The sequence below is a fragment of the Rutidosis leptorrhynchoides genome, chromosome 9, assembly GCF_046630445.1.
Source record: "Rutidosis leptorrhynchoides isolate AG116_Rl617_1_P2 chromosome 9, CSIRO_AGI_Rlap_v1, whole genome shotgun sequence".
NCBI lineage: Eukaryota > Viridiplantae > Streptophyta > Magnoliopsida > Asterales > Asteraceae > Rutidosis > Rutidosis leptorrhynchoides.
Genome location: NC_092341.1, coordinates 126372569 through 126949284, shown reverse-complemented (window position 1 = coordinate 126949284; position 576716 = coordinate 126372569). Strand labels below are relative to the sequence as shown.

General features: G+C 33.5%; 1 protein-coding gene and 1 long non-coding RNA gene across 2 annotated transcripts; both read right to left on the bottom strand.

Moving 5' to 3' along the window:
• Positions 1-330544: 330544 nt before the first annotated feature.
• Positions 330545-332028, bottom strand: LOC139867081 (uncharacterized). Its single transcript, XM_071855409.1, has 2 exons — positions 330672-332028; positions 330545-330564 (listed from the first exon to the last, which is right to left on the bottom strand). The coding sequence occupies exon 1, from the start codon at positions 331928-331930 to the stop codon at positions 330680-330682; it is 1251 nt and encodes a 416-aa protein (XP_071711510.1). The 5' UTR covers positions 331931-332028; the 3' UTR covers positions 330545-330564; positions 330672-330679.
• Positions 332029-361306: 29278 nt separating this feature from the next.
• On the bottom strand, positions 361307-364454 carry LOC139867141 (uncharacterized). The gene is made up of 4 exons (XR_011765762.1): positions 364117-364454; positions 362874-363074; positions 362545-362610; positions 361307-362400 (listed from the first exon to the last, which is right to left on the bottom strand). It is a non-coding gene; the product is annotated as an uncharacterized lncRNA (long non-coding RNA).
• Between the last annotated feature and the right edge of the window lie 212262 nt (positions 364455-576716).

The window sequence follows — 576716 nt, the reverse complement described above, 5'->3', positions numbered from 1 at the left end:
AATCCTAAAGATAGATCTATTGGGCCCAACAAGCCCCATCCAAAGTACCGGATGCTTTAGTACTTCGAAATTTATATCATATCCGAAGGGTGTCCCGGAATGATGGGGATATTCTTATATATGCATCTTGTTAATGTCGGTTACCAGGTGTTCACCATATGAATGATTTTTATCTCTATGTATGGGATGTGTATTGAAATATGAAATCTTGTGGTCTATTGTTACGATTTGATATATATAGGTTAAACCTATAACTCACCAACATTTTTGTTGACGTTTAATGCATGTTTATTCTCAGGTGAATATTAAGAGCTTCCGCTGTTGCATACTAAAATAAGGACAAGATTTGGAGTCCATATTTGTATGATATTGTGTAAAAACTGCATTCAAGAAACTGATTTCGATGTAACATATTTGTATTGTAAACCATTATGTAATGGTCGTGTGTAAACAGGATATTTTAGATTATCATTATTTGATAATCTACGTAAAACTTTTTAAACCTTTATTTATGAAATAAAGGTTATGGTTTGTTTTAAAAATGAATGCAGTCTTTGAAAAACGTCTCATATAGAGGTCAAAACCTCGCAACGAAATCAATTAATATGGAACGTTTTTAATCAATAAGAACGGGACATTTCAGTTGGTATCAGAGCGTTGGTCTTAGAGAACCAGAAAATTTGCATTAGTGTGTCTTATCGAGTTTGTTAGGATGCATTAGTGAGTCTGGACTTCGACCGTGTTTTCTTTAAAAATGATTGCTTAACATTTTTGTTGGAAACTATATATTTTTAACATATGAATATTATGTGATATATTAATCTCTTAACGTGTTTGATATTATGTGATAGATGTCTACCTCTAGAACAAGTCCCATTGACTCACCTAATAATAATGAAGAGTCAAATGTAAATTGGAATGATTTGTGGACTGATTCACAAGTTCCCGAAGAGGAACCGGAAGAAGAGTCGGAACCGGAAGAAGAATCGGAACCGGAAGAAGAATCGGAACCGGATGAAGAAATAGAACCGGTGGGGGAAATAATAAAACGGTTAAGTAAAAGAAAATCCTCAACCAACCGACCAAAGTTAATTATGGTCAATGGTGTTTCCGCCAAGGAAGCAAAATATTGGGAGGATTACCAATTCTCCGATGAATCGGATTCCGACGAGAATTCCGATGATGTTATAGAAATTACCCCAACTGAATTTAAAAAGGCAAAAGAAAATAATAAGGGAAAAGGCATAAAAATAGAGAAATCTAATTCCAACCCCGATGAACTTTATATGTATCGTCAACCCCCGAAGTCCTTAAGTTGTAACAATGACCCGGGAACCTCTAAACCACCAGGTTTTTCTAAACCAATGTGGACAACGACGGCTCGTATTAGGGGAACATCATATATCCCTAGAAACTTGGCAAAACGAACCAAAACCGAAGAAGAAGAAACGAGCGAGTCGGAATAAGATAGTTGTATTCGTGTGGTGTAATATATGTAATATAGTGTTCTTATGCTTTATGATATATGTAAAAATTACTTGTATTAATAAGTATTTTTTTATGAATCTAACTCTTGTCTATTTTACAGTTTAAAAACACAAAATGGATAGACAAACCAATATTTTAAGAGACCTACCCGGAGACATGATTGATGAAATCTTGTCTAGAGTCGGCCAGAATTCTTCGGCACAACTATTTAAGGCGAGATCAGTTTGTAAGACATTCGAAGAACGTTCCAAGAATGTCTTGGTTTATAAGAGACTTTCGTTTGAAAGATTGGGGATATCACATTGGGAAACCCATAAGTTACGATGTGTTTACTTTGACGCATATATTGCGGGGAACCCAAATGCTATTTTACGCAACGGGTTAAGAAATTATTTTGACTCAATATATCCGAATATTGGACTTCGTGATTTAGAAAAAGCGGCTAACATGCAACATAAAGAAGCATGTTATGCTTACGGATTAGTAATGTTCGCTTCTCACCAAAGTGAGAACAAGAACATCGGGCTACAACTATTAAACAAAACGTTTTCACAAGTGACGGAGTCGGTAATTGGGGTAATAAATGAGGGTTTTAGATTATTACGGGACTGTTGGACATTACGTAACCCTCGTCCCTTTGATGACGTTACAACACGCTGTCTTATCAACGGCCATAACGGTTATGTTGCACAAGACCAAGGATGGGAAGTAGTCCTAGTAAAACCAGAATGCATAACTTGTTTCTGGACGTATGAATTACGTGTCTTTATTGCCTTTGCTGAACGACTTGTGTACTAGCTAGAATTGTCTTCACAACTATCTTGTATCAAAGTTATTGTGTGCTATATTTCATGCTTTATGTAAAATAAGCGGTATTATAAGTTTATAAAATATTGTATAAAAGTTTGAACGCGAAATATTATTATAATCAGTTTTTCATATAGAATTGTAGTAGTTGAATTGTATATTAGCTACTAAGTATGAACTTAACGGGTAGGTACTACCCGAATTTAAACTTATAAAACGCTAATATGAAGAAAAAGCTTTTATAAATGAGTTCATATTATGCTACGAAATACTATTAACTACTCTTAATATTCTGTATGATTAACTTGTTCCATTTAACTATTTTGAAGGAAATGGCACCGACTACTCGACACACCGTGAATATGAATGAAGAGGAATTCCGTACTTTTCTAGCTTCAAACATAGCCGCAGTACAGGCTGCGCTACATACCAACAATAACCTTGGATCTAGCAGTACAGGAAATCGTGTAGGATGCACCTACAAAGAATTCACTGCCTGCAAACCTTTGGAATTTGATGGAACCGAAGGACCGATCGGATTGAAACGGTGGACCGAGAAGGTCGAATCGGTGTTTGCCATAAGTAAGTGTACTGAAGAGGACAAAGTAAAGTACGCTACGCATACCTTCACAGGTTCTGCGTTAACATGGTGGAATACCTATCTAGAGCAAGTGGGACAAGACGATGCGTACGCACTACCGTGGTCAGCATTCAAGCACTTGATGAACGAGAAGTACCGTCCCAGAACCGAGGTCAATAAGCTCAAGACAGAACTTAGAGGGTTACGAACCCAAGGATTTGATATTACCACGTACGAAAGACGATTCACAGAATTGTGCCTATTGTGTCCGGGAGCATTCGAAGATGAGGAAGAGAAGATCGACGCATTTGTGAAAGGATTACCGGAAAGAATCCAAGAAGATATAAGTTCACACGAGCCCGCCTCTATACAACAGGCATGTAGAATGGCTCACAAACTCGTGAACCAGATTGAAGAAAGAATTAAAGAACAGACTGCTGAAGAGGCCAATGTGAAGCAAGTCAAAAGAAAGTGGGAGGAAAACGGTGATAAGAATCACCAATACAACAACAACATCAATTACAACAATAATCGCAACAATTATCCCAACAATCGCAACATCAATCGCAACTACAACAAACGGCCCAACAACAACAACAACAACAACAACAGCAACTACAACAATCATCCCAACAACAATAATAACCGCAACAACAACAACAACAATCAGAAGCAGCTATGCCAAAGGTGTGAAAAGAATCACTCGGGGTTCTGCACCAAATTTTGCAACAAGTGTAAAAGAAATGGTCATAGCGCGGCGAAGTGTGAGGTCTACGGACCAGGGGTTAATAGAACAAAAGGAACAAATGGTGTCGGAACAAGTAATGGCGGAGCAAGTAGTGTCGGAGCAAGTTATGCCAATGTAGTTTGTTATAAATGTGGAAAACCAGCCCACATTATTAGAAATTGCCCGAACCAGGAGAACACGAATGGACAAGTCCGTGGAAGAGTTTTCAATATTAATGCGGTAGAGGCACAGGAAGACCCGGAGCTTGTTACGGGTACGTTTCTTATTGACAATAAATCTGCTTACGTTTTATTTGATTCGGGTGCGGATAGAAGCTATATGAGTAGAGATTTTTGTGCTAAATTAAGTTGTCCATTGACGCCTTTGGATAGTAAATTTTTACTCGAATTAGCAAATGGTAAATTAATTTCAGCAGATAATATATGTCGAAATCGAGAAATTAAACTGGTTAGCGAAACATTTAAGATTGATTTGATACCAGTAGAGTTAGGGAGTTTTGATGTGATAATCGGTATGGACTGGTTGAAAGAAGTGAAAGCAGAGATCGTCTGTTACAAAAATGCAATTCGCATTATACGAGAAAAAGGAAAACCCTTAATGGTGTACGGAGAAAAGGGCAACACGAAGCTACATCTTATTAGTAATTTGAAGGCACAAAAACTAATAAGAAAAGGTTGCTATGCTGTTCTAGCACACGTCGAGAAAGTACAAACTGAAGAAAAGAGCATCAATGATGTTCCCGTCGCAAAAGAATTTCCTGATGTATTTCCGAAAGAATTACCGGGATTACCCCCACATCGATCCGTTGAATTTCAAATAGATCTTGTACCAGGAGCTGCACCAATAGCTCGTGCTCCTTACAGACTCGCACCCAGCGAGACGAAAGAACTGCAAAGCCAATTACAAGAACTTTTAGAGCGTGGTTTCATTCGACCAAGCACATCACCGTGGGGAGCTCCTGTTTTGTTTGTCAAGAAGAAAGATGGTACATTCAGGTTGTGTATCGACTACCGAGAGTTGAACAAACTTACCATCAAGAACCGCTACCCACTACCGAGAATCGATGACTTATTTGATCAACTACAAGGCTCGTCTGTTTATTCAAAGATTGACTTACGTTCCGGGTATCATCAAATGCGGGTGAAAGAAGATGATATTCCAAAGACTGCTTTCAGAACACGTTACGGTCATTACGAGTTTATGGTCATGCCGTTTGGTTTAACTAATGCACCAGCTGTGTTCATGGACCTTATGAACCGAGTGTGTGGACCATACCTTGACAAGTTTGTCATTGTTTTCATTGATGACATACTTATTTACTCAAAGAATGACCAAGAACACGGTGAACATTTGTGAAAGGTGTTAGAAGTATTGAGGAAGGAAGAATTGTACGCTAAGTTTTCAAAGTGTGCATTTTGGTTGGAAGAAGTTCAATTCCTCGGTCACATAGTGAACAAAGAAGGTATTAAGGTGGATCCGGCAAAGATAGAAACTGTTGAAAAGTGGGAAACCCCGAAAACTCCGAAACACATACGCCAGTTTTTAGGACTAGCTGGTTACTACAGAAGGTTCATCCAAGACTTTTCCAGAATAGCAAAACCCTTGACTGCATTAACGCATAAAGGGAAGAAATTTGAATGGAATGATGAACAAGAGAAAGCGTTTTAGTTATTGAAGAAAAAGCTAACTACGGCACCTATATTGTCATTGCCTGAAGGGAATGATGATTTTGTGATTTATTGTGATGCATCAAAGCAAGGTCTCGGTTGTGTATTAATGCAACGAACGAAGGTGATTGCTTATGCGTCTAGACAATTGAAGATTCACGAACAAAATTATACGACGCATGATTTGGAATTAGGCGCGGTTGTTTTTGCATTAAAGACTTGGAGGCACTACTTATATGAGGTCAAAAGTATTATATATACCGACCACAAAAGTCTTCAACACATATTTAATCAGAAACAACTGAATATGAGGCAGCGTAGGTGGATTGAATTATTGAATGATTACGACTTTGAGATTCGTTACCACCCGGGGAAGGCAAATGTGGTAGCCGATGCCTTGAGCAGGAAGGACAGAGAACCCATTCGAGTAAAATCTATGAATATAATGATTCATAATAACATTACTACTCAAATAAAGGAGGCGCAACAAGGAGTTTTAAAAGAGGGAAATTTAAAGGATGAAATACCCAAAGGATCGGAGAAGCATCTTAATATTCGGGAAGACGGAACCCGGTATAGGGCTGAAAGGATTTGGGTACCAAAATTTGGAGATATGAGAGAAATGGTACTTAGAGAAGCTCATAAAACCAGATACTCAATACATCCTGGAACGGGGAAGATGTACAAGGATCTCAAGAAACATTTTTGGTGGCTGGGTATGAAAGCCGATGTTGCTAAATACGTAGGAGAATGTTTGACGTGTTCTAAGGTCAAAGCTAAGCATCAGAAACCATCAGGTCTACTTCAACAACCCGAAATCCCGGAATGGAAATGGGAAAACATTACCATGGATTTCATCACTAAATTGCCAAGGACTGCAAGTGGTTTTGATACTATTTGGGTAATAGTTGACCGTCTCACCAAATCAGCACACTTCTTGCCAATAAGAGAAGATGACAAGATGGAGAAGTTAGCACGACTGTATTTGAAGGAAGTCATCTCCAGACATGGAATACCAATCTCTATTATCTCTGATAGGGATGGCAGATTTATTTCAAGATTCTGGCAGACATTATAGCAAGCATTAGGAACTCGTCTAGACATGAGTACTGCCTATCATCCACAAACTGATGGGCAGAGCGAAAGGACGATACAAACGCTTGAAGACATGCTACGAGCATGTGTTATTGATTTCGGAAACAGTTGGGATCGACATCTACCGTTAGCAGAATTTTCCTACAACAACAGCTACCATTCAAGCATTGAGATGGCGCCGTTTGAAGCACTTTATGGTAGAAAGTGCAGGTCTCCGATTTGTTGGAGTGAAGTGGGGGATAGACAGATTACGGGTCCGGAGATTATACAAGAAACTACCGAGAAGATCATCCAAATTCAACAACGGTTGAAAACCGCCCAAAGTCGACAAAAGAGCTACGCTGACATTAAAAGAAAAGATATAGAATTTGAAATTGGAGAGATGGTCATGCTTAAAGTTGCACCTTGGAAAGGCGTTGTTCGATTTGGTAAACGAGGGAAATTAAATCCAAGATATATTGGACCATTCAAGATTATTGATCGTGTCGGACCAGTAGCTTACCGACTAGAGTTACCTCAACAACTCGCGGCTGTACATAACACTTTCCACGTCTCGAATTTAAAGAAATGTTTTGCTAAAGAAGATCTCACTATTCCGTTAGATGAAATGCAAATCAACGAAAAACTTCAATTCATCGAAGAACCCGTCGAAATAATGGATCGTGAGGTTAAAAGACTTAAGCAAAACAAGATACCAATTGTTAAGGTTCAATGGAATGCTCTTAGAGGACCCGAGTTCACCTGGGAGTGTGAAGATCAGATGAAGAAGAAATACCCGCATCTATTTCCAGAAGATTCGTCAACACCTTCAACAGCTTAAAATTTCGGGACGAAATTTATTTAACGGGTAGGTACTGTAGTGACCCGAACTTTTCCATGTTTATATATATTAATTGAGATTGATATTTACATGATTAAATGTTTCCAACATGTTAAGCAATCAAACTTGTTAAGACTTGATTAATTGAAATATGTTTCATATAGACAATTGACCACCCAAGTTGATCGGTGATTCACGAACGTTAAAACTTGTAAAAACTATATGATGACATATATATGGATATATATATAGTTAACATGATACTATGATAAGAAAACATATCATAAAGTATATTAACAATGAACTACATATGTAAAAACAAGACTACTAACTTAATGATTTTTAAACGAGACATATATGTAACGATTATCGTTGTAAAGACATTTAATGTATATATATCATATTAAGAGATATTCATAAATGATAATATCATGATAATATAATAATTTAAAATCTCATTTGATATTATAAACATTGGTTAACAACATTTAACAAGATCGTTAACCTAAAGGTTTCAAAACAACACTTACATGTAACGACTAACGATGACTTAACGACTCAGTTAAAATGTATATACATGTAGTGTTTTAATATGTATTTATACACTTTTGAAAGACTTCAATACACTTATCAAAATACTTCTACTTAACAAAAATGCTTACAATTACATCCTCGTTCAGTTTCATCAACAATTCTACTCGTATGCACCCGTATTCGTACTCGTACAATACACAGCTTTTAGATGTATGTACTATTGGTATATACACTCCAATGATCAGCTCTTAGCAGCCCATGTGAGTCACCTAACACATGTGGGAACCATCATTTGGCAACTAGCATGAAATATCTCATAAAATTACAAAAATATGAGTAATCATTCATGACTTATTTACATGAAAACAAAATTACATATCCTTTATATCTAATCCATACACCAACGACCAAAAACACCTACAAACACTTTCATTCTTCAATTTTCTTCATCTAATTGATCTCTCTCAAGTTCTATCTTCAAGTTCTAAGTGTTCTTCATAAATTCCATAAGTTCTAGTTTCATAAAATCAAGAATACTTTCAAGTTTGCTAGCTCACTTCCAATCTTGTAAGGTGATCATCCAACCTCAAGAAATCTTTGTTTCTTACAGTAGGTTATCATTCTAATACAAGGTAATAATCATATTCAAACTTTGGTTCAATTTCTATAACTATAACAATCTTATTTCAAGTGATGATCATACTTGAACTTGTTTTCGTGTCATGATTCTGCTTCAAGAACTTCCAGCCATCCAAGGATCCATTGAAGCTAGATCCATTTTTCTATTTTCCAGTAGGTTTATCCAAGGAAATTAAGGTAGTAATGATGTTCATAACATCATTCGATTCATACATATAAAGCTATCTTATTCGAAGGTTTAAACTTGTAATCACTAGAACATAGTTTAGTTAATTCTAAACTTGTTCGCAAATAAAAGTTAATCCTTCTAACTTGACTTTTAAAATCAACTAAACACATGTTCTATATCTATATGATATGCTAACTTGATGATTTAAAACCTGGAAACACGAAAAACACCGTAAAACCGGATTTACGCCGTCGTAGTAACACCGCGGGCTGTTTTGGGTTAGTTAATTAAAAACTATGATAAACTTTGATTTAAAAGTTGTTATTCTGAGAAAATGATTTTTATTATGAACATGAAACTATATCCAAAAATTATGATTAAACTCAAAGTGGAAGTATGTTTTCTAAAATGGTCATCTAGACGTCGTTCTTTCGACTGAAATGACTACCTTTACAAAAACGACTTGTAACTTATTTTTCCGACTATAAACCTATACTTTTCTGTTTAGATTCATAAAATAGAGTTCAATATGAAACCATAGCAATTTGATTCACTCAAAACGGATTTAAAATGAAGAAGTTATGGGTAAAACAAGATTGGATAATTTTTCTCATTTTAGCTACGTGAAAATTGGTAACAAATCTATTCCAACCATAACTTAATCAACTTGTATTATATATTATGTAATCTTGAGATACCATAGACACGTATACAATGTTTCGACCTATCATGTCGACACATCTATATATATTTCGGAACAACCATAGACACTCTATATGTGAATGTTGGAGTTAGCTATACAGGGTTGAGGTTGATTCCAAAATATATATAGTTTGAGTTGTGATCAATACTGAGATACGTATACACTGGGTCGTGGATTGATTCAAGATAATATTTATCGATTTATTTCTGTACATCTAACTGTGGACAACTAGTTGTAGGTTACTAACGAGGACAGCTGACTTAATAAACTTAAAACATCAAAATATATTAAAAGTGTTGTAAATATATTTTGAACATACTTTGATATATATGTATATATTGTTATAGGTTCGTGAATCAACCAGTGGCCAAGTCTTACTTCCCGACGAAGTAAAGATCTGTGAAAGTGAGTTATAGTCCCACTTTTAAAATCTAATACTTTTGGGATGAGAATACATGCAGGTTTTATAAATGATTTACAAAATAGACACAAGTACGTGAAACTACATTCTATGGTTGAATTATCGAAATCGAATATGCCCCTTTTTATTAAGTCTGGTAATCTAAGAATTAGGGAACAGACACCCTAATTGACGCGAATCCTAAAGATAGATCTATTGGGCCCAACAAGCCCCATCCAAAGTACCGGATGCTTTAGTACTTCGAAATTTATATCATATCCGAAGGGTGTCCCGGAATGATGGGGATATTCTTATATATGCATCTTGTTAATGTCGGTTACCAGGTGTTCACCATATGAATGATTTTTATCTCTATGTATGGGATGTGTATTGAAATATGAAATCTTGTGGTCTATTGTTACGATTTGATATATATAGGTTAAACCTATAACTCACCAACATTTTTGTTGACGTTTAAAGCATGTTTATTCTCAGGTGAATATTAAGAGCTTCCGCTGTTGCATACTAAAATAAGGACAAGATTTGGAGTCCATATTTGTATGATATTGTGTAAAAACTGCATTCAAGAAACTGATTTCGATGTAACATATTTGTATTGTAAACCATTATGTAATGGTCGTGTGTAAACAGGATATTTTAGATTATCATTATTTGATAATCTACGTAAAGCTTTTTAAACCTTTATTTATGAAATAAAGGTTATGGTTTGTTTTAAAAATGAATGCAGTCTTTGAAAAACGTCTCATATAGAGGTCAAAACCTCGCAACGAAATCAATTAATATGGAACGTTTTTAATCAATAAGAACGGGACATTTCACCAGCTGTGTTTATGGACCTCATGAACCGAGTGTGTGGGCCATATCTTGACAAGTTTGTCATTGTTTTCATCGATGACATACTTATTTACTCTAAGAATGATCAAGAGCACAAAGAACATTCGAGAAAAGTTCTAGAGTTGTTAAGGAAAGAAAAACTATATGCTAAGTTTTCTAAGTGTGCATTTTGGTTTGAAGAAGTTCAATTCCTCGGTCATATAGTGAAAAAGCAGGTATTCAGGTGGATCCAGCAAAGATTGAAACTATTGAAAAGTGGGAGACCCCAAAAACTCCGAAACATATACGCCAATTTTTAGGACTAGCTGGTTACTACAGAAGATTCATCCAAGATTTTTCCATAATAGCAAAACCCTTCACTGCATTAACGTATAAAGGGAAGAAATTTGAATGGAAAGATGAACAAGAGAAAGCGTTTCAATTTTTGAAGAAAAAGTTAACTATGGCACCTATATTGTCATTACCTGAAGGGAATGATGATTTTGTAATATATTGTGACGCCTCAAAGCAAGGTCTCGGTTGTGTATTATGCGTCTAGACAATTGAAGATTCACGAGCAGAATTATACGAAGCATGATTTGGAATTAGGCGCGGTTGTTTTTTCATTAAAGACTTGGAGGCACTACTTATATGGGGTCAAAAGTATTATATATACCGACCACAAAAGTCTTTAACACATATTTAATCAAAAACAACTGAACATGAGGCAGCGCAGGTGGATTGAATTACTGAATGATTACGACTTTGAGATTCGTTACCACCCGAGGACGGCAAATGTGGTAGCCGGTGCCTTAAGCAGAAAGGACAGAGAACCTATTCGAGTAAAAGCTATGAATATAATGATTCGCACTAACCTTACTACTCAAATAAATGAGGTGCAACAAGGAGTTTTAAAAGAGAGAAATTTAAAGGATGAAATACCCAAAGGATCGGAGAAGCATCTTAATATTCGGGAAGACGGAACCCGGTATAGGGCTGAAAGGATTTGGGTACCAAAATTTGGAGATATGAGAGAAATGGTACTTAGAGAAGCTCATAAAACCAGAAACTCAATACATCCTGGAACGGGGAAGATGTACAAGGATCTCAAGAAACATTTTTGGTGGCCGGGTATGAAAGCCGATGTTGCTTAATATGTAGGAGAATGTTTGACATGTTCTAAGGTCAAAGCGGAGCATCAGAAACCATCAGGTCTACTTCAACAACCCGAAATCCCGGAATGGAAATGAGAAAACATTACCATGGATTTCATCACTAAATTGCCAAGGACTGCAAGTGGTTTTGATACTATTTGGGTAATAGTTGATCGTCTCACCAAATCAGCACACTTCCTGCCAATAAGAGAAGATGACAAGATGGAGAAGTTAGCACGACTATATTTGAAGGAAGTCGATTCCAGACATGGAATACCAATCTCTATTATCTCTGATAGGGATGGCAGATTTATTTCAAGATTCTGGCAAACATTACAGCAAGCATTAGGAACTCGTCTAGACATGAGTACTGTCTATCATCCACAAACTAATGGGCAGAGCGAAAGGACGATACAAACGCTTGAAGACATGCTACGAGCATGTGTTATTGATTTCGAAAACAGTTAGGATCGACACCTTCCGTTAGCAGAATTTTCCTACAACAACAACTACCATTCAAGCATTGAGATGGCGCCCTTTGAAGCACTTTATGGTAGAAAGTGCAGGTCTCCGATTTGTTGGAGTGAAGTGGGGGATAGACAGATTAAGGGTGCGAAGATAATACAAGAAACTACCGAGAAGATCATCCAAATTCAACAACGGTTGAAAACCTCCCATAGTCGACAAAAGAGCTACGCTGACATTAAAAGAAAAGATATAGAATTTGAAATTGGAGAGATGGTCATGCTTAAAGTTGCACCTTGGAAAGGTGTTGTTCGATTTGGTAAACGAGGGAAATTAAATCCAAGGTATATTGGACCATTCAAGATTATTGATCATGTCAGACAAGTAGCTTACTGACTTGAGTTACCTCAACAACTCACGGCTGTACATAACACTTTCCACGTCTCGAATTTGAAGAAATGTTTTGCTAAAGGAGATCTCACTATTCCGTTAGACGAAATCCAAATCAACGAAAAACTTCAATTCATCGAAGAACCCATCGAAATAATGGATCGTGAGGTTAAAAGACTTAAGAAAAACAAGATACCAATTGTTAAGGTTCGATGGAATACTCGTAGAGGACCCGAGTTCACCTGGGAACGAGAAGATCAGATAAAGAAGAAATACCCGCACTTCTTTCCAGAAGATACGTCAACACTTCCTACTACTTAAAATTTCGGGACGAAATTTTTTTAACGGGTTGGAACTATAGTGACCCGAACTTTTCCACGTTTATTTATATTAAATGAAATTGAAATTTACATGATTAAGTGTTTCCAACATGTTAAGCAATCAAACTTGTTAAGACTTGATTAATTGAAATAGGTTTCGTATAGATAATTGACCACCCAAGTTGACCGGCGATTCTCGAACGTTATCATAATATAATGTTAACGATATATATATATATATATATATATATATATATATATATATATATATATATATATATATATATATATATATATATATATATATATATATAGTTAACATGATATTATGATAAGTATGTATCTCATTAAGTATATTAACAATGAACTACATATGTAAAAACAAGACTACTAACTTAAGGATTTCAAAACGAGACATACATGTAACGATTATCGTTGTAACAACATTTAAATGTATATATGTATCATATTAAGATATATTAATACATCATAATATCATGATAATGTAATAATTTAACATCTCATTAGATATAATAAACAATGGGTTAACAACATTTAACAAGATCGCTAACTTAAAGGTTTCAAAACAACATTTACATGTAACGACTAACGATGACTTAACGACTCAGTTAAAATGTATATACCTGTAGTGTTTTAATATGTATTCATACACTTTTGAAAAACTTCAAGACACTTATCAAAGTACTTCTACTTAACAAAAATGCTTACAATTACATACTCGTTCATTTTCATCAACAATTCTACTCGTATGCACCCGTATTCGTACTCGTACAATACCCAGCTTCTAAATGTATTTACTATTGGTATATACACTTCAATGATCAGCTCTTAGCAGCCCTTGTGAGTCACCTAACACATGTGGGAACCATCATTTAACATCTAGCAAGAAATATCTAACAAAACAACAAACTAATGGAGCCTATATAGGATGCTTAAGTTCACGTGAAGATGAGAGCTCACAAACACATTCACTTTGCAATTTTCTTGAATCAAATTACTCTCTCTCAATTACTCTCTTAGTGTTCTAAGTGTTCTTCATCATCTTCAACAAAATCTAGCTCAATCTAGTTCATAAATCCATACATAAACCAAGTTATAAAACAACTACTCAAGAACACACCAACAACACTTCTAGGTTTGCTAGCTTACTTCCAATCTTGCAAATTCGCTTTGAGTGATCATCCAACCTCAATAAAATTTTCTTATTTACAGTAAGATATCTTTATAATATAAGGTAAAAATCATATTCAAACTTTGATTCAAATTCTATAACTTTAACAATCTTATTTCGGGAGGAAATCTTACTTGAACTTGTTTTCGTGTCATGATTTTGCTTCAAGAACTTTCAAACCATCCAAGGATCCTTTGAAGCTAGATCCATTTTTCTCATTTCTAGTAGGTTTATCCACAAAACCTTAGGTAGTAATGATGTTCATAACATCATTCGATTCATATATATATAAAACTACCTTATTCGAAGGTTTAAACTTGTAATCACTAGAACATAGTTTAGTTAATTCTAAACTTGTTCGCAAACAAAAGTTAATACTTCTAAGTTGAGTATTAAAATCAACTAAACACATGTTCTATATCTATATGATATGCTAACTTAATGATTTAAAACCTGAAAACACGAAAAACACCGTAAAACCGGATATACGCCGTCGTAGTAACACCGCGGGCTGTTTTGGGTTAGTTAATTAAAAACTATGATAAACTTTGATTTAAAATTTGTTCTTCTGGGAAAATTATTTTTCTTATGAACTTGAAACTATATCTAAAAATCATGGTTAAACTCAAAGTGGAAGTATGTTTTCCAAAATGGTCATCTAGACGTCGTTCTTTCGACTGAAATGACTACCTTTACAAAAATGACTTGTAACCTGCATTTCCGACTATAAACTTAAATGTTTTATGTATAGATTCATAAACTTAAGTTCAATATGAAACCATAGCAACTTGAATCACTCAAAACGGATTTAAAACGAAGAAGTTATGGGTAAAACAAGATTGGATAATTTTGCTTGTTGTAGTTACGTGAAAATTGGTAACAAATCTATATTAATCATATCCTAGCTAACTCATATTGTATTATACATGTATTCTAATATATTATGTAATCTTGGGATACCATAGACACGTATGCAAATGTTTTGACATATCATATCTACCCATGTATATATATTATTTGGAACAACCATAGACACTCTATATGCAGTAATGTTTGAGTTAGCTATACAGGGTTGAGGTTGATTCCAAAAATATATATACTTTGAGTTGTGATCTAGCCTGAGACGTGTATACACTGGATCGTGGATTGATTCAAGATAATATATATCGATTTATTTCTGTACATCTAACTGTGGACAACTATTTGTAGGTTACTAACGAGGAAGTGTGACTTAATAAACTTAAAATAGTAAAACGTATTAAAAATGTTGTAAATATATTTTGAACATCATTTGATATATATGTACATATTTGTTATAGGTTCGTGAATCGACCAGTGGCCAAGTCTTACTTCCCGACGCAGTAAAAATCTGTGAAAGTGAGTTATAGTCCCACTTTTAAAATCTAATATTTTGGGATGAGAATACATGCAGTTTTATAAATGTTTTACGAAATAGACACAAGTTAATGAAACTACATTATATGGGTGAATGATCGAAGCCGAATATGCCCCCTTTTGCTTGGTAACCTAAGAATTAGTAAACCGATCTACTAATTGACGTGAATCCTAAAGATAGATCTATTGGGTCTAACGAACCCCATCCAAAGTACCAGATGCTTTAGTACTTTGAATTCGTTTTTATCATGTTTGAAGGATTTCTCGTAATGATAGGGGATATTCTTATATGCATCTTGTTAATGTCGGTTACCAGGTGTTCACCATATGAATGATTTTTATCTCTATGTATGGAATGTATATTGAAATATGAAATCTTGTGGTCTATTATTACAATTTGATAAATATATAGGTTAAACCTATAACTCACCAACATTTTTGTTGACGTTTAAAGCATGTTTATTCTCAGGTGATTATTTAGTGTTTCCACTGTTGCATGCTAAAATATGGACAAGATTTGGTGTCAGCATGCTTGTATAATATTGTTTAAAACTGCATTCGAGATTTACTTTGTTGTAACATATTAATATTGTAAACCAATATGTATTGGTAGTGTGTAAGTGTGATATTTTTAGATTATCATTTCTGGATAATCTAGGTGGTGTCCTTTTAACCTTGTCGATAAAATAAAGGTTATGGTTTGTTTTAAAAACCATAAAGCAGTCTGTCGATAAAATAAAGGTTATGGTTTGTTTTAAAAACGAATGCAGTCTTTGAAAAATGTCTCATATAGAGGTCAAAACCTCGCAACAAAATCAATTAATATGGAACGTTTATAATCTATTTGAACGGGACATTTCACCCTAAGTGGAGGATTAGCTGGCCCGGGTGGTTGTACTACAGGTTCTTCTACAACCTCTGGGGCTGGAACCGCGGCGGGTTCAACTTGTACTTGTTATACCGGGTTCGGAAGAGGTATTTTTACAGCCTCAAAATATGAACGCATACGAGCGTCTTGGGGTTCAGCTAGCCTCAATAGCCAATTTGGAATCGGCGCAGTGAATTGATTGTCAGAAATCATCGGGGTATTCATCTTCAACTCCCTAAATCTCTTCATTTGTAATCCATGTGTACCTGGTACAAAAATATTTGCATTTCTGCAAGTATTTATAGCATCATGGATAAAGATACAAAAAAACCTTTCACAAGGGATGTAGGAACCCCTTGGTATATCAACTTGAGCCTGAACCAGATCCCAAAGAAATTCTACATAATCTGGTGTTTCCACTCTTGTGAAAGAGTAGAACAATCTCAGCATTGGCACAGTAAGGCTATCAGTGTGACGACCCGGAAATTTCCGACCATATTTAAACTTTATTCTTATATGATTTCGACACAATAAGCAATGTCTGTAATGTTGGGTCTCAAAATTTGTGAACTGTTTTAATATATTCATTTACCCTGTGACTATTTACGACGATTCACGAACCTTTAAATTGTAAATAGAAAATGTATATATAAATAATTATGTAATTATATATATAATAAATTAAATATATTAATGAACTATTATGTGTTTAAGATAACTTAAAATAACTAAAACTTGTTATTTTAAATATATAGAGTATATTGAATGTAAATGATTTCAAACATAAATTGTAAACATTAACAAAGTATTAAATGTATAATGTTATACTTTAAGTTTAATTATTTTAATATATATAATTAATACCTTCATCTAATTAATAAAACTTGATAAATAAAACATAATTATAGATATAGTAATTTGATAATATATGTATATATATATGATTTCTATACCTAATTAATATGATATGTAGATTGTAATATATATAAAATATATAAAAATTAAATAACAATATATGTTATTATATATATTAGCTAAGCATTATATATTACATAGTTAATAATAGGTAATATCAACATGTTAAACTTACTTACAAATTGAAAAATATAATTATTACTTTTATTAAAATAAATATTAATAGTAATATCAATATTAATGATATTAGTATATATAACATATAGATATGAAATTTGATATATTATTATTATTAATATTATTATTATTATCATTAATAATATTAATATTATTATAAGTAGTGTTATTATTAGTATTATTAATAATATTATTGTTATTATTTTTATTATTAATTATTATTGAATTTATTAAAATTTTTATTTTTATTATTATTAATATCATCATATTATTATTTTTATCATTATTTTTAAATGTATTATTATTATTATATTATAATTACTTTAGTACATATAAATATATATATCTTTATACATATGCATTATCAATCAATGACTAAACCATCTTCCACCCGACACCCTACATCATCGCAATATGATTTTTGGCTACTAGTAAACATTCTGTTATATATCCCTTTCTATATATCTCAATATCTAATCACTATCTCCTTTATCTTTGTATTTTTCTTTGCTTCTTCAAACCCATGACTTGATTCATCGACCATCTCTTGGCTATAAAACAACAATTGATCAATTCATCTAGGATTACTATTATTTTCTACTTTCTTTCCTTATCATTCACAATCACCACCATGTGATCATGTCTCTTTTCTTGTTTCTTTCACAATCTCAATATATATATATATATATATATATATATATATATATATATATATATATATATATATATATATATATATATATATATATATATATATATATATATATATATACACACACACACACACACATGATACATATGCATGGGAACCACCACCATCGAATCACAACCACTCTCACCACCTTGAAACTTTAAAACCGTTTTCATCGAGCACTACTACCACCATCTCCGTTATGAAACACCATCCCTAATCACTATACAAATACAACCTTCGATCATTGTTATTGATATGATTTTCAAAAACCCATTTGTAGTTATTATTGCTCGCTGTTACTCTTCAACCTCCATAACTGACATTCAAAAATCACCTGCAACTTCTATTATTTTATGTTTATTTTCGCTGTAAAACAAAACCCAAGAACGCACCCAACAACACTCTTTAGCTTCCTGTGTTGCCGTTCAAAATAAAACCCACAAATCACAACCACTAATCCCTCCTGTAAACTTCAAACAAACACTGCAACTACCCCAATAAATTTTCTGATTCGATCACTTGATATAACTGCTACTGTTGCTATGCTTAATTTTTTCTGTTTCAGTTATATACATGATATCATTATTATTACTGCTTCACTGCTGTTCGCTACTTTCTTTCCCTTTTTAGCTTATTTTGAAGACCATCAAAAACCTGTAAAAGGTTATTGTTTCCATTCGATTACCGTTGTTTCCTGTTCTGCAGCTGCTACTGCAAAAGTATATATTTCGGTTTCTGGTTTACAATTAAAAGAATAAAAGATGATGATAATTGATATGAAGTATAATGATTGTAATTTAATAAGGTTGAGGTGCACGTTCCCTTCTTTTTCTATTTTGTGGCCGACATTCTTTAAACCAAGGTAACTCATATACATGTCACATGCTCTACTAATTTGACTAAACACATTCCTTAAATCTTGGTCTAGTATACTATCAATCTTAAACTAATTAAAAGTGAATCACACATCTAGTGGAAGGTTGCTGTCGTGAGAAAAGAAAAAGAGGAGTGGAGACTTTAGGACTTGCTTGGGTCACGACACCACCATTAAATTGTAATTGTTGACTAATTAATAAATATGGTGATGATATATGACATAGGATAAAGATGATGATTATAATAATGATACGTGATTAAGATAGTATTAAATGATGATGATGATGATATGCATATCACGATGGTTATGACTACAATGATGCAATCGAGTTAGTTTAAGTGAATATGAATCGAAATTAGACCTGAGCCATCAAGTTAGATAAACGAGTAGGCTTACCTCTTTTTATCACTTGGGCTGTGAATATGTGTGGGCCGAGAACAAAGTATTTTTTTTGTTGTTTGGCCGGGTTATCAAGCAAATAATCATAAGGAGACCGGTTATTGTGGCCATATTGCTGTTTCCATTTCTTTCGATGATCATGACATGATATAGATGATACATATATAAAGATGATAATGATCTTGAAAAGATGATGATGATGAAGTGATAAGATGATCACGATGATGGGGTTGGCATTAAGATAATTATGATGATATTATGATTATAATCATGATGATTTAGATGATGATGGAAATAGTTAATGTCGATGAAGCACGATGATGATTATGATCTACGGTTTAATGATGATGGTGATGCTAAGTAATGGGGAAAATGATAAATGTATTAGTACGTATTAAGTAAATAAACACGCGGGTTAATACAAGGATGTAACAAGCAGAGAACTGGTATGGAGTGTGTTTATTAAACGAGAGGTCGTGGGTTCGAGACTAGGCAATGGCGATTTATTTTTAGGAGCTTTTTTCTTCAAATGTTGTATTCTATAATTATTTTTATTATTATTATTATTATTATTATTATTATTATTATTATTATTATCATTATTATTATTATTATTTTGACAACAGTACTGTTATTTTTATATTATTATTGTTATTATTAATACTAGTACCAATATTATTATCATAATAACTACTATTATTATAATTGTAAAATAAAACAACTTTTTATTTATTATTATTATCAATATTATTTTATCAAATAACCATTAGTTATACAAAACCATATTTACTATATATAACATAACTATAGTAATAATTTTATAATAAATATTAATAAATGTAAATAATTAGGTTATTAATGAAACACATAATTAAAATAACAATTAAATCACTAATAATATATAAATTCATTCGATCACCATTATATGTATTAATATATATAAATGATATAGGTTCGTGAATCCGAGGCCAATCTGCATTGTTCAGTATCGTCGTATGCATATTTTTACTACAAAATATCGTAATGTGAGTTCATTTGCTCCATTTTACTCTTTATATTTTTGGGACTGAGAATACATGCGCTGTTTTTATAACTGCTTTATTAAATGCTTTTGAATATATTTTGAACTGCGAATACATGAAATGCTTTTATAAATGTTTGACGAGATAGACACAAGCAAAACATTCCTCGAATGAATTATTATGCAGACAGAAGTTCTGTGGATTATTATTGAATTAGTTGGACGTGATAATTGCCACTAATTGTTGTGAATATTTCCCCCTGATTATTATTGCTTGGTAACCTAAGAATTAGAAACGGGTATGGCCCTAATTCACGCGAATCCTAAAGGTAGCTACCGGGTTTAACACTCCCACCCAGAATGTTCACTAGACGGAAGAGGTAGTGGGCATGGTGTTTAGTACTTCGAAGTTTAAATATTATACAGACGAGATGTTCTGTTTTGGGGATTTTATTGATGCGCATTATATGTTAAGATCAGTTACCAAGCCAAGCAATGAATGTAAAGTGAATGTTATGTATCGAGAGAATGATTTTATACACAGGTTATGTGTATGTTATTATTGTGCACGAGATATGTGTACGGTTATTAAAAATCGCGAGGCAACTGACGGGGGAGAAAAGGATACGAACCTACTCTGCCAGGCATTATGAAAAATGGTTTCGTACACGAGATATGTGTACTGTATTTAAATCTTGTGGTCTATCAAAATGATGAATTTTATTGTTTATGATAAACCTATGAACTCACCAACCTTTTGGTTGACACTTGAAAGCATGTTTATTCTCAGGTATGAAAGAAATCTTCCGCTGTGCATTTGCTCATTTTAGAGATATTACTTGGAGTCATTCATGATATATTTCAAAAGAAGTTGCATTCGAGTCGTTGAATTCATCAAGAATATTATTAAGTCATTTATAGTTTTGATATTATGAAATTGTATGCATGCCGTCAACTTTCGATGTGATGAAAGTTTGTCTTTTAAAAACGAATGCAATGTTTGTAAAATGCATCATTTAGAGGTCAAATACCTCGTAATGAAATCAATTATTATGTAACGTTTATAATCGATATGAACGGGGCATTTCAGTCAGATCCACTCCTTGTCATCAGCAAGCATCTGTTATTGATCGAGAAGATCACGTACCACTCGAGTGTATATATTTCTTCTGAAACTTAGCTGGTGCAACGTTAGTAGCTCTAACATATCCAAGCTGGAAGATTAAACTCATCATCTGCTAAGTTGCAGGTAAAGCAGGAGCATTCTGAACAATAGGAAGGTGAAAGATCCTCCTGAAGTCAGCCTTTGTGATACTCCTCATTCCTTGTACCCCTCTTAGCTCAAATTCAAATTTGGGTAGTTCTCCCTATGGATTGACAGCAGTAGGTTGTGTAGCTTCCACAAACCTAATTGTTCTATTCAGAAGCTCCAGATCTGTTACAGCCACACTGGCAGTAGAGCTTAGAGCAGGCCATAACGTTTGCCTCTCTAGTATTGCAATCCAATAGTTTCAGGGAATATTGGTTTCAGAGTTGATGAAGTGATTGTTCGCCATTTAGCTGTATAAATAAGAAATAGAAGACCACAAGATATTATCATAAAGCACATATCTCTATTCTTATTTCCTTTGAAATCCTTTGTATTTTTCATATTTTATAATTGTTATGAATTTTTTCTAAGTTATAAAAATCATTTATTCCAAATATGAACAAGCAATTAACAAACGTGACATTCATATGATATTCATCCCATTACACAATCATCATGTAAAGTCAATTATATAACACAAAGAATCAGAATAACACTTAGTCAAGTTTGAGCACAATTCAAGCAGATTCGGTATTCTTGAAAAACTTCAGATTCGGTAACCAAATAAGGTTGAGTTTTCAATTCAAAGACTTAGATAAAACATGTTAAGTGTTTCAATTAAAAAATCGCATAATTTCAAAGTACCAAATAATAGACTGAGTAGTAAGTCAAGAACAGATTCGGTATCTTCAAAACTCAAAGATAATCACTCAAACATGCATATTTAGTCTCATATCATGTAAAAACATAATCATAACCAATTAACAACTCAATCAAATCAGGAAAACATGTTAATCATTTAAACAGACTCGGTACTGTAGCAAGAAAACATTCGGTATATACAGAATCCATTAAATAATCAATTAAACATGTAATCAGACTCGGTCAATTGATTGATTAACAATGTAACGTAGATTTGACAAGATTTCATGTTAATTATCGTAATCATATGAGTTTAATCTAAGATTCAAGATATTCGACTCATATTCGGTATAATCAACACTTTTTTAAAATTCAGTGTCACAATCTTGTTATTTGCAATCTTTTCTGGTTTATAATCATTCAATTATCTCAGATCTACAATATATGCATTTTAGATTTAATGAAAATAAAGAAATACCAAGAATTTGAAGATACAGAAGACCGGACTCGGTAGATTAGGAAGACTCGGTAATTTAAGTCAGATTCGGTATGCAATTAACTCAAAGTAAGAGAAAGTTTGACTTTGACCCTCCTATTTATAGATACCGAATAATTTTGAAAACATGGGCCTTACCGAATGGGCCTATTTTATCGAATGTAGTCCATTTTCAAATTTAAACAAATTAACTTCAAATTTTGACAAATATTTTATCAAAAATCATTCAAGATTATCACATTTTCAATGAAAAACATTTCTGAGACAATTTTTTAAAATTTCGAATTTACCAAATCTGCACTGTTGGTTGTCAGATTCGGTAAAATGCTAAAAGTAGCATTTATTCAGTAAAATTCAAATCTTTTTGGATTTTATCTTTTCCAATTTTTATGAATTTTTCCAAAACAAGATTTGTACTTAGAAAAACTTTGAATTATGTACAAAGAACAAATCTTCAGTGATACCAATTGTTAAAACGGGTTGCATACTGAGATGTATACAAGCCTTAGTGAATTATTTCAGATATAAAACTAATATTTTAATAAATTCACTTTTGAAAATCAATTTTCTTTTCATTTTCTCTCTTCCCCCCCCCCCCCCCCCCCCCCCCCCTCAAAATGTGATATACAAGAAAGTAAATCAACATTTTGATATGTTTCCAAGAAAATCAATTAACTCCCCCTTGAAATATGATATCAATGAGTTACTTCCCCCTTTCGTAAACATTGAAAAATAAACCCAGGAAGTTAACATAAATATAAAGGCTCCCCCTTGAAAGATAATATCTAAAGCAGAAGAAATCAGTTGCTCCCTCTAGAAAGTATTTACTCCCCCTAAACATAAGATCCCAAGTATAAGTCCCAATAGAACTAAGGAAAATTAATAACTATACTCTACAATGCCAATCTCTTTGATCAAGAACTTTAGCCTAAGTTCATCTAAGGGTTTAGTGAACATGTCAGCTAATTGCCATTTGGTAGGAACAAAGTATAACTCTACATCTCCTTTTTCTACATGGTCCATAATGAAATGATAATGAATATCTATGTGTTTAGTCTTAGAATGATGGACGGGTTGCTTGTAATTGCTATAGCACTTTGAGAATTACAGTAAATTGGGGTCTTAGAAATCTTAAAGCCAAAAGTCAAAAGTTGAGTTTGCATCCACAAAACTTGTGAACAACAGTGAGCTGCAGCAATATACTCAGACTCAGCTGTTGATAAAGACACACAGTTCTGCTTTTTGGATGACCAACCAACTAGCCTATTCCCCAACATCTGAATTGATCCAGATGTGCTTTTTCTATCAACATGACAACCACCATGATCTGTATCAATATAAGCAGTGAGATTGAAATCGAATCCATGAGGATACCAGATTCCAAGGTTAGATGTACCTTTAACGTACTGGAAAATCCTAATAACCGCTTTGGAGTGGAATTTCTTAGGGTTTGACTAAAAGCGGGCACAGACAGTTACAGCAATTGTAATATCTGGTCTACTTGCAGTCAGATACATTAAAAATCCAACCATGCTTCGATAAAGCGTAACGTCAAAGGGTTCCCCATTAGCATCATCATCCAGTAAAGTCCTCATTGGGGTTGTCATTGGTTTTAAAGCAGTCATTTTAAAATGTTTTAGCATATCATTGATATACTTTGTTTGACTGATAAAAAACCTGTTTGGTAATTATTTTACTTGTAACCCCAAGAAGAAATTAAGCTAGTCAAGCATGCTCATTTCGAATTTGTTGGCCATAAGGTCACCAAATTCTTTGCATAAAGCCGGGGACGTGGAACCAAAAATAATGTCATCAACGTAAATTTGAACCAAGATAATGTGACTGTAGTTTTTACGGATGAATAGCGTTGTATTAATCAATCCACGAGAGAAGCCATTATCCAGCAAATACTTCATCAAGGTCTCGTACCATGCACTCGGTACTTGCTTCAGACTATACAAAGCTTTCTCCAAGTAGTAGACGTGGTTTGGATGAATGGGATCGACAAAGCCTTCTGGTTGATCAACATAAACTTCCTCTTGAAGATGACCGTTCAAAAAAGCAGTTTTGACATCCATTTGAAACACTGTGAACTTCATATGAGAAGTAAATGCAAGAAAAAGATGAATAGCCTCAATCCTAGAAACCAGAGCAAACGTTTCGTCATAATCAATACCCTCTTATTGTCGATATCCCTTGGCCACAAGACGTGCCTTTTTTCGAACCACAATTCCATCAGAATCCTTCTTGTTCTTAAAAATCCACTTAACCCCTATTGGTCGATGACCCGTTGGTCTTGGAACTAATCGCCATACTTTCAAATGATCAAACTGTTTGATCTATTCTTGCATTGCTACCACCCAGTTCGGATCTAGTAAAGCTTGAGTAACCGTTGTTGGTTCAATCTTACTAAGAAAGGTAGTGTATAAACACATATTCTGAGTAGCCCTTCGAGTTGAGACTGGAGCAGATGCATCACCAATAATAAGATCAATTGGATGACTTTTAGTCCATCGGCTGTTATGTGGAAGAGGTTTTACATCAGTGGTATCTATTGAAATATCAACCGTTGTTGACGTTGAGCCTTGATCTGTCAAAAGTGTGTGCCGTAGTGCTTTATCTTTTATTTCAACTTTTAATTTATAAAACCTTTATTAATACACTTTAACACCCTAACGAGCAACAAGACCCGGTCAGATGTAGTATTTTAGGTTATCATCCCAAGAGAGCGTGGACGCAGATAAGAGTTTTTTATTGTATAGCTTAGCTCTTATTAAAGAATTAAAGATAGATTTTTATGTGTTTTTAAGGTTGTTGGTTTTTATCTCTTAGGAAAGAGATGATTTAATATAAACAAAATAATAAAATATAAAGCAATAAATAAAGATTTAAAATAAACAATTATAAAAGAGAAGTGATTACAAGGACGTGTGAATCATAAGGGAAATATATTAATTATTTCATAACTTATATTAACAAATAGCAAGATAACAATCATAGACCAATCATTATCCCTAAAAGGTTTAGCTAAATGTCGCATATCATTCATAAGGTAGGACCTAAAGCATACATTAAGTAAATGATGTTCATAGCTAATATCTTCATTTATGGCATTCAAATAATCACATGGTAAATATTACTTAAACCTGATGTGGATCCAAGGCAACATTTAATTAGACTGACAAATTATATAAGCTAATAAAATTAATCAGATCAACTCAAGTTACTAGCTGAAAATTGATCTTAATCATGTTCTCATGCAATTGACAATTAAACACACATAAACAAAAGTTCTTCGATTAAGCCTAACAATAATGAACTCTATTATATAAGTGTGATTCAAATTCAACTAGTTGTATAACTACTTATGATGTCTACCTAATTTGCATGCAATCCAAACACTTTATTTGATGGACTAGATCTAAACAAGTGATATGAATCAAATATAAGATCATAGAATCAATGACTAGTTAATCCTAGATTCATAATATTTAATCATTAAGCATGGCAAACAAGTTATTGAATCATGCCAGACATAAACAGTTTAAATAATCATCACAGAAACATGAACATACAGATCTGGAAAAGAACCAGAAAATGTACGAACTGAAGCACGAAGCGGCGGCTTGGACTGAGGAAGTCGGCGGCTTGGACTGAGGAAGCCGGCGGCTTCATGTGTTTTCCCAGATGTTCACAGTTTTCGTCCAAGCAACCACTATGAATGTTTAGTTCATAGTTGGAGACAAAGAGAAACAAATAACAGTAAATAAAGACATAATTAAAAAGATGTGATAAAGTAAATATGATTTTAACTTACAAAGTAATAAAGAGGAATAAGAAAAACTGCATTAATCTAGAATTTAAACTTGAATCCAACGCAAGGTAGTGACTTTACATTGAAAATAAAACCTAAACTAACCCTAAACTACAGAATTTAAAAAGTTGAGAGTGAAATAATGAAAAGGTACATTGAATATTGTAGGATTCGTCAAGTATTTATAGACCTCGAAAATCGTGCCAAGCCGGCGGCTTCGTACTAAGCCCCCCGGCTTCCCATGGCGGTGACTTTTTCCTCAATCAAAACTTGATCGTTACGCCCCAGAAAACACGTTTTAGGTCCAAGTCGGCGGCTTCAGATGTCAAGCCGGCGGCTTCACTTCATATTTGAGCTTAGAGGCCAAGAAAAACTTGCACGACAAAAATGTTGACTTTTTGACTAAAGCCGGCGGCTTCCCCTTAACAAGGTCGGCAGCTTCCTTTATTTTATTGTAGAATTTTCTGTTACGGTCATTTTGACAGGTGACTCGTCAAAAACGGAGTTCGGATGCTCAAGATATGGCCAAAACGGTGACAGCACGCAGATTTTCAGCATTGCTTCAACACTTACTTCCTTTTTCCTATTTTTAGTCCTGTTTTAACACATTTCTCAAACAAATCATTAAAATACCTTTTTCTTGTTTTTACCCATTTTTGTGTGTTTTAGTATCAAAATGACTTTAAAATACCAAAATAACTCCTCAAAATGTATTCAAAATCATGTATAATTTAGGAGTTATCAAATCCCCCACACTTAAATTTTTGCTTGTTCTCAAGCAATTAATGATAAAACATTTAAAAGTATACTCCCTTAGGCATTTTTGTGAAACATAGTATTTAATGAGATGTTTTGATAATACTTTGGTTAATCTTGTGTTTTCAACCAGAAATTATCTTCAAAAATCTTTTGAAAGATTAACACTTATTTATGAATTTCACCAAGGTAATTGATGTGGCAGCAGAGGCGTTCGAAACACTATTATAGTTTAATACAAAATACGGTACCAATTACACAAGTTTTAATTTATTTTTTTACAAATGGGATATACCTAAACTCTGCTACAACACTATAGGCAGTGTACCTAATCGTAGAGTAGTATAGTTTTTAGTAAGTTCGGTTCGTTTCATAGGGAGACGACTTATTTTACACGATCGTTTAAACAACTAAATTTGTACAAAATATATATATTACAATTATTATTATTATAAAAGGCGGTTTTACCATTTAATGACTGGTTTGTCGATTTTATATTTTAAGCATAAAGATAAATGACGATAATTAAAGTGCGTAAAGTAAATAACGATATTTAAAGGATGATAATCAAAATTGCGATAATAAATAAAATAAAATAATTATACTTATTTAAACTTTCGTAATCATGATGTTTGACGTTTTGATTTTAATTTATTACACTGGGTTAATTGTCCTTTGTCCTGGATTATTTTCATCGGTCATAATTATAAAGTGCGAGTGTCCCCGTCCTATTACCCATATACCCGAAGTCAAATATTCTAACTAATTAGGGATTTAAACTGTAACAAGGTTTTAATACTTTGTTAATAATTACACCAGGTTATCGACTGCGTGTAATCCAAGGTTTTAATACTTTGTTAACAATTACACCAATTACCCTTGTATGTAATCCACCCCTATATTAATGATTCCATTGACTATTAATCCATTCCCGTCTCCGATCAAATGAACAATTATTAGTATTTATAAATATCCCGCTCACCGTACCCGATCAAGCGTATGTGGCTATTTATAAATACGTCAAATTGTAAATCTCTATATTAATCAAATATAAAGTCCATTAATAACCTATAGTCCAATTTCCACAAGTGTCGGTCTTTTGTCCAAACTCTAATTATGGTCCAAAGTCCGATAACCCCGTCTTAATATTTAGTCCAACATCACGATTACTTCAGCTCAAATAAGCATAATAATTACTTAGTTACGAGACATTAATTTAAAAAGGAGAACATAACTTACAATGATTATTTATCGCGTAGTGTTACACGGACAGAACTTTGACTTCAAAACCCGTAAAATAACCTTTACATTACCTAAACTAACCTAATATAAAACTGATACATATATATATATATATATATACATATATATATATATATATATATATATATATACATATATATATATATATATATATATACATATATATATATATATATATATATATATATACACATATACATATATATATATATATACATATACATATATATATATATATATATATATATATATATATATATATATATATATATATATATATATATATATATCAGGGGGAGTAGAGAGATATTGATATGGTATGTGTACTCGGATGAATTCATTTGCTATTTATAGAACTTAGCCAGCCTTTTGGGCTCATGCGATCACATGGGATTTCTTCTTCCTGGCCATGTGATCGCATGGCCGCCTGGGACAGCTCACATTGCTTTGTTTGCTAGCTTGTCGACGTTATTGTTTATTAATTATATTTATTTTATTTTTTATTATATATATATATATATATATATATATATATATATATATATATATATATATATATATATATATATATATAAGATATATATACATATGCTTCATAGGCTTGTAACTTGTGTTGCATCACTTGTACACTCTTCGTTCTTTTAACCTTTATGCTTCGCTGAATTGTGTCTTTCGGAGTGTAACTTGTACCTTGACATGTCTTCTTTGTAGATTTAAAGTCTTGTACTTTTCACTTCTTCACTTGTATTGATTTCAAATGGGCAGAGCCTCGAAATACAATATCCGTTCACGCTATTTATTGCCACACTTACAAAAATTAAAACTAACCTAAACTAAACTAAAAACTAGAATTAAAATTACATAGTAAAATGGTACAGAGTTCGTCCTCTGTATGTGTTTATGACGGATATATATATTTGATTCCTTGCTTCCATGTTACTCGTAATATTTAAAACACCAAAAAGTGGGAAACATACTGACTCACGTTATTATTGTTTATATAAAGTTGATAAGAGCATGGAGCCAAGTTGTCTCTTCCATTTGCTTTATACACAAAAGGTGTAAAAATTGATGACCCATTTTTATAGTTTAAAAATCAAAGTGGCGGTGGTGTTGAAGCCGTTTGATGTTTCTGCCGACATGCTCTACATGCTTCTAGAACTTGTACTCCATGCTCTATTGCTTGGACCTCTCGTGTTTTAACGTTTTCTTGATTAAATCTTCATTTTTGCACTCCGTCTTCACTTTTATTTATTTATACGATTACAAGTAGAAAATTATACAAAACATATAAAAACTTATTATTTTTTGACTGAAATTGCGACTAAATATATGTTCATTTGGAGCACTATCAAATATCCCCACACTTAAACGTTGCTTGTCCTCAAGCAATACAGAACTTGAAATAAAATCACACTTCACTCGAATCACTTTTTTATTCTCACACTTTATACATCATTGATTTTGATACGGCGGAATAAACAAGGATAGTAACAATGTGGTTTACAGTCTCACATGACTATGAAAATTTTGATCCTTTAAGGAAATTGGATCTTTTTGAAAACATTTGATCTTTTGAAAATTCAAGCTAGATTTTACCCTAGACAAGTTTTTCGGAATAACCCTTCACCGGTGTTTGCAAAATATTTTTTGTGGGTTTTGTGGGTTTCTGATTTTAAAATTTTAGCTTAAAACTGGCGGTTTTGTGTCACCCACTTGCTAAACTTGTATTAGGAAAGCACACGTCCAGTTTACTTGTCCCGTATATTACCTTTCGGTAAACTGCCGTCCGATTTTAAAGGAAAGCATTGAACAAGCAATTGTTAAGGCGATGTCTAATGACATGTAGATTATCATGGTCCACAACGTGTCGGATGCAATTACTATACTTTGTAGGAGAAATAGTAAAGATCACCCTAAAATTTGTAGGTCTGGCACATGGTCCTGTCTTCGACCATGCTATGAAACCACCGTTCTTACGGTTGACACCTGATTTAGTTCAGGCGACCTAATGAATTCCGGTGAATTTTCAGGATTTTACGTTCAACAGTAATGAACGAATTGAAAATAAGTTTTCAGAAAACAAATCGGTTTTAATTTTGATCAAAATATTTTCTCGTTCAAACTCGAGTTTAGATATCATCGAATTCCATGAGTTTGTAATTCTCAATCTTTTAGGTCAATCTCAAGGATTGAGTAATACCAGTCTTAAAAGCTGATTTTTAATCTTTAAGGAGATTATCCTTTCTGGGGGTCTGATTCATTAGTCTTATCAAGCTAATATGCACGAAGCCCTCTCCATTTTTCGAGACAGATCCTCTCATGGTTAGGATAAGTCTGACCACATGGTGACCCTGTTTGATGCTGAGGTCCGTGGATTTCCAGCTGATTTTTGAGAAAACTTTTCATGGTTTTTCGTAGACTCTACAACTGGTCTAGATGACAACTTCTTGACCTAAATCAAGAAGCGCATTTCTTTTTTTGAAGACTTTACTTCATTTTAATGATGGAATTGATTCATCGTATAGATCCATCTTTTCTTTCAAATGTATTACAATAAACCGGGTAAAACAGTTAATTTAGTCCAAAACAAAAGCACCTGCAATAACTTTACAGAAACATGTAATAGATAGTTTTTAATTGAATAACTTGGTACATTCTCCCCACACTTGGCTTTTTTCATGCATCTTTTAGTTTCTAATAAATAAATTCAAGCGTTTTAGTTGTTTCTCAATTTATATCCTTTTTTTAGGGTAACAATAATTTCGGTATTAACACCTAGTTTTATCGTTCATAAATATGTATAAACATAATTTTGAATTCAATTAGTTGAAAATTTTTCAAATTTTCATAAAATTTAGAAAATAAGCCAAGTATAAACCCGAGAGAATTTATAATCCTTCTCCACACTTGAGATCATGCAATGCCCTCATTTGCATGAAATCAGACTATAATTATAAATTCATGAGGGTGATTAGTGTAGAAAAGTGATTAAAAATACCCAGTTTGTAAGTACCAAGCTCGTCGAATGATAGATGGTGCGCCTCATCGTTCATTCCTTTTGTTGTTTTATCACACATGTTTTTCTTCAAAAATGGTTGCTTTTCTGAACTGTTTGCTAATCTTTGAAAATGTATCTTTTACCCTAATTTATCATGCATTTTTAATAAAGAGTTATGCAATAACCCGAACCCCGAATTTAACGTTAAGTGGGGTTAGACTTCCCCACACTTATATGATGAGATGTGAAGTCGGTAGAATAAGGTCCACGAATTAGAATAGTGAGCCAGTTGTTTACATCTCGGGTGGTGTATAATATATCAATGGGTTTAAAGTTTAGACCCACCGGATCCTCACTACTTAATTCTTTTTTAAGTGTAGCTTTTAGTAAATGGATATGTCTCTTTTCTGGTTCTTGGTCTAATGGATCATTATACACCGACATACATATTTCTTTAGGGTGGATAATTCCTAACATTTCCTTCCGTTCATTCTAGGGATCAAAGTTTTCACCTCTATTACCCAATTGGGTGAAATCTGAGGTGTCAATATCTATTACAGCTCGTAGTTCATCTTCGGTAGATGACTCGTCTATTGAGAATATTGGGTTGAAAGGTTGTGGAATGGTGAATTTCGGGATCAAAGAAAATTCTTCTTCATTAACGGTCGTTATTGGTCCCACCACTTTGGTCTCGGGGGTAAAGTTTTCATCGTCATCGTCTTCCCAAGAGTACCAATTTGTCACCCTTACTTCTTCTTCATTCATTGATGGATCGATGATTTCGTCGGTAGAGGCTAATGTGTCGATATGTTGTGAAATTGGTAAGACTGAATAAAAAGTATCATCGGGATAATTGGTGATTTCGGAGCTCTCGAATTCAACAAAACTCGATGATATGAGATTTTCTTGTACATGACTCCTTAGATCAACAGGTGTATAGTCTGATAGAGTTTCAGCCTACCAATTTGCAAACTCTCTCATCTGTTCATTTTGAGCGTCAAATTCTTCGAGTTTGATTTTCATATAATCTAAAAAAATTTCAGATACATAATTATCCTCGTCCTCTGGTTGTTGAGTTTGAATATATTCTTGGGAATAATCCCAATTTGAATTGTATTCTTTATAATCATTCCATTTAGGTTCCATGGGTGCATAATTTTCCATAGGAACGTAATAATAACATTCCCATGCTGAATGATAATCTCCACAGATTTCACAATCAGTTATTGTTTCATCATTCGTGATCCAAGATTGACCGAACGAATTGTCATCATCACCCGTTTGAGAGTATTGATTTAATTGATTTTTGATTTCAAAAAGAGTTTTCAAGGCCTTGTTTTCAAAATTTTCCATTTTATTGTTATGGCCAAATTTTAGCTACAATGTGGTGCATTTACTAGTTATCCTATTAGTTATAAAACATAAAGATTATTATACAATTTATATAAGTTATCAAATTAATACTTTCGGAGTGTAACTTGTACCTTGACATGTCTTCTTTGTAGCTTTAAAGTCTTGTACTTTTCACTTCTTCACTTGTATTGACTTCAAATGGGCAGAGCCTCGAAATACAATATCCGTTCATGCTATTTATTGCCACACTTACAAAAATTAAAACGCCCCTGTAGTCAGACTGCACGGGCGTCGGGGGTAAGGGACGTTGCTGCCTATTCAGAATCTTCAAGCCTAACGCAGTACCCAGTGACATGTCTTATGACAGGGGCGTTTATGACCAGGGTAATGAATACAAGGCCTCTGCCTATTCATGAGCCAGCATTCCATAATCTCGGCAGAATAACTGATGAAGTCATAGTATGCACTCACTTTAACCTTATCTGAATTACGAATTTTATTGCATTTACTTTATCTATCTTATAAATTAGAAAATCCCAAAATAAATAACCACTACTCAGTAACTATCTTAGGCTTAAATATAGGTTCGATTCTACTGATATCTCAAAAATACGACTCTAGGTCATACTTCCCTTACTTATAAGGAGTAGTAAGATTTAGGCCCCGCTAAAATAAATTTAAAACAGTATCCTCTCCCAAGAGTGGCTGATCTTGGCGAACCGCGGCCCGACGACACCGCGCAAATAAAAACCGTCCGTTTCGGCCATATCAAATTGATTCATCCTTTAAATGCAAACATGCACTCACATAAAACACTAGAAAACACTACACCAACCATCCAGGCACCTGCAAAATTCACTAGAAATAGTGATAACAACTGCTCAATAACAACGATTATAACTTGGGTTTTAAATGAGTCAAAATTTTTAAAAATCCTCCAATTTTTTCAAAAATAAGACACAAAGCCAAGAGTAATACACCCGCGAGAATTTATATCTCTCCCCCCCCCCCCCACACTTAAGATCATGTAATGCCCTCATTACATGAAATCGGATAAAATCAAATATAAATTCGAGAGGGCAATAGAGTGTAGAAAATATAAAACCCCGATGTAGAGCATAATATCGGGAAACATAGTGAAAGACGGATCTGCATTGACGGTCCTTCCTCAATTTTCATCATTTAACATTCACCTCAAATGGTACCTGCAATGATTAAACGAAAATACAAAACACAAAAGGGAAAATATTTTTGGGTTTTTAAAAAAATTTCAAATTTTTAGGGTTTTTAAGTTTTCAAAACATAATATTCAACTATATAAGGATACATGTGCAAGTTTATTAACGAGTCATGCACTAGACTCGACTCTATATATTATTACTTATTGGGGTTATCCTCCCCCACACTTATTGGACAATATATGAAATCAGTGGAAAAAGCTCCACGAATAAGTAGCGTGAGCCAGTCATTAACTCCTCGGGTAGTACAAAAATGTTTAATAGAATATTTTTCATTTTATATGAATAAGAGTAGACCAACTCGAGAATCAATAACTGACTCTCCTCCAAGTGTGGTTCGCAGCAACAAGTTAACTTTCTTTGGTGGATCATGTCAGAATGGATCATCTTTCACCGTATCCCATTTGCTAATCTCGTGAGGATATATGTATTCTACATGAGAAAATGACTCCTCAAGTAGTTCCACTATATTAAACACCTCATCCTCGATTATCTTTGATGACAACACTACTTCACCCTCGAGATTTAAAACCTTATCACTATCATAGTTATACTAAACCGACTCATTATTCACCGAAGAGATCTCAAGCATAACATCATCATCCTTATCACTATCATAACCAAGAGTATAAACTAGATAACACTCGGGTGTCTGTAAAACCATCTTATCCTCATTATCACTATCCTAGGAGTACCAATCTGTCACCTGAACTGAGGTGGTAGGTGGAAGAGTAGTTACAGGCTCACATTCAACTCTTGGTGGGTCCGTTGGGATTTCCTCTAATATAAACATGGGTATGTCGTTAAAAATTCCCTGTCAAATAGTATCTCTCCAACAGATACATAAGAATGTGATTAATATCTTTGACCAAACGACCTCCACCAACATCTCTCAGATCAACCTCTACGTTTAAAACTGATTTTGTCTCTTGGTTCGTGATAGAATTACTCTGCATTTGAAACATAGAGATGTTACATCTACAATATACTCGTTCACTACACCAACGATAATTTATGCAAGTATCACTCAACGGGGTCGAACTCATAAAATACTCTGAGTGATCCATACTTTTGTAACCTAGCTTCAAACACAACACAGTAAACAAAAACAAAAACAAACAAAACAAAAAACAAGTAACTTTCGCGAAAATAAATTCCACGAAAGGATCGAATAACTAAAAGTTAATTAAAATCTTAAGCAAAACCGCTCCCCGAAACGGCGCCAAAAATTTGATATGTGAAATTATACCTTAAATAACTAGCTAAAAACTTAAAAAGTATCAAACAATGTCAGTCAACTAAAACCCAACCATGCAGTAACTAGTAAGTAAATTGACCAGTTCATTCCACAGAGAACAGTGTTTAAAATTTAAACAACAAATAATTATTCTAAGAATTGGGGGTTTTGATTTGAATCTAAGTAATTTAAAACAGTAGCAAAGTAATTAAACGAATTAACCGGATAAGGAGAAGTAGTGTCCACTTTAATGCTCCACAAATGACTAATATTGTTCTTTAATTAAAACCGTTATTAAAGATCTAGGTAATTGGTTCATATCGGTCTCACAAAATCAATGCACCAAATGCATAATGAGTTCAATTTACTGATATAAATTATCATTCAGAGGTCCAAATCACCGTGTAAAATTAATCTAGACTTTCTCTTGGTTAAACTCACATAAAACCTAGGCTAATAGGATCACTCAGAAAATCCTACACGATTGTGTTATCATAGTATCAATTAATCACCAATTGCACTCACATATAATTGTCTAAATCTAAAAGATGAAATACAAGCTATGAATATTTGATAAATTCACATAAACCAAATTCAATAACTTGTATAACTAAATAAACGATATATAGATAAACACAACAATGGATCTTGCGAGAAAGCATGAATAGTTTGACATAAATCCATAATAAATCACAAGATAGAAAAATCCCAAATCATAAGTTTTACATCAAAGTGAACACAATTAAAGTTTATCCTAACATAGCAAAAGAAAAAACAAAATAATAATTGGAACAAATAGTATTCATCATAAAATTACTAAAATAATGAAGAACTAGGGTACCATTTGTTATTGAATGATCCAATCTTCAACTTTGATATTAGTATCTTTGAAATTGATGAAGAATGGCTTGGAGACCTTCAAAAACAACCTTCCTGACCTCAAAATTCGTCAAACATTCGATACCCTAAAGTTGGGATTAAATGGGGTACTTATAAGGCTGAAATTTGGACCCCTGACCGACCTTGCGTCGCGACCGCGATACAGACATCGCGACCACGACTACGCTGTAACTGGATGAATCGCACCGGGATGCGTCAATCGTGACTGGGATGCTTTGCTGGTTGAAAACTCCAATATTATGTTGACTAGTTACGACTGAGATGCATCAATCGCGACTGCGATATGCATAACATCTGAATAGTAGATATGATTCTTGATTATCGTAGCTCTGAGTTACGGATGTCTGGGCTTTGGATTTACCTTTTTTCGAGTCTGTATGCTCATGTTATGACCAAAACCGTGGAGACGCGCAAAACCAGAATTTGAACCTTTTTCAACAATCACTGTTTTAGCTCCAAAACTCTCGTAAACCACCAAGAATACTTCCAAAAAATCACTTGAACCAAAAGGCGATAAACGTCATAAAAACCTCATAATATCTTTAAAATATCACGAAATGAATACGAACCTAACCCGATATCGTAATATTAAATATGTATAAATGTGGCGATATCAAGGATCTACCCACTAAGATATGTTCACCCTCTGCTACCCGAAGACATCTATCAGAGGGACATGTTTACACCCCCATGGTAAATAAGGCTACGGTCAGCAAATGACCTTAAATGAAAGCACTTCTTGGGAGGCAACATGTGCAATAAAGTAGAATAGAAGATAATAAGTGATGACAAATGAGAGAAAGAATAAAGGACGGAACTTATGAGGTTGCCAAAACCACCTTTCTCTTTCAGCCGACAAGTTTCTTCAACTGCATACTCGTCATTTCGTAGGGAAGTATTCGTTTCTTTTTACTCGTTTTTAGCTCTAAACTTATGTATTATATAAACCGCATCATTGCTTATTACTAAGTGTGGGATTCCAGCCCAATAGACACTAGACAATATTCCTCAAAATACAATCTTTACTAAAAATCCAAGGTGTGGGATACCACAATAGGAACATTAAGGACAATGTTCGTGTAAGTGTGGAATAGTGGTGTAAACACCTTTAACACCTTTTTATGTCATATCGTAATAAGCCCTTGATAATGCTAAAAACGAACATATATTTCATAGCATTATCCTTCAAGAAAGACAAGCTTTTAGTTGCAATTGTTCTATTTACAAGTGATATTCGTTTAAATAATAAAAGGTGAAGACAAAAGACAGATTCAACGAATTGAAGATGCAAACGACCAAAAAGCTAAAAAGTACAAAGTACAATCAAAATGGTTCAAATTATTGATGAGAAACGTCTAAAAATTACAAGAGTACGAGCCGCAAAACGCAAAGTACAAGATATTAAATAGTACGAAAAGACGTTCGAAAATTCGGAACCGGGACATGAACCAACCATCAACGCGCGATGTAACGGAGCTAAAATTACAAATTAACTATGCACATGAATATAATATAATATATATACAATTATATAAAATTATATATATATTATATATATTAAATAAATATGTCAACAAGCTAGGAGCCAAAAAGTATGTGACCAGGAAATGTCAACAAGTTATTATTATTCTTATTTAAATTGAAGTAATCGTGATGTTGGGCTAAAATATTAAAGACGGGGTAATTGGGCTTTGGACCATAATTGGGGTTTGGATAAAAGAACGACACTTGTGGAAATTAGACTATGGCTATTAATGGGCTTTATATTAACTAAATGATACCTCGTTAATTTAATATATAGACTTATAATTTGACGTATTTATATATAACCACATACGCTTGACTGGGTACGGTGGGCGGGATATCTATAAATACCAATAATTATTCATTTGACCGGATACGGGGATGGATTAATAATCAATAGACTTGTTGAAATAGGGGTTAATTACATACAAGGGTAATTGGTGTAATTGTTAACAAAGTAATAAAACCTTGGATTACACGCAGTTGATAACCTGGTGTATTCATTAAACAAAGTATTAAGACCTTGTTACAATTCGAATCCCCAATTAGTTGGAATATTTGACTTCGGGTATAAGGATAATTTCACGAAGACTTTTGCACTTTATATTTATGACTGATGGATTATTATGGACAAAACCGTATGGACATATCGAATAATCCAGGACAAAGGACAATTAACCCATGGTAATAAACTAAAATCAACACGTCAAACATCATGATTATGAAAGTTTAAATAAGCATAATTCCTTTATTTCATATTTCATCGCACTTTTATTTACTGTCATTTTATTTATTGCACTTTTAATTATCGTACTTTTTAATTATCACAATTTTATTTATCGCACTTTAATTTATCGCACTTTAATTATTGTCATTTACTTTACGCTTTAAATTAAGTTATATTTATTTTTAATATTTTACATTAGGTTTTAACTGCGACTTAAATACTACTTATATATATATATATATATATATATATATATATATATATATATATATATATATATATATATATATATATATATATATATATATATATATATATATATATATATATATATATATATATATATTTATATACAAATATAGTTTTAAAAATATAGCGTTAAACTTGGCTAGTTGCCTGTGGACGAACCAGACTTACTAAAAACTACACTACTGTACGATTAGGTACACTGCGTATAAGTATTGTAGCAAGGTTTAGGTATATCCACTCTATAAATAAATAAATAATTTGTGTAAAATTGTATCGTATTTAATAGTATTTCGTAGCAAAAATATAGCTATTTCGTATACACCTCTACGCACATAAAGTATTTTTGGCGCCGCTGCCGGGGATAAACAACGACGAAAGCGAAACGCTATATATAAAAAAAAAAAAGATTTTTATCAAGTCTTAATTTCTTTCTGTAAAAATACGTTTTAAATATTAAAATACAAAAATATAAAAAGAAAAACAAAATATATATATTTTTAAGAGTTGTTCAAAATATATAAAATTATAAAGTAATTTTATTTCTATTTTAAGTTTTTAAATATAAGTTTTATTTAATTTATATAAATATTTTATATAAATATAAAAACAGAAAAAAAGTAAAAAAGTATTCGGGCTACACTGTAGCAGCCCAACATTTGATCTGGAATTCGAGCCCATGCGACCGCATGAACCAGGCAACTATATCTCGTGCGATCGCATGAGACTATCTGACACGCAAGGATGGAACCTGGTACTGCATTAATTACGGTTATTATTAAGTATTATTATTATTAAACCCTAATTAGGGTTTATATTTTATATTAATTAGTTTTAGTTTATTTATTTTTTTTATTTTTAAGTTCAATTAGTTTTAATAAATATATAGATTAATACTTTTATAAAATAATAATATAAAAATAATATTTTTATAAAAATAAGTAATTTTATTATTTTTTATATCTTTTTATAAATTGTTTATTTTAATCGTTTAATTCGTAATTTATATATTTATCGTTCGTAACTAATTTTAAACTTAGTATTTTGCCATAGTAGCTCTAGATTTTTAAGCTTTGCTGTAAAATCCCTTAAGTACTTTTTCTTTAGACTAAGATATAGGTGCTTTAGAATTTTGCGACGTCGCTTTAAGATTTTAGTACTTTTTAAGTTATTGCCGTTTTGGATATAGAATTCCTTTTAAGCTTTAATACCTTTAGACGTAAGTTTTAAATTTTAGTTTTTAGAATTTTATTTTTCGACGCTTATTTTTCGACCATTTATTTTTCGACGTTTTTCGACGCGCTCTTTTTCTTTCTTATTTCTTTCTTATTTCTCTACGCTCTAGTTTTTAGGACATAGAATTTTCTATTTCTTCTCTAAAATTTCTTTAAATTTCAACGAAAAATTATTTTAAGTAGTTAAATTGATAGACATCCAAAATTTTCTGGTTCGTAGTAATAGTTGGATTTATTATTGGCGAGTTGTGGGCTTCCGATTTAAAGGGTCCTGGCTACCTGCTGCATCTTTTGGCTATTCGAAACGTGGGCAAAATCAGAAAAGTCTATTAATTTGATAGCTTATATAATTTTTATTATTATAACTGATAGGATATTCAGTGAATGCACCGAGCAAAACGTTCACCACCTTTCATACGTTCACCACCTGTAACTCGATCAAGACATCTAGCCAATATTGTCGCCATTGATTTTTCTTTAGAATCGTCATCTAGTCGACCAAGTACTCCAATTCAAATTTCCGATAATCAATTTTTTGAACCCGACCTCACAATTGAGAATCCGGAGGATATTCAGGGACAATTCAAAGATCCTGAACCACTAATCATTCCTCCTAAACCACAAATTACTCATCCATAGATTGTCGAGGAAGAAGCTAATAAATCAGAATCCTTTAGTGATTCAGATTCAACAAATTCAATCATGGAAAATCTGGAACCTCTAAGTATGGAAGACTGAATGAGGGCTAAACGCACTGGCCAAGGTCACGCAATTACTCAACCAGACATTAATGCGCCAGATTATGAAATCAAAGGACAAATCCTACATATGGTAACTAATCAATGCCAATTTAGTGGTGCGCCGAAGGAAGATCCAAACGAACATCTTCGAACCTTTAATAGGATCTGTACTTTATTTAAAATAAGAGAAGTGGAGGATGAACAGATATATCTCATGTTATTTCCCTGGACTTTAAAGGGAGAAGCCAAAGATTGGTTAGAATCGTTACCTGAAGGGGCGATTGATACATGGGATGTTTTAGTTGAAAATTTTCTTAAACAATTCTTTCTGGCATCTAAAGCCGTTAGACTTCAAGGAGAAATTGTTACGTTCACACAAAAGCTAAATGAAACTCTATATGAGGCGTGTACAAGATTTGGAAAGTTATTGAGAGGATTTCCGCGACATGGTTTAGACACTTATCAAATAGTACAAATATTCTACCAAGGTTGCAACATCACTACTAGAAAAGACATCGATATAGCAGCTGGTGGTTCCATTATGAAGAAAACCCCAACTGGAGCTTACAAAATTATTGATAACACTGCTTCCCACTCACATGAGTGGCATCAAGAAAAAGGTATCGTTAGATCATCTAAAGCGGCTAGAGCCGATTCTAGCCATGACTTTGATTTCATTTCCGCAAAGATAGATGCTGTCGAGAGACGAATGGAAAAGATGACTAAAGATATTCACTCAATAATAATTAGTTGTGAGCAGTGTGGAGGACCACATTTGACAAAAGATTGTCTCAGTATTGAACAAACAATGGAACAAAGAGAGAATGTTTCATACATTAACCAAAGGCCTGGAAATAATTATCAAAATAATTATCAACTGCCAAGACCAATCTACAATCAAAACTAGAATTATAACCGAAATGTTCCATACAACAACCAACAAGGTCCTAGCAATCAACAAGTATCTAACAATACTTACAATCAGCAAAGACCTATTTTTCAAAACAAACCACCACAAACAGATGATAAAAAGCCAAATTTAGAAGATATGATGTCGAAGCTACTTGAATCTCAAAGGCGGTTTTTCACATCTCAGAAACAAACAAATGAACAAAATGCTCAAGCATTTAGAAATCAACAAGCTTTTATTCAAAATTTGGAACAAGAAGTAAGTAACCTAGCAAGGTTGATAGGTGAAAGAAAATCGGAAAGTCTACCTAGCGATACAAATGCTAACCCCCGGAATGAAACAGCTAAAGCCATTACCACAAGAAGTGGTATTACACTTAAACCACATGAAATACCTGTAATTTCTGATAACGATATTCCTACTTCACAAGAACCACAACCTGAGCAAGATAAGGAAACAGAACCGGTAGTTGAAAAGGTTAATGAAGATAACACAGTTAAAGCTAAACCTTATGTTAAACCATATCAACCACCACTTCCTTACCCAAGATAAGGAAAGACTTGAAGCCGAGCAATCTAAATTCTTGGATATGTTTAAACAAATAAATGTAAATCTTCCTTTCATTGATGTGATTTCGGGAATGCCTAGATATGCTAAATTCTTGAATGATCTAATCATAAATAGAAAGAAAATGGAAGAACTCTCGGCTGTTACTATGAATGCTAATTGTTCTGCAGTGTTGTTGAATAAGATACCAGAAAAATTATCTGATCCAGGAAGTTTCACAATTCCATATTTTCTGGTTAGTCTTAGTTCAATAGAAGCATTGGCAGACTTAGGTGCTAGTATAAATTTAATGCCGTATTCACTATACGCTAAACTAGACCTCGGAGAATTGAAACCAAGAAGAATAAGCATATAACTAGCCGATCGATCAGTAAAATATCCTAGAGGGATAATGGAGAACATGCTAGTTAAAGTTGGTACTTTTATATTTCCAGTAGATTTTGTTATTCTAGACATGGAAGAAGATTCTCGAGTTTCTCTCATATTAGGAAGACCATTCTTAAACACGGCTAAAGCAATAATAGACGTGTTCGGTAAGAAACTAACCTTAAGTATAGAGGATGAGAGTGTTACCTTTTCTGTTGATAGAAGCATGCAACAACCGCAATCTGCAGATGATACATGTTATTATATTCAAACTATAGATTCACATGCAAAATTGTTACAAGAATATCCAGAATTACATGGATTTCCAGAATTACATGGAATAGGAGAATGTTCTTTATGAGAAGGAACTGAACCAATTGATGAAGCTGAAATGTTAGCTACACTTATGCCTAATGGATATGAACCAACAATAGAAGAAATTCAAATGCTAAAAGGAGAAGACAGATATCGATAGTCCATGGGTAAGCCCAGTTCAATGCGTACCTAAGAAGGGTGGCATGATTGTCATCACAAATGAGAAAAATGAGCTTATTCCTACTAGGACTGTAGCAGGATGGCATGTTTGTATTAATTATAGAAAATTAAATGACGCTACCAGAAAAGATCACTTTCCCTTACCTTTCATTGATCAAATGTTGAAAAGATTAGCCGGAAATAGTTACTATTGTTTTCTTGACGGTTTTTTCGGATATTTTCAAATTCCAATAGCACCTGAGGATCAAGAGAAAACCACGTTCATGTGCCCTTATGGTACTTTTGCTTACAAACACATGTCATTTGGACTTTGCAACGCCCCTCCAACCTTTCAAAGGTGCATGATGACGATTTTTCACGACATGATAGAAGAATGCATGGAAGTTTTCATGGATGACTTTTCAGTCTTCGGTGATACTTTTGAAACATGTCTAGTCAATCTTGAAAGAATGCTTATTAGATGAGAACAATCAAATCTAGTACTTAATTGGGAGAAATGCCATTTCATGGTTAAAGAAGGCATCGTTCTTGGTCATAAAATTTTAAAGGAAGGAATTGAAGTGGATAGAGCTAAAGTAAATGTAATTGCTAAACTTCCACATCCCACCAATGTTAGAGGAGTTAGGAATTTTCTAGGGCATGCCGGTTTTTACCGACGTTTCATAAAAGATTTTTCTAAAATTGCCACTCCTATGAATAAACTCCTAGAAAAGGATGAATGCATCAAATCTTTTAATATCCTTAAAGAAAAACTTACTAATGCGCCGATCATGATAACGCCAAATTGGAATCTACCATTTGAACTCATGTGCGATGCAAGTGATTTTGCAATGGGAGCCATTTTAGGTCAAAGAATTGAAAAACGATTTTAACCTATTTATTACGCTAGTAAGACGTTACAAGGAGCATAAACGAATTACACAACTACTGAAAAAGAACTCCTTGCTATTGTCTTTGCTTTTGACAAATTTCGTTCATATCTCGTTTTAGCTAAAACGGTGGTCTATACCGACCATTCTGCTCTTAGATACCTATTTTCGAAACAAGATGCCAAACCACAATTAATCCGTTGGATCTTACTTTTACAAGAGTTCAATATTGAAATCCGAGATAAAAAGGGAGCAGAAAATCTCGCAGGTGATCATCTTTCTCGTCTTGAAAATCCTGAATTAGAAGTTCTAAATGAATCGGCCATACAAGATAACTTTCCTGATGAATATCTATTGAAGATAGATTATAATGAAATTCCATGGTTCGCAGACTATGCAAACTATTTAGTATGTGGATTCCTTGAAAAAGGATTGTCGTACCAAAAACGAAAGAAATTCTTTAGTGATATAAAACACTATTTTTGGGAAGATTCACATTTGTTTAAAAGTTGTCCCGATGGAATAATACGCCGATGCGTATTCGGAAATGAAGCTAGTCAAATCTTAAACCATTATCACACAGGATCAACAGGAGGACATTATGGGCCTCAACTCACATCAAGAAAAGTTTACGATGCTGGATTCTATTGGCCTACAATTTTTAAAGACGCACACCTTCTTTGTAAATCCTGTGATGCATGTCAAAGGGCCGGAAAAATAAGTCAGCGTGATGAAATGCCACAAAATGTCATTCAAGTATGTGAAGTATTTGACGTTTGGGGTATTGACTTTATGGGTCCATTTTCAAAATCTCATAATAATCTCTACATTCTCGTTGCCATTGATTATGGATCTAAATGGGTGGAAGCACAAGCTCTCCCAACTAACGATGCACGAGTTGTAGTCAACTTCTTAAAACGTCTTTTTGCTAGATTCGGAACACCAAAAGCTTTAATAAGTGATCTTGGTACTCATTTCTGTAATAATCAACTTGAGAAAGTTCTCAAAAGATATGGAGTAACTCATAAAATCTCAACCGCTTATCATACACAAACAAGTGGAAAAGTTAAAAATACAAACCGAGCTTTAAAACGTATTCTAGAGAAAACTGTAGGATCAAATCCGAATGAATGGTCCATAAAATTGGAGGATGCACTCTGGGCTTTTAGAACAGCCTACAAAACCCCAATTAGAACCACACCTTTTAAAGTCGTTTACGGAAAAGCATGTCATCTTCCAGTAGAAATTGAGCACAAAGCATTTTGATCTTTGAAGACATGTAATCTTGATTTACATGAAGCTGAACGTTTACGATTAAGTCAACTAAAAGAATTAGAAGAATTAAGACATGAAGCATACGAAAATTCATTAATCTTTAAAGAAAGAACGAAGAAATGGCATGATAAAAGAATCAGAAGTTCAAAAGAATTTAAAGAAGGAGACAGAGTTCTTCTTTTCAATTCACGATTCAACCTATTTCCTGGAAAATTGAAATCAAGATGGTCTGGACCATTCATAGTCAAAAGAGTTTTCCCATATGGAACAATAGAGTTAATAAATTCAAATGAGATTGAATTTAAAGTTAATGGTCACAGAGTTAAACATTACATATATGGTCCGATGAAAGTTGACAATGAAGTCAATCATAATTTCACAACCCAAGAAAACCCTAAGAATGAAAACATAAATATGTTATCAACAACATATGAAAAACCAAAATTGGAAGACGGGGAAGCTTCAAATTGGAGAGATGAAGAAGAATTCCTATACAAACCTCCCATTCCAAGAAACGAAGAAAAACGTGAACAAGAAGTTCAAGTAGAAGTGAAAGAACCAAGAAAAGATCACTTGGAAAAGGTTAACAAACCAACTCTACTTACTAAAGTAGGAGACCCAGGTGAATTTATCATTTCTTGCTTGATTAACGATGGTGCTATGTATAATGAACTCGTAGATTTAGGAGCAAGTGCAAATGTTATGCCTCTTTCCTTATACAAAAGATTAGGTGTGGGTAAATTAAGACCAACCAGAATATGTGTTCAATTATTTGATCAAACCATTAAACACCCGGTTGGAATAGCAAACAATTTACTTGTTAAAGTGGGAAGTTTGACCTTTGTTGCAAATTTCATAGTTATTAATATGGAGGAAGACCTTGATATTCCTCTAATTTTAGGTCGCCCATTTTTAGCAACCACCGAGGCATTCATTGATGTAAGAGAAGGTAGAATGACACTTAGGGATGGTGACAAATCGGTCACCTTTGTGAACCAAAAGTTTAGATCTCCACCAACCAAAACTATTGAACCAATAAAAATGCCTAAGTGTGGGGAAGATGAAGCAACAACTAAAGATGACCTGATAACAAAGAACCCCGTTGTTGATATAAAATTAGATGAACCCATTTTTTAAAGTTCAACGAAGAAACTTTATAAACGGATTCAAGATGCTAGGATTAAGGGGAACTTTAAGTTATGTAACCGATTAGTATCCAATTTGTCGCCTAAAGAAAAGGCAATGTTAGTTGAATTTGTGAAAGTTACAGAGAAAATCAACAATTGGCTTGAAGTAAAAGTTAGAGATATACAAGTTGTTGATAGTCCAATTAAAAACGAAGTTAATCACAATTTCGACACCACAGCTAACTAAGTGTGGGGAGAATCAAGTCTTTTAAGGATAATATATGTTTCTGTTAGAGTTAGGTATTCTGTTTTCGTGTAGTTTCCGAGAATGGAATCCGAATGGTCTTTCCCTAGCAGACCCTAAAGAACTAGTCTTCTCCCCCCATTCTGAATTTTTATTTTTTTTAGGTTTTACGAGATGAAGAATTCCTTTGATTTGAACCATGGTCTAATGCTACACGCTTTGATTACTAAACGTAATAATGACACACTCCCGAGTGACCTGGTGTCAGTAATAAGAGGCAGATGTGACGAAGTAAGGAAAGAACTAAGGAAAGATCATCATAAGACACATTTTGGTAAAGGAAAATCAAAATCCGCAACAAAAAGAAGAGCACGACCCCTTGAAAGATGTCATAAATGCGGAAAATGGTCACACGAAGGTAAATGTTCAAACAATCAAACATATTCAAATACCGAATTTGTTACTCTATGCAGAGAAGGATCGTTCATATGTTTAGAAGAAAAGATATTGAAGAATCGAGGTTATGCTTATGTTGCTATGGAAAACCAAATCACACGACTCTCCTATGAGTCAGCTAAAGCAGGTCTCTGAGAATTCTTTCTCATAGGTAAGTTTGTACAGTTTTTATTTTTATTTATTGCTTTTAACCTTTTGATAATAAACGCTGAATCGTTCGCTATAAAGTATTAAATTGGTATTCAATAAAATTAGGTATGCGAAACCGAAATTATTGATATCATACAAAAATATATTACATCACTGCAAAATTTACCGTTTATTCTTAAGGTATAAATATCTTTAATCAATCAATCTAAAATATTTCAGAAATTCGTCAGGAGTAAAACTAGGTAATTTAGCCGAAATTACTTTACCGAAAAGAGGAGCGTATATTTTTTATAATATTCGATTGATTAAAGTAGGATAAAAGACTAAAAAGATTTTTAATTTTAATTTTTACCATGTTTTTAAAATTAATATTGTAAATTTATAGAACCAATATATTTAAGTTTTTTTAAATATTTTAAAAATTAATATTTTTAATATAATTTTGTAAAATTAATGTATAAAAATATTAATAATATTAATATGAATTTTAATATTATGCATTTTAAATTTAAGTTTGGTGTGATTTTAAAAACAAAAATTTACTTTATTTCACTAAGCTAAAAATATGATTTTTAAAATTCGTCGTGATTTGAAGACTAGGTCATTAAACCGAAATTGCTTTACCCGAGGGCGGGACGAGAAATATTATTATCATTATTTTTAATCTTATTGATCTAAAGTATGCCAAAAAAACGTCAATATGTTTGGAAACTTTGCTAAAATTTAATCATTTTTCTACGCTACTCACCCTCAATAATTTAAATTGCTACTGATTTCTTGCAAATGAGGGCATTGCAAGATCTTAAGTGTGGGAAGGGGTTAAATTCTTTCGGATTTTTAAAAATTTTAATTTAAGCACTTGGTTACCATTAAAAATACTAGTAACGCAGTAGTTGTATTAGAATCTAGTGCTCTCTAATAATAAAGAACAGCCCTAGTCTTATATACTGACTACTCAATTCTAGTAAAAAAATTTAAAATTTTCAAATAAATGAATTCAAAATCATGTTTATACATATTTATGAACGATAAAACTAGGTGTTAACACCGAAATTATTGTTACCTCGGAAAGGACATAAATTGAGAAACAACCTAAAATGTTAGAATTCATTTAAAATGGAATAGAAGAAAATAAAAAGGCAAAGAAAGGAAAATAAAAGCCAAGTGTGGGAAAAATTTACCAAATTATTTAGAACATATATCACATATTTTTGTACAAATAATTGAAGATACTTTTGTTTTAGACAATTTTATCAGTTTTACCCAATTTCTTATAATATATTTGAAAGAAAGATAGATCTACACGATGAATCAATTCCATCATTAAAATGAAGTAAAGTCTTCTGAAAAAGACACGCGCTTCTTGATTTAGGTCAGGAAGTTGTCGTCCAGACCAGTTGTAGAGTCTACGAAAAACCTTGAAAAGTTTTCTCGAAAATCAGCTGGAAATCCATGGACCTCAGCATCAAACAGGGTCACCAAGTGGTCAGACTTATCCTAACTATGAGAGGATATGTCTCGTACAATGGGGGGCACCGTGCAAATTAGATTATAAGACTAATGAATTAGATCCCCATAAAGGATAATCTCCTTAAAGATCAAAAATCAGCTTTTAAGACTGATATTACTCAATCCTTGAGATTGATCTTAAAGATTGAGAATTCAAACTCATTGAATTCGATGATATCTAAACTCGAGCTTGAACGAGAAAATATTTTGATCAAAATTACAAACCGATTTGTTTTCTGAAAACCCATTTTTAATGTGTTCATTACCATTGAATGTAAAATCCTAGGAATTCACCCGGAATTCATTAGGTCACCTGAACCAAATCGGGTGTCAACCGTAAGAACGGTGGTTTCATAGCATGGTCAAAGACAGGACCTTGTGCCAGACCGAAAAACTATAGGGTGATATTTACTATTACTCCTACAAAGGATAGTAATTGCATCCGACACGTTATAGACCATAATCAAAAGCATGTCACGGGACATTGCCTTAACAGTTGCTTGTTCAACGCTTTCCTTTACAACCGGACGGTAGTTTACCTAAAGGTAATATACGGAGCAAGTATACTGGACATGTTGCTTTCCCAATACAATTTAGCAAGTGGGTGACACAAAACCGCAAATTGTAAGCTAAAATTTTCAAATTTTGGAACCTACAAAAGCTAGATTGAATTTTAAAAAGATCATATGTTTTTATAAAGATCCAATTTCGTAAAGGATCTAAATTTTTATAGTCATGTGGGACTGTAAACCACGTCGTTACTACCATTGTTTATACCGCCGTATTAAAATCACTGATGTACAAAGTGTGAAGAATAAAGAAGTGATTCTAGTAAAGTTATATTCAAGTTCTATATTGCTTGAGGACAAGCAACGCTCAAGTGTGGGAATATTTGATAATGATAAAAATGAACATATATTTCATAGAATTATCCTTCAAGAAAGACAAGCTTTTAGTTGCAATTGTTCTATTTACAAGTGATATTCGTTTAAATAATAAAAGGTGAAGACAAAAGACAGATTCGACGAATTGAAGACGCAAATGACCAAAAAGCTAAAAAGTACAAAGTACAATCAAAATGGTTCAAATTATTGATGAGAAACGTCTAAAAATTACAAGAGTACGAGCGGCAAAACGCAAAGTACAAGATATTAAATAGTACGAAAGGACGTTCGAAAATCCGGAACCGGGACATGAACCAACTATCAACGTGCGACGCAACAGAGCTAAAATTACAAATCAACTATGCACATGAATAAAATATAATATATATATATATATAATTATATAAAATTATATATATTATATATATTAAATAAATATGTCGACAAGCTAGGAGCCAAAAAGTATGTGACCAGGAAATGACGGCCATGCGATCGCATGGCTAGAAGGCACAAAACTCATGCGACCGCATGAGTTACTGTAGCAGGCCACATTCTTTAAATACAACAAATTCTGGCCGAATTTTTAAATATAATTATTCAATCTCTCTCTCACAGATATATATATATATATATATATATATATATATATATATATATATATATATATATATATATATATATATATATATATATATATATATATACATATATATATATATATATATATATATATATAATTTTAATTTTAATTTAAGATTAATAATAATAAGGGTATGTTAGCGAATGTTGTAAGTGTGTAAGTCGAAATTTTGTCCGTGTAAAGCTACGCTATTATTAATCATTGTAAGTTATGTTCAACCTTTTTAAATTAATGTCTCGTAGCTAAGTTATTATTATTCTTATTTAAATTGAAGTAATCGTGATGTTGGGCTAAAATATTAAAGACGGGGTAATTGGGCTTTAGACCATTATTGGGGTTTGGATAAAAGAATGACACTTGTGGAAATTAGACTATGGGCTATTAATGGGCTTTATATTAACTAAATGATACCTCGTTAATTTAATATATAGACTTATAATTTGACGTATTTATATATAACCACATACGCTTGACTGGGTACGGTGGGCGGGATATCTATAAATACCAATAATTATTCATTTGACCGGACACGGGGATGGATTAATAATCAATAGACTTGTTGAAACAGGGGTGAATTACATACAAGGGTAATTGGTGTACTTGTTAACAAAGTAATAAAACCTTGGATTACACGCAGTCGATAACCTGGTGTATTTATTAAACAAAGTATTAAGACCTTGTTACAATTCGAATCCCCAATTAGTTGGAATATTTGACTTCGGGTATAAGGATAATTTGACGAAGACTTTCGCACTTTATATTTATGACTGATGGATTATTATCGACAAAATCGTATGGACATATCGAATAATCCAGGACAAAGGACAATTAACCCATGGTAATAAACTAAAATCAACACGTCAAACATCATGATTATGAAAGTTTAAAGAAACATAATTCTTTTATTTCATATTTCATCTCACTTTTATTTACTGTCATTTTATTTATTGCACTTTTAATTATCGTACTTTTTAATTATCGCAATTTTATTTATCGCACTTTAATTATTGTCATTTACTTTACGCTTTAAATTAAGTTATATTTATTTTTAATATTTTACATTAGGTTTTAACTGTGACTTAAGACATAAAATCGACAAACCGGTCATTAAACGGTACAACCCCCCTTTTTATAATAATAATAATAATAATACTACTTATATATATATATATATATATATATATATATATATATATATATATATATATATATATATATTTATATACAAATATAGTTTTTAAAAATATAGCGTTAAACTTGGCTAGTTCCCTGTAGACGAACCGGACTTACTAAAAACTACACTACTGTACGATTAGGTACACTGCCTATAAGTGTTGTAGCAAGGTTTAGGTATATCCACTCTATAAATAAATAAATAACTTGTGTAAAATTGTATCGTATTTAATAGTATTTCGTAACAAAAATATAACTATTTCGTATACACCTCTATGCACATCACCCGTTACATAGACTCACTATCCTTGAGCCAAACTTTCAAAATTTTAACAATAGAAAGCCTTTACAAATAATTACTTTCGAAAACCTAAAACTTCTGTAAATAAAATTAAGGCTTATTTAAGACAGAAATCTTGTTAGGACGAACCGATACTCTAAAAGAGCATTGCATGACTTGCATATTCAACCTAATTTGATTATGGTGAGGCCCCTTAATAAGACCATGAAAAACATTCATCTTTAATGCTTCACTATTTTCCATTGAGTGCGCCGATGTCTATGCTCAAAATCAAAACTTGCTCTAGATCTGCCTTTTCGAGTAGCAAAATGTGACAAAGGTGAAACCGGAAGAGCGGGCCATTTGGAACCCTCTTTCCCTACGTTATCACCCATTCACCACCATCACCATCGTTTATTCATTCTCCTCATGATCATCCACCTGAAATAACATTCCAATAATCCTAAATTCACCATAAAACCTCAGAAAACGAGATCACCTCAAAAGAAGATTCTCAAAGATTGTACCTGCAAAAATTGTGACAGAAACTTGGAAGTCTACCAAAGCGAAAATTCCTAGAGATGATAAAAAAAGATCAAAGACTCTAGATGATATCAAGATACATCTCTTCAAACTTCTAAGCAAAGGAGTGGAACTTATAAAGTCAAAAAACCGAAGACCGCTAGGAGACCGAGAAACCACAAAAAGGACCCTTGTTCGTCAAAGAAGAAAAATTCCGGAAGAAAGTTTATCAAAATCCTACGAGTGCTTCACAAAAATATTAGCACTCCTATCTATCCCTTTCCAATTACCAAATAAGTATTTAGAAAAACTATTTTACCCTTATATACCTTAAACAACTTCACCACTCCAAAAATCCCTTTTTAATTTGACAAATGTCCTAGAAGCTATGGTTTTCACCATTGTCGTATTAGCAATAAGAATTTGAGCCTTTATCAAGCCTATGACGAAGAGTACAACATGAATGGCTATGAAAGAATTCATTTCTTAGATATATAGGGAATCCCAAACACTTTTGTGAATTGAGTGATCCGTGAGAGGTAGCCTAAGTCATGTAACCTTCCTGCATGCTTGCAGAGATAGTTTCTAATCCTAAAACAGATGAGTCAACTTATTTATGCTCTTATAATAAAATGTAAACCGTTTAGGCATATAGAACGGAAACTTCGAATGATTTCCTAAAGTTAACAACAAGAAGTTTGCTTGAGGACAAGAAAAGTCTAAGGTGTTATTTGTTTTCCTGTCTGCAGACCTTATTATGTCTTATGCATGCGCACTCACAGATGTTTTTACTGCAGACAGTTTGTTTTTTTAAGACATAAGATAAAATTATGTCTTATTATGTCTGCAGCCTCGCAGACTTAGAAATGTGCTTCTAAATGCTGTAGACGAAATTAAATTGTATTGCATACCTAAAACAAACAGTCTTCAATATTCAGCATACAGACCTTTAGATCATATCTTCTTCACAGACATGGTTCGCAGATCTTCAGACAAAAACATCTTAAAAAACAAACAACACCCAAGTGTGGGATATTTGATATAGGCAAAAAAGGCCACGTTTTTACCCCGGATATTAAGTCCCAAATCAATAAAGATGTAAAATTTATCGCAAATTTAAGCGTTTATTTGTTTTTATTTTGTAGATTAAGTGATTACAAAGATAATGCAAGAAAAATCGAAGAAATCGGACTTAAAACGAAGAATCTAGAGGGAAAACAATGAAGACCAAGTCATGACCTCGGAAATCAGAATTACGATCCAGGAAAATGACCTGACTAGGCTAGCCCATGGCCTTCCACAAGCCACACGTCTTTCTAGTGACAGCAGTCTACTCCCAAGACATACGGGTCATCAACAGTCAACAACCATGCCCCACGGCCTGCCACACTCCAGCCCATGGCCTGCTAGGCCAGATTTTGGTATATTTAAAGGCCATTTGTCATGCCATTTTTTCACACACTTCACACTTCATGATAACACCATTTTCATACATATATTTTGGGCGTTATCTTGGTCCATTTGTTGATATTTTAAAAGACTTTGATGGAGATATCGAGTTATTTGAGCTTAATATGAAGAAAGTGTCAAGTTATGGTTCGTTGGCTCATTAACGATGATTTTTATTGAAGATATAGCCAAAATGGAGTTAGAGTTGAAGATAAACGAGTCTCGGGTGAAAAAGTCAGTTTCCATCGCTTCAGGATGATGATTATCGCGTTTTGGTCATCGTGATACGTGACAAAGTGCATCAGAACACGACATGGAAAAAAGGGTGTTCTGACCATTCTATCACGTTTAAATCACTACTGTCGCGTCCTGGTTATCGCGTTACGCGATGATGTTGTCGCGGATCACGATGGTGTGTCGCGGAACGCGACCTGAGTCGGTTTCAGCTGTTTTTCCAGATTCTATAAATAGACGAATTTTACCCCAATTTAGGGTATGCAGTTTTATTTACGAATTTTCTTCCACAGCAACATTAGTTACGAATTTCTTTGTCTTTCTTCATTATTTACAAGGGTTTAAGCTACAATATCATTCTTGGTTAGTTTAATCTTTGTATTAACTTCTATTACTTTTATTAATTTGTTCTTCATTCAATTCAATGATTATGTTTAATTGTTCTTCTTATTTATTTGTTCTTTGCTTTACCATGAGTAGCTAAATATTTAGTATTCACTTAGATGCATGAACCTAGGTGATGGATTGCGATCTTTTGGTTAATAACAATTAATTAAAATTACACAAGTTTATGTCTAGCTAAGATCCACCGTTATTAAAGCTTATTGATTGTTAGATCACGGAAGTTATTGATTAACTAACGACAGTTAAATTGATTAATAGCTTTTACTAGATTATTGAACGTGAATAATTTAGGAATACGTGAGATTTTATGAGGGATACCGATAATAAAATTAATCGTATAGTGGTTGAACTTGAAATTAGTTGCAATAATTGTGAGGTTGTAAGGGACACCAAACCAACCTAAGTTAGATTATAATCTTGAGTAATATCATTGTGAATTGGTTAGTAACTCTAGGTTAACGACAGTTATACTTAGGTTATTAGTCTTAAACTGTAGGAATCGACAGATAAATACAGTGTCACATCATTGTAATTGTTTACTTAACGAGTTTAAACGAGCAATCCTAGCCTAGGGAATTGTAGCTAAGTGGATACCTTTGCATCTTGTTGAATTAAGTTTAATTTACTTTCGCGTTTAATCAGTTTTACAACAAAACCCCCCTTTAAATCTTAGAATAATTAATAGTTCAAGTTTTCAATTACCTGCTCTCTGTGGAACGAATTGGTCAAATACTTATTTAATTACTACACGAACTGGTTATAGTTGCCTGTATTGTGTGATAATCGATAGGTATTTAGCTAATAATTTAGAGTACGAAATTACACATCAACTTTTTGGCGCCGCTGCCGGGGAGCAGTGTAATTATTGGAAATTTGGTTAAGCTTTTGATTATTCGATCCTTTTGTGAGAAGCAATTCTTGCAAAAGTTCCTTTTCTGTTATTTTTGTTTGATTTTACGCTCGGTTTTGTTGTGGTGTGATCGCAGGTTAGGTACAAATAACTTCGGAACCGTCTAGAGTTTACTACACACGTAGCAAAGCGAAAGAAGAATAGGAAATCGCCGAGGATTTCGCTGAGTTACCTTTTTATATTCCGGATTTTGAGTATATTAAGGAAGAAGTTAACATGGCTGAAGGAGCAGCAGGACAGACTATGGAAGCTTTGATGAAAGCCACAAGGGCTGGTAACGGACACGCTATCAGGCAACCACCAGTCACTACAGACTTTGAAGTCAAGGGACAGATTCTTAATATGATAACTCATCAATGTCAGTTCAGGGGTACACCGAAAGAGGATGCATTCGAGCATCTTCGGAACTTTAAAAGCATTTGCAACTTGTTCAAGATTACAAATATCGCCGAAACAGTTATCTATTTGAGGGTTTTTCCTTGGTCTTTGAAAGATGACGCCAAGGATTGGTTAGACTCATTGCCTGAAGGTGAAATTGATAGTTGGGCTACAATGGAAGATAAATTTTTGCAACGTTTCTTCCCAGCTGCAAAGGCCGCTCAACTGCAGAGCGAAATTAATCACTTTCTTCAGAAGCCACATGAGACACTTTATGATGCTTGGACACGATTCGGAAAAATGTTACGTAATTGTCCTCAACACGGGTTGAACAACTTCAATAAGGTCCAAATTTTCTACAAAGGTGTTAATGTGCCCACAAGGAAAGAACTTGATATTGCTGCAGGTGGTTCTTTGATGAAAAAGACTCCGGATGACGCTTACGAAATCATCTCAGATACTGCCACGCATTCGTATGATTGGCATCAAGAATTAGATATTTCTCGCACTTCTCATGTCGCTAGTACCGAAACTAGTGATGAGCTCGCATCGGTTAGAGCACAATTAGCAACTATTAAAAGACAAATGGAATCGATGACAAAAGAGATGCATGCTATGAAGGTGGGATGTGAATTATGCCAAGGACCGCATCTTACCAAAGATTGTGATCAAGCATCAATGGAGGAACAGGCTAATTATCTGGGTTATGTTAAGAAGGGTGATTTTGCCCTTAATGAATTTCCGGGTGGAAGACGGTTTTTCAATCAGGCGAGCAATATGGGTGGTAACAATTATCAGAGTGGTAATCAAGTTTATCAAGGTAATCAAGGTTATCAGGGCAATCAGAAGGTATATCCGTACAGGCCACCTGGGTTTAATAATAGAAATCCAAAAGCACTACCTAGGAATTTCTAGCAGCCTATGCCACCAGTTCAGCAACCAGAAAATAAGATGCCTCCGTTGGAAGAATTGCTAAGGGGTTTTATCATGAAAACAGATGAGAGTATCACTGCTTAGAGGCAAGATGGGGAATCTACAAAACAGCAAGTTAGAAATCAGCAGGCTTCTATTCAGAACTTGGAAAGGGATGTGGGACGTATTGCTCAATCGTTATCGGAGAGACCACCGGATGCTCTCCCAGCTAATACGCAATCTAATCCCAACAACAAGGTGCCGGCTAGGAATGAGCACGTGAATGCTATAACCACTCGAAGTGGTTTGGTTACTAACAAGGAGACTCCGAAGTCTTCTCCTATTGTTTCTTCTAATGTTTTGCAGGTACCTATTAATGAGGAGCAAAAGGAGGAAGAGCCCGAGTTAGAAAAGTCGCTTGACGAAGAGAAAAAGGAAGATGATCCGCCGGAGATCATAACTAAATCACCGCCGTTGAAGGAATACAAAGCACCAATTCCTTACCCGAAAGCGTTGAAAAAGGATAAGCTCGCTAGTCAATATCAGAAATTTGCAAACATGATTAAGCAGATTAGCGTGAACATGCCACTCGCGGAAGTGCTTCAAGGGATGCCTAACTATGCGAAGTTTCTCAAAGATCTTATCTCCAAGAAAGGTAAGTACCATGAGGTATCCGCCGCATTCCTCCATAAGGAATGTTCGGCCATCTTGAAAAAGAGCAAGATGCCTCCAAAATTGGGAGACCCGGGTAGTTTTCTTATCCCTTGTGCTATGGGTAATTCGGAAGTGTATGATGCACTCGCCGACTTGGGTGTTAGTGTTAACCTTATGCCATATTCGTTATTTCTTAAACTCGGCCTAGGTGACTTGAAACCTACGAGGATGGGGATTCACTTAGCGAACCACTCTTTTGATACCCCCATTGGAATAGCCGAGGACATATTGGTAAAGGTTGAGTCACTTGTATTTCCAGTTGATTTCGTGATCTTAGAGATGAGAGAGGACACTAAGGTGCCCATTATTCTAGGTCGACCATTCCTTAACACCGCGGATGCTATTATCCACGTTCAAAAAGAACAACTTAGCTTAGGTGTTGGGAATGAGAGGGTGATTTGTCACATTAATAAAGCCATGAGACACCCTATTTCAACCGATGATGAATGTTTTGCTATTGATGTTATTGACGATTGTGTTGAGCATGATTTGCAGGAATTATTAAGTGTAGACACGTCGGATGTAATCATGATGGGTGAAGTCAACGGTGACTTCGACCCGGAAGTTGAGTTGGAGGAATTGCTTAAAGAGGATGAGCTTAAAGAATCGGAATCATTTGAAACTATCCGGTTGAAAAATGAATTCCGTATCAAAACATCTCTCGAAGAACCGCCCACCTTGGAGCTTAAGGAGCTACCACCTCACATGGAATATGCTTATCTTCAAGGTACGTCCCAATTGCCGGTTATTATTTCTTCGACACTTACCGGCGACAAAAAGGGTCGGTTGGTTTCCGTTCTCAAATCCCACAAAAGGGCAATAGCTTGGAAAACCTCGGACATACCGGGCATCAATCCGGCCTTTTGTACTCATCGAATCCTAATGGAAGATGATTTTAAACCCGTGGTACAAAGGTAACGTCGTCTAAACCCAAATATGAAAGAGGTCGTTAAAAAAGAGGTGGTTAAATTGCTCGATGTCTGGTTAATTTATCCCATCTCGGACAGCCCGTGGGTAAGCCCTGTTCAAGTTGTGCCCAAAAAGGGAGGCACGACTGTTGTTCTCAACGAGAAGGACGAACTTGTTCCTACTCATACCGTCACGGGATGGAGAGTTTGTATAGATTATCGTTGTTTGAACGACGCCACTAGGAAGGACCACTTCCCGCTTCCATTTATTGATCAAATGCTTGAGCGTTTAGCGGGAAGGGAGTTCTATTGTTTCCTAGATGGATTTTCAGGCTACTTCCAAATCCCCATTGATCCGAAGGACCAAGATAAAACCACATTTACTTGTCCTTTCGGTACCTTTGCTTATCGACGAATGCCATTCGGGCTATGCAATGCCCCGAGCACCTTTCAAAGGTGTATGGTCACCATCTTTCATGACATGATCGAGGACTTCATGGAAGTTTTCATGGACGATTTTTCTGTCTTTGGAGACTCTTTCGATTCGTGTCTTGCTAATCTTGAAAAAGTGCTCAAAAGGTGCGAGGAATCAAACCTTGTTCTTAACTGGGAAAAATGCCACTTCATGGTGAAGGAAGGCATTGTCTTAGGGCACAAAATCTCTCGTGCAGGTATTGAGGTTGATAAGGCCAAAATTGATGTTATTTCGGGCCTTCCCAAACCTACAAACGTTAAAGCCATTCGTAGTTTTCTTGGTCATGCGGGATTCTATAGACGGTTCATTAAGGACTTCTCTAAGATTGCCCGACCATTGACCAAACTCCTTGAGAAGGACATTCCTTTCGACTTTAATATCGAATGTGAGAACGCTTTCAACTTCTTAAAAGAGAAGCTCACACACACTCCTATCATGTGTGATGCTAGTGATTTCGCGCTAGGCGCGGTTTTAGGTCAATGCCATGTTAATCACTTTAAACCTATTTACTACGCGAGTAAGACACTTACAGGGGCTCAATTGAATTATACCACCACGGAAAAGGAGCTCCTTGCGGTCGTCTTTGCGTTGGATAAATTTAGGTCATATTTGGTGTTTTCTAAAACGATCGTCTACCCCGATCATTCGGCCCTTAAGTACTTGTTCTCTAAACAAGATGCTAAGCCTAGACTCATTCGTTGGATTCTTCTTCTCCAAGAATTTGACATTGAGATCAAGGATAAAAAGGGTGCCGAAAATTTAGCCGCAGATCATTTATCTCGTCTTAAAACCCAAACCTAGAGGAACTCAATGAATCAGACATTCATGATACATTCCCCAATGAGTCCCTTATGGGTATCGAAATTGAATCCGAAACTCCTTGGTTCGCCGAAATTGATAATTATTTAGCCGCGGGCATTCTTTCCAAAGGTTTACCTTACCAACAAAAGAAGAAATTCTTTGCGGATATTAAGTTCTACTTTTGGGATGCCCCACATCTTTTTTGAATTGGGGCGGATCAAGTGATTCGTCGTTGTGTTTATGGGAAGGAAGCTCAACAAATTTTAGAGCATTGTCACCAGGGACCCACAGGTGGGTATCTTGGAGCTAATTATACGGCTAAGAAAATCTTCGATTCAGGATTCTATTGGCCTACCATTTTCAAAGATGCTAGTACCTTTATCAAAACTTGTGATGCTTGCCAAAGGGCTGGAAACATCTCCAAAAGAGATGAGATGCCCCAAACGAGTATTCAAGTTTGTGAGATATTTGACATTTGGGGGATAGACTTCATGGGACCCTTTCCCGCATCCAACAAATGCAAATACATCCTTGTGGCAGTTGACTACGTGTCAAAGTGGGCCGAGGCCAAAGCTTTGCCTACTAATGACGCAAGAGTCGTCGTTGACTTCCTTAAAAATCTCTTTTCGCGTTTCGGGCTTCCAAAAGCCTTGATTAGTGATCGCGGTATGCACTTTGCAAATCAACTACTCGAGAAGGTGCTTAAGAAATATGGAGTAACCCACCGTTTCTCCACGGCTTACCACCCTCAAACGAGTGGCCAAGTTGAGAATACTAACCGCGCACTAAAACGCATTCTTGAAAGAACGGTGAAAAACAATCCTAAGATTTGGAACCGGAAGTTGAATGATGCGTTATGGGTATTTCGAACTGCGTATAAAACGCCCATTGGTACTACACCATTCTGTCTCATTTATGGAAAAGCGTGTCATTTGCCGGTTGAAGTGGAGCATAAGGCGTATTGGGCACTTAAACAGTGTAATACGGACCTTACGGAAGCGGGAGAACATCGGTTTTTGCAAATTCATGAACTCGAGGAATTGCGAAACCATGCTTATGAGAATTCGCGCATTTATAAGGAGAAGATGAAGTTATGGCATGATGCGCGTTTGAAGATGAGAAAAGAATTTGAACCGACCGATAAAGTTTTGTTATTCCAATCTAAGTTCAAATTCTTCGCCGGAAAGCTTAGGTCACGATGGTCCGGTCCATTCGTGGTAAAGAAAGCTTTTCCGGCCGGGCACGTGGAATTGTTAGATAACGAGGGTAGAAGTTTTAAGGTGAATGGTCATCGGTTAAAATTGTATCACGAGGCATTCGATAACACCGAGAGGGAGGACCTCACCCTCTACCCGAAAGACACATGAGCATGGGGATGAGTCGAGAAAACGACTCTTTAAAAAATCAAATCGTGTAGAGTTTTGTATTGTTGTTAGGTAATTTGTGTGTATTTTTAGAAAACCTTGAAAAATCCAAAAACATTATAAAATCTGAAGAAGAAAAAATAAATAAAAAAATAAAAAAAAAGTCACCAAAACACGACCAACCCCATCAAAACACGACAGAGTGGTCAGAACGGACCCCATAGGTTGTCGCGTTTAGGTCTACTCTGTCGCGTTTGAATCCACTTTGTCACGTAACGCGACAGCCTGTCGCGAAACGCGACACGTTCAGCAGGTCGCGGTATTTTAATTGTTTCCAGCCTGATTCATCACTACCACTCTTATATTTTTTATCTATCTCGACTTTTCTGCTCTCAATACACTAAAACCCATCAATTGAATCTTCAATTTGCTCACGAATCTTCATCTAATCAACACTAACATCATGGCTAGGGTATGATTTAACATCTTCTTGCTTGTTTTCATCTTTTTCTCATGATTAATTTCGAATTTCATTAATGGTTTAAGGGAAAAACAAGTGTGGGGGTGTATTTATGTGTTATTGTTCGATTTATATTGAAGATTATGTATGTTTAACATGTTATTACTTCGATTTTCATGCCCATTGTTCTATAATTTCATTCTTTGATTTCTAGGGTTCTTAGGTATGCTTAATTGGGGGTTTTGAATTTGTGAGTTAAATTGATATGTTTTGAATGTTGTCAGATTGTTAGTTGAGTATGATTACCATGAATTCATGTTTAAATTGTCTAGATTTTGATTTTGAATTCTAGGGTTCATGTGTAATTGGGGATTTTGACTTGGTTGACTGGGTTTGACTGAGTTTGACTTTTGGAATGTGTTTAACATGTGCTGATGATATGTATGCTTTGATTACGTGTTTTGATTGTTGATTTACTTCGTTAAAGTTGCATATCTTGTTGAGAGGATGACGTTATTGCATTAATGTATGTTGACTTGATTTGACGTCCATGTGTTAAAATTGCTTACATGGTTTTGTATGTATGAAAGATGAGAAATTGGTTCTAAATGCATGATAGTTGTTGGAGTCTTATATGATTATTGCTTTTGGCATGTTTTTAAGTGACCATTGACATTGTGTGCCTTAAGTGTATTTTTGAAAGAATGCAGGTTATAGCTAACGCTGACATGTCCTTTGGGATATATCTTTTTGGTTTGTCATTGTGTTTGTTTTTCAGACAGGAGGACGTGCTAGTGCTAGGGGTACTTCAAGTTCCGGTACTGCGGCCGGTGCAGCTCAGGAGGTTGAACTGCAACCTCCAATTCCTAAAACAGAGTTACATGTGAATTTAAGGTTTAATGGTCGATTGGGGGTTATTAAGCAAAGAAAGGCGGATGTTCAAGAATTGATTCGGAAAGACTTTGAACCGCATCGGGTGGTTGACTGGAATGTTTTGCAAAGAGGTTGTTTACATGCTACGGTTATGGAGTATTTGCAGTTGGAATGACGTGGTAATGTGTATAATGATTGGGTTGCTTTCTTTGGTATCCATGAAATAGTTTACCGGGAGTTGGTTATTGAATTTTACGCTACATATGTGATGAATCTTCACCCTGAAAACGTTGATGATCCAATGTTTATGACTTTTCGATTGGGTGGGGTTAACCGCTCTATGTCATTATTTCAATTGGCTATTTGTTTGGGAATTTATACTGATGAAGAACGCACACGAGTTAGCTTTCGAGATTATCTTTGGGGTGCTGAAAGGGTTATTGATATGATTGATTCTCGTGAGTTTGATGCAGCTAGAGTTTGGGGGGAGATTGATTCTGAGTCTGAATGGAGCCCGAGTAACTATCCTTGTGTTAACATCATGGATCTCGCTCTTCGTGCAATTCAACAAATGGTTGCGCATGTAGTGACCCGAACTTTTCCATGTTTATATATATTAATTGAGATTGATATTTACATGATTAAATGTTTCTAACATGTTAAGCAATCAAACTTGTTAAGACTTGATTAATTGAAATATGTTTCATATAGACAATTGACCACCCAAGTTGACCGGTGATTCACGAACGTTAAAACTTGTAAAAACTATATGATGACATATATATGGATATATATATAGTTAACATGATACTATGATAAGTAAACATATCATTAAGTATATTAACAATGAACTACATATGTAAAAACAAGACTACTAACTTAATGATTTTTAAACGAGACATATATGTAACGATTATCGTTGTAAAGACATTTAATGTATATATATCATATTAAGAGATATTCATACATGATAATATCATGATAATATAATAATTTAAAATCTCATTTGATATTATAAACATTGTGTTAACAACATTTAACAAGATCGTTAACCTAAAGGTTTCAAAACAACACTTACATGTAACGACTAACGATGACTTAACGACTCAGTTAAAATGTATATACATGTAGTGTTTTAATATGTATTTATACACTTTTGAAAGACTTCAATACACTTATCAAAATACTTCTACTTAACAAAAATGCTTACAATTACATCCTCGTTCAGTTTCATCAACAATTCTACTCGTATGCACCCGTATTTGTACTCGTACAATACACAGCTTTTAGATGTATGTACTATTGGTATATACACTCCAATGATCAGCTCTTAGCAGCCCATGTGAGTCACCTAACATATGTGGGAACCATCATTTGGCAACTAGCATGAAATATCTCATAAAAGTACAAAAATATGAGTAATCATTCATGACTTATTTACATGAAAACAAAATTACATATCCTTTATATCTAATCCATACACCAACGACCAAAAACACCTACAAACACTTTCATTCTTCAATTTTCTTCATCTAATTGATCTCTCTCAAGTTCTATCTTCAAGTTCTAAGTATTCTTCATAAATTCTACAAGTTCTAGTTACATAAAATCAAGAATACTTTCAAGTTTGCTAGCTCACTTCCAATCTTGTAAGGTGATCATCCAACCTCAAGAAATATTTGTTTCTTACAGTAGGTTATCATTCTAATACAAGGTAATAATCATATTCAAACTTTGGTTCAATTTCTATAACTATAACAATCTTATTTCAAGTGATTATCTTACTTGAACTTGTTTTCGTGTCATGATTCTGCTTCAAGAACTTCGAGCCATCCAAGGATCCGTTGAAGCTAGATCCATTTTTCTCTTTTCCAGTAGGTTTATCCAAGGAACTTAAGGTAGTAATGATGTTCATAACATCATTCAATTCATACATATAAAGCTATCTTATTCGAAGGTTTAAACTTGTAATCACTAGAACATAGTTTAGTTAATTCTAAACTTGTTCGCAAACAAAAGTTAATCCTTCTAACTTGACTTTTAAAATCAACAAAACACATGTTCTATATCTATATGATATGCTAACTTAATGATTTAAAACCTGGAAACACGAAAAACACCGTAAAACCGGATTTACGCCGTCGTAGTAACACCGCGGGCTGTTTTGGGTTAGTTAATTAAAAACTATGATAAACTTTGATTTAAAAGTTGTTATTCTGAGAAAATGATTTTTATTATGAACATGAAACTATATCCAAAAATTATGGTTAAACTCAAAGTGGAAGTATGTTTTCTAAAATGGTCATCTAGGCGTCGTTCTTTCGACTGAAATGACTACCTTTACAAAAATGACTTGTAACTTATTTTTCCGACTATAAACCTATTCTTTTTCTGTTTAGATTCATAAAATAGAGTTCAATATGAAACCATAGCAATTTGATTCACTCAAAACGGATTTAAAATGAAGAAGTTATGGGTAAAACAAGATTGGATAATTTTTCTCATTTTAGCTACGTGAAAATTGGTAACAAATCTATTCCAACCATAACTTAATCAACTTGTATTGTATATTATGTAATCTTGAGATACCATAGACACGTATACAATGTTTTGACCTATCATGTCGACACATCTATATATATTTCGGAACAACCATAGACACTCTATATGTGAATGTTGGAGTTAGCTATACAGGGTTGAGGTTGATTCCAAAATATATATAGTTTGAGTTGTGATCAATACTGAGATACGTATACACTGGGTCGTCGATTGATTCAAGATAATATTTATCGATTTATTTTTGTACATCTAACTGTGGACAACTAGTTGTAGGTTACTAACGAGGACAGCTGACTTAATAAACTTAAAACATCAAAATATATTAAAAGTGTTGTAAATATATTTTGAACATACTTTGATATATATGTATATATTGTTATAGGTTCGTGAATCAACCAGTGGCCAAGTCTTACTTCCCGACGAAGTAAAAATCTGTGAAAGTGAGTTATAGTCCCACTTTTAAAATCTAATATTTTTGGGATGAGAATACATGCAAGTTTTATAAATGATTTACAAAATAGACACAAGTACGTGAAACTACATTCTATGGTTGAATTATCGAAATCGAATATGCCCCTTTTTATTAAGTCTGGTAATCTAAGAATTAGGGAACAGATACCCTAATTGACGCGAATCCTAAAGATAGATCTATTGGGCTTAACAAACCCCATCCAAAGTACCGGATGCTTTAGTACTTCGAAATTTGTATCATATCCGAAGGGTGTCCCGGAATGATGGGGATATTCTTATATATGCATCTTGTTAATGTCGGTTACCAGGTGTTCACCATATGAATGATTTTTATCTCTATGTATGGGATGTGTATTGAAATATGAAATCTTGTGGTCTATTATTATGATTTGATATATATAGGTTAAACCTATAACTCACCAACATTTTTGTTGACGTTTTAAGCATGTTTATTCTCAGGTGATTATTAAGAGCTTCCGCTGTCGCATACTTAAATAAGGACGAGATTTGGAGTCCATGCTTGTATGATATTGTGTAAAAACTGCATTCAAGAAACTTATTTTGTTGTAACATATTTGTATTGTAAACCATTATGTAATGGTAGTGTGTAAACAGGATATTTTAGATTATCATTATTTGATAATCTACGTAAAGCTTTTTAAACCTTTATTGATGAAATAAAGGTTATGGTTTGTTTTAAAAATGAATGCAGTCTTTGAAAAACGTCTCATATAGAGGTCAAAACCTCGCAACGAAATCAATTAATATGGAACGTTTTTAATCAATAAGAACGGGACATTTCAGTTGGTATCCGAGCGTTGGTCTTAGAGAACCAGAATTTTGCATTAGTGTGTCTTATCGAGTTTGTTAGGATGCATTAGTGAGTCTGGACTTCGACCGTGTTTACTTGAAAAATGATTGCTTAACAAATTTTGTTGGAAACTATATATTTTTAACATGTGAATATTATGTGATATATTAATCTTTTAACGCGTTTGATATTATGTGATAGATGTCTACTTCTAGAACAAGTCCCATTGACTCACCTAATAATAATGAAGAGTCAAATGTAAATTGGAATGATTCGTGGACTGATTCACAAGTTCCCGAAGAGGAACCGGAAGAAGAGTCAGAACCAGAAGAAGAATCGGAACCGGAAGAAGAATCGGAACCGGATGAAGAAATAGAACCGGTGGGGGAAATAATAAAACGGTTAAGTAAAAGAAAATCCTCAACCAACCGACCAAGGTTAATTATGGTCAATGGTGTTTCCGCTAAGGAAGCAAAATATTGGGAGGATTACCAATTCTCCGATGAATCGGATTCTGACGAGAATTCCGATGATGTTATAGAAATTACCCCAACTGAATTTAAAAAGGCAAAAGAAAATAATAAGGGAAAGGGCATAAAAATAGAGAAATCTAATTCCAACCCCGATGAACTTTATATGTATCGTCAACCCCCAAAGTCCTTAAGTTGTAACAATGACCCGGGAACCTCTAAACCACCAGGTTTTTCTAAACCAATGTGGATAACGACGGCTCGTATTGGGGGAACATCATATATCCCTAGAAACTTGGCAAAACGAACCAAAACCGAAGAAGAAGAAACAAGCGAGTCGGAATAAGATAGTTGTATTCGTGTGGTGTAATATAAGTAATATAGTGTGCTTATGCTTTATGATATATGTAAAAAAATTGCCTGTATTAATAAGTATTTTTTTATGAATCTAACTCTTGTCTATTTTACAGTATAAAAACACAAAATGGATAGACAACCCAATATTTTAAGAGACCTACCCGGAGACATGATTGATGAAATCTTGTCTAGAGTCGGTCAGAATTCTTCGGCACAACTATTTAAGGCGAGATCAGTTTGTAAGACATTCGAAGAACGTTCCAAAAATGCCTTGGTTTATAAAAGGCTTTCATTCGAAAGATGGGGGATATCACATTGGGAAATCCATAAGTTACGATGTGTTTACTTTGACGCATATATTGCGGGGAACCCAAATGCTATTTTATGCAATGGGTTAAGAAATTATTTTGACTCAATATATCTGAATATTGGACTTCGTGATTTAGAAAAAGCGGCTAACATGCAACATAAAGAAGCATGTTATGCTTACGGATTAGTAATGTTCGCTTCTCACCAAAGAGAGAACAAGAACATCGGACTACAACTATTAAACAAAACGTTCCCACAAGTGACGGAGTTGGTACTTGGGTAAGAAATGAGGTTTTTAGATTGTTACGGGACTGTTGGACATTACGTAACCCTCGTCCCTTTGACGACGTTACAACACGCTGTCTTATCAACGGCCATAACGGTTATGTTCCACAAGACCAAGGATGGGAAGTAGTCCTAGTAAAACCAGAATGCATGACTTGTTTCTGGACGTATGAATTACGTGTGTTTATTGCATTTGCTGAACGACTTGTGTACTAGCTAGAATTATCTTCACAACTATCTTGTATCAAAGTTATTGTGTGCTATATTTCATGCTTTATGTAAAATAAGCGGTATTGTAAGTTGTAAAATATTGTATAAAAGTTTGGACGCGAAATATTATTATAATCAGTTTTTCATATAGAATTGTAGTAGTTGAATTGTATATTAGCTACTAAGTATGAACTTAACGGGTAGGTACTACCCGAATTTAAACTTATAAAACGCTAATATGAAGAAAAAGCTTTTATAAATGAGTTCATATTATGCTACGAAATACTATTAACTACTCTTAATATTCTGTATGATTAACTTGTTCCATTTGACTATTTTGAAGGAAATGGCACCGACTACTCGACACACCGTGAATATGAATGAAGAGGAATTCCGTACATTTCTAGCTTCAAACATAGCCGCAGTACAGGCTGCGCTACATACCAATAATAACCTTGGATCTAGCAGTACAGGAAATCGTGTAGGATGCACCTACAAAGAATTCACTGCTTGCAAACCTTTGGAATTTGATGGAACCGAAGGACCGATCGGATTGAAACGGTGGACCGAGAAGATCGAATCGGTGTTTGCCATAAGTAAGTGTACTGAAGAGGACAAAGTAAAGTACGCTACGCATACCTTCACAGGTTCTGCGTTAACATGGTGGAATACCTATCTAGAGCAAGTGGGACAAGACGATGCGTACGCACTACCGTGGTCAGCATTCAAGCACTTGATGAACGAGAAGTACCGTCCCAGAACCGAGGTCAATAAGCTCAAGACAGAACTTAGAGGGTTACGAACCTAAGGATTTGATATTACCACGTACGAAAGACAATTCACAGAATTGTGCCTATTGTGTCCGGGAGCATTCGAAGATGAGGAAGAGAAGATCGACGCGTTTGTGAAAGGATTACCGGAAAGAATCCAAGAAGATATAAGTTCACACGAGCCCGCCTCCATACAACAGGCATGTATAATGGCTCACAAACTAGTGAACCAGATTGAAGAAAGAATTAAAGAACAGAATGCTGAAGAGGCCAATGTGAAGCAAGTCAAAAGAAAGTGGGAGTAAAACGGTGATAAGAATCATCAATACAACAACAACAGCAATTACAACAATAATCGCAACAATTATCCCAACAATCGCAACGTCAATCGCAACTACAACAAACGGCCCAACAACAACAACAACAACAACAACAACAACAACAACTACTACAACAATCATCCCAACAACAATAATAACCGCAACAACAATAACAATCAGAAGCAGCTATGCCAAAGGTGTGAAAAGTATCACTCGGGGTTCTGCACCAAATTTTGCAACAAGTGTAAAAGAAATGGTCATAGCGCGGTGAAGTGTGAGGTCTACGGACCAGGGGTTAATAGAACGAAAGGAACAAATGGTGTCGGAACGAGTAATGGCGGAGCAAGTAGTGTCGGAGCAAGTTATGCCAATGTAGTTTGTTATAAATGTGGAAAACAGGGCCACATTATTAGAAATTGCCCGAACCAGGATAACACGAATGGACAAGGCCGCGGAAGAGTTTTCAATATTAATACGGCAGAGGCACAGGAAGACCCGGAGCTTGTTACGGGTACGTTTCTTATTGACAATAAATCTGCTTACGTTTTATTTGATTCGGGTGCGGATAGAAGCTATATTGTAGTGACCCGAACTTTTCCATGTTTATATATATTAATTGAGAGTGATATTTAAATGATTAAATGTTTCCAACATGTTAAGCAATCAAACTTGTTAAGACTTGATTAATTGAAATAGGTTTCATATAGACAATTGACCACCCAAGTTGACCGGTGATTCACGAACGTTAAAACTTGTAAAAAAACTATATGATGACATATATATGGTTATATATATAGTTAACATTATATTATGATAATTAAATATATCATTAAGTATATTAACAATGAACTACATATGTAAAAACAAGACTACTAACTTAATGATTTTGAAACGAGACATATATGTAACGATTATCGTTGTAACGACATTTAATGTATATATATCATATTAAGAGATATTCGTACATCATAATATCATGATAATATAATAATTTAAAATCTCTTTTGATATTATAAACATTGGGTTAACAACATTTAACAAGATCGTTAACCTAAAGGTTTCAAAACAACATTTACATGTAACGACTAACGATGACTTAACGACTCAATTAAAATGTATATACATGTAATGTTTTAATATGTATTTATACACTTTTGAAAGACTTCAATACACTTATCAAAATACTTCTACTTAACAAAAATGCTTACAATTACATCCTCGTTCAGTTTCATCAACAATTCTACTCGTATGCACCCGTATTCGTACTCGTACAATACACAGCTTTTAGATGTATGTACTATTGGTATATACACTCCAATGATCATCTCTTAGCAGCCCATGTGAGTCACCTAACACATGTAGGAACCATCATTTGGCAACTAGCATGAAATATCTCATAAAATTACAAAAATATGAGTAATCATTCATGACTTATTTACATGAAAACAAAATTACATATCCTTTATATCTAATCCATACACCAACGACCAAAAACACCTACAAAAACTTTCATTCTTCAATTTTATTCATCTAATTGATCTCTCTCAAGTTCTATCTTCAAGTTCTAAGTGTTCTTCATATATTCTACAAGTTCTAGTTACATAAAATCAAGAATACTTTCAAGTTTGCTAGCTCACTTCCAATCTTGTAAGGTGATCATTCAACCTCAAGAAATCTTTGTTTCTTACAGTAGGTTATCATTCTAATACAAGGTAATAGTCATATTCAAACTTTGGTTCAATTTCTATAACTATAACAATCTTATTTCAAGTGATGATCTTACTTGAACTTGTTTTCGTGTCATGATTCTGCTTCAAGAACTTTGAGCCATCCAAGGATCCGTTGAAGCTAGATCCATTTTTCACTTTTCCAGTAGGTTTATCCAAGGAACTTAAGGTAGTAATGATGTTCATAACATCATTCGATTCATACATATAAAGCTATCTTATTCGAAGGTTTAAACTTGTAATCACTAGAACATAGTTTAGTTAATTCTAAACTTGTTCGCAAACAAAAGTTAATCCTTCTAACTTGACTTTTAAAATCAACTAAACACATGATCTATATCTATATGATATGCTAACTTAATGATTTAAAACCTGGAAACATGAAAAACACCGTAAAACCGGATTTACGCCGTCGTAGTAACACCGCGGGCTGTTTTGGGTTAGTTAATTAAAAACTATGATAAACTTTTATTTAAAAGTTGTTATTCTGAGAAAATGATTCTTATTATGAACATGAAACTATATTCAAAAATTATGGTTAAACTCAAAGTGGAATTATGTTTTCTAAAATGGTCATCTAGAAGTCGTTCTTTCGACTGAAATGACTACCTTTACAAAAACGACTTGTAACTTATTTTTCCGACTATAAACCTTTACTTTTTCTGTTTAGATTCATAAAATAGAGTTCAATATTAAACCATAGCAATTTGATTCACTCAAAACGGATTTAAAATGAAGAAGTTATGGGTAAAACAAGATTGGATAATTTTTCTCATTTTAGCTACGTGAAAATTGGTAACAAATCTATTCCAACCATAACTTAATCAACTTGTATTGTATATTATGTAATCTTGAGATACCATAGACACGTATACAATGTTTCGACCTATCATGTCGACACATCTATATATATTTCGGAACAACCATAGACTCTCTATATGTGAATGTTGGAGTTAGCTATACAGGGTTGAGGTTGATTCCAAAATATGTATAGTTTGAGTTGTGATCAATACTGAGATACGTATACACTGGGTCGTGGATTGATTCAAGATAATATTTATAGATTTATTTCTGTATATCTAACTGTGGACAACTAGTTGTAGGTTACTAATGAGGACAGCTGACTTAATAAACTTAAAACATCAAAATATATTAAAAGTGTCGTAAATATATTTTGAACATACTTTGATATATATGTATATATTGTTATTGGTTCGTGAATCAACCAGTGGCCAAGTCTTACTTCCCGACGAAGTAAAAATCTGTGAAGGTGAGTTATAGTCCCACTTTTAAAATCTAATATTTTTGGGATGAGAATACATGCAGGTTTTATAAATGATTTACAAAATAGACACAAGTACGTGAAACTACATTCTATGGTTGAATTATCGAAATCAAATATGCCCCTTTTTATTAAGTCTGGTAATCTAAGAATTAGGGAACAGACACCCTAATTGACGTGAATCCTAAAGATAGATCTATTGGGCCTAACAAACCCCATCCAAAGTACCGGATGCTTTAGTACTTCGAAATTTATATCATATCCGAAGGGTGTCCCGGAATGATGGGGATATTCTTATATATGCATCTTGTTAATGTCGGTTACCAGGTGTTCACCATATGAATGATTTTTATCTCTATGTATGGGATGTGTATTGAAATATGAAATCTTGTGGTCTATTGTTACGATTTGATATATATAGGTTAAACCTATAACTCACCAACATTTTTGTTGACGTTTTAAGCATGTTTATTCTCAGGTGATTATTAAGAGCTTCCGCTGTCGCATACTTAAATAAGGACGAGATTTGGAGTCCATGCTTGTATGATATTGTGTAAAAACTGCATTCTAGAAACTTATTTTGTTGTAACATATTTGTATTGTAAACCATTATGTAATGGTCGTGTGTAAACAGGATATTTTAGATTATCATTATTTGATAATCTACGTAAAGTTTTTTAAACCTTTATTGATGAAATAAAGGTTATGGTTTATTTTAAAATGAATGCAGTCTTTGAAAAACGTCTCATATAGAGGTCAAAACCTCGCAACGAAATCAATTAATATGGAACGTTTTTAATCAATAAGAACGGGACATTTCAGTTGGTATCAGAGCGTTGGTCTTAGAGAACCAGAATTTTGCATTAGTGTGTCTTATCGAGTTTGTTAGGATGCATTAGTGAGTCTGGACTTTGACCGTGTTTTCTTGAAAAATGATTGCTTAACAAATTTTGTTGGAAACTATATATTTTTAACATGTGAATATTATGTGATATATTAATCTCTTAACGCGTTTGATATTATGTGATAGATGTCTACCTCTAGAACAAGTCCCATTGACTCACCTAATAATAATGAAGAGTCAAATGTAAATTGGAATGATTCGTGGACTGATTCACAAGTTCCCGAAGAGGAACCGGAAGAAGAGTCGGAACCGGAAGAAGAATCGGAACCGGAAGAAGAATCGAAACAGGATGAAGAAATAGAACCGGTGGGGGAAATAATAAAACGGTTAAGTAAAAGAAAATCCTCAACCAACCGACCAAGGTTAATTATGGTCAATGGTGTTTCCGCCAAGGAAGCAAAATATTGGGAGGATTATCAATTCTCCGATGAATCGGATTCGGACGAGAATTCCGATGATGTTATAGAAATTACCCCAACTGAATTTAAAAAGGCAAAAGAAAATAATAAGGGAAAGGGCATAAAAATAGAGAAATCTAATTCCAACCCCGATGAACTTTATATGTATCGTCAACCCCCGAAGTCTTTAAGTTGTAACAATGACCCGGGAACCTCTAAACCACCAGGTTTTTCTAAACCAATGTGGATAACGACGGCTCGTATTAGGGGAACATCATATATCCCTAGAAATTTGGCAAAACGAACCAAAATCGAAGAAGAAGAAACAAACGAGTCGGAATAAGATAGTTGTATTCGTGTGGTGTAATATATGTAATATAGTGTGCTTATGCTTTATGATATATGTAAAAATTGCTTGTATTAATAAGTATTTTTTTTATGAATCTAACTCTTGTCTATTTTACAGTATAAAAACACAAAATGGATAGACAACCCAATATTTTAAGAGACCTACCCGGAGACATGATTGATGAAATCTTGTCTAGAGTCGGCCAGAATTCCTCGGCACAACTATTTAAGGCGAGATCAGTTTGTAAGACATTCGAAGAACGTTCCAAGAATGTCTTGGTTTATAAGAGACTTTCGTTTGAAAGATGGGGGATATCACATTGGGAAACCCATAAGTTACGATGTGTTTACTTTGACGCATATATTGCGGGGAACCCAAATGCTATTTTACGCAACGGGTTAAGAAATTATTTTGACTCAATATATCCGAATATTGGACTTCGTGATTTAGAAAAAGCGGCTAACATGCAACATAAAGAAGCATGTTATGCTTAGGGATTAGTAATGTTCGCTTCTCACCAAAGTGAGAACAAGAACATCGGGCTACAACTATTAAACAAAACGTTTCCACAAGTGACGGAGTCGGTAATTGGGGTAAGAAATGAGGTTTTTAGATTATTACGGGACTGTTGGACATTACGTAACCCTCGTCCCTTTGACGACGTTACAACACGCTGTCTTATCAACGGCCATAACGGTTATGTTCCACAAGACCAAGGATGGGAAGTAGTCCTAGTAAAACCAGAATGCATGACTTGTTTCTGGACATATGAATTACGTGTCTTTATTGCCTTTGCTGAACGACTTGTGTACTAGCTAGAATTATCTTCACAACTATCTTGTATCAAAGTTATTGTGTGCTATATTTCATGCTTTATGTAAAATAAGCGGTATTGTAAGTTTGTAAAATATTGTATAAAAGTTTGAACGCGAAATATTATTATAATCAGTTTTTCATATAGAATTGTAGTAGTTGAATTGTATATTAGCTACTAAGTATGAACTTAACGGGTAGGTACTACCCGAATTTAAACTTATAAAACGCTAATATGAAGAAAAAGCTTTTATAAATGAGTTCATATTATGCTACGAAATACTATTAACTACTCTTAATATTCTGTATGATTAACTTGTTCCATTTGACTATTTTGAAGGAAATGGCACCGACTACTCGACACACCGTGAATATGAATGAAGAGGAATTCCGTACTTTTCTAGCTTCAAACATAGCCGCAGTACAGGCTGCGCTACATACCAACAATAACCTTGGATCTAGCAGTACAGGAAATCGTGTAGGATGCACCTACAAAGAATTCACTGCCTGCAAACCTTTAGAATTTGATGGAACCGAAGGACCGATCGGATTGAAACGGTGGACCGAGAAGGTCGAATCGGTGTTTGCCATAAGTAAGTGTACTGAAGAGGACAAAGTGAAGTACGCTACGCATACCTTCACAGGTTCTGCGTTAACATGGTGGAATACCTATCTAGAGCAAGTGGGACAAGACGATGCGTACGCACTACCGTGGTCAGTTGGTATCCGAGCGTTGGTCTTAGAGAACCAGAATTTTGCATTAGTGTGTCTTATCGAGTTTGTTAGGATGCATTAGTGAGTCTGGACTTCGACCGTGTTTACTTGAAAAATGATTGCTTAACAAATTTTGTTGGAAACTATATATTTTTAACCTGTGAATATTATGTGATATATTAATCTTTTAACGCGTTTGATATTATGTGATAGATGTCTACTTCTAGAACAAGTCCCATTGACTCACCTAATAATAATGAAGAGTCAAATGTAAATTGGAATGATTCGTGGACTGATTCACAAGTTCCCGAAGAGGAACCGGAAGAAGAGTCAGAACCAGAAGAAGAATCGGAACCGGAAGAAGAATCGGAACCGGATGAAGAAATAGAACCGGTGGGGGAAATAATAAAACGGTTAAGTAAAAGAAAATCCTCAACCAACCGACCAAGGTTAATTATGGTCAATGGTGTTTCCGCTAAGGAAGCAAAATATTGGGAGGATTACCAATTCTCCGATGAATCGGATTCTGACGAGAATTCCGATGATGTTATAGAAATTACCCCAACTGAATTTAAAAAGGCAAAAGAAAATAATAAGGGAAAGGGCATAAAAATAGAGAAATCTAATTCCAACCCCGATGAACTTTATATGTATCGTCAACCCCCGAAGTCCTTAAGTTGTAACAATGACCCGGGAACCTCTAAACCACCAGGTTTTTCTAAACCAATGTGGATAACGACGGCTCGTATTGGGGGAACATCATATATCCCTAGAAACTTGGCAAAACGAACCAAAACCGAAGAAGAAGAAACAAGCGAGTCGGAATAAGATAGTTGTATTCGTATGGTGTAATATAAGTAATATAGTGTGCTTATGCTTTATGATATATGTAAAAAAATTGCCTGTATTAATAAGTATTTTTTTATGAATCTAACTCTTGTCTATTTTACAGTATAAAAACACAAAATGGATAGACAACCCAATATTTTAAGAGACCTACCCGGAGACATGATTGATGAAATCTTGTCTAGAGTCGGTCAGAATTCTTCGGCACAACTATTTAAGGCGAGATCAGTTTGTAAGACATTCGAAGAACGTTCCAAAAATGCCTTGGTTTATAAAAGGCTTTCATTCGAAAGATGGGGGATATCACATTGGGAAATCCATAAGTTACGATGTGTTTACTTTGACGCATATATTGCGGGGAACCCAAATGCTATTTTACGCAATGGGTTAAGAAATTATTTTGACTCAATATATCCGAATATTGGACTTCGTGATTTAGAAAAAGCGGCTAACATGCAACATAAAGAAGCATGTTATGCTTACGGATTAGTAATGTTCGCTTCTCACCAAAGAGAGAACAAGAACATCGGACTACAATTATTAAACAAAACGTTCCCACAAGTGACGGAGTTGGTACTTGGGTAAGAAATGAGGTTTTTAGATTGTTACGGGACTGTTGGACATTACGTAACCCTCGTCCCTTTGACGACGTTACAACACGCTGTCTTATCAACAGCCATAACGGTTATGTTCCACAAGACCAAGGATGGGAAGTAGTCCTAGTAAAACCAGAATGCATGACTTGTTTCTGGACGTATGAATTACGTGTGTTTATTGCATTTGCTGAACGACTTGTGTACTAGCTAGAATTATCTTCACAACTATCTTGTATCAAAGTTATTGTGTGCTATATTTCATGCTTTATGTAAAATAATCGGTATTGTAAGTTGTAAAATATTGTATAAAAGTTTGGACGCGAAATATTATTATAATCAGTTTTTCATATAGAATTGTAGTAGTTGAATTGTATATTAGCTACTAAGTATGAACTTAACGGGTAGGTACTACCCGAATTTAAACTTATAAAACGCTAATATGAAGAAAAAGCTTTTATAAATGAGTTCATATTATGCTACAAAATACTATTAACTACTCTTAATATTCTGTATGATTAACTTGTTCCATTTGACTATTTTGAAGGAAATGGCACCGACTACTCGACACACCATGAATATGAATGAAGAGGAATTCCGTACATTTCTAGCTTCAAACATAGCCGCAGTACAGGCTGCGCTACATACCAATAATAACCTTGGATCTAGCAGTACAGGAAATCGTGTAGGATGCACCTACAAAGAATTCACTGCTTGCAAACCTTTGGAAATTGATGGAACCGAAGGACCGATCGGATTGAAACGGTGGACCGAGAAGGTCGAATCGGTGTTTGCCATAAATAAGTGTACTGAAGAGGACAAAGTAAAGTACGCTACGCATACCTTCACAGGTTCTGCGTTAACATGGTGGAATACCTATCTAGAGCAAGTGGGACAAGACGATGCGTACGCACTACCGTGGTCAGCATTCAAGCACTTGATGAACGAGAAGTACCGTCCCAGAACCGAGGTCAATAAGCTCAAGACAGAACTTAGAGGGTTACGAACCTAAGGATTTGATATTACCACGTACGAAAGACGATTCACAGAATTGTGCCTATTGTGTCCGGGAGCATTCGAAGATGAGGAAGAGAAGATCGACGCGTTTGTGAAAGGATTACCGGAAAGAATCCAAGAAGATATAAGTTCACACGAGCCCGCCTCCATACAACAGGCATGTATAATGGCTCACAAACTAGTGAACCAGATTGAAGAAAGAATTAAAGAACAGAATGCTGAAGAGGCCAATGTGAAGCAAGTCAAAAGAAAGTGGGAGTAAAACGGTGATAAGAATCATCAATACAACAACAACAGCAATTACAACAATAATCGCAACAATTATCCCAACAATCGCAACGTCAATCGCAACTACAACAAACGGCCCAACAACAACAACAACAACAACAACAACAACAACTACAACAATCATCCCAACAACAATAATAACCGCAACAACAATAACAATCAGAAGCAGCTATGCCAAAGGTGTGAAAAGTATCACTCGGGGTTCTGCACCAAATTTTGCAACAAGTGTAAAAGAAATGGTCATAGCGCGGTGAAGTGTGAGGTCTACGGACCAGGGGTTAATAGAACAAAAGGAACAAATGGTGTCGGAACGAGTAATGGCGGAGCAAGTAGTGTCGGAGCAAGTTATGCCAATGTAGTTTGTTATAAATGTGGAAAACAGGGCCACATTATTAGAAATTGCCCGAACCAGGATAACACGAATGGACAAGGCCGCGGAAGAGTTTTCAATATTAATACGGCAGAGGCACAGGAAGACCCGGAGCTTGTTACGGGTACGTTTCTTATTGACAATAAATCTGCTTACGTTTTATTTGATTCGGGTGCGGATAGAAGCTATATTGTAGTGACCCGAACTTTTCCATGTTTATATATATTAATTGAGAGTGATATTTAAATGATTAAATGTTTCCAACATGTTAAGCAATCAAACTTGTTAAGACTTGATTAATTGAAATAGGTTTCATATAGACAATTGACCACCCAAGTTGACCGGTGATTCACGAACGTTAAAACTTGTAAAAAAACTATATGATGACATATATATGGTTATATATATAGTTAACATTATATTATGATAATTAAATATATCATTAAGTATATTAACAATGAACTACATATGTAAAAACAAGACTACTAACTTAATGATTTTGAAACGAGACATATATGTAACGATTATCGTTGTAACGACATTTAATGTATATATATCATATTAAGAGATATTCGTACATCATAATATCATGATAATATAATAATTTAAAATCTCTTTTGATATTATAAACATTGGGTTAACAACATTTAACAAGATCGTTAACCTAAAGGTTTCAAAACAACATTTACATGTAACGACTAACGATGACTTAACGACTCAATTAAAATGTATATACATGTAATGTTTTAATATGTATTTATACACTTTTGAAAGACTTCAATACACTTATCAAAATACTTCTACTTAACAAAAATGCTTACAATTACATCCTCGTTCAGTTTCATCAACAATTCTACTCGTATGCACCCGTATTCGTACTCGTACAATACACAGCTTTTAGATGTATGTACTATTGGTATATATACACTCCAATGATCATCTCTTAGCAGCCCATTTGAGTCACCTAACACATGTAGGAACCATCATTTGGCAACTAGCATGAAATATCTCATAAAATTACAAAAATATGAGTAATCATTCATGACTTATTTACATGAAAACAAAATTACATATCCTTTATATCTAATCCATACACCAACGACCAAAAACACCTAAAAAAACTTTCATTCTTCAATTTTCTTCATCTAATTGATCTCTCTCAAGTTCTATCTTCAAGTTCTAAGTGTTCTTCATATATTCTACAAGTTCTAGTTACATAAAATCAAGAATACTTTCAAGTTTGCTAGCTCACTTCCAATCTTGTAAGGTGATCATCCAACCTCAAGAAATCTTTGTTTCTTACAGTAGGTTATCATTCTAATACAAGGTAATAATCATATTCAAACTTTGGTTCAATTTCTATAACTATAACAATCTTATTTCAAGTGATGATCTTACTTGAACTTGTTTTCGTGTCATGATTCTGCTTCAAGAACTTTGAGCCATCCAAGGATCCGTTGAAGCTAGATCCATTTTTCACTTTTCCAGTAGGTTTATCCAAGGAACTTAAGGTAGTAATGATGTTCATAACATCATTCGATTCATACATATAAAGCTATCTTATTCGAAGGTTTAAACTTGTAATCACTAGAACATAGTTTAGTTAATTCTAAACTTGTTCGCAAACAAAAGTTAATCCTTCTAACTTTACTTTTAAAATCAACTAAACACATGATCTATATCTATATGATATGCTAACTTAATGATTTAAAACCTGGAAACATGAAAAACACCGTAAAACCGGATTTACGCCGTCGTAGTAACACCGCGGGCTGTTTTGGGTTAGTTAATTAAAAACTATGATAAACTTTTATTTAAAAGTTGTTATTCTGAGAAAATGATTCTTATTATGAACATGAAACTATATTCAAAAATTATGGTTAAACTCAAAGTGGAATTATGTTTTCTAAAATGGTCATCTAGACGTCGTTCTTTCGACTGAAATGACTACCTTTACAAAAACGACTTGTAACTTATTTTTCCGACTATAAACCTTTACTTTTTCTGTTTAGATTCATAAAATAGAGTTCAATATTAAACCATAGCAATTTGATTCACTCAAAACGGATTTAAAATGAAGAAGTTATGGGTAAAACAAGATTGGATAATTTTTCTCATTTTAGCTACGTGAAAATTGGTAACAAATCTATTCCAACCATAACTTAATCAACTTGTATTGTATATTATGTAATCTTGAGATACCATAGACACGTATACAATGTTTCGACCTATCATGTCGACACATCTATATATATTTCGGAACAACCATAGACTCTCTATATGTGAATGTTGGAGTTAGCTATACAGGGTTGAGGTTGATTCCAAAATATGTATAGTTTGAGTTGTGATCAATACTGAGATACGTATACACTGGGTCGTGGATTGATTCAAGATAATATTTATAGATTTATTTCTGTATATCTAACTGTGGACAACTAGTTGTAGGTTACTAATGAGGACAGCTGACTTAATAAACTTAAAACATCAAAATATATTAAAAGTGTCGTAAATATATTTTGAACATACTTTGATATATATGTATATATTGTTATAGGTTCGTGAATCAACCAGTGGCCAAGTCTTACTTCCCGACGAAGTAAAAATCTGTGAAGGTGAGTTATAGTCCCACTTTTAAAATCTAATATTTTTGGGATGAGAATACATGCAGGTTTTATAAATGATTTACAAAATAGACACAAGTACGTGAAACTACATTCTATGGTTGAATTATCGAAATCAAATATGCCCCTTTTTATTAAGTCTGGTAATCTAAGAATTAGGGAACAGACACCCTAATTGACGTGAATCCTAAAGATAGATCTATTGGGCCTAACAAACCCCATCCAAAGTACCGGATGCTTTAGTACTTCGAAATTTATATCATATTCGAAGGGTGTCCCGGAATGATGGGGATATTCTTATATATGCATCTTGTTAATGTCGGTTACCAGGTGTTCACCATATGAATGATTTTTATCTCTATGTATGGGATGTGTATTGAAATATGAAATCTTGTGGTCTATTGTTACGATTTGATATATATAGGTTAAACCTATAACTCACCAACATTTTTGTTGACGTTTTAAGCATGTTTATTCTCAGGTGATTATTAAGAGCTTCCGCTGTCGCATACTTAAATAAGGACGAGATTTGGAGTCCATGCTTGTATGATATTGTGTAAAAACTGCATTCTAGAAACTTATTTTGTTGTAACATATTTGTATTGTAAACCATTATGTAATGGTCGTGTGTAAACAGGATATTTTAGATTATCATTATTTGATAATCTACGTAAAGTTTTTTAAACCTTTATTGATGAAATAAAGGTTATGGTTTATTTTAAAATGAATGCAGTCTTTGAAAAACGTCTCATATAGAGGTCAAAACCTCGCAACGAAATCAATTAATATGGAACGTTTTTAATCAATAAGAACGGGACATTTCAGTTGGTATCAGAGCGTTGGTCTTAGAGAACCAGAATTATGCATTAGTGTGTCTTATCGAGTTTGTTAGGATGCATTAGTGAGTCTGGACTTTGACCGTGTTTTCTTGAAAAATGATTGCTTAACAAATTTTGTTGGAAACTATATATTTTTAACATGTGAATATTATGTGATATATTAATCTCTTAACGCGTTTGATATTATGTGATAGATGTCTACCTCTAGAACAAGTCCCATTGACTCACCTAATAATAATGAAGAGTCAAATGTAAATTGGAATGATTCGTGGACTGATTCACAAGTTCCCGAAGAGGAACCGGAAGAAGAGTCGGAACCGGAAGAAGAATCGGAACCGGAAGAAGAATCGAAACAGGATGAAGAAATAGAACCGGTGGGGGAAATAATAAAACGGTTAAGTAAAAGAAAATCCTCAACCAACCGACCAAGGTTAATTATGGTCAATGGTGTTTCCGCCAAGGAAGCAAAATATTGGGAGGATTATCAATTCTCCGATGAATCGGATTCCGACGAGAATTCCGATGATGTTATAGAAATTACCCCAACTGAATTTAAAAAGGCAAAAGAAAATAATAAGGGAAAGGGCATAAAAATAGAGAAATCTAATTCCAACCCCGATGAACTTTATATGTATCGTCAACCCCCGAAGTCTTTAAGTTGTAACAATGACCCGGGAACCTCTAAACCACCAGGTTTTTCTAAACCAATGTGGATAACGACGGCTCGTATTAGGGGAACATCATATATCCCTAGAAATTTGGCAAAACAAACCAAAATCGAAGAAGAAGAAACAAACGAGTCGGAATAAGATAGTTGTATTCGTGTGGTGTAATATATGTAATATAGTGTGCTTATGCTTTATGATATATGTAAAAATTGCTTGTATTAATAAGTATTTTTTTTATGAATCTAACTCTTGTCTATTTTACAGTATAAAAACACAAAATGGATAGACAACCCAATATTTTAAGAGACCTACCCGGAGACATGATTGATGAAATCTTGTCTAGAGTCGGCCAGAATTCCTCGGCACAACTATTTAAGGCGAGATCAGTTTGTAAGACATTCGAAGAACGTTCCAAGAATGTCTTGGTTTATAAGAGACTTTCGTTTGAAAGATGGGGGATATCACATTGGGAAACCCATAAGTTACGATGTGTTTACTTTGACGCATATATTGCGGGGAACCCAAATGCTATTTTACGCAACGGGTTAAGAAATTATTTTGACTCAATATATCCGAATATTGGACTTCGTGATTTAGAAAAAGCGGCTAACATGCAACATAAAGAAGCATGTTATGCTTACGGATTAGTAATGTTCGCTTCTCACCAAAGTGAGAACAAGAACATCGGGCTACAACTATTAAACAAAACGTTTCCACAAGTGACGGAGTCGGTAATTGGGGTAAGAAATGAGGTTTTTAGATTATTACGGGACTGTTGGACATTACGTAACCCTCGTCCCTTTGACGACGTTACAACACGCTGTCTTATCAACGGCCATAACGGTTATGTTCCACAAGACCAAGGATGGGAAGTAGTCCTAGTAAAACCAGAATGCATGACTTGTTTCTGGACATATGAATTACGTGTCTTTATTGCCTTTGCTGAACGACTTGTGTACTAGCTAGAATTATCTTCACAACTATCTTGTATCAAAGTTATTGTGTGCTATATTTCATGCTTTATGTAAAATAAGCGGTATTGTAAGTTTGTAAAATATTGTATAAAAGTTTGAACGCGAAATATTATTATAATCAGTTTTTCATATAGAATTGTAGTAGTTGAATTGTATATTAGCTACTAAGTATGAACTTAACGGGTAGGTACTACCCGAATTTAAACTTATAAAACGCTAATATGAAGAAAAAGCTTTTATAAATGAGTTCATATTATGCTACGAAATACTATTAACTACTCTTAATATTCTGTATGATTAACTTGTTCCATTTGACTATTTTGAAGGAAATGGCACCGACTACTCGACACACCGTGAATATGAATGAAGAGGAATTCCGTACTTTTCTAGCTTCAAACATAGCCGCAGTACAGGCTGCGCTACATACCAACAATAACCTTGGATCTAGCAGTACAGGAAATCGTGTAGGATGCACCTACAAAGAATTCACTGCCTGCAAACCTTTAGAATTTGATGGAACCGAAGGACCGATCGGATTGAAACGGTGGACCGAGAAGGTCGAATCGGTGTTTGCCATAAGTAAGTGTACTGAAGAGGACAAAGTGAAGTACGCTACGCATACCTTCACAGGTTCTGCGTTAACATGGTGGAATACCTATCTAGAGCAAGTGGGATAAGACGATGCGTACGCACTACCGTGGTCAGCATTCAAGCACTTGATGAACGAGAAGTACCGTCCCAGAACCGAGGTCAATAAGCTCAAGACAGAACTTAGAGGGTTACGAACCCAAGGATTTGATATTACCACGTACGAAAGACGATTCACAGAATTGTGCCTATTGTGTCCGGGAGCATTCGAAGATGAGGAAGAGAAGATCGACGCATTTGTGAAAGGATTACCGGAAAGAATCCAAGAAGATATAAGTTCACACGAGCCCGCCTCTATACAACAGGCATGTAGAATGGCTCACAAACTAGTGAACCAGATTGAAGAAAGAATTAAAGAACAGACTGCTGAAGAGGCCAATGTGAAGCAAGTCAAAAGAAAGTGGGAGGAAAACGGTGATAAGAATCACCAATACAACAACAGCAATTACAACAATAATCGCAACAATTATCCCAACAATCGCAACATCAATCGCAACTACAACAAACGGCCCAACAACAACAACAACAACAGCAACAGCAACTACAACAATCATCCCAACAACAATAATAACCGCAACAACAACAACAATCAGAAGCAGCTATGCCAAAGGTGTGAAAAGTATCACTCGGGATTCTGCACCAAATTTTGCAACAAGTGTAAAAGAAATGGTCATAGCGCGGCGAAGTGTGAGGTCTACGGACCAGGGGTTAATAGAACGAAAGGAACAAATGGTGTCGGAACGAGTAATGGCGGAGCAAGTAGTGTCGGAGCAAGTTATGCCAATGTAGTATGTTATAAATGTGGAAAACCGGGCCACATTATTAGAAATTGCCCGAACCAGGAGAACACGAATGGACAAGTCCGCGGAAGAGTTTTCAATATTAATGCGGCAGAGGCACAGGAAGACCCGGAGCTTGTTACGGGTACGTTTCTTATTGACAATAAATCTTCTTACGTTTTATTTGATTCGGGTGCGGATAGAAGCTATATGAGTAGAGATTTTTGTGCTAAATTAAGTTGTCCATTGACGCCTTTGGATAGTAAATTTTTACTCGAATTAGCAAATGGTAAATTAATTTCAGCAGATAATATATGTCGGAATCGAGAAATTAAACTGGTTAGCGAAACATTTAAGATTGATTTGATACCAGTAGAGTTAGGGAGTTTTGATGTGATAATCGGTATGGACTGGTTGAAAGAAGTGAAAGCAGAGATCGTCTGTTACAAAAATGCAATTCGCATTATACGAGAAAAAGGAAAACCCTTAATGGTGTACGGAGAAAAGGGCAACACGAAGCTACATCTTATTAGTAATTTGAAGGCACAAAAACTAATAAGAAAAGGTTGCTATGCTGTTCTAGCACACGTCGAGAAAGTACAAACTGAAGAAAAGAGCATCAATGATGTTCCCATTGCAAAAGAATTTCCCGATGTATTTCCGAAAGAATTACCGGGATTACCCCCACATCGATCCGTTGAATTTCAAATAGATCTTGTACCAGGAGCTACACCAATAGCTCGTGCTCCTTACAGACTCGCACCCAGCGAGATGAAAGAACTGCAAAGCCAATTACAAGAACTTTTAGAGCGTGGTTTCATTCGACCAAGCACATCACCGTGGGGAGCTCCTGTTTTGTTTGTCAAGAAGAAGGATGGTACATTTAGGTTGTGTATTGACTATCGAGAGTTGAACAAACTTACCATCAAGAACCGCTACCCACTACCGAGAATCGATGACTTATTTGATCAACTACAAGGCTCGTCTGTTTATTCAAAGATTGACTTACGTTCCGGGTATCATCAAATGCGGGTGAAAGAAGATGATATTCCAAAGACTGCTTTCAGAACACGTTACAGTCATTACGAGTTTATGGTCATGCCGTTTGGTTTAACTAATGCACCAGCTGTGTTCATGGACCTTATGAACCGAGTGTGTGGACCATACCTTGACAAGTTTGTCATTGTTTTCATTGATGACATACTTATTTACTCAAAGAATGACCAAGAACACGGTGAACATTTGAGAAAGGTGTTAGAAGTATTGAGGAAGGAAGAATTGTACGCTAAGTTTTCAAAGTGTGCATTTTGGTTGGAAGAAGTTCAATTCCTCGGTCACATAGTGAACAAAGAAGGTATTAAGGTGGATCCGGCAAAGATAGAAACTGTTGAAAAGTGGGAAACCCCGAAAACTCCGAAACACATACGCCAGTTTTTAGGACTAGCCGGTTACTACAGAAGGTTCGTCCAAGACTTTTCCAGATTAGCAAAACCCTTGACTGCATTAACGCATAAAGGGAAGAAATTTGAATGGAATGATGAACAAGAGAAAGCGTTTCAGTTATTGAAGAAAAAGCTAACTACGGCACCTATATTGTCATTGCCTGAAGGGAATGATGATTTTGTGATTTATTGTGACGCATCAAAGCAAGGTCTCGGTTGTGTATTAATGCAACGAACGAAGGTGATTGCTTATGCGTCTAGACAATTGAAGATTCACGAACAAAATTATACGACGCATGATTTGGAATTAGGCGCGGTTGTTTTTGCATTAAAGACTTGGAGGCACTACTTATATGGGGTCAAAAGTATTATATATACCGACCACAAAAGTCTTCAACACATATTTAATCAGAAACAACTGAATATGAGGCAGCGTAGGTGGATTGAATTATTGAATGATTACGACTTTGAGATTCGTTACCACCCGGGGAAGGCAAATGTGGTAGCCGATGCCTTGAGCAGGAAGGACAGAGAACCCATTCGAGTAAAATCTATGAATATAATGATTCATAATAACCTTACTACTCAAATAAAGGAGGCGCAACAAGGAGTTTTAAAAGAGGGAAATTTAAAGGATGAAATACCCAAAGGATCGGAGAAGCATCTTAATATTCGGGAAGACGGAACCCGGTATAGGGCTGAAAGGATTTAGGTACCAAAATTTGGAGATATGAGAGAAATGGTACTTAGAGAAGCTCATAAAACCAGATACTCAATACATCCAGGAACGGGGAAGATGTACAAGGATCTCAAGAAACATTTTTGGTGGCCGGGTATGAAAGCCGATGTTGCTAAATACGTAGGAGAATGTTTGACGTGTTCTAAGGTCAAAGCTGAGCATCAGAAACCATCAGGTCTACTTCAACAACCCGAAATCCCGGAGTGGAAATGGGAAAACATTACCATAGATTTCATCACTAAATTGCCAAGGACTGCAAGTGGTTTTGATACTATTTGGGTAATAGTTGATCGTCTCACCAAATCAGCACACTTCCTGCCAATAAGAGAAGATGACAAGATGGAGAAGTTAGCACGACTGTATTTGAAGGAAGTCGTCTCCAGACATGGGATACCAATCTCTATTATCTCTGATAGGGATGGCAGATTTATTTCAAGATTCTGGCAGACATTACAGCAAGCATTAGGAACTCGTCTAGACATGAGTACTGCCTATCATCCACAAACTGATGGGCAGAGCGAAAAGACGATACAAACGCTTGAAGACATGCTACGAGCATGTGTTATTGATTTCGAAAACAGTTGGGATCGACATCTACCGTTAGCAGAATTTTCCTACAACAACAGCTACCATTCAAGCATTGAGATGGCGCCGTTTGAAGCACTTTATGGTAGAAAGTGCAGGTCTCCGATTTTTTGGAGTGAAGTGGGGGATAGACAGATTACGGGTCCAGAGATTATACAAGAAACTACCGAGAAGATCATTCAAATTCAACAACGGTTGAAAACCGCCCAAAGTCGACAAAAGAGCTACGCTGACATTAAAAGAAAAGATATAGAATTTGAAATTGGAGAGATGGTCATGCTTAAAGTTGCACCTTGGAAAGGCGTTGTTCGATTTGGTAAACGAGGGAAATTAAATCCAAGGTATATTGGACCATTCAAGATTATTGATCGTGTCGGACCAGTAGCTTACCGACTTGAGTTACCTCAACAACTCGCGGCTGTACATTACACTTTCCACGTCTCGAATTTGAAGAAATGTTTTGCTAAAGAAGATCTCACTATTCCGTTAGATGAAATCCAAATCAACGAAAAACTTCAATTCATCGAAGAACCCGTCGAAATAATGGATCGTGAGGTTAAAAGACTTAAGCAAAACAAGATACCAATTGTTAAGGTTCGATGGAATGCTCGTAGAGGACCCGAGTTCACCTGGGAGCGTGAAGATCAGATGAAGAAGAAATACCCGCATCTATTTCCAGAAGATTCGTCAACACCTTCAACAGCTTAAAATTTCGGGACGAAATTTATTTAACGGGTAGGTACTGTAGTGACCCGAACTTTTCCATGTTTATATATATTAATTGAGAGTGATATTTAAATGATTAAATGTTTCCAACATGTTAAGAAATCAAACTTGTTAAGACTTGATTAATTGAAATAGGTTTCATATAGACAATTGACCACCCAAGTTGACCGGTGATTCACGAACGTTAAAACTTGTAAAAAAACTATATGATGACATATATATGGTTATATATATAGTTAACATTATATTATGATAATTAAATATATCATTAAGTATATTAACAATGAACTACATATGTAAAAACAAGACTACTAACTTAATGATTTTGAAACGAGACATATATGTAACGATTATCGTTGTAACGACATTTAATGTATATATATCATATTAAGAGATATTCGTACATCATAATATCATGATAATATAATAATTTAAAATCTCTTTTGATATTATAAACATTGGGTTAACAACATTTAACAAGATCGTTAACCTAAAGGTTTCAAAACAACATTTACATGTAACGACTAACGATGACTTAACGACTCAGTTAAAATGTATATACATGTAGTGTTTTAATATGTATTTATACACTTTTGAAAGACTTAAATACACTTATCAAAATACTTCTACTTAACAAAAATGCTTACAATTACATCCTCGTTCAGTTTCATCAACAATTCTACTCGTATGCACCCGTATTCGTACTCGTACAATACACAGCTTTTAGATGTATGTACTATTGGTATATACACTCCAATGATCAGCTCTTAGCAGCCCATGTGAGTCACCTAACACATGTGGGAACCATCATTTGGCAACTAGCATGAAATATCTCATAAAATTACAAAAATATGAGTAATCATTCATGACTTATTTACATGAAAACAAAATTACATATCCTTTATATCTAATCCATACACCAACGACCAAAAACACCTACAAACACTTTTATTCTTCAATTTTCTTCATCTAATTGATCTCTCTCAAGTTCTATCTTCAAGTTCTAAGTGTTCTTCATATATTCTACAAGTTCTAGTTACATAAAATCAAGAATACTTTCAAGTTTGCTAGCTCACTTCCAATCTTGTAAGGTGATCATCCAACCTCAAGAAATCTTTGTTTCTTACAGTAGGTTATCATTCTAATACAAGGTAATAATCATATTCAAACTTTGGTTCAATTTCTATAACTATAACAATCTTATTTCAAGTGATGATCTTACTTGAACTTGTTTTCGTGTCATGATTCTGCTTCAAGAACTTCGAGCCATCCAAGGATCCGTTGAAGCTAGATCCATTTTTCACTTTTCCAGTAGGTTTATCCAAGGAACTTAAGGTAGTAATGATGTTCATAACATCATTCGATTCATACATATAAAGCTATCTTATTCGAAGGTTTAAACTTGTAATCACTAGAACATAGTTTAGTTAATTCTAAACTTGTTCGCAAACAAAAGTTAATCCTTCTAACTTGACTTTTAAAATCAACTAAACACATGTTCTATATCTATATGATATGCTAACTTAATGATTTAAAACCTGGAAACACGAAAAACACCGTAAAACCGGATTTACGCCGTCGTAGTAACACCGCGGGCTGTTTTGGGTTAGTTAATTAAAAACTATGATAAACTTTGATTTAAAAGTTGTTATTCTGAGAAAATGATTCTTATTATGAACATGAAACTATATCCAAAAATTATGGTTAAACTCAAAGTGGAATTATGTTTTCTAAAATGGTCATCTAGACGTCGTTCTTTCGACTGAAATGACTACCTTTACAAAAACGACTTGTAACTTATTTTTTCGACAATAAACCTATACTTTTTATGTTTAGATTCATAAAATAGAGTTCAATATGAAACCATAGCAATTTGATTCACTCAAAACGAATTTAAAATGAAGAAGTTATGGGTAAAACAAGATTGGATAATTTTTCTCATTTTAGCTACGTGAAAATTGGTAACAAATCTATTCCAACCATAACTTAATCAACTTGTATTGTATATTATGTAATCTTGAGATACCATAGACACGTATACAATGTTTCGACCTATCATGTCGACACATCTATATATATTTCGGAACAACCATAGACACTCTATATGTGAATGTTGGAGTTAGCTATACAGGGTTGAGGTTGATTCCAAAATATGTATAGTTTGAGTTGTGATCAATACTGAGATACGTATACACTGGGTCATGGATTGATTCAAGATAATATTTATAGATTTATTTCTGTATATCTAATTGTGGACAACTAGTTGTAGGTTACTAATGAGGACAGCTGACTTAATAAACTTAAAACATCAAAATATATTAAAAGTGTTGTAAATATATTTTGAACATACTTTGATATATATGTATATATTGTTATAGGTTCGTGAATCAACCAGTGGCCAAGTCTTACTTCCCGACGAAGTAAAAATCTGTGAAGGTGAGTTATAGTCCTACTTTTAAAATCTGATATTTTTGGGATGAGAATACATGCAGGGTTTATAAATGATTTACAAAATAGACACAAGTACGTGAAACTACATTCTATGGTTGAATTATCGAAATCAAATATGCCCCTTTTTATTAAGTCTGGTAATCTAAGAATTAGGGAACAGACACCCTAATTGACGCGAATCCTAAAGATAGATCTATTGGGCCTAACAAACCCCATCCAAAGTACCGGATGCTTTAGTACTTCGAAATTTATATCATATCCGAAGGGTGTCCCGGAATGATGGGGATATTCTTATATATGCATCTTGTTAATGTCGGTTACCAGGTGTTCACCATATGAATGATTTTTATCTCTATGTATGGGATGTGTATTGAAATATGAAATCTTGTGGTCTATTGTTACGATTTGATATATATATAGGTTAAACCTATAACTCACCAACATTTTTGTTGACGTTTTAAGAATGTTTATTCTCAGGTGATTATTAAGAGCTTCCGCTGTCGCATACTTAAATAAGGACGAGATTTGGAGTCCATGCTTGTATGATATTGTGTAAAAACTGCATTCAAGAAACTTATTTTGTTGTAACATATTTGTATTGTAAACCATTATGTAATGGTCGTGTGTAAACAGGATATTTTAGATTATCATTATTTGATAATCTACGTAAAGTTTTTTAAACCTTTATTGATGAAATAAAGGTTATGGTTTATTTTAAAATGAATGCAGTCTTTGAAAAACGTCTCATATAGAGGTCAAAACCTCGCAACGAAATCAATTAATATGGAACGTTTTTAATCAATAAGAACGGGACATTTCAGTTATGAGTAGAGATTTTTGTGCTAAATTAAGTTGTCCATTGACGCCTTTGGATAGTAAATTTTTACTCGAATTAGCAAATGGTAAATTAATTTCAGCAGATAATATATGTCGGAATCGAGAAATTAAACTGGTTAGCGAAACATTTAAGATTGATTTGATACCAGTAGAGTTAGGGAGTTTTGATGTGATAATCGGTATGGACTGGTTGAAAGAAGTGAAAGCAGAGATCGTTTGTTACAAAAATGCAATTCGCATTATACGAGAAAAAGGAAAACCCTTAATGGTGTACGGAGAAAAGGGCAACACGAAGCTACATCTTATTAGTAATTTGAAGGCACAAAAACTAATAAGAAAAGATTGCTATGCTGTTCTAGCACACGTCGAGAAAGTACAAACTGAAGAAAAGAGCATCAATGATGTTCCCATTGCAAAAGAATTTCCCGATGTATTTCCGAAAGAATTACCGGGATTACCCCCACATCGATCCGTTGAATTTCAAATAGATCTTGTACCAGGAGCTGCACCAATAGCTCGTGCTCCATACAGACTCGCACCCAGCGAGATGAAAGAACTGCAAAGCCAATTACAAGAACTTTTAGAGCGAGGTTTCATTCGACCAAGCACATCACCGTGGGGAGCTCCTGTTTTGTTTGTCAAGAAGAAAGATGGTACATTCAGGTTGTGTATCGACTACTGAGAGTTGAACAAACTTACCATCAAGAACCGCTACCCACTACCGAGAATCGACGACTTATTTGATCAACTACAAGGCTCGTCTGTTTATTCAAAGATTGACTTACGTTCCGGGTATCATCAAATGCGGGTGAAAGAAGATGATATTCCAAAGACTGCTTTCAGAACACGTTACGGTCATTACGAGTTTATGGTCATGCCATTTGGTTTAACTAATGCACCAGCTGTGTTCATGGACCTTATGAACCGAGTGTGTGGACCATACCTTGACAAGTTTGTCATTGTTTTCATTGATGACATACTTATTTACTAAAAGAATGACCAAGAACACGGTGAACATTTGAGAAAGGTGTTAGAAGTATTGAGGAAGGAAGAATTGTACGCTAAGTTTTCAAAGTGTGCATTTTGGTTGGAAGAAGTTCAATTCCTCGGTCACATAGTGAACAAAGAAGGTATTAAGGTGGATCCGGCAAAGATAGAAACTGTTGAAAAGTGGGAAACCCCGAAAACTCCGAAACACATACGCCAGTTTTTAGGACTAGCTGGTTACTACAGAAGGTTCATCCAAGACTTTTCCAGAATAGCAAAACCCTTGACTGCATTAACGCATAAAGGGAAGAAATTTGAATGGAATGATGAACAAGAGAAAGCGTTTCAGTTATTGAAGAAAAAGCTAACTACGGCACCTATATTGAAGGGAATGATGATTTTGTGATTTATTGTGACGCATCAAAGCAAGGTCTCGGTTGTGTATTAATGCAACGAACGAAGGTGATTGCTTATGCGTCTAGACAATTGAAGATTCACGAACAAAATTATACGACGCATGATTTGGAATTAGGCGCGGTTGTTTTTGCATTAAAGACTTGGAGGCACTACTTATATGGGGTAAAAAGTATTATATATACCGACCACAAAAGTCTTCAACACATATTTAATCAGAAACAACTGAATATGAGGCAGCGTAGGTGGATTGAATTGTTGAATGTGAAATGTCCCGTTCTTATTGATTAAAAACGTTCCATATTAATTGATTTCGTTGCGAGGTTTTGACCTCTATATGAGACGTTTTTCAAAGACTGCATTCATTTTTAAAACAAACCATAACCTTTATTTCATAGATAAATGTTTTAAAAAGCTTTACGTAGATTATCAAATAATGATAATCTAAAGTATCCTGTTTACACACGACCATTACATAATGGTTTACAATACAAATATGTTACAACAAAATAAGTTTCTTGAATGCAGTTTTTACACAATATCATACAAGCATGGACTCCAAATCTCGTCCTTATTTAAGTATGCGACAGCGGAAGCTCTTAATAATCACCTGAGAATAAACATGCTTAAAACGTCAACAAAAATGTTGGTGAGTTATAGGTTTAACCTATATATATCAAATCATAATAATAGACCACAAGATTTCATATTTCAATACACATCCCATACATAGAGATAAAAATCATTCATATGGTGAACACCTGGTAACCGACATTAACAAGATGCATATATAAGAATATCCCCATCATTCCGGGACACCCTTCGGATATGATATAAATTTCGAAGTACTAAAGCATCCGGTACTTTGGATGGGGTTTGTTAAGCCCAATAGATCTATCTTTAGGATTCGCGTCTATTAGGGTGTCTGTTCCCAAATTCTTAGATTACCAGACTTAATAAAAAGGGGCATATTCGATTTCGATAATTCAACCAAAGAATGTAGTTTCACGTACTTGTGTCTATTTTGTAAATCATTTATAAAACCTGCATGTATTCTCATCCCAAAAATATTAGATTTTAAAAGTGGGACTATAACTCACTTTCACAGATTTTTACTTCTTCGGGAAGTAAGACTTGGCCACTGGTTGATTCACGAACCTATAACAATATATACATGTATATCAAAGTATGTTCAAAATATATTTACAACACTTTTAATATATTTTGATGTTTTAAGTTTATTAAGTCAGGTGTCCTCGTTAATAACCTACAACTAGTTGTCCACAGTTAGATGTACAGAAATAAATCGATAAATATTATCTTGAATCAATCCACGACCCAGTGTATACGTATCTCAGTATTGATCACAACTCAAACTATATATATTTTGGAATCAACCTCAACCCTGTATAGCTAACTCCAACATTCACATATAGAGTGTCTATGGTTGTTCTGAAATATATATAGATGTGTCGACATGATAGGTCGAAACATTGTATACGTGTCTATGGTATCTCAAGATTACATAATATACAATACAAGTTGATTAAGTTATGGTTGGAATAGATTTGTTACCAATTTTCACATAGCTAAAATGAGAAAAAATTATCCAATCTTGTTTTACCCATAACTTCTTCATTTTAAATCTGTTTTGAGTGAATCAAATTGCTATAGTTTCATATTGAACTCTATTTTATGAATCTAAACAGAAAAAGTATAGGTTTATATTCGGAAAAATAAGTTACAAGTCGTTTTTGTAAAGGTAGTCATTTTAGTCGAAAGAACGACGTCTAGATGACCATTTTAGAAAACATACTTCCACTTTGAGTTTAACCATAATTTTTGGATATAGTTTCATGTTCATAATAAAAATAATTTTCTCAGAATAAAAACTTTTAAATCAAAGTTTATCATAGTTTTTAATTAACTAACCCAAAACAGCCCGCGGTGTTACTACGACGGCGTAAATCCGGTTTTACGGTGTTTTTCGTGTTTCCAGGTTTTAAATCATTAAGTTAGCATATCATATAGATATAGAACATGTGTTTAGTTGATTTTAAAAGTCAAGTTAGAAGGATTAACTTTTGTTTGCGAACAAGTTTAGAATTAACTAAACTATGTTCTAGTGATTACAAGTTTAAACCTTCGAATAAGATAGCTTTATATGTATGAATCGAATGATGTTATGAACATCATTACTACCTTAAGTTCCTTGGATAAACCTACTGGAAAAGAGAAAAATGGATCTAGCTTCAATGGATCCTTGGATGGCTCGAAGTTCTTGAAGCAGAATCATGACACGAAAACAAGTTCAAGTAAGATCATCACTTGAAATAAGATTGTTAAAGTTATAGAAATTGAACCAAAGTTTGAATATGATTATTACCTTGTATTAGAATGATAACCTACTGTAATAAACAAAGATTTCTTGAGGTTGGATGATCACCTTACAAGATTGGAAGTGAGCTAGCAAACTTGAAAGTATTCTTGATTTTATGTAACTAGAACTTGTAGAATATATGAAGAACACTTAGAACTTGAAGATAGAACTTGAGAGAGATCAATTAGATGAAGAAAATTGAAGAATGAAAATGTTTGTAGGTGTTTTTCGTCGTTGGTGTATGGATTAGATATAAAGGATATGTAATTTTGTTTTCATGTAAATAAGTCATGAATGATTACTCATATTTTTGTAATTTTATGAGATATTTCATGCTAGTTGCCAAATGATGGTTCCCACATGTGTTAGGTGACTCACATGGGCAGCTAAGAGCTGATCATTGGAGTGTATATACCAATAGTACATACATCTAAAAGATGTGTATTGTACGAGTACGAATACGGGTGCATACGAGTAGAATTGTTGATGAAACTGAACGAGGATATAATTGTAAGCATTTTTGTTAAGTAGAAGTATTTTGATAAGTGTATTGAAGTCTTTCAAAAGTGTAAAATACATATTAAAACACTACATGTATATACATTTTAACTGAGTCGTTAAGTCATCGTTAGTCGTTACATGTAAGTGTTGTTTTGAAACCTTTAGGTTAACGATCTTGTTAAATGTTGTTAACCCAATGTTTATAATATCAAATGAGATTTTAAATTATTATATTATCATGATATTATCATGTATGAATATCTCTTAATATGATATTTATACATTAAATGTCTTTACAACGATAATCGTTACATATATGTCTCGTTTAAAAATCATTAAGTTAGTAGTCTTGTTTTTACATATGTAGTTCATTGTTAATATACCTAATGATATATTTACTTATCATAGTATCATGTTAACTATATATATATATCCATATATATGTCATCATATAGTTTTTACAAGTTTTAACGTTCGTGAATCACCGGTCAACTTGGGTGGTCAATTGTCTATATGAAATATATTTCAATTAATCAAGTCTTAACAAGTTTGATTGCTTAACATGTTGGAAACATTTAATCATGTAAATATCAATCTCAATTAATATATATAAACATGGAAAAGTTCGGGTCACTACAGTACCTACCCGTTAAATAAATTTCGTCCCGAAATTTTAAGCTGTTGAAGGTGTTGACGAATCTTCTGGAAATAGATGCGGGTATTTCTTCTTCATCTGATCTTCACGCTCCCAGGTGAACTCGGGTCCTCTACGAGCATTCCATCGAACCTTAACAATTGGTATCTTGTTTTGCTTAAGTCTTTTAACCTCACGATCCATTATTTCGACGGGTTCTTCGATGAATTGAAGTTTTTCGTTGATTTGGATTTCATCTAATGGAATAGTGAGATCTTATTTAGCAAAACATTTCTTCAAGTTCGATACGTGGAAAGTGTTATGTACAGCCGCGAGTTGTTGAGGTAACTCTAGTCGGTAAGCTACTGGTCCGACACGATCAATAATCTTGAATGGTCCAATATACCTTGGATTTAATTTCCCTCGTTTACCAAATCGAACAACGCCTTTCCAAGGTGCAACTTTAAGCATGACCATCTCTCCAATTTCAAATTCTATATCTTTTCTTTTAATGTCAGCGTAGCTCTTTTGTTGACTTTGGGCGGTTTTCAACCGTTGTTGAATTTGGATGATCTTCTCGGTAGTTTCTTGTATAATCTCCGGACCCGTAATCTGTCTATCCCCCACTTCACTCCAACAAATCGGAGACCTGCACTTTCTACCATAAAGTGCTTCAAACGGCGCCATCTCAATGCTTGAATGGTAGCTGTTGTTGTAGGAAAATTCTGCTAACGGTAGATGTCGATCCCAACTGTTTCCGAAATCAATAACACATGCTCGTAGCATGTCTTCAAGCGTTTGTATCGTCCTTTCGCTCTGCCCATCAGTTTGTGGATGATAGGCAGTACTCATGTCTAGACGAGTTCCTAATGCTTGCTGTAATGTCTGCCAGAATCTTGAAATAAATCTGCCATCCCTATCAGAGATAATAGAGATTGGTATTCCATGTCTGGAGACGACTTCCTTCAAATACAGTCGTGCTAACTTCTCCATCTTGTCATCTTCTCTTATTGGTAGGAAGTGTGCGGATTTGGTGAGACGATCAACTATTACCCAAATAGTATCAAAACCACTTGCAGTCCTTGGCAATTTAGTGATAAAATCCATGGTAATGTTTTCCCATTTCCATTCCGGGATTTCGGGTTGTTGAAGTAGAACTGATGGTTTCTGATGCTCAGCTTTGACCTTAGAACACGTCAAACATTCTCCTACGTATTTAGCAACATCGGCTTTCATACCCGGCCACCAAAAATGTTTCTTGAGATCCTTGTACATCTTCCCCGTTCCAGGATGTATTGAGTATCTGGTTTTATGAGCTTCTCTAAGTACCATTTCTCTCATATCTCCAAATTTTGGTACCCAAATCCTTTCAGCCCTATACCGGGTTCCGTCTTCCCGAATATTAAGATGCTTCTCCGATCCTTTGGGTATTTCATCCTTTAAATTTCCCTCTTTTAAAACTCTTTGTTGCGCCTCCTTTATTTGAGTAGTAAGGTTATTATGAATCATTATATTCATAGATTTTACTCGAATGGGTTCTCTGTCCTTCCTGCTCAAGGCATCGGCTACCACATTTTCCTTCCCCGGGTGGTAACGAATCTCAAAGTCGTAATCATTCAACAATTCAATCCACCTACGCTGCCTCATATTCAGTTGTTTCTGATTAAATATGTGTTGAAGACTTTTGTGGTCGGTATATATAATACTTTTGACCCCATATAAGTAGTGCCTCCAAGTCTTTAATGCAAAAACAATCGCGCCTAATTCCAAATCATGCGTCGTATAATTTTGCTCGTGAATCTTGAATTGTCTAGACGCATAAGCAATCACCTTCGTTCGTTGCATTAATACACAACCGTGACCTTGTTTTGATGCATCACAATAAATCACAAAATCATCATTCCCTTCAGGCAATGACAATATAGGTGCCGTAGTTAGCTTTTTCTTCAATAACTGAAACGCTTTCTCTTGTTCATCCTTCCATTCAAATTTCTTCCCTTTATGCGTTAATGCAGTCAAGGGTTTTGCTATTCTGGAAAAGTCTTGGATGAACCTTCTGTAGTAACCAGCTAGTCCGAAAAACTGGCGTATGTGTTTCGGAGTTTTCGGGGTTTCCCACTTTTCAACAGTTTCTATCTTTGCCGGATCCACCTTAATACCTTCTTTGTTCACTATGTGACCGAGGAATTGAACTTCTTCCAACCAAAATGCACACTTTGAAAACTTAGCGTACAATTCTTCCTTCCTCAATACTTCTAACACCTTTCTCAAATGTTCACCGTGTTCTTGGTCATTCTTTGAGTAAATAAGTATGTCATCAATGAAAACAATGACAAACTTGTCAAGGTATGGTCCACACACTCGGTTCATAAGGTCCATGAACGCAGCTGGTGCATTAGTTAAACCAAACGGCATGACCATAAACTCGTAATGATCGTAACGTGTTCTGAAAGTAGTCTTTGGAATATCATCTTCTTTTACCCGCATTTGATGATACCCGGAACGTAAGTCAATCTTTGAATAAACAGACGAGCCTTGTAGTTGATCAAATAAGTCATCGATTCTCGATAGTGGGTAGCGGTTCTTGATGGTAAGTTTGTTCAACTCTCGGTAGTCGATACACAACCTGAATGTACCATCTTTCTTCTTGACAAACAAAATAGGAGCTCCCCACGGTGATGTGCTTGGTCGAATGAAACCACGCTCTAAAAGTTCTTGTAATTGGCTTTGTAGTTCTTTCATCTCGCTGGGTGCGAGTCTGTAAGGAGCACGAGCTATTGGTGCAGCTCCTGGTACAAGATCTATTTGAAATTCAACGGATCGATGTCGGGGTAATCCCGGTAATTCTTTCGAAAATACATCGGGAAATTTTTTTGCAATGGGAACATCATTGATGCTCTTTTCTTCAGTTTGTACTTTCTCGACGTTTGCTAGAACAGCATAGCAACCTTTTCTTATTAGTTTTTGTGCCTTCAAATTACTAATAAGATGTAGCTTCGTGTTGCCCTTTTCTCCGTACACCATTAAGGGTTTTCCTTTTTCTCGTATAATGCGAATTGCATTTTTGTAACAAACGATCTCTGCTTTCACTTCTTTTAACCAGTCCATACCGATTATCACATCAAAACTCCCTAACTCTACTGGTATCAAATCAATCTTAAATGTTTCGCTAACCAGTTTAATTTCTCGATTCCGACATATATTATCTGCTGAAATTAATTTACCATTTGCTAATTCGAGTAAAAATTTACTATCCAAAGGTGTCAATGGACAACTTAATTTAGCACAAAAATCTCTACTCATATAGCTTCTATCCGCACCCGAATCAAATAAAACGTAAGCAGATTTATTGTCAATAAGAAACGTACCCGTAACAAGCTCCGGGTCTTCCTATGCCTCTGCCGCATTAATATTGAAAACTCTTCCGCGGCCTTGTCCATTCGTGTTCTCCTGGTTCGGGAAATTTCTAATAATGTGGCCCAGTTTTCCACATTTATAACAAACTACATTGGCATAACTTGCTCTGACACTACTTGCTCCGCCATTACTCGTTCCGACACCATTTGTTCCTTTCGTTCTGTTAACCTCTGGTCCGTAGACATCACACTTCGCCGTGCTATGACCATTTCTTTTACACTTGTTGCAAAATTTGGTGCAGAACCCCGAGTGATACTTTTCACACCTTTGGCATAGCTGCTTCTGATTGTTGTTGTTGTTGCGGTTATTATTGTTGTTAAGATCATTGTTGTGGTTGCTGTTGTTGTTATTGTTGTTGTTGTTGTTGTTGTTGGGCCGTTTGTTGTAGTTGCGATTGATGTTGCGATTGTTAGGATAGTTGTTGCGATTATTGTTATAATTGTTGTTGTTGTTGTATTGGTGATTCTTATCACCGTTTTCCTCCCACTTTCTTTTGACTTGCTTCACATTGGCCTCTTCAGCAGTCTGTTCTTTAATTCTTTCTTCAATCTGGTACACTAGTTTGTGAGCCATTCTACATGCCTGTTGTATGGAGGCGGGCTCGTGTGAACTTATATCTTCTTAGTTTCTTTCCGGTAATCCTTTCACAAACGCGTCGATCTTCTCTTCCTCATCTTCGAATGCTCCCAGACACAATAGGCACAATTCTGTGAATCGTCTTTCGTACGTGGTAATATCAAATCCTTGGGTTCGTAACCCTCTAAGTTCTGTCTTGAGCTTATTGACCTCGGTTCTGGGACGGTACTTCTCGTTCATCAAGTGCTTGAATGCTGACCACGGTAGTGCGTACGCATCGTCTTGTCCCACTTGCTCTAGATAGGTATTCCACCATGTTAACGCAGAACCTGTGAAGGTATGCGTAGCGTACTTCACTTTGTCCTCTTCAGTACACTTACTTATGGCAAACACCGATTCGACCTTCTCGGTCCACCATTTCAATCCGATCGGTCCTTCGGTTCCATCAAATTCCAAAGGTTTGCAGGCAGTGAATTCTTTGTAGGTGCATCCTACACGATTTCCTGTACTGCTAGATCCAAGGTTATTGTTGGTATGTAGTGCAGCCTGTACTGCGGCTATGTTTGAAGCTAGAAAAGTACGGAATTCCTCTTCATTCATATTCACGGTGTGTCGAGTAGTCGGTGCCATTTCCTTCAAAATAGTCAAATGGAACAAGTTAATCATACAGAATATTAAGAGTAGTTAATAGTATTTCGTAGCATAATATGAACTCATTTATAAAAGCTTTTTCTTCATATTAGCGTTTTATAAGTTTAAATTCGGGTAGTACCTACCCGTTAAGTTCATACTTAGTAGCTAATATACAATTCAACTACTACAATTCTATATGAAAAACTGATTGTAATAATATTTCGCGTTCAAACTTTTATACAATATTTTACAAACTTACAATACCGCTTATTTTACATAAAGCATGAAATATAGCACACAATAACTTTGATACAAGATAGTTGTGAAGATAATTCTAGCTAGTACACAAGTCGTTCAGCAAAGGCAATAAAGACACGTAATTCATACGTCCAGAAACAAGTCATGCATTCTGGTTTTACTAGGACTACTTCCCATCCTTGGTCTTGTGGAACATAACCGTTATGGCCGTTGATAAGACAGTGTGTTGTAACGTCGTCAAAGGGACGAGGGTTACGTAATGTCCAACAGTCCCGTAACAATCTAAAAACCTCATTTCTTACCCCAATTACCGACTCCGTCACTTGTGGGAACGTTTTGTTTAATAGTTGTAGCCCGATGTTCTTGTTCTCACTTTGGTGAGAAGCGAACATTACTAATCCGTAAGCATAACATGCTTCTTTATGTTGCATGTTAGACGCTTTTTCTAAATCACGAAGTCCAATATTCGGATATATTGAGTCAAAATAATTTCTTAACCCATTGCGTAAAATAGCATTTGGGTTCCCCGCAATATATGCGTCAAAGTAAACACATCGTAACTTATGGATTTCCCAATGTGATATCCTCCATCTTTCGAACGAAAGCCTTTTATAAACCAAGGCATTCTTGGAACGTTCTTCGAATGTCTTACAAACTGATCTCGCCTTAAATAGTTGTGCCGAAGAATTCTGACCGACTCTAGACAAGATTTCATCAATCATGTCTCCGGGTAGGTCTCTTAAAATATTGGGTTGTCTATCCATTTTGTGTTTTTATACTGTAAAATAGACAAGAGTTAGATTCATAAGAAAAATACTTATTAATACAAGCAATTTTTACATATATCATACAGCATAAGCACACTATATTACATATATTACACCACACGAATACAACTATCTTATTCCGACTCGCTTGTTTCTTCTTCTTCGGTTTTGGTTCGTTTTGCCAAGTTTCTAGGGATATATGATGTTCCCCTAATACGAGCCGTCGTGATCCACATTGGTTTAGAAAAACCTGGTGGTTTAGAGGTTCCCGGGTCATTGTTACAACTTAAGGACTTCGGGGGTTGACGATACATATAAAGTTCATCGGGGTTGGAATTAGATTTCTCTATTTTTATGCCCTTTCCCTTATTATTTTCTTTTGCCTTTTTAAATTCAGTTGGGGTAATTTCTATAACATCATCGGAATTCTCGTCGGAATCCGATTCATCGGAGAATTGGTAATCCTCCTAATATTTTGCTTCCTTGGCAGAAACACCATTGACCATAATTAACCTTGGTCGGTTGGTTGAGGATTTTCTTTTACTTAACCGTTTTATTATTTCCCCCACCGGTTCTATTTCTTCATCCGGTTCCGATTCTTCTTCCGGTTCCGATTCTTCTTCCGGTTCCGACTCTTCTTCCGGTTCCTCTTCGGGAACTTGTGAATCAGTCCACGAATCATTCCAATTTACATTTGACTCTTCATTATTATTAGGTGAGTCAATGGGACTTGTTCTAGAGGTAGACATCTATCACATAATATCAACCGCGTTAAGAGATTAATATATCACATAATATTCACATGTTAAAAATATATAGTTTCCAACAAAATTTGTTAAGCAATCATTTTTCAAGTAAACACGATCGAAGTCCAGACTCACTAATGCATCCTAACAAACTCGATAAGACACACTAATGCAAAATTCTGGTTCTCTAAGACCAACGCTCTGATACCAACTGAAATGTCCCGTTCTTATTGATTAAAAACGTTCCATATTAATTGATTTCGTTGCGAGGTTTTGACCTCTATATGAGACGTTTTTCAAAGACTGCATTCATTTTTAAAACAAACCATAACCTTTATTTCATAGATAAATGTTTTAAAAAGCTTTACGTAGATTATCAAATAATGATAATCTAAAATATCCTGTTTACACACGACCATTACATAATGGTTTACAATACAAATATGTTACAACAAAATAAGTTTCTTGAATGCAGTTTTTACACAATATCAAACAAGCATGGACTCCAAATCTCGTCCTTATTTAAGTATGCGACAGCGGAAGCTCTTAATAATCACCTGAGAATAAACATGCGTAAAACGTCAACAAAAATGTTGGTGAGTTATAGGTTTAACCTATATATATCAAATCATAATAATAGACCACAAGATTTCATATTTCAATACACATCCCATACATAGAGATAAAAATCATTCATATGGTGAACACCTGGTAACCGACATTAACAAGATGCATATATAAGAATATCCCCATCATTCCGGGACACCCTTCGGATATGATATAAATTTCGAAGTACTAAAGCATCCGGTACTTTGGATGGGGTTTGTTAAGCCCAATAGATCTATCTTTAGGATTCGCGTCAATTAGGGTGTCTGTTCCCAAATTCTTAGATTACCAGACTTAATAAAAAGGGGCATATTCGATTTCGATAATTCAACCATAGAATGTAGTTTCACGTACTTGTGTCTATTTTGTAAATCATTTATAAAACCTGCATGTATTCTCATCCCAAAAATATTAGATTTTAAAAGTGGGACTATAACTCACTTTCACAGATTTTTACTTCGTCGGGAAGTAAGACTTGGCCACTGGTTGATTCACGAACCTATAACAATATATACATTTATATCAAAGTATGTTCAAAATATATTTACAACACTTTTAATATATTTTGATGTTTTAAGTTTATTAAGTCAGCTGTCCTCGTTAATAACCTACAACTAGTTGTCCACAGTTAGATGTACAGAAATAAATCGATAAATATTATCTTGAATCAATCCACGACCCAGTGTATACGTATCTCAGTATTGATCACAACTCAAACTATATATATTTTGGAATCAACCTCAACCCTGTATAGCTAACTCCAACATTCACATATAGAGTGTCTATGGTTGTTCCGAAATATATATAGATGTGTCGACATGATAGGTCGAAACATTGTATACGTGTCTATGGTATCTCAAGATTACATAATATACAATACAAGTTGATTAAGTTATGGTTGGAATAGATTTGTTACCAATTTTCACATAGCTAAAATGAGAAAAAATTATCCAATCTTGTTTTACCCATAACTTCTTCATTTTAAATCTGTTTTGAGTGAATCAAATTGCTATAGTTTCATATTGAACTCTATTTTATGAATCTAAATAGAAAAAGTATAGGTTTATAGTCGGAAAAATAAGTTACAAGTCATTTTTGTAAAGGTAGTCATTTCAGTCGAAAGAACGACGTCTAGATGACCATTTTAGAAAACATACTTCCACTTTGAGTTTAACCATAATTTTTGGATATAGTTTCATGTTAATAATAAAAATCATTTTCTCAGAATAACAACTTTTAAATCAAAGTTTATCATAGTTTTTAATTAACTAACCCAAAACAGCCCGCGGTGTTACTACGACGGCGTAAATCCGGTTTTAAGGTGTTTTTCGTGTTTCCAGGTTTTAAATCATTAAGTTAGCATATCATATAGATATAGAACATGTGTTTAGTTGATTTTAAAAGTCAAGTTAGAAGGATTAACTTTTGTTTGCGAACAAGTTTAGAATTAACTAAACTATGTTCTAGTGATTACAAGTTTAAACCTTCGAATAAGATAGCTTTATATGTATGAATCGAATGATGTTATGAACATCATTACTACCTTAAGTTCCTTGGATAAACCTACTGGAAAATAGAAAAATGGATCTAGCTTCAATGGATCCTTGGATGGCTCGAAGTTCTTGAAGCAGAATCATGACACGAAAACAAGTTCAAGTAAGATCATCACTTGAAATAAGATTGTTAAAGTTATAGAAATTGAACCAAAGTTTGAATATGATTATTACCTTGTATTAGAATGATAACCTACTGTAAGAAACAAAGATTTCTTGAGGTTGGATGATCACCTTACAAGATTGGAAGTGAGCTAGCAAACTTGAAAGTATTCTTGATTTTATGTAACTAGAACTTGTAGAATATATGAAGAACACTTAGAACTTGAAGATAGAACTTGAGAGAGATCAATTAGATGAAGAAAATTGAAGAATGAAAGTGTTTGTAGGTGTTTTTCATCGTTGGTGTATGGATTAGATATAAAGGATATGTAATTTTGTTTTCATGTAAATAAGTCATGAATGATTACTCATATTTTTGTAATTTTATGAGATATTTCATGCTAGTTGCCAAATGATGGTTCCCACATGTGTTAGGTGACTCACATGGGCTGCTAAGAGCTGATCATTGGAGTGTATATACCAATAGTACATACATCTAAAAGATGTGTATTGTACGAGTACGAATACGGGTGCATACGAGTAGAATTGTTGATGAAACTGAACGAGGATATAATTGTAAGCATTTTTGTTAAGTAGAAGTATTTTGATAAGTGTATTGAAGTCTTTCAAAAGTGTATAAATACATATTAAAACAATACATGTATATACATTTTAACTGAGTCGTTAAGTCATCGTTAGTCGTTACATGTAAGTGTTGTTTTGAAACCTTTAGGTTAACGATCTTGTTAAATGTTGTTAACCCAATGTTTATAATATCAAATGAGATTTTAAATTATTATATTATCATGATATTATCATATATTAATATCTCTTAATATGATATTTATACATTAAATGTCTTTACAACGATAATCGTTACATATATGTCTCGTTTAAAAATCATTAAGTTAGTAGTCTTGTTTTTACATATGTAGTTCATTGTTAATATACTTAATGATATATTTACTTATCATAGTATCATGTTAACTATATATATATATCCATATATATGTCATCATATAGTTTTTACAAGTTTTAACGTTCGTGAATCACCGGTCAACTTGGGTGGTCAATTGTCTATATGAAACATATTTCAATTAATCAAGTCTTAACAAGTTTGATTGCTTAACATGTTGGAAACATTTAATCATGTAAATATCAATCTCAATTAATATATATAAACATGGAAAAGTTCGGGTCACTACAGAATGATTACGACTTTGAGATTCGTTACCACCCGGGGAAGGCAAATATGGTAGCCGATGCCTTGAGCAGGAAGGACAGAGAACCCATTCGAGTAAAATCTATGAATATAATGATTCATAATAACCTTACTACTCAAATAAAGGAAGCGCAACAAGGAGTTTTAAAAGAAATAAATTTAAAGGATGAAATACCCAAAGGATCGGAGCAGCATCTTAATATTTGGGAAGACGGAACCCGGTATAGGGCTGAAAGGATTTGGGTACCAAAATTTGGAGATATGAGAGAAATGGTACTTAGAGAAGCTCATAAAACCAGATACTCAATACATCCTGGAACGGGGAAGATGTACAAGGATCTCAAGAAACATTTTTGGTGGCCGGGTATGAAAGCCGATGTTGCTAAATATGTAGGAGAATGTTTGACGTGTTCTAAGGTCAAAGCTGAGCATCAGAAACCATCAGGTCTACTTCAATAACCCGAAATCCCGGAATGGAAATGGGAAAACATTACCATGGATTTCATCACTAAATTGCCAAGGACTGCAAGTGGTTTTGATACTATTTGGGTAATAGTTGATCGTCTCACCAAATCAGCACACTTCCTGCCAATAAGAGAAGATGACAAGATGGAGAAGTTAGCACGACTGTATTTGAAGGAAGTCGTCTCCAGACATGGAATACCAATCTCTATTATCTCTGATAGGGATGGCAGATTTATTTCAAGATTCTGGCAGACATTACAGCAAGCATTAGGAACTCGTCTAGACATGAGTACTGCCTATCATCCACAAACTGATGGACAGAGCGAAAGGACGATACAAACGCTTGAAGACATGCTACGAGCATGTGTTATTGATTTCGGAAACAGTTGGGATCGACATCTACCGTTAGCAGAATTTTCCTACAACAACAGCTACCATTCAAGCATTGAGATGGCGCCGTTTGAAGCACTTTATGGTAGAAAGTGCAGGTCTCCGATTTTTTGGAGTGAAGTGGGGGATAGACAGATTACGGGTCCGGAGATTATACAAGAAACTACCGAGAAGATCATCCAAATTCAACAACGGTTGAAAACCGCCCAAAGTCGACAAAAGAGCTACGCTGACATTAAAAGAAAAGATATAGAATTTGAAATTGGAGAGATGGTCATGCTTAAAGTTGCACCTTGGAAAGGCGTTGTTCGATTCGGTAAACGAGGGAAATTAAATCCAAGGTATATTGGACCATTCAAGATTATTGATCGTGTCGGACTAGTAGCTTACCGACTTAAGTTACCTCAACAACTCGCGGCTGTACATAACACTTTCCACGTCTCGAATTTGAAGAAATGTTTTGCTAAAGAAGATCTCACTATTCCGTTAAATGAAATCCAAATCAACGAAAAACTTCAATTCATCGAAGAACCCGTCGAAATAATGGATCGTGAGGTTAAAAGAATTAAGCAAAACAAGATACCAATTGTTAAGGTTCGATGGAATGCTCGTAGAGGACCCGAGTTCACCTGGGAGCGTGAAGATCAGATGAAAAAGAAATACCCGCATCTATTTCCAGAAGATTTGTCAACACCTTCAACAGCTTAAAATTTCGGGACGAAATTTATTTAACGGGTAGGTACTGTAGTGACCCGAACTTTTCCATGTTTATATATATTAATTGAGATTGATATTTACATGATTAAATGTTTCCAACATGTTAAGCAATCAAACTTGTTAAGACTTGATTAATTGAAATATGTTTCATATAGACAATTGACCACCCAAGTTGACCGGTGATTCACGAACGTTAAAACTTGTAAAAAAACTATATGATGACATATATATGGATATATATATATTTAACATGATACTATGATAAGTAAACATATCATTAAGTATATTAACAATGAACTACATATGTAAAAACAAGACTACTAACTTAATGATTTTTAAACGAGACATATATGTAACGATTATCGTTGTAAAGACATTTAATGTATATATATCATATTAAGAGATATTCATACATGATAATATCATGATAATATAATAATTTAAAATCTCATTTGATATTATAAACATTGTGTTAACAACATTTAACAAGATCGTTAACCTAAAGGTTTCAAAACAACACTTACATGTAACGACTAACGATGACTTAACGACTCAGTTAAAATGTATATACATGTAGTGTTTTAATATGTATTTATACACTTTTGAAAGACTTCAATACACTTATCAAAATACTTCTACTTAACAAAAATGCTTACAATTACATCCTCGTTCAGTTTCATCAACAATTCTACTCGTATGCACCCATATTTGTACTCGTACAATACACAGCTTTTAGATGTATGTACTATTGGTATATACACTCCAATGATTAGCTCTTAGCAGCCCATGTGAGTCACCTAACACATGTGGGAACCATCATTTGGCAACTAGCATGAAATATCTCATAAAATTACAAAAATATGAGTAATCATTCATGACTTATTTACATGAAAACAAAATTACATATCCTTTATATCTAATCCATAAACCAACGACCAAAAACACCTACAAACACTTTCATTCTTCAATTTTCTTCATCTAATTGATCTCTCTCAAGTTCTATCTTCAAGTTCTAAGTGTTCTTCATAAATTCTACAAGTTCTAGTTACATAAAATCAAGAATACTTTCAAGTTTGCTAGCTCACTTCCAATCTTGTAAGGTGATCATCCAACTTCAAGAAATCTTTGTTTCTTACAGTAGGTTATCATTCTAATACAAGGTAATAATCATATTCAAACTTTGGTTCAATTTCTATAACTATAACAATCTTATTTCAAGTGATGATCTTACTTGAACTTGTTTTCGTGTCATGATTCTGCTTCAAGAACTTCGAGCCATCCAAGGATCCGTTGAAGCTAGATCCATTTTTCTATTTTCCAGTAGGTTTATCCAAGGAACTTAAGGTAGTAATGATGTTCATAACATCATTCGATTCATACATATAAAGCTATCTTATTCGAAGGTTTAAACTTGTAATCACTAAAACATAGTTTAGTTAATTCTAAACTTGTTCGCAAACAAAAGTTAATCCTTCTAACTTGACTTTTAAAATCAACTAAACACATGTTCTATATCTATATGATATGCTAACTTAATGATTTAAACCTGGAAACACGAAAAACACCGTAAAACCGGATTTACGCCGTCGTAGTAACACCGCGGGCTGTTTTAGGTTAGTTAACTAAAAACTATGATAAACTTTGATTTAAAAGTTGTTATTCTGAGAAAATGATTTTTATTATGAACATGAAACTATATCCAAAAATTATGGTTAAACTCAAAATGGAAGTATGTTTTCTAAAATGGTCATCTAGACGTCGTTCTTTCGACTGAAATGACTACCTTTACAAAAATGACTTGTAACTTACTTTTCTGACTATAAACCTATACTTTTTCTGTTTATATTCATAAAATAGAGTTCAATATGAAACTATAGCAATTTGATTCACTCAAAACGGATTTAAAATGAAGAAGTTATGGGTAAAACAAGATTGGATAATTTTTCTCATTTTAGCTACGTGAAAATTTGTAACAAATCTATTCCAACCATAACTTAATCAACTTGTATTGTATATTATGTAATCTTGAGATACCATAGACACGTATACAATGTTTCAACCTATCATGTCGACACATCTATATATATTTCGGAACAACCATAGACACTCTATATGTGAATGTTGGAGTTAGCTATACAGGGTTGAGGTTGATTCCAAAATATATATATAGTTTGAGTTGTGATCAATACTGAGATACGTATACACTGGGTCGTGGATTGATTCAAGATAATATTTATCGATATATTTCTGTACATCTAACTGTGGACAACTAGTTGTAGGTTACTAACGAGGACAGCTGACTTAATAAACTTAAAACATCAAAATGTATTAAAAGTTTTGTAAATATATTTTGAACATACTTTGATATATATGTATATATTGTTATAGGTTCGTGAATCAACCAGTGGCTAAGTCTTACTTCCCGACGAAGTAAAAATCTGTGAAAGTGAGTTATAGTCCCACTTTTAAAATCTAATATTTTTGGGATGAGAATACATGCAGGTTTTATAAATGATTTACAAAATAGACACAAGTACGTGAAACTACATTCTATGGTTGAATTATCGAAATCGAATATGCCCCTTTTTATTAAGTCTGGTAATCTAAGAATTAGGGAACAGACACCCTAATTGACGTGAATCCTAAAGATAGATCTATTGGGCCTAACAAACCCCATCCAAAGTACCGGATGCTTTAGTACTTCGAAATTTATATCATATCCGAAGGGTGTCCCGGAATGATGGGGATATTCTTATATATGCATCTTGTTAATGTCGGTTACCAGGTGTTCACCATATGAATGATTTTTATCTCTATGTATGGGATGTGTATTGAAATATGAAATCTTGTGGTCTATTATTATGATTTGATATATATAGGTTAAACCTATAACTCACCAACATTTTTGTTGACGTTTTAAGCATGTTTATTCTCAGGTGATTATTAAGAGCTTCCGCTGTCGCATACTTAAATAAGGACGAGATTTGGAGTCCATGCTTGTATGATATTGTGTAAAAACTGCATTCAAGAAACTTATTTTGTTGTAACATATTTGTATTGTAAACCATTATGTAATGGTCGTGTGTAAACAGGATATTTTAGATTATCATTATTTGATAATCTACGTAAAGCTTTTTAAACCTTTATTGATGAAATAAAGGTTATGGTTTGTTTTAAAATGAATGCAGTCTTTGAAAAACGTCTCATATAGAGGTCAAAACCTCGCAACGAAATCAATTAATATGGAACGTTTTTAATCAATAAGAACGGGACATTTCATCATAGTCCTACTTTTACTCTTTTGAACTTACATTTGGGATGAGAAAACATAAACGTTTCTTTTTACCAAGTGAACACAAGTACAGGAAAACAAACATTCTACATACGAGTTTGAACAAAAATCCTCAATTCGATTATCATTAGTGTAAGAGAGAACTTATGTTATATGGCCATATGGGTTTGACAAACCCTCATTCAAACGGTTCGCTACCGTTTACGAATGAAATATATTTTCGAGAAACAGTGTATGTTCTAACACTATTGTGATGGGGTTCTATGGAAGGAATGTTAAGCATTGATAATTGGGTTCTCGTGAAACAAACTTTTGGAATGTATTACTATTATATCATTGTTGCAAATCTTGTGGTTCACTTGTACTTACTTACTCAAACCTATGATTTCACCAACGTTTTCGTTGACAGATTTCTATGTTTTTCTCAGGTCCTTGAACATTCTTGTGATACATGCTTCCGCTCATTACTTTTGATACTTGCTTGGATGTCGAGTAAACATGCATACGTGGAGCGTCTTTTGGATACTTTCATTTGTGTCGCATATGTTTAAATTGTACTTTAAACTTTGTTATGTAACTAGTTGTCAAACTACCTTGTAAACCTTGAAACATCTTTACTTTTGAAATGAATGCGACATACTTTTGGTCAAACGTTGTTTTAAAGACTTATGACCACATAACGGGACCTAAGTAGACGGCGCCGTCAACGACGATTTTGTCAGGTCGCTACAATAACCGCTTTTTAATACCGCTTACTATGTCGCGGTTGGTTACTTCGCATAAACCATTAGCCTGTGGATGCGCCACTGATGTAAACTATTGTATTATATTTAAATCAGTACACCATGTCTTAAAAGGATCTTTCGCTATTTGTGCACCATTATCGCTGACCAACTCTTGCGGAATGCCAAATCTGCAGACAATGCATTCCCACACAAAATTTCGCACTTGCACCCCAGTGATAGTGCGAACCGCCTTAGCTTCAACCCATTTAGTAAAATAATCAACTGCCACAATCAAGAACTTAACATTGCCAGGCCCTACAGGAAATGGCCCCACAATATCAATAGCCCATTTGTGAAATGGCCATGGCGAATTAACAGGAATCATATCATGCCTTGGCATTCGATTATGCGGAGCATGCCTTTGGCAACTTTTACAGCGTTTAACAATTTTCGCCACATCGCGGTATAGGGATGGCCAAAAGTAACCCATCCGCATAATTTTCGCTGCACTAGTTTTGTAGCCTAAATGTAGTGCGCAAGTGCCGTTATGCACTTCTTCCACTATCATTTCTGCTTCAATTGGTCCAACACATCGCATCATTGGCCCGCAGTACGATTTGCGGTATAGAATATCATTTTGAATGATATACATTGGTGCCCGCTCTCTTACTAAACGAGCTTCGCGGCTATCACTTGGCAAAGTATCATTACGGTTATACTGCAGGATTGGCTCCATCCAATTTGGCTGTTCCTCTTCAACAGATGCGACCAATAAGTCATTATCTATTGACTTGCTTGGCAATTCCTCAACCCACACTTGTTTTTGAAAGTGCGAAAACGTCAGAGCGGCAAACTTACTCAAAGCATCCGCCTTCTTATTTTGACTTCTTGGCACTTGCGAAAGTTCAAAATGTTCAAACCGCTCTGTCGATTCTCATAACAACTGCAAGTATTTCTGCATAGAAGAATCATGTGCATCAAAAGAACCATTAAACTGATTTGCTACTAACTGCGAGTATGAAAATGCTCGAAACTTAGTAATATTCATTTTTCGCGCAATATTTTAACCAGCAAGTATTGCTTCATACTCTGCTTCATTATTTGTCACATCAAAATTAAAACGCAACGCGTATGTATGCTCTTCACCACTTGGGCTTGCCAAAACTAAACCCGCACCTGCACCTTCCGCGCATGAAGCACCGTCAATAAACAAATCCCAAGTTTCACCAAGTACAGGTTTTAACGCGGTTCGCTCATTGATCACCTCCAACTCTCCAGACATTTCAGCGAGGTAATCCGACATAACCTGACCTTTTACAGCACTACGCGGAAGGTAAGATATTTGATAAGCACCTAACTCTACTGCCCACAATGCGAGTCTACCAGATATCTCTGGTTTTGTTAAGACTTGCTTGATCGGCAAATTAGTTAATACATGCACTGGATGCCCTTGAAGATATCTTCTTAACCTTCGCGATGTTAAAATAAGCGCGTACACAAACTTTTCAATTGGCGCATAGTTTATTTCACTTCCTGCAAGAGCTTTACTAACAAAATACACCGGCTTTTGTATTTTATTCCTTTTCGCGATCAAAACTGAACCAAAGTTTCATTTACCACTGATATATAAAGATAAAGAATTTCGCCATCAACTGGCGCTATTAGCGTAGGCAAAGTTTTCAACAACTTTTTCATCTCTTGAAACGCGGTTTATGCTTCGCTGGTCCAAACAAAACTTTTTTGATTCAAGCAACCTTTTAGAGTTTTGAAAAACGGCAACTGCCTTTCAGCAGCTTTAGACAAAAAACGCGTTAACGCGGCCAGTTTTTCCGTCAAACTTTGCACCTCTTTGACCGTTCTTGGCGCGGTCATGTTTTCTATAGCCGCGATCTTTTTTGGATTAGCTTGAATACCTTGTTCTGTAACAAGATATCCCAAAAATTTTCCTTCAGTTTCGCCAAAACTGCATTTTAGCGGATTAAGCTTCATGTTTATTCTTCGCAGTGTGTCAAATGTTTCGCGCATATCGTCAATAATTCGCTCTTGCATTGTGCTTTTGATCACTGAATCATCTACATAAGCCTCAAGATTACGCCCTATTTATTTTTCAAACGCAGTATCGATCAAACGTTGATATGTCGCACCCGCATTGATTAAACCAAAAGACATCATTATATAGGAATATATGCCTTTTCCGGTATGAAATGCGGTTTTATATGCGTCCTCTTGAGCCATTGGAATCTAATGATAACCTCTTGCCGTATCCAAAAAACATTTATATGGAAAAGCATGCAAAGATTCCACCTTTAAATCAATTTCTGGAAGCGGGTAGTTATCCTTAGGGCACACTTTATTCAAATCTTTTTAATCAATACACATTCTCCAAGAACCATCAGGTTTTTTCACCAAAACTGGATTCGGAATCCATGATTGGTATTGAACTTCGCGTAAAATTCCAGCTCGCACCAATTTTGTTACCTCTTCGCACAACCATTTTACGCGATCTGGGGCCATACCCCTTCGCTTTTGTACTACAGGTTTTAGAGCTGGATTTACATTAAGCCTGTGCTCCGCAATATGACGCGGAACACCAGTCATATCAGTTTCGCACCAAGCGAAAACATCCATGTACTGAACAAGCAGTTGCACAATTTGTTTCCTAGTATCCGCACTAACATTGCGTCCTACTTTAATTTTCTGCTCGGGATATGCAGTATTAATCATTTCCATATTATCCGCATCAGCAGCAGTTTTTTGTCCTGCGGTTTTTATGTTAACAGTCGCACAAATAGGCATGATGCTCGTTGAACATATTGTGGCGACCCCTTTATATGTTGGAAACTTAATCATGCCATGAATTGTAGACGGGATAATTCCAAATCTACTTATAGCGGTTCTTCCCAGCAGCATGTTATAGCGAGATGAGGCTCGCATAACATAAAAATCTAACCGTGCTTGTCGCGCCAAAGCGTCTACATTTACATCAGCTAGCTCAATGTTTAATGGCAAAACGCTTATAGGCAATGAAGATTCTCCTGCAAAACCAGTTAGCGAAACCGCATTTATTTGCTGGTTTTCTTTAATACTCTCTGGCAGTTGATCGAAACATTGTTCGTAAATAATATCAACACTACTGCGATTATCAATATGAACTTTCATGACTGTAATTCCAGTTTCTGCGATTTTGCACGATACTACTATCGGCATTTCAGAGAAATCATCGCTCTGCATTTTCGGGAAACTAATTGGTGTGAGTTGCCAACTTTGATACATTTTAGCTGACTTTCGCTTTTTTCCTCTTTTTTGGACATTCGCTCGCACAGCGACCACTATATCGCTATCATTTACGATATTGCTCATTATTCTAAATAATCAAGCAATTTACCGCCAATTTCAAACATATTCGCCTGCAAATCATCACAACAAAAACACGATTGAAATTAAACCAAAGAATTAATTGTTTGATAGCACGAAACAAAAAAATTTCAGTTTAATTTGTAAAACGTGTCCCACGGATGGCGCCAATTGATCGATCCTTAGTTAAGTTATTACTTAATTAAGGATCGAGTGCAATAATAAGATGGAGGATGGGATGTTTGATGATTATTTTGGGCCCCGATGATCGTCTTTCACTTTAGCAATCAAGTGATCAACCACCCCGACCCGGTCTTGATTGTCAATTAGCATGATTCACCTTAGCGCGATGTAAAAATTTCTTGGGCAAGATCACAAGTGGAAATCACAAAGTCTCGGGCTAATGGCAGAGAATCAACAACCTATAAATGAGAGGCGATGCTCTCTATTTATAGTATTCGAAATATCCGCGGTTTGCGGATTGCCTAACTATCCGCGGAAACATAGCGGATTAAACTGCCGTCTTTTGTCAATGCGAAAACATAACTGCTGTGCTTATTTTCAGCGGATATTGCATAACTTTGGATTATAATTCGCGTAATTCTGCTTTTAGCCTTTAGCAAATAAATAATACATATACAATGCTATGTATATGATCAGATTAAACCACTATATATATATATATATATATATATATATATATATATATATATATATATATATATATATTTATTTATTTATTTATTTATTTATTTATTTTAGTATAATTATTCAGTTGTAAAATATAACCGTTAACTAGTAAAACTTCTCAATTATCGTCACTTGCTATTTCCAATCACTCGTATTTTTAGATTACTCGGTCAAACTTACTCGATATAAAATTGACATATATTACAAATATTTTAAATCCAATAATTTTTATTGTAATTTCTTTACTTTTCTTTTTTTGAGACGGGAAGGATTATTTAAAATTTATTACCGAGTATTTTTTTCCAACGGTTAGTCAAAATCCCTGATTAATATAATTGTATTTTGTTTCATAAAATAAGAAGACAACAATTAAATAATCCGTACCAATTTTTTTTTTTGAAAAGCAACAATATTATTAAAACCTCAAGAATCAGATACAGAAGGCATGGTTGCAAAGTGGGCAACCATTTACACTACAAGAACAGAAGCTCCAAACTATACTATAAGAACAAGCACAATACACAACACTATGAAACAACTATAGATAAAATACAAGGTATAATCCGTACCAATTGAGTGATCCGATACCTATATAAGCATTGCGAATCATTTTTAAAATATAATGGTCAGCGGTCCGTTTATGTTTTAGATATATAAAAAGTAAATAAATATAAATATAAATATAAATAAATATTAAATATATGATATATAACATGAGACATTTTTATGGAGCACGATAATTGGTAAAAGATGTGGGTTGAAATGATTATATGTAGTACACTAGTATCGATCATGAGTTTCAAAACGGCGACAAACTTAAATTTTAAGCCCAGTACTACTCTCTATCAATGTTAAAAAAAACATTTTTAATAGTCAAATTAACATCGTAGCAACATTAAAACACTATAACTAACTCATAATTAAATATTACACGTAGGGATGACAATTGATGTTTCATCCATGGACATCCACTCGATCCGATCCATTTATAATGGATATGGATAATGTAAATAGACGATTAACGCATATGGATATTGATATGGATGATCTAAATAATTCGTGGATCAGATATGGATAACAATTTTTCATCCACGGATATATCCATTATCACCTGAAATATATCTATATATACGTATATACGTACTAAAATATATGCATATGCATCTACATATCAATATACATATACATATAACCTACAAATTCTTAAATTATTAACGAAAATAAGGGTTGTGATAGTCACAATTATTAAATCGTTACTAACAATATTCAAAGTTAAATATTTAGATTAGTTTAAACGTATATTTACTTATATTATAACGTAAATTGCTCATTTAAAATCACAATCGACGACAAATTACAATCAAAATATATGTAACAAATCAAAAACACAAAGTCAAAATATTTACATTTGTTATAATCTATATTAAATTTATAAAATTGTCATTAGATTAACATTTCATTCGATATCCAGCGGATATCCATTAACCCGCTTAATCCATTGGATATGAATATGGACGGATGAATTGAAATTAAATGGATATGAATATGGATATGGATATTGATGAACAAAATTAAATGGATATGGATGTGAATATGACATCATTCGATCCATATCCGATTCATTGTCATCCCTAATTACACATCTTAAGTGACTCTCTATCTTCCGTGAAACAAATGGTTATTGACGCGTAAGTTTTTACGTGGGTAAGCAGGGTGATGCGGAAATGAGTGCTCTTAAATTCCTTGAGTGAGATAAAGAGAGTTTGGCGGATAGAGGTGGGACTACGTTTTATTTTTTCTTGTATATTATGTTTTGTTTGTGGTACATTTTATATTGTAAATTATATTTGTGAGTATGTTTAGCAAAAAGAATATAGAGGATTACGTGAAACGGAATTAGAAGAATTTGTTGGTGATATGGCATCTCTCGTGAACCCGACGGAGGAGAATTAAAACCATCTTTTTTAAACTCCTTGAAAAAATAGCCTATTTCTAACGGTCTTCCCGATCCCGAATCCACGCAAGACTACTTGCAAGACCCATCCATTTGAGTAACTTTAGCTGAGTTTTGGATTGCACCCTCATCTTCATCACTGCTATGTAAATAACGAATTACTTGACCGAATCTTCCTTTTAACCTTATCCTTCGCCTCACCTTTAGGACCGAATTTCTTCACTCCGGGCCCACGAAATTTCCTCGAACGCGCAAACCCACTCCGGCAAAAAAACTTTGCACGCCTCATTCGCACGAATACAAAACCTCCCACCCACATTATTACCCGTAGCTACGTTTGCCAAATTATCTAACATACAAGCAACCTTGGAGACCGCTCTCCCCAATCCATCAACTTCAATATTCGAAGCTTTAGACACCCTTGACTCCAAATCCCCATCGACTCATATTTTTTTATTTTTTTTTATTTTGTTGTACTTTTTGTTCCAAACCCTGAGTTGTAATCCCTTGAATCCAATAATTTGCTTGAAATCCAACGGACCAATCAGAGCGCGACATGTTGCGCAACAATCAAATGTGATTGAAAAAAAAAATTATTTTATTTTAAAAATTTAAAACAAAAAAAAAATTTTGAAAAAAATTTTAATTTTTTTTTAAATTTAGCATCTCAAATCCAATCACATGTGATTGTAAAACGCAATCACATGTAATTTTGCATGTCAAATCCAATCACGTGTGATTGAAAAAAAATTCAAATTTGTTAGCGTTTCGTGATCATATCTTCAAAATTTCAGACTTTAATTCGGTGATTTGATTAAGTTTTGATCAAAAACTGTGTTTAAAGGTTTTAGCATAAACTTACTGAAATTCGTCATTTTACTAAAAAAAAAATTTCAATCACATGTGATTGGATTTGACATTCAGAATCACATGTGATTGAGTTTTACAAGGCATGTAGAATTACATGTGATTTACTGCATGTTAAATTCAATCACATGTAATTATAAAAAATAAAAAATAAAAACTTTTCGAAAAAAAAATTCGGAAAAAAATTTAAAAAAACAAAAATATTTTTTTCGAAAAAACAAATTTTTTTTTGAATTTTTTTTTTCAATCACATGTAATTATCGCGCCACGTGTCACACTCTGATTGATCCCTTGAATCTCAACTTAAAAATTTGTTTCATTTGAATATTCTTCTCCAAACCCTTCAACTTATGCTATTGAAATATAAGTCCGTCCACAATTTAAGTAATTCATGATTTAAAGAGTACTCCGTATAAAGTTAAAAGTGGGTTGTGAATTGTTTGAGTTGTAGAAATAAGCAAATAATATAATAAGTGCCATCTTCTAAATTTCATAAGTTTTTCCGTTTCAACTTTAACTTTAAATAAGTTTGTTTGTGTATACTTGATGAAAGTTATATTAATGAAAAATATATGTAAACCTTAATTCATTCATATAGTTTTTTCCAAGTAATATATAATACAAATAAAAAATTTAAAATCAAAATTATTAAAAAGACTTTCAAAAGTGAAAATATGACACTTATTATGGGGAGCGAAGAGAGTAGAAGAGAGTATTTCATATTACATGTTGTATGCGAGTATGAGCCATAATCTGATACAGCGGCATTTCTTATAGTCTAAGATAAAGAATCAGAAATTGTTGTAGTTTCAGGGGCATAGCAACTCATCTCTAGTCTCTAGCTTAAGAAAGAAACTCCTAGTAACACCTCGACTAACACGAATGTAAACTATATAATTCATTTCTTACAAATCTATTAATCTCAGACAAAAAATTCATGATCTAAGAAAATATTTAGTAAAGAAACATAATATACTGCTAACAAAATAAGCAAAATATATTGTGCATAGTGAATCGGCTTCGTTTTGAGCCTTTTATGGATGGGTATGAAGACGCTGACCTATCTCCACGTAAGAAGTAAAGTTGTTTCTTATGGCTTTTCTTGTTTAGTTTTGTTCAAATTTTTTAGTCCATTGTTGTGTTTGTTTCGGTTTTTTTATTGTTTGGCTTTGTAGGTTTCGTAGTTTAGTTTAGGTTGTTTTTCGGGTGTTGTGGATTTTGTTTAGTGCTATTTGTATCTTTCCGTTACTTTCGTTTTTGACAAAATTTCATTCATCGTCCCTGAACTTTATATCGACTTTGACTCCCGGTCATTTTTCTTTTTTTTGTGCATTCCGAGTCCCTAAACTATGAAAAGAGTACATCCCTCGTCCCTCCGTCTAGTTTCTGTCAATTTCAGCCGTTTGTTCAGTCATGTGCAAATCATAAGAGGGTAAAAAGGTCATTTTGTCTTAAATGTATTTAATTATTAAAGATTCACCTATTTTGACTTATTTTGACTTGTATGGAAAAAGAGGGACAAGGAGAATAAATTGTGGGATCCACCTGCCAAACTTCACAAATATTACACTCAATCCACCCGTAACTACTGGTGTTGTTGTTTCTTCTTCATATATATATATATATATATATATATATATATATATATATATATATATATATGTGTGTGTGTGTGTGTGTGTGTGTGTGTGTGTGTGTATATATATATATATATATATATATATATATATATATATATATATTTATGTTTTTGAACATCAACATCATAAGTTTTCGAACACCATGAACAGAGTGTGGCCGAATATGGGTTGTTAGCGGCGGTTGGTGGTGGTGTTAATGGAAAACACCTCAAAACTCCATGAAACTTCATGAAAAGTTGCAAATAGCTGCAGTATCAACCCTTAAACACATCTTCATTCTTAGATTTTGCAGAAACATAACCAAAATCGATGAACAATTCGATTTTAGTTTCAATTTTTTTTCAAAATAAAATATACAGATCTCAGTGATGACAACGAATTAGCTTCTGGTATTTTGAACACACCTTCACGAAAGGATTACCAAGCTTTCCATTCAAACACAATTTCCAATTTTGTTCTCGATTTTCAAAACCCAAAAGTCAACTAAAAAGTCAAACTTTCAAAAAACAAAAATTGGTTTTTCAGCAGTTGAGATGTTGTTTTTGGATTATATATATATGAACCTTCATGTTTGACTCGAGTGAATCCGGATTTTGGTGGTGGTGATTGTAAATGTGATGAGATTGAAGAAGATGAAGAATTGAAGTGGGTTCATTTGGGATTTTGATTTTTTTTTCTTCTAAAGAATGAGTGGGTGATAAATGGGATTTAATAAAAGATGATAACTTTGTTATGTGAAGAAGAAGACATAATTACGCTCCTCATCCTGTAGTTTAATGACTTTTTTACCCTCACATGCTCTGCACGTGATAGGAGGGTAACGGAAATATAGACAGAAAATAGACGGGAGGATGAGGGATGTAGATTTATGATACATTAGGGACTCGGAATGCACAAAAAAAAGAAAAAGGATCGGGAGTCAAAGTCGATGTAAAGTTCAGAAACGAGGAATGAAATTTTGTCTTCGTTTTTAATTGAAAGTTATCCTCTTATATTTAAATTTTAATTTTTCGAAAGAAAAAAAACCATCCTCTCATTAACACAATAGGTCCCATGGTCACGTGAGGGATGTTGATGCCCATGATTCATCATAGGGACCATGCAACTGCATTTTAATGAATGGCAGGTCCTGCTATTGTTTCCCTTCCCCATTCCCGCACTCGATCCCCGTGGGCCTCGATACACCTGAATCCGAACCCGTTGCATATTGACGTATGTGATGTTTATCTTTTAAGATGTACTATCTTCGTCCCAACTTAATAGTCGTATTTTGACTTTTCAAAGTCCTGTTTCCCCATCTTTAACTTTAAATATCTTTTTTTTGTTATATAATTTTTGATGAAAATTATATGAATAGATTAGGTTTTAGATATACTTCTTATTTGTAAAACTTTCATCAAATAATATATAGCGTAAATAAAGATATTTAAGGTCAAAGTTGGAAAAAGAAGACTTTTAAAAGTCACAACATGACTATTAAATTGGGACGGAGGGAGTATTTGTTTGAAGATATGCGGACACGTCTGTAAAGAAGATGTTACTTGAAGGTCTGTATGCTGAATATTAAAGACTGTTTGTTTTTATATCTGCAAAATAACTTAATTATGCATGCAACAGTTTGAAGCACATTTCTAAGTCTACGAGGTTGCAGACAGAATAAGACATTATTTTATCTTATGTCTTAAATAAAAAACAAACAGTCTGCAGTAAAAATGTCTATGAGCGTGCAGACATAAGACATAATAAGATCTGCGGGCTGAAAAACAAACGACACCTTAATTGATACTCTGTATATGCCTACTACAATTTACACAACTTACACTCGATTCCAAAGTTTTCTTTTAATATGAAAATAAAATAATTGAAAAGAAATTAAATCAATTTTGGTTTTTTAAAACTTTTCTTAAACAGAAAAAAAAAAAAAAATTATTGTACAATACAACTAGTTGAAGTACTTTTATAAATAAGTTACGAGCTCTCCTAATAATAATGTTTATTTCTTTGAACGGCTCTAGTTATTGAGTCGACAGAAATCGTCGATATATTGGCGACTAATTGACGACTTGACTGACTCTTAGAGCCTAAGTAAATTTCAGGCAGAATTTAAAACCAATGAAAATTTGATTGTACCATTTTCATGACGTCTCAATTTTATTTTTAATTTATTTTTTATTAAAATGTTTCCTACTTTTTGGCCGGAGGTCCACTCGGAAGCAATCTCTCTATCCGTCGAATAGAGAGAGATGACTTTCTCTACTTTTGAGAGTATTTTAACTCTGAGTGGAGAAATGACTTTCCTTTATTCTCGGATATGGGAAGGATTGTCTACATCTCACCTCCCCTATACACCACTTATGTGGTAATGGGTTTTGTTGTTGTTGTTGTTGTTTTTTTTTTTTGTTTTTTTTTGAAAGCAAAATAGTGTATATATATATATATATATATATATATATATATATATATATATATATATATATATATATATATACGGAGAATACACGAACATCCACAATGGACGAAAACACGAAGGGGCATTGTGGTACGTAATGTATAGTTTGCTAGTTATACTTGGATGCGGTATGTGTTTATTATTTGTGTTGGTGATACGTATTCATTTTATGCATATGTATGTATATAGTATGCTTATCCTCACTAAGCTTTATAGCTTACCCTCTCGTTGATATTATTTTTATAGGTTCGCAAGGTGGCAGCTCGGGTAAGCATGGGAACTAGTGGACGTTTTTACGTTGCTTTAGAAGACGTGCTTTAGGATTGATTTAGGATTGGGTAGTGTGTCCCCAATCGCCATGCTCGGTATTTTGTTGTGTTTAAACGAAACGGGTCGAAATGGTCACGTTTTTGTATTAATGGATCGTTGGAGTCCCAAGGGTCGTATTGTACTTTTGTCGTTTAAAAACCCGGTTATTTAATGTTTGAAAAGTGATGGAATTGATTTGGGGTTAACGGAACTCGGTTTGGGTAAAAAGGGTTTGTCATGTATTTAAAATGGGCTGAATACGTTTTCCAGTTATAAAGCACGCAATGCTTTCTATTGTTCATCGTGCAATTGGTCAACCACATGTATCCAGTGCCGAGTACAAGTTCTGACTTTGATCGGCGCTTTAGCGCGAGCCGCGCATCCAAATGCGCACCGCGCGTTTGGTCTGGCCAAAATGATTATGTTTGTTTAAAAAAAAAGAATCGTGTATTCTCGTAAAGAGTTTTTGGGTCGTTACAAGTGGTATCAAAGCATGGTCCAAGGGATTTAGGCGACTTGAGATAGGTGCCTAGACTTAGACTTTTCTGTGTGCTAAATTGTTGCGGGACTTTTAGGAGTACGGGTCGGACGGGGATATGGTTAGTGCCTTAGCGTGTAGGTGAACTAACTAGGATTGTGTCTTGTATCGTGATGTTATTATTGCGTGTATTTCTATCACGTAGAGTTTGTGTTTGTGTTTGTGTATATCATCGAGCAAGATAGTCGTTTTACTAATGAGTTGAGACGGCGTGTGCAAGTAATAATGACTAGCTACCATTATTACGAGTGCAAATCGTGTCTAATAAGTGATGTACGACGGTTGTTAAGCAAGATGGGGCGGTGTTGTGTGTATGGTTTGTTTGCGTTTGGTTGTTTAATCGGTTGTATTCTTTAGAATGACGACGAGAAGCGGGACTTCAAATGGAGAACGAAATGACGATGATGAGATGACGGCTAGGATTGAAGTCGCGGTTATGGAGCTAATGAGTGCGATTCGAGAAGAGTTTGAAAGGGGGTTTCTCAAACCTCGAGGTGATGGCGAAAAGGAGTTTAGTTACAAGAACTTTAGAGTGACTAAACCTCCCATGTACTACGGAGATCCCGATCCGTTAGTTAGTACCTGTTGGATCTCGGATGTCGAAGGGTGTTTTCGTACAAGTGAATGTCCTTCGGACAAGAAAACGAGACTCGCAACGAGTTTGTTGCGGGGTAATGCGAAGAATTGGTTGGATGGTAAGATTGATATTGTTGGTGAAGAACCTGTTGGTTGAATGTTGGTTAATGGACTAACCGAAAGAATATGATGCTTAACCAAAAGAATATGTGATGATCGAAATCTTAACATAAAACATGCAAGTTCACTAATCCATACTTGATTTTGCAAATGACCAAGTCAAACAAAACTTAAAGAATGAAAATAAAGATCATTAAAATACACGGTCAAAGTACGGTCAACCGTACACTTAGCCGTAGAAGCCCAGACTGAATCTGCAACGCAGTTATGTAAAAACAAGTTGCACGGCTGCCACCACGGTCAACCGTAGTGCGACCGCAGAATCTTCTGTCACCATTTTTGATAAAATTTAATTTGACAACTTCCCGACATCTATAATTCATGAAACCATTTTCAACAAGCTTAGAATAGATGTCCTTTCCATACTCAATTAAGTCTTGGTCATAACTAATCTTGGTTAATTACGCTTAATTACATCTTAATGACAAATTAACCATAATTAGGCATAACACGCAAGTGTTAATCAATAACTTATGATCTTGAAACTTGTCTACATATTCTTAGTATGATCATCAAGTACCAACACATATAAGCTAATGTCACTAGAACACTAATTACAATTAAAGATTACTTAGTGACAAATTAAGGCTAAATGAAGAACAACACCTTTGAGTAAAGACTTGTAATCCTAAATTACACTTAGATACAATTAGGATGGTCACCAAGTCCCAAATAGAGATTTCTCTTCCCTTGTACATGTGTTGGACATTAATGTGTGCTTACACATTAATCATGCAATATGTTATATTGCAAGTAAGCTTTCTAAAGCTTAAACCATAGTGTTGTGCAAATATCTATATGATTGATTTTAGAATAAATATCTCTTGCTATGTGTGAGTATTACTTGCTACTTGCTAATATGTTTAATACTCATCCATTTTCTAACTTGATTACTATGCTTGCTATGTGTTTACTAGTTAGAATACTAGAATTCAGTTAACTAGTTTACTCCAATAAATTAAGTGTAAAATGGTTCACAAAGGAATAATGGTTAATTATCTATTTGGTCTTGTCTAAGTAACACATTGTTTTACTTGTCTAAATATGACTTAGCATTGATGTCTTTACATACTTAATACTTATTTTAGAAAGACCTCATTCAGTTAACTCTACTTAATCTTATAATAAACATGACTTGTGATTAATTGAAACTAGGAAGTTAATGACATGTTGACTAGTCTTTAGGATTAAACCAAATGCATTAATGTGGCTAACTAAGTCTAGAACAAACTGAGATTACCCAAAATATCAATCAAGACACTTCTCTAAGAATGTTGGGTTTACTACTTTTGGAGTGTTATGTCATTTTCACTCAATAAGACCAAACTCCCACACACTTAATGCATATAGTACTTGTATAGGATGTTGGGTTTCTTTTGCAGGTGCTAGATGGAGTAAAGGTTCCAAAATGTGATGTTCAAATCTGAGTCCAACGGCTATACAACGGATACATAATTTTGGACTGGAGCACGCACGGTCGAACCACGGTCGACCGTGTCTGCAACCGTGTGACAACGACTAGTTTTTGAATCTCACTATAATAGGCAAGCATTCAAGAGTATTTAAAGCTGACCCTCTTGAATATTTCAAAGGCTTATTTCCAGAGATCACAAGTGCTTTAATTACTACTCAAATGTGATCAAGCAAGAGAAGATTCTATGATCTTATAGATATAGAATTTGGTTGTTGTAAACTTACTAATCAAAATCGTTTATCTTGTGAGTTTACTTAGTGTAATGTATGTCATAGTATTGTCTTAGGATCATGATTGCAAAGGGTATGAGTCTTGTAACTTCAATTAGTAGAAGCTTAGGCTAGCTTAGTGATCTACTTCCTTAAAGGGACTTAGGAAGTTGATTAATCTTATTTGAAGATTAATACTTGTCCAAGGTGAAGACAAGTTGATCTAAGTTGGAGTTGGTATTTCAAAGGGATAGAAAATATTAGGTTTGTTGTCTACGAAAGAAGTTGAAGACTTGTAAATCGGATCTCCATCGGGTTTGGAGAAAAGTGCTTAGTGAAGCAAGAAATCCAGATTAGTGTAATCGGGGAGTGGATTAAGGTGGATTAGTTAACATCCACCCGAACCACTATAAATCCTTGTGTCTATGTTCTTTACATTACTTTACTTATCATCTTGAACATACACACCACACACATCAAAGTTTGAGTTGAATTGGTTGATCATAGTTAATCAAATTTGGTGATCAATCGAAAAAGTGTAAAAAATGTAACAAGTAATTATTCACCCCCCTCTAGTTACTTACAATTGGTATCAGAGCGGTTGCTCAAATCATTGCTCTATAAACGTTTTTGAAAGTGTCAAAATTCGTTTTGTGCAAAAACTTGAGTCAACGATTCTTGGATCAACTCAAACTATGAAATACTTGGAAGAATTGGTTAAAGAAGTACCAATTTTTGATAAAGAAGATATTGATGTGTGGAAATCAAGATTTGAAGATTATCTCAAATCTAAAGATTACTACTTGTGGAGGATAATCAAAGTAGGAGACTTTGTTCCACAAGCTAGTTCAAGACTAGTGAAGTCAACATTTCAAAACAATGAAGTTTTGAAACAATTTGATGCTATTTCACTACTTCATGAAGTTCTTCCTAGTGAAGAAAGAATGAAGTTAATTTCATGTGAAAGTGCAAAGGAATGTTGAGATTCACTATGCTCTCAAGAAAAAGAAACCTCGAGGAGTTTAAAGGGTAAAAGGGTAAGAGAGAATTTGAAGAAGCTTGGAGATTTTGATTTTCAAGAAAAGGGTTTGGATGGAGATGAAAATTTTTGCCTCATGGGTTCTTGGAATGATTTAAATCAAGATGGTCAAATTGAAGAAGATGTTAAATCTCCCTACAAAGAAGACGATGTCTCAAGCATGGATTGCAATGAGGTACATGTATTCTATCCATCTAATTATGAAGAATTGCTAGATGATTACAAAACTATTAAATTTGTATATGATAGTAGTCGTGACAAAGTAAAACTTTTAGAAAAAGAATTACACAAAGTTATTCAACTTAACAAAGTTCTAATTGATGAAAATAACACTTTGAAAAGAAAGCTTGAAAAGACGACTATTTACTATTCATCGAAAGATAAACTTGAAATGAATTTGTGTCACGACTCTAGCAAATACAAATCATGTAATCAAAGTCCATTGTCTATTATTAGGAGAATTGAGAACATGAGAAAAATGGGCCAAACTAGCAATTCAATGAAAGGGATAAGTCAATAATTGGGTAACCTTAAAATCAATCAAAACCAATGATCAAAATTCTAATGAGAATAACTTTTTCAAAAGACTTTGAATTACTGAAAGGTTTTTCATACAAATGCAAAATTGTTTTGAAAATGATTTTAAAAGGATTGTTGAAGGAAGTCTACTTGTATTAGGATTGTGTGTTTGAATGAAGCTATTAATTGCATGCTAAATACAAGTTAATGTGTTTTGTGTATACTATGTGTATAATTGAATATATATACATATAAATATAGTATATTACGTGTCATTGATGATGAAACATTGAGAGGATGTGATCATTCAATGTTAGGAAAAGAAAACTTTTCCTCAAGTATTCTATAGAACCTAAGAATCGTCAAAACGCGCTCAAGAGAAGAAGAAGTGAAGAGATTCGTCATCAGGAGATCCACTGCTGCATCACCGCTGACCGCAGACTCGACTGTAGAAGCCTGTTTCAAACATCTGGAAGTTTCTCCCACGGCCAACATCACGGTCGACCGTGCTTCGATCGTGCATGGTCTAACTCTGTTTTAAATCTAATAAAACCCTCACTTTTCATTTCATTCAAACTCACTTCAAAACAAATACTCTATGCACAGCTGAGGAGATCGACCGCACAAAGAAGAACATGAATTTCCTCCATCTCGATTCCTACTTTCGTATGTTTAATACTTGCTTTCCTAGCATTCAATTGTGTTTGTATGATGAACTAGTGTTGTGAAGAAACCCTAACTAGAATGTACCAAAACTCAAATTAATGCAAATAATCAAATTTTTCAAGAGAACAACTTAGAAACGATTGTAACGATACCTATATAGGGTTCATTATACATCTAGGTTAGATTTTCATAGAATCATTATTCATATGATATAAACTACATTGTTGCAAATTGAGTGTGATAATGTTAGATGTCAAAACATGTGTTAATGATGATCTCAAAAGTCTTTAACACATATGAACTTTGTGAAAATCATAATCTAGTTGCAAACTCATTGACACTAATGAAGAGTGAAAATGTGAAGAACATTAACATCAATACATCTAAGTATTGATGATAATTAAAGTTTGCAAAACTTGTTGCCTACAATTGAATTATACATACACCTTGAATTAATTTGAAATATCATCGTGTAGAAAATGGCAAGAACTAAAGATGCTCAATCAAGAGGTGGTGAAGAAAGATATAATCCACCTGCTGATGCAAGAAAACGTACACTCTACAACAAGAAGTGGCTCAAAACGAGAACAATTGCAGAAGGAAGAGTTGTGAACATTGAAGCATTTCCTGAAATAGTTGACAAATTATTCCAAAGAAATCTAGCATCATTCGTGCTAATCAACGGACCCGTATATCCGGAACTAATAAGAGATTTCTATGCTAACTTCCGAAAAAAGGTTGTGAAGTTTCATCTCAACAAAAAATGGTGGGAATACCCCCTCGAAACCTTTGGTGAAATTCTGGGTTTACCTACCCGGGGAAGGGAGTTCTATAGCAGAAGACACAAGCTAGAACATCTACCTAAATTCATTCAAGCCACTGATGTATTAACCTTACTCTGCAAACCTGAAGTCACTCACTCCAAAATTCTATCTAAAGGACTAACAGGAAAGGATCTTCGTCCAGATCTTGATATTCTAAACAAAATCATTGAATGTTGGTTAATGGACTAACCGAAAGAATATGATGCTTAACCAAAATAATATGTTTTGATGATGACACATACATACGATTAAGTGATGATCGACATCTTAACATAAAACACACAAGTTCACTAATCCATACTTGATCTTGCAAATGACCAAGTCAAACAAAACTTGAAGAATGAAAATAAAGATCATTAAAATACACGGTCAAAGTACGGTCAGCCGTACACTTAGCCGTAGAAGCCCAGACTGAATCTGCAATGCAGTTTTGTGAAAACAAGTTGCACGGCTGCCACCACAGTCAACCGTAGTGCGACTGCAGAATCTTATGTCATCATTTTTGATTAAATTTAGTTTGACCACTTCCCGATATCTATAATTCATGAAACCTTTTTCAACACACTTAGAATAGATGTCCTTTCCATACTCAATTGAGTCTTGGTCATAAAAACACTAATCTTGGTTAATTACGCTTAATTACATCTTAATGACAAATTGACCATAATTAGGCATAACACGTAAGTGTTAATCAATAACTTGTGATCTTGAAACTTGTCTACATATTCTTAGTATGATCATCAAGTACCAACACACATAAGCTAATGTCACTAGAACACTAATTACAATTAAAGATTACTTAGTGACAAATTAAGACTAAATGAAGAACAATACCTTTGAGTAAAGACTTGTAATCATAAAATATACTTAGATACATTTAGGATGGTCACCAATGTGATGACCCGGAAATTTCCGACCAAATTTAAACTTAATCTTTGAATGTTTCCGACACGATAAGCAAAGTCTGTAATGTTGAATCTCAAAATTTTTGAACTGTTTCCTTACATTCATTAAACCCCGACTACTCACAACGATTCACGAACCAATATTTGTAATTAAATACATATATATTGGGTATATGAATATATAATAATAATTTGAAATATAAATTAGAAATATATATTTGTTATTTAAGTTATTATTTGTAATATTATTATTAATTATTATTTGTATTATTATTATTATTAAAATGATACAATTCATTATTTCTATCATTAATAATATTAGTATTTAATATTATTATCATTAATAATATTATTTTTTACAAATCTTCTAGTTATTATTATTATCAATAATATTATTATTTTTATTATAAATGGTTATTATTATTAATTATAACGTTAAGAGCATTAATATTAAAGTTATATTTATAAATTAATAAGATTAGTTATATTAAAAAAAATATATACATTTAGCTATATAAGTACAGATAGATACTAATATATATATATATATATATATATATATATATATATATATATATATATATATATATATATATATATATATATATATATATATATATATATATATATATATATATATATATATATATATATATATATATACACACAGGTACGTATTATATACTGATTCAATATACAAATCAGTATGTTTGATATAATAATATCATCAGTAAATTCATAATAATTATGGATTTAAAACAGAATTACAATGACAAATAAATTACGCGTATAGTTTGTTACAAATCATTGTCTATCACTATCTGATGGTAAATGAATTTGTTTGTGTCTCAAATTTGTTACACATTGCTATCCTACTCGTACGAACCAGGAATCAAACACTAACATAATCCAAAATCTGTTGAGAGTCTCTATCTGCTTTCCATTTTTATTGTCTTCTTCCTGGAATGATTCCATCTGTCGATCATCTCAATTCCATTTATTAGATATGAACACTTAAGGATATAATCAAATGACTCTTACCTTCTTTGATAACACCCATTTCATTTTCTTTCTTTTTGATTTCATTAACAATCATCCCAAGAACACTACCATTTATAATCACTAATTTTCGCTACTACTTTTGCTCCTTTGAGTACATCTCGAACAAGAACCATCACCACCTTTTCGTATGTTTTTCTGTTGTCGAGCTCACCATCCATAAACCACCACCACAACCCATATACTACCACTCTTGCTTGCTCTTTTTCTGTATTCTATTTACTTCAAACCAAACCACCATGAATCCTCACCACTCGCCACCTTAACTTACTATCTTCCTGTTTTTCTGTTTCAATATCGAGTACCACCTTTACCACCGTTTTTCTTCTATTTTTCTGTCCAAATACCCACTCACAACTTGCTGCTACGTTTCTGTTTATTTTTCTATTTTGAAACCACAACAACCAACTGCTATATTTGATCGTAGAAATCTTCTTCTGTGCTACAGCTCCTGTATATTTCTGTTCAGTTGATCCAAACCAAAAACCCTAATGCCCACCGAAAACTATAAACTTCTACTGCAATTTGTTTTAACTATGAACCAAAAAGAAAATATAGGATGCACTGAGTACTGAACAATGCAGTACATATAAGAGTACACTTTATTGATAGTGCATGCTTTTCCTTAAGGGCCAATCAAGGGAATTAGAAAAAGGAACGTGCCATCTTTTATTAGGTAAAGCTTATGTTGATTGGTCCCTTTATTTGAAATTAATCGACGCATATATTTGTTGGACCACCATATACACGTTTTTCTTTTGAGCTGTGGAGCATATGGGCCACGTTTTCCAAAGCCTTCGTTTTCCTTTCTAAATAAACAAGTGGGATATTCAAACAGAGAACGTGCTATTCTTTCTTTCTAGTTTATGAGATATCGAACCCCACTTTCTATTTTTTAGTTACCGTTCAAACAATAAGGAATCCAAGGAAAAACTAATTTGTTATTTTGCTTAGCAAATGGGTCACCTTGTTAAGCGGTTCCTTTTATATAATGATGAAATATATAGTGGAGATAATAAGTGGCAACATGGAGGTTAAAGGTATTATGTTTCTGTTTCCCATATCCATGAAAACTGAACCCCACATGAAAGTTAAGTTTACATCTATAGGCTGCAACCTGTTGGGCCGAGAAGTATTGGAATTGGGCCGTAGTTTAAACAGTTTCCTGTTATCTGCATGAGCTAAGTGCTGCTATTGCAGCTGGCTTTGCATCAATGATATATAGTGACCAGGGGTGAGGGATAGGATGATGAATGGTGAACATGATAGTAAATGATGATGATATCAGAAGTTGAGTCATTTACGATAATGAAGGATAATTATGATTATGATTATGATAATGAGGGTATTATAATTAGGGTTATAGTTTAAGATGATGGTAAACGGGTACAATAATGATAATGATTGAAGATGATATGATCAATGGCGATTATGATACACGATATGATAATGGTGATGAGGAAATTAGGATGAAGATGATAAACAGTGCTTGATAAATGATTAAACGCGTGAATTATTACAAGGAAATAATTAATGGTTCAGTGGTTGTAACGGTGTTTGTTAAACATGAGGTCGTGTGTTCAATTCCCAACTGCTGCACTCATTTTTTTAGAAAATTTAACTGTTGGGCCGTGAGCCAACTCCTATATCTCTGTTAGGCCTTAATTTAACTTGGGCCGTTTATGGTTTGGCGGGGAACAATAAAACCCGGTTAATGATGATGATAGGATAATGGAAGATGATGATAGGTGATGTTAAGTGAAGAAGGAAGACAGATAAATAAGTTAAATAAACTTAACCTGTGAATTTAATCAGAAAAAGATACAAAAGAAGAATGGTTTAGGGTTGTGGTTGCTAAGCAAGAGGTCATAGGTTCCAGTCCGGGCGGTGACATTATTTATCTTTTTGAGCCTATTCCTTTGAGGTAGTCATTTGTTTATTTATTATTATTATTATTATTATTATTATTATTATTATTATTATTATTATTATTATTATTATTATTATTATTATTATTATTATTATTATTATTATTATTATTATTATTATTATTATTATTATTATTATTTTCAGTATTATTATTATTATTATTATTATTATTATTGTCATTAAAATTATCATTATTATTAAAATTATCATTTATTATTAAAGTTAGTGTTATTATTAAAATTATCATTTTTATCATTATCATTATTATTAGAATTATCATTATTTTTGTCATTAGTATTATTTTTATCATTACTATAATTAGTATTATTAATTATTAATATATCAAATAAAGACTTTCTATATAAAAATATATTTATGACATAAACATAACTATAATAATATTTTTGTAATAAATATTAGTTATCTATTTAAAGTATATAAAAATAAATATAGCTAATTAAGTTATTAATATATAAATTAATAAAATAACAATTAAATAATAATATATATATTTGTTCGATTACAAGTATATGTTTTAATAAATATATGAATAATATAGGTTCGTGAATCCGAGGCCAACCTTATACTTGTTCAATGTCGTTATATGTATTTTTACTACAAAATACAGTATGGTGAGTTTCATTTTATTCCTTTTTTTTTACTCTTTACATTTTTGGGACTGAGAATACATGCGCTTTTATAAATGTTTGACGCAATAGACACAAGTACCTTAACTGCATTCTATGATAGAATTATCTGGGATTGGGGTTGATTATTATGACGCGCATTAGCCCCCAGTTTCAGTTAGAGCGTATGAGCTCCCGAGCCGGGTGGATGGTTTATTATTTATGACATTTCGGCACCAATTGTCCTATATTTTATAAACATGTGTTCAGCCGTGGGGTGTAAAGACCGGCACAGAGGTTCTATGTTTTGAAGGCACATGTATTCAGCCATGGGTGAAAGATCTGCACAGATGGTTACAATTATATTTTGAATCCTCACCAGCTGTTCTTCATATGAAAGATATTTTTTTTGTGCAGTTGTAATGCGACTTCTGCACATTTTATAATATTTAAAATCTTGTGGTCTATTAAAATGATGAAAATGAAATGATTACTATAAACTAATGAACTCACCAACCTTTTGGTTGACACTTGAAAGCATGTTTATTCTCAGGTATGAAAGAAATCTTCCGCTGTGCATTTGCTCATATTACATGGAGTCGTTCATGGCATTTAGACGTCAGTTCGCCGCGATGGTACCATGTGTTATTGTATTCGTTCGGAAGATTTTGGAGGGGTATGACAACCAAGTCCCAACTAGAGTTTGCTCTTTCCTTGTGCATGTGTTGGACATTAATGTGTGCTTACACATTAATCATGCAACATGTTATATTGCAAGTAAGCTTGCTAAAGCTTAAACCATAGTGTTGTGCAAATATCTATATGATTGATTTTAGAATAACTATCTCTTGCTATGTGTGAGTATTACTTGCTACTTGCTAATATGTTTAATACTCAACAATTTGCCAACTTGATTACTATGTTTGCTATGTGTTTACTAGTTAGAATACCAGGATTCAAGTAACTAGTTTACTCCAATAAATTAAGTGTAAAATGGTTCACAAAGGAATAATGGTCAATTATCTATTTGGTCTTGTCTAAGTAACACATTGCGTTTACTTGTCCAAATATGACTTAACATTGATGTCTTTACATACTTAATGCTTATTTTAGAAAGACATCATTCAATTAATCTCTCCTTAATCTTAAAATGAACATGACTTGTGATTAATTGAAACTAGGAAGTTAATGACATGTTGACTAGTCTTTAGGATTGAACCAAATGCATTAATGTGGCTAACTAAGTCTTGACCAAACTGAGATTACCCAAAATATCAATCAAGACACTTCTCCAAGAATGTTGGGTTTACCACTTTTGGAGTGTTATGTCATTTTCACTCAATAAGACCAAATCCTACACACTTAATACATATAGTACTTGTATAGGATGTCGAGTTTCTTTTGTAGGTGCTAGATGGAGTAAAGGCTCTAAAATGTGATGTTCAAATCTGAGTCCAACGGCTATACAACGCATACATAATTATGGACTGGAGCATGCACGGTCGAACTACGGTCGACTGTGTCTGCAACCATGTGACAACGGCTAGTTTTGAATCTCACTATAAAAGGAAAGCAATGAAGAACATTTGAAACTGACCCTCTTGCATATTTTAAAGTCTTATTTCTAGAGATCACAAGTGTTAAGACCCTGAAGTTGTATAGTGTTAATGTGAAATAAGCTTAAATGATGGTTCCTTAGAAGAGGGCTATATAAGGAACCTAAGTAGTCCTAATTAGATAGCCATTGCATTATAACTGAGTTCTAGAAGCTGTGGAATGTAAATCTTATTGATTCTCTCTCATACCGAGTCTCCTTCACACTTTCCAAATCTCATTCTAACTTGTCTTTTCTTCTAATCTCAACATGATCTAACCTATCATTTGGTATCAGAGCTTCCAGGGAGTGATATTACATCACTAGATCGATCCAGAGATTGAAGATTACAGAATCTGAGCACTCTCGGTATATTGAATCAGATTCGGTATAATCGAATCTGATAATCTAACGTTCAGATTCTTGTGATAAGTTTAGCGAATGTGTATTAGGTTGATTAAAAAGAGTTTCAATCATCATTACAGCTTTTTAACATCAATTATGAAGAATCAAGTTGATTTTTAGAGTTCGTGGCTAAAACTCTCGGTATTCATCATTTCCAGCTTGATTCTGTAGTTTAGTAAAGGTTGGAGGTTTCAGTTGTGATCGTGAGGTGTTTAATCACATTTCTGACGGTTTAATTTCACCAATTCTTCAAGTTTTGAAGATTTGATCTACATTCGGTATCATAACTGCCATACCGAATCTGCTTCAAAGCTATTAATTCTCAATCAGTGTTGCAGATTGTGGTGTGTTTGTGATTCTCTCACATTTGGTTGGTCATACACAGCTAATTGGTGTGATTTGAGAAAGGATTCGTTTGAATTTTAAGTTTTCATACTTAGAATCGGTATTGTCAACTGCTACAGTTGACATTCGGTATCTTATACATTCGGTATCTTTGATATTTTGTGTTATACTAACTTGTTTCCTTGTGCAGCAAGGTTGCAGAATCTAATTCAAAGGAATTGAATTGCGTTTGAATTCAAATTCATACAGAATCTGACTACCGAGTCAGGGTCGGTATCAGAATCTCGGTATCACTTAATTCATCGGTTTTAAGTGTTCTCAGGTTACAAATCTTGTGGTTACTGAATCTGGGTGTGTTACTTGTATTTCTGATCAGTTTCTGATACAGAATCTGGTTTATCGAATTTGCTACAGTACAGAATCTGTACCGAATCTACTACAATACCGAATCAGATACCGAATCTGACATTTTTATTAGATTGTTGTGATTTTTCATCCTAGATTTGTGTAATACCGAATCTTTACTGAATCTACCTCATTTTCAAGATGTCTACTCAAGATACTTTGATCATTGGATCAGATTCCCGTCCTTCAGTGTTGTTTGATGGCAAGTACACTCAGTGGCTTCACCGAATCACTCAATATATAGACTATAAGGGTGAGAAAGCAAAGTACATATGGGCTTCTCTAATAGATGGTCTAGTTGTAGATTATCATCCGGATACTGGTATGCCAATTCCAGTCTATGAACTTTCTGGTGATAAACGTGAGAGAGCTCAGGGTGACATAGAGGCAAAGAACATTATTATGCAAGCTATCCCATATGAGTTGTTTGAAAATGTTGATAGTAACATCACTGCAAAAGATATATGGGATGAGATCAAACGACAGCAAGATGGTTATGACATGTCAGATGTTACTAAACTGAATAAGGCTCTGGGATTTTATGAAGATTTCAAGCAGGAACCTGATGAACCACTCGAGGATACCTACCGTCATTTCAATGGTGTTCTCAATGAGTTGAAAAGGTGCAAGATCATAAAAGTAAATGCTGAAGTCAACATGAAATTTCTCAAAAAGCTCAATGTTGATTAGCTTCCTTATGGAACCATTGTTCGATCTACCAAAGAGATTGACAAGTTGACTATTCATGAGCTTGTTGGAGTTCTTATGCATTACCAACCTGAAGTGTCTAAACTTCAAGAAGGAAGGAAAGAGTCATCTCCAAGTGATCCTCTTGCTGTCATTGCCAAAAAGAAGAGCAAATCATTTATGACTTCCAAAAGTTTGTCCAAGAAAGTGCTTGTTGAAGAATCAACTGATTCTGAAGAGTTGAATCTTTCTGATGTTGATGATTCTCACCTTGAATTAGTCAAAAATGGTAGCCATGTTCACAAAAGCCTTGAACAAACACAAGTTCAAAGGCAAATCAAGCAATCAACGCAAGAACTCATCGTCTTCCTCGTACTACAAGAAAGCTGATAACTCAAAACAACAACAACGTACTGATGATTCCAAGAAGGATGAATCAATCTGTTTCAATTGTGGCAAAGCTGGTCATTACTCTCGTGAGTGTAAGATGCCTAAGAAGAAGGATGCAACTTACTACAAAAATAAAATGTTGATGACTAAGATTGTAGAAAGTAGGGGAGAGCTGAAACCGGTTGATGATACTTGGTTTAACTGGACTGACGATTCAAATTCAGAGGTGGAACATGCAAATGTTTGCAAGGTGACTAAGATCATCAAAGCTAAGGAAGCAATGGAGAATTCTGACTCAGCATCTGATGATGATGAGGTACAATCATCTGAAATTCCACCTGATTTTATAAAAGTGCCAAATAACATGATGAAGAATTTAGTCTCAATGTCAAAACAAGTCAAAGGTTTAAAATCTGAAAACAAGGTTTTAAAAGATAAAATCAAACTTTCTGAGACCAAACCATCTTCATCTACATTACAATCGGAATTGCAAAGATTGACTGTCCAACTCAGCTCCACGGAAACTGAGTTGGAAGATCTTAAAAAATCAATTCATCCGATTAAGGTCGAAAGGACAGATTATCGCCTAAATCGGAACGACTTGCAGAAAAAGTTCAATTTTTAGAAAAAGATCTTTCTGATTTGAAAACTCAACATGAACTCACACTTTCAAAGCTAAACAAGAAAATTATTCAATTGGAAAACATCATAATTGAAAAGAACTCTGAAATTTCTTCATTGTCAAAGGAGTCTTTTCAAATGAAAGCACAATTTGCTCGATATGAGGAAAAACTTTATCGAACAGATCAATCCAAAGCTATCATGAATATGGAACTTTCTATAACAACCCTCACTTTTCCATTCTAAATTTACTAATTTACCCTTAGGATTTCGTTTTCTTATTCCGTGCCTCATTAGGGTTGTTATCAAGACATATTAAATGCTTTATAAATAATGCTCGTAATTAAAAAAAAAAAAAACCTGAAACCCAAAACCTAATAGTAATTAATAATCTAAACTCTAACCCTAAAGGTTTATTAATATTATAAGACCTAACCCTAACATTAAATTAATAATATAAACCTTAACCCTAGTGTTAATTAAATTATATGAATTATTAACATTATGAACATATATGTAAATTATATTACTTTTGTTAATAGTTAAAGTAATATATAATATATAATTAACTTTATAACAAATACAATTATATATATTAAAACTAAATAGAAGTAAATGTAAATTAATAAAGTTAGGGTCTAATAAATAAATAAAATGTAATTAAATAAATGTAACCTTAATAATAATAATAATAATAATAATAATAATAATAATAATAATAATAATAATAATAATAATAATAATAATAATAATAATAATAATTAAATATATATAAAATACATAATTAAATAAAAAAACTGTCGAATATAAAAAAATAAAATAAATATGTATAAGTATAATAAATCGGCTAGATGGCAAAAAAAATAGGAAATTACAAACTTAATCACTAAGCTTTCTCAAATCCTAGTTTAATTCTAATTAGCTTCCTTGTTCTTCAAGTAAATTTAGTATAATTAGGATTCAAACTAATCTATAAAAGGACCTCATGATATCCCATATTTCTCACCACAAACTAAACCTTCAATCTGCTAATATAGTCGACACTTTCCAAGTTCCTTTCCCTCTATATTTTTTGACTAAACAAGCTACCATCCAGCCTCCTTTTGTCGACCAACAACCCTCAAAAATCCCACCTGCAATCGACTAAAGCAACCCTCAAAAACCTGCTGCTGAATTCGCCTTTAACCTCCACCAAACAACCTTCTGTCCAGCCTTTTTTTTTGCCTGTTTCTTACTGCTATTCCTGCTATGATTGACGAGCCAAAAACAGATCCAAGAAGCTCCTTGATTGATTGAATTTTACTGCTGCTGTCTTGCTATTTCTATCGAACCAGGTCAGACCCAAGAAGACCTTTTGGGTCATTACTGCTGCTGTTGTAATCTGTTTCTGTTTTCGCAACACCATCACCATCTACTCTTGATCTTAATCCTTCTAAGGTAGCTCTAAAAACCCTTGTTCAATCATGCATTTAATTCAATTACTTTTAATGTTATATATAAGTAATATGTTAAGTATTAAGATTAAGTAATGAATGAGTTATGATTGTTGTAAGGATAATTATAATGAATAATGTTAATGGTTATGATCAAAGTAAAAGTATAATTATAAGATTATGATAATGATAAAAGATGTATGGTTATGGTTATTTGAATAATAAACTAGCTAATATAATAAAGAGTTATGAATTATGAATTGAACATGAAGAATTAAAGTTAAGGTTAAAGATTATGATTTTATGTTAAAAGTAATAAAGTTAAGTAGGGTTGACATATTAATAATTTGTAGTAAGGATGATGATTAGAATAGATTATGAATGAGAATGGGTTATGAAAGATTAGGGTTATTGATTGAAAAGCTAGTTAATAACAATAGTTGTATGGTTTGTAAAGTAATTATGATCATGGTGTACATGCATGCATGCATGCATGCATACGTACGTATGTGCATGTATACATTGTAGGTATATATGTGTGTGTATATGTAAATATATACATACGTGTATATGTATGTGTATATATGTATGTTTATGTACGTGTGAATGTATGTATGAATGTGTATTATGTAAGTTATATAAGGTTAGTAAATATAATAATAAAAGTAATAAGTGTATATATATATATATATATATATATATATATATATATATATATATATATATATATATATATATATATATATATATATGTATGTATCATCTTATACTTAAGTATATATAACACTTGCATATAATATATACATATAACACATAGCTATAAACATATATATGTATGAAAATAAATAAAGAATATAAATGTATGTATCATATAGGTTTATTCATACATGTAACATAATAGTTGATTATTAAAGTAAATAATAATACTATTATTAGTACAACTTATACACCTAACTATATAGTAACACTTAATTACACTAAATATATTATCTCTTTTATATATATATATATATATATATATATATATAACTAATAAATATTACTAATAAGTACATTAATAACTTGTTAAGTGTATACACTATTAACGTGAAGGTTATAATTAAAGATAGCGTACAAAGACTACAAACATCACCGCTACTTGTGGCCTAGGGTGATCCTTGGTACCATTATTGGACGCTTGTGGATCTTGAATGCCAAGACTTAGATTCTGGTCAAGAGATCCTGGGCCGCTCGGTAACAATAGATCATTCGAGTGACTTGCATATTAGCAACGAAGTTTGGGCGAGATTGTACAACATCTTTGTTTAAAAATTATAATCTGAACTTCTAAAACTAGAAGCTTACTATAAGTGGAAGCTTTCCATAAATAGTAGGTTTCCAAAAATAGAAACTTTTGGGAAATAGGAACTTTTTTTCGAAATTCATCACTGTTAATATAGTTTACTATATTAATAAACAAACTTTAAGACTCTTAGATATTAACTAAGCAAAGGTTATATCTCTAGGTTGAGATCTCCGTTTACACACCCCGTTCTTACATCTTGCGTGGAATTACTTACTTGCTACCAAGGTGAACTTCATAGCCCCTCTTTCTACTATTTCTTAACTGTTTTATAAACTTTGGGGTGAGACACATGCTTGCTTTTGAAATGATTTACAATTTAGACACAAGTACCTAAACTATTTGATATGAAATTTCGTGAGACCTTTGTTAAACATGTATTTATTGTTACATGCAAATCCCCGCCATAATATCGTTAATTGCTGGAATTGAAATTTTGCAAGCTTAATTATTGTGAGTAGGCCTATTGAGAGTGACGTCTCTACCCATTGGCGTAATCCTCAAGGGGGTACATAATAATGATTGCCGACACCCGTACAGTGTCAGGGGTTAATGTTTAGTTCGATATTATAACTCATGACATATTGAATATTTTAATATTTTGAATTAAATCTTGTGGTCTGAAACTTATTATAATTGTTAAACCTTTGATGTTCACTCAACCTTTGTGTTGACACTTTAAGTATGTTTGTCTCAGGTGAAGATTAGCTTGTGTGCTGCCCTATGATGCTTAGTTAGCTGTTGCATTGGAGTCCACATATTAGACTTATCATTTAAATTTCATTATGCAAAACATTATTATGTTTCCGCTCAAATCAAACTTTATTTTATTAAAACGTCTCATATAGAGTCGTTCTCATTTATACATACTTGTGTTGTGATATTGTGAAGTCATATTTCCCAGACCCTATTTGGGGGTATGACCAAGTGGTATCAGAGCCAGGTTGTTATAGAGAACCAAAATTGCATATTATGTGTGCCTTATGTGTTAGTTAGGTGCCTTAGCAATATATAGGATTATAACATTTACTGCCTTAGTTTGAAGTGTTATCCTCATATTTATGATTGCCTTACTATGCCCCCTTATATTTTTGCTGTCATACCGTGCTACTCCTTCTCTAGGATATCTAGTCATCACCCAATCATCGTTTTGGATACCGAAGGATTCGACACTGAAGGATCTATCCGCACACCCAAATACTCACTTGCTTCTACATCATTATCACTAACTAACTCATATTACCTTTTTTTATCCATTGGTGTTGCTACCTAGTGCACCATAACTCTCCAACTAATACTGTCTTTGTGTATTAAAGATCAATGGCAACTCGTGGTGTTAACGCTCTTCCCAATGTTACTTTGACTCCCGCACAATTTCAACAACTGCTTGCTGCCGCTCAAGGCAACAATAATCAAGGAAACAACCAAGGAAACCCACCTACATCATGCACCTACAAGGAGTTTATGAACTGTAAGCCTCCATCCTTCAATGGAAATGAGGAAGCAGTCGAGTTAACTCGTTGGTTCGAAAAGCTCGAATCAATCTTTCGCATCTGTAACTGCGCGGAGGTCGACCGAGTGAAGTATGCCACTCATACATTAAGTGGTCTTGCTTTGACTTTGTGGAACGCTAATGCCCAAACTGTAGGGCTAGATGCTGCTAATGCTATTCCATGGGCCGTTGTGAAAAGAATGATGACGGATAAGTTTTGCCCAAGGAACCAAATTCAAAAGCTAGAGGTTGAGTTTTGGGAATTGAAGGTCAATGGTACCAATATTGAAGCTTATACCAACAAGTTTATAGAGTTGGTTTCATTGTACCCGGACATGGTGCCCACTGAACAAAAGAAGATCGAGTGATACATAGAAGGTCTTCCTGACGAAATTCAAGGAAATGTTATTGCTGCTAGTAAAGAGACCTTAGATGCAGTGATACTTATGGCTTAAAACTTGATGATGACTAAGAGGAGAAAGGCCATGGCTAATAAACAAGTCAAGGATAAGACTAGTGAAGGCAAAAGGAAATTTGAGCCTACTCAGGAATCAAACCAAGGTTCAAGTAAGAAAGTTGTCGAAAATTCAGGAGAAGGTTATTCTGGGAAACGACCTTATTGTAAGCATTGTGAGAGACACCATTCTGGGTGGTGCAAGGCTGAGTTCACCAAGTGCAAGAAGATTGGTCATATAGCCAAGACTTGTAGGGTTGCAGTTCCTTCAACTGGTACGCCTACAACAAAAGCCAACGCAAATCGTTCCTACATGTTATGGCTGTGGAGAAAAAGGGCATTTTCGCAACCAGTGTCCAAAGAAAAAGGTTAACACGGGAAATGCTAAAGGCCAAGCGTTTGTGATGACTACCGAGGAAGCTCGGGATAATGAGAAAGAAGAGGAAGAGGCAAAATGACGAGTTTTTGGAAACCACTAGAGTCATTTAAATTTCTCATTTTCATAGTGTTCTTTATGTTATCATTTAGTACTTCTATATTTTGGAAGATTTCGTTAAGTTCTTGTAATACTCTGGTTATTTTCTTTAAAATGAATGAGTGATGTTATTTTTTTATCTTTCATTTTCCATTGAATCATTCAACTCGAAGAAGATGAATATTGACTAGATGACATAGTAGTAACCTTATAGAGTGATAAAAGTATGATTTACTATAATATAATGGCGCCTGATCAACGTAGTTATATTATGATAAGTCATGCAGAAATTCTAATGGATCATGATGGAAATAAGATCTGATCAACCTTAGGACCATTGTGTACCATTACCTACTCCTTATCTCTATATTGTCAACTAAAAATATCAACCCTAAATATTAAATTATCCTTCACTTGTTATTTATCCACGCCCGGTGCAGCACCTACTGCATAGGTACCATACCGATTAGCTCCACTCGAAATGAAGGAATTATCCAACCAACTCCAAGAACTTTTGCAGAAAGGTTTCATTCATCTTAGCTTGCCTCCGAGAGGAGCACCCGTTCTATTTGTCAAGAAGAAAGATGGCACGTTGAGAATGTGTATTGATTACCGAGAACTCAACAAGCTAACCATCAAGAATCGTTATCCATTCCCGCTTATTGATTACCTTTTTGACCAAATGCAAGGATCAAGTCTCTATTCGAAGATTGATCTTAGGTCGGGTTATCATCAATTGAGAGTCAAGGAAACTGATGTTTCTAAGACTACTTTCCGAACTCATTATAGACATTATGAGTTCCTTGTCATGCCTTTTGCTTTAACCAATACTTCTGCTGTATTCATGGATATTATAACCGTGATTGCAACCCTTATTTTGATAAATTCGTGATCGATTCTATTGATGACATCTTAATCTATTCCAAGAGCGAGAAAGAACATGAGCAACATCTGCGATTGATTCTAGAGCTCTTAAAGAAGGAACAACTGAATGCCAAGTTTTTCAAGTGTGAACTTTGGCTGCGAACCGTACAATTTCTTGGACATGTAGTTGATAATGAAGGAATACATGTCGATACTATAAAAATCACCGCTATTCAGAAATTTTTTGAGAACTAGTCATGGATGAAGTCCATAAGACTAGATATTCTAATCACCCAGGCTCTTTTAGCTGAAATTTCATACAATATCAGCTATCACTCAAGTAGATTCCCACTGTAATTAAGTGTAAACTTTGCTTTAACAAAACGTTGATCGAATGTAAAATTTTAGTCAACACTTCCTGTTAATTAAAGTTCATATATTTCACATCTCGAATCTTAAAAAGTGTCTTGTTGATGACTTACTCGTTATTCCCTTGGATGATTTTCGCATTATTGATAAATTGCACTTCACCGAAAAACCTATAGAAGTTATGGATCGTACGGTTAAAGGCTTGAAATAAAGCTCAATTCCTATTGTTAATATCCGATGGAATTTATGAAGAGGCCCCGAGTATAACTGGGAACGCGAAGACCAAATGAGACAAAAACATCCACATCTCTCCTCAACCGTTGATGCATCCGAGAAGTCTACCTGAAACTTTTGGACGAAGTTTAAATTAACGGGGAGGTACTATAACAACCCTCACTTTTCCATTTTGAATTTACTAATTTACCCTTAGGATTTCGTTTTCTTATTCTGTGCCTCATTAGGGTTGTTATCAAGACATATTAAATGCTTTATAAATAATGCTCGTAATTAAAAAAAAAAAAAACCTGAAACCCTAAACCTAATAGTAATTAATAATCTAAACTCTAACCCTAAAGGTTTGTTAATATTATAAGTCTTAACCCTAACATTAAATTAATAATATAAACCTTAACCCTAGTGTTAATTAAATTATATGAATTATTAACATTATGAACATATATGTAAATTATATTACTTTTGTTAATAGTTAAAGTAATATATAATATATAATTAACTTTATAATAAATACAATTATATATATTAAAACTAAATAGAAGTAAATGTAAATTAATAAAGTTAGGGTATAATAAATAAATAAAATGTAATTAAATAAATGTAACCTTAATAATAATAATAATAATAATAATAATTAAATATATATATATATATATATATATATATATATATATATATATATATATATATATATATATATATATAATACATAGTTAAATAAAAAAAATTGCCGAATATAAAAAAATTAAAATAAATATTTATAAGTATAATAAATTGGCTAGATGGGAAATAAAATAGGAAATTACAAACTTAATCACTAAGCTTTCTCAAATCCTAGTTTAATTCTAATTAGCGACCTTGTTCTTCAAGTAAATTGAATATAATTATGAATCAAACTAATCTATAAAAGGACCTCATGATATCCCATATTTATCACCACAAACTAAACCTTCAATCTGCTAATATAGTTGACACTTTCCAACTTCCTTTCCCTCTATATTTGTCGACTGAACAAGCTACCATCCAGCCTCCTTTTGTCGACCAACAACCCTCAAAAAATCCCACCTGCAATCGACTAAAGCAACCCTCAAAAACCTGCTGCTGCAGTCGCCTTTAACCTCCACCAAACAACCTTCTGTCCAGCCTTTTTTTTGCCTGTTTCTTGCTGCTATTCCAGCTGTGATTAACAAGCCAAAAATAGATCCAAGAAGCTCCTTGATTGTTCGAATTTTGTTGTTGCTATCTTGCTGTTTCCGTTGAACCAGGTCAGACCCAAGAAGACCTTTTGGGTCGTTACTGCTGCTGTTGTAATCTGTTTCGGTTTTCGCAACACCATCACCATCTACTCTTGATCTTAATCCTTCCAAGGTAGCTCTAAAAACCCTAGTTCAATCATGCATTTAATTCAATTACTTTTAATGTTATATATAAGTAATATGTTAAGTATTAAGATTAAGTAATGAATGAGTTATGATTGTTGTAAGGATAATTATAATGAATAATGTTAATGGTTATGATCAAAGAAAAAGTATACTTGTAAGATTATGATAATGATAAAAGATGTATGGTTATAGTTATTTGAATAATAAACTAGTTAATATAATAAAGAGTTATGAATTATGAATTGAACTTGAAGAATTAAGGTTAAGGTTAAAGATTATGATTTTATTTTAAAAGTAATAAGGTTAATTAGGGTTGACATATTAATAATTTGTAGTAAGGATGATGAGTAGAATAGATTATGAATGAGAATGGGTTATGAAAGATTAGGGTTATTGATTAAAAAGCTAGTTAATAACAATAGTTGTATGGTTTGTAAAGTAACTATGATCATGGTGTACATGCATGCATGCATGCATACGTACGTATGTTCATGTATACATTGTAGGTATATATGTGTGTGTATATGTAAATATATACATACGTGTATATGTCTGTGTATATATGTATGTATATGTACGTGTGAATGTATGTATGAATGTGTATTATGTAAGTTATATAAGGTTAGTAAATATAATAATAATAGTAATAAGTGTATATACATATGTATCATCTTATACTTAAGTATATGTAACACTTGCATATAATATATACATATAACACATAGCTATAAACATATATATGTATGAAAATAAATAAAGAATATATATATATATATATATATATATATATATATATATATGTATGTATGTATGTATGTATGTATGTATGTATGTATCATATAGGTATATTCATACATGTAACATAATAGTTGATTATTAAAGTAAATAATAATACTATTATTAGTACAACTTATACACCTAACTATATAGTAACACTTAATTACACTAAATACATTATCACTTATATATATATATATATATATATATATATATATATATATATATATATATATATATATATATATATATATATATATATATATGTATCATATAGGTATATTCATACATGTAACATAATAGTCGATTATTAAAGTAAATAATAATACTATTATTAGTACAACTTATACACCTAACTATATAGTAACACTTAATTACACTAAATACATTATCACTTATATATATATATATATATATATATATATATAAGTGATAATGTATTTAGTGTAATTAAGTGTTACTATATAGTTAGGTGTATAAGTTGTACTAATAATAGTATTATTATTGAACTAATAAGTACATTAATAACTTGTTAAGTGTATACACTATTAACGTGAAGGTTATAATTAAAGATAGCGTACAAAGACTACAAACATCACTGCTACTTGTGGCCTAGGGTGATCCTTTGTACCATTATGGGACGCTTGTAGATCTCGAATTCTAAGACTTAGATTCTGGTCAAGAGATCCTGGGTCGCTCGGTAACAATAGATCATTCGAGTGACTTGCATGTTAGCAACGAAGTTTGGGCGAGATTGTACAACATCTTTGTTTAAAAATTATAACCCTAACTTCTAAAACTAGAAGCTTACTATAAGTTGAAGCTTTCCATAAGTTGTAGGTTTCCAAAAATAGAAACTTTTGGGAAATAGGAACTTATCTCGAAAATCGTCACTGTTAATATAGTTTACTATATTAATAAACAAACTTTAAGACTATTAGATATTAACTAATCAAAGGTTATATCTCTAGGTTGAGATCTCCGTTTACACACTCCGTTCTTACATCTTGCGTGGAATTACTTACTTGCTACTAAGGTGAAATTTATAGCCCCTCTTTCTACTATTTCTTAAATGTTTTATAAACTTTGGGGTGAGACACATGCTTGCTTTTGAAATGATTTACAATTTAGACACAAGTACCTAAACTATTTGATATGAAATTTCGTGAGACCTTTGTTAAACATGTATTTATTGTTACATGTAAATCCCCACCATAATATCGTTAATTGCTGGATTTGGAATTTTGCAAGCTTAATTATTGTGAGTAGGCCTATTGAGAGTGACGTCTCTACCTATTGGCGTAATCGTCAAGGGGGTACATAATAATGATTGCCGACACCCGTACAGTGTCAGGGGTTAATGTTTATTTCGATATTATAACTCATGGCATATTGAATATTTTGATATTTTGAATTAAATCTTGTGGTCTAAAACTTATTATAATTGTTAAACCTATGATGTTCACTCAACCTTTGTGTTGACACTTTAAGCATGTTTGTCTCAGGTGAAGATTAGCTTGTGTGCTGCCCTATGATACTTAGTTAGCTGTTGCATTGGAGTCCACATAATAGACTTATCATTTGAATTTCATTATGTAAAATATTATTATGTTTCCGCTCAAATCAAACTTTGTTTTATTAAAACGTCTCATATAGAGTCGTTCTCGTTTATACATACTTGTGTTGTGATATTGTGAAGTCATATTTCCCCGGCCCTATTTGGGGGTATGACACTTTCAAAACAAACGATTTTCATGAATAGACCAAAGACAATTCATGGTGAAAAGTGGGGGTTGGGTTATGAAGATCCTAAGATCTTAGATAATGCTTCCAAAAAGATTCCAGGATTATATCATTCTGATTACTTTCAAGCTGGTTTACCATCTCATTTTGTGCATGCTTCTGATGCGGATTTTGATGATATTATTGTTAATCGCAAATCTAGGAAATACCATCAAATTAGCTTAATGTATGAGAAAATCAATACTAAAATGGGTAAATCAAATCCTGATTTCTTGAAGGAACTTGTTGAAACTGAGAAGAATATGCAACATGAAAACTATGTACCTAAGCGTATATTGGTTTATATCCCAACACTCATGCTAGAGAAATAAATTTTAATGCTTAAGAATGAAGTGTTTAACAAACCTAGTTCTAGCATTACTACCATAGATGAGGTGTTTGATGAACCAACTTTTGATGTGAAACCAATTCTACCGGCCTTACCTGCGTGTTCTGATAATGTTTTATGTGAAGACCTAGTACATGAACTAACTGTCTTCTTTGAGACAGAATCCCTAGGTCAAACTGATTTAGATGTAAAGGTAGAACCTCGAGATGAACCAACTGTTGAAAACTTGATAGACTTTGACACAACAATTAATCCTTTGAATGAATTTTACGCAAACATACCTGTTGTACGAAACTTGAAACATATATTAGGTATAGTTGAACAGGAAAATGTTGATTTGCAACTTAAGTGTCAATCATTAGAACAAATATTTGCTTTGTGTGATAAGTTGCCTCCACTTCCTAAGAAAGAATGTACTTATGATTTTAAGGAAGGTGAAGTGCTAGTTTCTGCAGAGGAATTATGTTTTGAGATTAAGAGCTTAAAATAAAAAATAATCCAACTGAAACAGGCTAACACACTTAAGCAATCATCTATTGTTGAAACCAATGTGCCTGAATGTGACGACCCGAAAATTTCCGACCAAATTTAAACTCAATCTTTTAATGATTTTGACACGATAAACAAAGTTTGTAATGCCAGTCTCAAAAATTTTGAAACTGTTTTCATGGATTCAATTAACCTTTGACTATTCCCGGCGATTCACGAACAATTGGGTGTAACTAAATATGTTATATATATATATATATATATATATATATATATATATATATATATATATATATATGACTTTCATATATAATTAATATTATATGTATATTGTAATAAATATGAAATATATATATTAACAATTCAAATACGATATAGGTATTACATAATTAATAATATAAAAGATTAATATATAAAATGTAATCATAAGTTAAAATATAGTTTTAATATTAATACTTTCATTATTATTATTAATACTAATATCAGTATTATTGATATTATTATATACATATAATATATATATATATATATATATATATATATATATATATATATATATATATATATATATATATATATATATATATATATATATATATATAAAATGGGATACATTTAATTGTTATTATTATTATTATTAGGATAATTAGAAGTAAAAGTATGATTTTTATTTTTTTAGGATTACTATTATCATTATGTTTATAATTACCATTATCATTAAAATCATTATTTATATTATAAAAATAATACAATACATTATAATTATCATTAATAATATCATTTTTTTATTTTTTATTAATAATTATTATCATTGTTGTTAATATTATTATTAATTATTATGGTTATTAATATTTATGTAATTATTATTATTATTAGTATTATTATTATTAATATTATTTATATAAAAAAAAGAATTCAATCCAGTTTCATGTAACTGTCGTGCTGTAGCTGATTTATTCTCCTGTCTATAGGATCGTACAAATTAAAGTTTCCATCATAAGAACAATCCAAATTCTGTTATGGATCGTTTTCCATTTTATTTTATTTTATTTATTTATTTATTTTTTTCTTTATCTGATTAAACTGGTCGACACATTATTCAGCTATAAATCAAACAAGTTGTTCAATGATATTGAAAAAGTCATTCAGTTCTTTTAACCTCATTATCAATTATCACCTTCATTTATTCGATTGATTTTTTACAGAAAAATTGAAATAAAAAGCTCGACATGCCCTGTTCTTGATAATTTTCACTATAAATCGATTTTGAACGAATTTCCAAAAAGTAATAATACAGAGTTGTTAGGAATCTTCTTCTAAACCTTCCTGTAAAGTTACAGCCTTCAATTTCAATTATTCAATTCGAATTTTCGAGTCAAAGCTTAAACTTCAAAGAGTCAAAATGTTGTTCTTCACAAAAATTTAAATTCGTATTTAAGTTTCTGGTTCAATTAATGATTTGGGAAGTTTCTAGTAGTGATTTACAATGTATTTCATGTTGAAGGTATAGTCTAAAACAGCCTTAAATTCGTAATCAAAGTTTGAATTTATAAAATTTTCTTCGCGTCATATTTTTTTCATCTGTCACTGCTATTGATTCGATTTTTTTTTCTATAATGATAATTCAACTGAATCCAAGCCTTATTCTGTTTGTTTACAAGTCTCAATCGAAATTATAAATTCATTACTTTAGCTCCTATCGAATTGATATAAGGAAGAAGAAGGGGAACTGTTTAATATGGGTTATAAAAATTAAAGTTGGTTTTAAATCAGAAAAATGAAAACAGACGGCTGGTTAGAGGTGTTGTCGAGGAACGAGAGGTCGTGGGTTCGAGCCCGGCCAAGGCAATTTTTTTAAAAACCCTTTTCTTTTGAGGTATAACTTCTATTATTATTATTATTATTATTATTATTATTATTATTATTATTATTATTATTATTATTATTATTATTATTATTATTATTTTTATTATTATTATTATTATTATTATTATTATTATTATTATTATTATTATTATTATTATTATTATTATTATAATTATTATTATTATTATTATTATTATTATTGTTATTGTTATTATTATTATTATTGTTATTATTAGTACTATAATTATTATTTCTACTAATGTTATTAGTATTGTTATCATTAGTTATTATTATTATTACAAGTATTATTATTATTGATGCTAAAGTAAGTGTTAGTTATTACTATTATGACTATAATTACAATTATAAATAATATTAATATTATTATCATTTTGTTACCAAGCAACATCATTAAATATTATTAGTGTTACTATTATTGGTATTATTAATATTGATACAAGTATTATTATGATTAGGATATTATTATTATTATTATTATTATCATTATTATGAACATAATACAATTTATCATTATAAATATTATTATTAGTATCATTTTATAAATTGTTAGTATTATTATTGTTATTATCAACAAAAGTATTAGTAATAAAATCATTACTGACATTATCATTATTATTATAAGTATTATAATTGTTATTATTATTATTATTATTATTATTATCATAATTGTAAGTATTATATATACTATTATTATTATTATGAGTATTAGCTATGATATTATTATTAATTTTAAAACTTTAATATTATTATCATTATGATGAAAAGGTTTATTATTAGTATCATTATGAAAATAATACAATTTTTTTTTGTAAGCATTAGTATTAGTATCCTTTTACAAATAATGCAATTGTTAATATTAACATAAGTATTATTAATTATATTCACGAGTATTATTATTATGTAATTACTAAAATCAACATCATAACTATCATAAACAGTAAAATTAATATTTTTACAAGTATTATTATTAATATCATTGTTATTATCACTAATAGAGTTATTATAAACATAAGTATATTATTAATGTTATTATCATTATTTTTACTAATATTAACTTAGTATAATTAGAACTACTGTTTTGATAAACAAATGAAATATATAAATATATATATTTAACACATATAACATAACAAAATATTTTATTATATAAAAGGAATATATGAAATATAAATATATTATTAATATAAAAATAATATCATTAATAGGTTATATATAAACTTATTCGATTACGATTTTGTGTAATAATATATATATATACAAATGATATAGGTTCGTGAATCCAAGGCCAACCCTACAATTGTTCAATGTCGTCATATGTATTTTTACTACAAAATACAGTATTGTGAGTTTCATTTGCTCCCTTTTTAAATGCTTTTGCAATATATATATTTTTGGGACTGAGAATACATGCGCTGCTTTTATAAATGTTTTACGAAATAGACACAAGTAATCGAAACTACATTCTATGGTTGGATTATCGAAATCGAATATGCCCCTTTTTAGCTTGGTAGCCTAAGAATTAGGGAAATGGCCCCTAATTGACGCGAATCCTAAAGATAGATATATGGACCTTGACACGTCCCATTCGGGTTACGAATGCTTTAGTACTTTGATTATCATGTCCGATGAGAGTCCCGGAATGATGGGGATATTCTATATGCATCATGTTTGTTCGGTTATCAAGCGTTCACCATATGAATGATTTTTATCTCTATGCCGTGCGAAATGCCTGATATGAGATTATGTTTATGAGAAATGGAAATGAAAATCTTGTGGTCTATTATATAATTGGAAATGATTGATTATGATAAACTAATAAATTCACCAACCTTTTGGTTGACACTTTAAAGCATGTTTATTCTCAGGTATTAAGGAAATCTTCCGCTGTGCATTTGCTCATTTTAAAGATATTACTTGGAGTCATTCATGGCATATTTCAAAAGATGTTGCATTCGAGTTGTTGAGTTCATCAAGATTGATAATAAGTCATTCATAGTTTGGATATATTATGAGATAGTATGCATGTATGACAACTTTCGTTGAAATGAAAGTTTATCTTTTAATAATGAATGCAATGTTTGTAAAATGTATCATATAGAGGTCAAAACCTCACAATGTAACCATATGTTATTGTATTCGTTCTTTTGGATTGGGACGGGTCGCTTCATTTAATGTGTTGGTGGGATTACTAAAAATGGGAAGGGAACAACAACATCTACGGATGCAAAACTGTAACAGACTGAAACAGGGGTTAGAAGTAAGATTACTTAATTTCCCTTAGGTTTATAATTGTGTTTAAAATATGCTTTTATTTTAATAATATGTTTATTATTAATTGATTATGTGGTTAAGACCAGTTTGTGACAAGGGTCACATAAATGGTTCGTTTGTTGAATTTGGACTCTGTTAGGGTTGCCAAATTAAGTATGAAAGATATTAGATGACTGATAAATACCCGTGTGTTGTGGGGTATGGGTTTTAATACCCACTTAAGAGTGTAATCAGCTTCTATCTTCTCATTTTCTAGATATTTCTCAAACTAGTCCCGTACCTAACATTTATCACTCTTAAACCCTAATCAAATCCAATTAAGAAATTGAATCAAGAGGCTTAAGGAACTAAATCATATCATCTTTGTGATCATTTATCCATGTTTGATTGATTGAATTCGTGCTTTAATTCTTGAGAATTGGGTTTTGGGTGTAAAGTGGGTTTTTGATAAATATGAGTTTGGATCTTTATGTTTTGTGTTTGTATGCTTATTTTATATTAGAAATAGTTGTTATATGGTTTACATGATGTTTTTCAAGTGGTTTTGAGGTTAGAACTTGCAAAAATCGAGTTTTTGGGCCAAAAATGCGAAAATCAGCGTGCAGGAGCTGTTCTTCAGCTCCCATACGAGTGAAAGGTCCCTCGTACGAGTGACAGGTCACTTGTTTGAGTGACCACAATTTTGAGGGTCAACCACGCGTGTGAGGGTTCACTCGCACGAGTGAGGCCTCAGTCACACGTGTGAGCACAGGGTCAGATTTGTGGAAACTTGTTTTGGTCATAACTTTCAAACCGTAACTCCGTTTTTGATGAATCAAGTATCGTTGGAATCATAATGAAAAATCCTTTCCAATGGTAAAGTTTTTAGAAGCTATATCAGAATATATTTGGGTCAGAAATAGAGATATTAGCGTGTGTGTCTAGTGTGCATGCTTTAATATGTTATTATGGGTTGAATTCTTGATATAGGCTTATGAATGATTGAATATATGATGAATATAGGTTGGAAAATGTTATTACATATTGTTATTGATGTTCCTTGTCACTCGCATAAGTGCGTCTTCACTCGTACGAGTGAGCTTTCACTCGTACGATTGAGGCTGTCAACCGCATGGTGAACCGCACGAGTGAGTGACTACTTGAACTAGTATATTTGAAAGTTGGATCGTACGGTTGAGATGTGACTCGTACGAGTCATATGTCACTCGTGTAGTCAACCGTACGGATCTACTGTTGTCTAATTAGATATTTGTCCAAGGACTAAACGTACGAGTGAGGTGTCAACCGCACGGTTAAGGTTCCTCAAACGTGCGGGTGAGTGTCACTCGTACGGTTGACTGGTCAGGTGGTTAAGTGTTCAAGTATTTATATATTGATGCTATTGTCTTGGTGCTGGGATTATATCAAGACATGATTACTGACTTGGTTATGTTTATTCTCAGGTGGAAAGGATAAAGAGAAAGCTCAGTAGTTAGAATCTGAGCCGTTGCGGGTAATTGGTGAGTGGGTCTATCTTCGGATAGAGTTTAAGTAGCAAATCATGCTACTGTGGATTACTCTGATTACCTTGTGTAGTGTAGTGATTGCCATGCTAGATAGATAGTTGCATGCTGTAATACCCCGTCATAATCCACTAACGGAATATTAACTCCTGGTCCCACAGTTTAGCTGTCACGCCCTCTATATGAGACGTTTCCAAAATGTATTCGCATTAATCATGAAAACAAAGTCATTTATTAAAGAAAATGTAACTGGAAACATTTGACATCAATGACCATAGTTTATGAACCCAAAACATCAGAGAAAACTATTTAAATGCGAATATTTGTTCTTGAAATAAAAATAGAAATCATGCTGGACGCCGTCCAGTTCTAGCAGCAAACAGCACATAACTTCAAATAAAGCGGAAGCACTAGCTCTATGTACCTGAGATGAAACATGCAAAACGTCAACGAAAACGTTGAGTGAAACTACAGGTTTAGTAAATCATTTCATAAGTAAGGCCACAAGATTTTCTTAGAAAACATCACTGGAAAAGTATACATTATCATGAGCACTTGATTATAAAGCTTTAACCTTTGCGTGAGCCGAGCACACGTCTTTAGTTTACCCTATACTGGCGATACACCGATCAAGTGTACGTGTTACAACTACATAAGTACCTGTTTAACGTTGCGGTGAGGTTTGTCAAACCAAACGGTACCGTCCCTATAAGTCGAGCTTACAAAGTAACTAATATAATCAAGCTAAGGGATTTTTGATCTGAACTCATATGTATATTCTTTAGTAAGTTACTTGTGCCAAACACGTAAAACATTTGTAAAAAGCATGCATCTCATCCCTGTAAAAACGTAGTAGGGACTGTAGACTCACCTTAGCAAAAGCACTCGTAAAGATCTTAGCAAATCGTACTGTTGTCGAAACTTTCGAATTGAATAACGCAACCTAATAAAGTAAATCATCTTAAGTATACACTAATAGGTCAAATTTAGTCAACCCATAGTGTACGTAAAGTTCTAGTGCTCAGACTGACTCAGCAAACAAGTAAAAGTCAACTAATCCAAGAAAAGCAACCAAAGTCAAACCAAAAGTCAACTCGATCAAATAGGTCAACTAAAGTCAAACTTCTCAGTAAGCCATGAAAACATAGTCAACGAATCATACTTAAGTCATATAACATGTTATCGCTCGTAATTTAGTAAATCGCATTTCCCGCATCTTAAAGTAAACCTTTGAAAATCACATGTCATGAAGAAATACACTCATAGCACATAGCACATAATTCATAAAATTATGAACAACTCCAGATCATAACTAGACTTAAAATGGATTCCAAAAAGTCCAGCAAAAGCCTCATACGATAATTAAAAGTCCAATATCAGAAAGGCTCAAGTTCAGGTTCATTGTAGAAAATTCTGCTCGCGCGTCAGTTTTAAAACATTTTTCATAAAATATAGAAAATAGATATTAACGAACGGCCAATTGGTGTCATCTCAAGACATCTCAAAATTTAGGTGATAAAGTAATCAGAAACATTACTTTAGCCAATTCGTACAGATTTTCAAAACACTACAGACTCATCAGTTTCTAAACATCAATCGGACATATCATTTAGATGAACATATATCTCATGGAAATTTACGTTCTCGCAAGTTCTCAAACAAATGAAACATGTCAATTAACATATAATCTAACATATTCCAGAAGTTCAAAGTCTAAATCAATACCAAGTTCATTCTAGAAATTTTTATGTAAACTTAAAAACAGATTCAGCATTCTTTACGAACCAAAACTTCGTTCGATCATATCGGAAGCTTCATACAACCTTTTAACGCAAATATTTAGTCTAAATTGCATACATTTTTACAAGGAATACAGTAGCATAACTTTCATAAGCTAAAACACAAAGCATGCAACTCAGAAAATTCGGATTTCATGCAAAACCTAACGAAAACTTCGATTAAGCATATCTTGATCATACGATAACGAAATCACGCAAAATCGGAGTCTAAAATTAATAACTTTTTGATATCTTTCTAATTAAACATATTACAAAGTCAGATCTCATGTCAACTTAATCAGATCATCAATAAATAAATTCGTTTTTCAATCAAACAACGTTAATTACGCAATCAATCAACAATCAACAACACTAGACACCATTAATTGAGCACTAGACTCTAATACACTATGTAATTGATCAAAAAACTGATTTATAGAGATTAGGGTTTACAATTATACCTTTCTAACACAATCAATCAGCAATACTAGATGTAGAACGATGTAACGAGCAACTTTGATCTTCAAAACTTGTCCTAATTTTGAGTGGTGATGATGGTATGGTGGTGGTGATGGACGACGGCCTTAAGGGGGAGGGAGGAGAGCAAATTGTTGATCAAAAAAGAATGGGGGAATGAGGGTTTCCATTCACTTGCTAATTATTTATATTTAGGGCCCTAATCAAGACTCATCTAATGACCCACTAGCCAAAACAAGTCCAATATGGTGTCCATGGGGGGGGGGGGGGGGGGGGGGGGTCGGCCGAATGGCCTTCTCATGGGGTCTCGGGCTCGGTTTTCGTTAACTCTTGGTACGCGCGTGGTTCGTTTCGAGTGCCGTTAACCGTACCGGGTCTCCGGAACGTTAACTAGTCGTTGAAACGCAATCACCGAGTTTAATTCATTAAACTATTAATAAATTAAAAATAATAATTTCCTTAAAGTCGATAATTATCGAAAATAATTATTGTGTCGTTTTTTTGAGTTCCGTAAACTGAAAAGTCTTCTAGGCGATTAACCTTATCGTAACGTTTTCTAGTTCTTTCGCTAACCGAAATAAATCTTAAATTAATATAACATATTAATTCAAACATTCTTCTATTAGGTATGTATTTAATTTAATTAAATACACAAAGTTTAAATAATCACCGTTAAATACTTAACGGACAAGTAACGATAGTAAACGGAAAAAGTCGGGTTGTTACATTACCCACCTGTTATGAAAAATTTCGTCCCGAAATTTTAGTGTTCATCCACCGTAGTCGTCTCTTTGGGAAACAGTTGCGGATACTTAAGTCTCATCTGATCTTCACGCTCCCACGTGAATTCCGGTCCTCTTCGGGCATTCCATCTAACCTTAACCAATGGAATTCTGCTTTGCTTTAGTTGCTTAATCTCGCGATCCATAATCTCAGCAGGTTCTTCAATGAAATTAAGCTTAGGATCTACTTGCACTTCATCTAAAGGAATCACCAAACTTTCATCTGATAAACACCTCTTCAAATTGGAAACATGAAAAGTATCGTGAATCTCGCTAAGTTCTTGTGGTAGATTCAATCTATACGCTACCGGTCCAATTCGTTCGGTAATCTCAAACGGTCCAATATACCTCGGACTTAACTTTCCTCTCTTTCTAAAGCGCACTACACCCTTCCAGGGTGACACTTTGAGCATAACCTTGTCTCCAATCTGAAATTCCAAATCTTTCCTTTTAAGATCTGCATAGCTCTTTTGTCGATCTCGTGCTATTTTCATTCTTTCTCGAATCTGCACGATTTTCTCAGCCGTCTCATGTACAATCTCCGGACCAGTTAACTGACTATCTCCTAACTCAGTCCAACATAAAGGTGATCGGCACTTTCTGCCATACAGTGCTTCAAAAGGCGCTGCCTTTATACTTGCGTGATAACTATTATTGTAGGAAAACTCTACTAACGGTAGATGTCTATCCCATCCAATTCCGAAATTAATCACACACGCTCTTAACATGTCTTCTAATGTCTGAATTGTCCTCTCACTTTGTCCATCAGTATGCGGATGATAGGCTGTACTCATGTCTAAACGAGTTCCCATGGCATCTTGCAAAGCTTGCCAAAATCTAGATGTAAATCTACTGTCTCTGTCAGAAATAATAGATAGTGGCACTCCATGTCGAGAAACTACTTCCTTTAAGTAAATCTGTGCCAACCTCTCCATCTTATCCATTTCCTTAATCGGTAGAAAATGGGCAGATTTCGTAAGACGATCCACGATAACCCATATCGTGTCATAACCTCCTACCATTCTAGGCAACTTAGTAATAAAGTCCATCATAATATTCTCCCACTTCCATTGGGGAATCTCTGGTTGTGTCAGCAAACCTGACGGCTTCTGATGCTCTGCCTTAACTTTAGCACAAGTTAAGCATTTACCAACATAGGTAGCGATTTCAGCCTTCATATTTGGCCACCAATACAGTGTCTTAAGATCTTGATACACCTTGTCGAATCCAGGATGAATGGAATACCTTGTCTTATGTGCCTCTTCTAGCATTAGTTCCCTTAATCCGCCAAAATTTGGTACCCATATTCTGTCGATAAAATACCGGGTTCCATCGTCTCGAATGACAAACTTCTTATCAATTCCTCGAAGTGATTCGGTAGCAACGTTCTTTTCTTTCAACGCCTCTACATGTGCATCACGTATCTGAGAAGTAAGGTTCCTTTGAATAGTCAAGTTTAATGCTCTAACTCGAATAGCCTTAACTCTCTCTTACCTACTCAAAGCATCTGCCACTACATTAGCTTTACCGGGATGATAGCTAATGTCACAATCGTAATCGTTTAACAATTCGATCCAACGTCTCTATCTCATATTAAGCTGTTTCTGATCGAAATTGTGCTGCAGACTCTTGTGATCAGTGAATACAGTGAACTTCGTACCATACAGATAATGTCTCCACATCTTCAGTGCGAAAACTACAGCACCAAGTTCTAGATCGTGAGTCGTATAGTTTAACTCGTGTATCTTCAATTGTCGGGATGCGTAAGTAATCACTTTCGTACGTTGCATCAACACGCAACCATAACCTTGTCGTGAAGCATCGCAGTAAACTACAAAATCCTCGGTTCCTTCGGGTAAAGATAGAATAGGCGCAGTCGTTAACTTCTCCTTTAACAACTGGAATGCAGCTTCATGCAACTTTGTCCATTCATACTTCTTACCCTTGTGAGTCAATGCTGTTAGCGGTCGGGCAATAGTAGAAAATCCCTCAATGAATTTCCTATAATAACCCGCAAGACCTAAAAATTGTCGTATCTGTGTTGGCGATTTAGGAGTCTCCCATTGCTTCACTGTCTCTATCTTCGCAGGATCAACTTGGATACCATTGACTCCTACGATATGACCCAAAAATTGCACTTCTCGTAACCAAAGTCACATTTCGAAAATTTTGCGTATAACTGCTCCTTCCTGAGCATCTCTAGTAACAAACGGAGATGTTGTTCATGTTCTTCCTCACTCTTGGAATACACCAGAATATCATCGATGAACACAATAACAAACTTGTCTAGATATGGCTTACACACACGGTTCATGAGATCCATGAACACAGCCGGTGCGTTCGTCAATCCAAACGGCATTACGGTAAATTCATGATGACCATAGCGTGTCCTAAACGCTGTCTTTGGTATGTCCGCTTCCTTCACTCTCATCTGGTGATAACCTGACCTTAGATCGATCTTTGAATAACATGCTGATCCTTGCAATTGATCAAACAAGTCATCAATCCTCAGCAACGGATATCTATTCTTGATAGTCAACTTATTTAACTCTCTATAATCGATACAGAGTCTCATAGATCCATCATTCTTCTTCACAAACAGTACTGGAGCTCCCCATGGTGATGAGCTCGGTTGAATGAATCCTTTATCTAAAAGCTCTTGCAGTTGACTAGATAACTCTTGCAGTTCGGGTGGTGCAAGTCTATACGGTGCATGCGCTACAGGTGCCGCTCTGGGAACTAAATCAATCTAGAATTCTACATCTCTAGGCGGAGGTAATCTGGGTAACTCATCTGGGAAAACATCGGGAAATTCTCTAACAATGGGCACATCTTCAAGTCTCTTACCTTCCAATTCAGTTTTGCTTACGTGAACCAGCATAGCAAGACAACCTTTTCTCATGTGTTTTTGCACCTCCAAACAATTAATGAAATGTAACGGCATATTGTTTCGCTCTCCATACACCATTAAAGGTTCACCTTTAGCAACAGGAATGCGAATCGTTTTCTGATGACAAACAATGTCGGCTTTGTTCTTGGTTAACCAGTCCATTCCAACCACAAGGTTGAAACTTCCTAGCTTAATTGGTATAACATCTATCTTAAATGACATTCCATCCAAAGTCAAAATACAATCATGGTAAACCTTATCAGCAGTCATTAGATTACCATTTCCTAGCTCTATAGAATATAAGTTCTCTAAGGACGAAACAGTATACTTAAGATTATGGCAAAAATCTCTAGACACAAAGCTTCTATCAGCTCCAGAATCGAAAAGTACATAAACATGTTGATTATCGAGAAGAAACATACCTGTGACTAGCTTAGGATCATCACGAGCTTCACTGGAGTTAATGTTGAAAGCTCTTCCTCTTGCAGGTTCATTAGCCTTACTAGCAGTTGGGCAATCCTTCCGGAAATGACCTTATTTTCTGCACCCATAACACATATTCGTACCAGTTTTACACTCGGTAGCCAAGTGTCCATTCCTCTTGCACTTATCACACTTTTTCAAACAATCTCCCGGATGATGTCTGTTACACTTAGCACATAACAGATACTTTCCCTTATAACCAGAATTAAAATTCGAGGTTGCAGCATTACTCTTAGCAGTATCTTGTTTCTTAAAGGGCTGTTGATTGTAATTCTTCCCGGAATTATTTTTATTGTTCCATTTCCTCTTATTATCATGAGTTTTAGTCTCATTTGAGGTAGGAGTCTTCCCTCGCTGTTCAACTTGATCAATTAACTCACTAGCCATCTCGACAGCTTCTTGTATAGTTCTCAGCTTCGAAGTAGTCACACCACTTTGAATTTTCTCGGTCAACCCGTTTGCATAAAGAGTGATCTTGCGACGTTCGGGAGTAACCATATGTGGACACATGAGAGCAAGCTCAAAGAATCTCTTATTGTAACTAGTCAAATCATTACCCACTAACTTCAGGTTCTGGAGTTCTCGCTCCATCTTAATGGTTTCAGTGTAGGGATAATACTCTGCGATCATTCGTCGTTTCAAATCCTCCCATGGAGTCTTAAAAGCCTGATCCATACCTACTGAATTTGCATAGGTATTCCACCACGTCAAGGCGCCATCTGATAACTTAGAAGTTGCGAACTTCATTCTATCCGCATCTCTACAACCACTGAAACGGAAGACTGACTCGAGCTTCTCAAACCAACGAGTCAAACCAACTGGACCTTCGGTACCATTAAAGGAGCTTGGTTCACAATTTGAGAAGGTCTTGTACGTACACCTTGCTTGTCCATTGTTCTGAGTATTGGTCGTATCCTGGTTTCGCTGATTCGTAGTGTTCACATTGTTGCTGTTGGTTCCATTACGGAGTTCTGCTACGGCCTCGGTCAATCCTTCGGTAATCCACCGACGAACATCAGCTTGGGAAACTGGCTTGGGCGGCATTATCTTTCTGGTCAAGATAATACATTTGGTTAGTTTCAATGAAATCGATATATAAAATATACTAGCAACGGAATGATGCATAGTAACTAATATTAAATCATAGCGATTTTAGTAACATTTAGTGGTATGTAGTAGTGATACATAGTGTTTAGTAGTAGCAGTAGTATAAACAATGTACACTAGTAACCTTATCACTAATTAGTAATAATATTAGCAACACCAAACATAAATTTCCATTAGTAAACCAACACTTAAAGAAATAAACTTTTTGTTCCGAAATTCATGCATAACCAATAAAAGTAATATAATCCTCATGTCATAAGTAAAACCACATAAGTAAAACCACAACTAATAATGTATGTGCGAGCATCTTAAAATAAACAATAATAATCAAATAATGTTCAATAGCGTGGAACAAATTTAGTCGAGCGGTCTCTATTTGCGTTTCTGGAGTTCCTTCAACAAATACTCTACCATTCTCTCCAAATTTTTGACTCGCAATGTGAGGTCACTAGGGTTGTTGTCATTAGCAGCAGCAGTAGAGGTACTAGGTTTAGAAGTAGATGTAGAAGCGTCATAGGGATGGTAACGTCGACACATCTTAAGTGACTGGTTATCGTAACGAATACTCTTACAAAAGGGATTGTTGCCTCGAGCAGGTCCTTTCGGTATCCTACGGTGGCCTCTCGGTCCGTAGGGGTTAACATGGTCGGGTTTAACAAAAGGTGGCTGGGTTGAATCGGGTATATCAGGTTCGGATTCGGATTCGGGCTCCGTTTCTTCCTCGAAATCCTCTGCAGGTTCTTTTCCTTTAGGCTCATTCTCACGCTCGGGTTCCATCTCGGGTTCCGATTCGGTATCATCCACAAATTTCAGTATCGTATTTCCTTGTGCTTGCACGGTTTCCTCGGATCCCGTGTCAGAGTCGGTAAGAATGATAGGATTGGAAGTAGTCATCTAGCACTCAAACAAAGCACAAAGTTAGTAACTTAATAATCATATCATATTAGATACCAAGTAATCATAGCAATTTCATCTATTAGGGTTCATGCAACCTAACGAGTCTACGGTTACAGTCTAGACGCACTAGTTGTCCTAACGTTCGACTCTCTAATGCAGCCTAGTCCTAGGTAACCAATCTGCTCTGATACCAAATGTAATACCCCGTCATAATTCACTAACGGAATATTAACTCCTGGTCCCACAGTTTAGCGGTCACGCCCTCTATATGAGACGTTTCCAAAATGTATTCATATTAATCATGAAAACAAAGTCATTTATTAAAGAAAATGTAACTGGAAACATTTGACATCAATGACCATAGTTTATGAACCCAAAACATCAGAGAAAACTGTTTAAATGCGAATATTTGTTCTTGAAATAAAAATAGAAATCATGCTGAACGCCGTCCAGTTCTAGCAGCAAACAGCACATAACTTCAAATAAAGCGGAAGCACTAGCTCTATGTACCTGAGATGAAACATGCAAAACGTCAACGAAAACGTTGAGTGAAACTACAGGTTTAGTAAATCATTTCATAAGTAAGGCCACAAGATTTTATTAGAAAACATCACTGGAAAAGTATACATTTTAGTTTACCCTATACTGGCGATACACCGATCTAGTGTACATGTTACAACTACATAAGTACCTGTTTAATGTTGCGGTGAGGTTTGTCAAACCTAACGGTACCGTCCCTATAAGTCGAGCTTACAAAGTAACTAATATAATCAAGCTAAGGGATTTTTGATCTGAACTCATATGTATATTCTTTAGTAAGTTACTTGTGCCAAACACGTAAAACATTTGTAAAAAGCATGCATCTCATCCCTGTAAAAACGTAGTAGGGACTGTAGACTCACCTTAGCAAAAGCACTCGTAAAGATCTTAGCAAATCGTACTGTTGTCGAAACTTTCGACTTGAATAACGCAACCTAATAAAGTAAATCATCTTAAGTATACACTAATAGGTCAAATTTAGTCAACCCATAGTGTACGTAAAGTTCTAGTGCTCAGACTGACTCAACAAACAAGTAAAAGTCAACTAATCCAAGCAAGTCAACCAAAGTCAAACCAAAAGTCAACTCGATCAAATAGGTCAACTAAAGTCAAACATCTCAGTAAGTCATGCAAAAATAGTCAACGAATCATACTTAAGTCATATAACATGTTATCGCTCGTAATTTAGTAAATCGCATTTCTCGCATCTTAAAGTAAACCTTCGAAAATCACATGTCATGAAGATATACACTCATAGCACATAGCACATAATTCATAAAATTATGATCAAATCCAGATCAAAACTAGACTTAAAATTGATTCCAAAAAGTCCAGCAAAAGCCTCATACAATAATTAAAAGTCCAATATCAGAAAGGCTCAAGTTCAGGTTCATTGCAGAAAATTCTGCTCGCGCATCAGTTTTAAAACATTTTTCATAAAATATAGAAAATAGATATTAACGAACGGCCAATTGGTGTCATCTCAAGACATCTCAAAATTTAGGTGATAAAGTAATCAGAAACATTACTTTAGCCAATTCGTACAGATTTTCAAAACACTACAGACTCATCAGTTTCTAAACAACAATCGGACATATCATTTAGATGAACATATATCTCATGGAAATTTACGTTCTCGCAAGTTCTCAAACAAATGAAACATGTCAATTAACATATAATCTAACATATTCCAGAAGTTCAAAGTCTAAATCAATACCAAGTTCATTCTAGAAATTTTTATGTAAACTTAAAAACAGATTCAGCATTCTTTACGAACCAAAACTTCGTTCGATCATATCGGAAGCTTCATACAACCTTTTAACGCAAATCTTTAGTCTAAATTGCATAACTTTTTACAAGGAATACAGTAGCATAACTTTCATAAGCTAAAACACAAAGCATGCAACTCAGAAAATTCGGATTTCATGCAAAACCTAACGAAAACTTCGATTAAGCATATCTTGATCATACAATAACGAAATCACTCAAAATCGGAGTCTAAAATTAATAACTTTTCGATATATTTATAATTAAACATATTAAAAAGTCAGATCTCATGTCAACTTAATCAGATCATCAATAAATAAATTCATTTTTCAATCAAACAACGTTAATTACGCAATCAATCAACAATCAAAAACACTAGACACCATTAATTGAGCACTAGACTCTAATACACTATGTAATCGATCAAAAAACTGATTTATAGAGATTAGGGTTTACAATTATACCTTTCTAACACAATCAATCAACAATACTAGATGTAGAACGATGTAACGAGCAACTTTGATCTTCAAAACTTGTCCTAATTTTGAGTGGTGATGATGGTATGGTGGTGGTGATGGCCGTCGGCCTCAAGGGGGAGGGAGGAGAGCAAATTGTTGATCAAAAAAGAATGGGGGAATGAGGGTTTCCATTCACTTGCTAATTATTTATATTTAGGGCCCTAATCAAGACCCATCTAATGACCCACTAGCCAAAACAAGTCCAATATGGTGTCCATGGGGGGGGGGGGGGGGGGTTGGGGTCGGCCGAATGGCCTTCTCATGGGGTCTCGGGCTCGGTTTTCGTTAACTCTTGGTACGCGCGTGGTTCGTTTCGAGTGCCGTTAACCGTACCGGGTCTTCGGAACGTTAACTAGTCGTTGAAACGCAATCACCGAGTTTAATTCATTAAACTATTAATAAATTAAAAATAATAATTTCCTTAAAGTCGATAATTATCGAAAATAATTATTGTGTCATTTTTCTGAGTTCCGTAAACTGAAAAGTCTTCTAGGCGATTAACCTTATCGTAACGTTTACTAGTTCTTTCGCTAACCGAAATAAATCGTAAATTAATATAACATATTAATTCAAACATTCTTCTGTTAGGTATGTATTTAATTTAATTAAATACACAAAGTTTAAATAATCACCGTTAAATACTTAACGGACAAGTAACGATAGTAAACGGAAAAAGTCGGGTTGTTACACATGCTATGTGATCTATATATATATATATATATATATATATATATATATATATATATATATATATATATATATATATATATATATATTGTATATGTGCACTGTGTTTGACACCAGCCATGCCTAGGGCGGTTGGGGGCTTTCAACCATGCCTAGGGCGGTTGAAGTTCGTGTGAGGTCAACCACTCCAAGGGAGGTTGAGTCCAAGTCCTACAGTCTGTTAGTATAGCATAGAAGAATGCATGTGTTGCGTTTGGATAGTTATGCATGTGTTGCGTTTGGATAGTTATGTAGAGACTCTAGTTCAATCGGCTAGGAGTCGTGTGCCCGTACAAGCCACTGAGCCTCATATTGTCGTTGTTTGTATGCTTGATGGTTGTAAGCATGTTAGTTGACTGTCCTATGAGGGATTGCTTAAGCTTAATCTGTAGATAGATTCCATTCACTTAGCGGTGCGCTAATCCCCCACATTCCTCCCCCTGCAGGTTTAGGTACTGTTGATGGGATCGGAACTTGATGTAGAAGACATGTTTGACTAGCAACTCTGATGTGGACATTTGTAACCGTGTTTGTAATAAAGTAACACCGTTTGTGAAAGTTACTTAAGCTTTTGTACTAATGTAATTAATGTGGTATTTTATTAACTAAGACTTCCGCTGTGTTATAAAAAAAATGGTCGGTGTTACAAGTTGGTATCAGAGCATAGGTTTGACAGCAAGTACATGCGTGTATCTTGTTCTCAAACCTTGAGTGGAGTTAAACATGTTCGTGGGTGGGGCTAAGTGAATGCAAGGATACATGTACGTTAGTTGTGTTAAGCTAACCCGTTATCCACTAAGTTTTTGTGTGAGTTGTTTTGTAGCACAAGTATGGCTAACAGAGATGCAAACGCTACTGGCCCGAAAAACCCCGGAACATACAGAGCACCAGAGGAGGGTGTTGAGACCGATGATGATGATCAATAGAGTTATATTTACGAGTTAGAAAGTAATCTGAAAGAAGCTCAGGATAAAATTATTGAGCTTGAGTTGGTAAATCCTGCGGGAAATGATGATACGCCACATGGATTTCTGACAGCCCAATCTCAAAGCGTACCCAACATGAACCAGACTCAATTCCAATACCCATTACAAAATCAACCACCTCAACAGTACTACATGCCACCACAAAATACTTTCCCATTTCAAAATCCAATGTTAATGAACCCGAACCAAACACAGATGTTCCAACAACCCTTTGTTCAGCCCCATAAGAAATGTACTTATAAACAGTTCTTAGATTGCAAACCCCCAGAGTATTCGGGAAGTTCTGACTCGACAGAAACTATGAATTGGTTAATGGAGGTTGAAAGGGCTTTAGAAGCCTGTCAATGTGAACCGGAGTTGTGGGTTATGTATGCTTGTAGATTGTTAAAGGGTAGAGCAATGGTTTGGTGGAATGCATTGACGTCCAGTATCCCGAAGGAGTATGTTAATCAGAGTATGTTAATCAGATTACTTGGGAACAGTTCTAAGGGAAAGTTTGTGAACAATATTGTTCTTCGTTTGATCTTAACCGATTGAAGACTGAGTTTTTAGAAATGAGAATGACGCCTCAGATGTCAATTGATGAAGTGATTGGTCAGTTTATTGATAAGTTGAGATTTGTATCTCAGTGGGTACCAGATGAAGCATCAAGAATTCAACATTTTGTTAATGTGATCTTGCCAGAATACAGAATGTCAGTGAGAATGGCAGCTAGTTTGTCTCAGGCCTTTCTTATAGCCAGAATGGTGGAAAGTGATTTGAAAGCGGCAAGAAGAATGATGACAGGGAGTATGATGACTCCAAGTGGTCAAACGGGTGGTCAATCCATTGGCAAGTCAAAGAAATCATTTGGGTTTAGACAGAAAGGTAAGAGTCAGAGTGATTCTGGGTCTGGATCAGGTAGAGGGAATTGGTGCCACACTTGTAAGTCTACACAAAGTGGTCAATGTTCAGAAGCAACAAGACGGTGTTTGAGGTGTGGTGTTACCGGGCATGAGTCCCAAGCGTGCTCATTTCCAGGAAATGTGTGTTGGAGTTGTCATCAACCAGGGCATCGTGCTGTAAGTTGTTCGTCCATGAGTGTGAATTTTGGGGTAGGGTCAGGTGTGCATTCGCCATCAGTTGGAGGGTCTACTGCCTCAAGCGGGCAGAAGAGGAAGAACCCTCCCACAGCAGAGGCCAGAGCTTTTCAGATGTCAGTTGAGAAGGCTACAAAAACCGACTAAGTGATCACCGGTATGTTTTTAATCAACTCAATACCTGCTCGTGTATTGTTTGATTGTGGTGCGAATAAGTATTTTATGTCATTAGACTTTTGTGCTAAGTTGAATTTACCTGCTACTGTGTTGCCTGAACCGGTTAGAGTAGAGGTAGGTGATGGAAAGATCACACCCGTCACAACATTTGTAATTGGGGTTAGTATTGATATTGAAGGAAAGTCATTTCCCATGACTTGTTTAGTGTTACCCATTCCTAGTTTTGATGTAGTGTTAGGAATGGATTGGCTGAGCCTACTTAGAGCTAGTATTAAGTGCGATAGGAAAATGATTTCCTTTCGTTTAGCTGATGGAACCCGTGTTATAGCCCGAGGGGAACATGGTGGGTATAATTTTCCGTTGATATCAATGATGAAAGCCAGGAAATCGTTATCCAAAGGGTGTGAGTCATTCCTAGCTTATGTAGTAAATGGTAATAAAGAAAAGAAAGTGATAGCCGATATTTTGATAGTTTCATAGTTTTCGGAAGTGTTTCCAGACGAGTTACCAGGGTTACTACCGGTAAGAGAAGTAGAGTATAAGATTGAATTGGTGCCAGGAGCCACTCCAGTTGCCAAAGCCCCGTATCGTTTAGCGCCGTCAGAAATTCGTGAGATGATGTCACAAATTCAGGAGGTATTGGATAGTGGGTTTATTAGACCGAGTTATTCTCCTTGGGGTGCACCGGTATTATTTGTTAAAAAGAAAGACGGTACCATGCGTATGTGTATAGATTATCGGGAGTTGAATAAGAGAACTGTAAAGAATAAGTACCCGCTGCCTAGAATAGATGATTTATTCGATCAATTACAGGGTGCTTCATACTTCTCCAAGATAGATTTACGATCTGGGTATCATCAGGTTAGAGTTGCAGAATCTGACATCCCGAAGACAGCATTTAGAACTAGGTATGGTCATTATGAGTTCTTGGTCATGCCATTTGGGCTAACCAACGCGCCAGCAGTCTTCATGGATCTGATGAATAGGGTGTGTCGTCCATTTCTAAATAAATTCATGATTGTGTTTATAGATGACATATTAGTGTATTCAAAGACAGAGGCCGAACATGTTGAACATTTAAGACATGTGTTGAATGTGTTGAAACATGAGCAGTTATTTGCAAAATTTTCTAAGTGTGAGTTCTGGTTAAGAGAAGTGCAGTTTTTGGGTCATGTAATTTGTGCCGAGGGTATAAAAGTTGATCCATCTAAGATTGATGCGGTTATGAATTGGAAACCGCCAAGGAATCTGACAGAAATTAAGATTTTTATGGGATTAGCTGGTTATTACCGAAGGTTCATAAAAGATTTCTCGAAATAGCGGGTCAGTTGACTAAGTTGACTCGAAAAGACATAGCCTTTCGATGGGGTGATGATCAAGAAAAGGCTTTTCAGACTTTGAAACAGTTATTATGTCATGCTCCAGTGTTAGCATTACCAGAAGGTTTAGATGACTTCGTGGTCTATTGTGATGCGTCTTTCGTCGGGTTGGGTTGTGTATTGATGTAGAGAGATAAAGTGATCTAGTACACCTACAGACAGTTGAAAGTTCATGAAAGAAATTATCCTTTACATGATTTAGAAATGGCTGGCGTAGTGTTTGCCCTGAAGCTATGGAGACATTATTTGTATGGGACACATTGTGTAATATGTACAGATCACAAGAGTCTGCAATATATTTTCTCTCAGAAAGAATTGAATATGCATCAGAGACGGTGGCAAGAGCTGATTAAAGAATACGATTGTGAAATCAGGTACCATCCGGGTAAATCAAATGTCATAGCAGATGCACTAAGTCGTAAAAAGTCTGATGAGAATGTGAAATTTCTGCGTTTGAGTATAACTTCAGATTTGATCGATCAATTACGAATTGTTCAATCCTGTGCTTTGGAGGATGAACATATTAAATCTGAACTTATGACTAAACGAAAATTTGACCTAATTGATGATTCTCGTGGACTTAAGACTTTAAATAACCGTATTTGGGTGCCTATGCTTGGAGACTTGAGGGATATGATCATGACTGAAGCTCATAAATCCAGATTGACAGTACATCCAGGCAGTAATAAGATGTATCATGATTTAAAATCAGTATATTGGTGGCCGACTATGAAAACACATATCACTCATTTTGTTGAAAAGTGCCATGTTTGTGCTCAAGTGAAGGCAGAACACCAGAAACCGTATGGTTCGTTGCGTCAGTTACAGATTCTAGAGTGGAAATGGGAGCATATCACGATGGATTTTGTGACAAAATTACCTAGAACTCAGAGAAAACACGATATGATTTGGGTAATAGTTGATCGTTTAACCAAGAGTGCTTATTTTCTTGCTACTCGTGAGACAGCATCATTAAGTGAACTTGCTGATTTATAAGTGAAAGAGATAATTAGTCATCATGGTGTGCCATTATCGATTGTGTTAGACAGGGATTCTAGATTTGTATCGAACTTCTGGAACAGTCTACAACAGAATCTGGGTACACGTGTGAATTTAAGTACATCTTATCATCCTCAGACAGATGGTCAGAGTGAACGAACGATACAGACACTAGTGGATATGTTGAGAGCATTTGTATTAGAATATGGTGGTTCGTGGGATACACATTTGCCGTTAGTTAAATTCGCGTATAACAATTCTTATAATTCGAGCATAGGAATGCCGCCTTACGAAATGTTGTATGGTCGTCATTGCAGAACTCTGACTTGTTGGTTAAAAGCTGGAGAGAAACAGTTTTTTGGTCCCGAAATTGTTCAAATAAAAGTCGAAAAAGTTGCAATTGCACGAGAAAAGTTGAAAGCTGCCAGAGATAGACAAAAGATGTATGCCGATCCACGTAGACATCCGATAACTTTTAATGTGGGTGATCGTGTGTATCTTAAGGTTTCACCGTGGAAAGGGGTTATCAGATTTGGTAAACGTGGTAAGCTTGCACCAAGGTATATTGGACCGTTTCCAATTAGTGAGATTCTGAATGATCAAACAGTGGTACTGGATCTTCTGCTAGAGTTAGCTGGTATTCATAATTGTTGGAATTCAATATAACAACTTGTTCTAAATGTTAACATAATTACTAAACCAATTTAGTGAGATATATAGCAAGCGGAAGCATGATTTATTAAGAAAACAAGTGTATATATTACCATTTATTTGAATTCCAAGTGGATATCAAGTCTTGAAATATACTTGCAAATAAGATTAAGGAAGAAGTAGTACCTCCTCAAGTAAATTGAGGGTAGTTTACAAGGTTGCAAGATGATGAAACAATGCACCAATACACCCTTGAGATAGTTAGGCTTTAGAACCTTAATGAGCTAGCAAACCAAGCTTGGAACCCACTCCTTTCTCACCCTAAAAACTGGACAACAGCTGTCTCCAAAGATGATGTCGAATGGAGCCTCAAAACGATGAAACCTCAAGAGATAATACCCCAAACTTTTACCCAACACCTAATACTATGGTTAGGATTTATTGACACTTGAATTTTACTTGAAAATTAGCTACAATAACCCTCTTATTGCAGCCAAAACTCACGGCCTGAATAGGGTAGAAGAGAGCAGAATTTTCAAGGTAATTTTATGTGTGTTACTTACAAGCAAATGAGTCAATGCCTTAGTATACTTATTAAGCATGAACCTAGGAGTTGTGGCCTCAAAAGTACCAAAAGAATAAGCATGTGAGGGCATTTCTTGGGGCTCCAAAATCTGCCCACATGTATCCATTATTTTATACAAGATGTAAATTTTATAAAACTTGTATTAAATTTTATAAAACTTGTATAAAATAAACATGTATTTGTTACTTGCAATAATTTTATAAACCATTTTATAAAATATAACACAACATAATTATTTAAACCTATAAATAATTACATATAAATTATCCAAATAATTTATCTCAAGTGATGATATTTTAGAAAGCCGATTTTCTAAATTTCAAGTGTCGCATATTTATTTAACGATCCAACTGTTAAGATTAAATACTTATAAGGTGCCGGTAAGTTTGTTATTGGGTATGACCCGACTTGGATCATAACATATTAGCCACATTAATTTAATGTGTCTCTCGGGCATATGAAATACCTTTAATAATACCTTCAATGTGTGTTATTTGCGTAAGTGTAAAGTCGATTACGAGACACAGATCGTACCACTAGTAGATTTGAAAGTTGATTTGAGTAACAAGTTGGTTGAGGAACCAATTTGAGTGGTCGACAGAAAGGTTACTAAGTTAAGAAAGAAAGAGATCTCGATGGTTTTAGTAGAATGGAAACACAACTTAGTGTCTAACTTGACATGGGAGATAGAAGAGTTGATGAAGACCCGTTACCCTCATCTGTTTGACCAAGACTAGATTCCGAGGACGGAATCTCTTTAAGGGAGGTGGATTTGTAACAGACTGAAACCGGGGTTAGAAGTAAGATTACTTAATTGCCCTTAGGTTTATAATTGTGTTTAAAATATTCTTTTATTTTAATAATATGTTTATTATTAATTGATTATGTGGTTAAGACCAGTTTGTGACAAGGGTCACAGAAATAGTTTGTTTGTTGAATTTGAACTCTGTTAGGGTTGCTAAATTAAGTACGAAAGATATTAGATAACTGATAAATACCCGTGTGTTGTGGGGTATGGGTTTTAATACCCACTTAAGAGTGTAATCAACTTGTATCTTCTCATTTTCTAGATATTTCTCAAACTAGTCCCATACCTAACATTTCTCACTCTCAAACCCTAATCAAATCCAAGTAAGAAATTGAATCAAGAGGCTTAAGGAACTGAATTATATCATCTCTGTGATCATTTATCCAGGTTTGATTGATTGAATTCGTGCTTTAATTCTTGAGAATTGGGTTTAGGGTGTAAAGTGGGTTTTTGATAAATATGAGCTTAGATCTTTATGTTTTGTGTTTGTTATGCTTATTTGATATTAGAAATAGTTGTTATATGGTTTACATGATGTTTTTCAAGTGGTTTTGAGGTTAGAACTTGCAAAAATTGAGTTTTTGGGCCAAAAATGTGAAAATCAGCGTGTAGGAGCTGTTCGTCAGCTCCTACACGAGTGACAGGTCACTCGTATGAGTGACAGGTCACTAGTATGAGTGGCCACACTTTTGAGGGTCAACCACGCGTGTGAGGGCTCACTCGCACGAGTGAGGCCTCAGTCACACGTGTGAGCACAGGGTTAGATTTGTGGAAACTTGTTTTGGTCATAACTTTCAAACCGTAACTCCGTTTTTGATGAATCAAGTATCGTTGGAATAGTAATGAAAAATCCTTTCCAATGGTAAACTTTTTAGAAGCTATATCAGAATATATTTGGGTCAGAAATAGAGATATTAGCGTGTGTGTCTAGTGTGCATGCGTTAATATGTTATTATGGGTTGAATTCTTGATATAGACTTATGAATGATTGAATATATGATGAATATAGGTTGGAAAATGTTATTACATGTTGTTATTGATGTTCCTTATCACTCGTATAAGTGAGCCTTCACTCGTACGAGTGAGCTTTCACTTGTACGGTTGAGGCGGTCAACCACATGGTGAACCGCACGAGTGAGTGACTACTTGAACTAGTATATTTGAAAGTTGGATCGTACGGTTGAGATGTGACTCATACGAGTCATATGTCACTCATGTAGTCAACCGTACGGATCTACTGTTGTCTAATTAGATATTTATCTAAGGACTAAACGTACGAGTGAGGTGTTAACCGCACGGTTGAGGTTCCTCAAACGTGCGGGTGAGTGTCACTCGTACGGTTGACTGGTCAGGTGGTTAAGTGTTCAAGTGTTTATATATTGATGCTATTGTCTTGTTGCTGGGATTATATCAAGACATGATTACTAACTTGGTTATGTTTATTCTCAGGTGGAAAGGATAAAGAGAAATCTCAGTAGTTAGAATCTGAGCAGTTGCTGGTAATTGGTGAGTGGGTCTATCTTCGGATAGAGTTTAAGTAGCAAATCATGCTACTGTGGATTACTCTGATTACCTTGTATAGTGTAGTGATTACCATGCTAGATAGATAGTTGCATGCTATGTGATCTATATATATTGTATATGTGCATTGTGTTTGACACCAGCCATGCCTAGGGCGGTTGGGGGCTTTCAACCATGCCTAGGGCGGTTGAAGTTTGTGTGAGGTCAACCATTCCAAGAGAGGTTGAGTCCAATTCCTACAGTCTGTTAGTATAGAATAGAAGAACGCATGTGTTGCGTTTGGATAGTTATGAAGAGACTTGGTACGAAGGACTATCGGTAGACTCTATTTTGATCGGCTAGGAGTCGTGTGCCCATACAAGCCACTGAGCATCATATTGTCATTCTTTTTATGCTTGATGGTTGTAAGCATGTTAGTTGACTTTGGTATGAGGGATTGCTTAAGCTTAATCTGTAGATAGATTACATTCACTTAGCGGTGCGCTAATCCCCCACATTCCTCCCCCTGTAGGTTTAGGTACTGTTGATGGGATCAGAACTTGATGTAGAAGACATGTTTGACTAGCAACTCTGATGTGGACATTTGTAACCGTGTTTGTAATAAAGTAACACCGTTTGTGAAAGTTAAACTTAAACTTTTGTACTAATGTAATTAATGTGGTGTTTTATTAACTAAGACTTCCGCTGTGTTATAAAAATAAAATAAAAAATGGCCGGTGTTACAAAATGCCATTACTATTCTTCAAAACCCACTACGTTCTCAATTTGGTAAACGTGTTTCAAAAGTTGCACCTTCAACCCAATTTACTGTCAAGAGAGTTCATTCTCAAAAAGGTTCTGTGTTAACTGAAAAGATTCATATGATTCCAATGTCAAATCAATCAAAGGAAAGTCTTTTAACGAAATCAGTCAAGTCAACACAACACACTAGTCCAAAACCTGATTTGAATGAGTATGATGCAAAGGAACGTAAAATCAAATTGGAAATTTTGCAAAATCAATCATCTCATGTGTCAACTGAAAAGTTTGGACATCTAACTAACAGAGGTGTTTTTCGTGTCACAGGTCATAATCCAAATTTGACTTACAAGTCTGTATGGGTTCCTAAGTCCACGACTAATAAAGTAGCAACCAAACCAAAGCAATCTGCTAGTCGACCTAGGAAATCATCTCATGTCTTTCAATTTTCGTCTGTGAATAAAACATCTGCTTGGAATAAGTTGTGTGTTAACACTTCTGATAATGATGTAAAACTTGATATTGCGTACGATGCTTCATGTAATGTGGTTTTAAATGATGCTTTATTGTCTAAATTTCATGATGCTTTACGTGATTATCTCATTGTTGATCTAAAGTTTATTGTTGGTACTAACCGTAGAGGACCCAAGAAACTTTGGGTACCTAAACTCTAGGAAATTACCGTTTTCAGGGTTTCAATGTCTGTCTTTGGTATATCGATTCCGGTTGCTCTCGACACATGACGGGCGATAATTCCTTGCTTGTCAATTTCGTTGACAAATTCCTAGGAACGGTTACTTTTGGAAACGATGAGATTGCAGCAATAACGGGTTATGGAGATTTTGTGAAAAATGGCATAACGATCAAACGAGTCTCATATGTTGAGGGTTTGGGGTGCAGTTTATTTAGTGTCAGCCAATTTTGTGATGGAGATCTCAAGGTTTTGTTTGAACGTCGTCAATGCTTGGTGCAATCCACCGATGGAAACGATCTCCTTGTTGGTAAACGTTGTGATTCACTTTATACTATTGACCTCAACGATGCACCCTCACATGCAACCATGTGTTTGGTTACTCGTTCAACAAAGGAAAAATCATGGTTATGGCATCACCGGATGTCACACCTGAATTACAAGGGTATTAATCGATTGGTCTCTAAAGACTTAATTGATGGTATTCTATGCTTTCAATATGATAAGCATCATGTGTATCCATCATGTGCTATGGGTAAGCTGAAACGGACTAATCATCCACTTAAGCAAAACCCCAGTACTTCATCGTCCTTGCAATTATTGCATATGGACTTATGTTGTGACGACCAGAAATTTTCAACCAAATTTAAACTTAATCTTTAACTGATTTCGACACGATAAGCAAAGCCTATAACGTTGAGTCTAAAAATTTTGAACTGTTTCATATATGCATTATTACCTTTGACTGTTCCCTACGATTCACGAACGGTTCTGTATAAATAAATAAATATGTATATATATAAATATAAATATAAATGTATATATAATAGTTTGAATTAATAAAGTAGACTTAATCAATTGGAATTAAAAATGTAAGATAATAAATAGAATATTTAAATTACTAATATATGAATATATAAAGGTATATATAGGATATGATTATGAATCTATATATATATGATTTTTATAAATAAATTATTATTATATTATAAAATATAAATATTCAGTACTCAATATACGTTATTATATATGTATAAAATGTTACATGATTAATAACCTATAATATTAATATATTTAACTACAAGTTAAAATAAATATTTTATTAATATTTTTACTTTCATTATTAATATTGATATTTGTATTATTAATTTAATATATAATACATAAATATGAGATTGATAAGCATAATTTGTTATATCAATATTAATAGTATTACTCTTATTATTATTAATAGTATAGTATTGATATCTGTATTGTTAATAATAATATATAGATATAAAATTGTTATATGTAACTTGTTATTACTAGTAACATTATTATGTTTTGTCATTAAGAACCATTATTATTAATATCATTATTTTTATTATTGTTATAAAAACAATACAATTAAAAATATCATTATTATGATAAATATTATTATTATTAGGATAATTATTATTAATTGTATTATTATTATGTTATTATTATTCATAATATTTAGTATTATTATTATTTATTATTAAGAGAATTATTATTAATATACTTATTAACACTAATTATATATATAATATAAGTACTGATATATATCACATATATTAGGAATTCTATTTCGCGTATCCATCACCCTTTTTCTAGTTCGATTCTTGTCTCCAATCCTGTAATAAGATTCGAATTCTAACACAGAAACATCCAAATTCAGTTACCCATCTCATTTGTTTTATTATTTTTATTTATTTATTCATATTCTATCCTGATTGAAATTCTTGTCGACAATCATCTAATATAAAATCAATTGATTCATTTGTGATTATTCAATCAACCTTCTAAATATCAAACGTCAAGTTCTAACAGCTCCAATTCGTTTACTTCTGTGAATTCAAACAAAATTTTATAAAAAAAAGAACAAGTTCACCTCTGTTTTGTTATCCTATATACAAAAGCTCGATTTTGTATACTTTTTCAAAAACTAAAAATGCAGTCTTGTTAGGATCATTTTTCTCAAACTATCTGGAAAATCTCAATTGCCAATTTTCAGTATCGAGTGAGAATTTCGAAGTCAAACTTTTGGTTTTCAAAAGTCAAACATTTTTCTTCAAATGAATTCAGGTAATCTGTTACGATTAAGGTTCAATAAACGATTCTAGTGTATTCCAATAATCATAAGTAAGATATTTCATGAAGACATCGGGGTCTCAAAACGATTCCAAAATAAAAATCGAATTTTTTTTTCTTTTGTTCTTCGTGAACTGCAGTACAGCAGTTTCTTTTTCTTTATTTTTTTTTGTCTAAATGATCCATAACAACAACTACTATTAGTTGTTTTTGATTTATTTATACATCCAAACTAAAACCAAAAACTCACAGATATGAATTGATTTGTCTTTGGTCGATTAGTTATTAAGGAAGAAGGAGAAGAAGATATAGAAATAGAAACAGACAGTTGGATTAAATGTATATAGGGTGAGAATAAACCAGATAAAACAGAAATGGCGTTTTGGTTATGAGAGGTTGCGGGTGAGCGGGAGGTCGCGGGTTCGAGCCCGGCTTGGGGCAGTTTTTCTTTTTAAAGGGTTTCTTAAGGTAGTTTTCATTTCTAATTTTTATTTTTTTGTTGTTGTTGTTGTTGTTATTATTATTATTATTATTATTATTATTATTATTATTATTATTATTATTATTATTATTATTATTATTATTGTTTTTATTATTATTATTATTCATTTATTATAAATATTACAAGTATTATTATTATTATTATTATTAAGGTTACTGATATTAGGAATATTACTATCATTCTAAAATTTGTAAAATCATTGTTATTATTAAAAGTAATGTAAGTGTTATTATTGTTACTACTAAAATTATTATCATTAGTATTAAAATGATTGATAAAAGTATTGTTATTATTATTACTAACATTAATATTGGAATTAACATTATTATTTTTCATTAATGTTAGTATTAGTATCATTGCTATAATCATTAGGATTATTATTATTATTATTATTATTAATATAAGTATTATTATTAACAATATCATTATTATTTATAAGATTATCATTATTAATAAAGTTATTATTATTATCATTAGTAAATCATTAAAAATCAAAACTATCATTTTTTTACAAATAAATATTTTGTACATAAAAACACACTTATTACATATACTATAATTATATTGATATTCCATATAACTATATATAAAACATACTAACACTACTTATATAAATACTTACATATAACAAATTATGTATTTTTAATATAATACTAAATATATATAGATATTAATATAATTATACTAATCACTTTAGATATATATACAAAATAAATATATATAACATACAATTTAAGATATAAAATAAAGTATATGTTTCCAAATGGAATTTAGTATAATTCTTATATAACTACAAAATATATAAATAATATATATTAATAAATGAAATTATGACATTTCTATTATATGTTATAATAGAAATACAAATGATATAGGTTCATGAATCCGAGGCCAACCATACGCTTGTTCAATGACGTCATATGTATTTTTACTACAAAATACAGTATTGTGAGTTTCATTTGTCTTTTTACCCTTTACATTTTTGGGCTGAGAATACATGCAAATGCTTTATTAACTGTTTTACAATATTTATATGCGTGAGTTTTATTACTCCCCTTTTAAATGCTTTTGCAATATATATTTTTGGGACTGAGAATGCATGCGCTTTTATAAATGTTTTACGAAATAGACACAAGTAATCGAAACTGCATTATATGGTTGAATGATCGAAATCGAATATGCCCCTTTTTATTAAGTCTGGTAATCTAAGAATTAGGGAACAGACACCCTAATTGACGCGAACTCTAAAGATAGATCTATCGGGCCCAACAAGCCTCATCCAAAGTACTGGATGCTTAAGTACTTCGAAATTTATATCATGTCCGAAGGAGGATCCCGGAATGATGGGGATATTCTTATATGCATATTGTGAATGTCGGTTACCAGGTGTTCAATCCATATGAATGATATTTTTGTCTCTATGCATGGGACGTATGTTTATAAGAAATGGAAATATGAAATCTTGTGGTCTATTAAAATTATGAAATGATTATTTATGTTAAACTAATGAACTCACCAACCTTTTGATTGACACTTGAAAGCATGTTTATTCTCAGGTATTAAAGAAATCTTCCGCTGTGCATTTGCTCATTTTAGAGATACTACTTGGAGTCATTCATGACATATTTCAAAAGACGTTGCATTCGAGTCGTCGCGTTCATCAAGATTATTATTAAGTCAATTATAGTTAGATATATTATGCAATGGTATGCCTGCCGTCAACTTTTAATGAAATGAAAGATTGTCTTTTCAAAAACGAATGCAATGTTTGTAAAATGTATCATATAGAGGTCAAGTACCTCGCGATGTAATCAACTGTTGTGAATCGTTTATAATCGATATGGACTTCGTCCGGATGGATTTGGACGGGTCTTCACATATGTGGACCCATGCGTATTTCTAGCCTTGGTGGCCGGAAACATGTGCTTGTCATTGTAGATGACTATACCCGATTTACATGGATTTTCCTTCTAAGGACTAAGTCAGAAACCCCCGCCATTATCATTGAGTTCATTAAAAAGACTTAACGCTCTTTTAACAAACATGTTAAGAGTATTCGAACTGATAATGGGACGGAATTTAAGAATGACCTGCTTGATAGTTATTTGAAAGACCAAGGCATTGAATATCAGTTCTCTACTGCACAAACCCCTCAACAGAATGGAGTAGTCGAACGACGTAATTGTACGTTGTGCGAAGCAGCTCGAACGATGCTTGCTTACTCCAAACTACCTCCGAAAATGTGGGGGGAGGCCATTTCCACTGCATGTTATAGCCAAAATCGCTGTATCATTAATAAACATTTCGATAAAACTCCTTATGAGTTAGTATATGGTAGACGTCCGAATGTCAAATATTTACGTGTCTTTGGTTGTATATGCTATGTGCTTAACGGATTTTGACAGCCTCAGAAAGTTTGATCCTCATGGCAATTAGGCCATATTTATCGGTTATTCTTCGAACAAAGTGGCATAGCGTGTCTATCACAAACGGACAAAGACGATCAAGGAAAGCATTAATGTAAGGTTCGATGAGTTATCGGGAATGGCTTTTGAACAACTCAGTTTAAAACCCGATCCTAACCTGACTACTTCTTCTTTCGTGCAAAATTCAATTTTCTTGAAGAAGGGTGTTCCTATGGTAACAACAGAGGAACTGGATATCTTGTTTGATTGTCTTTATGCTCCTCAACGGAATTCAAATGTTCAAGCCGTACCGGTTACACCATCACAGTCAACTACTGTGGAGACTCAACCAAGTCTTTTTGATGAAGATACAACACCAACTGATTCACCCGTTGCTTCTTCATCCTCCCTCCTACCTCCTGATGATAATCTTGAACCACTTCAAGATACATCTGTTAATACAACTCCAGTTGTTTCTTCAGATACTCAACTAAATCCATTGGAAAGTATTACATCAGATCAAGCGGATCAAGGATCAATGTCAATAATTGTTGATGTTTCAATGGATACCACTGATGTACAACCTCTTCCACATAACAATCGATGGACTAAAAGTCATCCAATTGATCTTATCATTGGTGATGCATCTGCTCCAGTCTTAACTCGAAGGGCAACTCGGAATATGTGTCTATACACTGCCTTACTTAGTAAGACTGAACCAACAATGGTTGCTCAAGCTTTACTAGATCCGAACTGGGTGGTAGCAATGCAAGAAGAGATCAATCAATTTGATCGTTTGAAAGTATGCCGATTAGTTCCAAGACCAACGGGTCAACGACCAATAGGAGTTAAGTGGATTTTTAAGAACAAGAAGGATTCTGATGGAATTGTGGTTTGAAATAAGGCACGTCTTGTAGCCAAGGAATATCGACAACAAGAGGGTATTGATTATGATTATTGTTTGCTCCGGTTGCTAGGATTGAGGCTATTCATCTTTTCCTTGCATTTGCTTCTCATATGAAGTTCACGGTGTTTCAAATGGATGTTAAAACTGCTTTTCTGAACGGTCATCTTCAAGAGGAAGTTTATGTTGATCAACCAGAAGGCTTTGTCGATCCCATTCATCCAAACCACGTCTATTACTTGAAGAAAGCTTTGTATGGTCTGAAGCAAGCACCGCGTGCATGGTACGAGACCTTAACAAAGTATTTGCTGGACAATGGCTTCTCTCATGGAATGATTGATACAACGCTATTCATCCGTAAAAACCACGGTCACATTCTCTTGGTTCAAATTTACGTTGATGACATTATTTTTGGTTCCACGTCCCCGGCCTTATGCAAAGAATTTGGTGACCTTATGGCTAACAAATTCGTAATGGGCATGCTTGACCAGTTAAATTTCTTCTTGGGGTTACAAGTAAAACAATTACCAAATGGGATTTTTATCAGTCAAACAAAGTATATCAATGATATGCTAAAACATTTTAAAATGACTGCTTTAAAACTAATGACAACCCCAATGAGGACTTTACTGGATGCTGATGCTAATGGGGAACCCTTTGACATTATGCTTTATCGAAGCATGGTTGGTTCTTTAATTTATCTGACTGCAAGTAGACCAGACATTACACTTGCTGTATATAGATCCCCGTCCTAATCCATCCGAACGAAGTCCATATCGATTATAAATGATTCATAACAGTTGATTACATTGCGAGGTACTTGACCTCTATATGATACATTTTACAAACATTGCATTCGTTTTTTTAAAGAAAATCTTTCATTACATCGGATGTTGACGTCATGCATACTATTTCATAATATATCTAACTATAATTGACTTAATAATAATCTTGATGAACTCAACGACTCGAATGCTAGGTCTTTTGAAATATGCCATTAATGACTCCAAGTAATATCCCTAAAATGTGCAAATGCACAGCGGGAGACTTCTTTCGTACCTGAGAATAAACATGCTTTAAAGTGTCAACCAAAAGGTTGGTGAGTTCATTAGTTTAACATAAATAATCATTTCCATCATTTTAATAGACCACAAGATTTTCATTTCTCATAAATACGTCCCATGCATAGATACAAAAATTATTCATATGGATTGAACACCTGGTAACCGACGTTAACTTTAATGCATAGAATATCCCCAAACAGAATCTCTCATCTGTTTAATAATAATCTCGAAGTACTAAAGCATTCGTACCCCGAATGGGACTTGTCAAGGTCCATAGATCTATCTTTAGGATTCGCGTCAATCAGGGGCCATTTCCCTAAATTCTTAGGTTACCAGACTTGAAGGGCGATATTCGGTTAATAATCCAACCATATAATGTAGTTTTGATTACTTGTGTCTATTCCGTAAAACATTTATAAAAGCAGCGCATGTATTCTCAGTCCCAAAAATATATATTGCAAAAGCATTTAAAAAGGGAATAATGAAACTCACCTAATGTATTTTGTAGTAAAAATACATATGACTATATTGAACAATGCAGGGTTGGCCTCGGATTCACGAACCTATATCATTTGTATATTTATTAATATACATAATCGTAATCGAATAATATATATATAAATTTATTAGTTATATACTTTTTATATTAATAATATATATGTTTCATATATTTATTTTGTTATATAAAATATTACTTTTCATTATGTTATATGTATTAAATGTATTTTTATATATGTATATATCATTTGTTTGTTAAAAATAGTAATTTTAGTAATACTACGATAAAAATGATAATAATCATAAGACTTAATATTAGTAAATAAGGTATTATTGTTAATAATTATATTAATGATATTAATAATGATATTTATAATAATAACTGTAAAAATATTAATTTTTTGGTTAATGATACTTATAATAATGATTTTTAGTAATTACATATTAGTAATACTCATTATAATATAAATAATCCTATTTATAATGATGATAATAATAATAATAATTATGATACTTATAAGGATATTTATAATATTGATAATAATTATAATACTAATAATAATAATAATACTTAGATTAGTAATAATCTGATAAAATTAATAATAATGATAATAACAATATTAATAATACTTAATGGTAATACAAATAATAATAACTATGATAATGATAATATTACTTATATTAATGATAATAGTATTCATAATATTAATGGTAGTAATAACAATAATTAGCATAACAACCACAACAATAATTACTAATAATAATAATATCAACAATAATAATAATAATCATAATCATAATTAATAACTAATAATAATAATAGAAGTAATAAAGAGGGCTACCTCATAAAAGGGAGCTTTTTTTTAAAAAATCCCCTAGCCCAGAATCGAACCCGAGACCTCTCGCTTAAACCAATACTCCTTAACCATTCGTCCAAGTTTATATTTCTGACTTGTATTACATCCTAAACATACTTATCCATCATTTTCTGTTTCCCTTTCTTCTTCCATGATACTGACCGAACAGACATCAATCAAGTTCACAACGTTTTACATAATGAATTTCAGGACTAACATTTGATACAGAAACAAATTAGAGATTGTATAATTTAATCAAAACAGAAAACAAAATAAAAATTAAAGAAATAAAAGTTGAAATAGAAGGAAGAACACGTTTAAGAACTCATAGATCGATTTTAAAATCAAGTACGTTTTAGATAGTGATTTCAACATGAAAAAGGTATTAAATCATGATTAGAAACTTTCTGTCACCTTAATTGAACTTAAAACATAAAAATCAAATCGAATTTCTACCAAGAACAAAAGGTTGACTTTTTATTTTTTAAACTTTGACTCCTAAATTCATACTTGATATCAAGAATTGGAACTTCAATTTTTGAATAAAGACTTAGTAATAGATTCCTAACATAACTACGTTTATACAATTTGAAATTTTATATGAAATCGAGCTTTTGAATAATTGCTAGCAAGAACAGAGGTACGACTTGTATTTCCTTAAATTTGTTTCTGACTTCACTCTCGTTTGAAGTAGATAATTCGTATAATGTGATGGAGTACCAGCTATAACATCTAAAATCGTTTATTAAAGTATGAGATCGACCTGTAACAACCTGGAGACAGGAAGTACAAGCACTATGTATAAAAAAAACTTAAAATTAAAGCAGATAGCAGCTCTTACTGACTTTGTTTGGATTTGTGTTGTGATTGACATAAGGAATCAACTAAAAGATATACAAACAAAATTAAAGAAAAAATTGATTGAGACAGGTAACTGATTAGTACGATTTTTATGACTTATTATTTATTTTTAATTAATTATTAAGTAATAAATATATATATATATGGATAATTTTATACAAAATAAAAATACTAATAATAATAATAAATATGATAATAATAGTTATTCATAGTCTTAACAATATTGATAATAAAGATAATTATTAATGACACACTTAAATATGATATTATTAATGTCAAAAATAATAATTTGCATTATCTTTATAATAGTATTTATAATGTTAATTATGATAATAATAATAATAATAATAATGGTAATAATAATCATGATAATAAATAAAAGTATAATTTTTACTACAAATTATAATGATAATAATAATATTATTAATGATGATACAAATAATAATTATTAATGATAATATCTAATGATAATACAAATAATATTTAAGATATACCAAGTTATATATATCAAGTTTCATATCTACATAATGTCTATAATATAACTAATACTAATATTAGTTATTAATATTAGTATTTATAAAAATGAAGTAATAATATTACCCTAACAATTATAATTTAACTTATTGTTAATCTTATTATATTAGATATTAATATTACATATTGATAATTATATGATATAAAATATCATACATTGAATATTTAATAGTCAAACATTATAATATAGGAATTCATATTTTAGTAACAACTTAATAATTTTATGTATTACATTAAATATTCAATTAAATTTAAATGATTAAATTGCATTTTATTACCTCAAATTATTATATATATATACTATTATTTATATTTACTTATATATGTATATACATATTTATTTACAACAATTTTTCGTGAATCTTCGGGAGTAGTCAAAGGTATGAATTCATGTAAGCTGTTTCCACAAATTTTGAGACTTAAATAAATAAACTTTGCTTATCATGTCAAAATCAAATAAGATGAAGTTTAAATTTAGTCGAAAATTTCCGGGTCATCACAGTACCTACCCGTTAAAGAAATTTCTTCCCGAAATTTGAGTGAGGTGGTCATGGCTCACAATAAAAATATTTTCATGACCAATATGAGTTGTTAATTAGAGGTTAATCATCATTGAATAATAATGATAAAATAATTCGATTATTCTAAGAATACGAATGAAGCTATCGTAAAAGAGTGAATTGAAGAAAATAAAATTTTCCTTAGCTTTTGGCGTAAACAGGGTTGAATTTAGAAAATAAGGTGCGTATTAACTTTTGACGTTGTCTTGGTTGAATTCCGGAATTCAAGGGGTTTAAAGAAAATCTTCGAAATCTTAAAAGATCTGATTCTTTGGTGAGTAAGGAAATTAAGATCTCTATAATTAAATAAGGTGATCTGCCTCGATTACTCTGTCTGATATTTCCATTATAAATTAAACTTTTTCCGTTCCATTATTCTCACCATTTCTATACTTTCTTTCTTAGTTCATACATCCAAAAGATTGTGAAAATGCTTAATCCAGTTCAAATCCTTGATATTTTCCTAATTATCATTTCTATCATCCTTCTTTTCAATCTTCCATCAGAAAAATCTGTTTACTTCTACTATTACCTTGGGGTGATACTATTCTTAATTCTATCGTGTATTTATATTTCTATTTGTATTAATATCCATGGTTTGTAACCTCCGTGTTGTTACTGGGCTTTATATTTTCTCTTACATCTTGGAGCTCTTTGCCTTTTTATTATCTTCTCGACCTCTAGTAAAGCGAGTAACGGTCCAGAATTCGTAAGTATGGAATTTCGAATGAACTTAATGTTCTAAACAAGAAAGAATGTAATAGCACGATATGATTTGTCAAATCACCAGAATCACTGAGAATAGAACTATCAAGAATATACTTTCTTGATATGTTCAGAAGTTAAGCAGAATAAGAGAGTTATGTAACATGGCACATGATGACGTTATGATTTGTGAATCATCACGTTCCATTAGAAACTCAGCATGACTTACTGTAATATAATCATGTTGATCAAGTGTCATTATATTATACTAACTCATGCATCAGTTCCCAACATTACTTCAATAACATTCATATTTTAAGCTCGAAAGTTTATAGAATATAGAAACTAACAGTTTCTATATGATGTAACACTAATAGCACGAAGAGATTAATGAGTTCAGATAAGAATAGTTATAAAAATATCTTCAGAAATATGGAGGATATTTATAATGAAAGATACGATTATATCTTGGAATTTCTAATATCGAAGGATGGTGAAGAAAATTTGTCCGCAAGAGTTTGGAGTCAGAAGCAAGGTATTCGCTAAAGATTTCTTCAGAAACAGAATCATCAGGATTCTTAATGTACAAGTTTAGTCCTTGTGATTTGTTCAGAGACTCCTTCGTGATTTGCTCAATCAGTTTTTTAGTTTCAAACTTTTTCTGAGCTTTGCCAACATACAATCATTTATCATCAACTTATGGCTGTTGAGGTCGTTTATAGTTTTTGTTGCTTCATTAAACTTTTCAAAATTCAGAGTATTAATTCGTAGACTGGGTGCTTTTCAGAATTTCAGAATGGAAGATCATAATTCTAAGAGATATATGTTATATGTATACATATAACTGTTGATCTAGACATGCTGCGAGATTTCAAAATACTGATTGCTGATATCCGGTAATTGGTATGGCAATTCTCGTTATCAGATGCGAATAAGTACATGATAGAGTTTAACGAACAAATATAATGGTTCTTCGGAGTGACTTAGGCCAATGAGTAATGAAGTTACTGGTATGTTTACTGCTAATGTGGTGGAACATAAACGGTTCCCTGATGACGATGTCGAAAGGCAAACTTATATATCGAGGTTATAATAAGGCTAATTCGAATGAAAAGTCGAAGTTGATTTGTTGGAGCTGTGACAAAGTTGGCTAATTTGAAAAAGAATTGCAATGTTATTTTCGGTAATAACAATGCCAAGGAAGCTAGCACAGATACGTGTTAAACGTTTACTCAGGTTTCGAGTGTTTTTAGGTGCATAACTATCTGCATCAATCTTTTCTTCCGTAGATGAAGTGCGGTTGGTTCATTTTCTCGATTGAGGTGTTTTCAAGAATCAGGAAAGGTTTGAACGCAGATTGTAATCGTCAAGATACAAATGAGGTTTAAGATGAAATCAAGTGGCAAACTTGAAGAATTTTTTTAGTTTCATATATTATAATCAATATTTTAATTCATTTTAATTGTCCATTGTTATTAGTCCACAGTCGATAGTCCACAGTTGACAGTCTAATAATTCTTATATAGTTTAATATATAATATTCGAATTAATTAATACGTATCGTGGCCCGTGTACATGTCTCAGACTCGATCACAACTCAACGTATATATATTATTATAGAATCAACCTCAGCCCTGTATAGAGAACTCGATCATTACTGCATATAGAGTGTCTGTGGTTATTCCAAATAATATATATATATATATATATATATATATATATATATATATATATATATATATATATATATATATATATATATATATATATATATATATATATATATGCGTCGATATGATATGTCAAAACCTTGTATACGTGTCCCGATATTTAAAGTGCGTAAAATAAATACAGAAATTAAATGACGATAAATAAGGTGCGTAAAGTAAATAACAGAAATTAAATGACGATAAATAAAATTATGATAATTAAATTGCGATAAACAAACTGCGATAAATAAAATGTAATCAGTTAGCTAGGAACAGTTAGCTGGAACAGTTAGCGTAGGTTCTTAACAAAATTTTTCATAGTTAATTTGTTTGTTTCTATCAAATTTTTATTTCGTCAAATATGTTCTTCATTATGCCACTTGTTGGATTCTGATAGATCAAAATTCAAATATGAAATTGAATGAAAAGGTTTATTCTGCGGTGAGCAGATACGTATAACGGTAGATGTAAGTAGGATAGTAAACGACTGTTGAATCAACTTCAAAAAATGTACAGTGTAACTTATTAATGTGAAATCTGAATATTCCTCGGGTATTACCTAGCCGTTAAAATATTTTTACAATTAACACTTTGTACGAAAGAATTTTTAATTACAATCTTTATGAAAACATATATACATATATATATATTTTTTTTAGATGTAATCATGGATTCATTGAGTTAATATGATATTAAACTCATTTGGTTTACCGTTAGAACTAGAATACATAATCTCTAAAACATTTAGAGATTACTTAATCACCATGAAGAACGAAGATAATTGATGTAGAACGATACATAGAACGATGATTATGCTCGAGGTACAGATCGTGATGTTGAGGCGTGTGTGGTTGACGGTACAGGTGTTGTTGCTGGTGATTCTGTTGATGTCAGTGATGTTGCTGAATCTGGTAAGATTTGCACAATATTTTCTAAGGCTACAACTCGGGCGCGAAGCTCGTTGACTTCTTCTATTACACCGGGATGATTATCGGTTTGGATGAGTGGATGAATAAGATCTAGAATTGTGGATATAATATAATCGTGTCGAGCTACTCTAGAAGTGAGGCTGAAACTGGTGTTTCGGATAGGTTCGCCGGTAAGTGCTTCAGGTTCTTCACCAAGAGGTGAATTTGATTGGTGGAAGGGATCGCCTTCTTCGCGTCTCCATTGATTAAGTAAGCTACGAACCCATCAGATGAATTGGGGATGACTGATTGGTTGATTCATTTCATTTACACTGCTTTCAGAGCTTAGGTGAATATCCGTGTCAGAATAGCCGTCGGAATAACTATCGGAATAGCTATCGAAATCTGAGGAATTCGAACTGGTTGAGGGATTCATCTCGTACGATCAGATGAAGGATTTTCGATAAGAAATAGATTATAGGATGTAGATTAGTAGCCTGCAATACATAATTTACATATGCATATATAATACTAAAATCCCATATGTTACGGAGGAATCTACGGAATTTGTCAGGCAAAGGTAACAATAACAGATACGCTAAGATATGAATTTATCTATACACTGTCTATGCAATAGAGGCAGTAAGACGTGTCTAGACTTTAAGGATGATAAGCAAATAATTTTTGACACTAATGATAAGCAAAACTTTTGACATGCAGACACGGTCGAAGTCCAGACTCACTAATGCATCCTAATGACTTATCAGGTATACACACTAATGCAGACCTGGTTCGCTAAGACCATCGCTCTGATACCAACTGTAGATCCCCGTCCTAATCCATCCGGATGAAGTCCATATTGATTATAAACGATTCACAACAGTTGATTACATTGCGAGGTACTTGACCTCTATATGATACATTTTACAAACATTGCATTCGTTTTTGAAAAGACAATCTTTCATTACATCGGATGTTGACGTCATGCATACCATTTCATAATATATCTAACTATAATTGACTTAATAATAATCTTGATGAACTCAACGACTCGAATGCAACGTCTTTTGAAATATACCATTAATGACTCCAAGTAATATCCCTAAAATGAGCAAATGCACAGCGGAAGACTTCTTTCGTACCTGAGAATAAAAATGCTTTAAAGTGTCAACCAAAAGGTTGGTGAGTTCATTAGTTTAACATAAATAATCATTTCCATCATTTTAATAGACCACAAGATTTTCATTTCTCATAAATACGTCCCATGCATAGAGACAAAAATTATTCATATGGATTGAACACCTGGTAACTGACGTTAACTTTAATGCATAGAATATCCCCAAACAGAACCTCTCGTCTGTTTAATAATAATCTCGAAGTACTAAAGCATTCGTACCCCGAATGGGACTTGTCAAGGTACATAGATCTATCTTTAGGATTCGTGTCATTCGGGGGCCATTTCCCTAAATTCTTAGGTTACCAGACTTGAAGGGCGATATTCGGTTAATAATCCAACCTTATAATGTAGTTTTGATTACTTGTGTCTATTCCGTAAAACATTTATAAAAGCAGCGCATGTATTCTCAGTCCCAAAAATATATATTGCAAAAGCATTTAAAAAGGGAATAATGAAACTCACCTAATGTATTTTGTAGTAAAAATACATATGACTATATTGAACAATGCAGGGTTGGCCTCGGATTCACGAACCTATATCATTTGTATATTTATTAATATACATAATCGTAATCGAATAATATATATATAAATTTATTAGTTATATACTTTTTATATTAATAATATATATGTTTCATATATTTGTTTTGTTATATAAAATATTACTTTTCATTATGTTATATGTATTAAATGTATTTTTATATATGTATATATCATTTGTTTGTTAAAAATAGTAATTTTAGTAATACTACGATAAAAATGATAATAATCATAAGACTTAATATTAGTAAATAAGGTATTATTGTTAATAATTATATTGTAAGACCCGAATATTCGTAGTGTACATAGGTGTATATGAGTTACTCAAGTTTGGGGTTTTTGTTACACATAATTAAAAAGACAAAAGATGCTGAACTGGGAGGGTCGCGCGCCGCACGGCTAGGTGGCGCGCCGCGCCGCGCCATCTGTCTGCGACAGATTCCCCTTTTCTTTTTAATTAGATATTTTGAGGGCATTTTGGTAAAATCACCTTAGGGTCCGAATTTAATGCCTTAGGATCAGTTTGGTGAGCTCATTACTCCATTTCTCAACCACCAAACATCATCCATTCATTCTAGAGAGAGAGGGGGTGGTTAAGTGTGAAAAAGCTTAAATCGGGGAAGAAGAAGCTCATTTCGGGTTAGAACTCGCGAGTTAAAGTTGTTCATCTCCTCCTTAGCTACGTTTTGATTGTTGTGGTAAGCCCTAAACTTGATTACCTTAGTTTAATGTGTTTAAAGGTTAGGGTTTGGGTTAGTGATGCACACAAAACCCACTTGCTAGTAATTTGGAGGTTTTGGGTGAATTTGGGTCATGTAGACTCAAAGGTAACTAATTAGGGTTTCAAAGTGTTAATTTATGTTTATGAACCAAATTAGTTAGTGAAAGTACTAGAACACTTCAATGATATGTAAATGGGTGTTAATTGGGCATGGATGACCCAAATGGGTGTGTTGACCTTGAAATGGGTCAAATGGGTCTTTAATGACCTAAGTGGCCTAGCAATTATGAAAACGAGTTAGCCTTGTGAACTAAATGTGTGTTAAACCCATCTTGACGAATGATTAGGGTTTTGGTGTGTGTTGACCCAATTTAGGGTTAAGGGTGCAAATGGGTTGAAATTGCACCTTGGGTCAAAATGGCTTAGAATGGTGAAAGGGATGGTTGACCGACTTGAGTTTGCGTTTGATAATATGTATAATGTGATAGGTACGTTACTTTGAGGTTTTGCAAGCTCGGGTATCTTTTCACAAGACTTTGAGGTGAGTGGAATAATTATATGCGTATGTATATAATGTATCTATTTGTTGTAGCGTGAAAGGTGTAGTGTCGAGGTGTTAAGACACCACGTTTCACGTGAAGAGTGTAGCATCGAGGTGTTAAGATGCCACTCGGGTGTAGCATCGAGGTGTTAAGATGCCACCTAGGAGTGTAGTGTCGAGGTGTTAAGACACCACTCCGTAAAATAATGAGTGATGCATCGAGGTGTTAAGATGCCACTCGGGGTGATGTGCCGAGGTGTTAAGGTGCCACCCTAGGGGTTAGTGGTGCGAGGTGTTAAGTGCCCTAACGGATGTTATGAACACCGATGGCGTTTTCGCGAGCGCCGTTCCCTTATACTATTGGTCGACCATGGTTATTTGTGTTGTAAGCATATTATATTATTCGAGTTATATTCATATGCGGTTGTTATGCTAGCTTGTGGTATTAGAGATTTATAGGTTGTTATTGTGATGATAAGCTAAATGTGCATGCTAGCGTGTTTGCGGTTGTGTAAGTGTATGCAAGTAGGTATAATTATATATGTATTCGTATAATTATTGCATTCACTAAGCTTTGCTTACCCTCTCGTTGTTTACCATTTTATAGGTTCAGTTTTGGACAAGGGTAAGGGCATCGTTTTGGACTAGAGATCCCGCTTGATGCTAAGGGACGCTTTTGGCTTTAGTAGCTCTTGGAGTTTGACCGATAGTTGGTTAGTTTAATCCCAAACGCCATGCTCATTGTGTAGTTTGGAACTTAAACTTTTTGGTGGTCGAAACTCGTAAATAGTATTAAACTCGTAAAACGGCCGATGTGGGCCCCGCCTGTAAAACATTGATTTTATATTTGAAACAAGTTAGTTTTACATATTTGAATGTATGGTAAAAAGCGTTTCGTCTAAAAGTGTCGGGAACTAGTCAATCTTTTTCGCATTTTGAGACTTTCCGGACAGTCCACTTTGGCGCGCCGCGCCCTTACCTGGCGCGCCGCGCGGGTATGCTGCACAGGAAATTTTTTTTTATTTTGTATTTTTGCGTGGTTTGGTCAAGGGTTGGTTTGGGTTGTTACAAGTGGTATCAGAGCATGGTCTAAGGGATTTAGGTGACTTGAGATAGGCGCCTAGACTTAGACTTTTTGTGTGCACGTTTATGCGGGACTTGTAGGACTTTGGGTCGGATCGGGATTGGTTTGTGCATAGGTTTATGTAAACTAATCATGTGCTATTTATTATGTATGTTTAGCGAGCATCGAGCGAGATGGACGTTGTACTAGCAAGTTAATGCGACGTGCTCGCGTAACAATGATTAGCTACCATTGTTACAGGTGCAAATCGTGTCAAACAAGTAATGTACGACGATTGTTGAGCGAGATGGAGTAGTGTGGCGTATATGTATGTATATATGTAATCTGTCCTTCCGTTTTGTGGTTTAACCTAATTCGTTTTATAGAATGAAGAAGAGAAACGGTCCCGATCATGATAACGGAAGTACAAGTGAGGACGCCGAGTTTTCGGCCAAGGTTGAGGCCGTCTTTAAAAAGTTAAAAGCGGATTTTCTTACGGACGTCCGAAAGGTCTTCCAAGATTCGGTCGATGGGCAAGTGACCGATTTGATAAATGAACGAATGAAGGCCACTATCGAAGAGGCCCTTGATGCTAGAAACATTTATCCTCGTGGTGAAGGAGGTGAAGGAAGGCAGGACTTCCACTACAAGAATTTCAAGGACGCTCAACCCCCGATGTTTAATGGGGTACGAGATCCTTTAAAAAGTACATGTTGGATCTCCGACATCGAGGGAGCTTTCCGTACCTCGGAATGTCCTCCCGAGAAGAAGGCGAGGTATGGCTCTAGCATGCTACGAGAAGAGGCTAAGTTATGGTGGGATGATAAAATCAACTTGTATGGTGATGAACAATGTATGGGCTTGACGTGGGAAGAGTTTAAGAAGGAGTTTTTCAAGGAATACCGAACTTCTTCCGACCTCGATAGAATCCGGGACGAGTTGCACCATTTGCAACAAGGCTCAATGGACTTAGTTACTCTTAAGTCTACATTCTTGGCAAAGACTCGTTTTTGCCCGGAGTATGTTGGTGATGATCATAAGCTCATGAAGGATTTCTACCGTACTTTGAATGATGAGTACAAGGGGAAGATTAGTCGGGGTATGGCTAAGTCTTTTGATGAATTGTTCGAGTTGGCTCGGGGTTTTGAGCCGGAGGTTCCAAGAAAGAGTGATTTCATGTTTTCCAAAAGAAAATTTGAAGGTTTTAGTTACTCTAACGCCTCAAGCAAGAAGAGCAAGAGCAAGAAGGGGGCCGAAAGTGTCAATAGTGCAAAGAAGGGCACTACCGGCGGGTTTTCTTATACGTGCTACAATTGTGGGTAACCGGGTCATATGGCTCGTGAGTGTCCGAAACCACGTTCCGGGAACAAAGTCACTTGTTTTAATTGCGGCAAAGAAGGGCATAAGAAGCCGGAGTGTCCCGATTTGCGAAATGATAATGTGAAGCAGTTAGAGAAGGCGGCGGGTACGGCTAGGGGTCGCAACTATTTGATGACCAATGATGAAGCCAAACAATCGCACGAAGTTGTCTCAGGTACTTACATGGTTAATTCTAATCCGGCAAGGATTCTTTTCGATAGCGGTGCAAATTTGTCGTTTGTGTCTCCTAAATTTGTGCCTAAACTTAATAGACCGTTAGCTAAGTTAAGTCGTCCGATAGAAGTCGAAATAGCGGACGGCAAGACGGTGCTAGTGGTTGATGTGTGTGAAAATTTTGATGTTGTTTTTGGTGTCGAAACCTTTAAAATTGATCTTATTCCAATGACCTTGGGCGACTTTAATATTGTCATTGGTATGGATTGGCTCGATCGTTATAGAGCCGATATTGCATGCCATGATAAGTTTATTCGTGTGAAGACCCTAATTGGGGGAGAGTTAATTATTCATGGTGATAAGCGAAGGAGACCGGTGCCGATATGCACTTTTGCACGGGCACGTCGTTTTGTTGTTACCGGTGGCATGGCTTTCCTTGCTCATGTTGTTGATACTCGCAATGAGCCACCACCTATTCGTGAAATTCCGGTTGTTAGTGAATTCGAAGACGTTTTTCCTGATGAATTACCGGGTGTTCCGGCGGAAAGACAAGTTTAGTTTCGTATTGAGTTGGTTACGGGAGCTACTCCCATTGCTAAAACTCCTTATCGTTTAGCACCAACGGAAATGCAGGAGTTGTTAAATCAAACCCAAGAGTTGCTCGAGAAGGGTTTTATTCGACCGAGTGCTTCGCCATGGGGCGCTCCGGTGTTATTTGTGAAGAAGAAAGATGGTAGTATGCGTATGTGCATTGATTACCGTGAGTTGAATAAAGTGACGATCAAGAATCCTTATCCATTACCTAGGATTTACGATTTATTTGATCAACTTCAAGGTGCAACGTATTTCTCTAAGATCGACCTACGGTCCGGCTATCACCAAATGCGGGTCCGTGAGGAAGACATAGAGAAAACGGCTTTTCGAACGCGTTACGGGCATTATGAGTTTGTAGTTATGCCCTTTGGTCTTACGAATGCACCGGCGGCATTCATGGATCTTATGAACTGAGTGTGCCAACCTATGTTGGACAAGTCGGTAATAGTGTTCATTGACGACATACTAGTCTACTCGAAAGGTATGAACGAACATGAACATCAATTGCGTGAAGTATTGAAGACGCTACGAAAGGAGAAGTTGTATGCAAAGTTCTCCAAATGTGAATTTTGGCTAAGGGAAGTTCAATTCCTTGGTCATATCGTGAACGAAAACGGTATTCAAGTAGATCCGGGGAAGATCGAAACGGTGAAGAGTTGGGGACGACCGACTACGCCTACGGAAATCCGAAGTTTTCTCGGATTGGCCGGTTATTATCGTCGGTTTATCCAAGACTTTTCCAAGATTGCTTCTCCATTAACGAAGTTGACGAGAAAGAATGCTAAGTTTAATTGGGAGAACGAGCAAGAAATTGCTTTTCAATTGTTAAAAGAGAAGTTGTGTCAAGCTCCGGTGTTAGTATTACCGGAAGGTGTCGAAGATATGACGGTTTATTGTGATGCTTCCTTAAATGGTCTCGGGTGTGTTCTAATGCAAAGAGGTAAGGTTATCGCTTATGCCTCTCGACAATTAAAGGAACATGAAACGAGGTATCCGACTCATGATCTTGAGTTGGCGGCGGTAGTGCATGCGTTGAAAATTTGGCGCCATTACTTGTATGGTGTCAAGTGTACGATTTATTCGGATCATAAGAGTTTGAAACATCTCTTTAATCAACGAGATTTGAATTATCGCCAACGTAGGTGGATGGATGTGGTGAAAGACTACGATTGTGAAATACTTTATCATCCGGGTAAGGCGAATGTGGTCGCGGATGCGTTGAGTCGAAAGAGTCAACATCCGGCGATAAAAGTGGGGTCGTTACGTTTGATTATTACCAATGATTTTCTTGAAAAGCTTGGTGAGATCCAAATAGAGGCTTATGTTCACAACAAGCATACGGAGCGAATCGTGGGCCAATCGGAGTTTATTACTATGGGTCCGCGTGGGTTGTTGTCCTTTCAAGGAAGGGTGTGGGTGCCTAAGATGGGTGATTACCGACGAGTGCTACTTGATGAAGCACATAAGTCAAAATACTCCATTCATCCGGGCGCGACGAAAATGTACCTTGACTTGAAGAAAGATTATTGGTGGCCGGGCATGAAACGTGAGGTTGTGAAGTATGTTGAGCAATGTGTCACGTGTTTACAAGTAAAAGCCGAACATCAAAAGCCGTATGGTAAGTTGCAACCATTAGAAATCACGAAATGGAAATGGGAGCACATTACCATGGATTTCATTACAAAGTTACCTAAAACGGCGAGAACCCAATTCGATTCGATTTGGGTTATAGTTGACCGATTGACAAAAAGCGCTTTGTTTCTTCCCATTAAAGAAGCGATATCGTCGGAGACCTTGGCTAAGTTTTTTATCAAGGAAGTGGTCTCGCGACATGGGGTTCCTATATCTATTATTTCGGATCGAGATACCCGTTTTACATCTCGGTTTTGGGAAAAGTTTCATGAAGATATGGGTACGCAATTGAAGTTGAGCACGGCGTATCATCCTCAAACGGACGGTCAAACCGAACGTACGAATCAAACTTTGGAAGATATGCTACGAGCGTGCATCATTGACTTCGATGGTAGTTGGGATGAGCATTTGCCTTTGGTGGAATTCTCGTACAATAATAGTTATCATACTAGTATTGGGATGCCACCTTACGAAATGCTTTATGGCCGTAGGTGTCGAACTCCCGTTTGTTGGGGAGAAGTGGGTCAAAGAGAGATCGGGAGTACCGATTTGGTTTTAGAGACCAATAGCAAGATCGATTTGATTCGGGAACATTTGAAGAAGGCTCAAGATAGGCAAAAGTCGTATGCCGATAGACGTAGGCGATCGATTGAGTTCCAAGAAAGCGATATGGTGATGCTTAAGGTTTCGCCATGGAAGGGTATTATCCGATTTCGAAAATGGGGAAAGTTAGCTCCTCGGTTTATTGGGCCTTTCAAGGTTTTAGCTCGTGTTGGTGAAGTTGCATATCGATTGGAATTACCCGAAGAGCTTGCGGGGATCCATAATACATTTCATGTTTCCCACCTCCGTAAGTGTCTTGCAGATGATTCCTCATGGATGCCTTTAGACGAGATCGAGCTAAACAACAAGTTAGAATATGTCGAGGAACCAATTGCTATCCTTGACGAGAAGGTGAAATTGTTGAGAAATAAAGAGGTGAGAACTTTCAAGGTTCAATGGCGACGAAGTAAAGGTTCCGAGTTCACTTGGGAACCCGAAGAGTTCGTGTTGGTTTATCTTCCCTCGTGTCATGCGGCTTGGATTGCGAGGACGCAATCCGAATAAGTGGGGGAGAGTTGTAAGACCCGAATATTCGTAGTGTACATAGGTGTATATGAGTTACTCAAGTTTGGGGTTTTTGTTGCACAAAATTAAAAAGACAAAAGATGCTGAACTGGGAGGGTCGCGCGCCGCGCGGCTAGGTGGCGCGCCGCGCCATCTGTCTGCGACAGATTCCCCTTTTCTTTTTAATTAGATATTTTGAGGGCATTTTGGTAAAATCACCTTAGGGTCCGAATTTAATGCCTTAGGATCAGTTTGGTGAGCTCATTACTCCATTTCTCAACCACCAAACATCATCCATTCATTCTAGAGAGAGAGGGGGTGGTTAAGTGTGAGAAAGCTTAAATCGGGGAAGAAGAAGCTCATTTCCGGTTAGAACTCGGGAGTTAAAGTTGTTCATCTCCTCCTTAGCTACGTTTTGATTGTTGTGGTAAGCCCTAAACTTGATTACCTTAGTTTAATGTGTTTAAGGGTTAGGGTTTGGGTTAGTGATGCACACAAAACCCACTTGCTAGTAATTTGGAGGTTTTGGGTGAATTTGGGTCATGTAGACTCAAAGGTAACTAATTAGGGTTTCAAAGTGTTAATTTATGTTTATGAACCTAATTAGTTAGTGAAAGTACTAGAACACTTCAATGATATGTAAATGGGTGTTAATTGGGCATGGATGACCCAAATGGGTGTGTTGACCTTGAAATGGGCCAAATGGGTCTTTAATGACCTAAGTGGCCTAGCAATTATGAAAACGAGTTAGCCTTGTGACCTAAATGTGTGTTAAACCCATCTTGACGAATGATTAGGGTTTTGGTGTGTGTTGACCCAATTTAGGGTTAAGGGTGCAAATGGGTTGAAATTGCACCTTGGGTCAAAATGGCTTAGAATGGTGAAAGGGATGGTTGACCGACTTGAGTTTGCGTTTGATAATATGTATAATGTGATAGGTACGTTACTTTGAGGTTTTGCAAGCTCGGGTATCTTTTCACAAGACTTTGAGGTGAGTGGAATAATTATATGCGTATGTATATAATGTATCTATTTGTTGTAGCGTGAAAGGTGTAGTGTCGAGGTGTTAAGACACAACGTTTCACGTGAAGAGTGTAGCATCGAGGTGTTAAGATGCCACTCGGGTGTAGCATCGAGGTGTTAAGATGCCACCTAGGAGTGTAGTGTCGAGGTGTTAAGACACCACTCCGTAAAATAATGAGTGATGCATCGAGGTGTTAAGATGCCACTCGGGGTGATGTGCCGAGGTGTTAAGGTGCCACCCTAGGGGTTAGTGGTGCGAGGTGTTAAGTGCCCTAACGGATGTTATGAACACCGATGGCGTTTTCGCGAGCGCCGTTCCCTTATACTATTGGTCGACCATGGTTATTTGTGTTGTAAGCATATTATATTATTTGAGTTATATTCATATGCGGTTGTTATGCTAGCTTGTGGTATTAGAGATTTATAGCTTGTTATTGTGATGATAAGCTAAATGTGCATGCTAGCGTGTTTGCAGTTGTGTAAGTGTATGCAAGTAGGTATAATTATATATGTATTCCTATAATTATTGCATTCACTAAGCTTTGCTTACCCTCTCGTTGTTTACCATTTTATAGGTTCGGTTTTGGACAAGGGTAAGGGCATCGTTTTGGACTAGAGATCCCGCTTGATGCTAAGGGACGCTTTTGGCTTTAGTAGCTCTTGGAGTTTGACCGATAGTTGGGTAGTTTAATCCCAAACGCCATTCTCATTGTGTAGTTTGGAACTTAAACTTTTTGGTGGTCGAAACTCGTAAATAGTATTAAACTCGTAAAACGGCCGATGTGGGCCCCGCCTGTAAAACATTGATTTTATATTTGAAACAAGTTAGTTTTACATATTTGAATGTATGGTAAAAAGCGTTTCGTCTAAAAGTGTCGGGAACTAGTCAATCTTTTTCGTATTTTGAGACTTTCCGGACAGTCCACTTTGGCGCGCCGCGCCCTTACCTGGCGCGCCGCGCGGGTATGCTGCACAGGAAATTTTTTTTTATTTTGTATTTTCGCGTGGTTTGGTTGAGGGTTGGTTTGGGTTGTTACATATATTAATGATATTAAGAATGATATTTATAATAATAACTGTAAAAATATTAATTTTTCGGTTAATGATACTTATAATAATGATTTTTAGTAATTACATATTAGTAATACTCATTATAATATAAATAATCCTATTTATAATGATGATAATAATAATAATAATTATGATACTTATAAGGATATTTATAATACTGATAATAATTATAATACTAATAATAATAATAATACTTAGATTAGTAATAATCTGATAAAATTAATAATAATGATAATAACAATAGTAATAATACTTAATGGTAATACAAATAATAATAACTATGATAATAATAATATTACTTATATTAATGATAATAGTATTCATAATATTAATGGTAGTAATAACAATAATTAGCATAACAACCACAACAATAATTACTAATAATAACAATATCAACAATAATAATAATAATCAAAATATTAATTATAATAATAATAATAATATTGATTATTAGATAATAATAATAGTTTTAATCAAATAGTTTTAATCAAAATATTAATTATAATAATAATAATAATATTGATTATTAGATAATAATAATAATGACGATAATAACGATGATAACGATAACGATAACGATAATGATAACGATAACGATAACGATAACGATAATGATAACGATAATGATAACGATAACGATAACGATAATAATCATTTTAACAAAAATTCATCGAATTATATATAGTTCAATTGACGATATCTTTTAATCCGTTCATCGAAATCATACGCTTTCTAAATGAAAAGTTATTAATTTTTCGCCAGCTTTCTAACGACATGCATATCATATACCTTATCTCAGTCGCATATGTATCAAATTCGTAAATCATTAAAACTATCTAACGATGAAATTTTAACATAAAAGCATGCATAAACATATATACTCGAGCACTAGTCAGGGATACACTATTAATATATAAAAGGTAGGATATGAGTGCTCACGTATCAATATTGAAATTCAATATTGCAGAAGAGTACGCAGACGCAACGGAGATGATAAACACTAGATTGACCTCACGAGCATACCCCCGAACATTACCCATAACCTCCATAGCTATAACCCATAATTTCCTTAGCTCTATCCCACTTGAAAAACCATTTTTGAAATCATTTAGACAGCACTCCGTCGTAATATTTTATGTATAATACTACTAATAACACTTCCTAATAATATTAATATCAATAATAATAAGATTAATAATAATAATCTTAATATTAATAATAATAATTAATAATATAAATATATGTATGTAGTTATGCGGAGTGCAAAATGAAAGAAGAATGAATGAATAAATTCGATTTCACTCGACTTATAAGGACCTGCCCTCACCCAAGTCACCATGCCATCGCATGGCCTATGAATCCAGCTCACATCCCATTAAATGGCTGCCGACACTCGTTTATTATTATTTAATATATATTTATTTAATTAATATAATTATATATATATTATATTATATTCACGTGCACAGATGTCTTGTAAAATTAGTTCCGATAAATTGTACGTTGAAGCTCGACTTATGTCCCGGTTCCGGTTTCTCGAACGCATTTTCGTACGCTTAGAAAACTGATACTTTATGTTACGCGACGTGTACCTTTATCAAAAATTAGACTTAATTATCGATAACTTAAATTATAAGAAATGTTACTTGATCGTTCGAGTGTTTTGGTCAATTGCTTATATAAATCAAAATCTCGTTATTTAGCAAGGTATGTTTAATAATATTATTTTAAATCCAAAATGTTTTATGACCAAGTTAATATTATATTTCATCACTTCGTAAAATATAAATATATTTTCATTTAGAAATATAAACTTATATATTTTAGAAATATTTATTTACTAATATAATATTTAGTTTTTCAAAACTAATTATATTTCAAAGTTTTAATATATATAAATTAAAATCGTTTAAACAATAGATATTATTATATCATCTAACGTTTACGCTCTAAAACTTAATTTAATATAATTCATTTATGCGTCAATGTTTATTTTAACTCCTCAAACGTTTTAACTAACATATCTAAAAATCAAACGAATCAAATAAACAAGTGTTATTACTATCTACTTAAGTAATTTGAAATTATATATATATTCAATAATTATAAGCACGTTTTAAATACACGTTGCAAGTTATTTATATATTCAATAACTAATATTCTAATTCATGTTATTTACACAAGGACATTTTAATAATCAAGTTCCATTATATCGAAAAACGTTTTTGTACACTTGTAACCAAATTAATTGATTATTATGAAATTTAGTCTTCCACTAACTTTTGTCTAATTTTCGTTATTTGACACTTTGTTCTTACTTGTAAGTTACTTTACAATTTATTCCGAATACCGTTAAAAAGAATAGATTTCTTAAATCATAGTCGACCTCATAATAGAGACTCGTAATCATAATTCAATGTATCTGATAATTCAATCATTTGGAATTACCTTTTAACTTCGTAAGTAAATATATCCAATAGGTATTTAAACCAAAATGTTAAATGTATGGTGACATATACCCTAAACATTTATTAACGTTCTCTAGTTATAATATACATATATATGTATATATATATATATATATATATATATATATATATATATATATATATATATATATATATATATATATATATATATATATATATATATACCTTTATTCACAAAACAAATCGTAGGGTTTCGGTCGAGGTTAATGAATGTATGAACATAGTTTAAAATTTTTTGAGATTCAACTTAACAAACTTTGCTTATCGTGTCGGAATAATATAAAGATGAAGTTTAAATTTGGTCGAAAATTTCCGGGTTGTCACAAAAATGTCCCTCATCACTTGTATGTTTATCATCATCAAAAAGGGGGAGAATTTTGGTTGAATGTTGGTTAATGAACTAAACGACAAACTTAAGTATGATTAACCAAAGAATATATTTTAATGATAACACATACATATTCATAAGTGATGATCGACATCTTAACATAAAACACGCAAGGTCACTAATCCATACTTTATCTTGCAAATGACCAAGTCAAACATAGCTCAAGAATAGAATTAAAAATTTATCAACATACACGGTCAAAGGCACGGTCGACCGTATATCCAGCCATGAAACCCCAAACTGAATTGCAACGCAGTTTTATGAAAACAAGTTGCACGGTCACCACCACGGTCAACCGCAGTTTTCTCTGTTACCATTTTTGACCAAATAAAGTTTGACTAGTTCCCGAAATCTATAATTCATGAAACCTTTCTCAACATTCTTAGAATAGATGCCTTCTCCATACTCAATTGAGTTTTGGTCATAAAAACACTAATTGTGGTTAATTACGCCTAATGACATCTTAATGACAAATTAACCAAGATTAGGCTTAACACATTGTGATCTTAAATATTATCTAGACATCCTTAGTATGATCATAGAGTACCAACACACTTAAGCCAATATCACTTGAACAATAATTGTTATTAAAAATGACTTAGTGATTAATTAAGGCTAAATAAGGAACAATGCTCTCAAGTGTAACTAGTAAAGAATTGTAATCCTAAAATACACTTAGATACATTTGGGATGGTCACCAAGTCCCAACTAGAGATTGCTCTTACCTTGTGCATGTGTTGGACATTAATGTGTGCTTACACATTAATCAAGCAATATGTTATATTGCAATTAAACTTGTTAAAAGCTTGAATTATAAGTTGTGCAAATATCTATATCCTAGAATAACTATCTCTTGCTATGTGTGAATATTACTTGCTACTTGCCAATATGCTTAATACTCATAAATTTATCAACTTGATTAATATGTTTGCTATGAGCTTACTAGTTAGGATTCAAGTAACTAACATACTCCAATAGATTAAGTGTAAAATGGTTCACAATGAAATTATAGTCAATTGTCTATTTGGCCTAGTCTAAGTAATTAAGTGTGATTACTTATTCAAGTATGACTTAACTTTGATGTCTCTACATACCTAATGATTATCTTAGAAAGACATCATTCAATTAATCACTACCTAAACTCAAATGGAACATGACTTGTGATTAATTAAAACTAGGAAGTTAATGACATAGTGACTAGTCTTTAGAATTGAACCAAAGGCATTAATGTGACTAACTGAGTCTTGACCAAACTGAGATTTCCCTAAATATCAATCAAGACACTCTTCAAAGAATGTTGGGTTTACCACTTTTGGAATGTATGTTAAGTCACTTTCACACAATAAGACCAAATCTCACACACTTAATGCATATAGTACTTGCATAGGATGTTTGGTTTCTTTTGCAGGTGCTAGAAGGAGTAAAGGTGCCAAAATGTGGTGTTCAAATTTGAGTCAAACGGCTATACAACGGATTCTAAATTTGGACTGGAGCACGCACGGTCGAACCACGGTCGACCGTGATGGCAACCGTGTATCAACGGCTACTTTTTGAATCCCACTATAAAAGGCAAACATTAAAGAGCATTTGAAGCTGACCCTCTTGCATATTTCAAAGGCTTATTTTCAGAGATCACAAGGGCTCTAACTACTACTCAAATATGATCAAGCAAGAGAAGATTCTATGATCTTAACATATAGAATTTGGTTGTTGTAAACTTACTAATCAAAATCATTAATCTTATGAGTTTACTTAGGGTAATGTATGTCCTAGTATTGTCATAGGATCATCATTACAAAGTGTATAAGTTTTGTAACTTCAATTAGTAGAAGCATAGGCTAGCTTAGTGATCTACTTCCTTAATGGGACTTAGGGAGTTGATTAATCTTATATAGAGATTAATACTTGTCCAAGGTGAAGACAAGTTGATCTAGGTTGGAATTGATCTTTCAAAGGGATATAAAGATTAGGTTTGTTGTCTACCAAAGAAGTTGAAGACTTGTAAATCGGATCTCCGCCGGGTTTGGAGAAAAGTGCTTAGTGAAGCAAAAAATCCCGATTAGTGTAATCGGGGAGTGGATTAAGGTGGATGTAACGACCCAAACCTCGTTCTACCAAAAATACGACCCAAAAAATAAAATTAGACAGTACCTCTGGACGGCGTCCAGCACTGAAGGCCAGGATGGCGTCCAGTCATTTGGGACGGCGTCTCAATGAACTGCCAGATTCTGATCTAGCGGTCCAACTTACGCGAGCGGAAACCCACTTCCCGACATTTTTAAACGAAACCCTTTTCACAACATAAAAATATAAGTAAAACTAAGAGATTTCCACCATAAGATCGAGTTTACAACATCGGGCCCACATCGGCCGTTTTACGAATTTCGTTCAAAAATACAAGTTTCGACCACAAGAGTTTAAATTCCAAACGACACCTAGAGCATGGTGTTTGGGGTTAAACTACCCACATCTTGGTCGAACTTCCAAAAGCTAAACCCCCGTGAGCCACTACTAATCCAAACGGATACCTTTGCCCTTATCCACGCCGGAGCCTAAAAAGGTAAACAATGAGAGGGTAAGCAAAATGCTTAGTAAATGCAATAATTATACACATACATATATAATATACCTACTTGCAAACACTTACACATATACCGAATACATGCTAGCAACACAATTAGCTTATCATCTCAAATACAAAGCTATTAACCTCCGATACCACAAGCTAGCACAACAATAGCATATATATAACTCGAACAATGTAATATGCTTACGCTACAACACAATAACCATGGTTAACCAATCGTACAAAGAAATGGCACTCGCCAAAGGCCATCGGTGTTCATAACATCCGTTAGTATACTTAACACCTCGTATCACTAAACCCTCGGGTGGCATCTTAACACCTCGACGCTTCACCCTTTACCTTACGGAGCGGTGCCTTAACACCTCGGCACTTCGCTCCTAGGTGGCATCTTAACACCTCGATGCTTCACCCTGAGTGGCATCTTAATACCTCGACGCTTCACTCGTCACGTGAAATGTGGTGTCTTAACACTTCGACACTTCACATCTCACGCTACAACAATTAAATACATTATATACCTACGCATATAATTATTCCACTCACCTTAAAGTCTTTTGTGCAAGATAACCGAGCTTGCAACCTTCAATGTAACCTACCTATTACATTATGCATATAATCAATCAAGTTGGTCAACCAACTCACTTATCATCCTAGTGTCATTTTGACCCTTAGTGCAATTTCGACCCATTTGTACTTTTAACACTAATTTTGGGTCAACTTCGTCAAAAACCCTAACACTAGCCAAATATGGTATTTGTACACTTTTAACACACGTTTATCGTATTTTCACACTCATAAGACAACTTGGGCCATCAAAGACTCCCTTGACCCATTTCAAAGTTTATACACCCATTTGGGTCACCACATACCCAATTAACACCCACTTACATAACATCTAGGTGTGCTAGTAGTTAACTAACCAATTTAAGACCCACAAACACATTTAACATTTCAAAACCCTAGGTTAATCATCTTTGAGTCCTCATGACCCAAACTTACCCAAAACCCCCCAAATTACAAGCAAATGGGTTTTAAGTTCATCACCTACCCAAACCCTAAGCCTTAAACAATTAAAGTAAGGAATTCAAGGTTAAGACTTACCACTACAATCAAAACGTAGCTAGGGAGTAGATGAACAACTTTAAAACACGCACTTTGACCCGAAACAAGCTTCTTCCTCCTTGTTTGAGCTCTCTCTCACACTTAAAAGTGTTTCTCTCTCTAGTATTGAAGTGGAAAAGATGAGATTGGTGATAATGGAGTTATGACATCCCACTAACTGATCTTGTGGCCTTAAACTCGTCTCAAGTGTGAATTTACCAAAAAGCCCTTTTGAAAGACTTAAAATAAAACAGCTGGTCTGCCAGTTCATCTGGACGGCGTCCAATATGCTGGACGGCGTCCAGTCCTTGACAGTTGGACGGTGTCCTCTATCCTGGATGGCGTCCCACTTAGTTGGATAAACAGGATCTTACAACTCTCCCCCACTTGAACCGGATTGCGTCCTCACAATCCAAGCCGCATGACAAGAGGGAAAATACACCAACACAAACTCTTCGGGCTCTCAAGTAAACTCTGAACCTTTACTATGACGCCATTGAACCTTATAAGTTCTCACCTCTTTATTCCTCAACCTTTTAACCTTCTCATCGAGTATCGCAATCGACTCCTCAACATACTCTAACTTGTTTTTTAGTTCAATTTCATCTAATGCCATCCATGAAGAATCATCTGCAAGACACTTACGGAGATGGGAAACATGAAATGTGTTATGGATCCCCGCAAGCTCTTCGGGTAATTCCAAATGATACGCAACTTCACCAACACGAGCTAAAATCTTAAATGGCCCAACAAACCGAGGAACTAACTTCCCCGTTTTCGAAAATGAATAATACCTTTCCATGGCAAAACCTTAAGCATCACCATGTCACCCTCTTGGAACTCAATCAATCGCCTACGTTTGTTGGCATACAACTTTTGTCTATCTTGAGCCGCATTCAAATGAGTCCGTATCATCTCAATCTTGCTATTCGTCTCCAAAACCAAATTGGTACTCCCGATTTCCTTTTGTCCCACTTCACCCCAACAAATCGGAGTTCGACACCTCCGCCCATAAAGCATCTCATAAGGTGGCATCCCGATACTAGTATGATAACTATTATTGTACGAGAACTCCACTAGTGGTAAGTGCTCATCCCAACTACCCCCGAAATCAATAATACACGCTCGTAACATATCCTCCAATGTTTGATTCGTACGTTGTGTTTGATCGTCCGTTTGAGGATGGTATGCCGTGCTCATTCTCAATTGTGTACCCATATCTTCATGAAACTTATTCCAAAATCGAGATGTGAAACGGGTATCCCTATCTGAAATAATAGATATAGGAACCCCATGTCTCGATATCACCTCCTTGATAAACAACTTTGATAAAGCCTCTGACGATATCGTTTCCCGAATGGGAAGAAACAAAGCACTCTTCGTCAACCGATCAACTATCACCCAAATCAAATAAAATTGGATTATCGCCATCTTTGGTAACTTTGTAATGAAGTCCATGGTGATGTGCTCCCATTTCTATTTCGGGACTTCCAACGGTTGTAATTTACCATACGACTTTTGGTGTTCGGCCTTAACTTGCAAACACGTGACACATTGTTCAACATACTTTACAACATCACGTTTCATGCCCGGCCACCAATACTCTTTCTTCAAATCAAGATAAATTTTGTCTCGCCCGGATGAATGGAATACTTTGACTTTATGCGCTTCATCAAGTAGCACTCGTCGAAAATCTCCCATTCTCGGCACCCACACTCGTCCTTGAAAGGACAACAAACCATGCGGGCCCAAGGTAATAGACTCCGTTTGGCCCACAATTCGTTCCTCATGCTTATTGTTAACAAAAGCTTAATTTGAATCTCACCGAGCTTTACAAGAAAATCGTTAGTAATAATCATGCGTTACGATCCTACTCGTATCGCCGGATGTTGACTCTTCCGAATTAACGCATCCGCGACCACATTCTCCTTACCCGGATGATAAAGTATTTCACAATAGTAATCTTTTACCACATCCATCCATCTACGATGACGATAATTCAAATCTCGTTGGTTAAAAAGATGTTTTAAGCTCTTGTGGTCCGAATATATCGTACATTTGACACCGTACAAATAATGGCGCCAAATTTTCAACGCATGAACAACCGCCGCCAACTCAAGATCATGAGTCAGATATCTCATTTCGTGTTCCTTTAGTTGTCGAGAGACGTAAGTGATGACTTTACCTCTTTGCATCAGAACACACCCGAGCCCATTTAAAGACGCATCACAATAAACCGTCATGTCTTCTACCCCTTCCGGCAATACTAACACCGGAACTTGACATAACTTCTCTTTTAACGATTGAAAAGCAATTTCTTGCTCGTTCTCCCAATTAAATCTCGCGTTCTTTCTCGTCAACTTCGTCAAAGGAGAAGCGATTTTAGAAAAGTCTTGGATAAACCAACGATAATAACCGGCCAATCCGAGATAACTTCGGATTTCCCAAGGCTTAGTCGGTCGTCCACAACTTTTTACCGTCTCAATCTTCCCCGAATCTACTTGAATACCATCCTTGTTCACAATATGGCCAAGGAATTGAACTTCCCTTAGCCAAAATTCACATTTGGAGAATTTTGCATACAATTTCTCCTTCCGCAACGTCTTCAACATACCACGCAAATGATGTTCATGTTCCTTCATACTCTTTGAATAGACAAGTATGTCGTCAATGAACATAATCACCGACTTGTCCAACATAGGTTGGCACACTCGGTTCATAAGATCCATGAATGCCGCCGGTGCATTCGTAAGGCCAAAAGGCATAACTACAAACTCAAAATGCCCATAGCGCGTTCGAAAGGCCGTTTTCTCAACATCTTCTTCACGGACCCGCATTTGGTGATAGCCAGACCGTAAGTCAATTTTGGAAAAATAAGTTGCGCCTTGAAGTTGATCAAACAAATCTTCAATCCGAGGCAATGGATAGCGATTCTTGATCGTCACTTTATTCAACTCCCGATAATCGATGCACATCCGCATACTACCATCTTTCTTCTTCACGAATAACACCGGAGCGCCCCATGGCGAAGCACTCGGTCGAATGAAACCCTTTTCAAGCAACTCTTGGGTTTGATTTAACAATTCTTGCATTTCCATTGGTGCTAAACGATAAGGTGTTTTAGCAATGGGAGTAGCACCCGGAACCAACTCAATGCGAAATTCAACTTGTCTTTTCGCCGGAACACCCGGTAATTCATCCGAAAAAACGTCTTCGAATTCACTAACCACTGGAATTTAAAGAATGGATGGTGGCTCTTCACGAGTATCAACTACATGAGCAAGAAAATCCATGCCACCACTAACAAGAAAACGAAGTGCTCGTGCATAAGTGCATAGTGGCACAAGTCTTCTCCGTCTCTCGCCATGAATAATTAACTCTCCCCCATTTGGGGTCTTAACACGAATAGATTTTTCATGGCATGCAATATCGGCTCTATAATGATCGAGCCAATCCATACCAATGACGATATCAAATTCACCCAGGGTCATCGGGATAAGATCAATTTTAAACGTTTCGGAACCAAACACAATATCACAATCGTTACAAACATCAACCCCTAGCACCGTCTTACCATCCGCTATTTCAACTTCTACCGGATGACTTAACTTAGCTAGCGGTTTACCAAGCTTAGACACAAAACGCGAAGACACAAACAACAAATTTGCACCGCTATCAAATAGTATCCTTGCTGGATTAGAGTTAACCATGAAAGTACCTGAGACAACTTCATTGGATTGCTTGGCTTCATCATTCGTCATCAAATAATTTCGTCCTTTAGCCGTACCCGCCGCCTTTTCTAACCGTTTAACATGATCGGTGTTTAAATCGGGACACTCCGAATTTCGGTGTCCTTGCCTTTGGCAATCGAAACATGTGAGTTTGTTTTTGGAAGATGGGTTCGGGCAATCACGAGCCATATGACCCATTTGTCCACCATTGTAACATGTATAAGAAAAACCCCCGGAAGCACCCTTCTTCACGCTATTGACACTTTCAGAACCCTTCTTGCTCTTGCTCTTTTTGCTTGAAAAGCTCGAATTACTCGAACCTTCAAATTTTCTCTTAGAAAAAGAGAAATCACTTCTTTTTGGAACCTCCGGCTCGAAACCCCGGGCAAACTCAAACAATTCATCAAAAGACTTAGCCATTCCCCAATTAATCTTACGCTTCAACTCATCGCTTAGTGTACGATAAAAATCTAGCATCAACATTCGGTCATCACCTACATACTTCAGAAAAAAATGAGTCTTTGACAAGAAGGTAGACTTGAGAGTAACCAAGTCCATCGAACCTTGTCGCAAATCGTGCAACTCATCTCGGATTTTGTTAAGGTCGGATGGAGTCCGATACTCATCAAAGAACTCCTTTTTAAACTCATCTCACGTTAAGCTCATACATTGTTCTTCACCATACAACTTAATCTTATCGTCCCACCACAACTTAGCCTCTTCACGCAACATACTAGAACCGTATCTCGTTTTCTTCTCGGGAGGACATTCAGCGGTACGGAAAGCCCCCTCAATGTCGGAGATCCAACATGTGCTTTTCAACTGATCTCTCACCCCATTGAACATAGGAGGTTGAGCATCCTTGAAATTTTTGTAATGGATGTCCCGCCTTCCATGTACCCCATTACCATCACCCCCTTCGCCACGAGGATGGATGTTTCTAGTATTGAGTGCCTCTTCGATTGCGGTATTCATTCGCTCGTTTATTAACTCGGTTACTTGCCCATCAACCGATTCTTGGAAAACCTTTCGGACATCCTCAAGAAATTCCGCTCTTTGCTTTTTAATGATGGCCTCAACCTTGGCCGTGAACTCAACATCTTCACTCGTGCCCCCTTCATTGTTCTCGGGTCCGTTTCTCGTCTTCATACTATAAAACGGAAATGGGTTTAACAATGAAACGAAAGGACATAACATAAAAGCATATATGTACATCTCGCACCGCCCCATCTTGCTCAACAATTGTCGTACATCGCTTGTTTGATACGATTTGAACCCGTAACAATGGTAGCTAATCATTGTTACGCGAGCACGTCGCATTAACTTGCTAGTACGTCGTCTATCTCGCTTGATGATTGCAAATACAACGCAAAACAATTAGCGCATAGCTAGTTCACCTAAACCTAGGCACTAACAAATTCCCGATCCGACCCATCTCCTACAAGTCCCGCATAAGGCACGTTTACAATAAAGTCTAAGTCTAGGCACATATCTCAAGTCGCCTAAATCCCTTACACCATGCTCTGATACCACTTGTAACAACCCAAACCTCGTTATACCAAAAATACGACCAAAAAAAAAATTTAGACAATACCTCTGGACGGCGTCCAGTACTGAAGGCCAGGATGGTGTCCAGTCATTTGGGACGGCGTCCCAATGAACTGCCAGATTCTGATCTAGCGGTCCAACTTACGCGAGTGAAAAACCCACTTCCCGACATTTTTAAACGAAACCCTTTTCACAACATAACAATATAAGTAAAACTAAGAGATTTCCACCATAAGATCGAGTTTACAACATCGAGCCCACATGCAGTTTTACGAATTTCGTTCAAAAATAAAAGTTTCGGCCACAAGAGTTTAAATTCCAAACAACACCTAGAGCATGGTGTTTGGGGTTAAACTACCCACATCTTGGTCGAACTTCCAAAAGCTAAACCCCTGTGAGGCACTACTAATCCAAACGGATACCTTTGCCCTTATCCACGCCAGAGCCTAAAAAGGTAAACAACGAGAAGGTAAGCAAAACGCTTAGTGAATGCAATAATTATACACATACATATATAATATACCTACTTGCAAACACTTACACATATACTGCATACATGCTAGCAACACAATTAGCTTATCATCTCAAATACAAAGCTATTAACCTCCGATACCACAAGCTAGCACAACAATAGCATATATATAACTCGAAAAATGTAATATGCTTACGCTACAACACAATAACCATGGTTAACCAATCGTGCAAGGGAATGGCACTCGCGAAAGGCCATCGGTGTTCATAACATCCGTTAGTGTACTTAACACCTCGTATCACTAAATCATCGGGTGGCATCTTAACACCTCGAAGCTTCACCCTTTACCTTATGGATCAGTGCCTTAACACCTCGGCACTTCGCTCCTAGGTGGCATCTTAACACCTCGATGCTTCACCCCGAGTGGCATCTTAACACCTCGACGCCTCACTCGTCTCGTGAAACGTGGTGTCTTAACACTTCGACACTTCACATCTTACGCTACAATAAATAAATAAATTATATACCTACGCATATAATTATTCCACTCACCATAAAGTCTTTTGTGCAAGATAACTAAGCTTGTAACCTTTAATGTAACATACCTATTACATTATGCATATAATCAATCACAAACTCAAGTTGGTCAACCAACTCACTTACCATCCTAGTGTCATTTTGACCCTTAGTGCAATTTTAACCCATTTGCACTTATAACCCTAATTTTGGGTCAACTTCGCCAAAAAACCCTAACACTAGCAAAATATGGTCTTAGTACACTTTTAACACACGTTTATCGCATTTTCACACTTATAAAACAACTTGGGCCAGCAAAGACACCCTTGACCCATTTCAAAGTTTACACACCCATTTGGGTCACCACATACCCAATTAACACCCACTTACATAACATCTAGGTGTGCTAGTAGTTAACTAACCAATTTAAGACCTACAAACACATTTTGTAAAGACCCGTCCTAATCCATAAGAACGAATACAATAACATATGATTACATCGCGAGGTATTTGACCTCTATATGATACATTTTACAAGCATTGCATTCGTTTTTAAAAAGACAAACTCTCATTACATCGGAAGCTGATGGCATGCATACCATTTCATAATATATCCAACTATAGTTGACTTAGTAATAATCTTGATGAACTCAAAGACTCGAATGTAACGTCTTTTGAAATATTTCATGAATGACTCCAAGTAATATCTCTAAAATGAGCAAATGTACAGCGAAAGATTTCTTTAATACCTGAGAATAAACATGCTTTAAAGTGTCAACCAAAAGGTTGGTGATTTCATTAGTTTATCATAATCGATTATTTTCATCATTTTAATAGACCACAAGATTTTCATTTCCATTTCTCATAAATATACGTCTCATGCATAGAGATAAAAATAATTCATATGGATTGAACACCTGGTAACCGACATTAACAAGATGCATATAAGAATATCCCCTATCATTCCGGGAAATTCATCGGACATGATAAAAAATGAATTCGAAGTACTAAAGCATCCAGTACTTTGGATGGGGTTCGTTAGGCCCAATAGATCTATCTTTAGGATTCGCGTCAATTAGGCGTGCACTAATTCTCAAAATTAGTCAAGTTCCCTAATTCTTAGGCAACCAAGCAAAAAGAGGCATATTCGGCTTCGATCATTCAACCATATAATGTAGTTTCGATTACTTGTAGTAAAAATATTCATACGACGATACTGAACAATGCAGAGTTGGCCTCGAATTCACGAACCTATAACATTTATATATATTAAAAAATATAATAATATTCAAACAAGTTTATGTATTACTATTTATTAATAAATAACTTAATTATATCTATTTATATATTTTAAATAAATCCTTAATATTTATATATTAGATTCATATTAAAGTGTTTTAATTTAAAATATATATAATGTATTAAAATTTATATATATGATCATATTAAAATATATTTATATATTATATGTAACTTAAGTAAGAATAACAGCTTAGTATGTATATATATATATATATATACATATTTATAAAAATATCAAATGTTTGTTAAAATAATAATTATAATAATACTAAAATAATGATATTAATAATAATAATTAGATTTAGTAATGATATTGAAACTAATAATTTTGTTAATAATGTTAGTCATTTTATTTGTAGTAATAGTAATAATGTTAATAATAATAATAATGTTATAAATAATCATAAAAGTAATGTTAATACTACTAATAATAATGATAACAATATTTCTAATAATGATATTCATAATAATAATAATAAGGATATTACTAATACTAACAATAATGATAATTATATTAATTGTATGAATGATACTAATATTTATATTTTTAATATTTGTACTAATCTAATAACACTAATAATTAATAATAACAATAGTAATAATAATATTAAGTAATAAGTAAACTACCTCAAGAAGTTGTCATAAAAAAATTGCCCAAGTCCGGGTTTGAACCCGCGACCTCCCGCTAACCCTATAACACCATTAACCATCCGTCTATTTCTGTTTTTCTGATTAAAATCACACCTTAATTATATTAAACCCGCCTTTTCTGTTTCTCATTCTTCTTCTTCAAAAAGGTTTCTTTTTAATCATTCAATATCTCATCTTATCATCGTCATTACCAACATCATAATAATACCAAATATCATTTATCATTATTTTTGATTCACTTCATCACCACTTAATGACTCATATATACCGTATACCATCGTCATCGAATACCATCATGGCCATCATCACTCCTATCGTGACCATTCATTTCCATATTGCTCGAATAGTAGCAGAAATGGTTCGAAAGGCAAGAACAGAAAACAGACACGTACAGTGGTAGTTTAATCATCTTCATTTTCGAATTAAGCGAATCGCGTAGAATGTTACATGAACCGCGTATTGTTTTTGGAAAATTACACGAATCATGTAATCTTTAATCACGTTACTGTATCATTGTATCATTTTGTGGTTTTAATGTTTTCTTGAATAAAACAAAAGTAGTAATAATGAGAAAATAAGTGATAGTGTAGCAGTGATAAGAGGGTGTTTGGTTTGGTTATGTATCAAAACAGAAACACGAATGGGTTTTGTGCCATCTCAACAATTGTTGTAGCATTCGGTTGATAGAAGAAAAAAAATGGTTTGATATGCTAACTGGGCTGCAGCAGCCCACCAGGAAACTGAATCATTTCAGCCAAACAGAAAAGAAAAGAACTTGGATCTCGGCCCAATGTCAACTCACGGCCCAACATAAGATTAAATAAACGGCCCAAATAACTAGAACATGTCCAGGTTGCCTCGTAAGTTCAATTAGCGATGGATGACCAAATTGTAATTTTAATAAGTCAAATAAAAAAGAAAAAGGTTGTTGGTTCTCCTCAAGAAGCTCGACAGGAATAAAGGGAGTGGGGTATTTGGTGATTTAAATAGAACATAACTTTATTAATCATCAATTATTTCCTTTGTTCATATTAGAAAGTGTACAGCAACTTTGTTGCTGGCTGACAATTTGTATACAGCATAAAGATACTATGCGACTAGCAAAGTCTAGAAGTTTAATGATGGTGATTATGGTTCAAGATCAAAAATCATAGAGAGAAGAGATAATTAGAGAGAGAGCGAGGTTGCAGTTAGAAGAAAAATAGAAAAAGAAAATCCGTAACCTTAGTGGCTAGCAAACAGCCTATTGTTCGAATCATTCCTTAACTGAACATGAAAAATATTGAAGGTGGTTTGGGGTGTTTACGACACTTAAACAGAAAAAGAAAAGAAGGAAGAAAGGTGGTGCCTAGTTGTTGTTCGGTTAGTGGGAAAACAGAAGGTAACATCGTAGTAGCAGCTGTAGCAGTCGACTTTGGTGGTTTATAGCAGTAAAAGGATGCAGTTTGGTGGTTGTCGTGAAAGTTTGGTGGGGTGGTGGTTAGAGGCTGCAACCGTAGTAACAATTATCATCAAGGTGTTTGTGTGGTGATGTATATGTGTTTGTTTGTGGTAGGTTTATGGTAGTGTTGTGGAAGATCTTCAAATATGAAGGTGGTAACTCATGGTGGTTCAAACAATGGATGGTGTTTATGGCGATTGAAGGGAGATGGTACGTGGTGGATAGGTGATTAGTTCAACGGAGAAGAAAAATTGGTTTTTGTGTTTCATGAGTATAGGTTGTATCTATATATAAACAGATTTACAAAGATCGATAGATTATGATTGATATAGATAGGTAACAGAAAAAGGAGTAAGAAATGGATGCATATGGTCGATTATTTCAATTATGGGGTTATGTATATACATATGAGAATTGAGATTGAAATAGATGTGTAACAAACATCAATTTAATCATTTACTACACCTTTCCAGCTCACATATTCACTTCTTCATTGTACAAGAACACAGGAAAACGAATTCAGATGGATAGTGATGTATAACAAATACATGTGATTATATAACGATTACATTTGTTATAAATATAAATACAATTAATAATAATAATATTAATAATAATTATTGATAAATAATCTAATTATAATAATGATAAATATACTACTTGTTAATGATAATAAAATTTATAATTTTAAGAATAGGTATAATAATAATAATAAAGTAATATTGATAATAACAATAATGATAACAATAATCATAATAATACTAATAATAATATAACAAATTTTACATATCAAATTTTACAAATAATAATAATAATAATGAAAGTATTGATAATATAACAATTACATTCCAACTTGTAATTAAATTTTAATATAATACAATTTAGTAATTATATTATAAGATATTGAAACTTTAATATTTATTAATTACAATATATATATAATAATAATACTTATGTATTGAATACATATATATAGATTCATTTTAACTTACAAATTTATTATCTTATATATTATTTTTCATATTTAATTCTAATGATTAAATTATAATTTATAATTTCAAATCATTACATGTATTTACATTATATATATATATATATATATATATATATATATATATATATATATATATATATATATATATATATATATATATATATATATATATATATATATTATATATATATATGTACACATTTATTTACGAGCAATTGTTCGTGAATCGTCAGGAATAGCCAAAGGTTATTAATTACATGAATATAGTTTTCTAAAACTTTTGAGACTCCTCATTACAGACTTTAGTTATGTAGTGACCCGAACTTTTCCATGTTTATATATATTAATTGAGATTGATATTTACATGATTAAATGTTTCCAACATGTTAAGCAATCAAACTTGTTAAGACTTGATTAATTGAAATATGTTTCATATAGACAATTGACCACCCAAGTTGACCGGTGATTCACGAACGTTAAAACTTGTAAAAACTATATGATGACATATATATGGATATATATATATATATATATATATATATATATATATATATATATATATATATATATATATATATATATATATATATATATATATATATATATATATATATATATATATAGTTAACATGATACTATGATATGTAAACATATCATTAAGTATATTAACAATGAACTACATATGTAAAAACAAGACTACTAACTTAATGATTTTTAAACGAGACATATATGTAACGATTATCATTGTAAAGACATTTAATGTATATATATCATATTAAGAGATATTCATACATGATAATATTATGATAATATAATAATTTAAAATCTCATTTGATATTATAAACATTGGGTTAACAACATTTAACAAGATCGTTAACCTAAAGGTTTCAAAACAACACTTACATGTAACGACTAACGATGACTTAACGACTCAGTTAAAATGTATATACATGTAGTGTTTTAATATGTATTTATACACTTTTGAAAGACTTCAATACACTTATCAAAATACTTCTACTTAACAAAAATGCTTACAATTACATCCTCGTTCAGTTTCATCAACAATTCTACTCGTATGCACCCGTATTCGAACTCGTACAATACACAGCTTTTAGATGTATGTACTATTGGTATATACACTCCAATGATCAGCTCTTAGCAGCCCATGTGAGTCACCTAACACATGTGGGAACCATCATTTTGGCAACTAGCATGAAATATCTCATAAAATTACAAAAATATGAGTAATCATTCATGACTTATTTACATGAAAACAAAATTACATATCCTTTATATCTAATCCATACACCAACGACCAAAAACACCTACAAACACTTTCATTCTTCAATTTTCTTCATCTAATTGATCTCTCTCAAGTTCTATCTTCAAGTTCTAAGTGTTCTTCATATATTCTACAAGTTCTAGTTACATAAAATCAAGAATACTTTCAAGTTTGCTAGCTCACTTCCAATCTTGTAAGGTGATCATCCAACCTCAAGAAATCTTTGTTTCTTATAGTAGGTTATCATTCTAATACAAGGTAATAATCATATTCAAACTTTGGTTCAATTTCTATAACTATAACAATCTTATTTCAAGTGATGATCTTACTTGAACTTGTTTTCGTGTCATGATTCTGCTTCAAGAACTTCGAGCCATCCAAGGATCTGTTGAAGCTAGATCCATATTTCTCTTTTCCAGTAGGTTTATCCAAAGAACTTAAGGTAGTAATGATGTTCATAACATCATTCGATTCATACATATAAAGCTATCTTATTCGAAGGTTTAAACTTGTAATCACTAGAACATAGTTTAGTTAATTCTAAACTTGTTCGCAAACAAAAGTTAATCCTTCTAACTTGACTTTTAAAATCAACTAAATACATGTTCTATATCTATACGATATGCTAACTTAATGAATTAAAACCTGGAAACACGAAAAACACCGTAAAACCGGATTTACGCCGTCGTAGTAACACCGCGGGCTGTTTTGGGTTAGTTAATTAAAAACTATGATAAACTTTAATTTAAAAGTTGTTATTCTGAGAAAATGATTTTTATTATGAACATGAAACTATATCCAAAAATTATGGTTAAACTCAAAGTGGAAGTATGTTTTCTAAAATGGTCATCTAGACGTCGTTCTTTCGACTGAAATGACTACCTTTACAAAAATGACTTGTAACTTATTTTTCCGACTATAAACCTATACTTTTTCTGTTTAGATTCATAAAATAGAGTTCAATATGAAACCATAGCAATTTGATTCACTCAAAACGGATTTAAAATGAAGAAGTTATGGGTAAAACAAGATTGGATAATTTTTCTCATTTTAGCTACGTGAAAATTGGTAACAAATCTATTCCAACCATAACTTAATCAACTTGTATTGTATATTATGCAATCTTGAGATACCATAGACACGTATACAATGTTTCGACCTATCATGTCGACACATCTATATATATTTCGGAACAACCATAGACACTCTATATGTGAATGTTGGAGTTAGCTATACAGGGTTGAGGTTGATTCCAAAATATATATAGTTTGAGTTGTGATCAATACTGAGATACGTATACACTGGGTCGTGGATTGATTCAAGATAATATTTATCGATTTATTTCTGTACATCTAACTGTGGACAACTAGTTGTAGGTTACTAACGAGGACAGCTGACTTAATAAACTTAAAACATCAAAATATATTAAAAGTGTTGTAAATATATTTTGAACATACTTTGATATATATGTATATATTGTTATAGGTTCGTGAATCAACCAGTGGCCAAGTCTTACTTCCCGACGAAGTAAAAATCTGTGAAAGTGAGTTATAGTCCCACTTTTAAAATCTAATATTTTTGGGATGAGAATACATGCAGGTTTTATAAATGATTTACAAAATAGACACAAGTACGTGAAACTACATTCTATGGTTGAATTATCGAAATCGAATATGCCCCTTTTTATTAAGTCTGGTAATCTAAGAATTAGGGAACAGACACCCTAATTGACGCGAATCCTAAAGATAGATCTATTGGGCCTAACAAACCCCATCCAAAGTACCGGATGCTTTAGTACTTCGAAATTTATATCATATCCGAAGGGTGTCCCGGAATGATGGGGATATTCTTATATATGCATCTTATTAATGTCGGTTACCAGGTGTTCACCATATGAATGATTTTTATCTCTATGTATGGGATGTGTATTGAAATATGAAATATTGTGGTCTATTATTATGATTTGATATATATAGGTTAAACCTATAACTCACCAACATTTTTGTTGACGTTTTAAGCATGTTTATTCTCAGGTGATTATTAAGTACTTCCGCTGTCGCATACTTAAATAAGGACGAGATTTGGAGTCCATGTTTGTATGATATTGTGTAAAAACTGCATTCAAGAAACTTATTTTGTTGAAACATATTTGTATTGTAAACCATTATGTAATGGTCGTGTGTAAACAGGATATTTTAGATTATCATTATTTGATAATCTACGTAAAGCTTTTTAAACCTTTATTGATGAAATAAAGGTTATGGTTTGTTTTAAAATGAATGCAGTCTTTGAAAAACATCTCATATAGAGGTCAAAACCTCGCAACGAAATCAATTAATATGGAACGTTTTTAATCAATAAGAACGGGACATTTCAGTTGGTATCAGAGCGTTGGTCTTAGAGAACCAGAATTTTGCATTAGTGTGTCTTATCGAGTTTGTTAGGATGCATTAGTGAGTCTGGACTTCGACCGTGTTTACTTGAAAAATGATTGCTTAACAAATTTTGTTGGAAACTATATATTTTTAAGATGTGAATATTATGTGATATATTAATCTCTTAACGCGTTTGATATTATGTGATAGATGTCTACCTCTAGAACAATTCCCATTGACTCACCTAATAATAATGAAGAGTCAAATGTAAATTGGAATGATTCGTGGACTGATTCACAAGTTCCCGAAGAGGAACTGGAAGAAGAGTCGGAACTGGAAGAAGAATCGGAACCGGAAGAAGAATCGGAACCGGATGAAGAAATAGAACCGGTGGGGGAAATAATAAAACGGTTAAGTAAAAGAAAATCCTCAACCAACCGACCAAGGTTAATTATGGTCAATGGTGTTTCCGCCAAGGAAGCAAAATATTGGGAGGATTACCAATTCTCCGATGAATCGGATTCCGACGAGAATTCCGATGATGTTATAGAAATTACCCCAACTGAATTTAAAAAGGCAAAAGAAAATAATAAGGGAAAGGGCATAAAAATAGAGAAATCTAATTCCAACCCCGATGAACTTTATATGTATCGTCAACCCCCGAAGTCCTTAAGTTGTAACAATGACCCGGGAACCTCTAAACCACCAGGTTTTTCTAAACCAATGTGGAAAACGACGGCTCATATTAGGGGAACATCATATATCCCTAGAAACTTGGCAAAACGAACCAAAACCGAAGAAGAAGAAACAAGCGAGTCGGAATAAGATAGTTGTATTCGTGTGGTGTAATATATGTAATATAGTGTGCTTATGCTTTATGATATATGTAAAAATTGCTTGTATTAATAAGTATTTTTTTTTATGAATCTAACTCTTGTCTATTTTACAGTATAAAACACAAAATGGATAGACAACCCAATATTTTAAGAGACCTACCCGGAGACATGATTGATGAAATCTTGTCTAGAGTCAGTCAGAATTCTTCGGCACAACTATTTAAGGCGAGATCAGTTTGTAAGACATTCGAAGAACGTTCCAAGAATGCCTTGGTTTATAAAAGGCTTTTGTTCGAAAGATGGGGAATATCACATTGGGAAATCCATAAGTTACGATGTGTTTACTTTGACGCATATATTGCGGGGAACCCAAATGCTATTTTACGCAATGGGTTAAGAAATTATTTTGACTCAATATATCCGAATATTGGACTTCGTGATTTAGAAAAAGCGGCTAACATGCAACATAAAGAAGCATGTTATGCTTACGGATTAGTAATGTTCGCTTCTCACCAAAGTGAGAACAAGAACATCGGGCTACAACTATTAAACAAAACGTTTCCACAAGTGACGGAGTCGGTAATTGGGGTAAGAAATGAGGTTTTTAGATTGTTACGGGACTGTTAGACATTACGTAACCCTCGTCCCTTTGACGACGTTACAACACGTTGTCTTATTAACGGCCATAACGGTTATGTTCCACAAGACCAAGGATGGGAAGTAATCCTAGTAAAACCAGAATGCATGACTTGTTTCTGGATGTATGAATTACGTGTCTTTATTGCCTTTGCTGAACGACTTTTGTACTAGCTAGAATTATCTTCACAACCATCTTGTATCAAATTTATTGTGTGCTATATTTCATGCTATATGTAAAATAAGCGGTATTGTAAGTTTGTAAAATATTGTGTAAAAGTTTGAACGCGAAATATTATTATAATCAGTTTTTCATATAGAATTGTAGTAGTTGAATTGTATATTAGCTACTAAGTATGAACTTAACGGGTAGGTACTACCCGAATTTAAACTTATAAAACGCTAATATGAAGAAAAATCTTTTATAAATGAGTTCATATTATGCTACGAAATACTATTAACTACTCTTAATATTCTGTATGATTAACTTGTTCCATTTGACTATTTTGAAGGAAATGGCACCGACTACTCGACACACCGTGAATATGAATGAAGAGGAATTCCGTACTTTTCTAGCTTCAAACATAGCCGCAGTACAGGCTGCGCTACAAACCAACAATAACCTTGGATCTAGCAGTACAGGAAATCGTGTAGGATGCACCTACAAAGAATTCACTGCCTGCAAACCTTTGGAATTTGATGGAACCGAAGGACCGATCGAATTGAAACGCTAGACTGAGAAGGTCGAATCGGTGTTTGCCATAAGTAAGTGTACTGAAGAGGACAAAGTGAAGTACGCTACGCATACCTTCACAGGTTCTGCGTTAACATGGTGGAATACCTATCTAGAGCAAGTGGGACAAGACAATGCGTACGCACTACCGTGGTCAGCATTCAAGCACTTGATGAACGAGAAGTACCGTCCCAGAACCGAGCTTAATAAGCTCAAGACAGAACTTAGAGGGTTACGAACCCAAGGATTTGATATTACCACGTACGAAAGACGATTCACAGAATTGTGCCTATTGTGTCCGGGAGCATTCGAAGATGAGGAAGAGAAGATCGACGCGTTTGTGAAAGGATTACCGGAAAGAATCCAAGAAGATATAAGTTCACACGAGCCCGCCTCCATACAACAGGCATGTAGAATATCTCACAAACTAGTGAACCAGATTGAAGAAAGAATTAAAGAACAGACTGCTGAAGAGGCCAATGTGAAGCAAGTCAAAAGAAAGTGGGAGGAAAACGGTGATAAGAATCACCAATACAACAACAACAGCAATTACAACAATAATCGCAACAATTATCCCAACAATCGCAACATCAATCGCAACTACAACAAAAGGCCCAACAACAACAACAACAACAATAACAACAGCAACTACAACAATCATCCCAACAACAATAATAACCGCAACAACAACAACAACAATCAGAAGCAGCTATGCCAAAGGTGTGAAAAGTATCACTCGGGGTTCTGCACCAAATTTTGCAACAAGTGTAAAATAAATGGTCATAGCGCGGCGAAGTGTGAGGTCTACGGACCAGGGGTTAATAGAACGAAAGGAACAAATGGTGTCGGAACGAGTAATGGCGGAGCAAGTAGTGTCGGAGCAAGTTATGCCAATGTAGTTTGTTATAAATGTGGAAAACCGGGCCACATTATTAGAAATTGCCCGAACCAGGAGAACACGAATGGAAAAGGCCGCGGAAGAGTTTTCAATATTAATGCGGTAGAGGCACAGGAAGACCCAGAGCTTGTTACGGGTACGTTTCTTATTGACAATAAATCTTCTTACGTTTTATTTGATTCGGGTGCGGATAGAAGCTATATGAGTAGAGATTTTTGTGCTAAATTAAGTTGTCCATTGATGCCTTTGGATAGTAAATTTTTACTCGAATTAGCAAATGGTAAATTAATTTCATCAGATAATATATGTCGGAATCAAGAAATTAAACTGGTTAGCGAAAAATTTAAGATTGATTTGATACCAGTAGAGTTAGGGAGTTTTGATGTGATAATCGGTATGGACTGGTTGAAAGAAGTGAAAGCAGAGATCGTTTGTTACAAAAATGCAATTCGCATTATACGAGAAAAAGAAAAACCCTTAATGGTGTACGGAGAAAAGGGCAACACGAAGCTACATCTTATTAGTAATTTGAAGGCACAAAAACTAATAAGAAAAGGTTGCTATGCTGTTCTAGCACATGTCGAGAAAGTACAAACTGAAGAAAAGAGCATCAATGATGTTCCCATTGCAAAAGAATTTCCCGATGTATTTCCAAAAGAATTACCGGGATTACCACCACATCGATCCGTTGAATTTCAAATAGATCTTGTACCAGGAGCTGCACCAATAGCTCGTGATCCCTACAGACTCGCACCCAGCGAGATGAAAGAACTGCAAAGCCAATTACAAGAACTTTTAGAGCGTGGTTTCATTCGACCAAGCACATCACCGTGGGGAGCTCCTGTTTTGTTTGTCAAGAAGAAAGATGGTACATTCAGGTTGTGTATCGACTACCGAGAGTTGAACAAACTTACCATCAAGAACCGCTACCCACTACCGAGAATTGACGACTTATTTGATCAACTACAAGGCTCGTCTGTTTATTCAAAGATTGACTTACGTTCCGGGTATCATCAAATGCGGGTAAAAGAAGATGATATTCCAAAGACTGCTTTCAGAACACGTTACGGTCATTACGAGTTTATGGTCATGCCGTTTGGTTTAACTAATGCACCAGCTATGTTCATGGACCTTATGAACCGAGTGTGTGGACCATACCTTGACAAGTTTGTCATTGTTTTCATTGATGACATACTTATTTACTCAAAGAATGACCAAGAACACGGTGAGCATTTAAGAAAGGTGTTAGAAGTATTGAGAAAGGAAGAATTGTACGCTAAGTTTTCAAAGTGTGCATTTTGGTTGGAAGAAGTTCAATTCCTCGGTCACATAGTGAACAAAGAAGGTATTAAGGTGGATCCGGCAAAGATAGAAACTGTTGAAAAGTGGGAAACCCCGAAAACTCCGAAACACATACGCTAGTTTTTAGGACTAGCTGGTTACTACAGAAGGTTCATCCAAGACTTTTCCAGAATAGCAAAACCCTTGACTGCATTAACGCATAAAGGGAAGAAATTTGAATGGAATGATGAACAAGAGAAAGCGTTTCAGTTATTGAAGAAAAAGCTAACTACGGCACCTATATTGTCATTGCCTGAAGGGAATGATGATTTTGTGATTTATTGTGACGCATCAAAGCAAGGTCTCGGTTGTGTATTAATGCAACGAACGAAGGTGATTGCTTATGCGTCTAGACAATTGAAGATTCACGAACAAAATTATACGACGCATGATTTGGAATTAGGCGCGGTTGTTTTTGCATTAAAGACTTGGAGGCACTACTTATATGGGGTCAAAAGTATTATATATACTGACCACAAAAGTCTTCAACACATATTTAATCAGAAACAACTGAATATGAGGCAGCGTAGGTGGATTGAATTATTGAATGATTACGACTTTTAGATTCGTTACCACCCGGGGAAGGCAAATGTGGTAGCCGATGCCTTAAGCAGGAAGGACAGAGAACCCATTCGAGTAAAATCTATGAATATAATGATTCATAATAACCTTACTACTCAAATAAAGGAGGCGCAACAAGGAGTTTTAAAAGAGGGAAATTTAAAGGATGAAATACCCAATGGATCGGAGAAGCATCTTAATATTCGGGAAGACGGAACCCGGTATAAGGCTGAAAGGATTTGGGTACCAAAATTTGGAGATATGAGAGAAATGGTACTTAGAGAAACTCATAAAACCAGATACTCAATACATCCTGGAACGGGGAAGATGTACAAGGATCTCAAGAAACATTTTTGGTGACCGGGTATGAAAGCCGATGTTGCTAAATACGTAGGAGAATGTTTGACGTGTTCTAAGGTCAAAGCTGAGCATCAGAAACCATCAGGTCTACTTCAACAACCCGAAATCCCAGAATGGAAATGGGAAAACATTACCATGGATTTCATCACTAAATTGCCAAGGACTGCAAGTGGTTTTGATACTATTTGGGTAATAGTTGATCGTCTCACCAAATCAGCACACTTCCTGCCAATAAGAGAAGATGACAAGATGGAGAAGTTAGCACGACTGTATTTGAAGGAAGTCGTCTCCAGACATGGAATACCAATCTCTATTATCTCTGATAGGGATGGCAGATTTATTTCAAGATTCTGGCAGACATTACAGCAAGCATTAGGAACTCGTCTAGACATGAGTACTGCCTATCATCCACAAACTGATGGGCAGAGTGAAAGGACAATACAAACGCTTGAAGACATGCTACGAGCATGTGTTATTGATTTCAAAAACAGTTGGGATCGACATCTACCGTTAGCAGAATTTTCCTACAACAACAGCTACCATTCAAGCATTGAGATGGCGCCATTTGAAGCACTTTATGGTAGAAAGTGCAGGTCTCCGATTTGTTGGAGTGAAGTGGGGGATAGACAGATTACGGGTCCGGAGATTATATAAGAAACTACCGAGAAGATCATCCAAATTCAACAACGGTTTAAAACCGCCCAAAGTCGACAAAAGAGCTACGCTGACATTAAAAGAAAAGATATAGAATTTAAAATTGGAGAGATGGTCATGCTTAAAGTTGCACCTTGGAAAGGCGTTGTTCGATTTGGTAAACGAGAAAAATTAAATCCAAGGTATATTGGACCATTCAAGATTATTGATCGTGTCGGACCAGTAGCTTACCGACTTGAGTTACCTCAACAACTCGCAGCTGTACATAACACTTTCCACGTCTCGAATTTGAAGAAATGTTTTGCTAAAGAAGATCTCACTATTCCGTTAGATGAAATCCAAATCAACGAAAAACTTCAATTCATCGAAGAACCCGTCGAAATAATGGATCGTGAGGTTAAAAGACTTAAGCAAAACAAGATACCAATTGTTAAGGTTTGATGGAATGCTCGTAGAGGACCCAAGTTCACCTGGGAGCATGAAGATCAGATGAAGAAGAAATACCCGCATCTATTTCCAGAAGATTCATCAACACCTTCAGCAGCTTAAAATTTCGGGACGAAATTTATTTAACGGGTAGGTACGGTAGTGACCCGAACTTTTCCATGTTTATATATATTAATTGAGATTGATATTTACATGATTAAATGTTTCCAACATGTTAAGCAATCAAACTTGTTAAGACTTGATTAATTGAAATATGTTTCATATAGACAATTGACCACCCAAGTTGACCGGTGATTCACGAACGTTAAAACTTGTAAAAACTATATGATGACATATATATGGATATATATATATATATATATATATAGTTAACATGATACTATGATAAGTAAACATATCATTAAGTATATTAACAATGAACTACATATGTAAAAACAAGACTACTAACTTAATGATTTTTAAACGAGACATATATGTAACGATTATCGTTGTAAAGACATTTAATGTATATATATCATATTAAGAGATATTCATACATGATAATATCATGATAATATAATAATTTAAAATCTCATTTGACATTATAAACATTGGGTTAACAACATTTAACAAGATCGTTAACCTAAAGGTTTCAAAACAACACTTACATGTAACGACTAACGATGACTTAACGACTCAGTTAAAATGTATATACATGTAGTGTTTTAATATGTATTTATACACTTTTGAAAGACTTAAATACACTTATCAAAATACTTCTACTTAACAAAAATGCTTACAATTACATCCTCGTTCAGTTTCATCAACAATTCTACTCGTATGCACCCGTATTCGAACTCGTACAATACACAGCTTTTAGATGTATGTACTATTGGTATATACACTCCAATGATCAGCTATTAGCAGCCCATGTGAGTCACCTAACACATGTGGGAACCATCATTTGGCAACTAGCATGAAATATCTCATAAAATTACAAAAATATGAGTAATCATTCATGACTTATTTACATGAAAACAAAATTACATATCCTTTATATCTAATCCATACACCAACGACCAAAAACACCTATAAACACTTTCATTCTTCAATTTTCTTCATCTAATTGATCTCTCTCAAGTTCTATCTTCAAGTTCTAAGTGTTCTTCATATATTCTACAAGTTCTAGTTACATAAAATCAAGAATACTTTCAAGTTTGCTAGCTCACTTCCAATCTTGTAATGTGATCATCCAACCTCAAGAAATCTTTATTTCTTATAGTAGGTTATCATTCTAATACAAGGTAATAATCATATTCAAACTTTGGTTCAATTTCTATAACTATAACAATCTTATTTCAAGTGATGATCTTACTTGAACTTGTTTTCGTGTCATGATTCTGCTTCAAGAACTTCGAGCCATCCAAGGATCTGTTGAAGCTAGATCCATTTTTCTCTTTTCCAGTAGGTTTATCCAAGGAACTTAAGGTAGTAATGATGTTCATAACATCATTCGATTCATACATATAAAGCTATCTTATTCGAAGGTTTAAACTTGTAATCACTAGAACATAGTTTAGTTAATTCGAAACTTGTTCGCAAACAAAAGTTAATCCTTCTAACTTGACTTTTAAAATCAACTAAATACATGTTCTATATCTATATGATATGCTAACTTAATGATTTAAAACCTGGAAACACGAAAAACACCGTAAAACCGGATTTACGCCGTCGTAGTAACACCGCGGGCTGTTTTGGGTTAGTTAATTAAAAACTATGACAAACTTTGATTTAAAAGTTGTTATTCTGAGAAAATGATTTTTATTATGAACATGAAACTATATCCAAAAATTATGGTTAAACTCAAAGTGGAAGTATGTTTTCTAAAATGGTCATCTAGACGTCGTTCTTTCGACTGAAATGACTACCTTTACAAAAACGACTTGTAACTTATTTTTATGACTATAAACCTATACTTTTTCTGTTTAGATTCATAAAATAGAGTTCAATATGAAACCATAGCAATTTGATTCACTCAAAACGGATTTAAAATGAAGAAGTTATGGGTAAAACAAGATTGGATAATTTTTCTCATTTTAGCTACGTGAAAATTGGTAACAAATCTATTCCAACCATAACTTAATCAACTTGTATTGTATATTATGTAATCTTGAGATACCATAGACACGTATACAATGTTTCGACCTATCATGTCGACACATCTATATATATTTCGGAACAACCATAGACACTCTATATGTGAATGTTGGAGTTAGCTATACAGGGTTGAGGTTGATTCCAAAATATATATAGTTTGAGTTGTGATCAATACTGAGATACGTATACACTGGGTCGTGGATTGATTCAAGATAATATTTATCGATTTATTTATGTACATCTAACTGTGGACAACTAGTTGTAGGTTACTAACGAGGACAGCTGACTTAATAAACTTAAAACATCAAAATATATTAAAAGTGTTGTAAATATATTTTGAACATACTTTGATATATATGTATATATTGTTATAGGTTCGTGAATCAACCAGTGGCCAAGTCTTACTTCCCGACGAAGTAAAAATCTGTGAAAGTGAGTTATAGTCCCACTTTTAAAATCTAATATTTTTGGGATGAGAATACATGCAGGTTTTATAAATGATTTACAAAATAGACACAAGTACGTGAAACTACATTCTATGGTTGAATTATCGAAATCGAATATGCCCCTTTTTATTAAGTCTGGTAATCTAAGAATTAGGGAACAGACACCCTAATTGACGCGAATCCTAAAGATAGATCTATTGGGCCTAACAAACCCCATCCAAAGTACCGGATGCTTTAGTACTTCGAAATTTATATCATATCCGAAGGGTGTCCCGGAATGATGGGGATATTCTTATATATGCATCTTGTTAATGTCGGTTACCAGGTGTTCACCATATGAATGATTTTTATCTCTATGTATGGGATGTGTATTGAAATATGAAATATTGTGGTCTATTATTATGATTTGATATATATAGGTTAAACCTATAACTCACCAACATTTTTGTTGACGTTTTAAGCATGTTTATTCTCAGGTGATTATTAAGTGCTTCCGCTGTCGCATACTTAAATAAGGACGAGATTTGGAGTCCATGTTTGTATGATATTGTGTAAAAACTGCATTCAAGAAACTTATTTTGTTGAAACATATTTGTATTGTAAACCATTATGTAATGGTCGTGTGTAAACAGGATATTTTAGATTATCATTCTACGTAAAGCTTTTTAAACCTTTATTGATGAAATAAAGGTTATGGTTTGTTTTAAAATGAATGCAGTCTTTGAAAAACCTCTCATATAGAGGTCAAAACCTCGCAACGAAATCAATTAATATGGAACGTTTTTAATCAATAAGAACGGGACATTTCAAGTTATCGTGTCGGGAATATATAAAGATTAAAGTTTAAATTTGTTCGAAAATTTCCGGGTCATCACAGTACCTACCCGTTAAAGAAATTTCATCCCCGAAATTTGATAGAGGTCGTCATGGCTAACAATGAGAATGTTATTATGATGAATGTAAGTTGATACATAGAGTTTTATCATGATTAAGAAATATGAATAAAATAATTCGATTACTCGAAGCGTATGAGGGAAATTATTGTAAATGAATGAAATAAGATTATAGTGATTCGTCATATCTTTTGACATCATCACGATTGATTTTTGAATTTAAAGGAAATCTTTGTAATCCATATTGGATTTGATTCTTCAGTGATTAAGGAAATTATAATCCTCTTCGAATTAATGCGATAATCCATCTTGATTTCTCTGTCGGATATTTCACTATAAATCCACCTCCTTCATTTTCTTACAACTCACACCTTCTATTCTTTCTCTCTCAACTCATATTTTAAAGTCTTCGTTAATATGCTTCATCCAGTGCTGCTTCTCGATATACTTCTAACTTTCATATCTGTCATTCTTCTTTTTCACCTGCCGCCGGAAGAATCTATTTACTTCTACTATACTCTTGGTTTTATAGTTTTTTTAGTTCTCCCGTGTCTTTATATTACTATATGCATCGATATATACGGATTGAAATTTCCAGGCTGTTGTTGGGCTTTATATCTCCCCTTATATTTCAAATTCCCTGCTTCTGTCTTCTATAATCATCATCATCTCGAGTTAATGCTCCCTTCTATTTGCTTCGATTTATACTCCAACTTCCATTTCAGAGCATTATGCTTTTGTCTCCTCTTCCCGACTTCAAGTCAAGCGATTAATGGTCTAAAATTCGTAGGTATGAATTTCGGAATGAACATGGTTAATGTTCTAAGAAGAAAATTGTAATAGCACGATCTTGATTGGTTAACTTGTAGTGACCCAGAAATTTTCGACCAAATTTAAAATTAATCTTTATATGATCTCGACACGATAAGCAAAGTCTATAAAGTTGAGTCTTAAAATTTTTGAACTATTTGTTGCATTCGTTTGACCTTTCACTATTCCCGACGATTCACGAACAATTACTTGTAAATAAATATGTATTTATATTTAAATATATATATATATAAATAATAATTTGAATTATAATACAATTTAATTATTATAACTAAATATGTAAAAATAATATATGTAATCTATAAGATATTGTAGATATAAATTTATAGTAATTAATTCCATGTAAATAAGTATGTGTTAATAGTAATTTGATATATTAATATTATTATTGTTATTATCATTAATATTATTATTAATATTGAGTGTATTATTATCATTAATATATCTATATCTATGTATTATTAATATGAAATATAAAATAAATAAATAAATAAATAAATACATGAAAGTCATTCTGATAGATATATCAATTAATTGTTAAAAACTCTCTGATCACCCGTGAAAATGTGTCGACACATATATAATAAAATAGGAAAAGTTTTCTTGTCTATATCAAATCCGTGTTTACTTTATGATGGTTTGTTACACATCTTCTTTCAACTTTAATTTTCTTGTTTACTCTATGAATTAGTCATCAACCGAATCTTCATCTACATATCACTACCTTCTATCAACTATCATATATATACATATCTATATAGCTTATACAAACATTTATGAAGATCATTACAAATTAACACACCACTTTTCAACACTCACTGATATTTCTTATTAATGTTTTATGTTTCTCCTAAAACTACTATACTTGATCGATCACCAAGAACCATGACTACCATCGAAACCCAACCTACCTTGTCTTCAAACCATTCGTCAACCATCAAGAACCACCTTCATGATCAACGGCAATCACACCCATCTTGTCTCCCTCGTGACCCATCAATACAAACACCACCACCGGTTAACTTCCACCACCACAAGGTTTCTGTTTTTTCGAATCAGATTAATCATCACCAACTCGTCAACAGGTTTGATGCAACTATTTTCTGTTTCAACTCAATATCGAGACCCAAACAAACACCACCTTCATTCAAGCTTTGAGATATCATCGACACACCACCATCATCATAAAACCACCTTCAAACCGAAAACAATCACCTTATATCTTACTGTTTCTGTGGCTCAACATGCTATTTCTACCTTTTCTTTCTTGACCGACACTTGCCAAATAATTAGTTCCACTTATTAAAGTTATGGAGTTGTTGGTTACACGTTCACGTTCTAGTAAACTTTATTCAACATCACCGAAATTTTTAAATTATATTATTGATCCCCACTTGCAACTCACTTTCTAGCCATTTCTGTTTGACAACCAACAACCATGACAATAACCATTAGATTATATATATTCTTGTTACTTGTAGGGCCAAACCCTAATAACCACTTATTACTATATTACTTTTGATTCCTATCTGTTTCTATCTAGAAAGCGAACCCCACTTCTCACTGGTTACCACGTTCCAAACTCTGTTGATATCCAAACCCCACATCTAAATTAGACAACGAATTAAGTAAACTGTTTTGGGCCGTGATTCCTACTTTTGTTGTTGGACAATTAACGCAGCCTGGGCCAAGGGATACAAGTTAGACTGTTATCTGTTGTTGGGCCGAGGTAACTATGTTTTCCTGTTAGGCTGTCATAGCCTGTTGGGTCGAAGTAAAACTGAACCAGACTGCTATTAAAATTTTTGTTATTCCCGTTCCTGATTACAGCGAGTCGTTGCTCGAAGAATTCTGTTCCCATTGTTTCTATCGAGCCACAAGCCTAACCAAAAACCGAATACCTTTGCTATTTTTTTTCCTCTCTTTCTTCTCTTTCTGTCGTTAATGATATATGGTTGTCTATGGGAAGGGTGTTACACGATGAAGAAGATGATAGCGATACATGTTGATATATGATGATGATAATGATGATGTTTTTGAAAGTGTGAGGATGATGACTAGAAAAGATGGTGGTGATGACGACTTAGGTTATGAAGTGCTCATGATTTATTGAAATGCTTGACAATGATATCGTGACATTATGTTGATAATAGTCATGACGACTTCAAATATGAACGAATGATGATGGAGTGAGGAAGATAGTTCAATGGTAATGATAAAGTGTCGATGATGAAAGGAAATGATTAAGGTGAATGATGATGGAAATTGTTTCCTGGTAATTCGAATCTGAGGGAAAGAAGAAAGGAATTAGGGACGGGTTTTATATTTATTTAAGGGGGTTAAAATCAGAAATGATTAAATTGGTTGCATGGTTAAGAGTGTTTGCGTTGAGCGAGAGGTTGCGGGTTCGAGTCCCGTTTAGTGTGTCTTGGTGCATTTCTTTTTAAAGAGGGTTTTTAAGGTAGTATACTTTTATTATTATTGTTGTTATTATTATTATTATTATTATATTATTATTATTATTATTATTATTATTATTATTATTATTATTATTATTATTATTATTATTATTATTATTATTATTGTTGATGCTAAGATTATTATTGTTAAAAGTAACTGAATTATAAGTATTATTATTATTGTTATTATTATTAGTATAAGAATCATTTATAAATTGTTATTATTATTGATAATACTAATATTATTATCTTAAAATAAAATCGTATCATTTTATTACTAAGTATAAATATTATTATCATTATTACGATTATGATTATTATTATCATTATTTGTATGAAAATAATATAATTTATTATTATTTTCATTAATAATAGCATTAGTATTAATTTATGATTATTAATAACAATATTAATATCAATATAAGTATTACTATTTTTAACATAAGTATTAACACTATCCTTATTATTATAAACGTTAATAATAGTATTGTTATTGAAGATCATTATAACTATTATTAAAAATATTATTATTTAGTTATCATTTTAATTAAAATTATTATTATTAGTATTATCATTAATTTAATAAACAAAAGATGGTTATATAAAAATATGTTTAAAACAAAACTTATCTATATTAATATTGTTACTATTTAAAATATATATTATTAACATAAAAATGATATAACTAGTATATTATTAATAAAAATAACATAGAAATTGTTCGATTACAATTATGTATATTAATAAGTACACAAATGATATAGGTTCGTGAATCCAAGGCCAACCCTGCATTGTTCAGCTGTTCAATATTGTTATATGTATTTTTACTACAAAATACTGTATGGTGAGTTTCATTTGCCATTTTACCCTTTATATTTTTGGGCTGAGAATACATGCGCAACTTTTATAAATGTTTTTACGAAATAGACACAAGTAATCAAAACTACATTATATGGTTGAATGATCGAAATCGAATATGCCCCTTTTTATTAAGTCTGGTAATCTAAGAATTAGGGAACAGACACCCTAATTGACGCGAATCCTAAAGATAGATCTATTGGGCCTAACAAACCCCATCCAAAATACCGGATGCTTTAGTACTTCAAAATTTATATCATGTCCAAAGGAGGATCCCGGAATGATGGGGATATTCTTATATGTATATTGTGAATGTCGGTTACCAGGTGTTCAATCCATATGCATGATATTTTTGTCTCTATGCATGGGACGTATGTTTATGAGAAATGGAAATATGAAATCTTGTGGTCTATTAAAATTATGAAATGATTATTTATGTTAAACTAATGAACTCACCAATCTTTTGGTTGACACTTGAAAGCATATTTATTCTCAGGTACGAAAGAAATCTTCCGCTGTGCTTTTGCTCATTTTAGAAATATTACTTGAAGTCATTCATGGCATATTTCAAAAGACGTTGCATTCGAGTCGTCGAGTTCATCAAGATTATTATTAAGTCAATTATAGTTGGATATATTCTGAAATGGTATGCATGTCGTCAATTTTCGTTGTAAAGAAAGATTGTCTTTTAAAATTGAATGCAATGTTTGTAAAATGTATCATATAGAGGTCAAATACCTCGCGATGTAATCAACTGTTGTGAATCGTTTATAATCGATATGGACTTCGTCCGGATGGATTAGGACGGGCCGTCACAGTTGGTATCAGAGCGGTGGTCGTAGCGAACCAGGTCTTACATTAGTGTGTCTAACTATGAGTTTTTAGGATACATAAGTGAGTCTGGACTTCGACTTAATAGTTGTTAGGTTACTTTAAGGAGTCTGGACTTGAACCTGGTCTGCATGTCAAAAGTTTTTCTTATCATTTCGTGTCGAAAAATTTTCTTCTTATCATTTTTAGAGAATCACTTGCTTATCATTCTTAGTCTATACACGTTTTACTGCATTGACTGCATGAATAGTGTAAAGACAAAGTTCATATCTTAGCGTATCCGCTACTTCATATCTTAGCGTATCTGTTACTATAACTTTGTCTGACATATTCCGTAAATTCCTCCGTAACTTATGGGATTTTAGTATTATATATGTATATGTAAATTATGTATTGCAGGGTACTAATTTACATCCTATAATCTATTTCTTATCGAAAATCCTTCATCTGATCGTACGAGATGAATCACTCAACCAGTTCGAATTCCTCGAATTTCGACAGCTATTCCGATATAGAGTTTCACTCAAGCTCCAAAAGCAGCGTCACCAAAATGAATCAATCAATCAACCATCCCCAATTCATCTGATGGGTTCATAGTCAACTTTATCAATGGAGCCGCGAATAAGGCGATCCCTTTCACCAACCGAATTAACCTCTTGACAATGAACCTGAAGCGTTTACCAGCGAACCTGTTTGAGACACCATTTCCAGTCTTATTTCTAGAGTAACTCGACAAGATTATATTCTATCCACAATTCTGAACCTTATTCATCTGCTTGTTCCGACTGACAATCATCTTGGAATAATAGGAGAAGTCAACGAACTTCGCGCTCGAGTAATCAAACTGGAGAATATGGTACAAAATGTACCAGCTTCAGCAACATCATCGGCACCAACAGTACCATCAGTAACAGCACCAGTACCATCAATAATCCATGCCTCAACATCTCATTATGTACCTCGAGTATAATCATCGTTCTACGTATCGTTCTACATCGATTATCTTCTTTCTTCATGACGATTAAGTAATCTCTAAATGTTCTAGAGATTATGTATTCTAGTTCTAACGGTAAACCAAATGAGTTTAATATCATATTAACTCAATGAATCCACGATTACATCTGAAGAAAATATATATGTATATATGTTTTCATAAAGATTGTAATTAAAAATTCTTTCGTACAAAGTGTTAATTGTGAAAATATTTTAACGGGTAGGTAATACCCGAGGAATATTCAGATTTCACATTAATAAGTTACAATGTACATTATTCGGAGCTGATTTAACAGTCGTTTACTATCCTATTTACAACCACAAAAGTACGAATCCGTTCCTCACCGAATAACTATTTTCATTCAAATTCAATTTCATATTTGGATTTTGACCTATCAGAATCCAACAAGTAGCATAATGAAGAAAACACTGGACAAAATAAAATTTGTTAGGAACAAACGAATTAACTATGAGAAATTTTATTAAGAATCCACGCTAACAAAAATCCTAGCTAACTGTTCCTAGCTAACTGTTAATTCCGTATTACATTTTATTTATCGCAGTTTATTTATCGCAATTTAATTATAGCAATTTTAATTATTGTCATTTAATTTCTGTTATTTACTTTACGCACTTTATTTATCGTCATTTAATTTCTATTATTTATATTACGCTCTTTAAATGTCGGGACACGTACACAAAGTTTTGACATATCATATCGACGCATCTATATATATTATTTGGAATAACCATAGACACTCTATATGCAGTAATGATCGAGTTCTCTATACAGGGTTGAGGTTGATTCTACAATAATATATATACTTTGAGTTGTGATCGAGTCTGAGACGTATACGGGTCACGACACGTATTAATTAATTTGAATATTATATATTAAACTATACATAAATTATTGAATTTCTAATTTTGGACTATCAACTGTGGACTACCAACATTGGACAATTAAAATGAATTAAAATATTGACTATAACATATGAAACTAAACAATTCTTCAAGTTTGCCACTTGATTTCATCTTAACCTCATTTGTATCTTGACGAATACAATCTACGCTCAAACCTTTCATAATTCTTGAAACACCTCAATCGAGAGAAGGAACCAATCGCACTTCATCTACGGAAGAAAAGATCTAGGCATACAGTCATGCATCTGAAAACTCTCAGAATCTGAGTAAACGTCTAACACGTAGTTGTGCTAATTCCTTAGTGTTATTATTACCCAAAATAACTTGATAATCCCTTTTCAAAGTAGCAAATTTTGTCGCAGCTCCAACAAGACAACCTCGACTTTTCGTTCGAAACAACCTTATTATAACCTTGATATATATGTGTGCTCTTTTATTGTTACCGGGGAACCTTTCATATTCTACCACATTACCAGCAGACGTACCATCAACCTCGTTGCTTCTTGGTTTAAATCTCTCCGATAAATCATTATATTTATTCATTGAAACCCTATCATATACTCATCCACATCTTGTAACGAGAACTGCCATACCAATTATCAGGAATCAGCAATCGGTACTTTGAAAACACACAGCATTTCTACATCAACAGTTATATGTATACATATAACATTTACCTCTTAGAATTATGATCTTTCATTATGAAATTCTGAAAAACAACCAGTCTACGAATCAATACTCGGAATGTTGAAGAAGCTCAAAGATTTTGATACTGAAAAATGAATTGAGCAAATCATGAAGGAGACTCAGAACAAATTACAAGGACTAAACTTGTACATAAAGGATTCAGATGATTCTGTTTCTGATGAAATCTTTAGCAAATATCTTGCTCCTTAATCGCTCTAAATCATGGTGAATAAATTTCTTCATCACAACTTGATTCTAAAATTCTAAGATATTACCGTATCATTCATCGTAAATATCCTCAATATTTTTGAAGATATCTTCATAAATATTCTCGTTCGATATTAATTATCTCTCTCTGCGCTATCTGTATTATATCATAAAAGGAAATTGTTTTAGTTTCTATATTTTGTTAACCTTCGAGTTTAAATTATGAATGTTTTTGAAGTATTGTTGGGAACTGATGCATGAGTTAGTATAATATAATGACACTTGATCAACGTGATTATATTACAGTAATTTATGCTGAGTTTCTAATGAAACGTGATGATTCTCAGTACCATCATCATGTGCCATTTACACGACTCTTGCATTCTACTTAATCTCTAAACATATTATGAACATATCTTCTTGATAGTTTTATCTTTCGGGATATTCTGGTAATTTGACAAATCAAGATCGTGCCATTACGATTTCTTTCTTAGAACATTAACTATGTTCGTTTCAAAATCCTTACCTACGAATTTCGGACCATTATTCGCTTGACTTGAAGTCGGGAAGAGGAGTCAAAAGTATGTTGTGACAACCCGGAAATTTCCAACCAAATTTAAACTTTAATCTTTATATGTTTCCGACACAATAAGCAATATTTGTTAAGTTAAATTTCAAGAATTTTAAACTATGTTCATACATTCATTCAACCTCGACCAAGTTCCAACGATTCACGAACCATTAAACGAATATGATTATATATGTATATGTGTATATATATTATAACTTGAAACGTAAACAAAATATTAGATTAAATACTTTATATGATTGTATCTGTTTCAAAATGTTTATCAATGGAATTAGAAGGTAAGATCAAATGATTGAATTATCAGATATATTAAATTATGATTACAAGTCTCTGTTGAAAGGCCCACGTTGATTTGAGAAATCTTTCCATTTTAACAATATTCGGAAAATGGTAAAGTAATTTATAAATAAGAACAAATTGTCAATCATTGAGAACTAGACAAAGGATAGTGGAAGATTGAATCTCATAAAGACTCGATTGATCTATTTAGTTTCAAACGTACAAAAACGTTTTCAGTTTAAAAAGAACTTTATTATTAAAACGTATATAACTTTTATAAATATCTAGAACCACTTTTGACAACTCATTACTTAACTAGTATGATAAAGATAACGATATTTATATTTTATTTTATTAAATATATATAACGATTTAAATTAATATTATATATATTTATACGCGTATAATACGTACATAGTTTTATACTTTTACTATACTTAAACTTTACCTTTACTTTATTTTTACTTTACTTTAACTTTAATAATTCACTTTAATAATTCATACTTTAATAATTTATACTTTAATAATTCACTTTAATAATTCATACTTTAATAATTCACTTTAATAATTCATACTTTAATAATTCACTTTAATAATTCATACTTTAATAATTCACTTTAATAATTCAAAAATCTATTATAAATAAAATTCAATAGGTTTCATTATTTCATAGAAACTTGAAAATATTTTTCTCTAAACTCTCTCAATCGATTTACATACATATATTTACTCCGTATTATTTCAAGATATTATTAGTATACATAAAATATTACGACGGAGTGCTGTCCGAGTGATTTCGAAATTGTTTTTTGAGTAGGATAGGATTAAGGAAATTATGGGTTATAGCTATGGAGGTGATTGAGTATGGTTCATGGGTATGCTCGTGAGGTCAATATAGTGTTTATCATTTCCGTTGCGTCTACGTACCTTTCCTGCAATATTGAATCTCAATATTGATACGTGAGTACTCATAATTTAACTTTTACATACTAATAGTGTATCCCTGACTAGTGCTCGAGTATTTAGGATTATGCATGCTTGTACTTTTGATATTGCCCTTAGACAGGTTAGGTTGAATCTTGAATTAGTTATATATGCGACTGAGATAAGGTATAAGATATGCATGTCGTTGGAAAGCTAGCGAAAAATTAAGAACTTTTCATTTAGATATCGAATGATTTCGATGAACGGATTTGAAGTTATAGTCCATCGAATTTTTGTATTATTATTAAAAATGATTATTATTATCGCCGTTATTATCGTCGTTCTAGTTTTTTCTTATTATTATTATTATTATCTTTATTAATAAAAGGATTTATCATTAAAAATTGTTATTTTTTTTTATTATTACTATCGTTATTATCGTTAAAGTTATAATTAGTATTATTATTATTATCCAATTATTATTATTATTATTATTATTATTATTATTATTATTATTATTATTATTATTATTATTATTATTGGTATTATTATTATTATTATCATTATTAATATATATATCATTATTTAAAAATGGTTATTGTTATTGTTATTATTATTATTACTATATTATCATTAAGATAATTATTAGTATTATCGTTAATAATGTTATAGTAACTATCATTATTAATATTAGTGTAATTAAAACAAATATTTGTAACACCTAATTATTTTGATTACTATTATTATCATTATTACGAACACGATATAAAAGACGATTAAAAGCTATTAAACGAAACGATTAGGAAATAATGGGTAAGAGTATCATGATGAAATTAAAATATTATAAGATATTGATTTAGATAAAATTATCGTTCTTATTATTTTTATCATTACAATTATTATTAAAATTATCATTAGTATTAAAACTATCATTTTAACAAAAATTATCATTTTAATAGAAATGTCATTGTTACTATAAAATATCATTATTATTATTATTATTTTAAATAGAATTATTATTTTAAAGATAATATTAAAAATTATCGTAAATATTAAAGTTATCATAATTAGAATTATCGTTTTATCATAATGTCATCTTAGTAATTATAAATATTGATATTTTTTATTACAAAATAATACAACTTTTACTTACTATCATTATAGATATTATTTTATCAAATAAATATTTGATACAAACATATTTTACTACGTGTAATAACTTACTTTAATAATACGTATCATATTATCCTTATAATATTAAATGAACCCTATAAATTTTATTACTTAATATATATAAAAGTATATTTTATTATATAAATATAATATAAAATTTTATTTATTAATAAATAAATTATATTATTTACTCTAATAAATCTTTTAAAAATATTTAAAAATATAAAACGACGATATTTAAACTATATATTAATCATGTATAAATTTTTGGAAATTATTTTGAGTCAAATTTACTTTTGTTGACTTTTGCATATTAGTCTCGAGCATTAGGATTGTGGTACACTATGACTTGACCTAATTTGTTAGACAAATATTGACCAACACATAAATATATATAATTAATTTAGGTTCGTGAATCCGAGGCCAACCTTGCACTTGTTCAATGACGTTATATGTATTTTTACTACGAAATACAATATGGTGAGTTTCATTTGCCTTTTTACCCTTTATATTTTTGGGCTGAGAATACATGCGCAATTTTTATAAATGTTTTTCGAAATAGACACAAGTAATCGAAACTACATTATATGGTTGAATTATCGAAATCGAATATGCCCCTTTTTATTAAGTCTGGTAATCTAAGAATTAGGGAACAGACACCCTAATTGACGCGAATCCTAAAGATAGATCTATTGGGCCTAACAAACCCCATCCAAAGTACCGGATGCTTTAGTACTTCGAAATTATATCATGTCCGAAGGAGGATCCCGGAATGATAGGGGATATTCTTATATGTATCTAGTTAATGTCGGTTACCAGGTGTTCACCATATGAATGATTATTTTTTGTCTCTATGCATGGGACGTATATTTATGAGAACTGGAAATGAAATTCTTGTGGTCTATTAAAATGATGAAAATAAATGATTATGATAAACTAATGAACTCACCAACCTTTTGGTTGACACTTTAAAGCATGTTTATTCTCAGGTGTTAAAGAAATCTTCCGCTGTGCATTTGCTCATTTTAAAGATATTACTTGGAGTCTTTCATAGCATATTTCGAAGAACGTTGCATTCGAGTCATTGAGTTCATCAAAGATTATTATTAAATCAATTTATAGTTGGATAGTGGATATTATGAAATGGTATGCAAGCCTGTCAATTTTTGATGTAAAGAAAGATTGTCTTTTAAAAACGAATGCAATGTTTGTAAAATATATCATATATAGGTCAAATACCTCGCAATGTAATCAACTATTGTGAATCGTTTATAATGTATATGAACGGGTCCTTTCAGTTGGTATCAGAGCGGTGGTCTTAGCGAACCAGGTCTGCATTAGTGTGTCTAACTGATAAGTCGTTAGGATGCATTAGTGAGTCTGGACTTCGACCGTGTCTGCATGTCAAAAGTTTTGCTTATCATTTCTAGTCAGAAATCATCTGCTTATCATCCATAGGAAATTAACTGCTTATCATTATTAGTCTAGACACGTCTTGCTACATTAATTGCATGAGTAGTGTATAGACAAACTTCATATCTTAGCGTATCTGCTAAATCATATCTTATCGTATCTGTTACTTTAAACTTTACCTGACATACCCCGCAAATTCCTCCGTAATCTATGAAATCTTTTGATCTCTATATATAGATATACTATGTAAATAAAATACCACCCGATAGCCGAAAAATCATTTTTATATCGAAAATCCTTTATCCAATCGTACGAAATGGAATTTGTCATCAGTTCAAGTCACTCGGATTCCGAAATGAAATCTCACTCAAGCTCCGAAAGCAGTGTGACCGGAATGGATCAACCAATCAGTCATCACCTATTCTGGATGAATTGGGGATGGGTTCGTAGCCTCCTCAATCATTGGAAATAAGAAGAAGACGATCCTTTCCATCCACCACATTTCCCTCTTGGCGAAGAACCGGAAGCACTTACTGTGATGACCCGGAGATTTCCGAACAAATTTAAACTTTAACCTTTATATATATCCGACACGATAAGCAAATCTGTAATGATTGAGTCTCGAAAGTTTTGAAATTATATTCATTTAATTAAATACCCTTTGACCATGTCAAACGATTCACGAACATTTACGTGTAAATATATATATATATATATATATATATATATACATGTGTGCTTATTAGATTGACACATATTATAAAACATTGAACGGATTAGTTGATATGAATATAAGCTTTGAGATCTATCTAATGAGGTTGGAAATGTTATCAAGGTATTGAATGGATAATACTTTATACGAACGTATTTGTTCGATGTAAGTTTATCGACGAGATTAAAAGATAATATCAAATGATTGAATTATCGGATACATTGAATTATGATCACGAGTCTCCGTCGTAAGGTCTACTATGATTTAAGAGACTATTACATTTTTAACGGTATTCGGAAATTTAGTAAAATGATACGCATGCAAGAACGACAGTGTTCTTATCGAGGATTAGTCAAAGGTTGGTGGAGGATGGAATTTCATAACACTTGGTTGATAACTTGCAACGTATATAGAACGTGATTATGTATATTAGATATATTAGTTAGGTAAAAGATAGTAATCCTTGTTCATTGATTCGATTTATAATTAGATATTTTAACTAGAGCCTTTGAGAAATTAAAGTAAAGGTTGACGCATAAATAAGTTATATCAGATTAAGTTTTTGAGCATAACCGTTAGGTGATATAACAATATCTAGTATTCACACGATTTTAATGTTATATTGGTATTTGAAATATAATTAATTTTGAAAAGTAAAATATTATATTATTAGATAAATATTTCAAACATATGTATTATGTATAAGTTTATAAATTTTAAATGTACATATATTTTATTTTAATCATAAAACGTTTTGATTCAAACTAATAAGATTAAATATATATTTTTATATAACGAGACGTCGAATTATAAAAGGAAATGACCAAAACACTCAAAAGATTAAGTTACACTTTGAGTGGATTAGTTTTTAATTAATTTAAGTCTAGTTAATAATAAAGGTACATGTCACAAAACGTTTAATTTAAAATAAAATATTTTGATAAACAACGAGTCACTGATTTATAAAAGTAAATGATCACAACGCTCAACTTTATAAGTCATATTTTTATAAAAGTAATTCATTGCTATGTAAGCTTAATTTTTGTAAAAGGTACACGTCACGTAACATAAAGGGCTAGTTTTCTAAACGTACGAAAGTGCGCCCGGAAAACGGAAAGTGGTACATGAGTCGAATGACAACGTACAAGTCATTTGAACAAAAATTACATTTTTACTACGCATGTAAATATAATATAATATTTAATTAATTCTAAAGATTAAATATAATATATATTAAATAAATTATAAATCTATATATCAATGTAAGGATTCGGTGTCGGCAGCCCATGTTTTTTTTTTATTTTTTTTTTTATTTTTTTTTTTATTTTTAAGACTTTGTGAGCTAGAATTGGACACACTTCAATTGTGGCAGTTGAAGACTACAATCCTCCGCAAATTACGGAAAGATGAAAATTATATATGCCTATAAAGATCAACCATTCCATTCTATGTGATTTAATTCACATGTCTCTCCACCAACATAGATATTACGTATATTATTTTAATTAATTATATTATTATTAGTATTATTCAAATTAATATTATTTAGGAGTAATATTATTATTTATACATAAAATATTACGACGAGGTTCTGCCCAAATGTTTTCAAGACAAGTTTTATGAGTAGGATAGGGCTATGGAAATTATGGGTTATAGCGATGGAGGATATGGGTATGGTTCGGGGGTCTTGCTCGTGAGTCAATTTAGCGTTTATCATCTCCGTCGTGTCTACGTGCCTTTCCTACAATATTGAACCTCAATATTGATACGTGAGTACTCGTAAATTAATTTTTACACATTAATAGTGTATCCCTAACTAGTGCTCGAGAAAATAGGATTATGCTTATTTGTACATTTGATATTGCCCTTAGATAGGTTATGTTGAATCTTAAAGGTTGTTATACTAGGGATGAAATAAGGTATAAGATATGCATGTCATTAGAAAGCTAGCGAAAAATTAAGAACTTTTCATTTAGATATCGAATGAATTCGATGAACGGTTAGAAAGTTATGAATTTAACAATTAATTTCGTAATTAAGATTGCTAATGATAATTAGTGAACTAATTTTCTGGGTAATAAAAAGTGGTTATTTAGATTCTACTCGTCGAGTAGATGAATTTTCATATAAAGCACGTCTCGTTTCGTTGAACGGTTGTCAAGTTATGGACAAAAGAAGTTTTGCAAATTTTGAAAAAATGTCGAAAAGGGAACTGAAATTCTCGCTGATCTGCGTTGTTTCAGATTTAAGAAAAAATACCACTGAATTCTTTGCTGTAAGATCTAGCAAACGACTCTGGCCGGTTGTCAATTTGAGTCTCGACGATTTTTCTAAAAATCGTCAAAGTTGACTGTTTGGTCACATTTTAAAATTCTGAAAAGAGCTGAAACTTTTTATTAAAAATGTCAGTGTTGTATCAGTTGTCATGGTCGGTCTGATGTGTGTTTACTTTTGCCAAAAATCATGTTATATCTTTGTGGTAACTAGAATTTGCAGGCTTTGTCCGTTTGTCAATCCGAGTTTCGAGGAATTTTCTAAAAATCTCCAAAGTAGGCTACTCGGTCACTTTTGTAAATTTATTAAAACTGAAAAATTAACTTTGAAACGCCGAAACCGCGTTGGCAACTACGAGTTGTCTAGGTTTAGTTTACTTCTATAAAATTTATGCTTAATCTTTTTGGTAATGTGTAACTTTTATCTTTGGCCGTTTATCAATCAGAGCTCCGATAATTTTTCTAAAGGCCGTTTAGGCATGTTTGACCGAAAATTCATTTTTTGTATAAGTTATTGTATTTTTGCATGCGACCTCTTTTTTACTTTAACCTTTGACTTTTGACCTTGAATTTTGACTTTTCCGTTAACTTTTCAGTTAATATTTTTGTATTGACTTTCTATAAAAACTAAAATACTATTTTATGATTATGAAACCAATTGTGATACGTTGTTTCACACGTCACCTTTTACTAGAATTTTAACTGAGCATGGGTAATATAACATGTTACTATACTGTTGAGTCAGCTCGAGCATTAGGATTGTGGTACACTATGACTTGGCCTAAATTGTTAGACAAATATTGACCGTCATATAAATATATATAATTAATATAGGTTCGTGAATCCAAGGCCAACCCTACACTTGTTCAATGATGTTATATGTATTTTTACTACAAAATACAGTATGGTGAGTTTCATTTGCCTTTTTACCCTTTATATTTTTGGGACTGATGAAAGGATCCGAAACTAATCATCCGGACGATGTCCATATTGATTACAAACGAATTACAACAGTTGATAACATCGCGAGGTACTTGACCTCTATATGATACATTTTACAAACGTTGCATTTATTCTTAAAAGACAATCTATCTTTACATAAAAAATTAATAAACTCGTCAAACATTTCTCGATATCCAAATGACCTAAACTGTCATTTACTTAATAAATGTCTTTAATGATCTTCAATGACTCGAATGCAACGTTCTTGTATCATGGCTTAAATGGTCCCAACTAGTATCCTTAATATGAGCTAACGCACAGCGGAAGTCTTAATTCATACCTGAGAATAACATGCTTTAAAACGTCAACATAAAGTTGGTGAGATATATAGGTTTGATGCTAGCAGCGATATAACGATGGAACACAAGATTTCATATATAAACATTTTAATAAAAATATTCTAAGTGGTTGAGCACTTGGTAACCATACTTAACATTTAATCACGTCGCATATTCCCTTTATTATGAAATCTTACTACACCGTACCAAGGTGTAGTCACGAAACGAAGTACTGTGCAACCGTTGAATACTGGTCGTCCAGTCCGGTTGGGGTTGTCAGGCCCGATAGATCTATCAACAGGATTCGCGTTTACAATACCGCTGTAAATAACAGTTACCAAGCTACAGGGAAGTATGCCAGTGGTACAACTCAACGTAGAATATATTTTTCAGTTACTTGTGTCCATAACGTAAAACATAAAATACATGTGTTCTCATCCCGAAATATTTAGAGTTTAAAAGTGGGACTATATACTCACTTTCGTCTTGAAGATATATATATAATTTGACTTGGTCTCCGGTTGATATCACGAACCTATCCATATATAATATATCAATACCTTTTCTTTTTTAAACAAACGTCACATATATATATTTGTTATACTTTTAATACTTTGAATAATTCCTTAGTCCGTAGTTAGCAGTTCGTTGTTAGTAATTCAATTTTAATGGTTCATATTTAGATGTTTAATAAACCCCCAATGAAATAAATAAAACCCTCATCGTATATGTATTGGTCGAGATTAATCTTGACCCACGGTACCGGTGTTGTCAAATGACGTGTTGCGTACATAAAGTACCGGTGTTGTCAAATGACGTGTTGCGTACAATCATGGGATCTTATGATTTATCTTCTCGTATTGTTTACGGGTGATCCTGAACCATATAAAATTGAATTATGAGTACATATATATAAAATATCATGTTATTTTAGAAAGATGTGATTTTATTTAATTTTTCCCAATTAATCCCGAAGTTAAACAAGTCTTGGATAACCAATTTTGTTTCGGTCATAGTTTCTTCGTTACAAATCCGTTTTCGTTGATTCAACTTGCCATCTCCTTGGATCGAGTCCCTCTTTAAGACTATGAACTGAAAATACCTTGGTTTGTATTCAAAATCACACAGCATAGGTGAAACTTTAGTGAAACTTATGAAGTTAAACATTTTCCTTTATTTAAACAACCTTAAATGATTATTTTTCTAAAAATACTTATACTTTGAATTAAATCATGAAATTTTTATGTGTTATCATATTCATAGTAAAAATCATTTTTCCAGAACATAAACCTCCAACTCAAAGTTTAAGATAGTTTTTAATTATCCAACCCAAAACAGTCCCCGGTGGCACTCCGACGTCGTAAAAACAGTTTTTAAGATATTCTTTGAAAAACTAAATTATACCTTGTTAAATTAGCATATATTTAAGTTATATTACAGGTCTTGAAGTATTTTAAAAGTTAAGTTAGAAGGATCTATTTAGTTTGCAAACAAGTTTGAAAACATTCAAACTATGTTCTTGTTGTTAAACTTTTATACCACAAAATAAGATAGCTATATATATATGAATCGAATAAGGTTATGAACATAGATACTACCTCAAGTTCCTTGGACAAGGTTGTTGTAAAAGAGGAGTAAGAAGCTAGAATCAAAAGGGTGATGGAAGTGGATGAAAGATTGGAAGTAAGTTTGTGTTCTTGGAAGGATTTCTTGAAGTGTTTTTGTATGGTTTTCTTATGGTGTTTAAGTAAGGTTTTTGAAGCTAGATCTTCATGGAACTTTGCTGAATGTTTATGGAGTTTAATGTTCTTGAGAGTGTGGGTGTTTTTAGCTAGAGAATGGAAGTAAAAATGAAACAAAATGAGGATACATATATACTCCTAAAAAAATGTTTATGTAGTAGACATGGACAAATTTTTAGTTTGTATTTTTGTAATTAGTCTTACAATCATTCAAAAGTAATTACCTTATACATAAGGCATGAACAAGGGCTGGTTAGGTGGTGATTTGATGTGTATATACCAATAGTAAATACGTATAGAAGCTAGGTATGATACGAGTACAAATACTCTAGATATACGTATAGAAATTTTGTGAAAAATGGAATGAGGATTCAAATATAGCTATCTTTTGTGAATACACTTATATGATTTTATGTATTTAAGTCTTTAAAAGTGATTAAATACATTACTTATATGATATATGTATAAACATTATAAGTCTTAAGTATTTATGTCAAATAACGTTACGTATAGTTATCGTTTTGAAAACTTAAGTTAGTAGTTTCAAAATATACTTATAACTTATTGTTATTAATACAAAATGAGATATTAAAACATTCATTAATCATGTTAAATATGTATATATACATATATATACACAAACGTATAATTATCATATATTGTATAGTTCGTGATATCATCGGTCAAACTAGACGGTCAAACGTTGTGTAAAACTCTTTTCGGAAACATAAATCTCAACAATTTGGATTGCTTATCATGTTGGTAAGGTTTAATTTATGTAAATATTAATCTTATAAGTATAGAATGATCGAAAAAGTGCGGGTCAACTTTAGGGTTTTTGCTTATCGTGTCGGAACCATATAGAGATTAGAGTTTAAATTTGGTCGGAAATTTCCGGGTCGTTACAGTACCCATCCGTTAAAGAAATTTCGTTCTCGAAATTTGGTAGAGGTTGTCATAAACAACAATAGGAATGTTTTCATGACGAATATGAGGTAATAATGAAATTTTATCATTATTGAAAGATTTAGATAAAACGATTTGGTTATGTGAGACGCACGAGCGAAGCTATCACAAAAGAGTGAAATGAGTAAATATAGAATTGTTGTGACCGATGACGTGATTATGATCGATTTCCGGGATTTAAGGGTTTTAAAGAAAATCTTATGTAATAAGATTTAGTTTTGCGGCGATCAGGATCTTCTTTGATTTAACGCGGCAATCTGTTTTGATTTCTTTGTCGAATATTTCACTATAAATTTACCTCCTTCCCTTTCTTTCTTCCCACATCTTCTATTCTTTCTCTTTAGTTCCTACTTTAAGACATTCGCTAATATGCTCCATCCCATTCTAACCCTTGTTATATTTCTAACTTTCATATCTTTCATTCTTCTTTTTCATCTATCACCAGAAGAATCTATTCTCTTTTATCCTTTCCTTGGAATTATAATGTTTTTAATTCTCCCGTGCCTTTACGTTGCAATACGTATTGATATGCACGGTTTGTAGTTTCGGGGTTGTTGTTAGGTTTTATACCTTCCCTTATATTTCGATGTTCCTACTCCCGTCGCTTAAAATCATTGTCATCCACAGTTAATGCTCTCTCTTATTTGCTGTGGTTTATGTTCCTATATCTATTCTGAAGTTTTGTCCCTTCATTTCTTCTTCCCGTCCTCGAGCCAAGTGAACAATGGTCCGAAATTCGTAGGTAGGAAATTTGGAATGAACCTTGCTATTGGTTTTAGAATGAAATTGTAATGGCACGATCTTGATTCGTTAAATTACTCGAATATTCCGAAAAAAAAATAGAACTATCAAGGTGATACGTTCTAATATGTTTGAAGACTTGATAGAATGTAAGAGCCGTGTAACATGGCACATGATGACGGTACTGTGAATCATCACATTCCATTAGAAACTTAACATGACTTACTGTAATATAATGAAGTTGATCAAGTTTCATTATATTATACTAATTCATGTATCAGTTCCCAACACTACTTCAAAACATTCATATTTTTAAACTTAGAGATTTCAGAATTTAGAAACTAACACAGTTTCTTTTATATTGTAGCGCAGATGTTACGGAGAGTTAAATGATCGCAGATAGGAATAGTTGTAAAAATATCTCCAGAAATATGAAAAATATGTATAACGAATGAAGATATCTTATAATATCTAAGATAAAATGATGGTGAAGAATATCATCTTGAAAAGTTTAGAATAAGGAGCAGTGTTCTTACTAACGGTTTCAGCAGGCACTGGATCATTTGGATCCTTTGAAGGCAGGTTCTGTTTTCATGATTTGTTCACGGCCTCCTTCATACTTTGTTCAATCCGTTTTCCAGTTCCAAACCTTCTCTTTTTCTCAGCTTTACCACCATACCATTCTTTATCATCAATCTTTTGATTGTTAAAGTCGTTTACAGTTTTTGCTGCTTCATCAGCATTTCAAGAGCTACTTCATAGTTCAGGGTGTTTTCAGAAATCATGAAAGGATTTGAATGCGAATTGTAATCGTCAAGTTACGAATGAGGTTTAAGATAAAATCAAGTGGCAAACTTGAAGAATTGTTTAGTTTCATATGTTACAATCAACATTTTAATTCATTTTAATTGTCCAATGTTTTCTTCTTTATGCCACTTGTTGGATTCTGGTAGGTCAAAATCCGAATATGAAATTTGATTGAAAATGGTTATTCTGGGGTGAGCGGATACGAATATCGGTGGTTGTAAGTAAGATAATAGATAACCGTTGAATCAGATTCAAGAATGTACAATATAACTTATTAATGTGAATTCTAAATATTCCTCGGGTACTACCCACCCGTTAAAATATTTTCATCATTAATAGTTTGTACGAAGGAATTTTTAATTACTATCTTTATGAAAATATACTTGCATATATATTTTCTTCAGAGATAATCATAGATTTAATGAGTCAATAAGATATTAAACTCATTTGATTTATCGTTAATTCTAGATTACATAATCTCTAAGACTTTAGAAATTACATAATCGTCATACGATACGTAAAGCGAAGATAATCGATGTAGAACGATATATAGAACGAAGATCATACTCGAAGTACAGATATTGAGTCGTGTGATGTTGATATTTGAGATACAGATTGTGATGTTGAGATTGTTATTGGGGTGATAAAGGTACTGTCGGCGTTGACGATGGTAGTACGGATTATGCTGCTGGTGCTGCTGTTGGTGTTTGTAACCTTCGCACCATATTCTCCAAAACCACTACCCGAGCACGGAGTTCGTTGACTTCTTCTATTATACCGGGATGATTGACGGTTGGAACGAGCGAATGAACAAGATTTGAAATATGGGATAGTATGTAATCATGACGAGATACTCTAGAAATGAGCGAGAAAATGGTGTTTCGAATGGGTTCGCCGGTAAGTGCTTCAGGTTCATCGTTAAGAGGGCAATTTGGTGGATGAAATGGATCACCTTCTTCTTGCCTCCAGAAATTTAGTATATTACGAACCCATCCCCAGTTCATCCAGAATAGATGATGGGAAATTGGTTGATCCATTCCGGTGACGCTGTTTTCGGAGCTCGAATGGAAATCCATGTCGGCGTAGCTATCGAAGTCGGAGGAATTCGAACTGGATGAAGAATTCATCTTGTATAGTTGGAGAAATGAATTTTTTTGGTTTGGAATAGATTATAGGAGTTGGGTTTGGTACTCTTCAATACATAATTTTCATATGTATATATAATACCGAAATCCCGTGAATTACGGAGAATCTTTGAAATTCGTCGGGCAATGTTTATAGTAATAGATACGCTAGGATATGAATTTTGTTTATACACTATCGATGCACTAGATGCAGTAAGACGTGTCTAGACTAAAGAATGATAAGCAGGCAACTCCCTAAGGATGATAAGCAGATGGTTTCCGACTAGAAATGATAAGCAAAACTTTTTAGCAGGTAGATACGGTCAAAGTCCAGACTCACTAATGTATCCTAACAACTACCAGTTAGACACACTAATGCAAGGCCTGGTTCGCTAAGACCAACGCTCTGATACCAACTGAAAGGATCCGAAACTAATCATCCGGACGATGTCCATATTGATTACAAACGAATTACAACAGTTGATAACATCGCGAGGTACTTGACCTCTATATGATACATTTTACAAACGTTGCATTTATTCTTAAAAGACAATCTATCTTTACATAAAAAATTAATAAACTCGTCAAACATTTCTCGATATCCAAATGACCTAAACTGTCATTTACTTAATAAATGTCTTTAATGATCTTCAATGACTCGAATGCAACGTTCTTGTATCATGGCTTAAATGGTCCCAACTAGTATCCTTAATATGAGCTAACGCACAGCGGAAGTCTTAATTCATACCTGAGAATAACATGCTTTAAAACGTCAACATAAAGTTGGTGAGATATATAGGTTTGATGCTAGCAGCGATATAACGATGGAACACAAGATTTCATATATAAACATTTTAATAAAAATATTCTAAGTGGTTGAGCACTTGGTAACCATACTTAACATTTAATCACGTCGCATATTCCCTTTATTATGAAATCTTACTACACCGTACCAAGGTGTAGTCACGAAACGAAGTACTGTGCAACCGTTGAATACTGGTCGTCCAGTCCGGTTGGGGTTGTCAGGCCCGATAGATCTATCAACAGGATTCGCGTTTACAATACCGCTGTAAATAACAGTTACCAAGCTACAGGGAAGTATGCCAGTGGTACAACTCAACGTAGAATATATTTTTCAGTTACTTGTGTCCATAACGTAAAACATAAAATACATGTGTTCTCATCCCGAAATATTTAGAGTTTAAAAGTGGGACTATATACTCACTTTCGTCTTGAAGATATATATATAATTTGACTTGGTCTCCGGTTGATATCACGAACCTATCCATATATAATATATCAATACCTTTTCTTTTTTAAACAAACGTCACATATATATACGTGTTATACTTTTAATACTTTGAATAATTCCTTAGTCCGTAGTTAGCAGTTCGTTGTTAGTAATTCAATTTTAATGGTTCATATTTAGATGTTTAATAAACCCCCAATGAAATAAATAAAACCCTCATCGTATATGTATTGGTCGAGATTAATCTTGACCCACGGTACCGGTGTTGTCAAATGACGTGTTGCGTACATAAAGTACCGGTGTTGTCAAATGACGTGTTGCGTACAATCATGGGATCTTATGATTTATCTTCTCGTATTGTTTACGGGTGATCCTGAACCATATAAAATTGAATTATGAGTACATATATATAAAATATCATGTTATTTTAGAAAGATGTGATTTTATTTAATTTTTCCCAATTAATCCCGAAGTTAAACAAGTCTTGGATAACCAATTTTGTTTCGGTCATAGTTTCTTCGTTACAAATCCGTTTTCGTTGATTCAACTTGCCATCTCCTTGGATCGAGTCCCTCTTTAAGACTATGAACTGAAAATACCTTGGTTTGTATTCAAAATCACACAGCATAGGTGAAACTTTAGTGAAACTTATGAAGTTAAACATTTTCCTTTATTTAAACAACCTTAAATGATTATTTTTCTAAAAATACTTATACTTTGAATTAAATCATGAAATTTTTATGTGTTATCATATTCATAGTAAAAATCATTTTTCCAGAACATAAACCTCCAACTCAAAGTTTAAGATAGTTTTTAATTATCCAACCCAAAACAGTCCCCGGTGGCACTCCGACGTCGTAAAAACAGTTTTTAAGATATTCTTTGAAAAACTAAATTATACCTTATTAAATTAGCATATATTTAAGTTATATTACAGGTCTTGAAGTATTTTAAAAGTTAAGTTAGAAGGATCTATTTAGTTTGCAAACAAGTTTGAAAACATTCAAACTATGTTCTTGTTGTTAAACTTTTATACCACAAAATAAGATAGCTATATATATATGAATCGAATAAGGTTATGAACATAGATACTACCTCAAGTTCCTTGGACAAGGTTGCTGTAAAAGAGGAGTAAGAAGCTAGAATCAAAAGGGTGATGGAAGTGGATGAAAGATTGGAAGTAAGTTTGTGTTCTTGGAAGGATTTCTTGAAGTGTTTTTGTATGGTTTTCTTATGGTGTTTAAGTAAGGTTTTTGAAGCTAGATCTTCATGGAACTTTGCTGAATGTTTATGGAGTTTAATGTTCTTGAGAGTGTGGGTGTTTTTAGCTAGAGAATGGAAGTAAAAATGAAACAAAATGAGGATACATATATACTCCTAAAAAAATGTTTATGTAGTAGACATGGACAAATTTTTAGTTTGTATTTTTGTAATTAGTCTTACAATCATTCAAAAGTAATTACCTTATACATAAGGCATGAACAAGGGCTGGTTAGGTGGTGATTTGATGTGTATATACCAATAGTAAATACGTATAGAAGCTAGGTATGATACGAGTACAAATACTCTAGATATACGTATAGAAATTTTGTGAAAAATGGAATGAGGATTCAAATATAGCTATCTTTTGTGAATACACTTATATGATTTTATGTATTTAAGTCTTTAAAAGTGATTAAATACATTACTTATATGATATATGTATAAACATTATAAGTCTTAAGTATTTATGTCAAATAACGTTACGTATAGTTATCGTTTTGAAAACTTAAGTTAGTAGTTTCAAAATATACTTATAACTTATTGTTATTAATACAAAATGAGATATTAAAACATTCATTAATCATGTTAAATATGTATATATACATATATATACACAAACGTATAATTATCATATATTGTATAGTTCGTGATATCATCGGTCAAACTAGACGGTCAAACGTTGTGTAAAACTCTTTTCGGAAACATAAATCTCAACAATTTGGATTGCTTATCATGTTGGTAAGGTTTAATTTATGTAAATATTAATCTTATAAGTATAGAATGATCGAAAAAGTGCGGGTCAACTTTAGGGTTTTTGCTTATCGTGTCGGAACCATATAGAGATTAGAGTTTAAATTTGGTCGGAAATTTCCGGGTCGTTACAACTGAGAATACATGCGCTTTTATAAATGTTTGACAAAATAGACACAAGTAATTGAAACTACATTCTATGGTTGAATTATCGAAATCGAATATGCCCCTTTTTATTAAAGTCTGGTAATCTAAGAATTAGGGAACAGACACCCTAATTGACGCGAATCCTAAAGATAGATCTATTGGGCCTAACAAACCCCATCCAAAGTACCGGATGCTTTAGTACTTCAAAATTTATATCATGTCCGAAGGAGGATCCCGGAATGATAAGGGATATTCTTATATGTATCTTGTTAATGTCGGTTACCAGGTATTCACCATATGAATGATTATTTTTGTCTCTATGCATGGGACGTATATTTATGAGAACTGGAAATGAAATTCTTGTGGTCTATTAAAATGATAGAAATAAATGATTATGATAAACTAATGAACTCACCAACCTTTTGGTTGACACTTTAAAGCATGTTTATTCTCAGGTGTTAAAGAAATCTTCCGCTGTGCATTAGCTCATTTTAAGGACATTACTTGGAGTCATTCATGACATATTTTCAAAGACGTTGCATTCGAGTCGTTGAAGTTCATTAGAGATTATTATTAAATAAATGACAGATTAGGTCATTTATAGTTTGGATATTATGAAATGGTATGCATGCCTGTTAATTTTCTATGTAAATGAAAGTTTGTCTTTTGAAAAGAATGCAATGTTTGTAAAATGTATCATTTAGAGGTCAAGTACCTCGCGATGTAATCATATGTTGTTGTATTCGTCCCTATGGATTGGGTCGGGTCATCTCATGTGGTATCAGAGCGGTGGTCTTAGCGAACCAGGTCTGCATTAGTGTGTCTAACTGATAAGTCGGTAGGATGCATTAGTGAGTCTGGACTTCGACCGTGTCTGCATGTCAAAAGTTTTCCTTATCATTTTGTGTCGAAAATCATCTACTTATCATCTATAGGAAATTACCTGCTTATCATTCTTAAGTCTAGACGCATTTTCTTGCATTTATTGCATAATAGCGTATAGACAAAATCTTATCCTGGCATATCTGTTACTGTGAACTTTGACTGACATTTTTCAAAGATTCCTCCGTAATTTATGGGATTTTGGTAATATATATACATATGTAAATTATGTATTGAAAAATACTAAATTTAATTCCTATAATCTATTTCATATCAAAAAAATTCATTCCCTTGATCATACGAGATGGATCCCTCAACCAGTTCGAACTCCTCTGATTACGACAGCTATTCCGATATGGAGTTTCATTCGAGCTCTGACAACAGTGTGACCGGAATGGATCAACCAATCAGCCATCATCTATTCTGGATGAAATGGGGATGGGTTCGTAGTCTCCTCAATCATTGGCGACAAGAAGAAGGTGATCCCTTCCATCCACCAAATTGCCCTCTTGGCAGTGAACCTGAAGCACTTACCGGCAAACCTATTCGAGAAACTATTTTCTCTCTCATTTCCAGAGTATCTCGCCACGATTATATACTACACCAAATTCTAGATTATATTTATCTGCTCGTCCGAACCGACTATCACCCCGATGTGATAGAAGAAGTCAACGAGCTTCGTGCTCGGGTGGTGGCTTTGGAAAATACGGTGCGGAGGTTACAAACATCATCAGCAGCACCAGCAGCATAACCGGTACCACCAGTAACATCCACATCGCAAGCCTCAAAACCATAAGCTCCAGCAGCATCACCGACATCAACAGCACCACCATCAACAACAGGATCATTACCACCACCAACAATCACATCCGCATCACACACCTCAATATCCCAATCTATATATCGGATATCAACGTCACACGCACCAAAGATACCAAGGAGTACCAACAACAACAAATGATGAAGTATTGATTCATAACTTCATCGAAGAAACATTCTGTGGTGATTATGTAATCTCTAAAGTTTTAGAGATTATCTATCTCAGCCTTAATCAAAAACTAGATGAGTGGACAGAGATGATAGAGAGAAGAACCGAAACCCTAACAAGACTAGTACGTAAGGTACAAGCTAGACTTGTTTTACCAACAACATCAGTAGTACCAATAGCCTCATCAACACAGTCAAATGCTGTCAACATTGTGAGAATCGTCAACACCTCCAACCTCACAAGCTTCGCCAGTTCAAGAATCACTGTGGAAATCATTACGAATTAATTACGAGTATATTGTATCAACGAGTTATGAAGTATTAACTCAGTTCCTCCAAAGAATTTATATGTATATCCTATATATATATATATATATATATATAAAATAAAATATAAAAAAAAAATTTAACCATAATAAATCTTTCTGTACTAAGCTATTATGTATGGAACTTAACTATCCAGTTAATTCATATTACTAATATGCTATGATGTACATTCTTCGTTAACAATTTAATCATTGTTAACCACAATCTCTGCTTCAATTCAATGAATTCCGTCTCATAATAAGTCAAGTGTATCATTCAATAACATGTTTGATTTTACACTTTCATCTTCGATGCACTCGAAACTTACTGGAAAACAACATTCGTACCTTGCGAAGTTAGCAAGAGTTCTATGAGCATCAGCAAGATTCACTAAGGAAATACCTATAAATATTGAAGTATTGACTACATTAGTGAAATACTCCGCAAAGATTATGAAATCTCTAATGTATTAGAGAAAATTCATTTCTAATTCAAGCCGAAAAATCAAATGAGCTTAATATGATATTAACTCATTAAATCTATATTACAAATAAAGAAAATATACTTATATTTTCATAAAGGTTGTAATAAAATTCTCTGGTACAAAACATTACTCGTGAATTTTTTTAACGGGTAGGTAATACCCGAGAGATATTTAAATTCACAATTATTATGTTACGTTTTTCAATTCTGATTCAACAATCATCAACAATATCAATATACATTCTTCTATAGAAATCAAAACAACCATACTCATTCGAATCTAATTACATATTCTAATTTTGGGAATTTCAGAATTCAACTCGAGATACAACCGAAATCATCACTATTAGATCCTTACATTTTTCAAAGCTATACTTTGACTTCAAAACGGTGATAGAACATCACTTTTATTCGTAACACTCAGAAGTATATGAAAATCATTCGAGATTCATGAAGATTTCATCATTTGGATATTGACTATGATAATTTTTATTTAAAACCCTTCGAAATTCCGGAAGACACTTCAAATAATGAACAATCAAGATGATGATCCAACCATACATTACACGAAGTCTTGTACCTGAAAAACTCTCGAAACCAAAGTCATAATCTAACATGTACCCGCGTCGAATTCTTTATCAGCAAAAACAACATTTCGATTCCTTTTCAAAGTAGCCAATTTTGTCACAGCTCCAGCAAGTCAACTTCGATTTTTCAGTCGGACCAGTCTTATTATAACCTTGATAGATACGTTGCCCTTTCGTCATTATTACTGGGGAATCTTTCATATTCCACTCTATTACCACCAGTGTTTAATCATCTAAAACACGATTCTTCTGAACCCACCTCAGATTGCTAACCAAAGATTCAGATATTAGCATTAAATGCAGAGGAAACATAAAAATTGTAGATGGTTTAAACGGTCAAAAGTTTGATGATAAAAGATAGTGAGATGGTAAAGCTCAGAAAAAGAAAGGATTTGGTACTGAAAAACGGATTGAGCAAAGTATGAAGGAAGCCGTGGACAAATCACAGAGACTGAATCTGCCTTCAAAGGATCCAAATGATTCAGTGCCTGCTGAACTCGTTAGCAAACACCTTACTTCTTATTCTAAACCTTCACAGACAGATATTCTTCATCATCATCATATCTTAAATGTTATAAGATATCTTCGTATCTTCCATTATACATATTCTCCATATCTTTGGAGATATTTTCACAACTATTCTTATCAAGTATCATTTATCTCTCCGTAATATCTGCAACATAAAAGAAACCGTGTTAGTTTCTAAATTCTGAAAAATTCGAATATGAATGTTTTTGAAGTAGTGTTGGGAACTGATGCATGAGTTAGTATAATATAATGACACTTGATCAACGTCATTATATTACAGTAATTCATACTGAGTTTCTAATGGATGTGATGATTCACAGGACATACCGTCATCATGTACCATTTACACGACTCTTACATTCTATCTAATCTCTAAATATATCAAGAAAATATTTCTTGATGATTCGGTCCTTTTTAGGGTATTCTGGTAATTTAACAAATCAGGATTTACCATTACCCTATCCTTCTTAGAACAATTACTGTGTTCATTCTGAAATCCATACCTACGAATTCTGGACCATTACAAGAGCTATTTAATCGCAAGAAGAAGAAACGAAAGGACAAAGCTCCGAAATAGAAATTTAGAGTATGAACCGCAGTAAATAGAAGAGAGCATTAACTGGGGATGACGATGACTATAGAAGACAGAAGCAGGGACATCGAAATATAAGGGAAGATATAAAACCCAACAACCACCCAGAAGCTACAAACCGTGCATATCAATACGTATTGCCACGTAAAGGCACGGGAAAATTAATAACACTATAACCCCAAGATAATAGTAGAAGTAAATAAAATCTTCCGGTGGTAGATGAAAGAGAAGGATGACAGATGTAAAAATTAAGAGTATATCAAGGATCAGAATGGGATGGAGCATATTGACGAATGTTTTAAAGTATGAACTGAGGAGAAAGAATAGAAGGTGTGAGTTGTAAGGAAACAACGGGGGTAGATTTATAGAAAAATATCCGACAGAGCAATCGGAACAGATTATTGCATTTACTCAAAGAAGATCCTGATTTCCTAAATCGCCGAAGAATCAAATCTTAATATGAAGATTTCTTCTAAATTCCTTAAATTCCGGAAATCAATCTTGACTACGTCACCGGTTAAGTCAAACTTACTTTTATTCATTTTCACTCTTAAGTGATAGCTTCATTCGTGCTCTTCACAAAAACAAATCATTTTATCTATATTAATCAATGATGATAAAACCCTAATTATCAGTTCATATACGTCATGAAAACACTCTTACTGTTAGCCATGACAACCTCTATCAAATTTCGGGACGAAATTTCTTTTAACGGGTAGGTACTGTGATGACCCGGAGATTTCCGAACAAATTTAAACTTTAACCTTTATATATATCCGACACGATAAGCAAATCTGTAATGATTGAGTCTCGAAAGTTTTGAAATTATATTCATTTAATTAAATACCCTTTGACCATGTCAAACGATTCACGAACATTTACGTGTAAATATATATATATATATATATATATATATATATATATATATATATATATATATATATATATATAAATATATATATATATATATATATATATATATATATATATATATACATGTGTGCTTATTAGATTGACACATATTATAAAACATTGAACGGATTAGTTGATATGAATATAAGCTTTGAGATCTATCTAATGAGGTTGGAAATGTTATCAAGGTATTGAATGGATAATACTTTATACGAACGTATTTGTTCGATGTAAGTTTATCGACGAGATTAAAAGATAATATCAAATGATTGAATTATCGGATACATTGAATTATGATCACGAGTCTCCGTCGTAAGGTCTACTATGATTTAAGAGACTATTACATTTTTAACGGTATTCGGAAATTTAGTAAAATGATACGCATGCAAGAACGACAGTGTTCTTATCGAGGATTAGTCAAAGGTTGGTGGAGGATGGAATTTCATAACACTTGGTTGATAACTTGCAACGTATATAGAACGTGATTATGTATATTAGATATATTAGTTAGGTAAAAGATAGTAATCCTTGTTCATTGATTCGATTTATAATTAGATATTTTAACTAGAGCCTTTGAGAAATTAAAGTAAAGGTTGACGCATAAATAAGTTATATCAGATTAAGTTTTTGAGCATAACCGTTAGGTGATATAACAATATCTAGTATTCACACGATTTTAATGTTATATTGGTATTTGAAATATAATTAATTTTGAAAAGTAAAATATTATATTAATAGATAAATATTTCAAACATATGTATTATGTATAAGTTTATAAATTTTAAATGTACAGATATTTTATTTTAATCATAAAACGTTTTGATTCAAACTAATAAGATTAAATATATATTTTTATATAACGAGACGTCGAATTATAAAAGGAAATGACCAAAACACTCAAAAGATTAAGTTACACTTTGAGTGGATTAGTTTTTAATTAATTTAAGTCTAGTTAATAATAAAGGTACATGTCACAAAACGTTTAATTTAAAATAAAATATTTTGATAAACAACGAGTCACTGATTTATAAAAGTAAATGATCACAACGCTCAACTTTATAAGTCATATTTTTATAAAAGTAATTCATTGCTATGTAAGCTTAATTTTTGTAAAAGGTACACATCACGTAACATAAAGGGCTAGTTTTCTAAACGTACGAAAGTGCGCCCGGAAAACGGAAAGTGGTACATGAGTCGAATGACAACGTACAAGTCATTTGAACAAAAATTACATTTTTACTACGCATGTAAATATAATATAATATTTAATTAATTCTAAAGATTAAATATAATATATATTAAATAAATTATAAATCTATATATCAATGTAAGGATTCGGTGTCGGCAGCCCATGTTTTTTTTTTTATTTTTTTTTTTATTTTTTTTTTTATTTTTAAGACTTTGTGAGCTAGAATTGGACACACTTCAATTGTGGCAGTTGAAGACTACAATCCTCCGCAAATTACGGAAAGATGAAAATTATATATGCCTATAAAGATCAACCATTCCATTCTATGTGATTTAATTCACATGTCTCTCCACCAACATAGATATTACGTATATTATTTTAATTAATTATATTATTATTAGTATTATTCAAATTAATATTATTTAGGAGTAATATTATTATTTATACATAAAATATTACGACGAGGTTCTGCCCAAATGTTTTCAAGACAAGTTTTATGAGTAGGATAGGGCTATGGAAATTATGGGTTATAGCGATGGAGGATATGGGTATGGTTCGGGGGTCTTGCTCGTGAGTCAATTTAGCGTTTATCATCTCCGTCGTGTCTACGTGCCTTTCCTACAATATTGAACCTCAATATTGATACGTGAGTACTCGTAAATTAATTTTTACACATTAATAGTGTATCCCTAACTAGTGCTCGAGAAAATAGGATTATGCTTATTTGTACATTTGATATTGCCCTTAGATAGGTTATGTTGAATCTTAAAGGTTGTTATACTAGGGATGAAATAAGGTATAAGATATGCATGTCATTAGAAAGCTAGCGAAAAATTAAGAACTTTTCATTTAGATATCGAATGAATTCGATGAACGGTTAGAAAGTTATGAATTTAACAATTAATTTCGTAATTAAGATTGCTAATGATAATTAGTGAACTAATTTTCTGGGTAATAAAAAGTGGTTATTTAGATTCTACTCGTCGAGTAGATGAATTTTCATATAAAGCACGTCTCGTTTCGTTGAACGGTTGTCAAGTTATGGACAAAAGAAGTTTTGCAAATTTTGAAAAAATGTCGAAAAGGGAACTGAAATTCTCGCTGATCTGTGTTGTTTCAGATTTAAGAAAAAATACCACTGAATTCTTTGCTGTAAGGTCTAGCAAACGACTCTGGCCGGTTGTCAATTTGAGTCTCGACGATTTTTCTAAAAATCGTCAAAGTTGACTGTTTGGTCACATTTTAAAATTCTGAAAAGAGCTGAAACTTTTTATTAAAAATGTCAGTGTTGTATCAGTTGTCATGGTCGGCCTGATGTGTGTTTACTTTTGCCAAAAATCATGTTATATCTTTGTGGTAACTAGAATTTGCAGGCTTTGTCCGTTTGTCAATCCGAGTTTCGAGGAATTTTCTAAAAATCTCCAAAGTAGGCTACTCGGTCACTTTTGTAAATTTATTAAAGCTGAAAAATTAACTTTGAAACGCCGAAACCGCGTTGGCAACTACGAGTTGTCTAGGTTTAGTTTACTTCTATAAAATTTATGCTTAATCTTTTTGGTAATGTGTAACTTTTATCTTTGGCCGTTTATCAATCAGAGCTCCGATAATTTTTCTAAAGGCCGTTTAGGCATGTTTGACCGAAAATTCATTTTTTGTATAAGTTATTGTATTTTTGCATGCGACCTCGTTTTTACTTTAACCTTTGACTTTTGACCTTGAATTTTGACTTTTCCGTTAACTTTTCAGTTAATATTTTTGTATTGACTTTCTATAAAAACTAAAATACTATTTTATGATTATGAAACCAATTGTGATACGTTGTTTCACACGTCACCTTTTACTAGAATTTTAACTGAGCATGGGTAATATAACATGTTACTATACTGTTGAGTCAGACTCGAGCATTAGGATTGTGGTACACTATGACTTGGCCTAAATTGTTAGACAAATATTGACCGTCGTATAAATATATATAATTAATATAGGTTCGTGAATCCAAGGCCAACCCTACACTTGTTCAATGATGTTATATGTATTTTTACTACAAAATACAGTATGGTGAGTTTCATTTGCCTTTTTACCCTTTATATTTTTGGGACTGAGAATACATGCGCTTTTATAAATGTTTGACAAAATAGACACAAGTAATTGAAACTACATTCTATGGTTGAATTATCGAAATCGAATATGCCCCTTTTTATTAAAGTCTGGTAATCTAAGAATTAGGGAACAGACACCCTAATTGACGCGAATCCTAAAGATAGATCTATTGGGCCTAACAAACCCCATCCAAAGTACCGGATGCTTTAGTACTTCGAAATTTATATCATGTCCGAAGGAGGATCCCGGAATGATAAGGGATATTCTTATATGTATCTTGTTAATGTCGGTTACCAGGTATTCACCATATGAATGATTATTTTTGTCTCTATGCATGGGACGTATATTTATGAGAACTGGAAATGAAATTCTTGTGGTCTATTAAAATGATGGAAATAAATGATTATGATAAACTAATGAACTCACCAACCTTTTGGTTGACACTTTAAAGCATGTTTATTCTCAGGTGTTAAAGAAATCTTCCGCTGTGCATTAGCTCATTTTAAGGACATTACTTGGAGTCATTCATGACATATTTTCAAAGACGTTGCATTCGAGTCGTTGAAGTTCATTAGAGATTATTATTAAATAAATGACAGATTAGGTCATTTATAGTTTGGATATTATGAAATGGTATGCATGCCTGTTAATTTTCGATGTAAATGAAAGTTTGTCTTTTGAAAAGAATGCAATGTTTGTAAAATGTATCATTTAGAGGTCAAGTACCTCGCGATGTAATCATATGTTGTTGTGTTCGTCCCTATGGATTGGGTCGGGTCATCTCACTTACCGGCGAACCTGTTCGAGACACCATTTTCTCTCTCATTTCCAGGGTATCTCGTCACGATTATATACTACATCAAATTCTAGATTTTATTTATCCGCTCGTTCCGACCGACAATCATCCTGGAATAATAGAAGAAGTCAACGAACTTCGCGCTCGGGTAGTGGCTTTGGAGAATTTGGTGCAGAGATTACAAACACCAGCAGCATAACCAGTACCACCATCATCAACACCAACAGTACCATTACCACCTCCAACCACAACCGCGTTGTAAACCTCAACTTCACAATCTGTCCCACGAGCATCAACGTCATACGCACCATAGATACCAAGGAATACCAACAACAATAACTGACGAAGTATTAATTCATAACTTCATTGGAGAAACATTCCGCGGCGATTATATAATCTCTAAAGTCTTAGAGATTATCTAATCTAGCCCTAACCATAAATCAGTTAAGCGAACCAAAATGATAGAAAGAAGAGTAGAAACCCTGAAAAAAATGGTGTGTGATTAACAAGTTAAACTTGTTTTACCAACAGCATCAACAGTACCGTCAACGTCACCAGCATCGTCAGTACAGTCAACATCAGAATCAACAACACCTATAACATCACAAACTCCGTCAGTTCAAGAATCATTGTGGACATCATTACGAATCAATAACGTGTATATTGTATCAACAAGTTATGAAGAATTAACTCATTCCCTCTGAAGAAATTATATATATATTATATATATATATATATATATATATATATATATATATATATATATATATATATATATATATATATATATATATATTTTTTTTTTTTTTTTGAAATAAAAAACAAATCTTTCCGTGCTAAGCTATTGTGTGTGAATCTAACTACTCAGTTAATTCATATTACAAATATGAAATAATGTACGTCCCTCACCCGCGACTTAACCATCGTTAACTACAATCTCTGTCTCAATTCAACAAATTCCAATTCCTAATAAATCAAGTATATATTTGATTTTACACTTCATCATTGATGTAACCGAAACTTTTCAGATAACATCATTCGTACTTTGCGAAGTTCACAAGAATTTAACGAAAACCAACATCACTTCTCAACAAATAACGAAGTATTGATTCATAATTTCAATATTATTGAAGAAATACTTATGTAACCACTAAACCTTCAAGGAATTATTCAATTATAGTTCCAACCGTAAATCGAATGAGTTTAATTTAGTATTAACTCATTAAAATCTATGTTACATCTGAGGAGAATATATACATATATATTTTCATAAAGACTGTAATAAAGTTCTTATGTACAAAATATTAATTGTGAAAATTTTTTAACGGGTAGGTAATACCCGAGAGATATATATAAATTCACAATTAATATGTTACATTCTTCGAATCAGATTAAGCAAATTATCAATTATACTTCCTACTTTCACAATAATATACATTCTTTCATAGAAATCAAAACAACCATACTCATTCAAACCCAATTACGTATTCTGATTTTAAAATCTCAGAATTCAATTCGAGATATAACCAGTACCATTACTTTTAGATTCCTACATCTTTCAAAGCTATACTTTGACTTCAAAAGTGTGTTAGAACATCAAATGTATACAAACGATTACAATCTATGTTCAAACCCTTCGAAAATCTCCGAAGACACTTCAAATAATGAGCAATCGAGATGATGATCCAACCACATATTACCCACAGTTATGTACTTAAAAAGCTCTCGAAACCAAAGTCATAATTCAACACATATCTGTGTCAGATCTTTTGGCATTTATTAGCAAAAATAACCTTGCAATTCCTTTGCAAAGTAGCAAATTATATCACAGCTCCAGCAAGACAACTTCGATTTTTTCATTCGGAGTAGCCTTATCATAATTTTGATATATGTGATTACCCTTTTGTTACCGGAGAACCTTTCATATTCCACCACATTAGCAATAAACTTACCAACAACTTCACTGATCTTGGGCATTCCGAAGAATCTTTATATTTATCGAAACCTCATCATTTACTCATCTGCCTCTTGTAACGAGAATTGTCATACGAATCATTGGGAGTTAGCAATCAGTATTTTGAATCTCACAGCATGTTGACGCCAATAGTTATACATAACGTCTATTTCCAAGGCTTACATACTTCGAATGTGAAGTTTCTGAAAAACACTCTGAACCGCGAACTAGTTCTCGAAATGCTGATGAAGCAACAAAAACTGTAAACGACCTTAGCAGTAAAAAGTTTGATGATAAAGATTAGTGTATTAACAAAGCTCAGAAATAGAGAAGTTTTGGAACTGGAAAACGGATTGAGCAAAGTAGGAAGGAGGCTGTGGACAAATTACAAAGACTGAACCTGACTTTAAAGGATCCAAATGATTCAGTACCTGCTGAAGTCATTAACGAATACCTTGCTCCTGACTCTAAACCCCTGCGGACAATATTCTTCATCATCCTCTGATATTAGAAATTCTAAAATATCATCATATCTTTCATTATAAATATCCTCCATATTTCTGAAGATATTTTCTTAATTTTTCTTATTTGAAATCATTTACCTCTTCGCGCTATCTGTATTACATCATAAAAGAAACTATTTTAGTTTCTAAATTCTGAAAGATTCAAGTTTAAAATAGGAATATTTTGAAGTAGTGTTGAGAACTGAAGCATGAATTAGTATAATATAATGACACTTGATCAACGTGATTATATTACAGTAAGTCATGCTGAGTTTCTAAATGGAACGTGATGATTCACAGATCATAACATCATCATGTACCATGTTATATGACTCTTGTATTCTATTTAACCTCTAAAATATCAAGAAAATATTTCTTGATGATTCGGCCTTTTCCAAGGTATTCTAGTAATTTGACAAGTCAAGATCGTGCCATCACAATTTCCTTCCTAGAACATTAACAATGTTCATTCCGAAATTCATATCTGTGAATTCTGGACCATTACAAGCGGTGCTTAATCGCAAGAAGAAGAAACGAAAGGACAAAACTCCGAAATAGAAATTGGGGTATAAATTGCAGCAAATAAAAGAGAGCATTAACTGTGAATGATAATGATTATAGAAGACAGAAGCAGAGACTTTGAAATATAAGGGAACATATAAAGCCCAACGACAAACCAGAAATTATAAACCATATATCGATGCATATAGCAATATAAAGACACGGGAGAACTAGAAACACTATAAACCCAAGAGTATAGTAGAAGTAAATAGATTCTTCCAGCGGTAGATGAAAAAGAAGAATGACCGATATGAAAGTTAGAAGTATATCGAGAATCAGAGCTGGATGGAGCATATTGATGAATACTTTAAAATATGAGTTGAGGGGGAAAGAATAGAAGGTGATGAAACATGACTAGGAACTTAGAAATTAACAGATTTAACTCACACAATGGCAGAATAAGTGAATCAAACCCTCTAGTGAATAGGTTAAGTTTTTTTTTTGATTAATTTAGTCAAACCACAACTAAATCAAGTGTGATTAGATCAACACCTAGAGCTATTATTCACCACATGGGTGATTTGGACTGAGAGAGAATCGGAGGAGCTCACTAGATCTGAGTGTGTGTAACAAATAATAGGCTTAACCTAAAATGAAGAACATAAGACTTTATATACCCCTGCTGTTGACTCACCCATACGATTCATTCATCACACGTACGAGTTGGCTTCATCAGCCGTACGGGTGATCACTCACTCGTGTCTTCTCATTTAGGTTGTAATTGTGACTTAGCTCAGCATCAACCGTGCGTATGAGCCTGTCAGCCATACTAGTGAGGCTTCACTCGTACGTCTGACTAAGTCTAACATAGTCAAACATCTAAATCTCGTTCCTGCAGTTCCTGTAACCACATACAAACACAGGATAATAATGAGCAATCATGGTGGCCTGTAAACTGTTGTACCTGCAATGGACGTGGGTAGATGTCTAGGGACTTTCATAAAATGCATCAACAGAAGGTGTGTATTGTAAGGAAACGAAGGAGGTGAATTTATAAGAAAATCTCCGACAGAATAATTAAAATGGACGATCGCATTTAAAGCAGATCCTAATTTCCTTGATTACCGGAGAGTCAAATCTTATTAAGAAGATTTTCTTCAAATCCCTTGAAATCTGGGAATCAATCATATCTACGTCAAATGATGAGATGAATCTACACTTACTCATTTCACTCTTCTATGTTAGCTTCATTCGTACTCTTCATATAAATGGATTGTTTATCCAAATTATTCGCTGATGATAAAACTCTAATTTACAGCCCGTATGTATCATGAAAACATACTTATTATCATTCATGACCTTTCCACTTAAATTTCGGGACGAAATTTCTTTAACGGGTAGGTACTGTGACAACCCGGAAATTTCCAACCAAATTTAAACTTTAATCTTTATATGTTTCCGACACAATAAGCAATATTTGTTAAGTTAAATTTCAAGAATTTTAAACTATGTTCATACATTCATTCAACCTCGACCAAGTTCCAACGATTCACGAACCATTAAACGAATATGATTATATATGTATATGTGTATATATATTATAACTTGAAACGTAAACAAAATATTAGATTAAATACTTTATATGATTGTATCTGTTTTAAAATGTTTATCAATGGAATTAGAAGATAAGATCAAATGATTGAATTATCAGATATATTAAATTATGATTACAAGTCTCTGTTGAAAGGCCCACGTTGATTTGAGAAATCTTTCCATTTTAACAATATTCGGAAAATGGTAAAGTAATTTATAAATAAGAACAAATTGTCAATCATTGAGAACTAGACAAAGGATAGTGGAAGATTGAATCTCATAAAGACTCGATTGATCTATTTAGTTTCAAACGTACAAAAACGTTTTCAGTTTAAAAAGAACTTTATTATTAAAACGTATATAACATTTATAAATATCTAGAACCACTTTTGACAACTCATTACTTAACTAGTATGATAAAGATAACGATATTTATATTTTATTTTATTAAATATATATAACGATTTAAATTAATATTATATATATTTATACGCGTATAATACGTACATAGTTTTATACTTTTACTATACTTAAACTTTACCTTTACTTTATTTTTACTTTACTTTAACTTTAATAATTCACTTTAATAATTCATACTTTAATAATTTATACTTTAATAATTCACTTTAATAATTCATACTTTAATAATTCACTTTAATAATTCATACTTTAATAATTCACTTTAATAATTCATACTTTAATAATTCACTTTAATAATTCAAAAATCTATTATAAATAAAATTCAATAGGTTTCATTATTTCATAGAAACTTGAAAATATTTTTCTCTAAACTCTCTCAATCGATTTACATACATATATTTACTCCGTATTATTTCAAGATATTATTAGTATACATAAAATATTACGACGGAGTGCTGTCCGAGTGATTTTGAAATTGTTTTTCGAGTAGGATAGGATTAAGGAAATTATGGGTTATAGCTATGGAGGTGATTGAGTATGGTTCATGGGTATGCTCGTAAGGTCAATATAGTGTTTATCATTTCCGTTGCGTCTACGTACCTTTCCTGCAATATTGAATCTCAATATTGATACGTGAGTACTCATAATTTAACTTTTACATACTAATAGTGTATCCCTGACTAGTGCTCGAGTATTTAGGATTATGCATGCTTGTACTTTTGATATTGCCCTTAGACAGGTTAGGTTGAATCTTGAATTAGTTATATATTCGACTGAGATAAGGTATAAGATATGCATGTCATTGGAAAGCTAGCGAAAAATTAAGAACTTTTCATTTAGATATCGAATGATTTCGATGAACGGATTTGAAGTTATAGTCCATCGAATTTTTGTATTATTATTAAAAATGATTATTATTATCGCCGTTATTATCGTCGTTCTAGTTTTTTCTTATTATTATTATTATTATCTTTATTAATAAAAGGATTTATCATTAAAAATTGTTATTTTTTTTTATTATTACTATCGTTATTATCGTTAAAGTTATAATTAGTATTATTATTATTATCCAATTATTATTATTATTATTATTATTATTATTATTATTATTATTGGTATTATTATTATTATTATTATCATTATTAATATATATATCATTATTTAAAAATGGTTATTGTTATTGTTATTATTATTATTACTATATTATCATTAAGATAATTATTAGTATTATCGTTAATAATGTTATAGTAACTATCATTATTAATATTAGTGTAATTAAAACAAATATTTGTAACACCTAATTATTTTGATTACTATTATTATCATTATTACGAACACGATATAAAAGACGATTAAAAGCTATTAAACGAAACGATTAGGAAATAATGGGTAAGAGTATCATGATGAAATTAAAATATTATAAGATATTGATTTAGATAAAATTATCGTTCTTATTATTTTTATCATTACTATTATTATTAAAATTATCGTTAGTATTAAAACTATCATTTTAACAAAAATTATCATTTTAATAGAAATGTCATTGTTACTATAAAATATCATTATTATTATTATTATTTTAAATAGAATTATTATTTTAAAGATAATATTAAAAATTATCGTAAATATTAAAGTTATCATAATTAGAATTATCGTTTTATCATAATGTCATCTTAGTAATTATAAATATTGATATTTTTTATTACAAAATAATACAACTTTTACTTACTATCATTATAGATATTATTTTATCAAATAAATATTTGATACAAACATATTTTACTACGTGTAATAACTTACTTTAATAATACGTATCATATTATCTTTATAATATTAAATGAACCCTATAAATTTTATTACTTAATATATATAAAAGTATATTTTATTATATAAATATAATATAAAATTTTATTTATTAATAAATAAATTATATTATTTACTCTAATAAATCTTTTAAAAATATTTAAAAATATAAAACGACAATATTTAAACTATATATTAATCATGTATAAATTTTTGGAAATTATTTTGAGTCAAATTTACTTTTGTTGACTTTTGCATATTAGTCTTGAGCATTAGGATTGTGGTACACTATGACTTGACCTAATTTGTTAGACAAATATTGACCAACACATAAATATATATAATTAATTTAGGTTCGTGAATCCGAGGCCAACCTTGCACTTGTTCAATGACGTTATATGTATTTTTACTACGAAATACAATATGGTGAGTTTCATTTGCCTTTTTACCCTTTATATTTTTGGGCTGAGAATACATGCGCAATTTTTATAAATGTTTTTCGAAATAGACACAAGTAATCGAAACTACATTATATGGTTGAATTATCGAAATCGAATATGCCCCTTTTTATTAAGTCTGGTAATCTAAGAATTAGGGAACAGACACCCTAATTGACGCGAATCCTAAAGATAGATCTATTGGGCCTAACAAACCCCATCCAAAGTACCGGATGCTTTAGTACTTCGAAATTATATCATGTCCGAAGGAGGATCCCGGAATGATAGGGGATATTCTTATATGTATCTAGTTAATGTCGGTTACCAGGTGTTCACCATATGAATGATTATTTTTTGTCTCTATGCATGGGACGTATATTTATGAGAACTGGAAATGAAATTCTTGTGGTCTATTAAAATGATGAAAATAAATGATTATGATAAACTAATGAACTCACCAACTTTTTGGTTGACACTTTAAAGCATGTTTATTCTCAGGTGTTAAAGAAATCTTCCGCTGTGCATTTGCTCATTTTAAAGATATTACTTGGAGTCTTTCATAGCATATTTCGAAGAACGTTGCATTCGAGTCATTGAGTTCATCAAAGATTATTATTAAATCAATTTATAGTTGGATAGTGTATATTATGAAATGGTATGCAAGCCTGTCAATTTTTGATGTAAAGAAAGATTGTCTTTTAAAAACGAATGCAATGTTTGTAAAATATATCATATATAGGTCAAATACCTCGCAATGTAATCAACTATTGTGAATCGTTTATAATGTATATGAACGGGTCCTTTCATATGTAACTCTTGAATATAAAAGAAAATATAAAGTTCGACAACAACACATAAACTATAAACCATGCATATCAATACGTATTGCCACGTAAAGGCACGAGAAAATTAAAAACATTATAACCCCAAGGTAATAGTAGAAGTGAATAAAATCATCCGGTGGTAGATGAAAGAGAAGAATGACATATATGAAAGTTTAGAGTATATCAAGGATCAGGACGGGATGGAGCATAATGACGAATGTTTTAAAGTATGAATTGAGGAGAAATAATAGAAGGTGTGAGTTGTAGGGAAACAACGGGAGTGGATTTATAGTAAAATATCCAACAGAGCAATCAAAACAGATGATCGCATTTAAAGCGGATCCAAATTTCCTTGATTACCGATGAATCAAATCTTATTACGAAGATTTTCTCCAAATCTCTTGAACTTGGAAATCAATCCTATCTATGTCAAAAGATATGACGAATCTACACCTACTCATTTCACTCATTGGTATTAGCTTCACTCGTACTCTTCACAAAATCAAATGGTTTTATCCATATTACTCAATGATGATAAAACCCTATGTATCAACTCATATTCGACATGAAAACATTTTTTTTTTTATTATTATTGTTAGCCATGACAACCTCACTCAAATTTCGGGACAAAATTTCTTTAACGGGTAGGTACTGTAGAGACCCGGAAATTTTTGACCAAATTTAAAATTAATCTTTATATGATCTCGACACGATAAGCAAAGTCTATAAAGTTGAGTCTTAAAATTTTTGAACTATTGGTTGCATTCGTTTGACCTTTGACTATTCCCGACGATTCATGAACAATTACTTGTAAATAAATATGTATTTATATTTAAATATATATATATATATATATAAATAATAATTTGAATTATAATATAATTTAATTATTATAACTAAATATGTAAAAATAATATATGTAATCTATAAGATATTGTACATATAAATTTATAGTAATTAATTCCATGTAAATACGTATGTGTTAATAGTAATTTGCTATATTAATATTATTATTGTTATTATCATTAATATTATTATTAATATTGAGTGCATTATTATCATTAATATATCTATATCTATGTATTATTAATATGAAATGTAAAATAAATAAATAAATACATGAAAGTCATTCTGATAGATATATCAATTAATTGTTAAAAACTCTCTGATCACCCGTGAAAATGTGTCGACACATATATAATAAAATAGGAAAAGTTTTCTTATCTATATCATATCCGTGTTTACTTTATGATGGTTTGTTACACATCTTCTTTCAACTTTAATTTTCTTGTTTACTCTATGAATTAGTCATCAACCGAATCTTCATCTACCTATCACTACCTTCTATCAACTATCATATATATACATATCTATATAGCTTATACAAACATTTATGAAGATCATTACAAATTAACACACCACTTTTCAACACTCACTAATATTTCTTATTAATGTTTTATGTTTCTCCTAAAACTACTATACTTGATCGATCACCAAGAACCATGACTACCATCGAAACCCAACCTACCTTGTCTTCAAACCATTCGTCAACCATCAAGAACCACCTTCATGATCAACGGCAATCACACCTATCTTGTCTCCCTCGTGACCCATCAATACAAACACCACCACCGGTTAACTTCCACCACCACAAGGTTTCTGTTTTTTCGAATCAGATTAATCATCACCAACTCGTCAACAGGTTTGATGCAACTATTTTCTGTTTCAACTCAATATCGAGACCCAAACAAACACCACCTTCATTCAAGCTTTGAGATATCATCGACCCACCACCATCATCATAAAACTACCTTCAAACCGAAAACAATCACCTTATATCTTACTGTTTCTGTGGCTCAACATGCTATTTCTACCTTTTCTTTCTTGATCGACACTTGCCAAATAATTAGTTCCACTTATTAAAGTTATTGAGTTGTTGGTTACACGTTCACGTTCGAGTAAACTTTATTCAACATCACCGAAATTTTTAAATTATATTATTGATCCCCACTTGCAACTCACTTTCTAGCCATTTCTGTTTGACAACCAACAACCATGACAATAACCATTAGATTATATATATTCTTGTTACTTGTAGGGCCAAGCCCTAATAACCACTTATTACTATATTACTTTTGATTCCTATCTGTTTCTATCTAGAAAGCGAACCCCACTTCTCACTGGTTACCACGTTCCAAACTCTATTGATATCCAAACCCCACAACTAAATTAGACAATGAATTAAGTAAACTGTTTTGGGCCGTGATTCCAACTTTTGTTGTTGGACAATTAACGCAGCCTGGGCCAAGGGATACAAGTTAGACTGTTATCTGTTGTTGGGCCGAGGTAACTATGTTTTCATGTTGGGCTGTCATAGCCTGTTAGGCCGAAGTAAAACTGAACCAGACTGCTATTAAAATTTTTGTTATTCCCGTTCCTGATTACAGCGAGTCGCTGCTCGAAGAATTCTGTTCCCATTGTTTCTATCGAGCCACAAGCCTAACCAAAAACCGAATACCTTTGCTATTTTTTTTTCCTCTCTTTCTTCTCTTTCTGTCGTTAATGATATATGGTTGTCTATGGGAAGGGTGTTACACGATGAAGAAGATGATAGCGATACATGTTGATATATGAGGATGATAATGATGATGTTTTAGAAAGTGTGAGGATGATGACTAGAAATGATGGTGGTGATGACGACTTAGGTTATGAAGTGCTCATGATTTATTGAAATGCTTGACAATGATATCGTGACATTATGTTGATAATAGTCATGACGACTTCAAATATGAACGAATGATGATGGAGTGAGGAAGATAGTTCAATGGTAATGATAAAGTGTCGATGATGAAAGGAAATGATTAAGGTGAATGATGATGGAAATTGTTTCCTGGTAATTCGAATCTGAGGGAAAGAAGAAAGGAATTAGGGACGGGTTTTATATTTATTTAAGGGGGTTAAAATCAGAAATGATTAAATTGGTTGCATGGTTAAGAGTGTTTGCGTTGAGCGAGAGGTTGCGGGTTCGAGTCCCGTTTAGTGTGTCTTGGTGCATTTCTTTTTAAAGAGGGTTTTTAAGGTAGTATACTTTTATTATTATTGTTATTATTATTATTATTATTATTATTATTATTATTATTATTATTATTATTATTATTATTATTATTATTATTATTATTATTGTTGTTGATGCTAAGATTATTATTGTTAAAAGTAATTGAATTATAAGTATTATTATTATTGTTATTATTATTAGTATAAGAATCATTTATAAATTGTTATTATTATTGATAATACTAATATTATTATCTTAAAATAAAATCGTATCATTTTATTACTAAGTATAAATATTATTATCATTATTATGATTATGATTATTATTATCATTATTTGTATGAAAATAATATAATTTATTATTATTTTCATTAATAATAGCATTAGTATTAATTTATGATTATTAATAACAATATTAATATCAATATAAGTATTACTATTTTTAACATAAGTATTAACACTATCCTTATTATTATAAACGTTAATAATAGTATTGTTATTGAAGATCATTATAACTATTATTAAAAATATTATTATTTAGTTATCATTTTAATTAAAATTATTATTGTTAGAATTATCATTAATTTAATAAACAAAAGATGGTTATATAAAAATATGTTTAAAACAAAACTTATCTATATTAATATTGTTACTATTTAAAATATATATTATTAACATAAAAATGATATAACTAGTATATTATTAATAAAAATAACATAGAAATTGTTCGATTACAATTATTTATATTAATAAGTACACAAATGATATAGGCTCGTGAATCCAAGGCCAACCCTGCATTGTTCAGCTGTTCAATATTGTTATATGTATTTTTACTACAAAATACTGTATGGTGAGTTTCATTTGCCTTTTTACCCTTTATATTTTTGGGCTGAGAATACATGCGCAACTTTTATAAATGTTTTTATGAAATAGACACAAGTAATCAAAACTATATTATATGGTTGAATGATCGAAATCGAATATGCCCCTTTTTATTAAGTCTGTTAATCTAAGAATTAGGGAACAGACACCCTAATTGACGTGAATCCTAAAGATAGATCTATTGGGCCTAACAAACCCCATCCAAAATACCGGATGCTTTAGTACTTCGAAATTTATATGATGTCCGAAGGAGGATCCCGAAATAATGGGGATATTCTTATATGTATATTGTGAATGTCGGTTACCAGGTGTTCAATCCATATGAATGATATTTTTGTCTCTATGCATGGGACGTATGTTTATGAGAAATGGAAATATGAAATCTTGTGGTCTATTAAAATAATGAAATGATTGTTTATGTTAAACTAATGAACTCACCAACCTTTTGGTTGACACTTGAAAACATGTTTATTCTCAGGTACGAAAGAAATATTCCGCTGTGCTTTTGCTCATTTTAGAAACATTACTTGAAGTCATTCATGGCATATTTCAAAAGACGTTGCATTCGAGTCGTCGAGTTCATCAAGATTATTATTAAGTCAATTATAGTTGGATATATTCTAAAATGGTATGCATGTCGTCAATTTTCGTTGTAAAGAAAGATTGTCTTTTAAAATTGAATGCAATGTTTGTAAAATGTATCATATAGAGGTCAAATACCTCGCGATGTAATCAACTGTTGTGAATCGTTTATAATCGATATGGACTTCGTCCGGATGGATTAGGACGGGCCGTCACATAACTTACCATAATTCAAGAGAAAAGATAAAACTATTAGGATATTATGTTCTTGATATGTTTATAGATTTTGATAGAATGTAAGAGTCGTGTAACATGGCACATGATGACATTAGGGTCTGTAAATCATCACGTTCCATTAGAAACTCAGCATGACCTACTGTAATATAATCACGTTGATCAAGTGTCATTATATTATACTAACTCATGCTTCAATTCCCAACACTACTTCAAAAACATTCAAATTTTAAATTCGAATCTTTTAGAATTTAGAAACTAAAACAGTTTTCTTTCTGATGTAACACTGATATCGCGAAGAGATATATGATTTCAGATAAGAATAGTTATGAAAATATCTTCAGAAATATCGAGGATATTTATAATGAAAGATACGATGATATCTTAGAATTTCTAATATCGATGGATGTTAAAGAAGATTTGTCCGTAAAGATTTAGAATCAGGAGCAAGGTATTCGTTAATGACTTTAGCAGATACTGAATCATTTGGATTCTTTGAAGGCAGGTTTAGTCTTTGTGATTTGTCCACAGCCTCCTTCATGGTTTGTTCAATCCGTTTTTCAGTTCCAACACTTCTGAGCTTTGCCAACACACTATTCTTTATCGTCAAATCTTCGACTGTTAAAGTTGTTTACAGTTTTTACTGCTTCATTCAGCTTTTTCAACATTCAGAGTATTGATTTGTAGACTGAGTGCTTTTCAGAATTTCAGAATGGAAGTTCATGATTCTAAGAGATAAATGTTATATGTATACATATATCGGTTAATGTAGAAACGTTGCGAGATTCAAAATACTGATTGCTGATTTCTAGTAATTGGTATGGCAATTCTCGTTACATGGTGCGGATGAGTTTATGATAAGACTTCAATAGATAAATATAGTGATTTGTCGGAGAGATTTAAGCCAAGGAGCAACGAGGTTGCTGGTACGTCTGCTGGTAATATGGTGGAATATAAAAGGTTCTCTGGTAACAATGACGAAATGATAACGTATATATCGAGGTTATAATAAGGCTAGTTTGACTGAAAAGTTGAAGTTGTCTTGTTAGAGCTGTGACAAAATTGGCTAATTTGAAAAAGAATTGCAAAGTTATTTTCGGTAATAACAATGCCAAAGGAGCTAGCACAGATACGTGTTAAACATTTACTCAGGTTCCAAGTGTTTTCAGGTGCATAACTATATGCATCAATCTTTTCTTCCGTAGATGAAGTGCGGTTGGATCATCCTCTCGATTGAGGTGTTTTCAAGAATCATGAAATCTTTGAACGTAGATTGTAATCGTCAAGATACAAATGAGGTTTAAGATGAAATCAAGTGGCAAACTTGAAGAATTGTTTAGTTTCATATGTTATAATCAGTATTTTAATTCATTTTAAATTGTCCAATGTTAGTAGTCCACAGTTGATAGTCCACAGTTAACAGTCCAATAATTCATATATAACTTAATATATAATATTCGAATTAATTAATACGTATCGTGACCCGTGTACATGTCTCAGACTCGATCACAACTCAAAGTATATATATTATTGTAGAATCAATCTCAACCCTGTATAGAGAACTCGATCATTACTGCATATAGAGTGTTTATGGTTATTACAAATAATATATATAGATGCGTCGATATGATATGTCAAAACTTTGTATACGTGTCCCGATATTTAAAGTGCGTAAAATAACAGTAATTAAATGACGATAAATAAAGTGCGTAAAATAAATAACAGAAATTAAATGACGATAAATAAAATTGCGAGAATTAAAATTGCGAAAAATAAATTGCGATAATTAAATGTAATAAGGAATCAACAGTTAGCTAGGAACAGTTAGCTAGGATTTTGTTAGCGCGGATTCTTAACAAAATTTCTCATAATTAATTTGTTTGTTTTTTAACAAATTTTATTTTGTCCAATGTTTTCTTCATTATGCCACTTGTTGAATTCTGATAGTTCAATATTCAATTATGAAATTGAATGAAAATGATTATTCTGCGGTGAACGGATACGTATATCTGTGGATGTAAGTAGGATAGTAAATGACTGTTGAATCAGATTGGAAGAATGTACAGTGTAATTTATTAATGTGAAATCTAAATATTCCTCGAGTATTACCTACCCGTTAAAATATTTTCACCATTAACAGTTTGTACAAAAGAATTTTTAATTACAATCTTTATGAAACAATATATACATATATATTTTCTTCAGATGTAATCATGAATTTAATGAGTCAATATGATATTAAACTCATTTGATTTACCGTTAGAACGAGAATATATAATCTCTAAAACATTAAGGATTATATAATCGCCATGTCGAACGAAGATAAATGATGTAGAGCGATACATAGAACGATGATTATACTCGAAGTACAGAATGAGATGTTGAGGCATGGATTGTTGATGGTACTGGTGCTGTTTATTGATGGTACTGTTGGTGTCGATGATGTTGCTGTAGCTGGTAAATTTTGCACCATATTCTCCAAATTGATTATTCGAGCGTGAAGTTCGTTGACTTCTTATATTATTTCGGGATGATTGTCGGTCGGAACGAGTGAATGAATAAAGTTTAGAATTTTAGATAGAATATAATCATGATGAGATATTCTAGAAATGAGTGTGAAAATGGTGTTTCGAATGGGTTCGTTGGTAAGTGCTTTAGGTTCCTTGCCAAGAGGTGAATTCGATTGGTAGAAGGAATCTCCTTTTTCTTGTCTCCATTGATTAAGTAGACTACGAACCCATCAGATGAATTGGGGTGGCTGATTGGTTGATTCATTCTGGTTACACTGTCTTCGGAGTTCGAGTGAAAATCCATATCGGAATCCGAGGGACTTGAACTAGTGACGAGTTTCATTTTCGTACGATTGAATTAAGGATTTTTTGATATGAAATGATTTTCGGCTATCGGAGGGTATTCTAATTACATACAATATCTATTTATATAGAACAAAAGATTTCGTAGAATACGGAGGAATTTACGGAATATGTCAGGCAAAGTTTACAGTAACAGATACGCTAAGATATGAATATTGTCTATATACTATTCATGCAATCAATGCAGTAAGATGTGTCTAGACTAAGAATGATAAGCAAATGATTCTCTAAGAATGATAAGCAGGTAATTTTTGACACTAAATGATACGCAAAACTTTTGACACGCAGACACGGTCGAAGACCAGACCCACTAATGCATCTAAACAACTATCAGTTAGACACACTAATGCAAGGCCTGGTTCGCTAAGACCACCGCTCTGATACCACATGTAAAGACCCATCCTAATCCATAAGAACGAATACAATAACATATGATTACATCGCGAGGTATTTGACCTCTATATGATACATTTTACAAACATTGCATTCGTTTTTAAAAAGACAAACTTTCATTACATCGGAAGCTGACGACATGCATACGATTTCATAATATATCCAACTATAGTTGACTTAGTAATAATCTTGATGAACTCAACGACTCGAATGCAACGTCTTTTGAAATATGTCATGAATGACTCCAAGTAATATCTCTAAAATGAGCAAATGCACAACGGAAGATTTCCTTAATACCTGAGAATAAACATGCTTTAAAGTGTCAACCAAAAGATTGGTGAGTTCATTAGTTTATCATAATCGATCATTTTCATCATTTTAATAGACCATAAGATTTTTATTTCTATTTCTCATAAATATACGTCCCATGCATACAGACAAAAATCATTCATATGGAATGAACACCTGGTAACCGACATTAACAAGATGCATATAAGAATATCCCCTATCATTCCGAAAAATCCATCAGACATGATAAAAAAACTAATTCGAAGTACTAAAGCATCTGGTACTTTGGATGGGGTTCGTTAGGCCCAATAGATCTATCTTTAGGATTCGTGTCAATTAGGCGTGCACTAATTCTCAAAATTAGTGATGTTCCCTAATTCTTAGGCTACCAAGCAAAAAGGGGCATATTCGACTTCGATCATTCAACCATATAATGTAGTTTCGATTACTTGTGTCTATTTCGTAAAACATTCATAAAAGCGCATGTATTCTCAGTCTCAAAAATATATATTGCAAAAGCATTTAAAAGGGGAGTAATGAAACTCACTCTACAATATTTTGTAGTAAAAATATTCATACGACGATACTGAACAATGCAGAGTTGGCCTCGGATTCACGAACCTATATCATTTATATATATTAAAACATATAATAATATTCAAACAAGTTTATGTATTACTATTTATTAATAAATAACTTAATTATATCTATTTATATATTTTAAATAAATCCTTAATATTTACATATTATATTCATATTAAAGTGTTTTAATTTAAAATATATATAATGTATTAAAATTTAAATATATGATCATATTAAAATATATTTATATATTATATGTAACTTAAGTAAGAATAACAGCTTAGTATGTAGTATGATATATATATATATATATATATATATATATATATATATATATATATATATAATAATTATATTTTTATAAAAATATTGAATGTTTGTTAAAATAATAATTATAATAATACTAAAATAATGATATTAATAATAATAATAATAATTAGATTTAGTAATGATAATGAAAGTAATAATTTTGTTAATAACGTTAGTCATTTTATTTGTAGTAATAGTAATAATGTTAATAATAATAATAATGTTATAAATAATCATAAAAGTAATGTTAATACTACTAATAATAATGATAACAATATTTCTAATAATGATATTCATAATAATAATAAGGATATTACTAATACTAACAATAATGATAATTATATTAATTGTATGAATGATACTAATAATTATATTTTTAATATTTGTACTAATCTAATAACACTAATAATTAATAATAACAATATTAATAATAATATTAAGTAATAAGTAAACTACCTCAAGAAGTAGTCATAAAAAAATTGCACAAGTCCGTGTTTGAACCCGCGACCTCCCGCTAATCCTATAACACCATTAACCTTCCATCTATTTCTATTTTTCTGATTAAAATCACACCTTAATTATATTAAACCCGCCTTTTCTGTTTCTCATTCTTCTTCTACAAAAAGGTTTCTTTTTAATCATTCAATATCTCATCTTATCATCGTCATTACCAACATCATAATAATACCGAATATCATTTATCATTATTTTCGATTCACTTCATCACCACTTAATGACTCATATACACTGTATACCATCGTCATCGAATACCATCATAGCCATCATCACTCCTATCGTGACCATCCATTTCCATATTGCTCGAACAGTAGCAGAAATGGTTCGAAAGGCAAGAACAGAAAACAGACACGTACAGTGGTAGTTTAATCATCTTCATTTTCGAATTAAGCAAATCGCGTAGAATGTTACATGAACCACGTATTGTTTTTGGAAAATTACACGAATCGTGTAATCTTTAATCACGTTACTGTATCATTGTATCATTTTGTGGTTTTAATGTTTTCTTGAATAAAACAAAAGTAGTAATAATCAGAAAATAAGTGGTAGTGTAGCAGTGATAAGAGGGTGTTCGGTTTGGTTATGTATCAAAACAGAAACAATAATGGGTTATGTGCTATCTCAACAATTGTTGCAGCATTCGGTTGATAGAAAAAAAAATGGTTTGATATGCTAACTGGGCTGCAGCAGCCCACCAGGAAACTGAATCATTTCAGCCCAACAGAAAAGAAAAGAACTTGGATCTCGACCCAATGTCAACTCACGGCCCAACATAAGATTAAATACACGGCCCAAATAACTAGAACATGTCCAGGTTGCCTCGTAAGTTCAATTAGCGATGGATGACCAAATTGTAATTTTAATAAGTCAAATAAAAAAGAAAAAGGTTGTTGGTTCTCCTCAAGAAGCTCGACAGGAATAAAAGGAGTGGGGTATTTGGTGATTTAAATAGAAAATAACTTTATTAATCATCAATTATTTCCTTTGTTCATATTAGAAAGTGTACAGCAACTTTGGCGCTGGCCGACAATTTGTATACAGCATAAAGATACTATGCGATTAGCAAAGTCTAGAAGTTTAATGATGGTGATTTTGGTTCAAGATCAAAAATCATAGAGAGAAGAGATAATTATAGAGAGTGAGGTTGCAGTTAGAAGGAAAAATAGAAAAAGAAAATCCGTAACCTTAGTGGCTAGTAAACAGCCTGTTGTTCGAATCATTCCTTAACCGAACATGAAAAATCTTGAGGGTGGTTTGGGGTGTTTACGACACTTAAACAGAAAAAGAAAAAAGGAAGAAAGGTGGTGCCTGGTTGTTGTTTGGTTAGTAGGAAAACAGAAGGTAACAGCGTAGTAGCAGCTGTAGCAGTCGACTTTGGTGGTTTACAGTAGTAAAAAGGATGCAGTTTGGTAGTTGTCGTGAAAGTTTGGTGGGGTGGTGGTTGGAGGCTGCAACCTTAGTAACAATTATCATCAAGGTGTTTGTGTGGTGATGTATATGTGTTTGTTTCTGGTGGGTTTATGGTAGTGTTGTCGAAGATCTTCAAATACGAAGGTGGTAACTCATGGTGGTTCAAACAATGGATGGTGTTCATAGCGATTGAAGGGAGATGGTACGTGGTGGATAGGTGATTAGTTCAACGGAGAAGAAAAATTGGTTTTTGTGTTTCATGAGTATAGGTTGTATCTATATATAAAAAGATTTACAAAGATCGATAGATTATGATTGATATAGATAGGTAACAGAAAAAGGAGTAAGAAATGGATGCATATGGTCGATTATTTCAATTGTGGGGTTACGTATATACATATGAGAATTGAGATTGAAATAGATGTGTAACAAACATCAATTTAATCATTTACTACACTTTCCAGCTCACATATTCACTTCTTCTTTGTACAAGAACACAGGAAAACGAATTCAGATGGATAGTGATGTATAACAAATACATGTGATTATATAACGATTACATTTGTTATAAATATAAATACAATTAATAATAATAATATTAATAATAATTATTGATAAATAATCTAATTATAATAATGATAAATATACTACTTGTTAATGATAATAAAATTTAAAATTTTAAGAATAGGTATAATAATAATTATATGGTAATATTGATAATAACAATAATGATAACAATAATTATAATAATACTAATAATAATATAACAAATTTTACATATCAAATTTTACAAATAATAATAATAATAATAATGAAAGTATTGATAATATAACAATTACATTCCAACTTGTAATTAAATTTTAATATAATACAATTTAGTAATTATATTATAACATATTGAAACTTTAATATTTATTAATTACAATATATATATATATATATATATATATATATATATATATATATATATATATATATATAATAATACTTATGTATTGAATACATATATATAGATTCATTTTAACTTACAAATTTATTATCTTATATATTATTCTTCATATTTAATTCTAATGATTAAATTATAACTTATAATTTCAAATCATTATATGTATTTACATTTATATATATATATATATATATATATATATATATATATATATATATATATATATATATATATATATATATATATATATATATATATATATATATATATATATGTACATATTTATTTACAAGCAATTGTTTGTGAATCGTCAGGAATAGCTAAAGGTTATTAATTACATGAATATAGTTTTCTAAAACTTTTGAGACTCCTCATTACAGACTTTGCTTATCGTGTCGGGAATATATAAAGATTAAAGTTTAAATTTGTTCGGAAATTTTCGGGTCGTCACACATTTAACATTTCAAAACCCTAAGTTAATCATCTTTGAGTCCTCATGACCCAAACTTACCCAAAAACCCCCAAATTACAAGCAAATGGGTTTTAAGTTCATCACCTACCCAAACCCTAACCCTTAAACAATTAACGTAAGGAATTCAAGGTTAAGACTTACCACTACAATCAAAACGTAGCTAGGGAGTAGATGAACAACTTTAAAACACGCACTTTGACCCGAAACAAGCTTCTTCCTCCTTGTTTGAGCTCTCTCTCACACTTAAAAGTGTTTCTCTCTCTAGTATTGAAGTGGAAAAGATGAGGTTGGTGATAATGGAATTATGACTTCCCACTAACTAATCTTGTGGCCTTAAACTCATCCCAAGTGTGAATTTACCAAAAAGCCCTTTTGAAAGACTTAAAATAAAATAGCTGGTCTGCCAGTTCATCTGGACGGCGTCCAATATGCTGGACGACGTCCAGTCCTTCACTGTTGGATAGCGTCCTCTGTCCTGGACAGCGTCCCACTTAGCTGAAAAAACAGGATCTTACAGTGGATTAGTTAACATCCACCCGAACCACTATAAATCCTTGTGTCTATGTTCTTTACATTACTTCATTTATCATTTTGAACATATACAACACACACATCAAGTTTGAGTTGAATTGGTTGATCAAAGTTAATCGAATTTGGTGATCAATCGAAAAAATGTTAAAAACGTATTAAGTAATTATTCACCCCCCTCCCTCTAGTTACTTACAATATGTATTTTATATTTTTTGAATATATATATATATACATATACATACATATATATATATATTGTATATGTATTACTATATTATCGGCTATATATATATATATATATATATATATATATATATATATATATATATATATATATATATATATATATTACATAAATACAAAAATAACTAAAACTATTAATATATATTTATTATATTAATGAAACAATAATTAAACACGTATAATAATACTTACAACTATACGAACAATTAATATATAATATATAATGTGGACTTATATTATATACAAGTAACGTTTATTCGTGTTGTATTCCTATTCACACAATACATATTATGTATGAACTAGTGAAAACTATAATCACAACAAGATAACATATAACTTATATAAATTTCACCGCTACTTACGGTCACGTTTGGATGGTATCTAGGTTGCCATTTGGGATATGGTTGTGGTTTACGAAAGGTTGTGAATTATAGTCAAACTAAAAGATTATAGTCAAACTAAAAGAATCCTGGCCCCCGGTAACATATGACCATCCCTTGACTTGCTTGATAGCACCGAGGTTTGTTACAAGTTGTTTAACACTTAACCCTGATTATAGTGGACACACAAACATCAATAAATCAACTCATAAGTTAAGTTATGAACTTTTAATGTCGGTTGGAGGACAACTAATGACGAAACTTTATATCTCTAGGGTAAGATCCCGGTCTGCTATACTTTGTTCTTATTACTTTTGCGTAATAACTCTTCGCTGTGCTATTTTAATGTGCATTTTATAGCCGCTTTTTCTTTATTAAATTTTATTAACTTGGGGTGAGACACATGCTACGTTTTCAACTGTTTTACACTTTAGATACAAGTACTCAAACTATATGTAACCTACATGAGTATTCTTATTACATGTTTTTACACATGCTAAATCCCCACCATAATATCGTCAATTGCTAATATTATTATTATGCAAGCTTAGTTATTGTGAATAGGCCTATTGAAAGCGACGTCTCTATCCGTTGATCTATGGTCAATTGGTTACATGATAATGATTACCGACACGAATTCTAAGTGTCACGGGGTAACTTGTTTAGCTTCGATATTATACGCTCATGACATCTTTATTTGATATGTTTATATCAACATTTTTTTACTAAATCTTGTGGTCTAAAAACTTGGTTATTATTTATAAACCTATGAGATTCACTCAACCTTTGTATTGACATTTTAAGCATGTTTTGTCTCTGGTAACTAGCTGTTTGCTACATGATGATTGCTTGCTGTCTGCTTGGAGTCTGCATTCATTATTTCTTTTAATAAACATCACATTTACATTTATTTTATATTGATGTAAACAATGATTTATTTTTTCGCTGCAAAACTCATTTAATGTTATTTTAAAATGCCTCATTTAGAGTTGTTCTCGTATTTACTCTTATGTTATGATATGATGAGTCACAATTACCCCTGGTCCCTTTTTGGGGGTGCGACATCAGAAGAGGAGGAAATGGTGTAACACGTCCTTCTACTTTGTTCACGGTCTTTCAACGTTTAATCGATTACATATTCATATATTTAAATTTAGAACTTTGCTAACGATAGCCTTTAAGACCGTCATTAACGTGCATTATATTATTGTACAATTTGATAATCGTCAGTTAAAAAGTGATTGATAGCCGTCATGTACAATCATATAATGTTTGTTAACGACAGTTCTAAATACTGTCGCTAGCAAAATCCATAAATTTTATTCCAGATTTTAGGGGAAAAAAGGGTATGGAGTATTAATTTAACAAAAAGTACAAATTTCGTTTTTTACCCATATGGATAATCACTATTGTAAAAAACCCGTTTAATATCCGATTAATTTCCAATTAATCATTTTTAAGAGCAGTCCTTTTCGATTCTTCAAAATCTATTTAATTAATCGGTCAACGTCGATTGATTAGTTAAAATTGAATTTAGTAATCAAAGTCGGCCAAAGTTAAAATTGGTCAACATTTTAACATTAATTTAAACTAGAATTTTAGAGTTATTGAACAAAATGAATACTTTTAGACAATTATGTTACAGTTTATGTTATTTTTATGGTTTTCTTATATATTTACACCTATAATTTTTGAAATTTAATATTTAAATATAAATGTATAAAGTACTATCTGATTAATCCTCGATTAATCTCCGAATTTTCAGTTACTCCTTCCAAAGTCCCCACCGATTAATCCCCGAATAGAAAAATTTGCAACCTTGTGTATAATTATTCGTTATAGGTTTCTAGCTCAAGTTGTCAATTAGCGAAAAGCACAAATTTCACAATAAGTTTCAATTTTCACCCATATATACATATATAACTAGATGGAGGTCGGGTAGCCCATTTTATTAAGCCAGAATACTAGGCCGAAAGAACAAAATTTATTTGAAAGAAAAAACGCTAAATGACAAAATAGCTGATGTCATGCTAACGTCTGCATGCCGTCAACAAAACACTGTTCCCACCGACCTATTTACTTTAGCTACTATATATATTAGAAATTTTTATGTCATAGGTTTCTAGCTCAAGTTGTTAATTAGCTTTACCAATTACCAAATATAATGTGCTAGTATAAGTTTTAGCTCTACTTATTAGTTAGTTTTACCAAATACCCATTATGTAAAATTATTGAAATTTTATAAACTTACGACGCACAAAATGTCGTAACTACTAGTGACAAGGCTGATTGAAAATGAGTAACAAATTATCATAAATGAGAATATCTAATCCATTAAAATGATCGATCGGTAAAACGTAATCGAACACAAAACGACCCACTATGGACAACTAGGGATGGCGCCCGAGGGCGATGGGCGCGGATCCTATATATCTGCGACCTGCCCATCAGGTTATTTTTTGTCTCATTGAGACCCATTACCCGACCGCGAGTAAAAAGGTTTCACCCATGGCCGTAACCCACGGATACCTGCGACCCGCGGGTAATAAAAATATACAACTTAGATAAAACAAAAAACCAAATAATTTTGTTAATTATAAATCACATGTACAAGCTACATATAAAAGGACGTGAAAATTAAGTTTTTTACTTATATGTAATATTATATATTTAATCATTGTATTACATTACAAGTAAAAGTTACTTTAAAATTTTTTTATTGTATTTGTAAACTCGCGGGTAATTTAAAAAAAAGTCTCATGGATTAGCGGATAGGGTTTTACACGTGACGAGTAGTATATATCCGCGACCCGTCGACGGGTATACTTATTTATTCGTGCTTGTGTTCACGGATAAGATTTAATGATTTTATTAGCCCATCGCCGATCGGGTACCCGCAAGTCACGAGTTTTTTCTCGCCTATCGCCATCCCTATAGGCAACGAATCTCAAAACTATGGGTGAAGAATCACACATACATTTATAAGTATATACAACAAAGTAGGGAAGGCCCGGAGGGGAAACAAAGTGATCAACCATTCAATGCCCTGGATTTTCGGGGGCCCAATTTTTTTTTTATATATACAGCCATAATTGGAGATTTGAGAATTAGGGGAACTAGGAAAACGCCTGAAGCAGCGAAGTCAAAGCACAATATGTCTAAAGACAACAATTAAATGCCCAAAAAGTAAAAGAAATCAATGTTCACTAGGATTCTAGCAAAACCGAAAAAGTTTTTTTTTTAAATAGTTTATATTATTTGTAGGGTATAAGAACTCTTTTTTTCACCTCATTCGGAGTCCTTAAATTTTGGGGACCGGCTCTCAAAAAATGCAAGTTGAACTCACTTTAAGGCAAGTAAGTAATCATAACCGGTTTCAATGCACAATACAAGTACCTCCTTTGGTGCAATCTAGCTTTTAATAAAAACTAGTTAAAGACCCGCGATTTCACGGGTTTTATGAGATGGTGAAATTTCAAGACAATCTCCAACCATAATAACCCAAAAAGACATTATCATATATACCCCTATTAATATTTAAAATTGCAAATATACCCACCTAAATTACATAATATCAAATACACCCAATATAAGTAACAAAACTCTCATTTTTACCCATTTTATAATCCTTAAAGCTAAACTCAGCCCTAAACCTTAAACTCTAAAGTCTAACCCCTAAACCCTAAAGGTGAACCTCGAACTCTAAACCTTAAACCCTAAAGCGAAAGCTAAACCTCAAACTCTAAACCCTAAAGTTAACCGAAACCCTAAACTCAAAACCATAAAGCTAAACCTAAATCCTAAACCCTAAATTCTAACCCTAAAGATAAACCTAAACCCTAAAGCTAAACCCAAACCCTAATGCTAACCTTAAAGCTAAACCTAAACCCTAATGCTAACCCTAAACCCTAAACACTAAACACTAAAACTAAACCTAAACCCGAAACTCCAAAGCTAAACCTAAACCTAAACCCTGAACTCTAAACCTTAAAGCTACCTAAACTCTTAACCCGAAAGCTAAATCTAAACCCTACATAATAGAAATCGTTCAATGAAATGTTATTATTTTGCTTAGTTAGATATATATGGTACTTTTAAAGGTTGATTGGGATATATTTGATATAAGATGTGTGTATATATGTTATTTTATAGGTTAATAGGGGTATATACGATATTCTCCCTAACACGAAAAAACAATAATTTTTTCAAATGTTTAAATGTTTAAAAATACAAATATCGCAGGTTTTGTAAGAAATTTTAAAATAATGTAATGATACATTGAATATTTTGTAAATAATTGTATTATAATGGAGTGACACATTCAAGTGATATTATTGTATGAGTATGAAGTTGCTCATTGATTAAAATCACAAGAGACCGATAATTAAGACAAATAGACGCTACATACTACTTGTAAAATCCAAAGCTTAAATCTTTAATTTTCTAATTCACCCAGTTTGGACTATAGACCAAATCAATTTAGATTCTTAAAATCAGTTTAACCAAAATGGATTAACAGTTCTGTTAAAATTATTGTTTCAAGCTTAGTCTAATGATCGAAATCACCGAACAACATGTTAAATAATATTTTTTATATTCTTTCTAACTCAAAATTGGAAATATTTTAACAATTGCATATAACTTATTCTAAACTCTTACATATATATGTTCATCCATTATGACTTACCTCTCTTATTTAAAGTAAAATTTGGTGTCATACTATGAATTGATGCCTTTACTAATACCCGAATTCCTTCATTGAATGAGAATTTATAGTGACGATATCATATTATGGAATGATCCCTGCACAAACATTAATTTTGGAACATTAATGAGCATAAGGTTATAAAAATGATACCTTTCAATTTAAAACATCTAATTCATCAACAAACATTAGCTATCAGCCTATCACTAATGAAAAACATTAGGGTTATCACTCAGATGTTTCTTTCCGCACTTAGAACAAGTGGGATACTCCTTTTTGACTGTCTTGATTTTTGAGGTGACGGAACCCCTATTTTTGCTTTCTTAAGTAGAGAACCTTAGCCCGAAACCAGATGAGTTTCATTCTTCCGCTTACCTACTTCCCGAGTTTTAAGCTCTTGCTCTCTTTCTAGAGCATCATTTGATTTAAAAACTAAATCTAAACCTTAACCCTAAACCCTAGGCTCTAAAATCTAAACACTAGAATCTAAACCCTAAACCCTAACCTAAACCCTAAAACTTAAATCTAAACCCAAAACCCTAGCCTTAAAATCTAAACCATAAGCCCTAAACCCTAAATCTAAACCCAAAACCCTAACCCTAAACTCTAAATCATAAACCCTAAATCTAAACCCTAAACCTAAACTCTAAACCCTAAAAAATCTAAACCCTACCCTAAACCCTAAAATATAAACCCTAGAATCTAAACCCTAAACCCTAATTCTAAACCCAAAACCTCACACCTAAACTCTAAACCCTAAAATCTAAACCCTAAATCTAAACCCTAAACCCTAAACGTAAACTCTATATCCTAAATCTAAACCCTAATCCCTAAACGTAAACTCTAAAATATTTTGAAAATTAAATAGAAAGCATTCTTGGTAAACCCAAGCCATGGTGCAAAATATTTCCCAATTCTACCTATACACATTTTCACTAGTTGGGAATCTTCAAGTCCAATTAGGAATCTTTTGCTCAGCTTATTCTCGAAATGTAAATGTTGCAACAACTGTGCTTACGGAACAACAAAAGGATTAGCAATATTGGCAACGGTAACAAACTTTACAATTCAGATAAAAAAAATACATGGCAATCAACTCAGTGTTCAATTGTGTTCATCATTTGCAGCTCTTATAATATAGTACGTCTTTCTTACTCAACTCGAGATGTAAGAAACTTTGGGAAAAAGCGAGCATGCTTGATCATATTTGCAATACCTTGCTCATTATCTTCCTCATCAATTGACCCTACATGAACCTCCATATGGACTTCAAATCTTCATAAATGCAATGTTCATAGTACAAAACAATAACAAAAAGAGTAAGAAACATATTAAAACTATATCATTCATGTACTGAAATAGCAGTAGAATCAAAATATACCAATTTTGTGCAAATAAAGAGCAAACATTTTAACAGAGATTGGGTACTGTACCACTGATAATGTAAAATCCAACAGGTACACAATTATAAATGGCTACATGTTTTATGACAGATAGAGTTGCCTCCAAAGTAATACACAGTATACATATTTAAGTAAACAATTCTAAAACGTAATAAATCAATACACAATTCAATTATATAAATCATAAGTAATCGATTGTGTCAACGGAGATGGCGGCAACTGTGACGATAGAAGCCACAACTGTTATGGCGGCGGTTGGTGTTTTAACACCACAAACATTAACCTTTACCCCATATCAACAATCGATTTTGCAAAAGGTGGAACCATTAACGGATTGAAAAGGGTCGAAACAATTGCAGGAAGCACGCACAAATCACTCGAAGCAAAAAATAGCCCAATCAATCGCTGTCAATTTCTCGTCCATAGTTGATTATTTAGGTTGGTAGACATATATTCAGTTGTAGGGAGAAAGAAAAAAGATGTAGGAAGTGATGCGTGATATTTTTTGGGTTTTTTCATCAAACGTTCCTGAATAGTTTGAAGCGTAACGTATGATCTGCGAGGATAATTTTGTTTAGTTAATAACCACATACCGCAATGTAACCACGGTGGATATTACAATTAGATTTAAGCCTCTATTTTTAGCATAAAAAGATTGCAAATTACAAACCAAAATTCAAACAAAAATAATGTATAAAAACACTCTTAATTAACGAAACTCATACACAACTAATGCATCAGAATAGCAATAACAATCTCAAAATAATAAAGAAGATTTGAGATATGGTAATATATATATATACTCATCTGAAATTGTTAAAATGAAGGTAATTGCTCGTAGCCCCTCTGAAAATGAGATTAGTTGCTCCTATGAAGTTGCGTGTGTACCCTGTATAAGATATTCGATATTCGGTACCTCAATATCCAAACACCACCACTTGATTTTGTCATTATTAATGTATTGCATTTTTTTGGCGAAAATATTAATATATATATATATATATATATATATATATATATATATATAAGATCGTAAAGATCCAGTGGTAAACACGGACGACAAATATCGAAAGGTGTCGCTTTGATCGTCTTACAAACATTGGACGATAGCATTGAAAGAGAGCGAGCACATTGAAATTGTAAAAGACAGTACACTCGTACAAACCACCAAACCTAAATCTAAAACATACATAAAACCGATCTCGCATCTAACACCGCAGTCACCACTACTCAAAAGCCGCACAACTAAAATGAACGCCGGGCACTCCAGCAGCACCTGACTCGAGGCCTGCAAACCAAAGTAACCTCCCATACCCGAAAAACAATAGCTCGTCGAATGAGATTAAATCTCCGTTCGAGCGAAAAAAGGGACCCCGAGAGAAACACTCCAGTAAACATCAATTTAGTATTACATATACTGAAATGCCCCGTTCATATTAATTATAAACGTTTCATATTAATTGGTTTCTTTGCGAGGTTTTGACCTCTATATGAGACGTTTTTCAAATCTTGCATTCGTTTTTAAAAACAACCATAACCTTTATTATTGAATAAAGTCTTAATGACATAATTTAGATTGTCTATCAAAGACAATCTCCTCAAATAATTTAGTTTTTACACAACCCAATACAATATGATCAGATATATTACAACAAATACTCCGAATGCAAGTTTAAACAATATAAATAATTATGCCGACTCCAAATCTTGACCTTGGGTTGGCATACGACAGCGGAAGCGTTTTTAATATTCACCTGAGAATAAACATGCTTAAAATGTCAACAAAAATGTTGGTGAGTCATAGGTTTAATTTCTATATAATAATCATAACATTTAATAAGCCACAAGATTTCATTTAATTAAATGCGCAGGATCATTACAACTGCAAAAATCATTCATACGATGAGTCGCCTGGTAACCGACCTTAACATAGAACGCTTAAGATATCTGGCATCATACATTCCACTATTCAAATGTATGACAAGAACCCTTTGAAGTACTAAAGCATTTTCACTATTCGAAAATGGGGGTGGTTGGTGCCCGTAGATCTACCTTTAGGATTCGCGTCAATTAGTGTTTTTCACTAATTCTTAGGTTACCAAGCATAATAATAATAAGTACAGATATCCGGTAAAACAAAACAATCGTAGAATGTAGTTCCATGAACTTGTGCTTATTTTGTAAAACATTTATAAATTTTGCATGTATTCTCATCTCAAAATAATTTAGATAGTAAAAATGGGACTATAACTCACTTGTGATGATTTCCGAATAGATGGTGATAAGACTTGGCCTTTTAATAAATTCACGAACCTAATAATAATATTCTTGTGTCAAGATATATATATATATATATATATATAATTAATATTCTATACTTATGATACTTGTGATAATTTTAATTGTCCATTGTTAGTAGTCCAACGTTCGTAGTCCAATAGTCCAATAGTCCAACAGTATAAATATATATATAAATATAAATGCATATATTGTGTTAGAATTCACTAACACTATAATATATTGTCTTAATATAATAAGACACATAATATGTATATTGTCTGAAGCAATCCGCGACCCATTATATATATAACTCTTTGTTAATATATTTAATGAGATACTTAAATATCATTTTAACATGTCATAAATATACATATCCAAATATATATTCCTTTAATTAATTATTACGATATATGACGTTCGTGAATCGTCAGACAGACTAGGTGGCCAAACGTTTGTATAAAATTCATTCCAAATAACCAAGTCTTAATAAATTTGATTGCCTTACATGTTGGAAACCTTAATTATGTAAATATTAATCTTCTATATATTAGCGAAAAAATCCGGGTCGTTACATTACACACCCGTTAAATTAAATTTCGTCCCGAAATTTAGAATAGTACCTAGTTAACGTGCGATATTGGAAAAAAAATGTGGGTACTTCAGCTTCATTTGGTCTTCTCGTTCCCAAGTGAATTCAGGTCCTCTACGAGCATTCCACCGAACCTTAATGATTGGTATCTTACTTTGTTTGAGTCGTTTGACCTCACGATCCATAATTTCGACGGGTTCTTCGACGAAATTTAGTTTCTCGTCAATCTTAATTTCGTCTAAAGGGATAATGAGATCTTCGGTAGCTAGGAATTTCTTCAGATTCGAAACATGAAAGGTGCTGTGAATCTTTTCTAATTGTGGAGGTAGTTCAAGTCGATAGGCCACAGGCCCAATGCGTTTTTCGATCTTGAATGGCCCAATGTATCTTGGGCTCAATTTCTCTCGCTTTCCAAAATGAATAACACCTTTCCAAGGTGATACCTTAAGCATAACCATATCACCCTCCTCAAACTCTAAAGGTTTCCTTCTAACATCCGCGTAGCTCTTTTGCCGACTCCGGGCTGTTTTCAATCGTTGCTGAATCTGAATGACCTTGTCGGTAGTTTCCTGGATAATTTCCGGACCTGTAATCTATTTTTCGCCCACATCACTCCAACAAATTGAAGACCTGCACTTCCTCCCATAAAGTGCCTCGAGTGGTGCCGCCTCAATGCTAGAATGATAGCCGTTGTTGTAGGAAAACTCAGCTAACGGTAGATGTCGATCCCAACTGCTTCCAAAATCAATAACACATGCTCGTAGCATGTCTTCGAGTGTCTGAATTGTCCTTTCACTTTGCCCATCAGTTTGTGGATGATAGGCAGTACTTAAATCTAGACGAGTTCCCAACGCTTCGTGTAATGCCTGCCAGAATCTGGAAGTAAATCTGCTATCACGATCAGAGATAATAGAGATTGGTATACCATGTCTAGAAACAACTTCTTTCAGGTATAATCGTGCTAATTTATCTATACCATCCTCTTCTTTTATTGGCAGAAAGTGTGCTGACTTAGTAAGACGGTCGACTATTACCCAAATCATATCATAACCACCTGTGGTTCTCAGTAACTTAGTAATGAAATCCATGGTAATGTTTTCCCATTTTCATTCTGGGATTTCAGGTTGTTGGAGTAGACCCGATGGTTTCTGATACTCAGCTTTGACTTTAGAACAAGTCAAACATGCTCCTACATATATGGCTATATCTGCCTTCATTCCTGGCCACCAAAAGTTTCTCTTGAGGTCTTGGTACATTTTCCCCGCTCCGGGATGTATTGAATATCTGGTTTTATGTGCTTCATCTAGTACCACTTTCCTCAAATCCCCATTCTTTAGTACCCAAATTCTTTCAACTAAATACCTGGTTCCGTCTTCCCGAATATTAAGCTGTTTTTCTAATCCTTTGGGTATTTCCCTTCCAAAAATTCCTTCCTTCAAAACCTCCTGTTGTGCCTCTTTTATTCGAGTAGTAAGATTAGCTTGAATAATCATGTTCATAGCTTTTACTCGAATAGGTTCTCTTTCCTTTCGACTCAAGGCATCGGCTACCACATTTGCTTTCCCCGGGTGGTAACGGATTTCACAATCATAATCATTTAGCAGCTCAACCCACCTACGCTGCCTCATATTTAGTTACTTTTGATTTAAAGTGCGTAAAATAAATAACAGAAATTAAATGACGATAAATAAAATTGCGAGAATTAAAATTGCGAAAAATAAATTGCGATAATTAAATGTAATAAGGAATCAACAGTTAGCTAGGAACAGTTAGCTAGGATTTTGTTAGCGCGGATTCTTAACAAAATTTCTCAAAATTAATTTGTTTGTTTTTTAACAAATTTTATTTTGTCCAATGTTTTCTTCATTATGCCACTTGTTGGATTCTGATAGGTCAATATTCAATTATGAAATTGAATGAAAATGATTATTCTGCGGTGAACGGATACGTATATCTGTGGATGTAAGTAGGATAGTAAATGACTATTGAATCAGATTGGAAGAATGTACAGTGTAATTTATTAATGTGAAATCTAAATATTCCTCGGGTATTACCTACCCGTTAAAATATTTTCACCATTAACAGTTTGTACAAAAGAATTTTTAATTACAATCTTTATGAAACAATATATACATATATATTTTCTTTAGATGTAATCATGAATTTAATGAGTCAATATGATATTAAACTCATTTGATTTACCGTTAGAACGAGAATATATAATCTCTAAAACATTAAGGATTATATAATCGCCATGTCGAACGAAGATAAATGATGTAGAGCGATACATAGAACGATGATTATACTCGAAGTACAGAATGAGATGTTGAGGCATGGATTGTTGATGGTACTGGTGCTGTTTATTGATGGTACTGTTGGTGTCGATGATGTTGCTGTAGCTGGTAAATTTTGCACCATATTCTCCAAATTGATTATTCGAGCGCGAAGTTCGTTGACTTCTTATATTATTCCGGGATGATTGTCGGTCGGAACGAGTGAATGAATAAAGTTTAGAATTTTAGATAGAATATAATCATGATGAGATATTCTAGAAATGAGTGTGAAAATGGTGTTTCGAATGGGTTCGTCGGTAAGTGCTTTAGGTTCCTTGCCAAGAGGTGAATTCGATTGGTAGAAGGAATCTCCTTTTTCTTGTCTCCATTGATTAAGTAGACTACGAACCCATCAGATGAATTGGGGTGGCTGATTGGTTGATTCATTCTGGTTACACTGTCTTCGGAGTTCGAGTGAAAATCCATATCGGAATCCGAGGGACTTGAACTAGTGACGAGTTTCATTTTCGTACGATTGAATTAAGGATTTTTTGATATGAAATGATTTTCGGCTATCGGAGGGTATTCTAATTACATACAATATCTATTTATATAGAACAAAAGATTTCGTAGAATACGGAGGAATTTACGGAATATGTCAGGCAAAGTTTACAGTAACAGATACGCTAAGATATGAATATTGTCTATATACTATTCATGCAATCAATGCAGTAAGATGTGTCTAGACTAAGAATGATAAGCAAATGATTCTCTAAGAATGATAAGCAGGTAATTTTTGACACTAAATGATACGCAAAACTTTTGACACGCAGACACGGTCGAAGACCAGACTCACTAATGCATCTAAACAACTATCAGTTAGACACACTAATGCAAGGCCTGGTTCGCTAAGACCACCGCTCTGATACCACATGTAAAGACCCATCCTAATCCATAAGAACGAATACAATAACATATGATTACATCGCGAGGTATTTGACCTCTATATGATACATTTTACAAACATTGCATTCGTTTTTAAAAAGACAAACTTTCATTACATCGGAAGCTGACGACATGCATACGATTTCATAATATATCCAACTATAGTTGACTTAGTAATAATCTTGATGAACTCAACGACTCGAATGCAACGTCTTTTGAAATATGTCATGAATGACTCCAAGTAATATCTCTGAAATGAGCAAATGCACAACGGAAGATTTCCTTAATACCTGAGAATAAACATGCTTTAAAGTGTCAACCAAAAGATTGGTGAGTTCATTAGTTTATCATAATCGATCATTTTCATCATTTTAATAGACCATAAGATTTTCATTTCTATTTCTCATAAATATACGTCCCATGCATACAGACAAAATTCATTCATATGGAATGAACACCTGGTAACCGACATTAACAAGATGCATATAAGAATATCCCCTATCATTCCGAAAAATCCATCAGACATGATAAAAAAACTAATTCGAAGTACTAAAGCATCCGGTACTTTGGATGGGGTTCGTTAGGCCCAATAGATCTATCTTTAGGATTCACGTCAATTAGGCGTGCACTAATTCTCAAAATTAGTGATGTTCCCTAATTCTTAGGCTACCAAGCAAAAAGGGGCATATTCGGCTTCGATCATTCAACCATATAATGTAGTTTCGATTACTTGTGTCTATTTCGTAAAACATTCATAAAAGCGCATGTATTCTCAGTCTCAAAAATATATATTGCAAAAGCATTTAAAAGGGGAGTAATAAAACTCACTCTACAATATTTTGTAGTAAAAATATTCATACGACGATACTGAACAATGCAGAGTTGGCCTCGGATTCACGAACCTATATCATTTATATATATTAAAACATATAATAATATTCAAACAAGTTTATGTATTACTATTTATTAATAAATAACTTAATTATATCTATTTATATATTTTAAATAAATCCTTAATATTTACATATTATATTCATATTAAAGTGTTTTAATTTAAAATATATATAATGTATTAAAATTTAAATATATGATCATATTAAAATATATTTATATATTATATGTAACTTAAGTAAGAATAACATCTTAGTATGTAGTATGATATATATATATATATATATATATATATATATATATATATATATATATATATATATATATATATATATATATATATATATATATATATATATAATAATTATATTTTTATAAAAATATTGAATGTTTGTTAAAATAATAATTATAATAATACTAAAATAATGATATTAATAATAATAATAATAATTAGATTTAGTAATGATAATGAAAGTAATAATTTTGTTAATAACGTTAGTCATTTTATTTGTAGTAATAGTAATAATGTTAATAATAATAATAATGTTATAAATAATCATAAAAGTAATGTTAATACTACTAATAATAATGATAACAATATTTCTAATAATGATATTCATAATAATAATAAGGATATTACTAATACTAACAATAATGATAATTATATTAATTGTATGAATGATACTAATAATTATATTTTTAATATTTGTACTAATCTAATAACACTAATAATTAATAATAACAATATTAATAATAATATTAAGTAATAAGTAAACTACCTCAAGAAGTAGTCATAAAAAAATTGCACAAGTCCGTGTTTGAACCCGCGACCTCCCGCTAACCCTATAACACCATTAACCTTCCATCTATTTCTATTTTTCTGATTAAAATCACACCTTAATTATATTAAACCCGCCTTTTCTGTTTCTCATTCTTCTTCTACAAAAAGGTTTCTTTTTAATCATTCAATATCTCATCTTATCATCGTCATTACCAACATCATAATAATACCGAATATCATTTATCATTATTTTCGATTCACTTCATCACCACTTAATGACTCATATACACTGTATACCATCGTCATCGAATACCATCATAGCCATCATCACTCCTATCGTGACCATCCATTTCCATATTGCTCGAACAGTAGCAGAAATGGTTCGAAAGGTAAGAACAGAAAACAGACACGTACAGTGGTAGTTTAATCATCTTCATTTTCGAATTAAGCAAATCGCGTAGAATGTTACATGAACCGCGTATTGTTTTTGGAAAATTACACGAATCGTGTAATCTTTAATCACGTTACTGTATCATTGTATCATTTTGTGGTTTTAATGTTTTCTTGAATAAAACAAAAGTAGTAATAATCAGAAAATAAGTGGTAGTGTAGCAGTGATAAGAGGGTGTTTGGTTTGGTTATGTATCAAAACAGAAACAATAATGGGTTATGGGCTATCTCAACAATTGTTGCAGCATTCGGTTGATAGAAAAAAAAATGGTTTGATATGCTAACTGGGCTGCAGCAGCCCACCAGGAAACTGAATCATTTCAGCCCAACAGAAAAGAAAAGAACTTGGATCTCGACCCAATGTCAACTCACGGCCCAACATAAGATTAAATACACGGCCCAAATAACTAGAACATGTCCAGGTTGCCTCGTAAGTTCAATTAGCGATGGATGACCAAATTGTAATTTTAATAAGTCAAATAAAAAAGAAAAAGGTTGTTGGTTCTCCTCAAGAAGCTCGACAGGAATAAAAGGAGTGGGGTATTTGGTGATTTAAATAGAACATAACTTTATTAATCATCAATTATTTCCTTTGTTCATATTAGAAAGTGTACAGCAACTTTGGCGCTGGCCGACAATTTGTATACAGCATAAAGATACTATGCGATTAGCAAAGTCTAGAAGTTTAATGATGGTGATTTTGGTTCAAGATCAAAAATCATAGAGAGAAGAGATAATTATAGAGAGTGAGGTTGCAGTTAGAAGGAAAAACAGAAAAAGAAAATCCGTAACCTTAGTGGCTAGTAAACAGCCTGTTGTTCGAATCATTCCTTAACCGAACATGAAAAATCTTGAGGGTGGTTTGGGGTGTTTACGACACTTAAACAGAAAAAGAAAAAAGGAAGAAAGGTGGTGCCTGGTTGTTGTTTGGTTAGTAGGAAAACAGAAGGTAACAGCGTAGTAGCAGCTGTAGCAGTCGACTTTGGTGGTTTACAGCAGTAAAAAGGATGCAGTTTGGTAGTTGTCGTGAAAGTTTGGTGGGGTGGTGGTTGGAGGCTGCAACCGTAGTAACAATTATCATCAAGGTGTTTGTGTGGTGATGTATATGTGTTTGTTTCTGGTGGGTTTATGGTAGTGTTGTCGAAGATCTTTAAATACGAAGGTGGTAACTCATGGTGGTTCAAACAATGGATGGTGTTCATAGCGATTGAAGGGAGATGGTACGTGGTGGATAGGTGATTAGTTCAACGGAGAAGAAAAATTGGTTTTTGTGTTTCATGAGTATAGGTTGTATCTATATATAAAAAGATTTACAAAGATCGATAGATTATGATTGATATAGATAGGTAACAGAAAAAGGAGTAAGAAATGGATGCATATGGTCGATTATTTCAATTGTGGGGTTACGTATATACATATGAGAATTGAGATTGAAATAGATGTGTAACAAACATCAATTTAATCATTTACTACACTTTCCAGCTCACATATTCACTTCTTCTTTGTACAAGAACACAGGAAAACGAATTCAGATGGATAGTGATGTATAACAAATACATGTGATTATATAACGATTACATTTGTTATAAATATAAATACAATTAATAATAATAATATTAATAATAATTATTGATAAATAATCTAATTATAATAATGATAAATATACTACTTGTTAATGATAATAAAATTTAAAATTTTAAGAATAGGTATAATAATAATTATATGGTAATATTGATAATAACAATAATGATAACAATAATTATAATAATACTAATAATAATATAACAAATTTTACATATCAAATTTTATAAATAATAATAATAATAATAATAATGAAAGTATTGATAATATAACAATTACATTCCAACTTGTAATTAAATTTTAATATAATACAATTTAGTAATTATATTATAACATATTGAAACTTTAATATTTATTAATTACAATATATATATATATATATATATATATATATAATAATAATACTTATGTATTGAATACATATATATAGATTCATTTTAACTTACAAATTTATTATCTTATATATTATTCTTCATATTTAATTCTAATGATTAAATTATAACTTATAATTTCAAATCATTATATGTATTTACATTTATATATATATATATATATATATATATATATATATATATATATATATATATATATATATATATATATATATATATATATATATATATATATATATATATATGTACATATTTATTTACAAGCAATTGTTCGTGAATCGTCAGGAATAGCTAAAGGTTATTAATTACATGAATATAGTTTTCTAAAACTTTTGAGACTCCTCATTACAGACTTTGCTTATCGTGTCGAGAATATATAAAGATTAAAGTTTAAATTTGTTCGGAAATTTTCGGGTCGTCACACATTTAACATTTCAAAACCCTAAGTTAATCATCTTTGAGTCCTCATGACCCAAACTTACCCAAAACCCCCAAATTACAAGCAAATGGGTTTTAAGTTCATCACCTACCCAAACCCTAACCCTTAAACAATTAACGTAAGGAATTCAAGGTTAAGACTTACCACTACAATCAAAACGTAGCTAGGGAGTAGATGAACAACTTTAAAACACGCACTTTGACCCGAAACAAGCTTCTTCCTCCTTGTTTGAGCTCTCTCTCACACTTAAAAGTGTTTCTCTCTCTAGTATTGAAGTGGAAAAGATGAGGTTGGTGATAATGGAATTATGACTTCCCACTAACTAATCTTGTGGCCTTAAACTCATCCCAAGTGTGAATTTACCAAAAAGCCCTTTTGAAAGACTTAAAATAAAATAGCTGGTCTGCCAGTTCATCTGGACGGCGTCCAATATGCTGGACGACGTCCAGTCCTTCACTGTTGGATAGCGTCCTCTGTCCTGGACAGCGTCCCACTTAGCTGAAAAAACAGGATCTTACAGTGGATTAGTTAACATCCACCCGAACCACTATAAATCCTTGTGTCTATGTTCTTTACATTACTTCATTTATCATTTTGAACATATACACCACACACATCAAGTTTGAGTTGAATTGGTTGATCAAAGTTAATCGAATTTGGTGATCAATCGAAAAAATGTTAAAAACGTATTAAGTAATTATTCACCCCCCTCCCTCTAGTTACTTACAATATGTATTTTATATTTTTTGAATATATATATATATATATATATATATATATATATATATATATATATATATACATATACATATATATATATATATATATATTACATAAATACAAAAATAACTAAAACAATTAATATATATTTATTATATTAATGAAACAATAATTAAACACGTATAATAATACTTACAACTATACGAACAATTAATATATAATATATAATGTGGACTTATATTATATACAAGTAACGTTTATTCGTGTTGTATTCCTATTCACACAATACATATTATGTATGAACTAGTGAAAACTATAATCACAACAAGATAACATATAACTTATATAAATTTCACCGCTACTTACGGTCACGTTTGGATGGTATCTAGGTTGCCATTTGGGATATGGTTGTGGTTTACGAAAGGTTGTGAATTATAGTCAAACTAAAAGATTATAGTCAAACTAAAAGAATCCTGGCCCCCGGTAACATATGACCATCCCTTGACTTGCTTGATAGCACCGAGGTTTGTTACAAGTTGTTTAACACTTAACCCTGATTATAGTGGACACACAAACATCAATAAATCAACTCATAAGTTAAGTTATGAACTTTTAATGTCGGTTGGAGGACAACTAATGACGAAACTTTATATCTCTAGGGTAAGATCCCGGTCTGCTATACTTTGCTCTTATTACTTTTGCGTAATAACTCTTCGCTGTGCTATTTTAATGTGCATTTTATAGCCGCTTTTTCTTTATTAAATTTTATTAACTTGGGGTGAGACACATGCTACGTTTTCAACTGTTTTACACTTTAGATACAAGTACTCAAACTATATGCAACCTACATGAGTATTCTTATTACATGTTTTTACACATGCTAAATCCCCACCATAATATCGTCAATTGCTATTATTATTATTATGCAAGCTTAGTTATTGTGAATAGGCCTATTGAAAGCGACGTCTCTATCCGTTGATCTATGGTCAATTGGTTACATGATAATGATTACCGACATGAATTCTAAGTGTCACGGGGTAACTTGTTTAGCTTCGATATTATACGCTCATGACATCTTTATTTGATATGTTTATATCAACATTTTTTTACTAAATCTTGTGGTCTAAAAACTTGGTTATTATTTATAAACCTATGAGATTCACTCAACCTTTGTATTGACATTTTAAGCATGTTTTGTCTCTGGTAACTAGCTGTTTGCTACATGATGATTGCTTGCTGTCTGCTTGGAGTCTGCATTCATTATTTCTTTTAATAAACATCACATTTACATTTATTTTATATTGATGTAAACAATGATTTATTTTTTCGCTGCAAAACTCATTTAATGTTATTTTAAAATGCCTCATTTAGAGTTGTTCTCGTATTTACTCTTATGTTATGATATGATGAGTCACAATTACCCCTGGTCCCTTTTTGGGGGTGCGACATCAGAAGAGGAGGAAATGGTGTAACACGTCCTTCTACTTTGTTCACGGTCTTTCAACGTTTAATCGATTACATATTCATATATTTAAATTTAGAACTTTGCTAACGATAGCCTTTAAGACCGTCATTAACGTGCATTATATTATTGTACAATTTGATAATCGTCAGTTAAAAAGTGATTGATAGCCGTCATGTACAATCATATAATGTTTGTTAACGACAGTTGTAAATACTGTCGCTAGCAAAATCCATAAATTTAATTCCAGATTTTAGGGGAAAAAAGGGTATGGAGTATTAATTTAACAAAAAGTACAAATTTCGTTTTTTACCCATATGGATAATCACTATTGTAAAAAACCCATTTAATATCCGATTAATTTCCAATTAATCATTTTTAAGAGCAGTCCTTTTCGATTCTTCAAAATCTATTTAATTAATCGGTCAACGTCGATTGATTAGTTAAAATTGAATTTAGTAATCAAAGTCGGCCAAAGTTAAAATTGGTCAACATTTTAACATTAATTTAAACTAGAATTTTAGAGTTATTGAACAAAATGAATACTTTTAGACAATTATGTTACAGTTTATGTTATTTTTATGGTTTTCTTATATATTTACACCTATAATTTTTGAAATTTAATATTTAAATATAAATGTATAAAGTACTATCTGATTAATCCTCGATTAATCTCCGAATTTTCAGTTACTCCTTCCAAAGTCCCCACCGATTAATCCCCGAATAGAAAAATTTGCAACCTTGTGTATAATTATTCGTTATATGTTTCTAGCTCAAGTTGTCAATTAGCGAAAAGCACAAATTTCACAATAAGTTTCAATTTTCACCCATATATACATATATAACTAGATGGAGGTCGGGTAGCCCATTTTATTAAGCCAGAATACTAGGCCGAAAGAACAAAATTTATTTGAAAGAAAAAATGCTAAATGACAAAATAGCTGACGTCATGCTAACGTCTGCATGCCGTCAACAAAACACTGTTCCCACCGACCTATTTACTTTAGCTGCTATATATATTAGAAATTTTTATGTCATAGGTTTCTAGCTCAAGTTGTTAATTAGCTTTACCAATTACCAAATATAATGTGCTAGTATAAGTTTTAGCTCTACTTATTAGTTAGTTTTACCAAATACCCATTATGTAAAATTATTGAAATTTTATAAACTTACGACGCACAAAATGTCGTAACTACTAGTGACAAGGCTGATTGAAAATGAGTAACAAATTATCATAAATGAGAATATCTAATCCATTAAAATGATCGATCGGTAAAACGTAATCGAACACAAAACGACCCACTATGGACAACTAGGGATGGCGCCCGAGGGCGATGGGCGCGGATCCTATATATCTGCGACCTGCCCATCAGGTTATTTTTTGTCTCATTGAGACCCATTACCCGACCGCGAGTAAAAAGGTTTCACCCATGGCCGTAACCCACGGATACCTGCGACCCGCGGGTAATAAAAATATACAACTTAGATAAAACAAAAAACCAAATAATTTTGTTAATTATAAATCACATGTACAAGCTACATATAAAAGGACGTGAAAATTAAGTTTTTTACTTATATGTAATATTATATATTTAATCATTGTATTACATTACAAGTAAAAGTTACTTTAAAATTTTTTTATTGTATTTGTAAACTCGCGGGTAATTTAAAAAAAAAAGTCTCATGGATTAGCGGATAGGGTTTTACACGTGACGAGTAGTATATATCCGCGACCCGTCGACGGGTATACTTATTTATTCGTGCTTGTGTTCACGGATAAGATTTAATGATTTTATTAGCCCATCGCCGATCGGGTACCCGCAAGTCACGAGTTTTTTCTCGCCTATCGCCATCCCTATAGGCAACGAATCTCAAAACTATGGGTGAAGAATCACACATACATTTATAAGTATATACAACAAAGTAGGGAAGGCCCGGAGGGGAAACAAAGTGATCAACCATTCAATGCCCTGGATTTTCGGGGGCCCAATTTTTTTTTATATATACAGCCATAATTGGAGATTTGAGAATTAGGGGAACTAGGAAAACGCCTGAAGCAGCGAAGTCAAAGCACAATATGTCTAAAGACAACAATTAAATGCCCAAAAAGTAAAAGAAATCAATGTTCACTAGGATTCTAGCAAAACCGAAAAAGTTTTTTTTTTTTAAATAGTTTATATTATTTGTAGGGTATAAGGACTCTTTTTTTCACCTCATTCGGAGTCCTTAAATTTTGGGGACCGGCTCTCAAAAAATGCAAGTTGAACTCACTTTAAGGCAAGTAAGTAATCATAACCGGTTTCAATGCACAATACAAGTACCTCCTTTGGTGCAATCTAGCTTTTAATAAAAACTAGTTAAAGACCCGCAATTTCACGGGTTTTATGAGATGGTGAAATTTCAAGACAATCTCCAACCATAATAACCCAAAAAGACATTATCATATATACCCCTATTAATATTTAAAATTGCAAATATACCCACCTAAATTACATAATATCAAATACACCCAATATAAGTAACAAAACTCTCATTTTTACCCATTTTATAATCCTTAAAGCTAAACTCAGCCCTAAACCTTAAACTCTAAAGTCTAACCCCTAAACCCTAAAGGTGAACCTCGAACTCTAAACCTTAAACCCTAAAGCGAAAGCTAAACCCTAAAGTTAACCGAAACCCTAAACTCAAAACCATAAAGCTAAACCTAAATCATAAACCCTAAATTCTAACCCTAAAGATAAACCTAAACCCTAAAGCTAAACCCAAACCCTAATGCTAACCTTAAAGCTAAACCTAAACCCTAATGCTAACCCTAAACCCTAAACACTAAACACTAAAACTAAACCTAAACCCGAAACTCCAAAGCTAAACCTAAACCTAAACCCTGAACTCTAAACCTTAAAGCTACCTAAACTCTTAACCCGAAAGCTAAATCTAAACCCTACATAATAGAAATCGTTCAATGAAATGTTATTATTTTGCTTAGTTAGATATATATGGTACTTTTAAAGGTTGATTGGGATATATTTGATATAAGATGTGTGTATATATGTTATTTTATAGGTTAATAGGGGTATATACGATATTCTCCCTAACACGAAAAAACAATAATTTTTTCAAATGTTTAAATGTTTAAAAATACAAATATCGCAGGTTTTGTAAGAAATTTTAAAATAATGTAATGATACATTGAATATTTTGTAAATAATTGTATTATAATGGAGTGACACATTCAAGTGATATTATTGTATGAGTATGAAGTTGCTCATTGATTAAAATCACAAGAGACCGATAACTAAGACAAATAGACGCAACATACTACTTGTAAAATCCAAAGCTTAAATCTTTAATTTTCTAATTCACCCAGTTTGGACTATAGACCAAATCAATTTAGATTCTTAAAATCAGTTTAACCAAAATGGATTAACAGTTCTGTTAAAATTATTGTTTCAAGCTTAGTCTAATGATCGAAATCACCGAACAACATGTTAAATAATATTTTTTATATTCTTTCTAACTCAAAATTGGAAATATTTTAACAATTGCATATAACTTATTCTAAACTCTTACATATATATGTTCATCCATTATGACTTACCTCTCTTATTTAAAGTAAAATTTGGTGTCATACTATGAATTGATGCCTTTACTAATACCCGAATTCCTTCATTGAATGAGAATTTATAGTGACGATATCATATTATGGAATGATCCCTGCACAAACATTAATTTTGGAACATTAATGAGCATAAGGTTATAAAAATGATACCTTTCAATTTAAAACATCTAATTCATCAACAAACATTAGCTATCAGCCTATCACTAATGAAAAACATTAGGGTTATCACTCAGATGTTTCTTTCCGCACTTAGAACAAGTGGGATACTCCTTTTTGACTGTCTTGATTTTTGAGGTGACGGAACCCCTATTTTTGCTTTCTTAAGTAGAGAACCTTAGCCCGGAACCTGATGAGTTTCATTCTTCCGCTTACCTACTTCCCGAGTTTTAAGCTCTTGCTCTCTTTCTAGAGCATCATTTGATTTAAAAACTAAATCTAAACCTTAACCCTAAACCCTAGGCTCTAAAATCTAAACACTAGAATCTAAACCCTAAACCCTAACCTAAACCCTAAAACTTAAATCTAAACCCAAAACCCTAGCCTTAAAATCTAAACCATAAGCCCTAAACCCTAAATCTAAACCCAAAACCCTAACCCTAAACTCTAAATCATAAACCCTAAATCTAAACCCTAAACCCTAAAAAATCTAAACCCTACCCTAAACCCTAAAATATAAACCCTAGAATCTAAACCCTAAACCCTAATTCTAAACCCAAAACCTCACACCTAAACTCTAAACCCTAAAATCTAAACCCTAAATCTAAACCCTAAACCCTAAACGTAAACTCTATATCCTAAATCTAAACCGTAATCCCTAAACGTAAACTCTAAAATATTTTGAAAATTAAATAGAAAGCATTCTTGGTAAACCCAAGCCATGGTGCAAAATATTTCCCAATTCTACCTATACACATTTTCACCAGTTGGGAATCTTCAAGTCCAATTAGGAATCTTTTGCTCAGCTTATTCTCGAAATGTAAATGTTGCAACAACTGTGCTTACGGAACAACAAAAGGATTAGCAATATTGGCAACGGTAACAAACTTTACAATTCAGATAAAAAAAATACATGGCAATCAACTCAGTGTTCAATTGTGTTCATCATTTGCAGCTCTTATAATATAGTACGTCTTTCTTACTCAACTCGAGATGTAAGAAACTTTGGGAAAAAGCGAGCATGCTTGATCATATTTGCAATACCTTGCTCATTATCTTCCTCATCAATTGACCCTACATGAACCTCCATATGGACTTCAAATCTTCATAAATGCAATGTTCATAGTACAAAACAATAACAAAAAGAGTAAGAAAAATATTAAAACTATATCATTCATGTACTGAAATAGCAGTAGAATCAAAATATACCAATTTTGTGCAAATAAAGAGCAAACATTTTAACAGAGATTGGGTACTGTACCACTGATAATGTAAAATCCAACAGGTACACAATTATAAATGGCTACATGTTTTATGACAGATAGAGTTGCCTCCAAAGTAATACACAGTATACATATTTAAGTAAACAATTCTAAAACGTAATAAATCAATACACAATTCAATTATATAAATCATAAGCAATCGATTGTGTCAACGGAGATGGCGGCAACTGTGACGATAGAAGCCACAACTGTTATGGTAGCGGTTGGTGTTTTAACGCCACAAACATTAACCTTTACCCCATATCAACAATCGATTTTGCAAAAGGTGGAACCATTAACGGATTGAAAAGGGTCGAAACAATTGCAGGAAGCACGCACAAATCACTCAAAGCAAAAAATAGCCCAATCAATCGCTGTCAATTTCTCGTCCATAGTTGATTATTTAGGTTGGTAGACATATATTCAGTTGTAGGGAGAAAGAAAAAAGATGTAGGAAGTGATGCGTGATATTTTTTGGGTTTTTTCATCAAACGTTCCTGAATAGTTTGAAGCGTAACGTATGATCTGCGAGGATAATTTTGTTTAGTTAATAACCACATACCGCAATGTAACCACGGTGGATATTACAATTAGATTTAAGCCTCTATTTTTAGCATAAAAAGATTGCAAATTACAAACCAAAATTCAAACAAAAATAATGTATAAAAACACTCTTAATTAACGAAACTCATACACAACTAATGCATCAGAATAGCAATAACAATCTCAAAATAATAAAGAAGATTTGAGATATGGTAATATATATATACTCATCTGAAATTGTTAAAATGAAGGTAATTGCTCGTAGCCCCTCTGAAAATGAGATTAGTTGCTCCTATGAAGTTGCGTGTGTACCCTGTATAAGATATTCGATATTCGGTACCTCAATATCCAAACACCACCACTTGATTTTGTCATTATTAATGTATTGCATTTTTTTGGCGAAAATATTAATATATATATATATATATATATATATATATATATATATATATATATATATATATATATATATATATATATATATATATAAGATCGTAAAGATCCAGTGGTAAACACGGACGACAAATATCGAAAGGTGTCGCTTTGATCGTCTTACAAACATTGGACGATAGCATTGAAAGAGAGCGAGCACATTGAAATTATAAAAGACAGTACACTCGTACAAACCACCAAACCTAAATCTAAAACATACATAAAACCGATCTCGCATCTAACACCGCAGTCACCACTACTCAAAAGCCGCACAACTAAAATGAACGCCGGGCACTCCAGCAGCACCTGACCCGAGGCCTGCAAACCAAAGTAACCTCCCGTACCCGAAAAACAATAGCTCGTCGAATGAGATTAAATCTCCGTTCGAGCGAAAAAAGGGACCCCGAGAGAAACACTCCAGTAAACATCAATTTAGTATTACATATACTGAAATGCCCCGTTCATATTAATTATAAACGTTTCATATTAATTGGTTTCTTTGCGAGGTTTTGACCTCTATATGAGACGTTTTTCAAATCTTGCATTCGTTTTTAAAAACAACCATAACCTTTATTATTGAATAAAGTCTTAATGACATAATTTAGATTGTCTATCAAAGACAATCTCCTCAAATAATTTAGTTTTTACACAACCCAATACAATATGATCAGATATATTACAACAAATACTCCGAATGCAAGTTTAAACAATATAAACAATTATGCCGACTCCAAATCTAGACCTTGGGTTGGCATAGGACAGCGGAAGCATTTTTAATATTCACCTGAGAATAAACATGCTTAAAATGTCAACAAAAATGTTGGTGAGTCATAGGTTTAATTTCTATATAATAATCATAACATTTAATAAGCCACAAGATTTCATTTAATTAAATGCGCAGGATCAATACAACTGCAAAAATCATTCATACGATGAGTCGCCTGGTAACCGACCTTAACATAGAATGCTTAAGATATCTGGCATCATACATTCCACTATTCAAATGTATGACAAGAACCCTTTGAAGTACTAAAGCATTTTCACTATTCGAAAATGGGGGTGGTTGGTGCCCGTAGATCTACCTTTAGGATTCGCGTCAATTAGTGTTTTTCACTAATTCTTAGGTTACCAAGCATAATAATAATAAGTACAGATATCCGGTATAACAAAACAATCGTAGAATGTAGTTCCATGAACTTGTGCTTATTTTGTAAAATATTTATAAATTTTGCATGTATTCTCATCTCAAAATAATTTAGATAGTAAAAATGGGACTATAACTCACTTGTGATGATTTCCGAATAGATGGTGATAAGACTTGGCCTTTTGATAAATTCACGAACCTAATAATAATATTCTTGTGTCAAGATATATATATATATATATATATATATATATATATATATATATATATATATAATTAATATTCTATACTTATGATACTTGTGATAATTTTAATTGTCCATTGTTAGTAGTCCAACGTTCGTAGTCCAATAGTCCAACAGTATAAATATATATATAAATATAAATGCATATATTGTGTTAGAATTCACTAACACTATAATATATTGTCTTAATATAATAAGACACATAATATGTATATTGTCTGAAGCAATCCGCGACCCATTATATATATAACTCTTTGTTAATATATTTAATGAGATACTTAAATATCATTTTAACATGTCATAAATATACATATCCAAATATATATTCCTTTAATTAATTATTACGATATATGACGTTCGTGAATCGTCAGACAGACTAGGTGGCCAAACGTTTGTATAAAATTCATTCCAAATAACCAAGTCTTAATAAATTTGATTGCCTTACATGTTGGAAACCTTAATTATGTAAATATTAATCTTCTATATATTAGCGAAAAAATCCGGGTCGTTACATTACACACCCGTTAAATTAAATTTCGTCCCGAAATTTAGAATAGTACCTAGTTAACGTGCGATATTGGAAAAAAAATGTGGGTACTTCAGCTTCATTTGGTCTTCTCGTTCCCAAGTGAATTCAGGTCCTCTACGAGCATTCCACCGAACCTTAACGATTGGTATCTTACTTTGTTTGAGTCGTTTGACCTCACGATCCATAATTTCGACGGGTTCTTCGACGAAATTTAGTTTCTCGTCAATCTTAATTTCGTCTAAAGGGATAATGAGATCTTCGGTAGCTAGGAATTTCTTCAGATTCGAAACATGAAAGGTGCTGTGAATCTTTTCTAATTGTGGAGGTAGTTCAAGTCGATAGGCCACAGGCCCAATGCGTTTTTCGATCTTGAATGGCCCAATGTATCTTGGGCTCAATTTCTCTCGCTTTCCAAAATGAATAACACCTTTCCAAGGTGATACCTTAAGCATAACCATATCACCCTCCTCAAACTCTAAAGGTTTCCTTCTAACATCCGCGTAGCTCTTTTGCCGACTCCGGGCTGTTTTCAATCGTTGCTGAATCTGAATGACCTTGTCGGTAGTTTCCTGGATAATTTCCGGACCTGTAATCTATTTTTCGCCCACATCACTCCAACAAATCGAAGACCTGCACTTCCTCCCATAAAGTGCCTCGAATGGTGCCGCCTCAATGCTAGAATGATAGCCGTTGTTGTAGGAAAACTCAGCTAACGGTAGATGTCGATCCCAACTGCTTCCAAAATCAATAACACATGCTCGTAGCATGTCTTCGAGTGTCTGAATTGTCCTTTCACTTTGCCCATCAGTTTGTGGATGATAGGCAGTACTTAAATCTAGACGAGTTCCCAACGCTTCGTGTAATGCCTGCCAGAATCTGGAAGTAAATCTGCTATCACGATCAGAGATAATAGAGATTGGTATACCATGTCTAGAAACAACTTCTTTCAGGTATAATCGTGCTAATTTATCTATACCATCCTCTTCTTTTATTGGCAGAAAGTGTGCTGACTTAGTAAGACGGTCGACTATTACCCAAATCATATCATAACCACCTGTGGTTCTCAGTAACTTAGTAATGAAATCCATGGTAATGTTTTCCCATTTCCATTCTGGGATTTCAGGTTGTTGGAGTAGACCCGATGGTTTCTGATACTCAGCTTTGACTTTAGAACAAGTCAAACATGCTCCTACATATATGGCTATATCTGCCTTCATTCCTGGCCACCAAAAGTTTCTCTTGAGGTCTTGGTACATTTTTTCCGCTCCGGAATGTATTGAATATCTGGTTTTATGTGCTTCATCTAGTACCACTTTCCTCAAATCCCCATTCTTTAGTACCCAAATTCTTTCAGCTAAATACCTGGTTCCGTCTTCCCGAATATTAAGCTGTTTTTCTAATCCTTTGGGTATTTCCCTTCCAAAAATTCCTTCCTTCAAAACCTCCTGTTGTGCCTCTTTTATTCGAGTAGTAAGATTAGCTTGAATAATCATGTTCATAGCTTTTACTCGAATAGGTTCTCTTTACTTTCGACTCAAGGCATCGGCTACCACATTTGCTTTCCCCGGGTGGTAACGGATTTCACAATCATAATCATTTAGCAGCTCAACCCACCTACGCTGCCTCATATTTAGTTACTTTTGATTTAAAATATGTTGGAGACTTTTGTAGTCAGTGTATATGATGAACTTGACCCCATATAGATAATGTCTTCACATCTTTAATGCAAAAACAATGGCGCCCAATTTCAGATCGTGTGTGGTGTAGTTTTGTTCATGAATTTTGAGTTGTCGAGAAGCATATGCAATCACCTTCTTCTGTTGCATAAGAACACACCCAAAACCCATTCTTGATGCGTCACAGTAGATAACAAAATCTTCCATTCCATCAGGTAACGATAAAATAGGTGCCGTAGTCAACTTCTTTTTCAACAATTGGAAGACACCCTCTTGTTCGGAAGTCCATTCATACTTCTTCCCCATATGTGTCACTGCAGTTAAAGGTTTGGCTACTCGGGAGAAATCTTGAATAAATCTCCTATAATAACCGGCTAAACCCAAAAATTGACGTATTTGCGTTGGAATTTTCGGGGTTTCCCAATTTTTGATGGCTTCGATCTTGGTGGGATCAACTTTGATTCCATTACTACTGACTACGTGGCCAAGAAATTGTACTTCATTTAACCAAAAAGTACATTTAGAGAACTTAGCATAAAGTTGTTCTTTTCTTAACAGCTCTAACACAAGTCTCAAGTGTTGTTCATATTCTTGGTTGTTCTTCGAATAGATAAGGATGTCATCAATAAAGACAATAACAAACTTATCTAAATATGGACTACATACTCGGTGCATGAGGTCCATGAAAACTGCGGGTGCATTGGTTAAACCGAATGGCATAACCATAAATTCGTAGTGGCCATAACGAGTTCTGAAGGCTGTTTTCGGTATATCGGCTTCTTTAACCCTCAGTTGATAATAACCCGACCTTAAGTCGATTTTGGAGTATATGCTCGAACCTTGGAGTTGATCAAATAGATCGTCGATTCGGGGTAAAGGGTATCGGTTTTTGATGGTTATTTTGTCCAGCTCACGGTAATTGATACACATGCGAAAAGACCCATCTTTCTTTTTAACGAACAAAATTGGAGCTCCTCATGGTGACGTACTCGGTCGGATAAAATCACGTTCTAATAATTCTTGTAGCTGACTTTGTAATTCTTTCATTTCGGTGGGCGCAAGTCTATATGGAGCACGAGCTATTGGTGCGGCTCCTGGTACAAGATCTATTTGAAATTCAACAGATCGGTGTGGAGGTAGTCCCGGTAATTCGTCCGGAAACACCTCAGGAAATTCTCTTACAACAGGAACGTCATCGATTTTCTTTTCTTCTTTTTCAACCTTCTCGACGTGTGCTAGTATGGCACAACAACCTTTTCTTATTAGTTTGTGCGCCTTCAAACTACTAATAAGATTAAATTTGTTATTACCCTTTTCTCCGTACACCATTAAGGGTAACCCGTTTTCTCTCGGAATGCGAATCGCCTTCTCATGACAAACAACTTCGGCTTTCACCTTGGACATCCAGTCCATTCCAATAATTACGTCGAAGCTTCCCAATTCCATCGGTATTAAATCAATTGCAAACGTTTCGCTAATTAAACTAATTTTTTGATTTTGGCAAATTTTATCAACCTTAATTAGTTTACCATTTGCTACTTCAACTATACACTTTTTATCTAAAGGCGTTAACGGGCAATTTAATTTGGCACAAAATTCTCTACTCATATAACTTTTATCGGCACCCGAATCAAATGAAACATAAGCAGGTGTATTGTTGATAAGAAACGTACCCGTAACAAGCTTCGGGTCTTCCTGTGCTTTCTCCCCATTAATGTTGAAGGCTCTCCCACAGCCTTGCCTATTTCCATTCCTGCACTGGTTTATGGTATGGCCCGATTTTTCACATCCATAGCAAACAACGCCGTTATTATTTGTTCCGGCATTATTTACTCCTTTGTTTCTATTTGGTCCGTAGACTTCACACTTTGCCGCAATATGGCCATTCCTATTACACTTGGTACATAATTCTCTATAAAACCATTCCGGATGAAACGTATCACACCTGGGGCATATAGTTCTTTGCCTTTTATTGTCGTCGTCGTTGTTGTTGTTGTTGTTGTTGTTGTTTTTAGGGTTATTGTTGTTGAGTCGTTTGTTGTTATTATTGTTGTGATTGGGATTGTTGTTGTTGTTATTATTATTGGGATGGTTGTTGCGGTTGTTGTTGCGATTATTGTTGTTATTGGGGTAGTTGCGATTGTTGTTGTAGTTGTTGTTTTGATTGTTTTTGTTGCACTGTTGACCCTGATCACTGCTTTCCTCCCACTTTCTTTTTCCCTGTTTCATTATGGCCTCCTCGGTCGCTTCTATCTTTATCCTTCCTGTAATTTGGCCTATCAATTTGTGGGCTATACGGCTCGCTTTCTGCATTGTTGCAGGGTCGTTAGCACCTACATGCTCTTGGATTCGTTCCGGCAACCCTTTTATGAATGCTTCAATTTTTGCTTCTTCATCCTCAAATGCTCCAGGACACATTAAAGCCAGTTCATTGAAACATCGCTCGTAGGTAGTGACATCTAACCCTTGGGTTGTCAGTTCTTTAAGCTCTGCCTTGAGCTTGTTGATTTCGGTACTGGGACGGTACTCTTCCGTCATCATGTGCTTGAAAGAAGACCATGGAAGTGCGTAGGCGGTATTCTGTCCTACGTAATCCATGTAGGTATTCCACCATGTCAAAGCAGTACCCCTGAAAGTATGTGTGGCATACTTAACTTTATCCTCTTTTGCGCAGTTGCTGATTGCAAACACGGCTTCAACCTGCTCTGTCCACTGCTTTAGTCCAACGGGTCCTTCAGTTCCTTCAAACTCATTGGGTTTGCAGGCCATAAAATCTTTGTAGGAACATCCTACCCGGTTGCCGTTGTTTCCTCCACTGCTGGAACCCGATTGGTTATTGTTGTTCATTGCATTCACCACTACAGTCATATTTTCAGCGAAAGCTTGAAGTTCTTATGTGTTCATTTGTTGTTGTCTAGTAGCTGGAGGAGCCATTTCCTTCAAAAATAGCCGACTGAGTTAATCATATAGAATTTTAGAAGTAGCCAAAAAGTATTTTGTAGCTTAATATGAATTTATTATTATAAAAGCCTTTTCTTCATATTAGCGTTTTATAACTATAATAATGTTCATACTTAGCAGCTAACACACAAATTAACTACTAAAATTCTAATATGAAAAACTATGGTAAGTTATTACGTTACTACGTAATAATAAGTTGTAATAATAATAATAAACCTTCCATGCTTATTCTTATTATTATACAATCATAAGGAAAATTACATTGCGGATTTTCTTACAAACTTAAACACACAATATAATACATATTATACAATGCATGGAATACAGGATAGCTGCCGATGGTTCAAGAACGGCGAGATTTCTTAGATGTTGACGTTGTTTCTTTCTCGGTCAAACGTTTGGATTTTCGTTTGGATAGTTCTTTTTCCAATTCCTCCCAATTGGTTCTTTCGGCTAATTGTTTAAGAGCAAAACCAACAGTCGTTATACGAGCGGTCATTTTATAAACTGGTCTCTTAGGTGGTTCAGGTGGATGATCACAAACATTTTGGGTCATAATAGGTTCATCGGGTTTGGGATCGGGTATAACAGCCAAAGATTTTCTCAAATCACGTTGTGGTTCGGTAATTTCCACAACTTCTTCAGGATCCTCTTCTTCGGGTTCCTCTTCGGGATCTTCTTCTGGATCCTCTTCTGGAACCTCTACTGGCAATTGTGAATCTTCCCAATTTTCCCAACAATTTTCCACTTTAATGGTAGCACCAAAAGTTAACTTTTCCGTTGGTTCATAAGTCGTATGCTTTGACTCAGGCTCCAAATCACTTGATAAGTAAATGAAATCTGAATCACTAGAGATGCTTATATGATCGGATGAAGTCATTTATCACATAATAGCAGGAACGTTAAGAGAATGATATATCTTATAATATTTATATGTTAATAATCTTATATTTCCAACAATTATATTAAGCAATCATTTTTAAAATAATTACGGTCGAAGTCCAGACTCACTAATGCATCAAAAATCAGTTAGACACACTAATAAAAAAATTTCTGATTCTCTAAGACCAACGCTCGGATACCAACTGAAATGCCCCGTTCATATTAATTATAAACATTTCATATTAATTGGTTTCTTTGCGAGGTTTTGACCTCTATATGAGACGTTTTTCAAATCTTGCATTCGTTTTTAAAAACAACCATAACCTTTATTATTGAATAAAGGTCTTAATGACATAATTTAGATTGTCTATCAAAGACAATCTCCTCAAATAATTAAGTTTTTACACAACGCATTACAATATGATCAAATATATTACAACAAATACTCTGAATGCAAGTTTAAACAATATAAACAATTATGCCGACTTCAAATCTTGACCTTGGGTTGGCATACGACAGGGGAAGCGTTTTTAATATTCACCTGAGAATAAACATGCTTAAAACGTCAACAAAAATGTTGGTGAGTCGTAGGTTTAATTTATATATAATAATCATAACATTTAATAAGCCACAAGATTTCATTTAATTAAATGCGCAGGATCATTACAACTGCAAAAATCATTCATACGATGAGTCGCCTGGTAACCGACCTTAACATAGAGCGCTTAAGATATCTGGCATCATACATTCCACTATTCAAATGTATGACAAGAACCCTTCGAAGTACTAAAGCATTTCCACTATTCAAAAATGGGGGTGGTTGGTGCCCGTAGATCTACCTTTAGGATTCGCGTCAATTAGTGCTTTTCACTAATTCTTAGGTTACCAAGCATAATAATAATAAGTACAGATATCCGGTATAACAAAACAGTCGTAGAATGTAGTTCCATGAACTTGTGCTTATTTTGTAAAACGTTTATAAATTTTGCATGTATTCTCATCCCAAAATAATTTAGATAGTAAAAATGGGACTATAACTCACTTGTGATGATTTCCGAATAGATGGTGATAAGACTTGACCTTTTGACAAATTCACGAACCTAATAATAATATTCTTGTATCAAGATATATATATAATTAATATTCCATACTTATGATACTTGTGATAATTTTAATTGTACATTGTTAGTAGTCCAACGTTCGTAGTCCAATAGTCCAACAGTAAATATATATATATATAAATATAAATGCTTATATTGTGTTAGAATTCACTAACACTATAATATATTGTCTTAATATGATAAGACACATAATATGTATATTGTCTGAAGCAATCCGCGACCCATTGTATACATGCATCAGGCTCGATCACAACTCAAAGTATATAATATTTTGGAATCCACTTCGACCCACAGCTAACTCGAGATTACTGCCAATGGTGTCTAATAGTTTGTTCCAATAATATATATAGAAGAAGTCAAAATGATATGTCAAAACTTTGTATACGAATCCACAGTGATATATATATATATATATATATATATATATATATATATATATATATATATATATATATATATATATATATATATATATATATATATATATATATATATATATATATATATATATATATATATATATATATGGTGCCTTACGATCTTTATTAAGACTATAATATATTGTCGTAGAACTTAATCACGACTATTATAAATTGTATTTTCATAAGTTCGGGAACAAGACATGTATAAATACATGTAGGATACAAGGTAAGTTAGCTAGGATAAGGTTAGCATCCATTTTTATAAATCATGTCCGTAGCTAAAAATTAAGAAAAATATCCAATTTTGTTTTACCCATAATTTCTTCGTTACAAATCCGTTTTGAGTGATTCGAGTTGCCATGGTTTCGTATCGAACTCAACATTATTAATCTTAATAGAAAAAGTATAGATTTATAGTACAAAATATAGCTTAGGTGTCAAATAAGAGAAGATAGTTATATCCGTCGCAAGAACGACATCTTGATGACCCTTTTTAAAAACATACTTCCACTTAGAGTTTAACCATGGATTTTGGATATATTTCATATCCATATAAAATAAGATTTTTCACCAAAGGAAATCTTTTAATTCAAAGTTTAAGATAAGTTTTTAAAATTAAACCCAAAACAGCCCCCGTTCGACTAAGACGGCGTATATTCGATTTTAAGGTGTTCTTCGTGTTTACAAGTTTTATATCCTTATGTTAGCTTGACATACTATCATAATACATGTGTTGAAGTATTTTAAAAGTCAAGTTAAAAGGATTAAATTTATTTGCAAACAAGTTTAGAAATAATCTAAACTATGTTCTTGTTGTTATTAGTTATAACTCAAAATAAGATAGCTATATGAATACGAATAGAATAAGATTATGAATAAGGTTATTACCTCAAATCAAATGAGTAAAGTTGCTGGAGAAATAAGGAGAATATCTTGAGTTCAAAGATACCCTTGATGGCTTGGAATTCTTGAAGTGTTCTTGATCAAGCTTTGTTATGATGATTATAACTTGGATTATGAGACCAATACTTGCTGAATTGAATGGAGGTTTGAGAGAGTGTTTGAGTATGTTTTAGAGAGTAAAATGATGTAGTTAATTGGAATGAAATAGATGGTTATTTATCCTACATGTTGGCACCAAAATGGGGACAACAACATGGCTCCATGGTTTGTAATTTTATGCATTTAGTCATACTAGTTTTCAAGCCATGGTTCCCACAAGTCTACATCATGTTTATACATGTCTCACAACTTATTGAGGGCTGCTAAGATCAATGATTTGGTATGTATATACCCATAGTAAATACGTATAGAAGCTGGGTATTATACGGGTATAAATACCGAATGAATACGAGTAGAATTCTTGATAAAATTGAATGAGAAAAATGAGTATAGCTATCTTTGTTGAGTATAAGTATGTTAGTATATATGTTTAAGTCCTTCATAAGTGTATTGATTCATATTAATACAATACATATACATATATTTTAATTTAGAAGTTACTACAACGTTAATCGTTATATATATGTATATAGTCTTGAAGTCTTGAAGTTAGTAGTCTCATTTTATATATATAACTCTTTGTTAATATATTTAATGAGATACTTAAATATCATTTTAACATGTCATAAATATACATATCCAAATATATATTCCTTTAATTAATTATTACGATATATGACGTTCGTGAATCGTCAGACAGACTGTGTGGCCAAACGTTTGTATAAAATTCATTCCAAATAACCAAGTCTTAATAAATTTGATTGCCTAACATGTTGGAAACCTTAATTATGTAAATATTAATCTTCTATATATTAGCGGAAAAATCCGGGTCGTTACATATACATATACACCGACCATATTTCGGTAACGGACAATCATTAATAATCAAATTAGTAAAAGACCTTACCCTAAAAATAAAATGATTTCAATGTAAGTGAACTGAAGGTAGCAATTTTTATGAAATATATTTACAAAATAAACCATTCCAAAAGCTCAAATGTGTAAAAATTTAAATAAAGAATCTTGTTCAAAATAAGGTAACAGACTTAAATTTGAAATTAGTAGTATCAGCGGTTAAATTCGACGTATAAAGTTGTAGGCGGTGATAATGTAACTTTTTGATGTTTTTCTCAATTCTTCGGTGCAGTTTCCTACAAATTCGTTAATGTCATTAATCTTTTGAGGTGGTCTTGAAATGTGAATAAATCCATAGCTTGGTGTCTTGTGGTGATTATCTTTTGCATCTCCGACAAAGCTTTTTACTAATTGGTCAGCATGTAAAATCAGAACATTATATTTCGTTACAAATGTGTATATTATTAAAAAATATTCAAACATGAAAATGTACATAAAGTGTGCCATAATATTTATTTATGACCATTTTCAATCATGATAACACAAGTATACAATTAAATAGTTCAAAAAGTTGAAATTTGTTCAAAAGAAAATAATATACTTAAAGTCAGAAGTAGTAATAAGCATCAGTTTGTCTCCGTTAATAGGTTTGATGTATAATGTTGCATACAACAAAAATAATTTTTGATATTTTTCTCATTTATGCGGTTGAACTTTCCCCACATAGTAGTTAATATCGTTGTTTCTTTGAAGTAGAGAGATATTTCATATGCATTGGAATGATAATGGGTGATAAGCTATTAGTATAAAAAAAAGTGTTTGTAAATATACAAAATGAACGTGTTATGGGTCTAAAATGCCTATTCTATTAAACTTGTTACCCAATCGGATTGCACGCCCAGACTGTTTTGCATATTGAGATGTTTAATAACTAACTCGTGCATGCATTGAGCTACTAAAACAATGCATCTACTTATGCAATAGAACTATTGGGAAGCAAATCTATCTAAGGACATCTTGCACTACAGAATTTGATAAGTGCATGTTACGAACATTAGATAGTAGTTTATAATTTCAGATAGCAGATGATCCCACTTACAATAGATAACAAACCTTACCTTTTACCTCAAACTATGTTCATTGACTACAAATGTTCATTCACACATTCAATGCTAACCATACACCAATTGTCAATCTAAAATAATAATAGCACCTGATGTCGAAGGTCACTTTCGGAGTCAGGCTTCGGCGTCGGTTGTGACTGATTGTCGGTTGTGACCGACGGTCAGTTGATACCGGCCTGGCGTCGGTTCGGCGTCGGTGGTGCAAAATTCGAGCAGTAGCCATCGGATTTAGCAGTTGAAAGTGGGGCCCAATTTCAAGTTGACTTTTTTAGTAACGTCTTAAAATACTGTCAATAAAACCCATCACAACGACACAACTAATATCATCAAAATTTGCTAATACCTACGCAAATAACCATAAAACAGTACAATAATCCTTATTATATCTAATAAAAGCTACAACTACGAAAATTACTAATGTTCAATCATCAAACTTTTTGCACATCTACAAATCTTTGGTAGCATTCTTATTTCAACCAATATACATACTACCTAGCACAACCCCAAGTATAAAAAAATGTTGCAACGTGCCGGTTGCCATTAACAAAATCCAAGTTAAATCTTTCGAATTGGTATCAAGAAGATGGAAAACGAGCAAGCTGGAATGGAACATATGGCTCACGAACCCCGCAGTCTACTTCACGTCTAGTTGAGTTGATTTACCTCTTTCCGATACAATACTGTAGTTTGCTGCACATATAACATTTGCAATACCATTTGGCATCGAGATCGGCATCTTCCACCATGATAAAAACCCTCTCCAAATTGCTAAGACCCATCAACATTCAGTGAATAAATGGTTCAAGATTAATACAGTAAATATTCTATTTTGCTATAATGGAATATTGATTGATCGTGTGAAATAGGACCATGTAACTTGAAATGAAAATGCTTTAGTGGTCCAGTGTCGATACGCCTTCATTTCTATCATAATGTAATTCTCATTCGGATGAAGATCGCCTACAACTATTGGTTGTTACATTCTGCAAAGATCGAGAGGTTAATAAGATGTGGTCATAATTGCATCTATAATTCAGAATGTATTTCAAACAGTTTCTACCTCTTGTGTGAGAGTTGGAACATTCCTCGTACCAAAAGAATGCTCCACAAAATACACCAATGTCTCGATATTTATGTGAAACACCTAAACATCAAAAAACATCAAAGATTACAAATAGTTACAACTTCAAAAGTAAAACTTGTTCTAACAGATGAAAATATATAATAATCGCCATTAGAAATCTGTAGTTGACAAGCCAAATATGTAATCTTAATGGTAAAACAAAAGCCACATATATAAAGTTGCAACAAATATATTGCCCATGGCAAAAATATTATAAGGAAACAAAAGTAGTACCTTTTGTAACAGCAAGTCAGCAACAAAGGAAAACTCGAAAGAAAATGGTAGAAAATGAAGATTTGATGATAAAATATTTTGTAGGTTAACAAAACACTAAGCTTATAATGTATGAACATATGCAGTTAACAATGCACAGAACATAAGAGAAGAGGCATATTCGGTTTTTACACCATCATTAGTCACAATTATAAATATAAATAAGAAACTTATTTCAATTAAAAAAGTAACCATAAGAAGAGGCTTTATAAACTTAGAAGTTATAAACTCACAGTTATTCATGTCTTCATATAAACCAAGAATATGAACAATATAGCAGCCAAGTTCACATTTTTTTATGTACTGAGACAATATTAACATAACGATAGTTATCTAAAAATTTACCTGTGATAAGCGATTTTGCCTCTTTCTTTCGTTTTGCTTAGCTGCTTTTGTCTTTGATTTGTTAACAACAACAATATCTACAGGATTATAACCATTTGGCACTGTTTCAGTCTTACGGAGAGAAAATCATCATTACAAATTCAGTAATATATACTTTTCAAATCACAATATTGAAAACGCAAGGCTGCCAATGAATAGCAGTTCCAAAACAAAGGAAACTAACATCGAAACTCCCAACATCAGACATAGATAATGGAAATAGAAAAAAACGCAAACAAATTTCATCAATCAATTTACCTTGAAACCGCTAAGAGCAAGGATTCCTTGCAATCGCAGAGCCAGTAGCCACAAACGCTGAAGGCCCTAACTTTTTGTGAAGGTTTATAAGCTGTAGTTAATCGATCACATTGCGCACCTCAAAAAACCGCCAGCGGCAACCAAATTTTTGTTGCTTCGAAATCAGGGAGTAAACCCTAACTTTTCCTTTTTTGATCAGCTGGCAAAGAGAAAGAAAGTATAATGGTAAATAAAAATACCAGTTAAAAAAACCCAAAATTTGGCTGGTTCGAAGTCAGGGAAGAGAGGCTTAGGACGTTGCCAGTATCGACACACAAACCCGATTTTTTGTCTTAAGTGGCGGTGAAAGGGAGTATATGAAGATAACCTGAACGACACAAGGTGTAAAATAAGATGACACGTTTTGGAAAGGCTTTTAGTATATAGGGATTAATAACATATTAACATATAGTTAAAGTTATACACATATATATGAAGGAGATAAAAATTATGTACCCTGTATTCATCACCAAATTCCATCTTGAAAGCATGATGGATGATCTCAGCAAAAGCACGGTCGCCACCACCAGTATCACTCATCAAAATAAGTACATTTTTAATTCTATCAGCACCATTCTGCACCATTTCCATAGTGTCACCATCATCATTAATTTCATATTTCATCGCGGCAGAAATTTTTAACTTTGTGAGGCATTGTTAAGGACCCGATTTCACCAACCTTAGTAACCTGCACAATTAAACACATGGTCAATATGTGGTGGTTATTGCCGAGGAATGCGTCATAATATATAATAAATAAACAAATTAAAAGTTCACATTTTGAAGGATCCACCCACCTTGGATGTTAGCTTTCTTCATTTCTTCCATCCCGCAAATTTGTGTGTCGAGTCAATCAATCGGTTAAAACTTTTGCACTCTTAATAGATGGGTATTGAGCTTTAAATGTCTCTTGTAGTGTATAATCAGTAACATCATACGCTAAAACCCCAACGAAAATGGTAAATTTTGGACCACTTTCAACACAAAAATGGTGAATTCACCAAAAAGCCATTGGCCTATCAGAACTTTTATTAAAGACAAAACAATAAGATATAATCACGATTAAAAACGAAATATAAGAGTGCAAAGCATAGATTTATAGTTTGTACACAAGTCTCAAATGTATAAAGGCAGACAAACTTGGTTAAGTGGTCTACCATATCGCGAATCTGATTCTTGCATACCATCTTAGGCTGCTTAAATCACAATTGTCACGATTTGCGTCCCAAGACCTCTCCTCAACAGGAGGTCTTCTATGCCAATCCCAGTTATCAGGCTCATAAAGATCAAATTTTCAAAAATTACCACCTGCAATAAAGATCTATATTTCATAAGCTAGCACTTAATTCACGTATTTGAATACAACAACTATTCAGTAACATTAAACCATACTGAGATTCACGAATTTATAAACAGTAATATTCAAAGACAAAGATTGGGATTTCTCATATGGGAGTTTCCAAATGCACCAAAATCAGTTTATGTACAATTCAGAAACGCCTTGTAATTCGGTCCAAATTTGCTTTAACTCGACAGCATCTAAAATCTATTGATTTTCAACTTTCCTTTTACTAATCAAAGAGGGACTCCTTTCACAATTAGGTTCTCTCTCCAATTCTAGAAGTAAACAAAAATGAAAAACTGGATACATAATAAAGTAATATAAATATAATAACAATAACAAATAAATTCATATTAAAAAAACAATGAGTTATGATCCATGTAAATTCATATTCATAAAATAAATGCTTCAATGCATTTCTTCACTATTCATCAACCTGTGACATACTCAAAGTATCTTAATTGATGATTGTGTCATAATTTTCAATCTCATATACGAAAGTCCTGATCAATTTTATAAATAAAAAAGAGAAATTTTAAAAAGAACACTGTAACCCATAAGCGTAATAAAAAATTATAGCAGAAAATTTGAACAAAATATAAAATTTACATGAATGATATAGAATAAGAGTTTATTTACCGAGAAAAATAAAACAACATTCAATCTACCACCCACCACTATCACAAATCATCGACATTAGTAATAACAAAAAAACAAAATTTAGGGTACTAACTGTGAGAAATCAAAAGTACCGAAGGTGGCAGGAGTGGCGACGAAAGTGGCGGCCGACGGTGACCAAACAGTTACCGTCAACGTAACTGCAAGAAGGAAAAGGCGTGGATGCGTCGAACCCTAAGTCTGACTTAAAACCTTCAGTTACATCAAAAATCGAATTAAAAAGTAGGGTAAATACCTCAATTTCACGATTTAGGCTCTGCTAAAAAGAATTGTTATTTCAAAAGGTTTGTTAAGTATCGATAATTTGGGTGAGGATATTAGGGTTTTGTTTTTTTTAGGAGTAATGAAATGAAATTCGTGAACCCCTACTTTATTAATTTTCTCCCGTGTTTTAGAGTTAAAAAAAGGGCATTTTGTGTAGTTTTAGAATAAAAATTGATTTATTACTTAATAAAAATAAGGAATCATTTTAAACCATTAGATCAAGAGGCATGTGAAGGTCTTTTTTTGATCTAAAGGTTAAAAAGTGGGTTTTAAAAATAATTATTAGCTAATAAAGACTCTCTTTTAATGTATAGAGTGATAGAATTTGAACTTGTCAGTCACTTAACCTCCGAGTCAAAATAGATCGACATATCTAATCAATATTTAACTCAATCATATCGTTAAGACCTATCTGTTACGGATTATAATGTGAACAAGCCTGCAGACAATATAGCAATTCACCTAGGCCTTCACTTCAGCAACCTGAGAATTTTGAGTCCACTTTGCCATCTTCATTCCCATTCCCATTGGCCATCACAATGCATCATTTACTACTTAATAATTATATTAAGTCTATATACTGAAGAACTAACTAATTTTAAATCAAATTATCATTGTTTGTTAACCATACCTCAGTATTTCCATTGTTCGTCAACCATACCTCAATATTTCCATGGTACTCCTCATCTATCATTGTCAATTGTTTCACAATCATCATAACTACAAAATCGTGGACTGGGAAATGGAAGACACATCCATAACGGCCAAAGATTCACAATTTGACTGGGTTATACAGATTTTGTAAGGCAGTTATATTAAAATTAAACCCTGTGGTATTATAAATTAAATAAACGTGACATAAAATCAAATAGAAATTTTTTATATGATACCTAAATTTATATCTCTATAAAACATAACAACTATGAATTAAACATAAATAAAAAATATTAATATTACCTGCAATCTAAACATAAAAATCCAATATCTTCATGAATCATTATTCCTTATTGTTGAGATAAAAATCCAATATCTTCATGAATCATTATTCCTTATTGTTGAGTCAAACAGAAACCTTCAATTACCTGCAACCATCATTGGAAGCTTCATAATCGGAGTAGATAAAATTACAAACGCCTGAAAATCGTTGAGCACTTAGGATGAACCATTGAAGATGGTGGTGGTGGTTTAGTCGCCTGGAAATCGTCGATTATACCGGGGATGAAGATGATGATAGTGATTTAGGGTTTGACGTCGAAGCTTCTGGGCTGAAGATTAAGGTTAAAAAGAAAATATATGCTACAGTTATGTTGCTACAGTGTAACAGTAAATCGGCAACAGTATAACAGTACTTTGATGACGTGTCAGAAGATGGGTGGTCACCGGCTGACGGTATGTAGTATGTTGTATAATAATTTCTGATATTGGGAGGGAAAAAAATCAGTATAACAAAAATGAATGTAACAAATAAATTAATTCAACAAAAATAAATTAAATTATACAACATAAAAACATTACAACATACAATATGCTTCACGGAATAACTGGACTAAAACTCTTACACTCGATCAAACTCTTTTGTACCCCACCACCTCTACAAAAAAAATAACTTTCGGGGCATTCGTATAAACAATTATCCCCTAACTGAATCATCACACCCGACCCGGAATTTAACCTCAAAAACGGACCTGGTATTAACCCGAACAAATAATTCCCGCCCAACAACAATCTCTCAAACGGACCCACTCCATCCGACCCGATTGCTTTTAAAGCATACTGTATCGGAATCATTCCGGATAACTTATTATTTTCAAAATTTAACGCCGTTAATTTCGGCATCCAACCCATGAACCCGGGTAAAAACCCATGGATATTATTATTACTCAAATCAACAGCTATTAACTCGCTATATTTTCCCCAGTCTACCGGAACTTGAACCGAACTAAACCCGTTGTTTGCTAGTGTCAGCTGTTGTAAACTCCGGTGACTGAAAAGCTCCGGCGAGAGATCTCCGGTGAGATTGTTGTAACTCAGGTCTAATACTTGCAAATAAATCGCACTTTTCAAAAGATTCTCCGTAATATTCCCTTGAAGTGAGTTGTTTCTGATAGTTAGTTCGACAATGTTCGCCGGTAAATTGGCCGGAAGTTTGCCAGAGATGAAGTTATTGCTGACGTCAGCAAAGTAAAGTTGACTGAGTTGACTCAACTCGGGGAACTCACCACTGAGTTTATTCCCTTGCAATTCGAGTCTTTTTAAGTTTTGTAAATTATTTAAACTGGGTGAAATGGGTCCCACTAGATTATTATTATCCAAAAATAGTTCTTCGAGTGAGTTCGGCAGCGAGTCTGTTGGAACTGAACCGGAGAACGAGTTAGTCGACAGAATGAGCCGGTTTAACCGAGTTAGTTTAGACACTGAACCAGGGATTGAACCGGTGAAGTAGTTGTTTGTTAAGTCAAGGGTTTGAAGATAAGGGAAGGAAGATAAAACAAGTGAACCGGAGTAACCGGCCCGGTCTAATGTGAGTTCAGTAATTCTACTAACGTTGGATAAAACGACGTCGCATCTGATACCGCAAGTGAACTTTTCAGTGTTGAGTGAATCACAAGGATCAAATGTGAAGTCCCAAGTGGATAAGCACGAGCCGGGGCTCACTGAGTTGGACTCGATGGAGTTTTTGAAGTGTTTTAGGGATTGTATGTCTTCCCAATGTGTGGTTGAGTCGACATGATCAATGAAAATAATAAAAATTAAAATTAAATGTGATGAAAAATTAGGCATTGGAATTTGAGAAAATTGGGAGGTTGGATTTTGAATGTGAAAATCTAGAGAGTATCTGAGAGAAAATGAATGTGAGTGAGGGGTTGTATTTTTATGAGTGTTGTGTCAGTGTTGTGCTAAATTTGTTTGCTTTTTTTTATTTAATTGTTTATTTTTTGTTGAGGTTATTTATTTATGGGGTGACATAGACACCACCTGCCATAATTTGATTGGTTTGTTTTGATTGGACTTATTATTTATTACTGAAAAGGTACAGTAATAGGGAACAGTAATATTCTGACTTCTGAGTACTAAAGCTTGGATATTATTGTAGGGGTTAATGTGAGAGGCCCATTTTGTAAATTGGCCATTTCTGTGTTTGTTTTATTCGTTTAGCATTTTCAAATAAATTATTTCAACTTTGGGCTCATTTGCTATTTGTTCACTCCGAGGTGGCGCTGAAGTGTAGTGATGGAGAAGTTTTAACGATAAGGCCACTTGCTACTGTCTCGTTGCCACCATCGTTAACGGCCGCCATCCTGTCACGATCATCACCAGCAATCCGTCAAAGGCTCTGCCAATGGGACATGCATGCAACGAGTCTAACGGGTGGAAATGTGGACCCAACCTGAATTTTCGTTTTTTTTTCCAACGGCTACTTCCATTATTTTTTTTTCTTTTAATACATATCACTTAATTACTTATTACTTATTATTATTATTTATATATATATATATATATATATATATATATATATATATATATATATATATATATATATATATATATATATATATATATATATAACAATTTACACTAAACAAATCACATACTCAATATCATACTCTCCAATCTTCCATTCAATCAATTCAAACAAATGTCTCAACTAAATATTTCTTGAATCATATGTTAAACAATCCAATCCCGTCACCTAATCATTCATCATCCAACCAAGCTAGCAATTCGTCTCCAAGCTAAACTAGTTTTTCTCAACAACAACAATTTGTTCCATCACAACAACTACCATTTCAACAACAGTTACAATTTGTTCAACCACCAGAACTACCATTTCAACAACAATTATAATATCAAAACATGAATCCATATTATTCACAACAACAATTTCCTATTAACCAACAACAATTCTTTTCACAATCACAACAACAAATTCCATACATACCACAACATTTAACACCACCGGCTCTTGAAATCGTACCCGAAACACAACCCAAGACCGAAAGACAAAAAGCTATAGGAAAGGGAAAAGCTAAAGTAGTCGAAGGAAGTGAATAGCCGAAATGTCAAATTATGCATTAGACTCCGGAAGAAGAAGAAATTATGGTCGAACGTTGGCTCGATGTGACGGAAAATCCGAAAATAGGAACCTCACAATCAGCCGATTCCTTTTGGAATACGGTTGTAGCCAACTATAATCAAGTCGCTGATCGCAAAAGGAACAATGATCAAATAACCGCGAAATGGGCGAAAATGGTAAGAGATATCAAAGTTTTTATTGGTATTTACAATCAAATAAAAAAAATTTGGCTAAGTGGAACTAATGACTCGGATGTCATTGAAGCGACGCGTGAAGAATATCGGAGGCGTCAAACTGTTCCTTTTACGCATTACAAAGCATGGCAACTACTTCGTAATTGTCCGAAGTTTTGTGTCCTGTGACGACCCGGAAATTTCTGACCAAATTTAAACTTAATCTTTATATGGTTTCTACACGATAAGCAAAGTCTATTTAAATGAATCTCAATAGCTGTGAACTATAATCATGAAATCATTTGACCTTTGACTGTTACCGACGATTCACGAACAACTATTTGTAAATAAACATGTATATATTCATACATATAAAAATATTATATAAAAATGTGTACTTATATAATAACTTGAAAACTTTAAATTAACACGTGAAGTATAATATTATGTTTTAAGTTTATGTATGTTAATATATATATATCTATATTTAATTTATTATTCTATGTAATAAAAACTTGTTATGAAATAGTTATATATATATATATATATATATATATATATATATATATATATATATATATATATATATATATAATATTTTTGGAGCCTTGAATATATTACCTAAAAATACTCGTTTTGTTCTTAACAAGGTTAATAACGGATTTGTATATATATATATATATATATATATATATATATATATATATATATATATATATATATATATATATATATATATATAAAGCTTCTATACATAATTATATATATGGACTTTGTAACAGAAATAAATTATAAAATATTATATAACATTGTATGAAATAATAATTTGTTGCATTAATACTATTATCATTATTATTATAATTATTAATATTACTATCATTATTATCATTATCACTAATAATAAAAGTATTATTATTACCATTATATCATTATAAATTATTATTACTTTCATCATTTTTTTTATTAGTAGTATTATTTTTGTGATTAGTGATATTAATATTGTTATTATTAATTCAATTATTATTATTATTAGTAATTTTTTTATAACATTAATGTATTATTATTATTAATATCAATTATTAATATTAATTAATTAAATGAAGAATGTAATCTGAATCAGATTTTTGCATCATGATTTAGTCTTATCTTTTTCTCCCTTCAATATTCGTTTCTGTATGCTAGAATCCAACTGGTCGATTTTTTTTCAATACCTAACAAATTTTGTTAGGAGTCATACTCAATTCTTACTTTGTGTTTATATTTTTTTTATTTTATTTGATTTAATTTTTCCTTTTATCTGATTGAACTGTCGATCCTGAGTGGTTATATAATAAACGATTAACTTATGATATCAGACAAGTGTAGTCGACCTTTCCATTTTTCTTTATCAAGTACCCATTTACAGTTAATTAAATTTGTGGAGTTATACAGAAAACTCAAGAACAGGTCGTTCTCTGGTTTACCTTCATTTTCAAGCAAATCGATTTCGAATCAATTTTCAAAAACTATAACTGCAATGGTGTTAGAAATCCTTTAGTGAATCTTTCTTCAAAATCCCAACTTTCAATTCATTAAAACGAGTTAGAATTTTGAGGTCAAAGTTTTGATTCAAAAAGTCAACAGGATTATTTTTTTAGAAATTCGAATCCACTGAGTGGTTTCTGTTGAAATTGATAGTGTACAAAGTTTATATGAATGATTTTAAATCAATTTCATGTAGCAACTTTTATCTAAAACGAGCTAGATTTCAAAATCATGAATTAAGTTAAATATTTTTTTACGAGATATATACAATAGCAGTTCATCAATTTTTTTTTATTTTTTGTTGTTGTTGATGTTAATACAAACATCCATAACCTGTTTATTTATGAGCCAACTTCGAATTATAAGTTAATTCGTAAACTGGTGATGGTTGTTAAATCAGTATCTGGTCGATTAAATTTATGAGGAGGAAGAAGGAATTAAAAATGGGTTTTAAAGAATTAAGTTTAGTATGAATTCAGAAAAATGTGTATAGTTGAGTGGTTTGTGTGGGTGTTGGTTAGGCGAGTGGTCTAGGGTTGGATTCTAGGCTTGGCAAGTTTTTTTTCTTTTTAAAAGACCTCTCCAAAGGTAATCTTATGTATTATTATTATTATTATTATTATTATTATTATTATTATTATTATTATTATTATTAGTAATTATTATGATTATTATTATTATTATCATTAATATTATGGTTATTATTATAAGTGATATTGCTATGATCATAATTATTATTGTTATTATTATGATGGTTATTATTATTGTTATTAGTAGTATTACAATATTATTATTATTACTATACTTATAAGTGTTATAATCATATTTATCTTTAGTAGTAATATCATTTTTATGATTATAATTATTGTTATTATAATTAATATAAAATTAGTATAAATTATTATTGTTTTCATAAATATTAGCATTAGTATCATTTTTTGTACTATTACTACTATTATCATTTTTACTAAAATTATTATTTTGATATCACTAAAACTATCATTATTATTGTTATCAGTATTATTGTGTAGTTACTAAAATCACTATCATAATTATCATTAATAATAAAGTTAATATTTTTACATTTATTATCATTAATATCATTATTATTATTATTAATAGAAATTACTAACATTATTATCTTATTAATAATATTAAGTATTATAATTATTTTTACCACTATTAATATTATTTTAATATTATTATAACTATTATTAATAATATAAAAAAATGATACATTTAATACATACAACATAACAAAAATTAATATTTTTATATACAAAATGAATATATGAAACATATAACAAGGATATAACAAATAAATATATATATATATATTTATTCGATTACAATTATATATATTAATGAATATACAAATGATATAGGTTCGTGAATCCGAGGGCAACCCTGCATTATTCAATGTCGTAATATGTATTTTTACTACAAAATACAGTATGGTGAGTTTCATTTTCCTTTTTACCCCTTTATATTTTTGGGCTGAGAATACATGTGCAGTTTTCATAAATGTTTTACGAAATAGACACAAGTAATCGAAACTACATTATATGGGTGAATGATCGAAGCCAAATATGCCCCTTTTGCTTGGTAACCTAAGAATTAGTAAACCGATCTACTAATTGACGCGAATCCTAAAGATAGATCTATTGGGCCTAACGAACCCCATCCAACGTACCGGATTCTTTAGTACTTCGATGTTGTTTTTATCATGTCCGAAGGATTTCCCGGAATGATAGGGGATAATCTTATATGCATCTAGTTAATGTCGGTTACCAGGTGTTCAATCCATATGAATGATTTTTGTCTCTATGCATGGGACGTATATTTATGAGAACTGGAAATGAAATTCTTGTGGTCTATTAAAATGATGAAAATGATCGTTTATGGTAAACTAATGAACTCACCAACCTTTTGGTTGACACTTTAAAGCATGTTTATTGTCAGGTATGAAAGAAATCTTCCGCTGTGCATTTGCTCATTTTAAGGATATTACTTGGAGTCATTCATGACATATTTCAAAAGACGTTACATTCGAGTCGTTAAGTTCATCAAGATTATTATCAAGTCATTTATAGTTTGGATATTTTATGAAATGGTATGCATGTCGTCAACTTTCGATGTAATGAAAGTTTGTCTTTTTAAAAAACGAATGCAATGTTTGTAAAATGTATCATATAGAGGTCAATTACCTCGCGATGTAATCAACTATTGTGAATCGTTTGTAATCGATATGGACTTCGTCCGGATGGATTAGGACGAGTCGCTTCAGTTGGTATCAGAGCGGTGGTCTTAGCGAACCAGGTCTTGCATTAGTATGTCTAACTGATAGTTGTTTAGATACATTAGTGAGTCTGGACTTCGACCGTGTCTGCATGTCAAAAGTTTTGCTTATCATTTAGTGTCAAAAATTATTTGTTTATCATCCTTAAAGTCTAGACACATCTTACTGCCTCTATTGCATAGACAGTGTATAGATAAATTCATATATTAGCGTATCTGTTATTATTACCTTTGCCTGACAGCTTCCGTAGATTCCTCCGTAACGTATGGGATTTTAGTATTATATATGCATATGTAAATTATGTATTGCAGGGTACTAATCTACATCCTATAATCTATTCCTTATCAAAAATCCTTCATCTGATCGTACGAGATGAATCCCTCAACCAGTTCGAATTCCTCGGATTCCGACAACTATTCCGATATGGAGTTTCACCTAAGCTCTGAAAGCAGTGTCCCAGGATGAATCAACTAATTCATTTGATGGGTTCGTAGCCTACTAAATCAATGGAGACGAAAAGAAGGTGATCCTTTCCATCAACCAAATTCACATTTTGACGAAGAACCTAAAACACTTACCGGCGAACTAGTCCTGAAACACCATTTTCACTCTCATTTCCAGAGTATCTCATCATGATTATATACTATCTCAAATTATGGGTCTTATTCATTCGTTCGTTCTTATCGACAATCATCCCGGAGTAATCGAAGAAGTCAACGAAATTCTCGCTCGAGTAATCAATTTGGAAAACGTGGTGCAAAATCTACCAGCTTCAACAACAGTACCACCAACGTCAATATCAGTACCACCAACAACCCAATTTTCAACATCACATGCCTCAACATCTCATTCTGTACCTCGAGTATAATCATCGGTCTACATGACATTCTACATCTTCGTTCTTCATGATGATTATGTAATCTCTAATGTTTTAGAGATTATATATTCATGTTCTAACGGTAAATCAAATGAGTTTAATATCATATTGACTCATTAAATCCATAATTACATCTGAAGAAAATATATATGTATATATATTTTCATAAAGATTGTAATTAAAAATTCTTTCGTACAAACTGTTAATGATGAAAATATTTTAACGGGTAGGTAATACCCGAGGAATATTTAGATTTCACATTAATAAGTTACATTGTACATTCTTCGAATTTGATTCAACGATCATTTACTATCCTATTTACAACCACCGATATACGTATCCGTTCACCAAAGAATAACTATTTTCATTCAAATTCAATTTCATATTTGGATTTTGACCTATCAGAATCCAACAAGTGGCATAATGAAGAAATAATGGACACAATAAAAATTTATTAGAAACAGACTAATTAATAATACGAAATTGTGTTAAGAAACCACGCTAACAATATCCTAGCTAACTGTTCCTAGCTAACTGTTAATTCCGTATTACATTTTATTTTATCGCAATTTAATTATCGCAATTTATTTATCGCAGTTTATTTATCGCAATTTATATTCTCGCAATTTTATTTATCGTCATTTAATTTCTGTTATTTATTTTACGCACTTTATTTATCGTCATTTAAATACTGTTATTTACGCATTTTAAATATCGGGACACGTATACAAGGTTTTGACATATCATATCGACGCATCTATATATATTATTTAGAATAACCATGGACACTCTATATGCAGTAACGCTGGAGTTAGCTATACAGGGTTGAGGTTGATTCTATAATAATATATATACTTTGAGTTGTGATCGAGTCTGAGACATGTACACGGGTCACGATACGTATTAATTAATTCGAATATTATATATTAAACTATATATGAATTATTGGACTGTTAACTGTGGACTATCAACTGTGGACTAATAATATTGGATAATTAAAATGAATTAAAATATTGATTATAACATATGAAACTAAACAATTCTTCAAGTTTGCCACTTGATTTCATCTTAAACCTCGTTTGTATCTTGATAATTACAATCTGCGTTCAAACCTTTCATGATTCTTGAAAACACCTCAATCGAGAGGATAAACCAACCGCACTTCATCTACGGAAGAAAAGATTGATGCATATAGTTATGCACCTGAAAAACTCTCGGAAACTGAGTAAACGTTTAACACATATCAGTGCTAGCTCCTTTGGCGTTGTTATTACCGAAAATAACATTTCAATTCTTTTCAAATTAGTCAATTTTGTCACAGCTCCAACAAGTCAACTTCGACTTTTCGTTCTAAACAATCTTATTATAACCTTGATATACATACGTGCCCTTTTATTGTTACCGGGGAACCCTTTTATATTCCATCATATTACCAGCAGACATACCAGTAACCTCATTGCTCCTTGGCTTAAATCTCTTCGACAAATCACTATATTTATCTATTGAAGTCTCATCATGTACTCATCCGCATCTTGTAACAAGAATTGCCATACCAATTACCGGAAATCAACAAATCTATATTGTGAGTCTCGCAACGTTTCCACATCAACAGTTATATGTATCCATATAACATTTATCTCTTAGAACTATGATCTTTCATTCTGAAATTCTGAAAAGCACCCAGTCTGCGAATTAATGCTCTAAATTTTGAAAAGTTGAATGAAGCAACAAAAACTGTAAACGATCTCAACAGCCAAAAGTTGATGATAAAGAATTGTATGTTGGCAAAGCTCAAAAAAGAAAGTTTGAAACTGAAAAACTGATTGAGCAAACTACGAAGGAGTCTCTGATCAAATCACAAGGACTAAACTTGTACATTAAGAATTCTGATGATTCTGTTTCTGATGAAATCTTTAGCGAATACCTTGCTTCTGACTCCAAACTCTTGCGGACAAATTTTCTTCACCATCCTTCAATATTAGAAATTCCAAGATATCATCGTATCTTTCATTATAAATATCCTTCATATTTCTGAAGATATTTTTATAACTATTCTTATCTAAAATCATTAATCTCTTCGTGCTATCAGTGTTACATCATATAGAAACTGTTAGTTTCTATATTCTGTAAACTTTCGAGGTTAAAATATAAATGTTATTGAAGTAATGTTGGGAACTGATGCATGAGTTAGTATAATATAATGACACTTGATCAACGTGATTATATTACAGTAAGTCATGCTGAGTTTCTAAATGGAACATGATGATTCACAGATTATAACGTCATCATGTGTCATGTTACATAACTCTTTCATTTTGATTAACTTCTGAACATATCAAGAAAATATATTCTTGATAGTTCTATTCTCAGTGATTCTGGTAATTTGACAAATCAAATCGTGCCATTACGTTCCTTCTTGTTTAGAACATTAAGTTCATTTGAAACTTCATACTTACGAATTCTGGACTATTACTCACTTTATTAGAGGTCGAGAGGAGAATAAAAAGGCAAAGATCTCCAAATATAAGAGAAAATATAAAGCCCAATAACAACACGGAGGTTACAAACCGTGGATATTAATACGGATAGCAATATAAAGACACGGTAGAATTAAGAATAGTATCACCCCAAGGTAATAGTAGAAATAAACAGATTCTTCTGGTGGAAGATTGAAAAGAAGGATGACAGAAATGATAATTAGAAAAATATCAAGGATTAGTACTGGATGAAGCATTTTCACAATCATTTGGATGTATGAACTAAGAAGGAAAGTATAGGAATTGTGAGAATAATGGAACGGAAGAGTTTAATTTATAAAGGAAAAATCAGACACAACAATTGAGACAGATGACCGCATTTAATTAAAGAGATCCTAATTCCCTTAAATCCCGAAGAATCAGATCTTATAGATTTCGAAGATTTTCTTTAATCCCTTGAATTCCGGAATTCAACCATGACTACGTCAAAAGTTAAGACGAATCTTTATTTCTTCATCTCACTCTTTTTGTGATAACTTCATTCGTACCATTCGAATAATCGAATTGTTTTATCCACATTACTCAATGATGATAAAACTCTATTTATCAACCCATATTCGTCATGAAAACATTTTTATTGTTAGCCATGACCACCTCACTCAAATTTCGGGACAAAATTTCTTTAACGGGTAGGTACTCCGACGACCGGGAAATTTCCGACCAAATTTAAACTTAATCTTTATATGGTTTCTACACGATAAGCAAAGTCTATTTAAATGAATCTCAATAGCTGTGAACTATAATCATGAAATCATTTGAGCTTTGACTGTTACCGACGATTCACGAACAACTATTTGTAAATAAACATGTATATATTCATACATATAAAAATATTATATAAAAATGTGTACTTATATAATAACTTGAAAACTTTAAATTAACACTTGAAGTATAATATTATGTTTTAAGTTTATGTATGTTAATATATATATCTATATTTAATTTATTATTCTATGTAATAAAAACTTGTTATGAAATAGTTATATATATATATATATATATATATATATATATATATATATATATATATATATATATATATATATATATATATATATATATATATATATATATATATATAATATTTTTGGAGCCTTGAATATATTACCTAAAAATACTCGTTTTATTCTTAACAAGGTTAATAACGAATTTATTTATATATTTATATATATATATATATATATATATATATATATATATATATATATATATATATACATAAGCTTCTATACATAATTATATATATGGACTTTGTAACAAAAATAAATTATAAAATATTATATAACATTGTATGAAATAATAATTTGTTGCATTAATACTATTATCATTATTATTATAATCATTAATATTACTATCATTATTATCATTATCACTAATAATAAAAATATTATTATTACCATTATATCATTATAAATTATTATTACTTTCATCATTTTTTTATTAGTAGTATTATTTTTGTGATTAGTGATATTAATATTGTTATTATTAATTCAATTATTATTATTATTAGTAATTTTTTTATAACATTAATGTATTATTATTATTAATATCAATTATTAATATTAATTAATTAAATAAAGAATGTAATCTGAATCAGATTTTTGTATCACGATTTAGTCTTATCTTTTTCTCCCTTCAATATTCGTTTCTGTATGGTAGAATCCAACTGGTCGATTTTTTTTAATACCAAACAAATTCTGTTAGGAGTCATACTCAATTCTTACTTTGTGTTTATATATTTTTTATTTTATTTGATTTAATTTTTCCTTTTATCTGATTGAACTGTCGATCCTGAGTGGATATATAATAAACGATTAACTTATGATATCAGACAAGTGTAGTCGACCTTTCCATTTTTCTTTATCAATTACCCATTTACAGTTAATTAAATTTGTGGAGTTATACAGAAAACTCAAGAACAAGTCGTTCTCTGTTTTACCTTCATTTTCAAGCAAATTGATTTCGAATCAATTTTCAAAAACTATAACTGCAATGGTGTTAGAAATCCTTTAGTGAATCTTTCTTCAAAATCCCAACTTTCAATTCATTAAAACGAGTTAGAATTTTGAGGTCAAAGTTTTGATTCAAAAAGTCAACAGGATTATTTTTTTAGAAATTCGAATCCACTGAGTGGTTTCTGTTGAAATTGATAGTTTACAAAGTTTATAGGAATGATTTTAAATCAATTTCATGTAGCAACTTTTATCTAAAACGAGCTAGATTTCAAAATCATGAATTAAGTTAAATATTTTTTTACGAGATATATACAGCAGCAGTTCATCAATTTTTTTAATTTTTTGTTGTTGTTGATGTTAATACAAACATCCATAACCTGTTTATTTATGAGCCAACTTCGAATTATAAGTTAATTCGTAAACTAGTCATGGTTGTTAAATCAGTATCTGGTCGATCAAATTTATGAGGAGGAAGAAGGAATTAAAAATGGGTTTTAAAGAATTAAGTTTAGTATGAATTCAGAAAAACGTGTATAGTTGAGTGGTTTGTGTGGGTGTTGGTTAGGCTAGTGGTCTCGGGTTCGATTCTAGGCTTGAGCAAGTTTTTCTTTTCTTTTTAAAAGACCTCTCCAAAGGTAATCTTATGTTTTATTATTATTATTATTATTATTATTATTATTATTATTATTATTATTATTATTATTATTATTATTATTATTATTATTATTATTATTATTATTATTATTATTATTATTATCGTTAATATTATGGTTATTACTATAAGTGATATTGCTATGATCATAATTATTATTGTTATTATTATGATGGTTATTATTATTGTTATAAGTAGTATTACAATATTATTATTATTACTATACTTATAAGTGTTATAATCATATTTATCGTTAGTAGTAATATCATTTTTATGATTATGATTATTGTTATTATAATTAATATAAAATTAGTATAAATTATTATTGTTTTCATAAATATTAGCATTAGTATCATTTTTTGTACTATTACTAGTATTATCCTTTTTACTAAAATTATTATTTTGATATCACTAAAACTATCATTATTATTGTTATCAGTATTATTATGTAGTTACTAAAATCACTATCATAATTATCATTAACAATAAAGTTAATATTTTTACATTTATTATCATTAATATCATTATTATTATTATTAATAGAAATTACTAACATTATTATCTTATTAATAATATTAAGTATTATAATTATTTTTACCACTATTAATATTATTTTAATATTATTATAACTATTATTAATAATATAAAAAAATTGATATATTTAATACATACAACATAACAAAAATTAATATTTTTATATACAAAATGAATATATGAAACATATAACAAGGATATAACAAATAAAAATATATATATATATTTATTCGATTACAATTATATATATTAATGAATATACAAATGATATAGGTTCGTGAATTCGAGGCCAACCCTGCATTATTCAATGTCGTAATATGTATTTTTACTACAAAATACAGTATGGTGAGTTTCATTTGCCTTTTTACCCCTTTATATTTTTGGGCTGAGAATACATGCGCAATCTTCATAAATGTTTTACGAAATAGACACAAGTAATCGAAACTACATTATATGGGTGAATGATCGAAGCCGAATATGCCCCTTTTGCTTGGTAACCTAAGAATTAGTAAACCAATCTACTAATTGACGCGAATCCTAAAGATAGATCTATTGGGCCTAACGAACCCCATCCAAAGTACCGGATGCTTTAGTACTTCGATGTTGTTTTCATTTCCGAAGGATTTTCCGGAATGATAGGGGATATTCTTATATGCATCTAGTTAATGTCAGTTACCAGGTGTTCAATCCATATGAATGATTTTTGTCTCTATGCATGGGACGTATATTTATGAGAACTGGAAATGAAATTCTTGTGGTCTATTAAAATGATGAAAATGATCGTTTATGATAAACTAATGAACTCACCAACCTTTTGGTTGACACTTTAAAGCATGTTTATTCTCAGGTATGAAAGAAATCTTCCGCTGTGCATTTGCTCATTTTAAGAATATTACTTGGAGTCATTCATGACATATTTCAAAAGACGTTGCATTCGAGTCGTTAAGTTCATCAAGATTATTATCAAGTTATTTATAGTTTGGATATTTTATGAAATGGTATGCATGTCGTCAACTTTCGATGTAATGAAAGTTTATCTTTTTAAAAACGAATGCAATGTTTGTAAAATATATCATATAGAGGTCAAGTACCTCGCGGTGTAACCAACTATTGTGAATCGTTTGTAATTGATATGGAATTCGTCCGGATGGATTAGGACGAGTCGCTTCATGTCCCGGATGGGGTAATGACATCTCGTAAGTGCCCACAACCGGAGCCACCGATCACTTTGGTGGACGATGAACCTTTAAGGGTTGATCCAAACCCCAATCACGTTTCTTTATTCGGGGACGACCCAATCCGGCGTCCAACTGGACGACTAGCTGGCAGAAAAAGCCGAAAGATTCGGGTTCGTCCGACGTTGCCTCATCTTGTTCATCTGAAGAAGTTCGTTCTCAAATCATGCTCGCCCAATAAGAAATTGCTTTAACTCAAAAACAAAAACATGAGTCGTCTTTAATGAAAGTAATGAATCGCGCCTTTTGAATTTTCAACACAACCGTCAACCCAAGCTTGCCAAAGAAAGACCTAAAAATTCTTCAAAAGTATCGACAAAAAATAAAGACGATCTTGTTATCCGACGAAGACGAAGAAAACGAACACGAACAACACAACGAAGACGAAGACCCGACACCTCTCGAGTAGTTTCATTTTTATAATAATAAGTTTGTTTTTTTATTTAATTATGTAACGTTTTTATTTAACTATGTAATGTCTTTTATTTTTAATTATGTAATGTTTTTATTTTTAATAATGTAATATTTTTATTTTATTTAATAAAATGTTATTTGTATTTATTTAATAATTTTAAATGGTTAAAGTTTGAAATAGAGTGTAAGATAGTGAGGGTTTAGCAAAAGAAATATGAACGGAACATTAAAGTGTTTGTGCCGATGTGACGCTGATGTAGAGGAGAGAAGTTCAGTGAAAATGAAGTAGGATAAGAAGTAGCCTAAGATTGTGAAATAACCACTGTATGTGAAAAATTAATGAGAGAAGGCCTGTTTACCTTTGAATTAATGGTTTTAATGGTCTACAAAAATTATTCGGTTACTAGTTTACCTTGCTAACTTTTGTGTATGAGCCCGTGCTCACGGTAATTTGAACTTTAAACTAAAGATGAAGTATTTTAATGAGCTAAGAAAAGAGAAGTGTGACCAGAAGTTACCCACTCATCCATAATAATTAGAATTGTAATTGGTATGTATGTATTTAAATATGTAACACAACTAAAATAAGAAGATAAGCAAGTGTTTATTTTTTGATCCACTCATATTTTCCACCTATATCCAAACATAGTAAATAACCATTCTTGACCCGTTCATTTTTGCCACCTATATCCAAACATAGTAAAATAACCATTAACATATAGAAGCTTACGTCTTTATGGACGTGACACTTATCTTTAAAGTCCCGCGATGGAGAATGATATACCTTGCTGGTCACCTGAAATAGGTCTAAGTAGCTTATGTGTTTCCTTAATTTTAAGCATATCAGGAATCATGTTCTACATACACGAGACCATAAGACGTTAGTGAGACTAAATAGAAATTGCAATCGAACTTTATATTATTAATGCTAAGAGAAAATTGGACCAATGGTCCCTGGGGTTTACATGAAACGGGTATTTGGTCCCTGATCTTCATTTTCGGGGTTCGTGGTCCTTGTGGTTTACATGGCCGGGGTGAATGGTCCCAAATTCTGACGACCGTTTATTTCTTTCGTCAAGTGGAAACACGTGACAAACATGTGATGGGTAAAATCGTCATTTTTCATTCTTCTTTTAAGAGAAAATTGGACCATTGGTCCCTGTGGTTTACATGAAATGGGTTATTTGGCCCTGAACTTTATTTTCAACATCATCTTCAATTTCTAACATCGTCATTTTCAACCTATGTTTTCAAGCTTAAATCACCAAATTAGATTTTTATTTAGTCTTATCTTCATTATCATCATTTTACCATCGCAACTTCATCATTGAAACAGATTCTCAAAGTTCATCTTCTTAACCGCTAAGCTTTAACCGATTTAGGCGATCTTCATTTAGATGCTATAAATTCAAACGAAGCTTTTATTCATGATCAGTAACGCAAATCGAACACTTAACGATCTTCAGTTACTATTAACAGTTCTGATTTCATCAATTTCTAGATCGTGTTCATTGTTAACCGAAAAGTTGAACTACGTTGGTGCACGGAAAGATTCAGAAACATATAGCAAAGAGTAATAATGCAGATTTGTTCATTATGTATTCGTACCTCTTTCTACAAAATATGAAGATCTAATTCGTAGTCTCTAACTCTAATTTTAGAGTCAAACTTCGCTTCAAAAAGTCAACACAATTGAGTTTGGATCAAATTTGTAACATCCCGCCTTTTTCCATTTACTTTTCCGTTATACTAATATAAAGTCCGTTATATGTTTATAACATCTCCCGTTGATACGCGTTTTAAATTATCTCGTTTAGGTAATTCACGCACCCGAACGAAAGTTGAGGGACTAAACTTGACAAGGGATCAAACCCTTGACTAGGTCAAAGGGTCAAACCCCTTTCACTCATTCATTATCATCTCCATCTCTCTCTCTTTCTCTCTAGCAAGAACACACACACCATTACCAAATTCATTCAATCATCATCTAAATCCGATCTAGGAGGCTTACAACAAAATAAATTATATATTCGTAATCCTCTCTTCATCCTCTTCATTTTGGTACCAACTTCATCTCGTTTGGGTAACATTTCTAAACCTCTAGATTTCTCTAAATTCGTATTTTTGACTTGAAATGGTGTTAGTTAGTGTCTATGGCTCATTGTGATGTCGTGTGTGTAATTTATATGCTCGATCTCGTTGTTTTAGTGTAACTAGCATGAACTTGAATTTTGGTGTGTTGTTCTTGAATTTTGGATGATCATATGTTGTTAGATGTTAAAAGTTCATGTTCTAATTGTGTTCCTAGTATCACTAGCTTCAATTTGATGTGTAGGTTGCTTGAGAAAACTCCATAAACTTGATTAGTGATTTTTGGTGAATTTGGGTTAGGGTTTGATAAGCTCGAAATGAATAGATGATACATTGAATGCCATGAATTATTGTTAGTAAGTAGTTAGTTGTATTGTATGCTCGATTACCTACAAAACGGCGTGTTGTATGTATGCATTAAATGCCCGAATTATAAATGTGCACTTATCAAATTCGAGTATTACATGTGTGCATTAATCGATCATTTATTTTGGAAAGCCGATTATTACAAATAATGTTTTTGGTTGGTGAAATATATTTAGTTGTGTTCTTTGTCAAATTACCTTTCCAACGATATAAGGTGCGAGTTCTAAGAGTTAGCGGTTTGTAATTTATGCTTGAAAGAGTTTTGATTTGGGACTTGAACAATTGAGACTGACCAGGTACCAGCGCACGGCCAATGCCGCGGCGCGACATAAGCCGTGGTCAGGTTCTGACCTCCATGTCCAAAATACGAAAAATGTTTGGCATACTACGGACCTCCGATTCACATGAAACTTGTTCTAACATGCTCATATATGATTAAAAACCTCAGAAAAATAGTTCGGGACCCGACCCGAACATGTTGACTTTTTCGTTGACTTTGACCCGACCAAGTTGACTTTTAATCAAACTTAACCAAATATTTGTGCAATCGTTCTAACATGTTTTTATACTTGTACCTTGCATGAAACATGACAATTTGATTCACATGCTATTATGATCGAGTCTTAACGAGCCATAGGACTAATTGAACATCTTTGACCTATCGTGTTTACCGTTATTGATACAACCTATTGTTTAGGTCAAGACTAGCATTGTTCTTTGCACACGTTTACTTGTTGAAGTACTTTACTACTCATGCACTCAAGGTGAGATCATAGTCCCACTTTTACTCTTTTTGAACTTACATTTGGGATGAGAAAACATAAACATTTCTTTACTAAGTGAACACAAGTACAGGAAAACAAACATTCTACATACGAGTTTAGAACAAAATCCTCAATTCGATTATCATTAGTTACACTTGCCGGGTGTAAGCGAGAACTTATGTTGTATGGATCCATATGGGTTTGACAAACCCTTATTCAAACGGTTCGCTACCGTTTACGGATGAAATATATTTTCGAGAAACAGTGTATGTTCTAGCACTAAGTGATGGGGTTCTATGGAAGGAATGTTAAGCATTGATAATTGGGTGCTCGTGAAACAAATTTTTGGAATGTATTACTATTATTTCATTGATGCAAATCTTGTGGTTCAGTTGTACTTACTTACTTAAACCTATGATTTCACCAACGTTTTCGTTGACAGATTTCTATGTTTTTCTCAGGTCCTTGAACGATACATGATACATGCTTCCGCTCATTATTTTGATACTTGCATTGGATGTCGAGTATATATGCATACATGGAGCGTCTTTTGACTACTTTTAAATTGTGTCGCATAAGTTTCATTTGTACTTATAACTTTGTAACGTAACTTGTGGTGGAACTATTCTCGTAAACTTTGAACAATCTTTACATTTGAAATGAATGCGACATATCTTTTGGTCAAACGTTGTTTTAAAGACTTATGACCACGTAACGGGACCTAAGTAGACGGCGCCGTCAATGACGATTTTGTCGGGTCGCTACAGATGGTATCAGAGCCAGGTTGTAGGGATTTAGAGTTCATTGGTGTCGACCCCGAGTCATAGGGTACATTGGTGAGTCTAGACTACAACCGGCATATAGACTTGAAGTAGGAATTACTTGACTACTTGTGCATTTATACTCGAACGCTTCTACTCATATCTACTCTTAGTTCATCTTAATCTCACGTTGTTTAATTTGATTGACACGCCACCTTGACTTTATAGAATAATGTCGAATGCACATATGAATCAGGGTAATATAATTTCCGGGATTATATTACGGTGACTCATATGAACGTTCCGACATTATGGCATAAAGAATTTAAGGCGAGTCGAGGAAAAACTTCTCTTTATCTTTATTCTATATCACGGTTAGTATTATTGAGAATACTAATCAATGATATTCTTGTGTCTTGAAGGAACAATGGCTCCTCGTCGTGTACGCCGCAATGAAACTCCCGAACAAGCTCTCGAACGGATGATAGCTACCGCCGTAGATGCGGCCATGGCCGGTCACTCATCCAACAACAATAATAATAACAACCACAACAACAACAACAACAACAACAACAATGGAGCCGGTAACTCAAACGAAGGATGCTCCTATAAAGCTTTCATGGGGTGCAAACCTCACACTTTCGATGGAACCGGGGGACCAGTCGTGCTCACCCGATGGTTTGAGCAAACGGAAGCCGTCTTTAGCATAAGCGGTTGTCGGGACCAAGACAAGGTCAAATACTCCACTCACACCTTCGCCGGTGTCGCTCTTACATGGTGGAATACTTATGTACAATCGGTGGGTACCGATGAAGCTCACGCCCTCTCTTGGGCCGACTTGAGGGAAAAGATGATTGTCGAATATTTCCCTCGTGAAGAAACCCGAAGGCTCGAACAAGTGCTAAGAACTTTAAAGGCGATCGGAAATGATCTCAAGGCTTACAATCAACGATTTTCCGAACTAGCCTTGATGTGCCCAAATCTTGTGAACCCCGAAGCTTTAAGGGTTGAACTTTACATGGATGGTCTTCCAAAGAGTATCAAACACGGAGTAATGTCATCCAAACCCACTAATCATCAAGAAGCTTTGAACATGGCCCGCAAATTGATAGAGACAGTGGACGAAATCGTAGTACCGGCACCTAAGGCCGAGGACAAGTCGGGTAACAACAAAAGAAAATGGGAAGCTCCCCAATCAAGCAACAACAACTTTGCCAAGAAATCTTTCACCTCCGACGGCAAGAAGGGTTATGCCGGAATTCTACCTCTTTGCAACAAATGCAACAAACATCACTTTGGCGAATGTAGTAAGCTAATTTGCCATCGGTGCCAAGGATTTGGTCATAAGGCCAACGATTGTAAAAGTGTCACTCCCGTCGCTCGAAAGTGGCCCAATGCACCAAAGACGGGCACTTGTTATGAATGTGGCCAAACGGGCCATTATAGAAATGCATGCCCGAAGAGGAAAGATAACCCCAATACGCGCGGCCGAGCTTTCAACATCAACACCGAGGAGGCCCGGGATGACACTGAACTAGTCACGGGTACGTTTCTTCTCAACAATTCTTATGTCTCTTGCTTATTCGATTCGGGTGCCGATAAATGCTTTGTATCCAAGACTTTGACTTATTCTTTTAGCACTCAACCTCTTCCATTAGATACCACTTATACCATTGAAGTGGCTAACGGGAAACTATTAAGTGCCGACACATATTACCGGGGGTGTACGTTAAACATTTTGGGTAAGGAATTTGAAATTGACTTGATACCCATGGAACTAGGAAGCTTTGATGTAATAATCGGTATGAATTGGTTAGTCAAAACGAAATCTCACATCCTTTGTGATCTTAACGCAATCCGAATTCCTATCGAGAATGGTGAACCTTTGATTGTTTATGGCGATAAGAGTTGCACCAGACTCAACCTCGTTTCGTGCCTTAAAGTTAGAAAACTACTCCGTAAGGGTTGTTTTGCGATCCTTGCCCACGTTAAGAAAGTCGAGTCCGATGATAAGCATATCGATGATGTGCCAATTGTTAGTGACTTTTCCGATGTATTTCCCGACGAATTGCCGGGTCTTCCACCTCATCGACCGGTAGAATTCCAAATCGATCTTATCCCGGGAGCCGCACCCGTAGCACGTGCACCATATAGACTCGCCCCATCCGAAATGCAAGAATTGCAAAGTCAAATCCAAGAACTACTTGATCGTGGTTTTATCCAACCTAGCCATTCACCTTGGGGCGCTCCGATTTTGTTTGTTAAAAAGAAAGACGGATCCCTACGAATGTGCATTGATTATCGTGAACTAAATAAATTGACGGTTAAGAACCGATATCCTCTTCCTCGCATCGATGACCTCTTTGATCAACTACAAGGGTCTTGTGTATATTCGAAAATCGATCTCCGCTCGGGTTATCATCAATTGAGGGTTAAGGGGGAAGATGTCTCCAAAACCGCTTTCCGAACTCGTTATGGTAGTTATGAATTCCTTGTCATGCCATTTGGTCTCACTAACGCACCGGCGGTGTTCATGGATCTTATGAACCGCGTGTGCAAACCGTATCTCGATAAATTCGTTATTGTGTTCATCGATGACATATTGATCTATTCTAAAAATGAAGAAGAGCACGAACAACATCTCCGACTTGTGCTTGAACTCTTGAGACAAGAACGACTTTATGCCAAATTCTCCAAGTGTGAATTTTGGTTAAAGGAAGTTCAATTTCTTGGTCATGTTGTAAGTGATCAAGGTATTAAAGTCGATCTCATGAAAATCGAAGCCATTAGTAAATGGGAGACTCCTACTACTCCTACTCACATTCGTCAATTCTTGGGTCTCGCCGGGTACTATCGTAGATTCATCGAAAACTTCTCTTTGGTTGCACGTCCTCTAACCGCATTAACTCACAAGGGAAAGAAATTCGTTTGGGCAACCGAACATGAATCCGCGTTCCAAATCTTGAAAACGAAGCTAACCACCGCTCCTATCTTGTCACTTCCCGAAGGCAATGATGACTTTGTTGTATATTGCGATGCCTCGAAACATGGTTTTGGGTGTGTATTGATGCAACGAACGAAAGTCATTGCTTATGCTTCTCGACAACTAAAAATTCATGAACGGAATTACACGACTCATGATCTCGAACTCGGAGCCGTTGTCTTTGCACTTAAAATGTGGAGACACTATCTTTATGGAACCAAGAGTACTATCTTTACCGATCACAAAAGTCTCCAACACATCTTCGATCAAAAGCAACTAAACATGAGACAACGAAGGTGGATTGAAACCTTAAACGATTATGATTGCGAGCTTCGTTACCATCCCGGAAAGGCAAATGTAGTAGCCGATGCCTTAAGTCGAAAAGAAAGAGCGGTGCCTCTTCGTGTCCGAGCCTTAAACATCACCATCCACACAAACCTTAATAGCCAAATTCGGGTAGCCCAAGATGAGGCCCTCAAGGATGAAAACCTTTCACACGAGCTTTTGAACATTCTCGTCTCTCGATTCGAAATTAGGGAGACCGGACTCCGATATTACGCTGAAAGGATTTGGGTGCCTAGTTATGGGGACCTACTAAGCCTTATTTTAGATGAAGCCCATAAGTCACGATAGTCGATCCACCCCGGTGCCAATAAGATGTACCACGACCTTAAACAACTATATTCGTGGCCGAACATCAAAAGGGACATAGCTACTTATGTTTCCAAGTGTTTGACATGTTTCAAAGTCAAAGCCGAACACCAAAGACCGTCCGGACTACTTCAACAACCCGAGATCCCGCAATGGAAGTGGGAAAGGATAACGATGGATTTTATCACCAAGCTACCAAAAACGACGGGCGGTTATGATACCATTTGGGTTATTGTTGACCGTCTCACCAAATCCGCTCACTTCCTTGCCATGAGAGAAACGGACAAAATGGAGAAACTTGCACAACTTTACATTAAGGAGATCGTAGCCCGACACGGTGTACCTTATCGATTATCTCCGACCGAGATGGCCGTTTCGTTTCTAGATTTTGGCGTACCTTGCAAGAAGCATTGGGAACGCGTTTAGACATGAGCACCGCATATCATCCTCAAACCGATGGACAAAGCGAACGTACAATTCAAACCTTGGAAGACATGTTACGAGCTTGCGTGGTTGATTTCGGAAAAGCTTGGGACAAGCACTTACCTCTCGCCGAGTTCTCTTATAACAATAGTTATCACGCGAGTATTAAAGCCGCACCTTTTGAAGCGCTATATGGCCGCAAATGTCGTTCACCTCTTTGTTGGGCCGAGGTAGGCGACGTGCAAATCACCGGACCCGAACTCATTCACGAAACCACCGAGAAAATCGTTCAAATCCGAGATAGGCTTAGGACGGCCCGAAGTCGTCAAAAGAGCTATACCGACAAACGACGCAACGATCTTAAATTTCAATTCGGTGACTGAGTAATGTTAAAAGTCGCACCTTGGAAGGGTGTAATCCGTTTTGGGAAACGCGGGAAGCTAAATCCGCGGTATATTGGTCCTTTCGAAATCTTGGAGCGTATTGGAACCGTTGCTTATCGTTTAGATCTTCCGCCTCAACTGAGTTCCGTTCATCCTACCTTCCATGTATCTAACTTGAAAAAGTGTCTTGCCGAACCCGATATCGTCATCCCTCTCGAGGAACTTACTATTGATGACAAACTTCATTTTGTGGAGGAACCGGTTGAAATTGTGGACACCTCCGTCAAGACATTGAAACAAAGCCGAATCCCGATTGTTAAAGTCTGTTGGAACGCCAAAAGGGGACCCGAGTTTACTTGGGAAAGACAAGATCAAATGCAAAGGAAGTATCCTCATCTATTCGTGAATTCGGAAACGCAAGATCTCGAGGAAGAAACAACGACTACTACGCCTACTTAAATTTCGGGACGAAATTTCTTTTAAGGAGTAGGTAATGTAACATCCCGCCTTTTTCCATTTACTTTTCCGTTATACTAATATAAAGTCCGTTATATGTTTATAACATCTCCCGTTGATACGCGTTTTAAATTATCTCGTTTAGGTAATTCACGCACCCGAACGAAAGTTGAGGGACTAAACTTGACAAGGGATCAAACCCTTGACTAGGTCAAAGGGTCAAACCCCTTTCACTCATTCATTATCATCTCCATCTCTCTCTCTTTCTCTCTAGCAAGAACACACACACCATTACCAAATTCATTCAATCATCATCTAAATCCGATCTAGGAGGCTTACAACAAAATAAATTACATATTCGTAATCCTCTCTTCATCCTCTTCATTTTGGTACCAACTTCATCTCGTTTGGGTAACATTTCTAAACCTCTAGATTTCTCTAAATTCGTGTTTTTGACTTGAAATGGTGTTAGTTAGTGTCTATGGCTCATTGTGATGTCGTGTGTGTAATTTATATGCTCGATCTCGTTGTTTTAGTGTAACTAGCATGAACTTGAATTTTGGTGTGTTGTTCTTGAATTTTGGATGATCATATGTTGTTAGATGTTAAAAGTTCATGTTCTAATTGTGTTCCTAGTATCACTAGCTTCAATTTGATGTGTAGGTTGCTTGAGAAAACTCCATAAACTTGATTAGTGATTTTTGGTGAATTTGGGTTAGGGTTTGATAAGCTCGAAATGAATAGATGATACATTGAATGCCATGAATTATTGTTAGTAAGTAGTTAGTTGTATTGTATGCTCGATTACCTACAAAACGGCGTGTTGTATGTATGCATTAAATACCCGAATCATAAATGTGCACTTATCAAATTCGAGTATTACATGTGTGCATTAATCGATCATTTATTTTGGAAAGTCGATTGTTACAAATAATGTTTTTGGTTGGTGAAATATATTTAGTTGTGTTCTTTGTCAAATTACCTTTCCAACGATATAAGGTGCGAGTTCTAAGAGTTAGCGGTTTGTAATTTATGCTTGAAAGAGTTTTGATTTGGGACTTGAACAATTGAGACTGACCAGGTACCAGCGCACGGCCAATGCCGCGGCGCGGCCATCTTATTTCGCGGCGCGACATAAGCCGTGGTCAGGTTCTGACCTCCATGTCCAAAATACGAAAAATGTTTGGCATACTACGGACCTCCGATTCACATGAAACTTGTTCTAACATGCTCATATATGATTAAAAACCTCAGAAAAATAGTTCGGGACCCGACCCGAACATGTTGACTTTTTCGTTGACTTTGACCCGACCAAGTTGACTTTTAATCAAACTTAACCAAATATTTGTGCAATCGTTCTAACATGTTTTTATACTTGTACCTTGCATGAAACATGACAATTTGATTCACATGCTATTATGATCGAGTCTTAACGAGCCATAGGACTAATTGAACATCTTTGACCTATCGTGTTTACCGTTATTGATACAACCTATTGTTTAGGTCAAGACTAGCATTGTTCTTTGCACACGTTTACTTGTTGAAGTACTTTACTACTCGTGCACTCAAGGTGAGATCATAGTCCCACTTTTACTCTTTTTGAACTTACATTTGGGATGAGAAAACATAAACATTTCTTTACTAAGTGAACACAAGTACAGGAAAACAAACATTCTACATACGAGTTTAGAACAAAATCCTCAATTCGATTATCATTAGTTACACTTGCCGGGTGTAAGCGAGAACTTATGTTGTATGGATCCATATGGGTTTGACAAACCCTCATTCAAACGGTTCGCTACCGTTTACGGATGAAATATATTTTCGAGAAACAGTGTATGTTCTAGCACTAAGTGATGGGGTTCTATGGAAGGAATGTTAAGCATTGATAATTGGGTGCTCGTGAAACAAATTTTTGGAATGTATTACTATTATTTCATTGATGCAAATCTTGTGGTTTACTTGTACTTACTTACTTAAACCTATGATTTCACCAACGTTTTCGTTGACAGATTTCTATGTTTTTCTCAGGTCCTTGAACGATACATGATACATGCTTCCGCTCATTATTTTGATACTTGCATTGGATGTCGAGTATATATGCATACATGGAGCGTCTTTTGACTACTTTTAAATTGTGTCGCATAAGTTTCATTTGTACTTATAACTTTGTAACGTAACTTGTGGTGGAACTATTCTCGTAAACTTTGAACAATCTTTACATTTGAAATGAATGCGACATATCTTTTGGTCAAACGTTGTTTTAAAGACTTATGACCACGTAACGGGACCTAAGTAGACGGCGCCGTCAATGACGATTTTGTCGGGTCGCTACAAAATTCGAAATGTAGTTGCTGTTTTTGGCCATGAGCATGATAGACGAAGATCTGGAATGTGGTTTAAAAGGTTTTTCATGAAGAAAACTATACCTAAAACATGCTAAATTGAAAAATCCATCTGCAACTTGAAGTTCATGAAGACGACACTGTTCATCGACGTTTATGTTAATTTGAAGGTGTTTTGGCAAATGATTATTCGTAAGAGATGTTTGTCACTAGTTATGGAGTCTATTTCCATAGATTAAAAGCTTCAATTCACATGAATTTAATTTTTGGCGAAAATTTATGATGAACGGATCCACAAATTTCAGGTCGTAATACTCGTGCACTTGATGAATTGATAAAAGATGATGAATCCGTTGATGATTGAAGTTGTAATTAAAATCTTGTGCTGATAAACTTGTTTATTGCCAAAGATGAACATAACGATGATATGAATTTAATAAGTGGGTTTTAAAAGAGAAAAGAAAATAAAAAGGAAAAAGAAAATGAGTTTGAAAGAGAAAAGAGAAAATGAAGTTCAGGACCAAATACCTCATTTCATGTAAATCACAGGGGACCAATGGTCCAATTTTCTCTTAAATGAAGAATGAAAAATGATGATTTTACCCATCACATGTTTGTCACGTGTTTCCACTTGACGGAAGAAATAAACGGCCGTCAGAATTTGGGACCATTCACCCCGACCATTTAACCACAAGGACCACGAACCCTGAAAATGAAGACCAGGGACCAATTACCCCGTTTCATGTAAACCACAGGGACCATTATAGATGCACAAACCGGATAAAAAACCGGATCCGGACAAAAAGAAAACCGGATTTATTTTGTCCGGATTTTCCGGAACCGGTTCCGGTTCTCGGCGTCGGATTTTTTTCGAATTTTTTATGGAATCGGTCTTTTTTCGGTTCTCGACCGGATTTTTTCCGGATTTTTTTCGGACTAGGATTCGATGGCCGCATCATTATTAGATTACTAGTATAAATAATATAAATTGCTAGTTTTAACATATCAATGACCGCATTATTATTAGACACACTATAAATAATAAAAAATTGCTAGTTTTTCTTAAAATATGTAATTTTTTTTATTATCTTCTCAACTCGAAGTCTACTTATTTGTTTATGGACTACGAAAACACCTATATTATGTACGAGTATTACATAAAATTATTATGTTCAATAGCATTATTCATTCATTCATGCAAATCACCATTTTGATACTACTGTATTAATTATTAACTTAGTTCACTTGTGGTTTGGATCACCCAAATAATTAATAGAACTTTGTGTTTGTCCCACATCGGTTGTGGAAGAAACCAAAAGAGACACCATGTGGCTATAAAGGACAAGGAGCTGTGACACTAGAAGATACATATACAATGTTGGGCTGAAATTAAATGAGGCCCAAGTAATAGTTCTAAATTTTGGGCTTTTTTGAAAAACCGGATCGGATCCGAATCCGGATCCAAATCGGATCAGATAAAATCCGGTTTATATCCGCAAAAAATCCGGTGAGGGTGAAAATCTGGATCCGGTTGGAACCGGATCGGATCTCGGATCCGGATCCGGATTTTGATGTGTCCGGTTTTCGTTGTATCTAGTTTCGGATCGGGTCTTCGGATCGGATCTGGATCCGGTTTTTATGTGCATCTCTAGGGACCATTGGTCCAATTTTCTCTAATGCTAATGAGAACAAAGTTTAACTACAATTATATCAAATTAGTAATTACAAAGTGCTAAAGTGTTTGTTATGTTTACAGTCATGTCATACTTTGAATCAATTTTTGAATGGTCATATGAAGAATGTAGACAGATAATATATCAATATACAAAGCATATCAAAAGGTTAAGATTAATATCTGCAAAAAAGTAAATAAGAACTATTAAACAAAACTGTAGAGTTAAATAGATGTAGACCGTATTATTTATCGATTAGGCACTAAGTAAAGGTACTTCGATGATCAAATCTACACAACAAAGTATTATACTCCATATAAAATTTATAATACATAACAATTAATAAAAGAAACAACAATATTTTAACTAAAAATAAAAAAAATCAAATACAATAATGAAATCTTACGAAGCCAAGAAGCAAATCAGCTTTTGATTTGCTTGTAAGCTCACGAACTTTGATTGAGTTGTACGTCATTGAAGAATTGGCAGAAAAGAGAAAAACTGAAACAATGTAACACGTGCATTATATACGGAAAAAAATATTTGTACACTAAGACCGTTTCTTGTGAGGCGTTAGTTCATATTCGTTAGACTACGTGGACACATAGTGACACCATGAAACGGATATAGTGCAGCGTCACAATTGACGGATTTAAATCGTTAGTCAAAAAACCAACTGAAAAAAAAGAAAGGTCACTTTTCCTTTTGGCCAATCACATATTTTCTTTATTTAATAAATATATATTTATTATTATTAATTAATTTTTTGGCACCTCATTCCCAATCAAATTTTACCACACCACCCTACCCAATATTTAACACAACTAACTGACACACGGTTATCAAATGTCAGTGGCTAATCACTGTCAGTTTGCACTTCTTTTACACTTTTTGATCAAACTGCCTGTGACGTTACAGTCACTCTGTAAAAAATGGTCTAAACAAAACAAAAATTTCCTTCAAACAATGGTTTGGTGGTTTTATGATATCTATATGCATGTCTTAAAACTTGGTACTTTATACTGTATTAAATTTAAATTTAAATTAGTTCATCAAATCTCGTTCATAAAGCAATGTTTATTCTGTATATTTGTAATTAGATAACTATGAAAAAATATATTATATAAAAATAAAAATCGTAATGAGGGTATAAGTTAGAATTAAATTATGAGGGGATAAGATCACAATATAATAATTTCCGAACATGTCCGTATTTTGTTAGAGCTTGTTACCCAAATTAGTTGATACGTTAGTTTAATTGTTTATTATTCCATCTTATCTTATATCCGTGTATATATAATATAAATACGCATACGGAATTTTTGCAACAATCTTGTAAATTATGCGATAATATATGCATATATGTTTTGTATGTATAAATTATAATGAATAATTAATTCAAATTAACTACAAAATTACACCTAATCAAATACTTTTTTGTTATATATATATATATATATATATATATATATATATATATATATATATATATATATATATATATAGAGGCACGATCCGTGGCTAAACTTAAAATAAGTACAAACCGGAAAGCAAATATAGACCACAAAATATCATAAAACTTCAATTTAGCTTCAAATGCACAGAAGGGCAAAAAAGTTATTTTAATAATTATAATTAATAAAAATTAATAATACAAAAGTTAACATATTATGAACCACCTTCATCACCACCACCCACCACCACCAACCACCCAACACCACCAACCACCCACCCACCACCACCAACCCACCACCACCACCAACCACCACCACCCACCCACCACCACTCACCCATCACCACCACCCACCACCACCACCACCACCCACCCCCCAACAACCACCAACCATAACCACCACCACCGACCACCACCAACTACCACCACCACCAACCACCACCACTCACCACCATCAACCACCACCAACAACAACCCACCACCACCACTATCACCACCCACCACCAACAACCACCCGCTACCCACCACCACCACCCACTATCACCACCACCAATCACCACCAGAAACCACCACTACCCACCAGCACCACCACCACCAACCACCACCCATCACCACTTACCAACCACCCATCACCACCACCAACTAGCACCACCACCCACCACCAACAACCACCAAGCACCGCCACCCACCAACACCACCACCATCACCACCCCCACGACCCCCCCACCACCACCACCATCACCACCACCACCACCCACCGCCAACCACCACCACCCACCACACACCACCACCAACCACCACCCCCCATTGCCACCCCTACCATCACAGCCAACCACCACCACCCACCACCATCAACCAGCACCACCATCAACCACTACCCACTACCATCACCCACCACCACTAACTACCATCACCACCCACCACCACCACCCGCTACCTACCACCACCACCACACACCACCACCAACCACCACCCACCACCACCAGCAACACCTACCACCAACCGCCCACCACCACCAATTACCACCACCACCACCAACCCCAAACACCACCACCACCCACCTCCACCACCACCAACCACCACCACCACCACCACCACCACCCACCACTACCCAACCGCCACCAACAACCACCACCACCAACAACCACCACCCGCCACCACTAACCACCACCACCCACCACCACTACAACTAACCACCACCACCACCACCCAGCACCACCAACCACCACCACCACCACCAACCGCCACCACCACCACCACCCACCACCGCTAACCACCACCACCTCCCACCACAACCACAACCACACCTACCACCAACCATTCATCAGGAAATAATTATCATTCAACAAAAAATAATTATCATTCATTCATCAGAAAAGAAATTATCATTCATCAAAATATTATCATTCATCAAACAATTAGCATTCATAAAAAAATGATAACATTCATCGAAAAACATTTATCATTCATTAAATAGTTATCATTCGTAAGAAAACAATGATCATTCATCAGAAAACAATGATCATTCATCATAAAAAAATTATCATTTATCATTCATCGAAAAAAAATTATCATTCATCGATAAACATTTATCATTCATCGAAAAACATTTATTATTCATCGAAAAACAATTGTCATTCATCGAAAATAATTTATCATTCATCGAAAAACATTTATCATTCATCGAAAAACATTTATCATTCATCAAATAGTTATCATTCATCAGACAATTATCATTCATCAAATATTTATCATTCATCATAAATATCTATCATTCATATAAAAGCAAATATCCTTCATCAAATATTTACCATTCATCGAAAAACATTTATCATTCATCGGAAAACAATTATCAATCATCAAATAGTTATCATTCATCAGACAATCATCATTCATCAAAAAGTTATCATTCATAAAAATAATTATAATTCATCACAAAACAGTTATCATTTATCACAAAACAATTATCATGCATCAAAATGTTATAATTCATCAAACCATTATCATTCATCAAACCATTATAATGATTAGTTTTATAAAAAAAAGAATGGGGCATTTCGAGAATCGAACTCGGGACCTCCCGCATCGAAAGCGAGAATCATACCACTAGATCAAATGCCCAATCATCAAACAATTATCATTCATATAATTGTTGTCATTCATATAAAAAACACTTATCTTTATCAAAAAACGGTTATCAGTCATCATAATGCTATCATTCATCAGACACTTCTCATTTATCAAAAAATAGTATCATTCATCAAGCATTTATCATTCATCAAAATACTCGATAATTAATAAAAGTACCAAATGAATGATAAAAGTAGCTGATGAATGATAAACGATGAATAATAAACAAAAAACGTGATGAATGATAAAAATTATAACTGATGCAAATATTATTAGCAGAAGGCTGATGAATGATAAAAGAAAGTGATGAATGATCAATAATACCTGATGAATGCTCAAAATACCCGATGAATGATGAACGAAGAATGATAAAAGAACGTGATGAATGATATATAAATATAAATAAAACAGGTGTAAAAAGATTCACAAACCTCATCTGAAAGGCCACATAGTTGTTCTTTCTCCTTCTCACCAAACCACCCATTAGAACACGCACCCTGATATAAATAAATAAATAAATATAAATATATTAATAAATAAGATCAGTTGGCACCCTGATATAAATAAATAAATATAGATATAATATATTAATTAATAAGATCAGTTGGTTAATGAGGAAGCACAAAATATGCACTGTGTACCTTTACAGAGAATAGAAGTACCATAACAGCTGCTTGTGATGTAACATCATTTTTCTGCTGACATACCTACGCATATAATAATATAAAGTGTTAAACAAAGTGAGGCAATCAAAACTCGTACTATATATCCATCACTTGATCGCCTATACAATGTGTAACTGGAAGCATACGTGGTTCATTCAATAATTTGACTATACTTTTTTGATTATGTAAATATAGGGCCAGTAGAGATGTTAACTTATCGCTAACTGTTGTCATTGTTTTGTTTATGCAAGTTCTTTGAAATGTAACTCTCATCGTGATTTTATGTAAAGAAAAAATTTACTAACCCTTTCTTTTTTGCAGTCGATGTGGTGCCCCTTCGATGGATTTACTCGGCTTTCTGTTTCTTTTGAGTAAGAACATTTATCCCGATCTTATCACGTCTTCATGGTTTCTACGCACTGAAGGTTTGTGCTAACTAATACTACTTTACACTGCCTTAGTGTAAGCGACAAACTAACTATATCCTTCACTTGTAGCAAAACAACCTGAAAAAGAACAACTACAGATTTCAACAACTATAATAACATTCTCGAAAGCAATAACATATTTGAACTGAGACGCTTAAAAGAACCTGAGGAAAACAAAGCACTTCAACAAAAACTGGTATTTTTTTTTTGGAAAAAAAAAAGAGAGGGACTGCATGAAAATTCATTCTCAATACCAAAACATAAACTCTCTAACAAAGATACCAACCAAAATAATAACTACAGATAGAACAGCCACTTTAAAATCAGATATCACCAATAATCAAACTATAAACAACGTCTATATCAACAATGTAAGAAAATCGCAGCAAAAAAGAGCAACCAAAAAAAGAATCACAACTGCATAAAAAACTTCAACAACGTAAATCGCAAGATGTAAATTCGAGTTTGTTAAAAAAAATTGGAAGAACGAGATAACACCAACAAACAAAACATGAACTTTATAGACGAATAAACTCAAAAAACTAGGAATATGCAAATAACAAAAACAAAATCGATTCAACATACTTACACAAACCTCATTTTCCTTTTTATTAACATATGAGGATGTACGTTCGACCAATGTGTACAGTCTCAACCTTTCCTCCTGTTAAACCAATACTGTATTCCAGCTTCATTATAGCATTTGATACAAGTTCATTTTCTTAATTTTGTAGTATTCAACTAAATATTTGAGTATATAATCCACCCTACAATCATGGTGTATCATTGCTAAAAACCTCTGCAAGTATCACTGCAATCTATATATAATCGATAATATATCATGCTTTTTTTGTAAAATGCCAAGCCTTCTCAAACTGTTCTATCTAATGCCCATTTGGTTAAAATAAATCTATAAACAAAACCGAATCAACATACTTACACAAACCTGAATTTCCTTTTTATTAAAATTATTTGCATACGCTAAAACCACTAATAGATCTCTCAATCAGATATAGCTACAGAATTATAAGTAGATCTAAATTCAATAAATTAAACATCAAATCAATCAATATACATGTATATAATTATAATTTACAGATCTAATGAAGCAAACCCTAACCTCTTCCATTCACGAACGGAAAATCCTTCTTCACGCATTTCACTTGGCGGTGGAAGCACCGGTCCATCGGATGTGAAGAGCCTATCAGTATCATCGTAATCCTGAGTCACACCGTTTGAAATCGGATCTGGATGTTATCCGAATCCGTACGAATCTGAACTCATGTGTTCACCGTTGGTGGTGAAATTGGAATATGAATCGTTGTTGTTGTCAAAGTAACCTTCATCGAGTTGACCTGATGATTGAATCTCCGTTGACCGGATTGGATCGTCGTTGCCCTAATGAATCGTGGTGGTGATGGTTGGTGATTGAATCGTTGAATTCACCTGATGAAAGATAGCTGGATACATAAATTGATTTACAGAATGACCAATTTGCCCTTCCGCGTTTTTCATATAAAATTAGACTCCTTCCTTGAAAATATGAAATGTGAGGCCCACAATTACTTATCCAGTTTGTACTCCATTTATTTTAGCTATGATTGAACCAATATATATGACAAAATTGTCAAATTCATCTGTGTTTGTTCATTTTCTTTTTTTAGTCCCTCTCCTTCAAAATCATTTAAAATAGTCCCTAAATGCCATTTGCAATCCCAATTTTGTCCCTCTGTTAAACTCACTTAAGTAGATTACAGAAGAAGTCACAATAAAAAATCACAAGAGACCAAGGCAAAGTAGGTTTAGTATCTGTCCAGAGATAACAACCTTGTTTTCTATTTTTTCTATTTTTTCTATTTCTATCTATAAATAAAATAATTGATGATTAAATTTTGATGATTTTAGTAAATTAATGATATGATGGGTGGAGTTGTGGTAACAGAAGCAAGACGTAGATCAACTAAAAAAACAACTCAAGACTGCAAATGGCTATGAACAACTTTTAAAAACCATGAAAACATCAACGACCTAACCGTTAAACTCGCCGGCGACCACCGCTCTCCGCTTCTTCAAGTAATCTGAATTGTTCCACGTGATGACGTGTTCGATTAAAAAAAAAAAAAAGAACAAAGGATTTTATTTAAGAGTTTTCGACTCTGTTCATTCAACTTATGTTTCAGTTCAAGAATGTGATGTGGAGTTGATTTTGAATGATAAGATACAATTAGGTCAGTTCGTGCATGTCACGCGCATGGTGTCAGGGTCGCCGGTGCCGGTTTTGTGTGGTGTTAAACCAGTGGCCAAACGTAGAGCTTGTGTTGGTGAACCTGATTTCATTAACTTTTAACCTAAATTAGGAAACTTTGGAACTTACAACCCTGTTTCTAAATTTTTCCTTGAAAAAACATCACATTTGTGAAAAAAAAAAAAAATCATTTAAACCTCATGAAGCTTACAAGGAAGTCATCTATAAATATTCATGTAGAAGAAATGTATAAAGATTACAAAACTAATAGACGTTTACAGAAGTTATCACAAGGGATTAAATTGAGATTGAAGATTTCAAGCAGGGACGAAATTTGGATTACAAATGTCATTCAGGGAATATTTTAAATGATTTTGAGGGAGAGAGACTAAAAAAAAGAAAATGGACAAACACAGAGATGAATTTGACAATTTTGTCTCTCTCTATATATATATATATATATATATATATATATATATATATATATATTTCTTCTAACATTAGTTTGTGATCATTCAGGGGAACTAAATCACCAACGCATTCATCTCCCGTAGTTGGATAACCTGCCTCTAAGTACTTCTTTGGAGTAAACCCGGACCAATCCGCGGGCATGGCCGGCAAAAATTCCCCCTCCCCGCTGCCTTCGCAGTAAGAGAAAGGCGACTTGGTGGATACTTCATGTTTAGGATAACATTGAGTGCAATATTGCAGCCCAGCAGAGTCAAACTCCTGACCTCTCGCTAAAAAAGATATGCCACTAACAGTTGAGCTACAACTCAATGTTTCTCCATATTACCCACAAATCTTAAAGACATTATACCTTAGCAATTAAACCACCACTTAATGCATATTCGAAGTGGTCATGAGTTGGAGAAATTCCAATAAAATAAAATTATAAACAAGATTAAAAAAACTCTAATTGGATTTATGTAAAATTTTCAATTTAAAGTTCTATAAAAACATTTGCACACCCAAAAGAGAAAAAAAGCAAGATGCTACATGTACTCAATGTTGGTTTAGTGTGCATGTCATAACACAAATTTATACTACCGTTTATATACAGATCTATGTGGTCACACATTTTAGCTTATAGACACTAATTATTTTATATTTTGATATGTAATTATAACCTATAATTTGAAAAAATATAATTTTAATTAAATATGATTTCATAAAATTAAATAATAAGAGTTTTGGTTTAATTATATTTTAATTTTAATTAATATAATTATTAAACCCAATGTTGGTTAACTTTCCAAGCAAGTATGTTTATTATGGGATATCATCAAACAATATATCACGGAGTATCTTAAAATAAAATACAGAAGATATGGTCCACAAAATTGGTCTACGAATTTGGTTATGAGTCGGCACAAGATCAAGAAATATATATAGGGTTTAAACGTTTTCATATTGAGAACTTTTTCATTGTTTTCTTTCTTGATCACGGTACAATACAAAACGATGGAAATAAAGCTTTTTATGTGAAACAAGAGGTTTTGCAAGTTACAACAAAATTGTTTTTGGTTGTTCCATAAAACGGTATCGAAGGAATATAAAACTAATATGGTTTTCTCTATTTTCGTTAGTCGACGATAAACACATAACGAAAAGAGTTTTGGTTGTATTTGTATTATTTTTCTCAAACTTTATCAAGTAATATAGAGATATTACTTTCGGGTTATATATGGACTAGCATCCGATTGGTGTTGATTGATGTGCTGTGTGGATCAACCATAGAGATATTCATACACTTTGATATATGTTTCAACCTAGATGTGGACATTTGTTTCAACCATTCTTGCATCGTTCGCTAAATGTATATATCTAAACTCCTCTTTGTGAATTTATTATTTGTCAATTATTAGTGGTGTAATTGGATCTATGTGGGAATCGTTAATCGTGTGAATGTTTAATTGGAAGTTTATATTAAATTAAAAATTTGTTTATTTTAATCATTCTGCTTCGTTTAGTAAATTTAAACGTACACATGGTTTTCCATCACCCAAAACATATATTTATAAACATGTGCGATCTTGAAAACCCTTGTAAAAGGTTTATTGAGTTTAAATTGATTTGTGGTGATATCAAATTTGGGGCTATGTACATGAAGATATTGTAGAATATATTTATTGTTTATACGAAGAGCATAAAATTTGAGGTATGTGTATAGAATTAAATGGCGGTGGAACGATTTACAAGATATAAAATTTGTGGTTTTGAGTATCACACATGAAAATATAATTCCTTGTTTATAAATGATGGTAGCGCAAAGTTTTAACTTCCATAATCCGTAAAGTTTTGTATTGTACTCTTAAAAAGTTAAAGGGGTCATTTAAACTCATTCGAGTTATTTATACATCATAAAGGTAAACAACAATTTTTATTCTCTACTTGATTAATATAGTCGTTCGTTATCCATTCTGTCATCTATATCCATATATGACTTGATGGAATAAAAAGTAAACAGCCCTAAAGTCAGTAGAAATTATGTTTGATTTGATCAAATAGAAAACAGATAAAAATGGAGTTTTTTAATGATACAGATATAAATTATTCGAGCAAGCCAAACTCCAATTAGAAAAGAGAGGGAAAGAAACAAAATTTTGATTGAATAATAGTTTATTACAATTCATTACAAGCCCTAGACTTTTTATTACATAGGCGAACAACTTCTAACTAACAACTTCTAACGTGTAAAATTGTTAACGGCTTCATTCTACTTCTAGCGTGTAAAATTGTTAACAACTTCATTCTACTTCTTGGGCTTGAGTTGCTAATCTTTAGCCCAATTAGGTACTTGGGTCCGTCTCTTAGGCCTTGTGCTTACTGTACATTCTTCTTCAACTTCACCGATTGTATCATCGCCCCGCTCTTGTAATTTGACCATGTCCTCATGTTTAACATTCTTTTGAATATCTTAAAAATTGACCAAGTCAATTCAAGTAGATTCCTCAACTGGCAAAGTCTCCCATTTAACCAACACCTAAGATATCACCTTACTATCCCGTATGATTTCTCTATTGTCTAACACATGTTGAGGCAATAGCACTGGACCACAATAATTATCTGATTCTGACGATAGACTGCATAATACCTTTTCATCTGCTCTAAATTCTTTTTACTAAAGAAACATGAAATACTGAATGTATTTGTGATGTTTCTGGTAATTTCAATCTATATGACACATCTCTAATATTCTGCTCAACTTTGTTTGGATTAAATAACGTTTACTCAACTTTTGATTCAATCCTTTAACCATCGATACTTGTCAATAAGGATAAAGTTTGACTTAAACTAAATCCACTTCTTTAAACACTTTATCAGTTCTTTTCTTATAAGATATTAAGTTCATCATAGCTTTTGCCATTGTCAATACCTGCCAGATGTAACATCCTGTTACCGGGCCTAGCTGAAATGACCCTTTTGACCTTGGATGTGTTGGTATGTTATTATAATAATTATATGTTTATAATTATTTAGTTGTTTAGTTGAGACTAGTTTGTGACAAGGGTCACAGAACATGTTCATTTATTTAATTTGGACTCCGTTAGGGTAGTCAAATTAAGTACAAAAGATATCAGATAACAGGTAAATACCCGTGTGTGATGGGGTATTGTGTTTTACACGGATATAAAAGCAAGTACCAATTCCTTTCTATCAGTTTTCTTAAAGCTTCCAAATTATACTCCGTACCTAACTCTTTCTTCCTTGAAACCCTAATCTCTCGAATCTCGATTTTGTGTCTAAATTGTGTTGTGTAATCAGTTGCTACTGATTTCGTGGTTATAACATGGTAAGAATCATCCATTTTCATGTTGTAATCTGAGTTTAAATGGACTTTAAAGTTAGGTTTTTGACAAAGTGGGTTTTGATGTCAAATTGGTTGATTTTGATGTTGGTTTGGTGTAAAATGTTATGGTTTATGTTCCTTTAGTTGTTATAAACGTTTTCTAAGCTTCGTTCGGTGTCAAAACGTTTAGAAATCAAGATTGGGGTGATTTTGGCTCGAAACCCGTCAGTTTCTGCTGCTGCTGCTCGATGAATACAACCGTACGGTTGCAGCTTGCAACCGCACGGGTAGACTGTACAACCGTATGGGAGCATGTGCAACCGTACGGATGCAGGGGTGTTGGTGTAACCGGGCAGTGGGTGTGCAACCGTACGGGTGCATGATGCAACCGTACAAATGGACTTGCAATCGTACGGTATGCTCCCAGGTACCTGTAATTGTGATCCGTTTGCCAGAACCAAGGGGTCTTTCTGTGAAAACCTCCACGAACAATCGTAGTTTTTTGATGGTTTTTCCTTGCATTGTTGTGTAAATTGGCTGTTTTCTAGTCGTTATGCTGCCCGTGTGACTTATGATAATCAGGATGTAAATTCTGAAAATGCATTAGTGTTAGGTGTACTTTTAGTGACACTTTTGTTACTAATTTCCAGTATTGTGCTGTTTTGTGATAATGGACAGAAACTAACTTGATTTGCCTTATGTTCAGGTGATAAGGATAAGGAAAAAACTCAGTAATAGATTATATGAGCTAGTTGCTGATTCGGTGAGTGGGATTATCTCTTGGTGTAGTATAGAGTAGCAAGTTGCGCTATTATGTTTATATTGTTGATAATTGCCATGATTAGTAGTTATGTCGTACAGTTGATTGCATTTAAGGTTGCCATGCTTTCAGTAGTATTAGTTACCTGTAGTTTGCACAAGTTGTTGTAGTTGGAACCTTGATCTGTTAGGTTCAGCTCAGAGAGGTCAACCTAGTTATTGTTGGGTCTAGTTGGCTACTGTTTGTTGAGTATAGTGCTGAACGACGCATCATCTGCGTGTGGATGACTATACTGGGGATTCAGTAGTAAAGACTATCGGTAGACGCTAGACTGATCAGCTAGTGGTCGTATGCCCGTACAAGCCGCCGATCCTCTAGTTGGAGCAAAGTTGCTAGTTGCTAGTTGTTGTGTGTTGTATGTGGTTGCATATAGTTGTTGATGTAGAAGTACAAGTTGGTACTGTATGCTAGACCTTTTGATAGTTCCATTCACTTAGCTTTGTGCTAACCCCTCACCTCCTCCCTTGCAGGTTTTGGATCTTAGTGCTGGAAGGGACGGGAGTCGGGCTGACGATATGTTTGACAAGACGAACTCTGATGTCTTAACTTTTCTAATATATGTAGTTAGTCGTTTAACGTAACACCTGTGATTTGTAATTAAGTAATTAAGTAATGAACTTGTTGATTTGTGGTAATCATGTTTGCGATCGATTAAGGGTATTTATGTGAGTTCAGTCTTCCGCTGTGATTTAAAAAAAATAGGGTGATATCAGAGCATATGTTTGGCCGCATGTACATTGTGTTGAATGTCATGTTCCCAAACCTTGTGTTGTGTCAAACATATCAGAGTGGATGGGTTAAGTGAATATTGGGTTGTTGTGTGTTAGTCGATAGGTACTAACATGTTTTCCACTAAGAGTTTGTGTGAGTTGTTGTGGTAGTGCAGATATGGCAGATAATACAGGAAATGCAACTGGTCCATCAGCCCCCAGAACATTCAGAGCCCCAGATGACGACGGGTATGTCTCAGAAGAGGATCCTCATGAGCACATTCTAGATTTAGAAAGTAAGTTAAAGGAAGCACGTGAGCGAATAAGAGAATTAGAACAATGTCAGATAACAGTGAATCCAAGTGGTAGTGTACCGTATCAGATGTTTAGTGGATATCCGGTGCAGTCAAATATGTATCAGCAAACTGGAAGTGCTTTCCAACAAAAGCAATGGTTACTACCTCAGTGTCAATTTCCTCAACAGTATCAGGTACCACCTCAGTTTAATCAACAGTTTCAAAATCAAATGCGGGGCCAGTATCAGATGCTGATGTTTCAACAACCGAAGAAATGTACTTTCAAACAGTTTCTGAATTGTAATCCGCCAGAGTATTCAGGAAGTTCTAATCCAACGGTAACCCTTAACTGGTTAAGAGAGATAGAAAAGGTTTTTGAGGCATGTCAGTGCGAACCGGAATTACAAGTTATTTATGCTAGTCGTATGCTGAAGAATAGGGCAATGGTTTGGTGGGATACTGTTATTTCTAGTATACCAAAAGAGCAAGTGAGCATGATTACTTGGGAACAATTTTATAGTAAAGTTTGTGAGCAGTATTGTTCGTCTTATGACCTCAATCGAATTAAGACAGAATTTGTGGCAATGAAAATGACACCTCAGATGACGATAGATGAGGTGATTGAGCAGTATATGGATAAATTAAGGTTCGTGCAGCAGTGAGTTCCAGATGAACAGTCCAGAATTCAGCATTTTTTTAATATAATTTTACCAGAGTACAGAAAAATGGTTAGGATGGCGACGACGTTATCTCAAGCGTTTGTTATGGCTAAGATGGTAGAAGATGATGTCAGAGCAGCAAGAAACAGAATGGAAGGTTATGTGATGCCACGACAAGATCAGGTGATGAGTCAGTCGGACTCTAGGTCAAAGAAATCTGTTAAGTTGAAACAGGAAAGTGGGTCAGAACAGAGTGGTCAGCATCAAGTCAGAATTCTTGGTGTTATAGTTGCAGATCATCTCATAGTGGTCCTTGTTCGGATTCAACTAAAAGATGTTTGAGATGTGGTATTGTGGGACACGAGATTCAGATGTGTTCATTCCAAGAGGATGTATGTTGGAAATGTCATCAAGTGGGGCATATGTCAGCTCAGTGTCCGTATGTAAGAGGATCAGGTTCTGGGGCGGGGCCAGGAGCGCAGTCGGGATCGGTAGGTGGATCTTCTGGTTCTCCAGTAGGGCAGAAAAGAAAGAATCCACCTACGACAACAGCAAGAGCTTATCAGATGGTTGCTGATACAGATGATGATTATGATGCGAATACATGTATGCTTTAAAATCCTCGTACTATTTAGTTGTATATATATATATATATATATATATATATATATATATATATATATATGTATATGGTTGTGTATATATATATTTTTGTGTGTTTTAGATTGGTAGATCTTGATTGTAGTGTAAGATTTACTTTGTTGGGTTATGTTGTTGTATGTTTTGGTTGCGACCCTTATGTGCTTTGTGGGGGTAAGGGTGACCCTTAGGTTGAATTTTTGGGATTTAAAACCGTGACTTAGATAGAGATGTGTTGGGTATCTTTACGCAGTGGGCTTTTGACGATATAAAGTAGTTAGACAGTGACATGAGTAGGGGTGATATGTCGTTAGTGGAATTTATTGACCAGATATTTTCCTATGCTTATTGGATATGTGGTAATGTAGGTAGATTATATTTGAATAATTGATGGACAATGTTTAAATAACTATGATTGGACATATGGTGTGATTGATTACTTATTAAGTAGCTTATTTATTTGCCGAGGCATTTGAGGAGACTCGTTGGACTTAAGTTAGTGGATGGAACAAGTAGTATTTTTCCGTTTCAAGCGACTCAGAATGAAGGTGTGATTCAGGATAATATACTTGTGTCTGGCCAACATAAGTGTATTATGGTGAGTCATACAGAATTTCTGAGAAGCTGAAGGAAAAAATTAGGTGGCCTGTGCTATATTGGATTGTGATATGATTGGACAAAAGACGAATAACATGGAATATTGCCTTGAATTACGGATAATTTTGTGGACATAGACACATGACTTAGACTGATAATTAATTCTATAGCCGGAGCTTGGAATAATTGTGGAATGTTGACTGTGTTAGAAGTTGATATTGATGACAGATTGTGGAAATTCGATATAGAATGACTTAGAAACGCGAAATTTGACTTGGATAATTGGATTGACAGTAGAGATTTGTGGATTCAAGTTGTTGACTAGTGGATATGGTGGTAATTTGTATTGTATCAGATGTGAGTAAAAGTTAGATATTCCATATGCGTGCACTTGTTTGAAGAAAGACGGTAGGTATTGGAAGAAAGATTTTCTATTTTGGGTTGATTATTGTGAAAGACTGAGTTGAGTTTACGGTTTGTTGACCGTAGTTGACCCGATTCCGAGAACGAAATCTCTTTAAGGGGATAGATTTGTAACATCCTGTTACCGGGCCTAACTGAAATGACCCTTTTGACCTTGGGTGTGTTTTTATGTTATTATAATAATTATATGTTTATAATTATTTAGTTGTTTAGTTGAGACCAGTTTGTGACAAGGGTCACAGAACAGGTTCGTTTGTTTAATTTGGACTCCGTTAGGGTAGTCAAATTAAGTACAAAAGATATCAAGATAACAGGTAAATACCCGTGTGTGATGGGGTATTGTGTTTTACACAGATATAAAAGCAAGTACCAGCTCCTTTCTATCATTTTTTTTGAAGCTTCCAAATTATACTCCGTACCTAACTCCTTCTCCCTTGAAACCCTAATCTCTTGAATCTCGATTTTGTGTCTAAATTGTGTTGTGTAATCAGTTGCTACTGATTTCGTGGTTATAACTTGGTAAGAATCATCCATTTTCATGTTGTAATCTGAGTTTAAATGGACTTTAAAGTTAGGTTTTTGACAAAGTGGATTTTGATGTCAAATTGGTTGATTTTGATATTGGTTTGGTGTAAAATGTTATGGTTTATGTTTCTTTAGTTGTTATAAACGTTTTCTAAGCTTCGTTCGGTGTCAAAACATTTAGAAATCGAGATTTGGGTGATTTTGGCTCGAAACCCGTCAGTTTCTGCTGCTGCTGCTGCTCGATGAATACAACTGTACGGTTGCAGCTTGCAACCGCACGGGTAGACCGTGCAACCGTACGGATGCAGGGGTGTTGGTACAACCGGGCAGTGGGTGTGCAACAGTACGGGTGCACGATTCAATCGTACAGATGGACTTGCAACCGTACGGATGCAGATCAGTGTTACATTTTTGTGTAAATTGGCTGTTTCTAGTCGTTATGCTGCCCGTGTGACTTATGATAATCAGGATGTAAATTCTGAAAATGCATAAGTGTTAGGTGGACTTTTAGTGACACTTTTATTACTAATTTGTTGTATTATGCTGTTTTGTGATAATGTACAGAAACTAACTTGATTTGCCTTATGTTCAGGTGATAAGGATAAAAAGAAACTCAGTGATAGATTATCTGAGCTAGTTGCTGGTATTGGGTGAGTTGGATTATCTCTTGGTGTAGTATAGAGTAGCAAGTTGCGCTACTATATTTATATTGTTGATAATTGCCATGATTAGTAGTTATGTTGTATAGTTGATCGCATTTAAGGTTGCCATGCTTTCAGTAGTATTAGTTGCCTGTAGTAGTAGTAGTTGACTGGTTGTATGTGCACAAGTTGTTGTAGTTGGAACCTTGATCTGTTAGGTTCAGCTCAAAGTGGTCAACCTAGTTGTGGTTGGGTCTAGTTGGCTACTGTTTGTTGAGTATAGTGCTGAACGACGCATCGCCTGCGTGTGGATGACTATACTGGGGATTCAGTAGTAAAGACTATCGATAGACGCTAGACTGATCAGCTAGTGGTTCTTGTGCCCGTACAAGCCGCCGATCCTGTAGTTGGAGCAAAGTTTCTAGTTGCTAGTTGTTGTGTGTTGTATGTGGTTGCATATAATTGTTGCTGTAGGAGTACAAGTTGGTACTGTATGCTAGACCTTTTGATAGTTCCATTCACTTAGCTTTGTGCTAACCCCTCACCTCCTCCCTTGTAGGTTTTAGATCTTAGTGCTGGTAGGGACGGGAGTCGGGCTGACGATATGTTTGAAAAGACGAACTCTGATGTCTTAACTTTTCTAATATATGTAGTTAGTCGTTTAATGTAACACCTGTGATTTGTAATTAAGTAATTAACTAGTTGATTTTGTAACAACCCGACTTCGTTTTACCAAAAACAGGCCCTAAAAAAAAAAAATTCTGGGACAGTACATCTGGACGGTGTCCAGTTATCTGGACGGCGTCCAGCTCTGAAGGACTGGACGGCGTCCAAGCCCTTGGGACGGCGTCCAAAAGAACTAAAAGTTCCTGATCAGTTTTTCAAATTCACGCGAGCGGAAAACCCGCTTCCCGACACTTTTAAACGAAACAACTTTCATAACACATCATATTAAGTAAAACTAAGTGATTTTCCGCAATGAAAATAAGTTTTACAACACCGGGCCCACAATGACCCGTTTTACAAATAATGTAGCGATTTCGACCCATTTATCTCTTTAGACGGATTAGGACTCTATAACCCAACCCAATACCAAGAGCATAATCCCGGAGACTACCAAATCCCCAATCCGCATCCATATAACCAAAAGCTACCCCTTCGAGCCCAAGCAGTCCTACGCATCTAGTCTAACAACTAGCTAGCTTCATAACACAATACCTATAAAAAGGTAAACAACGAGAGGGGTAAGCATAAAGCTTAGTGAATGCAATAATTATACACATACGTATATAATATACCTACTTGCAAACACTTACTCACATACCGCATACATGCTAGCAACACAATTAGCTTATCATCACAAGTACAAAGCTATTAACCTCCAATACCATAAGCTAGCATAAAAATAGCATATATATAACCCGAACAATATAATATGCTACACTACAACACAATAAGCATGGTTAACCAATCGTATAAGGGAATGACGCTCGCGAAAATGCCATCGGTGTTCATAACATCCGTTAGTGTACTTAACACCTTGTATCACTAAACCCTAGGGTGGCACCTTAACACCTCGGTACTTCACCCTGAGTGGCATCTTAACACCTTGATGCTTCACTCTTTACTCTACGGAGTGGCGTCTTAACACCTCGACACTTCACTCCTAGGTGGCATTTTAACACCTCGATGCTTCACCCCGAGTGGCATCCTAACACCTCGATGCTTCACCCGTCAATTCCTTAGAGTGGCATCTTAACACCTCGATGCTTCACTCCGAGTGGCGTCTTAACACCTCGACACTTCACTCGTCACGTGAAACATGGTGTCTTAGCACCTCGACACTTCACATTTCACGCTACAACAAATAGATACATTATATACCTACGCATATAATTATTCCACTCACCTTGGAATGCCCGCACAAGTCATGTACAACATGATCTCCGTCCTCAAATTCGAGCAAGTAATCACCTATATTACACATAGGTAAAATATACACATAAATAGCCATTCTTCAAAAGAAAACCCGACAAAAACATCCTTTAGCCGAGGGATCACACCTTGCTCGCCAAAACCCGCCCATTTAATCATCTAATGGACATAAACCAATTACCACTTCGGGTGGTAATTCATACCCAATCTACAAAGTACAATTTAACTCAAATTATACTTAACACCAATTAGACCAACCTAGGTCCCGACACTAGGTTACTACTTAGGTAGTGACCATTTCAAACGTCAATTACACCAAAAACCCCAACACGTGCAATATTGACCCATATTGCTTTTGACCACGCTTGACTAATGTTAAAATATCATTTTAACCCAAAATCACTTCTCACGAGTAATTACATCCAAAAACATCATTTAACGCTTAACAAAAGCATTTAACATTCATTTAATCCAAATTAGTGTCATCCTCAATTTTGACCTAATTCAAATTACTCATTTTGACCAAAGTCATAAAATGCCCCATAATCACTAACGACTAGTGGTTATATTTTCAAAACATCAATTAACACCTAAATCAAGTATTTACATACTTGATTCACCAACACTCAACTCAAAACTTAATTTGACACTGAATCAAGCTTACTTGACCCAAAATACTCATTTGACCCATTTTGACCTAACTTAGGGTTTACACCCAATAATCAAGTCAACACAAGTGTTCTAAGGTTTAGCCAACACATGCAAGATCCAAACTCACAATTTCATCAATCAAAACCCTAAGTCACCAATTCGGGTTTACTTACATGAATCTTACCCAAAAACCCCCAAATTTCACAATAAGTGGGTTATAACTCTAACTAGCACAAACTCTAACTAGCACAAACTCTAACTCAAACAATAATCTTAACAATGAAATTCGGATTTAGAACTTACCAACACTACCACAAAGTAGCCGTGAACGAGGTGAACAACATTAACACTCGCGACTCGACCCGATTCACCCTTCTTCTTCCCCAAACCAAGCTCTCTCTCTCTCTCTCTCTCTCTCTCTCTCTAAAATGGTCCTTCTCTCTCTAGGAATGGATGAGAGTGTTTGGGAAGGTGGAAATGAGGATAAGGGTGAGTTTAGATCAGTTTTGATGGCCCAAACGACCCCCAAGTGAAAAGACCCAAATACCCTCTTTTAAAAGCTTCAAAATGTCACAGCTGGCCCGTCAGGCCTTTTGGACGGCGTCCAAAAAGCTTGGACGGCGTCCAGATTAACTGACTCAGTTTTCTGAACTTGTTTTGGTCGTAACTTTCAAACCGTAACTCCGTTTTCGATGAATCAAATATCGTTGGAAATGTAATGAGATTTCCTTTCTAATGGTAAGGTTTTATAACATCAAATCCAACTTTATTTGGGATCCAAATATACGCTTACATGCCTCGTATTTCAAATGACGTTCGAAATAACGCGTAACTGAAAAACGGGGTATTACAGATTTGTGGTAATCATGTTTGCGATTGATTAAGGGTATTTATGTGAGGTCAGTCTTCCACTATGATTTAAAAAAAAAACAGGGTGTTACACCAGATAACCTGCATTTGCTTATGGCTTTCTTGCATTACAACATGTAAAGCTTCCACTTTTATGAACGGCTTGAAAAGCATTGAATGCTCTCATTGTCACCCACGCACACTAGGTTAGAAATTCCAAGGATCTAACCCGATTGCTTGGCTACTAATCACACGAATCCTGAATAAAACCTTCCCCTCCCCAGAATTGAACCCGGGTCGCTTGGCAACTAATCGCGAGCCTGCCCTACTAAGGCTCGATACCACTCACCTGGAAGGCCAGTGCTTGTAAAGCTTCTACTGTGATACTAACTTGCAAATAGTAAGAAATTGTTGGTGGAGGTTGTCCAAACATTGCTTCAAATGGACCTATGCATGTGATAACTCCTAAATTATACAGTTTTTTGATAACATTTTGAGGAGTTATCTTAGTATTTTTGAGTCATTTTGATGCTAAAACACACTAAAATGGGTAAAAATGGGAAAAAGATATTTCTAATGATTATGTCCAAGTTATGTATTAAACAGGATCAAAAATGAAGAAAATTGCGAATCGGCTAAATGAAGCCGCCGACATGGTTCTAAGGAAGCCGCCGGCATTGAGGTTGAAAAGTACCAGAATGTTCCAGAATCGATAGAAATTGAAAGAACTTGTTGATCAAGAAAAAGGCAAAGGAATCCGCCGGCTTCCCAATGAAGCCGCCGGTCTGGTTGACACGTTTTCTCAACTTATTGATCAAGTTCAAGTAAAAATGGAAACAAAATCAAGATAAAATCAGAAAGATCCGACAAATCAAGTGAAGCCGCCGGCATGGCAATGAAATCGCCGGCTTCAGTATGACGGTTACAAGAATTGACATGCTGATTAAGTTAACTTGCATGAGGAGTCACCGACTCAAGGCAAGCCGCCGGCTTCCCAATGAAGCCGGCGGCTTGGCCACCGCCCAAGAATCCTATAAATTGAAGCCCCTGGTCTCAGTTTTCATATGTTCAAAAGTTTAGAAGTAGGTAGGTCATTTTTTAGGGGTTTTCTCTAAACCCTTAGGTTAGATTTACTATTTTGTAATCAAGATTCAAGATTTTATTCAAGTATTTTTACATCTACCTTCTTTTCAAGGTATGATTCTATCTTTAATTTATTGTTTTGTCTATTTTATTTTCTGTATTCGTTTATGTTCGTTTTTTACTATGAACTAAACATTCATAGTGATTACGTGGACGAAAGTTAGACTTCATCTGGGATTCAGATGAAGCCGCCGGCTTCACACCCAAGCCGACGGCTTGGTGTGAAGGAAGCCGCCGGCTTCGAGCTTCATTCTGTGCAGTTTTTGGTTCTTTTTCAGGTCTGTATGGTTGAGTTTCTGTAATGATATTTAAACTGTTTTGAATCTGTTTTGCTTGATTATACTTGTTTGCCATGCTTATTGATTAAATAACACGATTTTAAGGTTGATTAGTCTTTAATCTGATAAATCTATTATTTGATTCATGCTACTTGTTTAGATCTAGTCCATCAAACTTGTTAAATTGAATTGCATGCAACTAAGTTAAAGAGTTTAATAGTGATAAACTTATTTGATTTGAATTACGCTTATATAATAGAAGTTGATATTGTTAGGTTTAATCTAAGATCCTTCGTTTGGATTTGTTTAATTAATGATTGCATGAAAACTTAGTAGTAATTGACTTTCAGCTAGTAACTTGAGTTGATCTACTTGGTGTTTAATAGCTTATATAATTTGTCAGTCTATTTGCATATTGATCCTCATCACAAGATTGGTATGTATCATGTAATTGAATTGAACATGAAGAATTAAGATGTTAGTTATGTACATCACATATCTAGCATATGCTTTAAATCCTACTTATTGATTACTATGCAACACTTAGTTTAACCTATTAAGGGATAATAATTGGTCTATGATTTTTATTCTACTTTGTGTTAATATAAGTTACGAAACTTATCTAATGTGAATTCCGTATGAATTGATTGTCCATGTAATCACTTGTATCTTTACTTGTATCTTTATTTGTATCTTATTTTGAATCTTCAATTCCTTATTTTATTTATCTTTAAAAAGCAAACTCTTTCCTAAGAGAAATCTATCCCATAAAAGACATAAAAATATATCTTTAATTCTTTAATAAGAATTAAATAATAAAGAAACTCTTATCATTACCACACTTCTCTTGGGACGATAACCTTACATACTACCTCTGATCTGGTTTTGTTGCTTGTTAGGGTGTTAAAGTGTATTAAATAAAGGTTTTATAAATTTAAAAGTTGAAGAATAAGCTAAGCACTACCGCACACACTTTCAACACATCAAATTTTTTGGCGCCGCTGCCGGGGAAGTGAAGCACCTTCCTTTAGGGGAAGTGTAGCATGGTAAATACGGAGATTGGATATACTTTGGTTATTGATATTTCTTGAAAACGGGTGATGACTGTCTTCCTTTAGGAAAGGGTTGCCGGGGTTCCGATTTAAAGGCTCCTGCCCGAACCTAGACGCTGACGGGTCACTTAAGTATTGAAAGATTCAATGGGCCGTGTATGTTTGATTATTCGTTGTTATGCGATAAAAGTTGTTATTTAATATTTATATTATTAATTAAGTCTTTAATATTTAATATATTTATTAATTTAAAATTTACTTATATCCTAAGATATTTCTAAAATAGAAAACTTAAATATATAAATCCTTTAGGGCTTAAAAGATCTTCTCCTAAAACATTTCTTTTCATGATTTTAGATCACATGATTACTCGGTCCAAGAAACCGGTCTTACAAAGAACGTTGTCAAATCCTGATATATTATTTAAACTTTCTAAGGATTCGAAAATTGTTAAGAAATTAGATTTCCAAGAAGGAACTACTTCTAGTGATGATTCATTATCTAGCCCTCCGTCTAGTCCTGATTCTAATTTAAGATCTCTTTTTGGTTCATAAATTAAAATGACTGATTCAATGGAAGCGTTAATGAAAGCTGGTCGGGGAGGATTAGGTCATGCTATTACTCAGCCCGAAATAAAAGAAAATTATGATATTAAGGGTCCTATTTTTCATTTTCTAAAAGATAATCAATTTAGGGGTACGGAGAAGGAAGATGCTAATGCCCACATTCGGAATTTTAAAGATATTTGTAATCTGTTTAACATTAATAATGTGGAAAGTAATATTATTTATCTTCGTCTCTTCCCATGGTCACTAAAAGATGAAGCTAGGGAATGGTTTAACTCGTTACCTGAAGGAGATATTACTAGTTGGGATACGATGGTTGAGAAGTTTCTCACTCGATTCATTCCTGCGTCTAAAACTGTCACCCTTCAAACTAAAATTGCTAATTTTCGTCAGAAAACTAATGAGTCTCTTTATTCTGCTTGGGTTCGATTTGGTCAAATGCTTAGAGGTTGTCTGCAACATGGTTTGGATAAGTTTAAAAAGGTAACTACTTTCTATAAGGGTTGTGATCTTGCTACGAGAAGAGAGATTGATACATCTGCTGGAGGAAACATTATGAGCAAAACTGCCGAAGAAGCTGAAACTCTGATTAATAAGTTGGCTGCTCATTCCCATGAATGGCACCAAGACATAGATATTTATCGTTCGGTAAAATCTATTAGTTTTGATTCTGAAGATATGGTTAAAGCTATGAATGTGCAATTGGGTAATTTAGGAAGGCAAATTGAAAAGCTTACTAAGGAAATGTATATGATTAAGGTAGGTTGTGAAAAATGCCAAGGTCCTCATGCTACTAAAGATTGTGTTGCTAGTCTTACCATGGAGCAAGTTGAGAATGTTTCGTATGTTAATCAATTTCAAGGAAACTCGAACTACTGTAATAATTATAATACGCCTTATCCTGTTAATAATAAAAACCCACCTGGTTTCTTTCCTGTTAGAGCACCCTTCATTCCAAATTCTTCTAATGCTCAGAAATCTAATCTTGAAGAAAGCATCCTTACTTTCATCAAAAATCAAAATGAAGCTAAGGATAACATAAAGGCTCAACTTTCCCAAGTACAAAATAATCATCAAGCGTCCATTCAAAACTTAGAGCGCAATGTAACTAAGTTATTCAAACTTATCGAGGGTAAAGTTCCGGTTGAATCTGAAGTTTCTAAGGAAGTTCGTTTTGAAAAGGTGAATGTTATTAGGGAAATAAATAGGGTTGATGTTTATGAACCTGGTTTGAAGTATTTGTGGGAATTTGATATGGTAGAGGAAGAATATGATCAAGAAATAAAGAAGTTAACTGCTACTGAAGAAGATAAGTCAAAAGATGCTAAGGTTCGAGGTCTTGATCGTGATGAGGTAATTTTCATGTATGAGTTGTTTGATGAGAAGGAAGAGGAAGTTAATAAATAGGTTGATGAAAATAATGAAGTTAATAGTGAAAAGTCTGAAAAATCGGAATGTGAAGATAAAGATGATTGGTTGGCTGATACTATGAGACAGTTGGAAGAAAGAAGAAAGGAAGGTTTCCGCCCTCTTTATTCCTTTACAATTAATCTGGTAGATCCGTATTCATCACCTGAAGTTCCTGTTGCTATGTGCACTGATCCGGGGGAATTTCAAATCCCTTGTTTAATTCGTTGTCCAATTACAGTTATGGGATTAGCTGATACTGGTTCTAGCATTAACGTTATGCTGTTTTCCGTTTATAATCGTTTAGGATTACCGTCGTTGGAACCAATCAAAGAAAATGTCTATTTTGCTGATAGTCGTTTACGTGAGCCATTGGGGATTATTAAAAAAGTTGAAGTTATTGTTGGTTATGCTTTCTACAAAATTGATTTTGTTGTGATGGACATGAAAGAAGATCCGATAACTCCTTTAATCCTAGGATCTCCGTTTTTAGCTACCGCTCGTGCTACCATTAACTATGCTGATAATTCGTTAACTATTCGTTATGCTGCAATATTTGAATCTATTCCGTTAGTTCCAAGATCCAAAGTTCCTCGCTCTAATGTGAAAATGGTTAAAGTTGATAAAGAAGAAGATGATGACTTTACCGTGGATAGAATTGTTACTGAATTTATAAAAGATCAATATAAACTTAGCACTGAAGTGAGAAAACATATCCATGAGTTGAGTGTTTCATTTGAAATGTCTTTTCGTAGGGGTCTTGACATCACATTGAATTTCTTGCAACAAATTAAAGCATTAAATGAGTATGAAAAAAGTAAGTGTGAAGAGAATATGCCTAAGGAGTAAATCCGTAAGAAGAAAAGAGACGCGCAAACGACTCTATAATCAAAACTACCTATCCCTTTATATATGTTTATTAGGACTATATTATGTCCGAGTGTTTTTATTTTATTTCTTTATTATGAATGTAAGAGCAATATAGCTCCTAAGTGTTTAAATGTTTAAGTGATGAAGAGTTATTAATAAAATATTATGTTCCTATCAAGTATGTGTTATTTAATATTTTGTCAAGTTACTTATTCAATTCAAAAGAAGTCTACAAAAGTGCTCGCAAATCATTCTATGATCCTACAAATCGAGTAACATCACTATTTCCCTTATTTTTAATTATGTCCTTTATTTAATTATTTCATTTCTTTTATTATAAATGCAATGAGGACATTGCATAATCTAAGTGTGGGGAGGGAAGTGATTAATCACTTGAAAAAGATTATAAAAGATATTATCAAATTTTCCCGAAAAGGTTGAAAAATGGGTACAATTTTTCGATTTTTTGAAAGTATAAATTCTTAGTCAAATTTATGTCTTTCTACTAACTTAATCTTAATGCTAATAAATAGAACTACTCTCAATTTCGAGATGGGATTACTTGTTTAAGATAAGAAGTTAAAAGCCAAAAATTGTGAAACGAGTGCAAGCTTATAGCCACTACCATATGGCATAAGAAGCATGGACCACTGAGGCAGCAAAAGAGTCCAAATTGGGACCAAGAAAAAGACATTGCTAAAAGCAATTGTTGAAAAGGAAAAAGAGCCCAATGAAGGCCAACGAAAGAAAAGAGTTCTAATGAGTACCATACACTTTTTTAAAGTTAGAAAACAAAAGAGTCCAATGATGACCAAACTGTATAAATCTGACTTAATAACCTTTAGGACTACTTGTAATCCTTGGTCTGGTTCAGACTAGTTCTTATGAATAATAAATACTAACTTCTTATTAAGACATACTTTTAACTTTGCAATTTTACTTTAATACCCATGATATAATTTATAAGGTTTACTTGAGGACAAGTAAATGTTTAAGTGTGGGAAATTTGATAACTCCTAAATTATACAGTTTTTTGATAACATTTTGAGGAGTTATCTTAGTATTTTTGATTCATTTTGATGCCAAAACACACCAAAATGGGTAAAAATGAGAAAAAGATATTTCTAATGATTATGTCCAAGTTATGTATTAAACAGGATCAAAAATGAAGAAAATTGCAGATAGGCTGTATGAAGCCGCCGGCATGGTTCTAAGGAAGCCGCCGACTTTGAAGGAAAAATACCAGAATGTTACAGAATCGATAATAATTAAAAGAACTTGTTGATCAAGAAAAAGGCAAAGGAAGCCGCCGGCTTCCCAATGAAGCCGCCGGCCTGGTTGACACGTTTTCTCAATTTACTGATCAAGTTCAAGCAAAAATGGAAACAAAATCAAGATAAAATCAGAAAGATCCGGCGAATCAAGTGAAGCCGTCGGCATGGCAATGAAGCCACCGGCTTCAGTATGACGGTTACAAGAATTGACTTGCTGATTAAGTTTAACTTGCACGAGGAGTCACCGACTCAAGGCAAGCCGACGGTTTCCCAATGAAGCCGCCGGCTTGGCCACCGCCCAAGAATCCTATAAATTGAAGCCCCTGGTCTCAGTTTTCATATGTTCAAAAGTTTAGAAGTAGATAGGTCGTTTTTAGGGGTTTTCTCTAAACCCTTAAGTTAGATTTACTATTTTGTAATCAAGATTCAAGATTTTATTCAAGTATTTTTACATCTACCTTCTTTTCAAGGTATGATTCTATCTTTAATTTATTGTTTTGTCTATTTTATTTTCTGTATTCGTTTATGTTCGTTTTTTACTATGAACTAAACATTCATAGTGATTACGTGGACGAAAGTTAGACTTCATCTGGGATTCAGATGAAGCCGCCGGCTTCACACCCAAGCCGACGGCTTGGTGTGAAGGAAGCCGCCGGCTTCGAGCTTCATTCTGTGCAGTTTTTGGTTCTTTTTCAGGTCTGTATGGTTGAGTTTCTGTAATGATATTTAAACTGTTTCGAATCTGTTTTGCTTGATTATACTTGTTTGCCATGCTTATTGATTAAATAACATGATTTTAAGGTTGATTAGTCTTTAATCTGATAAATCTATTATTTGATTCATGCTACTTGTTTAGATCTAGTCCATCAAACTTGTTAAATTGAATTGCATGCAACTAAGTTAAAGAGTTTAATAGTGATAAACGTATTTGATTTGAATTACGCTTATATAATAGAAGTTGATATTGTTAGGTTTAATCTAAGATCCTTCGTTTGGATTTGTTTAATTAATGATTGCATGAAAACTTAGTAGTAATTGACTTTCAGCTAGTAACTTGAGTTGATCTACTTGGTGTTTAATAGCTTATATAATTTGTCAGTCTATTTGCATATTGATCCTCATCACAAGATTGGTATGTATCATGTAATTGAATTGAACATGAAGAATTAAGATGTTAGTTATGCACATCACATATCTAGCATATGCTTTAAATCCTACTTATTGATTACTATGCAACACTTAGTTTAACCTATTAAGGGATAATAATTGGTCTATGATTTTTATTCTACTTTGTGTTAATATAAGTTACGAAACTTATCTAATGTGAATTCCGTATGAATTGATTGTCCATGTAATCACTTGTATCTTTACTTGTATCTTTATTTGTATCTTATTTTGAATCTTCAATTCCTTATTTTATTTATCTTTAAAAAGCAAACTCTTTCCTAAGAGAAATCTATCCCATAAAAGACATAAAAATATATCTTTAATTCTTTAATAAGAATTAAATAATAAAGCAACTCTTATCGTTACCACACTTCTCTTGGGACGATAACCTTGCATACTACCTCTGATCGGGTTTTGTTGCTCGTTAGGGTGTTAAAGTGTATTAAATAAAGGTTTTATAAATTTAAAAGTTGAAGAATAAGCTAAGCACTACTGCACACACTTTCAACACATCAGCATGTAAATGCATTAATTGCAATAATATAGCGAGATTCAGCTAATGATAAGAATTAATGCCATTTCTTGGGACAGTCAGCAATAATACATCTCAAATACTGCTCCAGATACCTATTAATCACCTCGGTTTGACCATCAGTTTGAGGATGGTTGCAGATGACAACTTCATGTTGGTATTACTTTTTTGCACATTTCAGTCTAGAATTTGCTCAAGAGCACCTTATCCCCTATCAGATAACAGTAATACCACATCTCAGCTAATGGATCTATGCATGTTGCTACAGCTGTTGCATTTCTCCCATCCTATGTACTCATCGCAATTGAGTATTCCACAAAGCCCATTTTTAGCTTTAGAGCTTTTCCAAACATTTCATGTTCTCTGTTAGTGCTTAACCTTAATCCATTGACTCTTAAGGTTCTTGAACCAGAGGGTGATACCTTGATCTGATACTTCTAATATTATCTTCTCTGAAAAGATCATCTCTCCTTAGCCATTCTTCAACAGATATACCCATCTGGAGAGCCTCTTGTTCTTCAAAGGAATGTGATGGAGTAAGAGGAGGAAGATTTGTTAGAACTGCTGTTGTACCTGAAATACGTGCTTGGTCACCTTGCTTTGTTTGTTGCAGCAATTTTCAAGTGCTGCTTCAAGTTCTTGTGTTAAGGCAGGTGGAACAGTAGGTTGAGTAAAGGTTGGCACTTCAGTAGCATTTTCTTGAGTACCCAGCTCTACCACCTATGTTGGGTCTTCAACACTTTGATTACTCAGCAGCACACTTCGTGTTGGTCTTCTTTCTCAACACATCTGGTTGAGTCTTTAGGTGATGATTCTTTTGCTTCTGCTTCTTCAAATACCTACACACAATCTTTTGGTATAACATTAGCCATTGGATATCTCTTGGGGGTAGGCTTTCATCATCAAATTCAGGCAGAAGCTCATCGTCGTCATCATCATCATCATCATTATCATCATCATCATCATCATCATCTTCACCACTTGAAGAAAATTAGGGCTTGGATCTAATTGGATCATGATCCTTGATTTAAGTTTTGGCCCTTTGTTTATCAATAGAAGCAGGCTCAAGTGGTAATGCTGATTCCTGTATGTTCTTGGGAGTTGACACAAGTTGATCCCCCTCAGTAGAAGACTTAATTCTACCTGAATACCTTCATCACCAACAGAAGCTGACCAACTTCTACTGGTTGTTGTTGTTGCTGATGCGTTTGTTTATTGTCAGAAGCTTGACCAGCTTCTACAGGTTGTTGTTATTGCCGTGTTTGTACTTGATCACTGGTAGGGGCTTGACCAGCCCCTACTGGTTAAGTGATTATTGTGATTATTGCTATGTTTGGCGCTGTGTTGTAAACTTAGCTCCAACACGCATGATAGCTGCAAGCCATTGCTTAAAAAGAGAATTTTTTTCTTCATGAGGTTGATTGGAATGCATGTAAGCTTGAACCTCCTCAGCAGTGAGTCCTTTAATCCTTCCATCTCTGTTAGCATATAGCTTCTTCTTCTTCTTCTTCTTCTTCTTCTTCTTCTTCTTCTTCTTCTTCTTCTTCTTCTTCTTCTTCTTCTTCTTCTTCTTCTTCTTCTTCTTCTTCTTCTTCTTCTTCTTCTTCTTCTTCTTCTTCTTCTTCTTCTTCTTCTTCTTCTTCTTCTTCTTCTTCTTCTTCTTCTTCTTCTTCTTCTTCTTCTTCTTCTTCTTCTTCTTCTTCTTCTTCTTCTTCTTCTTCTTCTTCTTCTTCTTCTTCTTCTTCTTCTTCTTCTTCTCAAGTCTGACCTAAAAGCTAGCTTCTCTCTTTTTATGTTACTTTATATGCTTCTTGAGCTGAGCTATATGTTCCTTCTTTAATTTTTGGGCATCAACGAGATTAATTCTTTGAAGGATCTTTTACTGCCTTTTTTTTGCAATACTCAGCAAATTTGCCATTGAAAGCCACATCCAATGCTTACTTTCTCTTTTGGTGTCTATCAGTAGACCTTTTCAGCTTTCTTTCAATAGATTGAGACACATCAGGGATTTTGACTTTGGCCTCAGCTTCTGTCTCTGCAGCAGTGGTGGACTTCTTCCCGCCGCCATCTTTATCATCACGATCTTTCTTTCTCTTTTTAGGGGCTTTTTCATGTTCATGCTCCCCATCAGTTATGTTTCTTTTCTTGTCTTTCTTCTTCTTATTCCATCTTTTTTGCATCATCGGAGGTAGAAGTTGAGGGAGCATTGAGTTCCTCACAACCACTGTCACTATCACTACAAGACAGGACATGGTGATTCCAGTCAACATCAGCCCTAGAGAGATTTTCCCTACGGCCAGCACCAAATTTGTTTCTGCACATATTGGCCACACGAACTTCATTCCTGGAGGTGATCATCTCTATCTTTTCCACATCTTCCCTGTTATTGGCCTGAATTTCAACCATTCTATGCAAATTCTCTGCAAGTTTAAGGTAATCAGCAGCTGGTACCCTGGAGTCAAGATGTTGTTGAAGATCTTCAAGTCTATCCTCAAGAATTATGTTTTCATCATTCAAATAATGAGTACGTTGGCTATCAGCAGCTAGATCAGCTTCAAGTTGAGAAAGATTATCGACATACTTTTCATGGGTAAGAATTAGATGGCCTAGATCTGCATTGTTGAGCTGGTTGTTATGAATATCAGCATCAACACTGTTAGAAAAATTAGCTATTTATTTCAGGTGAGCTTCAACAGTAGAAATGTAGGTACGAGGAGGTGCATTATCTTCAATGGCTTGAAAATAATTTAGAACTGCTTCATAAACTGTTTAAGCAACAGTCTTTTGGATGAAGGGTGTCACATGAAAAGCAGCTCACTGAATAGAAGGATAACATAACCCTTCAACCTCTGCTACTTGTAGTGAGTTGGATGGAGCAGTATGTGCATGACGAAGACTAACTTTATAGGTTGATGGAGGTGGAAGGTCACCATCAGAATCATCACCATGATCATCACCATTTATACCTTTGCTCGAACGCTTAGAACTAATGTTATCTTAATCAGCAGAAGATGAACCAGTATCAACATCTACTAGTTTGTTAGCAGTCCCAGTACCCTTATCAGTATCAGTATCATCAGAAGAAGATGAAGATTAAGAAGAATAAGAGGGTACTGGTAAATCATCACCATGAAAAGTTTCCAGTCTCTTGGGAGTATGACTAATCACTTTACCTTTAGCATTAACAACAATTTTTAAAGGTATCTAAGACCTAGTAGATGGAGCAGCAACAACAGGTGAAACAACAAAGTTAGGATAAAGCTGCTCGGAAGTGTCAGCTGAGTTGAGTTTATCCAAAATGTCCACTTGACTAGCTTGATCAAGATACTGCAACAATTCTAGTAATTCTGCATCTGGGAGCTAGTGAACAACAATGAGTGCACAGGAAGGATCAATTTTGAGATGGTCAACCATATAGACAACCTTGGGAGCCACTATTGCTCCTTTATGGACAACTCTTGGAACTACCTCTCCAGGATCTAGTACTTGGCATACATAAGGCTGTTCAGTAGAATCAGCAACTTTAGTGTCAATAATCATATCATCATAAGATGTAGCAGCAGCCTTTTTCAATGCTACATCCTAATCAACATGTACCAAATCCTCCACAAAACGTGTAACAACAACATCTAAAACACATAAAACAGTTAAGTTAACAAAAGCTAAATCAAATAAATTTGACTCAATAATTTCATCTGATGTTGGTCTCTGGGAATGACTTGTGTTTTAGTCAGCCCTTCAATTGAGATAAAGTGTGGTGCCTGTAAGTACAGTTGTGACTCTACTGACTCAATGAGGGCACACGTTGACTCATATTGTGTAAGAGTTTTGTTATGTTTGAGCTTGAGTTGGCTCAACCTGACGAAGAGCTGGCTCAAGCCTACTTTAGGGGTGAGGTATGATCTCTGCTGGTTATACTATCAGCAGAAAATATCTTTTAAAGTATGTTTTATAAAAGTTTGGATGTGCTGGGTTAGAGGAACATGGGTTGATGTTCCTCTTCATACTTGTTTTGAAACCTGTATGAGATAAAATATTTAAAGTACCTTTGGTTTCTTCAGGACTAGTTTTGACACTTGATACAATTGTATCAACAAGTTTAGATACATCTGGTTCATGGTCTATAGGAACATTAGATTCCATAGCATCATCCTTGGGTGATCTAGCAGTTGAGAATGGTGTTGTCTCTCCTTGAGGAGCACCAAATTCCATAGCCAGCTTAGCAGTTGAGACTGTTGTTGTCTCCACTGTGGTGTGCTGGGAATTAGTAGCTGATACTTGAGATAATCCAGTAGTTGCGATTGTGGTTGTCCCTTCATCGACCAGTGGATTAGCTTCGACTGTTGGCTCTACGTGAGGACCCTCCCCCAAGTTGTAGCAGCCCAGAGGTTGAGACTGGGTGTGGGTTGAATAGTAGCTAGATACTCTAGAATTTTAGGAGATAAACTCGGATATGGGTCAACGTACTTATGTGTAAACATCCCACCCTCTTTTTCCATAAAAGGCTTAGCTGGATTAGTGATTTTGTTGTAGTTCTCCTTCAGATTAAATTCAAAGCACATACTTAAAAACCTGGGAAAGGGAATAATTTCACTTCTTTTGGTCTTAATCATCATTTCCATGATCTTGATGAAAATGAGATGAGCATAGTCGATGTTTCGATTGATAATTAGATCATGGACAATTTATAGCTCAAAATATGAGCACTGATCAAAGATCCCTGCTTTAGAACTCATACATTGAATTAGAACACTAAAGAAGTAACTCCAGAAGTTGGACATGTTCTTTATATGTGGACTGTGGTGAGTAACTGGACCATCAAAACCTATATACTCCAAAACTCACTTCCTGTATCGAGCACTAGTGAGAGAACCAACAAATGGTCCTTTGGGAAGATGAAGAGCAGTTCTAAGAATGCCCAGAGTATTTGAGCAGGAGAATTCTTCCGTGACCATACTAGTGATTCACTCCTTGCCTTTTGGCATTTTTTCCAGGCTACAAGTTACCAGAATCTTCCAACATACGTCGGATAAACAGGTGATGGGACACCAAAAATTGCATAGGCAATGGGTGAGTGTTGGAGGTAGTTAACCGTTGGTTCATAACCAAAATCTACTCGATTGGGAGGAATAACCATCGTGTGAGGAGCATTGCCTTTTGAAAGGCGAAGACGATAATGCTCAGGGGCACCTGGTTCCGGTGTAAGATGCTCATGAAGAGCGAATAACGCTACATGTGCCTGTTCTTCTGGTTCCTCTGGTTGGTTTTGTTCTGCCATTGGTAACATGTGAAGATGAAGATGAAGATTGAAGGTTTTGGAATTTGTAAAGTCGATAGAGAAATTAGAGAGTTAGGGCTTGTAAAAGTGAAGATTTAATTAAGAATTGAAATCTTTAATTAAAATAACATAGATTAGTTACAGGCATGGAGGAGAGAGAAATAAACATTGTCTGACATCTGCAGACGCGTGGGCAGACGTAACAGTTTATGCAGTAGTCTAATTGACGTATAACTTGCTAAAGTACTCATTTTTACCATCAGGCCTTAAAATGCATTAAATACAGTATGTATTTAATTCAGAATAATTCAAAAACATTGGATGTTTTCATGGAAAATACCAAACATTCGACACATTTAATTTGTTTTGTATTAAATTTAAATTATTGGGAATAAATGAAGTTCAATTATTATTGAGATCACTTATGATTGTGTCAGCTATTTAATTACATTTCACAAATTTGACCAAGTAGAAAACCTTGTGGTGCTGGTTGGTCACTACACATATATACAAGTAGTAAACATTCAAGTATGTACCCCTGGTTAGCCTTGTACAATATAGAACCAGCACGACAACATAGTTGTCTTCTACTGTTAGAGTTCATTCATACCCAACTCAGAAATGAGATATTTGAAACATTTATCATCCAATGGCTTAGTGAATAAATCTACTAACTGTTGATCTGTTGAAATGAAGTGTAGCTAGACATCTCCTTTTTGAACATGATCTCTGATGAAATGATACCGTACATGAATGTGCTTGGTCCTTGAGTGCATAACAGGATTGTCGGTGATGACACTTACACTGGTGTTATCAGAATAGATTGGAGTCTTTGTGATGTTCACACCATAGTCCTTCCGCTGGCTTTGCATCCATAGTACTTGAGCAGTACAACTACCAGCAGAAATATACTCTGCTTCAGCTGTAGATGTAGATACAGTGTTCTGCTTCTTACTGGTCTAACTTACTAGCCTTCCATCCAATAACTGGCAATCACTAGTTGTACTTTTCCTGTCTATTTTACAACCTGCAAAATCTGCATTTGAATACCCCATTAGTTCAAGATCTTGGTCTTTGGGATACCAAATACCACGTTTGGGAGTACCCTTTAGATACCTAAATATCCTTTTCGGTGCTAGCAAGTGTGACTCTTTAGGATCAGCTTGATAATTAGCACACAGACATGTGACAAACATAATATCTGGTCTGCTAGCTGTAAGATATAATAGGGAACTAATCTTACTCTATATACTATGATATTGACTGATGTACTAGTTAATTCAGCATTCATTTTGATGGCTGCTGACATGGGAGCCCCTATATCTTTTAAAAAGGCCAGACCAAATTTATTAGCATATCATTGATATATTTATCTTCACGTATAAAAATGCCATTATCAAGTTGTTTAATTTGTAATGCAAGAAAGTATTGCAAATCTCTTTGTAAACTCATTTCATATGTAGCAGACATAAGTTTTGAAAAATCATGACAATGTTTTTCATTTATAGAATCACAAATAATATCATCTACATATATATGTACCAACAAGAGATCACCATCTATCTCTTTTGAGATTAGAGTGGTATCAGTTATTCTAAATTTAAAGTTTCGACCAGTGAGGTACACATGAAGTGTCTCATACCAATCTCTAGGTGCCTGTTTAAGGCCATAAAAAGCATTGTCCATCTTATAGACATGGTTTGGATATTTACTGTTTACAAAACCAAGAGGCTCATTGACATAGAATTCTTTTTGTTGCTTCCCATTGAGACAGGCATATTTGACATCCATCTGGAATACTTTAAAGTTCATATGAGTAGCAAATGCTAAGATGATTTAGATTGCCTCCATCCTTGCTACTGGTGTATATGTCTCTCCATAATCCAATCCTTCTTCATACCTAAATCCTTGGGTTACTAATCTAACCTTATTTATTATTACAACCCCATCTTCATCCATCTTGTTCTTGAACACCAACTTGGTACCAATGATTTTCTTCTCATCATCTTCAAGTTCAGGTACCAACTGCCATAATTTGATCCTATCAAACTGAGAGAGCTCATCTTGTATAGTTTCTGCCCAGCTAGGATCTTTTAATGCTTTGTTAGGATTAGTGGATTCAACAGTAGACACAAAGTTTACATGCATACAGAAGTTACTAGTTGCATGCTTTCATGTTTTTACTCCACTAGCCAGATTTCCAATGATCTGTTCAATGGGATGCTCTTTAGTCTATCTGGTGTTATGAACAGGTGAGCTGGTTGTAGAGCACACAACATTAGGATTATCAGTAGGCACAGTAGTATGCACAACAGTGGGGGACTGTTGTACTTCATCAGTGGAACTAGTGCCAAACTATGATCCTTCAGAACCAGTTGACCTCTGCTCAATTTGTAATACTTCCATAGAGCCAGTAGTTCCAATTGGTTTAGAAACCGAAGGAATCGAAAATTTCATCTCATCTTCACTGACCCCAGCAACATGGATTGGTCAGGGTACTACTGTTGGTTCTTCTTCATCAAGAGTTGGCTGAGTAGGCTCTTCAAAAATTAATTCCTCATCTTCTTGACCAGAAGATAAGGTTGGGACAGTTTCATCAAAACATTTATTGATTTTTCAAAACATTCCCTTCTATTATTGAAGACCCTATATGTCCTTGACATGTTGGAATATCCAAGAAATATTCCTTTATCAACTTTAGCATTAAATTTGCCAAGTTGGTCCCTATTATTCAATATGAAATAGGTAGTGTCAAATACATGAAGAAATGCAATTGAGGGTCTTCTTCCTTTGAGAACTTCATAAGCAGTTTTCTGATGTCTTTCACAATTAAAGATCTATTCTGGATGAAACAGATTGTATTCATAGCTTCTGCCCATTATGAATTCTTCAGTCCAGACTCAGCTATTATAGATCTTGCTACTTCAATGAGAGTTCTATTTCTTCTTTCTGCAACACCATTTTATTGTGATTTTCTAACAACAGAAAAGTTTTGTGAAATGCCTTTGTCAGCACAAAATTCTTCAAGTGTAGAGTTTCTGAATTCTTTGCCATGATCACTTCTTAGATGCTTCACCAGTTGCCCATTTAATAACTCCATTATTTTGATAAAATTGATAATTTCATCAGCAGCTTCACTCTTTTTCTACAAAAGGAATATCATGTGTATCTGGAATATTCATCAACAATAACCACTATATACTTCTTTCCACTATAGTTGGCAAAATTAATAGGACCAAACAGATCTATATGAAGTAAGTGAGATGGCTTCTCAATGGATGATATTTGTTTTGACTTGAATGATGCTTGGTGTGATTTCCTTTTTCACAACTAGGACACAATCTATCCTTCACATAAGACATGGTGGGTAGCCCAAATACAAACTTTTGCTTGAGAGTCTGTTAATATCTTTGAAGTTGAGAGGTGAGAGTCTCTTGTGCCATAACCACGTGAGGTTGTCTGATGACTTTGAATAGAAACAAGTATCAGTTATTGTGACTGATGTGTTCATGTCAATTTGATACATATTCTCATGTCTTTTAGCAGTCAGTAGAGGCTTCTTTGTCTTATCAAAAATAGTGCCAAATTTTCTTCTGAATTGGACTATCTTTCTTTTGTTTGTCAGTTGGCTTATGCTGAGTAAATTGTGTTTAGGCTCAACTACATATGCCACATTTGTGAATGTAACATTCCCATTTGTTAATGTATCAAAAACCTTTGTGTAACCAAGTGAATTATCTCCATATGAAACAACTGGACCATCCTTTTCTTGATAGTTCATCAGCAAGGACTTACTTCCAGTAATATATCTCGAACAACCACTATCGAGATTCCAGATTTGCTTGTTTTGAATTCCCTGCATAGTAATAATGAGATTAGTTCTTTTTGGGAACTCATCCGAGGATGGGTTCTGGAAGAGTCATTTTATATGATCGCTTCCTATCTGCTAGCTTGCTTGAAGAAGTAATAGCAGATGTAGTCAGGGTTTAAGCAGCAGATATGTATGAAATTTTGGTTATATTTTCACGATATGTCTTCTGTAGCTCCTTATACTCAGGACATTGGTTGGACAAGTGAGTCTTGCTGCCATAGTTGTAGCATTTCCTCACTTTAGGTTTTGGTAACTCGTTAGGGGTAGATGAACTAGGAGTCTGGTTCTACTGCTGGTTGTGAGTAAAAGCCAGTAGCAGCTTATCTAACTTCAAAGTCAGTATCTCATGATAGATGACTCAGCACATGACTCCACAATCTTGTTCACTTTAGCTTTTTCCCTTATGGTCAGCTTTATGTTTGGAACCAGTACCATAATCGTGGTTAATTACTGCTTTGCCTTTGTATTTTAGTTTACCAGTATGGGATGACACTGTTGACCCAGCAGATGAAGCTACATATGCTTGGTTTGGCGATACTGGCTAACCAGTTTGATTTTTCACAGCAGGCTCAGCAATTGTGGAACTTAGAGAAATTGGGGGATTAACTAGTTTAGACTTTCTTTAGTTGTTTTCAGTAATCTCCCTCTTAAACTCTCATTCCATTAGAGACATGTAGTAGATGTTGGATATGGCAGTAATCTCATTATTTGTGGTACTGCCTTCTTTAGGTTTAGCTCCATTCTCCAAAATCATGGACAGTGGTGGGGTCTCTGTAGATCTAACAAACTTATTTTTCAAGACCTTTTTACCCTTAACTATCTTGGCAAAGGTGTTTGGCAAGATAACGTTAGAATCAGTTTCAAGAACAGGGTCCATGAATGCAAAATCTGCATAAGCAGCAGTAGCAGCATAGTCACCAGCAAAGAAAGCTTCTACTTGGACAGACGCTTGCTCAATAACACACTAAGCAGTGCGTTGAGCAAATGTACACCACGAAGCTACAACCTTTTTAGGTCATTAAACTGGTTATTGACTTCTGGTGCTTCTAAGTGAAGAGATTGTAAAGCATAGTTTTAATTTTCAATTTTGAAAATTTCACTAGTTAATGTCTTAATTTCATCATATTTGATTTTAAGTTTTTCATTCAACGATTTAATTTAATTTTTGAAAACTTCTTCACGTTTGCTGCCTCTATAGAGGTCAATTCTCAGATAGTCAAACATTTCAGCTTTTTCAACATCAGTATACGTTCGAATACTATCAACATTATACAACATTTCAGATTTCCATTGAGGTGAATCCATTTTTGGGTCAGCTTCTCTCATATCAGCTAAAAATGTACTACCACTTTCTTCCTCATCAACTTCCTCAATTTCTCTGGCCATCAAACACAGCTTTTTACAAGATGCATAACTAATGCACTTCTCATCACTTTCACTGTCTGAAGATGAAGACGATGAACTGGTTTCATCCCAATCATGATGTTCAGCAACTAACGCTTTCTCTAGTTTCTTATCCTTCTTTTCAGCCTTTGAGTTTTCCTTCATTTAGGCCTTCATAGCTTTGTATTTTTTCTTGTACTTATCATGTTTTGAAAAAGAGTTTTCATGTGTGGAAGGTTATTTGGACATGCACTCAGATGCAAAGTGCCCTACCTTCCCACAGTTATAACACTCAGATTTGGGACCCGATATCTTCTTGAATACCTAGCACTTGGTTTTTTGCTGACTTTGTATGGTTTACTGGTCCTACTAGGTTGAATTTCTTGAAAACCCTACCTAGTAAAGCCATTCTGTAAGAACCCAACCCGTTATCCAACTGAATACGCGAATATTTTTTTTTAATACAGAACAGTGCGCGGCGCGCAACACCTTAGGGTGCGCGGCGCACACAAGCTGTTTCAGCTTCTGTCAGAAATTTGCATTTTTCGTTTAAAGATCTACCACTTCCCGACATATTTAGACGAAACGCTTTTCAAAACATGTTATAATATGTAAAACTAACACGTTTCAATAATAAAACATGTTTTATGAATCAGGCCCACATATGGCCGAAATACGAGTTTCATACAAAATGTAAGTTTCGACCACACTAGTTTAATTTCCAAACGACGCTAGATCATGATGTTTGGGGGTTAAACTACCCAAATCTCGGTCCAATTTCAAAAGCTAACACATCCAAAAAGCTTCCCCTATCAAAACAAAGCGGGATCACTAATCCATACGGACGCCCTTACCCTTGTCCACGCCGGAGCCTATAAAAAGGTAAACAACGAGAGGGTAAGAAAAACGCTTAGTGAATGCAATAATTATACATATATAACTTACTTACTTGCAAACACTTATACCAAATCCGCATACATACTAGCAATATAATTAGCATACCTTCATAATGTATAATGCTAAATCCTCGATAACATAAGATAGTATAACAATAGCATATAACGCAAACAATACAATATGCTACAACACAATACACATCATTGATGTTCACAACATCCATTAGTATTTAAATCGAAAGGCTAGTCCAACGAATGGTATCGTCAACATCGAACTTAATCCCCATTCGTCCCAATAAATGTGGTATCGTCAACATCGAACTTAAACTCACATATGAGGTATCGTCAACATCGAACTTAAACCCTCATCAAACAAATGTCACTACAATAGTGGTATGGCTTTGTCAACATCGAACTTTAAATCCATACTTGAGGTATCGTCAACATCGAACTTTAACCCTCAACTAAACAATCAAACCATATACTCTAGGATATGGTATCGTCAACATCGAACTTTAACCCATACCCCACAAGCAAATAAATCATATACATACATATATAATTATTCCACTCACCTTAACGATTCGGTGACGGTTTTATACTTTCGAAAGCTTCAAAGCAAAGTACCTAATACAATAAGTACTCAATCAACACACAAACTAGTTGGACTAAACACCAACAATTTACTCATGTGCATTTAATGACTTAAATGCATTAAATGCCCCATTTACACCAAAACCGTTCATTTAATGTCAAGACCATCACAAATCACTAAAAGCTAGTGATTAATGTCCAACCACACTAACTAATACACAATTAGGGTATTTCATACCCATCTTTTCCAACTAGGTCAATTGTTACCCATTTAACCATTTCAAAGTCAACACACCCATTTCGGGTCATCCACTAACCCACATAACACCCATTTACTTAACAACTAGGTGTGATAGTAATTAACTAACCAATTATGACTCATAAGTACATTTATCATTTCAAAACCCTAGGTTAGTCATCTTTGAGCCCTCATGACTCAATCTTACCCAAGAACACCCAAAATCACTAAATATGGGTTTTATGTTCATCACTAACCCAAACCCTAACCCTTAAACAATTTAAAATAAGGAAATCAAATTTAGAGCTTACCACCACAATCACAACGTAGCTAGTGATTAGATGAACAACTTTAACACACGCGCTTTGGCCCGAAATCAACTTCTTCCTCTTTGATTTGAGCTTTCTCACTCAAGAACTCTCATCTCTCTCTAGAATTCAAGTGGAATGGATAAAGGTAGGTGATAATGGAGTTATGACACTCCACTAACTAATCTTGTGGTCTTTAACTCATCCCCAAATGAATTTACCAAAAAGCCCTTCTAAAATATCTAATTAAAAGAAACAGAATCTGCCAGCTGGAGAAGTGGCCACGCGCACACTTAACAGTACGCGGTGCGCACCTATGGCCTGAACAGGTTCTGGTCTCTGTTTATTTACCCACTGTTATCCACACTTTAAGCACCCTATTTACACTCTTTACAATAATTATTCGAGTCTTACAACTCTCCCCCAATTGAATCGGAGCGCGTCCTCGCGATCCAAGCAGCATGACAAGTGGGAAGATAAACTAACACAAACTCTTCGAGCTTCCAAGTAAACTCGGAACCTTTACTACGACGCCATTGAACTTTAAAAGTTCTCACCTCTTTATTTCTCAACCTTTTAACCTTCTCATCGAGTATAGCAATCGGCTCCTCAATATACTCTAACATATTGTTTAGCTCAATCTCGTCTAAAGGCACCCATGAAGAATCATCCGCAAGACACTTATGGAGATGGGAAACATGAAATGTATTATGGATCCCCGCAAGCTCTTCGGGTAATTCCAAACGATACGCAACTTCACCAACACGAGCTAAAATTTTAAATGGCCCAATAAACCGAGGAGCTAACTTTCCTCGTTTTTGAAACCGAAAAACACCTTTCCATGGCGAAACTTTAAGCATCACCATGTCACCTTCTTGGAACTCAATTTGTTGTTTATGCTTATCGGCATAAGATTTTTGTCTATCTTGAGCCTTTTTCAAATGAGTCCGAATCATATCAATCTTGCTATTCGTCTCTAAAACCAAATCGGTACTCCCGATTTCTCTTTGACCCACTTCACCCCAACAAATTGGAGTTCGACACCTACGCCCATAAAGCATCTCATAAGGTGGCATCCCAATACTAGTGTGGTAACTATTATTGTACGAGAATTCCACCAATGGTAAGTGCTCATCCCAACTACCGCCGAAATCAATAATACACGCCCATAACATATCTTTCAATGTTTGATTCGTACGTTCGGTTTGACTGTCCGTTTGAGGATGGTACGACGTGCTCAATTTCAATTGTGTACCCATATCTTCATGAAATTTTTCCCAAAACCCAGATGTGAAACGAGTATCTCGATCCAAAATAATTGATATAGGAACCCAGTGTCTCGATATCACCTCCTTGATAAACAACTTAGACAAAGTCTCCGACGATATCACTTCCCGAATGGGAAGAAACAAGGCACTTTTCGTCAATCGATCAACTATCACCCAAATCGAATCAAATTGGGTCTTCGCCGTCTTTGGTAACTTTGTAATGAAATCCATGGTAATGTGCTCCCATTTCCATGTCGGGATTTCTAATGGTTGTAACATACCATACGGCTTTTGGTGTTCGGCTTTAACTTGCAAACACGTGACGCATTGTTCAACATACTTAACAACATCACGTTTCATTCCCGGCCGCCAATACTCCTTCCTTAAATCAAGATACATTTTCGTCGCACCCGGATGAATAGAATACTTTGACTTATGTGCTTCATCAAGTAGAACTCGTCGATAATCCCCCATCTTAGGCACCCACACTCTTCCTTGAAAGGACAACAAACCATGCGGGCCTAAGGTAATAGACTACGTTTGCCCCACGATTCGTTCCTCATGCTTGTTGTTAACAAAAGCTTCAATTTGAATCTCACCAAGCTTCATAAGAAAATCGTTAGTAATAATCAAACGTAACGATCCTACACGTATCGCCGGATGTTGACTCTTTCAACTCAACACATTCGCGACCACATTCGCCTTACCCGGATGATATACGATTTCCCAATCATAGTCTTTTACCACATCTATCCATCTACGTTGACGATAATTCAAATCTAGTTGATCAAAAAGATGTTTCAAACTCTTATGATCCGAATAAATCGTTCACTTGACATCGTACAAATGGTGGCGCCAAATTTTTAACGCATGAACAACCGCCGCCATCTCAAGATCATGAGTTGGATATCTCGTTTCGTGTTCCTTTAATTGTCGAGAGGCATAAGCGATGACTTTACCTCTTTGCATTAGAACACACCCGAGCCCATTTAAAGATGCATCACAATAAACCGTCATGTCTTCTACCCCTTCCGGCAACACTAACACCGGAGCTTGACATAACTTCTCTTTTAACAATTGAAAAGCAATTTTTTGCTCGTTCTCCCAATTAAATCTCGCGTTCTTTCTCGTCAATTTCGTCAATGGAGAAGCGATCTTAGAAAAGTCTTGGATAAACCGACGATAATAACCGGCCAATCCAAGAAAACTTCGGATTTCCTTAGGCATAGTCGGTCATCCCCAACTCTTCACCGTCTCAATCTTCCTCGGATCTACTTGAATACCATCCTTGTTCACAATATGGCCAAGAAATTGAACTTCCCTTAGCCAAAATTCACATTTGGAGAATTTTGCATATAATTTCTCCTTCCGCAACGTTTTCAACACACCACTCAAATGATGTTCATGTTCCTTCATACTCTTCGAATAGACAAGTATGTCGTCAATGAACATAATAACGGACTTGTCCAACATAGGTTGGCACACTCGATTCATAAGGTTTATGAATGCCTCAGGTGCATTCGTAAGACCGAAAGGCATAAATACAAACTCCAAATGCCCATAACGCATTCGAAAGGCCGTTTTCTCAATATCTTCCTCACGAACCCGCATTTGGTGATAGCCAGACCGTAAGTCAATTTTAGAAAAATAAGTCACGCCTTGGAGTTAATCAAACAAATCGTCAATCCGAGGCAATGGATAGCGATTCTTGATCGTCACTTTATTCAACTCCCGATAATCGATGCACATCTGCATACTACCATCTTTCTTCTTCACGAATAAAACCGGAGCACCCCATGGTGAAGCACTCGGTCGAATAAAACCCTTTTCAAGCAACTCTTGGGTTTGATTTAACAACTCTTGCATTTCCGTTGGTGCTAAATGATAAGGAGTTTTAGCAATGGGAGTAGCACCCGGAACCAACTCAATGCGAAATTCGACTTGTCTTTCCTCCGGAACACCCGGTAATTCATCCAGAAAAACGTTTCGAATTCACTAACCACCGAAATTTCACGAATGGATGGTTTCTCTTCACGAGTATCTACTACATGAGCAAGAAAAGCCATGCCACCACTAACAAGAAAATGACGTGCCCGTGCATAAGTGCATAATGGCACAAGTCTTCTCCGTCTCTCGCCATGAATAATTAACTCTCCCCCACTCGGGGGCTTCACACGAATAGATTTTTTATGGCATGCAATATCGGCTCTATAACGATCGAGCCAATCCATACCAACGACAATATCGAATTCACCCAAGGTCATTGGGATAAGATCAATTTTAAACGTTTCGAAACCAAACACAATATCAAAATCGTTACAAATATCAACCCCTAGCACCGTCTTACCATCCGCTATTTCAACTTCTACCGGATGACTTAACTTAGCTAAAGGTTTATCAAGCTTAGACACAAAACGCGGAGATACAAACGATAAATTAGCACCGCTATCAAATAGTATCCTTACCGGATTAGAGTTAACCATGAAAGTACCTGAGAAAACTTCGTTGGATTGCTTGGCCTCATCATTCGTCATCAAATAATTGCGACCCCTAGCCGTGCCTGCTGCTTTCTCCAACCGTTTAGCATGATTGGTGTTTAAATCGGGACACTCCGACTTTCGGTGTCCTTCTTTGTTGCAATTAAAACAAGTGAGTTTGTTTGTCGAAGAAGGCTTCGTACAATCTCGAGCCAAATGACCTCGTACCCCACAATTGTAGCAAGTAGGGATAAAGTTCCCGAAACCTCCCTTCTTCACACTATTTACACTTTCGGAACCCTTCTTGTTTTTCTTGTTGGAAAAGTTCGAATGGATCAAACCTTCAAATTTTATCTTTGAGAAAGAGAAGTCGCTTCTTTTTGGAACCTCCGGCTCGAAACCCTGAGCCAATTCAAATAACTCGTCAAAAGACTTAGCCATTCCCCGGCTAATCTTACCCTTCAACTCATCGCTTAGTGTACGATAAAAATCTAGCATCAACTTGTGATCATCACCAACATACTCCGGACAAAAACGAGTCTTTGCCAAGAAGGTAGACTTGAGAGTAACCAAGTCCAATGAACCTTGTCGCAAATTGTGCAACTCGTCCCGGATTCTATCAAGGTCGGAAGGAGTTCGGTATTCTTTGAAAAATTCCTTTTTAAACTATTCCCACGTCAAGCTCATGCATTGCTCTTCCCCATATAATCAGATTTTATCGTCCCACCACAACTTGGCCTCTTCACGCAACATACTAGAACCGTACCTCGTCTTCTTCTCGGGGATCTAACATGTGCTTTTCAACGGATCCCTTACTCCATTAAACATAGGAGGTTGAGTATCCTTGAAATTTTTGTAATGGAAGTCTCGCCTTCCATGCCCACCACTACCATCACCCCCTTCGCTCCGAGGATGAATGTTTCTAGCTTCTAATGCCTCTTCAATTGCGGCATTCATTCGCTGATTGATTAATTCAGTTACTTGCCCATCAACCGATTCTTGGAAAACCTTTCGGACATCCTCAAGAAATTCCGCTCTTTGCTTTTTAATAATGGCCTCAACCTTGGCCGTAAACTCGAGGTCCTCGCTCGTACCTCCCTCATGGTTCTCGGGTTCGTTTCTCGTCTTCATACTATAAAATGGAAATAGATTAAATAATGAAACGAAAGGATACAACATAATATTCATATACACCTTACCGCCCCATCTTGCTTAACAATCGTCGTACATCGCTTGTTTGACAAGATTTGAACCCGTAACAATGGTAGCTAATCATTGTTACTCGAGCACGTCGCATTAACTCATTAATACAACGTCTATCTCGCTTGATGATTGCAAAACACAACACAAAACAATTAGCGCATAGTTAGTTCACCTAAACCTAGGCACTAACCACTCCCTGGTCCGACCCGTCTTCTACAAGTCCCGCATAACGCGCATACACAATAAAGTCTAAGTTTAGGCACCTATCTCAAGTCGCCTAAATCCCTTAGACCATGCTCTGATACCACTTGTAACAACCCAACCCGTTATCCAACTGAATACGCGAATTATTTTTATACAGAACAGTGCGCGGCGCGCAACACCTTAGGGTGATCGGCGCGCACAAGCTGTTTCAGCTTCTGTCCGAAATTTGCATTTTTCGTTTAAAGATCTCCCACTTTCCGACATATTTAGACGAAACGCTTTTCAAAACATGTTCTAATATGTAAAACTAACACGTTTCAATAATAAAACAAGTTTTATGAATCAGGCCCACATATGGACGAAATACGAGTTTCATACAAAAAGTAAGTTTCAACCACACTAGTTTAAATTCCAAACGACACTAGATCATGATGTTTGGGGGTTAAACTACCCAAATCTCGGTCCAATTTCAAAAGCTAACACATCCAAAAAGCGTCCCCTATCAAAACAAAGCGGGATCACTAATCCAAACGAATGCCCTTACCCTTGTCCACGCCGGAGCCTATAAAAAGGTAAACAACGAGAGGGTAAGAAAAACGCTTAGTGAATGCAATAATTATACATATACATATATAACTTACTTACTTGCAAATACTTATACCTAGCAATATAATTAGCATACCTTCATAATGTATAACGCTAAATCCTCGATAACATAAGCTAGTATAACAATAGCATATAACGCAAACAATACAATATGCTACAACACAATACACATCATTGATGTTCACAACATCCATTAGTATTCAAATCTTAAGGCTAGCCCTACGAATGGTATTGTCAACATCGAACTTAATCACCATTCGTCCTAATAAATGTGGTATCGTCAACATCGAACTTAAACCCACATATGAGGTATCGTCAACATCGAACTTAAACCCTCATCAAACAAATGTCACAACAATAGTGGTATAGCTTCATCAACATCGAACTTTAAATCCATACTTGAGGTATCGTCAACATCGAACTTTAACCCTCAACTAAACAATCAAACCATATACTCTAGGATATGGTATCGTCAACATCGAACTTTAACCCATACCCCACAAGCAAATAAATTATATACATACATATATAATTATTCCACTCACCTTAACGATTCGGTGACGGTTTTATACTTTCGAAAGCTTCAAAGCAAAGTACCTAATACAATAAGTACTCAATCAACACACAACTAGTTGGACTAAACACCAACAATTTACTCATGTGCATTTAATGACTTAAATGCATTAAATGCCCCATTTACACCAAAACCGTTCATTTAATGTCAAGACCATCACAAATCACTAAAAGCTAGTGATTAATGTCCAACCACACTAACTAATACACAATTAGGGTATTTCATACCCAAATTTTCTAACTAAGTCAATTGTTGCCCATTTGACAATTTCAAAGTCAACACACCCATTTCGGGTCATTCACTAACCCACATAACACCTTTTTACTTAACAAATAGGTGTGCTTGTAATTAACTAACCAATTATGACTCATAAACCCATTTATCATTTCAAAATCCTAGGTTAGTCATCTTTGAGTCCTCATGAGTCAATCTTACCCAAGAACACCCAAAATCACCAAATACGGGTTTTATGTTAATCACTAACCCAAAACCTAACCCTTAAATAATTTAAAATAAGGAAATCAAAGTTAGAGCTTACCACCACAATCACAACGTAGCTAGTGATTAGATGAACAACTTTAACACACGCGCTTTGGCCCGAAATCAACTTCTTCCTCTTTGATTTAAGCTTTCTCACTCAAGAACTCTCCCCTCTCTCTAGAATTCAAGTGGAATGGATAAAGGTAGGTGATAATGGAGTTATGACACTCCACTAACTGATCTTGTGGCCTTTAACTCGTCCCCAAGTGAATTTACCAAAAAACCCTTCTAAAATATCTAATTAAAAGAAACAGAATCTGCCAGCTGGAGAAGTGCGCCACGCGCACACTTAACAGTGCGCGACGCGCACCTATGGTCTAAATAGGTTCTGGTCTTTGTTTATTTACCCACTGTTATCCACACTTTAAGCACCCTATTTACACTCTGTACAATAACTATTCGGGTCTTACACATTCCCTCAGCAAACCCTTCTACATCATCACCATCATTGTTATCCTCTGACTCAGTCACATTATCCTCATCATCCACTGCTGCCTCTTCTTCTGCTAACAACCTTTGAATTAGTAAGGCTTTTTGTTCCTTCATTTTAGCAGCAACAACAAGAGCAGTATCATTTGACTTAGTAGATTTTGTGGTGGTAGGGGCAGACTTGAAATTTTCATTAAGGTTCATTTCAAGTTTTGCTTTTACCTTCTCATAGTTCCAAAGTGTACCATACATAGAAAACATGTCAAAATTCTTTAAAGTCTAGGTTTTCCTTAGAGTTGTCAGTGATAGGTTTCCACTTTACAGGTAATGAGTCAATGAATTTTTTTGACCTGTTAAAAGTCAGTGTAATTGACTTTCAAGCTATCTAGGTCAGCAACAAGAGAATTAAATCTAATGAAGGTCTGTTTCAAAGTCTCATTCTTATAAGCAAAGAAGAGCTCATATTACCTTTTCAAGGCAATGATTTTGTTTTGCCTGACCTCTTCTTTTCCATCATAAGTGAAGCCAAGATAATCTAACATAGCTTTAGCAGATGTTTTTATCTTAATAAAAAACACATGATTAGGTAAAGTTATAGCTATCGTAGTTTTAATTCTAGGGTCAAGTCCAACACCACATCTGTCTTCATCCTCCCATCTAGATGGAGGAAGAACAACCTCTCTGGCTTCAATAGCTGGAGAGTCCTAAGTTGTAGGTCTAGCTTCATTGGTGGACATAGGGATATATAAGCCATTATTTTCAATGTCAGGCATAAGTGGGTCAATTGACTCAAGGTAAAACATGAACCTATTGATATCGGCTAAAAAGTCACGTTTTTACCCCCGATATTGAGTCCCAAAAACATAAAGTTCCAAAATTTATCGGTAAAATAATTGCTTTTTCGGTTAAATTTGTAGATTAAATAATTACGAAGATGATGCAAAAAGAATCAAGAGAATCAGAGCTAAAACGAAGATTCTAGAACGAAAATGATGAAAGACGAGAAACTAAGTCACGATCAAGGAAATCAAGTTACGGTCTAGTGAAATCATCAAACCAAAGCAGGCCATACGGTTTTCCATACGGTTTACCTATAGGGAAAACGGCCTGCCATACGGCCCAACCAAATGGTCAGGCAAAACGGCTGACCAGAGCAAACGGTTGCCAAAAATGGCCTGCCATACGGCTGCCCAAAACGGCTTGCCAGTCGTATGCATGCCAAATTCACTTCTATTTAAAGGATTTTTTCATTCATTTTCAACACACCTCTCTTCACTCTCTCACTACAATACACTTTCTCTCACTAGAGTTTTCAAGGCCTTGTCACCTTCGAGCGGGAAATTAAGTACCCGGAGGTGAACGCCGAAGATTGTACTAGAAGCGGTCTAGAGGATGTCAACACTTGTAATGGTCTAGATCTTGTCTGTAAATGGTGAACGCTTTACTTAACTTAATAAAGTTATCTTGTTACTTTAAGTTTCTTTCATCTTGCATGCTTATCAATTCGTTGAAAATGTTTATTACATGTTGAATACTTTATTTGAAACTTATGCTGTTGTTATGCTGAAACCTTGACGGTTTAGAAGTCTAATTTACGAATCACCTTTTCCACTTATTCACGTGCCTATAACCTAGTATTAGGACCTGATCAACCCTAGGATACAAGGTAAGTAGTTATGTGTGCTTAACATCACAATAGGGATATAGTACCTAAGTACGTTCAATCACTTATCCGTCAAAGAAGAGCTGCTCATTTAGGTTATGATTAGAGTAGGCAATATAGAGTTCAGTGAACACTGGCTTGCTCAAAAGCATGATTCGTGTCAGAAGCAATGTTCTCGAGATGTTGTACGATGATCCGAGGTTGAGTAAGTGATCGCAAAGGAGAGACCTCTAATCCAATTAGTAGTACCTTAGAATATCTAAGATTGCACATATGTTAATGTTAAGGCATAGCTTAGTATTAAGTGGTGGAATATTACTCTAGTTAGACCAACTAAGATTAAGAAAAGCTGAGACTTTACTTTAGGGATATATTACTTTATTCATGTACCTAGGATTCTATCCATAAGGTCATTTAAACCCTCTAAGGTTAACGTTGGGAGTAGGGATATCTGTCTTAGCCAGAATCTTCAAAGCCTAAACTCTTAGTGACAAATTGATTAGGTTAATGACCTAATTGATTGAGGTTTAGTGTTCATTCTAGGAAGTTAAACTCTTGTGATAATTCCCCATCAGTATCCTATTCTTCATACCTATCGATTTTTATCTTTACAGTTTGTATTACTTTTAGTTAATCTTAATCATTCAACACTTGTCACTAGGGTTAACTATTTAGGCACTTTTATCCCACGTTACTAAGTAAACATACAAAATACGAACCTGAGTTATATTTACCACTTACTCATTAAAAGGAAGACAAGTAGGTGAACTATAGCTAGGAAACCCAGATAAATATAAATAATAAAACCATTACTCTCTTTTGGTAACTGATCCTGACATTTTGCGACTTAACGACACCGCATAAATAAAACCGTCCGTTTTGGCCATATCATAAGTAGGAGTAAGTTTTTGGCGCCGCTACCGAGGATCGAATTTTCTGTTTATTAAGGTAACCATTGATTTTGTCAGGATATCTGAGATTCTTGAGTGGTGTCTAAGAAAGACAATTATACACGGACATGGTTATTGAATTTTCCGAACAGTCTCCAATTATATTGGAACCAAAAGGATCCTGCCTCTCCGTTGTCGGCCTGACCACTTATTTCACAGATAAATTGATAAGGAACTCACGTGCTTAACAAATAGGGAGTTTGTCGGTATAGGATTCAAAGTCGCCATTATAGTAAGCCATTTTTCTTTTAAAACTATAAAAACAAAATATTAATTATGGTATTAATTTCTGTAGATTCCAGTTCAAACTTAACCGGTTACGAAGAAAGTGCGAAAGGCAGTTACTCTCCCACAACTTTGGAAACCGGAGAAGTTTTTCTTTATAAACATAAAAATGAAACAAATCTAAACCCTGATGAGTCTCATCAAGAATTAATTCTTGATACTTGTAGTCCAAGAAGCCGGATAACTTCATCCGACTTCGAGATTTCATTGCTTTTGGATAAGTTTTACTCAAATGAACCAGGATTCGACCCTCTTCAAGATCCAAAAGGGAGGTTCTGTCTTAATTGAAATGCCCCGTTCATGTAGATTATAAACGTTTCATATTACTTATAAATAAATAAATAAATAAATACATATATATATATATATATATATATATATATATATATATAAATAAATAAATAAATAAATAAATAAACACACACACACACACACACACACATATATATATATATATATATATATATATATATATATATATATATATATATATATATATATATATAATACTTTGAAACATAGTTTAGTATAATATATGATTTAAATTATAAAATGATATAAGAGATAATAAAATTTATTATTAAAATAAATTTATATATACATAAAAAGTATATTAAAAATATATTTTGTGATTTTGAAGTTATTTAGTAAACAACAGTAACGCTCAATTGTCATACTGATTGATAATAAACGTGTTAAAAAGAAATTTATGTGATTTTAAAATAAACGGTGATTCGAAAATGAGTTTATAAATATTAGGCTTATTAATAATACATTTAGAAGTGATTTGTTGAATTTTAAATCTTTTTATATTTTACTTGGGGTTGAGAGTGAATAATTGATATAATTTTTATTTAATAAATTAATGAAAGAATGTTATACCATAACGACTAAAATAAATAAAGACATTTAATTAAGAAATATGGGATTTTCCAGAGGATATTTTATCCACCACTGATTTATCAACGGAGTACGAATTTCAGACCGTAAATAAAATAGTAGACGACGGCTAATTTAAATCACACGTTTCATTTGATTGAGTTATTATAATATTATTACTGTTATTGATTGGTTATTTATTGACGATTAATTCACTATCTAATTGTAATTATATGTCATGTACATTCTATTATATGTTCCTTTCTTTTCTTCATTCTGTTTACATTCTCTATCAAGCCCACGAGACTTTGCTTTCCTTTCCTTGTCTAGTACCATTCTCAATCAATTGTAATCTATTCTAATCTCTATCTTCAAAATATATTTATGTATACCTTTACTTATGCAATAAAGAATGAAAAACCCATCTCTCTCCTTCCTCTTCTTCTCTGAGAGACCATAACTCCAACCACCTTCTTTGTCCATCATTAACCACCATCATCGACATAAAACATCACCACAACTTGATTCATTTTGTTTGTTTCTACTTTTTCGAACATCAAGAGCTTTCACCAGTTATTTCCCTTTTCGGTTTATTTGATTATCAAACCACAACCCACTTGTTAATAATCATCCGGCTACCGTTAACCATCATTAGAGACCACCACAAAACACCATTTGATCACTCTATCAAATTGCGTACTGCTACTGCTTTGATATATGATTAACCACGCTACTACAATTTTTGTCTGTTTTAAACCAAACCCAAAAGCCACCCTAATAAACTATTTTTCTCTGTTTCCGTTACATTTGAAGTATTGTTAATATCTTCCTTTCTATTCCATTTAGAAATCATCACAATCGTTTCAGCTACAACTATTTTTCTGTTTCAAACATCACAAAACCACACTGCTGCAACCTCCTGTTTCGTTATCATATTGGTACGCTACTACTATTCGTTGCTATGACGGTTACAGTTTGATCAAAATCGAACCATCACGACCATCAACCTGGAATCAACCACCCTCATCGACTACCATTGATACTAGTGTTTCGAGTTATTTTTTGTTGTAATCATGAAATACCAAAAACAGTCACCACCTTTCTTGAACCATCACCTCCTTCGAACAGCTGCAAAACACCACATCAATCGCCCTCTTTATTTTACTTTGTCTTCCCTTCTCGTATTGCTACTACTACAGTAGTAGGCTTCTTCTTCTTTTTTCTATTTACTACTAACTGTATCAAAATAGATTATATTAGTATAAAGTGTTGGACAACTTGATTATGAGGTATTAAAATATGGCGTGTGGGCACCTTCATGGCCGACCAAAGAAAATGGGTCACATAAAATAACCTTTTTTTTTAGAAATGATAATGATGTATGAAGAAGAAAACGTTGAGGGTACTGTTTTCTGTCGCTATAATTTCTACTTAATATCTTCCGTTATTATACATAATGGTGATTAGATAGTAAATGATGATGGTGACTAGTGAAAACGATGACTAATGGTACGGTGAAGATGGTTTCAATGATATCGAGTGTTGATGATGTTCGTTAATAAATTTAAGATTATGATAGATGATGATTGGAGATAGATGATAAGATTGATGATAATTTGGGTTTTCATTTAAAAAGAACATACAGATAGAAGGGTTAATAGATTTAAATCAGAGATTAATTCAGAAATGTATAAGCAGAGGAATGGTAAAGGGTGTTGTGTGTTAAACAAGAGGTCTTGGGTTCGAGCCTGGACTTTGGCATTTTAGTTTTTTTTAAGAAGAAGAAGAAGTAGAAATAGAAAGAACGAGTTATATATATATTTAGGTGATATTACTTCAGAAAAACTGAAATGGACGAATGGTTAGGACTGTTAGCGGGTTAGCGGGACGTCGCGGGTTCAAATCCGGACTTGGGCATTCTTAAAGGTTACTCCTTTGAGGTAGTTATTACTAATACTCTTATTATTATTTCATTATTTTCTTTTTTGTTATTATTATTATTATTATTATTATTATTATTATTATTATTATTATTATTATTATTATTATTATTATTATTATTATTATTATTATTATTATTATTATTATTATTATTATTATATTATTAATTGTTATTAAGTAATTATTATTATTACCAATATTAGAAATAAGATTATTAGTATAATTATTATTTTTATTATCATTATTATTAAACTTATCATTTTTATTAAAAACTACTATTAATATTAAAAGTATCATTTTTAAAATTATCATTATTATTAATATTAGAATTATCATTAAAAGTATCATTTTCAATATTATCATTATTATTATTATTAGTGTTATCATTATTATTATTATTATTATTATTATTATTTTATTATTATTATAACCATTATTTTTACAAATAAAAGATTATATATACATATATATATATATATATATATATATATATATATATATATATATATATATATATATATTATATGTAGTTAATACACATAACTTAATTATATTAACAATTATATATATAATGAAATAATATATAAATAATAAAACTTATAAACTATTAAATATATAAATTACATCACTAATAATAATATATATTTATTCGATTACGATTATATGTATTAATAAATATACAAATGATATAGGTTCGTGAATCCGCGACCAACCCTGCATTGTTCAGTTGTTCAATGTCGTCATATGTATTTTTACTACAAAATACAGTAGTGTTCATTTCATTTGCTCCCTTTTTCAATGCTTTTGCAATATATATTTTTGGGACTAAGAATACATGCGCTTTTATAAATGTTTGATGAAATAGACACAAGTAATCGAAACTACATTATATGGTTGAATGATCGAAACCGAATATGCCCCTTTTAGTCTGGTAATCTAAGAATTAGGGAACAGACACCCTAATTGACGCGAATCCTAAAGATAGATCTATGAGCACTAACAAGCCCCAGTCTGATAATTTGAACTGCTTTAGTACTTCGATTTAATCATGTCCGAAGGGAGTCCCAGAATGATGGGGATATTCTATATGCATCTTGTTAATGTCGATTACCAGGTGTTCAATCCATATGAATGATTTTTATCTCTATGTATGGGATGTATATTTATGAAAAATGGAAATATGAAAATCTTGTGGTCTATTAAAATTATGGAAATGATTGATTATGATAAACTAATGAACTCACCAACCTTTTGGTTGACACTTTTAAGCATGTTTATTCTCAGGTAATGAAAGAAATCTTTCGCTGTGCATTTGCTCATTTTAGAGATATTACTTGGAGTCATTCATGGAATATTTCAAAAGACGTTGCATTCGAGTCATTGAGTTCATCAAGAATATTATTAAGTCATTTATAGTTGGATATATTATGAAATGGTATGCATGCCGTCAACTTTCGATGAAATGAAAGTTTATCTTTTAAAAACGAATGCAATGTTTGTAAAATGTATCATATAGAGGTTAAGTACCTCGCGATGTAACCAAATGTAATGTATTCGTCCAGATGGATTAGGATGGGTCGTCACATGTGGTATTAGAGCGGTGGTCTTAGCGAACCAAGTCTTGCATTAGTGTGTCTAACTGATAGTTGTTTAGATGCATTAGTGGGTCTGGACTTCGACCGTGTCTGCATGTCAAAAGTTTTGCTTATCATTTCGTGTCGAAAATTATTTGCTTATCATTCTTAATCTAGACATATCTTACTGCCTAGATTGCATGATTAGTGTACAGACAAAAATTCATATCTTAGCGTATCTGTTACTATAAACTTTGCCTGACATATTCCGTAAATTCCTCCGTAGTCTACGAAATCTTTTGTTCTATATGTATAGATATTCTATGTAATTAGAATAGCATCCAATAGTTGGAAATCATTTCCTATCGAGAAATCCTTCACCCAATCTTACGAAATAGAACTCGTCACTAGTTCAAGTTCTTCGGAACCCGACAGCTATTCCGACATGGATGTTCACCTAAACTCCGGAAGCAGCGTCACCAGAATGAATCAACCAATTTTCCATCCCCAATTCATCTGATGGGTTCATTGTCTACTTAATCAATGGAGACGCGAAGAAGGCGATCCCTTCTACCAACCGAATTCACCTCTTGGCGAAGAACCTGAAGCACTTACCGGTGAACCAGTTCGAAACACCATCTTCACTTTCATTTCTAGAGTATCTCGCCACGACTATATCATATTTACAATTCTAAACCTTATTCACCCGCTTGTTCTGACCGACAATCATCCCGGAGTAATCAAAGAAGTCACGAGCTTCGCGCTCGAGTAATCAATTTAGAAAACATGGTGCAAAACTTACCAGCTTCAGCAACATCAACATCATTACCACCAACAACCCAAGTTTCAACATCACACGTCTCAATGTCACAATCCATACCTCGAAATCAATCATCGTTCTACGAATCGTTCTACATCATTTATCTTCATTCTGACTGACGATTATGTAATCTCTAATGTTTTAGAGATTATATATTCAAGTTCTAACGGTAAATCAAATGAGATTAATATCATAATTGACTCATTAAATCCATGATCATATCTAAAGAAAATATATATGTAAGTATATTTTCATAAAGATTGTAATTAAAAACTCTTTTGTACAAACTGTTAATGGTGAAAATATTTTAACGGGTAGGTAATACCCGAGGAATATTTAGATTTCACATTAATAAGTTACACTGTACATTCTTCCAATCAGATTCAATAGTCATTTACTATCCTACTTACATCCACAGATATACATATCCGTTCACCACAGAATAACCATTTTCATTCTATTTCATATTTGGATTTTGACCTATCAGAATCCAACAAGTGGCATAATGAAGAAAACATTAGACAAAATAAAATTTGTTAGAAACAAACAAATTAACTATGAGAAATTCTGCTAAGAATCCACGCTAACAAAATCCTAGCTAACTGTTCCTAGCTAACTGTTAATTCCTTATTACATTTTTTTATCGCAATTTATTTATCGCAATTTTAATTCCCGCAATTTTATTTAGCGTCATTTAATTTCTGTTATTTAGTTTACACACTTTATTTATCGTCTTTTAAATACTGTTATTTACGCATTTTAAATATCGGGACACGTATACAATGTTTTGACATATCATATCGACGTCATCTATATATATTATTTGGAATAACCATAGACACTCTATATGCAGTAATGATCGAGTTAGCTATACAGGTTTGAGGTTGATTTCAAAGTAATATATATACTTTGAGTTCTAATCGAGTCCGAGACATCTACACAATGGGTCACGATACGTATTAATTAATTCGAATATTATATATTAAACTACATATGAAATATTGAATTACTAACTGTGGACTATCAACATTGGACAATTAAAATGAATTAAAATATTGATTATAACATATGAAACTAAACAATTCTTCAAGTTTGCCACGTGATTTCATCTTAAACCTCGTTTGTATCTTAACAATTCCAATATGCGTTCAAACCTTTCACGAATCTTGAAAACACCTCAATTTAGAGGATGAACCAACCGTACTTCATCTACGGAAGAAAAGATTGATGCATATAGTTATGCACCTGAAAAACACTCGGAACCTGAGTAAACATTTAACACATGGCCGTGCTAATTCCTATGGCATTGTTATTAAAGAAAATAACATTGAAATCCTTTTTCAAAGTAGCAAATTTTGTCACAGCTCCAGCAAGACAACTTCAACTTTTCAGTCAGTCTAGCTTTATTATAACCTTGATATATAAGTTTGCTTTTCGTCATCGTTATCAGGGAACCGTTTATATTCCACCACATTAATAGCAAACTTACCAACAACTTCATTGATCTTTGACTTTTCAAAAAATCATTATATTCATTGAAAACCTATCATGTACTAATCTACATCTTGTAACAATAATTGCCATACCAAGCACCGAGAATTAGCAATCAGTATTTTGAATCTCGCAGCATGTTTACATCAACAGTTATATGTATAAAATTTATCTATGAAGTTCTGAAAATCACACAGTTTACAAATCAGTTCTCTGAATTTTGAAAAGTGTTGATGAAGCAGCAAAAACTGTAAACGACTTTAACAGTCGGAAGTTGATGATAAAGAATAGTATGTTGGCAAAGCTTAGAAAAGTTGGAATTGGAAAACGTATTGAATAGACCATGAAGGAGGCTGTAGACAAATCATAAAGACTAAACCTTCCTTCAAAGAATCCAAATGATTCAGTATCTGCTGAAGTTATTAATGAATACCCTGCTCCTGACTCTAAACTTTTGAAACAAATCTTCATCATCATCCCTTGATATTTGAAATTCTAAGATATTATCGTATCTTTCATTATAAATATCCTCGATATTTCTGAAGATATTTTCATAACTATTCTTATCTGAAATTATTTATCTCTTCACGCTATCTGTATTACATCATAAAGGAAACTGTTTAGTTTCTATATTCTGTAAACCTTCAAGTTTAAAATATGAATGTTTTTGAAGTAGTGTTGGGAACTGAAGCATGAGTTAGTATAATATAATGACACTTGATCAACGTGATTATATTACAGTAAGTCATGCTGAGTTTCTAATGGGACGTGAAGATTCATAGACCATAACATCATCATGTGCCATGTTACACGACTCTTACATTCTATCTCACCTCTAAACATATCAAGAACATATTCTCTTGATAGTTCTATCTTTTCTCTTGAATTCTGGTAATTTAACCAATCAAGATCGTGCTATTACAATTTCTCTCTTATAACATTAGTCATGTTCACTCAAAACTTCGTACCTATGAATTCTGGACCATTATTTGCTTGACTTAAAGTCGGGAAGAGAAGACAAAAGTAAGGAACTCCAAAATATAAAGGAAACAAAGAGGGTGACTTTATAGTGAAATATCAGACATAGCAATCGAGACAAATCATCGCACTTAACCGAAGAAGATTTTAATTTTCTTAAATATCAAAGAACCAAATCTTATTACTAAGATTTTCTTTAAATCCCTTGAATTCTGAAAATCAATCGTGACTACTCAAAAGTTAAGAGGAAACTTTATTTTCTCATTTCAATCTTTTGTGACAGCTTCACTCGTACACTTCACAAAATCAAATTGTTTTATCTATATAACTCGATGATGATAAAACTCTAAATTTCTAGCTCGTATACGTCATGAAAACATACTTATTGTCAGTCATGACCATCCTAATCAAATTTCGGGATGAAATTTCTTTAACGGGTAGGTACTGTGACAACCCGGGAATTTCTGACCAAATTTAAACTTAAACTTTATATGATTTCGACACGATAACCAAAATCTGTAATGTTGAGTCTCTAAAATTTTGAACTGTTTTCATACAATCATTTAACTTCGACCATTTTCGACGATTCAAGAACTATTACTTATAAATAAATAAATACACATATATTTAAATACATACATACATACATACATACATATATATATATATATATATATATATATATATATATATATATATATATATATATATATATATATATATATATATATATATATGTATGTATAATACTTTGAAACACAGTTTGATATAATATATGATTTAAATTATAAGATGATATAAGAGATAATAAAATTTATTATTAAAACAAATTTATATATACATAAAAAGTATATTAAAAATATATTTTGTGATTTCGAAGTTATTTAGTAAACAACAGTAACGCTCAATTGTCATATTGATTGATAATAAACGAGTTAAAAAGAAATTTATGTGATTTTAAAATAAACGGTGATTCGAAAATGAGTTTATAAATTTTAGGCTTATTAATAATATACTTAGAAGTGATTTGTTGAATTTTAAAACTTTTTATATTTTACTTGGGGTTGGGAGTGAATAATTGATATAATTTTTATTTAATAAATTAATGATGGAATGTTATACCATAACGACTAAAATAAATAAAGACATTTAATTAAGAAATATAGGATTTTCCAGAGGATATTTTATCCGCCACTGATTTATCAACAGAGTACGAATTTCAGACCGTAAATGAAATAGTAGACGACGGCTAATTTAAATCACACATTTCATTTGATTGAGTTATTATAATATTATTACTGTTATTGATTGGTTATTGATTGACGATTAATTCACTATCTAATTGTAATTATATGTCATGTACACAATATTTTATGTTCCTTTCTTTTCTTCATTCTGTTTACAGTCTCTATCAAACCCACGAGACTTTGCTTTCCTTTCCTTGTCTAGTACCATTCTCAATCAATTGTAATCTATTCTAATCTCTATCTTCAAAATATATTTATGTATACATTTACTTATGCAAAAAAGAATGAAAAACCCATCTCTCTCCTTCCTCTTCTTCTCTGAGAGACCATCACTCCAACCACCTTCTTCGTCCATCATTAACCACCATCATCGACATAAAACATCACCACAACTTGACTCATTCTGTTTGTTTCTACTTCTTCAAACATCAAGAGCTTTCACCAGTTATTTCCCTTTTCAGTTTGTACAATTATCAAACCACAACCTACTTGTTAATAATCATCCGGCCACCGTTAACCACCATTAGAGACCACCACAAAACACCATTTGATCACTCTATCAAACTGCGTGTAACGACCTGGATTTTTCCGATCGTTTTATACTTATGAGATTAATATTTACATAAATTAAACCTTACCAACATGATAAGCAATCTAAATTGTTGAGACTTATGTTTTTGAAAAGAGTTTTACACAACATTTGACCGTCCAATTTGACCGATGATATCATGAACTATATAACATACGATAATTATAGGTTTGTATATATATATGTATTTATATATATTTAACATGATCTAAGGATGGTTTAACATCTCATTGTGTACTAATAACAATAAGATAAAAGTATACTTTGAAACTACTAACTTAAGTTTTCAAAACGATAACTATACGAAACGTTCTTTGACATAAATACTTATAACTTATAATGTTTATACAAGTATCGTATAGAGATGTATTTAATCACTTTTAAAGGGCTTTTATACATAAAACAATATAAGTATATTTACAAAAGATAGCTATATTTAAATCCTCGTTCCGTCTTCTCAAGATTTCTATACGTACATCTAGGGTATATGTACCCGTATCATACCCAGCTTCTATACATATTTACTATTAGTATATACACATAAAATCAACATTCTAATCAACCATGTTACTGCCCTAAAGGAGAGGTAACTACTTTTGTAAGTTAGTATGACAAATTTCACAAAATAATAAACTAAAAATCTTGTCCTTGTTCCCTTTGGCCATGTTTTTAAGGACCATCACCATACCATGTTTAGCTTACCATTCTTACTCCTAAATTACTCTCTAATTCACCTACTTACAAGCCTTAGTGAACCTACTTCAATTCAGCAAGTTACCATGAAGATCTAGCTATAAAAACAAGCCTTAATCATCACAAGAAAAACCTTCCAAGAACACTTCAATAATCCTTCCAAGAATATAAGTTTACTTTCAACCTTTCAATCCAACTCCACCATTCTTTTGGTTCTAGGATTTTTATCATCTCATACAGTAACTTTGTCCAAGTAACTTGAGGTAGTAACCTTGTTCATAATTTTATTCGATTCATATTTATATAGCTATCTTATTTTGTGTTGTAAAATTTTAACAACAAGAACATAGTTTGAATGATTTCAAACTTGTTCGTAAACTAAATAGATCCTTCTAACTTAACTTTTAAAATACTTCAAGACCTGTAATATATTATAATGATATGCTAACTTAACAAGATATAACTTGGTTTTACAAAAAACATCTTAAAAACTGAATCTACATCGTCGGAGTGCAATCGGGGGCTGTTTTGGGTTGGATAATTAAAAATCATCTTGAAATTTGTATTGGAAGTTCATGTTCTGGAAAAATGATATTTCTTATGAATATGTTAACACATAAAAATTTCATAGTTTAACTCAAAGTGTAAGTATTTTTAGAAAAATGATCATTAAATGTTGTTTTTATGATGAAAAATGATCACTTTCATAAGTTTCACCAAAGTTTGACCTATAACCTACGATTTCGAATACAAACTAAGGTATTTTCAGTTCATATTCTTAAAATTTGACTCAATCCAAGGAAGTGGCAAGTTGAACCAACAAAAACAGAGTTTTAATGAAGAAACTACGACTAAAACAAGATTGGGTATCCGAAGCTAGTTTAGCTACGAAAATATTTAGAGAAAAAGTAAATTAATCATATCTTTTCTAATTAATATGATATTTTATATATAATTACTTATGATTTGATTTTATATATTTCAGGACCACCCGTAAACAACACGAGAAGATTAATCATAAGACCTCATGATTGTACGCAACACGTCATTTGACAACACGGTACTTTATGTACGCAACACAACATTTGACAACATAGTACCATGGGTCGAGATTAATTCTGATCAATACGAATACAATGGGGTCTTTATTTATTTTATTGAGTAACTAATTGTGGACCACTAACATCGGACTGCTAACTACGGACTAAGAAAACATTAAAAGTATTATAAGTACACACACACACACACACACACACACACATACATATATATATATATATATATATATATATATATATATATATATATATATATATATATATATATATATATATATATAATGATTACTTGAAAAGAAAATATGTTGATATATTATATATATGGTTAGGTTCGTGATATCTATCGGAGACCAAGTCGAGTTAAATACCTTCAAGGCAAAAGTGAGTATATAGTCCCACTTTTAAACTCTAAATATTTCGGGATGAGAATACATGCATTTTATGATTTACGTTATGGACACAAGTGATTAAAAATATATATTCTACATTGAGTTATACCACTGGCATACTTCCCTGTAGCTTGGTAACTACTATTTACATGGGTATTGTAAACGCGAATCCTGTTGATAGATCTATCGGGCCTGACAACCCCAACCGGACTGGACGACCAGTATTCAACGGTTGCACAGTACTTCGTTTCGGTGACTACACTTGGTACGGTTTAGTAAGATTTCATAATAAAGGGAATATGCAAAGTTGATTAAATGTTAAGTATGGTTATCAAGTGCTCAACAACTTAGAATATTTTTATTAAAACGTTTATATATGAAATCTTGTGGTCTATATTTATAACGCTGCCGGCATTAAACCTATATCTCACCAACTTTATGTTGACGTTGTAAGCATGTTTATTCTCAGGTGATAACTAAAAGCTTCCGCTGAAACATGTTGAATTTAAGCAAGATTTGAGTATGCATATTTGTGTCAAAAATAAAACTGCATATCGGAGAAGTTGTAATATAAAATAAGTTGGAAATCGTGTTGTTATCATCACATGTAAAGTTTGTAAGGCTAAGATTATCGCTAAACGATAATCATTATTATGTTGTTTAAACTTTGTATTTTTAATAAAAGTTATGGTTTGTATTGTAAAAATGTATGCAGTTTTCTTTGAAAAATGTCGCATATAGAGGTCAATACCTCGCGATGAAATCACATGTTATTATATTTGTCCTTATGGTTTAGGACGGGTTTTGACATGTGGTATCAGAGCGTTGGTCTTAGAGAACCAGAAAATTTGCATTAGTGTGTCTTATCGAGTTTGTTAGGATGCATTAGTGAGTCTAGACTTTGACCGTGTTTGATTTCGAAAACTATTGCTTATCCTTGTTGGTTAAAAATTAATATGTAAATATTATGTGGTACTAATTTGCTAGTTGTTATGTGATAGATGTCTGGCTTAGAACTTGTTATCACATTCAGCGACTCCGAACCAGAATCTTCAGATGGTGTTCCAGTCATTAACCTATCCGATGATGAAAACGACACCTTTGGGGAAGACTCACAATTTTCGGATGAATCAATTGAAGAGGAACCGGAAAGTGATCCCGAGGAGGAAGAAATACAGGAAATTACGAAAGACAAGTTTGAAAGAGGAAAGAAACAAAAGGCTACTGAATTGGAAAATCCAAATCCCAAGTTTAGTGAGGATGTTGTGGCACCAAATCCACCAGGCACTTCCACCCTTATTCCCGCTATTCCTATTAGTTCTATCCCGTCATCCATTTCTTCAGCCCCTCAGCCAAAACGCAGGGAGACAGTCAAGATAACCTTTAAGTGATTTCTTTGAACACAAACGTTTTGGGTTAAATGATGCGCTGTTGTTTTAAACCATGGGATCAAATAACGTTTTGTATAATATTACTAGTGTGGTTTGCTTAATGTTTGATGTAAGATAAGCATATGTAAAATAGTGAAGTGTGAAATGCAATAATTTTCCATGGTTGAGTATTATTTGGATGGTAGTAATTAATTTCTGTACTAAGCTATTAAGTATGAACTTTAACGGGTAGGTACTACCCTAGATATAATTATAAAATGCTAATTAAGAAGAAAAGGCATTTATAATAATAACTGGTTCATATTATTAATAAGCTACGATGTACTGTAAATACATACTACATCTATAATATTCCATGTGAATAATTATTTTTCTCATTCTTATTGAAGATTATGGCGCGATTGAACTGAATGACGGAACAAGAAATCGAGAAACTCATCAATCAGCGAGTGGACAACAGAATGTTATGGGTCGAGGCTGCGAGAGGTTCTGCAGTTAACCCAAATCCTCGTGTGGGATGTACTTACAAAACTTTTCAAGGTTGCAAGCCCTCATCATTCAGTGGAACAGAAGGACCGGTCAGTTTAACCCGGTGGATCGAAAAGATTGAGTCTTTGTTTAAAATCAGTGGTTGTATTGAGAAGGACATGACCAAGTATGCATCGTGCACCTTACAAGATAGTGCACTCACGTGGTGGAAAAACTATGTGGAGGCCGTAGGAGGAGATGTAGCTTATGATACTCCCTAGGAAGAATTCAAAACAATGCTAATCAACGAGTATTGTCCAAGGAACGAGGTTAGGAAGTTGGAAGCTGAATTACGAAGCCTGAAAGTTGTTGGTACTGAACTCACCAACTACAATCAGCGATTCATGAAATTAGCTTTGCTATGTCCCGAATTGGTACCAACCGAAGAACGGAAGATAGAACTGTACAAAGATGGTTTGCCTAAAAATGTCAAAGCAAATGTTACAGTATCGAAACCCAAGACTATTTACGAAGCCATCACCATGGCAAACGAGTTGATGGACCAGATTATTTTGGATAAGAACACTGATGTCAAGACATCAGAAAACAAAAGAAAGTGGGAAGGTAATCAACAATCCAACAAGAAACAAGAAACCACGCAAGGTGCGGGTAGTGGTTCAAGCTCTGGTTACAAAGGACGAAATACTTTATGTAACAGATGCCACAAACATCACTCTGGTTATTGTAATGTGGTGTGCAAAAATTGTAATCGAAGGGGTCATCTTGATGAAGATTGTCGGATTCCTGTTACAAATACAAATGGCATCAAGACTCCTGCCACCAATGCAAATAGAACTGCCTTGGCCACTGTTACTTGTTATGGGTGTGGGAAGTAGGGTCATTATAAGAGCCAGTGCCCGAATTCAGAGAAAAATAACGGATCTGCACGTGGAAGAGCATTTATTATTAATGCTAGAGAGGCATGTGAAGACCCGGAGCTTGTTACGGGTACGTTTATCATTAATAACTTATCAACATCTATTATATTTGATACTGGTGCCGATAGAAGTTACGTGTGTAGAGACTTTTACGCTAAATTGAATTGTTCATCATTACCTCTAGATGCTAAGTACATGATTGAGTTAGCTAATGGTAAACTAATTAAAGCCGATAAAATTTGCCGTGATTGTAAAATAAATTTAGCCAGAGAAACATTTAAGATTGATTTGATACCCATAGAATTAGGAAGTTTTAATGTAATTATTGGCATGGACTGGATGTCCAAAGTAGGAGTCGAAGTGGTGTGTGCTGAAAAGGCAATTCGTATTCCTCGAAAGGATAAATCAATGATAATGATTTACAGAGATAAAGGTAACCCAAACCTAAATATCATTAGCTGTTTGAAAGCTGGAAAGTATTTAGAAAAGGGATGTTATGCCATCCTAGCACATGTAAAGAAAGTTGAAGAAAAGGAGAAGAATATTAACGATGTAAATGTAGTAAGAGACTTTCCCGATGTATTTCCGGAAGAATTACCAGGACTACCTCCTTTCAGGTCTGTAGAATTTCAAATAGATCTTGTATCAGGTGCTGCACCGGTTGCCCGTGCTCCATATAGACTTGCACCGTCCGAGTTAAAAGAACTTCAGAGTCAGTTAAAAGAATTACTGGACCGAGGATTCATACGACCAAGTACTTCACCGTGGGGAGCTCCAATTTTATTTGTTAAAAAGAAGGATGGATCTTTTAGGATGTGTATAGATTATCGTGAATTAAATAAGTTAACTATCAAGAATCGGTATCCACTACCGAGAATTGACGACTTATTTGATCAACTGCAAGGATAATGTGTGTACTCGAAAATCGACCTAAGATCGGGCTATCATCAACGACGTGTCAAAGAAGAAGACATTCCAAAAACTACTTTTCGGACATGTTATGGTCATTACGAATTTTTGGTTATGCCGTTTAGGTTGACTAATACGCCAGCTGTATTCATGGACCTCATGAATCGAGTTTGTAGTCCGTATTTAGATAAGTTTGTTATCATTTTCATTGATGATATTCTTATCTATTCCAAGAGTGAGCAAGAGCATGAGCAGCATTTAAGGTTGGTATTAGAATTGTTAAGAAAAGAACAGTTATACGTCAAATTTTCTAAGTGTACGTTTTGGTTGAAAGAAGTGCAATTTCTTGGCCATGTTGTTAGTAGCAAAGGAATTCAGGTTGACCCAGCTAAAATTGAGGCCATTGAAAAATGGGAGACTCCTAAGATACCAACGCAGATACGCCAATTTTTGGGTTTAGCTGGTTATTATAGAAGGTTTATTCAAGATTTTTCCCGAATAGCTAAACCATTAACAGCGTTAACTCAAAAAGGAAAGAAGTACGAATGGACTTCTGCGCAGGAGAGTGCATTTCAATTACTGAAGAAGAAGTTGACTACAGCGCCTATTTTATCGTTACCTGAAGGGAACGATGATTTTGAGATATATTGTAACGCTTCACGACAAGGTTTTGGTTGCGTCCTTATGCAACGAAAGAAAGTTATTGCGTACGCATCCCGATAATTGAAGATTTACGAGCGAAATTATACGACTCATGATCTAGAACTGGGAGCTGTAGTGTTTGCATTGAAGATATGGAGACACTACTTATATGGGGTTAAATGTACTGTGTTTACCGATCATAAAAGCTTTCAACATATCTTCGATCAGAAATAGCTGAACATGAGGCAACGTAGGTGGGTCGAGCTGATAAACGACTATGATTGTGAGATTCGCTATCATCCCGGGAAAGTGAATGTAGTGGCCGATGCTCTAAGCAGAAAGGAATGGGAACCAATTCGAGTACGAGCAATGAACATAAAAATTCGCATGAATCTCAACTCACAAATCAAAGAGGCTCAACGAGAAGCTCTTACTAAAGAAAACATAGGAAATGAAATAATGAAGAAGTATGGGAAACAACTCGTTATACGGGAAGACGGAATTCGATATTTTGCAAACCGTATTTGGGTACCAAAGTTGGGTGGATTAAGGAAGTTGATATTGAACGAGGCACATAAGACAAGATACTCGATACATCCAGGAGTTGGAAAGATGTATCAAGATCTTAAGATGCATTATTGGTGGCCTAATTTAAAGACAGACGTTGCAACATATGTTGGAGAATGTTTAACTTGTTCCAAAGTTAAAGTAGAACATCAGAAGCCGTCAGGGTTACTTCAACAACCAGAAATCCCGGAATAGAAATGGGACGGTATTACCATGGATTTCATCACAAAGTTACCTAAGACTGCCTGGGGTTATGACACCATTTGGGTAATAGTTGATCGTCTTACCAAATCTGCACATTTCTTGCCTATAAAGGAAACGGATAGAATGGAGAAACTATTACGATTATACATAAAGGAAATTGTTTCAAGGCAAGGAATACCTATTTCCATTATATCCGATCGTGATAGTAGATTTACATCAAAGTTCTGGCAATCACTACAGGAAGCCCTGGGAATTCATTTGGATATGTGCACCGCATATCATCCACAAACTGACGGGCAGAGTGAAAGAACAATTCAGACTCTTAAAGACATGCTCAGGGCATGTGTGATCGATTTTGGAAACGGATGGGATAAATATCTTCCATTAGCAGAATTCTCGTATAATAATAGTTATCATGCGAGTATTAAAGCTGCACCATTTGAAGCACTCTATGGAAGGAAGTGTAGATCCCCTATATGTTGGAATGAAGTAGGAGATCGAAAATTAACTGGTCCCGAGATCATACACAAAACGACTGAGAAGATAGTACAAATCAAGGAGAGATTGAGGACGGCCAGTAGTCGCCAAAAGAGCTACGCCGATGTACGAAGGAAACCATTAGAGTTTCAGATCAGTGACATGGTTATGCTAAAGGTGTCACCTTGGAAAGGTGTAATACGTTTTGGAAAAAGGGGTAAACTGAACCCAAGGTATGTAGGCCCGTTCAAGATTATCGAACGCATCGAACCGGTAGCTTATCGACTCGAGTTACCACAACAACTCGACGGAGTACATAATTCATTTCACGTCTCAAACCTCAAGAAATGTATTGCAAAGGAAGATCTCACCATTCCTCTTGAAGAAATCCAAGTCGATGAGAAACTACAATTCGTAGAAGAACCAGTCGAAATCATGGACCGTGAAGTTAAACAACTCAAGCAGAGCAACATACAAATCGTTAAGGTTCGTTGGAATGATCGAAGGGTTCCCGAGTTTACTTGGGAATGAGAGGATCATATGAAACAAAAGTACCCAAATTTGTTTCCCGAGAACGCAAAAAAGGTACAATTTTTAAATTTCGGGACTAAATTTATTTAACGAGTAGGTACCGTAACGACCCGGATTTTTCCAATCTTTTTATACTTATGAGATTAATATTTAAATAAATTAAACCTTACCAACATGATAAGCAATCTAAATTGTCGAGTCTTATGTTTTTGAAAAGAGTTTTACACAACGTTTGACCGTCCAATTTGACCGATGATATCACGAACTATATAACATACGATAATTATACGTTTGTGTATATATATGTATTTATATATATTTAACATGATCTAAGGATAGTTTAACATCTCATTGTGTACTAATAACAATAAGATAAAAGTATACTTTGAAACTACTAACTTAAGTTTTTAAAACGATAACTATACGAAACGTTCTTTGACATAAATACTTATAACTTATAATGTTTATACAAGTATCGTATAGAGATGTATTTAATCACTTTTAAAGGGCTTTTATACATAAAACAATATAAGTATATTTACAAAAGATAGCTATATTTAAATCCTCATTCCGTCTTCTCAAGATTTCTATACGTACATCTAGGGTATATGTACCCGTATCATACCCAGCTTCTATACGTATTTACTATTAGTATATACACATCAAATCAACATTCTAATCAACCATGTTACTGCCCTAAAGGAGAGGTAACTACTTTTGTAAGTCAGTATCACAAATTTCACAAAATAACAAACTAAAAATCTTGTCCTTGTTCCCTTTGGCCACGTTTTTAAGGACCATCACCATACCATGTTTAGCTCACCATTCTTACTCCTAAATTACTCTCTAATTCACCTACTTACAAGCCTTAGTGAACCTACTTCAATTCAGCAAGTTACCATGAAGATCTAGCCATAAAAACAAGCCTTAATCATCATAAGAAAAACCTGCCAAGAACATTTCAATAATCCTTCCAAGAATATAAGTTTACTTTCAACCTTTCAATCCAACACCACCATTCTTTTGGTTCTAGGATTTTTCTCATCTCTTACAGTAACTTTGTCCAAGTAACTTGAGGTAGTAACCTTGTTCATAATTTTATTCGATTCATATTTATATAGCTATCTTATTTTGTGTTGTAAAATTTTAACAACAAGAACATAGTTTGAATGATTTCAAACTTGTTCGCAAACTAAATAGATCCTTCTAACTTAACTTTTAAAACACTTCAAGACCTGTAATATATCATAATGATATGCTAACTTAACAAGATATAACTTGGTTTTACAAAGAACATCTTAAAAACTGAATCTACATCGTCGGAGTGCAACCAGGGGCTGTTTTGGGTTGGATAATTAAAAACCATCTTGAACTTTGAATTGGAAGTTCATGTTCTGGAAAAATGATATTTCTTATGAATATGTTAACACATAAAAATTTCATGGTTTAACTCAAAGTGTAAGTATTTTTAGAAAAATGATCATTAAATGTTGTTTTATGATGGAAAATGATCACTTTCATAAGTTTCACCAAAGTTTGACCTATAACCTGTGATTTCGAATACAAACTAAGGTATTTTCAGTTCATATTCTTAAAATTTGACTCGATCCAAGGAAGTGGCAAGTTGAACCAACAAAAACGGAGTTTTAATGAAGAAACTACGACTAAAACAAGATTGGGTATCCGAAGCTAGTTTAGCTACGAAAATATTTGGAGAAAAAGTAAATTAATCATATCTTTTCTAATTAATATGATATTTTATATATAATTACTTATGATTTGATTTTATATATTTTAGGACCACCCGTAAACAACACGAGAAGATTAATCATAAGACCTCATGATTGTACGCAACACGTCATTTGACAAAACGGTACTTTATGTATGCAACACGTCATTTGACAACATGGTACCATGGGTCGAGATTAATTCTGATCAATATGAATAGGATGGGGTCTTTATTTATTTTATTGAGCAACTAATTGTGGACCACTAACATCGGACTGCTAACTACGGACTAAGAAAACACTAAAAGTATTATAAGTACACACACACACACACACACACACACACACACACACACACACACACACACACACACACACACACACACATATATATATATATATATATATATATATATATATATATATATATATATATATATATATATATATAACGATTACTTGAAAAGAAAATATGTTGATATATTATATATATGGTTAGGTTCGTGATATCTATCGGAGACCAAGTCGAGTTAAATACCTTCAAGGCAAAAGTGAGTATATAGTCCCACTTTTAAACTCTAAATATTTCGGGATGAGAATACATGCATTTTATGATTTACGTTATGGACACAAGTGATTAAAAATATATATTCTACGTTGAGTTGTACCACTGGCATACTTCCCTGTAGCTTGGTAACTACTATTTACATGGGTATTGTAAACGCGAATCCTGTTGATAGATCTATCGGGCCTGACAACCCCAACCGGACTGGACGACCAGTATTCAACGATTACACAGTACTTCGTTTCGGTGACTACACTTGGTACGGTGTAGTAAGATTTCATAATAAAGGGAATATGCGACGTTGATTAAATGTTAAGTATGGTTATCAAGTGCTAAACAACTTAGAATATTTTTATTAAAATGTTTATATATGAAATCTTGTGGTCTATATTTATAACGCTGCCGGCATTAAACCTATATCTCACCAACTTTATGTTGACGTTTTAAGCATGTTTATTCTCAGGTGATAACTAAAAGCTTCCGCTGCAACATGTTGAATTTAAGCAAGATCTTGAGTATGCATATTTGTGTCAAAAATAAAACTGCATATCGGAGAAGTTGTAATGTAAAATACATTGGAAATCGTGTTGTTATCATCACATGTAAAGTTTGTAAGGCTAAGATTATCGCTAAACGATAATCATTATTATGTTGTTTAAACTTTGCATTTTTAATAAAAGTTATGGTTTGTATTGTAAAAACGTATGAAGTTTTCTTTGAAAAATGTCGCATATAGAGGTCAATACCTAGTGATGAAATCATATGTTATTATATTTATCCTTATGGTTTAGGACGGGTTTTGACACTGCGTACTGCTACTGCTTTGATACATGATTAACCACGCTACTATAATTTTTGTCTGTTTTAAACCAAACCCAAAAGCCACCCTAATAAACTATTTTTCTCTGTTTCCGTTACATTTGAAGTATTGTTAATATCTTCCTTTCTATTCCATTTAGAAATCATCACAACCGTTTCAGCTACAACCATTTTTCTATTTCAAACATCACAAAACCACACTGCTGCAACCTCCTGTTTTGTTATCATGTTGGTACGCTACTACTATTCGTTGCTGTAACGGTTACGGTTTGATCATAATTGAACCATCACAACCATCAACCTGGAATCAACCACCCTCATCGACTACCATTAATGCTAGTGTTTCGAGTTATTTTTTGTTGTAATCATGAAATACCAAAAACAGTCACCACCTTTCTTGAACCATCACCTCCTTTGAACAGCTGCAAAACACCACATCAATCACCCTCTTTATTTTACTTTGTCTTCCCTTCTCGTATTGCTACAACTACACTAGTAGGCTTCTACTTCTTTTTTATATTTACTACTAACTGTATCAAAATAGATTATATTAGTATAAAGTGTTGGACAACTTGATTATGAGGTATCAAAATATGGCGTGTGGGCACCTTCATGGCCGACCAAAGAAAATGGGTCACATAAAATAACCTTTTATTTTTTTTAGAAATGATAATGATGTATGAAGAAGAAAACGTTGAGGGTGCTGTTTTCTGTCGCTACAATTTCTACTTAATATCTTCCGTTATTATACGTAATGGTGATTAGATAGTAAATGATGATGATGACTAGTGAAAATGATGACTAATGGTACGGTGAAGATGGTTTCAATGATATTGTAACAACCCTCACTTTTCGACTTCTAAATTACTGAATTAACCCTAGGGTTATATGTCTGACTATATGTATTAAGGGTTGTTATATACAATTAAATATTGACCGAATAGTAATTTTTAGTCAACAATGTACACTTAAATAAATAATATATTATTAATTTATATAATTTGATATAATTTAACTAAGTATATAAACTTTGTATCACTTTTATTATTTAGTTAATGTATTATATATTTAATTATATAATAAATCCAATTATATATAAATGTAATAATATTTACAAACTTACTAAAACTATAGTTTAATAATTAAAATCATAATTATTATTAAAAATACAAAATACCGAATTATTTATTATTTTTATGCAAAATTTGTATTTATTAATTAAATAAAACAAAAATAAAAAAAATAAAAATAAAATATTATTGACAAATATTCTTAGAAAAGCATTAAATCAATTTGTTTATTTATATAAAAAAATCCTTAAAATAAATGAAAAAATAAATAAATAAATAAATAAATTACTTTTTAATTAAAAATTGTAATGGAAAAACTACTTTTATTATTTTATTTTGTGCATTATCCCATGACCTAACATTTAATATTTTTTTAATTTTAAAGTCCCATTAAGAATTAAAATATTTCTTTTTATTTTAATTGTTTTATTCTTTTTACCTAATTTTTTCAAGTATAAATACCCCTCATTTCTCATTCAAACTCACACCAAAATTTCTCTCATTCTCTCTTTGAAGAATTACTACTAGTAAGTATTCTTTTCTTACTTTTTATTTTTTTTACTTTTTACTTTTTACTTTTTACTTCGGTTATTATTTTTATCGAAACATGTAAATAATGTTATAAATTATATACAATTAAAAATAAAATAAATAACATGTATACACTATTACTATTACTAGCACCTATAACCTACTACTTATATTGTAACATAAAAAAATTTTGGGATATGTATTAGAGATGTATAGATCTTCGAACTTTCTTGACGAATGGTTTCTATGAGATTCTAGGCAGAGGGTTTGGATTTCCGATTTAAAGGGTCCTATGGCTCAAGCCCCTATATCTAAATTAGCCATTCGAAGGGAAAGGGGTGATTGGAAGCTTATCTAATACGACAAGTATCCTAAAATGGAAAACACTGATAAAAGTAGAAACTCTCTAGTCATAGAAACTTAGTAAAATAAGAAACTTCTAAAAATGGAAACTTTATAAAAATAGTAACTTACTAGGAATAGAAACTTAGTAAAACAAACTATACTCAAACACATACTTAAACTTAAACATAGGCAAAACACTTAACTACTCTTAAATGTCAATAGGTTGATTTTCCTGCTCACTCGTTCAACTCTTTATTCTGAGGAATAACTCTCTCTCTACTTACTAAGGTGAATTCATAGCCCCTCTTTATTGCTAGCAAACTTACTTACTTTTACTTGGGGTGAGACACATGCTGTTTTCACTTTTTACACTTTAGACACAAGTACCAAACTGTTAAACTATGCTATACCCGGCTATGTCCGACTAAGTCCCTACAGTGATATTTTTAATTGCTACGGCATGCTTAATTATTGGGGGTAGGCCTATCGGGAGTAACGTCCCTGATACATTTGACCAAGTCATTGTATTACTTAATAATGAAATTAAACCGACAAGGACAGACACAACTTGTCATGGGGCAAACTTGAACGTTTAGTCTAAATATCACGCATTGGCATAACTTTTTGATCCTGCGGGAGATCAACTTTACAAACTAAATCTTGTGGTCTAAAACAATGACAAACTTTTTGTTAAACCTATGAACTTCACTCAACCTTTTTGGTTGACACTTTAGCATGTTTTGTCTCAGGTGCTGTTTGATTCAAGCTCTTATACTTACTGCTTATGTGATGCTACTTGGACATAGGATCAAGAGATATCGCATTTATTACTTCTGCATGTGAACATTTACGATATTGTTATTCCTGTCATTGTAACGATATTTCATTTTCCGCTGCGTACTCATTAAAGTTAAATTCATCATTTAGTATTGTTCTCATTTATTATAATATGTTGGTATGTTTTGATATTAGTGACGTTCCTTCCAGACCCTATTGGGAGGACGTTACAGATTGGTATCAGAGCATAACCATGTTGTTATAGAGAACCAGGATTGGATTTTTATGTGTGCCTTACTTGTTAGCTAGGGTGCCTTAGCAATCTAGGAAACTATAACCTTTCCTGCCTTAGAATTAAAGCACTTAGGATTGCCCCATAATCTTAACGATTATGCTTAAAGATTCTAATCAAAATATCCTTCCTAATGTTAGGATGTCTAATTATCATCAAACGACAAAAATGAATCTTTTCAAGCCAACCGAAAAAGATACTGAAAGGTCTTCCATAGAAAGACCAGTCTAAAGTCCACCTTATGACTTTGGTGGTCCTCCCTCACCAAATTATAGCCCAAATACTAATCTAAAGTTACATGGGTCTCCTGAATACTATCCAACCCCAAGGAATAAAGACAAGAGGAAATGTCTTGAAGAAACTGGACCGTCAAAGAAAAGATCCCGATCTCCTTCCTACGATGAAGTTGATGCCAAGTACAAGCTCATGAATCTGCGAAAAACTACCGATGACCTTATTCGCTATATTGCAAGGATCGGTGCTCAAATGAAGGAAAAAGACCTAGCGATCAAGAAGCTCATGGAGGAAAATGCTGAGCTAAAGAAAGAGATTATATACATACATTTGTTTTATCCCATGACCGATGTGGACTTTGGTTTGCACCCTTACAAGAAATGCCCGATGGGGGAAGCAATATCTCTCCTACCTAAGAGAAGATGTTGACTTTAGATTGAAGATGGAGGAAAACCACGTGAATAATCAACTTTCTATGAGGGACCACAAGTACCATGTAATCAACAATGATGTTTCCAATCTTTATGATAACATCGAGTATCTTTATGAGGAACAAAAGGAGAAGAACGACAAGTTTGAGAAGTTTATGAAGGAGGTTGAGGACGAGAAGAAGAAATATGAAGACTACTTCAATCTTAATATTTCCTAGTTATTTTCTATCTATGCAAAGGCTAGGCCTTAAACTATTTCTATCCCCGAATCGTGTAATAAGAAGACTTGTTTAAAGCCTTGTTCTTAATAAAATAAAGTGTTTCATTTATATCATATTCATCTTTATTCCACTTAATTTTTTTTTTCAAACTTATGACCTATCAAGTTTATCAAACTTCTATATGTTATCGAAGATAACGGTTCGTCCACAAGCTCCTGCTACTACTTCAAACACTCACGTATCTTATGCTTTTATGCATCGGTTTGCGAACCAAAAAATATTATTGGGTTATCACAGTATACGAATTGAAATTCTTTAATCAATATCTGGTTACAAATCTCAACACGTCATACCACCATTATTACATAAATGGATGACACATCATATCTTATCATATATTATCATGTCTATAAACTTTGTCTACCACTTATCCTAAATTTTCTCCGTAAATTACGGAAATCTTTTTGCTATAAATACATATTCAAGGAGTCGAATATATCATTCGGTATTCAATACCCATTTCATATCAAACCCTATTCCAAACATATAATATTAATTTCTCAAACTCTTCAAGCTCCCACGGCAGCGTAACCGGAACAAACGAACCAATCAACCATCATCTATTCTGGATGAATTGGGGATGGGTTCGTAGCCGACTCAATCAATGGAGACAAGAAGAAGGTGATCCCTTTCACCAACCGAATTCACCTCTTAGCGAAGAACCTGAAGCGCTTACCGGCGAACCAGTCCGAAAGACCATTTTCTCTCTTCTTTCCAGGGTATCCCGTCACGAATATATAATATCGAAGATTCTAGATCTTATTCACCCCCTTGTTCCAACCACCAATCATCCCGGAATAATAGAAGAAGTCAACGAGCTTTGCGCTCGAGTAGTGGCTCTGGAAAATCTGGTGCGAAACCTACGAACACCAGCAGCAGCACCAGCAGCATAACCAGCATCACTACCAGTACCATCAGTACCATCAACATCACCACTAATAGCATCAGCTTCATCAACAACAACATTCACATCTCCCGCCTCAACAACACACTCAGTACCTCAAACATCAACATGATACGCCCCATAGATACCAAGGAATATTAGCAATAAAGAGTTAAGATGTATTGACTCATTCTTCGTGAAGAATTATATATGTATACCTTATATATATATATGATTTGGAACAATAATAAATCTTGTCGTACTAAGCAATTACGTGAGAATCTCAACTAGTATGTACTACTTGGTTAATTCATATCACTAATATGCTATGATGTACACCCTTCGCTAATGACTTAACAATTGTTAATAACTGCTTTAGCACAATAAACTCCATTTCATAATAAATCAAGTATAACGATGAATGTATTGATTCATAACTTCATTAGCGAAATATTTCGCAACAATTATGAAATCTCTAAGATTTTGGAGATTATTTACTCTCGTTCCAAACCGCAAATCAAATGAGTTTAATATATATTAACTCATTAAATCCATGATTATATCTGAAGAATACATATATGAACGTATATCTTCATAAAGATTGTAAAAACTGTTAATTGTGAAAATATTTTAACGGGTAGGTAATACCCGAGAAATATTTACATCTCACATAAATACACTGTACATTCTTCAATTTTGATTCATAAATCATTAATTATACTCACTGCCTTCACTGTGATACACAATCATTTTCATACAAATTTAATTACACATTCTGAAATTAACATACCAGAATTCAAGTAAAGCTTTAGCAGGTGTTATCTTCCTAAAGATCACTACATTCATGAATTATATTCATTCGTATTCTATGATGAATTATCACATCAAACCACCGAAATTATCATCAACAACGCCTATTCGTTAACCATTAGATCCGTTGACGATTACAATCAGCGTTTAATCATCTAAAAAAATAAAATTTCTTGAAACCATCTCGGATTGATAACCAATGATTCAGATATGGTAGCATTAAATGCAGAGGAAACAAAAGAATTTTCCTCGTCATTGGAACTTAGAAATTCTGAGATATCACTGTATCTTTCGTTATAAATATCCTCTATATTTCTGAAGATATCTTTATAACGATTCTTGTCAGCAATTAATTATCTCTTTGTGATATCTTTATCACATCATAAAGGAAACTGTTTTAGTTTTTATATTCTGTAAAGTTCAAGTTTAAATTATGAATGATTTGAAGTAGTGTTGGGAATTGAAGCATGAGTTAGTATAATATAATGACGTCAGGCCAACGTGATTATATTACAGTAAGTCATGCTAAATTTTTAATGGAAGATGATGATTCATAGACTTTATAATCATCATTTGCCATGTTACACGACTCTTATCTATTTAAACTCTAAACATATCAAGAAAATATTTTTCTTGAAAATTCGGTCTTTTCCGGATATTCTGGTAATATGACAAATCAAATCGTGCTATTACCTTTCCTTCTGCTTTGAATATCATGATCATTCGAAACTTCATACCTACGAATTCTGGACCGTTACTTGCTTTACAAAAGCATGAAGCTTCGACATATAAGGGAAAATATAAATCCCGATAACAACACTGAAATTACAAACCGTGTATATCAATGCGTATAGCAATATAAAGACACGGGAGAACTAAAAACACAATAAATCCTAGAGCATAGTAGAAGTAAACAGACTCCTCTGGTGGGAGTTGGAAAAGAAGGATGATTGTGGCGATAACCAATATAATGTCAAAGACAAGAACTGGATTGAGCATATTAACAAAACTTTTGGAAGTATGAATTGAGAAAGAAAGTATATAAGTGGTGAAGATAATGAAACGGAAGAAGCTAATTTATAGCAAAAATTCCAGACACAGCAATCGAGGCAATTCACCGCCTTTAATTAAAGAAAATCCTAATTTCCGTAATTACCGGAAAATCAAATCTTATAAAGATTTCGAAGATTTCTTTAATTCCTTGAAATCCGGAAATCAATTGTAACTACGTCAAAAGTTAAGGCAAACATTTAATTTTCTCATTTACTCTTTTACGATAGCTTCGTTTATACTCTTTCTATAATCGAATTACTTTATCCATATTATTTAATGTCGATAATACTCTAATTCATCATTCTTGTTATAAAGAATGACGATCTCTATCAAATTTCATGACTATGATTTTCATGAACTCCTCTCTGTTTTGTCTGCCTAATATTGCAGCATAAACGGTCAAGGTTTTAAATGTGCTCAATATTATTCATAACACATTTCATGTATCTAATTTACTGAAATGACTTGCATAACATCATCATTTTGAATGATCTCTGCATTAATGATAAAATGCACTTCGTAGAAGAACCTATAGAGATTATGGTTTGTATGACTTAAACGCTTGAAACAAAACAATATTCTATCCTTTGGAAAACACGCAAGGCCCCGAACATACCTGGGAACGTGAAGACCAAATGAAACAGAAATATCCAGATCTCTTCTCAACCGCTGATGCATCCGAGAAGTCTACCTAAAACTTCGGGACGAAGTTTTTATTAACGGGGAGGTACTGTAACAACCCTCACTTTTTGACTTCTAAATTACTGAATTAACCCTAGGGTTATATGTCTGACTATATGTATTAAGGGTTGTTATATACAATTAAATATTGACCGAATAGTAATTTTTAGTCAACAATGTACGCTTAAATAAATAATATATTATTAATTTATATAATTTGACATAATTTAACTAAGTATATAAACTTTGTATCACTTTTATTATTTAGTTAATGTATTATATATTTAACTATATAATAAATCCAATTATATATAAATGTAATAATATTTACAAACTTACTAAAACTATAGTTTAATAATTAAAATCATAATTATTATTAAAAATACAAAATACCGAATTATTTATTATTTTTATGCAAAATTTATATTTATTAATTAAATAAAACAAAAAAAAATAAAAATAAAATATTATTGACAAATATTATTGGAAAAGCATTAAATCAATTTGTTTATTTATATAAAAAAAAATACTTAAAATAAATGAAAAAAATAAATAAATAAATAAATTACTTTTTAATTAAAAATTGTAATGGAAAAACTACTTTTATTATTTTATTTTGTGCATTATCCCATGAACTAACAATTAATATTTTTTTAATTTTAAAATACCATTAAGAATTAAAATATTTCTTTTTATTTTAATTATTTTATTCTTTTTACCTAATTTTTTCAAGTATAAATACCCCTCATTTCTCATTCAAACTCATACCAAAATTTCTCTCATTCTCTCTTTGAAGAATTACTACTAGTAAGTATTCTTTTCTTACTTTTTATTTTTTTACTTTTTACTTTTTACTTTTTACTTTTTACTTCGGTTATTATTTTTACCGAAACATGTAAATAATGTTATAAATTATATGCAATTAAAAATAAAATAAATAACATGTATACACTATTACTATTACAAGCACCTATAACCTATTACTTATATTGTAACATAAAAATATTTTGGGATATGTATTAGAGATGTATAGATCTTCGAACTTTCTTGACGAATGGTTTCTATGAGATTCTAGGCAGAGGGTTTGGATTTTCGATTTAAAGGGTCCTATGGCTCAAGCCCCTAGATCTAAATTTGACATTTGAAGGGAAAGGGGTGATTGAAAGCTTATCTAATACGACAAGTATCCTAAAATGGAAAACACTGATAAAAGTAGAAACTCTCTAGTCATAGAAACTTAGTAAAATAAGAAACTTTCTAAAAATGGAAACTTTATAAAAATAGTAACTTACTAGGAATAGAAACTTAGTAAAACAAACTATACTCAAACACATACTTAAACTTAAACATAGGCAAAACACTTAACTACTCTTAAATGTCAATAGGTTGATTTTCCTGCTCACTCGTTCAACTCTTTATTCCGAGGAATAACTCTCTCTCTACTTACTAAGGTGAATTCATAGCCCCTCTTTATTGCTAGCAAACTTACTTACTTTTACTTGGGGTGAGACACATGCTGTTTTCACTTTTTACACTTTAGACACAAGTACCAAACTGTTAAACTATGCTATACCTGGCTATGTCTGACTAAGTCCCTACAGTGATATTTTTAATTGCTGCGGCATGCTTAATTATTGGGGGTAGGCCTATCGGGAGTAACGTCCCCGATACATTTGACCAAGTCATTGTATTACTTAATAATGAAATTAAACTGACAAGGACAGACACAATTTGTCATGGGGCAAACTTGAACGTTTAGTCTAAATATCACGCATTGGCATAACTTTTTGATCCTGCGGGAGATCAACTTTACAAACTAAATCTTGTGGTCTAAAACAACGACAAACTTTTTGTTAAACCTATGAACTTCACTCAACCTTTTTGGTTGACACTTTAGCATGTTTTGTCTCAGGTGCTGTTTAATTCAAGCTCTTATACTTACTGCTTATATGATGCTACTTGGACATAGGATCAAGATATATCGCATTTATTACTTCTGCATGTGTACATTTACGATATTGTTATTCCTGTCATTGTAACCATATTTCATTTTCCGCTGCGTACTCATTAAAGTTAAATTCATCATTTAGTATTGTTCTCATTTATTATAATATGTTGGTATGTTTTGATATTAGTGACGTTCCTTCCAGACCCTATTGGGAGGACGTTACAGATATCGAGTGTTGATGATGTTCGTTAATAAAGTTAAGATTATGATCGATGATGATTGGAGATAGATGATAAGATTGATGATAATTTGGGTTTTCATTTAGAAACAAGAACATACAGATAGAAGGGTTAATAGATTTAAATCAGAGATTAATTCAGAAATGTATAAGCAGAGGAATGGTAAAGGGTGTTGTGTGTTAAACAAGAGGTCTTGGGTTCGAGCCTGGACTTTGGAAATTTAGTTTTTTTTAAGAAGAAGAAGAAGTAGAAACAGAAAGAATGAGTTATATATATATCTAGGTGATATTACTTCAGAAAAACTGAAATGGTCGAATGGTTAGGACTGTTAGTGGGTTAGCGGGACATCGCGGGTTCAAACCTGGACTTGGGCATTCTTAAAGGTTACTCCTTTGAGGTAGTTATTACTAAAACTCTTATTATTATTTCATTATTTTCTTTATTATTATTATTATTATTGATTGTTATTAAGTAATTATTATTATTACCAATATTAGAAATAAGATTGTTAGTATAATTATTATTTTTATTATCATTATTATTAAACTTATCATTTTTATTAAAAACTACTATTAACATTAAAAGTATCATTTTTAAAATTATTATTATTATTAATATTAGAATTATCATTAAAAGTATCAATTTCAATATTATCATTATTATTATTATTATTATTATTATTATTATTATTATTATTATTATTATTATTATTATTATTATTATTATTATTATTATTATTATTAGTTTTATCATTATTATTATTGTTATTATCATTATTTTATTATTATTATAACCATTATTTTTAGGGGGATGATTCTCACACACACTTTTTTTGATCCTCACACACCTATTTTAACCTTTTACTCTTCTAATAATACTCAATTGGTGTGTGAGGATCAAAAAAGTGTGTGTGAGAATCATCCCTCTTATTTTTACAAACAAAAGATTATATATATATTATATATGTAGTTAATACATATAACTTAATTATATTAACAATTATATATAAAAAATGAAAATATATAAATAATAAAACTTATAAACTATTAAAAATATAAATTACATCACTAATAATAATATATATTTATTCGATTACGATTATATGTATTAATAAATATACGAATGATATAGGTTCGTGAATTCGAGGCCAACCCTGCATTGTTCAGTTGTTCAATGTCGTCATATGTATTTTTACTACAAAATACAGTAGTGTGAGTTTCATTTGCTCCCTTTTTAAATGCTTTTGCAATATATATTTTTGGGACTGAGAATACATGCGCTTTTATAAATGTTTGACTAAATAGACACAAGTAATCGAAATTACATTATATGGTTGAATGATCGAAACCGAATATGCCCCTTTTAGTCTGGTAATCTAAGAATTAGGGAACAGACACCCTAATTGACGCGGATCCTAAGGATAGATCTATGGGCACTAACAAGCCCCAGTCAGATAATTTGAACTGCTTTAGTACTTCGATTTTATCATGTCCGAAGGGAGTCCCGGAATGATGGGGATATTCTATATGCATCTTGTTAATGTCGATTACCAGGTGTTCAATCCATATGAATGATTTTTATCTCTATGTATGTGATGTATATTTATGAAAAATGGAAATATGTAAATCTTGTGGTCTATTAAAATTATGGAAATGATTGATTATGAAAAATTAATGAACTCACCAACCTTTTGGTTGACACTTTTAAGCATGTTTATTCTCAGGTATGAAAGAAATCTTTCGCTGTGCATTTGCTCATTTTAGAGATATTACTTGGAGTCATTCATGGCATATTTCAAAAGACGTTGCATTCGAGTCGTTGAGTTCATCAAGAATATTATTAAGTCATTTATAGTTGGATATATTATGAAATGGTATGCATGCCATCAACTTTCGATGAAATGAAAGTTTGTCTTTTAAAAACGAATGCAATGTTTGTAAAATGTATCATATAGAGGTCAAGTACCTCGCGATGTAACCAAATGTAATGTATTCTTCCAGATAGATTAGGACGGTTCGTCACATATACTACATGTATATACATTTTAACTGAGTCGTTAAGTCATCGTTAGCCGTTACATGTAAGTGTTGTTTTGAAACCTTTAAGTTAACGATCTCATTTAATGTTGTTAACCCATTGTTTATTATATCTAATGAGATGTTAAATTATTACATTAACATGATATTATGATGTATGAATATATCTTAATATGATATATATACATTAAAATGTCGTTACAACGATAATCGTTACATATATGCCTTGTTTCGAAATTCTAAAGTTAGTAGTCTTGTTCTACATATGTAGTTCATTGTTAACATACTTAATGATATATATAATTATCATTTTATCATGTTAAATATAGTGTAACAATATCTTAATATGATACATATGTATTGAGTAAGACGTTGTTATAACGATAATCGTTATATATATCGTTTCGAGTTTCTTAACTTAGTAGTCTCATTTTTATGTATATAACTCATTGTTAATATACCTAGTGAGATACTTACTTATCATAAAATTATGTTAACTATATATATAAATCCATATATATATCAACATATAGTTTTTACAAGTTTTAACGTTCGTGAATCGCCGGTCAACTCGGGTGGTCAATTGTCTACATGAAACCTATTTCAATTAATCAATTCTTAACAAGTTTGATTGCTTAACATGTTGGAAACATTTAATCATGTAAATATAGTTTTCATTTAATATATGTAAACATGGAAAAGTTCGGGTCACTACAGTACCTACCCGTTAAATAAATTTCGTCCCGAAATTTTAAGCGGTTGAAGGTGTTGACGCATCTTCAGGAAATAAGTGCGGGTATTTCTTCTTCATCTGATCTTCATGTTCCCAGGTGAACTCAGGTCCTCTACGAGCATTCCATCGAACCTTAACAATTGGTATTTTATTTTGCTTAAGTCTTTTAACCTCACGATCCATTATTTCGACGGGTTCTTCGATGAATTGAAGTTTTTCATTGATTTGGATTTCGTCTAATGGAATAGTGAGATCTTCTTTAGCAAAACATTTCTTCAGATTCGAGACATGAAAAGTATTATGTACCCCAACGAGTTGTTGTGGTAAGTCAAGTCGGTAAGCTACTGGTCCGACACGATCTATAATCTTGAATGGCCCAATGTACCTTGGATTTAACTTTCCCCGTTTACCAAATCGAACAACGCCTTTCCAAGGTGAAACTTTAAGCATGACCATATCTCCAATTTCAAATTCTATATCTTTTCTTTTAATGTCTGCGTAGCTCTTTTGTCGACTTTGGGCGATTTTCAACCGTTGTTGAATTTGAATGATTTTCTCTGTAGTTTCTTGAAGAATTTCTGGACCCGTAATTTGTCAATCCCCCACTTCACTCCAACAAATTGGAGACCTGCACTTTCTACCATAAAGTGCCTCAAACGGTGCCATCTCAATACTCGAATGGTAACTGTTGTTGTAGGAAAACTCTGCTAATGGTAGATGTCGATCCCAACTATTTCCAAAATCAATAACACATGCTTGTAGCAAGTCTTCAAGGGTCTGTATGGTCCTTTCACTCTGCCCATCAGTTTGTGGATGATAGGCATTACTCATGTCTAGACGAGTTCCCAATGCTTGTTGTAACGTTTGCCAAAATCTTGAAACAAATCTACCATCCCTATTAGAGATAATAGAGATTGGTATTCCGTGTCTGGAGACGACTTCCTTCAAGTATAGTCGTGCTAACTTTTCCATTTTATCATCTTCTCGCATTGGTAGAAAGTATGCTGATTTGGTTAGACGATCGACTATTACCCAAATAGTATCATAACCACTTGCAGTCCTTGGCAATTTATTAATGAAATTCATGGTAATGTTTTCACATTTCCATTCTGGGATTTCAGGTTGTTGAAGTAGACCTGATGGTTTCTGATGTTTAGCTTTGACCTTAGAACAAGTCAAACATTCTTCTACGTATTTAGCAATATCGGCTTTCATACCCGGCCACCAAAAATGTTTCTTGAGATCTTTGTACATCTTTTCCGCTCCGAGATGTATTGAGTATCTGGTTTTATGTGCTTCCCTAAGTACCATTTATCTCACATTTCCAAACTTTGGTACCCAAATTCTTTCAGCCCTATATCGGGTTCCGTCTTCCCGAATATTCAGACGTTTCTTCGATCCTTTGGGTATTTCATTCTTCAAATTTCCTTCTTTTAAAACTCTCTGTTGCGCCTCCTTTATTTGAGTAGTAAGGTTAGTACGAATAATTATATTCATAGCTTTTACCCGCATATGTTCTCTGTCCTTTCTACTCAAAGCGTCGGCTACCACATTCGCCTTCCCTGGGTGGTAACGAATCTCAAAGTCATAATCATTCAACAATTCAATCCACCTACACTGCCTCATGTTCAGTTGTTTCTGATCAAATATATGTTGGAGACTTTTGTGATCGGTATATATGATACTTTTGACCTCATACAAGTAGTGCCTCCAAGTCTTTAATACAAAAACAACAGCGCCCAATTCTAAATCATGAGTCATATAAATTTGCTCGTGAATCTTTAATTGTCTGGACACATAAGCAATTACCTTCGTTCGTTGCATTAATATACAACCGAGGCCTTGCTTTGAGGCGTCACAATAAATTACAAAATCATCATTCCCTTCAGGCAATGATAATATAGGTGCTGTAGTTAGCTTTTTATTTAACAATTGAAACGCTTTCTCTTGTTCCTCTTTCCATTCAAATTTCTTCCCTTTATGCGTTAATGCAGTCAAGGGTTTTGCTATTTTGGAAAAATCTTGGATGAATCTTATGTAGTAATCAGCCAATCCTAAAAATTGGCATATCTGCGTAGGATTTTTCGGTGTTTCTCACTTCTCAACGGTTTCAATCTTTGCCGGATCATCTTGATACCTTCTTTCCTCACTATATGACCGAGGAATTGAACTTCTTTCAACCAAAATGCACACTTTGAAAATTTAGCGTACAGTTTTTCCTTCCTCAACAATTCTAGCACTTTTCTTAAATGTTATTCGTGCTCTCGATCATTCTTTAAGTAAATAAGTATGTCATCGATGAAAACAATGACAAACTTGTCAAGGTATGGTCCACACACTCGGTTCATGAAGTCCATGAACACAGCTGGTGTGTTAGTCAAACCAAACAGCATGACCATAAACTTATAATGATCGTAACGCATTCTAAAAGCAGTCTTTGGAATATCATCTTCATTCACCCGCATTTGATGATACCCGGAACGTAAATCAATCTTTGAATAAACCGACGAGCCTTGTAGCTGATCAAATAAGTCGTTGATTCTTGGTAGTGGATAACGGTTCTTGATGGTAAGTTTGTTCAACTCTCGGTAGTTGATACACAATCTGAATGTACCATCTTTCTTTTTGACAAACAAAACAGGAGCTCCCCACGTTGATGTGTTTGGTCGAATGAAACTATGCTCTAAAAGTTCCTGTAATTGGCTCTGGAGTTCCTTCATTTCGCTGGGTGCGAGTCTGTATAGAGCACAAGCTATTGGTGCAGCTCTTGGTACAAGGTATATTTGAAATTCAAAGGATCGGTGTGGAGGTAGTCCCGGTAATTCTTTCGGAAATACATCGGGAAATTCTTTTGGGATGGGAACATCATTGATGTTCTTTTCTTCGGTTTTGACTTCCTCGATGTGTGCTAGAATGACATAGCAACCTTTTCTTATTAGTTTTTGCGCCTTCAAACTACTAACAAGATTTAACTTCATGTTGCTCTTTTCTCCGTACACCATTAAGGGTTTTCCTTCTTCTCGTACAATGCGAATTTCATTCTTGTAACATACGATCTCTGCTCTCTCCTTTTTCAACCAATCCATGCCAATTATCACATCAAAACTCCCTAACTCAACTGGTATCAAATTAATCTTATACGTTTCGCTAACCAGTTTAATTTCTCGATTCCGACATATTTTATCTGCTGAAATTAATTTTCCGTTTGCTAATTCGAGTAAAAATTTATTATTCATAGGCGTCAATGGATAACTTAATTTGACACAAAAATCGTTACTCATATAGCTTTTATCCGCACCCGAATCAAATAACACATAAGCAGGTTTTTCATCGATAAGAAATGTACCCGTAACAAGTTCCGGGTCTTCCTGCGCTTCTGCCGCATTAATATTGAAAACTCTTCCCCGGCCTTGACCATTATTATTTCCCTGGTTAGGACACCTACTTTTGTAATGACCCTTTTTCCCGCATCCAAAACAAGTAACATTGGCATTTTCTGTTCCATTAACCCTTGGTCCATAAACTTCACACTTTGCCGCACTATGCCCCGTTCTTTTACACTTGGTACATGATACCGAACAGAAAGTAGTCGGATGGTACCCTTCACACCTTTTGCACGGAATTTTCTGATTTTGGTTGCCATTTTTGTTATTGAGATAGTTGTTGGGATTGTTGTTATTGGGCCATTTGTTGTAGTTGTTATGGGAGTTTTTGTAGTTGTTGTTGGGATTGCGATTGTTGTTGCGGTTAATGTTGCGGTTGTTATAACGATTGTTGTTGTTGTAAGATCGGTGACCCTTGTCACTGTTTTCTTCCCACTTTCTCTTGACTTGCTTCATTTTGGTATCTTCGATCGCCTGCTCTTTAATTCTTTCCTCAATCTGATTTATGAGTTTGTGAGCCATTCGACTTGTCTTTTGTATGGAGGCGGGCTCGTGTGAACTTATATCTTCTTGAATCCTTTCTGCTAACCCTTTTACAAATGCGTCGATCTTCTCTTCTTCATCTTCGAACGCTCTTGGACACAATAGGCACAACTTTGTGAATCGTCGTTCATTTGTGGTAATATCGAATCCTTGTGTTCGTAACCCTTTAAGCTCTACCTTGAGCTTATTGACCTCGTTTCTGGGACGGTACTGCTCAGTCATCATGTGTTTGAATGCTGACCATGGTAATGCATAAGCAGCCTCTTGTCCCACTTGCTCGAGATAGATATTCCACCAAGTTAACGCAGTACCTGTGAAGGTATGCGTTGCGTACTTTACTCTATCTTCTTCCGTATATTTACTTATGGCAAACACCGATTCAACCTTCTCAGTCCACCGTTTTAATCCGATTGGACCCTCGGTTCCATCAAATTCCAAAGGTTTACAGGCAGTGAATTCTTTGTAGGAGCATCCTACACGATTTCTAGTGGTGTTAGTTGCATTGCTAGATTCAGAGTTATTATTGTTGTTTTGCATTACAGCCTGTACTGCGGCTATGTTGGCAGCAAGAAAAATACGAAAGTCTTCCTCACTCATGTTCAAGTTCTGACGAGTAGTCGGTGCCATTTCCTTCAAAAATAGCCAAAAGAATTGAGTTAATCATATAGAATTTTAAGAGTAGTCAATAGTTTTTCGTAGCATAATATGAACTTATTTATAAAAGCTTTTTCTTCATATTAGCATTTTATAAGTTTTAATTCGGGTAGTACCTACCCGTTAAATTCATACTTAGTAGCTAATATACAATTCAACTACTACAATTCTATATGAAAAACTGATTACAATAATATTTCACATTCAAACTTTTATACAAATTGTTTTTTTTACAAACTTACAATACCGCTATTTTACATATTGCATAAAATATAGCACACAATAACTTTGATACAAATCAGTTGCGAAGACAATTCTAGTTTAACGCAAGTCGTTCAGCAAAGGTGATAAAGATACGTAATTCGTAAGTTCAGAAACAAGTCATGCATCCGGGTTTTACTAATACTATTTCTCATCCTTAGTCTTGTGGAAAATATCCGTTGTGACCGTTAGCAAGACATCATGTTGTAACGTCGTTAAAAGTACGTGGGTTACATAATGCCCAACAGCCCCGTAACAATCTAAAAACTTTGTTTCTCACCCCAACTACTGAATCCGTCACTTGTGGGAATGTTTTATTTAACAGTTGTAATCCGATGTTCTTTTTCTCACTTTGGTAAGAAGCGAACATCACTAACCCGTAAACATAACATGCTTCTTTAAGTTGCATGTTGAAAGCTCTTTCTAAAGAACGAAGTCCTATGTAGGGATATGTGGAGTCAAAATAAGTTCTTAACCCGTAGCGTAAAATTGCATTTGGGTTCCCCGCACTTAATGCTTTAAAGAAAACACGGTGTAACTTAAGGTCTCCCCAATGTGATATACCCCATCTTTCAAAGGAAAGCCTTTTATAAACTAAGGCATGCTTGGAACGTCTTTTAAATGTTCGACAAACTAATTTCGTCATGAATAATTGTGCCGACAAATTCTGACAGACTTTAGACAAGATTTCATCAATCATGTCCCCGGGTAGGTCTTCTAAAATATTCGGTTGTCTATCCTTAACATCCATTGTGTGTTTTTATACTGTAAAATAGACGAAGATTAGATTCGTAAAAGATAATTATCAAATAATACAAGCAAATTTTACATATAACATAAAAATACAAGCACACTTCAATACATATATTACACAACATCATTACAACTCTTTATTCCGAATCACTCGTTTCTTCCTCTTCGGACTTGGTTCGTTTCGCTAATTTCCTAGGGATATATGGGGCTCCTCTAATACGAGCCATCATTTTCACAAATGGTTTAGAAAAACCTGGTGGCTTAGATGTTCCCGGGTTATAGTGAAAGTTTAAGAAATATGGGTGTTTATGGTACACCCCATCTGGGTACTTCATGTTAACATAAAGTTCATCGGTTTTGGGCTAGAGTTTTTCTATTTTGATGCCTTTTCCCTTATTGTTTTCTTTTGCTTTTTCAAATTGGGTCGGGGTAATTTCTATAACATCATCGGAATCCTCATCAGGATCCGATTCATCAGAAAATTGGTAATTTTCCGAATATTTTGCTTCCTACTATTTCCTCTTCCAGAACCTCTTCTTCCGGTTCCTCTTCTTCCGGTTCCTCTTCTTCCGGTTTCTCTTTGGGAATTTGTGAATCTTCCCAATATATATTTGACTCTTCATTATTATTAGGTGAGTAGATGGGATTTGTGCTAGAGGTAGACATCTATCACATAATATCAAACACGTTAAGAGATTAATATATCACATAATATTTACATGTTAACAATATATAGTTTCCAACAAAAAGTGTTAAGCAATCGTTTTTAATGAAAACACGGTCGAAGTCCAGACTCACTAATGCATCCTAACAAACTCGATAAGACTCACTAATCGATTTTTAATGGGGACCATTAGAAGCTGTAGAATTGGCCGGGCCAATTAGGGAATTACTTGCACAGAGGTATGGTAATTCTACTTTTAACGACTGGGTACGTTTATTCACCATGCGTAGACCTGTATATAAAGTATGGTGTGAAGAATTGTTGTGTAGTATAGAATTAAATGATCGGGTAGCTAGTTTAACCGATCGATCTTTTATTAGATTTTTATTAGGAGGTTCGATGCGCCACATGTCTTTACTAGACATGGCTCAGGCTTTACGTATATATACGCCTGAGGAGATAGCATCTGCCGATTGTAGAGGGTTGATACTAAATGGTAGAAAGATAGATGAAAATTTTGATACACATGGTGTATGGAGTCAAATGACAAGCCATCACCGATTCAAAGGGGGAAATTACTCTTATTTGGATATAGATAGAGCTGAATTAAGAGTGATTCATAGGTTTTTAGCTAATTCGATTACACAAAGAGGTAAGAACAAGGAAAAGGTAAATGAACAGGATTTTTTTACCATATGTGTATTCGAGACCCACAAAGCGCTGTAAGTATACCTTATTGTGTGGGTTATTATTTATCAGCTATGGTTAGGGGGATGAGACCGCATAGCATAATAGGAGGTGGTATTTTTATTACTTTGATTGCTGAATATCTCGGTGTGGATATAAGTCGGGGGGGGGGGGGATTATTAGTCGAAGAACCAGAACCCCGTGATACTATAGGTTTAAATGTATACCATGGTGCAAAAGTTTTGAAGAGGCAAAATAACGCCGCAGTACAATACCATGGTAGACATCCACAGGTTGAGAGAAACCAATAGCAAGGTAATGTAGGAGGGGGAAATGAAATGCAAGAAATGCAAAGGTTTATAGCTTCACAGGAGTACGAAAATGCTAGACAGAGAGCATTTGAAGATTGGCAAGTTCATCAAAACCAAATCATAGCTCATTGCCAACATATAGGTAGAAACTATATTCCTACTCCGAAACCCATATTCCCTCCCTGGTCTATAGAGATGCAACCACCGTATCCTACGTATAACCCAGCCGAAGCATTCTATAGCACCTATGGTTATGCATGGAACCCCTATTGGTACCAGTATCATCCCTAGTCTACTTAGTTTTATTTATTTTGTAATTTGTAATGTTGAAACGTTTAATACTTATGTTAATATTGTAATAGTTTTTATAATTTTCTAACTTTTATTCTTAGATTTTAATAATTTTTGAATGTGGGGTAATATACCAAACTTCAAAAATATGTATATATGTTTGCAGTTTATCTTATGTACACAACAGGGTAAAACAACGCATTTTCAAAGACTGGCATTAAGTTCAGCAAAAGCAACTAATTTTGACGACAAGATGCAAAATATATGTGAAATAACAACAAGACAGAATGAACAAATGATGTGCACCATTTATCATTCAGCAAACAAACGCCAATATATTTGGAAACTTTGGTAAAATTTAATCATTTTCACACAAATCACCCTCAATAATTTAAATTGTTACTGATTTCTTGCAAATGAGGGCATTGCAAGATCTTAAGTGTGGGAAGGGGTTAAATTCTTTCGGATTTTAAAATTTTTACTTTATACACTTGGTTACCATTAGAAATACTAGTAAAGTAGTAGTTGTATTAGAATCTAGTGCTCTCCGATAATAAAGAACAGCCCTAGTCTTATATACTGACTACCCAATTCTAGTAAAATTTTTCAAAATTTTCAATTAAATGAACTCAAAATCATGTTTATACATATTTATGAACGATAAAACTAGGTTTTAACACCGAAATTATTGTTACCTCAGAAAGGACATAAATTGAGAAACAAACCAAAATGTTAAAATTCATTTAAAATGGAATAGAAGGCGATAAAAAGGAAAATAAAAGCCAAGTGTGGGGAAATTTACCAAGTTATCTTAAACATATGTGACATATATATCTGTAACAAATAACTGAAAATACTTTTGCTTTGGACTAAACTAAACTGTTTTACCCGATGAAAGAAAAGAAGAGATGGATCTACACGATGAATCAATTCTATCATTAAAAGGAAGTAAAGTCTTCCGAAAAAGACACGCGCTTCTTGATTTAGGTCAAGAAGTTGTCGTCCAGACCAGCTGTAGGTTGACGAAAAATCTAGAAAAGTCATCACTAAAATCAGCAGAAAATTCACGGACCTCAGCATCAAACAGGGTCGCCAAGTGGTCAGATTTATCCTAACCATGAGAAGGATTTATCTCGTAAAATGGGGGGGCACCATGAAAATTAGTTGGATAAGACTAATGAATCTGATCCCCAGAAAGGATAATCTCCTTAAAAGATCAAAAATCAGCTTTTAAACCTGATATTACTCAATCCTTGAGACTGACCTTAAAGATTGAGAATTACAAACTCATGGAATTCAATGATATCTAAACTCGAGCTTGAACGAGAAAATATTTTGATAAAAATTACAAACCGATTTGTTTTCTGAAAACCCTATTTTCAATGCGTTCATTACCATTGAACGTAAAATCCTAGGAATTCACCTGGAATTCATTTGGTCACCTGAACCAAATCGGGTGTCAACCGTAAGAACAGTGGTTGCATAGTGGTCAAAGACAGGACCTTGTGCCAGACCGAAAAATTATAAGGGTGAGCTTTACTATTGCTCCTACCAAGGATAGTAATTGCGTCCGACACGTTATAGACCATAATTAAAAGCATGTCAGGGGACATTGCCTTAACAGTTGCTTGTTCAATGCTTTCCTTTACAATCGGACGGTAGTTTATCGAAAGGTAATATACGGGACAAGTAAACTGGACGTGTTGCTTTCCAAATACAAGGTTAGCAAGTGGGTGACACAAAACCATAAGTTTTGAGCTAAAATTTTCAAATATGAAACCCACCAAACCCACAAAAATAATTTGCAAACACCGGTAAAGGGTTATTCCGGAAAACTTATCTGGGGTAAAAACTAGATTTAATTTTCAAAAGATCAAATGTTTTCATAAAGATCCAATTTCCTTAATGGATCTAAATTTTATAGTCATGTGGGACTGTAAACCATATCGTTACTACCCTTGTTTATACCGCCGTATAGAAATCACTGATGTACAAAGTGTGAAGAATAAAGAAGTGATTCTAGTATTTCAAGACGATATTGCTTGAGGACAAACAACGCTTAAGTGTGGGAATATTTGATAATGCTAAAAACGAACATATATTTCATAGCATTATTCCTCAAGAAAGACAAGCTTTTAGTTGCAATTGTTCTATTTAAAAGTGATATTCGTTTAAATAATAAAAGGTGAAGACAAAAGACAGATTCGACGAATTCAAGACGCAAACGACCAAAAAGCTCAAAAGTACAAAATACAATCAAAGAGGTTCCAATTATTGATAAAAAACGTCTCGAAATTACAAGAGTACAAGATTCAAAACGCAAAGTACAAAATATAAAATTGTACGCAAGGACGTTCGAAAATCCGGAACCGGGACATGAGTCAACTCTCAACGCTCGACGCAACGGACTAAAAATTACAAGTTAACTATGTATATAAATATAATATAATATATAATTAATTATATTAATTATATATATATTATATTTATAAATAAATCGTCGGCAAGAAAGACTCCAAAGAATGTGAGCTGTATTTTCAAACTCCGCGACTCGCGGAGTTTGAAGGCAAAATATGTCGCGAGTCGCGGAGCACCCCTGAACTCAATTCCCTATAAAGCCAACCGAATTCTGATCATTTTTATCATCCTTTTTCTTCTTCTCTCATAATACGTAAATATTTATATATTTTAATTTTAATTTTAATTTTAATTATAATTCTAATAATAAGGGTATGTTAGCGAATATTGTAAGGGTGTAAGTCGAAATTCTGTCCGTGTAACGCTACGCTATTTTTAATCATTGTAAGTTATGTTCAACCTTTTTATATTAATGTCTCGTAGCTAAGTTATTATTATGCTTATTTAATCCAAAGTAATCATGATGTTGGGCTAATTACTAAAATTGGGTAATTGGGCTTTGTACCATAATTGGGGTTTGGACAAAAGAACGACACTTGTGGAAATTAGACTATGGGCTATTAATGGGTTTTATATTAACTAAACAATACCTTGTTAATTTAATATACAAACTTATAATTCGACGCATTTATATATAACCACATACGCTTGACTGGGTACGGTGGGCGGGATATCTATAAATACCAATAATTATTCATTTTACCGGATACGGAACTGGATTATTAGTTAATAGACTTGTTGAAACAGGGGTGAATTATATTCAAGGGTAATTGGTGTAATTGTTAACAAAGTAGTAAAACCTTGGTTTACACGAAGTCGATAACCTGGTGTATTCATTAAACAAAGTATTAAAACCTTGTTACAATTCGAATCCCCAATTAGTTGGAATATTTGACTTCGGGAATAAGAATAATTTGACGAAGGCTTTCGCTCTTTATATTTATGACTGATGGACTATTATGGACAAATCCGTATGGACATATTAAATAATCCAGGACAAAGGACAATTAACCCATTGGCATAAAACTAAAATCAACACGTCAAACATCATGATTACGGAAGTTTAAATAAGCATAATTCTTTTATTTCATATTTAATTTCCTTTATTTTATATTTAATTGCACTTCTAATTATCGCATTTTTATTGTTATTGTATTTAATTGCACTTTTAATTATCGTACTTTTTAATTATCGCAAGTTTATTTTATCGCATTTTTATTATTCGCAATTTCATTATCGTTATTTACTTTACGCTTTAATTTAAGTCTTGTATTTATTTTTAATATTTTACATTTGGTTTTAACTGCGACTAAAGTTTTAAAATCGACAAACCGGTCATTAAATGGTAAAACACCCCCCCTTTATAATAATAATATTACTTATATATATATTTGTATTTTTATAAAAGTAAACTAATATAGCGTTAAGCTTTGTTTAAAAAGATTCCCTGTGGAACGAACCGGACTTACTAAAAACTACACTACTGTACGATTAGGTACACTGCCTATAAGTGTTGTAGCAAGGTTTAAGTATATCCATTCTCTAAATAAATAAATATCTTGTGTAAAATTGTATCGTATTTAATAGTATTTCTTGTAAAATTTAATAGCTATTTTATATACACCTCGCACGACATCAAGTTATTTTTGGCGCCGCTGCCGGGGAACTCTTAAAAGCCGGAAGCGCAACGCTAATATAAAAGAAAAAAAAATAGATTTTTAGTTTACTTTTATTAAAATTCGTTTTTATAAAAATACGTTTTAAATATTCAAAAATATAAAAAGAAAAACAAAAATATAAGTATTTTTAAGATTTTGTTAAATATTTAAGTTTTATAAAGTTTCTTTATTTTTATTTTATAAAATATAAGTTTTATTTAAATTATATAAATATTTTAATTAAATTAAAAACAGAAAAATAAAATATATATAAATAAAATTACGTCGAAAACTGAAACGAAACTGCCTGTAATCTGAATTTTCGAACCCCGCGACTCGCGGGGTTTGCTGCTTGAAAAACCGCAACTCGCGGAGACACTCTGACACGGGTACACAGAACCCTAATCAGGCATTAATTACGGGAAATTATTATAATTATTATTATAAAACCCTAATTAGATTTTAATTAAATATTTATTTTAGTTTTTATTATTATTTAGTTAAATTAGTTTAATTAAATTGTAAAATTAGTAGTTTTAATAAATAAATAATATAAAAATAATATTTTTATAAAAATTGTACTTTTTACCACTTTTTGTATATTTTATATTTTGTCCTTTTTTAATCGTTTTAGCGTAATATTTGTATTTTTAGCTCATATTTAGTTTTAAACTTAGTTTTTGCCATAGTTAATTTTACTTCTAAATTTTTAGGCTTTGCCGTAGAATTCCTTAAGTGCTTTTTCTTTAGACTAAGATTTAGGTGCTTTAGAATTTTGCGACGCCTTTTTAAGTTTTAGTTTCTTTTTAAGTTATTTCCATTTGGGATTTAGTTTTTTCCTGTAAGCTTTAATATTTTTAGACGACTTTTACCTATGTATCAATTATCATTCCAATTAGTAATCTCAATTTGCGATTATAATTTTAAGTCAGTTGTAGTAATAAGGTTAGGATAGTCAAGTATTTTTAAGTTTTATAAGTTTCTTTTATTTTTCTGTCACCTTTTATTTTTCAACCATTTTTCTTTTTCGACCTTTTTCAACGAACTCTTTTTCTTTCTTATTTCTCGCTATTCTAGTATTAGGACATAGATTTTTATTCTACTTCTTATTTAATTTTCTTAAAATTACGAAAATTTATTTTAAGTGGTTAAATTGATAGACATCATAATTTTCTGGTTCGTAGTAATAGTTGGATTTGTACGTGGACTGGGTTATTGGAGCCAAACAGTACTCAATTATATTGAGACCAAACGAATCCTGCCCCTCTGCTGCATCTTTTGGCTATTCGAAACGTGGGCAAAATCAAAAAAGTCTATTGATTGGTAAACTTATTATAATTTTTCTTTCCTTTTTAAAACTAATAGGATATTCAGTGAATGCACCGAGTAAGACGTTCACCACCTTTTGTACGTTCACCACCTGTAACTAGATCAAGACATTTAGCAAATATTACTGCCGTTGATTTTTCTTTAGAACCGTCATCCAGTCGACCAAGTACTCCAGTTCAAATTTCCGATAATCTATTTTTTGAACCCGACCTCACAATTGAGAATCCGGAGAATATTCAGGAACGATTCGTAGATCCTGAACCACTAAACTTTCCTCCGGAATCACCAATCATTCAAACAGAGATTGTTGAGGAACGAACCATTAAATCAGAATCCTCCAGTGATTCCGATTCAACAAATTCAATTATGGAGAATCTGGAACCTTTAAGTATGGAAGACCGAATGAGAGCTAAACGCACTGGCCAAGGTCACGCAATTACTCATCCAGACATTAATGCGCCAGATTATGAAATCAAAGGACAAATTCTACACATGGTGACTAATCAATGCCAATTTAGTGGTGCGCCGAAGGAAGATCCAAATGAACATCTACGTACCTTTAATAGGATCTGCACACTATTTAAAATCCGAGAAGTGGAGGATGAACAGATATATCTCATGTTATTTCCCTGGACTTTAAAGGGAGAAGCCAAAGATTGGTTGGAATCGTTACCTGAAGGGGCGATTGATACATGGGACGTATTAGTTGAAAAATTTCTTAAACAATTCTTTCCGGCATCTAAAGCCGTAAGACTTCAAGCAGAAATTGTTACGTTCACACAGAAACCAAATGAAACTCTATATGAGGCGTGGACAAGATATGGAAAGTTATTAAGAGGATGTCCGCAACATGGTTTAGATACCTGTCAAATAGTACAAATATTCTACCAAGGATGCGACATCACTACAAGGAAAGACATAGATATAGCAGCTGGTGGTTCTATTATGAAGAAAACTGAAACTGATGCTTACAAAATTATTGATAACACTGCTTCCCACTCACATGAGTGGCACCAAGAAAAAGATATCGTTAGATCATCTAAAGCAGCTAGAGCCGATTCTAGCCATGACTTAGATTCCATTTCCGCAAAGATAGATGCTGTGGAGAGACGAATGGAAAAGATGACTAAAGATATTCACTCAATACGAATTAGTTGTGAGCAGTGTGGAGGACCACATTTGACAAAAGATTGTCTCAGTATTGAATTAACAATGGAACAAAGAGAGAATATTTCATATATAAACCAAAGGCCTGGAAATAATTATCAGAATAATTATCAACCGCCAAGACCGATTTACAATCAAAACCAGAATTATAACCGAAATATTCCATACAACAACCAACAAGGTCCTAGCAATCAACAAGTATCCAATAATAATTACAATCAACAAAGACCTAATTTTCAAAACAAACCACCACAACAAACCGATGATAAAAAGCCGAATTTAGAAGATATGATAACGAAGCTAGTTGAAACTCAAACGCAGTTTTTCACATCTCAGAAACAAACAAATGAACAAAATGCTCAAGCATTTAGAAATCAACAAGCTTCTATTCAAAATTTGGAACAAGAAGTAAGTAACCTAGCAAGGTTAATAGGTGAAAGAAAACTGGGAAGTCTACCTAGTGATACAAATGCTAACCCCCGGAATGAAACAGCTAAAGCCATTACCACAAGAAGTGGTACAACACTTAAACCACCTGAAATACCTGTAACTTCTGATGAAGTTATTCCTACTCCACAAGAACCACAACCTGATCAAGATAAGGAAAAAGAACCGGTAGTTGAAAAGGTTAATGAAGATAACACAGTTAAGGCTAAACCTTATGTTAAACCATACCAACCACCACTTCCTTACCCGAGTAAAATGAAGAAAGAGAAACTTGAAGCTGAGCAATCCAAATTCTTGGATATGTTTAAACAGATAAATGTAAATCTTCCTTTCATTGATGTGATTTCAGGAATGCCTAGATATGCTAAATTCTTGAAAGATCTAATCTCAAATAGAAAGAAAATGGAAGAACTCTTGGCTGTTACCATGAATGCTAATTGTTCAGTAGTGCTGTTGAATAAGATACCAGAAAAACTATCTGATCCAGGAAGTTTCACAATTCCATATTTTCTGGGTAGTCTTAGTTCAATAGAAGCATTGGCAGACTTAGGTGCTAGTATAAATCTAATGCCATATTCACTATACGCTAAACTAGACCTTGGAGAATTGAAACCAACCAGAATAAGCATACAACTAGCTGATAGATCAATAAAATATTCTAGAGGGATAATGGAGAACATGCTAGTTAAAGTTGGTACTTTAGTATTTCCAGTAGATTTTGTTGTTTTGGACATGGAAGAAGATTCTCAAGTTCCTCTCATATTAGGAAGACCATTCTTAAACACGGCTAAAGCAATGATAGACGTGTTTGGTAAGAAATTGACCCTAAGTATAGAGGATGAGAGTGTTACCTTTTCAGTTGATAGAGCAATGCAACAATCACAATCTGCAGATGATACATGTTATTATATTCAAACTATAAATGCACATGCAGAATTATTAGAAGAATTTCCAGAATTACAAGGAACAGGAGAATGTTCTTTAGGAGAAAGTAATGAACCAATTGATGAAGCTGAAATGTTAGCTACACTTATAGCTAATGGATATGAACCAACAACAGAAGAAATTCAAATGCTAAAAGAAGAAGACAGATATCGATATAAATCATCGATAGAAGAACCTCCAAAATTAGAGTTAAAGCCACTTCCAAACCATTTGGAATACGCTTATTTACATGGTGAATCTGAATTACCTGTAATAATATCGTCTTCTCTTACTGAAAATGAGAAATCACAACTCATTTCTGTGTTGAAAGCTCATAAACCAGCCATTGCATGGAAGATTCATGATATTAAAGGAATAAGTCCTTCGTATTGTACACATAAAATCCTTATGGAAGAAGGTCATAAAACGTATGTGCAACGCCAACGAAGACTAAATCCTAATATGCAAGATGTAGTTAAGAAAGAGATTATTAAACTGCTAGATGCAGGTTTAATTTATCCAATTTCTGATAGTCCATGGGTAAGCCCAGTTCAATGCGTGCCTAAGAAGGGTGGCATGACTGTCATTACAAATGAGAAAAATGAGCTTATTCCTACTAGGACTGTAACAGGATGGCGTGTATGTATTGATTATAGAAAATTAAATGACGCCACCAGAAAAGATCACTTTCCCTTACCTTTCATTGATCAAATGTTGGAAAGATTAGCCGGAAATAGTTACTATTGTTTTCTAGATGGATTTTCCGGATATTTTCAAATTCCAATAGCACCCGAGGACCAAGAGAAAACCACATTCACGTGCCCTTATGGTACTTTTGCTTACAAACGCATGCCATTTGGACTTTGCAACGCCCCTGCAACCTTTCAAAGGTATATGATGGCGATTTTTCACGACATGATAGAAGAATGCATGGAAGTTTTCATGGATGACTTTTCAGTCTTCGGTGATACATTTGAATCATGTCTAGTTAATCTGGAACGAATGCTTATTAGATGCGGACAATCAAATCTAGTACTTAATTGGGAGAAATGCCATTTCATGGTTAAAGAAGGCATCGTTCTTGGTCATAAAATTTCAAAAGAAGGAATTGAAGTGGATAGAGCTAAAGTAGATGTAATTGCTAAACTTCCACATCCCACCAATGTTAGAGGAGTTAGGAGTTTTCTAGGGCATGCCGGTTTTTACCGACGTTTCATAAAAGATTTTTCTAAAATTGCCACTCCTATGAATAAACTCCTAGAAAAGGATGCTCCATTCATCTTTTCAGATGAGTGTATCAAATCTTTTAATATTCTTAAAGAGAAACTCACTAATGCGCCGATCATGATAACACCAAATTGGAATCTACCATTTGAACTAATGTGCGATGCAAGTGATTTTGCAATGGGAGCCGTTTTAGGACAAAGGATTGAAAAACGATTTCAACCTATATATTATGCTAGTAAGACGTTACAAGGAGCACAAACGAACTATACAACTACTGAAAAAGAACTCCTTGCTATTGTCTTTGCTTTTGACAAATTTCGATCATATCTCGTTCTAGCAAAAACGGTGGTTTATACCGACCATTCTGCTCTTAGATATCTATTTTCAAAACAAGATGCTAAACCAAGATTAATCCGTTGGATCTTACTCTTACAAGAGTTTGATATTGAAATCCGAGATAAAAGAGGAGCAGAAAATCTCGCCGCTGATCATCTTTCTCGTCTTGAAAATCTCGAATTAGAAGTTCTAAATGAATCGGCCATACAAGACAACTTTCCTGATGAATATCTATTGAAGATAGATTATAAAGAAATTCCATGGTTTGCAGACTATGCAAACTACTTAGTTTGTGGATTCCTTGAAAAAGGATTATCGTACCAAAGACGAAAGAAATTCTTCAGTGATATAAAACACTATTTTTGGGAAGATCCACATCTGTTTAAAAGTTATCCCGATGGAATAATACGCCGATGTGTATTTGGAGATGAAGCTAGTAAAATATTAAACCATTGTCACACAGGACCAACAGGAGGGCATTATGGGCCTCAACTAACAGCAAGAAAAGTTTATGATGCTGGATTCTATTGGCCTACAATTTACAAAGACGCACACCTTCTTTGCAAATCCTGTGATGCTTGTCAAAGGGCCGGAAAAATAAGTCAACGTGATGAAATGCCACAAAATGTCATACAAGTATGTGAAGTATTTGACATTTGGGGTATTGACTTTATGGGTCCATTTCCAAAATCTCATAATAATCTATATATACTCGTAGCCATTGATTATGTATCTAAATGGGCGGAAGCACAAGCTCTCCCAACTAACGATGCACGAGTTGTAGTCAACTTTTTAAAACGTCTTTTTGCAAGGTTTGGAACACCGAAAGCTTTAATAAGTGATCGGGGTACTCATTTCTGTAATAATCAACTTGAGAAAGTTCTTAAAAGATATGGAGTAACTCATAAAATCTCCACCGCATATCATCCACAAACAAGTAGACAAGTTGAAAATACCAACCGAGCTTTAAAACGTATTCTAGAGAAAACCGTAGGATCAAATCCGAAAGAACGGTCCATTAAATTGGAGGATGCACTCTGGGCTTTTAGAACAGCCTACAAAACTCCAATTGGAACCACACTTTTAGACTTGTTTATGGAAAAGCATGTCATCTTCCAGTAGAAATTGAACACAAAGCATTTTGGGCTTTGAAGACATGTAATCTTGATTTACATGAAGCCGGACGTCTACGATTAAGTCAACTAAACGAATTAGAAGAATTAAGACATGAAGCATACGAAAATTCGTTAATCTATAAAGAAAGAACGAAGAAATGGCATGATAAAAGAATCAGAAGTTCAAAAGAATTTAAGGAAGGAGACAGAGTTCTTCTTTTCAATTCACGATTCAAGCTATTTTCTGGAAAATTGAAATCAAGATGGTCTGGACCATTCATAGTCAAAAGAGTTTTCCCATATGGAACGATAGAATTGATAAATTCAAATGGGATTGAATTTAAAGTTAATGGTCACAGAGTTAAACATTACATACATGGTCCGATGGAAATTGACAATGAAGTTAATCATAATTTCACCACCCAAGAAAACCTTCAAAATGAAAACATAAATATGTTATCAACAACATATGAAAAATCAAAAGTGGAATATAGGGAAGATTTAAATTTGAGTGATGAAGAAGAATTCCTATACAAACCTCCCATTCCAAGAAACGAAGAAAAATGTGAACAAGAAATTCAAATAGAAATGAAAGAACCAAGGAAAGAACACCCGAAAAAAGTTTACAAACCAACTCGACTTACTAAAGCAGGAGACCCGGGTGAATTTATCATTTCTTGCTTAATTAATGATGGTGCTGTATATAATGGACTCGCAGATTTAGGAGCAAGTGCAAATATTATGCCTCTTTCCTTATACAAAAGATTAGGCATGGGTAAATTAAAACCAACCAAAATAGGTGTTCAATCATTTGACCAAACCATTAAACACCCGGTTGGAATAGCAAATAATTTACTTGTTAACGTGGGAAGTTTGACCTTTGTTGCAAACTTTATAGTGATTAATATGGAGGAAAACCTTGATATTCCTCTAATTCTAGGTCGCCCATTTTTAGCAACCACCGAGGCATTCATTGATGTAAGAGAAGGTAGAATAACACTTAGGGATGGTGATACATCGATCACCTTTGTGAACCGAAAGTTTAAATCTCCACAAACCAAAACTGTTAGACCAATAAAAACGCATAAGTGTGGGGAAGATGAAGAAACACTTAATAATGATCCAATCACAAAGAATGCCGTTGATGATACGAAATTAGATGAACCCATTTTTAACAGTTCAACGAAGAAACTTTATAAACGGATTCACGATGCTAAGATTAAAGGAAACTTTAAGTTATATAACCGATTAATATCCAATTTATCGTCAAAAGAAAAGGCAACGTTAGTTGAATTTGTGAAAGTTACGGAGGAAATCAACAAATGGATTGAAGTAAAAGTCAAAGATATACAAGTTGTTGATGATTCAATTGAAAATAATGTTAATCAAAATTTCGATACCACAGCTGACTAAGTGTGGGGAGAATCAAGGGGTTTATGTATTTCTATTAGAGTTAGATTGTCTGTTTTCGTGTAGTTCTCGAAAATGGAACCCGAATGGTCTTTCCCTAGCAGACCCTAAAGAACTAGTCTTCTCCCCCCATTCTGAATTTTTATTTTTTTAGGTTTTTACAAAATGAAGACTGCCTGTGAACTAAACCATGGTCTAATGCTACACGCTTTGATCACTAAACGTAATAATGACACACTACCGAGTGAAATAGTATCAGTAATCAGAGAAAGATTGGACGGAGTTAGAAAAGAATCCAGATGCGAAGATAATAAGTTACAATTTGGTAAAGGAAAATCAAAATCCGCAGCGAAAAGAAGAGCACGACACCTAGAAAGATGTCACAAATGCGGAAAATGGTCACATGGAGGTAAATGTTCAAATAATCAAACCTATTCAAACACCAAATTTGTTACTTTATGCAGAGACGGACCGTTCATATGTTTAGAAGAAAAGACACTGAATGCTCGAGGTTACGCCTATGTAGCCATGGAAAACCAATTAAACCGACTATCTTATGAATGGGATAGATCATATAACTAAGAAATCTATTTCACAGGTAAGTCTGTACAGTATTTTTATTTAATTTTTTTTTTATTTTTAACCTTTTGATAATAAACGCTAATTTGTTCGCTATAAAGTATTAAATTGGTATTGAATAAAATTAGGTTTGGCGACCGAAATTATTGATATCATTCAAAAATTTATTACATCACTGCGAAATTTAATGTTTATTTTTAAGGTATAAATATCTTTAATCAATCAACTCAAAATATTTCAAAAATTCGTCATGAGTTAAATTAGGTCTTGGAACCGAAATTACTTTACCGAAAATAGGGGCGCATATTTTTGATAATATTTGATTGATTAAAGTGGGATAAAAAGCCAAAAAGATTTTTAATTTTATTTTTACCATGTTTTAAAATTAATATATAAATCTTAAATTAATATTGTAAACTTTGTAAAAACAATATATTTAAAATTGTAAATATTTGAAAAATTAATATAAGTTTGGTGTGAATTTATAATATGAATTTTTAAATTAAGTTTGGTGTGAATTTTTAATTTTTAAAATATGAATTTTATTTTTATGCATTTCAAATTTTAAGTTTGGTGTGAATTTTTAATATTAATAATGAATTTTATATTTAAATTGTGTGAATTTAAAAACAAAAATTTACTTTATCTCATTAAGTTAAAAATATGATTTTTAAAATTCGTCGTAAGTTGAAGACTAGGTCTTTAAACCGAAATTGCTTTACCCGAGGGAGGGACGAGAACTTTTATTATCATTATTTTTAATCTTATTGAATTAAAGTATGCCAAAAACATTAAAAAAACCCAAAAATCTTAGCTTTTAAAACAATCGCTACAAAAAGACAAATTTTAAAATTTTGTCGAAGGACGGACTAGGACATCGATCCGAAATGACCTCGTCCTAAATAACAAGGGAAACAAAATTTTAAAATTAATTACTTAATTGTTTCAATTAGTATAAGATGTTAAAAAAAAAAAAAAAAAAAAAAAACTCCGCGACTCGCGGAGTTTGAAGCTTTAAACACCGCGAGTCGCGGGAGGACCAAAAATCAGAAAAAAAAAATAAAACGCAGAACTGATCAGTTGCACACCACAAAACTCACAAAAACTGCGAAATACTGCCGAAAAAACCCGAAAATACACCCCCAAAATCACAATTTTTAACCGTTAATCATCAAATCTTTTACTAAAATCATGTTGAGAAGGATGCTATCAAGGAATTACTCAAGAAAAACGGTAAATTTCTACACCTAAACACCATTTAATCCGAAAATTAGTGTTCTTGAGCAATTTTTTCCCCAATTTGATTTTGATGCTTTTTAGTGTAATTATGCTTAAATTGTTTATGTATTATGCTTGTATAACGTAGATTGATGATATTTAACATGATTAGAAGCCTTAAACTTCAAATTTTGAGTAATCTAGGGTTTGTGTTCTTGAGCAAATTTGGGGCTTTTTGATATAAACAGGTTATGGCCGATTTTTGTCATGAATTGTTGCTAAATTAAGTAGTGTAACATGTTTAGGTAGTTAAATGATCCAAACTTTGAGCCTAAACATGATTTTGAGAATTAAAGTGGACTTTTTCAAGTCTAAAATTCATGAATTTGATATTTGAAAGATAATGCCATTTGAAACTTGTTTAATTGCTAGTAATGATTATTTTGACATGTTATTTGAGTTGAATGCTTATGAACTTGCCGAACATTTTCGTATATGCTTATTTGAAAAAGTGTAGATTTGATGAAAATATGAAAATGAGCTTAAGTTTGATATAAATTGATCATGTCATTGTAATTATTTTGATTGATGATTTTGCTGACACTAATGCATATTTGGATGCACAAAAATTGTGTTTGATGTGTTTTGCAGACTGAAAGGGGTGAATCTTCATCCCAAGCTCGCAATGCTCCTGCTGAGAATACGGAACAACAGGAGGTGGATAACTACTACAAGCAAGATATACCTCATCCAGTCATGACATTTTCTGATATGCACTTGGAAGATTTGCACCCGAACCTGAGATTTGACAGACTTTGGATAGATTATCCAAAATATCAAAGGGGTTTGCATACTCTTCATTCTAAAATTGTTGAGGTACCGAGGGTCATAGAATGGGGACCATTAGAAGCTGTAGAATTGGCTGGGCCAATTAGGGAATTACTTGCACAGAGGTATGGTAATTCTACTTTTAACGACTGGGTACGTTTATTCACCATGCGTAGACCTGTATATAAAGTATGGTGTGAAGAATTGTTGTGTAGTATAGAATTAAATGATCGGGTAGCTAGTTTAACCGATCGATCTTTTATTAGATTTTTGTTAGGAGGTTCGATGCACCACATGTCTTTACTAGACATGGCTCAGGCTTTACGTATATATACGCCTGAGGAGATAGCATCTGCCGATTGTAGAGGGTTGATACTAAATGGTAGAAAGATAGATGAAAATTTTGATACACATGGTGTATGGAGTCAAATGACAAGCCATCACCGATTCAAAGGGGGAAATTACTCTTATTTGGATATAGATAGAGCTGAATTAAGAGTGATTCATAGGTTTTTAGCTAATTCGATTACACAAAGAGGTAAGAACAAGGAAAAGGTAAATGAACAGGATTTTTTTTACCATATGTGTATTCGAGACCCACAAAGCGCTGTAAGTATACCTTATTGTGTGGGTTATTATTTATCAGCTATGGTTAGGGGGATGAGACCGCATAGCATAATAGGAGGTGGTATTTTTATTACTTTGATTGCTGAATATCTCGGTGTGGATATAAGTCGGGGGGGGGGATTATTAGTCGAAGAACCAGAACCCCGTGATACTATAGGTTTAAATGTATACCATGGTGCGAAAGTTTTGAAGAGGAAAAATAACGCCGCAGTACAATACCATGGTAGACATCCACAGGTTGAGAGAAACCAACAGCAAGGTAATGTAGGAGGGGGAAATGAAATGCAAGAAATGCAAAGGTTTATAGCTTCACAGGAGTACGAAAATGCTAGACAGAGAGCATTTGAAGATTGGCAAGTTCATCAAAACCAAATCATAGCTCATTGCCAACATATAGGTAGAAACCATATTCCTACTCCGAAACCCATATTCCCTCCCTGGTCTATAGAGATGCAACCACCGTATCCTACGTATAACCCAGCCGAAGCATTCTATAGCACCTATGGTTATGCATGGAACCCCTATTGGTACCAGTATCATCCCTAGTCTACTTAGTTTTATTTATTTTGTAATTTGTAATGTTGAAACGTTTAATACTTATGTTAATATTGTAATAGTTTTTATAATTTTCTAACTTTTATTCTTAGATTTTAATAATTTTTGAATGTGGGGTAATATACCAAACTTCAAAAATATGTATATATGTTTGCAGTTTATCTTATGTACACAACAGGGTAAAACAACGCATTTTCAAAGACTGGCATTAAGTTCAGCAAAAGCAACTAATTTTGACGACAAGATGCAAAATATATGTGAAATAACAACAAGACGGAATGAACAAATGATGTGCACCATTTATCATTCAGCAAACAAACGCCAATATATTTGGAAACTTTGGTAAAATTTAATCATTTTCACGCAAATCACCCTCAATAATTTAAATTGTTACTGATTTCTTGCAAATGAGGGCATTGCAAGATCTTAAGTGTGGGAAGGGGTTAAATTCTTTCGGATTTTAAAATTTTTACTTTATACACTTGGTTACCATTATAAATACTAGTAAAGTAGTAGTTGTATTAGAATCTAGTGCTCTCCGATAATAAAGAACAGCCCTAGTCTTATATACTGACTACCCAATTCTAGTAAAATTTTTCAAAATTTTCAATTAAATGAACTCAAAATCATGTTTATACATATTTATGAACGATAAAACTAGGTTTTAACACCGAAATTATTGTTACCTCAGAAAGGACATAAATTGAGAAACAAACCAAAATGTTAAAATTCATTTAAAATGGAATAGAGGACGATAAAAAGGAAAATAAAAGCCAAGTGTGGGGAAATTTACCAAGTTATCTTAAACATATGTGACATATATCTGTAACAAATAACTGAAAATACTTTTGCTTTGGACTAAACTAAACTGTTTTACCCGATGAAAGAAAAGAAGAGATGGATCTACACGATGAATCAATTCCATCATTAAAAGGAAGTAAAGTCTTCCGAAAAAGACACGCGCTTCTTGATTTAGGTCAAGAAGTTGTCGTCCAGACCAGCTGTAGGTTGACGAAAAATCTAGAAAAGTCATCACTAAAATCAGCAGAAAATTCACGGACCTCAGCATCAAACAGGGTCGCCAAGTGGTCAGATTTATCCTAACCATGAGAAGGATTTATCTCGTAAAATGGGGGGGCACCATGAAAATTAGCTGGATAAGACTAATGAATCAGATCCCCAGAAAGGATAATCTCCTTAAAAGATCAAAAATCAGCTTTTAAACCTGATATTACTCAATCCTTGAGATTGACCTTAAAGATTGAGAATTACAAACTCATGGAATTCAATGATATCTAAACTCGAGCTTGAACGAGAAAATATTTTGATAAAAATTACAAACCGATTTGTTTTCTGAAAACCCTATTTTCAATGCGTTCATTACCATTGAACGTAAAATCCTAGGAATTCACCTGGAATTCATTTGGTCACCTGAACCAAATCGGGTGTCAACCGTAAGAACAGTGGTTGCATAGTGGTCAAAGACAGGACCTTGTGCCAGACCAAAAAATTATAAGGGTGAGCTTTACTATTGCTCCTACCAAGGATAGTAATTGCGTCCGACACGTTATAGACCATAATTAAAAGCATGTCAGGGGACATTGCCTTAACAGTTGCTTGTTCAACGCTTTCCTTTACAACCGGACGGTAGTTTATCGAAAGGTAATATACGGGACAAGTAAACTGGACGTGTTGCTTTCCAAATACAAGGTTAGCAAGTGGGTGACACAAAACCATAAGTTTTGAGCTAAAATTTTCAAATATGAAACCCACCAAACCCACAAAAATAATTTGCAAACACCGGTAAAGGGTTATTCCGGAAAACTTATCTGGGGTAAAAACTAGATTTAATTTTCAAAAGATCAAATGTTTTCATAAAGATCCAATTTCCTTAATGGATCTAAATTTTATAGTCATGTGGGACTGTAAACCATATCGTTACTACCCTTGTTTATACCGCCGTATAGAAATCACTGATGTACAAAGTGTGAAGAATAAAGAAGTGATTCTAGTATTTCAAGACGATATTGCTTGAGGACAAACAACGCTTAAGTGTGGGAATATTTGATAATGCTAAAAACGAACATATATTTCATAGCATTATTCCTCAAGAAAGACAAGCTTTTAGTTGCAATTGTTCTATTTAAAAGTGATATTCGTTTAAATAATAAAAGGTGAAGACAAAAGACAGATTCGACGAATTGAAGACGCAAACGACCAAAAAGCTCAAAAGTACAAAATACAATCAAAGAGGTTCCAATTATTGATAAAAAACGTCTCGAAATTACAAGAGTACAAGATTCAAAACGCAAAGTACAAAATATAAAATTGTACGCAAGGACGTTCGAAAATCCGGAACCGGGACATGAGTCAACTCTCAACGCTCGACGCAACGGACTAAAAATTACAAGTTAACTATGTATATAAATATAATATAATATATAATTAATTATATTAATTATATATATATTATATTTATAAATAAATCGTCGGCAAGAAAGACTCCAAAGAATGTGAGCTGTATTTTCAAACTCCGCGACTCGCGGAGTTTGAAGACAAAATGTGCCGCGAGTCGCGGAGCACCCCTGAACTCAATTCCCTATAAAGCCAACCGAATTCTGATCATTTTTATCATCCTTTTTCTTCTTCTCTCATAATACGTAAATATTTATATATTTTAATTTTAATTTTAATTTTAATTATAATTCTAATAATAAGGATATGTTAGCGAATATTGTAAGGGTGTAAGTCGAAATTCTGTCCGTGTAACGCTACGCTATTTTTAATCATTGTAAGTTATGTTCAACCTTTTTATATTAATGTCTCGTAGCTAAGTTATTATTATGCTTATTTAATCCAAAGTAATCATGATGTTGGGCTAATTACTAAAATTGGGTAATTGGGCTTTGTACCATAATTGGGGTTTGGACAAAAGAACGACACTTGTGGAAATTAGACTATGGGCTATTAATGGGTTTTATATTAACTAAACAATACCTTGTTAATTTAATATACAAACTTATAATTCGATGCATTTATATATAACCACATACGCTTGACTGGGTACGGTGGGCGGGATATCTATAAATACCAATAATTATTCATTTTACCGGATACGGAACTGGATTAATAGTTAATAGACTTGTTGAAACAGGGGTGAATTACATTCAAGGGTAATTGGTGTAATTGTTAACAAAGTAGTAAAACATTGGTTTACACGCAGTCGATAACCTGTTGTATTCATTAAACAAAGTATTAAAACCTTGTTACAATTCGAATCCCCAATTTGTTGGAATATTTGACTTCAGGAATAAGAATAATTTGACGAAGGCTTTCGCTCTTTATATTTATGACTGATGGACTATTATGGACAAATCCGTATGGACATATTAAATAATCCAGGACAAAGGACAATTAACCCATGGGCATAAAACTAAAATCAACACGTCAAACATCATGATTACGGAAGTTTAAATAAGCATAATTCTTTTATTTCATATTTAATTTCCTTTATTTTATATTTAATTGCACTTCTAATTATCGCATTTTTATTGTTATTGTATTTAATTGCACTTTTAATTATCGTACTTTTTAATTATCGCAAGTTTATTTTATCGCATTTTTATTATTCGCAATTTCAGTATCGTTATTTACTTTACGCTTTAATTTAAGTCTTGTATTTATTTTTAATATTTTACATTTGGTTTTAACTGCGACTAAAGTTTTAAAATCGACAAACCGGTCATTAAATGGTAAAAACCCCCCCTTTATAATAATAATATTACTTATATATATATTTGTATTTTTATAAAAGTAAACTAATATAGCGTTAAGCTTTGTTTAAAAAGATTCCCTGTGGAACGAACCGGACTTACTAAAAACTACACTACTGTACGATTAGGTACACTGCCTATAAGTGTTGTAGCAAGGTTTAAGTATATCCATTCTCTAAATAAATAAATATCTTGTGTAAAATTGTATCGTATTTAATAGTATTTCTTGTAAAATTTAATAGCTATTTTATATACACCTCGCACGATATCATCTTCGAATGCAGTTTTTAAACAATATCATACAAGCATGTAGACTCCAATCATGTCTTTATTTAGCATGCAACAGCGGAAGCTCTTAATAATCACCTGAGAATAAACATGCTTTAAACGTCTACAAAAATGTGGGTGAGTTATAGGTTTAATCTTTATCTTAAATCATAATAATAATAGGCCACAAGATTTCAATTATAACCGCATACGTAACCCGTGTACAAAATAATACGCGTAATCCGCGAATTAAAAATCATTCATATGGAGAACACCTGGTAACCGACATTAACAAAAATGCATCTAGAATATCCCCATCATTCCGGAACTCTCATCGGACATGATAAAATTGAAGTACTAAAGCATCCATAACCCGGATGGGGTTTGTTAGGCCTAATAGATCTATCTTTAGGATTCGTGTCAATTAGGGTTTCTGTTCCCTAATTCTTAGATTACTAGACTAAAAAAGGTGATATTCGGTTTAATAATCCAACCATAGAATGTAGTTTCAAGTACTTGTGCCTATTTTGTAAAACATTTATAAAACTGCATGTATTCTCATCCCAATAATATTCGATAGCAAAAATGGGACTATAACTCACTTTCACAGATTATCCCTTCGTCGGATAATAACACTTGGCCACTGGTCGATTCGCGAACCTATAACAAATATATACATATATATCAAAGTATGATCGAAATATATTCACAATATGTTTTATTATGTTTTAACGATTTAATTTTGTTAAGTTAACAGTCTAACGTTCGTAGTCCACAATTAGTTGTCCAAAGTTAGTAGTACAGAAATAAATCAATATATATTATCTCGAATCAATCCACGACCCAGTGTATACAAGTCTCAGACTCGATCACAACTCAAAGTATATATATTATTTTGAAATCAACCGCAACCATGTATAGCTAACTCGAACATTACCGCATATAGAGTGTCTATTGTTGTTCCAAATAATATATATAGATGACGTCGATATGATATGTCAAAACATTGTATACGTGTCTATGGTATCTCAAGTTTACATAATATATGTTAGAATATATGTATAATACAATATAAGTTAGTTAGGATATGGTTAGTATAGATTTTTATCAATTCATCCCGTAGTCAAATTAACCATTTTTAACCAATTTTGTTTTACCCATAACTTCTTCGTTTTAAATCCATTTTGAGTGAATCAACTTGCTATGGTTTCATATTGAACTGTATTTTATGAAACTAAATAGAAAAAGTATAGGTTTATAGTCGAAAATACATGTTACAAGTCGTTTTTGTAGAGGTAGTCATTTCAGTCGAAAAACGAAGTCATGATGACCATTTTGAAAAACATACTTCAACTTTGAGTGTAACCATAATTTTTGGATATATTTTCATGTACATAAGAAAAATTATTTTTCCAGAAGAATAACTTTTAAATCAAAGTTTATCATAGTTTTTAATTATCTAACCCAAAACAGCCCCCGATTTCACTATGACGGCGTATGTCCGGTTTTACGGTGTTCTTCGTGTTTCCAGGTTTTAAATTATTAAGTTAGCATATCATATAGATATATAACATGTGTTTAGTTGATTTTAAAAGTCAATTTAGAAGGATTAACTTTGTTTGCAAATAAGTTTAGAATTAACTAAACTATGTTCTAGTGATTACAAGTTTAGATCTTCGAATAAGATAGTTATATATATATATATATATATATATATATATATATGAATCGAATGATGTTATGAACATCATTACTACCTCAAATTTAGTAGGTAAACCTACTAGAAGTGACAAGAAATGATCTAGCTTCAAAGGATCTTGGATGGCTTGAAAGTTCTTGAAGTAGAATCATGACACGAAAACAAGTTCAAGTAAGATTGTTACTCGAATTAAGATAATTTATAGTTATAGAAATTGAATCAAAGCTTGAATATGAATATTACCTTAAATTAGAAAGATAACCTACTGTAAATAACAAAGGTTTCTTGATCTTATATGATTACTTGGAATGGATTAGAAAGCTTGGAAGTAGGCTTGCAAACTTGAAAGTGTTCTTGAAGTTTTCTTGAGTAGTTTTTTTATAAGTTGATATAGGTTAGGATTTATGAGCTAGATTGATGTAGATTATGAAGGAAATGATGAAGAATACTTAGAAAAATATGAGAGAATAAGAGAGAGATCAATTTGATGCATGAAAGTTTAAAAATGAAAGTGATAATGGTGATGGTTGAAAACGTGATTATGCATGGCCATATAAGGTCACATTAGTTTGTAATTTTGTGAGATATTTCAGGCTAATTGCCAAATGGTTGGTTCCACTTGTTTGTTGACTATCTAGGGTTGCTAAGAGCTGAATTATTATGTGTATATACCGATAGTATATACGTCTAGGAGCTGGGTATTGTACAAGTACGAATACGGGTGCATACGAGTAGAATTGTTGATGAAAATGAATGAGAATGAAATTGTAAGTATTTTTGTTAAGTAGAAGTACTTTGATATGTGTCTTGAAGTCTTTCAAAAATGTACTAATATATCTTAATATACTACATGTATATTCATTTTAACTGAGTCGTTAAGTCATCGTTAGCCATTACATGTAAGTGTTGTTTTGAAACCTTTAAGTTAACGATCTTATTTAATGTTGTTAACCCATTATTTATTATATCTAATGAGATGTTAAATTATTACATTAACATGATATTATGATGTATGAATATATCTTAATATGATATATATACATTAAAATGTCGTTACAACGATAATCGTTACATATATGCCTTGTTTCGAAATTCTTAAGTTAGTAGTCTTGTTCTACATATGTAGTTCATTGTTAACATACTTAATGATATATATAATTATCATTTTATCATGTTAAATATAGTGTAACAATATCTTAATATGATGCATATGTATTGAGTAAGACGTTGTTATAACGATAATCGTTATATATATCGTTTCGAGTTTCTTAACTTAGTAGTCTCATTTTTATGTATATAACTCATTGTTAATATACCTAGTGAGATACTTACTTATCATAATATTATGTTAACTATATATATAAATCCATATATATCAACATATAGTTTTTACAAGTTTTAACGTTCGTGAATCGCCGGTCAACTCGGGTGGTCAATTGTCTACATTAAACCTATTTAATTAATCAAGTCTTAACAAGTTTGATTGCTTAACATATTGGAAGCATTTAATCATGTAAATATAGCTTTCATTTAATATATGTAAACATGGAAAAGTTCGGGTCACTACATTAATGAACTACTCATTATGGAAGATGATATACGGGAAAAATAGCCAACTATTTTCAAATATTCGGACTTGTTTGAATATGCTCCAAAAGAGAATAGACACATTGATAAGTGAAAAGATCCATTTACTAGAAATTTATTAAGTCCTAGCAGAAGGTTAGACGTGTATAGAGAATTCATTAGACACCTCTATTCCTCGGAATTCCCGTTTTCAAAATTTCAAATAAAGCTATTAAAAGAGCTGCGTAATCAAGTTCGTTCTTTTCACAAACTGTTATAAGAATGTGGGGATGAAATTTTGGTTAAGTATCGGGATGCAAAAATTGACCTCAAATTTGATTTAGAGTCATTCGCCAGTTTCTAACTCACATCAGTGATAAGGAATTTTCTTAAATTCATATCAACCGTTATGTCGCCGCAATGATTTCTGAATTAGAATTTTGAATTGAAAGCAAAAAACCTAACCCTATTTCAAAATATGGAGATCGAGATTTCTTCTACTTTGATCTAGCCTCATTTCTCATCAAAAGATTAATCGAAGTTTTTCCGGATTCAACCGAGGAAAGAATACATCAGAATTTCTCCACAAAAAGAAAAGAAATATATTATGAACTTGTGCAAATCCTCACTATGTCAAAATTTCCATTTACAACTCCGCAAAGAAAGGTTAATCGAGAAATATCTGAAAACTTTAAATTTACTATCGGTGATCCTGACTGCGCGGAAGATCTTTTATTTCAAGACAGTGTCAAAACTTCTTTTCAAACTTAATTACCGAGATACTGGACCTAGGGATGAAATTTCAAACATTAAGAAAGTTAGAAGGGCTTTGGTTAAACTTATGGACGACATCGGAGATTTACAAAAGCGTGAACGTAAAATGCTAACTGATTTTGAAATATTTTCAATACACTCTGCTGATTTACTCTGGATGGTCAAAGAAGATTTAAATTTATCTTTCTTTCCGCGTCATTTCTGGAACTTAGTTGTGAATCCTGTGTAATTTGTGTTATTAAAAAATTTTTATTTTACTCTGTTCGTTTGTCTTTTTTTTTAATTTTAGTTTAATTAGTAAAAATAAACGTATTAAAATCCGAAGCAAAATATTATAAATTCTCTATTAATTTTATGATAAATTTTAAAATTTTAAAAACATAAAAAAATCGTGAGTCGGGTCGGGGAAATAAGCCCGTGCTGTAACACCCCGCATTTTTTCGTTAAATTTATTTTAACCACCATCTTTTTTTTAGATGTTATCTTTTTTTTAGATAACATCTCTTGTTTACTCTAGCGTTTTTAAGATAATTCTTTTGGTTAATTCCCGCACCCGCTTTTAAACTCGAGGGACCAAAGTTGGCTAGTGGGCAAACTAGTTGACTAGGTCAACTAGTCAACCCACCATCTCCACCATTCATTCATTTCTTCCACCTCCCACCTCTTTACTACTTCCATTTTCTCTCATTTTCTTCAAACAAAGATTCATCATCCATTTCCAATCCAGAAATCAAACATCAAAACGAATTGTACTTTTGTGATCCTTGCATCATCCTCTTCAATTGGGTATCAATTTCACTACTTGGGGTAAGATTTCTAAAAACTCTAGATTTCTCTAATTCGATTTATGAACTAGAAATGGTGTTAGTTAGTGTCCATGGCTCAAGTCTAACATGGATATGTGAATTGTTTGCTCGATCTTGTTGTTTTGAGTAACTAGCATGAACACTTGAAAAAGGGTTTGTTAACTCTTTGATTTTGGTTGATTAAATATTGATAGATGTTAAACCTTATGTGTTAGAAGTGTTACTAGCATCATTAGCTCCGTTTTGGTATGTTGGATGACATGAAAATCCCACATTAACATGATATTTGATTTTGTGATTCTTGGTTAAGGTTTGATAGATTTTAAAACGAACTTTCAATGCATCAAATGCTTTGCAATGTTGTTGGTAAGTGTTTAGTTATATTGTATACGTAATTACCTACAAAACGGCATATTATATGTGAGTAGTAAGTTCCCGAATCATGAAATGCGTTTTATGAACTTGAAACTTTAATGATGAACTTTTAACGATCATTCGACGAGGATTTTGTTGTTGTAAACGATGAATTTGATTTATGAAACGTGTTTAGTTGTATTCCCTATCAAAATACCTTTCCAACAATATAAGATACATGTTTTGATTATTTCCGGATCATAAATTGTGATTGTTTGAAGTTTAGTTCGTGCACTTGTGAGATTTCAGCAAAGCAGGATCTGTACACCATTTTGGATGCCATCCCAATCATTGGACGCCGTCCAGTCCTTCACTATTGGATGCCGTCCAGTAATTTTAGACGCCGTCCAAATGAACTTCAGATTTCTGTTTTGCTTGGTCGTTTACCGTTTAATTCTAACTATGCTACGCACCTCTGATTAACATGAAACTTGGCCAACATGTTCATATATGATTACTAATTGAAGAAAAATTGTCGGATCCCCAACCCGACCCCGTTGACTTTGACTTTGACCAAGTTTGACTTTTAGTCAAACTTGACCAAACACATATGCAATCGTTTTAACGTGCTTTTACACTTATATCTTGCATGAAACTTGACAACTTGATTCACATGCTATATTAATCGAGTCGTAACAAGCCATAGGACTAATTGAACACATTTCATCCGACCTTGTGTCATAACCCGTAATTAATATAACTTAATTGTTTAGGTCAAGGCTAAGCAACTTTCATTTGCACAACGTTTAATTTCAAATACTTTGGCGTGCAACTACGGTGAGATCATATTCACATCTTTTCAACAACTTTTATTCTTTAAATCATGGGATGAGAAACATAAACGTGTCATACTTTTATGCTTTGAACACAAGTACGAAAACAAACATTCCACAGCGAGTTAGAACAAAAAGCCTCAATTCAATTATCATTAGTTACACTTGCAGGGTGTAAATGTGAACTTATGTTATGTGATCACATGGGCTTGACGAGCACTCATTCGGACGGTTCGCTACCGTTAGCGGATGAAATATATTTTTGGGTATAGTGTATGTTCTAACACTACGTAACAGGGTACACAACAGTTAAGTCTTGATAATTGGGTGCTCGCGAACGTACTTTTGGAATGCAAACGATCTGGATAATCAACCATACAAAATCTTGTGGTTCAAAAACAACGTTTACAAATACACCTATGATTTCACCAACGTTTTTCATTGACAGTTTTCTATATGTTTCTCAGGTTCATACTTGGCTACTTGATACATGTTTCCGCACACTTTGAATACTTGCTTAAGGTCAAGCATACATGCATACACTTTGATTACTTGCTTGGGGTCAAGCATACATGCATACGCTAGTGATAGCACCTTTGGATTCAAACTTAAAGTTTACATGCTTACACTATTTATAGCAAATCGTTATTTTCAACTTATATTATATCGAAAGTCATTTCAATTATACTTTATAACTTTTGTAAACTTAAACTTATGGTCGAACCGTTTGGTAACTTAAAACTTTGCAAGTCATATACGTTTCAAATGAATGCGACATAATTTTGGTCAAACGCCTCTCATTAAGGGACTATGACCACGTAACGGGACCTAAGTTAACGGTGCCGTGAATGGCGATTTTGGTGAGTTGTTACAGATGGTATCGGAGCGTGGTTGTAGGGATCTAGGATGTGCATTAGTGTGTCTGACAGAGTCGTTAGGACGCATTAGTGAATCTAGACTATAACCGGATAGTTAATCATTGCATTCTGACTTGCATTTGCTATAGATAGCACTTACTTGACTATTTGTGCATTTATACTTGAATCATTCTTAGGCGAACTTCTTAATGGTACCAAATTTTCATCATACGAACTCGTACTCTGCCACTTTCTGATAACACACGTAAATTCAAGATTCATACGCGTAAGGATGACGACGACTTCATTTGTTACACTAATTCGGGAACTTTGTCTCCTAGGTTGTTATTCACCACCGTCCCAGCTTACTATCCACGAGTACTATAAACTTCCCACCACTAGGGCAATCACTAACCACTATCGATGTTACACTGGTAACCTTCACTATCTCCCACTTCTTGTTGCTACCATCACTACTCTAGATGAGTATCGTCATCACCGCTTATCACTACGGTCGCATACTACTCGTTATCACGGTTCGTTACTCTTGTCGTACCCAAAGACATTGTTGTTTGATTTGAACCGCATTGACGTGAACAACAAGTTATACACTTCCCTCGGGAAACGCATCTTCAGAGTTTCACTAATTCTTTTAATTTAATACGAGTCACATTAGAGATGCCGTTACACTTTGTTCATTTTAAATCTTCACGATTACACGAACTTGATTCCATGGAGTGATGTGGGAATGGAGGTATTAGTTAGCATAATATAACGACACTCGATCAATGTAGTTATATTATGGTAAGTCATACCAAAGTTCTAATGACTCGTGATGGTGATTGGACTCGATCAACTTAATCTCCATCATGTGCCGTGTACATGACTTTATTTTTCCTTGTTGCCATCTGAAAACTTCGAGAATATTGATAATAACCATACCAGGAACACATCTTGATATTGCCAAATCATATTTATGCTTCTGAACGAATGACCAATTCTTTCAACTTCAAAACATATGTTACACGTGTATACTATCTCATCTTCACACACTTTTATCGAAGAACTACGAAACACTTGATATGTTCACATCGAGGCGGACACTTCTCTCGTATTACACTCGTACTTTCGTGTAAGGAAATCCTTTATCTAAATTCTCAATGGAGAGAGAGACTCTTCACGTTATACTAGTATTCGCCACGAGGGTGAATAATCCTAACAAACGTTTTTCAGAAACCGATAAGAAACTTATACAAACGTTTTTCAGAAACCGACAAGATGGGAAAGACTTGTACGACTTGTAACAACCCAAACCAACCCGCATTAAACCGCGTTAAATTTACAAAATAAAAAAAAAATTGCTGAACTGCCACCTGGCGCGGCGCGCCATATAGGCCGCGCGGCCAAACCTGACTGTCCGGAAAGTCTTTAAATGCGAAAATGTTTGACTAGTTCCCGACATATTTAGGCGTAACGCTTTTAACCCCATGTTCTATATATAAAAACTAGCACGTTCTATTAATAAAATTATGTTTACGAAGCAGGGCCCACATCGACCCAAATTACCCTTTAAGTATCAAAATACAATTTTCGACCATAAGACTTTTAATACAAAACAAAGCCGAGCATGGCGATTGGGAATACGCTACCCAATCCTAATAAATCCAAAAGCAAGCCTTCTACGCAAACTATGCAAGTCCTCTAATCCTCGCGCTTACCCGAGCCACCATCCGCATGCAATCTATAAAAAGAGTCAACAACGAGAGGGTAAGCTAACGCTTAGTGAATGATAATATACTACATACATATATATGTATAAAATGGACACGCCACAAAATAACAAGTACCGCATACCGAGGCATCCATATATAAGGCACTACACTAAGCATACCGTACGGTCTCTAAGCAACGAGCTAAAGATACAACAACAATATAAGTTCACCAACGACGATGTGAACAACGCCAAATAGCTACACCCGGAGGGTTAGCTACAACACAACAATACATTAATATATAACAATATAAACGAACAAGGTTAACACCTTAACCCAATACCGAGAACCAAATACCACAATGAAGATTGGCCGAACTACACGAGCCTTAGTAATCCGAACCCACACGAGATTACTATCTTCACAACATCGAGGTTGGCCGAACTACACGAGCCTTAGTAATCCGAAACCACACGAGATTACTACCTCAATAAGATGACCGAACTACACGAGTCACCATGAATCCGAACTACACGAGAATCATTTTGATAAGATGACCGAACTACACGAGTCACCATGAATCCGAACTACACGAGATTCATTTTGATAAGATGACCGAACTACACGCGTCATCGTGAATCCGAACTACACGCGATTCACTTCTCCAACTCAAAACCCTTCGCCATTGGGGTTATATCATCCACATCACAATCACGTGTGATAGTGTACACGCGAACGCGTACTTCGCCAAAGATGGTCAACCAAAACGCACAACCGTGCCAATTGGACTCATGCAAAAGTCCATCAAGTCCACCTACATGTGAAGTGAGCTCTATAGCCGAGAATCACTTCACCCGACCCGCACCCATCCTACACATACATATGCACATAGGATATTATCACTCACCTTGAAGTCTTGAAGAGTGCTTCCAAGTAATCCGCAAGTCGCCAATGGGAAATACCTAATCCATTATCACAATTACAACATTACACTTAGAGTGGATTCACAATTCAACCCAATTCAACCATTAGTGCAATTTCGACCCAAATGCACTTCCAAGCACAAACCGTGCCCAAACTAACCCATAATCACTAACACAAGTGAGAGTGGTCCCAATATGTCTTAAACTCGAACTCAAGTGTTAAACACGTGTCATACCCATTTTGACACTTAAACCTTAATTTTGACCCATAAAGGTCAAAATCTCATCCTTTACAAGTTTTGACACCTAAACACATTTAACTCGGTTCTATACTTCAACTTAATCCATTTTAAGTTTATAAACATCATTAAATCGCCAATTGGGTCATAATTACCACCGAACCCTAATTTAACCCAAAGTCACAATTAGTCAACCATAATACCCTAAATGGGTTCCAATACTTCAATAATCACTATACCTAGTGATTAAACTCCAAACCAAAGCCTAATCAAGGCCAAATCATCATCCAACCCAAAACCCGCCAAGTGACAAGAATAACTAGTCACCATAAACCCATTTCATCACCTAAAAGGGTTACACAACAATTTAACTCAAAACCCTAACTTGAATATCAAATCAAATAAATGAAATTCGGAGTTTGAGCTTACCAATACCACCACAACGTAGCTAGGAACGAAAGGAACAACTTTAAAACCCGAGACTTTGAACGATTCGAGCTTCTTCTTCACCAAAACCTCAAATCTCTCTCTAGACCTCTCTCTCTCTCTCTAAGAATGGATGAAGATGATGAATGGATGTGAAATGATCCAAAGTTGGATCTAAACCAACTGATATGGCTCACAAATCCGGCCCCAAGTGAATTTACCAAATTACCCTTCATTTAAAATAATTAAAAACAAAGGATTCTGTCAGCGCTATTCGGCGCGGCGCGCACCAGACCCGCGCGGCGCGCAAGTAGTTAGTTTCAGGTTCTTTTGCTTTTTAACTAAATATAAATATTAAACGAAGCCCGTTCTCGTATGTCTTTTATAAACAAGTATACAAAATAAATATTCGGGTCTTACAACTCTCCCCCACTTAAACTCGATCACGTCCTCGTGATCCTCGTCACTTAACCAAACGGACCCCACTTACGGTCCTAAACATAAGTTCCAACCCGACTTTCCTAGGCAACTATTCTCATTGAAACACCTTTAACACTAAAATCGTCACACGCGATTTAACAAATCACAATCCGAGCACTAAGACCATGCTCAATCCCTCACATCGGGAAACTCAATCAATCTCGAACCAAGATATCAATTTCTTAGCGTACCTTTACCACGGACAACGCTAAAAACAACCAAATATCGACCTAAGGTCAACAACCCGAAACGATGAAGACCGAACCAAACGAAACCTTACGGATTACACCAATCACTAAACATCCCTTATAGTGCGCCATACGACCAATACACAACTACCGTAACATCATAATCCAACGGCTAGAACCGATAGCGCCCAAAATGACTATGGAAACGCAAAACCCAAGGTGTACGAAATCAACCATCGTCACACCCGTAACAAACATGTGAGCGAAACACGGCTATCGCCTCACTAATCCCACAACATGGTCCTCACGACCCCACCATCGACGTATAAAACGACTGACAGTTCCCGCAACACGGTCCTTACGACCCTACCATTGGTGTATCAAACAACCAATAGATCACACGACACGAAGGCTGGCCGAAAACACACGCGCCCTAGTGAATCCGAACTACACGCGACTCACTACCTTCACCACAACAACAAATCGGGAATGGCCGAACTACACGCGCCATAGTGAATCCGAACTACACGAGAGTCACTATCCTGGAGGAATGACCGAACTACACGAGTCATTTGTGAATCCGAACTACACGAGACTCACTCCTCAATACAATGACCGAAACCACACGAGTCATTTGTGAATCCGAACTACACGAGATTCACTTCCACAACATCGAGGTTGGCCGAACTACACGAGCCTTAGTAATCCGAAACCACACGAGATTACTACCTCAATAAGATGACCGAACTACACGAGTCACCATGAATCCAAACTACACGAGATTCATTTAGTTAAGATGACCGAAACCACACGCGTCATCATGAATCCGAAACCACACGCGATTCACAATCTCAACATGGGAATGGTACTCGCATTTCCCACCGGTACTTCGCATTTCCCGATAGTGTTACACCATACCGACATAACACTACTCCCTTGATGAAGTCAGCGGACCCCGAAGGTCATGCTCCACCAATCACAACACCGGATGAAGTCAGCGGACCCGAAGATCATGCTTCACCGATCACAACACCGGATGAAGTCAGCGGACCCGAAGATCATGCTTCACCGATATAACACCACGCTCTTGATGAAGTCAGCGGACCCCGAAAGTCATGCTCCACCAATCACGTATTCCCATGATGAAGTCAGCGGACCCTAAAGATCATGCTTCATCAAACAACCATACCATAATCGAGCAAGAACCACCTATACCAAACATAGGTACCAAACAATAATTCTCCACAAGAGAACCCGACACACACCTCCCTTAACCGGAGGATTTCACCTTGCTCGCCAAACACGTCCATTATCTCTCTACGAGATTTACCACGTTACCACCTCAGTAATGATTCAAATCCAAACCATAAGTACAATTTATCCGAAATTGTACTCTACCACAAATCGACCCAACCAGGTCTCGACAACATTTTCCGGATCTACCAATAGCATCATCCGAAATCTCACACTAAAACTTTCTCGTGCGGGAGTGTAACTCCCCCACTTAGGACCACGTTCCATATCCACAACTCGTACAACCGCACAATGCTACCACAGGTAGACTTTACCAATAATTGGGCTCACACGACCCATTACCACATCTTGCTCCAACCTTGAGCACACGAAGGATTTTAACCAACCCTTAAACACTTTGTACAAAAAGTGTACCGCAACACAATCGGAGTCGAACACCACGCTAGTAGGTATAAAAGAGGCACCTAATGTCGCGTCATAAAGACTCCATTACCAACACACATCGAGATTTAAAACACTCGATCTCAAGGGTTCCAACCAACCGACGAACCTCATGATTCGTCACTTCAACATAAAAGCGAACACGCGCTTAACAACCAAACACCAAAACCATTTCCGTGGCTTGGTAGAAACATTTCCCAAATACTAAGGAATGCTTGGTTGCACCAAGTCTTACGCCCTTCGCCCGTCGATCAAACATCAACATAGGGTACTTCCATTAGGAACGTCACCCATAGCATAACATGCACAACAAAGGCACGCAACTCAAACTCAAACGGCATTTAATAAATAATCAAAAGACATATTTATCAAAATTAAACGTACCTTAACGTCTCCTGGCCGCACCCGTCCCCGCTAACTTGGGACATTCCGACTTACGATGTCCTTCTTTTTGGCAATTGAAGCACACCATACCATCACCCTTTGGTACTGAACATTCCCAAGACTTGTGACCCCTCACGCCACAATTGTAACATCTAGCCGCACTAGAATCCGACATACCCGTTCGCGTACCACCCGTGCTCACACTCGGACCCTTAGCCCTCTTACTCGGAGCACCATAAGAAACGACCCTTCGCTCACTTGAAGGTTCACCCTTTTTCGATCGTGAATACGACTCGAAACCTCTAGCCAAGTCGAATAATTCCGAAAACGATTTCGCTTGACCCCGGCTAATTTTACTTTTCAAGTCATCATTCAAGGTCCGATAGAAATCTCCCATCAACAAACGATCATTCCCCAAATACTCCGGACAAAAACGAGCCTTCGCCATAAAGGTCGTCTTGAGAGTACTCAAATCCATAGATCCTTGTCGCAAATTTCGCAACTCATTACGCAATTCCCACAAATCGGCCGAAGTCCGGAACTCCTCGAAGAATTCCTCCTTAAAGTCGTCCCACGATAAAGCCATAAACGTCTCGCCACCGACAAGCTCAATCTTACCATCCAACCAATCCCTTGCCCTACCCTGCAACAAACTCGTAGCGAGTCTCGTCTTTCTCTCAGGAGGGCAATCAATAGTACGGAAACACCCTTCGACATCCGAAATCCAAGTTGTGCTTACCAAAGGATCCGGCTTTCCGTCATACATCGGGGGTTTAGTCCTCATGAAGCTCTTAAGATAACGCTCCATTTCACCACTACTTTGAAGTTCGGAATACCTCCTTTCCATTCTTTCTTCTAATGCACCCATTTGCTCCACAACGGCGGCCGCAACCCTAGTGTTAAACTCCGCATCATTCGCCTCGGTCTCGTTTCGCATCGTCATTCTAAAGAATGCAAAACGATTAGTCCACGAACGTGTAAAACCGAACGCACGACACAGCCCCATCTTGCTAAACACTCATCGTACATCACTTGTTAGACACGATTTGCACCCGTAATAAGGTTTGCAAGTTCTTATTACGCACACATGCCGCATCGACTCGTTAGTACAACGACCGTCTCGCTCGATGATATACACAAACACAACCAAAATTCTACGCGGTACAAACACACGCGAGAATTATTATCACAACACACAACATATTAATAATATCCGCATTGCTAATATAAACGTTAGTCAACCTATAGCAAAGGCACTAACCAAACCCATTCTGACCCGTAATCCTACAAGTCCCGCAACAAAATAGCACACACAAAAGTCTAAGTCTAGGCACCTATCTCAAGTCACCTAAATCCCTTAGACCATGCTCTGATACCACTTATAACAACCCAAACCAACCCGCATTAAACCGCGTTAAATTTACAAAATAAAAAAAAAATTGCTGAACTGCCACCTGGCGCGGCGCGCCAAACCTGACTGTCCGGAAAGTCTTTAAATGCGAAAATGTTTGACTAGTTCCCGACATATTTAGGCGTAACGCTTTTAACCCCATGTTCTATATATAAAAACTAGCACGTTCTATTAATAAAATTATGTTTACGAAGCGGGGCCCACATCGACCCAAATTACCCTTTAAGTATCAAAATACAATTTTCGACCATAAGACTTTTAATACAAAACAAAGCCGAGCATGGCGATTGGGAATACGCTACCCAATCCTAATAAATCCAAAAGCAAGCCTTCTACGCAAACTATGCAAGTCCTCTAATCCTCGCGCTTACCCGAGCCACCATCCGCATGCAATCTATAAAAAGAGTCAACAACGAGAGGGTAAGCTAACGCTTAGTGAATGATAATATACTACATACATATATATGTATAAAATGGACACGCCACAAAATAACAAGTACCGCATACCGAGGCATCCATATATAAGGCACTACACTAAGCATACCGTACGGTCTCTAAGCAACGAGCTAAAGATACAACAACAATATAAGTTCACCAACGACGATGTGAACAACGCCAAATAGCTACACCCGGAGGGTTAGCTACAACACAAAAATACATTAATATATAACAATATAAACGAACAAGGTTAACACCTTAACCCAATACCGAGAACCAAATACCACAATGAAGATTGGCCGAACTACACGAGCCTTAGTAATCCGAACCCACACGAGATTACTATCTTCACAACATCGAGGATGGCCGAACTACACGAGCCTTAGTAATCCGAAACCACACGAGATTACTACCTCAATAAGATGACCGAACTACACGAGTCACCATGAATCCGAACTACACGAGATTCATTTTGATAAGATGACCGAACTACACGAGTCACCATGAATCCGAACTACACGAGATTCATTTTGATAAGATGACCGAACTACACGCGTCATCGTGAATCCGAACTACACGCGATTCACTTCTCCAACTCAAAACCCTTCGCCATTGGGGTTATATCATCCACATCACAATCACGTGTGATAGTGTACACGCGAACGCGTACTTCGCCAAAGATGGTCAACCAAAACGCACAACCGTGCCAATTGGACTCATGCAAAAGTCCATCAAGTCCACTTACATGTGAAGTGAGCTCTATAGCCGAGAATCACTTCACCCGACCCGCACCCATCCTACACATACATATGCACATAGGATATTATCACTCACCTTGAAGTCTTGAAGAGTGCTTCCAAGTAATCCGCAAGTCGCCAATGGGAAATACCTAATCCATTATCACAATTACAACATTACACTTAGAGTGGATTCACAATTCAACCCAATTCAACCATTAGTGCAATTTCGACCCAAATGCACTTCCAAGCACAAACCGTGCCCAAACTAACCCATAATCACTAACACAAGTGAGAGTGTTCCCAATATGTCAATTAAACTCGAACTCAAGTGTTAAACACGTGTCATACCCATTTTGACACTTAAACCCTAATTTTGACCCATAAAGGTCCATAAAGGTCAAAATCTCATCCTTTACAAGTTTTGACACCTAAACACATTTAACTCGGTTCTATACTTCAACTTAATCCATTTTAAGTTTATAAACATCATTAAATCGCCAATTGGGTCATAATTACCACCGAACCCTAATTTAACCCAAAGTCACAATTAGTCAACCATAATACCCTAAATGGGTTCCAATACTTCAATAATCACTATACCTAGTGATTAAACTCCAAACCAAAGCCTAATCAAGGCCAAATCATCATCCAACCCAAAACCCGCCAAGTGACAAGAATAACTAGTCACCATAAACCCATTTCATCACCTAAAAGGGTTACACAACAATTTAACTCAAAACCCTAACTTGAATATCAAATCAAATAAATGAAATTCGGAGTTTGAGCTTACCAATACCACCACAACGTAGCTAGGAACGAAAGGAACAACTTTAAAACCCGAGACTTTGAACGATTCGAGCTTCTTCTTCACCAAAACCTCAAATCTCTCTCTAGACCTCTCTCTCTCTCTCTAAGAATGGATGAAGATGATGAATGGATGTGAAATGATCCAAAGTTGGATCTAAACCAACTGATATGGCTCACAAATCCGGCCCCAAGTGAATTTACCAAATTACCCTTCATTTAAAATAATTAAAAACAAAGGATTCTGTCAGCGCTATTCGGCGCGGCGCGCACCAGACCCGCGCGGCGCGCAAGTAGTTAGTTTCAGGTTCTTTTGCTTTTTAACTAAATATAAATATTAAACGAAGCCCGTTCTCGTATGTCTTTTATAAACAAGTATACAAAATAAATATTCGGGTCTTACACGACTATACATTATAGGAATTCTATCTCGACACGGTGTGCCATTGTCATTTATTTCAGATTGAGATACTCGTTTCACTTCTAAATTTCAGAGTGCCTTACAAGAAGCCTTGGGAACACGTTTAAACATGAGTACCGCATGTCATCCACAAACCGACGGAACAAGCAAACATACGATTCAAACCTTGGAAAACATATCACGAACTTGTATTGTTGCCTTTAATTGATTTCCTCTTACAATGATAGTTATTATTCGAGTATTAACGCCACACCTTTTCAAAATTTTATATAACTGCAATGTCGTTCTCCTATTCGTTGGACCGAAGTAGGTGACAAGCAAACCACCGGACCCGAACTCATTCATGAAATAACCGTTAAGATCATTCAAACCCAAGAAAGGCTCAATACGGCACGTAGTCGCCAAAAGAGCTATGCCGATGTTAGACCTAAACCTTTCGAGACTTGTCGGACTAGGAGCTCTACTAGCGTGGGGAATTTACTTAATGAAAGAGAATTCTGCTTTCATTTCCCACGTATGGAGCACTGAGTTACTTACGTTACGGTCTTCAAACGTAAGCTGGAACCGGAGAAGAGAAGATACCGCGTAACATTAAAAGTCGCACCTTGAAAAGGTGTAATCCGTTTCGGGAAACATAGAAAGCTAGATCTGCGATATTTTTGATCCTTTTGAAATATTGGAGCGTATTGGACCCGTTGCTTACCGTTTCGAACTCCCAACTCAATCGAATTCCGTTCATCCAACAATCTGTGTATCAAACTTAAAGACGCGTCTTACAAAACAAGAACTTGTTATCCTTTTCGATGAGCTTACTATCGATGACAACCATCACTTCCTAGGAGAACTGTGAATCGTGAAACCAAACTTTAAAACAACGTAAAATTCCAACCGCCAAAGTTTGTTAGAATGCCCAAGGAAGTACCTCCACTCATTCGTAGAATTGGCAACGCAAGATTTCGAGGAAGAAACAACGACTACTACTTCCAACTAAATTTCAGGACAAAATTTCTTTTAAGGTGTAGGTGATGTAACATCCCGCCTTTTTCCGGTTAAATTATTTTAACACCATCTTTTTTTTAGATAATATCTTTCGTTATCTAAATTCGTATCCCCCGTTATTAAGTGTTTTTAATATTTTTGTTATTTAATTATAACATATCTTGTTTACTCTAGCGTTTTTAAGATAATTCGTTTGGTTAATTACCGCACCCGCTTTTAAACTCGAGGGACCAAAGTTGGCTAGTGGGCAAACTAGTTGACTAGGTCAACTAGTTAACCCACCATCTCCACCATTCATTCATTTCTTCCACCTCCCACCTCTTTACTATTTCCATTTTCTCTCATTTTCTTCAAATAAAGATTCATCATCCATTTCCAATCTAGAAATCAAACATCAAAATGAATTGTACTTTTGTGATCCTTGCATCATCCTCTTCAATTGGGTACCAATTTCACTACTTGGGGTAAGATTTCTAAAAACTCTAGATTTCTCTAATTCGATATATGAACTTAAAATGGTGTTAGTTAGTGTCTATGGCTCAAGTTTAACATGGATATGTGAATTGTTTGCTCGATCTTGTTGTTTTGAGTAACTAGCATGAACACTTGAAAAAGGGTTTGTTAACTCTTTGATTTTGGTTGATTAAATGTTGTTAGATGTTAAATCTTATGTGTTAGAAGTGTTACTAGCATCATTAGCTTTGTTTTGGTATGCTGGATGACATGAAAATCCCACATTAACATGATATTTGATTTTGTGATTCTTGGTTAGGGTTTGATAGATTTTAAAACGAACTTTCGATGCATCAAATACTTTGCTATGTTGTTGGTAAGTGTTTAGTTGTATTGTATGCATAATTACCTACAAAACGAAATATTATATGTGCGTAGTAAGTTCCCGAATCATGAAATGCATTTTACGAACTTGAAACTTTAATGATGAACTTTTAACGATCATTTGAAGAGGATTTTGTTGTTGTAAATGATGAATTTGATTTATGAAACGTATTTACTTGTATTCCTTGTCAAAATACCTTTCCGACAATATAAGATACATGTTTTGATTGTTTTCGGATCATAAATTGTGATTGTTTGAAGTTTGGTTCTTACACTTGTGAGATTTCAGCAAAGCAGGATCTGTACACTATTTTGGATGCCGTCCCAATCATTGAACGCCGTCCAGTCCTTCACTGTTGGACACCGTCCAGTCATTTTGGACGCCGTCTAAATGAACTGCAAATTCCTGTTTTGCTTGGTCGTTTATCGTTTAATTCTAACTATGCTACGCACCTTCGATTAACATGAAACTTGGCCAACATGTTCATATATGATTACTAATTGAAGAAAAATTGTCGGATCCCCGACCCGACCTTGTTGACTTTGACTTTGACCAAGTTTGACTTTTAGTCAAACTTGACCAAACACATATGCAATCGTTTTAACGTGCTTTTACACTTATATCTTGCATGAAACTTGACAACTTGATTCACATGCTATATTAATTGAGTCGTAACGAGCCATATGACTAATTGAACACATTTTGCCCGACCTTGTGTCGTAACCCGTAATTAATACAACTTAATTGTTTAGGTCAAGGCTAAGCAACTTTCATTTGCACAACGTTTAATTTCAAATACTTTGGCGTGCAACTACGGTGAGATCATAGTCCCATCTTTTCAACAACTTTTATTCTTTAAATCATGGGATGAGAAAACATATACGTATCATACTTTTATGCTTTGAACACAAGTACGAAAACAAACATTCCACAGTGACAAAAAGCCTCAATTCAATTATCATTAGTTACACTTGCAGGGTGTAAACGTGAACTTATGTTATGTGATCACATGGGCTTGATGAGCCCTCATTCGGACGGTTCGCTACCATTAGCGGATGAAATATATTTTCGGGTATAGTGTATGTTTTTACACTACATAACAGGGTACAAAACAATTAAGCCTTGATAATTGGGTGCTCGCGAACGTACTTTTGGAATGCAAACGATTTGGATAATCAACCATACAAAATCTTGTGGTTCAAAAACAACGTTTACAAATACACCTATGATTTCACCAATGTTTTTTGTTGACAGTTTTCTATATGTTTCTCAGGTTCATACTTGGCTACTTGATACATGCTTCTGCACACTTTGAATACTTGCTTGGGGTCAAGCATACATGCATACACTTAGATTACTTTCTTGGAGTCAAGCATACATGCATACGCTAGTGATAGCACCTTTAGATTCAAACTTAAAGTTTACATGCTTGCGCAATTTATAAAAAATCGTGATTTTCAACTTATATTATGTCACAAGTCATTCAATTATACTCTATAACTTTTGTAAACTTAAACTTATGGTCGAACCGTTTGGTAACTTAAAACTTTGCAAGTCATATACGTTTCAAATGAATGCGACATAATTTTGGTCAAACACGTCTCATTTAGGGACTATGACCATGTAACGGGACCTAAGTTAACGGTTCCATCATTGGCGATTTTGGCGGGTCATTACACGTACGCCACACGGGCCCATTTTCTTTCCTCTTTTCTTCTCATTCTCCTTCCTTTTTCCTTTTCTTTTTCTCTTCTTCTTTTTTCTTCGGCCGACACATGAGCACACCATCATCATCATCATTTTTTAGCCAATTTCAACAAATCAAAGCACTAATCTAAGTCTCTTGTGCCTTCTAAACACGTTCCCGGTATCAATTTTGCACGAAAGGTACTCTTTCATGGTTAAAAATCAAGTTTTTGCTTAGAGTCAAATTTTTGACTTTTGTAACAATTCGTGTTATATGCCCAATTTTGATTCCATACATGCTTAGTTAGACAATGTGATTGATATGTGTTAGTTTTTAGGTTCGATTGAGGCATTTTAGTTCACTTTTAGCTTACGATTCGTGAATTTGAGTTTTAGGCTAGAAATTCCTGAAATTCTTGGAAATTTGAAGTTTTGCTAGCTCATTTAGGCTTAGTGATTCATCTAGTACACTTAGAAACTAGTTTTGGAATAATTTAGGATTGTTTGATTGAAAATTGAAATTTTGATAAAAGTGTACGAAATTAGGCTTTAGGTTTTTCCTAACGTTAAAATGTTTTTAAAACTTAGGATAACTTGAAATTTAGTCTACATTGAGATATCATTGACTTACAAATAAAATTGGAGCATAGTCTTTGATTTTTCTTATTTTGTACGTTTTGATTAAAATGAATATGTTTCGATAAAAATGGTCTTAAACCATGACTTAAGGGCATTATAGGCAAAGTTTGTTGTTTAAAAATATTTAAGTTAATTAAAAATGGTCATTAGGATCATTGTATGCTTAAAAATCATCTTACTTTGATCAAAATTGCTTATTACAACTAACTCGCAATAACTATTATTTTTAACATTATTTGTTGCAATCACGGGTACGCTTCGAATTTTTCTTAGAAATAAGTTTATAGTCAGTTTAGATATTGTTTGCGGTAACTTTGGCTATAATTGACAATAACATGGATATGGAAAATGCCATTTTTAAAGAACTCATTTAGAATTTTTTCAAAAATATAAGCATTTTTCATTTCTGAGTGTTATTATAAGTCTTATTATTTTGGAACATAACCTACATTGTTTGACTCTTGCAGATCGCAAACTATCTTCCAGCCGAATACGAGTTGCCCCACTCCATTCACGGGCAAGATAACCCAGTAGAATACGAGCCATTTATGCGTAATTGGGTAAATAGGGAAAAGGGTCACAACAAGTATATCAACTGGGAAATAATGGAACAGTGTGGGTGGGCAGATGAGTTGAGAAGAATCTTATGTTTTACAGCAAATAGAAAAAATCACAGCGCCTGGCAAAAGCTGTTTGAGATTAACGAACGGGTGTATCAGGAACCGTTTGCTGAGTTGAAGGAAACATGGAACTTTGAAGCAAACGTCGAATCAGAGGAGTACAACAGTCGTCTTTGCATCCATTTCCGCCACCAAAACATCATGCATCACCTCACTCTTGCACAGTTCGCCATTCACTTAAAACTATACAAGAGAACTCATGTTAACCGCCCAATGTTCAAAAGAGGGTACACTACTTTGGACCCAATGATCGATCACCAAGTCTTTTGGAGAACCTACACTACCGATCAGGAAGCCTGAAGGTCAGGTAAAAAGGCCTCCAGTTTTATTAACCCCATTCCTCGCATCCTCCACCACCTCATCGTCAAGATTCTTCATCCGAAAACCCAACATAGAGGAGCTATCACCATTGCTGACATGAGCCTTATGCACTCCATGATCCAAACCAGAACATGCAGGTTGAATATCTTCTGGCCCAGGCATTCACTAACGAGAGGAACACACCGGGTACAATTGCACCAGTCTTAAGAGCCGTTGTCACCAGAATTCTTTGTCGGATGCATATTTAGGGTAGTATCGAGGGATTGGGTTATCGAAGGGTGACTGAGTCAGAGGAGATCGAGTATAAACTGCTACACAACTAGCAGTTCATTCGGGTACGGGATCAGCATTTGATAGTTTTAGCTAATCCGGAAATTGCAGATTCAATAGATCGGACAGTGCCTGGTGTGACAATTAGGAAATTTAGACCTGACCCGAGGATGAGGGATGGTAGGAGGTGATGAGGTTCGCAGGAGCTGAGGGATGTGGATGATCCCACAATGCATGGTGAGCCCATTGATACTGAGACCCATCGACGCTCATCAGTACGTCAGGAGGATCAACCACGCTTTGGGCCGTATCATTACCACATGGGGGATTTACCTGGGGCGGAGAGATGGTTTACTGAGACTTCTATCTTTCAGAATCTGGATCACTTCACGAAATTATGCAGCCAGCCAGCTTAATATCCCACCGTACCCTCACCAGTATCCTTTGATGGTCGCCCACAGAGAGCCTAGAGAAGCAGGGACTAGTTATCATCGCGCACCACCTCATCCTCCTCAGTTTCATTATATTCAGCACACACCTTCTCCACCTCAGGAGCAGAGCACAGGACATGAGGATTTGGCCACCAACATTTTCGGACAAAACCTCATCAGCACATACAGAGATACATCCATTGCTTCTCAGACCTCCGTATGGGATCAGGTCGTGAGCTAGTGTGATGACCCATCCAAATCCATTTGGACGAATACATCATTCATCGTATTCACAGTGAGGTACTGACCTCTACATGATACGTTTTGTAAACATTGCATTCTTTTGAAAAGGCACACCATAAATGAATATCTAATTCCAAGGTTTTTGACTTCTGATGATTTCTACATATAGACAATCACCGTAAATAATAGTTTACAATACTACATTCGTTGACAATGCAGTCAAAATAAGATACATGGTGATGAATTTGTGAATGCAACGTTTTCTCGAATAAAGCATGTACGACTCCATGCACATAGCTTGTATAACATATAAGCAAACAGCGAAACAGTCCTAGGAACCTGAGAATAAACATGCTTAAAAGTGTCAACACAAAGGTTGGTGAGTTCATAGTTTTAATGTTGCGCATAATCTGTATATAAAGGTGGATCACAAGATTTCAGTTGTTTCATCCAGAAACGTTTATCAAAATATTCTACAAAATTGAGCACCATGGTAACTAAACTTAACGTATATATAATAAGTACCCCTGTTTTAACATACATGCAACCAACATGTACAATACACGTAAACCAACGTGTATTAAACTCAAATAGCATACGTGCGCTTTATAGTTCAGGCTAGGGTCTCTATACCTAGAACGGACGGGGATGTCATGCCCTATGGATCCATATACTACTACTCGCGCCCACCAGTTCTTATAACCGGCAGTTACTAGTTACCAAAGCTAAGGGATTTTCGGTTCAAACTCAGTGTAGAATTTAGTATGTACTTGTGTCCATTGCGTTTAAAATAAAGTGTATGTATTCTCAGCCAAAAAATATAGATTGCAAAAGCAATTAAAAAAAAGGGATCTATAAACTCACCTTAGCAGCACATAAGGTCATTCACCGAAAAGTGACCGAAACTCGGAATGAAAAATAACCGTAGATCTTAACCTAGAGAACATATGTTGGTCAATACATGTCTAACAATCTAGGTCAGGTCATAGTGTATCACAATCCTAATGCTCGAGACCGACATGCAAAAGTTTACAAAAGTCATCTCAAAAGTCAATCTGACCCAATATGATCTTTAAATCTATACATGTTTATTATATTAACATAGTATAAGTCTTGATAATTGAACGAATTTATAGTTTATCAAACTCAAAATATTATTCATTTCAAGAGTTATATTATATTTTAATTATCATGGCAATCGAAAATGTTTTATTATTTCACATAGTTTTCCAATACTTGTAAAATCAGATTATAGTGTTTATAAAGCTTTAAAACATGATAAGACAGTCAACTTTGACAATTGTTCAACAAAACGAGACGTGTCTTATATAAGAATTCATTTACTCGACTAGTAGTATCCAAAAATCCAATTTATTAATCTTATAAACAAGTTGTTTAAATATTAATTTACAGTTTCCAACACAATTTCAATTAATGTCAAACATAATTCAGTTGACCATATCTTTTAATCCGTTCATCGAAATCACGCGATTTCTAATTGAAAAGTTATTAATTTTTCACTAGCTTTCCAATAACATGCATATCATATACCTTATATCAGTAGTATATGTATTAAATTTGTGATTCATCATAAAACTATCTAACGATGAAATTTAGCATACAAGCATGTATAAACATATATACTCGAGCACTAGACATGGATACACTATTAATATAGAAAAGATAAGATTAGAATGGTCATGTATCAATATTGTGATTCAATATTGCAGGAAAGTATGTAGATGCAACTGAGATAATAAACGCTAGGTTGACCTTTGACTCATGATCATAACCCCCAAGCAATACCCATAACCTCCATAGTTATAACCTATAATTTCCTTAGCTTTAACCCGTTTTGAAAACACTCGAACATCACTCCGTCGTAGTATTTTATGTATATACTAACAATAATAATACTACTAATGATAATAATAAAATTAATAATAATAATCTTAATCTTAATAATAATAATAATAATAATAATAATAATAATAATAATAATAATAATAATAATAATAATAATTATAATAATAATAATAATAATAATAATGAATATAAATAAATAATATACGGAGTAATGTGAGATAGAGAGATTGAAAGTTTTTTGAATTCATCGAACCAGAATTCGTTCGATATATATAGAATAAATATAATATAATAATGTAAATATAATATAATAATAATATAGAATCAAAAGTGACAATTAACATTCAATAATATCTGCCGACAATTTTTGCGGACCGATATTTCGTACTCTGTTGCTAATAATTGACGGGTAAAAGTATAAATAAAAAATATTCTACTTTTTATAATTGAATACATATATTTATTTTGGTCTTAAGCTTTATAAAACTAGTTGTAAAAGGTTCATTTATTTATAAAATTACTATATACGTTCGATGTAGAGTGTACGTACTAGTCTGCTGATCATTCTGTGCTACCGTGAATTATTGAATTCGTTTAATTCAAATGAATTAACGAATTTTAATATTTTTAAAATTCGTATTTATTAAAATACTTCAGGGGTATTTTATTTGACTTATAATTAATAATTTCTATCATGTCGTTTTCATGTGAATAGTAAATTAATTAATTTCGTTTCATTTACTATTCATATAAATAGTAAATGAATTAATTTCGATTCAACTATTTAAGTTACATTGTTGTACATTGTGCTTTACAACTTGTACATCTTTGAATTAACTTCGTGTCTTCTTAAAAATTAAAAAAAATACATCATAAAAATAAAACGATTATATACGTAAACTTTTTAAATCGAAACTGCATCATTCAATAGTAAATTTTTATTATTTCGTATATAAATATTATTAGCATGTTTCCGTATATATATATATATATATATACACACACACACACAAAATTATATAATTATCATAAGTTACGACGTTCGTGAATCGTCGGACAAACAAGGTGGGCAACAGTTATATAAAACTCATTTAAAAAGTTTTAAAACTTGTCAAATGCATTGCTTATCATGACGAAAATATTAAATCATATAGAGAATTGGTTTAAATAAGTCAAAATTTTTCGGGTCATCATAGTACCTACCCGTTAAAGAAATTTCTTCCCGAAATTTGATAGAGGTTGTCATGGCTAACAATAAAAATGTTTTCATGACGAATATGAGTTAATAACTAGAGTTTTATCATTGTTGATTACTATAGATAAAACGATTCGATTATGTGAAGCGTACGAGTGAAGCTGTCACAAAAGATAGAGATTTAACTTTTGACGTAGTCACGGTGGATTTTCGGAATTTAAGGAAATTAAAGAAGATCTTTGTAATCTATATAAGATTTGATTCTTCAGTGATTAAGGAAATTATGATTTTATTTGATTAAATGCGTAATCTGCCTCGATTGCTATGTCCGTTATTTCGCTATAAATCAACCTCTTACGTTCCATTATTTTCACCACTCCTACATCTTCTTCCTTATTTCATATTTTCAAAAGATTGTGAAAATGCTTCATCCAGTTCTGATCCTTGACATTTTCCTGTCTATCGTATCCTTCTCTCTTCTTTTTCATCTGCCACCAGAGGAAGTTATTTTCTTCTACTATTACCTTGGGGTTATAATGTTTTTAATTCTCCCGTGTCTTTACATTGCAATATGTATTGATATACACGGTTTGTAGTTTATGTGTTGTTGTCTGGCTTTATATTTTCTCTTATATTTAGGAGCTCCCTGCTTTTTTTTAATTCACGACTTCAAGTCAAGCGAATAATGGTCCAGAATTCGTAGGTATGGAGTTTCGAATGATCATAATATACAAAGCAGAAAGGAAATGTAATAGTACGATTTGATTTGTCAAATTACCAAAATATCCGGAAAAGACCGAATCATCAAGAAAAATATTTTCTTGATATGTTTAGAGATTAAATAGAATGAAAGAGTTATGTAACATGGTTCATGATGAGGGTGGGATCTGTAAACCTTTATCACGTTCCATTAGAAACTCAGCATGACTTATTGTAATATAATCACGTTGGCCAAGCGCCATTATATTATACTAACTCATGCTTCAATTCCCAACACTTTTCCAGAATACATTCATAATTTAAACTCGACGATTCCAGAAGTTTAGATTCTAAAACAGTTTCTTTTATGATGTAACACAGATAGCGCAAAGAGATAAATAATCTCGAACAATGATAGTTATGATGGTATCTTCAGAAATATCGAGGATATTTATGCTGAAAGATTCGATGATGTTTTAGAATTTTAAAATATCTGGAATCAAAGGATGATGCAAAAAATTTATCTGCGAAGGTTTAGAATAAGGAGTAAGGTGTTCGCTAACAATTTCAGCAGACACTGAATTATTTGGATTCTTTGAAGGTAAATTTCGTCTTTGTGATTTGTCCACAGCCTCCTTCATGGTTTTCTCAATCCATTTTTCAGTACCAAATTTTCTTATTTTCTGAGCTTTTTTCAACACACTACTCTTTATCATCAAACTTTCGACTATTAAAGTTGTTTACAGTTTTTGCTGCTTCATCAGCATTTTTCGAAAATTCGGAGAACTAGTTCGCAGTTTGGGGTATTTTTCAGGAACTTCACATTTGAAGTATGTAAGTTTAGGAGATAGACGTTATATGTATATGTATATATATATATATATATATATATATATATATATATATATATATATATATATATATATATATATATATATATATATATATACATATATATCTGTTGGCGTAGAATTGCTGCAAAATTTGAGAATAATGATTCAAGCTTTTTGGTATGGCAACTACCGTTACAAGATGCAGATGAGTACATGATAGGGTTTCAAAGAATAAGTATAGTGACTTTTCGGAGAGGCTTAAGTCAAAGGGTAATGAAATTGCTGGTACATTTACTGTTAATGTGGTGGAATATAAAAGGTTCCCCGGTTACAAAAACGTATATCTCAAGGTTATAAGGCTAATCTGAAAAGTCAAAGTTGACTGGTTGGAAGTGTGATAAAACTGGATACTTTGAAAAGGGATTGCAAGGTTATTTTCGGTAATAACAATGTCAATGGATCACAGGTTCATGTTAAATTTTTACTTAGGTTTCGGGAGTTTTTCAGGTGCATGACTATATGCATAAATCTTTCTTTTCGTAGCTAAAGTGTGGTTGGATCATCCTCTCGATTATTTCTTAATTGAGGTATTCTCAAGAATTATGAAGGGTTTGAACGCAGATTGTAATCGTCAATATACATATGATGTTCTAGAATTTTGAAGGATACAAATATTTTTCTGAGTTTTATGAATAGAAGTGATGTTCTAGCACAGTTTTGAAGTCAACGTATAGTTTTGAAAGATGTAGGGATCTAAGAGTGATGCTATCTATTATATCTTGACTTGGATTCTGGATTCTGATATGTTTAAAATCAGAATATGTAATTGAATTAGAGTGAGAAAGTTTGTTCTGATTTCTATGAAAGAATGTATATCGTTGTGAAAGTAGTGAGTATGGTTAATGATTATTGAGTAATTTAAGAATGTACAGTGTAACATATTAACGTGAAATCTGAATATTTCTCGGGTATTACCTACCCGTTAAAATATTTTCACAATTAATAGTTTCTACAAAAATAATCTTTATTACAATCTTTATGAAAATATATGAATGTATATTTTCTTCAGATGTAATACAGATTTAATGAGTTAATATTCTATTAAACTCGTTTGATTTTCGGCTGTAACTAGAAATGAATAATCTCTGAAACATTAGAGATTACATAATCTTGGTAGAGTATTTCACTAATGTCATCAATACTTCATTATCTATTCTTATCGACATTCCTCGGTGAAGGATATTAGTGCTTGTGGAAATTTGTGAACTCGCAAGGTACGAGTGATTTTTTCTAGAAAGTTTCAAATACATCGAAGATGAAAGTGTAAAATCAAACATGTAATTGATTAATATGCTTGGTTTATTATGAAATGGAATTCATTGAGTTGAAACATAGATTGTAGTTAACGATGGTTAAGTCGTTTAACGAAGCATGTACATCATAGCATATTAGTAATATGAATTAACCGAGTAGTACTTACCCTTTGAAAAAAAAATTCATACGTAATAGCTTAGTACCAAAAGATATATTATGGTTTCCAAAATTCATATATATAATATATAAATTCTTTGAAAATAAGGAGTTAATGCTCCATAACTCGTTATTTCAATATATCCGTTGGTGATTATGGTGTCGATATCGTCGGTGGTTATGGAGTTAGTGGAGTTTGTGGTGCTACAGGTGTTACTGGTGTTGGTAATACTGATGGTGATGCTGGTGATGCTTGTATAACAAGTCTAGCTTGTAAATCATGCACCATTCCTGTCAGGGTTTCTATTCTCCCCTCTATCCACTCATCTAATTTACGGTTAGAAATAGAAATAGTAATCTCTAAAACTTTTAGAAACTACATATTCTCTGTAGAATATTTCTTCAATGAAGTGATGAATTAATACTTCATCGTTTGTTGATGTTGGTACTCCGTGGTACCTATGGTGCGTATGATGTTGATGCCCGAGGTACAGATTGTGATGTTGAGGCGTGTGATGTAGATGTGGTTGTTGGTGGTGGTAATGATCCTGTTGGTGTTGATGATGGTGATGCTGCTGGTGTTTATGGTATTGAGGCTTGCGATGTGGATGTTGTTAGCGGTACTTGTGTTGTTGATGGTGCTTGTAATCTTTGCACCATATTCTCCAAAGCCGTCACGCGAGCGCGAAGCTCGTTGACTTATTCTATCATGCCAGGATGATTGTCAGTTCGGACGAGCGAATGAATAAGATTCATAATTTGAGATAGTATATAATTGTGACGAGATACTATGGAAATGAGAGAGAAAAGGGTGTTTCGAACAGGTTCACCGGTAAGTGCTTCAGGTCTTTTGCCAAGAGGTGAATGTGGTGGATGGAAGGGATCACCTTCTTCTTGTCTCTAATGATTAAGTAGATTACAAACCCATCCACAATTCATCCAGAATAGATGATGGCTAATTGGTTGATCCATTCCGGTCACACCGCTTTCGGAGCTCGAGTGGAAATCCGTATCGGAATAGCTGTCAGAATCTAAGGAATTTGAACTAGATACGGGATCCATCTTGTGTAATCAGGGAAATGATTTTTGATGTGAAATAGATTATAGGACTTAGATTTGGTATTCTTCAATACATAATTTACATATGTATATATAATACCAAAATCCAATAAATTACGGAGGAATTTTCGGAAGATATCAGGCAAAGTTTATAGTAACAGATACGTTAAGATATGAATTTTGTCTATACACTATCTATGTAATAAGTGTAGTAAGACGTGTCTAGACTTAAGAATGATAAGTAAGTAATTTCTGACAAGAAATGATAAGCAAAAATCGGTAAAAACATACATGGTCATAGTCCAGACTCACTAATGCATCCTAACAATTACCAGTTAAACACACTAAAGCAAATTCTAGTTCCCTATGATCTCAAGCTCCGATACCAACTGTGATGACCCGTCCAAATCTATTTGGACGAATACATCATTCATCGATTTTACAGTGAGGTACTGACCTCTACATGATACGTTTTGTAAACATTGTATTCTTTTGAAAAGGCACACCATAAATGAATATCTAATTCCAAGGTTTTTGACGTCTGATGATTTCTACATATAGTCAATCACCGTAAATAATAGTTTACAATACTACATCCGTTGACAATGCAGTCAAAATAAGATACATGGTGATGAATTTGTGAATGCAACGTTGTCTCGAATAAAGCATGTATGACTCCATGCACATAGCTTGTATAACATATAAGCAAACAGCGGAAGACTTCTAGGAACCTGAGAATAAACATGCTTAAAAGTGTCAACACAAAGGTTGGTGAGTTCATAGTTTTAATGTTGCGCATAATCTGTATATAAAGGTGGATCACAAGATTTCAGTTGTTTCATCCCGAAATGTTTATCAAAATATTCTAAAAAATTGAGCACCCTAGTAACTAAACTTAACGTATATATAATAAGTACCCCTGTTTTAACATATATGCAACCAATATGTACAATACACGCAAACCAACTTGTATTAAACTCAAATAGCATACGTCCGCTTTATAGTTCAGGCTAGGGTCTCTATACCTGGAATGGACGGGGATGTCAAGCCCTATGGATCCATATACTACTACTCTTGCCCACCAGTTCTTATAACCGGCAGTTACTAGTTACCAAAACTAAGGGATTTTCAGTTCAAACTCAGTGTAGAATTTAGTATGTACTTGTGTCCATTGCGTTTAAAATAAAGTGCATGTATTCTCAGCCCAAAAATATAGATTGCAAAAGCAATTAAAAAAATGGATCTATAAACTCACCTCAGCAGCACATAAGGTCATTCACTGAAATGTGACCGAAACTCGGAATGCAAAATAACCGTAGATCTCAACCTAGAGAACATATGTTGGTCAATACATGTCTAACAATCTAGGTCAGGTCATAGTGTATCACAATCCTAATGCTCGAGGCCGACATGCAAAAGTTAACAAAAGTCATCTCAAAAGTCAATCTGACCCAATATGATCTTTAAATCTATACATGTTTATTATATTAACATAGTATAAATCTTGATAATTGAACGAATTTATAGTTTATCAAACTCAAAATACTATTTATTTCAGGAGTTATATTATATTTGAATTATCATGGCAATCGGAAATGTTTTATTATTTCACATAGTTTTCCAATACTTGTAAAATCAGATTATAGTGTTTATAAAGCTTTAAAACATAATAAGACAGTCAACTTTGACAATTGTTCAACAAAACAAGACATGTCTTATATAAGAATTCATTTACTCGACTAGTAGTATCCAAAAAATCCAATTTATTAACCATATAAACAAGTTTTTTAAATATTAATTTACAGTTTCCAACACAATTTCAATTAACGTCAAGCATAATTCAGTTGACCATATCTTTTAATCCGTCCATCGAAATCACGCGATTTCTAAATGAAAAGTTATTAATTTTTCACCAGCTTTCCAATAACATGCATATCATATACCTTATATTAGTAGTATATGTATTAAATTCGTGATTCATCATAAAACTATCTAACGACGAAATTTAGCATACAAGCATGTATAAACATATATACTCGAGCACTAGACATGGATACACTATTAATATATAAAAGATAAGATATGAATGCTCACGTATCAATATTGTGATTCAATATTGCAGAAAAGTATGTAGACGCAACGGAGATGATAAACGCTAGGTTGACCTTTGACTCATGATCATAACACCCAAGCAATACCCATAACCTCCATAGTTATAACCTATAATTTTCTTAGCTTTAACCCGTTTTGAAAACACTCGAACATCACTCCGTCGTAGTATTTTATGTATATACTAATAATAATAATACTACTAATGATAATAATTAGATTAATAATAATAATATTAATCTTAATAATAATAATAATAATAATAATAATAATAATAATAATAATAATAATAATAATAATAATAATAATCATAATAGTAATAATAATAATAATAATAATAAATATAAATAAATAATATACGGAGTAATGTGAGATAGAGAGATTGAAAGTTTTTTGAATTCATCGAACCAGAATTCGTTCGATATATATAGAATAAATATAATAATATAAATATAATATAATAATAATATAGATTCAAACGTGACAATTAACATTCAATAATATCTGCCGACAGTTTTCGCGGACCGGTATTTCGTACTCTATTGCTAATAATTGAAGGGTAAAAGTATAAATAAAAATATTCCACTTTTTATAATTGAATACATATATTTATTTTGGTCTTAAGCTTTATAAAACTAGTTTTAAAAACGTTCATTTATTTATAAAACTACTATATACGTTCGATGTAGAGTGTACGTACTAGTCTGCTGATCATTCTGTGCCACCGTGAATTATTAAATTCGTTTAATTCAAATGAATTAACGAATTTTAATATTTTTAAAAGTCGTATTTATTAAATACTTCAGGGGTATTTTATGTAACTTATAATTAATAATTTCTATCATGTTACTTTCATGTGAATAGTAAATTAATTAATTTCGTTTCATTTACTATTCTTATGAATAGTAAGAGAATTAATTTCGATTCAACTATTTAAGTTACATTGTTGTACGTTGTGCTTTACAACTTGTACATCTTTGAATTAACTTCGTGTCTTCTTAAAAACTAAAAAAAATACATTATAAAAATAAAACAATTATATAAGTAAACTTTTTAATTCGAAACTGCATCATTCAATAGTAAATTTTTATCATTTAGTATATAAATATTATTCGCATGTTTTCGTATATATACACACACACACACACACAATTATATAATTATCATAAGTTACGACATTCGTGAATCGTCGGACAAACAAGGTGGGCAACCGTTATATAAAACTCATTTCCAAAAGTTTTAAAACTTGTCAAAATGCATTGCTTATCATGACGAAAATATATTAAATCATATAGAGAATTGGTTTAAATAAGTCGAAATTTTCCGGGTCATCATAGCCAGGGTATGGCTGAGGGTGTGACACAAGGTTTTGGAGGAATGGGTATGCATAACGATTGGGGTCGAGATCTGATGGAAGAACAGAGATGGCATACAGGGCCCATGATTCATACTAGCACCTCATCACTTACCGGACTGATTGCATGTTCAGACGAGGTTCGTTTCAGAATATCTCCAGGAGTGAACACTTCAGAATTGGCACGACAGTTCACCACCAATGAGGAGATAGCCAACGAGGGGTAATCAGCTCTAAGGAACCCAAAGCAGCCTCGCACGAGTGTATCATATTCTCTTCCTCCACAACAGCCAGATCATCTATTATTCTCCCTATCTCTATATTTTATTTTATGATCGCGTATGATGTTATTACAATATTACATTATGTCCGTACGCCCAATCTAGGGCATAACTACTTTTTATGTTTAAGTTTGTATGATAATGGTAGAATATAATTGCAAGAATAAACATCACAAACAAACGACGATCGAGATCGTACAAGGTGGAAGCACGACTTGGAGCAAGGACGCACTGAATGAGAATGGTGCCACTACGAGATTAGAAGAAACCATAATTAGCTAACCATCCATTACATGCCTTGCAACCATAGGGGAGTACTACGTCTTCACCATTATTTCAATACAATATACGCAATATATTATACCACTTCAAACATTAAGTGTGGGATTAGCAACCCCATCAACATAATCTTTTCATAACAAAAGACCTTTTCAAAACCTAAGTTTGGGATACTCCGTATCCTTAACATTGAGGACAATGTTATTTTAAAGTGTGGGATAGCAATATTGCACATAATGATTCTCGCAAAATCCTTAAGTGTTTATAAAACTAAATTTTTCACAAAATTTAAAACTTTCCGAGCCATAAAACACTTAGGATTACAAAATTATATAAATGATCAAAAAGTTTTTGTTATAAAATAGACAAAAGGGCAAAACAAGGTCAAAACTTTTTGCGAAAACCAAACTAAATTTTCCAAAAGAGCTTTGCATAACGAAAGGCGCAATTCGACTCATTATAATTGTTGTAAGGCACCCCAAATAAGGCCTAGCAAGCACTCATTTTTAGTGCTTCACTATATTTCCGTTGAGTGCGCCGATGTTAGCACTCTGAATGAGAACTTGCTCTCAATCTACATTTCAGAATCAAACCTTTTGGCGAAAACTACTAGGTTAGAAACCTCGGCTATTTGTGAAGAAAAACACCCCCATCACAAACCTTCATTTCCATTTTCACTCCAAGCCATCACATATCTATCTATCGCTATCTATTCATTTCATTCACCTCATAAATAAAGGAATAAATCCCGACGAAATCATACTTCCGGGAAATCTTCTATAACACCGCATTAGAAAAATGTGAGCATCCAAGTCAAATATCAAAGAGACCGCCAACAAAAGGAGACCTCGAGGAGAAAAGCGAAAGATGCTTACTTTAAAAAAATGAATAAAGGTTCTAAGAAAAGGAGTGGAACCGAAAAGATTCGAGAAAAGAACTCTTGGTAGTCAAAAAGAAGGATGCTCACCTTGAAATTCCTGACAAAAAGCTGAAAGGATTATCAAAATTGATCCTTTAAAGAACTCCTATCTATCCAACCCTTTACACCCTTTAACCTCCAAAGTCACCATCACTTCACAATATAAGCTGAGTCTATAACTGAAAGTTCTCACAAATAAGTGATGGAGATTTGAGTCTTGATCAAGCCTATGACGAAGAATGCAAACATGACTAGCTATGAGAGATTTCATTTCTTAGAACTATAGGACACCCGATACACTTTAGTGAATTGAGTGACCTGAGTGAGATAGCCTCAGTTATGTAACCTCTCTCATACTTGCGTGAAAAGGTTTGGGAATAACAAAAAGAGTAAAACCAAGTTTTTGTTCCAATGTCTTATGAAACAAAGATCACTTGATCACTACGAATAAAAATCTTCTGTGCTAAAAGCTCGAAAGTTTGCTTGAGGAAAAGTAAAGTGTAAGTGGGGGATATCTGATATCGGTTAAAAAGTCACGTTTTTACCCCCGATATTTAGTCCCAAAAACATAAATTTAAAAACTTTGTCAGCAAAATAATTGCTTTGTCGGTTAAATTTGTAGATTAAGTAATTACGAAGACAATGCAAAAAGAATCAAGAGAATCAGAGCTATAACGAATATTCTAGAATGAAAACGGTGAAAGACGAGAAACCAAGTCAAGATCAAGGAAATCAAGTTACGATCCAGTGAAATCAGCAAACCAAAGCAGGCCAAACGACTTTCCATACGGCCTGCCTATAGGGAAAACGGCCTCCCATACGGCCCAACCAAATGGCCAGGAAAAACGGCTAACTAGAGCAAATGGCTGCCAAAAATGGCCTGCCATACAGCTTGCCAAAATGGCTTGCCAGCCGTATGCAGGCCAAATTCACTTCTATTTAAAGGTTTTTTGTCATCCATTTTCAACACACCTCTCTTCACTCTCTCACTACAATACACTTTCTCATACTAGAGTTTTCAAGGCCTTCTCACCTCCGAGCGGAAAATTAAGTACCCCGGAGGCGAACGCCGAAGATTGTACTAGGAGCGGTCTAGAGGATGTCAGCACTTGTAATGGTCTAGATCTCGTCTGTAAATTGTGAACGCTTTACTTAACTTAATAAAGTTATCTTGTTACTTTAAGTTTCTTTCATCTTGCATGCTTATCAATTCATTGAAAATGTTTATTGCATGTTGAATACTTTATTTGAAACTTATGCTGTTGTTATGCTGAAACCTTGACGGTTTAGAAGTCTAATTTACGAATCACCTTTTCCACTTATTCACGTGCCTATAACCTAGTATTAGGACCTGATCAACCGTAGGATACAAGTTAAGTAGTCATGTGTGCTTAACGTCATAATAGAGATATAGTACCTATGTAAGGTTAATCACTTATCCATCAAAGAAGAGCTACCCATTTAGGTTGTGATTAGTGTGGGCAATATAGAGTTTAGTGAACACTGGCTTGCTCAAAAGCATGATCCGCGTCAGAAGCAACGTTCTTGAGATGTTGTAAGATGATCCGGGGTTGAGTAAGTGATCGCAAAGGAGAGACCTCTAATCCAATTAGTAGTACCTTAGAATATCTAAGATTGCACATCTGTTAATGTTAAGGCATAGCTTAGTATTAAGTGGTAGAATATTACTGTAGTTAGACCAACTAGGATTAAGAAAAGCTGAGACTTTCCTTTAGGGATATACCACTTTATTCATGTACCTAGGATTCTATCCATAAGGTCATTTAAACCCTCTATGGTTAACTTTGGGAGTAGGGATATCCGTCTTGGCCAGAATCTTCAAAGCCTAAACTCTTAGTGATAAATTGATTAGGTTAATGACCCAATTGATTGAGATTTAGTGTTCATTCTAGGAAGTTAAACTCTTGTGATAATTCCCCATCAGTATTCTATTATTCATACCTATCCATTTTTATCTTTACAGTTTGTATTACCTTTAGTTAATCTTAATCATTCACTACTTGTCACCAGGGTTAACTATTTAGTACTTTTATCCCACGTTACTGAGCAAACATACAAAAATATGAAACTGAGTTATATTTACCACTTACTCGTTAAAAGGAAGACAAGTAGGTGAACTATAGCTAGGAAACCCAGCTAAATATAAATAATAAAACCATTACTCTCTTTAGGTAACTGATTCTGACTTTTTGCGACCTAACGACACCGCATAAATAAAACCGTCCATTTTGGCTATATAACTATCTCTCCAAGTTTCATATTCATCTTCATCAAACTTGGATGTTCTATTGGTAGAACCATTTTTGAGATAAGCTGTGTTGCTGTATGGGACCAATAGAGAATTCAGATCCAAGATATGAAATTATCAAGACTGAAGCTCTGATACCAGTGGGTAAATGTTTGCACCTATGTGGGTAAATGTTTGACTTGTTTGAAAGTCAAAGCGGAGAACCAAAACCGTCTGGATTATTGCAACAGCCAGAAATTCCTCACTGGAAATGGGAAGGAATAACAATGGATTTCATCACAAAAATACCAAGAACCACATGTGGTTATGACACTACATAGGTAATAGTTGATTGACTCACCAAGTCTACACACCTCTTACCCATGAAAGAAATAGATTAGTTGTAGAAATTGGCATAATTATGTTTTTTATAAGTTGTTTCTAGACATAGATTGCCTATCTCTGTTATATCTGATTGTGACAGCCGATTCACGTCGAGAGTCTGGCAATCATTACAAGAGGCATTAGGAACTCGACTAGACATGAGTACTACTTACCATCCGTAAATTGATGGGCAAATAGAAAGGACTAGTCAGACTCTAGAGGATATGCTTAGAGCATGTGTGCTTGATTTTGGGAATCGATGGGAAAGATCTCTACCGTTAGCGAAAATCTCGTAAAACAACAATTATCATACTAATATTAAGGTTGCACCATTTGAAGCACTAAATGGTAGAAAATGTAGTTTCATACATGAAACTACCGAGAAGATCTTCCAAATCTAAGAAAGATTTAAGATAGCCAGGATTCAGAAAAAGAGTTATGATGATGTCCAGAAAAAACCATTAGAATTTCAAGTAGGAGACAAACTCATGCTTAAGGTGTCTCCATGGAAGGGTGTGATTCGATTCTGGAAGTGAGGAAAACTAAACCCTATTTATGATGGACCATTCGAGATAATTGATAGGTTGGGTCCGGTAGCGTATCGGTTGAAATTTCCGCAAGAGCTTAGTAGTATCCGCGAAACTCTTCATGTCTTGAACTTGAAGAAATGTTAGTCCGACGAGAGACTCGTTATTCCTTTGGAAGAAATTCTTATGGACGACAAGCTTCATATTATATTAGATCATAAGAAATCATAGACCATGAAGTTAAGCGATAAAAGCATAGTAGCATACCGAATATCAAAGTTTAATGGAATGCTCGTAGAGGTCCCAAAATTAATTGGGAACAGAAGGACCATTTGAAACAGAAGTATCTACATCTTTTCGCCGATATAACAAAACATTCATGTACTAAGTAAAATTTCGGGATGAAATTTTCTTTAACGGATAGAGACTGTGACGACCCTGAGTTACCGACTAGGTTAATCAACCTAACTTGAACAAATTAAAATTTTTCCAACACGATAAGAAAATGGTTATTTCGAGTCCTATATTTTTCTTTGGGATTTTATGCATTCATGATCATTCGTACATTAGACTAAACCCTTACTCGTACATTTAATTATACAACTCGAAAGTCTAGTAGATAAGTATTTTTGAAATATACTTAACTAGCAAAATTCATTTAATTATATACATGAAAATTTAACAAATACAATCACCTATGTATTATGTATAATTACTTGAAGAATTAATCCAAGTATTTTATTAATGTAAAGTACAAGACTCGTACATAATTACACAACATATACATACACTACATGCTTACACTAATATACCATTATACACTTACACTATGTTTAAATTAATTAAGTATGTAACTAAGTATAATTGAGCTAAGTTAATTAAAAATAATCCATGAGCTAATTACATGCAAATATCCATCATTACTTATCTAATACTTCCTTGTAGACTTGGCTTTTCTTACCTTTTCTGTCCCTCTTGGACACCACATCTCACACACATACACAATCACCAACTTGATTTTCTCTCATCTCTTACTCAATCTCTCTCAACCATCAAGAAATTTTTATCTCATCTTCATCTATATTCATCATACCTTCAACCAAATTTCTAGTGTCCTTCAAAGGTAGCACTCACATACTTTATCTTCTTTGTTTGTTTGCCCTCTAACAAAATCTCTAAAGATGTAAATGCTAGAACGTTTTTTCATATTGCTATTCTTAATCTTGCTTAGTTGTGGCTGTAACTATACTAATATATATATATATATATATATATATATATATATATATATATATATATATATATATATATATATATATATATATATATATATATATATATATATATATATATATATATATATATATATATATATATATATATATATATATATATATATATATATTAACTAAGCTAACTTGTTTGCCCTCTAACAAGGTCACCAATGATGTGAATGCTAGAACATAGTGTTTAAACTTAAGGATTGTTCATATCTATTCATGACCTTGCCAAGTTGTGGCTATATATACTTATGTTTATGTATAATAACACCTAACAAACTAACTTCAAGATTTGATAACTTGCATTCATGTAAAAATGATTAAAAGTTGTCAAACAACACTTAATCTAAATCTGTCCATATGAACTATTTTAAAATAATGAATTAAGAACCAACTTAGACTTTAATTCTGGACTTAATACTTTTAACACATGCTCTTATACATGTTCATGACTTCCAGTTAAATTTTTATAATTTGTGAAAAGAAAAAGGTATTTTACATTTTGATTTGGTCGTTGCATGTCAAGATTTACACTAATCTGACAAATGTCAAACGAAGTTGGATTCGAAAATATGTGTTTATTTTTTGAAGATCAAATATAATAAGAAGACTTGAGATCCACTAAAATGCATATAGTAATGATTGAGATATGATCACTCAAAGTTAACTTAAGATTTTGGTTGTTGTTGTTGTTGACACTTATCAAGAATCCCACATTTAAAACCTATATTAAAGAGAACATGGAGATAAATCCTTTTCACCATGTGTTCTTCATTATATGTCATGGACCTTCTGTAAAGATCTTAAAAGAAATAAACATGTTTTACTATTTTTAAGCATGCATGGATGCTTATAGTGTCAAAAACGGACTGTTTTGTACACTTGTACGAAATCACGAAGTTGACTAACTTTTATTTTGATTCTGGAAACCAACTTTACATGGTTGTAAAAAGTATACAAAAATATAACTTTAGGTGTTAAAATTATCTTATTTGGATGAATATATGAGGAAACACGTTCGGTCAAAGTTGTCGGTCTAAAACGGAAAATCTTAAACGTTAAGCTTGGGAACTAAGTATTGTATAAAATTGAAAATCCGAACCAAACATGTAAAACTTGAAAATGACCATGGGTAATTTATGTCTCAAAAAAGATAAACAATGAAACTTGGTTAGTACAAACATATAGCAATGAGCACAAATGTCTAACTTCTAGTAACATTAAAATGTGCACATATGACTTTCTTTCATCAATGTTGACTAACAAGATTCCTTCAAATGCTAACATTCATATCAAGGAAGTCAATTTTCAATTTGAATCTGAGCATGAGGTGTGACGACCGGAAAATTTTTGACCAAATTTAAACTTAATCTTTATATGTTTTCGACACGATAAGCAAAATCTGTTATGTTAAGTCTCAAAAAGTTTGAACTGTTGTCATACATTCAATTAACCTTTAACCATTCCCGAAGATTCACGAACATTTATGTGTATATAGATATGTATATATAATATATGGTTATATTAATTGAAAATGTTAACAAAATATTAGATGTATAATACTTTACATGAACGTATTTGTTTCAATATATGTTTAATATATTTATCGACCGAATTAAATGATAATATCGAATGATTGAATTATCAGATACATTGTGATATGATTACGGGTCTCTGTTGTGAGATCCACTGTGATTTAAGAAATCTGTTCTTTTTAACAACATTCGGAAAATGGTAAAGTGATTTACAAGTAAGAACAAAGTGCCAATTAACGGTAACTAGACAAAAGCTAGTGGAGATTCCTTCTTAATTTTCAATGCATGCGTTATAATAATTGCCTCGTGTCTCTTGATAAGTTAATTATTTAGTTTTCATAATATTGAAAACATTTTACGATATAGATGAAACCTTTTAAAGAATAATTTTGGATATAACTAATTCTAGAAAGCTAAATTATATTTATTCGATTTAGTTCAAATATATGATGACGTTCTTCGAAATAATAAACTTTTATTATTATAATGTTTCAATAATGTGATGTGAATGTAATTAGTTTTGGAGAACCCAATTTAATATTCATTTAATTTAGTTTCGAATGTATGAAAACATTTTTCGATATAATAGAATTTGAGTATTAAAATGTTTTGTTTAAATAACGTAATTTGAATATATACAATAAGTTGCTATATATATATATATATATATATATATATATATATATATATATATATATATATATATATATATATATATATATGATTTCTATACATAATTAATATTATATGTGTATTGTAATATTTTAAGATGTAAAAATATTAAATATTCAACAAATGTATTAAATAATGTATTATATAATTATTAAATATTACACAATTATTAAATTGTAATATCAATATATGTAATTACATGTTAAAATATAGTTCTTATTACTTTTATTATTATTATTAAAATAAATATTAATATTAATATTAATATTAATATTAATATCAGTATTTTATGAATATTATTATTTTAATATAATATATAGATATAAAATTTGATACATTTAAATTGTTACTAATATTATTGTTATCTTTATTAATATCATTATTATTACTATTATTAAGTATTATTATCATTATTATAACTACTAGTATTATTAATAATGTTATTAATATTATTATTACTAAAATTATTAAAATTATTATAATTGTTTTTATAATACAACTTATATTACTATTATTATTAGTATTATTATTATTATTATTATTATTATTATTATTATTATTATTATTATTATTATTATTATTATTAACAATATTATTAATAATTATCATTATCTTTATTAATTAATAATAATATTATTATTATTAATATTAAAAGTATATTATATATATATATATATATATATATATATTTATTAATTATTAATATTAATTAAAATTATAAAAATTACTAAAGTCTGTATACATTGATATCAAATTTGGATTCTTGTCTGTTTGATAAAACTCTATCGATATCCTCTTTGCTATAAAACAATCGATTGTTGTTGAAAAACCATTCGAATATCCATCATCTGTATCAATCATACGAATTTGTTATATATCACAATCAATTTTTTTTATTGTCTGCTCGAGTTAAAAATCGACCTCAATTGTCAATACAAAACAAACAACGATCATATCATCTATAATAACTTCAATTATTCGAAAACTATCTTATATACTGCCATTTCCCTACTGCAATTTGAAATTAAAAACCAAAAGTTCATGAAAAAGCTTAAACTCCCCTGTTCTTTAACTCATTTTACTCAAAGCTCGATTTTGAACTTAATTTCAAAATCTATAAAAGTAGTGTTGTTAGGAATCTTGTAATCAAACTATCTGCAAAGTTTCAAACTCCAGTTCTTCCTATCGAATTCTAATTTTGGAGTCAAAGATTAATTTCAAAAAGTTAACCAATTTGTTCATGAAGAAATTCGAATTCATTTTGAGGTTTTTGGATCAATTGATCATTCCTAAAGTTTTTAGGAATGATTTAACACCTATTTCATGTTGTAATTATAGTCTAAAATGATCTAGAATTCATAATCAAAGTTTGAGTTTCATTTGTTCTTTGTGCTGCTGCTACTGCCTTTATTTTTATTTTATTTTTATTTTCTGTTAATCTCAATCAACCACAAAGAAACGTTTTTGTATCAATTTCATATCAAATTTCAAATCTTAAATTCGTTATTAAGATTGTTAAAAAGATTTCTGGTCGATTTAATTTGTGAGGATGAAGAATGAATAGAAACAGAATAAATAAACGGGTAAATATATTCAGGAGTGTTTTGATTCAGAAAGAAATAGCTGGAGCCATGGTTAAGGGTGTAGTTGGGTTAGCAAGAGGTCTCGGGTTCGAGCCCGGTTCGGGGCATTTTTTTAGAAAAGCTTTCTAGGGTAATTTTCATTTCTATTATTTTCATTATTATTATTATTATTATTATTATTATTATTATTATTATTATTATTATTATTATTATTATTATTATTATTATTATTATTATTATTATTATTATTATTATTATTATTATTATTATTATTATTATTATTATTATTATTATTATTATTTTTATTATTATTGCTATTATTATTAAATATTGTTATTATTACTAGTATTACTAGTATTATAATAATAATTATTATCATTATTACTAATCTATGTATTATTATTACTATTATTAGGATTATTATTATTATTATTATTATTATTATTATTATTATTATTATTATTATGAAAATAATAAAAGTTATTATTATTTTCATTAATATAGTATTAGTATTATTTTATAAATATTAGTATTATTAATCTATTTATAATTATCATTATCATTATTATTATTATTATCATTATAATAAGTAATATTATTAATATTATCGTAATTTTTATAGATATGATCTTCATTATTAAGTATTGTTACCAAAAATTATTATTTTTATTATCATTACTATTAAACTTTTCATTTTTTTAAAAACTGTTATTATTATCATTATTATTATTGTTATAAGTAGTATTACTATTAATATCATTATAGTATCATTAATAGAATCATTAATATTAATATCAATATTATTTATATTAATATTATTATTAATATTATTAATATTATTAATATTATTATTATTATTATTATTATTATTAATATTATTATTATTATTATTATTATTATTATTATTATTATTATTATTATTATTATTATTATTATTATTATTTTTACTGATATTGTCTTAGTATTATTATAATTACTATTTTAACAAACAAATGATATATACATATATAAAAATATATTTAATACATATAACATAACAAAATTTATATTTTATATAAAATGAATATATATTAATTAAATAATGAAATATATAATTATTAATATAAAAATTATATCACTAATAATTATATATATATTTGCTCGATTACAAGTATACGTTTTAATATATATATAAATGATATAGGTTCGTGAATCCAAGGCCAACCATGCATTGTTCAGTATTGTCGTATACATAGTTTACTACAAAATATCGTATCGTGAGTTTCATTACTCCCTTTTTAAATGCTTTTGCAATATATATTTTTGGGACTGAGAATACATGCGCTGTTTTAAAAATGTTTGATGAGACAGACACAAGTACTCAAAAATTAAATTCTATGGTTGGATTATCGAAATCGAATATCGCCCCTTTTAACTTGGTAGCCTAAGAATTTGGGAACTGGCCCCTAATTGACGCGAATCCTAAAGATAGATCTATGGGCCTAACAAATCCCATTCTGAAATTTGGAATGCTTTAGTACTTCGAGTTATTATCATATCTGATGAGAGTCTCGGAATGATGGGTATATTCTATATGCATCCTTGTTAGTCGGTTACCAGGTGTTCACCATATGAATGATTTTTATCTCTATGCAGTTTGCGAAATGCCTAATATGAGATGTATATTTATAGGAAAAAAATGAAATCTTGTGGTCTTTTAAAATTATGGAATTGATCGATTATGATAAACTAATGAGCTCACCAACCTTTTGGTTGACACTTTTATCCATGTTTATTCTCAGGTATTAAAGAAATCTTCTGCTGTGCATTTGCTCATTTTAAAGATATTACTTGGAGTCATTCATGGCATATTTCAAAATACGTTGCATTCGAGTCGTTGAGTTCAATAAGATTATTATTAAGTCATTTATAGTTTGGATATATTATGAAATGGTATGCATACATGTCAACTTTCGATGTAATGAAAGTTGTCTTTTAAAAACAAATGCAATATTTGTAAAATGTATCATTTAGAGGTCAAATACCTCGCAATGTAACCATATGTTATTGTATTCGTCCTTATGGATTAGGACGGGTCGTCTCATGAGGTGGATATCTAAAATAAAGATATATAGAACTTTGAAGTGTGCTATTAAAACGTGCAAGGAGATTATGAAATACAGTATGCACATTTAGGGATATACTTAGAAGAATTGAGTAGATGTAACCTAGTACAACTATCAAAGTGTAAACTGGACAATGTTATCCTAGCTATGATGTTAGAATTTTAGGAGGATGTTGAAATGTCCCGTTCATATCGATTATAAACATTTCATATTAATTGATCTCTTTGCGAGGTTTTGACCTCTACATGAGACGTTTTTCAAAGACTGCATTCGTTTTTAAAACAAACCATAAACCTTTATTTTATCGACAAGGTTAAAAAGACACCACCTAGATTATCAAGAAATGATAATCTAAAAATATCACACTTACACACTACCAAAACATATTGGTTTACAATATTAATATGTTACAACAAAGTAAATCTCGAATGCAGTTTTAAACAATATTATACAATCATGCTGACACCGAATCTTGTCCATATTTTAGCATGCAACAGCGGAAGCTCTTAATAATCACCTGAGAATAAACATGCTTTAAACGTCAACACCTGGTAACCGACATTAACAAGATGCATATAATAATATCCCCTATCATTCTGGGAAATCCATCGGACATGATAAAAAACGAATTCGAAGTACTAAAACATCTGGTACTTTGGATGGGGTTCGTTAGGCCCAATAGATCTATCTTTAGGATTCGCGTCAATTAGTAGATCGGTTTACTAATTCTTAGGCTACCAAGCAAAAGGGGCATATTCGGCTTCGATCATTCACCCATATAATGTAGTTTCAATTACTTGTGTCTATTTCGTAAAACATTTATAAAACTGCATGTATTCTCATCCCAAAAATATTAGATTTTAAAAGTGGGACTATAACTCACTTTCACAGATTTTTACTTCGTCGGGAAGTAAGACTTGGCCACTGGTCGATTCACGAACCTATAACAAATATGTACATATATATCAAAGTATGTTCAAAATATATTTACAACATTTTTTATTACGTTTTAATGATTTGAGTTTATATAGTCAGCTGTCCTCGTTAGTAACCTACAACTAGTTGTCCACAGTTAGATGTATGGAAATAAATCGATATATATTATCTTGAATCAATCCAAGACCCAGTATATACACATCTCAGGCTAGATCACAACTCAAAGTAAATATATTTTTGGAATCAACCTCAACCCTATATAGCTAACTCAAACATTACTGCATATAGGGTGTCTATGGTTGTTCCAAATAATATATATACATGGGTCGATATGATATGTCAAAACATTTGCATACGTGTCTATGGTATCCCAAGATTACATAATATATTAGAATACATGAATAATACCATATAAGTTAGCTAGGATATGATTAATATAGATTTGTTACCAATTTTCACATAGCTACAACAAGCAAAATTATCTAATCTTGTTTTACCCATAACTTCTTCGTTTTAAATCCATTTTGAGTGATTCAAGTTGCTATGGTTTCATATTGAACTTAAGTTTATGAATTTAAACATAAAAAGTATAAGTTTATAGTCAGAAATACAGATTACATGTCGTTTTTGTAAAGGTAGTCATTTTAGTCGAAAGAACGACGTCTAGATGACCATTTTGGAAAACATACTTCCACTTTGAGTTTAACCATGATTTTTGGATGTAGTTTCATGTTCATAAGAGAAATAATTTCCCAGAAGAATAGCTCTTAAATCAAAGTTTATCATAGTTTTTAATTAACTAACCCAAAACAGCCCGCGGTGTTACTACGTCAGCGTATATCCGGTTTTACGGTGTTTTTTCGTGTTTTCAGATTTTAAATCATTAAGTTAGCATATAATATAGATATAGAACATGTGTCTAGTTGATTTTAAAAGTCAATTTAGAAGGATTAACTTTTGTTTGCGAACAAGTTTAGAATTAACTAAACTATGTTCTAGTGATTACAACTTTAAACCTTCGAATACGATAGTTTTATATATATGATTCGAATGATGTTATGAACATCATTATTACCTCAAGTTTTATGGATAAACCTACTAGAAATGAGAAAAATAGATCTAGCTTCAAAGGATCCTTGGATGGCTTGAAAGTTCTTGAAGCAAAATCATGACACGAAAACAAATTCAAGTAAGATTTCCACTCGAAATAAGATTTTTATAGTTATAGAAATTGAATCAAAGTTTGTGTGACAACCCGGAAATTTCCAACCAAATTTAAACTTTAATCTTTATATGTTTCCGACACGATAAGCAATATTTGTTAAGTTAAATTTCAAGAATTTTAAACTATGTTCATACATTCATTCAACCTCGACCAAGTTCCAACAATTCACGAACCATTAAACAAATATGATTATATTTGTATACGTGTATATATATTATAACTTGAAACGTAAACAAAATATTAGATTAAATACTTTATATGATTGTATCTGTTTCAAAATGTTTATCAATGGAATTAGAAGATAAGATCAAATGATTAAATTATCAGATATATTGAATTATGATTACAAGTCTCTGTTGAAAGGCCCACGTTGATTTGAGAAATCTTTCCATTTTAACAATATTCGGAAAATAATAAAGTGATTTATAAATAAGAACAAATTGTCATTCATTGAGAACTAGACAAAGGATAGTGGAAGATTAAATCTCATAACGACTCGATTGATCTATTTAGTTGCAAACGTACAAAAACGTTTTCAGTTTAAAAAGAACTTTATTATTAAAACGTATATAACTTTTATAAATATCTAGAACCACTTTTGACAACTCATTACTTAACTAGTATGATAAAGATAACGATATTTATATTTTATTTTATTAAATATATATAACGATTTAAATTAAAATTATATATATTTATACGCGTATTATACGTACATAGTTTTATACTTTTACTATACTTAAACTTTACCCTTACTTTATTTTTACTTTACTTTAACTTTAATAATTCACTTTAATAATTCATACTTTAATAATTTACTTTAATAATTCGTACTTTAATAATTCACTTTAATAATTCATACTTTAATAATTCACTTTAATAATTCATACTTTAATAATTCACTTTAATAATTCATACTTTAATAATTCACTTTAATAATTCAAAAATCTATTATAAATAGAATTCAATAGGTTTCATTATTTCATAGAAACTTGAAAATATTTTTCTCTAAACTCTCTCAATCGATTTACATATATATATTTACTCCGTATTATTTCAAGATATTATTAGTATACATAAAATATTACGACGGAGTGTTGTCCGAGTGATTTCGAAATTGTTTTTCGAGTTGGATAGGATTAAGGAAATTATGGGTTATAGCTATGGAGGTGATTGAATATGGTTCATGGGTATGCTCGTGAGGTCAATATAGTGTTTATCATTTCCGTTGCGCCTACGTACCTTTCCTGCAATATTGAATCTCGATATTGATACGTGAGTACTCATAATTTAACTTTTACATACTAATAGTGTATCCCTGACTAGTGCTCGAGTATTTAGGATTATGCATGCTTGTACTTTTGATATTGCCCTTAGACAGGTTAGGTTGAATCTTGAATTAGTTACACTTGCAGTTGAGATAAGGTATAAGATATGCATGTCTTTGAAAAGCTAGCGAAAAATTAAGAACTTTTTCTTTAGATATCGAATGGTTTCGATGAATGGATTAGAAGTTATAATAAATTGAATTTTCGATATTTTTATTAAAAATGATTATTATTATAGTCGTTTTTATCGTCGTTCTAGTTTTATCTTATTATTATCATTATTATTATCTTTATCAATAAAAGGGATTATCATTAAAAATTGTTATTTTTTTTATTTATTACTATCGTTATTATCGTTAAAGTTATTATTAGTATTATTATTATTATTATTATCATTATTAATATATATATCATTATTTAAAAATGGTTATTGTTATTGTTATTATTATTATTACTATATTATCATTAAGATAATTATTAGTATTATCGTTAATAATGTTATAGTAACTATCATTATTAATATTAGTGTAATTAAAACAAATATTTGTAACACCTAATTATTTTGATTACTATTATTATCATTATTATGGACACGATATAAAAGATGATTTAAAAGCTATTAAACGAAACGATTAGGAAATAATGAGTAAGAGTATCATGATGAAATTAAAATATTATAAGATATTGATTTAGATAAAATTATCGTTCTTATTATTTTTATCATTACTATTATTATTAAAAGTATCGTTAGTATTAAAACTATCATTTTAACAAAAATTATCATTTTAATAGAAATGTCATTGTTACTATAAAATATCATTATTATTATTATTTTAAATTTAAATAGAATTATTATTTTAAAGATAATATTAAAAATTATCGTAAATATTAAAGTTATCATAATTAGAATTATCGTTTTATCATAATTTCATCTTAGTAATTATAAATATTGATATTTTTAAAATAATAATTATTATTACAAAATAATACAACTTTTACTTACTATCAGTATAGATATTATTTTATCAAATAAATATGTGATACAAACATATTTTACTACGTGTAATAACTTACTTTAATAATACATATCATATTATCTTTATGATATTAAATGAACCCTATAAATTTTATTAATTAATATATATAAAAGTATATTTTATTATATAAATTTAATATAAAATTTTATTTATTAATAAATAAATTATATTATTTACTCTAATAAATCTTTTAAAAATATTTAAAAATATAAAACGACGATATTTAAACTATATATATATCATGTATAGATTTTTGGAAATTATTTTGAGTCAAATTTACTTTTGTTGACTTTTGCATATTAGTCTCGAGCATTAGGATTATGGTACACTATGACTTGACCTAATTTGTTAGACAAATATTGACCAACACATAAATATATATAATTAATTTAGGTTCGTGAATCCGAGGCCAACCTTGCACTTGTTCAATGACGTTATATGTATTTTTACTACGAAATACAGTATGGTGAGTTTCATTTTCCTTTTTACCCTTTATATTTTTGGGACTGAGAATACATGCGCTTTTATAAATGTTTGACGAAATAGACACAAGTAATTGAAACTACATTCTATGGTTGAATTATCGAAATCGAATATGCCCCTTTTTATTAAAGTCTGGTAATCTAAGAATTAGGGAACATACACCCTAATTGACGCGAATCCTAAAGATAGATCTATTGGGCCTAACAAACCCCATCCAAAGTACCGGATGCTTTAGTACTTCGAAATTTATATCATGTCCGAAGGAGGATCCCGGAATGATAGGGGATATTCTTATATGTATCTAGTTAATGTCGGTTACCAGGTGTTCACCATATGAATGATTATTTTTGTCTCTATGCATGGGACGTATATTTATGAGAACTGGAAATGAAATTCTTGTGGTCTATTAAAATGATGGAAATAAATTATTATGATAAACTAATGAACTCACCAACCTTTTGGTTGACACTTTAAAGCATGTTTATTCTCAGGTGTTAAAGAAATCTTCCACTGTGCATTTGCTCATTTTAAAGATATTACTTGGAGTCTTTCATAGCATATTTCGAAGAACGTTACATTCGAGTCATTGAGTTCATCAAAGATTATTATTAAATTAATTTATAGTTGGATAGTGGATATTATGAAATGGTATGCATGCCTGTCAATTTTCAATGTAAAGAAAGTTTGTCTTTTAAAAACGAATGCAATGTTTGTAAAATGTATCATATAGAGGTCAAATACCTCGCAATGTAATCAACTATTGTGAATCGTTTATAATGTATATGAACGGGTCCTTTCAGTTGGTATCAGAGCGGTGGTCTTAGCGAACCAGGTCTACATTAGTGTGTCTAACTGATAAGTCGATAGGATGCATTAGTGAGTCTGGACTTCGACCGTGTCTGCATGTCAAAAGTTTTGCTTATCATTTTGTGTCGAAAATTAACTTCTTATCATCCTCAGGAAATTACCTGCTTATCATTTTTAGTCTAAGACACGTCTTGCTGCATTGATTGCATGAATAGTGTATAAACAAAAATTCATATCTTAGCTTATCTGCTAAATCATATCTTATCGTATTTGTTACTTTAAACTTTGCCTGACATATCCCGCAAAGTCCTCCGTAATCTACGAAATCTTTTCTATGTAATTAGAATACCATCCGTTAGCCAAAATCATTTCATATCGGGAAAAAAAAATCCTTTCTCCAATCGTACGAAATGGAATTCGTCATCAGTTCAAGTCACTTAGATTCTGAAATGGAATCCCATTCAAGCTCCGAAAGCAGTGTGACCGGAATAGATCAACCAATCAGTCATCACCTATTCTGGATGAATTGGGGATGGGTTCGTAGCCTCCTCAATCATTGGAGACAAGAAGAAGGTGATCCCTTCCATCCACCACATTGCCCTCTTGACGAAGAACCTGAATCACTTACCGGCGAACCTGTTCGAAACACCATTTTCTCGCTCATTTCCAGAGTATCTCGTCACGATTATATATTACATCAAATTTTAGATTTTATTTATCCGCTCGTCCGAGCCGACAATCACCCCGGTGTAATAGAAGAAGTCAACGAGCTTCGCGTTCGGGTAGTGGCTTTGGAGAATATGGTGCAGAGATTACAAACACCAGCAGCAGCAACAACAGCATAACCAGTACCACCATCATCAATGCCAACAGTACCATTACCACCTCCAACCACAACCGCGTCGTAAACTTCAACTTCACAATCCGTCCCACGAGCATCAACGTCATACGCACCATAGATACCAAGGAGTACCAACAACAATAACTGACGAAGTATTAATTCATAGCTTCATTGGAGAAACATTCCGCGGTGATTATGTAATCTCTAAAGTCTTAGAGATTATCTAATCTAGTCCTAACCATAAATCAGTTAAGCGAACCAAAATGATAGAAGAAAGAGTAGAAACCCTGACAAAAATGGTGTGTGATCAACAAGCTAAACTTGCTTTACCAACAGCATCAACAGTACCGTCAGCGTTATCAGCATCGCCAGTACAGTCAACCTCTGGATCAACAACACCGATAACATCACAAACTCAGTCAGTTCAAGAATCACTGTGGACATCATTACGAATCAATAACGTGTATATTGTATCAACGAGTTATGAAGAATTAACTCATTCCCTCTGAAGAAATTATATGTATATTATATATATATATATATATATATATATATATATATATATATATATATATATATATATATATATATTTTTTTTTTTTTTTGAAATAAATCATTCCGTGCTAAGCTATTGTGTGTGAATCTTAACTACGCGGTTAATTCATATTACAAATATGCAATAATGTACGTCCTTCGGCTGCAACTTAACCAGCGTTAACTACAATCTCTGTCGTAATTCAACAAATTCCAATTCATAATAAATCAAGTATATATTTGATTTTACACTTTCATCATCGATGTACCCGAAACTTTTCAGATAACATCATTCGTACTTTGCGAAATTCACAAGAATTCCACGAACTGAACATCATACATCAACAAATAACGAAGTATTAATTCATAATTTCAATGTCATTAAAGAAATACTGCGTAAAAGTTATGTACTTTTTAAAGCCTTTAGGGATTATTCAATTCTAGTTTCAACCGTAAATCAAATGAGTTTAATTTAACATTAACTCATTAAATCTATGTTACATCTGAAGAAAATATACATATATATATTTTCATAAAGACTGTAATAAAATTCTTTTGTACAAAATATTAATTGTGAAATTTTTTTAACGAGATATATAAATTCACAATTAATATGTTACATTCTTCGAATCTGATTCAGCAAATTATCCATTATACTCCCTACTTTCATAATAATATACATTCTTTTATAGAAATCAAAACAACCATACTCATTCGAAATTTAATTACATATTCTGATTTTGAAATCTCAAAATTCAACTTGAGATATGACCAAAATCATCACTCTTAGATCCTTACATCTTTCACAAGCTATATTTTGACTTCAAAACTGTGTTAGAACATCAAATGTATGTTAACAATTACAATCTGTGTTCAAACCCTTCGAAAATTGTTGAAGACACTTCGAATGATGAGCAATCGAGATGATGATCCAACCACATGTTACCCACAGTTATGTACCCGAAAAACTCTTGAAACCAAAGTAAAAGTTTAAACAACGTATCCGCGTCAGATTCTTTGACATTTATTAGCAAAAATAACTTTGTGACTCCTATTCAAAGTAGCCAGTTTTGTCACAGCTTCAGCAAGTCAACTTCGACTTTTCAGTTAGACTAACCTTATTATAACCTTGAGATATACACCATCGTTACCAGGGAACCTTTCACTTTCCACCACATTATTAGCAGATGTATCAACAACTTCATTACCCTTTGACTTTAGCCTCTCCAAAAAGTCATTATAATTATTCATTGAAACCCCATCATTTACTCATTCGCATCTTGTAATGAGAATTGCCATACGAATCATTGGGAATTAGCAATCAGTATTTTGAAATCTCACAGCATGTCTACGCCAACAATTATATGTGTATATATAACGTCTATCTTCTGGACTTAATTTGAATGTGAAGTTTCTGAAAAACACTCCGAACTACGAATTGGTTCTACAAAAATGGAAAAAATGCTGATGAAGCAGCAAAAACTATAAATGACTTTAAACAGTAAAAGCTGGATGATAATGATGAAGTGTGCTGGCAAAGCGTAGAAAAAGAGAAGTTTTGGAACTGGAAAACGGATTGAGCAAAGTAGGAAGGAGGCTGTGGACAAATTACAAAGGCTGAACCTGACTTCAAAGGATCCAAATGATTCAGTACCTGCTGAAGTCGTTAACGAATACCTTGCTCCTGACTCTAAACCCCTGCGGACAATATTCTTCATCATCCTTTGATATTAGAAATTCTAAAATATCATCGTATCTTTCATTATAAATATCCTCCATATTTCTGAAGATATTTTTTTAATTTTTCTTATTTGAAATCATTTACCTCTTCGCGCTATCTGTATTACATCATAAAAGAAACTATTTTAGTTTCTAAATTCTGAAACATTCAAGTTAAGATAGGAATATTTTGAAGTAGTGTTGGGAACTGAAGCATGAATTAGTATAATATAATGACACTTGATCAATGTGATTATATTACAGTAAGTCATGCTGAGTTTCTAAATGGAACGTAATGATTCACAGATCATAACATCATCATGTGCCATGTTATACGACTCTTGTATTCTATTTAACCTCTAAAATATCAAGAAAACATTTCTTGATTATTTATGCCTTTTCCAAGGTATTCTAGTAATTTGACAAGTCAAGATCATGCCATCACAATTTCCTTCCTAGAACATTAACAATGTTCATTCCGAAATTCATATCTGTGAATTCTGGACCATTACAAGCGGTGCTTAATCGCAAGAAGAAGAAACGAGAGGACAAAACTCCGAAATAGAAATTGGGGTATAAATTGCAGCAAATAAAAGAGAGCATTAACTGTGAATGATAATGATTATAGAAGACAGAAGCAGAGACTTTGAAATATAAGGGAACATATAAAGCCCAACGACAAACCAGAAATTATAAACCATATATATCGATGCATATAGCAATATAAAGACACGGGAGAACTAGAAACACTATAAACCCAAGAGTATAGTAGAAGTAAATAGATTCTTCCGGCGGTACATAAAAAATAAGGATGACCGATATGAGAGTTAGAAGTATATCGAGAATCAGAACTGGATGGAGCATATTGATGAATACTTTAAAATATGAGTTGAGGGGGGAAAGAATGGAAGGTGATGAAACATGACTAGGAACTTAGAAATCAACAGATTTAACTCACACAATGGCGGAATAAGTGAATCAAACCCTCTAGTGAATAGGTTAAGTTTTTTTTGATTAATTTAGACAAACCACAACTAAATCAAGTGTGATTAGATCAACACCTAGATCTATTATTCACCACCTGGGTGATTTGGACTGAGAGAGAATCGGAGGAGCTCACTAGATCTGAGTGTGTGTAACAAATGAGAGGCTTAACCTAAAATGAAGAACATAAGACTTTATATACCCCTGCTGTTGACTCATCCATACGATTCATTCATCACACGTACGAGGTGGCTTCATCAGCCGTACGGGTGATCACTCACTCGTGTCTTCTCATTTAGGTTGTAATTGTGACTTAGCTCAGCATCAACCGTGCGTATGATCCTGTCAGCCGTACTAGAGAGGCTTCACTCGTACGTCTGACTAAGTCTAACATAGTCAGACATCTAAATCTCGTTCCTGCAGTTCCTGTAACCACATACAAACATGAATAGGATAATAATGAGCAATCATGGTGGCCTGTAAACTGTTGTACCTGCAATGGACGTGGGTATATGTCTAGGGACTCGCATAAAATGCATCAACAGAAGGTGTGAGTTGTAAGGAAACGAAGAAAATCTCCGACAGAACAATTAAAATGGACGATCGCATTTAAAGCGGATCCTAATTCCCTTGATTACCGGAGAGTCAAATCTTATTAAGAAGATTTTCTTCAAATCCTTTGAAATCTGGGAATCAATCATATCTACGTCAAATGATAAGATGAATCTACACTTACTCATTTCACTCTTCTATGTTAGCTTCATTCGTACTCTTCATATAAATGGATTGTTTATCCAAATTATTCGCTGATGATAAAACTCTAATTTTCAGCCCGTATGCATCATGAAAACATACTTATTATCATTCACGACCTTTCCACTCAAATTTCGGGACGAAATTTCTTTAACGGGTAGGTACTGTGACAACCCGGAAATTTCCAACCAAATTTAAACTTTAATCTTTATATGTTTCTGACACGATAAGCAATATTTGTTAAGTTAAATTTCAAGAATTTTAAACTATGTTCATACATTCATTCAACCTCGACCAAGTTCCAACAATTCACGAACCATTAAACAAATATGATTATATTTGTATACGTGTATATATATTATAACTTGAAACGTAAACAAAATATTAGATTAAATACTTTATATGATTGTATCTGTTTCAAAATGTTTATCAATGGAATTAGAAGATAAGATCAAATGATTGAATTATCAGATATATTGAATTATGATTACAAGTCTCTGTTGAAAGGCCCACGTTGATTTGAGAAATCTTTCCATTTTAACAATATTCGGAAAATGATAAAGTGATTTATAAATAAGAACAAATTGTCATTCATTGAGAACTAGACAAAGGATAGTGGAAGATTAAATCTCATAACGACTCGATTGATCTATTTAGTTGCAAACGTACAAAAACATTTTCAGTTTAAAAAGAACTTTATTATTAAAACGTATATAACTTTTATAAATATCTAGAACCACTTTTGACAACTCATTACTTAACTAGTATGATAAAGATAACGATATTTATATTTTATTTTATTAAATATATATAACAATTTAAATTAATATTATATATATTTATACGCGTATTATACGTACATAGTTTTATACTTTTACTATACTTAAGCTTTACCCTTACTTTATTTTTACTTTACTTTAACTTTAATAATTCACTTTAATAATTCATACTTTAATAATTTACTTTAATAATTCGTACTTTAATAATTCACTTTAATAATTCATACTTTAATAATTCACTTTACTAATTCATACTTTAATAATTCATACTTTAATAATTCACTTTAATAATTCAAAAATCTATTATAAATAGAATTCAATAGGTTTCATTATTTCATAGAAACTTGAAAATATTTTTCTCTAAACTCTCTCAATCGATTTACATATATATATTTACTCCGTATTATTTCAAGATATTATTAGTATACATAAAATATTACGACGGAGTGCTGTCCGAGTGATTTCAAAATTGTTTTTCGAGTTGGATAGGATTAAGGAAATTATGGGTTATAGCTATGGAGGTGATTGAATATGGTTCATGGGTATGCTCTTGAGGTCAATATAGTGTTTATCATTTCCGTTGCGCCTACGTACCTTTCCTGCAATATTGAATCTCGATATTGATACGTGAGTACTCATAATTTAACTTTTACATACTAATAGTGTATCCCTGACTAGTGCTCGAGTATTTAGGATTATGCATGCTTGTACTTTTGATATTGCCCTTAGACAGGTTAGGTTGAATCTTGAATTAGTTACACTTGCAGTTGAGATAAGGTATAAGATATGCATGTCTTTGGAAAGCTAGCGAAAAATTAAGAACTTTTTCTTTAGATATCGAATGGTTTCGATGAACGAATTAGAAGTTATAATAAATTGAATTTTCGATATTTTTATTAAAAATGATTATTATTATCGTCGTTTTTATCGTCGTTCTAGTTTTATCTTATTATTATCATTATTATTATCTTTATCAATAAAAGGGATTATCATTAAAAATTGTTATTTTTTTTATTTATTACTATCGTTATTATCGTTAAAGTTATTATTAGTATTATTATTATTATTATTATCATTATTAATATATATATCATTATTTAAAAATGGTTATTGTTATTGTTATTATTATTATTACTATATTATCATTAAGATAATTATTAGTATTATCGTTAATAATGTTATAGTAACTATCATTATTAATATTAGTGTAATTAAAACAAATATTTGTAACACCTAATTATTTTGATTACTATTATTATCATTATTATGGACACGATATAAAAGATGATTTAAAATCTATTAAACGAAACGATTAGGAAATAATGAGTAAGAGTATCATGATGAAATTAAAATATTATAAGATATTGATTTAGATAAAATTATCGTTCTTATTATTTTTATCATTACTATTATTATTAAAAGTATCGTTAGTATTAAAACTATCATTTTAACAAAAATTATCATTTTAATAGAAATGTCATTGTTACGATAAAATATCATTATTATTATTATTTTAAATTTAAATAGAATTATTATTTTAAAGATAATATTAAAAATTATCGTAAATATTAAAGTTATCATAATTAGAATTATCGTTTTATCATAATTTCATCTTAGTAATTATAAATATTGATATTTTTATAATAATAATTATTATTACAAAATAATACAACTTTTACTTACTATCAGTATAGATATTATTTTATCAAATAAATATGTGATACAAACATATTTTACTACGTGTAATAACTTACTTTAATAATACCTATCATATTATCTTTATGATATTAAATGAACCCTATAAATTTTATTAATTAATATATATAAAAGTATATTTTATTATATAAATTTAATATAAAATTTTATTTATTAATAAATAAATTATATTATTTACTCTAATAAATCTTTTAAAAATATTTAAAAATATAAAACGACGATATTTAAACTATATATTAATCATGTATAGATTTTTGGAAATTATTTTGAGTCAAATTTACTTTTGTTGACTTTTGCATATTAGTCTCGAGCATTAGGATTATGGTACACTATGACTTGACCTAATTTGTTAGACAAATATTGACCAACACATAAATATATATAATTAATTTAGGTTCGTGAATCCGAGGCTAACCTTGCACTTGTTCAATGACGTTATATGTATTTTTACTACGAAATACAGTATGGTGAGTTTCATTTTCCTTTTTACCCTTTATATTTTTGGGACTGAGAATACATGCGCTTTTATAAATGTTTGACGAAATAGACACAAGTAATTGAAACTACATTCTATGGTTGAATTATCGAAATCGAATATGCCCCTTTTTATTAAAGTCTGGTAATCTAAGAATTAGGGAACATACACCCTAATTGATGCGAATCCTAAAGATAGATCTATTGGGCCTAACAAACCCCATCCAAAGTACCGGATGCTTTAGTACTTCGAAATTTATATCATGTCCGAAGGAGGATCCCGGAATGATAGGGGATATTCTTATATGTATCTAGTTAATGTCGGTTACCAGGTGTTCACCATATGAATGATTATTTTTGTCTCTATGCATGGGACGTATATTTATGAGAACTGGAAATGAAATTCTTGTGGTCTATTAAAATGATGGAAATAAATTATTATGATAAACTAATGAACTCACCCACCTTTTGGTTGACACTTTAAAGCATGTTTATTCTCAGGTGTTAAAGAAATCTTCCACTGTGCATTTGCTCATTTTAAAGATATTACTTGGAGTCTTTCATAGCATATTTCGAAGAACGTTGCATTCAAGTCATTGAGTTCATCAAAGATTATTATTAAATTAATTTATAGTTGGATAGTGGATATTATGAAATGGTATGCATGCCTGTCAATTTTCAATGTAAAGAAAGTTTGTCTTTTAAAAACGAATGCAATGTTTGTAAAATGTATCATATAGAGGTCAAATACCTCGCAATGTAATCAACTATTGTGAATCGTTTATAATGTATATGAACGGGTCCTTTCAGTTTGAGTATGAGTATTACCTTGAATTAGAAAGATATCTTACTGTAAATAAGAAAGATTTCTTGAGATTGGATGATCACTTAAAATGGATTTGCAAGATTGAAAGTAAGCTAGCAAACTTGGAAGTGTTGTTGGTGTGTTCTTGAGTAGTTCTTTTGTAACTTGGTTTATGTATGGATTTATGAACTACATTGAACTAGATTTTGATGAAGATGATGAAGAACACTTAGAACAATGGAAGAACACTTGAGAGAGTTTAGTTTGATGCATAAAAATTGAAAAATGAAAGTGTTTATGATGATGATTGAAAAAGTGATGTAGGTACTCCATATAAGGTCACATTAGTTTGTAATTTTGTGTAATCATTCATGCTAGTTTCCAAATGATGGTTCCCACATGGTTAGGTGACTCACATGTGCTGCTAAGAGCTGATAATTAGAGTGTATATACCAATAGTACATATATTTAGAAGCTGGGTATTGTACGAGTACGAATACGGGTGCATACGAGTAGAATTGTTGATGAAAATGAACGAGGATGTAATTGTAAGCATTTTTTGTTAAGTAGAAGTATTTTGATAAGTGTCTTGAAGTCTTTCAAAAGTGTATGAATACATATTAAAACACTACATGTATATACATTTTAACTGAGTCGTTAAGTCATCGTTAGTCATTACATGTAAGTGTTGTTTTGAAACCTTTAAGTTAACGATCTTGTTAAATGTTGTTAACCCATTGTTTATTATATCTAATGAGATGTTAAATTATTACATTATCATGATATTATGATGTATTAATATATCTTAATATGATATATATACATTTAAATGTCGTTACAACGATAATCGTTACATATATATCTCGTTTCGAAATCCTTAAGTTAGTACTTTTGTTTTTACATATGTAGTTCATTGTTAATACACTTAATGATATGTTTACTTATCATTTATCATGTTTAAATATATTGTATCAATATCTTAATATGATTCATATGTATTTAATAAGACGTTGTTATAACGATAATCGTTATATATATCGTTTTCGAGTTTCTTAATTCAATAGTCTCATTTTTATGTATATAACTCATTGTTAAAATACCTAATGAGATACTTACTTATCATAATATCATGTTAACTATATATATATATATATCCATATATATGTCATCATATAGTTTTTACAAGTTTTAACGTTCGTGAATCGCTGGTCAACTTGGGTGGTCAATTGTCTATATGAAACCTATTTCAATTAATCAAATCTTAACAAGTTTGATTGCTTAACATGTTGGAAATACTTAATCATGTAAATATCAATTTTATTTAATATATATAAACATGGAAAAGTTCGGGTCACTACAGATGTATACTTTTTTAGGACTTTTAAAGCTGTAATACCAACATCAGATGTGGATCATACCATTGTACAAACCTGCCAATTGGTATATATATATTATATTAGAAGACAATGCAAAATGATTATTGAACCCTCATTTATTCCGCACGTGATACAAACTAACGGATATAAGTTAACAACATTTAGTAATGGGGATCACTATGAAACATTTGTAAACATTAGGGGTTACCATGCTAAATTTAATTTTTATGTGTAACGACCCAAAAACTCTTTACGAGAATACACGATTTTTTTTTAAACAAACATAATCATTTTGGCCAGACCAAATGCACAGTGAGCATTTGGATGCGCGGCGCGCGCTAAAGTGCAGATCAAAGTCAGAACTTGTACTCGGCACTGGATATATGTGTTTGACCAATTGCGCGGCGCGCAGCAGAAAGCATGGCGCGCTTTATAACTGGAAAACGTATTCAGCCTATTTTAAATACATGACAAACCCTTTTTACCCAAACCGAGTTCCGTTAACCACAAACCAATTCCATCAATTTTCAAACATTAAATAACCGGGTTTTTAAACGACAAAAGTGCAATACGACCCTTGGGACTCCAATGACCTGTAAATACACAAACGTGACCATTTAGACCCGTTTCGTTTAAACACCACAAAAGACCAAGCATGGCGATTGGGGACACAATACCCAATCCTAAATCAATCCGAAAGCACGTCTTCTAAAGCAACGTATAAACGTCCACTAGTTCACACGCTTACCCGAGTCACCACCTTGCGAACCTATAAAAATAATATCAACGAGAAGGTAAGCTATAAAGTTTTATGAGGATAAACATACTATATACATACATATGCATAAAATGAATACGTATCACCAACACAAATAATAAAGACATACCGCATCCGAGTATAACTAGCAACCTATACATTACGTACCACAATGCCAAATCCGCGAGATTAGCTACAACACAACAATATATATGTATATATATATATATATATATATATATATATATATATATATATATATATATATATATATATATATATATATATATATATATGTGTATATATATATATATATATATATCTATATATATCTATATATGTATATATATATGTATATGTATATATATATGTATATATATATATGTATGTATATATATGTATATATATATGTATGTATATATATATGTGTATGTATATATATATATATATATATATATATATATATATATATATATATATATATATATATATATATATATATATATATATATATGCATCTACCCAAAATCCCAAGGTTAACCCCTTAACCTCAAACACATGAAGGCCGGCCGAAACTACACGCGCCCAGTGAATCCGAAACTACACGCGTTTCACCACCTTCACCTCACTGACGATAGGGTTGGCCGAACTACACGTGCCCTAGTGAATCCGAAACTACACGCGATTCACTACCCTAAGTCATCACCCATAATGGGAATGTCCGAAACCACACGCGACATCGTGAATCCGAAACCACCCGCGATTCACTAGTGAAGCCGAAACTACACGCAAATCACTACCCATATCACCTCAACAACAATGGGGTTGAACTACTTGTCAACGTGAATCCGATACGCCCAAGATTCACTACCCGAAGGGCGGTAACCCACAACGCACAAACGTGCCACATTAACTCAAAACGCATAGATTCCATCTCCCACACATATGTAAAGTGAACTCGAACGCCAAAGATCACTCTACCTCACCCGCACCCATCCTATGCATACATATGCATATAATATATATACACTCACCTTAGCGCCTTGATGAATGCAAAGTCAAATCCGTAAACCGGCAATGGAAAGTACCTAATCCATTTATCACATAACAAACAACATAATAGGGTGGATTACAAACCAACCCAAATTGACAATTAGTGCAATTTTGACTCAAATGCACTTCCAAGCACAAACCGTGTCCAAATTAACCAATAATCACTAACACTAGTGAAAATGGTCCTAATACACCAATTAAACCAATTCATAAGTGTTAAACACTTGTCTTTCCCAATTTGACTCATAAACCCTAATTTTGACCCATTTCAAAATTAATCTTTGAAACACGCCCAAATGGGTTCCAATACTTCCATAATCACTAAACCTAGTGATTAAACCCAATTACAAGTCTTAAACATGGTTAAATCATCTACCAACCTAAAATCCACAAACAAGGGTCAACAACACTAATTACTAGCTCCAAACTTCCATTAAAAAGCTAAATGGGTTTTCTCAAGAACTTACAAGTTCAAACCCTAAATTGAACAGTAATCATAAGTAATGAAACTCGGATTCAAGACTTACCACTACCACCAAAACATAGCTAGGAACGAGATGAACAAATTTAACTCTCGAGCTTTTACCTGAATCGACCTTCTTCTTCTCCAATCAAGCTCTCTCTCTCTCTATCTCTCTCTCTCTCTAGATGAAAGTATGTGAAAAGTGGTGAAATGAGGATAGGATAAGCAATGTGTCAGTTTTGTGGCTAAAAAACTGACCCTCAAGTGAAAAGACCCAAATGCCCTCTAAAATATTAAAAATATCATTTCTAGTCTGCCAGCAGGTTTTGCGCCGCGAGCAGCCCCTTTGTGTGGTGCGCTTTTCAATTGAAACGAAATTAGGGACTGAAACTGTCAGATTCTGATTCTTATTTAAAATTTGAAAATGCATAAGTATAGGTAGACTTTTCCTAACACTTTCCGAGGACACTTCCTGGTGACACTTTCTGACGTATAAAATGCAGGGTCTTACAACTCTCCCCCACTTAAACTAGATCGCGTCCTCGCAATCTAAACCTTATCGCGAACAAGAAAATACGCCTTCCTCAACTTTCCGAGTTCTCACATGACACTTTTCCCCTTGATGCTGCCATTGCATCCTATTGGTCACACCTTCTCGCCACGCAATGTTCCATCCACACAACATTCCTCTAAGATTCCTTGGTGCACTCCAACTCACGACTTAAAGTTGTACCGCCAATTGACAATCCAATTGGGTCATCCGCTGCATGCACACGGTGATGGAATTTCCAGCAAGCTCTTAGGTAATTCCAACCGTCACGCAATCTTACACAACTCACAACTCATCCACCATTACCCTGTGAGCGTTGCTTCGACCGTCCATTAAGGATGATCTTGACGTTTCTCGCACGTATAAGTCCTCAATGCTCTAGAGAACTCACTCTCGAATGCGCTCTACACCAATATATCTCTACACGAGACAGTCAAAATCAACAGCTTACGTCCCTAGTTCGCCCACCAAACGGGACGACTTTCGGTAAATCGCTCGAACATGCCGACCAACCGAGGCAACACCGTACCCTCTGGGTACAATACTCCCCCACTTAGGGTTCTAACCCCACGTTCTTACCGCCAATATGATAACATCCCGTGACTGGTCTCAACATTGGTCTTACACAGCAATTCTCCGCGGACTTAGTACTAGGTACTCCAACATAGACCCTTCAAATCGGTCAAACGTTAAAGCCCGCTAAACACCACAATAAACCATCATTGTATCATCGGGTTTCTCACCGGTACCCAAGTACAAACTAATCACACCATAGGAGTGAAGCATTCCACTAGCAGGTATAAGGAGGCACTTGACGCAGTGTTATGCAACTCCCATTACTACCACCGAGACTCAACACTTGACCCTTACGGGGTCTACTCCCTGTGTCACACGTCACCTAACTACTCAAATGTAGTGACCCGAACTTTTCCATGTTTATATATATATTAAATGAAATTGTTATTTACATGATTAAGTGTTTCCAACATGTTAAGCAATCAAACTTGTTAAGACTTGATTAATTGAAATAGGTTTCATATAGACAATTGACCACCCAAGTTGACCGGTGATTCACGAACGTTAAAACTTGTAAAAACTATACGATGACATATATATGGTTATATATATAGTTAACATGATTTTATTATAAGTATGTATCTCATTAGGTATTTTAACAATGAGTTATATACATAAAAATGAGACTATTAATTTAAGAAACTCGAAAACGATATATATAACGATTATCGTTATAACAACGTCTTACTAGGTACATATGAATCATATTAAGATATTGATACACTTGGTTAATTATGTTAAATGATAAGTAAATATATTATTAAGTGTATTAATAATGAAATACATATGTAAAAATAAGACTACTAACTTAATGATTTCGAAACGAGACATATATGTAACGATTATTGTTGTAACGACATTTAACTGTATATATATCATACTAAGATATATTATATATCATAATATCATGATAATATAACAATTTAACATCTCATTTGTTATAATAAACAATGGTTTAACAACATTCAACAAGATCGTTAACCTAAAGGTTTCAAAACAACATTTACATGTAACGGCTAATGATGACTTCACGACTCAGTTAAAATGTATATACATGTAGTGTTTTAATATGCATTCATACACTTTTGAAACACTTCAAGACACTTATCAAAATACTTCTACTTAACAAAAATGCTTACAAATACATCCTCGTTCAGTTTCATCAACAATTCTACTCGTATGCACCCGTATTAGTACTCGTACAATACACAGCTTTTAGATGTATGTACTATTGGTATATACACTCCAATGATCAGCTCTTAGTAGCCCATGTGAGTCACCTAACACATGTGAGAACCATCATTTGGCAACTAGCATGAAATATCTCATAAAATTACAAAAATATGAGTAATCATTCATGACTTATTTACATGAAAACAAAATTAAATATCCTTTATATCTAATCCATACACCAACAACCAAAAACACCTACAAACACTTTCATTCTTCAATTTTCTTCATCTAATTGATCTCTCTCAAGTTCTATCTTCAAGTTCTAAGTGTTCTTCATAAATTCCAAAAGTTCTAGTTTCATAAAATCAAGAATACTTCCAAGATTGCAAGTTTACTTCCAAGTTTTCTAAATCCATTCCAAGTAATCATCCAAGATCAAGAAACCTTTGTTACTTACAATAGGTTATCTTTCTAATACAAGGTAATAATCATATTCAAACTTTAATTCAATTTCTATAACTATAACAATCTTATTTCGAGTGGAAATCTTACTTGAAATTGTTTTCGTGTCATGATTCTGCTTCAAGAACTTTCAAGCCATCCAAGGATCCTTTGAAGCTAGATCTATTTTTCTCATTTCCAGTAGGTTTATCCAAGGAACTTGAGGTAGTAATGATGTTCATAACATCATTCGATTCATACATATAAAGCTATCTTATTCGAAGGTTTAAACTTGTAATCACTAGAACATAGTTTAGTTAATTCTAAACTTGTTCGCAAATAAAAGTTAATCCTTCTAACTTGACTTTTAAAATCAACTAAACACATGTTCTATATCTATATGATATGATAACTTAATGATTTAAAACCTGGAAACACGAAAAACACTGTAAAATCGGATTTACGCCGTCGTAGTAACACCGCGGGCTATTTTGGGTTAGTTAATTAAAAACTATGATAAACTTTGATTTAAAAATTGTTATTCTGGGAAAATGATTTTTATTATGAACATGAAACTATATCCAAAAATTATGGTTAAACTCAAAGTGGAAGTATGTTTTCTAAAATGGTCATCTAGACGTCGTTCTTTCGACTAAAATGACTACCTTTACAAAAACGACTTGTAACTTATTTTTCCGACTATAAACCTATACTTTTTCTGTTTATATTCATAAAATAGAGTTCAATATGAAACCATAGCAATTTGATTCACTCAAAACGGATTTAAAATGAAGAAGTTATGGGTAAAACAAGATTGGATAATTTTTCTCATTTTAGCTACGTGAAAATTGGTAACAAATCTATTCCAACCATAACTTAATCAACTTGTATTGTATATTATGTAATCTTGAGATACCATAGACACGTATATAATGTTTCGACCTATCATGTCGACACATCTATATATATTTCGGAACTACCATAGACACTCTATATGTGAATGTTGGAGTTAGCTATACAGGGTTGAGGTTGATTCCAAAATATATATAGTTTGAGTTGTGATCAATACTGAGATACGTATACACTGGGCCGTGGATTGATTCAAGATAATATTTATCGATTTATTTCTGTACATCTAACTGTGGACAACTAGTTGTAGGTTACTAACGAGGACAGCTGACTTAATAAACTTAAAATATCAAAATATATTAAAAGTATTGTAAATATATTTTGAACATACTTTGATATATATGTATATATTGTTATAGGTTCGTGAATCAACCAGTGGCCAAGTCTTACTTCTCGACGAAGTAAAAATCTGTGAAAGTGAGTTATAGTCCCACTTTTAAAATCTAATATTTTTGGGATGAGAATACATGCAGGTTTTATAAATGATTTACAAAATAGACACAAGTACGTGAAACTACATTCTATGGTTGAATTATCGAAATCGAATATGCCCCTTTTTATTAAGTCTGGTAATCTAAGAATTAGGGAACAGACACCCTAATTGACGCGAATCCTAAAGATAGATCTATTGGGCCTAACAAACCCCATCCAAAGTACCGGATGCTTTAGTACTTCGAAATTTATATCATATCCGAAGGGTGTCCCGGAATGATGGGGATATTCTTATATATGCATCTTGTTAATGTCGGTTACCAGGTGTTCACCATATGAATGATTTTTATCTCTATGTATGGGATGTGTATTGAAATATGAAATCTTGTGGTCTATTGTTACGATTTGATATATATAGGTTAAACCTATAACTCACCAACATTTTTTTGTTGACGTTTAAAGCATATTTATTCTCAGGTGATTATTAAGAGCTTCCGTTGTCGCATACTTAAATAAGGACACGATTTGGAGTCCATGCTTGTATGATATTGTGTAAAAACTGCATTCAAGAAACTTATTTCGTTGTAACATATTTGTATTGTAAACCATTACGTAATAGTCGTGTGTAAACAGGATATTTTAGATTATCATTATTTGATAATCTACGTAAAGCTTTTTAAACCTTTATTGATGAAATAAAGGTTATGGTTTATTTTAAAATGAATGCAGTCTTTGAAAAACGTCTCATATAGAGGTCAAAACCTCGCAACGAAATCAATTAATATGGAACATTTTTAATCAATAAGAACGGGACATTTCAGTTGGTATCAGAGCGCGTTGGTCTTAGAGAACCAGATAATTTGCATTAGTGTGTCTTATCGAGTTTGTTAGGATGCATTAGTGAGTCTGGACTTCGACCGTGTTTTCTTTAAAAATGATTGCTCAACATTTTTGTTGGAAACTATATATTATTAACATGTATATATTATGTGATATATTAATATCTTAACATGTTTGATATTGTGTGATAGATGTCTACCTCTAGCACAAATCCCATTGACTCACCTAATAATAACAAAGAGTCGAATATATATTGGACTGATTCACAAGTTCCCGAAGAAGAACCGGAAGAAGAATCAGAACCGGAAGAAGAATTAGAACCGGAAGAGGAGGAACCGGAGGAGGAAATAGAACCGGTGGGGGAAATAATAAAACGGTTAAGTAAAAGAAAATCCTCTACTAACCGGCCAAGGAAGCAAAATATTGGGAGGATTACCAATTCTCCGATGAATCGGATTCCGACGAGAATTCCGATGATGTTATAGAAATTACCCCAACTGAATTTAAATATGCAAAAGAAAATAATAAGGAAAAGGGCATAAAAATAGAGAAATCTAATTCCAACCCCGATGAACTTTATATGTATCGTCAACCCCCGAAGCCCTTAAGTTGTAACAATGACCCGGGAACCTCTAAACCACCAGGTTTTTCTAAACCGTTGTGGAAAATGACAGCTCGTATTAGGGGAACATCATATATCCCTAGAAACTTGGCAAAACGAACCAAAATTGAAGAAGAAGAAACGAGCGAGTCGGAATAAGATAGTTGTATTAGTGTGGTGTAATATATGTAATATAGTGTGCTTATGCTTTATGATATATGTAAAAATTGCTTGTATTAATAAGTATATTTTTTTTATGAATCTAACTCTTGTCTATTTTACAGTATAAAAACACAAAATGGATAGACAACCCAATATTTTAAGAGACCTACCCGGAGACATGATTGATGAAATCTTGTCTAGAGTCGGTCAGAATTCTTCGGCACAACTATTTACGGTGAAATCAGTTTGTAAGGCATTCGAAGAACGTTCCAAGAATGTCTTGGTTTATAAGAGACTTTCGTTTGAAAGATGGGGGATATCACATTGAGAAACCCATAAGTTACGATGTGTTTACTTTGACGCATATATTGCGGGGAACCCAAATGCTATTTTACGCAACGGGTTAAGAAATTATTTTGACTCAATGTATCCGAATATAGGACTTCATGATTTAGAAAAAGCGGCTAACATGCAACATAAAGAAGCATGCTATGCTTACGGGTTAGTAATGTTCGCTTCTCACCAAAGTGAGAAAAAGAACATCGGGCTACAACTATTAAACAAAACGTTCCCACAAGTGACGGAGTCGGTAATTGGGGTAAGAAATGAGGTTTTTAGGTTATTATGAGACTGTTGGTCATTACGTAACCCTCGTCCCTTTGACGACGTTACAACACGCTGTCTTATCAACGGCCATAACGGTTATGTTCTACAAGACCAAGGATGGGAAGTAGTCCTAGTAAAACCAGAATGCATGACTTGTTTCTGGACGTATGAATTACGTGTCTTTATTGCCTTTGCTAAACGACTTGTGTACTAGCTAGAATTATCTTCACAACTATCTTGTATCAAAGTTATTGTGTGCTATATTTCATGCTTTATGTAAAATAAGCGGTATTGTAAGTTTGTAAAATATTGTATAAAAGTTTGAACGCGAAATATTATTATAATGAGTTTTTCATATAGAATTGTAGTAGTTGAATTGTATATTAGCTACTAAGTATGAACTTAACGGGTAGGTACTACCCGAATTTAAACTTATAAAATGCTAATATGAAGAAAAAGCTTTTATAAATGAGTTCATATTATGCTACGAAATACTATTAACTACTCTTAATATTCTGTACGATTAACTTGTTCCATTTGACTATTTTGAAGGAAATGGCACCGACTACTCGATACACCGTGAATATGAATGAAGAGGAATTCCGTACTTTTCTAGCTTCAAACATAGCTGCAGTACAGGCTGTGCTACATACCAACAATAACCTTGGATCTAGCAGTACAGGAAATCGTGTAGGATGCACCTATAAAGAATTCACTGCCTGCAAACCTTTGGAATTTGATGGAACCGAAGGACCGATCGGATAGAAACGGTGGACCGAGAAGGTCGAATCGGTGTTTGCCATAAGTAAGTGTACTGAAGAGGACAAAGTGAAGTACGCTACGCATACCTTCACAGGTTCTGCGTTAACATGCTGGAATACCTATCTAGAGCAAGTGGGACAAGATGATGCGTACGCACTACCGTGGTCAGCATTCAAGCACTTGATGAACGAGAAGTACCGTCCCAGAACCGAGGTCAATAAGCTCAAGATAGAACTTATAGGGTTACGAACCCAAGGATTTGATATTATCACGTACGAAAGACGATTCACAGAATTGTGCCTATTGTGTCCGGGAGCGTTCGAAGATGAGGAAGAGAAGATCGATGTGTTTGTGAAAGGATTACCGGAAAGAATCCAAGAAGATATAAGTTCACACGAGCCCGCCTCCATACAACAGGCATGTAGAATGGCTCACAAACTAGTGAACTAGATTGAGGAAAGAATTAAAGAACAGACGGCTGAAGAGGCCAATGTAAAGCAAGTCAAAAGAAAGTGGGAGGAAAACGGTGATAAGAATCACCAATAAAACAACAATAGCAATTACAATAATAATCGCAACAATTATCCCAACAATCGCAACATCAATCGCAACTACAACAAACGGCCCAACAACAACAACAACAACAACAACAACAACAACAACAACAACAACAACAACAACAACAACAACAACAACAACAACAACAACAACAACTACAACAATCATCCCAACAACAATAACAACTGCAACAACAACAACAATCAGAAGCAGATATGCCAAAGGTGTGAAAAGTATCACTCGGGGTTCTGCACCAAATTTTGCAACAAGTGTAAAAGAAATGGTCATAGTGCGGTGAAGTGTGAGGTCTACGGACCAGGGGTTAACAGAACGAAAGGAACAAATGGTGTTGGAACGAGTAATGGCGGAGCAAGTAGTGTCGGAGCAAGTTATGCCAATGTAGTTTGTTATAAATGTGGAAAACCGGGCCACATTATTAGAAATTGCCTGAACCAGGAGAACACGAATGGATAAGGCCGCGGAAGAGTTTTCAATATTAATGCGGCAGAGGCACAGGAAGACCCAGAGCTTGTTACGGGTACGTTTCTTATTGACAATAAATCTGGTTACGTTTTATTTGATTCGGGTGCGGATAGAAGCTATATGAGTAGAGATTTTTGTGCTAAATTAAGTTGTCCATTGACGCCGTTGGATAGTAAATTTTTACTCGAATTAGCAAACGGTAAATTAATTTCAGCAGATAATATATGCCGGAATCGAGAAATTAAACTGGGTAGCGAAATATTTAAGATTGATTTGATACCAGTAGAGTTAGGGAGTTATGATGTAATAGTTGGCATGGACTGGCTGAAGAAGGTGAAAGCAGAGATCGTATGTTATAAAAATGCAATTCGCATTGTACGAGAAGAAGGAGAACCCTTAATGGTGTACGGAGAAAAGGGCAACATGAAGCTACATCTTATTAGTAATTTGAAGGCACAAAAACTAATAAGAAAAGGTTGCTATGCTGTTCTAGCACACGTCGAGAAAGTACAAACTGAAGAAAAGAGCATCAATGATGTTCCCGTCGCAAAAGAATTTCCCGATGTATTTCCGAAAGAATTACCGGGACTACCTCCACATCGATCTGTTGAATTTCAAATAGATCTTGTACCAGGAGCTGCACCAATAGCTCGTGTTCCTTATAGACTCGCACCCAGCGAGATGAAAGAACTGCAAAGCCAACTGCAAGAACTATTAAAACGTGGTTTCATTCGACCAAGCACATCACCATGGGGAGCTCCTGTTTTGTTTGCCAAGAAGAAGGATGGTACATTTAGGTTGTGTATTGACTACAGAGAGTTGAACAAACTTACCATAAAAAACCGTTATCCACTGCCGAGAATTGAGGACTTATTTGATATTCGAAGATCAATTCACGTTCTAGATATCATCAAATGCGAGTAAAGGAGGATGATATTCCAAAAACTGCTTTTATGACGCGTTATGGTCATTATGAGTTTATGGTTATGCCTTTTGGATTGACTAACGCACCAGCTGTGTTCATGGACCTTATGAACCGAGTGTGTGGGCCATATCTTGACAAGTTTGTCATTGTTTTCATCGATGACATACTTATTTACTCAAAGAATGATCAAGAGCACGAAGAAAATTTGAGAAAAGTGCTAGAAGTATTGAGGAAAGAAAAACTGTACGCTAAGTTTTCAAAGTGTGCATTTTGGTTGGAAGAAGTTCAATTCCTCGGTCACATAGTGAACAAAGAAGGTATCCAGGTGGACCTGGCAAAGATCGAAACCGTTGAAAAGTGGGAAACCCCAAAAACTCCGAAGCATATACGTCAATTTTTAGGATTGGCTGGTTACTACAGAAGATTCATCCAAGATTTCTCCAAAATAGCAAAACCCTTGACTGCATTAACGCATAAAGGGAAGAAATTTGAATGGAAGGATGAACAAGAGAAGGCGTTTCAATTATTAAAGAAAAAGCTAACTACGGCACCTATATTATCATTGCCTGAAGGGAATGATGATTTTGTGATTTATTGTGACGCATCAAAGCAAGGTCTCGGTTGTGTATTAATGCAACGGACGAAGGTGATTGCTTATGCATCTAGACAATTGAAGATTCACGAGCAAAATTATACGACGCATGATTTGGAATTAGGCGCGGTTGTTTTTGCATTAAAGACTTGGAGGCACTACTTATATGGGGTCAAAAGTATTATATATACCGACCACAAAAATCTTCAACACATATTTAATCAGAAACAACTGAATATGAGGCAGTGTAGGTGGATTGAATTGTTGAATGATTACGACTTTGAGATTCGTTACCACCCGGAGAAGGCAAATGTGGTAGCAGACGCCTTGAGCAGAAAGGATAGAGAACCCATTCGAGTAAAATCTATGAATATAATGATTCACACTAACCTTACTACTCAAATAAAGGAGGCGCAACAAGGAGTTTTAAAAGAGGGAAATTTAAATTATGAAATACCCAAAGGATCGGAGAAGCATCTTAATATTCGGGAAGACGGAACCCGGTATAGGGCTGAAAGAATTTGGGTACCAAAATTTGGAGATATGAGAGAAATGGTACTTAGAGAAGCTCATAAAACCAGATACTCAATACATCCTGGAACGGGGAAGATGTACAAGGATCTTAAGAAACATTTTTGGTGGCCAGGTATGAAAACCGATATTGCTAAATATGTAGGAGAATGTTTGACGTGTTCTAAGGTCAAAGCTGAACATCAGAAACCATCAGGTCTACTACAACAACCTGAAATCCCGGAATAGAAATGGGAAAACATTACCATAGATTTCATTACTAAATTGCCAAGGACTGCAAGTGGTTATGATACTATTTGGGTAATAGTTGATAATCTCACCAAGTCAGCACACTTCCTACCAATAAGAGAAGATGACAAGATGGAGAAGTTAGCACGACTGTATTTGAAGGAAGTCATCTCTAGACATGGAATACCAATCTCTATTATCTCTGATAGGGATGCCAGATTTATTTCAAGATTCTGACAGACATTACAGCAAGCATTGGGAACTCGTCTAGACATGAGTACTGCCTATCATCCACAAACTGATGGGCAGAGTGAAAGGACGATACAAACGCTTGAAGACATGCTACGAGCTTGTGTTATTGATTTTGGAAACAGTTGGGATCGACATCTACCGTTAGCAGAATTTTCCTACAACAACAGCTACCATTCAAGTGCAGGTCTCCGATTTGTTGGAGTGAAGTGGGGGATAGACAGATTACGGGTCCGGAGATAATACAAGAAACTACCGAGAAAATCATCCAAATTCACCAAAGATTGAAAACCGCCCAGAGTCGACAAAAGAGCTACGCGGACAGTAAAAGAAAAGATATAGAGTTTGAAATTGGAGAAATGGTCATGCTTAAGGTTTCACCTTGGAAAGGCGTTGTTCGATTTGGTAAACGGGGGAAACTAAATCCAAAGTACATTGGACCATTCAAGATTATAGATCGTGTCGGACCAGTAGCTTACCAACTGGAGCTACCTCAACAACTCGAGACTGTACATAACACTTTCCACGTCTCAAATTTGAAGAAATATTTTGCTAAAGAAGATCTCACTATTCTGTTGGACAAAATCCAAATCAATGAAAAACTTCAATTCATTGAAGAACCCGTCGAAATAATGGATCGTGAGGTTTAGAGACTTAAACAAAAAAAGATACCGATTGTTAAGGTTCGATGGAATGCTCGTAGAGGACCCGAGTTCACCTGGGAACGTGAAGATCAGATGAAGAAGAAATACCCGCATTTATTTCCAGAAGATACGTCAACACCTCCAACTTCTTAAAATTTCGGGACGAAATTTATTTAACGGGTAGGTACTGTAGTGACCCGAACTTTTCCATGTTTATATATATATTAAATGAAATTGTTATTTACATGATTAAGTGTTTCCAACATGTTAAGCAATCAAACTTGTTAAGACTTGATTAATTGAAATAGGTTTCATATAGACAATTGACCACCCAAGTTGACCGATGATTCACGAACGTTAAAACTTGTAAAAACTATACGATGACATATATATGGTTATATATATAGTTAACATGATTTTATTATAAGTATGTATCTCATTAGGTATTTTAACAATGAGTTATATACATAAAAATGAGACTATTAATTTAAGAAACTCGAAAACGATATATATAACGATTATCGTTATAACAACGTCTTACTAGGTGCATATGAATCATATTAAGATATTGATACACTTGGTTAATTATGTTAAATTATAAGTAAATATATTATTAAGTGTATTAACAATGAAATACATATGTAAAAATAAGACTACTAACTTAATGATTTTGAAACGAGACATATATGTAACGATTATCGTTGTAACGACATTTAACTGTATATATATCATACTAAGATATATTATATATCATAATATCATGATAATATAACAATTTAACATCTCATTTGTTATAATAAACAATGGTTTAACAACATTCAACAAGATCGTTAACCTAAAGGTTTCAAAACAACATTTACATGTAACGACTAACGATGACTTAACGACTCAGTTAAAATGTATATACATGTAGTGTTTTAATATGTATTCATACACTTTTGAAAGACTTCAAGACACTTATCAAAATACTTCTACTTAACAAAAATGCTTACAAATACATCCTCGTTCAGTTTCATCAACAATTCTACTCGTATGCACCCGTATTCGTACTCGTACAATACACATCTTTTAGATGTATGTACTATTGGTATATACACTCCAATGATCAGCTTTTAGCAGCCCATGTGAGTCACTTAGCACATGTGGGAACCATAATTTGGCAACTAGCATGAAATATCTCATAAAATTACAAAAATATGAGTAATCATTCATGACTTATTTACATGAAAACAAAATTACATATCCTTTATATCTAATCCATACACCAACGACCAAAAACACCTACAAACACTTTCATTCTTCAATTTTCTTCATCTAATTTATCTCTCTCAAGTTCTATCTTCAAGTTCTAAGTGTTCTTCATAAATTCCAAAAGTTCTAGTTTCATAAAATCAAGAATACTTCCAAGATTGCAAGTTTACTTCCAAGTTTTCTAAATCCATTCCAAGTAATCATCCAAGATCAAGAAACCTTTGTTACTTACAGTAGGTTATCTTTCTAATACAAGGTAATAATCATATTCAAACTTTAATTCAATTTCTATAACTATAACAATCTTATTTCGAGTGGAAATCTTACTTGAAATTATTTTCGTGTCATGATTCTTCTTCAAGAACTTTCAAGCCATCCAAGGATCCTTTGAAGCTAGATCTATTTTTCTCATTTCCAGTAGGTTTATCCAAGGAACTTGAGGTAGTAATGATGTTCATAACATCATTCGATTCATACATATAAAGCTATCTTATTCGAAGGTTTAAACTTGTAATCACTAGAACATAGTTTAGTTAATTCTAAACTTGTTCGCAAATAAAAGTTAATCCTTCTAACTTGACTTTTAAAATCAACTAAACACGTGTTCTATATCTATATGATATGCTAACTTAATGATTTAAAACTTGGAAACACGAAAAACACCGTAAAATCGGATTTACGCCGTCGTAGTAACACCGCGGGCTGTTTTGGTTTAGTTAATTAAACACTATGATAAACTTTGATTTAAAAATTGTTATTCTGGGAAAATGATTTTTATTATGAACATGAAACTATATCCAAAAATTATGGTTAAACTCAAAGTGGAAGTATGTTTTCTAAAATGGTCATCTAGACGTCGTTCTTTCGACTGAAATGACTACCTTTACAAAAACGACTTGTAACTTATTTTTTCGACTATAAACCTATTCTTTTTCTATTTAGATTCATAAAATAGAGTTCAATATGAAACCATAGCAATTTGATTCACTCAAAACGGATTTAAAATGAAGAAGTTATGGGTAAAACAAAATTGGATAATTTTTCTCATTTTAGCTACGTGAAAATTGGTAACAAATCTATTCCAACCATAACTTAATCAACTTGTATTGTATATTATGTAATCTTGAGATACCATAGACACGTATACAATGTTTCGACCTATCATGTCGACACATCTATATATAGTTCGGAACAACCATAGACACTCTATATGTGAATGTTGGAGTTAGCTATACAGGGTTGAGGTTGATTCTAAAATATATATAGTTTGAGTTGTGATCAATACTGAGATACGTATACACTGGGCTGTGGATTGATTCAAGATAATATTTATCGATTTATTTCTGTACATCTAACTGTGGACAACTAGTTGTAGGTTACTAACGAGGACAGCTGACTTAATAAACTTAAAACATCAAAATATATTAAAAGTATTGTAAATATATTTTGAACATACTTTGATATATATGTATATATTGTTATAGGTTCGTGAATCAACCAGTGGCCAAGTCTTACTTCCCGACGAAGTAAAAATCTGTGAAAGTGAGTTATAGTCCCACTTTTAAAATCTAATATTTTTGGAATGAGAATACATGCAGGTTTTATAAATGATTTACAAAATAGACACAAGTACGTGAAACTACATTCTATGGTTGAATTATCGAAATCGAATATGCCCCTTTTTATTAAGTCTGTTAATCTAAGAATTAGGGAACAGACACCCTAATTGACGCGAATCCTAAAGATAGATCTATTGGGCCTAACAAACCCCATCCAAAGTATCGGATGCTTTAGTACTTCGAAATTTATATCATATCCGAAGGGTGTCCCAGAATGATGGGGATATTTTCATATATGCATCTTGTTAATGTTGGTTACCAGGTGTTCACCATATGAATGATTTTTATCTCTATGTATGGGATGTGTATTAAAATATGAAATCTTGTGGTCTATTGTTACGATTTGATATATATAGGTTAAACCTATAACTCACCAACATATTTTTGTTGACGTTTAAAGCATGTTTATTCTCAGGTGATTATTAAGAGCTTCCGCTGTCGTATACTTAAATAAGGACAAGATTTGGAGTCCATGCTTGTATGATATTGTGTAAAAACTGCATTCAAGAAACTTATTTCGTTGTAACATATTTGTATTGTAAACCATTATGTAATAGTCGTGTGTAAACATGATATTTTAGATTATCATTATTTGATAATCTACGTAAAGCTTTTTAAACCTTTATTGATGAAATAAAGGTTATGGTTTATTTTAAAATGAATGCAGTCTTTGAAAAACATCTCATATAGAGGTCAAAACCTCGCAACGAAATCAATTAATATGAAACGTTTTTAATCAATAAGAACGGGACATTTCATCAAAGTCATACAAACCTAACGAACCTTACGGCTCATGCCCACAACTTTCTAGCGACACCCGCTAGTCACCATCCACCTAGGCCGCACATCTAGCCTATTTACCTCTCAACTAAACACTAGGGAGATGCTTGGAGACACAAAGACTTACACCCTTCCAACTTCGTCATAACCATTAACACGGTTACTTTCCACATCAATTTTTGTCAGCAACCATGGCTCTACACGCACATGTACGTGGCCAACAAAAGCGCCTTCCAAAATGGCACTACCACGCATACACACTCAAACAAGTGGTCGACAAAGATTGAACAAAACTTACCACATAACTCACTCACAAAAGTGTCCGATGAAGAGTGAGCTCACTCACCACACACGCCTTAACTGTAATCGTGGTCAACGAAGAGTGAAATCTAACGGGATCACTCACCACACTACATCAAGTGTCCACAAAAGGAGAATCCTTACGCCAGGATGTCACTCGCCACCTCACTCACAACGAGCATCAAAACACAACACTCTAGATAAGACGATCACACATCACGTACCCGTACATGGTGATAAAACACCCGGTACACACTAACCCAATAATACGCTCACACAAGGGAACAGTACTCGCACAATGAACGAAAGTGTACATACGCCTTGTAACACTAACCCCTAAAGTGGTCGTCCGCACTTGCCGCAAACTAACCGATAAATCGATCATACCCACCTATCACATACTCGCGTAATGGTGCTACCAGCTCCGTGGTTCACACCATACGCATTGTCATGATGCTACCGGCTCCATGGTTCACATCACAACTTGAGTCATACTTATGCTAAGGCGCTACCGGCTCCGTGGTTCACACCTTAACAACCCGTGCTATAGTGCTACCGGCTCCGTGGTTCACACTACAACACACGTATGATGATGCTACCGGCTCCGTGATTCACATCATAGCACACTCGCACATGTTGTGGCACTACCGACTCTGTGGTTCATACTATAGCACACAAATAAATACACTATAGTGAATCCTTGCGGGTATCACTAACCATCAATACACGCTCTTTTGGCCTCGATCATAATGAGTAGTGTAACATTGCGCCTTGCTACACTATAGTGAATCCTGAAGGATTGCACTAACCAAAAACATAAGTACAGTATATACGCATAAATATTCTACTCACCAAGACATTATCACAACCTACGTCCTACGGGTCTCACTCAAGCGAGTTTAACGACCCAACACCAACCAAATGCCTAAGCATAAAAGATTCGCACAATAGAGTCAAGGCACAACACACTAATTATACACTCTACAGAGTGCAACCTGAAACCATAAACATAAGCCGACCGCTCGCTACAAATTATCTCCAATGGAGAATAAAGTTTAGCTAAGGCCTACATATACACCGCATGTTGTTACAAACGAATGACATACAAATACCACACTAAAAGTACCTGAACGTTTTCTCGCAACACATGGCACAGCTAGCTTAGGACATTCTGCCTTGCGATGTTCTCCTTTACGACAGTTGAAACATACAATGTCGCTACTTCTCGATACCGGGCACTCCCAGCACTCGTGCCCCCTTTCTCCACAATTGAAACATCTGCATGCACTATTATCTGACACTCCTTTCCTCCTGCTACCCGTGCTCTCAATAGCACTTCTAGCTTTCTTGTTCAGAGCATCATATAATTTAACCCTTCTCTCACCTGAAGTATCACCAACCATCGTAGAAGTATACGATTTAAAACCCTTAGCCACGACAAATAACTTAGCAAAAGAGTCCACTTTACAAATGCTAATCTTCCCACCCAAATCATCATTTAAAGTATTACAAAAATCCTCCACCAACGACCTATCATTATCAGTATACTCGGGGAAAAGATGAGCCTTAGACAAAAAGGTAGTCCTAAGAGTATTTAGGTCCAGAGACCCTTGTCGCAAACTTCGCAATTCATCACGCATTCACATCAAATCGCTTGCGTCCGGAACTCCTCAAAGAATTCCTTCTTAAAATCATCCCACGATAACCTCATGAATGGTTCTGTAAGTAACTAGAGGAGGGTGAATAGTTACTTGATACGTTTTTAATACTTTTTCTATTGATCACCAAATTTGATTAACTATGATCAACCAATTCAACTCAAACTTTGATGTGTGTGGTGTGTATGTCTAAGATAATAAGTAAAGTATTGTAAAGAACATAGACACAAGGATTTATAGTGTAGTGACCCGAACTTTTCCATGTTTATATATATTAATTGAGATTGATATTTACATGATTAAATGTTTCCAACATGTTAAGCAATCAAACTTGTTAAGACTTGATTAATTGAAATATGTTTCATATAGACAATTGACCACCCAAGTTGACCGGTGATTCACGAACGTTAAAACTTGTAAAAACTATATGATGACATATATATGGATATATATATAGTTAACATGATACTATGATAAGTAAACATAGCATTAAGTATATTAACAATGAACTACATATGTAAAAACAAGACTACTAACTTAATGATTTTTAAACGAGACATATATGTAACGATTATCGTTGTAAAGACATTTAATGTATATATATCATATTAAGAGATATTCATACATGATAATATCATGATAATATAATAATTTAAAATCTCATTTGATATTATAAACATTGGGTTAACAACATTTAACAAGACCGTTAACCTAAAGGTTTAAAAACAACACTTACATGTAACGACTAACGATGACTTAACGACTCAGTTAAAATGTATATACATGTAGTGTTTTAATATGTATTTTTACACTTTTGAAAGACTTCAATACACTTATCAAAATACTTCTACTTAACAAAAATGATTACAATTACATCCTCGTTCAATTTCATCAACAATTCTACTCGTATGCACCCGTATTCGTACTCGTACAATACACAGCTTTTAGATGTATGTACTATTGGTATATACACTCCAATGATCAGCTCTTAGCAGCCCATGTGAGTCACCTAACACATGTGGGAACCATCATTTGGCAACTAGCATGAAATATCTCATAAAATTACAAAAATATGAGTAATCATTCATGACTTATTTACATGAAAACAAAATTACATATCCTTTATATCTAATCCATACACCAACGACCAAAAACACCTACAAACACTTTCATTCTTCAATTTTCTTCATCTAATTGATCTCTCTCAAGTTCTATCTTCAAGTTCTAAGTGTTCTTCATATATTCTACAAGTTCTAGTTACATAAAATCAAGAATACTTTCAAGTTTGCTAGCTCACTTCCAATCTTGTAAGGTGATCATCCAACCTCAAGAAATCTTTGTTTCTTACAGTAGGTTATCATTCTAATACAAGGTAATAATCATATTCAAACTTTGGTTGAATTTCTATAACTATAACAATCTTATTTCAAGTGATGATCTTACTTGAACTTGTTTTCGTGTCATGATTCTGCTTCAAGAACTTCGAGCCATCCAAGGATCCGTTGAAGCTAGATCCATTTTTCTCTTTTTCAGTAGGTTTATCCAAGGAAATTAAGGTAGTAATGATGTTCATAACATCATTCGATTCATACGTATAAAGCTATCTTATTCGAAGGTTTAAACTTGTAATCACTAGAACATAGTTTAGTTAATTCTAAACTTGTTCGCAAACAAAAGTTAATCCTTCTAACTTGACTTTTAAAATCAACTAAAAACATGTTCTATATCTATATGATATGCTAACTTAATGATTTAAAACCTGAAAACACGAAAAACACCGTAAAACCGGAATTACGCCGTCGTAGTAACATCGCGGGTTGTTTTGGGTTAGTTAATTAAAAACTATGATAAACTTTGATTTAAAAGTTGTTATTCTGAGAAAATGATTTTTATTATGAACATGAAACTATATCCAAAAATTATGGTTAAACTCAAAGTGGAAGTATGTTTTCTAAAATAGTCATCTACACGTCGTTCTTTCGACTGAAATGACTACCTTTACAAAAACGACTTGTAATTTATTTTTCCGACTCTAAACCTATACTTTTTCTGTTTAGATTCATAAAATAGAGTTCAATATGAAACCATAGCAATTTTATTCACTCAAAACGGATTTAAAATGAAGAAGTTATGGGTAAAACAAGATTGGATAATTTTTCTCATTTTAGCTACGTGAAAATTGGTAACAAATCTATTCCAACCATAACTTAATCAACTTGTATTGTATATTATGTAATCTTGAGATACCATAGACACGTATATAATGTTTCGACCTATCATGTCGACACATCTATATATATTTCGGAACAACCATAGACACTCTATATGTGAATGTTGGAGTTAGCTATACAGGGTTGAGGTTGATTCCAAAATATATATAGTTTGAGTTGTGATCAATACTGAGATACGTATACACTGGGTCGTAGATTGATTCAAGATAATATTTATCGATTTATTTCTGTACATCTAACTGTGGACAACTAGTTGTAGGTTACTAACGAGGACAGCTGACTTAAGAAACTTAAAACATCAAAATATATTAAAAGTGTTGTAAATATATTTTGAACATACTTTGATATATATGTATATATTGTTATAGGTTCGTGAATCAACCAGTGGCCAAGTCTTACTTCCCGACGAAGTAAAAATCTGTGAAAGTGAGTTATAGTCCCACTTTCAAAATCTAATATTTTTGGGATGAGAATACATGCAGGTTTTATAAATGATTTACAAAATAGACACAAGTACGTGAAACTACATTCTATGGTTGAATTATCGAAATCGAATATGCCCCATTTTATTAAGTCTGGTAATCTAAGAATTAGGGAACAGACACCCTAATTGACGCGAATCCTAAAGATAGATCTATTGGGCCTAACAAACCCCATCCAAAGTACCGGATGCTTTAGTACTTCAAAATTTATATCATATCCGAAGGGTGTCCCGGAATGATGGGGATATTCTTATATATGCATCTTGTTAATGTCGGTTACCAGGTGTTCACCATATGAATGATTTTTATCTCTATGTATGGGATGTGTATTGAAATATGAAATCTTGTGTTCTATTATTATGATTTGATATATATAGGTTAAACCTATAACTCACCAACATTTTTGTTGACGTTTTAAGCATATTTATTCTCAGGTGATTATTAAGAGCTTCCGCTGTCACATACTTAAATAAGGACGAGATTTGGAGTCCATGCTTGTATGATATTGTGTAAAAACTGCATTCAAGAAACTTATTTTGTTGTAACATATTTGTATTGTAAACCATTATGTAATGGTCGTGTGTAAACAGGATATTTTAGATTATCATTATTTGATAATCTACGTAAAGCTTTTTTAAACCTTTATTGATGAAATAAAGGTTATGGTTTGTTTTAAAATGAATGCAGTCTTTGAAAAACGTCTCATATAGAGGTCAAAACCTCGCAACGAAATCAATTAATATGGAACGTTTTTAATCAATAAGAACGGGACATTTCAGTTGGTATCAGAGCGTTGGTCTTAGAGAACCAGAATTTTGCATTAGTGTGTCTTATCGAGTTTGTTAGGATGCATTAGTGAGTCTGGACTTCGACCGTGTTTACTTGAAAAATGATTGCTTAACAAATTTTGTTGGAAACTATATATTTTTAACATGTGAATATTATCTGATATATTAATCTCTTAACGCGTTTGATATTATGTGATAGATGTCTACCTCTAGAACAAGTCCCATTGACTCACCTAATAATAATGAAGAGTCAAATGTAAATTGGAATGATTCGTGGACTGATTCACAAGTTCCCTAAGAGGAACCAAAAGAAGAGTCGGAACCGGAAGAAGAATCGGAACCGGAAGAAGAATCGGAACCGGATGAAGAAATAGAACCGGTGGGGGAAATAATAAAACGGTTAAGTAAAAGAAAATCCTCAACCAACCGACCAAGGTTAATTATGGTCAATGGTGTTTCCGCCAAGGAAGCAAAATATTGGGAGGATTACCAATTCTCCGATGAATCGGATTCCGACGAGAATTCCGATGATGTTATAGAAATTACCCCAACTGAATTTAATAAGGCAAAAGAAAATAATAAGGGAAAGGACATAAAAATAGAGAAATCTAATTCCAACCCCGATGAACTTTATATGTATCGTCAACCCCCGAAGTCCTTAAGTTGTAACAATGACCCGGGAACCTCTAAACCACCAGGTTTTTCTAAACCAATGTGGATAACGACGGCTCGTATTAGGGGAAAATCATATATCCCTAGAAACTTGGCAAAACGAACCAAAACCGAAGAAGAAGAAACAAGCAAGTCGGAATAAGATAGTTGTATTCATGTGGTGTAATATATGTAATATAGTGTGCTTATGCTTTATGATATATGTAAAAATTGCTTGTATTAATAAGTATTTTTTTTTATGAATCTAACTCTTGTCTATTTTACAGTATAAAAACGCAAAATGGATAGACAACCCAATATTTTAAGAGACCTACCCGGAGACATGATTGATGAAATCTTGTCTAGAGTCGGTCAGAATTCCTCGGCACAACTATTTAAGGCGAGATCAGTTTGTAAGACATTCGAAGAACGTTCCAAGAATGTCTTGGTTTATAAGAGACTTTCGTTTGAAAGATGGGGGATATCACATTGGGAAACCCATAAGTTACGATGTGTTTACTTTGACGCATATATTTCGGGGAACCCAAATGCTATTTTACGCAACGGGTTAAGAAATTATTTTGACTCAATGTATCCGAATATAGGACTTCATGATTTAGAAAAAGCGGCTAACATGCAACATAAAGAAGCATGCTATGCTTATGGGTTAGTAATGTTCGCTTCTCACCAAAGTGAGAAAAAGAACATCGGGCTACAGCTATTAAACAAAACGTTCCCACAAGTGACGGAGTCGGTAATTGGGGTAAGAAATGAGGTTTTTAGATTGTTACGGGACTGTTGGACATTACGTAACCCTCGTCCCTTTGACGACGTTACAACACGCTGTCTTATCAACGGCCATAACGGTTATGTTGCACAAGACCAAGGATGGGAAGTAGTCCTAGTAAAACCAGAATGCATGACTTGTTTCTGGACGTATGAATTACGTGTCTTTATTGCCTTTGCTGAACGACTTGTGTACTAGCTAGAATTATCTTCACAACTATCTTGTATCAAAGTTATTGTGTGCTATATTTCATGCTTTATGTAAAATAAGCGGTATTGTAAGTTTGTAAAATATTGTATAAACGTTTGAACGCGAAATATTATTATAATCAGTTTTTCATATAGAATTGTAGTAGTTGAATTGTATATTAGCTACTAAGTATGAACTTAACGGGTAGGTACTACCCGAATTTAAACTTATAAAACGCTAATATGAAGAAAAAGCTTTTATAAATGAGTTCATATTATGCTACGAAATACTATTAACTACTCTTAATATTCTGTATGATTAACTTGTTCCATTTGACTATTTTGAAGGAAATGGCACCGACTACTCGACACATCGTGAATATGAATGAAGAGGAATTCCGTACTTTTCTAGCTTCAAACATAGCCGTAGTACAGGCTGCGCTACATACCAACAATAACCTTGGATCTAGCAGTACAGGAAATCGTGTAGGATGCACCTACAAAGAATTCACTGCCTGCAAACCTTTGGAATTTGATGGAACCGAAGGACCGATCGGATTGAAACGGTGGACCGAGAAGGTTGAATCGGTGTTTGCCATAAGTAAGTGTACTGAAGAGGACAAAGTGAAGTACGCTACGCATACCTTCACAGGTTCTGCGTTAACATGGTGGAATACCTATCTAGAGCAAGTGGGACAAGACGATGCGTACGCACTACCGTGGTCAGCATTCAAGGACTTGATGAACGAGAAGTACCGTCCCAGAACCGAGGTCAATAAGCTCAAGACAGAACTTAGAGGGTTACGAACCCAAGGATTTGATATTACCACGTACGAAAGACGATTCACAGAATTGTGCCTATTGTGTCCAGGAGCATTCGAAGATGAGGAAGAGAAGATCGACGCGTTTGTGAAAGGATTACCGGAAAGAATCCAAGAAGATATAAGTTCACACGAGCCCGCCTCCATACAACAGGCATGTAGAATGGCTCACAAACTAGTGAACCAGATTGAAGAAAGAATTAAAGAACAGACTGCTGAAGAGGCCAATGTGAAGCAAGTCAAAAGAAAGTGGGAGGAAAACGGTGATAAGAATCACCAATACAACAACAACAGCAATTATAACAATAATCGCAACAACTATCCTAACAATCGCAACATCAATCGCAACTACAACAAACGGCCCAACAACAACAACAACAACAGCAACCACAACAATCATCTTAACAACAATAATAACCGCAACAACAACAACAATCAGAAGCCGCTATGCCAAAGGTGTGAAAAGTATCACTCGGGGTTCTGCACCAAATTTTGCAACAAGTGTAAAAGAAATGGTCATAGCGCGGCGAAGTGTGATGTCTACGGACCAGGGGTTAACAGAACGAAAGGAACAAATGGTGTCGGAACGAGTAATGGCGGAGCAAGTAGTGTCGGAGCAAGTTATGCCAATGTAGTTTGTTATAAATGTGGAAAACCGGGCCACATTATTAGAAATTGCCCGAACCAGTAGAACACGAATGGACAAGGCCGAGGAAGAGTTTTCAATATTAATGTGGCAGAGGCACAGGAAGACCCGGAGCTTGTTACGGGTACGTTTCTTATTGACAATAAATCTGCTTACGTTTTATTTGATTCGGGTGCGGATAGAAGCTATATGAGTAGAGATTTTTGTGCTAAATTAAGTTGTCCGTTGACGCCTTTGGATAGTAAATTTTTACTCGAATTAGCAAATGGTAAATTAATTTCAGCAGATAATATATGTCGAAATCGAGAAATTAAACTGGTTAGCGAAACATTTAAGATTGATTTGATACCAGTAGAGTTAGGGAGTTTTGATGTGATAATCGGTATGGACTGGTTGAAAGAAGTGAAAGCAGAGATCGTTTGTTACAAAAATGCAATTCGCATTATACGAGAAAAAGGAAAACCCTTAATGGTGTACGGAGAAAAGGGCAACACGAAGCTACATCTTATTAGTAATTTGAAGGCACAAAAACTAATAAGAAAAGGTTGCTATGCTGTTCTAGCACACGTCGAGAAAGTACAAACTGAAGAAAAGAGCATCAATGATGTTCCCATCGCAAAAGAATTTCCCGATGTATTTCCGAAAGAATTACCGGGATTACCCCCACATCGATCCGTTGAATTTCAAATAGATCTTGTACCAGGAGCTGCACCAATAGCTCGTGCTCCTTACAGACTAGCACCCAGCGAGATGAAAGAACTGCAAAGCCAATTACAAGAACTTTTAGAGCGTGGTTTCATTCGACCAAGCACATCACCGTGGGGAGCTCCTGTTTTGTTTGTCAAGAAGAAAGATGGTACATTCAGGTTGTGTATCGACTACCGAGAGTGGAACAAAGTTACCATCAAGAACCGCTACCCACTACCGAGAATCGATGACTTATTTGATCAACTACAAGGCTCGTCTGTTTATTCAAAGATTGACTTACGTTCCGGGTATCATCAAATGCGGGTGAAAAAAGATGATATTCCAAAGACTGCTTTCAGAACACGTTACGGTCATTACGAGTTTATGGTCATGCCGTTTGGTTTAACTAATGCACCAGCTGTGTTCATGGACCTTATGAACCGAGTGTGTGGACCATACCTTGACAAGTTTGTCATTGTTTTCATTGATGACATACTTATTTACTCAAAGAATAACCAAGAACACGGTGAACATTTGAGAAAAGTGTTAGAAGTATTGAGGAAGGAAGAATTGTACGCTAAGTTTTCAAAGTGTGCATTTTGGTTGGAAGAAGTTCAATTCCTCGGTCACATAGTGAACAAAGAAGGTATTATGGTGGATTCGGCAAAGATAGATACTGTTGAAATGTGGGAAACCCCGAAAACTCCGAAACACATACGCCAGTTTTTAGGACTAGCTGGTTACTACAGAAGGTTTATCCAAGACTTTTCCAGAATAGCAAAACCCTTGACTGCATTAACGCATAAAGGGAAGAAATTTGAATGGAATGATGAACAAGAGAAAGCGTTTCAATTATTGAAGAAAAAGCTAACTACGGCACCTATATTGTCATTGCCTGAAGGGAATGATGATTTTGTGATTTATTGTGACGCATCAAAGCAAGGTCTCGGTTGTGTATTAATGCAACGAACGAAGGTGATTGCTTATGCGTCTAGACAATTGAAGATTCACGAACAAAATTATACGACGCATGATTTGGAATTAGGCGCGGTTGTTTTTGCATTAAAGACTTGGAGGCACTACTTATATGGGGTCAAAAGTATTATATATACCGACCACAAAAGTCTTCAACACATATTTAATCAGAAACAACTGAATATGAGGCAGCGTAGGTGGATTGAATTATTGAATGATTACGACTTTGAGATTCGTTACCACCCGGGGAAGGCAAATGTGGTAGCCGATGCCTTGATCAGGAAGGACAGAGAACCCATTCGAGTAAAATCTATGAATATAATGATTCATAATAACCTTACTACTCAAATAAAGGAGGCGCAACAAGGAGTTTTAAAAGAGGGAAATTTAAAGGATGAAATACCCAAAGGATCGGAGAAGCATCTTAATATTCAGGAAGACGGAACCCGGTATAGGGCTGAAAGGATTTGGGTACCAAAATTTGGAGATATGAGAGAAATGGTACTTAGAGAAGCTCATAAAACCAGATACTCAATACATCCTGGAACGGGGAAGATGTACAAGGATCTCAAGAAACATTTTTGGTGGCCGGGTATGAAAGCCGATGTTGCTAAATACGTAGGAGAATGTTTGACGTGTTCTAAGGTCAATGCTGAGCATCAAAAACCATCAGGTCTACTTCAACAACCCGAAATCCCAAAATGGAAATGGGAAAACATTACCATGGATTTCATCACTAAATTGCCAAGGACTGCAAGTGGTTTTGAAACTATTTGGGTAATAGTTGATCGTCTCACCAAATCAGCACACTTCCTGCCAATAAGAGAAGATGACAAGATGGAGAAGTTAGCACGACTGTATTTGAAGGAAGTCGTCTCCAGACATGGAATACCAATCTCTATTATCTCTGATAGGGATGGCAGATTTATTTCAAGATTCTGGCAGACATTACAGCAAGCATTAGGAACTCGTCTAGACATGAGTACTGCCTATCATCCACAAACTGATGGGCAGAGCGAAAGGACGATACAAACGCTTGAAGACATGCTACGAGCATGTGTTATTGATTTCGGAAACAGTTGGGATCGACATCTACCATTAGCAGAATTTTCCTACAACAACAGCTACCATTCAAGCATTGAGATGGCGCCGTTTGAAGCACTTTATGGTAGAAAGTGCAGGTCTCCGATTTGTTGGAGTGAAGTGCGGGATAGACAGATTACGGGTCCGGAGATTATACAAGAAACTACCGAGAAGATCATCCAAATTCAACAACGGTTGAAAACCGCCCAAAGTCGACAAAAGAGCTACGCTGACATTAAAAGAAAAGATATAGAATTTGAAATTGGAGAGATGGTCATGCTTAAAGTTGCACCTTGGAAAGGCGTTGTTCGATTTGGTAAACGAGGGAAATTAAATCCAAGGTATATTGGACCATTCAAGATTATTGATCGTGTCGGACCAGTAGCTTACCGACTAGAGTTACCTCAACAACTCGCGGCTGTACATAACACTTTCCACGTCTCGAATTTGAAGAAATGTTTTGCTAAAGAAGATCTCACTATTCCGTTAGATGAAATCCAAATCAACGAAAAACTTCAATTCATCGAAGAACCAGTCGAAATAATGGATCGTGAGGTTAAAAGACTTAAGCAAAACAAGATACCAATTGTTAAGGTTCGATGGAATGCTCGTAGAGGACCCGAGTTCACCTGTGAGCGTGAAGATCAGATGAAGAAGAAATACCCACATCTATTTCCAGAAGATTCGTCAACACCTTCAACAGCTTAAAATTTCGGGACGAAATTTATTTAACGGGTAGGTACTGTAGTGACCCGAACTTTTCCATGTTTATATATATTAATTGAGATTGATATTTACATGATTAAATGTTTCCAACATGTTAAGCAATCAAACTTTTTAAGACTTGATTAATTGAAATATGTTTCATATAGACAATTGACCACCCAAGTTGACCGGTGATTCACGAACGTTAAAACTTGTAAAAACTATATGATGACATATATATGGATATATATATAGTTAACATGATACTATGATAAGTAAACATATCATTAAGTATATTAACAATGAACTACATATGTAAAAACAAGACTACTAACTTAATGATTTTTAAACGAGACATATATGTAACGATTATCGTTGTAAAGACATTTAATGTATATATATCATATTAAGAGATATTCATACATGATAATATCATGATAATATAATAATTTAAAATCTCATTTGATATTATAAACATTGGGTTAACAACATTTAACAAGACCGTTAACCTAAAGGTTTAAAAACAACACTTACATGTAACGACTAACGATGACTTAACGACTCAGTTAAAATGTATATACATGTAGTGTTTTAATATGTATTTATACACTTTTGAAAGACTTCAACACACTTATCAAAATACTTCTACTTAACAAAAATGCTTACAATTACATCCTCGTTCAGTTTCATCAACAATTCTACTCGTATGCACCCGTATTCGTACTCGTACAATACACAGCTTTTAGATGTATGTACTATTGGTATATACACTCCAATGATCAGCTCTTAGCAGCCCATGTGAGTCACCTAACACATGTGGGAACCATCATTTGGCAACTAGCATGAAATATCTCATAAAATTACAAAAATATGAGTAATCATTCATGACTTATTTACATGAAAACAAAATTACATATCCTTTATATCTAATCCATACACCAACGACCAAAAACACCTACAAACACTTTCATTCTTCAATTTTCTTCATCTAATTGATCTCTCTCAAGTTCTATCTTCAAGTTCTAAGTGTTCTTCATATATTCTACAAGTTCTAGTTACATAAAATCAAGAATACTTTCAAGTTTGCTAGCTCACTTCCAATCTTGTAAGGTGATCATCCAACCTCAAGAAATCTTTGTTTCTTACAGTAGGTTATCATTCTAATACAAGGTAATAATCATATTCAAACTTTGGTTCAATTTCTATAACTATAACAATCTTATTTCAAGTGATGATCTTACTTGAACTTGTTTTCGTGTCATGATTCTGCTTCAAGAACTTCGAGCCATCCAAGGATCCGTTGAAGCTAGATCCATTTTTCTCTTTTCCAGTAGGTTTATCCAAGGAAATTAAGGTTGTAATTATGTTCATAACATCATTCGATTCATACGTATAAAGCTATCTTATTCGAAGGTTTAAACTTGTAATCACTAGAACATAGTTTAGTTAATTCTAAACTTGTTCGCAAACAAAAGTTAATCCTTCTAACTTGACTTTTAAAATCAACTAAAAACATGTTCTATATCTATATGATATGCTAACTTAATGATTTAAAACCCGAAAACACGAAAAACACCGTAAAACCGGATTTACGCCGTCGTAGTAACATCGCGGGCTATTTTGGGTTAGTTAATTAAAAACTATGATAAAATTTGATTTAAAAGTTGTTATTCTGAGAAAATGATTTTTATTATGAACATGAAACTATATCCAAAAATTATGGTTAAACTCAAAGTGGAAGTATGTTTTCTAAAATGGTCATCTAGACGTCGTTCTTTCGACTGAAATGACTACCTTTACAAAAACGACTTGTAATTTATTTTTACGACTATAAACCTATACTTTTTCTGTTTAGATTCATAAAATAGAGTTCAATATGAAACCATAGCAATTTGATTCACTCAAAACGGATTTAAAATGAAGAAGTTATGGGTAAAACAAGATTGGATAATTTTTCTCATTTTAGCTACGTGAAAATTGGTAACAAATCTATTCCAACCATAACTTAATCAACTTGTATTGTATATTATGTAATCTTGAGATACCATAGACACGTATACAATGTTTCGACCTATCATGTCGACACATCTATATATATTTCGGAACAACCATAGACACTCTATATGTGAATGTTGGAGTTAGCTATACAGGGTTGAGGTTGATTCCAAAATATATATAGTTTGAGTTGTGATCAATACTGAGATACGTATACACTGGGTCGTGGATTGATTCAAGATAATATTTATCGATTTATTTCTGTACATCTAACTGTGGACAACTAGTTGTAGGTTACTAACGAGGACAGCTGACTTAAGAAACTTAAAACATCAAAATATATTAAAAGTGTTGTAAATATATTTTGAACATACTTTGATATATATGTATATATTGTTATAGGTTCGTGAATCAACCAGTGGCCAAGTCTTACTTCCCGACGAAGTAAAAATCTGTGAAAGTGAGTTATAGTCCCACTTTTAAAATCTAATATTTTTGGGATGAGAATACATGCAGGTTTTATAAATGATTTACAAAATAGACACAAGTACGTGAAACTACATTCTATGGTTGAATTATCGAAATCGAATATGCCCCATTTTATTAAGTCTGGTAATCTAAGAATTAGGGAACAGACACCCTAATTGACGCGAATCCTAAAGATAGATCTATTGGGCCTAACAAACCCCATCCAAAGTACCGGATGCTTTAGTACTTCGAAATTTATATCATATCCGAAGGGTGTCCCGGAATGATGGGGATATTCTTATATATGCATCTTGTTAATGTCGGTTACCAGGTGTTCACCATATGAATGATTTTTATCTCTATGTATGGGATGTGTATTGAAATATGAAATCTTGTGGTCTATTATTATGATTTGATATATATAGGTTAAACCTATAACTCACCAACATTTTTGTTGACGTTTTAAGCATGTTTATTCTCAGGTGATTATTAAGAGCTTCCGCTGTCACATACTTAAATAAGGACGAGATTTGGAGTCCATGCTTGTATGATATTGTGTAAAAACTGCATTCAAGAAACTTATTTTGTTGTAACATATTTGTATTGTAAACCATTATGTAATGGTCGTGTGTAAACAGGATATTTTAGATTATCATTATTTGATAATCTACGTAAAGCTTTTTTAAACCTTTATTGATGAAATAAAGGTTATGGTTTGTTTTAAAATGAATGCAGTCTTTGAAAAACGTCTCATATAGAGGTCAAAACCTCGCAACGAAATCAATTAATATGGAACGTTTTTAATCAATAAGAACGGGACATTTCATATAGTGGTTCGGGTGGATGTTAACTAATCCACCTTAATCCACTCCCCGATTACACTAATCGGGATTTCTTGCTTCACTTAGCACTTTTCTCCAAACTCGATGAAGATCCGATTTACAAATCTTCAACTTCTTTGGTAGACAACAAACCTAATCTTTCTATCCCTTTGAAATACCAACTCCAACCTAGATCAACTTGTCTTCACCTTGGACAAGTATTAATCTTCAAATAAGATTAATCAACTTCCTAAGTCCCTTTAAGGAAGTAAATCACTAAGCTAGCCTATGCTTATACTAATTGAAGTTACAAGACTCATACCCTTTGCAATGATGATCCTAAGACAATACTAGGACATACATTACACTAAGTAAACTCACAAGATAAACGATTTTGATTAGTAAGTTTACAACAACCAAATTCTATATCTATAAGATCATAGAATCTTCTCTTACTTGATCACATTTGAGTAGTAATTAAAGCACTTGTTGATAGGTCAGATCATGTTGAGATTAGAAGAAAAGACAAGTTAGAATGAGATTCGGTAAGTGTAAAAAAGACTCGGTATGAGAGAGAATCAATAAGATTTACATTCCACAGCTTCTAGAACTCAGTTATAATGCAATGGCTATCTAATTAGGGCTACTTAGGTTCCTTATATAGCCCTCTTCTAAGGAACCATCATTTAAGCTTATTTCACATTAACACTATACAACTTCGGGGTCCTAACAATCTCCCCCTTAGTGTTAAATGTGAATTTACAATATAATCCTATTTAAAACAACTAAATGAACTTTGTTCCTCTGAAGTGAACTTTGGTTTTGAATCCCTTGAGATTCTCATATCTTCATATGTTCACTCTTGTCTTTTGATGACTTTCAATCTTGTGAGAATGTATTTAACAATCTCATTATCTTCAGTTGAATAGCAGTTATTGATCAATCTCCATCTCAAGTATTTGAAAGCATACATCAACGTTCCGTCTGAGTATCTTCTGAAATCTGAGACTCTGTTGAAGATCTTTGTATAGTGAGAATTGACAAACACAAACCCATAAGGACAGTCACTCACTTCAAGTAAGGACATATATCTTAGCTCTTCGATTACTTGATTTGGCGGTTTGATTTCGAGCTTTTTGTGTCCAGATTCTAACCCCATCTGAAAATCGTGAACAGACATCTATCTCATCGAGTCAAGAATAAATCTGTAAACTGCCTTCATTGCAGTAGCATGATAAATTGTTGCATATTCATTCAAGTCATTCAAGTAATTGTAGATGAAAATAGTGTCGTCCATCTTCAGTTTATCAAAATCTGCTTCAGAGAACTGATAATCCTCATCATCCATTCTTGTTACTTGAAACACTGGCATCTTCACTCCATCCTTATTAATCATCAAAACCTTATTTATGCTTTTGATCTCTGAATTCCGCTGCTCTTGAAGTTTTTCTTCATTCTTCAATTTAAATTTGTTGCGAACACTCAGATAAGCTTTGAGATATTCCGGATTCTTATGATATTTCCATGCACCCAGAACACTCATTGATGCAGAAAGGACGAGATCAGTATCACCATAGATTCTATACTCTTGTTGTTCAATGAATGTTGAACGAAGAATCATCTTCTCTTCTTCCTCACTTAGTTGGAAATCAGCATCACGCTCAAGAACAATCTCTGCAATTTGAAATGGAACATTCAGATCAGGAGGAGTCGTAGTATCTTCCTTGCCGTTAGAGAAAATCTCCTTTTCAAAGTGTATCCCAAATTCATCAGTTGGAGATGACAAGTTAACAAATTGATGATCATTGAATTCATTGGTGACAGTCGATGACCCCTTCAAAATATCTTTAATATTATCGAAGTTTTGATTGTCCTCTTGAGCTGACTTATTCTCTACTTGATCAGCTGAATCCATAATCATAAGCATCCCTGAGTCACCCTCTCTCTGACCTTCCAATTCATCTACAAAACTTTCACACTGGATTTCCTCAATTTCACCACTTTCAGAATCAGATATATCAACAACATCTTGATCCTTATGTTGCTAGATGCACCAGTTTCATAAGTTGATCTTTGAAAACCACTAGACCAATAACTACTTTGTCTATTCCCTCCCTTATGAAGATTGTCGGGATCGAAATCATCATGATCAGGCATGTAAATTGGTCCAGGTGACTTGCATGGAGATAAAGGATATACTATCCTTGCTTGCTCAAGATAAATCATCATAGTCTCACGAACTTCATCAAGATCAGTTCGTTTAGCAAACTCAGTAAGATATATTTCCTCTACCTCATTATCAGAGAGATATCTTAATCCATATCTATTCGAAATCCGAGAAGGTGGCCCAGTTAGTGAAACAACGGTGTAACCACGAACAACATCAGCATCAACAGCAACTGTTGAAGGCGATGTTGGTGGAAGTGTTTGATTTTCTGTGAGGGCGGGTAAAGATATACGTGCGGTATTATTCTTATATGTAGGTCTGTACATACTACTAGTCAGATTCGTGATATCATCTTCTGATGGAGGTTGGGAAACAACCGAAGTTGTCACCGGTGAAGTTTCTTTCGAAGCACCCGCCTCCATGACTTTACTCTCATGGGACTCTTACAAAGTAGTAGAACTACCCGTCAGTTTAAATCTCGCAGATATATTGCTATCTCCGACTCCTAAAATCATTGATATACCATGAGGTGGTACATCTCTTTCATTTAACGATTCTTCCTCCAGATCCTAAGATTCAGAATCCGGAAGAGAAGTGGTTTGAATCAATAGATCACTTTCAAGAACCAAGGGATCAGTCTGCTGGAAGTCTGATAAATATTCTGAAGGATTGTCATGTTGACTCGTTTCCAAGGGACGCAGCAAATCTCCCTCATCAAGATAAGCCAGACCTCGTGGCACTGTTGTACGTTAAGGCACAGGAGGATTTCCAGCCGATACGTAGGGTGCCTTTTCAAGACTTTTTGGCTCCTCTTCGGCCTTTCTGGACTTCAATGATCGAGTTTCCTCAATCGATTGAGTTATCGCAGACTTTACTGCAGAGGAAGACTTTACTTCCTTAGATGCCGAAGCATCTTGCTGTGTAGGATTTATTATTAAGTCCTGTTTAGATTGGATGGGCTTATTGGTCTTTTTACCATCTGTTCATTTAGCTCTCTTGCCTACCGAAGCTTGTGCTTCATTTAGCGTAGAGCTTACTGCTATTATTGGATGTGATACGGAGATGGGTGAGGGTGACCTAATCAGCTCTAGGTCTTGGTCTGTATCACCAATGGTTGGAGTAACTCTTTGGCGGACGATAGGTGTCGAAGTCCTAGATCTATTTACTCGTTGGGTTGGCGGAGTCTGAATCATCTCATCAGGCATAAATCGAGTTCTCTTAGGAGAATGTTCAGGAGATGATTCAGTTGCTGAAGAATCAGTGTCATTGCTTCCCTCAGGTGTTGTTGAAAGGGTTGGTTCAATCCTAGATGATCTAGGTTCCCTGATCCTCACGGGTTGAGAATGGTGTGCTACCCTAGAACGTTTGAGGTTCACCCTAAGTGAAGGATTAGCTGGCCCGGGTGGTTGTACTACAGCTTCCTCTACAACCTCTGGGGCTGGAACCGCGGCGGGTTCAACTTGTGCTTGTTGTATCGGGTTCGGAAGAGGTATTCCTACAGCCTTAAAATATGAACGCATTCGAGTGTCTTGGGGTGCAGCTAGCTTCACAAGCCAATTTGGAATCGGCGCAGTGAATTGATTGTCAGATACCATCGGGGTATTCATCTTTAGCTCCCCAAATGTTTTCATCTGTAATCCATGTGTACCTGGTACAAATATATTTGCATTACTGCAAGCGTTTATAGCATCATGGATAAAGATACAAAAAAACCTTTCACAAGGGATGTATGAACCCCTTGGCTTATCAACTTGGGCCTGAATCAAATCCCATAGAAGTTCTGCATAGTCAGGAGTCTCTACTCTTGTGAATGAGTATATCAGCCTCAGCATTGGAACCGTCAAGCTGTCTGATCCACTCCTTGTCATCAACAAGCATCTGTTGATGAATGAGAAGATCACATACCACCTTGAGTGCAAATATTTCTTCTGAAACTTAGCCGGTGGAACATTGGTAGCTCCAACATAACCAAGATTAAAAATTGAAGACATCATCTGCTGAGTAGCAGGGAAAGTAGGAGCATTTTGAACAAGAGGAAGGTGAAAGATCCTCCTGAAATCAGCCTTTGTAATACTCCTCATCCCTTGAACTCCTCTTTGCTCAAACTCAAATCGAGCTTGTGTACCCTCTGGATTTGTAGCAGTAGGTTGTGTAGATTCCACAAACCTAATAGTTCTGTTCAGTAGCTCCAGATTTGTTACAGGCATACTGGCAGTTGAGCTTAGAGTAGGCCACAGTGTATGCCTCTCTAGTATTGCAGTCCAGTAGTTGCAGGGAATGTTGGTTTCAGAGTTTATAAAGTGATTGTTCACCATTTAGCTATATAAATAAGAAATAGAAGACCACAATATGTTTAACATAAAGCACATATCTCTATTCTTATTTGCCTTTGAAATCCTTTTTATTTTTCAAGTTTTATAATTTTTATGGTTTTTCTAAGTTATAAAAATCATTTATTCAAAATATGAACAAGTAATTGACAGACATGATATTCATATGATATTCATTACAGTACAAAATCATCATGCAAAGCCAATTATATAACACAAAGAATCAGAACAACACTTAGTCAAATTTAAGCACAAATCAAACAGATTCGGTAGTCATGAAAACTTGAGATTCTGTAACCAAATAAGATTGAGTTTTCATACCAAAGACTTAAATAAAGCATGCAAGATTTATCAAGTTGAAAAACACATTAGTTTTAAAGTACCAAATTACAGACTCGGTAAAATGCCAAGAACAGATTCGGTATCTTCAAAAATCACACATAATCACCCAAACATGCATATTCAGTCTTAAATCATGCAAAAATATGATCATAATCAATTAACAACTCAATCAAAGCAGAAAAGCATGTTAATCATTTGAACAGACTTGGTACTGTAGCAAGAACACATTCGGTATGTACAGAATCCCTCAAATACTCAATTAAACATGTAATCAGACTCGGTCAATTGATAGATCAACTAATTTAACATAGATTTGACAAAAAATTATGTTAATTAACCAAATCAGATGAGTTTAATCTAAGAATTAAGAAACTCGACTCAGATTCGGTATAATCAACACTTTTTCAAATTTAAGTGTCACAATCATGTTATTTGCATTATTTTCTGGTTTAAAAGTGTTCAATCATCTCAGATCTACAACATGTGATACTTACATTTGATTAAAACAAGAATATACCAAAGATTTGAAGATATGGAGAGACGGATTCGGTAGATTAGGTAGACTCGGTAGATTAGTTCAGATTCGGTATGCAATTAGAGTAAAGTGAGAGAAAGTTTGATTTGACCCTGCTATTTATAGATAACGAATGTTTTGAAGACATGGGCTTTACCGAATGGGCCTTAAATACCGAATACAGTCCAATTTCAGATTTAAACATATTCACTTCAAATTTTGACAAATCTTTATCAAAAAAATCATTCAAGACTATCAATTTTTTATGAAAAACATTTCTGAGACAATTTTTGAAAATTTTGAACTTACCGAATTTGTATTGTTGATTGTCAGATTCGATATAATGCTAAAATTAGCATTTATTCATTTAAAATTCACATCTTTTTGGATTTTATCTTTTCTACTTTTTATGAATTTTTAAAAAACAAGATTTGCACTTAAGGTACTAAAAAATCCTAACAACAGCTTTGGAGTGGGATTTCTAAGGTTTTGACTGAAAGCGGGCACATACAGTTACAGTGTGATGAACCGGAAATTTCCGACTAAATCTAAACTTAATCTTATTTGATTTTGACATGATAAGCAAAGTCTATTTATTTGAGTCTTAAAATTTGTGGAAACAGCTTACATGAATTCATATCTTTGACTACTCCCGACGATTCACGAACAGTTGTTGTAAATAAATATGTATATACATATATATGTAAATATAAATAATAGTATACATATAATAATTTGAGGTAATAAAATGCAATTTAATCATTTAAATTTAATTGAATATTTAATGTAATACATAAAATTATTAAGTTGTTACTAAAATATGAATTCATATATTATAATGTTTGACTATTAAATATTCAATGTATGATATTTTATATCATATAATTATCAATATGTAATATTAATATCTAATATAATAAGATTAACTATAAGTTAAATTATAATTGTTAGGGTAATATTATTACTTCATTTTTATAACTACTAATATTAATAACTAATATTAGTATTAGTTATATTATAGACATTATGTAAATATGAAACTTGATATATATAACTTGTTATATCTTAAATATTATTTGTATTATCATTAGATATTATCATTAATAATTATTATTTGTATCATCATTAATAATATTATTATTATCATTATAATTTGTAGTAAAAATTATACTTTTATTTATTATCATGATTATTATTACCATTATTATTATTATTATTATAATTAACATTATACATACTATTATAAAGATAATGCAAATTAATATTTTTTAAAATTAATATTTTTGTCATTAATAATATCATATTTAAGTGTGTCATTAATAATTATCTTTATTATCAATATTGTTAAGACTACGAATAACTATTATTATCATATTTATTATTATTATTAGTATTTTTATTTTGTATAAAATTATCCATATATCTATATATTTATTACTTAATAATTAATTAAAAATAAATAATAAGTCATAAAAATCGTACTGATCAGTTACCTGTCTCAATCGATTTTTTCTTTAATTTTGTTTGTATATCTTTTAGTTGATTCCTTTTGTCAATCACAATACAAATCCAAACAAAGTCAGTAAGAGCTGCTATCTGTTTTAATTTTAAGTTTTTTTTATACATAGTGCTTGTACTTCCTGTCTCCAGGTTGTTACAGGTCGATCTCATACTTTAATAAATGATTTTAGATGTTATAGCTGGTACTCCATCACATTATACGAATTATCTACTGCAAAATAGAGTGAAGTCAGAAACAAATTTAAGGAAATACAAGTCGTACCTCTGTTCTTGCTAGCAATTATTCAAAAGCTCGATTTCATATAAAATTTCAAATTGTATAAATGTAGTTATGTTAGGAATCTATTACTAAGTCTTTATGCAAAAATTGATGTTCCAATTCTTGATATCAAGTATGAATTTGGGAGTCAAAGTTTAAAAAATAAAAAGTCAACCTTTTGTTCTTGGTAGAAATTCGATTTGATTTTTATGTTTTAAGTTCAATTAAGGTGACAGAAAGTTTCTAATCATGATTTAATACCTTTTTCATGTTGAAATCACTATCTAAAACGTACTTGATTTTAAAATCGATCTATGAGTTCTTAAACGTGTTCTTCCTTCTATTTCAACTTTTATTTCTTTTATTTTTATTTTGTTTTCTGTTTTGATTAAATTATACAATCTCTAATTTATTTCTGTATCAAATGTTAGTCCTGAAATTCATTATGTAAAACGTTGTGAACTTGATTGATGTCTGTTCGGTCAGTATCATGGAAGAAGAAAGGGAAACAGAAAACGATGGATAAGTATGTTTATGATGTAATACAAGTCAGAAATATAAACTTGGACGAATGGTTAAGGAGTATCGGTTTAAGTGAGAGGTCTCGGGTTCGATTCTGGGCTAGGGGATTTTTTTTAAAAAAGCTCCCTTTTATGATGTAGCCCTCTTTATTACTTCTATTATTATTATTAGTTATTAATTATGATTATTTCTATCATTATTATTATTAAAAGTATCATTAATATTAAAACTGTCATTTTTATTATGATTTTAATAGAAATATCATTATTATAATCATTTTAGTATTATTATTATTAAAAATTATCATTTTGAATAGAATTATTATTTTTATAAAATATTATTATTATTACAGTTAATAATAAAAAGTATCGTTATTATTAAAAATTATCATGATTAGAATAATCATTTTATTATAATTAATATCATCATTAGTAAATATAAATATTGTTATTATTATTAGTAAAATAATAATTATTATTATTATTACAAAATAATACAACTTTTACTCATTATTATTATTATTATCAATATTATTTTATCTAATAAATATGTGATGCAAATTTATTTTTACCACACGTAATATAATTATATTAATAATAAATACCACTATATTTTATGATATTAAGTGAACTTTATAAATTTTATTACTTAAGATATATAAAAGTATATTTTTATCATATATAAATTTTAATATAAATTTTTACTTATTAATAAATGATTTGTATTCTTTACTTTAATAAAAATCTGATAAATATATTTAAATATATAAAATGATTATATTTAAGTTATATAATAAGCTTGTATAAATTTTGGAAATCATTTTGGGTCAAATTGAATTTTGTTGAATTTTGCATATCGATCTCGAGCATTAGGATTACGATACACTATGACTTGACCTAATTTGATAGACAGATTGACCAACATATAAATATATATATACTTAATATAGGTTCGTGAATCCAAGGCCAACCTTGCATTGTTCAATGTCTTCATATGTATTTTTACTACAAAATACAATATTGTGAGTTTCATTTGCTCCCCTTTTAAATGCTTTTGCAATATATATTTTGGGACTGAAAATACATGCGCTGCATTTATAACTGTTTTACGAAATAGACACAAGTAATCGAAACTATATTCTATGGTTGAATTATTAAACCGAATATGCCCCTTTTTAGTCTGGTAATCTAAGAATTATGGAACAGACACCCTAATTGACGCGAATCCTAAAGATAGATCTATTGGGCTCAATAAGCCCCATCCAAAGTACCGGATGCTTTAGTACTTTGAATTTATCATGTCCGAAGGGAGTCCCGGAATGATGGGGATATTCTATATGCATCTTGTTAAGGTCGGTTACCAGGTGCTCACCATATGAATGATTTTTATCTCTATGTAGTGCGAAATGCCTGATATGATATGATGTTTATGAGAAATGGAAATCAAAATCTTGTGGTCTATTAAAATAATGGAAATGATTGTTTATGATAAACTAATGAACTCACCAACCTTTTGGTTGACACTTGAAAGCATGTTTATTCTCAGGTTTGAAAGAAATCTTCCACTGTACATTTGCTCATTTTAAAGATATTATTTGGAGTCATTCATGGCATATTTCAAAGAACGTTGCATTCAAGTCGTTGAGTTTAATCAGAATCATTATTAAGTAAATGACAGATTAGGTCATTTATAGTTTGGATATTATGAAATGTATGCATGCCTGTCAACTTTCGATGTAATGAAAGTTTGTCTTTTAAAAACGAATGCAATGTTTGTAAAATGTATCATATAGAGGTCAAATACCTTGCGATGTAATCATATGTTATTGTATTCGTCCTTATGGATTAGGATGGGTCGTCTCATGTGGTATCAGAGCGGTGGTCCTAGCAAACCAGGTCTGCATTAGTGTGTCTAACTGATAGTCGTTATGATGCATTAGTGAGTCTGGACATCGACCTTAGCTGCATGTCAAAAGTTCTGCTTATCATTTTCTGTCAGAAATTACCTGCTTATTATTCTTAGTCTAGATACATCTTACTGCATTGATTGCATGAATAGTGTATAGACAAAATTCGTATCTTAACGTATCTGCTAATTCATATCTTAGCGTATCTGTTACTTTAAACTTTGCCTGGCATATTCCGTAAATCCCTCCGTAATCTGCGAAATCTTTTGTTCTATATATATATATGGATATTCTATGCAATTAGAATACCATCCGATAGCCAGAAATCATTTTGTATCGAAAAATCCTTTATTCAATCGTACGAAATGGAACTCGCCACTAGTTCAAGTCCCTCGGATTCCGATATGGAGTTTCACTCGAGCTCTGAGAGCAGTGTAACCGGAATGGATCAACCAATTAGCCATCATCTATTTTGGATGAATTGGGGATGGGTTCGTAGTCTACTTAATCATTGGAGATAAGAAGAAGGCGATTCCTTCCATCCACCACATTGCCCTCTTGGTGATGAACCTGAAGCACTTACCGGCAAACCTGTCTGAGACACTATTTTCTCTCTCATTTCTAGAGTGTCTTGTCATGACTACATATTATCTCAAATTCTAGATCTTATTCATCCGCTCGTCCGAACTGCCAATCATCCTGTGTAATAGAAGAAGTCAACGAACTTCGCGCTCGAGTAGTGACTTTGGAGGATATGGTGCAAAGGTTGCAAGCACCAGCAGAAGCAGCACCGGCAGCAACAGTACCACCATTAGCAACACCAACAGTACCATCACCACCGCCAACAGCAACATTCGCATCCCACACCTCAACATCACAATCTGTACCTCGAGCATCAACATCACATACACCATAGATACCAAGGAGTACCAACAACAATAACCGATGAAGTATTAATCTATAATTTCATTAGTGAAACATTCTGTGGCGATTATTTAATCTCCAAAGTCTCAGAGATTATCTATTCTAGCCTTAACCATAAATCAGATGAGTGAACTAAAATGATAGAAGGAAGAGTAGAAACCCTGATAGGATGGTGCGTGATTTACAAGCTATACTTGTTTTACCAACAACATCAACAGTACCGTCAACATCACCAGCACCGTCAGTACCGTCAGCATCATCAGCATCAGCAGCGCTTACAACATCACAAACTCCACCAGATCTATAATCACCGCAAACATCATCACTAATCAACAACGCGTATATTGTATCAACGAGTTATGAAGTATTAACTAATTATCGTTGAAGAATTTATATGTATATCTTATATATATATAAATTCTGAAACCATAATATATCTTTTCGTACGAAGCTATTATGTATGAATTAAAAAGGGGTAGATACTACTCGGTTAATTTCATATTATTAATATGCTATGATGTACATCCTTCGTTAACAATTTAACCATCATTAATTACAATTTCTGTATCAATTCAATGAATTCCTTTCATAATAAACTAAGTGTATTATTAAATTACATATTTGATTTTACACTTTCGATATACTCGAAACTTTCTAGAAAACATCGTTCGTACCTTGCGAAGTTCACAAGAATCCCACAAACACCAACATCATTCACCAAGTAAATATCAATAAAAATGAATGATGAAGCATTGATTCATAATTTCATTTACGATGAAGTGATAATCCTCGAAAATTAGGAAATTTCTAAAGTTTTAGACATTATTCATTTCTAATTCCAGCCGAAAATTAAATAAGTTTAATTTAATATTAACTCATTAAATCTACATTACATCTAAAGAAAATATACATACATGTATATTTTCATAAAGACTGTAATAAAATTCATTTGTACAAAAATGTTATTTGTGAAATTTTTTTTTATCGGGTAGGTAATACCCGAGATATATAAATTCACAATTAATATGTTACATTCTTCGAATCTGATTCCGCAATCATCAACTATACCCACTACTTTCACAACAATGTACGTCCTTTCATAGAAATCAAAACAACGTTTCTCATCCAAATTTGATTACATATTCTGATTTTGACAAATCAAAATCCAAGTCAAAATTTGACAGAAGACATCACTCTTAGATTCCTACATCTTTCAAAGCTATTCTTTGACTTCGAAACTGTGCTAGAACATCATTCTATTCATAGAACCCAGAAAAATATTTGTATCATTCAAAATCCTAGAACATCATATGTATATTAACGATTACAATCTGTGTTCAAACCCTTCGAAATTCCTGAAGACACTTGAAATAATGAACAATCGAGATGATGATCCAACCACATATTAACCACAGTCTTACATCTGAAAAGCCCTCGAAACCAAAGTCATAGTTTAACACGTATCCGTGTCAGACCCTTTGGCATTTATTAGCAAAAATAACTTTGCGATTCCTTTTCAAATTAGTCAGTTTTGTCACAGCTCCAGCAAGTCAACTTTGACTTTTCAGTTGAAACAGTCTTATTATAACCTCGATATAGACGTTGCCCTTTCGTCATCGTTACCAGAGAACCTTTTATATCTCACCACATTAGCAATAAACTTACCAACAACTTCACTGATCTTTGACTTTCCGAAAAATCATTATATTTATCGAAACCCCATCATTTACTCATCCACATCTTGTAACAAGAATTGTCATGCCAATTACTAGGAATCAGCATTCAATATTTTGAAATCTTGCAGCATGTTTACGCCAATAGTTATATGTGTACATATAACGTCTATCTCCTAGACTTATATACTTCGAATGTGAAGTTTCTGAAAAACACCCCAATCTACGAATTAGTTTTTCGAATTTTTGGAAAAGTTGAATGAAGCAGCAGAAACTGTAGACAACCGTAACAGTTAAAAGTTTGATGATAAAGAATAGTGTGTTGGCAAAGCTCAGAAAAAGAGAAGGTTTGGAACTGGAAAATGGATTGAGCAAACCATGAAGGAGGCTGTGGACAAATCACAACGACTAAATCTGCCTTCAAAGAATCCAAATGATTCAGTGTCTGCTGAAGTCTTTAGCGAATACCTTACTCCTTACTCTAAACCTTTATAGACAAATCTTCATCATCATCCATCGATTTTAAAAATTCTAAGATATCATCATATCTTTCATTATAAATATCTTCGATATTTCTGAAGATATCTTCATAACTATTGTTATACGAAATCATTTATTTCTTCGCGCTATCTGTGTTACATCATAAAAGAAACTATTTTAGTTTCTAAATTGTGAAACCTTCGAGTTTAAAACATGAATGTTGTTGAAGTAGTGTTGGGAACTGAAGCATGATTTAGTATAATATAATGACACTTGATCAACGTGATTATATTACAGTAAGTCATGCTGAGTTTCTAAATGGAACGTGATGATTCATAGATCATAACGTCATCATGTGCCATGTTACACGACTCTTGAATTCTACTTAAACTCTAAACATATCAAAAAAATATTTTTCTTGATGATTCGGCCTTTTCCGAGGTATTCTGGTAATTTGATAAATCAAGATCGTGCCATTACAATTTCTTTCTTAGAACATTAACTAAGTTCATTCCAAAATTCATATCTACGAATTCTGGACCATTATATACGGTGCTTAATGGCAAGAATAGAAAATAAAAGAATGAAGCTCCGAAATAGAAATTGGAGTATAAATCGCAGCAAATAGGAGAGAGCATTAACTGTGGATGACGATGATTACAGAAGACAGAAGCAGGGACTTTGAAATATAAGGGAGGATATAAAGCCCAACAACAACCCAGAAATTACAAACCATATATATCGATGCATATAGCAATATAAAGACATGGGAGAACTAAAAACACTATAAAACCAAGAGTATAGTAGAAGTGAATAGATTCTTCCGGCGGTAGATGGAAGAGAAGAATGACAGATATCACAGTAAGGAGTATATCAAGAATCAGAACTGGATGGAGCATATTGATGAATACTTTAAAGTATGAATTGAGGAGAGAGAATAGAAGGTGTAAGTTATGGAAATAAGGAAATGAAGGGGGTGGATATATAGTAAAATATCTGACAGAGCAATCAAAACAGATTATCGCATTTAATCAAAGCGGATCCAAATTTCCTT

What these genes read in the sequence shown, in the direction of transcription:
- LOC139867081 (XM_071855409.1), bottom strand. Translation starts at nt 331,930, where the DNA reads ATGCCTAATTTTTCATCACATTTAATTTTAATTTTTATTATTTTCATT.